This window comes from Homo sapiens, chromosome 11, assembly GCF_000001405.40.
Source record: "Homo sapiens chromosome 11, GRCh38.p14 Primary Assembly".
NCBI classification, from domain to species: Eukaryota; Metazoa; Chordata; class Mammalia; order Primates; family Hominidae; genus Homo; species Homo sapiens.
Genome location: NC_000011.10, coordinates 87,001,182 through 87,577,897, shown reverse-complemented (window position 1 = coordinate 87,577,897; position 576,716 = coordinate 87,001,182). Strand labels below are relative to the sequence as shown.

The window sequence follows — 576,716 nt, the reverse complement described above, 5'->3', positions numbered from 1 at the left end:
AGCCCAGGCATTTGAGATGAGCCTGGGCAACATAGCAAGCTAAACTCCATCTCTATGAAAAATACAAAAATTAACCAGGCCTGGTGTTATGCATCTGTAGTCCCAGCTACTTGGAAGGCTGAGGCAAGAGAATCAACTAAGCCCAGGAGATCAAGACTGCAGTGAGCCATGATTTTGCCACTGCACTCCAGCCTCGGCAACAGAGCGAGATCCTGTCTAAAAATAAAAAAATAAAAAATAAAAAAGTTTGCTTGCGGCTTGTTATAGAAGCAGTGGATTCCCTAATCTCAGGGCTCCTCTCATGTGGTACATACCACTGAGCATAAAGGCCCTACCTAGTCCTCTATGTTGCCCTGTAGAATTTAGAGCTATTAGGACTGGTGCAACTATGCTGATACTCCTGCTACTGACTTCACAGTGAATAATGAAGCCCTTTGTCTCTGACCCAGGAGTTTTGTGTTTTCTATCATCATTCAAGCAACTGTTTGAGACTAGTTTGCAAACTATGCAGTTCCCCTGCTTCTAGATCTTTTCTCCACTGTCAAACATATTTAAGTACAGTAAAATCCTAATGGAGGGCATCATAATGGAACACATGGTACACCTTAAATTTAGTAGAATAAAGAGAAACCATGAAGTATAGGATGTTTTCTTGTATTTTTCACTCATTCATTCTTTCGAGAGACACATTTTTTCAGGTTGGACAACATAGTAAGACCCCATCTCTATAAAATAAAATAAAATAAAATAAAATAATATAATATAATTAAACAGGTATGGTGGTACATGCCTGTAGCCCTAGCTATTTGGGAGGCTGAGGTGGGAGGATCATTCCAGCCCAGTAGTTCAAGGCTGCAGTGAGCTATGATTGTGTGACTGCACTCCAGTCTGGTTGACAGAGTGAGACTTCTCTAAAAGAGCTTCTTTGCATCAATATAATGAAAAAAAAATAGAAAAAGAGGAAACAAAAGACACATTTTGAGTTTATGCCCTGTGTCAGGCCCTAAAGCAATAGATGATATGAATAAGACCATCCTGTTTTCAACAAGTTCTTCATGGAAAGTAACCAATCAATTATAAAATAAGCAATCAAGTAATTACTGGAATTATAAGTATATTCTTAAACAGGTTTATACAACACCAAAATAAAAGGTCAATACTACAAATTTTGTACAAAAGTTAGATAATTTATAGAAGAGGAAAGAAATTGAGATTGTCTGTGACATAAACTAGAGAGCATATGTGAAAGTTTCTGGTACTATGTAACTCGTGTGTGACCCCTTAAAAGTGCTCAGCAATTATTTCTTGAATTGTAATCATAGATTCAGATAGCCTCTGTCTTCGCATACACTGGTTCAGGTTTTATTTTGAAACTAGAGGCAAGTGAGCCAATTGTTCCCATCCAAAGACAGATGAAATAGTAAAAGCTACTCTAAACCAAATGCTACTTTATTTAAAAGAGGATTCACACCAGTCATGGCATGAAATAACCTCTATTCTGAACAAAGAAATCACACAAAATATCAATAACCATTAGGATGCCACTGGGAGATATTCAGGTTTTAATTTTAATGAAAGAGAGGAGCAGAAAAGAAGAGAAATTATAGACTCCTCTTGTGAGGAAAACTATTTACCCTGCTGTTCAGAAGACAGGGCTATTATTTAATGGTTCCAAATAGCCCTGAATGTTGCTTGGTGATTTTTTTGCCAAGCCAGTTTGCTATACAGGTGACTACTATAGAGCTCTCCTATCATTGTGACCAAGGCAGTTGTAAAATATAAACATTCGTCAAAAAGATTGTTGGTAGGAATGTGTCTATGAAGCTTGTTCATGTACTAATTCATTCAACAAATATTTATAGAGCTATTGTATTCCAGACAACATAGAAGGTGCTGAGCCAGTATTTATGTAATTATTTGTGGTGTGTGCATTGCATGTGAGTTAACTAAAATAACTGAAGCTGATCTCAAACCCTGCAAACCTAAGAGACATTTATAATTCCAGACACTGAAATCCTTCTGAATGAACAAGGCATCTTCCTACCCAAATGGACATATTCTTGGTGAAATGTCACCAAAACCTTAAGTTGTTAGAGCCAGGTTGCAAACGGCCAACTCAGATCAGTCTGTAAAGGCTGCTGGAAGCAGCAGATTAAGAAGGACTGTGTGGCATTTTCTGTGCTTGTGTATAGGAGGGAACACAGAAAAGTAACTCACAGACAGTAGAATTGCAACCTTGGTTTTAGCTATGACTAAAGAGACAAAAATCTGGAAGACAAAGGCAAGTGAGTGGCCCTCTGGATTTTATAAGACCTGACCAGATTTCCAGGTTAACAATATGAAGGTAATTTGAAGTCTAGTGTGTCGAGGAGTATTCCAGCAAGGCAAAGCCAGAAACCTGTGAGTGTTAATTAAAATTAGAAAATAAATCTAGATAATATAGAAGCCCAGTAAGGCATAATTCCTGGGGAACTGGGGAAATAAGACACCAGATAAAGTTCATGCTTCTGACATACAGAAGTTTCCTTTGGTATGGAGTATGGCCATCTGAGGCTCATGTGAAAACATCTGAATGAAAGTACACTTGTCCAGCTGGAGCCTCCCTGCAGCTGGGTGTGGTAATGTGATTAAGTTCTTGCCAAGGAGTGTGAATGAAAGTGATGAGTGCAACTTCTCCTTCAGTTGCTTGTCTAGCTTTGACTGTGGATGAGGACAATGTCCAAGAAATGGCAGAGACACAAGATGGAGGAAGCCAGGTCTCTAAATGACCTTAGGGAGCCAAAATGTTCCACAGGCCTTGACTGCTATTTATGAAGGGACATTGTGTTTCAAAATCCCATTGTTAAATCAACTAACTTAGTTTTTGCCCTAACAGTTATTCAGAGAAGGTCTTCTGAGGGGGACCAACATAAGGTAAGTTGTGAGTGATGAGAGAAAAAAGAGTTATTTTAAAGAGTTGATGGAAAAATATACCTGGAAGAGAGAGCAGACAATGCAGATACCTGAGGGAGTCACGCTGTATTCAAACAGCAGAAAGAACACATTGCTGGAGTGAGGGGAGAGTAACATGGGACAGCCTCTCACTCCACAAGCACTCAACCAGCAACATCAACATTTGCCCAAGTCACCCCAAACAGAGGTCCAACTGTGGCCACACGGACTTTAGAAGATGGTATATACATGTCTTTTTATTCCCATCAAATTAGCTACAGCTGGCCAGTCAGAGTCCCTTTGTCTTTGGTCTTTCTCCCTCTTCTCTCTTTCCAAGGACTAGTTCCATATGGCTTCAGGCTTGATCAAGGAAATAGGCCTGACTTAAGGAGACAGGCATGCTATTGTTATCTCCATTTTATGGAAGCTAAGATCTAGAGAGAGTAAGTAGCTGACCCAAAGTCACTCTGCTAGTAAGAGATAAAACCAGGACCCAAACCCAGGTAACCTGACACAAAAATTCAATCCCTTAATTACCACACTCCCTGCCCAGGTAGGCTCAGCTCTTGTAACATCTTTATAATGGGGCATCTACAAAACAAAGATACCTTTATCCTGCTTATACTGAATGACTCTAATCACATAATCTCCCTGTGCTATTATGCTAAAAGGACTTCTCTCTACCTGGGATAAGAAGGAGAAAGAACAAAAGGGAATGAGAGCAACAGAAAATTCTATCTTGCCACATTTTGAAAATGTTAAAATATAATCAGTTCTCAGAACTCAGAAAATGATGGCCATTTGTACACTCATACCCTCATGAAATAGCACTGTCATCATTGTACCTATGTGGAATCTCACACATGTATCAAGTAGGAGAGCAGTATTCAAAATTAGGTGTAATTATCCCTGTTGCTTCCTCTAAAAAGGAAGAAAGATTCACTATGCCCAGAAATATCTCCAAGTGACCCTGGCAGTGGTAAAGCAGAATCCATAGGAATGTAACATGCCCAGGTGTCACTGGCTGAGTCTACCCCCTTGTTAACCCTGCTCCCTTGTCTTCTCCTCCCCTCCCTCTCCACACCTCTCCACAGTTACTGTACTCATGCCTCCTTCCCCAGTTAAACATAGCTCTCAGCAAAGAGCCCTGCACCTCCTTCAAGCTAAAAGAGAAGTGAATGGCTACCCTGAATACATAATCCAGAACAAGATCCACGATTTGATAAAACTGTATCTCCAGGCTGTCTAAAACAAAATCCTTACTCTGGTATTTTAAACATGAAGGTAGAGACTAATGTCTAGTCAACTCAGCTACTTTGAGGCCACCCGCATCCCAGCCTGAAAATAAACTTTATAGTCAAGACTTCATATTATTTAAAACTAAATTAAGTCAGGTATTATTTTCTAAATCAGTGAAACCTTAGTACCCAAAGTTTAAATAAGTTTTATGTGCTCCTCTTCCTAAAAAGGCAATTACAAAGAAGGTGATCTGCTAGAACTTCACTGGGATCAATTGAGTGTGCTTACTTCTGGACTGGTCAGCAGTGCCTTAGACAGCAAAACAGAACAGGTAGCCCAGCCAGCCAGGCGACAAATAGCTTTTCACAGCTGGCCACAAAAACACAAGCTAATGTGTCATCACATTTACTGCTACTAGAAAAAAAAAAAGTCATCTTCGCAATTAAATTTACTGGACATTAAATGGTTATTGCTTTGGCTTGTACCAAAGCAGTCAAGCTGCATTTCTTGCTTCATTGGATTTTTTATTTCCTCTAATGGCTAGGCATGCTTTTCTTGGCATAGAATCTGTAACTATCACATTATGGGTCCAGTTGGTTACTAAAAAGCTCTAAAAAGACAGGAGAGTCAAACAAAGCTGGGGAGCAGTCTTGCAGTGGTGCTGCAGCTCCCAGCCTGCTGGCTAAGGACTTCAAGGAGCTGCAGAATTATTGCAGGGGGCAGCATAATCCATATTCTGTGCACCAACCATTGTCATAGCCTGCTTAAATATCTCACACACATGCCTGACATACACATAATAAACAAAACATTAATTTCAAAGTGGTATTATATTCATATTGTCTTCTTGCCACTAATTATAGTAATCTGGTATTTTTTATACACAAAAAAGAGGCCCTCATTCTTGAAACCACAGTGGTTGTGACACAATTTAACATAATGTAAAGCTAGCCCAAGGATAGCATTCAATGAAAGTAGCTTTGTAGGAGTACAACTGTCCTTAGAACAATGGTCATGTCAAAATACAGGTTTTTCAAAATATCACGGCTTTAGTTGACATGATTGTGGCTATTATAGGCACAAATTAGAGAGTAACTAAGTTTTGACCATATCTCAAATTCACACATTTTCTTGAAAGAAATGATTATGTATAATGAATCTTTCCCCAAACAGAAATTTAAACCAGTAGAACATCAGCAAAAAATGCCAACTTGTTCAAGCTTCTAAATTAAAAAGAGTATATGCCCTCTTAATTGTTCATCCTAAACGTGGGGTTGCCAGCAATCCTAATAGGAAAAGTTGATTTGTTGCTATGTAAGGGAAATTTAGCTCCCAGTTTGTACATATGCCTGATATTTAACTCCACCAGAGGAGCAGCATATTCTAAATAGGAACCAAAAGACAATTTCTGTCACTAGTCCCAGTGTGCCAAGGGAAAGAACTAGGTCATGATATTTTCATCCTTGACACCAAGAGTATTGGTTTTGGCAGGAAGAAGTTGGTGCCACTGTCTGATTTTATGACATTTACAGTTAGTTGCCTCCTTTTCTTTAATACCTGGAGTAAAGAAAGCTTAATTTGCTTGAAGCATGAAGTAAGTAAAGTAAAACCCAACTGTCTATAAAACAGCTCAAGACAACTCAACAAGAATTCTGTTCCCACCATCTAACCCTGTGCCTGGACCATAGGAAAAATTTAATAAATGTTTATGAAATAAATTACTGACTTTCTGAATACAATTCTCAAAGCCAAACTGGGTGTCTGAGTTGCCTCTTTGTTTTACTGAGAACTTGTTGCTTTGTCTACGAAGTTAGTATACTTATGTAGGATAGCAAAGTGATTTACACTCTTAGAATCACAGTTCTAAGAGGCTGATCCTTTTGTATGACAGAAGCTGGCTTGGCTCTTGTCCCATTTTCCAAATACACAGATTCAAGCTTGCTCAAACCTAGATTGTAAATCCAGAAGTTTCTTGAGGCATCAACTCTGAAAAGCCTAAAAGTATCAAGTACATTTTACTATTTAAATTTCTGACTTGAGTTTCTTTCCCCCAAAACTAAAACCATTAGTGAAAATGGTGCCTGAGAGTTCCAGCTAAGAGCTTTTGATGACCTTCGATTGACACCATAATGAAGCTGAACACACCAAGCCTTGTTCTTTGTCCAAAGTGCACATGCCCATAGCTCAGTCCCAGCCCTCCAAATTATAATTATTTGTTTATGTGCTTATCTTTACTATGGGATTATGAGTTTCTTGAAAACAAGAATGTCATTATATTAGTCTCTGTAACTACAGCTCAACATGGGGGCTGGCAAGGCTCAGTACCACATAAATATTTCATGAATATTACTAAACTCATTTTCTATCTTACCTTAGTTCATGCTTCAGTGAAATCTCAGATAAAACTCTCACTTCTGTGTTTTTTAGACCAGCTCTGTATCTCACCTGCCCTAATTCTATCCCTCCTTTCCTTTCTTTCGCTTCTTAGGAGTCATAAAATCACCAAATGACAAAAAGCTGACAACCCTAGAGGCACAATTAAGCAAAGAGCAGCAAGCCCATGGTAATTCCTCACCATGACCCCAGCCCCAAGCCCTAGACCTAATAGGTAGGCTTTGAGCTGAAACAGTGACCTTCAAAATAGCCCTTTCCTTGCTGAATTGGTAGCACTTCCCTTACTGAATCTTTTGCCCAAAAAAGGTAACCCTTCCCTTGCTGATTTTTTTAGCCCCCTAAAAAGGGGTCAGACCTTAATAATATATTTATACAGATCACTTTCAGACCAGTTGCAGAGGCTCACACCTGAAATCTCAACACTTTGGGAGGCCAAAGAGGGAGGATCTCTTGAAACCAAGAGTTCAAGATCACCCTAGTCAACATAGCAAGATCCTCAACTCTACAATAAATTATTAGCCAGGCGTGGGGGCTCATACCTGTAGTTCCAGCTATTTGGGAGGCTGAGATGGGAGAATCGCTTGAGCCCAGGAGTTCGAGACTGCAGTGAGTAGTGATCACACCACTGCATTCCAGCCTGGGTAAGAGCCAGATGCTCTCAAAAAAATTAACATTAGATTGATTTTATATTTGATAAGGAAGAATCTTCCTGTCTTCCAACCATGTGTCATGATCATCATCAAGTGCTTAGTATGTGCCACATACTGTTATAAGTGTTTTGTTGTAATTAATAACTCTATAATATATATACACATACAACTTATATATAATTTAGGTATATATACACTATTTTATATGCACATATTTTTTACCCTCATTTTTCAGATGAGAAAATTATCCTATGATACACAGCTTATAAATAATACAATCAAAATTTGAAACCAAATGGATTCAAATTGACCTTACCTAATATATCTAAATTGAAAATTTTTGTTTTTTCCTTCCTGGATCAATGTTAGGATTTTGTAGGGTTTTTTGTTTTTGTTTTTCATTTTTTGAGTCAAGGTCTTGCTCTGTCACCCAGGCTGGATTGCAGTGGTATGATCTTAGCTCACTGTAACCTTGAACTCCTAGGCTCAAACAAACCTCTCACCTCTGCCTCCTGAGTAGCTGGGACTACAAACACACACCACCACACCCAGCTAATTTTGTGTATTTTTTGTAGAGATGGGGTCTCCGTACATTACCCAGGCTGGTCTCGAACTTCTGGCCTCAAGCAATCCTCCCAATTTGACCTCCCCAAATTCTGGGATTACAAGCCTGAGCAACCACACCCAGCCTCAATGTTAGTTTTTTGTTTTTGGTGTTTTTTATATATATATTTTTTAAATTTCAATAGTTTGGAGAAAAAAGGTGAGTGGTTGCATGGAAAAGTTCTTTAGTGTTGAAATCTGTGATTTGGTTGTACCCATCAACCAAGCAGTGTACACTGTACTCAATGTGTAGTCTTTTAACCCTCACCCATCTCCCATCCCTTCCCCCTAAGTCTCCAAAGTCCATTATATCATTCTTATGCCTTCGCATCCCCACAGCTTAGCTCCCACTTACAAATGAGAACATACAATGTTTGGATTTCCATTCCTGAGTTACTTCACCTAGAATAATGGTCTCCAACTCCACCCAGGTTGCTGCAAATGCCATTATTTCATTCCTTTTTAAGGCTGAGTAGTATTTCATGGTGTGTTTGTGTGTGTGTGTGTGTGTGTGTGTGTGTGTGCATAATGGTTTTTATTCACTGGTTAGTTGATGGGCATCTAGACCGGTTCCATATTTTTTCAATTGTGAATTGTGCTGATATAAACATGTGTGTGCAAGTGTCTTTTTCATACAATGACTTCTTTTCCTCTGGGTAGATACCCAGTAGTGGGATTGCTGGATCAAATTGTAGTTCTACTTTTAGTTCTGTAAGGAATCTCCATACTATTTTCCATAGTGATTCTACTGGTTTACATTCCCACCAGTAGTGTAAAAATGTTCCTTTTCACCACATCCATGCCAACATCAGTTATTTTTTGATGTTTAAATTATGGCCATTCTTGCAGGAGTAAGTTGGTATCTCACTATGATTTTGATTTGAATTTCCTTGATAATTAGTGATATTGAGCATTGTTTTATGTTTGTTGGCCATTTGTATATTTTCTTTTGAGAATTGTCTGTTCAGTTCTTTGCCCACTTTTTGATGGGATTGTGGGTTTTTTTTTTTTGTTTTTTGTTTTTTTTGTTTTTTTTTTTTTTGCTGATTGATCTGAGTTCCTTGTAGATTCTGGATATTAGTCCTTTGTCAGATGTAGAATTTGCAAATATTTTCTCCCACTCTGTGGGTTGTCTGTTTACTCTGCTGATTATTTCTTTTTCTGTGCAAAAGCTTTTTAGTTTAATTAGGTCCTATCTATGTATCTGTGTGTCGCATTTGCTTTTGGATTCTTGGTCATGAACCCTTTGCCTAAACCAATGTCTAGAAGGGTTTTTTCTGTTATCTTCCAGAATGTTTATTGTTTCATGTCTTAGATTTAAGCTTTTGATCTGTCTTGAGTTGATTTTTGTATAAGATGAGATAAGGATCCAGCTTCATTCTTCTACATCTGGCTTGCCAATTATTCTAGCACCATTTGTTGAACAAGGTGTCCTTCCCCCACTGTATGTTTGTGTCCGTTTTGTTGAAGATCAGTTGGCTGTAAATATTTGGCTTTATTTCTGGGTTTTCCATTCTGCTGCATTGGTCTATGTGCCTATTTTTATACCAATACCATGCTGTTATGATAACTATAGCCTTGTAGTATGAAATCAGATAATGTGATGCCTCCAGATTTGCTCTTTTTGCTTAGTCTTGCTTTGGCTGTGTGGGCTCTTTTTTGGTTCCATATGAATTTTAGGATTGTGTTTTCTAATTTTGTGAAGAATGATGGTGGTATTTTGATGGGAATTGCATTGAATTTATGGATTGCTTTTGGCAGTATGATCATTTTCACAATATTGATTCTACCCATTCATGAGCACGGGATGTGTTTCCATTTGTTTGTGTCATCTGTGATTTCTTTCAGCAGTGTTTTGTACTCCTTGGTTAGGTATATTCTTTTTTTTTTTTTTTTGCAGCTGTTGTAGAAGGGGTTAAGTTCTTGATTTGATTCTCAGCTTGGTCATTGTTGGTGTATAGCAGTGCTACTAATTTGTGTACATTGATTTTGTATCCTGAAACTTCACTGAATTCATTATTAGATCTAGGAATTTTTCAGATGAGTCTTAGGGTTTTCTAGATATACAATTATATCATTGGTGAACAGCAACGGTTTGACTTCTTCTTTACCAATTTATTGTCCTTTATTTCTTTCTCTTGTTTGATTGCTCTTTCCAGGACTTCCAGTACTATGTTGAATAGAAGTGGCTAAAGTGGGCATCCTTGTCTTCTTCCAGTTCTCAGGGGGAATGCTTTCAACTTTTCCCACTTCAGTGTAATGTTGACTGTGGGTTTCTCATAGATGATTCTTATTACCTTAAGTTATGTGCCTTCTATATCGATTTTGCTGAGAGTTTTAATAATAAAGGATGCTAGATTTTTGTCAAATGCTTTTTCTGCATCTATTGAGATGATCATATAATTTTTGTTTTCTGCATCTATTGAGATTATATGATTTTTGTTTCTGTTTATGTGATGTATCACATTTATTGACTTTAATATGTTAAATCATCCCTGCATCCTTGGTATTAAACCCACTTGATCATGGTATGTAGTCTTTTTAATATGCCATTGGATTTGGTTAGCTAGTATTTTGTTGAGGATTTTTACATCTATGTTCATCAGGAATATTGGTCAGTAGTTTACTTTTATTGTCATATCCTTTCCTGGTTTTGGTATTACTGTGATACTGGCTTCAAAGAATGATTTAGAGAAGACTCCCTCTTTATCTTTTGGAATAGTTTAGTAAGATTGGTCCCAATTTTTCTTTGAATGCCTGACGGAATTCAGCTGTGAATCCATCTGGTCCTGGACTTTTTTTTTGTTGGAAATTTTTTTATTACTGTTTCAATCTCACTACTTGTTACTGCTCTGGTCAGAGTTTCTATTTCTTTCTCATTTAATCTGTGAGAGTTGTATATTTTCAAGAACTTATCCATCTCCTCTAGACTTGTGCATGTAAAGGTGATCATAGTAGCCTTGAATGATCTTTTGTATTTCTGTGGTATCGGTTGTAATGCCTCCCATTTTGTTTCCAATTCAGCTTATTTGGACCTTCTCTCTTCATCTCTTGGTAATGTCACTAACGGTCTATCAATTTTGTTTATCTTTCCAAAGAACCAGCTTTTTGTTTCATTTATGTTTTGTATTTTTTTGTTGTTGTTGTTTCAATTTCATTTAGTTCTGCTTTAATCTTTGTTATTTCTTTTCATCTGCTGGATTTGGGTGTGGTTTGTTCTTGTTTCTCTAGTTCCTTGAGGTGTAACCTCCTGTCCCTTCCATTTCTTATCCCTCCCTTAGGCTTATTTTTCTCCACAGTGGATATTAGCTTCAGGCATATTACATAATTTGTTTTCATCATGGTCTGCCTTCCCCTATAAGAAGATCAACTACAAGAGATCAGGGATTTTATCTGTATTGTTCATTGAACATCTTCAGAGCCTAAAGGGGTATTTAATATATAGTCAGTGCTCAATAAATAGTTGCTGAATGAATGACTGAGTTGGTTATAATGGGATATAGAAAGTGAAGGGCTAGAGATAAAGATGACTGTAACATAGTAATACTACTTTTATTGAACAGAGAAAGTGAAATCAACGTAAGCCTAAAAGATGATTAAGTTAAGCTTGGAGCATTGCTTTTTATTTCAGTTTCCTTTAAGCTATTCAAATAAAGATGGATGAGTTGGCAGTAAGAAGTAGAAACCAGGAAAGAGGGCCTGAAGAGACACAGCCAGACCAATGATGTGGAAAAATTTAAGTGTCCACAGAAGGAAGACACTTGGAAATAGAACCTTCAAGGGGCACAGGTAAGAATAACACTGGAGCTGTCTCCACCATTCTGCCCCTAGTACCTACTGTAGTAGGATTAGTATTGACAGTCACAACTCAGACATGTTCATATCTGAATGTGATGGAGTAACAGCAACTAACTATATCCTCACACCTCCTTAAAAAAGGCAAAATTTGGCCAGGCAGGGTGACTCATGCCTGTAATCCCAGCACTTTGGGAGGCTGAGGGGGTGTGGATCAGGAGGTCAGGAGATTGAGACTATCCTGGTTAACGTGGTGAAACCCCTTCTCTACTAAAAAAAAAAAAAAAAAAAAAAAAAAAAATGCAAAAACATTAGCCGGGCATGGTGGCGGGCGTCTGTAGTCCCAGCTACTCGAGAGGCTAAGGCAGGAGAATGACGTGAACCCGGGAGGCAGAGCTTGCAGTGAGCCGAGATCACGCCACTGCATTCCAGCCTAGGCAACAGAGGGAGACTCCGTCTCAAAAAAAAAAAAGGCAAAATTTATGAAACAACTGTTTTAGACATTGGACAATGGGTTGGGCAGGATATTAATTTCTAAAAGGGGAAACCAGCTAGGTGAACCCTATGATCATCAAATTTACTGCCTGGAGAGAGTATTCAGACTGTAGCACAGGGAAGGTGTACTCAGGGAAAGTGTACTCAAACAGAGTTCAGCCATCTCTGTCAGTTGAGAGGATATTCAGGGAGTTCAGAACTCAGGCAGGCCAATGTGGAAAGAATTTACAATGTAGGGAACCAGAGAGGAGAGAGTTACAGGACAACTTCTGGAGATTTACAAAGGGTCCCTTTCAAAACTTCACCTGAGTACTAATCATCACATGCATTTGAGGAAAATACCTGGGACCAGGAAAAAAACAAACAAACAAAATGCCAAATAATATCAGGCAGAATAATTCAGAAAGCTCACACATGGCTTGGAATATTTCCTGTTTCCCCCAGTCAATGAAGGGGGTGGGGGAGAGGGGAGGACACTGATCACCTGACACACCAAGCAGAATCTTCAGAAGAGTATTGCCTCAGTAAAGGACAAATTCCTAATTAGGGAAGGGAAGAGAAAATTATTCTCTAGGGCCATCCAGATTTGTCTGTCCTCCAGAAGACAGAATGTTAAGTGTTCAATAATGACACTTGCAGACAAATCAAGAAGTTTGCAGATAAGAGCATTCCATGACTCTAACATCGGCAAAAATAAATTTAGTAGGAATTAAGTAGGCAGAGGGGAGAATGACCAGTAGGGAAAAAATAGGGAGTATGCTGACTCCACAGGACAGTAAGTAAGCAATCATGAAAGTGGGATAATAAACTGGTTTATAACTCCAGATAAAATTAACAAGGGCCAAGCAGAATACATTCTAGGGAGGGACAAGAAAGGTAAAAATGAAATTAATTATACATGGTTCACAGGGAAGAGTCACAAGCTACAATTTCGTTCTTGATATCAAGCAGGCAGAACCTCAGGTATACTTTAAAACTGGGCTGATATTTTGAAAATCACTACAGAATAAAAGCAAACAAAATAGAGCAATCAGTGGAAGCTGTAAGAAAGCACTTTAAACATAAAACTAGATGATAGCCAAACCTCACTTATGACAACACATGCAATTCAATGGGCACAGCTAATTTTAATTTAAGGAAAAACTGGGTTTTTTTCTAAAAGGATGAAAACTGCATTCGAATTGCAAATTTTATCTTTTAAAAAAGTGATTGCCCAAAAGAAGAGTGAAATTGTCCTTTTTGCAGATCTCCCTGCATAGATCCTGTAAATGGTTCTACTGGGCACCTTCTTGCCTAAGAGAGAACAACTGATTGAATTACTTTCCAGAGTTCCTTTCATCTGTGATTGCAACAAAACAGAGAGAGCAAAAACAATTAAAATCAAATACACCAACATTTCTGGGATAAAGTGTCATATTTCTAACAGAAATAAATCTGAGATGAAATATCCTTTTGAAAGATTATATTGGAGAAAATATGCATCACACGTAAAGACAAGAAGACATCCATCTGAGATACACACCAAATGAATTACCATAGCCAAAAAAAAAAAAAGCTGGACAGTCAGCTACAATAATAAGTGATATGGCAGTGTCATGTGCCAACAGTTTGCACATTTTAGAGCAAATTTGTTGAGAAAAATGAATTACTCTAAAACAAGTTATCAAATGCCAATGTTTTAATAGAAAAGTAATGGAGTAAATTTGCTATGGTTTGGTTTATATACCCATTAATGAAGAAATAAAAAAAATCTAGTTGTCATAACTGTGTATCTTCAGAGAGGCAAAGCAACCACAAATTTTCATATTGAAGACCTGTCTCATTTCAGAATGTGTAGCAATGTGACAGGAAGAAAAATCAAAATATCTGGAATAAGAAATGTAGTTAGAACACATTTTTTGTTAGAAAAGTATCTGAGAAAGAAAACTAGAATCCTGAGTTAGCAAGTACCAAGATCATAATACTAATATACACTTAGGTGATTTTGGCCCTAAGCCCCTGCAGAACCCCTAGTATTAAGAATTTGTTCCAGATCATAAGGAATTATTTATATGACATTTTGAATAGGTTAATGGTCTTTATCTCAGAAAATAAACTTCCAAATAATTAACACTGTATTAGTCCGTTTTCACACAGCTGATAAAGACAAACCCGAGACTGGGTAATTTATAAAGAAAAAGAGGTGTAATGGACTCACAGTTCCATGTGTCTGGGGAGGCCTCACCATCACAGTGGAAGGTGAAAGGCACATCTTATATTGGTAGCAGGCGAGAGAGAGAATGAGAAACAAGTAAAAGGGGTTTCCCCTTATAAAACTATCAGCTCTCATGAGAAATTCACTACCAAGACAACAGTATGGGTGAAACCACTCCCATGATTCAATCATCTCCCACAACATGCGGGAATCATGGGAGCTACCATTCAAGATGAAATTTTGGTGGGGACACAGCCAAACCATATCAAACACATTAATAGATAATATTTTGGCATGAATTATGCTCCAATTAAATATGTTAAGCAGTTGCTATTGTAACTCCCATTTTACTTATGCAGAAACAGAGCTTCCTAGAAACTAGAATGTTGCTTTGATAACATAAGACATAAACAGCAGTGCTGGAGCTTGAATCCATGTCTCCCAACTCCAAATGAAGACAACTTCCCAGTGCCCTCAGGAGCAATCGCATTAATAAAAGATTTTATTTCGGACCATACACAAGATGATTTGTGTCCAGTTGCTATTGATCCAGAGCAGATGAAGCAGGTCAAATGTGATAGACACCAGAGGAATAGGTTAGGAGAACCTACGCGAAAAGCAGTATGAGCCTGAGCATGGATCCAGGAATCTGTTTTCAAATCAGTAGGGGAGCAGAAGTTCATGTGCAGGGCAATCAGAAAACCAAAGTTCTGATCTGAAAGTGGCTAAAGATATGTCTTGTGTGAAGACAGGAAGCTCCCCAGAGGCCAAGGATAACAGGGTTTTTCCATGTTAAGTTAAAGGACATATTATTACTCAGATAAGAAGACTGAGGTACAGTGGGCTTTAGGGAACTATTTCTCATCAAAGAATGGAACACATGGGTAACAGAACATACTTATTTTGAGTGTTTTCAGTCTTCATCTTAACAGTCTAAAATTTACAAGAAGAATAAAGCAAAGCATATAGTAGACTTTTAAATTAGACCCTTCTGCCTTCTGAATGGGGCCCCAGAGAAAAAGATGGAGAGAAGTAGAGTTTTATTTCATAACTTCATAATTCAAAAAGTTTAGCAATTTGGAGGTTTTGTTGGCTTTCTGCTTGATTATTCATTTGTTTGTTGAGACATGGTTCTCACTACATTGCTCAGTCTGGTCTCAAACTCCTGGGCTCAACCGATCCTCCTGCCTCCCACTCCTAAGTAGCTGGTATTACAGGCATGAGCCACCATGCCCAACCTGCTTTGTTGTTTCTAATGGACTTCAACACAATTGCTCTTTACTTTCCTGTGTGGGTAAAAGGAAAGTAGGGAAAGGGTAAGGGAGAAATGGGAAAACTGACTTCAAAGGGCGAGATTAAGTTAAAGAGGACAACACTTGTTCAGCCAAGTGACAAAGACCAGAGTGTGGTTTGATAACCCCTGGTTTGGGGAGAAAAAAGAAAAAAAGAACTTTAAGCAAAAAATGCTATTGCCCAAATGGGGATACTTATAACAGAAAGAAGCCAAAATAAGAAAACAAAATTAAGCCTAGGAGAATGCAGCCTGCCCATCAAGGGAAATGGCAAAGTATAGAAGACAATTAGATTGGGAAACTATCTTCTAGGAGAAATTAGAGGAACCCCATTGCTTGAGTAATTAAACCACAGACATCATGCTATAGGGAACACATATGAGGTGATGGAGGAAGAATACAAATGTACATCTGAGAATCCTAAGCTTTCTCATGAAAAATCATGAAGGAGGAAAAAAGCCTTGCCTGAGTACAGGTTTATTATGATAAAAAAGTCATCCAGCTCTACTACTAATGTTTCCCAGAGTCTAAAATGCAATGCAGTCTCCTCTCATTCTCTCCTACGGTACTCATGTGATTCAAGCATCAATCTCCTGGCCTTTTGTTGTGAATGTTTGAGTTTAACGGATGTTTATCACTGTGTTAGCATTTCATATCTCTTATCATTGATAATCATTCACAAAGTAACAGCATATCACCGGACATAGCCTAAAGAACATACAATGATTTGCATTGTACATAATAATTTAGGATAGTCATAACTAATATCTAACCTCTCATTTTCTGTCTTCTTGACTAAATTAATAACCCTCCCTAAGATCTAGTTTTGATATCTATAAAATGGGTGTAAAATATGTCTCCTTGACGTGGTTTGGCTTTGTGTCCCCACCCAAATCTCATGTCAAACTGTAATCCTCATGTGTTGGAGGAGGGGTCTGGTGGAAGGTGACTGAATCATGGGGACCCCCCCTTGCTGTTCTCATGATAGTGAATTGAGTTCTCACAATATGTGTAGGACTTCCCCCTTCACTCTCTGTCTCTCCTCCTGCCATGTAAAGAAGGTGCTTACTTCCCCTTCGCCTTCTGCCATGATTGTAAGTTTCCTAAGGCCTCCCAGTCATGCTTCCTGTTAAGCCTGCAGAATCCTGAGTGAATTAAACCTCTTTTCTTCATAAATTATCTAGTCTCAGGTAGTTCTTTATAGCAGTGTGAGAATGGACTAATACACTTCTTTAAGATTATTGTAAAGAATGAGATAACATATTTTAGTTAATGCAGTGTCTGAAAAAATATGGCAAGAAGCCTCTTAACAAATGTTGTTAATAATGATGGTGATGAAAATGAAAAATACAGCCCCAGATAGTAAGGATTAGAGAGAGAGACCTGATTTAGAAAATACATTTCCTAGTTCCTAGAACTAGGAAATAAAATTAGAAGGTATTTAGTGCTCAGTGTTGGAAGGTTCTCAATGACTATTGGCTTATGTCATAGAATAATTATGGAAGAATGATGACATTCAAGCATTTTCTATCCATGGTCATTTTAAGAAAGATTTGGAGTAAAGAAATTAGGAAATGCACTTTTTTGCATACCTATCCATAAGATAAAGAGATGTGATGATTTTCTGTTCCCAATTAAATTCCAGGCCAAAGTCTACAACATAAATAAACATAAAGGATTTGTTCACACTTTATTGCTGGTGTCATCTTTGTGATAGAAAGAACAAGAGGCTTGTAATCAGAAAATGGGGGTGTGAGTCCCAGTACCACCACTTCCTCTTTCATTATGCTCATTGCAAAACAAATAATTATCCTCTCCATGACTACTTCACAGAGTTGTTATACAAATTTAATAATGTACATGGAGATGCTTTAAAATAATGTCAAAATAATGACAAAAATAATGTGAATTAGTTTGCGACATTATCTCACAGGAAAGTAAAATTCATTCCTTAAAAAGGAATCAAAATAAGTTCCAATATGGTACTGAGACAGGACTAGCTGGATTTCCTAGGCCAACTAAGAATTCCTAAGCCTAGCTGGGGAAAGTGACCACACCCACCTTTAAACACGGGGCTTGTAACTCAGCTCACACCTACCAATCAGGTAGTAAAGAGAGCTCACTAAAATACCAATTAGGCTAAAAGCAGGAGGTAAAGAAATAGTCAATCATCTGTTGCCTGAGAGCACAGGAGGAAGGACAATGGTCAGGATATATAAACCCAGGCATTCAAGCCAGTTGTGGCAACGCCCTTTGGGTCCCCTCCCATTGTATGGGAGCTCTGTTTTCACTCTATTCAATCTTGCAACTGCACACTCTTCTGGTCCATGTTTGTTCTGGCTCAAGCTGAGCTTTTGTTCACTGTCTGCCACTGCTGATCTCCACCACTGCAGACCCACTGCTGACTTCCACCCCTCCAGATCCGGCAGGGTGTTCACTGCACTTCTGATCCAGTGAGGCACCAATTGCCACTCCCAATCAGGCTAGAGGCTTGCCATTGTTCCTGCATGACTAAGTGCCTAGGTTCACCCTAATCAAGCTGAACACTAGTCTCTGGGTTCACAGTTCTCTTCCATGACCCATGGCTTCTAATAGAGCTATAACACTCACCGCATGGCTCAAGGTTCCATTCCTTGGAATCCTGAGGCCAAGAACCCCAGATCAGAGAACAAAAGGCTTGCCGCCATCTTGGGAGCCGCCCACCACCATCTTGGGAGTGGCCCACCACCATCTTGGGGACTCCAAGAATATAGAACTACCAGTAACAGTACTACATGAGAACAGCAATTTCGTATTCAACAATTTGTGACAGATTACTCACAGGTTCCCTGTACTTTGGAAGCTATGGAAATTGCACCCCACTCAATCCATTCTGTAGAAAAAAAAAATTTATTGTTCCAAGGGAACATATGCATTGTCTAGAGGACACTCCTCCAAGATACCTTATTATACTTTCTCTTCATCTTTGAGCTATTTTGCCACTGTAAATTTTAAGTAACTGATAGCAATGCAAGATAAATTCTTGTCTGTAGACGTGCAAATTCTGTTCTGTCCATTACAGGTTCAACTGTCTTCCTTCCCATTCTGAGGAAAAATTAGTTTTGCCACCATTCATTTATTTAAATATTTCTGATATATAAGTGTGCCCTTGATTGTACTCTCTTTTGCATCAGTTATCACATTTGCCTGGTCCCCTCATGAGTTGAACAACAATCTTTAACACATAGAATTTACTCTTTTTTGGAAAGTATCTTTCAACAGTTTGTTCATTTATCATTTTTCCCACAAACATTTGGTGAGTACCTACTCTACGGCCTGCTCTGATTAGATACTTAAGCCTAAGGAGTTAAAAAATAAAATCAACAGAGCACTTAGCACTACAGCATTGATGATGGAAAAAGCCAAATTCTGCCAAAATATTTAAAGAAGTTTATTCTGAGCCAATATGAGGGATGGTGGCCAGGGGTTAGAGTCTCAAAAGGTCCTGAGAAAGTGTGCCAAGGAGGTTGGGCTATGGTTTGGTTTTATACATTTCAGGGAGATAGGAATTGCAGGTTAAACCATAAATCAACACATGGAAGATATACATTGGTTTGACCCAAAAAGGACATTTTGAAGTTAGAGCTTACAAGTCATTGGTGGGTTTTAGGGATTCTTATTTTATTTTATTTTATTTTATTTTATTTTATTTTATTTTATTTATTTTATTTTATTTTATTTTATTTTTGAAATGGAGTTTCACTCTTGTTGCCCAGGCTGGAGTGCAATAGAGTGCAATGGCATGATCTCAGCTCACCTCCGCCTCCTGGGTTCAAACTATTGTCCTGCCTCAGCCTCCCAAGTAGCTGGGATTACAGGCACGTGCCACCACGCCCGGCTAATTTTGTATTTTTAGTGGAGATGGGGTTTCTCCATATTGGTCAGGCTGCTCTCATATTCCTGACCTCAGGTTATCCTCCTGCCTCAGCCTCCCAAAGTGCTGGGATTACAGGCATGAGCCACTGCGCCCAGCCAATTTTAAGTATCCTTTAGTTGACACTAGTTAAGAGAGTTAAGTTTTGTCTAAATACTAAATACTTCAGTTAAGATAAAAGGGTCTGCTATTTGTCACATGATGCTATACCAGAGTCAGCTTGGAAAGTAAGCCATATTATACCAGGTTAAATTTAATTAAAAAAATTAAGGATATTTTACTGTTTGTAGGGTGTGACTCTCCAGGACCCTTAAATAGGAATTTGGGCAAGATGGAAAAAAGATCAGAGTTCAGTCCTCAGCATTACTGTGAATGCAGTTTTCTCTTCTTCACCCACCACCCTTCACCAGCACACAGTAAATACTTCATAGAGATATATTAGAAGAATTTTAAAATGGCTTCCCCCCAAAACACACAATCTAGTAATTTATTCTTTTACAAAGGCCTGCCAACTAGCACCTGTACAGTGCTTGGCATGTAGAAGATACTTTATAAATATTTGTTGCATGAATTAATATAGTCTGCTATTAAGAAACTCACAAGCTGCTCATACGAAGGTCCAACATCTAGGCTTGTTCATACGAAGGTCCACCATGATTTTCCTGCTCATACGAAGGTCCACCCTCTAGGCTTGCTCAGTGCTTCACACTTAGTGGACATGCATTTGATATCTGCTGACTGATTTCAAAGCATAGCAGACGTAAAAGCCCAACATAAGTAATAGATTTTCCTCAACTAAATCACCTCCCTGTATCTATCATTAAAGCAATCATTATAATAGTGAATCTTTACTAGCTCCCCTTTAATGATTAGAGTTTCAAGCAGAAAAGTCATCCTTCTAGTTAATTTTTCTCTTAGTCTGGAGGTTAAATTTTTATCATTATTATTCAAAGTTTATGTCATCCATGTTCCACTGGTAATATTTTTATTCAGTTATTGTCAGCCATACACCTTGTGTTCATTTTTGTTCATCAAACAGGTTCTAACACAGTCTCTGTCTCACAGATACTGACAAGAACACCAACATGAACATCAGGTTTTTTTCAAATTGGAAAATAAGAGTTAGGTTACAAATTTTCTAAACCCTTTGCAGAGTGAGAAAAATCTATGCCTGGCAAAGATAATTTACTAGATAGAGTCAGATATAAATCTTACCAAAAAAAGAAAAGAAAGAAACTTCATGCTTAGAATAAAGTACAAATCATTGTCTCCAAAAGGGAGCTGGCATAAACCTTGACAAGGCTTATTAATAATGCCTACATCTTCCTTGAAACCTTCTAGACACTAAGGGAAGAATGTTCTTCCCTGACCATGCTATAAATACAGCTGGCAGAAGAGGGAGTTTTATTGCCTCTGAACGACTGTGTGGCTCACTGCAAAATGTTGTTCCCATAACCACAGGAAATTAAATTAGCAGCTCCAGGAGTTCTCACAAGGTTTAAATATGCTATTGTGCCCATGTTATGTTCACAATAGATGTAAGCAGTCCAATATGTTCAGCTACTCGTGAAAGAATCTATCAAATTTGGCTATTTAAATTAGCCAATTTGAAGATGGCCATGACAACTGGCACACATCTGCAAACTCAAAATTAGGGGATGCCTTCCAGAGGTCACAGTATTGTCGGGAGACTGAGCCTTGAACATAAATAACTAAATAGGCAACTCCATGTGGGCAGTGCTAAGTAAAATAACAGAGGGATATATAAAAAGATATGGCTGGAGAGAAAGATTACATTCAGATGTGGCTTGAGGCGGCTTTCTGTGGGAGGTAATTTAAGCTAGGCCAGGAAGGATGAGCACACTTTGGCTATGTGGAGATGAAAGGCTGAGCACTCCAGGAATAGGGCACCACATTAGTCAACATGTATAAATGAGATGAAAGGACATGTAGTTGGAAGAGAAATAAGTTCTATATGGCTGAAGTATGTTTTCATGAAGAATGTTGTGAAAAATAAGGCTGGAAAAGTAGTTAAGAGAAGGTGGCAAGGGCTGCCGTGAAGGCCCTTCACAGCTCTACCCTCAGAATGCTCCCCATCCCTCTCTAGGTCAATGTCCTCTGTGCACAGCACCCCCACCTTGCTTTGATGGCTTTGCTTTCTCCTCAGTAATAAAGGTTCTAAAGTCTCCATGTGTGGAAACTATGCTGGGGAACATGAACACAAGCACCCAGACATCAGAAGATGCGGAGCATGGACTGCAAATAACAGCAGACTCCATTTTTCTGAGAGATCAGTAGTTTTCAAATTTGATAAATTCATGAAAACTGTTAGATATGAGTTCTAAATTTCTTTTCAATGAATCAGTATGTCAGTAGGCTCAATTCTTTGCCTTCTACTTTTAAACTTAACTTCCTCATAAAGCAAACTTTTTCAATTACCTGCTCCACCCTGACTCATTCTGATTACCTACTCCACCCTGATTCATTCCGATTACCTGCTCCACCCTGACTCATTCCAATTACCTGCTCTGTCATAACCATTTTTCCCGCCAAACCACTTACCCTGTCACTCTCTTTAAATTAGCCAATCAGAATTAGTTTAGCCTGTGCAGTCTAACCCTAGCCAACAGGGGAATGACACAGCAGCAAGGGCCACATGTGTCAGGGATAAGAACCACTTCCCCTCCCTTGTCCAAGTGCGTGTTCATCATTGCTGCATCTGTAAGGGCGCACACTTCTATAGAAGTACTTTGCCTTGCTGAGAATTACAAGAAAATTTTATATTCAAGTGCTATTTCTTTTGCAGCACCGAAACTTTATATATAACAAACAGTTAGTTTAAATAAAATCTTATGTGGAATCCCAATAAGCAAAATGGAGCTCATCTGTTTGGAACAGGGATAGGAGGCCAGAGGCCCACCTACCCAGCTTCCTTTCCTTGACAGCAACCCCTCAGAGCAAGGGGGCAGGGGGGCAGGGAGGAATGATCTGTCAATCTCTTATTGCTCTCTGGAATGCAGTTTGTATAAAGTGCTGCCCTAAGGCAAAGGATGTACAATAGAACTGCAGACAATAAGAGGTTTGAGTCAAGTGGTGAAAGGCCTGGAGTTCCAGACTACATGTTTGTTCTTTATTCCGTAAGGAAGAGCTCATCAATGAGAGTTCTTCAAGTAAGAGATAATGAAACCAGAGTGAGAAAAGAGACAACAGGAACACAACGGTGAAAGGAAGACATCATTCAGAAAGAACTCAGCAGAGCTTAGCAAGTGATTGATATGGAAGACAAGGAAAAGGGAGAAGTCCCCAAAATTAGGCAAGACTTCAAGCTGGGGGACTGAAGTCAATGGAGAAAAATAGTGACAGGCAGGGGCTTGAGAAGATGAAGAATTCAGTTTAGGACACACTGCGTTGCACAGGCCAGACACAGATGTGAAGATTGCCAACCAAGAACCAGATGGGTGATGCTGGAACTCAGTAAACGTAGTCAGAGCTCTGGTGGTGAATTCAGCCCAAAAAGCACAGAAGCTACTATTCTCAATATGTACAAGGGCTTACCCATAAGATACGGCTGCTATATGGACAAAATAATGGAGTACATGAGAAAAAAGCATGCCTCATGTCCCCCTTTTTTTGGCTAATGAGCTTCCTCAAACTTAAGCTTATTTCTACATTTAACTCCTTCTTTTGTTCACTCAACCATTACAATTTTATTACCAATTGAGATTTGGGCATAGTGCTAGATCCTGTATACAACTTTAAAAATGTGATGTTGACCCCTGGAAGCAATTTAAAGCAATATATACATAACTGATTTGAATATCAGATAAACCTAGACTTGAGTGTAAGCTCCATTTCTAAACACCTGCAACAATTTGACCAATTTATTCAACCCCTCTGTGAAATGGGATTTGAATATAGAGCCCAGGAAGAGGCCAGACCAGAAGTACAAATCATGAAACAGACTAAAATAAATTTAGGGACTGTATAGGCAGAGAAGAGATAAGCACAAAGGGTCAAGCCCTGGGGCCTAAATATACTAGCTCCCCTGCCTTCTGTTAGTTGACATGTGGTTGAACAGTTTTGAGTTGTGGTTAACCTGTACCATTGGTAAAACCAGACCAACGTACAAATTCCAGCTTGGCTTATTTCTACTAATAAACCATAAATAAGGTATAAAAGATTTCTGAGTCTCCTGAATTTTATCATCCATACAATGGATATAAAATTACTAACTCACAGAGTTATCATTAGGATGCAATCAGTCAATATAACTAAAGCACTGAAAACAGTCATAAAAGATAACGAGCACTTAATAAATGAGAGTTTGTATTTTGAGATGCTGCTTCCTAGCTTTCAAGGCAAGCAGAATCTCTTGCCCTCACCTTTGGCTCTAGCTCAGTCAGGCAGGACTTCTCCTGGAGCAAGAAGAGCCCCTAGAAGCTTCTCTGACGATAGAGAGTTTCCAGGTGTTATTAGATCCAACACAGCAGCATTGGAGCTGAAAGGTCATTAGGAGATGGGCTGAATTCCCAGAAAGGATCCTCTTGCCTCCACCCCTAGATCAAAGGCCAGGCCCAGCCCATCATCTCTGACTCTTACCTCCTGGGAGGGAGCAGCACCTGATGGGTGCCCTATTTTCATTAGCCCCTCCATCCAGTATCTCTGTTATTTGCAAAGAAAGAAAAATGGTACCTTCAGGCACTTCTTTCTCTTTCTTTCCTCCTCAGAGTATAGAATATCTGATTATCTTCTTCATGCTAGACCTTGATTTATAAACAATCTGTCTGTTATAAGATGCCTCTCCTTACAGCAACCAAAACAAAGTGGTGAACATTTCTACTTCATGTCCTTCCAAGGAGCACTTCATTTTCTCCAGAATGAGCACACGACCACTTATAGAATAATCAAAAGCAAAATTTGTTGCACTGTGCATACATTTAAGATGTTATGAATCCACATTAATTTTGTCTCACGTTATAACTATACCTTACTGCCACCTCCTTAATGATTAATAACAATTACCAGTTGTTGGCTTCTTATGTCTTTCTTGTGAAATTCACTTCATCTCCTAGGCAGCAACTACTAACTGGAGCCTAAAGACAAAGAAAAAGGGGCAAAGTCAAGAAGCTTCATTCATTCCTGGGAAGCACTTCAGCAGAAATGTGAAATAATAACACCTTTAACTGAACTGAGAAAATAGTCATTATCCATCACAGATATGTGCTCAACTGGGCTCAGGAGGTCCTTAGGAATGTTGGGGGTTTTGCCAAGCTAAATTATGTAATGATGACATGGTAGAATATAAAAGTGAATTCTGCCTTTATTGCATTCACACAAAGAAATGTTTCTCCTCTCTAAACCATAGAAACTTGGGAAACTTAAGAAAGACAAGTGAAGATGAAAGGCTAACCCAGTTTATGCAGCAGCGGAAAACAGTGTACAAAAAACACATGGCTTAAAATCCTTATCTATAAAGATGATGATGATGATGATGATGATTATTAAACTCACACTGAAAGAAAGAAAAAATTATTCAAGTAGCTGGTATGCTTTTGCAAGCACTATTGTCAATCAAAGTGATTAGACTTTTATGGTTCAAAATGAGAAATCAGGTGTGAAATGATTCCAAACTCCCTATATTTAGTAGGCAAAATAGCTTAAGATTTCACTCCAAGTTGAATTAGTATCATGTAAACCAGATCCAAGGTCCAGGAATAAAGAAAATAAGTTTAAGTCTTTTACAGAAAGATGGTTGTAGATGTGTAAGTCAACTTCTGAATGGAGAATGAACTGTGTTAATGACCCTCACTTTCCTGCCTTTGGCCCTATCCACAATCTGACCAAAGCTGACTGACCATGAAGGAACCTACTAAAAGCAATAAATTAATTTGCTTGTCAGTGACCAGTTCAATCCTCTTCTCTGTTGTTATTTGAATTAAGAGATAAAGTGGGGCTAATGAAACTATGAGGAACACAAATGTCATGAGGTCCTTATCAACTTATGTTCATCAAAACAGCACATTTTCATTTGTATATATAAGGCTGTTGCCTGGAAAATGTTTGAAAACCACTGTGGCAAGGTTACTTCAACATATGCAAATCAATAAATGTGATTCATCATATAAACAGAACTAAAGAAAAAAAACCACATGATAATCTCAACAGATGCAGAAAAGGCCTTCAATAAAATGGAATACCCCTTCAGGTTAAAAACTCTTAGTAAACTAGATATTGAAGGAATATACCTCAAAATAATAAGAGCTCTCTATGCCAGGCCCACAGCCAACATCATACTGAAAGGGCAAAAGCTGGAAGGATTCCCCTTGAAAACCAGAGAAAGACCAGGATGCCCTCTCTCACCACTCCTATTCAACATAGTATTGGAAGTCCTGACCACGGCAATCAGGCAAGAGAAAGTACTAAAGGGCATCTAAATAGAAAGAGGAAGTCAAATGATCCCTGTTTTCAGACGACAGGATCCTATACCTAGAAAACCCCATAGTCTTAGCCCAAAAGCTCCTTCAGCTGATAAACAACTTCTGCAAAGTCTCAGGATACAAAATCAATGTACAAAAATCACTAGCATTCCTATACACAAACAATGGTCAAGCCAAGAGCCAAATCAGGAATTCAATCCCACTCACAACTGACTAAAAAGAATAAAATACGTAGGCATGTAGCTAACCAGGAAGGTGAAAGATCTCTACAAGGAGAACTAAAAGACACTGGTCAAAGAAATTAGAGATGGCACAAACAAATAGAAAAATATTCCATGCTCATGAATAAGAAGAACCAATATCATAAAAATGGCCATACTGCCCAAAGCAATTTACAGATTCAATGCTATTCCTATTAAACTATGACACTCTTCACAGAACTAGAAAAATCTATTTTAAAAGTCATATGAAACAAAAAAGAGCCCAAATAGCCAAGGCAATCCTAACCAAAAGAACAAAGCTGGAGGCATCATGCTATCCAACTGCAAACTTTACTACAGCACTACAGAAACCAAAACAGCATGGTACTTGCACAAAAACAGATACATAGACTAATTGAACAGAACAGAGAATTCAGAAATGAGACCACACACCTACAACCATCTGATCTTAGACAATGCAGACAAAAATAAGCAATGTGGAAAAGGACTACCCTTTCAATAAATGGTGCTGGGATGACTGGCTAGCCATATGCAAAAGATTGAAACTGGACCCGTTACTTACTCCATAAACAAAAATTAATTCAAGATGGATTAAAAGCTCAAATGTAAAACTGAAAACTATAAAAACCTTGGGAAACAACCAAAGCAATACTATTCTGGACATAAGAACAGACAAAGATTTCGTGATGGAGACACCAAAAGCAACTGCAACAAAAACAAAAAATGACAAATGGGATCTAATTAAACTAAAGAGTTTCTGCACAGCAAAAGAAAATATCAACAGGGTAAAGAGACAACCTACAGAATGGGAGAAGTGTTTTGAAAACTAGGCATCTGACAAAAGTTTAATATCCAGCATGTATAAGGAACTCATAGTGGGCCAAAGAAATGAAGAGACACTTTCAAAAGAAGGCAAACATGTAGCCAAGAAGCATACAAAAAAAACCTCAACATCACTGATCATTAGAGAAATGCAAATCAAAACCACAGTGAGGTACCATCTCACACCAGTCTGAATGGTTATTATCAAAAAGCCAAAAAATAACAGATGCTTGTGAGGTTGCAGAGAAAAGTTAATGCTTATACACTGTTGGTGGAAATGTAAATTAGGTCAACCATTGCAGAAAACAGTGTGGTGATTCCTCAAAGACCTAAAAACAGAAATATCATTCAACACAGCAATCCCAAAGTGGGTATATACCCAAAGGAATATAAATCATTCTATCATAAAGACACATGCACACATATGTTTAATGCAGCACTATTCACAGTATCAAAGGCATGGAATCAATCTAAATGCCCACTGGTGGTAGAATGGATAAAGAAAATGTGGTACATATACACTGTGGAATACTATGCAGCCATAAAAAGGAACAGATATGTCCTTTGCAGGAACATGGCTGAAGCTAAAGGCTATTATCTTTAGCAAACTAACACAAGAACAGAAAGCCAAATACTACATGTTCTCACTTATAAATCGGAGCTAAATGATGAAAACACATGGACACATAGAAGGGAACACAGACACTGGGGCCTAACAGAGGGTGGACAGTGGGAGAAGGGAGAGAATCAGGAAAAAAAATAACTAATGAGTACTAGGCTTAATACCTGGGCCATAAAATAATCTGTACAACAAATCCCCAAAACATGAGTTTACCTATATAACAAACCTGCACATATACCCTGGCCTTAAAATAAAAGTTGAAGAAAATTGTCATTCACATGTCTATCTACAGAACTAGTCAGTCTTTCTAATAAAGTTACTTAACATTTTAAAAAAAAGGACGAGATGTTACAGAAAGATTGGGGCATGGAGAAGGAGGGGGCATCAATTTGCATGAAGGCTCAAGAAACTTGATGATTTTTATGGAGGAAAACTAATTGTATTTACCACAGTTCACCAAGGCTGGAGTGCAATGGCACGATCTCAGCTCACGGCAACCTCCACCTCCAGGGTTCAAGCGATTCCCCTGCCTCAACCTCCCGAGTAGCTGTGATTACAGGCATAAGCCACCACACCCAGCTAATTTTTGTATCATTAGTAAAGACGGGGTTTCACCATGTTGGCCAGGCTGGTCTCGAACTCCTGACCTCAGGTGATCCACCTGCCTTGGCCTCCCAAAGTGCTGGGACTACAGTCATGAGCCACCATGCCTAACTGACTATATGGCTTAATGTGCTTGGGATATTACAAGTTCATGCATGCCTGTTTCCTAGCTTTATTATTCACTATGCCACCTGTCATTCTCAAAAATGTCCCAATTTGGATGATAAATTACATTGTCAAATTAATTATGGTCACAAAGTAAAAACACAGATATATAGTGAATATATGCTGGTGTTTGCTTAACTACAATATCCTTATCCTCAAGACTGACTTTCAATTATAACATATGTTACCTACATTCTCTAGTTGTTTTTAACAAAGGGTAAAGTTATTCAATATTTCTATCCTCTTTCCAGATATTACAAGAACAATAGCATGCTTTCACACTCCTAGTCTATTTTTGCTTAGAGTTTTATAACTATCTTTCAACATAAAAAAAGGCTCAAGTACGTAACATTTTTATGGTCAATAGTTAAGTTTTATACATATCTGTGCTTACCCCCGTATCGTATTCCCTCTCTTTAGTGAAATTTATCCTCAAATAGTTATTTAAGTGAGAGATTGTGGGTTTAGTCTTTGCACACCTAAAAATGCCTTTACTTTCATTCACTGTGTGATAATTTAACTAGGTATAAAATTCCAGGCTAAGAATGAATTTCCCACAGCACTTGGACAATATTATCCTATTTTCTTTCCAAATCCATTCTTCCTTATCTAGCATCTATCCTTTGTCTAATTTCTGTTTCTTTAAAGGCAATCTTTGCTTCCCCTTTGATAGCTTTTGATATTATTTATTTTCCTTGACATTTTTAATTTTCACTACTGTGACTAGATGTTGATGTATTTTTACTGCTTCTACATGGTATTGTATATTTTGTGACCTGAAATTTCAAGTTTCCATTTTTCAGAATTATCTTCTCTATCATTCATATGAGGTTGCTATTTCTTTTGTTACTGTTTTCTCTTGGTTTTTATCTTCCCTTGCCTTCTGTGAAAACATTTCCAAGCATAACAGTTTTGTGGTAAGCTTCATCCAGTCCTCCAGGGAACCATACTTAAGATCTTACAATGGTAGTTCAGGCTTCCTACCAAAGATGATATTGTAGAGATCTCACAGCCAGTAGTCAAAGCTCTAGACAGATTATTTCAATCGCTAGCCTATATTAGAAAGCAGTGCTGCTCAAGAAGGCTGATAGGTCATGAAATAAAAACAATTTAACATTCACATAGCATGATGCAAGGTAATACCCTGACCTTCAAAAGTAACCCCAATTTTCATGTCACTGCATTGTTCAAATGTACAGAAATTACACTCTATGAACTCACATGTATGTCATGTTTTATTTTAATGTACTGGTTTAAAATATTAGTTTTTAAGTTAAAATACTAGACTGGAAAACAGCTAATATTGTAAGCATAAAGAAGCAGTAGATATCTGTCAACTTTTACTTCAATGAAGACAGTAAAGATGTTGCCTAAACCAAGTTAACGGCTCGTCTTGGTGAAACAAGAATAGGTAATAATATCAACATTAACAAAAGCATTATGCTCAGAACATCACTGATTATTCACTGATTATGACAAAAACTTTATATGCAAAAATTATTTTAATATAGAAGGTAAGAGAATAGCTTAGCTAATAGATTCACACTATTGTCTTCTGGATAGGCTGGACATTATCAGAAATTTTTGTTTCATAATACTTTTTTGTAATTACTTCTTCCCTAAAAGCTAGTGGTGATTTGCCCTTCATATTAATGTGATGACAAAAAAAGAACACTTTTTATCCTGCTTTTTTCTTTATTTCTTAGGTGTAAATCTATCTTGATAAAAGCATTTTTAATTACCCAAGTGTATCTAACACTTCTTGAAAACCACTGAAAGCCATCTTGGCTTCCTCTCTCATTCCAACCACTGCCCCAACAACCAGGTTTCTGCAGGTTTTGATTACCCAGAGTCCCTCTTCCTACCTCAACTTGCTCACATATCCATAATCCAGAAGTGTAGAAGATTTAACACCATACGAAGCCATCCCTGACCAAAGAGAAGAGGAGCTGATGGATAAACGTTTCTCCTTTCTTCCCTCAGGTTGATGGTTATTAGACATATTAATATTTTCCCCACAGGATTAAGCAACCAGTCCCTCATTACAGTGGCCATTGCATTGGGATCATTGTATTGGCTTCTCTTCTTCCCCAGTCATTTCCTTCCCCCCTCACTTCTGCTCCTAGGAATTATTCCTAAATAAACCCACTGCCTTTAAGATTTTAACTCATATTGTGTTGTCAGAGAAACTTGCTCTAAGATAGACACTTTTCAAGAGCTTAACCATTGGGCACATGAACTGACAGTCGATTTCAAAGCTGTAGCCAATTTAATGAGCCCATTTCTTTCCAATTACAGAGTTAATGTATGCCCATTTTTGTATTAAAAACAAGAGCCTTACCATTTCTAATTTGATTTCTTTCTGAGCTGTACTGGACAGTTTAAGTGCTTGACATTAAATACTTTAAATACAATTGAACTAATATGGCTTAAATCAAAGCAATTGCACATTCTGCTAGTCTCAAGCAACAGATAAAATGCCCAGAGAGACTTTTCAAAGAGGAAACGAACAAAGATCCATTGGTGAATTTTTAAGTAGATTCTGCAAGGATTTTGAAATACAAATATGCAATAAGAACCATCTCTGCCCTCTTGAGCTCATATGTTAAGAGAGACAGATAATAGATTAATATACATATATATATATACACACACACATACGAATAGTGTATTAAATGTGGTTACTTATATGATATATAAAGCATAATTTCATTCTACAAAAAATGAATATAGAAATAAGCAGTACTTAGGTCTACTCCTCCATCAAAATAAGATATATCTAGATAATCTTACCTGGGTAATATTGGATACATTACTTAAATTCTTTGATTCTAATTTTTCAGAACTGTAAAATAGAAGCAATTACAACTACCTTACAAAGTTTCTGTGAAGACTCAAAAAAGACAACTTGAAAAGTTCTGGCATTTAATATATGGTAGCTGCTATTGCCGCTCCTTGTTATATCATTTTCATAGTTTTCTTTAATAACGTTTGCTATCATTTAACATTTGCTTTAATTCATTTGCTATCATTAATATAAATTATCATGATCATTGATTCAAACGTTTGAGTACCTACTCAGTGCCAAGCACTGTGATAACCAATACAACACAAGCAAGAAAATAAAAATGGTTCAAAAGAATGGAGTTGTTTAGCAGAGACATAAGTATGGGAGGCTAAATGGAAGCTCTGAATAGGCTTTGAATACAAAAGTGTAGCGGAGGCAGCTACCTTAATATTGTGTTCACAGCACAGTGGGGCTCATTGGTGCTCAGTCCTTGTGTGCACAGTCACCAGCATGGGAGAACTCAGAATGCTGATGTGAAGTTATGACTTCCAGAGCCTGTCATTAATAGAAGTGGAGCACCTCCCATCATCCTGGGATGCATGACAATGTTAACATTGTTGTTTCACTGGCATCTCCTCTCCAGAAAATGTCGAGTTATAATTCACTCAAGCAGAGCTATTTAGCTGCCCTTCTTCTTTGTTCTGTTGTCTGTGTTTTGTCATTATGTACATTCAATTAAGATTGATATCTGAACTAAGAGAATCTGAGTTCTCACCAAGCCCCAAAGAGAAATTACTCACTGTGAACCAAAGTACTATGGCTCCATTATGTTCTGAGGGCAAGTGGCAGCTGAGTGATGACTTGTGTACTCTCTTATTTTGTTGCTGTAGTAAATGTATTTCAAATGATAATTAAAATTAGACTCAGCTGAAACACATCAGTAACCAATGCAAACGAGACTACTCCTTTTATTAATGGATGGGTGTCCTTATATCTTTTTCCATTTTATTTTATTCAGTTATTGCCTCTAAGAACAAGAAAGATTTACTTAGGCTCATTTGAATTAACCAGATTTATTTCCTTGTTGATAAATTACATTGAATTAATCCTTTTCTACTGCACCGAGGACCAAATATTGGATGAGCTACTTAATCATGAGCCTTGTCAGAGCCCAAATCCATCCCAGACTTACTAACAAAAAATTGTCAGAAGACAGGTAATAACAAATCCCAGTGAGGATGTGGGGAAAAAGGAAGCCTACATTCTGTTGCTGTGAATACAAATTAGCACAACCACCATGAAGAACAGTTTGGAGCTTCCTCAGAAAGCTAAAAATAGAACACCATATGATCCAGCAATCCCACTGCTAGGTATATACCCAAAACAAAGCAAACCAGTATATTGAAGAGATATGTGCACTCTCATGTTTACTACAGTACTATTCATGACAGTCAAGATTTAGAAGCAACCTAAGTGTCCTTCAACAGATAAATGGATAAAGAGAATTTGATACATGTACACAACCTAGTACTATTCAACAATAAAAATGAATGAGATCCTGTCATTTGCAACATGGATGGAACTGGAGGTCATTATTTTAAGTGAAATAAGTCAAGCACAGAAAGACAAACTTTTTATATTCTCACTTATTTGTGGGAGCTAAAATGTGAAACAATTGAATTAATGGAGATTGACATAGTTTGAATATATGTCCCCATCAAATATCATGGTGAACCGTAACCCCCAACATTGGAGGTGGGGTCCGGTGGGAGGTGTTTGGGTCATGGTGACAGATCCCTCATGGTTTGGTGCTGTCCTCGTGATATTGAGTGAGTTCTCATGAGATCTGGTTGTTTAAGTGTGTGCCACATCCTTTTCCACTCTCTTGTTCGTGCTCCTGCCATGTGACATGCCTGTTCCCACTTCAACTTCCCCCATAAGTAAAAGCTCCCTGAGGCTTCCCCAGAAGCCAAGCAGATGTTGGTGCCATGTTTCCTGTATAGCCTGGAGAACCATGAGCCAAATAAACCTCTTTCCTTTATAAATTACCCAGTCTCAGGTATTTCTTTATAGCAATGCAAGAACAGCCTAACACAGAGATAGAGAGTAGAATGATGGTTACCTGAATCTGGGAAGGATAGTGGGGGAGGTGTGGTGGGGGATAATTAATGGGTACAAAATATAATTAGATAGAATAAGATCTAGCATTTGATAGCACAACAAGGTGACTATAGTCAAAGATAATCTATTGTACATTTCAAAATAACTAAGTGATATGGTTTGGTTCTGTGTCCCCACCCAAATCTCACCTTGAATTGTAATCCTCATAATCCCCATGTGTCAAGGGTGGGACCAGGTGGACATAATTGGATCATGGGGGCCATTCCCCCATGCTGTTCTTGTGAGAGTGAGTTCTCACAAGAGCTGATGGTTTTAAAGCATCTGGCATTTCCCCTGTTGGCACTCACTCTGACCTGCCACCCTGTGAAACGGGTGCCTGGTTCTCCTTTGCCTTCTTCCATGATTGTAAGTTTCCTGAGACCTCCCCAGCAATGTGGAACTGTGAGTCCATTAAACCTCTTTTCTTTATAAATTACCCAGTCTCTGGTATTTCTTCATAGCAGTGAGAATAGACTAATATAGTACATTGGTGCCAAGGTAGTGGGGCATTGTTAGAAGATACCTGAGAATGTGGAAGCGACTTTGGAACTAGGCAATGGACAGGGGTCAAGACAGTTTGGAAGACTCAGAAGAAGACAGGAAGCTGTGGGAAAGTTTGGAACTTCCTAGAGTCTTGTTGAATGGCCTTGACCAAAATGCTGATAGTGATATGGACAATGAAGTCCAGGCTGAGCTGGTCTCCAATGGAGATGAGAAACTTGGTGGGAACTGGAGTAAAGGTCCCACTCACTATGCTTTAGCAAAGAGACTGGTGGCATTTTTCCCCTGCCATAGAGATCTGTAGACCTTTGAACTTGAGAGAAATGATTTAAGGTATCTGATGTAAGATATTTCTAAGCAGCAAAGCATTCAAAAGATGACAGAGCATAAAAGTTTGGAAAATTTGCAGCCTGAAGATGCAATAGAAAAGAAAAACCCATTTTGGGGGGAGAAATTCAAGCTGGCTGAAGAAATTTGCATGAGTAACGAGAAGCCAAAGGTTAATCACCAAGACAATAGGAAAAATGTCTCCAGGGCATGTCAGAGACCTTCATAGCAGCTCTTTCATCACAGGCCTGGAGGCCTAGGAGGGAAAAATGGTTTTGTGAGCCAGACTCAGAGCCCCTCTGCTGTGTGCAGCCTTGGGACCTGGTGCCCTACATCCCAATTGCTCCAGCCATGGCTAAAAGGGATCAAGGTACAGCTCAGGCCATTGCTTCAGAGGGTGCAAGCCCCACGCCTTGGTGGCTTACATGTGGTGTTCAGACTGCAGGTGCACAGAGATCAAGAATTGAGGTTTGGGAACTTCCGCCTAGATTTCAGAGGATGTATAAAAATGCCTGGATGTCCAGGCAGAAGTTTGTTGTGGGGCTGGAGCCCTTAGGGAGAACCTCTGCTAGGGCAGTGTGGAAGGGAAATGCGGTATCAGAGCCCCCATAGAGTCCCCACTGGGGTACCGCCTAGTGGAGCTGTGAGAAGAGGGCCACCATTTTTCAGACCCCAGAATGGTAGATCCACCAACAGCTTCCACTGTGCACCTGGAAAAGCCACAACCACCAGCCTGTGAAAGCAGCTAGGAAGTGGACTATACCCTGCAAAGCCATAGAGGCAGAGCTGCCCAAGGTCGTGAGAGCCCACTTCTTGCATCATCAACCTGACCTGGATGTGAGACATGGAGTCAAAGGAGATCATTTTGGAACTTTAAGGTTTAATGACTGCTCTATTGGATTTTGGACTTTCATGGGGCCTGTAGTCCCTTTGTTTGAGCCAATTTCTCCCATTTGGAATGGGAGCATTTCTCCAATGCCTGTAGTCCCATTGTATCTAGGAAGTAACTGATTTGCTATTGATTTTACTGGCTCATAGGCGGAAGGGACTTGCCTTGTCTCAGATGAGACTTTGGACTATGGACTTTTGAGTTAATGCTGAAATGAGTTAAGATTTTGGGGTACTGTTGGGAAGGCATGATTGGTTTGGGAATGTGAAAAGACATGAGATTTGAGAAATGCCAGGGGCAGGATGATATGGTTTGGCTCTGTGTCCCTACCCAAATCTCACCTCTAATTGTAATCTCCATAATCCCCATCTGTCAAGGGTAGGATCAGGTGGAGATAATTGGATCACAGGGGCTGTTTGCCCCATGCCATTCTCATAATAGTGAGCGAGTTCTCACAAGATGTGATGGTTTTATAAGCATCTGCCATTTCCTCTGCTTGCACTTATTCCAACCTGCCACCCTGTGAAGAAGGTGCCTGCTTCTCCTTTGCCTTCTCCCATAATTGTAAGTTTCCTGAGGCCTCATCAGAAATGCAGAATTGTGAATCAATTAAACCTGTTTCATAAATTACCCAGTCTCAGGTATTTCTTCATAGCAGTGTGAGAATGGACTAATACACTAAGAATATAATTGGATTTGTGAAAGGAAATTAAATTTGGGGACCCCAAACTCATTTAGCCAAAGGGAAAATTCAAGCTGGGAACTGGGTCATGCAAACCTGCCTCCCCCTTTTGGTTCCTAAAAAAGATGGTTACAGGATGAAAGGCTACATGTCTCCCTCATATTTTGCCCACAAGGAAATTCCTGGTGAGCTGTTAAAACTTCACCATGGCAATGCAGATTGACAGCTTATCTTTACAGGTGCAGTCACCCCACCCACCAAACACAAACGCACATCTGCTTATTCCCCTATTTTGTCTGTGTTATCTTATTTAAAATGCAGATTCCCCACATTTTTCCTCTGCCCCCTTTCATTTCTGTAAAAACTGTGTGGTTCTCAATATCCCACCCTTTCCCCTTTAAATTTGGAGCCCTCAAAATCTTCTTCAGAGAAAGGCATAGACATGTCTCCTGGGTGCATCCTTAACTTTGGCAAGTAAATTTCCGAAAATGATTGTGACTTGTCTCGTCATTTTCTTATTTTCTTTGATCAACAGATTGTTTGTAACATAAAGGAGGATAAACGCTTAAGGTTATGGATACCTTATTTACCCTGAGGTAATTATCATGCATTGTATGCCTGTATCAAAATATCTCATGTATGTCATAAACATATACACCTACTGTGTACCCACAATAATCAAAGACTTTTAAAATAAGTGAAGACAATCAGGGAAATGTGGAAAAAATTGTGAGAACCATGAGGATGCTGACAGAATAGACTGCCTCAGAGACACTTGAGAAATGCCCTCCTCAGGGTGTGTTCAGACCTTTTCATACACATCTAGCAAGACAAAAGTCTAGGATTTGTCATTATAAGCTAGGATAATATATTCACAATTACAAATCAAGGTTTTTGGAGGCCTAAAGCTTATGTAGTTAGGGGGGTCATTTTGAAAAATAAAAAAAATATATAAATAGAAAATTGGGCATAAAACTCAATATAAATTTAGATTTAAAAAGAAATCACAATAAATTGAAAATTTTTTAAAAATTGACAGATACCCCAAACATCACCAAATCCAGAGAAATAACACACTATGTTTACTGAGTAACTGCCTGATCCACTTCCATAATACTTTCTTCATGCCTTTTTTTTTTTTTTTTTTTGCTGCTTACTCTTTGACTACCTCTTCATATGACAGTTTTGTAGTATTATTCTTGACAGAAAAATAGTAACAGCCCTTTTTCTAGGATGATGTATAAAATGGTGTTTTATATTATGATGGCTTTGAATAGACATCAATGAGAACTGACTCCCCTGCTTACAGTGTTACATGTCTGATGATTAGAAGAACATTCTACAGAGTACCTTCCAGTTCCTTCCAGTAAGCCTTGCCATATAATTCCAGGGCCAGTAGAAGTCATTCATACTGTGATGTGATATCTATTCCTGCATCTTCATGTCATCATGGCTGAAAAAGTAAGTGTGAGGAATATTCCTGGAAGCCATTTCTATGCCAGGAAGGTTAACAATTACTTGACTCTTCATAGAAGTGGCCTTTTTCATAAAAGAGCTATTAGCATCCCTTAGATACTAGTGACAAATATTGATCTAGATCTCTCATATGGTAACTTGGGCCCCTTGTTCTCTCCTGAGTGTGTGTGTAATATAATTTTTTTGGCCTCAGCTTTTGAATTTAGATTCCTTAACTTCTGCATTGGTATGTTTGGCCTCTTCCATATTTCTCTAAATTATTTCTACTTGGGAAACCCAGCAACAAGCACAGTGCCCTCCTAAGTATAGTGTCCCTGCTATATATAATGCCCTATGGTTGACATATACCTCAGAGTCCACATTTCTGCCAATTACAGCAAATACAATCATTGAAAGGGCATTTACAAAGTATTTTTATTAAAAGCATACTCCTCAAGTTAAAAAGGTAAATGGAAAAGAAAAACATGCTTATTAAAATTAATGCTGCATTTTACCTGTGAACCTGCCTGATAACAATTCTTGAGTAATTAATCCTATATTAAGGAATCTGCATTTTTATTTTGGCAGGCGATCTTGAGGATAAGAAAAATATGGTTGAAATCACTATTCTTCAAACTCTCTGATAATAACATGGTTTATATCCTTTACTTCATTTTCTCAAATTCCCTTGATAGTTTTTTAACCTTAAAAAGTGATAGATTAAAAAGCAGGAACAAATGTAACACTTGCACAGAATTCCTAATGTCATTTATTCTCCTAACAAGCTTAGTGAGAAATGAAAAAAATGAAGGAAAAGACATTTCTTACTTATGTTCTTCCTCCAAGCAAAGCAAGAGAATAGATGTAACAGATTTCATGCATTAGTGAGCACGCTATTACCCCATTTTGCTAAAAATCAAATCAAAAGGGCCATCTGTTCTCAATAATTCCTCTTTCTTCTATACCAGCAAAATGCCCTTGGCACTGGAAGAATTCAGCAGTGTTGTAAGGAATCCCTCAGGTTTCAAACAGACCTTTGCATGAAGGTAGGGTCTATACATTCCCAAAAGTAGTTAATGAAGAAAAGGAAAAAAAAAACCCAAATGGGTGACAGTTGATCTTCTATTAATCAAAATGTTAAAGGGTCTCTATTAAATTGAATTTTCCAGTTAAGTGAAGCATAAGCGTAACATTCTTGTTACAGAACCTGCTGCATTGGACCCTGTTATAAGACCATGCTTCTCAATATGTTTTAACCTATGCCCTCTCTTGATAAACATAAACATCTCCTCTCTTCTCCAGAGATTCTGCTCCTTTGCATATGTCCAGAGGTCTTGTTCTCATCTCCATAATGGAATTACTGACAGGCAAAGAAGAGTTTATTTTCTATGTATTCTCATCAACCAAGAACTTTCCTTTAGCTTTTCTGATGTAGTTTTCATTACAAAACTAATGACTTTTTGTGGTATTTCAATTTTAAAATTTTATAATTTTAAATATGTATTTTCATATACCCACTGGGAGAGTGAGATGTCTTCCTGAAGAAAGGCTGTCTCTGCCCCCTCCCCACCCACAAGTGAGAAACACTGTTCTAAGACTAACGATTTCAATTTTCTGCTTTAGTAAATAGGATGGAGAGAACCTAATTGAATTCCCATTTAGTGCTTAGGTTCTAATAAGCCTCGGGCTCTGGATAATAAACTTAAATCTTCAATATTCAGCATTATAGCTACAGATTCAAAAAACAAGCAAACTTGACTGGAAGGTATACTGCAAAACCTGGAAATACCACAAGGTACCCCTCCCCTACTCTTTTAACAGGGTCTCAATTACTATGAACATTGTTCAGAATTTAAACTTGAAAACAGTTAGGTCAAGCTACACAAGGCAGTTTATCTTTGATGATCTTCTCCAACAGCATCTTGTATTATTTATGAAAAAATAAGCTAATCTCTTCTTTATTTATTGATTTAGAGCCCTCCTGTGTTTGCAGATATGTGACCATTTTCTCATATTGGTATTTGTTCAGGCTCTGGGTATTAAGTGCCATGATTCTTCTCATATGCTCCTGGCAATTAATCCCTCATGCAGTATGCATGCTTTCATGCCCTTTTACTGCATGACCTCCACTCTCACATCTCCCCAGGACAATATGATGCTAACACCTGGATTCTGCCTTTCCATTTCAAGAGATATTGAGTTCAGTAAACAAAACTAGAATGGGCTTGAAGTGTCTTATTTTTATTCCATCTTTTCATGGTCCCTTTGAGTTTCACCTTGAAATTAACTAGGAGAGAACAGAAAGGTGAAATTGCGCCATTTAATTTAGGTGGTACTCTGCTTTTCTTTCGTTGTTGTTGTCGTTGTTGCTGGCTCCAGAAATGCCACGGTTTCAGACAGATATTTAAACAGTAATTAAAGGATCACAGTTTGTTATATGATCCCTTGGCCATCCAGGGAGGCATCCCCCTCCTCAATTTCTTTGCTCAAAAGGGCATAAAAGTATGATTGTGGTATAAAGTTGCCAAAAGTGGAAATAGATTTTTTTAAGAAAAGATGTTCATGAGATGAAAAAGTATGGTTAACTTCTGTGGATAGTATAAGAAAGGTTATGGAAAGGAAATAATTGTAGGAGACAGAAGATTCTGCACCTCAGAAAAAGGCTTCATATCATTACAGAACAAGGTATGGCTGTGTAAAATCCCTATACCTGCAGAGAGATGAGAAAATACTTTACTATCATAAGCTACTCTTTCTCTACAGTAGCTGTAAGAGTGGTTTTCATTTACACTCACAAATCTGTCCATCTGCCAATCAGGAAACAAGCAGAGGAGGCAAAATAGGGAAGAAAACCTGTTCCAGTGGTTTGGCTTTCCCTTTGCAAGTACAAAGCTGAATTGGACAGAAGACTTTCTGTACTTCAATGACCAGTAAATTCACAACTTTATACAATATCAATGTTTCATAACAACCCCTCATAGACACAGGCAACACCTCAGGGATCAGTATAGCTAATTAACTTTTAATCTGCACACTTTTGTCTGGCTTTAGAGCTGGTTTGTATAATCAGTTTAAATTATAAATTCTGCTTTGTCAGTAAGTTATTTCCCATAATACTAGAAGCACAACAAATTCACTCTTTATATCTTCCTGAGGGGTTCATTTTGTTACAGAAATTTCTCACTTCACTGGGCCAGGCATTTTCATCCTGTATTACTGCAATGAACTTCTTTCTTAGGTAACTTCTTCAAGTTCTCCATTTTAAGTTCCTTGTTAAGCAAATTGCCAAAACTTAACAGACTGTTCTAGCTCAACTTATAATTAAGAGCTACCTAAATACCCATCCCCATCTCTCCATCTTAAACCTCCATTTTTCTTACTTATTAACACTGTGATCAACTTTTAATTAACCCACCAGAGACACCTAGAAATCTGGGGAAGAAGGTTTATTGTCATCTTACCCCAATGTCTAATGTTTGCTCTATGATGCCCTTTTGCTGTTTCTGAATAGATATTACAAGAGAAGTATCCATTTTTAATAGTTGACCAACGTAATAACATCAAGAAAGATGTGGGATTATAGAAAAACAAATTATACTACATCAAAATATAATACAGCTCTGACAAATTAGCCTTCAGAGTTTATGAAGAACTTTCTGGAGACCACACTGAAACAAGACTTCAGGAAAGTATAGGGTCATTTAACTGAAAATGTTAAAAACGATCCATTGTCTAATCCCTAGTAGACATAATTCCATGTTTTAAAAGAAATATAAACAGCAATGAAATAATAACACTCTACCGGACCCTAGAATGATGCCCAACTAGTCACAAAGAGAGGTGGCTAACTTTATAGGACGATTTTAGGTTCATAGAGTGCTTTCACTGAAATCATCTTGTGTGATTCTTACATTAGGCAGGTAAGAATTCCTTCATTTCAGTGACTAGGAAGCTGAGCTCAGCATTATTTCCACAAGATCACATAGCTACTTAATGAGAGAGTCACGCCTCTAATAATCAGTTTTCTCTTTTCCACCTTCTGGCAATTCTCTTTCCGCTGTCCCTCAAACTGATGTTTTTTGTCATTCATTCCACAAAAGCCAAGCATCTGACTCCACCAGTCACCAAGAAGAGTTTGAGGCAACCTCTCCCCAGGTTTCTGACCTTTGGCACCAAGAGGAAGGAGAATTATGCCAACTGCGTGATCACAACTCAAATATGAGAAAGGTTAGCTAAGCAGATATTTTCTACTGTTATCTTCTGTCTTAGTACATTACCCAATCTCAGGTAATGGAATACCTGAGATTGGCTAATTTACAATGAACATAAACATATTAGATCACTGTTCTGGAGGTTGTGAATGGTAAGAGCGAAGTACTGGCATTTCACAAAGGTCTTCCTGCTGCATCATCAAATGGCAGAAGGTGCTAAGGCAAGAGTGTAAAAGAATGAACCCATTCCCACAAGCTTTTTTCATAATGGCGTTAATCTATTCATGAGGGTTCCACCCAGATGACTTAAACATTTCCCAGTAAGCTCCAACTCCCAACATTATCAGATTGGGGATTAAGTTTCTAACACATGCATTCTTGGAAACACATTCAAATAATAGCACCTTCTTACATCTTGCTCTTGTAGGGTACTCAGCAAGAGTATACCTCCAACCAAGTTCAAAATCATACAATTTACAAAGTTTTTTTACACATCTTAATTTTTAAATATATGTTGTATATGCATTTTTTATACTTAGTAGTTTTAATGTTTATATGTTAATTATAATGTTAACTCTTTGTAGCCTTAATTTTTAGTGAAAACCTACGAAGTAATTTTAATTTTTTATTAGATGTAGAGTATAGAACAAAGGGCAGGGCTACAGAGAAACTGTCTGGCAGATCCAACCCCTCCCAGCATGGCCAGAAGGCACATTTGGGTCAGGGAAGACAGGGTCCGAATGCCATCCCCAGATCTTACCATGGCCACTCATCTAGAACTCAGAATTTAAAGTCTCAAGTTTAATGACGTAATCTCACAGACAAATTAAGTATCAAAAACATTATAGAAGTAACAGTTTTATGACCTTAAAAAGCTCGTAGAGATAGTATAAACCTGTTTGACCAATAGACCTAGGCAAAGAAACTGTCTAAATTAAAGTTTGAAGATGTTTTTATTTTATTAACAAGTTTAAAACTATTTGTCTTTACCAAAAATTATTAAAGCTACATTAACTTGAAAAGTATTTGGGCTAGTTATTTGATTTATGTGGATTCATTTATACATAAGTTAATTTGTTACCATGTTAGCATTACAGGCATATACACATATATACAGTACACATAAAGACACAGACACAAAGACTTCATCATTTTGATTTTAAAATTTTAGATACGTAATCACTAAAACTAACTAGCTTAAAAGGACAGTGGGAGTTAAACTGTGTCTTCATAAATGAAAAAGGCTAAGTTTATCTGTCTTACATGGCTGCAAAGAGAAGATTTCAGCTTTTTAAAGGAGCTTTGGTGGGCTAGTTAAGGAAGATCAAAAATGAATGTTAAAGTAACTTACAAATAATAGGAATCTACCATAGATTTTTATAAAGATACTAATTTTACTTAAATAATTAGCTTTTAATTTAGTCTGTTTTTTAACTGGACCATTGAGCTCAGGGCAGAGCCCAATAAGGAAAAGGGCCAACAAAACATTTGTAGTTCTTAGGGCCTAATAATTTAAATATATGAAAAGCAGGTATAGTTGAAAGGCAAAGTATCTAGAGTATCTAGATTTTTAAAAATTAAAGAGTCCACCTTTACACTGAATCTCAGGTTCCCAAAAAGAGGGAAATGCCATGAGAACAGGTCCTGCAATGCTTATGAAGCGTACTTTGTTATAAAGACATTTTTAAGTGTTTAAACTGCACCTTTTAAAATCTAAGCACATAAAGAAACAAGTAGTCCCATGCAGTAATAACCATTTACTGTAAACAATTGTTGCCAGCCACCTCTAAAACCATAGCTCTTTCCAGTGATTCACCAATTATCACACACAGAAAGTTAAAGTGTTTTCCACAGTATAAAGTAATACGTGGTACCTCCAAAAGCCAGAGATTACATAATGCAACGTGAAAGACAGAGTTTTAGGCCAGAGCAGAATCTGCCCATGACATTTTAGACTCCACAGCAAGACCGAAGACTGCAAAAAGGGAGTGAGTGGAACCCTTTTCTGTGTTCCTGTTTTTGTTTTGTTTTGTTTTGTTTTTTGGAGATAGGATCTCACTCTGTCACCCAGCCTTAAGTGCAATGATGTGATCACAGCTCACTACAGCCTCAACTTCTATTGTTATCTTCTGTCTTAGTCCATTTTGTGCTGCTATAACAGAATACCTGAGATTGGGTAATCTGCAAGTGATTTACAAGTGATTTTTCCACCTCAGCCTCCCAAGTAGCTGAGACTACAGGCATGCACCACCACATCCGGCTAATTTTTGTGTTTTTTTGTAGAGACAGTCTCACTATGCTGCCCAGGCTGCTCTTGACCTCGTGGACTCAAATAATCCTCCTGCCTCAGCCACCTAAGTCACTAGGATTGCAGGCATGAGCCACTGCAAAAGATCTGAAATATTAGATCCCTTCATGTAATATTTAAGACAGCAAAAAGGAAAAAAGAGTAGGAAGTAGAAGTAAATGGGAGAACAATTTTTAAGAAAGTAAATGAATAGAGGGATCAAGCACATAATTTTCAAAAGTTGAAGTAGTTTAGTTGACTGAAAAAAATTTTAATGGTAAAAAAGAAAAAAGCAGAAAGGTGTTTAAAATGTGTGTGTGTGTGTGTGTGTGTGTGTGTGTGTGTCTATATAGCTTGAATATCAGCTTTTAATTAAGCTAATTTCTGACCACAAACCTCTTTAAAAAAAATACCTTTAATTCTCTTACTATCAGATTTTAGTCAGGACAAACAAGATGTATTCCTGGCTTTTGAACGTTTTACCTAAGGTGGCCTCCCAAGTGAAACCAATACATCTTAACCAAGATTATGATTTAACCAAGGATGCACAAGTCATTGCCAAAGAAGTGTAAGGCAGTCCTCACAAGATATGGAACCATCTGAAGACAGCTTGAAGAAAGGAAAGTTTCACGGCTGCAAATGGGGTATGGCCCACATCTCTCTGGCCATATTTTCTAGGGTCTCATCTTCTTGGTTGACCATCTACACACAAAGGACCAAAAGCCTTTTATGTCCCCACAGAGAAGGAACAGGAAAGTAAAAACCGCCCATGGAAGAGAAAAGGATCAGTAAATTAATTATTATAGTGCCCCAAAAAGTGAAGTTACACAAATGTAAAACTTAAAAAGCCTAATTTCCGGACTGTGAATCAAACCCAGGCCACAATTGTGAATGCACAGAGATTTAACTAGTGAGTACAAGATGGAGCAGCCCACATCGTGAACCTCTATTGAAAGCAGGCAGCTTGAGTTTCTGAAAGATTTTAACTTTTAACTCTGTTTTAGGTCAGATTTTTGTTAATTTAGTCAAGAGAATTTCTAAAGCTAGCCATGACACTGTTATGTATAATCTTTTTTGATTTTTTAATAACTATAGATAAGGCAATTATTTAGAATAACAGCTTTTTAAATTATTTTCTTCTTAGTTTAGGAGTATTTTTTAATTTAAATGAGCTATCTTCTGGCCATTGATAATTAGAACTTATAATGGTGTGCTTCTTCCAACAGAGACTCAATCTATTAGCGTCCTCATGGAAAGGCCAGGATATAATTTTCTAGGTTTAGAAGTGTTTCCTGGAGAGGGTATAGAAGAAACAATCTCATAAGATCTTTCCCAAAAACAATTATCTCCAAGAATAGGCTAAGATAGCAAGACTCCTGTTGCCACAGACTTATCAGACAACAAGAGTATTGAGACAACAAAAACTTTTTACTGATGGGACTTCTTAGTAAAACTAACTCTCCCAAGAGCTTAATACATTCAGAACAAAAAGTGTGTTTATGTGTCTCAGATTCCCAGGCATTTACAGACTGGCCACCTGGCATGATCTAAAAATCACACCTCTTGAATTACTCACCATTAGGGATAAGAAATAAAAAATAAAAACCACACTTCCCAAATGACAGAGACCAAGAGAGAATGCTTCCACTTCGTCACAAGGCAAGTTCTCAAGGACATAAAAAACGACAAGGGGGAATCCCATTCAGTATTCCTCTTCATGACAAAACAACACAGAAACACAAAGACAGAGGAAAGGAGTATTTCTAGGGAGAAAGTTATCAAATAATATGAATATTCATACCAAAAGTAATAAAAAACACGTCAGTGTCACTACACCCAAGACCGGTTACGTAAATCCTTTTCTCCCATTATCTAAAACTTGTGGAGGAAAAATAGAGAGATTTTTACCATATGCTTGACCAGGTATCACAGAGAAAGAGGTCGGGACCCTGGTTGGTAAGAAAGTCTTATACCTATGTGGGCTAGTCAGATCCTGGGTTTCCTTCATTACAGCTTCTAAAAGAGTAGAGATCTGGTATCCTGCTCACAGCACCAAAACTGTGGGGGCTAAGAGAGAAATGTTCCCTTCACCATCTGAAGGTTTGCTGAGAAATCAGCTCACAAAAGGCAGATTGAGAGAAAAGGCAAATAAATGTATTAATGTGTATACAGGAGAAAAATCACAGAGTGATTACTCAATCCCCAAGGGGGAACAGAAGCTTATATATCATCTTAAGGTTACAGAAAGAATGTGGGCTTGGATCCTGAAAAAATGGGTTGTGGAATGGGGTAAAGTGAGGAATTCTCTTAAGGTTACAGAAAGAATGTGGGCTTGGATCCTGAAAAAATGGGTTGTGGAATGGGGTAAAGTGAGGAATTCTCTTAAGGTTACAGAAAGAATGTGGGCTTGGATCCTGAAAAAATGGGTTGTGGAATGGGGTAAAGTGAGGAATTCTCTTGAGGACCAACAAATAATTACTAGGGAAAACAAATGGATAAGGGAACAGAGATTAACTTGTAAATATTTTTCTTTGGAATTTGAATGATCCTGAGAGACAGGCACCATCTCCTGAAAGGGTCTGTTCAAATGTGGTTACATTCTTGGTCTTTCTGCGGCAGGCAATGACATAATAGGAAGGGGAGAAAAAAATGATTGTTCTCCTTGGTGGACCTGAACTTTAGGCAGGTAAAGAAACTTCAGAGAACAACTTTATTCTGTCCTTCGGGAGAGATGGTGGGGAGTCAGAGACCACCTTGAGACTTCTTCAGTTTCACGTGTCAAAGCACTATACTTCGGGGCATCAGTTTCTGAGCCCCTGCACCTGCCTATTACTTTCCCAAATCTGTTTCTTATACCAACTCTTCCTCCTCTGCCTTTCCATCAAATCCTGTTTTAGCTGTCTTCATTATTCATTGCCTACTTGTTATGGCCTAGTTATGAAGCTTTAACCAAACCAAGAGTGTGTCTACATAGTGAGATGGCTACAAAAACTTGCACCTATTTTAGCAGCAATCAAAGCCAGAGCCTACTATGGCCCTGGAGGGAAATTTAAATCTCCAACATCCATCATGTGCTAACAACTTTCTCCATTTGACACGTAGTACCGAAAAGAATACAAAAATATCTCAGGCCTTGCCTAATTTGTCATCTATGTCTTACTTAACACAGAGTCTCTAAGAAACCCAAAATTACATGTATTATTTTTTGCCTCTTAAGCCACTGCTCCCTCTGTTGTCTAAATATGAAAAACCTGGATAAAACACAGTCTCTATCCTCATGAGACTTACATAGGAAACTGAGCCCATGCAAAAGACAAATTTTGTGTTGTTAACTTCAAATAGTGAAGGTCAGAAAATATGATTACATATAGAATTTATTCAAGCACAAAGCTTGAAAATTGCCATCCAGGAAACATTGACTCCAAATGAATGAGGTCAGCATTCCCAAGTGGAGAAGTTAAAATTACACTTACGTGGGCATAGACAAAGAAATTGTAACAGGATTATGTTTTCTACATGAGACCACAATATTTTACAGCAATTTGACTAGTTACAGATTACCACATTCCGAGAAAGATTACTTTATTACTCCATGAAGAGGGGTAGTAATTTAAGGAGGCTCTACCTCTGGTGCCATTTTGTCTTCCTAATTATTCAAAGAAAAAAAAGGCAGAAGTTGCAGCTTCATGCCACAAAACTCAGGCTGTATAGCTGCATTCCTCCCAAGGCTCAGAATAATTTAATGTTTGTTCCAAATGCTTCAAGTTTGAATTATTCAATAAAGTTAGAATTATTTAATTTTGCAGTGTGAGTTATCACAGTGTACGCAGTTCTGAATATCAGGTGCTATATTTACAAAGTACTAAATAACTATTTATTAAATAAATTGTAATTATAGAGAATCAAGTATAGTGAGATTAAAAATCTCCAATCTTTCCTCTCTTCTCTCACACCACAACAATCAACATAGATGACTTCTGTGACTAAATGTGTACAAGTCCCCATACACAAAGCAAGCAAGAAATTCCTCTGCAAACACAAGCTAGGTGTCTTCCAATTCCATCCCAACACTACCTACCTGGCGATGGTCTCAGATCCCAAAGGCTGAGAACTTAGTAACATAAGACCAACCCCCCTCCCTATCAGTTGTTAAGTCCAGGCTGCTGGAACTTCTGACATATTAGCTTCAAGTTGGGGTTCCCACTGTTACCAGAAATGGGTCCCAACACAGACACCAAGAGGTGGTTCTTGGATCATACACAAGAAAGAATTCAAGGCAAATCTATAAAGTGTGAGCAAGTTTACTAAGAAAGTAAAGGAATAAAATAATGGCTACTCCATAGGCAGAACATGAGCAGCATAGGCTGTTCAAGTAAGTATACTTACAGTTATTTCTTGATTATATGCTAAACAAGGGGTGGATTATTCTTGAGTTTTCCAGGAAAGGGTTGGGCAATTCCTAGAATTCCCCTTCTTAAGACCTTATAGGGTTCCTCCCCATATTAGTCAGGATTCTCTAGAGGGACAGAACTAGAGTTTATTAGGAGTATTGACTCACATGATCACAAGGTGAAGTTCCACAATAGGCCATCTGCAATAAGAGGAGCAAGGAAGCCAGTCCAAGTCCCAAAACCTCAAAACCAGGGAATCCAACAGTGCAGCCTTTAGTCTATGGCTTAAGGCCCAAGCACCCCTGGCAAACCACTGGTGTAAGTCCAAGAGTCGAAAAGCTGAAAAACTTGTCATATGATGTTTGAGACAGGAAACATCCAGCATGGGAGAAAATGAAGGCCAGACGACTCAGCAAGTCTGCTTTTTCCATCTTCTTTTGCCTGCTTTATTCTAGCCATACTGGCAGCTGATTAGATGGTGCCCGCCTAGATTGTAGGCCAGTCTGCCTCTCCCAGTCCACTGACTCAAATTTTAATCTCCTTTGGCAACGATGGCATCTGGAGTGGCCTCTGTGAAGACACCACCTAAGCCAGGGAGGCATGGCCAAGCCTACATGCTCTGCTGGCCTGCAGGAGCCAGGAAGAGCCAACAGTCTTGTCCCTAGTTAAAGGGGCAGGAGCCCTGTGCTCCCAGGTGCAGCTGAAGCCACCCAGCAGTGGCGCTGGACTCTGCCATCTCTACACTCTCAGAGGCCCAGGAAGCCCCTGCCCCTGCAGGCTTGAAAGTGCCTGCTCCTTCTCCCTGGCCTCTTCCCACCCTCAGAGCCTGCTCTGGGATGAAGCAAAGTTGTCGCACTGTCACAACATGGGCTGCGTGTGTGTGAGTTCAGGGTGGCACTGACATGCCAGCCCCCTGACAACTCAGCCCCCTCTGGACTTTGGGTGCCCAAGAGCACAGGAAGGAGGCTGTGAGGGGCTGAGGGTGGTTGAGCACAGGCCTACAGGTGCCTCTCAGCACAGACTGGGCACCATGGACAGCATGTTGATGGCAGGAGGCAGACAGGGGTGGATGCCTGGTGAAATTCCACCGTGAAACCAAGGACCATCTGAAGCCTGGGATCCAGGCTGTCAGTTCAGGGTGTAGTTCGTGGCTGGGAGTAAGAACTTATGGTGCTTTTTTCAGGCCCGCCCATGGCCATCCATGTACCAATCAGCACACACCTCCTCCCTTCTGAGACCATAAAAACCCCAGACTCAGCCAGACTCAAGCAGACACTGGGACTACCAGCTGTGGGAAGGAGCTACCCACTTCAGGTCTCCTTGACTCCTCAGGAAAACCTGCCTGTGGAAAGAGCTACCCAATGCGGGTCTCTTCTCTACTGAGAGCTGGACACTCATTGGGATGACCTGCCTGCACAAAGGAGCTACCCACTGTAGGTCTCCTCAGAGCTTTTCTGTCACTCAATGAAGCTCACCTGCATCTTGCTCACCCCTCCAGTTGTCTGAGTACCACATTCTTCCTGGACACAGGACAATAAGTTGGAACCTACCAAATGATGGGACTGAAAGAGCTGTAACATAAAGAGAGCTGAAACATGCCCCCACCCCCAACCACTCACTATGTTGCAGGCAATGAGAAGGAAAGAAGAGCTGCAGCCTTTCAGAGAATCCAGACCCAGAGGCTCCCTGAGCGAGGGCTGTGACACCCTCCTTTGGGGCTCTGTGGTTCCTGGTGTTTCCAAGTTTCTGGGAGCCACTGAATTCCCCTTGTCCAGACACAGGTACCCACAGTGGAAGCCGCATGTGGTACATCTGGTCCAGCTGTAACCTTGCACAGAGCCAGCACCTGTGCTGGTGCCTGGAGCTGCCCACTCCACCACAGCAGGTAGTATGCCTGGCTGTGCACAGTGGCCAGACCCCATGCTTGCTCATACACACACCCCTCACTGCTCCATGCCTGGCTTACCCTTGGAAGGTGTGGGATCTGGGCCAGTAGCACAAGCTGAGCGCAGCCTGCCTGAACAAATGGGCGGAACAAGCCTAGCAGGCACCAGCAATACCCAGGCAGAAGGTGCTGCTGTACACAGAGGTTTTCAGCTGGTGAAGAGACACCCCAAGGATCTTGTGACAGCAACACCCTCACAGACACACACTCAGTAACAATACTTTCCATCCTTCAATCCAGTCAAGTTGACACTCAATATTAACTATCACACTCCCCCTTTTAGACCACAAAGTGTAACTTCCTGACATTGCCATAGCATTTGTGAACTGTCATGGTACTGGTGGGAGGTCTTTTAGCATGGGAATGTATTATAACTAGCATATAATAAGCAGTGAGGACAACCAAAGGTCACTTTCATAGCCATCTTTGTTTTGGTGGGTTTTAGCTGCTGCTTAACTACAACCCATTTTGTCAGCAAGGTCTTTATGACCTGTATTTTGTGCTGACCTCCTATCTCATCCTGTGACTTAGAATGCCTAATGTCCTGCAAATGCAGCCCAGTAGGTCTCAGCCTTATTTTGCCAGCCCCTATTCAAGATGGAGTTGCTCTGGTTTGAACATCTCTGACACCACAAGCCCCTCTCCTGGTATGATTAATTTGCTAAAGCTCACAGAACTCAAGGAAACATATTTACTGGTTTATTATTAAGATATCACAAAGGAGGTGGATGAAGATACACATACGGTGAGGTATGATGGAAGGGTTTTGAAGTTTACATGCCCTCCCAAGGTACACTACCCTCCAAAATCCTCTAAGTGTTCAGCTGTCAGGAAGCACTCCAAACCCAGGCCCTTTGGGTTTTTTGTGAAAGATTTATTATGTAGGTGAGAGTGATTAAATTGTTGGTCATTGGTGGTCAATTCAACCTTCAAACTCTCTCCACTCAATGGATGTGGGGGGAGATGGGGCTAAAAGTCCCAACCCTCTAATCATGCCTTGATTTTTCAGGTAACCAGCCCCCATCCTGAACCTACCTATGGGCTATCAGCCATCAGTCTAGCATTAGCATACAAAAATACATCACTTTGGAGTTTCTAAGGATTTAAGAGTTGTATGCCAGGAAATAGGTTCAAAAACCAAACATATATTTTACAGCAGCACAGAGAGATATTCTGTTAAAATGCTTATAATCACTGCTTCAAGAGAAACATAAGCTAACTGGCTAAGAGAGATGATGATAAGATCTGAAGTGTAGCTGGATAACCTAAAATGTCTCAAATGTCCCTCATTATTGAGTTGCCTCACTTATACTAAGAGCCATCTGCACAAATAAGACAAACAGTTATGAAACTCAGTGAATTTGTTAGTCATTTGTAAAACAGTTTTAAACACACATTTTTGTATGTCTTTCAGAAAGCCAGTTTTCCTTTAGTTTCAGCTACTTTCTTTTCATTTTTGATCTTTGAATTCACCTAATACATATAAATGTGTTTTCATTTAATAAAACAATATTTGGTTTTAAAAAATTATGAGCTAGTTTTCTGGTGGGATTTCAAGGCCAGCCACTATCTTCAATGTTTTATATTTTTCCTTCACTCATTATCAAAATTACTACATAACTTGTAGCTTTATGCCATTCAAATGCTGAATGACTTTATGTGCTAGTTCTATTACTCCTAAATGACTGATGGAGAAGCTGAGGCTTATGGCACCTAAGTGGCCTCACAGATAACCTTGAGAGGGCAGTCATTGCAAACGGTGACTGGATGTACAGTTGGAGAGCAGGGCAGAGAAATATTTCAGGTTTACTGAACAGCTTTTTAAGCATAAGCAAAAGTACAGAACTGAGAGCAGACCCAGCTGGCCCAGGAACTAGAAATTCTCTTTTGTCACCTAGAACTATCTAGCTTCAAGGCTCAGTCTTGCAGCTTTGTCTTTCAATAACAGATTTAGAATTACTTTACCTCTGGTGAAATATAATAGGCATCTGCTTTATAAAATTTTATAAAGGAAATATGAAAATACTCCTTTATAATACTTTTTTCCACTAACTGTAAGCCAGGTTTTTAAATTTCCCATTATACGCAGAATCAATACATACTGAGTTTGTATCTTGTCTCTTGCTACAAATGAGCTAGGTATAATGGTTTTGCTGAGACTTATCTCCAAAGTGGAGATAATAATATCCACTCCATACAGCTGTCAGGAGGACTAAAAGAGGTAATTTAATGTGTTATAGGAACCAAGGGAAAACTTCCCCTTCACTGGCAGAAGAAGGTTTGCTGAAAATCAACTGACAAAAGGTAGATTAACGGGAGGAAAGACATAGAAACTTACTAGTGTGTATAGGAAGACCTAGAGAGTAATTAGCCCACTCTTCAATAGGATTTAGAAGCTTATGTACCATCTTGAGTTTTGTTACCTGAGAAACAAAAATAGATGCCCCTTTGTCAACTAAGACAGACCCTAAGGTTAAGAAAACAAAAGTTACCTACAGATCCAGGGTTCAGGGCAGCTAGCATGGCAACTCCTTAAATTTCTAGGGCTACACAAAAAACTACATTCCTGCTAAATTCTCTAACAATAGGAGCTATCAGACAACACATCGGACCTGATTTACAACCCAGACCACTACAGGTATGATTGAACTGAGGGACAGCCCTACAAACATTCTTTATTGATAAGCAATTGCAAACCTTAAGCCAGTTTGGGTCAGCTTACAGAGGGTGTGCACAAACTGTCTTTGTGTTCTATAATTCACCTTTTGATGTAAATAAGCAAATTCAATCTAATTTTAATGCTAAACTATCCCCTCTCCCGACCTCAAAGTGAACATGTGATGTATGTTACATATGTTTACCCATTGCAAATGTGTTTGACATCCTCCCACAAATATGTGTAGTATTCCCCCCAAACATGCTGAATATTTATGACTCTACTGTGATACAGGCCCTGTGATGCATAAAACTTACACCTGTCCTTCCCCTCTTCAAAGAAAGAGCACCTTCAGTCCGGAGGCTATTTTTTCCAAGTTTGCAAACTAATATCACCAGTAAATCGCTCCTTTCTGCTATTTAGCCATCCTGGGGGTGTGTTTTGGACAACAGGTTACAGAAAGAATGGGGCTTGTATCAGGGCAAAACAAGTTATGGTGGAAAAACAGGTTATGGAAGGGGACAAAAAAAGGAGGCCTACCTAGCAAAGGTGGTCTTATTATACAGATGAAATCTCAGAGATAATAGATGGTGAATGTTTCTTTCAGATATTTAAAGGTGTCAGACTCTCAGTTAATCTTTCCTGGATCCAACAAGGCCCTCAGAGAAAATCTGGCTGTATCAATGCAGATTTTCTCTACAGATGCAAATCTCCCCTGACAAAAAAGCAGCTTCTTAGCTAGCCTTTTATTTACAGCCCTTCTTAATAGCCATCTTGAACTATGTCAAGAAAAATATTTAGGGGTGATGTAATTGCCAAACTGGGTTCTTCTTGCCTGGGGCACCAATAGTCAAAGCACTGAGACAGTGATGTTGCAGCAGAGAAAGAGTTTAATTATTACAAGGCAGCTGAGCAGAAGGGCAGGACACGTTTCTCAAATCCATTTTCTTGAGAGCTCCAAGGCTAGGACTTTTAAGGATAATTTGGCAGGGAAGGGGCTAGGAAATGGGTACTGCTGATTGGTTGGGGATGAAATCATGGAAGTTTCCAAACTGTTTTTGCATGCCGATTCAGCCTCTGGATATGAGTCCAAGCCTGGATGGCATCAGTTGGTCCACTTGAATGTAAAAGTCTGAAAAATATCTCAAAGACTAATCGTAGGTTTTGACCATAGTGATATTATTAGAGCAATTGAAGAAGTTTCAAATCTTGTGAACTCCAGGTACATGACTCCTGAGCAGTAAGGAATTATAGAAAAGCAAGCTAGGGAACAATGGCTGGCTATCTTTATGCCTACATCTTGGCAGAATTCAGACCTCTCCCATAATCCTAACCTTAAGGCCTTTCAGTAGTCTTACAAAGGCAGTTTCAATCCCTAGAGGGGGCTTGTTTGGAGAAGGGGCTATCATCGTTGCTTTAAAGTTAAACTAGAAACTCAATTCCTCCCATAGCTAGGTGACCTGATACCAAAGACAGTTAGCTTGTGAAGTTAAAAGCAAAATGGAGTCAGCTATGTTAGATTTCTCTCACTGTCATACTTTTTGCAAAGGTAGTTTCAGTGAAATATTTTGGTTTCCTTCCTGTAAAGGAACCCAGTAAGTGCCTGGCACAAAGAAGTATTGTTTTTAGCTGGCACCAATGAATATGGCTTTATTTGGTTATTATCACCTGTTTTTGATATCTTTCCCCCTCCTAACTTTTCATAGCTCTGCAATGTTTTTGACATCAATAAATCACTAGTATCTCCAATTCCAGGCAATCTAGCCTAAAAAAGGGAAGGAAGTCAGCAATTGGAAACTTTACACCATAACTTTCAATAATTCTGTTTTTAAAGTAGTAATTAGAAGTCTGAATTCTACCAACTGTTTTTAAAAGTTGCAAAATGTTTTCTATTTCTTTCCAGAATTGTGCTGATACTGAAAAATCACATTAAAAATTCTGCATAGACAATTGTGTTGGAGTAAATAGCTTAATTTTTTTTTTTTTTTTTTTTTTTTTTTTTTTTTTTTTTTTTTTTTTTGAGACAGAGTCTCACTCTGTCACCCAGGCTGGAGTGCAGTGGTGCCATCTCGGCTCACTGCAAGCTCCACCTCCCAGGTTCCTGCCATTCTCCTGACTGAGCCTCCTGAGTACCTGGGACTACAGGCACCCACCACCATGCCTGGCTAATTTTTTGTATTTTTTAGTAGAGACAGGGTTTCACCCTGTTAGCCAGGATGGTCTTTATCTCCCGACCTCATGATCCGCCCACCTCAGCCTCCCAAAGTGCTGGGTTAATGGCTTAAATTTTAATACTTCCCTCCTGATACATCAGCTAAGCATTGTCACCAAGGGCAAATCTGGACTTCTTTCTAGAAGCCCATCTTCTCCCCAGGGCTTATTTTAAACCGTAATCTACTTACTCTTAGGGACATGTTCTAACATTAAACCGAGACGTAAACAGTTTGATACCCCCAGTTATTTTGTGTTGTAATTTAACAGCTAGAATAATTTCACCTCTAGGCATATGTGCTAGGAGTTGAGAGGAATAGAAACAATCTTGTAGTGGAAATTAGTCCAAGCAATACCTAAGCTAGGAGGCACTGGTGGTCTGAAGGAGGGAACGCACAAAGGAACAGGTGAAGACTCAGATGGAAAGTAGAATCCAGCAACCAACAAACAAGTCAAGAGCTAAGAATTGAGAGACCGAGATAGGCAGGACAGGGGCCAAGAGCAGGCTGCGGCAAAGCATGGCAGATGAGGCATTTGCTGGCACAAGGTTCTACCATCAACATCAAAAATGGCCTGAGGTTTGTATTTGACACAGCTGCCCAGTGAAAATTTCAAGAATACAGAGGACACAGTTTTTAGCTAGGGCTCCTAGCCAAACATTCAGTGGCCTATTGGCTATCAAACACAAGAGGGAATTTTCAGTTTTTATCTCTCTAACCTTTCTTTGTTATCTGACAGCATTAGTCAAAGAACTTAAGACACTTCTCCTTAGCTTCTGGGATCCTGAGGTCCTCATGTTAATTTCTAGCCTTTCCTTGATGGCTCTTTAAGCTGGATCAGCCAGTTTCTAAATATGATAATAGTATTTACTTCCTACTCTCTGGATAGTCTCCTCCATGCTTTATCTATCTTCTATGTAGAGATGCCCTGTAGATTATTATCCCTCCTAAAGCTCACTACTGAATTCCAGTCCCCTTTATCAAGTGTTTAAAGATCATATGAGCATTTCATTACCTCCAGCCCATACTTCCTCCTCTCTCCCTCTTTTTCCCTTCTTCTGTCTTCCTCTTCTGCCTCCCTGAATGTCCTTTGCCCTCGCCTGGAACACACACACACCTGCAAACACCTACACAAACAAAAACCCAATGTAATTTAAAACAGTGCTTATTAAACTTCAATGTGCAAACAGGTATCTTGCTACAGTTCTACAATTCAGATTATGATTCAGAAGTCTGGAGTGGGACCTCAAATTCTGCATTTCTAACAACTCCCAGGTTTTACTGATGCTGCTGCCTCCGAGCCCAAACTTAGGGTAACAAGGGCAACCAGAGACCAAGTCATCTGCATTCGATTCTCAATTCTACCACAACCTCTTCTCACACGCCGAGTTATTCTACTCCCCTGTTTAAGCTTCAGTCTCTCCAACTGTAAAATGAGGCGAATGGACTCAACAATTCCAGAGGTTTTTATCCAGTTCTAATAACATAGATGGAGAGTTGAAACTGAACTATAGCTACCAAGATATAAGTCACTTCTGTACAATAAACCCTATGAAAAACTAACCAGGATTTAGTAGTGATGCTAACCTGAGCAGAAACAGTCTACAAAAGACACAGTTCTAGAACATACACATTCTTAAAGGCATTGGGCTGGGGGCAAAATTGGCAAGGTTAAAACACAGTGATATTTTCCAAAATAATAACATTTTGAAATGACTTTTCTCAGTGGGTCTATAAATCAAATGATAGCCATCAGGAAGACAGAGAATAATCACTGAATAAATAGTAGTGAAACGAAACTCAAAAATAAGGTTATTCCAAGTCTAACGGTTATTTTTTTATGTCCTGGAAGCAAGGCATTTAGAGCTATTCTATATTTTTCCCTGGTGAGTAGATGACACAGTTTCCATATTGGTTTTTATTTTCCTATCATGGTGATGGAGTACAGAAAAAACAGAACTTGGAATACTATGATTTTTGTTCAAGTCTATATTCTGCCTCTTACTAGCTATGTCATCTTCGGTTTTTTTGTGAGGGTTTTGTTGGTGGTGGTGGTGGTAGTGGTGGTGGTGGTGGTGGTTTTGAGACAGGGTCTGGCTGTGTTGCCCTCATTTTACCAATTAAAAACCATAGGCTAGGCCGGGTGCTGTGGCTCATGCCCATAATCGCAGGCACTTTGGGAGGCCGAGGCAGGCGTATTACCCGATGTCAGGAGTTTGAGACCAGCCTGGCCAACATGGTGAAACCTTGTCTCTACTAAAAACACAAAAATTAGCCGGGTGTGGTGCACATGCCTGTAATCCCAGCTACTTGGGAGACTGAGGCAGGAGAATCACTTGAACCTTGAAGGCAGAGGTTGCAGTGAACTGAGATTGCACCACTGCACTTCAGCCTGGGCAACAGAGTGAGAACATGCTTCAAAAACAAAAACCATAGGCTTGCACAGTTTGTCCTATCTGTTGTCTTGGCAAACTACAAGACTTTATTTTTAAATTGGTAAAATTAGGGTAATAATAATACATATACCATTATGTTGCTTTGGGGATCAAATTAATGAGAATTAAAGTTTAACAAACTTATAGAATATTATAAAAATGTGAGAAGAGAGAAAGTCTAAGACAGGAGGGGAGAGAGAGGAATAGAGGTAATTATTGTGAAAATAAGTTGAAAAATTAATAGATTTATATCGTTTTCTCCCTTAAAATCCTTCAATTACCCCCATTACCCCCAGAAATCATGCTTTTCAGGGGTCATCATGATCTGGCCTCTGCCTATATTTCTAGCCCCTTTCATACAACATGTTGGCCTCTTTATTAACAGGTGTCTGTGGAGTCTCCATGTTGAGTAAATGATTAAAATAATAAATGTGTTCTGATTTAAATGAAAACTGGAACCGCCATTCAGAATTTCCCACCATGTGCCAAACATTACATTAGTTGCTTAATTTTTACATCCATTCTGTAAAAGGTTGAGTTTGGGCTTCATGGCTAATAAACAGCAGAGCTGGGATTTGAACACCTGAACCATGTTACATTTGACAGTCTCTTCCATTGTCTTGGTTCTACCAGCTATAGATGAAATGACTGAATCTGCTTCCTAATACTGTTCATTCCCCATTTTTGCACACTGCCTCTTCCCTTTGGTTTAAGCACAGGATGTGTCAAAATTTCCAAAGATTAGAAATGGAATCTGTTTTCATCATGCACCAATAAAAACAAAACTTCTGTCATCAACTTCTGTCATATGTTGATATAATAAAATGTTTTCCCAAAGAATAACTAACAGTAGCAGTAACAATTAGGTGTAGACCCCTTACATACCTAGTCAGTTTATCATGGCATGTAGAATATTATATGTTAGATTACTAAGGTGCAATAACAGAGTGGCAACTACTGTTTTGGCACTGGCTACATAGCAAAAAAGAGAGGTACTGAGGTTCGCTCTAACAGAGAACTAAAAAAAAATTAATTCTAATGTTTCCATACCAGTTTATTGGGTGACTCGTATACAATGATCTGATTTTGATTCATTAAATCCTCCCCCACTGCTCTGTAAGGTAGTTATTGTTCTGTCCATTGACCAAGTGAGAAAACCAAGACTCAGAAAGATGACATAACTTGCCCAAGGTCACACAGCCTATAGATTCAGGGGACAGTTTTGAAATCCACAGCCAGGTCTAAATTCCTGCTCCTTTTATACTATGGTAGTACTCATTCATCTAACACATGAGTATGATGAAGCCCCTGCTACGTGCCAGCCACAGCTCTGCTCATCGTATACCTTCTGGAAGCTCTGGGTTTTCTAAGATATCATTTTATTCAGATAAAGCCTCAATGCCTTGTTCCCACACCTTCAAGATGACATGTGACTTCAGAAATGAGTTTCCATTTGGACTCAGAAATTTAGCATAATCTAAATACCAGCATAAGAAATGATAATTTGGCATTTGTGGTGGAAGCTTCTCTGATTTTAGATAATATCTGTGATCACTAATTATCTAATAAAAGTGCTAACATGGCCAGGCGCAGTGGCTCACGCCTATAATCCTAGCACTTTGGGAGGCTGAGGCGGGCAGACTGCAGTTCGAGACCAGCCTGGGCAACATGGTGAAACCCCATCTCTACTAAAATACAAAAAAAGAAATTAGCTGGGCATGGTAGCGTGTGCCTATGGTAGTGTGTGCCTAATCCCAGTGACTCAGGAGGCTGAGGCAGGAGAATTGCTTGAACCCGGGAGGCAGAGATTGCAGCGCGCCGAGATTGCACCACCGCACTCCAGCCTGAATGACAGAGCAAGACTTCCTCCCTTCAAAAAACAGAAAAAAAAACAAAAAACAAAAAATAAATAAATAAAACCAAACAAACAAAGTGCTAACATGCTTAAGAAAATGGTAATTACTACTGTGTTCTTCCTGTTTTTGTCAGGCAAAAGGAAAATTCATGACAGAGATAGGGAGTTGGAAAAACACATTGAAGACAGGAACTTTTTAACTTTAAGCCACAGGTCTTTACATAAGTGCTCACTCATGCCACTGACTCCTAAATTGATAGGTTGCTAAGGAAACCTGGAAAATAGACCCTGGAGAAAGACAGCTTAAGGAAACCATTTTTACTAAAAGGATGTATAGTGTGTTGTTAAGAGTATGAACACAGAAACCAGACCACTTATCAAAACCCAGCTCTGTCACCTACTAGCTGTATGACCTTGGACAAGTTTTCTTTTTTTTTTTTTTGAGACCGAGTTTCACTCTTGTTGCGCAGGCTGGAGTGCAGTGGTGTGATCTTGGCTCACCGCAACCTCTGCCTCCTGGGTTCAAGCAATTCTTCTGCTCAGCCTCCCAGGTAGCTGAAATTACAGGCATGCGCCACCATGCCCGGCTAATTTTTTTTGTATTTTTAGTAGAGATGGGGTTTCTCCATGTTGGTCAGGCTGGTCTCAAACTCCCGACCTCAGGTGATCCGCCCGCCTCGGCCTCCCAAAGCGCTGGGATTACAGGCATGAACCACCACACCCGGCCCGACCTTCGACAAGTTTTCTAACTTCCCTATACCTCAGTTTCCCATCTGAAAAATGGTGTGGAATATAACAGTATCTAGCTCATAGGCTTGCTATGAAGAGTAAATAAAGTACTATGGTTAAGGAACTTGGAAGAGCACCTGATAAATAGTTAGCACTGTGTAAGTACAAATATTATTACCACTCCCTTATGCAAAAACATGCAATGACTTATCAGTACAAATAGGCTAGGTCCAAAATTGTCAGCTTGACATTCTGAGTTCCTAAATCATATCTTCAGCTTTATTTTCCACTATTAATTTAACAGTATTTCCTAACCAATCACTATGGAGCTCTTACTATGTGCTAATCATTGTATTAGGTGCTGGAGGTACAGAGAACATAAGATACATGCTCCTTGGACTCCCTAAGCTAACAGTTTCTCTGGTCCAGCCAGCTTAGCCTCCTTGCTACCACTTAATATGTCATGCTTATCTTGACCTTTGTTCAAAACACCCTCTACTTGGAATGCTTGGGAACAAGTTAGGATTCTCTCTTCTGCCTAATTAAATCATATATTTTCTTCAAAGTGCCCTTTTCATTGTAGCATCCTCTGACAGTTCAACTCAAAGTACTCTCTCTCTCTCTTCTCACATCCTATGTTATGTCATAGCATTTAATTAGCTACTCTCTTATATTCTTATGGAAATATTTTACTCACACTATGGAACGATTTGGGCATTAAAAGTCAGAAAAACTTGAATAGAAAATCCAGCGCTGCCTCTTGCTACATGTGTGACCTCTATGAAACTCAGTTACCTCATCTGCCAATGGCAAAAATAAGACTCACCTCACAGCATTATTGTGAGGAACAAACAATGCACATAGTATCATTTCTGACATGTCAAGGCACTGAATAAATGTTGGTTTTCCTCACTTTCTCTGCCATCACATATGTCTTTCTCCCATGTAACAGGTAAGTCTTCAGCTTGGCCAACCCTGGTTGACACATGTCTTATAGCTACACCACCATGTACTGAGAGTAACACATAAATTAAGTAAGAACTCACCAAATAATGGGGTGAAGGAAGAGAAGTCTTTCCTATTGTCTAGAACTGACAGAGGACACTCACGCTTTTCTTGAAGACACCATTCTCTTATCTACGAGCACCTCCTATTAAACACTTCACATGCCAAGCACTAGGTTTCCAGTTTCCCACACCTCCACATCCATAGTGATAGCTACCAAGGATTGAGTACTTAGTTTTTGCTAAGACAGTTTATACATATGATCTCCTTGCATATCTGCTACAACCCTATGAGATCGCTATTATTATTTCCATTTTACAGATAAGAAAACAAGCTCAAATAAGTTCAAGAATTTATTCAAAGTGACTCAGAAAGTGGCACCAAAAGAATTCAAATACAGTGTTTTAATACAAAGCCATGATACTACTAAACACTTGCATTACATCAAATCTAAGATGCACTTTGTTCATATTTTTACATCTCTGAAATCAAGATGAGTCATAATTGATGTCTTTTTTAATTGCAATTGTTAATATTTTTTCTTACTGGGTTACAAAAAATGGTACATTTCTCACTGAACAGCATCTTTAACTCACCAAAAAATTTATTAATAATAGCACATCTTATGTGGCAGGCATCATTCCCAAACACGTTCCACCTATTAACTCATGTAATCCTCACTACAACAGTGATGTGGTCATGATTATCATTTCCATCCTACAGATAAGAAGACTTAGGCATGGGGCTATTAAGTAACTTAGCCCCCTGTTAAACAACTAGAGTGTATGGAGGATTGTATTTGAAACCCAGGCATTCTGGTTCCAGACTCTGTGATCTTAACTACATTCCATTCCTTAGTGTTATACTCTTTACCACTCTGCGACATCAACTTTATCCACACTGCTTTTCTCTCCCAAGATGTCTGTGTGAGTTTTAAAGAGACAGTGGATTTCTTCTCAAGTTTTCATAATTCCACAGTATGTAGCACACTGTTTCATTTGTTGCTTCGTAGGCAGATGTGCAATGTATGTTTATTCAATCTAATTAATTTTAACACCAAAAATCAAAAATAAAAACTCAAGCATGGAATTAATCAAGTCTTTCAGCTTTCCTTACATGTTTATTAATTCTTTCATTTAATTCAGTAGTTCTCACTAGGGCAATTTTGCCTCCCAGGGGATATTTGTTGATATCTGGAGACCTTTGTCACAACGGAAGATGGGGGTGCTACTGGCATCTACTAGGTAGAGGCCAGGGATCATGCTAACCATCCTACAATACACAGGCTGACTCGTGACAACAAAAGATTACCCAGTCCAAAACATCAGTAGTGCCTAGACTGAGAAATCCTGAATTCATTCAATAAATATGAAGTACCCTTCTTAGCCTCACTCTTCTCATCTATAAATCTGGAAGTTCATCTGATCAAAATACATCTTTAACTTGAAAGGACCCCCCACCCAATGCATAAATTCCCTTTTCAGCCATGGTATCAGATGGCCTCTAGCCTCTACCTAAACATCATCAGAGGCCAAAAACTTATAGACTCTGAAGAAGCCCATACACTTCTAGAAGCCTCAATTATAATTCATAACGAGGACACATGAACATGGCTGTAGTTCTGCTTAATAAAACATGAAACAAACCAGCCTCTATTACCATGGTCCAACAAAAACAAAATTTTTAAAAATTGCCGATGGCATTTTCTAAAGGATTTTTCTTTACATCCAGTCTCAGAGGTTCACTAACTAAACTCTTTATCCTAAATGCAATTTTCAAGGCAGATTCTTCCTGATTAATAGTAACTAGTAGCTGGTACATGATCACTGAGGAGCTATTTCTTAACATGCTTTTATAGACCATGCTAATGCCACACCACTCTTTAAGGGCTAATCTCACACCTCCATAGCTGTAAGAGTCTGGCTTAGAACAGACATCTCTCTGCAATAATTTGTGGCCACTGGAAATCCCTGGTTGGCGTTTGTATTGGGATTGCAATGACTCCCAAGGGCCAAAAGAGTTAAAGGCATGACTGGGACTTTTTCCGAGACTGTGGTGAAACTCCTTCCAAGGCTTGGGGGTCATTAGGTGCTTTGGAGGAACTCAGCACCACTTGATATTCAACAGCCACTTGAGCCAAATATAAAATTGTATTTAGAGCTGATGGACTCAATTTGAGCCTTCGAACTTGTAGTTATCCTATTATACTGTAAACTAATACATTGTTTGTCTAGCATTGATTCGGTTCCTGTGCATATGTATTTTCACAATGTGCTCTCCTTCACAGATCTTAATTAAACCAGATTTTGCAAATTCAAAAAAAAATAGTTCTTAGAAAGTCTAAAATGTCTGTACCCTTCAGTAATTCAAATTATCAGTGGAAAGCCAATCTCAAATGAGGAAATTTCACAATTTTGAAATAGTTGTAGAATTGCCTTTGTGTTACTTTCAAATGCTGTTTTCGTTCACCCATGCAATAAACACTTTTGTATCCCCATACCAGATTTCAAAAATACAAAGATGAACATGACAAAAATCCCTGTGCTTAGGGAATCCACAATCTATTGGAGGAGGCAAACATGCCACCTCGTGACTGCAATGGGCAGAAGCACTGATGAGGGAATCAGCAATTCTCAGGAGTTCAAGGGAGGCTTTACAGAAGATCAGTGTCTTGAGCTCAGATTTACAGGATTGGTAGCTGTTCCCAAGTAAACAGGCACAGCATATGCAAACACACTGAGTCTGATGGGGCAGTAATCATCCTGGGAACCGCATATCCCATCATGGCTGGCACCCACAGTCTATGTGGAGGATGAGCAAGGCCAAGTAGGGAGATACTGTGAAAGCTCTTATTTGTTTTGCTAAAATGTTTGAACTTCATCCTACGGGCTGAGGGCTACCAAGAGGAAGAGACAGGGTTAGAATGGACTTTTGGAAAGACCACTGGCAAAGTGAGTAGAGCAGACTGGAACTGGGAGAGACCAACAGACTGACATTCTGAGGTTGCAATGATTATATCGAGATATCCTAGAAGGGAACAGGGCTTTCTACTACAATATTTGGATGAGTTACCTGACAATGAAGGCCCAGGGTTTATTTCAATTAAACACATCAATTGCTATCATTGTATTAAGTTATAAAAGCCTATGGAGAACAACTTCTGCTTTTACGGAAGAATCAACTGAGGCCCAGGAAGGAAAATCGGTGTGCTTCAACGACACATTTGTCAGAAAAAAGCCAAAGCGGGCACTCAGGGCTCTAAACAGGCAGTCCTTACCACTCTCCAACGCTCTGAGATTGCTCTTATTTGTTTGTAAAAGGCTGCTTTTATCATGAGAGTAATTAAATGCCTTTTTTTTTCAGCTTTTTTCCCCCCTTCATTCACCTGACATTCTGTTTACCCAATTAATTTTCACTGTGTATGAAGAAAGCCTTTTTAAAGCAGAAGTAAATTTCAGCCTAGGTCTTTGTCAGCCTGATGGCTGATTCCTAATTAACTGAGATGACATGAATAAGGGTTTACTGTTATTGAGCTTTTCAAAGTCTTCTGCTTAGACTAGATTACCAAGAACCTGGCAAAAAGAATATGTGTTTCATCTTCCTAGGATGTGGAATTGACAATGGGCAGATGACAAACAGCAAGGGATTCATCACTGGGCTGCAGCACCCCAGCCTGGCAGGGTGTTTCCCAAATACCTTACTAAATACTGCACTGATACAGGGAGAATATTCCAGAAAATGGCATTATTGGAGCAGAGTCTGAACCCAAACTTCATATTAGTGACATCCCTTTATGTATCTCTGAATTCAGCTTTGAGAACCTCAGTGTTAGGGTAGGAGAGGATTGCTTCTCCAGAGAGGAGTCAATGGCAACTTTATTAGCATTCTAATTCTCATTCATGCAGCTATCAGCTGGTTGTGATTCTGTGAAGTGGGAAGTAATGAGGCTACCACAATTGCATATGCTTTATAAGCTGGTATTATAACAAAAAGAGAGAAAGAAAGAGAGGGAGAGAGAGAGAGATAGGCACAAGGAGAGAGACAGAAAGCACTACATAAATCCATTGAAGGTTGTAGCACAGCTTACACGAAGAAGAAATAAGCTAGGAATTAACTTGCGCAGGGTCACTTAGGATAACCAAGGGCCATCTGCTACTTAACCTACTTTCTTTCTGTGACCATTTTTCTCTACCCCTCTAGTTTCCACAGGTAGGAACCTTCCCTAGAGTGGCATTTAATGCCTCTTTCAAAGGCTACCTTCAGCTTGAATGCAGTGTGAAAGAGTTATTTAATCGGAGCGTTTGGGAAATGCAAATTAAAACTACAATGAGATACCACTAAACACCTATTAGAAAGCTTAAATTATAAAATTGATCATTTTAAGAGCTGGCAAGAGGTGCAGGAACTGGAACCCTCATATGCTATTGGTGAGAATGTAAAATGGTACAACAATTGTGGAAAATATGTTGGCAGCCTCTGAAAAAGTTAGACATGCACCTACCATATGACCCAACACTTCACTCCTATGTATTTATTCAAGAGAAATGAAAATGTACGTCCATACAAAGGCTGGTACACAACTATTCACAGCAGCTTTATCTGTAATAAACAAAAACTGGAAACAACCTAAATATCCATCAATAGGTGAATGGATACACAAACTATGGCATATACATACAATGGAATACTAATCAGTAATGAAAAAGACTGAACTATGGATACATGCTGACATATGGATAGATGTCAACATAATCATCCTTAAGTAAAAGAAGACAGACAAAAACAGACTACATACTGGATGATTCTATTTGTATAAAATTCTATTAAATGAAAATTAATCTTATAAGAACAGGAAGTAGATCAGTGGTTGCTTAGGGATGGAGATAGGGGAAACAGGGAACAGCTAATGAGAGGGCTGTGTGAGAACATTTCTAGGGCTTATACTTTTGCTCATTATCCTGATTGTGGTGATAATTTCAAGGGTAGGTGCTTATATCAAAATTTACCAAATTTTACACTTTACACATAGTTTGTCATACATCAAATACATCTTAATAAAACTGTTTAAAAATACAGGAGGAAATCACTAGTCTCTGCCAAGGTCAGCCAAAGGTGACATGAGAGAGCCCACAATGCACAACTGCTTTGTCTGAAGAGAAGCACAGGTGCAATCACTCTGTACGGCTCCTGGTGCCTCTCACTGTCCGCTCCCAGGAGGAGCGAGTGAGTATTCATTCTAAACGCAATTTTGCTTTATTCGAGGTCATACTCAACTGCTCTTCTCTTCATCTCAGGAGTGCAGTAGGAGAAAGTACTCCTCACCCACTACCATCATTTTTAGGGCAACTCTCTCTGCCAACAGCAGGTATTAACAGACACTGGTGGAAGAAGAGGTATCCACAGCTTTGAAAATGTGCCAACCTCTGATCGACACAGATTATGCAAAGGCTTTTTCTCCATGCAGTCATTTAGGTCATACCCATATGGGGGTGGGGAGGGGGACTTTAAAATATATATGCCAACATTATGACCCAAAATTATTTAAAATTTTTATCGATCTACTTTCCAACAAAAAGAGGGGCAGTGTACAAATTAAGGAATTAGAGTAAGATTATAGGTGTCTTTGCTCTAAAATAAATACCTTATCTCTGCTTCCTTCTATGTAAAATCTGGAAAACTCATTAGGTAATAAATATTGCTGCCACATTCTATACCAGTTACGCATAGGAGGTATAGCTGATACACCTCCAGGAGATGAGTTAATGGTTAAAATACCACTTGTACATTAGTCAGGGGAAAATTAGACCAAGCTCTCAAACTAGAAACTGAGATGTTGATCATTCCAAAAATTCAGAATTCCACTGAGTACACACAGGACCATCACTTGTCTTGATTGCTCGCAAATTACTGACCTTTCAAACTGACAGCACTCACATGTATTGAAATATCACAATGTACCCAATAAATGTGGATAATTCCCATGTGTCACTTAATAATAAAAGCAAAAATACGATGGCACTTAGATTTTGAAATGAGACATATTAATCTCCAATACATTCAATGTAGTTTTAAAATATAGAAGTCTACCTAAGTGATGCCAAGATATGAGAGTTTATTTGTATAGTAAAATTCTTACACTGTTAAGAAAGATGAAAAAAATCAACTGATGTTTGTGGAGCAAAGGAGAGTGGTATCCCACAGTGTCGACGGACTCTCCTGATATGAGATACAGAAAAAAGATGTTTTTCTTTACCTAAAGTGATAGACAAGAAATCCTTCCATAAACTCATCTTGCTTACAATATGAAAAGGGCAAATTCTGTATTATCACTTTATAATGTATTCAATCACATTTCCGTTTCTGACAGCAGATGAAAAGTGGGATGCCTAGGATTCTAAATTAATTCTTTTTATTCCTTTTCAAGACATAGCTTCTGTGCTGTAAAAGGGTACCACTACTCCCTTCTCATTTCTTATTTATAAGTCAAACTCCCTGTCCTAATCATCTCCAGCTCTTCCCCAAAGCTAAATGATTTCAAAGAAACTGAAGTTTGGCATTTTGTTTGCAGAGTGCCTACTGCTTCACTCCTTACATACTCATGTTTACTTTGGAAATCAATGAAATGTAATTCAGGATAACTCCATATACTTACCACTGTATCTGATTCTGATTGCTAACCTAACATGTTCATCAAAATGGAACTCTGACTGCAAGTGATAGAAATCCACTAAAACTACAGAAAGAAAAAGGGTGGCAGGGGAGGTCTCAGGAATGGTTTAATTGAATTCAGCCCCCACCCCTTACCCTAGTGTGTGTGTGTGTGTGTGTGTGTGTGTGTGTGTGTGTTTGTGTGTGTATGTGAGAGAGAGAGAGATTGAGAGAGAGAGATTGAGAGAGAGAGAGTGTCATCTGTCATCTATGCTTTCCTCTGTGTTATGGTGGCTCGCACCTGTAATCCCAGCACTTTGGGAGGGCTGTTCTTCCCTATAATATATGATGCTTTTTCTATAATCCTGTGAATACAGCCATAAGCAATTCTAGGCTTATATCCCTCAGCTAACGACCAGAAAAGCAAGAAAGCTTTCCGACAAACTTCTACTCAAAAGATGCCAGGAAAGGATTCTCATTCCTCTGCCCCAAGACTGAGGTGTTATGATTTTCACTTTCCATGCAAATCACAGTTTGGGTGAAGAAAGAGGGGAGGAAAAGGAGGAGGAGAAATAAAAAAGAAAAGGAAGAAGGGAGGGGGAAGGAGGTTAGGACACATAGCACCACTAGATGAAGAGTTGGAAACTGGAAAAACATATACTATATTCATCAGTCTTACACTTTATTGATAACTAACATCAGAATTCACTAGCATTATTTATATGTTTAGATTTGCTTACTCAACTTGCAGACCTTTTTGACCACCACAAAAAGTTAACACTGATATGTGAGCATGCTGCCATCAGTAATGGTAGGTGTCTTTATTGCATAGCCCAAAAACATAAACTATTGACAACTTTATTTGAACTACAGATCAAAATTTTCTTATCTTTAAAAAATAATAATATGATATAGATAACATATAGAATTTATGTTTCAAATAAAATAACCCCCATGTAAACTTTTATGCCCCCTCACTACTTCTTAGCTGCTACAACTATGAGACTTCTGCTTTCCTTGAATTTTTAATTTTAAAGAGTAAAACAGCTTCTCTCATATTTATTAAGTCTCAAAACTTTGGAGTTTGAACAGCAATTTTCTCAAATGTGCTTGCACTTAGAGTACAAATGTATAAAACCATCTTCAAAGTGGTGGACGGGGCTTTCTCTTCTGTCTGTCCCAGTTGTTTGAGAATGCTGTCAGGAGATTGGAGAAGGATGTCCTTTGCATTTGAAAAATGCAAAAGAGGCTGGGCATGGTAGGTCACACCTGTAATCCTAGCACTTTTGGAGGCCGAGGCAGGTGGATCACTTGAGGCCAGGAGTTCAAGACCAGCCTGGCCAACATGGTGAAACTTCATCTCTACTAAAAACACAAAAATTAGCTGGCCATGGTGGTGCATGCCTATAATCCCAGCTACTCAGGAGACTGAGGTGGGAGGAATGCTTGAGCCTAGTAGGCAGAGTTTGCAGTGAGCAGAGATCGTGCCACTACACTCCTGCCTTGGCAACAGAGACTGAGAAAAGAAAAGAAAAGAAAGAGAAAGAGAAAAAGAGAGAAAGAAAGAGAAAAAGAAAGAGAAAAGAGAGAAAGAAAGAAAGAAGAAAGGAAAAGAAAAGAAACCCCAATTCACTGACCATCACCTTATGCAGTACAGTCATCTAATGGGTCATTCACCTTCCTATCTAGAGTGAAATCTCCCTTCCCCAGGGGGCATATACAGTGTATGCTATCCCAGTTCACCACAGAAACTGAAACAAAATGATCCTACCCCTGTTTGAAGACACCACTAGACATCTTATTAACTTCTATGTCAGCAGGAAGGAGCTAAAGACATTCCTGTCTGTTCTCCCTTCTAGCATAAATTATCATTATAATACTTATCTTTATATTAAAAATGTATGTTTCTTAAGGAAAACTGAAAAACACAGAAAATATTAAAATTCATGAGATAGAAGACTTGGTTCCAAGGTGGCTGAATAGGAACATCTCCAGTCTGCAGCTCCCAGTGTGATCGATGCAGAAGACAGGTGATTTCTGCATTTCCAAATGAGGTACCTGGTTCATCTCATTGGGACTGGTTGGACAGTGGGTGCCACCCATGGAGGGTGAGTTGAAGCAGGGTGGGGCATCACCTCACCCAGGAAGCACAAGGGGTGTGGGGATTTCCCTTTCCTAGCCAAGGGAAGCCATGACAGACTGTAACTGGAAAAACAGGACATTCCTGCCCAAATACAGCACTTTTTCCAAGGTCTTACCAATTGGCAGACAAGGGGATTCTCTCCTGTGCCTGGCTCAGTGGGTCCCATGCCCACTGAGCCTTGCTCACTGCTAGTGCAGCAGTCTGAGATACAACTGCGAGGTGGCAGCCTGACTGGGGGAGGGGCATCTGCCATTGCTGAGGCTTGAGTAGGTAAACAAAGAGGCTGCAAAGCTCGAAGTGGGTGGACCCCCCTGCAGCTCAGCAAGGCCTACTGTTTCTATAGCCTCCACATCTGTGGGCAGGGCATAGCTGAACAAAAGGCAGCAGACAACTTCTGCAGACTTAAATGTCCCTGTCTGACAGCTCTGAAGAGAGCAGTGGTTCTCCCAGCACAGCATTTGAGCTCTGAGAACAGACAGACTGCCTCCTCAAGTGGGTCCCTGACCCCCGTGTAGCCTGAGAGACACCTCCCAGTAGGGGCCAACAGACACCTCATATAGGTGGGTGCCCCTCTGGGATGAAGCTTCCAGAGGAAGGATCAGGCAGCAATACTTGCTGTTCTGCAATATTTGCTCTACTGCAGCCTCCACTGTGATACCCAGGCAAACAGGGTCTCCAGCAAACTCCAACAGACCTGCAGCTGAGGTACCTGACTGTTAGAAGGCAAACTAACAAAGAGAAAGGAATAGCACAGACATCAAAAAAAAGGACATCTACACCAAACCCCACCTGTAGGTCACGAACATCAAAGACCCAAGGTAGAAAAATCACAAAGATGGGGAGAAACCAGAGGAGAAAAGCTGAAAATTCTAAAAACCAGAGCACCTGTTCTCCTCCAAAGGATCGCAGCTTCTCGCACACAACAGAACAAAGCTGGCTGGAGAATGACTTTGATGAGTTGACAGAAGTGGGTTTCAGAAGGTCGGTAATAACAAACTCTCCGAGCTAAAAGAGCACATTCAAACCTACTGCAAGGAAGCTAAAAACCTTGAAAAACGGTTAGACTAATGGTTAACTAGAATAAACAGTGTAGAGAAGACCTTAAATGACCTGATGGAGCTGAAAACCATGGCATGAGAACTTTGTGATGCATGCATAAGCTTCAATAGCCAATTCGATCAAGTGGAAGAAAGGGTATCAGTGATTGAAGATCAAATTAATGAAATAAAGCAAGAAGACAAGGTTAGAGAAAAAAAGAGTAAAAAGAAATGAACAAAGCCTCCAAGAAATATGGGACTATGTGAAAAGACCAAATCTACATTTGATTGGCATACGTGAAAGTGAGGGGGAGAATGGAGCCAAGTTGGAAAACACTCTTGAGAATATTATCCAGGAGAACTTCCCCAACCTAGCAAGGCAGGCCAACATTCAAATTCAGGAAATACAGAGAACACCACAAAGATAGTCTTCGAGAAGAGCAACCCCAAGACATATAATTGTCAGTTTCAACAAGGTTGAAATGAAGGAAAAAATTTTAAGGGCAGCCATAGACAAAGGTTGGGTTACCCACAAAAGGAAGCCCGTCTGACTAACAGCAGATCTTTCAGCAGAAATCCTACAAGCCAGAATCCAGAATTTCATATCCAGCCAAACTAAGCTTCATAAGTGAAGGAGAAATAAAATCCTTTACAGACAAATGCTGAAAGATTTTGTCACCACAAGGCCTGCCTTACAAGAGATCCTGAAGGAAGCACTGAATATGGAAAGGAACAACTGCTACCAGCCACTGCAAAAACATGCCAAATTGTAAAGACCATTGATGCTATGAAAAAACTGCATTAATTAATGGGCAAAATAACCAGCTAACATCATAATGACAGGATCAAATTCACACAAAACAATATTAACTTTAAATGTAAATGGGCTAAATGCCCCCAATTAAAACACACACACTGGCAAATGGGATAAGGAGTCAAGACCCATCAGTGTGCTGTATTCAGGAGACATATTTCACATGCAAAGACACACATAGGCTCAAAATAAAGGAATGGAGGAAGATCTACCAAAAAAATGGAAAGGAAAAAAAAGCAGGGGTTGCAATTCTAGTCTCTTATAAAACAGACTTTAAACCAATGAAGATCAAAAGAGACAAAGAAGGTCATTACATAATGGTAAAGGGATCAATTCAACAAGAAGAGCTAACTATCCTAAATATATATGCACCCAATACAGGAGCACCCAGATTCATAAAGCAAGTCCTTAGAGACCTACAAAGAGACTAAGACTCCCACACAATAATAATGGGAGATTATAACACCCCACTCTCAATATTAGACAGATAAACGCGACAGAAGGTTAACAAGGATATCCAGGAATTGAACTCAGCTCTGCACCAAGCAGACCTAATAGACATCTACAGAACTCTCGACCCCAAAACAACAGAATATACGTTCTTCTCAGCACCACATCACACTTATTCCAAAATTGACCACATAATTGGAAGTAGAGCACTCCTCAGCAAATGTAAAAGAACAGAAATCACAACAAACTGTCTCTCAGACCACAGTGCAATCAAATTACAACTCAGGATTAAGAAACTCACTCAAAACTGCACAACTACAGGGAACCTGAACAACCTGCTCCTGAATGACTACTGGGTACATAACAAAATGAAGACAGAAATAAAGATGTTCTTTGAAACCAATGAGAACAAAGACACAATGTACCAAAATCTCTGGGACACATTTAAGGCAGTGTGTAGAGAGAAATTTACAGCATTAATTGCCCACAAGAGAAAGCAGGAAAGATCTAAAATTGTCAACCTAACATCACAATTAAAAAAAACTAGAGAAGCAAGAGCAAACAAATTTAAAAGCTAGCAGAGCAGAAGGCAAGAAATAACTAAGATCAGAGCAGAACTGAAGGAGATAGAGACACAAAAAAAACCCTTCAAAAAATCAATGAATCCAGGAGCTGGTTTTTCGAAAAGATCAACAAAATTGATAGACTGCTAACAAGGCTAATAAAGAAAAGAGAAGAATCAAATAGATGCAATAAAAAATGATAAAGGGGATATCACCACCAATCCCACAGAAATACAAATTACCATCAGAGAATACTACAAACACCTCTACACAAATAAACTAGAAAACCTGGAAGAAATGGATAAATTCCTGTACACGTACATCCTCCCAAGACTAAATCAGGAAGAAGATGAATCTCTGAATAGACCAATAGCAGGTTCTGAAATTGAGGCAATAATTAATAGCCTACAAACCAAAATAAGTCCAGGACCAGATGGATTCAGAGCCGAATTCTACCAGAGGTACAAAGAGGAGCTGGTACCATTCCTTCTGAAACTATTCCAATCAATAGAAAAGGAGGGAATCCTCCATAACTCATTATATGAGGCCAGCATCATCCTGATACCAAAGCCTGGCAGAGACACAATGAAAAATGAGAATTTTAGACCAATATCCCTGATGAACATTGATGCAAAAATCCTCAATAAAATACTGGCAAACCGAATCCAGCAGCACATCAAAAAGTTTATCCACCACAATCAAGTTGGCTTCATCCCTGGGATTCAAGGCTGGTTCAACATATGCAAATCAATAAACGTAATCCGTCACATAAACAGAACCAATGACAAAAACCACATGATTATCTCAATAGATGCAGAAAAGACCTTTGACAAAATTCAACAGCCCTTCATGCTAAAAACTCTCAATAAACTAGGTATTAATGGAATGTATCCCAAAATAATAAGATCTATTTATGACAAACCCACAGCCAATATCATACTGAAGGGGCAAAAACTGGAAGGATTCCCTTTGAAAACCAGCACAAGACAAGGATGCCCTCTCTCACCACTCCTATTCAAGATAGTGTTGGAAATTCTGGCCAGGGCACAAGGATGCCCTCTCTCACCACTCCTATTCAAGATAGTGTTGGAAGTTCTGGCCAGGGCAATCAGGCAAGAGAAAGAAATAAAGGGTATTCAGTTAGGAAATGAGGAAGTCAGGTTGTCCCTGTTGGCAGATGACATGATTGTATACTTAGAAAACCCCATCATCTCAGCCCAAAATCTCCATCAGCTGATAAGCAACTTCAGCAAAGTCTCAGGATACAAAATCAATGTGCAAAAATCACAAGCATTCCTATACACCAATAACAGACAGAGGGCCAAATCATGAGTGAACTCCCATTCACAATTGCTACAAAGAGAATAAAATACCTAGGAATCCAACTTACAAGGGATGTGAAGGACCTCTTCAAGGAGAACTACAAACCACTGCTCAATGAAATAAAAGAGGACACAAACAAATGGAAGAACATTCTATGTTCATGGATAGGAAGAATCAATATAGTGAAGATGGCCATACTTCTGAAGGTAATTTATAGATTCAATGTCATCCACATCAAGCTACCAACGACTTTCTTCACAGAATTGGAAAAAAAACTACCTTAAAGTTCATATGGAACCAAGAAAGAACCCACATTGTGAAGACAATCCTAAGCAAAAAAAAAAAAAAAAAGCTGGAGGCATCATCCTTCCTGACTTCAAACTATACTACAAATCTACAGTAACCAAAACAGCATGGTACTGGTACCAAAACAGACATATAGACAAATGGAACAGAACAGAGGCCTCAGAAATAACACCACACATCTACAACCATCTGATCTTTGACAAACCTGACAAAAACAAGCAATGGGGAAAGGATTCCCTATTTAATAAATGGTGCTGGGAAAACTGGCTAGCTATATTGCAGAAAGCTGAAATTGGATCCCTTCCTTACACCTTGTACAAAAATTAATTCAAAACGGATTAAAGACCATCTTGACCTAAATGTTAGAGCTAAAACCATAAAAACCCTAGTAGAAAACCTAGGCAATACCATTCAGGACATAGGCATGGGCAAAGACTGCATGACTAAAACACCAAAAGCAATGGCAACAAAAGCCAAAATAGACAAATGGGATCTCATTAAACTAAAGAGCTTCTGCACAGGAAAAGAAACTACCTTAAGAGTGAACAGGCAACCTACAGAATGGGAGAATATTTTTGCAATCTATCCATCTGACAAAGGCCTAATATCCGGACTCTACAAAGAACTTAAATTTACAAGAAAAAAACAAACAACCCCATCAAAAAGTGGGCAAAGGATATGAACAGACACTTCTCAAAAAAAGACATCTATGCAGCCAACAGACACATGAAAAAATGCTTGTCATCACTGGTCATCAGAGAAATGCAAATCAAAACCACAATGAGATACCATCTCACACCAGTTAGAATGGCAATCATTAAAAAGTCAGGAAACAACAGGTGCTGGAGAGGATGTGGAGAAATAGGAACACTTTTACACTGTTGCTGGGAGTGTAAATTAGTTCAACCATTGTGGCAGAGAGTGTGGCAATTCAAGGATCTAAAACTAGAAATACCATTTGACCCAGTGATCCCATTACTGAGTATATAGCCAAAGAATTACAAATCATGCTATGTAAAGACATATGCACATGTATGTTTATTGCTGCACTATTCACAATAGCAAAGACTTGGAACCAACCCAAATGTCAATCAATGATAGACTGGATTAAGAAAATGTGGCACATACACACCATGGAATACTATGCAGCCATAAAAAATGATGAGTTCATGTTCTTTGCAGGGACATGGATGAAGCTGGAAACCATCATTCTCAGCAAACTATCACAAGAACAGAAAACCAAACACCACATCTCACTCATAGGTGGGAACTGAGCAATGAGAACACTTGGACACAGGGAGGGGAACATCACACACCAGGGCCTGTCGGGGGTGCGGGGTGGGGGGCTGTGGGAGGGGTAGCATGAGGAGAAATACCGAATGTAAATGATGAGTTGATGGGTGCAGCAAACCATCATGGCCCATGTATACCTATGTATCAAACCTGCACATTGTGCACATGTACCCTAGAACTTAAAGTACAGTTTAAAAAAAAAAAAAAGAAAAAGAAAACCAAATACTGTATGTTCTCACTAATAAGTGGGAGCTAAATATCGGGTACTCATAGACAAAGATGGCAACAATAGACACTGGGGACTACCAGAGGGAGGAGTGGGGGAAGGGAGAGAAGGTTGAAAAATTATATAAAAATAAACATGATATAGTTTCCAACTTAAAAAAAAATTCATGAGATAACATATCAGCTTTTTTGTTTGCTATTTTACTATAAGCATTTTTCATGCAATTAAATCTTTGAAAGCATTATTGGCTGCAAACTATAATTCAGTCATATAAATGTAACATAATTTATCTCTGTTGTTCAATATTTATTTCCATATGTTTTCTATTATAAGAGAGAATATTAAATATCCATATCCATGAATCTTCTCTACAACTTTATTATTTTGGGATAAATCACTAGAAATGGAATTCCTGGATCAAAGGAAATAAATCATTTTAAAACTCTTGGTACATACTGCCAAATTTCGTGCTAGCAAAAGTGTTTTAATTTTCACTCTTACTAGCAGGATGTAAGAGTAATTGTTTTCCCCTCATCTTTGCTATCACAATGATGTGAGAAAAAAAAAAAATGAGACAGAGTCTCCCTCTGCTGCCCAGGCTGGGGTGCAGTGGTGCAATCTCAGCTCATAGCAGCCTGAACCTCCTGGGCTCAAGCACTTTAGCCTCCTGAGTAGCTGGGACTACAGATGCACACCATCACACCTGGCTAATTTGTGTATTTTTTGTAGAAACAGAGTCTCACTATGTTGCCCAGGCTGGACTTGAACTCCTTGGCTCAAGCTATCCTCCCACCTTGTCCTCTTTTTGCTGTGCTTATAGGTGTGAGCCAAAGAGTCTGGCCACAAATATTTTAAACAAAAAAGCTAAGCAAATTTTTAAAAGTAGAAATGTAAAATACATTCATATTTCACTTACCAGCTGACTTAATTTACACCATGACTAGCATCTTAGTAGCTGATGCTTGTTTTAAATGCAGTTACTTGTAAACAACCTAAATGTCTATCAAAAAGTGCATAATTAAATGATAGTGTATCTTTACTATGGAACAATACATAAGTAATAAAGACACTAAGGGAAATTTATATGTTCTGATATGGAGAATATCCATGAGTATTAATTTTTTTAAAGCTAGAGGTAGAAAAATACGTATAACATTATCCATGTTTCTTTTTAGAAATAATGCGTTTTTACATATAATATATGTGTATTAGTCCATTCTCAAACTGCTATAAAGAAATAGCAGAGACTGGGTAATTTATAAAGAAAAGAGGCCTAATTGGCTCATGGTTCTGCAGGCTATATAGGAAGCATGGAGGCAACTGCTCAGCTTCTGGGGAGGTCCCAGAAACTTACAATCACGGCAGAAAGCAAAGGGGGAATACATAGATCACATGGTGGGAGTAGGAGCAATAGAGGGCAAAGCAGGATTTGCTACACAGTTTTTTTTTTTATTAAAGTTCTAGGATACATGTTCAGAACATGCAAGTTTGTTACATAGGCATACATAGGCCATGGTGGTTTGCTGCACCCATCAACCCAACATCTACATTAGGTATTTCTCCTAATGCTATCCCTCTCATAGCCCCCAAACACCTCACTGGCCCTGGTGTGTGCTGTTCCCCTCCCTGTGCCCATGTGTTCTCACTGTTCAACTCCCACTTATGAGAACATGTGGTGTTTGGTTTTCTGTTCTGGTGTTAGTTTGCTGAGAATGACAGTTTCCAGCTTCATCCATGTTCCTGCAAAGGACATGAACTCATCCTTTTTAATGGCTGCATAGTATTCCATGATGTATATGTGCCACATTTTTTTTATCCAGTCTGTCACTGATGGGCATTTGGGTTGGTTCCAAGTCTTTGTTATTGTAAATAGTGCTGCAACAATCATGTGTGCGCATATATCTTCATAGTAGAATGATTTATAATCCTTTAGGTATACACCCAGTAATGGGATTGCTGGGTCAAATGGCATTTCTGATTCTAGATCTTTGAAGAACTTGCATTATGAATCTGGGTGCTCCTGTATTGGTGCATGTATATTTAGGATAGTTAGCTCTTCTTGTTGCATTGATCCCTTTACCATTATGTAATGCCCCCTTTTTTTTTTTATCTTTGTTGCTTTAAAGTCTGTTTTATCAGAGACTAGGATTGCAACCCCTGCTTTTTTTTTTATTTCCATTTGCTTGGTAAATATTCCTCCATCCCTTTATTTTGAGCCTATGTGTGTCTTTGCACATGAGATGGGTCTCCTGAATACAGCACACCAATGGGTCTTCACTCTGTATCCAATTTGCCAGTCTGTATCTTTTAATTGGGGCATTTAGCCCATTTACATTTAAGGTCAATATTGTTATGTGTGAATTTGATCCTGTCATTATGATGCTGGCTGGTTATTTTGCCCATTAATTAATGCAGTTTCTTCATAATGTCAATAGTCTTTACAATTTGGTATGTTTTCGCAGTGCTGGTACTGGTTTTTCCTTTGCATATTTAGTGCTTCCTTCAGGAGCTCTTGTAAGGCAGACTAGGTGGTGACAAAATCTCTCAGTATTTTCTTGTCTGTAAAGGATTTTATTTATCCTTTGCTTATGCAGCTTACTTTGGCTGGATATGAAATTCTGAGTTGAAAACTCTTTTAAGAATATTGAATTTTGGCCCCCACGCTGTCCTGGCTTGTAGGGCTTCTGCCATTAGATCTGCTGTTAATCTGATGGGCTTCCCTTTGTGGGTGACCTGACCTTTCTCTCTGGCTTCCCTTAACATTTTTTCCTTCATTTCAACCTTGGTGAATCTGACAATTATGTGTCTTGGGGTTGCTCTTCTCAAGGAGTATCTTTGTGGTGTTCTCTGTATTTCCTGAATTTGAATGTCATCCTGTCTTGCTAGGTTGGAGAAGTTCTCCTGGATAATATCCTGAAGAATGATTTCCAGCTTGGTTCCGTTCTCCCCATCACTTTCAGGTACACCAAACAAACATAGGTTTTGTCTTTTCACATAGCCCCATATTTCTTGGAGGCTTTGTTCATTCCTTTTCATCCTTTTTTCTCCACTCTTATCTTCAGGTTTAATTTCATTAAGTTGATCTTCAATCTCTGATATCCTTTCTTCCACTTGATCGATTCAGCCATTGATACTTGTCTATGCTTCATGAAGTTCTCGTACTGTATTTTTCAGCTCCATCAGGTCATTTATGTTCTGCTCTAAACTGGTTATTCTAGTTAGCAATTCCTTTCATCTTTTTTCAAGGCTCTTAGCTTCCTTGCATTGGGTTAGAACATGCTCCTTTAGCTCAGAGAAGTTTGTTATTACCCACCTTCTGAAGCCTACTTCTGTCAATTCGTCAAACTCATTCGCCATCCAGTTTTATTCCCTTGCTGGCAAGGAGTCGTAATCCTTCAGAGGAGAAGAGGCATTCTGGTTTTTGGAATTTTCAACCTTTTTGCACTGGTTTTTCCTCATCTTCGTGGATTTACCTATCTTTGGTCTTTGATGTTGGTGACCTTCAGATGGGGTTTTTTGTGGACATCCCTTTTTGTTGATGTTGATGCTATTCCTTTCTGTTTGTTAGTTTTCCTTCTAACAGTCAGGCCTCTCTGCTGCAGGTCTGCTGGAGTTTGCTGAAGATCGACTCCAGACCCTACTTGCCTGGGTATCACCAGTGGAGGCTGCAGAACAGCAAAGATTGCTGCCTATTCCTGCCTCTGGAATCTTCATCCCTGAGGTGCACCTGCCAGATGCCAGCTGGAGCTCTCCTATATGAGGTATCTGTCAACCCTTGCTGGGAAGTGTCTCCCTGTCAGGAGGCATGGGGTTCAGGGACCCACTTGAGGAGGCAGTCTGTCCCTTAGCAGAGCTTGAGTGCTGTGCTGGGAGATCCGCTGCCCTCCTCAGAGCCGGCAGGCAGGAACATTTGAGTGTGCTGAAGCTGTGCCCACAGTCACCCCTTCCCCCAGGTGCTCTGTCCCAGGGAGATAGGAGTTTTATCTATAAGTTCCTGACTGGGGCTGCAGTCTTTCTTTCAGAGATGCCCTACCCAGAGAGGAGGAATCTAGAGAGGCAGTCTGGCTACAGTGGGTTTGCCAAGCTGCGGTAGGCTCCACCCAGTTTGAACTTCCCGGTGACTTTGTTTACACTGTGAGGGGAAAACTGCCTACTCAAGCCTCAGTAATGGCAAATGCCCCTCGTCCCACCAAGCTTGAGCATCCCAGGTCAACTTCAGACTGTTGTGCTGGCAGCAAGAATTTCATGCCAGTGGATCTTGGCTTCCTGGGCTCCATAGGGGTAGGATCCGCTGAGCTAGACCACTTGGCTCCCTGGCTTCGGCTCCCTGGCTTCAGCCCCCTTTCCAGGGGAGTGAACGGTTCTGTGTCTCTGGTGTTCCAGATGCCACTGGGGTATGAAAAAAAACTCCTGCAGCTACCTCAGTGTCTGCCCAAGCAGCTGCCCAGTTTTGTGCTTGAAACCCAGGGCCCTGGTAGTGTAGGCACCTGAGGGAATCTCCTGGTCTGCAGGTTGTGAAGACTGCAGGAAAAGTGTAGTATCTAGGCCAGAATGCACCATTCCTCATGGCATGGTCCCTCATGGCTTCCCTTGGCTAGTGGAGGGAGTTCCCCAACCCCTTGTGCTTCCCAGGTGAGGTGACAGCCCACCCTGTTTTGGCTCACCCTCCGTGGGCTGCACCCACTGTCTAACCAGTCCCAATGAGATGAGCCAGGTACCTCAGTTGGAAATGCAGAAATCGCCTGCCTTCTGCATTGATCTCTCTAGAAGCTGCAGAGTGGAGCGGTTCTTATTCAGCCATCTTGCCAGCCACCTGTGCTACACACTTTTAAACAACTAGATCTCACAAGAACTCAGTCACTAGCATGAGAATAGCACCAAGGGGATGGTGCTAAACCACTCACAAAGGATCCACCTTCATGATCCAATCACCTCCCACCAGCACCATCTCTGACACTGGGAATTACAATTCAACAAGAGATTTGCTGGGGACACAGAACCAAACCATATCAATGTATGTGGGTAAATATAAAAGATCTGAAGAGATAAGCACCAAAGTGCTGTGAAGTCTTAACCTATAAGGTCTAGATTTGTTAATGAGGAATGGGGGGATTCTCAATATAAAAATTTCAACTTAGATTACAGGGTGCAGATTTTACTATTGCAATCATGCCAAATGAAAGTAAAGATAACATTCCTTTAGAATAGGCATTTTTAATATTTACTAAGGAAATTATATTTTACAGATTTCAAACCCATGAAAAAACATCTTAGAGGGATGGGAGGGAATGCTAATTTTTACCTCTACCTTTAAGATCTTTTAAGATCCACCTGGTAAATTTAGAAATGCAAATATATCATGGATATAATTTTATGTGATCTTAAAGTAATACTACTTGGTACTTTTAAACATCAAGGTGAGGGGAGGCAAAAAGGGGCAAAGAAAAAGTACTCTTGCAGTGGAGTATACCCCATCAAGGGTAGGAGGTCAAGAGTCTTCAAGAAGTTAAAATTTCAGTATTCTCCAGTTTTCCCTTTCTCCCACTAGTTTCCAAATCTTTAATAACCTGTGGATGGGATATATCTTAGGAATGAAGCCAACATGTGAGCTGGCAGGAGCTAGCAGCTCAATTTGGGTCCTTACTGAAAGAGAAGCATCATCAGGAATATAGTCTCTGTTCTTTATTCACTTGTTGACTATCTATAAGTGATAACATGGACAAATTAACACTTTTTGGCTATAAGCCAGCTCCATCAGCCATTTTTCACCCACAATAAATATTTTAGAGTCACCACTAGAAGGTGGCCATATAGCCATATGAAATAAATGTCAGTGGTGATCATTTCCCCATACCAAGAACAGAAACCATTCTCTGAATCCATACACATTAACTATATTGCATTTGACTGCCTCTTGGATGGGAAACTACCAACCTACCCACTGAGTTCAGGTGCCCCTTTCCATACATGCACAGGTTACTTGCAGGTATTTGCTTATTCTACCGATTTCTCAGTTCTAACACATCCAGAATACACCTCTTTATCTCTCTAAACCTACTCTGCTGCCTGTTTCTGCTGAAGACTTACCATCCTCTCAGCTGCTTTGGGTAGAAACCTAGACATTCTCTTCTACTCAGTTTGCCCTGATCTCTCATATCCAAGGTGGGTTCTATCTCCCAATTCATCTTGGACCTGCACTTGCTTTTTTCTCCCCACAACAGTCAAGGTCCTAATTTATGTCCACATTTCTCTCACCTTCGGTAGCTTCCTGAGAAATCTTTTGCCTCCAAGCCACTCTCTGCCTCCTTTGATTGAAGTGATTCCACAATTTTCTTTCCAAGAGTTTTAATGGATTTTCAGTGCCCAAAGAGTAAAATTCCAATTCCTTACTAAAACATTCAAGGACCTGTCCAAGTTGCTGCCCTGCCAATCTACCTTTCCAACATCACTGCCAACTACACAAGCCCTCACACCCAATTTGATCCCAACTCAACGTCTGAGTCACATTTCTCTAAATTTGTCCTAAATTTCCTATCCCCGTGGCTCTGCTTTGATGATCCATCTAGGTTCCAGTTTCTTAAATCAAGGAAGTATTCTTCCTGGAGGACACGAGAAAGAGGGAGATACCAGGTTATAGCTTAACTTTGATCATAAAGATATATGGGTAAAACTTCATTTTCTAAATTTGAAGTTGAATGCAAAATTCAAATGAAACTTCAAAGAAATGGTAAGCATGGTTCTAACTATTCTGTCTACCACTGCTACCAGTAGCAGCAGCCCCCAGCAGAGGTTTGTTGTCACTCCTTTTGGCCCTCAGGAGGCCTCTATTGAAAATTTTTAAGAAGTACTGCTCTAGGTGGAAAGTTTCCCAACCCCTCTTTCTGCTCGACAATTCCTGCCCATTCTTAACAGCCAGTTCTAGAACTATTTCTTCTACAAACCCTTCCAAATCCCTCCAAATTAGAAAGACTTCCTTCCTTTACCCCAAGGCATGTAATGACTACAAACTGGTGCTAGGCTTAGGTAGGCTTGCCAACTCTCAATCCCTGCTCATCCACAAAACAGTGTGTCAGGCCTCTGAGCCCAACCTAAACTATCGCATCCCCTGTGACCTGCACATATACGCCCAGATGGCCTGAAGTAACTGAAGAATCACAAAAGAAGTGAAAATGGCCTGTTCCTGCCTTAACTGATGACATTCCACCACAAAAGAAGTGAAAATGGCTGGTCCCTTCCTTAACTGATGACATTACCTTGTGAAATTCCTTTTCCTGGCTCATCCTGGCTCAAAAAGCTCCCTCACTGAGCACCTTGTGACCCCCCACTCCTGCCCACCAGAGAACAATCCCCCTTTGACTGTAATTTTCCTTTACCTACCCAAATCTTATAAAACAGCCCCACCCCTAACTCCCTTTGCTGACTCTCTTTTCGGACTCAGCCCACCTGCACCCAGGTGATTAAAAAGCTTTATGGCTCACAAAAAGCCTGTTTGGTGGTCTCTTCACATGGATGAGAGTGAAACAGTGAACCTATGTAAAGGGATAGCTTGGACAGCAGAATTGTTCCTCAGCCACTGCAGGTCAGGGAACAGTCCTACCAAAGTGTGGAGACATAAAACTTCCCAGGATTTCTCAGTGTTCTTGTAAGAATAAGGGAGGAGACCACCCCTCATATTGTCTTATGCCCAATTTCTGCTTCCAAAGAAAGAAAAAGTAAAAACTAAAAGGCAGAAATGAAATCCACAAGCAGACAGCCCGGCGCCACACCCTGGGCCTGGTAGTTAAAGATTGACCCCTGACCTAATCGGTTATGTCATCTATAGATTACAGACATTGTATAGAAAACCACTGTGAAAATCCCTATCCTGTTTTGTTCAGATCTAATTACCGGTGCATGCAGCCCCCAGTCACATACCTCCTGCTTGCTCAATAGATCACGACCCTCTCATGGGCACCCCCTTAGAGTTGTGAGCCCTTTAAAGGCACAGGAATTGCTCAATCAGGGAGCTCAGCTCTTGAGACAGGAGTCTTGCCGATGCCCCCAGCCGAATAAACCCCTTCCTTCTTTAACTCAGCGTCTGAGGAGTTTTGCCCACGGCTTGTCCTGCTACAAGAACACATAGCCTCCTGAGCTAAAAAAGCATGCTGTAAGATGTACAAAAGCTTGCTTTTACTTCTCCTGGAAACATTTCTACATGCCATAAAAATTAGATCTGTAGCCATTTGCTTCTCTTATTAATTGAATAATAAATTGAATAATAAAACTTCTCTTATTAATTGAATTGTTACCTCCCAAGACATGGATTACCTCAGAAGGTGACTGGAGAGGGAAATATTCCTAAGTATTTCCATTTCTAGGAGGAACAAGCCAGAGTTCTAAGTCAGAAGAGCTTAAAGGCAAGGGGCTATCAAACTCCTGCAGAGACTGTATTTGCATACCAAAGGAGTTGAGTCAGGAGGAAACTCTTTCAGGAGCAATGGGGGATAACTTCTTGCTTCCCCGTTATAAGAAGAGAAAAATCCTTTTTCCTCCTTCCTCACCTACGGGTTATCCAGCTGCGTGTGTAAGACAGTTGGTCTGATTATCATCATGTCACCCTAGGGGCAAGGGTTCGGGCAGAGGGGAGATTGGTGCTCTTATTATTCACTGTGAGGTGTTTAATAAAGCATCCATTTCTCATCCAGAACACTTCATGAGGCACACTCAAGCCAAAAGTAATAGAGATTAACATTATAAACCTAACACACGACCTATAGGAACTTCTGTGTAGCCATTCCTTGGTCTTATATTTGTTTTTTAAATAATTATTACTGTTGTTGTCTCTCCCACATGGATGTCAGCTTTCAGCAAACAAACTCATCTCCCCCAGTGCCTATCACCCCTCCCCACTCCTCCTGTCCACTCCTCCTGTCATCCATTTCTCTCTTCCAGAAGCTTCATCTGTGTTTACTATTTTCCTTATTGTCCCAATTATAGCACATTTCTCCTCATTGTAATGCTGTTGTTTTCCATAGGGATCTCTTTCCACAATGACACAGAAATGCTATAATCTAGTTGTACACAGCTGAAATAGTGGGTCAGCCACTCTGGATGAGCTGTGAAAGAGGCATCATAAATTTTTAATATCATTTCCTTCCACTAGCCCATATCAGTGAAAAGAATACAGACGGTGGCAAATGACTGCATACAAGGCAGGGGTTTGTGATCTGCGGTTGTAGTGTCCATGCTAACAATTCTCCTACTTAATATATTCACGGAAATTCCCACACCTACTTAACATATTCATGAAACTTCAGGACTCCCTTAAAATATTCATGAAACTTTCTCATTTTTGGTTCTACAGTGGTCACAAAAATTATTATAAATAGATAAGGTGGGAAAGGTAATCTGAGGCCAGAGTATGTAAACCTCTCTCAATAGTGTTAGTATGTAGTCAGGGATAGAGACTATATCGAATGAATTTTGACTTCTCCAAACATCTAATACCATACTTCACACACAATTAAGCCATATGAGATTAAATACTTGTTGAATCAAGTAATTTCTATTAAAAAAAATAAAAGTGACCAATGGAGAATGAACTGAATACTGTCAATGAAAAAATTACTCTCTGCAAAAAAACAAGTTACCATAGTGTCAGTGCATGGGAAAATAATTACACCTACACAGTTACTGGCCATATTAATGTGTTCATCCTCTTAGGAGAACAATTTGAGAATTTTGATCAAACTTTTCCTACACACATCTTTTCTTCTTTTTCTTTTTTCACAGCAACTGCCACCTCCAGGACTCAAGTGTTCCCTCCTGAGTAGATGGGACTACAGAACCATGTTACCATGCCCAGCTAACATTTGTATTTTTGTAGAAACAGGGCGTTGCCATCTTGCCCAAACTGGTCTCAAACCCCTAGGCTCAAGTGGTCCACCTGCCTTGGCTTCCCAAAGTGCTGGGATTACAGGCATGAGCCACTGCACCCAGCCATTATACACACCCTTTGATTTATCAATTCAACTTCTAAAAATTCATCTTACAGATAATCTTGCCAATATACAAAAAAAAAGAATGTGCACAGATAAATTTTTGTTGCATTTTTTCTAAAACCAAAGAAAAATAACTTATATGTCTGTTACTAAAGGGCTAACTAAATATTAGTTTCATTTATTTGGAATATAACACAGCTATTTTATTTATTTGGAATATAACACAGCTATAGCTATTACTATTGTCATTGTTATGAGCCAAAATATGGCAGATGTATATGTGCTGATGTAGAAAGCTCTTCAAGAGAAATTGGTACTTGGGGGAAAATCTATTAAGATATAGAAGAGTATGTTTACAATAATATTGTATCCTATTGTATAAAAGTAAACACACACACATACACACACACACAGTGATAGCATGGAAATTTCCTGAAATAGATAAGAAATATTTCATAGTAGCAAACGAAGGAGCGGAGCAGATGAAAGAGACCTACACTTCCTTCTGAACTCACTGTTGGAATTTTTATTCTGGGTCTGTATTGTTTTATTTATCATAATTAAACAGTTAAGAACAGAAAAAAAGGAAGTCCTAGTGTTGCAAAGCTAGAAGGGGCATTAATGGTCATTAGCTCAGAAAGGAGAAGTGACAAATGAGTTGTGTGAGGGCATACAACTATTTGGTGGCAGAACTGCAACTAGGACCAGGTTTTCTCACTCCTACTTCGAGATTCTTAACCAAGTGTCTTAAATAATATGCATGCTGGCTACCATTTATCAAGCATCTACTATGTGCAAGACATTATACAAGAACACTTGACAGAGAGTATCTCTAATTCTTACAGGAACCATTCAGAGTAGGGGTTGAAAATGTTGCGTTATTCACCTTTCAGAAGGTTTTTACAGCATAGAGCAAATCCCCATTTTAAAGTAAATGCCCTGGAGTACTAGGAATTTCACATATATTATCTCTGTTATCTCTATTACCCTAAAAAGGTATTTATTATATCATTTTCATTTATAGGTTAAAAAATATACAAGTAACTTACCAATGATCATATAGCTGGTATGTGGTGAACCAAGGACTTCAACTAAAATTTGCCCAACTCCCAAATTCCTCATTTTGATACTACTCCATATTCTATTGTTTGAGACCATGAACACTCTGGGAGAACTTGATTTAAAGTTTTGCTTAATTGCAAGGGTAACTTATGTGTTGGCTATTACCAGTAAATCAGCAATATTGTTCCTTTGTGTATTGACACTCCACTCAAAAATCATAAATTTTATTGCCCAATTATATCATCTTAGCTCTTTCATTACCATGCACTCTCTTTGATTCCTGAGCCAAAGCCTTATCACCAGCATTGCCTGTTGACATACAAGCCCTGGCTTGCTGCAGAAAAATAAATCCTAAAAACACAACAGAGTCCAATTCCAAGTCTCCCCAACTATAGCTACTTCTCCTCTTTTGGAAGATATTACAAAAATCACAAAATAAAAGTCTTGGTGTTACAAACTAATTACTGTACATCTGCCACAATAATTACCATATTCAGCAATTTACAATTACAGTCCAATTCCTTTATAATTGAGCTCCACACAGCTCCCAGTGATAGCTATTTTAGTTTCAAGACTTAAAATTCAACTCCACAATTTTGTTCATCGCTAACATGAAAATGCATGGTTTCAACTCTACATACTAACAAAGTGCCAATGGGTCCCAAGGTTTCAGCTTCTTGAACCTACATTTTTCTGTTTTTCATCTTTGGGCAATATAACTTAGCCTTATTTCCATGTATATATTTAAACAATGAAAATATTTATTGACATGGTTACATTTCTCTTTTGCCTAGCGTGAATCTCTCATCTTAAGCAGGGATATAACTAATGAGTGTCTCATGACGGTTGCCCTATATCAACAGTTTCTTTAAAAGTTTTACTGAGATGTAATTAGCATATAAAAATGACACACATTTACAGTGTAAAATTTGATAAATCTCATCATAGATGTATATACCTGTGAAACCATGCCCACAATCGAACTAATAAACATTACCCCCAATGAACTCTTTGTGTACCTTTGTAATCTCACCTTCTACCATTCCTCATTCCTGGCAACCACTGATCTGTTTTCTGTCACTCTAGATTAATTGGTATTATTATCTTTTTTTTTTTTTTTTTTTTTTTTTTTGAGACAGAGTCTCGCTCTGTCACCCAGGCTGGAGTGCAGTGGCACAATCTAGGCTCACTGCAAGTTCCGCCTCCCAGGTTCTCGCTATTCTCCAGCCTCAGCCTCCCGAGTAGCTGGGACTACAGGTGCCCACCACCGCGCCCGGCTAATTTTTTTGTATTTTTAGTAGAGACAGTGTTTCACCATGTTAGCCAGGATGGTCTCAATCTCCTGACCTGGTGATCCGCCCGCCTCGGCCTCTCAAAGTGCTGGAATTACAGGCGTGAGCCACTGCGCCCGGCCTACATTATCTATTTTTACACAAATGGAATCATACATTATGTACTATTTTTTGGTCTGGCTTGTTTTATTCAGTATACTTATTTTGGAATTTATTCACGTTACATGTTGTGCATAGAAAGAGTTAATTCCTTTTAACTTCTGAATAGCATTCCATTGTATGTATATGCCACCAGTTGTTTATCCATTCAGTTATAGATGAACAATTAGGTTGTTTCCAATTTAGGGCTAATAAAAATAAAGCTGCTCTGGACATTCATGCAGAAGTCTTTGTATGGATTTATGCTTTCACTTCTCTTGAGTAAATACTTAGAAATGTAACAACTGAATCATGAGGTAAGATTGGATATAACTTTTTAGTAACTGCCAAACTGTTTTCCAAATTGGTTTACATTACCATCAGCAATGTATGAAAGTCCTAGTTCTCCACATCCTTGCCAACACTTGGTATGGCCAGTATTTTTAATTTTAACCATTCTCATTGAGTTTTCAATGTACTTAACATATGCTGGATACAAATTCATGTAAGATATATGATTTGCAAATATCTTTCCCCAGTCTCTGGCTTGTCTTTTCATTTTTTAACAGTGTCTTTCAAAAAGCAAAAGTTTTAAGTTGAGGAAGTTCAACTTATCTTTTTTTATATAAATAGTGCTTTTGATATTATATCTAAGCAACTTTTACCTAACCTAAAGCTATAAAACTTTATTCTGGAAGTTGTATAGCTTTAGGCTTTACATTTATGCCTATGATGCATTTTGAATTAATTTTTGCATATGGTATAAAATATAAATTAAAGTTCGTTCTGTTGCATTTTGACAGTCAATTTTTCCATCACTATTTGTTAAAAAAGCTATCCTTTCTACACTGAAATTATTTTGCACATTTGTCAAAAATTAATTGTCTCTGTATATGTGAGTCTGTTTTTAGACTCACTTCTATCCTATGGATCTATTTGTTATCTTTATAAGCTTTGTTCCTCAGTGCATTATCTTTCTCAGTCTTTTACTATTAACCAGTTTGTGCCTTGATATTTAAAACACGTTTTTATTCACAAAATATAATTTGGTCTTGGTTTTTCCTGAGAATCTCTGCCACATAATTGGTATGTTTAGATCACCCATATTTAACATGATTATCGATATGGTAAGATATGATTTTGTTATCTTGCTATTTGTTTGATCTATTCCTTGTTAACATTTTTCTCTGTCTTTTGGGGGCTATTTTTATGATTACATTTAATCTCCATTGCTGGCTTTTTGTCAGCTATAACTTTGGTTTTGTTTGTATAGAGTTTTTGTTAGTATTTATTTTAAGGATAATAGCATACATCTTTTACTTATCACAGTCTACCTTCAAATAATATTATACCACCTCATATATAGTATGCTTCCATTTCTCTTCTCTAGGCCTTTGTGCTATTGTTACATATTTTGCTCTGATATGTATTATAAATCCCGTACTACATATTTTTTAATTCTAACCATTAATTACTTTTTAAAGAGATTCAAATAAAAAGTCTTATATCTCTCTGTAGTTATCATATCTGATGTTCATTTCTTTGTGTAAATCCATATTTTCATTATCATTTACTTTCTGCCTGAAGAGCTTCCTTTAATATTTCCTATAGTTCAAATCGGCTGGTGATAAATTATTTTTAGCTTTTAAGTAGCTGAAGAAGTCATTACCCTTCCTTTTTTTTTTTTTTTTTTTTTTTTTTTTTTTTTTTTTTTTTGAGACAGTCTCACTGACACCCAGGCTGGAGTGCAGTGGCATGATCTCGGCTCACTACGGCCTCCACCTCCTGGGTTCAAGAGATTCTCCTGCTTCAGCCTCCCAAGTAGCTGGAACTACAGGCACACGCAAACCATGCCTGGATAATTTTTGTATTTTTTGGTAAAGATGGGGTTTTACCATGTTGCCCAGGCTGGTCTCGAACGCCTAAGCCCAGACAACCCGCCCTCCTATGCCTCTCAAAGTGCTGGGATTACAGGCATGAGCCACTGCACCTGGCCACGCTTTTATTTTTTAAATATATTTTCTGAGTGTAGAATTCTAGATTGAGTTTTTTTCTTTTATTACTCTGAAGATGTTGTTCCACTATCATCTTCTTACTTGCATTGTTTATGAGAAGTCTGCTGTTTTTTTTAATCTTTGCCCGGTGTGTGTCTCATTTTCTCTGCCTGCTTTTAAGATTTTTCTCCTCATCAGTGGTTTTGAGCAAACTGATCATGTATTGAATTTGTGCGATTTTATGTTTTTTTATGCTTGGAGTTCTTGAATTGATCAGCTTATTGTTTTCATTAAATTTGGGGGATTTTTTGGCCACTATCTCTTCAAAATTTTTTCTATACCTCCCTCACTTTTTTCTTCAAGAATTGCTATTACCCATATATTAGGAAACTTGAGGACATCTCAGCTTACTGATGCTCTGTTCATTAAAGTATTTTCCTCACTCTTTGATTTGGGATAGTTTCTATTCCTATGTCAAGTTCACTAATCTTTTCTTCTTTAATGTCTAACCTGTCACTATTTCTCTCTTGTGTATTTTCACTACACACATTATGATGTTCATCTCTAGATATTGAATTTCAATCTTTATATCTTCCATGTCTCTACTGAATTTTTGAATGTATGGAAAACAATTATAACAACTGTTTTAATGTCCCAATCTGCTAATTCTAACGTCTGTGTCAGGAATAGGTCAGTTTTGACTTATGGATTTTTCTCCTTTTATGGGTTGTATTTTCCTACTTTTTCAATTGCATGGTCATTTTCTGCCAGATCCTAACACTTACCTTGTTAATTGAAGATTTTTGTATTCGTATAGATTTTTATAATATTGATTCTGTGATAGTTACTTGGAATCAATCTTCCTTTTCAGTCTTGCTTTTAAGATTTACTAGGCAAGGCTGGAGCAGTACTACGTAGAGCTGATTCTTCCCCAGCACTGAGTCATATCTCATCTGTATACTCTACTCAAAACCTACATGAATTGTAGGTTTTCCAGTCTGACTGGTGGGAACAAGCACTTTTTCTGGTACTTTTGTGGACACCTGGTACTTTTTTCCCTTTAATTTTTTGGATGGTCTTTCTCCACCTCAGGTTTCCTCACACACATTTTGATCAGTACTCTGCTCAATGGTCAAGTGTGATCCTCTGTAGAACTTTGGAGCTGTCCATGTATCTCTCCCCTCTTCAGTCCTTTGTCATGGGAACTCTGGATATCTTAAGTACTTCATACTCGAGACTATCTTCTCAGCTCTTTGCATCACCCTGCACATGCCTCTGCCTGATTTCCTCATCTCTATACTATGGTCTGGAAGCACTCTCAAAGCAGTAAGCTGGGGCAATTGTAGGACAAACCTCATTTGTTTCCCATTTCACAGGGATCCCTGTTCTTTGATGTTCAATACCTCAAAAGCCATTGTTATATATATTTTATCCAATTTTTCTGATTGTTTCAAGTGGAAGGATAAATCCAGTTTCTATTACTTCATCAAAACCATGAGTGAAACCCAAAGTCAATATTAATACATTAGGGTTGCAGAACTACTCTAGAAAATTTAATCACAAGAGGTATATACGCTGAAGTGAGACAAGTGCTGATCTAGGAGCCTACAAGTCCCGTTCCTACTATTAACTAGCTGTGTGGCCTTGGAAAGTGACCTTACCTCTCCAAACATCACTTTCCTACTGAAAAATATAAGACAATTGTAGATCTCATATCTCTAACATGTTTTCATTTTTAAAAATATATATATTTATACATACATATATATACATATATGTATCTTAAGCAGACAGACAGACTTACAGAGAGAAAAATAAACCCACACTGTGCCAGGCCAGCAATAAACACAGACTTGGGTTCCACCTTCGTGAAGCCTAGAACAGTTTTTGAAAAACTGCATTTTTAAAGAAATTATTTGTTGTTTGACAAGTTGTACATGTTTATTGTATATATTGTGTTTTGAAATCTATGACTACAATATATTGTTATTAACTATATTCACCATGTTGTTCACTAGAGGTCTTGAATTTATTTCTTCTAAATAACTGAAATTTTATATCCCTTGTATCCCAACCTCCATACCCCAGCCCATGGTAACCACTATTTTGTTCCCTACTTCTACAAGTTTAGCTTTTTTAGATTCCACATATAAGTGAGATCAGGCCATATTTGTGTTTCTATGCCTGGCATAGTTTACTAAATATAACATCCTCCAGGTTCATCCATGTTGTCACAAATGACAGAATTTTTTTTAAGGTTGAATGGTATTTTATTGTGTATATATACTTAATTTTCTTTATCAACCAACCAATTGATGGATACAAGATGATTCCATATCTTGGCTATTGTGAATAGTGCTGCAATGTGCATGGGAGTACACATACACATACCTCAATATACTAATTTTAGATCTTTGGAGATATACCCCATAAGGGTATATAAATAGCTTTATTTGAAAATTTGTAGGCATCTCCATACTGAGAAACTACTGCGTTTTAAGGGAAAATGTTGAATGCCTTGATGCAACTTATTTCATCTATGATTAAATATTTTATTCATACTACATGACCCAATATTCATATTTCATCTCCTCTTCAATGTCGCCTAGGGTATCTACATTCATCTCAGATCTCAAAAAATTACATATACACATATACACACACACACAGATATACTTGTAGATACGTGCATATATACTGAATGTTACTTGGTTAGCTTACTTAAGGCATTCTAAAATTCATCCATTTACTCAACTAATACAAGCTGAACCCATACTCTGGGCCAGGAATTGTGCTAGGCATCAAAGTTATAGCAATAAACAAAATTTGGTTTCTTCCCAAAATTTTTATAATCTAGTATGTGTAACAGACAATTATAGTGTAGGGTGATACAGTGTTACAGTTGGAAGAGGTCCAGGATGAAACTGGAACACACAGAAATGAGACCTACCAATGTCTCAGGGTCATTGGTGGTGTCATGTGAAGATGATTTCATCTCACTCTGTCACCCAGGCTGGAGTGCTGTGGTGCCATCTTGGCTCACTGCAAACTCCACCTCCCACGCTCCAGCGATTTTTCCACCTCAGTCTCATGAGTAGCTAGGACTAGAGATACTCCTAGCTATATAACTGGATAATTATCCACCGTAACTGGATGATTTTATATTTTTTGTAAAGATAGTGTTTCACCATATTGCTCAGGCTCAAACTGAGCTCAGGCAATCTACCCACCTTGGCTTGCGGAAATGCTGGGATTACAGGCGTGAGCCACCATTGCTGACCTCATGAAGAAAATGTCTAAGTTAAGAGTTAAATAAAGATTAACAGTTAGCCAATCTGAGTTCTGCTCCTGCTTAAGTCATGTGAAAAATGTCATTTCTGCCAAACAACATGAAATCACACAACCAACCAGAAATTGTCAGACTAGGGAAAAAAAGCAAGACTCAACTATATATTGTTTATAGCAATTGCAATTAAATAAAAATATACACTCAGATTGAAATTAAAACATTTGAAAAAATACACCATGCAAACACTAAGCTAAGAAAGCTGTAGTGGCTATCTTAAATCAAACAATATTGGCTTCAAGAATACCACCAGAAGGAAAGAAGGATTTTTCATATTGATTGAAAGGTCAATTCATCTGGGAGACATAACAATCCTAAATGATTTTTCAATGAATAACATAGGTTTAAATTACACAAATCAATACTTGACACGTTTACATGTGAGAAATAGAGCAATAATTATGGTTAGAGATTACAATGCCCCTATCTTAGTAACTGATGATAGAAACAGAAAAGATATCCGTAAGAATAGAGAAGATTTGAACATTATCAACCAATTTGACAAAATGGGCATTTATAGAAATCTATCCTCAACAACTGTAAAATGCATACTCTTTTTAAGTGCATGTAAAACATTCAGAAAAATGGAACATATGCTGGGTCACTAACAAAAAGCCTCAATAAATTCAAAGGATTGAAATTACATAGATTATTTTCTCTGATGACAACTACATTAAATTAGAAACCAATAATAATAATTAATGTAGCAAAAGAAACAAATATTTTAAAACTAAGTAATAGACATCTAATATCCATGGGTCAAAGAAGAAATCACAAGTAAAATTAGAAAGCATTTTTAACTGAATAACTACAACATATACAATGAAATTTGTGAGAGGTAGCTATAGCAGTCTTCAAAGGAAAATTTATATCCTTAATGCTTATATTAGATGAGAAGAAAGGCATAAAATAAGTAATCTGTTCTTTAATCTTAAGAAGCTAGAGGAAAAAAGAACAAATATAAAGTAAAATAGTGGAAATAATACAGATAATAGGAGACATCAATACAATTAGTAACAAACAATTGAAAAAAATCAGTAAGACAACAGAACTGTTTTTACCAAGGTTAGTAGAATAAATAAATCCAGGGCTATGCTATTGAGAGATAGAAGAAAGAACACAAATTATCTGTATCTCTATAGATTCTATGGTCATTAAAGGATAATAAGGATATACTATGAACAACTTTATACAAAATAACTTGACTGCTTAGATAAAATGGAAAAATTCCTTCAACATACAACTTACCATAACAAGAAGAAACAAAAAAATCTTAATAACCCTATCTATATTTTAAAATTAAACTCATAACAAAATCTCACAAACAAAACCTGAGGTTCAAAGAGCCATCATGGTGGTGGTGTTTAAATGGCCCTCTCATTTCTGAATAATTTCCTGGTGACTTCTATGAAACATGGAAGAATAAAATAAGACCAGTTTTATACACTTTTAAAAAACAGTCACAACCCAACTCATTTTATAAGGCTAGCATAATCTTGATAGCACATCTTTAAGAGGTCAAGAACAAAAAAGAAACTTACAGACCAGTGTCCTTCATAAATATAGATGCAAAAATTCTAAAAAAAGAAGTCAAAGTAAATCTAGCAATACAGAAAAGGAATAACGCATCATGAGCAAATGAGGCTTATCCTAGGAATGCAGGGTTGGTACAACATTCATAAATCTATTAATTTAATTCATCACATTAACAGAATAAAGGCAAAAGACATATGACCACATTACTAGATGTAGAAAAGGTATTAGACAGAATTTAATTTTCAGTCATATTAAAAATATCTCTCAGCATATAAAAAATTGAGGGATTTTTTTCCATCTGATCAAAAGCTTCTACAAAAATTCTATAGCTAACATCATACTTAATGATTAAACATTAAATGATTTTTGTTTATAATTGGGAATAGGAAAAGTTAGTCAACTTTTCACAATTATGTTTAACATAATAGTTAATACTAGAGGTTCTAACAGGTACAACAAGATTAGAATGAAATAAGTAAAACTATCTTCATTATTAAAAATATGATTGTTTACATAGTATCCACTAAGGAATTTATCCCAAATAACCTACTACTATCAACAAGGAAATTTAGCAAAGACACAGGATAAAAATTCAGAATCAATTATATTTATTCACAAAATCAATTGCATTCATGTGCAATAAGAAAAATAATTGGAGAATTAAACAATGCCACTTATAATGGCATCTAAAAATGTAAAATACTTTGGAACAAATGTAACAAAAATAAGACTACTATACTGTAAAGTATAAAATATTACAGAGAGAAACTAAAAAAGACTAAAAATCTGGAAAAAATAAACTTTATTTGTCGATTGGAAGATTCAGTATTGTAAAATTGCCATGTCTACCCAATCGTATCATGTCAAAATCTCTGCAGGTATGGCAAGATAATTCTAAAATTTACTTAGAAATACAAATTACTTTGAATAGCCAAAAAAATTTTTGAAAAAGAACAAAGCTGAATAAATTATACAACATGCTTTCAAGGTTTACTATAAGCCTAGAACAATCAATTCAGTGTGGTATATATGAAGTATACGTAGTTAAATGGAAAGAAAATAGATCAGAGATACATCCAAATATATGCAATTAATTTATTTTAATTTACTTTAAAGTTAACAAGGCTGCCAAGGTAATTTCATAGGAAAATATTGTTTTTAAGAAATTCTATTGGAAAACCTTGACATAATTATAAGACAGTATAAATTAATTCTTTACTCTTACCTCACACAATATACAAAAAGTTATTCAAGATAGATCATAGACGTAGGGATAAAAGCTAAAAATATAAAACTCCTAGAAGAAAACAGAAAATATCTCCATATCCTGGTGTAAGCCAGGTTTCTTAGAATACAAAAAAGCCTCAGCTATAAAAGAAGATTAATAAATTGGACTTCATCCAAACTTAAAGCTTCTATTCTTCAAAATGCACTATAAAGAAAATAAAAGATAAGCCAGATTGGGAAAAAAATTCACAATACATAGATAGAGCAAAAAACTTAAGTTAGACTAGTGAACAATACAGTCAGGTTGCCTAAAAGTGATCCCAAGAAAACAAAGGGTCTGCTTAATACCTTCTTTGTGCAAATGTGCAGAGAAGAACCTAACAAGAAAAACCCAGAGGTCCCTGTCAATTTTGCAAAATTTTCCAAGCAGTGCTCTGAGAAGTGGCAGACAATGTCTAGGAGAGAGAAGTCTAAATTTGATGAAGTGGCAAAGGTGGATAAAGTACTCCATGTTTGGGAAATGAAGGATTATAGATCAGCTAAGGGAGGCAAGAAGGACTCTAATGCCCTCAAAAGGCCACCGTCTGGATTCTTCCAGTTCTTTTCAGAAGTCTACCCCAAGATCAAATCCACAAACCCTGGCATCTCTATTGGAGATGTGGCAAAAAAAAGCTGGGTGAGATGTGGAATAACTTAAGTAACAGTGAAATGCAACCTTGCATCAGTAAGGTGGTGAAGCTGAGGGAGAAGCATGAGAAAGATGTTGCTGACTGTAAGTCTAAAGGAAAGTTTGATGATGAAAAGAATCCTACTAAAGTTGCCCAGGAAAGATGGAAGAGAAAGATGAAGAAGAGAAGGAAGTAGAGGAGGAGGAGCAAGAATGAAAAAATTGTTTATCTGTCTCCTTGTGAATACCTGAGGGTAGGGGAATGCCATAATTGACACATCTCTTATTTGAGAGGTGTCTGCTGCCTTCTGTATTGGTCAGTTCTCAAGCTGCTAATAAAGACATATCAAAGACTGGGTAATTTTTAAAGAAAAAGAGGTTTAACAGACTCACAGTTCCACATGGCTAGAGAGGCCTCATAATCATGGCAGAAGGCAAAGGAGGGGAAAGGTATGTATTACATGGCAGCAGGTAAGAGGCCATGTACAGGAGAACTCCCCTTTATAAAACCATCAGATCTCCTAAGACCTATTCACTATCATGAGAAAAGCATAGAAAAGATCCCCCCCATGATTCAACTACCTCCCACCTGGTCCCTCCCATGACACATGGAAATTAAGGGAGCTACAATTAAAGATGAAATTTGGGTGGGGACACAGCCAAACCGTATTATTTCACCCCTGACCCCTCCCAAATCTCATGTCCTCACATTTCAAAGCCAATCATGCCTTACCAACAGTCCCTCAAAATCTTAACTCATTTCAGCATAAGCTCAAAAGTCCACAGTCCAAAGTCTCATTCAAAATAAGGCAAGTCCCTTCTGCCTATGAGCCTGTAAAATCAAAAGCAAGTTAGTTACTTCCTAGATACAATGGGGTACAGGCATTCAGTAAATGCAGCCATTCCAAATGGGAGAAATTGGGGAAAACAAAGGGTCTACAGTCCCCATGCAAGTCCAAAATCCAGTGGGGCAATCAAATCATCTTAAAGCTCCAAAACGATCTCCTTTGAGCCCATGTCTCATATCAAGGGAGTGCTGATGCAAAAGGTGGACTCCCACGGACTTGGCCTGCTCCACCCCATGGCTTTGCAGGGTACAGCTCCCCTCCTGGCTGCTGTCAGAGGCTGGCATTGAGCGTCCACGGCTTTTCCAGGTGCATGAAAAGCTGTTAGGGAATCCACCATTCTGGGGTCTGCAGGATGGTGGCCCTCTTCTCAGCTCCACTGGGCAGTGCCCTGGTGGAGACTCTGATCCCACATGTCCCTTTGGCACTGCCCTAGCAGAGGTTCTCCATGAGGGTTCCACCACTGCAGCAAACTTTTCCCTGGACATTCAGGGGTTTCCATACATCCTCTGAAATCTAGGTAGAGGTTCCCAAACCTCAATTCTTGACTTATGTGCACCTGCAGGCTCAATATCACATGGAAGCTGCCAAGGCTTGGAGCTTACACTCTCTGAAGCCATGGCCCAAGCTGTACCTAAACCCCTTTTAGCCACAGCTGGAATGGCTGGCACAGAGGGCACCAAGTCCTAAGGCTGCACACAGCAGGGGTGGCCTGGGCCCAGGAAACCATTTTTTCCTCCTAGGCTTCCAGGCCTGCAATGGGAGGGGCTGCTGCAATGGTCTCTGACATGCCCTGGAGACATTTTCCCCATTGTCTTGACGATTAACGTTCTGCTCCTTGTTACTTATGTGAATTTCTGAAGCAGGCTTGAATGTCTCCCCAGAAAATGGGTTTTTCTTTTCTGCTGCATCATCAGCCTGCAAATTTTTCAAACTTTTATACTCTGCTTCCTCTTGAACACTTTGCCACTTAGAAATTTCTTCCACCAGATACTCTAAATCATCTCTCTCTAGTTCAAAGTTCCACACATCTCTAGGGCAGGGGCAAAATGTCACCAGTCTCTTTGCATAGAAAGAGTGACCTTTACTCTGGTTCCCAACAAGCTCATCATCTCCATCTGAGACCACCTCAGCCTGGACCTTATTGTCCATATCACTATCAGCATTTTAGTCAAAGCCATTTAACAAGTCTCTAGGAAGTTCCAAACTTTCCCACATCTTCCTGTCTTCTGAACCCACCAAGTCTCTAGGAAGTTTCAGACTTCCCACATTTTCCTATCTTCACCTGAGCCCTCCAAACTATTCCAACCTCTACCTGTTACCGAGTTCCAAAGTTGCTTCCACATTTTCAGATATCTTTACAGCAGCGTCCCACTACCTGGTACTAATTTACTGTATTAGTTCTCATGCTGCTAATAAAGACATACCAGGGACTGGGTAATTTATAAAGTAAAAGAGGTTTAATGGGCTCACAGTTTCACATGACTGGGGAGACCTCACAATCATGGTGGCAGGCAAAGGAGGAGAAAGGCATATATTACATGGCAACAGGCAAGAGGGAGCTTGTATAGGGGAATTCCCCTTGATAAAACCATCAGATCTCATGAGACTTATTCACTATCATGAGAATAGCACAGGAGAGACCCACTCCCATAATCCATTATCTCCCACCAAGTCCCTCCCATGACAAATTTAATCACAATCATACTGTAGTCTCTCAAAGTACTCTAGAAATTGTCAGTGGTTTATATGAAGTGGCCACGGGTGTCTGGAGCACTGTGAAACTGCACAAGAGTTGTACATATTTCCAAGTATTTTTAAAATGAAAAGGCACTTTTGTATTTTCCTCATTCTGTGTACTTTGCTGTTGGCGTGACAAGGCATTTAAAGATATTTCTGGCATTTTTATTTGCAAGGTGGTGTTAATTATATGGTTATGAGCGAGAAACACTGAGTTATCAACTGTATGTATTTATAGTTTCTAAAAAGAACAGAACAACAAAGGCAAACTACGGATGCTCCTTGCTTGGTGTTGAGGCTGTGGGGAAAGGTGCCTTTTGGAGGCACCCAAGCTCAGGGCATGCACTGTGAGGTTGGACCTGTTGACTCTGCAGTGCATCTATTTAGCTTCAGATTGGCTTGTTTCTGTATATAGTGACATAGCATTCTGTTGCCATTCTTAGCTTTGGACAAAGCGGGGTCAGCTGACATGAGCAGTGTTTAGATTTTTTTTTTTTAGTTAAGTGCAATAGTTTCTAAACTGTTTTTAACAAACTGTAGAACTCTTGTCAGCAAAGTGAAGAACCCCTGCATCAATGAAAGTTCAAGAACCTTCTGCACTTAAACATAATTTGCAACATTCTATTTATTTTTGTATGTTTAGAATGTTGAAATGTTTTTCAAGAGTAATAAGTTTTTTAAAAAAACTTAAATTCAGAATATATAAAGAACTCCTAAAACTTAATATTTTAAAGTGAGACAAATTAAAAAGTAGCCAAAAGATTCAAGCACAGATTTCTCAGAAGATATGTGAATGGCCTAGAAACACATGAAAATATATTTAACACCATTAGTCATCAGGGAAATGCAAATCAAAACCACGATGAGATATCACTTCACAGACACTAGAACCATTAAAATTAAACACTAACAATGCAAAATGTTGGTGATGAAATGGAGCCACTGGAAATCTCCTAGACCACTGGTGGGAATGCAAAAAGATGCAACTACTTTAGAAAACAGGTAAACACCCGTTGGATGACCCAGCAATTCTCCTCCCAGGTATTTACTCAAAAGGAATAAAGCCATGTGTTCACAAAAAGTACAAACATTTTTATAGAACCTTTATTCATATTAGCCAAAAACTGGTAACACTCCAGATACCTCTTTCAACAGGTAAAACAATGTTAAAAGTATGGTAAATTCATGCAATGGACTCAGTAACAAAACAAAAACCAAAAGAAAACAGAAGAAATACCACATTATGAATAAATCTCAAAAACATTATGGTGAATGAAAGAAGCCAAAACAAAAGAGTACATACTGTATGATTTCAGTAATTCTAGAACACAAACAAGACTAAGCTATGTTAACAGAAATCAGATCCAGCTGGGCAGAAAGAGTCAAGGGTTGGGGTAGTGAGTACAGAGGACTTTTCTAGGCAACAAAAATGTTCTTGATTAGGGTAGTGGCTACACCAATATATTCATTTGTCAAAGCTCATTTAACTATATACTTAAGATGTGGGTGTATCATCTTATGTAAATTATATATAAGTATTTTTAAGTGTATCAATCTATGGGAAGAAAGAAAGGCTATTCAGGCAGTGGGACAGCCTTTGCAAAGTCTCAGAAGAGAAAAGGAAAGTGCTACAAGGTTGTTTATAAATTACCTGTTGGATGCTTAGTAGCCTATTTTAATCCTCTCTATCCTACCTATGTGTTTTAACTGAATTGTTCATGTCAACAAGGGGATCTCAGCAGCCTCACTAGAGGCTGTTCTCCAAAAGGATGCATGTGTGCTATGGTATAGTATAATAAGTGCTTAAGACTTGGGCTCTAGAGACAGGAAGACTGAATTCAAATCCGAGCAACACCTCCATTCCTGTTTAGTGGTTGTGACAGCTTAGGCAAGTATTTGTTTTCTCAATGCCTCTATTTTTATATCTCTAAAATGGAGATGATGAGTGTACCTTCCTTCCGAGGTTATTATAAGGATTATGTGAGTTAATACATGCAAAGTATTTAGTGCCCATCATGTAATGAATATTAATACATATTTATTATTATTGAGGACAGGGTTTCTATCTCCTTTATTCATCACCACTTCCTGGTATATAACAGATTCTCAATTAATACACTGTATTTACTAGTTGTCAATAAAAGAAAAAGAAGTCTGCTTGCTGAATCTAGGATACAAAGAAGGGGAATGTACTAACTACCTATTTCTTTTCTTCTGCAGCCCTTAGTCTAGAAAATGATCTGTTTTTAGTCGTGGCATTTACCCTGCAGGTGGAAGCTTCTCAACACCTCCCAACAGCACACTCACCAGAAGCCAGCCCTCTCCTGTGCAGCTATAGAAGTAGAGGAAATTCATCCCAAAAGCCATAGAGAAAATGGAGGAATAATTTTACTCTCAATAACTTTATCTTGCTTACCTAACAACATGTAATACTTGAGAATTACCATGTTTTTGTGTACAATTCTCATTGACCAAAATTATTTCTATTCATTCTGAAAACAGTATACTATAAATCAAATATCTGATATGGCTTCTACTTTTTCTTAGGCAAAGGAGTTCATCACAAACTATCCTCTAAGGAAATCTCCCGTAGTCAGCTCCCTGCTCCATTTTGCTCTTCTCGCAAGGGGTCATTGTAAGTCCTCAATAAATATTGGTTGATTGAACGACTGAGCAGAACTTTAAGACTTAACCTGTTTTGGAGAACAGAAAATAATTCAGAATGGCTGCACCACAGAGTGTGAGAGGGGAAATGGAAAGAAATGAAGCTGAAGAGCAGACCCTGAAGTGCTTTATCATGTCAATGTTTTTTCTTTGCTTTATCCTGAATGAAAGGGGATAGTACAAAAGGAAAGAGTCACCTTGAGTTTTTTGGATAATTCCAAGTATCTCCCATGTTAAACTCTACCATTCTGTTATGAATGTTTATTTGTCCTTAAGCAAAGATTTAATAGAAGCTCATTTTAGAAAACGTAAAAATTCAGAATATAAATTTTAAAAAACTGTATCAATAGTGCTACTATACAGATGGCTCCCAATAATATATTACTATACTTTGTTTTTTCCTATGCATATATCTACATTTCACAAAGTTTATGACCTATCTTTTCACTGATTACAAACTTTTTTTTTCTTTAAGACGGAGTCTCACCTGTCGCCCAGGCTGGAGTGCAGTGGCGCAATCTCGGCTCACTGCAAGCTCCGCCTCCCGGGTTCACTCCATTCTCCTGCCTCAGCCTCCAGAGTAGCTGGAACTACAGGTGCCCTCCACCACGCCTGGCCAATTTTTTGTATTTTCAGTAGAGATGGGGTTTCACCGTGTTAGCCAGGATGATTATAAACTTCTTGATGACAGGGAAAGTATTCTAGTCAACTTTATTTTCTTCACACCAAATGGCCAGCTCTTGATGTACAATAGAGGCCCACTCAATTGATAATGGCCAACACTCACATGATACCATTTATATGCCAGGCACTGGAGGGAACGCTTTGCATGTATTACTCATTTAACTCCCATAGAAACCATATGACATTGGTATTACATCCCTTTTACACATGAGGAAACTAAGATTAGAGAAGCTAAGTCACTTGTCTGAGATCACAGAGCTAGTAAGTGGTAGAGCTGCAACTGGAATGCTCTTAATCACTGCTATTCTGACTCTCAGAATCTGATTTTACTGAGACTGACTTCCCGAATCAGATTTCCTACCAGACTCTGAGAACCACTGACCTAGTCAATTGCCTGTTCTGCAAGAGAGGGAAACAAACCCAGAGAGGGCAAGTGTCTTGCCCCATGGCCACAGAACTTATTATTTATTCAACTAATATGGACGGCAATTAACAAAGATGTGTAATATATATTAGGTTGGTGCAAATGTAACTGTGGTTTTTGCCATTACTTTTAATTATTTTTAATGGCAAAAACCGCGATTAAGTTTGCACCAACCTAATATGTGCCTCATATTGGGCACACAAATTGAGATTCAGAGATAAATAAGAACTAGTCAGGGCCCAAGATTCCAGTCTTCCTCCAGATGCTCCTTCCTCCTCACATGCCTCAGAGGAGAAGTGCAGAGGGTGCATTCAAGAGGAAGACCAGGAATAGCAACAGCAGGGCCTTGGAATGGGTAAAATTGAGGGCAGCTTGATAAATCTCCTAAGTCACTTTTACAACGGGTTTCCTATGACTGCCCTGAGATGGCTAGCAGGGTGTTGTCCACAGAGGGAGCTCCTCAAGCAGAATAGGATTCTATATCTCCATAAATGAAATGGAACTTACAAAATTTGAGACAGATGGAATGGAAGGGGATGGGCTGAGTTGGGATGGAACAGGAGAGCACATGAAGGGATCTGATGACCTTGAATTGAATGTAATCAGATCAAATTCCATCCATAGTGAGTGGGCAGGAATCTATGTTCAACCATCAACACTCTCACTTTCCCCTTATGGCAAGAAATTCTAGGAGGCTGGCAGCCATCTGTGGCAGGGGATGCCACGCTCTATCGTGGCCTCTCAGCCTGATGCAATAGCTCACTGGAATCCCACTTAGAAAGTCCAGGACCTCTAGTATGTCCCAACTCATGGAAAAGGACACCTGAGACCAGAAAAAGAAAAATGCTGAACGTATTATAATGCTATACCTACAGGAAAAAAAAAAAAAAAAAAAAACTAGAATCAGAAAGGCTATATAAGATTTTCAACTTGTGTTCCCCATGTCCCCAAAAAAGTTCCTGACCACTTTGAGGGTAACCACTATGTAGATGAATATGTTACTCACTACTTGAAGAAAACAGACCAATCATCACTTCTCTGTATCCTGAAAAGTGAAAAAATAAGGAGCCCAGGATAATTGGAGACCTTGTCCAATTTCATCTTGAGCTAATGCTAAGAACAGCACCCACTCCCTGTCCCTGAAATCCAAAGCTGTGATTCACCATTACCTCAGCAAGCACTTATGCCACACTCACTTCAAAGTTAGCAGCACCCTCTTGCTCATTTTTGACAACTAGAGCAACTTTATGCAGGGAAATCATCTCCAACAGCACAGAGGCCAATGGGCAGCTCGCCAGAGCAGAGCATCTGCATCAAGGAGGCTTAGAAGACCATTTTGCCTCTGCTGCAGTTTCCTGTGGCTGCTGTGTCAGAATATTTCAAGTCTTTTGTAATTCAGAACATGCTCCTTTGGGGCAAAATTGTGTGGCAGACACAGGCTTTGATGGCCACTATCTTTTCAACCTCATCATTCATGGGTCAGCTCACTCCCCCTGCTTGATCTTCCTGCCTTACGTTGGGGCCAGTAAGCTCTCACTGAATTCTGTACCCACCCTGTTCTTGCTCATTTTCCCGCCTGCAAAGCCATAGAACCTAGTATATGGGGAATAAAGTTTACTTTCCTTTCTCCCCTTTGGATGGCAGCTTAAAATCAGTCCCTGGGGTATCGTAGCATCATAAGTTAGAAAACTCTATGATGGAAACAGGATGACTCTGTTAATTGTTTGACTTCAGCGTGATGATTTTCAGTGGGAGTGAGATAGAGAAACAGATTTTGAGATTAGGCGTTTACTTATATCTGCAGTTTGACAATTTGTATCACAGACGCCGTTACATCTAACCCAAATTCTATATTGTCATTCAGTCATCTGACCAACCTGCTGTATGACCCTCTTCATGTAGTGGGAAATATCTTAGTAGCTGCGGAATGAATATCCAGGTAGAGAGTGGCACATAGGAGCTGCTCCCCAGTTTACATCATTTTACAACTATTATTGTCAGCTCTGCTTGTGGTTTTCCCTGTTCTGTTCTTAAGCAATGGATTATTCTCATATGAGTAGGACAGCAATGATCTTTACGACATTAAATGATGTTAGATGAGATACTTCTCTCCAGACTCTGAACCATTTAGGAGATGCTTTTTCATCCCAGCTTGGGTCAGCCTCCAAGCTGGAATCCATCAGAATCAAGCTACGGAGACTTGATTTTTAAACCCATCTAGGGCTTTTTCCCCTCAGATTCCCTAAAAGTTCCCACATTATCTCCTCTATTTCCTCTTGACATTTAAGTCAAATACACTGAGAAACAAAATATCTTGGAAAACAGTAGTCTGTCTTGTCAAAGTAAATCAGGTCAAGAAAGTGAAAAAAGCAAGAGAACCCTGGAAATAATGGAGAAATTTGAGTACCTTTCAACATTTGTGCCAGAAATCACCAACCCAATGTCCACCTCCCACACATTAAACTTTCCTCCAGAAGACACAAGGACTCCACCTTGCTTTTTTCAATCTCCATTAGAAGCTTTAACTGGGATTTCCAGTTCCTGCTTACTAGAGCTTGAAAGTTCTACTTACTTTGGCAAGGCCTACAAAGATAACCGGAAGATGTCAACAAATGAGTTGGTGCCCTCAGATGTGGCCTGGCCTGTGGTTGCATCTGCTGCTCTACAACTACATATAGCTGGTCCTATGCAACAGTAAAGCGAAGATTTTGACTCAAATGACCTACCATCTCCCATCAAAGTACACCCCAAAGGTATCCCATCGAACGCTAAGGAAATTAAAGAAAAATAATTACATGGCCTTGGATGATCCTCCCATCAGAAGTGGGATCTTTGTCACCTCCCCTTGAATTTGGGCAAATTTGTAGTTACTTAACCTGTAACTCCAATAGAATGTAGTAGAACAGGAACTATAAGACTTTTAAGGCTTAGTCAGAAAAGGTGATAAAGTTTTTGTCTTATTCACTTGGATACTCACATTTAGAACGTTGAGACACCATGAAAAAGTCCAACTTCCTTGAGGCCGCCATGCTGCTAAAAGTCCAGGTCACATGGAGAGGCCATGTGTAGGTATTCTGGGAGAAGCACCAGCTAAGGTCCAAACTGATGGTTGGTGTCAACTGACTCACATGTAAGTGAAGGTGCCTTCCTATGAGTCCAGCTCCAGCCATAAACTCACCCCATCCATTAGGAGGCAAGACAAGGCCCTCCCCACTGTGCCTGGTCTGGAATTCCTCACCCATAGAACTTATTGGCATAATAAAATGGTTGTTTTAAGCTTCTAAGTTTTGTATTAATTTGTAAGCAGCACTAGTAACTATATTAGTCTGTTTTCATGCTGCTGATAAAGACATACCTGAGACTGGGTAATTTATAAAGAATAAGATGTTTAATGGACGCACAGGTCCATACGGCTGGAGAAGGCCTTACAATCATGGCAGAAAGTGAAAGACACACCTTATACGACAACAGGCAAGAGAGAGAATGAGGGCCAAGGGAAAGCGGTTTCCCCTTATAAAACCATCAGATCTCGTGAGACTTATTCACCACCACGAGAACAGTACTGGGGAAACCACCCCTGTGATTCAATTATCTCCCACCAGGTCCTTCCCACAACACGTGAGAATTATGGGAGCTACAATTCAAGATGAGATTTAGGTGGGGACACAGCAAAACCTTATCAGTAACTGAAACAAATAGTGTGGTATAATGTTTAAAATCAAACAGGCCTGCATTTAAATTCTAGCTCTACCCTTTGCATGAAGTTAGCAACCTATTCAACCTTTATGAGCCTATTTCTGATCTGTAAAACAGTGAAAATAAGACTTCTTATAGAGCTTTTGTGAGGAATCGACTAATCTATAACATCAACAACAAAATAGAACTCCTCCCATAAGTGTTAGTTGCCTTTCTCCCCTACCACTCTTCCTTAGTCCCAGTTCTGATGACCCAGTTGCTATCAATTGAGCTAATGAAACAAATCTATTAACTTCCCTCCAAAACCTAATTTTTTTGTATAAATAAAAAACAGCTGAAGGAAATGCCTTGCAAAAGAGAACTAAAAAAAAATTTTAAAAGGGGTTTTTCTTATTTTCCTCATCCTAGCCAACTGACAAAAGGAACTTTGGTCAGTTTTGCAATTTGCATCGTTATTCTAATTAGAAGCCAGCTAAAAGCCAATCTCCTATGTTCTCTACTAGATTTTAGTGCTTTTCTAATTTCAGTGCACATATGCATCACCTGGGGATCTTGTTAAAATGCAGATTTATATTCAGTGGGTCTTGGGTGAAGCCTGAGCTTCTTCATTTCTAATGAGCTCCCGGGTGATGTCCACACTGCACCCTATTATTTGTTCCAGTTACTATTGCTATCTACAAATTAATCCAAAATTTAGAAGCTTAAATATCCCATTTTATCACGCCAATAAATTCTGTGAGTCAAAAATTCCAGACAAGGTTTCACCAACACTCTGAGCAGCAAGGTCCTACAAGACACTATGAAAGGAAGTACTAATTATTCAATAGATAATTCTGCCACCCTACTCTGCATTAATTCATCCTCAGCTTCCCCCAGGTTAGTGGAGTATGGCTGATGGCTGCCAGATTCAGGCCCTACCTCCCTGCAACGGCAGCTCACTTGGCTTCAGGTTAACTACAGAGTCATTTCCACCATCAGCCTTCTCTTGTGAAAGCCCTACACATTGCCTAATCTTTTGTTCCCAATCATTTTCTCATGCAATCTTCAGAACAACGTGTGAGAAGGAATGATTCTGTTCTTTCATAGTTGACAGGGGGTGAAGGAGAGGTTCAAATGTAGCACTAGAATCCAGATTTTCTAACTTCAGGCTAGCAGACATCAACTTACTGCAGGGGTACAACCACTTAGTGTCAGTATGCCAAACCTGGTCCAAGTGTTAACTGGCCTGTTGGTAGGCAGCTATTTGGAAATACATATATGTTTAGACAGAGTCTCACTCTATTGCCCAGGCCGGAGGGCAATGGTGTGATTGTAGCTCACTTCAGCCTCGACCTTCTGGATTCAAGGAATCCTCCCATCTCAGCCTCCCAAGTAGTTGAGACCACAAGCATGTGCCACCACACCTGGCTAATTTTTAAATTTTTTGTAGAGACAGAGTTTTGCCATGTGGCCCAGGCTGGTCTCAAACTCCTGAGCTCAGGCAACTGGCCCACCTCAGCCTCCCAAAGTACTGGGATTACAGGCGTGAGCCATCACGTTCGGCCAGAAAAATAAATTTAAATGAGAAAGTATGAGAGACTCAACTTTGCTCTCTTATGTAGCCTTAGATATTGATGGGTGCATGGTGCAGGGTGGGAAACCCATACTGAGGATTTACTATTGACCTCATTTTACAGACCAAGAAAGTGAGGCTCAGAGAAGTTAAGTAAATTAGCTCAAACGCTGCCAGAAAAAAGTAGTAGAGTAGGCTTCAAGGTGGGTATGTCTGACCCTAAAACTAGTTTCCCCCTTAGCACCTCTGGTTTCCAGGCATAATATTTTACCGATGTGTAGCTCAGTCAGTGAACTTGTGTAGATTTGATGGATTGCCAATTAATTGATGGATCAGTTGATAGTGCTGACAGAGGTCAATGTAACATTTACCCAAGTCAGTCCACAGTTTCCTAGCTGACTTCCATAGGTTCAATTCTGCCTATAATTGATGTGACTTCTGCTTTTAGGCCAGTTAGTGCAATAAGAGAACTGTACTCAGAACCTGTATTTCACTGGATTATGCCACTTGAAGCTCTGTTAAGATGGTCTTGCTTGTTGGGCTTGGCTGCTGCAGACAGAAATTCTGCTTAAAGGCAGAAAATCTGTGGGTATTGTGAGCCTTGGAATGCAAATGAATTTGAGTTTTTTTTATTATGAACTTGTCTCAGTATATTCTCACTAGAGACTAAGGCTAGATGTTAACATACAAACCAGCAAAGGAGGAAAGAACAATTTTAGCCCAGAGTTGATTAGAAAACAAGTCAGGAGTTATGAAAGTTAAATGCAAGATGGCATCTTGTTGTGGGACCTTTCAATGGCAAGGAGAAACCGGGGCAGCAGGTGCCCTTATTTATACTAAGATTGTGTGTGGGTCTTTCATTCGCTCACTGTCTTGGGTTTCAAGGTATAGATTCAAGCTAGCATAAGATAAGGAGAGCTGATTATGAGGAATCAGGTGTATTTCATAGAATGCAATGACAAGAAATACAGATAGGCCACGTAAAAACTGGAAAACCTGTGGACTGCTGGCCCCTTTGCCTATCTAGCTCTGTCTCTTCCCTGGAACCACATAGCTTCTTTTTTTTTTTTTTCTGAGTAATTGTATGTGATTTTATTTTCTTTTTCATATGGCTACTGATATGGTTTGACTGTGTCCCCACCCAAATCTCTTCTTGAATTGTAGCTCCCATAATCCCCATATGTCATGGGAGGAACTCAGTAGAAGGTAATTAAATCATGGGGGTGTGGAACCACATAGCTTCTTGTCTCTGCTAGAAAATTTACTGCATTTCCTCTCTTTCTCTCTCTAAGAAAATTTACTACATTTCCTCTCTCTCTCTCTCTCTCTCTCTCTCTCTCTCTCTCTCTCTCTGTCTCACACACACACACACACACTTTCTCTCTAAGGCCCTTCCTCATAGCATCAATTTACATGGAGCTCTGTGTTGCTATAGTGTTGACTGTAGTTGCAACACGACTGTACATCTCCTCTGCCCATTACCATCTGACAATATCTGGAGCTCTTTGTTCAAGTTCTGAAGAGATAATCTGATATTCAGTGCAAGGTCAATTATGGCACTTCCAAAGAAAGGAGCATGCTCTTAGCAGACTTCTAAAATATAGCTACTACATGCCTAAGGATATGGGGGTGGAAATAGCTAACACAGATTCCAGCCTAAAACCTCATAGGATCATAAATGGAACCGAAAACATAAATTCTAAAATACCCCATCAAATGTTTATCTTCCATGACTGTTCTCCTTTGTCTTTACATATGAAATACAGGTCTTACTCCACAACTCTCAGACTCACCCCAGATCTGAGTGCCAGCTGCGTGTCATTGGCCTCCATCACTTTATCAGTAAAAAGAGGGTCCGTAAAATTCATAAAGTGATAACCTTTCTCCCTGCTCCATGGAATTGTGCTATTTGCCATGTCCTGTGCTCAGCTCTAAAGACTTAATCTGTGCCCCAAGAAACTAGTATAATTGCAGGGAAAATAGACCCATCAAAACAAATAATTGTTCTACCACAGAGCTTTTCATTTTATTATCAGGTGACTCCCCATATCATATGATGAAGCAAGGGGACTGAGTATAAAAGCAACTAAGAATCTCCCAGGTTCCTGCTTAAAATGCAGACCTCTAGGTCTCACCCTAGATGTGCTAGGTCAGAAGTTCTGGGGTTGGAGCCCAGGAATATGTATTGTAAACAATCCCCCAGGTAATCTGAGGAGGGCAATGTTTGAGAACCACTGCTTTATCTCATGAGAAGTGTCAAAATTGAGGCCATGCTGTAGCCACAAGGAAGACTGACTCCCGGCATAAAGACTTCCCCAGGGAGTGATATTTGAGTTGAGTGTCACATGTGTATATCAAGAAAAGCATGGGGATAAGAGAACTCCAAGCAGAAGGAAAAGCAAAACCCCAGAAGGATGAAAATCATAACAGGCTCTGAGGAAACAAAGCATACACTCATCCAGTTGTAATATAGGACAATTGTAGAAAGAGCAGCAGCATATGTGACTGGAGCCAAACTGGAAAGGGCCAACTGTGCAAGACTAAAAGATATAACATGTTCAAGAGGTCTTTGAAGAGTTTCTCTGACTTGTTTAATTTCCTTAATACCTTTATTAATAAAGGTATCAATTTCTTTAATACCTTTTTCTCTAGAATTCACTTTTCCTGGTACTTCCCTGGCCTGTGAAAGGCCTCCGGAATCTCAAAGTCACTGTTCATCCAACAAAACTGTTGAAACTTAATAGAGACAGAGAGCCTGGAGCTGGTTACATCAAATGCCACTCATGAGAAGGAGAATTGAAAATCATCCCGAGATCTGTCAGATCCCAGAGTTGTCTTCCACAGAGAAGGAGTGGGGCCAAGGAAAAAGGAATCTGTTCTCTATCATCTCTACAAAGACTGCACAGACAGGGGATTGCCTAAGCCAGTGTCATCATTTCTGTGTTAGCTGAGGTCCAAGAGCTGTTTTGTTTCCCTGCCAAACACAAGAGGCTGAACGTCTCCAACAACCTCCCTCCAGGAGCCAGAAGGCTCAACTGAACTTAAGCCAAAGTTTCCTCTACCTACTTTCCTCCCAGGACCTGGTAGTTCCACATCTAAAGTCTTCCAAATAGCCATGTGCAGAGTTAGGTTAAGGGCAAAAACCCACATCCAGAAAGAAATGTTCTTTCCTTCTTTTTTTTTTTGTTTTTTTCTTTTTTTGTTTTTCTTTTAATAGTAACAGGGACAGTTTGCTTTTAAAATAGTCACCTGAGGTGTGATTGATAGGAAATCACTACTTGTCATTTCCGGCTCCATGGGAAATGTGATTCAGTGAAACTTAACTAAGCCTTTTATTTCCTATATTTGCTCCTTTATAAATTGGAGCCTGTCAGCTGCCCATCTGAGAAACATCAGAGAGCCTGAGTGTCCTGCGGTATTTTTCATAGAGCAATTCCTCCAGCCTAACATATTACATTTCCAGGCTCTTTGTTCTCTCGCCAATAAAATATATGTTTCCCAGAACTGCATATCCAACCCTATTTAGGAACCATTTAGAACAAAGAGTGAGGGCTTAATTTTCTGCATTTCTCTCTCCACACCTTCTCTATCCACCTCCTCCACCCAGCAACACCACAGGAAACCCGGGCTTCCTAAATAGAAGCAAGTAATTTTCTGAGGCTCCAACATTTTCTCTCTCACACTTACAGGATTTTTCAGGAGCCTGCTTTTAAGGCTGGCAGACACAGCTCCCCACACACAGCCTGGAGATGTACATGTCCAAGGTCAGGGTTGAGCCTCCCAGGGCTCACATGAAGGACAAAGACTTTAGAATCAAAATGACCAAGATTTAAATTCCAACTCTCCAATATATTAGTTGTTTCACCTTGATTAATTTATTTCCTTAATGAAACCTCCCTTTTCTTACCTGTAATAGTAAAATAATATTAACATCTGTCTAGTTTTAGTGTGAGACTTTTAAAAAAATAAGAAATTGTGGCAGACCTTGTTGGTTGCCATTCTCAATTTTATTATCCTGTGGCACCTTTCACTTTAGAGGCTGGAAAAACTTAATACTTATTTTCCTGGTCTCCCCTTCAGCCAGGGATGGCCAGTTAACTCAGCTATGGGCAATGTTATATAAGCAGAAGTCTGAAAAAAGTTTCCTGGAAGTGTTTCTGCTTCCCTGAAAAAATGGAAAGATGAGGCCAACTGGTTCTCCTACTCTTTTCTCCCTGCTTTGACCAAAGATGTTATCTGGAGCTGCAGGAGCGCTCTTGTGGCCAAGAGGCTCTCAGAGTCACCTGTACTGACATCATCAAGACACTGAAGCAATGCTGAAGGCATCGAACTCCAGATTTCTTGTTATGTGAAAAGAATAGTGTCTCTTTATATAAGCCACTTCAAGTTGAGTTTTCTGTTCCTTGCTATCAAGTGCATTCCTAAACTGCTGTGTGTGAGCGATGTAAATAAAGGGACTACAGGAGTCTACAGTATTTACTAAATATTGGTTCTATCCTCCCCACCCTCCCCATGTGTCTTCTCCTCAAAATATACTTAGTACTAATCTATACCATTGAATTATTCATATTTAGAGTGGGATTTGGCCTGAGAATATGCATCCAGACTGGATTTTGAGGCCTCTGCAATGTTTCTTCTACCCCGACCACCTGCACACTGAGGTTAAACTCCCAGTCAATGAGAGTCCAGCCAGTTGGTTATACTCCATATGAGTCATAAGTGTCCTATCCCCAACCACTCTTTCCTCCATTCCCTGTCTTCCCTCATTCTCTTCCCCCATCCTTCTTTCAGCCTGCCTGAATCTCTTCCATCCTTCCTTTGCTGGGTGCATCCCCACCATCTCCCTGAGATACCTTTTCTGATGCGATCAGGAATGGCCAGGAGAGAAAAGAGAGTCATGTGACACAAATTTAGTTGCCCCATTTGGCAATGGTGATGGGCAGGCAGAAAAGCATGTCTAGTCCAGGGAAACCTTGGAAATAAGGGATACAGAGTTTTATAATCAATATATTAAAAAAAAAAAAAAAAAAAAACTCTGCAAGGCAGATGCAGAGCAGCCACCAGGGCTTCACTTTGACCCTGGCAGTCAGGAGAACAAAAAAGCTGGAGAGCCAAGGTCACCCAGGAGCTACCTTAGAGGTGGGTAGAAGAAGCATCCAGGGAATAGAGAAAACAAAGACAGGAACCACAGTGCAGATGGTAGCCTCAGAAGCTCCACAAGGTCCCTGGCCAAAGAGAAAAGAAATTGAATTCCCCTTCCTGTGTCCATGTGTTCTCATGGTTCAATTCCCACCTATGAGTGAGAACATGCGGTGTTTGGTTTTTTGTCCGCACATGTACCCTAAAATTTAAAGTATAATTTAAAAAAAAGGAAAAAAAAAAAGCAATAAATAAATAAATAAATAAATACGGGAGCTACGAAAAAAAAAAAAAGAAAGAAATTGAATTGACCAAAGCTTTGAAATAATTTGTCCCCACCTGCCATACCTCTCAGGATGGGTGGAGGGGGTCAACCATCTGCCAGTTGACCAGATAATCAATGAAGGATGAGAGGACAGTCCACATCAGCCCTTCAGGTAGAATACCTTGGACATGTCAGAGGCTGCCATACAGACCTGGTTGTGCTCATCTTGGGTAAATTGTGACACCTACTGGCTCATAATGGAGAAAACCCATGCTTCACTTTGGTAAAAAGTTCCCTGGTGCTAGTGTGATGCAAATGTCTCCCAGATGGACTAGACTCTTTGCTAGTGAGAAATTATATACCTTTCAGGTTCTATGGCCATGCCCAGATTCAGTTTCCCATGACCACAGTTGTCTGGAAGGACAATGGAAATAACCAGAGGACAAGCCACTGTAATAAGAAGTGGTCACGGAGAATGGCCCAATGCAGAGATTTGAGTTCTGGTTCTGCCTGTGTCTCTTTGTGGCCTGAAGACATTAAACAAATCACTTCTTCTATTTCGCTGTCACTTTTGTTGTTGGTTATCTTTTCAAAGGAATGTGTTACCCTTGTTCTGTCTACCTTAGAGTTTATGTGTAAAGAATCAAAAGAGAGAGCCTTGTTGAAGCAACAAACGTGTTTTTGTGTTTTTTAACAAGCATTTAAGTATCTCAAACTACCATACTTCTGGAGACATATACCTGTACATATACATACGAACATAAATATGCATAGCAGTATTGATACAAAAGTGAATAAGCCACAATTCCAACCTAGAAAGACACATACATGTAAACCAAATGTAAGCCAAAAGTAAAATTCTAAGGTCCCCTAACCATCTGAATGGACTTCCTCGTCAGCCAGGGCACCCTTAAAATTTAACCTGAAAGACTGGTTCAGGCCATGATGGGAAGTGGGGGTCAGACATGCCTCATTATACCTCTCTGGCATTAACATCAACCGACTTTAAGTCTGATAAAGAAACATTTTACAGCCTATTCTTTCTGAAGCCTACTACCTGAAGGTTTCCTCTGCAAATAAGAACTTTGGTCTCCACAATCCTTTATCTTAACCCAAATATTCTTTCTATAGATCCCAGGTCTTTAGATAAACTGAACCAGTTGTCAACTAGAAAACTTTTAAATATACCTATAAGCTGGAAGCTCCCACTTCAAGTTATCCCACCTTTCTGGACCAAACCAATGTGTTTCTTAAATGTACTTGATTGAAGTCTCATGCCTCCTTAAAATGTACAAAACCAAGCTGCATCCCAGTCACCTTGAGCACATGTTCTCAGGACCTCCTGAGGGCTGTGTCACAGGCCATGGTCATTCATATTTGGCTCAGAATAAATCTCTTCAGATAATTTACAGTTTGACTTTTTTTGTCAACCCAAAGAATCCTGTTCTCTTTGCCTGAAACACTTCCTCCCTCAGCTTATCCTTCGATTCACAACCTTCATATCACTTCCTCTGGGAAGCCCTACTTCTGCCCTCACCCTAGTCAAGCCAGGCCTCCTGTGACACTCTCACAGCACATTTCACAGTTCTCACAGGCACAGGACAACACCAGACTGGAGGCAGGTGATTGAATGTTCAAATCCTAGCACTCCCCTCACTGACTGTAGGACCATGGGCAAATTTCCAAGCACCACCAAACTGTGGTATCCTTTCCTGCAAAGTAAGGAAGACAATACAAACTTCCTAGGGTTTTGATAAGGATTACATAAAATGGCACATGTAAAGCACCTTGAAGAGTGCCTGTCAAAAAGTAAACTCTCAGGAAGTGTTAGTTTTTACCATCATTTGTGAAATGTTTAATTTAATGTTCATCTCTCCCACCAGACTATTGACTTCAAGAAGGCAGAAGCCCTGCCCACTTTTCTCAGGCCGTATCCCCTGCACTTAGCACAGTATCTTGAAACCCAAGCCTTTTCCTTTATAAAATGCAAATAATCATAGTAACCACTTCATAGTGTGTTGTAAACACTAAAGATGACCATGTCTCCAAGTCAGCACTAAAGCAATTATCATAAGGCCAAGCACATAGCTAAGTATTCTATTGATGTTTTTACTATTGTTATTATTATAAATGATATAAATGAAGTAAATACAGTGTTCAGGAGTAATACAGAAAAGGTAGTCATTAATTTTACCTTGGAACAGGGAAGTCCTTGCCTAAAGGAGGGATACCTAAACAGGATTTTAAAGAATGAAAGCGGTTAGCCAAGCAGACTCCATCAACTGACAAAACTTGCTGCCCTCTGCAAAGTGAAAAGCTTCATGCTCAGTTGTGGCTATATACAAATAAATATAACCCAGTCCCTGCCCTTCAGGAACTTACAGCCCCATAGAGAGAAATATCTCCTCCTACAGTTCAGTGTCCTTTGGGTACACAGAAGAGCAGAGCCTAATCCAGAATACCAGGTCAGGGAAGGCTTCCTGGAGGAGGTGACATGGAGTGGGGATGTGAGGACAGTGAAAAATTAACCAAGCTATGAAACCCAAAAGACCTCTCAGGCAAAAAGAATAGCAGGTAAGAGTAGGAACGCTGAGGAAACGCAAAGTGTTCCAGTTAGTTGAGGCTTTGGGTATATGCACAGGATTGGAAAGAACGGAGCTGGAGAAAGAAGGAAGGAGCTAGATAATGAAGAGTCCTACAATCCTTGCTGAGGAATTTGGGTTTTATTCAATAGGCTATAGGAGCTGCTGAACAATTGCAAAAAGGTGGAAAGGGGTAATATAATCATATTTGCATTTTAGATACGGTCATTCTAAAAGGACAGTGAGATGGCAGCTGGAAGATTAGTCAAGAGGCTTTTGAAAGAGTCCAGACAGGCAATGGTAATGGGCTGACTTAATTCAATCAGAGTGATAAGAGAGAAGCCTATAATATAATTAGGAAGTACAATCAACAGGACTTATGGACTAATTTGATGTGAGAAGCAAAAAAAAAAAAAAAAAAAAGAGAAACCAATCTAGAATTTGGTTTGGGTGATCAGGTGGGTTATGGAGCCAATCACTGATTCAAATATAACAAGAACAGCAGGTTTGCAAAGAAAAAGGGCCAGCATGGTTTTGTACATATTTGTATATATTTTATTTATTCTATGAAGACCATATCAATCCCATTCCATGATATTATATTATACATCATTTATTCATGCACAGGCCACAGGCAGGTTTATACAGTCATCCCAAATCTTTGTCTTTCCACTTCTGATAACTCACATACTGATGCAGCACTGCCATTGTTCCTCTCTAGCTTTCCTAGGATTTTGTCACATCATCAAGTTACCTACCTTCCTTAGCTTTTCCATGGCCCACCAACCCCTCCAAGGGGGTGATGCACACTATTAGACAGCCAAGTCTCCAGTTAGCAGTTTCATAAATGGAGCTGGAGCTCAGAGCAGAGATCTGAGCCAGAAGTATGCATCTGAGAGTAATCAGCATAGAGTTTGTATAACCGCAGCATTGAGAACAGATGCATTCACCTGAGGAGACTGTAAGGGGTAAGATTCAGGCACATATGGAAGCCTAAGGAACAAGAACTATTAAGAGAAAAGCAACACAGAGGGAGAAGAGCTGGCCAAGGTGAGTGAGGAGCAGTAAGAGACATAGGAAGAAAACCATGAGAAATTCTAGAAAGAAGGGAATTGGACAAACACTGGTCAGGGACATCAAGTGTCACAAAGACATCAAGAATAATAAGGACTGAAATCTAAATGTGGGAGTGTGGGAGCCTGGGTGTTTTCAGCGGACTTGTGGGAATGGTTGAAGATGAAGTGAGGATGTGAAGATGATATTTTGTGAAGGTAACTCAAGAAATTGGTGCAAGGGAGAGATGTGACAGTAGCTAATGGTAGAAAGAAAATGTTTTGTTTTGTTATTTCCTTGAACATTTGTACATGAAATGAAGCAGCAAGCAGTAAGGCAGTATATTGCAGCAGTCAAGTGCTCAAAGTTCTAGAGCCAGACTCTCTGAGTTCAAGTCCCAACTCCATACAGAAGCTGTGTAATCTTGAGGATGTTCCCTGACTTCTCAGGATCCCATTTTTCTCATCTGTAAGATGGAGATAATAACAATACCAACTATACACGTGGTGAATATTAAGTAAGTTATGAGATGTCATGTGCTTAGATGGTGCCTGACCCATCACAGACACTTGATAAATATTAGCTGCTCCTGTTGTTGATATTCCTACTCGATCAAGGGAAAGCGCTACTAAAAGGAAGATACTGAAGATACAGGAAAGATAAAGAATTCATGATGGAGCAAAGCTCCTGAGGAAGCTGAGAGAGAGAGAACAGAGAAGTGAAAGAGAGCTCAGCCTTAGCCAGTAGGAGGGACCACCTGCCTTACTGCCACTGAGAGAAAGTCAGAAGAAAGTACCAGGAAGGTGCAGATGGAGATGGATTTGTCTTAGAGAAGCCGGGTACAGGGAGTTGAGAGAACATTTATTTTTCTCTGTGAAGTAGGAAAAAAGGCCATCTGTGAGAATGGAGAAGGAAGTGATTAGATGGCACCAGGGTTAGAGTCAGAGAGTGGGGAAGGTCTGAGATTGCTGCTATGGAGACTGGAGACGGAGCATCCTGGGCTGAAGAGTAGTTCTAGGGAGGGTCTGGGATCCCTAGGTCACCAATGCATGCATTTCCTTGGCACTCTCAACACCCTGTGAAGGAGTGCTGAGACCTTGTTTGGATGCCGCTATGGTTGAGACTTTGTTGAGAAGCTGTGACAGAAAGTTAAAGGGACAAGGAAACTCAAGAGTGGTAAAGTGACAGGGATGCCCTCTCTCACCACTCCTATTCAACATAGTATTGGAAGTTCTGGCCAGGGCAATCAGGCAGGAGAAAGAAATAGAGGGTATTCAATTAGAAAAAGAGGAAGTCAAATTTTCCCTGTTTGCAGATGACATGATTGTATATTTAGAAAACCCCATCTTCTCAGCCCAAAATCCCCTTAAGCTGATAAGCAATTTCAGCAAAGTCTCAGGATACAAAATCAATGTGCAAAAATCACAAGCATTCTTATACACCAATAACAGACAAACAGAGAGTCAAATCATGAGTGAACTCCCATTCACAATTACTACAAAGAGAATAAAATACCTAGGAATCCAACTTACAAGGGATGTGAAGGACCTCTTCAAGGAGAACTACAAACCACTGCTCAACAAAATAAAAGAGGACACAAACAAATGGAAGAACATTCCATGCTCATGGATAGGAAGAATCAATATCATGAAAATGGCCATACTGCCCAAGGTAATTTATCAATTCAATGCCATCCCCATCAAGCTACCAATGACTTTCTTCACAGAACTGGAAAAAACTACTTTAAAGTTCACATGGAACCAAAAAGAGCCCGCATTGCCAAGTCAATCCTAAGCCAAAAGAACAAAGCTGGAGGCATCACGCTACCTAACTTCAAACTATACTACAAGGCTACAGTAACCAAAACAGCATGTTACTGGTACCAAAACAGAGATATAGATCAATGGAACAGAACAGAGCCCTCAGAAATAATACCACACATCTACAACCATCTGATCTTTGACAAACCTGACAAAAACAAGAAATGGGGAAAGGATTCCTTATTTAATAAATAGTGCTGGGAAAACTAGCTAGCCATATGTAGAAAGCTGAAACTGGATCCCTTCCTTATACCTTATACAAAAATTAACTCAAGATGGGTTAAAGACTTAAATGTTAGAACTAAAATCATAAAAACTCTAGAAGAAAACCCAGGCAATACCATTCAGGATGTAGCCATGGGCAAGGACTTCATGTCTAAAACACCAAAAGCAATGGCAACAAAACCCAAAATTGACAAATGGGATCTAACTAAACTAGAGAGCTTCTGTACAGCAAAAGAAACTACCATCAGAGTGAACAGGCAACCTACAGAATGGGAGAAAAATTTTGCAATCTACTCATCTGACAAAAGGCTAGTATCCGGAATCTACAATGAACTCAAACAAATTTACAAGAAAAAACCCCATCAACAAGTGGGCAAAGGATATGAACAGACACTTCTCAAAAGAAGACATTTATGCAGCCAAAAGACACGTGAAAAAATGCTCATCATCACTGGCCATCAGAGAAATGCAAATCAAACCACAATGAGATACCATCTCACACCAGTTAGATTGGCCATCATTAAAAAGTCAGGAAACAACAGGTGCTGGAGAGGATGTGGAGAAATAGAAACACTTTTACACTGTTGGTGGGACTGTAAACTAGTTCAACCATTGTGGAAGAAGACAGTGTGGCGATTCCTCAGGGATCTAGAACTAGGAGTACCATTTGACCCAGCCATCCCATTACTGGGTATATACCCAAAGGATTATAAATCATGCTGCTATAAAGACACATGCACACGTATGTTTATTGAGGCACTATTCACAATAGCAAAGACTTGGAACCAACCCACATGTCCATCAGTGATAGACTGGATTAAGAAAATGTGGCATATATACACCGTGGAATACTATGCAGCCATAAAAAAGAATGAGTTCATGTCCTTTGTAGGGACATGGATGAAGCTGGAAACCATCATTCTCAGCAAACTATCACAAGGACAAAAAACCAAACACCGCATGTTCTCACTCATAGGTGGGAAATGAACAATGAGAACACTTGGACACAGGAAGGGGAACATCACACACTGGGGCCTGTCGTGGGGTTGGGGGAGTGGGGAGGGATAGCATTAGGAGATATACCTAATGTAAATGATGAGTTAATGGGTGCAGCACACCAACATGGCACACGTATACATATGTAACAAACCTGCACGTTGTGCACATGTACCCTAGAACTTAAAGTATAATTAAAAAAAAACAAAAAGCACACTGTGCCCCATAAATATGTAGTTATGCCAATTATAAATAAAAAATCATTTTTTAAATTATAAGAAAAAAAGTGGCAAAATGCCAGACCAGGAAGTCCAGACTGGAACAGGGAGAACATAAAGGTAGGAGAGGAAGAAAACAGAGACATCAAAGGACCCTAGGTCTCCATGAATAAGCACATTGAAATAAGAGAATGACAGATGGGAGAAAAGGAGCTGGTGACCAAAGGAATCAAAAATAATGTATGTGATATTTAATGTTATATGTGAACTTGACTGGGCCACCAAATGCTCAGATAGTGGGTTAAACGCTATTTCTGTGTGTGTGTATGAGGGAGTTTCCAGGTTAGAGTAACATTTGCATTGGTGGACTCAGTAAAGTAGATTTCCTCCCCTATGTAGATGAGCATTATTCAGTCCACTGAGGACCTGAATAAAACAAAAAGCAGAGGAAGGAGGAATTCATCCCTTTTTTCTGCCTCACTGTTTGCACTGAGACATCTCATCTCATGTTCTCCTTGCCCTCAGACTGAGATTTCCACCAACAGCTCCCGATTCTCAGGTTTTCAGAGTCAAACTGAATTACAACACGGGTTTCCCCAAGCTTCCAACTTGCAGGTCATGGGACTTCTCAGCCTCCACAATCCTGTAAGCCAGTCCCTTAAAGAGGGCCACAGATTCTTTGCTATTTCCCCCACCGAAATTATATTCAAGTATGTAATTTCCATATACTTGAATCTGAGCTTACTCTGGGGATAAGGATTACCTTTCCAATAAAATGATATAAATGATGATCTGGGGCTACATAGCCTGGGGGATGGGAAAGAAGCCTTGTAGCTTCCATCCAGACCTCTGAGCAGCCTTATAAGAAGTCCAGCTATTCTGAGGCCACCAGTGCTGGATATAATGTGTGGGGAGGCCATAAAGAGAGGTCCTGGGACTATAAGAAGAAAGAGATGCCTGGACAGCCCTCCACTATCCTAGGCCCAGTTATTTGAATGATCCCAGCCAAGGCCCCAGATGTCACAGAGGCAGAGACCTTATCCTTGCTGTTGTCCTTGCTGCATCCTGAAAACCTTGTAGATTTATGAGCAAAATAAATGATTGCGGTTTGGGTGGTTTATTATAAAATTGGAGGTAAGCTTTCAGAGATGGCCCAATTTAGGGTGAAGACAAGAGCCAGGGAAGGGCCAAGATGATACAGGTAGCTGAAGAAGATGAAAGTGGAACTCTCTGGTATCAAGAGAGCCATGTGGGGAAAGGAACCCTCATTCGGGATGAAGAGGACACCAGATCAGAGAAAGGAGATGAGAGAAACTCGTCAGAACGTGCAAACCCCTTAAGAGATTAGTTTTATTTTCAGGTACCATAGAAACATCTATTTGTATTTGAACACACTTGTTAGTATCTAACTGTATAAACTGAGTTATATATGTATATATGTATAAACATGCTCAGCAACTATTTAAATTTAGAGTGTACGATGATGCCCTAGGTGACTGCCCTATAAATTTGAAATGATAAATTGCATTTCTTCAAAATAATATTCTTAAATATAGATGTCCTATAACTCAACTCATTTCACCACGTCCCACTCAACTCCCTGGCAACAGAGGACTGTTGCAGGCCTGGTCCCTACCCACCACTGACCAGGTGAGCCAGCAGACGGGCAACAGTGTGTGTGAACTACAAAACAGCTGCTGCTTCACCTGCACCTTGCACATCTCCCATGGGAACTCCTGCTGTGGCCCACCCACTCAAACCAGAAACATAGAAGGAAGAGAATTCTGGGAAATGTACTTCAACTTCACCAAGTCAACACATTGCAAGCCACCACAGATACTAATCAAGCAGCAATAATGAGCATGTACTATCATTATTCAAATTTTAACAAAGGTGGAAACTGAGGCTCTGGTTATATAGACTCCAAACTGATGCCAAAGCCTGTGCTCTGAGCTGTCACACAGCAGTATTTTTTGCTTCCACTTTAGGAAATTTCATCATGGTGGGCAGATGATAAAAACACCTAGATCTTTTTAGCCCCCATTGTGCTCTATGAATGACAAATGTAATCTGTCAGCCACTATGGATACCGGGCCTAGGGTCTATGAGCTTTTCAGACGCCTACAAAACAGAAGTAAAGCCTGACAATGAAAAATATTGACCACAGAATATAAAAAGAAAACTGAAAATTAATACAGGCTTAATTATATGTCTATAAATCTTTGACTTGACTACAGCTTACTGGGTGAAATTTTAAATTAATTTTCTATCGTGCAAGATTTAGATGTATGAATGTGTTTGATATAATGTGAAATGATAGCTCCAAAACTAAGAGCTCCTAGGTCTACCAATTTTCTTCTGGACAGAGGAAAATTTGAGGAGGGCTGATGTCATTAAAACCTATTTCAGAGATGAATTTGGGGCAGATACTGCAGTCCAGTGTGGAATTGCAAGTGTGGAGAGAAGAGGAAAAATGCTACCTGATATTTACTAGGGATATATATAAAATGAAGTGAAAATGGACAGCCGTGGTCTTGGCACACTGCCCACCTTGCTGATGTGTCAGGAGCATTTTAAACATATCACTGCAGGTGGTGAATGAGAACAGAAACCAGAAATGTACAGATTAAATTTAGCAGCAGATTGAATCACACTCACCAAGATGTTTGCCTCCCTGCCTGTTCCCTTCTTCCTCTCAGCTCAGGCTGCAGGACACCTAATCACAGAAGGCAGTCTTCTAGTGAATTCAATTAACTGGAAAATGCCTTGTGTGAGTTAATGGATAGGAGAAATGAAAACAGACATAACTTCTTCACAGAAATGGCCACAAGCAGTATGGGAAGGATTCAGTGCTGTGCAGGCTACACTCCTCTTTTTTGGAGTCCAGATATTTCCACAAGCGTGGCAACTATACGTCCTAGGTTGTGGGGAGCAGTTAGCTCTGAGACAAAACCACTCTTCTGGTTGGGCTCCTGCCTCTGTAGAACTTCAGCTCCATGAGAATGCATAAGCACTAGTGTCCTGATCTTCATGGACATTCAGAGTGTTTGCTCTGAATACTTGAAATACTCTCAAATGGTAGTAATGGATAGCTGTCATGCATTGAGCATTTATCATGTGTCAGGCAACATGCTAAGCCAAGCTGTCTGCCTTTACAACACCTGCTGTTAAGCATTATGATAAACTGGCTTCATGTGACATAGGACTGTCACCCAACCACCACTACCATCTACTAGGTACTCATTGCTTCCCCAGCAAAAGGGCACCCTACTTGAGTTTAAACACGTGCATCAAGGAGGATCTTGGCACCTTCCTCTTCACCCTTCCGGAGGCCTGCATTCTAAGGCGAAATGACATATGCCTACTTGGCTTGTCTCTGGGTGCGCTTGTCTAACTCCCTTACCTTGTCTCAAATGACTTGCATTTATTTCTCTTGAGATCTCAGACAGGGCTTACTTGTTAACCTCAAACTGAATTTAATCAAAACGTACAATGAGAGGTAGTATTGTTTAAGGATGTGGTCTTTGGAGCTGTACAGCCTGAATTTGAATCCCTGCCTTATCATTTATGGTCTTATAGGCATGTTCTTTAACAGGTACTTAAAATCCCTGTTACTTCCAGTTTTCTCATCTTTAAATGGATATAGTAATAATGCTTACCTCATATGATGTTGTGAGGAATAACAAATTATATGGAATATGCTTACTACAATATGTGGTACATAGTCAGCACTCAACAAATATTAGCAATTTTAGTAATAACTAGTTGCCAATAAAGACACTGGGCAATGAATAAGACCTTATCCCTCAAAACTTAGAAGCTTGCAGTTCAATGGAGGAAGCAGATATCACAACTATAACCACAATACAAGAGGGTGGACACTAGAAGTCCAGATATGCACCGGTTTACAATTCCTTCTACTCCTATCAGGAGTTCGGCTCACCACACGAGGGGCATGATTGAAGCCTACCATGGTGGAGGAAATGGGAGGCCACTTGTGCCCCATTTCCCACTTCCCAATAAGCCCAAATGACCTGAGTGACCTTGAAGACATGATATAGGAGGTTATAGCTCATTGCTTCTTTCAACAAGTATCTGTTAAACCCAAATGTGCAAAACCCTGTTTCAGGGGATGCATAGAGTTTGCAATCTAGCCAGAAAGACAACATTGAACAAAAAATTGTAAGTGCATTATATATCAGAAAGTAGAGATGTTGGTGCCAAAAATCTGAAAACTCCTGAAGCATATGAGACCAAGATGGAATAGGTGTTAGTTCAGAGAAGGGAGTGAGGAGCCTTAAAAGCATAATAGTTGAAATAAAGAGGCCCTGCCCAATATTACAATCCATACAACCTATACATGAAGATGGATAAGCAGACATAGAACCCCTTATTAATTAATTTAGTCTCTGTTTTTTAACTGGACCATTGAGTTCAGGGCAGAGCCCAATAAGGAAAAGGGCCAACAAAACATTTGTAGTTTTTAGGGCCTAATAATTTAAATATATGAAAAGCAGGTACAGTTGAAAGGCAAAGTATCTAGAGTATCTAGATCTTTAAAAATTAAAGAGTCCACCTTTACACTGAATCTCAGGTTCCCAAAAAGAGCGAAATGCCATGAGAACAGGTCCTGCAATGCTTTTGTAGTGCACTTTGTTATAAAGACATTTTTAAGTGTTTAAACTGCACCTTTTAAAATCTAAGCACATAAAGAAACAAGTAGTCCCATGCAGTAATAACCATTTACTGTAAACAATTGTTGCCAGCCACCTCTAAAACCACAGCTCCTTCCAGTGATTCACCAATTATCACACACAGAAAGTTAAAGTGTTTTCCACAGTATAAAGTAATATGTGGTACCTCCAAAAGCCAAAGAGATTAGATAATGCAACATGAAAGACAGAGTTTTAGGCCAGAGAAGAATCTGCCCATGACGTTTTAGACTCCAGAGCAAGACCGAAGACTGCAAAAAGGGAACCCCTTATGATTCTATTGAGAGTAGAATTCTAGCTCATTGTTAATATTTGAAAAACTATTTTAGGAGTATAAATCCTAAAGAAAACTATTTTAATTTGTAGGCTTCACAATGGATAAGGAAAATAGTAGAAAATTATAATAGGTAAAGATATACCTATAAACACAGTTGTGTGTAATTTAAATCATTAATAAGAATATGAAACATACATGTAGGCAAATACACACACTATGCTTAGATCTCTTCTTTTCTGTTCCTAGAATTTCTCCTATAGTTGGCAATGAACATTCTTATCTCATGAGTTATCAAATCAGGCCATTACATATAACTCTGTATATAATGAATCAATAAACTAAATAAAGCTGCCAGCTTGCTTTTCCTCCTAGACCAAACCCTCCTGCCCTGAGCGGGCCACTGCAGTTTAAATTCCAGTCATGTCCTTCTGCCTGTCTTTACTGTCTCTTAAGGAATGCTGTCTAGAGCAGTCACATCCTCCCTCGCAGTCTGGGAGATTAACGGACCCAACGCAGGGCGGGTCAGAGGCAGCCTGGCAAGGAGGCTCTTCACGGTTCCTGAGTTGCTTAGAAAGGGAGTGAGGAATAATTTAAATATAAAAATCTACAAATACTGTAGAGATAGACAAAAATAGGAGCTGACTATACAAATGTGCTCTAACCCTTGAATCTAGGAGGACAGAGTGACCAGCTACCCGGGAAAGAAACAGCACCTCCCCAGCCACACAGATTGGCATTTAGGAAGATCAAGGCCCCAGGCAGGTATCAGAGCCACTTGTCAACAGAATCAATCAAGGCAGCAAAGGTTTTAAAATCAAACAGATCTGAATTTGGACTCCAGTTTTGCCACTTAGCTGCGTATCCTTGTATGGATCATGCAGCCTCTCTGCACCCGAGTTTTACATCTGAAAAAAGAGAGGAGCAATAGCTACCTCTTTTAGCACCCTCAAAGGGTGGTGGCAGGGATCATAAAGAATTCATTCAAGTCAACAGTCTTGAATCAAAAAGCCCAACACAAACTATGTTAAGCAAAAAGAAAAAAAAAAAAGAACGTATAGATCACCTAACAAGGATGATCAAGGTAACACTAGGCCTCAGGGACTCAAACATTGTCAAGACTGTTTTTTTTCTGTGTGTCGACCTCATTTTGGCCCACTGCAGGTTGCTTTCCTCCATGCAGCAGTGAGAAGTGACACAGGTGGATCATCTCCTAGCAGACAGAGCCTCTCTTGCCCAGCGTCTGCATATAAGATTCCAGGAATGGACTCTGGCTGGCCTAGCTTGGATCCTGTGCCCATTCTGGTAGGGTACTAGGATGAGCTAAGCCAAGCCTCAAATATACTCTGAAGGTAGGGGCATGGGATCTCTGTATCAGCACAATCCAGGAAGTACTTTAATCTTTTGTTCTTTCTCTTTTATTTTTGTGGATATATAGGTGTGTATACTTATGGGGTATACGAGATACTTTGATTATTTGGAAAGGGGAATTATCATCACATTAAGATAAGAAAAAGTACAGTACTGAGAAACAGTACCTCCCTTGAGACTTCAAACGCTCAATAAATGTGAAGACATTCATCTGAATGTCAGGATTTCCATTGTCAAATATTATAATAACCATCCAGCAACCAAACAGAGCAGGTAGATGCCTTTCATTTTGGGCCATTCTTTTAGCATATGTTTATCATTTCATTAGTTTCCTCTTTCCTCATTTATTGAGCATTTTCTGTCCGCCAGACATTGTGCTAAGCATTTCATATCCATCATATCATTCAGTTTTCACAATAACCTTAAAAAGTACTGTATTAATCCCATTGCACAGTAAGCAAACTGAGGCTCAGAGAGGTTAAGTAATTTGCCTAATGTTTCACGGAAGTGGATATGAACACAAGTCAAGCCAAACTCCATGTTCTTAACCACTGGGCTACCACTTGGTAAAGCTTAGGGAAAAAGTGATTAATTTTGTCTAGTGTATATCATCACAGGGGAAAGGTGACATTTGAATTCAGTCTTTAGGATAAGTTAGAAGCTTCCCAGCAGGAAATATGGTAAAGAACATTTGAGGCAGAAGAAAGATGATGTACAAAGATACAATATGTTCATAAAATGTTGTTGTTCAATGTCTCATGTCAGAATCCAATAAATCCTACTAGCTCAAACTACTAGAAGAGACAGCTTGAATTAGTAAAAGATCTGAATTATGTTGATTTATAAGCAAAAGCAAAAGTAAATACAGTTACTAAATATATTTAGTAAGCTTACAAACATACGAAATTTCTGGAAAAAAAAAAAAACTTGTGAAGAGATCTACCTCTTTAGTTTTAGTGCAAAACATTTTTGCCCATAGACATCAGGGGATGGACCCCAACCATTCCTAGCCTATCTTATTAGACATTACATAACCTTCTTCTCTTGAAATTCTCCCAGCTACCTTTCCCAGCCTAATTACTGAAAGGTAGCTACATCTGTTCATCTGCTAATGAAAGTCACATTAGTAAGATTTCACCCATTTCAGATAATACAAATGAAGTTTTAATTTGATTACGGGTTTTTAAATCAAAGGTGAAAATTATTGCCTTTGAAAAATCAGAGAAAAATATTTAAACAATAATAAGAAGTAAAATAGAAAGGATGAATTTTTTCTTTCCCATTGTAAATTGCTTCTCTCCCATACCTCAGTAAATAGGACAACCATTTACCCAGTTGATCAAGTAGGAAACTGAGGCAACATCATACTCCTCACACCCCTCATTCCCTCCCCTCTCCCCTTCATGCAATCTCCAAGTTCTATGACTTCTGCCTCCTTCATATCCTTGACCCCACCCCTCTTCACCATTCCCTTTGTCACTGCATCAATTCAGGACTCATCACCTCTCTCTTGCCTGCCTCTGTTCTTGACGCCCTCCAATCTAGCCTTTGACATGAGCTTTTTAATACCCAGTTTGTCAAGTATCTTCCATCACTGGCAAGAATGACTGGCCAAAAAGGCCAACCAAAGTCTTTCTCTAGAAGTGTGCCACAGATGCTGAGAAAATAAACTCTTTATCATGTCTTCTGCCATGTGAGAAAGGCTGTGTGCAATAGAAGAGGCTAAGGCTGACATTCAGAGAGAAGGGGAGGGACGAGTGACGGAGAGTCCTCACAATGTCAAATCCTTAGTTCTCATCCTTGAGCTGATCCCTTACAGTTACCCCTGTATCTTTATCCACTATAGAAGCCAGTAAATTACTTTTGTACTTAAAACAAACACAAAACAAAAAACAATGTCCATTCCTGGATCTTCACTGACTCCCCATTACCTTGAAGGTGAAATCCAAGTTTATGAGGCAAGCAAACTCAGCCTTGACAGCATACCTCTGCCCCACATCCCCATCTCATCTCACCACACTCCATGATCATATTCAAAGTTCAAAGATGCATTTATACTGAGCTGTGTTTGGTTGTTGTGGATACTGCTGTTGCAATTGTTGGTATTGTTGATGACACACTGACTTCACCATTCTCTCTTTTATCTGCACTGCACATACCGGGAATTGATCTGCTTAGCTAAATTATATTGATCTTTTATAAAGCTCTTTCTAGACTGAATTCTCTTCTCTGTGCAAGCTTAGCCTCTAAGCACAGCTCTACTGTAGCAAAATAAACACACAGTTTTATAAATCTCTGTTTACTTTTCTGCCTTCTCCTACTCAATAAGAGCAGAGAAGAATGGTCTTTCTTCTCCATAACTAAACCAGTGTCTGGAACACAGAGCAGGTAGTCAGAAATGTTTGCTAAATGAATAAATGGATGAATATACTGAGAAACTTCAGTTTGAATATCTTAGAAATTATATTTTAAAACCTTGTTTTAAAAAATCTCATAACTTTACCCCCCATATCATTGAAGACTGTTTTATATATATATATATATATATATATTTATATATATATATATATATATATATATGAGTGTGTGTGTGTGTGTGTATGTATATGCATGTGTGTTTATATATATGTATATATATATTCAACTCTTAGGTTAAATTTTCTTGTTATCGAGATGATTCTCTTAAAGAGGTTAATATTAGCTTTTAATTATATCCTGCCATCCAACTAGTACTTGAGTACTTGTGTACTTAGCAAGGGGAGAAATCCCTCTACATATAACAGAGATGAATTCAATTCAATCATTCTATTTGATTTTGCATTTTTTCTGCTCTAATAGTCAGATTGCTGGAGGAGATGTCATTTCCATAAGCCCATCAACCAGAGAATGCAGAGAAGTTATTTGAATACTTTTTGAGGGCTTCCTGTTTCAAGAATGGGGGCGGTTCAAATGATTTCAAAGGTAAGCTTGTTCCCTGACACCTTCTCAAAGGTTATTTGCAGTCTCGGATTCCCTTTCCCAAAAGCATTAGCCATTTGTGTTGGGGGCTTTTTTCATTCCACTTCCCCTCATGCCCATGCACCACATACCCCTCTCCTCACCTCCAATTTAAATGGGGTTCTCCTTTTAAAGCTCTTGCCAGAAATCACCTCCTCCATAAACCCTGCTCAGATTTACAAGGCATTGATGTGAACTTATCAAAACATCCCTACTGTGGCACCTTAAAGTATGACTTTCGGGGTAACTTCACTCAGCTCATGACCTCAGTGAAATGAATAGACATCTTGTTTCACCTGTTTCACCTCCCTGAACTGTAGGAGAAAGAGCCCAGTCCTGGACTTGGAGTCAGGGAAACCTATGTAAGAACGCTAGGTTTGCTGAACGGCTGTGCAAATTACAACATCTTTCTGGGTCTTAGTTTCTGTATCTGTAGAATGGAGACAATATTGCCTGCCTTATGGGTTGTGGAGAGAGTTCAATGGCCTAACATATGTAAAAGTTCAATCACTATTAAAATCACTATTTACAGATGGACCATGTGGGACTAAAAAAAGCCCTCTGAGAGTCACACTGAAGAGGGTATCTGATAGACACACTGAATTCTTCTTGGACCAGATGCATCTCTCAGTGACTTTCAAACAGGCTGTGCATCCAAATCAATGAGTAAAGGTTTCTCAAAATACAAATTCTGGATGCTGCTGAAGCAGAATCTCTCAAGGTAAGATTTACCAATCATGGGCATATATTAGCCATTCATCCGTTGATGCTGATAAGTAGCCAGTATTGACAACTTCCAAACAACTGAAAACAAAACCACCTCTCCAGGCGACCAGCCAGCCAGCCAGAGGGACCCTCTGTAACCACAAATTCCCAGCCCACGGTAACACAGATGCAGTTAACTAGAGAAGGGGGCACTCTCCAAACCAAAGGGAGGTGGCAAGGGATTTCAGCCAGGTACACGAGAATAAAGAAAAGTTCTGCCTTTCTGGAAAGCAATCATCCCAGCTGGGGCATGATCAAAAAGACAATTGTGTTTGATGCACACACCAAACACACAGGGCTGGCTCTATTCCAAACCTTCAGCACGCTTTTGGAAAGGGAGCAACGGAAGTGCGGAGGTGAGTACAGGCTATCACGCCTTGCTTGCTTCCACCTGTAGAGCCCTACCAATAAATCTACATGCTGTGTGCTAAGCCTCTTACACATGCTATCCCTTTGACTCTTCGCAACAGCCCTATGAGATAAGCATTATTATACCTATTTTACAAAAGAGGAAACTGAGGCATGAAGAGCTTTGCTAGTATGCAGCAAAACTGAACATGAACAAAGATCTGCCTGACTCCAAGCTCTATCCTAAGAGTCGGGGGATAATATGGTATTATTTCAAATATATGAGACTCCATTCCTTTATCTACAGTAATGGAAATTTTACTATTGTAAAGAGTGAGATAAGAAATTGGGAAGGACACATGGCCATCAATAAGTTGCAGCTAGTATTGTTGTTCAATACTGCTAAAAGATCCCTTTGAAATTGTACCACGAGGGGCTGTGGTCTGAGGAGTGGGCATTTTCAGAGATTATTTGAAAGCCAAATTCAATTTCTTTTCATGATGGCCTACTTGAAATTTATTGGTTACTTATTGACAATACACATTGTTATTCCTTTCTTTGTTTTGTTTGTTCTAAAGTAACATGGAAAATTATTAAAAATGAGTTCCTAAGTGGAAAAGTCCTTCAAATTAGAGATGAATATGTTATTTACAGTTGAAAAGTCATGTAATGTTGTGATGTGATGTTACATCAAGCCAAAGCACAGTGTCCCAGTAGAAATACAGTGCTGGCCATTTGCTATATTGTAGTATGTGTACATTCCAGAGTCTGCCACTTCTTTTCCATGTGGGCCCTTCTGTTCTGTGAAAGCCTTCGTCCCATTATGCCTTCTGCTCAATGCCCGGGCAGCTACCATGGCCCCCCTCAAGTCCCTTCTCCTTTTGTTCTCTCGCTGCCCTCACATCATGCAATGCTGTAACACTCCATGGGATTGTAGACCACAGTGTGCCCTGTAGGGCAGAGAACAACCTCCACACTAGCTAGTTCCTTTGAGAGGACAACTCATTTGATTCGCCTTGTATTACACAATTTTCCAACATCCCCAGCTTGGGTTTTGCCATTTAACCAATTTAACTATTTTAAGCCCACTTTTTTGAGTCTAAATCAGCATGCAGCACCTTCAATTGCAGGTAGCACTGTGAATACTATATGTGTTCATCAACTGTGAATAGCCAAACAAATGTCGGTCATGTCATCCCTGTCTGTAAAACACTACCCCAGGCCACACCTGAAATAAGTGACAGAGCTGAGATTGGAACCAGGACTATCCGGCTGTGGAGCCCAGTGTCTTAATCATGATGCCTTGTGACTTTTTGAGAGGAGAGCTCAGCAAACACAAAATTTACATTTGGCAGAAAACATAGACATTTATAGAGTCAAACACACATATTTTAATAATGATGAATATAAGTCACAAAGCAATTCCAAACTATTACACATCTACAACCCTGAGTGGTGAAAATAGCTAAGAGGGTTGGAATTCCAGCTCTGCCCCTTGAGAGCTGTGTGACCTTGGGCATATCACTGAGTTTTTCTGAGCAACAATTTGTTGTTTAAATGATATTCCCTTTGGAATCCTGGGAAGGTTTTATGTCACTGTAAATCTGTTGCCAGACTTACAGATTTTGTACATAAATACCCAACAAGAGTATCATAAAATATGTGCTCAGTAAATGATAAAATTGATATTTTCATATTCTGTATTGTATCGCTATGTCTTTGTACATGCTTTCCTATTACCTCATGTACCTTACAAACTCCTACTTACCCTTTAAGACAGGAACTTGGGGCCCAGACCCTCTGTGAAAACTTTGCTGTCCCTCTCTTGAGCTCCATTTCATGGTAGAGGTTATCATTCCTATCTTACAGCCATGACAGCACCTAGAGGTAGCAGCAGAGCTAAATAAGAGATGGAGGACATGACTCTGTGGCCAGAACCTTCCCCAAAATTAAAAGAGAGGGAAAGGGGATTGTAGAACAAATGAACAATCATTCATTCAACATTTATTGAGCATCTGCCAAGTGCCAGACATAGTACCAGGCACTGAGGAAGCAATGTTGAATACCATGTGGTCCTTGTCCTGGCACAGCTAAATGCTAGTGGGGGAGAACGACAAACCCACTCACTGATTAACATTCAGAGTGATGTGTGAAATCACACTGCAGGTGAGGAAAGTCTGAGGCAGAGCTCTTGGACTGCACTTTGGAAGACAGGCAAGAGTTTGGGAAGGTGAGAAGGGAAGGCGTGCATAAGGCATGAAATGGAATGGCGTATTTGGGAAACTGCAGATTGATCAGAATGCTTCCAATAAAGTAAACTGGGCACCTTGGCCTTTATCCTAAATGATATGGGAGCCCTCACAGGAGAGTAACAGGGTGATGTTTGTTTTCTAGATAAGTGTCAAATCCTTTCTACCAACCTGGATCATTCTATTTCTTTCTACACACATTCATTAAGACAATATTTCTCCCAACATCAGTTTTGAGATTTCTGTTATTTTCCATCTCTCAGATATTGGTGAGGACCCAGTCTTGCCTAACAGAGTGGAGATTAATGTACTCCAACCCTGTGGCTCCAATTACACAGAAAAATGTGATAAAGGAGTGATGAAAGCTGTGAAGGATTTCTTTTTCTGATAAAGGGAAATACCAAGACACTTGGCGGAACACATTTTATCATCTTGTGTTATTATCAGAAAGAGAAAGCCTGCTCCCCTGCTCTATCGGCCAATTCTGCCACTGTGTCAGTGAGTAGTTTGCAATCAATCAGGGAGATGGTGCTTGAATTCTGGATGGCCCATCTCTGTCTGTCTTCTCCCTATGTGACTAAAAAAGACTCTTTATATGACAGGGCCATTTATTAAGAGCAAGATTTCAGTATTACTTTCTGTGATAAAGCAGCCAGAGACTGCTTTGGACTTTTTCTGGAATCAAGATATCCTACCTCTTCAAAGCTCAACACAAAGACCTACATCAACAAAACTATTCATCTCAGAGAAGAATTCTCCTATAAGCCCTTCATCTGGATACCTTCATTTTTTAACATCTGCTTTCTTCTTCACCTCCTTGATTTGGTGTTTGTCTTGCTAGTTCACAGACATTGCTATTTCTGTAACCAATAATGAATTAATTTCCTAAAATTTAATAGGGTTTTAATAATAATGTCTTATCATTAGATAGCTCTTTTACTATTTAGAAAACCCTTTCACCACAAACCAAATGACCCCCCAGTTAGTGTACTTCTTAATTAAAATTTCTCTTCTCTTAGAGCTTTCTAGTAATCCTGAACTTGGGTTCTAAGGCTAATTCCACCCACCTCTTGGCCAGCCTAGTGTACCAGTCACCTTTCACTAGGTAATGCAGTAGTAGTAAACAATCCCACTATCCCAGTGGCTTCTAACAAAAGTTCATTTCTTGATCATATTACATTTCAGCAGTAGGTTGGCTATAGCTCTACTCCATATGTTTTCTTCTTTCTTGAGCCTAGATTGAAGGAGAAAATCTATCTGGGACATGTCATTCTTGCGTGGTGGGGAAAGGAGCAATGACAGAAACATGTGATATCTCTCAATGATTCTGTTCAGCATACATGCCTTCTACCCACATTTTGCTGCCCAAAGAAAATCACAAAGTCGAGCCTAATGCTGATGGGACACAGAAGTGGAACATTCTCACAGGAAATATAGCAAATAATTGGAAACAGTAATACAATTTACTATACTTGGAATGCCTTGCTCATATTCACTGCTGAGGAGTTTGTGGTGCTTCCTAAAAGCAATACTCCCTTTTCTTTCCTTTATGTGTTGTCAACACCAAAAACCACGATTTCCTCCATTTTTACCCCACCTCAGAAGCCCACCCAGTCCTGTGTGTTGGTCTTTTCCCTCCCCTTTGTAATCTGGGAGAGATAGTCTAGAAGCAGAATGAATGATCACTGGTACCTGCAAGGGTTCCCTAAAACTTAATCATGGCAGAAGTACCTTATTGATTTTATGAAAAGTTATTGGGTTTAAAAAAGCAGGATAAGATTTCTTAGAATTTTTGAGCTAGGAGGAATTATAATTTTAAAAATTATCTTAATTTTGTAAATTTTAAAAAAATGCTATAAGGGCCGGAGAGGTATATTTATTTGCCAGTGCTCACAAAGCTAGAGAATGATAAGGCAAAGACTACAACTCAGATTTTTAAAAATCAGGCCTTTTTCATCACCCCAAGTCACCTAACCTGTTGCAGACAAACTTTAGCAAAGGTTTTGCCTTTATCTCTCATAATGTGCTGTGAAGAAGAGGAAATGTGGCCCAGATGATAGTACACTTGAGTGGAATTGTACCTTGTTGAAAGAATATACCCAGAGTACTGATTAATGTGTCCATACCCATTTCAAGGAGGTCTCTAGGAGTACACTAAAGGAATACTAAGTCTTATCTTAGCCAATAATTTTTATTAATTACTGTGTCACAAACATAAAGATCACACTGTGATAGTCACTGGCCCTGTTCATGAACTATCCTTGAACACCTGATAGAATTGCAATTTCTGATCTCCATGTGGTTGGTGAGGCCATGAAACTAATTCCAGCTAAGCAAAAAAAAGTGATGTGTTACTTCCAGCCTGGAGCATCTAATTGCTAGTGTAAGACCTTCCAGAGTCTTCTTCCTTCTGCCATGTTTACCAACAACATTGCAGGTGAAGATTTCACTCGGCCTGACCCCTGCAGGGAAGAGACAAGAAGCAGAGTCCCAGCCAATCCATAATGGACATATGACGTAAGCAAGAAACAACCCTTTGGATTTTATTAACCACTAGGATCCAGGACTTGATTATCTTTCAATACAGTGGAGCCTATCCTGACTGACTCTCATACTAACAAATATCTAATATTTTTAAAAGTTTAGAAAGATAATCACTATAATGGAAGACCAATTCAGGGTTAAAAAGTATTGTTGCAAATAGGTATTAATGGCTAAATGTGCCTAACAAAATAGACCTTGAAAATGCCAATGTAATTTCCTATACTTAAATTTCAGAAATCAATAGCAATTCATAAGTGAAAAGGTCTGTGACCTATAAGCTCAACAGGAATCAATATTGTACTTTGGATAACAAAAATTCTAAACTCACTGGTAAGCTGCATTCATAAAAATGTAGTATTTAGAAATCAAGGAAATTAATAGTCCTGTATGCCACAGAGAACACACCGAAAGCACCAGCTTCAGTGAATGAGGGAATAGCCAATGGAGAATACCAAGATGCTAGGGGAACTTGAACTATGACAGATAAGGAGTTGTTAAAGGATCTGAGATGAGTGGCCTAAAAAAGAAGAGACTTAGCAAGGACATAATGTTTTCTTTAAATATCTGGAGATCAGCACTGTCCTGGGTTACAGGAAAATAAAATAAAATAAAATAAATATCTAGAGAGCTGTAATGAGTGAGAAAGTTTGATTCTGTTTTACATCAAGGCCTGGAACAAAGAGTCACAGGACAAAGCTATAAGTAAGAGGCAGGCCCTGGGAAGCCTCCTTTAACCTCCATAGAGAAGTCTCTCTTGATCCTCTAGATAAGCTTGGCCTTTGTTGAAACAAAGATCACACTGAATTTGTCTATATGAAGATGGCAGAAAACTGTGAGGTTCTTCAGGGAAAGAATACATTATTTATCTATATTCCAATATTCAGTACACATTCAGTATTTACAGAATGAAGTTCAATCAGAATAAATGTTCAAACAAACAGACCCCTACAGTAGTGGAAACAGCACAAATGTCCATTGTTTAGGGAATTCATCCAGTGAGGCCAGGGCTGGAGGAGATGACCTTCTAATAGTTGTTCTAATTCTGCTTCTAGCCTTCTGCAATTCAGCTAAGTCTTTCCTGGAGTCTGGCATTTAAAGCCCACCTCCAACTCATGTGCTCTGAACACATGGATAATTCGAGCTGTTTTTCATTCTGTTTCCAAACTCTGGTGTGCAGTCACTTACAGAGTATGGCAGACTTCCCAAGTCATCTGGAATGGGCCATGGGATTAAAACAAACATCTGGAAAAAGGAGGCAACATTGTACAGATCAGTGAAGAGCTGGCCCATCTCAAATGAACAAAATGTTGTGGGTGAAAGAAGATTTCCAGTCACAGTCAAATAGAGTAGCAATAGACTCCTAGAATCAGAAAATATTTTTGGATCGGCCAAGTTTCAGCACCTCAAATTAAATCAGCGGGAACTCTATTTCAAATTCAAGATTTGCCTTTTAATGTAAAATCTGCAGAGAGAGAAATTTAGTTATCAAAGGAAACAGTTCTATTTTAGCACCATATTTTAGATTGTTGTAAAGTGACATGTAGTTGAAAATATCTCAGGCATGACAGGATAAAATTGTTTTAATAAAATGTCCATCTGGGCTTCTGGTTTAAAATGATGGCTTGAAACCATATGTTTGTCACTGTTCCCTTCCTCCAAAACTTTTTAAAATGATGTTACAAGAATTCAAAAGTATAAATCTACAAGGGCAATGAATGGGAAAGAGACAAGAACAAGAGATAGGGATCAACAAATTTTTGGAAGACAGAGAGTAGAAGAAGGCATTCGTGGGCCTGAGAAAGCTGAATACCAGATACTGCAGAAAAGCATGCCAAGAAGAGATAGCCCATTCATGCTGCACAGCTCTGGAGAGGCTGGCAGATGGAGGGGTCTGCTTCCACCACAGGTGAGTGTGAGTTGGGGGGTTAATCAAAATCTCTGTAGCAAGCAATGTAATCCCAGGTCCCACCCCTATTCCTGAAGCCAACTACCTCTCCCACTCAGGAAAAAACTGGAGGATTATGACGTGAAAAACTGACATGGAGCAGCTGCTAATGTGGGGTTAGTAGGTATCATGAAAGAGGGCTATGCTGAAAACAAGAAAATTAAGTGAAAGTTTACATATCAAAATATGAGATTGCCCATTCTGCTTGTATCAAACCAGCTCCAGGAATACTTGACAGTATGTTCTTCCAGGCAAGAGAACAGTTTTCTCGAGAAACTAAACTACCCGCTAAAATGCCTTATGGGCACAGATAGTTGAGTGTGTCCCAACAGAGAGGCCTGGTTCCCACCAAATTAATACATAGCATAATGCATGCACCTCCCATGGGTACTTAGGACTTCCAATTACCTGTTTAGGATACCATTCTTAACCATAAGTAGACTTCTAAGGACCACCAGACATTTGTGTAAAGTCTACAACATGAAAGAGACCAAAATAAACATTTTTTAAAGTAACACAACCCAGAAAAAAATAAAGGAAAAATACAGAAAAAAAAATTTCAGAAAACTATAATTGATATCCTCATATATCAAGGTAAAGAATAAAGTGCAATTTTATAAAAGAATTGTTGTAACAAAACATTTATAGAAAAAGATCGAACTCTAGTCAATTACAAGTACAACAGCAGAAACTACAAATTCAATAGGATGGTTGAAAGAGGAAGTTGGGGATAGTCTCTGGAAGGTGGACCAAGTGATGGAATATACGAAAAAAAAAAGAAAAGGCAATTAGAAGACCAATCCAGGAGATTCAACGTATAGTATTATAGAACCAGTAAAAGAAAAAGAGGTGGGAGGAAATTATATTAGAAATAACACTAGAAAATTTTCCACAGCAAAAAGATCTGAGTTTCTAAATTGAGTGTTACCACTCATTTCTTGGAAAAATTAATGGAAAAAGGCTTATTATTGTCACATTTGAGGACTTTGGGGATAAAGAGAAGACTCTAAAACCCACAAAAAAGAAAAACAGTAGTGATATACTAGAGACTAAGAATCAGTATTGTATTATTTAAGGCAACACTGGAAGCCAAAAATCAATGCAACAAAGCTTTCCCAATTCTGAGGGTTTTAACCCAAAGTCATAACCAGACACGTTGTCATTTAAGTGTAAGTATGTGGAAAATGCATTTTCATATAGGCAACTTTTAAAAAAAAAAGGCTTTCCTTAAATTCCTTTTCTGGGAACCACCACATGTTATTCTCCACCAAAGTGAGGAAATACATCAAGAATTTTTTAAAATAGGGTCTAGAAAACAGGAGAGCTAACACAGGAAAGGGATAAAGGGAAGTCCCAAGATGACAGCTGTGCAGTGGGTCCTGGAGAGCCACCAGTCCAGACTGTATCAGAAAGACAATTCCAGAAAGAAGGTTTCCAGGAAAAATAAAAACAAAAACAGAAAAACAGACTGGTAGAATACCTGGTGAGTTTGACTATGAGGCAGATAAAAATACTAAAGTGGATTTTTTAATTAAGCCAAAGAAGATTTTTTTAAAACAAAATAGGAACATAAAAATGTAAGTAAAAGACAAAAAAAAAAAAACCCTGCAATTAACAATTCCAGAGGAATTGATCAAGTGTATTACTTGTCTCAGCATAAAAAAAAAAAAAAAAAAAAACACTCCATTGGAACAGCTCACACAGTTGCTTGAAAGATCCATGTCATTTCCCTTCTTAAAACACATCAGTGAATCCCCATGTCTTTCCAGGCACTCAGAGTTTTATGAACCTAAATAAATTCCATCACTTTTCAATGAGTAATCTAAATTCCAGAGAGGTGACCTGACTTGGCCAAGTGTTTTAATCAAGTGAGGCATAAGCCTGAAAGAACTCAGGTTTCTGTCTTCTAATTTACTTCCCCTTCCACTGCCAGCCCAGGTGACAGAAACACCATCTCCTGTTTTTATTTTTGAAATCACAATAGTATACAATTCCCCATTGGAACATACATTCAATTCCAAGAGCTATTTACTTATTCAGCTATCCCCTACCTGTTAAAAATAGAACACAGGATTATTTCTTTGATATTGTTCTTTCACAACCTACAAAGAGATAAGGACCTGGAATGAGCTACCATGAAACGCTCACTGACCCAGGGGAGGCTCTGGCCAAATGAGCTACCATGAAATGCTCACTGACCCAGGGGAGGCTCTGGCCAATCTCTGCCGTGTTGCAGCACCTATCCTCCCACAATCCTGGTAAAACAAGGCATGAAGCAATGGGCAGTTTTAAGATAGATAATGGGGACAAGTGGGACCATAACCTCAGTGCTCATGACTTAAGGCTGCTTCAATCCAGCTACTGTTGCAGTAGATCCAGGAACACTGCCTTTCTTTCTTGGCATCTATTCGAACATTCACCAAATCTCTATGGGTGTCTGCTCTGGTGAGGCAATGGGCCCGCCTTCAGTATACAGTGGTGAGAAAGATAGATAGCCCTTCACAAAGGCTAAGGTCAAGAATCTAGTGAAAGTTGACAGAGTTCACATGCAAATGTGGAGGGTATTGGGTCAGAACCCGCCTCATATACATCAACACATACCCCATATCACAACCACAGCCTGCCTGACAAACCTTAGCCCTAATATTTTGAATCATCCAAAACAGAATGGGCTGCTGCCTTGGGGGTATCAAGTTCCCTGTCATTGAAGGTTGATTGATCACAGGCAGAGGAGTCAAAATGCAAGTGTGACTTTAGATGGTAAGGCCTGCCCTTTCCCCATTTTCGATGCCTGATGAAATCCTACTCCTCCATCAGGAGCAGGTTCAAGTGTCCTGTCCTGACACTTCTCAGCAGTGTTCGACATCCACACTCTGGGTTGCTGTGGCTCTCTGATCTGTTCACTACTGTTTCCCTCGTGCTGTTTCTTGACAGGAGCTGGCCCATAATTTTTTGTTTACAAATCTATTTCTTCACTAGAGAGAGAGGATGGTTTTTTTCCTATCAGCAAATGCCTGGTGCATTGGAGGTGCTCAAGCTGTGTTTGGTGAAGGAATAAAGCCAACCTTATTCCTCTCTATTCTACAACTGGACCATCCTTGAATAGTCTGCTTCCACGCCCTCAAACACAGCAAGGTCGATCCCACCTCCTAATCTCGGCTTGTGCTGTTTCCTGCCTGGAATGCCCTCATCTCTCATTATCTCAACAAACATTTTTGAATGCCTACTGTGTGCCAGACATTGTGCCAAGGATTGGCAAAACACTTCCCTCCTCTCCTATAGCTTAGAGCAAAGGCATGTAAAAGAGCAGATAATTATAAATTGGCATAATGAGTAGTGATATGATAAGTAAGCACAGGGTGTTGTGGGATCCCAGAGATACCCCCAGCCCTAACTCACGAGGTTGAAAAAGCCTCACCAGAGGAGGTGGCATTGTTGCTGCACCCTGAAGGTGTAGTTAGGGTCAGCCAGGTCAAGGAAGTGAAAAGAGAGTCTTGGGTGCACGCCCTTCCTGTCACCCTTCCTACCTGTCCCACTTCAAGGCCCACCTTCTCCAGGAAGCCAACCCCAGCTTCCCCAGTAGTTTTGGCCCTCACTGAGCACTCTCCATTGTACTCCTACATCCACGTGCTCTATAACTGTGGTTCCAGTAAGGAATTGATACAGTTGGCTGTCTGAGAATTCTTCAAGAAAGCTTGCTAAAAAAAAGAAAAACAAGAACAAAACACAGGTTTCTCAGTCTATTCCCAAATATACTGATTTAATTAGAATCTGTACTTTCCATGGGCTCCCCAGGTGAGTCTCCTGTCCAAACAAGTGTGGGAATTACGACCATACACCATTCCTTCCCACATACGCTACACCAAGCTATGTTTATTTTCTAGTGAGATGTTAATGCCATTTTCTCGCCTCTGTTTTTGATCTCAAAGCTGACATCAATTGTCTGTTATATCTACTGTCAATCCTGTTTCTAGCACAAAACTGTCATCAAAATAGGTACTCAATAAATATTTAAAGTCAGTGAAGAAAAGATATGCATGAAAGTCAGAAAGAATACTGCTGGGTATGATGGCTCCCGCCTGTAATCCCAGCAGTTTGGGAGGCCAGGGCAGGTGGATCACCTGAGGTAAGGAGTTCGAGACCAGCCTGGCCAACATGCCAAAACCCCGTCTCTACTAAAAATACAAAAGTTAGCCAGGCGTGGTGATGAGCACCTGTAATCCCAGCTACTTAGGAGGCTGAGGCAGGAGAATCATTTGAACCTGGGAGGTGGAGGTTGCAGTGAGCTGAGATTGCACCACTGCACGCCAGCCTGGGTGACAGAGCAAGACTGCATCTCGGAAAAAAAATAAAAAGTAAGAAAGACTAGAAAAAGATAGACATTTGGCCTTCAGGACTAAAATTTGTACTATGTCATTGAATAATTCTGATACATGGCATTTATACAGCACTTTACAACTTATAAAATGTCTTCCCAAATGTTATTGCAGTTGATCCAACTATCCCTTGGGGTGAGTAGGCAGGGCTATTACTACTATCATAACCACTCTAATTTATAAATTAGCTAACCTAATTAGCAAACTGAGGCTTTGAGGTGTTAAGAAATTTGCCCAAGTAAGAGAGGTTCAAAACCAAGTTTTAAAAATCCGGAAAGCTCCCTCTCATTTCTTTCTCATCTCACCACTTTTTCAAAGGATTTCTGTTAAGTACAGTAAATATGTTGTTTTCTTAGTTTAGATAAAGAGCAAAAATATTGGAGGTGGAAATAAATCTCATGTAAGAAATATACTTGTCTGTGAGATAGCCAGTGATGAATTTGTGGGTACCAGGGAATCATTCCAGTCTAGCCATAGGAAGATAAATGTTTGCATTTGGCAGGGGAAAAAAAGGATGATGATGGCAAATAAAGGCCCAGGAGTCTGCAGATTTTGTCATTGCCTTCCATGACATGATATCTGCAGTGATTAATGAAAACTTTTTGCACAGTGATATTTAATCTCTGAGTTAGGGGTGTTAGATGTAAACATTCAAGCAGTGGACAAAATTTCTCACCAAAAATGAGATCTGGGGACACAGGCCCTGGTTCACAGAGAGTGTGCAAATGGGAGAAATTTAGATAGCACAACAAGATCACTGAGGAACTTGCACAACTATTCCTCAATTTACCCAACTGTTAATTCTGGTAGGATTTTCCCTCAGGGAGGATGGGGCTAATTTTTCAACTTCCTGCACAATATGCTCACCCTGAAAGATGATGCAACCATGGACTGGATGGTTCTAAACTGGGGTTTTCAACAATGTGGGGTCATATGCTGTGAAAGGGAGACTTTCAGATATCATCACAAGCTTGCTCAATCATTTTCATACAGAAGAAATATGACAGTACTTGGGAACTGTGATTCCGTCAGAATCTAGGAGACTCACAACTTCAGTCAAGTTAGCAAGCTTTTACATACTTCAGAAGCTTGGGGCCTCCTCTCTTCTCCTTCAACAATGTTTCACCAAACATAAATCAGAGCTGTCTCTCACCCTCTGCATTCACAACAAAGCACACGCTTACCAGGCCACACAGGCCAGTCCTGAGACCATCCTAGGTTCCTCCCTCCTCCTCCTAAGCATCAACTCAACAGTAGACTGTGTCAGCCAGCCCTCTTCTCTTCATCCTCAGGCTATAGTCCTAGCTTTTACTTCAGGCTTTTTGGGGGAAGAGTGGGAGGGGAATAGTGATGACCATTGTCACAACTTCCTGAATAGTTTTCCTCCTTTCAGGTTTTTCTCTCCATTTCTTTCTCTACCTTCCTGCTTGAGTCATCGTGCTAAAGGAGACATGACCAGGTCACTTCTTTGCGTAAGAACTATCAGGAGCTCTGTTAGTGTGAGAGAGAGAGAATCCCAAGTTGCTTGCATGCCCTTCTAGTCCTTCACAGTCTGAGCCCAGGCTACCTGTCCCCTCCATCTGTCATTTGCCCTCTTGCCCCCTCCTTTGACACTCCCTGTCCCTCTGGGCTTATTCACCATCCCTTCTATCCATATCACACTTGTCGAGGCTCCAGGCATTTATTCCTAATGCATAGACCCATGACCCAGAAATTTACTTTGCCTGAGATACAGTTACAGTACATTTCCCAGCCTCCTTTGTGACTGGGAGATGGAGGAACTCCTGAGTTCTGGCTTGAGGAATGTAAGTACTAATTTGTGCCATTTCCAGAACTGGTCCATAAAAACCTTCCATATGTGATTCTCCATACTCTTTCCCCCAAGCTAAAGTCTGTGAAAAACAGATATTAAAAAACTTAAGTGCATAAAAGCTTAGAAAAAGAGAGAGATTTTAGGCTATGTGGTTATATTTACTGCATTTGAGAAATGCAAATAAGTATCTCAGGCTATTTTGATTACCGGACTGTGATCTTTTATCTGCTACCTACTGTGAGATTAGACCATATGCATAATAGTTTCTAAATGATGTCAAGTCATTCTTCAAACCTTTAGTGGAAAACGACTATGTGTCAGGCACTGGGCTTTGTGCTGAGAAAACAAAGTTGTATATCACACAGGCCCTGCCAGCAAGATGCTTAAATGATAATGGGAGGGGCAGGGAAGTCACCAAAAATAACAACTTAGTGCAATGTGTGCTCTTGTAAAAGTGGGAGGCAGAGACGAGGGAACCCATGCTCCTTTCATTCTGTGGCTCAGCCATCTTCACAGGGGTGGTAGGAAAGACACGAAAGGAACAAAGGTCTAGGATAAAAATTCACAGAGAATAACACAAGATAGAGATAAATAGGGTAGATGTAAATACTCCCTACAGGAGTCAAGAAGAAAAGTAAGTATTGGCCTGGAAAAAAAGGGAGAGGTGGAAAAAGATGACAAAGAAAACAGTACATAAAGCCCCACACCAAGAGGAAGGATGGTGCATTGTGGAATCTGCAAGTACAATAGAAGCTCTTCCAAAGAGCTTTGCTTCACTGACTGATTGCCCTTTGCGTTCTTCAACCAGCACTCTTTATTCCCTGTAGAAACTGACTGATACCCATAGCACTCAGATGGGCCCAGGGCTAGTAGGTTACTCTCTAGTGTCAAAGATAAAGCCAGACACAAGTTAAAGTGAGGACAGATTTTAAGTAGTAATAACTATTCCAACAGAGAAAACAGTCTAGCTGGAACTGCACTGAGCTCCAATTTATAAAGAGCTGATTGGTCATTTTAAAGCAAGAATGAGAGAATGGGGAGTGAGGTGAGCAGGAGCTGAGTGGAGTTAGGGAAGCGAAAACTTACAACGAAGGATAAGTCAGTCAGTGTGTTTCTACAGGGAATAAAGAGCACCAGTTGAAGAACACAAAGAACAATCAGTTAGTTAAGCAAAGGTCTGTGGAAGAGCTTCTACTGTACTTGCAGATTCCGCAATGCACCATCTTCCTCTTGATCTGGGGCTTTGTGTACTGCTTTCTTTCTCTTCTCTCCACCTCTCCCTTTTTTCCAGGCCAATACTTATTTTTCTTCATGACTCATTTGGGGAGCATTTGCATCTACCCTATTTACCGCATCTGTTTTATTTATGTGTGATCAGGCCAGCCGTGTCTGCTAGCTGGCAATTACCAAAGTTAGGATTCCATCCTCCCACAGAAATTGGAAGACAGAGGCCCCGTCCTTAGATGTTGGCTGAAACAAACAGTACATTTTTTTTGGCAGCCTTAAGTTTTCTTCGGCAGGCACTTTGAGCTGTTAGTAATGATGTTAGTGTTTGTTCAAGTCTGTATAGAACAAGGTTGAGGCCTAGTGGAGAAGAGAGCTCAAAGGAGCCTGGCTAGAGTTTGGTCAAAGACAGAGTCTTTGTCACTAGTCCGTCTGCTCACCTTGTGTCCCGGAATTGAGTGGTATAACACACAACAAAGACTGAGAGCTAAGGGAGCTTGATCATTGTCACTCGAACCTGTTGTTTTGCAGACAAGGAAGCTCCTCCTTCCTATTACTTGGTGAACCCTTATCCGACCTTTACATCTCAGTGTAGACATTGCCACTTCCTTCAGAATGCCTTCCTTGACTCCCACCAAATTAGGATGGAATCTCCTGGTGTGCATGCCCATAGTGCCTGAACCTCCCTAATTTTCTACATTTTGTCTGCATGCTGACCTCGCCATTAGATTTGAAGTTTCCAAGAACGGTACTGTTAGTCCTGCTCACAGCTGCAGCCCCAGCACTTAGGACAGCAGCTGCCACTTGAAAGGCACCCAGGGAACACTAGCTGCATGACTTGGCAGCAACTGGCTCAAGTCACCCAGGGAAACTGGCACTTAGGACTCAGTGGGTGAGGTTGAGTCACAGCCTACCTTTCTATCCAATGGAAGGGCTCCTGGCTCCCTCTGCCACAGTGACAAAGTCCTAACAGGACCCTCTGTCTGTCCAGAGATCCCAAGGTGTCCCACACAGGCCTTTCTTAGGGTGACAGTCCTGTCCCCAGGTCTCTATCCCCAGCATCCCCAAGGTCCATATCTCACAATCTCAAGAATCCAAGAAACAAATGTGTGGAGGGCTCCAATAACTGATAACAAAAATGTTGCCATCCAGGAATATTTCCATGAAGAAAGAAAAGTTGTAGAGATATGATATGGTATTTTCATCAATCTCTATGCTCAGTTCTTCAGTGTTTACTGTCATGCATGGCCTTGACCACTTTAAAGTTATTTTGTAGACTGTTCATGTTTGCCTGAGGTTTCCTCATTATTGTATTTAGAACATACTTTCTTTTTTTCACGAATACCAGAGAAATGATGTCTGTCCTTCTCAGTGGATCATTTCAGGAAATACACAATGTTGGCAATTGTTTAACTTGTTATGCTTATCATGATGTATATGTTTTCACTTCTTTTCACCCAGGGCAGGATGACAGGCTTCTCCCACGGGGCAGCTCCAGCACAGCACCGTGGCTGCCCAAAGCAGGGCAATGAACAGGACCATGCAGCCCTGTGAATACTTGGTGGGAAAGAGGCCAGTACTGTCTGCCTTAAGTGCAGGTCACCAGAAAGGTGGTACTGGCATTATGAATCTGCTGTGCCTACGTAAGTCAGTCTTGATAAGAAACCTAAGGGCTAGCTAGATGAGGAAATGGTGTTCAACTGTCACACACTATACCTGAGGATGTCAAAGGCAGAGACCCAGATTGGGGTGGTTGAAGTTGAGTAGAAAGCAGTGATAGAGAGCCAAGCGTGGGGGTGGGTAACTGTAACCTCAGCTACTCAGAAGGTTGTCGCGGAAGGATCACTTGAAGCCCAGGAGTTTGTGTTCAGCCTGGACAACATAATGAGACTCTGTCTCTAAAAATAAATAAATGTATTTTTATTTAAAAAGAGAAAGTAGTAACTGATTTATGCACTTGACAAAGAGGGCACCCTTAGGTAAGGAGATGTTTTTAGATTTCACTTCACATTCACGAAAGCCTTTTTTCAGAGGCAAATTTCATGAACAAGGATAAATCACCTTCCATATCCTTGCTACGAATAGGAAAAGAATTTTTTCCATTTTAAGGAAATGTATGATTTTAATTAAAATGAGAAGATTTGAGTGAGTTGCTAAGAAACAAGACCCTATCTGTAGCCATAGGAGCTTATACCATTAACATCTGGCTATAGATGGGTTTCCTTGGAAACAATTCCTAGGCATTCTTAAGCGTTAACACTGAGCAAGAATAAAGCCTTCTTAATAGGTGGAGACGAGGACCATAAAAAAAGATTTCTAATTGAGCAAATTGACCAACTATAAAAGCAAGCTATGCCAGCAAAAAATGATACTCAAATACAATAACCTCTTTTCAATCTGTTTTCTGCTCTGTTCTATTCTGTTCTCTTAGATAAAAGTAGTACATTTTCATGGGGAAAGAATTCAGATAGTGAGGAAGAGAATGAAGTTAAACATAGAGTTGTCCTTTTCTTCCTCCACCCTTCTGATTATTCCTCAGAATTAGCTACTATTAACTGCTTCATAGATGTCCTTTGAGACATTTTCTATGTTGACACAAGCATGTATATAATATCTCTATTTTAAACAAATGAAAAATTGTAAATCTTGTTCACAGACATGCCATTTTTTCCCTCTCTCTCACAATATGTCTTAGAGATCCTTCCATGTCAGGACATAAAGATCTATTTCATTCTCCTTGACACCTAGTTTGGACAAAGTTAAAAGAAAATCTATATAACCCATTCTCTGAATTGGCTTAGAGGGTTTCCATTCTTTGGCTATCACAAAGAAGCCTGCAATGAATATCCCTGTGGATATCTTTGCAGACCTTTTTAGGTCTATCTTTAGGGTAAATTCCTAAAAATAAAAATAGTTAAGTCAAATTTCATATGCATATTTTTATCACTATTGCCAAAATTACCCTCCAAATATATCACACCAATTCATTCTCCCACCATCAGCATAGAAGGCTTCCTATTTCTGGCCCATACTCCCGTCCCTAAGTAACACTGGGTATCATGAAACCTAAAAGTCTTCATCAATCCAGTAGGATAGAATGATATCTCATTTTTACATTTTGCATTTCTTTTATTTGGAAGGACATTACGTGTTTTCTCATGTTTGTCCATTTACATTTCTCTTTTAATTGATTACCTGTTTGTGGCCTTTGCCCACTATACTATTATCTTTTTCTTATTTGTGCCTAAGCACTCTTTGCTTACTAAGGAAATTAGCTGTTTATGAATCTGAATATTTAATTGCTTTTGCTTTTTTTCTTTAAACAAAGATGTCAGTTCTGCCAGTATCACAGGGTTGTCTCAGCCTTGGTTAAGATAATATATATGGGTTTGTCGCAGTGGCTCACACCTGTAATCTCAGCACTTTGAGAGGCCAAAGCCAGTGGATCACTTGAAGCCAGGAGTTCAAGACCAGCCTGGTCAACATGGCAAAACCCCATCTCTACTAAAAATACAACAATTAGCCGGGTGTGGTGGCATGCATCTGTAATCCCAGCTATCCAGGAGGCTGAAGCACGAGAATTGTTTGAAGCTGGGAGGCAGAAGTTTCAGTGAGCCAAGATGGCACCACTGCATTCCTGCCTGAGAAACAGAGTGAGAGTCTGTCTCAAAAAAAAAAAAAAAAAAAAAAAGGTACATATGAAAGTGTCTTTATTGATGCAAAATCCTAACTAATGAACTAATGTATATTGTTTTTTATTACATTCTTATTATCAAAGCAGGAGAGTCTGGTAGAGAAATTATATACTTTGGAATCTGAAGAATCCAGCTCAAATTCTGGCTCTGCCACTATTTGCTGAAGAGAAGAGTGACTTAGTGGCCCTTATTAATAGCCTCCTATATCTGTGCCTTTTCCCCTATAACCCTTAGTCCCCTCCCACTCTGACTCTGGCCTCAGCAATGTGATTTGCATTGACTAATCGGGCAGTAGCAAGCTTGAAGCAGAGACTTGAAAAAGTATTCATGTTTCTGCTTCTTCCATTGCTTCTCTGACATTGCTGTGAGAACATGTTTAAGTCAGCCTGAAAAGACCATGTAGACAGAGCTGCACTACCTCTGCCAAGTCTCCAGCCTTGTGAGACATCCCAGCAGAGATCAGAAAGCCATTCAGCTACCAATAAACTCATGAGCAGTACCAAGTCACTGATTTAGGGAGTGGGTATTGTCTCATGCGGCAATAGCTAACTGACATTATCTATGAGATTAACCTCATTGCATCTCAGTTTTCAAATTTATGAATGTTGAAGATAATACCACATTTATAGAACTATTTTGGGCAATAAAATAACACTAATACCTGGAATGATAACAGCCCAATCCTTACTATCAGCAAGGAAACTCAACTACAGGTAAGGTTTGGGAATGTCAGCAGTTGTTTCTGCAGCCCCATAATATAAAGCAATTGTTACAGTATATGTTTATCTTTAAGATCATCTGCCAAAATTTCCAGGTCTGCCAAAAATTACTACCCATCCTTACACAAGTCACTTAACCTCTCTGGGTTTCCTACAGCCCCCTCCATCTTCTGCAACTTTCCTATCTGGCACATTTCCTTGGCTCTTAGACTCAATCTGGGTTTGAAAAGGTTTCTCTTCACATGAACACGTATGTTTATTGCAGCACTATTCACAATAGCAAAGACTTGGAACCAACCCACATGTCCATCAATGATAGACTGGATTAAGAAAATGTGGCACACATACACCATGGAATACTATGCAGCCATAAAAAATGATGAGTTCATGTCCTTTGTAGGGACATGGATGAAGCTGGAAACCATCACTCTCAGCCAACTATCACAAAGACAAAAAACCAAACACCGCATGTTCTCATTCATAGGTGGGAATTGAACAATGAGAACACTTGGACACAGGAAGGGGAACATCACACACTGGGGCCTGTCGTGCAGTGGGGGGAGGGGGGAGAGATAGCATTAGGAGATACACCTAATGTAAATGACGAGTTAATGGGTGCAGCACACCAACATGGCACATGTATACATATGTAACTAACCTGCACGTTGTGCACACGTACCCTAGAACTTAAAGTATAATAAAAATATATATATATATATTTCTTAAAAAGTTTGTCTTTATCTCTTTGTTGAGAAACCCGAGTGCCCCCAGCCCAGCCCTTCCATCTCAGGCATCCCTCAATCCCTCAACCTTATATCAGAGTAATATTTCTAAAATGCAAGTTTACTTTTGCAGTTGACTGCTTCGGCTTCAGTGGCTTCCTCTAGCCTTAAGGAAGAAATCCACTCTCTAATGCAGGGAACCCAAGTCCCCTTCAACCTCTCTGGCCTCTTCCCTCACCACCTGTGCCAACTTGCATATCATCACACAGCTCCCAAGGTGTGCCTGCTCAAGGTCTCTGCTGTTTTCTCTGCATTAGAGTAAGCTTCCCATTACCAACTCTCCATTTTGTGTGTCTGGTCAGTTTCAACCCCTAGGAAGACTTTCCTATCCCCAGGCTTCTCAGTCTCATCACTATTGACATTTGGGGCCAGATAATTCTTTGTTGTGGGGTGCTTTTCTGTGCATATAGGATATTTGGCAGCATCCCTCACTGGCCTCTACCCACTAGATTCTAGAAGCACCCTTCCCAACTTTTAACAACCAAAAATGTCTCCAGACTTTACCAAATACCTCCGCAGGGCAAAATCACCCCCAGTTGAAAACAAATGCCATAATTCCGTTCCCACATGCACCCCCAAAAGCAGATTCAATGTTCTTAGACATCCTAGGCCTAACTCTACTCAAACATTTATGATGCTGTATGGTCAACATCTGATCCCAGCCTGTCTTTCCCACTAGACTGACTATCTGAGGACAAAAATTGTGCCTTTGGTCCCTATATGCCTAGGTCTCTGCTCACTTTCTAGAACAGGGAAAGTTCCCAATGAATATTTGTTAAAGGGGTGTGTGTGTGTGTGTGTGTGTGTGTGTGTACATAATAGCAATGTAGAAATGGGGAACTGATGTTCCCAAATCTATCTGCACATTACAATCATCAGAGATATTTTTAACATACAAATTCCTAGATATGTGCCTAAACTCCTGAATAAGGATCTCAGGGAGCAGGAACCCAGGAATGTTTACTGTTTAAACTGCTGGGTGATTGTAATGCAGCCAGCCCACAGAAACAACAATCCTTAACAATGACCCATGAGACAACCATTCATAGACAAAATAGTGGCAACCAACCTTCACCATCTTTGCAGACCATCTGACAATGCCCACTTCCATCACTGCAAAAAAATGTGAAATATTCCTCCAAAGAAATCCTTCTGCCCCCAAAGTGCAAATTGGTTGTTTCAAAAGGTGAGTAAGGAAGTACTCAAGAAGCCTCCAGAAAAGGCTCGGAGAGCCTCTCCATATAGTCAGAGGGACCCTCCCACAAGAGTGACTGTGGCATTTATGAAAATATTCCTTTGTGAAGCAGAGCATTTGAATCTTCCTTGGCTTCCTATTCCCATGGCCTCCCCATGGCCAGAAGAGCCCTGTTCCTCCATAGAACACAGATGGCTCCCTTCTCAGGTGGCCTGCTCATTCTCAGTAGTCTGTCTTTTCAACAGAACTCAGAGGAATTCTGAGGTGGTAGACGTAGAACGTCTGCCTGCCCCCGAAGGAAGCAAATGAGGGCCTGGGCTACTTATTTCAAACATGTGCACCATCCAATGCAATGCTTACTATACATTTAAGGCTAGTAGAGTTGGATCTGGTGAAAATCTCTCTGTAACAGGGCTGTAGAGTTCAGTCCTGAAAGAATGACTCATGGCCAGAAATTCATGAGGAGTCAGGACAGTGAGAGTGGAACTGGATGAGAAAGTTGACAGGCTTGCAGAGAACATCCTCATTCCCTCTGCCCTGACAGGCTGGTAAATACATGTTAACAGCATAAGACACTATCAGTGATGGAGCCGGCATGAGGTCCTCTCCCTCCCACTGGCGGAAACCAGCCATCTCTGGAATCTTTAACGATGTCCAAATCATTAAATCCAGTCCAAATCAAGTCCAAATCAAGGCACCAGCAGGCTTGGTTCCTTCTGAGGGTTCTGAGGGAAGGATCTGTTAAGGCCTCTCTCCTTGGCTGTAAATGGTCACCTTCTCCCTATGTCTCATCACATGATCTTCCCTCTATATATGTCTGGTCCAAATTTTCCCCTTTCTAGAAGGATGCCATCATATTGGATTAGGGCCCATTCTAATGATCTCATTTTAATGTGATTACCTATGAAAAGACCCTATCTCCCTTAAGCTCACATTCTGAGGTACTGAAGGTTAGGGCTTCAACATATGAATTGGGGTGGGGGGCTCATTCTAACCCATAGCAATGCCTGACACTTCTGTCCCGCTCTGTCAGTTTCTCCACACTTCTCCACCTCCTGAGTATGCCCGACTGACTTTCTCTTTACCCCTTCTCCAGACTCCTCAACAGTTTTTGCAGAGACTGTGTGTCTCAACCTTCCAAACAAACTGTGATAAACTGGCAGGATCATGAGCTCTTGGAGAAAACAGACCTGGGTTTAAATCTGGATTCTAAGCTCTACTAGCTATGTGCCTAGGACAAGTTACTTCATCCCTCTGAGCCCGTTTTCTCATTTTATGGTAAAGATGTGCTTGGTGAGCCACATATTTAAAATGTTGCCAGTTACTTCTGTATCCAGTGAGAGGCAGGAGTCGCCAAAGAGCAAATTCTGATGTTGTTGGGAAAATAATCACTTCGGTGGCTCTCTTGAGCTTACCAACAGAAAGTGAGTCCTCACCTAATTCCCTGGAGGAAGGGTGTATGAGCCCTTCTGTGGCTGGTCATAGTCAGGTCCTTCATCATACCACATGGTGTGGTCCCTGAGAGGGAGGCAAACACATTTTCATAGAGCTAGAAAGGATCCTTAGCATAAAAGGCTAAAAATCATCTACTCCCTCCTTTTCAGGTATAAAGCAGTACTTCTCAAACTACCAGTAGGGAATAACATTTTTAAAAAAATTTCAATCGACCACAGACTTATACTTTTGGAAAAGGCAATAAAAATGTATTGTTAAATATTAAAAGGACAAACAAAATGCAAGCCACTATTTTTTCTTCAATTCAACAGATATAAAAATAACTCTGTAAAGTTGCTGTGAAATATTTCTAAATGTTTACCATTAATTGCTAAATGTATCTTTTTATAGGCTAGTAACAAAAAGTTTGTGGACAGGCCCCCAGCCAAGCACTAAATTTGAATTAACACCAGTTTAATGTATAATGAAAGAGTCTTCAACCCAAGGCATCTATCTGTGGGGTGATGGGTGATTGGGGTTAGTGCAATACTAAAATTACAGTATTCAGCTCTGGCATTCAAAATCAGGTTTTTTTTTCCATCTACAGCAAGAAAATAGACTTGAAAGTCAGGCCCTCCTTCCTAAGAGGAGGAATGAGTAGCTCCCGTTGTCTCTTTCCACCTTCGAAATACCAAGATGCAAGCATGGAAGATGAGATCACAATTTTGCTTTACGTACGGAGTAAGGAGAAGGTAGCCCACCTTTCAGCTTGGTGTGTACATTATTATTAATATTGAATAGCAGACTATTCATCAAAGTAACATCTCTCTTGTTTAATGATTAACAACTTAAAAAGTGTTTTTACGTCTATGATGTACGTTTATGTCTCATTTACCCTAAAGTCATACTTTTGTCCCCATTTTACAGATGAAAAACAGAAGCAACAATAGAATCAAGGCATTCTCACCATTCCCAAGCTTGGAGGGAAGGTGAGATGTTTTCCACAGTCTGTAATGGGAGTATCTTTGTCCCGATTACGTCTGGGAACAGAGTACGTCTGGGAACAGAGTAAGGAAGTAAATGGTGGAGTAGGAGAAACCTTGCATCTTAGTCGGAAGTCATCATTTGTTATCATCATCTTCACCAACATCATTCACCAGCATCTCTTTGGCCCTATTATTTCTAGGATCCTGTGGCAGGCAAATGGAGGACATCAGGAGATAAGGCAAGGTCCCTGCCATCAAGGACCTGACAGCCGGCTATGTGATTCTGGGCAAGTCACTAAGCTTGTTTTTACAACTGCAAATTGAGATAATAAAATTATCTCCCTTGGAGTGTTGTTGTGAGGGATTAAACCATAAAATGCACATGAAGTGCTTAGCACAATCCAAGGCCTGCAAAGCCCACAAGACCCAGTAAACATCCCCTAAGTATTTGTAATTAATGCTATATAAATTAGCCAAAAATAGATCTGTTTGCTAATTACAATGACTAACAAGTCATTTTGCATTTAGTCATTTTCCACATGGCTTCATTTGTCCCTGAAATACCTATGTTTTCAGAGACATGTTAAAATCACTAAATAAAGTTAAGAATTTTTTAACTGCTAAAATAAATAACCAAATATCACCTGAAGAGAAGGACTCTAGAGAAACAGCAAGGGCGTATCTCTGGAGTATCTTGATATCACATTTTGTATCCAGCAACAAGCATTTTCAGCACGTTGATAGCAAGCTCTGTTTCCATTCTGTGTTTGACAAATTTTGCTCCAAGGGAGAGATAGCTGCTTCCTGCCTTTCCCAGCTATGGTGGAACCTGGGATAGCCTGCGGGGAAGGAGGAGCTGGGGAATTTGTGACTCAGGGGAAAGTCAATTGAAAAGTCAGGCAGACAAAGCACCAAGGCTGAGAGGAAAAATATACATGGAAAGCTGGAGTTAGAGGGGAGAGTTGTCCAGACTTTCCAAGAGAGACTGGATCTCCATGCCAGGCAGCCAGGAGGCCACTGGAGACAGCTCTGCTGGGAAAACTCCACTGGGCAGCATAACATGACAGAAAACAGGCTCTCCTAGCCAGAGCCCCATGGTGAATGCCTCCAGCACCTCACCCAGGCTCCTCTGGGTTACACAAGGCCCATTTCCTTCCCTTGTGGCAATCTTGGCAGCAGAGAATGGGACAGTCTCCTGAGCCCCTCAGATGATTCTAATATATCCCAGGCTTTCCATCATTGCCCTTACTGAGAATCATTTGCAACACATCAGTAGCGTGAATCATCAGATCAGTCCTTCAAGCAGGGAAACCAACAATTACGCTTGGCCCTGAGTGCTCAGGGAGGAGGACGCAGGTGCCAGGTTGGCATGAAGAGGTGGAGAGACTTCTCCAGGGGGCTCCATCCTGCCCCTACTTCCATTCTCCAGGTAGACAGCATGTGACTCCCCTTGCTTACATCCTCAAGCTTCCCCTCCCCTTGATTTGCTCCTCTCTCAGTACCTTTCTATTCACTGTGGCATAATTCCACCTTGTCAAAGTCAGCAGAGGAAGGCTGATAGAGAGGGCTCTTTTCTGAGCAGCAGGAAACCTGGCTTCTGGCCCTGGCTCTGTAACTAGTTTGTTATGTGTCTTTGGACTGGTCCTTTTCCCTCTCTAGGCTCGAAAAGAGTTGACCAGGGGACCTCTACAATCATCTAGTCTGGCCCTGTAACAGAATCAGACTGGGTTTGTTGAGTTTTTTTATGTGATTGGCTGGCTTTGTGTTTTGGTGTGTGTGTGTTGTAGAAAAACATTTAATATGAGATCTATCATTTTAACAAAATTTTAAATATACAATATAGTGTCATTAGTCACAGGCACAATGTTTGTGTTTTCATGGTCAAACCATCTACTCATCCATCCACCCTGGAGACCAGCAAACCACGGCGTCCTGTAGGAGCCTGAGACAGCACACTTCTTTCTCTAGGCACCCACTGGTATCACCAAGGTCCCAACCTGCCAAGGGAACAGGAGGACAGAGAAGCAGGATGGGGAGCTTGATGGGAAAGGATCTAGCAGGTCATTCTTCCACCACTAGGTGTCACTGTTCTACCTTAAACATCCCTCTTTAGATTCTCCATCAGAGTAAGCAGTGACTCAAAGCTCTCTTGGATTCTTGGCACTTGGATCTAGTTAGCATCTTTCTTCCTGGACCCTTTCCCCAAGACTCAATACGATTATTTAAATGTGTCTGCCCATCTCCTTTCCCTGCCTGCCAGCTCTCTGGACCTGACCACTGACATAGAATGTGAGGTATACATCTGCCCAAGCTAATGAGCCTAGCCCTTTTCATTTATTCTCATTCAGTCATGAATTTAATGAACCCTGCCATGTTCCAGGCCCCATGCTAAGAGCTGAAGACTCAAAGAAGAAAAGCGTACTCCCTGTCCTCAAGAGTGATAGCCACATGGCTGCTATTCCGTCACACAAGGCCTAGTTCCTTCCACTGTGGCAGTCTTGGCAGCAGAGAGTGGGACAGTCTCCTGAGCCCCTCAGATGATTCTAATACATCCCAAGCTTTCCATCATTGCCCTTACTGAGAATCATTTGCAATGTATCTTTAGTGCAAACCATCCGATCAGTCCTTCAGGTGGGGAAACCAACAATTGCACTTGGCCCTGAGTGGTCAGGGAGGAGGACACAGGTGCCAGGCGGCATGAAGAGGCAGAGAGGCTTCTCCAGGGGGTCCATCCTGCCACCACTTCCATTCTCGAGATAGAGAGGATGCGACTCCCCTTATTCACATGCTCAAGTCCACGTGCTATTACAGACATGTTGCTATTACTTTAACCTAGTGAGAAAGCACTGAAATGAAGGACTCCATGCTGTGAGTATACAGATGAAGGAGCCATCAGGCCTGCCTTGGATAGGTAGGGAAGCTACAGAAGGGTGGCAGCATTTGGCTGAGACTTGAAAAATGCATGGGCCTTGATGGGTAAATCACTGGGAAAGAGTATCCCAGGAAAAAAAGAATAGCATAGGCAAATAGGCCAGCCTACTAAGTTTAAGTAGGTTTTTCCTATTTAAAGACAAACCATATGAAAATCAATTTTGGCCCAATTACCTTGCATGCAAGAAAATGAGGCTCCTGCTCCATTCTTAGATACTATCACCATTTGCTGTCTGACACTGGGGAGCAGAGATGTTACTTTTCATTTTTTGTATCCTCAAAATTGACCACAATTGAAGGTGCACAATATTACATTTTGAGTGAATGAAAAATTCACCTTACCAGCTAAGCTAAGCCACTACAAGACCATCAGATTTTGAAGAGGTTTTTTCCCGAAGGGGAAACTGAGGCATGGGCCCACCAGTAGAAGAGCCATGCATGCCTCCTGGTGCTCCTTGCAGAGCCTGCAGGAGCTGATTCCCTTCTTCCAGGTAAATGAGTCTGCAGGTTTCTCAGGATCAGAGAATTGGCTGCACCTTTTTATTTCCAGAAATTCTCCCTACTCTTCTTTCAGGAACACTGCTCTGGGGGACCTGAGAAACTAAAAATGTAACAAGAACTTAAAAGCTCTGTGTTCTCACCAAAGCTGAATCAAGAGCAGAGAGCAAGGTCATCTATATGCTAATCTCACAATACAGACCCCTTAGACTTTGGCAGAAGAAGTGATTTTTTTCCTCCCAGAAAATCATTATCAAGTATTTGCTTCTGCCAAAACTTATTAGGAGCTTTGGTACCTGATATAGTATACTATATGCCACAGGCGACGGGAGGAGTAGAACGTGCAAGAGACAGGAAGGGAAACGTAAAGGGACAACAAGAATAACTCTGACTCTGAGCAGAATGTTATTAATATTGGCTGTGGAAAGTTTGGTTGTGGGTGTGGGAGGAAGGAGGTCAAGGTAGGCAGAAATAAATTCTGAGTCAGAGAGTGATTGTGTCCTGTCTCTGCCAAAATTCTTCCATAGATAGCCTCATTTCCGATGGAATAAAGTCCAAACTCCTTAGTCCAGCATTTATGGCCACCATGGCCTAGCCCTGACCCATCTTTTCAACTTTTGCTCCCAGTACTTTCATTGCTTGCCTCTCACGCCAGCTGAATGGGCCCATGCACCCTCATCAGAAGGGTCCACTGGGACCCAGCTACTCCTCAGGGTCAGCTCCTAGGGATCTCCTTACAGGCATACCTCAGCAAGCATCCACATTTCCAGATGGACTGTGCTCCCTCATGCCACATTTCCTTTCCTTCTTTAATTGGCAAGCTCCTCTTTAACTTTCAACATCTCTCTTCTTGGAAGCCTTGCCTGATCACACCCACAGTTGAGCTTGAGGACTCTTATCTTGCACACCTTGTACATGCAATTATTATAACTCATGACTCTGTTGAGAGAGTATTAGTGTATCTCTGAACTCTGAGACTGTCTTTCTTTTTTTTTTTTGAGACGGAGTCTCACTCTGTTACCCAGGCTGGAGTGCAGTGGCGCAATCTCGGCTCACTGCAAGCTCCGCCTCCCGGGTTCACGCCATTCTCCTGCCTCAGCCTCCTGAGTAACTGGGACTACAGGCACCCGCCACTACGCCCAGCTAATTTTTTTGTATTTTTTTAGTAGAGATGGGGTTTCACTGTGTTAACCAGGATGGTCTCGATCTCCTGACCTCGTGATCCGCCCGCCTCGGCCTCCCAAAGTGCTGGGGAGCCTGTCTTTTAATGACAGACAGGTGGCATGTTTCTCATCTGTTAGAGCACCAGCTCCAGCATAAAACTTAACATACGCTAATTAATATCTAGGAATAGAGTTCTCAAGGACAGAGACCATATGTTTATCTTTGTGTCTCCAATCTCTTGACCATGGCTTGGCATGGAGAAAGACTTCAACACATACTGGTTGAATTAATACATGAAAGTATGAAGGGATAATGCAAAATAAATATTTGTCAATTAATTTCCAAGTTTTAGTACAACTTAGCTTCTTCATTTTGTTTGGTTAATTGAAAGGACTACCCACTTTGTGCATCTAGTCTTTTCCACATCTGAGCTCCTAGCTACCTGTGCTAAAAGCATATCTCATATGTCCAGGTACAACACTTGCTCTCTGAATAAGTCTTCCGTTGTAACACTACCCTTTTACAGAAGCGGGAGTCAGTTAAAAAAAATCTATTCAATAGATTTTTACTTAGTATCTACTATATACCTGGCAGTATGCTTCCATCAGAGCTATGGCAGTGAATAAGACAATTCCAACTTTATTTTTTGGAGTGTACAGCCCAAAGAATAGACATCAAATCAATAAATACAAATATGAAGGGTGTCTGAAAGGCAGAGTAGAGGAACACCAAACAGAGAGCCTAATCTAGTCTTAAGGAGTTCAGGGAAGGTTTCCCAGGGAAAGAAACATTTAATCCAGGATAAAAAGATAAGTAGGATTAGCCAGGCTTAGAGAAGAGGAAAAAACAAGTGTTCAGAAGTTAACCCAGGCATCCTAGGCTAGCTGGCTGCCCTTCTTGCCTCCCCTGCCCCATCTCCAATCCAATAATTACAACTACTTTTTTCTGAAACACATCACTTTCTCCTGTTATTGGCATTGGATATTTCAATGCTAATATCAGTTACCAACTAGACTGCAAGCTAAAAGGAAGGTTAGGCAGCCACATGAAAAGGATCATTATGGTCAGACAACCAACTCATACCAGGGCAAGTACTGACAGTCCCAATTCCCTGAAAAGCCATCTGTCTCGGGCAAAACAGGACAGTTGGTTGCCCTGCACTATGGCCACAAGCCACCACTAGGATGGACCAGTAGCAGCTCAGCACATATAATATTTATTCATTAATTCATTTGTTCAATGTCCTGAACATATACATAAAGAACTGAACACCGAAAATATAGTAATGTACAAACATGGGCACACATTGTCTTACTTTTCTCTGTCCATTAGTTGGAAAAAGAGCTAGCAAAAACATGAGTCCATGTTTCTATTGTTCAACCTCAGATGAATGTATAAAACTTCCCTCTAATGGGGCAGAAGATGATAAAGAATTTTCTTAAAAGGAAGCATCATGGTTTGCATTGGAGCCCTGGAACCTGGTTCTAGTCCAGATGATGGTGCTCTGGGTGGTTGGTTTAACTATAAAAAAGGGACTGATAACAATACTGATGCCACTTTGCAGAATTTTTGTAAAGACTAAATGACACCAAGTGGATAAGAAGGCTTTGTAAATTTAAAAGCATGGAGGAAATGTTAGCATCTTAGGCTTTAACAGTCTGTGAGCTGCAACATAGTCTCATTAACTTTATTAGAAATTCCTACTGGTGGGCAAGTTCTGCTTCTGGCATGGTGACACAAAGGCAAACACTTTTTAAAAAGATTTGCATATTGTAGTTTTTTAAAATTTTTTAGTAATAATAATGTTTGTACATTTTTGTGAGGTGCATATGACATTGTTAAATGCATAGAATGTTAATGATCAAGTCAAGGTATTTAGGGTATACATCACCTTAGTATTTATAATTTCTATGTGTTGGAAACATTTCAAGTTCTCTCTTCTAGCTGTTTTGAAAATACTATAGTTACCCTACTCTACTATTGAATATTAGGACTTATTCCTTCTATTTAACTGTATGTTTGTACTTATTAACTAACCTCTCTTTATTCTCTTACCCCCACCCCTTAGCCCCTCCACACACACACCCTTTCCAGCCCTCTGGTAATTATCGTTCTACTATTTACCTCCATGAGATCAACTATTTTAGCTCCCATATATGAATGAGAACGTGCTATGCTTGTCTTTCTGTGCCTGGCTTATGTCACTTAATATAATGACCTTCAGTTTCATCCATATTTATCTAAATGACAGGGTTTTAATCTTGTTTACATGGCTGAGTAGTATTCCACTGTGTATATACCACATTTTCTTTATCCATTCCTTCATTGATGGACACGCAGTTTGATTCCATACCTTGGCTATTGTGAATAGTGCAGTGATAGACATGCAAGTGCAGGCGTCCCTTTGATATACTTTCTTTCCTTCCATTGGATGCTCAGTAGTGGGATTGCTGGATCATATGTAGTTCTATTTTTAGTTTTGTGGTGACTATACTAATTTTTCCATAGTGACTATACTAATTTACATTCCCACCAACAGTGTAATACAAGAGTTCCCTTTTCTCCATGTTCTCACCAGCATCTGTTATTTTTTCTTTTTAATAACAACCATTCTAACTGGAGTAAGATGATATCTCATTGTGGTTTTGATTTGCAATTCCATGATAATTAACAATATTGTGGTTTTTTCCATATACCCATTAGCCATTTGTATATATTCTTTTTTTTTTTTTTTTTTTTTGAGACAGAGTCTTGATCTGTCACCCAGGCTGGAGTGCAGCGGCACAATCTCGGCTTACTGCAAGCTCCACCTCCCGGGTTCACGCCATTCTCCTGCCTCAGCCTCCCCAAGTAGCTGGGACTACAGGCGCCCGCCAACATGCCCAGCTAATTTTTTGTATTTTTAGTAGAGACGGGGTTTCACCGTGTTAGCCAGGATGGTCTCGAAATCCTGACCTTGTGATCCACCCGTCTTAGCCTCCCAAAGTGCTGGGATTACAGGCGTGAACCACTGCACCTGGCAAGCCATTTGTATATATTCTTTCGAGAAATGTCTACTCATGTCCTTTGCTCACTTTTTAATGGGATTATTTGGTATTTTACTGCTGAGTTGACTTCCTTGTATATTTTCAGTATTAGTACCTTGTCAGATGAATAGTTTGCAGTATTTTTCCCATTAAACAGGTTGTCTCTTCACTCTTGATTGTTTCCTTTGCTCAGCAGAAGTTTTTAGTTTAATATAGTCCCATTTGTGTATTTTTGTTGCCTGTGCTTTTGAAGTCTTAGTCATTAATTTATATGAGTTCATTTTTATATGATGAGAGATAGGAGCTTAGTTTTATTCTTTTGCATATAGATATCCAGTTTTCCCAGCATCATTTATTGAAGCAGGTGTCCTTTCCCCAGTGTATGTTCTTGACAATTTGGTCAAAAATCACTTGGCTTTATTTCTGGGTGGATTTATTTCTGGGTTCTCTATTCTGTTCCATTGGTCTGTGTGTCCATTTTTATACCAATATTGTGCTGTTTTGGTTACTACAGCCTTGCAATATATTTTGAAGTCAATGTAATGTGATGCCCCTAGCTTAATTTTTTTAATTTTTATGTTCAGGGGTACATGTGTAGATTTGTTATATAGGTAAACTTGTGTCATGGGGGTTTGTTGTACAAATTGTTTCATCATCCAGGTATTAAGCCTAGTATCCGTTGGTTATTTTCATGTTCTCTCCCTCCTCCCCACCCCCTGCCACCTGTTGATAGGCTCCAGTGTCTGTTGTTCTCCTCTATGTGTCCACATGTTCTCATCATCTAGCTCACCGTTGTAAGTAAGAACACGGGGTATTTGGTTTTCTGTTCCTGCATTAGTTTGCTAAGGATAATGGCCTCCAGCTCTATCCATGTCCCTGCAAAGGGCATGATCTCATTCCTTTGTATGGCTGCATAGTATTCCATGGTGTATATGTACCACATGTCTAGTCTATCATTGATGGGCATTTAGGTTGACTTCATGCCTTTGCCATTGCGAATAGTGCTGCAATGAACACACACATGGATATGTCTTTATAATGGAGCAATTTATATTCCACTGGGTATAAATCCAGTAATGGGGTTGCTGTGTCAAATGGTATTTCTGTTTTTAGGTCTTTGAGGAATTGCCACACTGTCTTCCAAATGGTTGAACTAATTTACACTCCCACCAACACCATATAAGTGTTCCATTTTCTCCACAACCTTTCTAGCATCTGTCATTTTTTGACTTTTTCCAATAGCCATTCTGACTGGTGTGAGATGGTATCTTGTTGTGGTTTGATTTGCATTTCTTTAATAAGCAATGGTGTTGAGTTTTTTTTCATATGATTGCTGGCCACATACATGTCTTCTTTTGAAAAGTGTCTGTTAATGTCCTTGGCCCAGTTTTTAATGGAGTTGTTTGGTTTCTCATAACTTTAAGTTCCTTATAGATACTGGATATTAGACCTTTGTGGGATGCATAGTTTGCAAAAATTTTCTCCCATTCTGTATGTTGTTGGTTTACTTTGTTGATAGTTTCATTTGCTGTACAGAAGTTCTTAAGTTTAATTAGATCCCATTTGTCAATTTTTGCTTTTCTTGAAATTGCTTTGGCATCTATATCATAAAATCTTTGCCTGTGCCTACATCCTGAATGGTATTGCCTAGGTTGTCTTCCAGAGTTTTTATAGTTTTGAGCTTTACATTTAAGTCTTTTATCCATCTTGAGTTAATTTTTATATATGGTGTAAGGAAGGGGTTCAGTTTCAGTCTTTTGCATAGTGCTAGCTAGTTATCCCAGCACCATTTATTAAATAGAGAATCCTTTCCCCATTGCTTGTTTTTGTCAGGTTTGTCGAAGATCAGATAGTTGGAGATGTGTGGCCTTACTTCTGGGTTCTCTATTATGTTCCATTGTTCTACATGTCTGTTTTTGTACCAACACCATGCTGTTTTGGTCACTGTAGCCCTGTAGTATAGTTTCAAGTTGGGTAACGTGATGCCTCCAGCTTATTTCTTTTTGCTTAAGCATGCCTTGGCTATTTGGGCTCTGCTTCGGTTCCATATGGATTTTAAAACAGCTTTTTCTAGTTCTGTGAAGAATCTCAATGGTTGTTTAATAGGAATAACATTGAATCTATATTGCTTTGGGTGGTATGGCCATTTTTATGATATTGATTCTTCTTATCCATGAGCATGGAATGTTTTTCCGTTTGTTTGTGTCATCTCCGACTTCTTTGAGCAATGTTTTGTAGTTCTGTTTGTAGAGATCTTTCACCTCCCTGGTTATCTGTATTCCTAACTATTTTGTTCTTTTAGTGGTATTTGTGAATGGATTGCATTCCCAATTTGGCTCTAAGCTTGACTGTTGTTGGTGTATAGGAATGTTAGTAATTTTTGTTCATTGATTTTGTATGCTGAGACTTTACTGAAGTTATTTATTAGCTGAAGGAGCTTTTAGGCCAAAACTATAGGGTTTTCTAGATACAGAATTATGTTGCCTGCAAATAGAAATACTTTTATTTCCTCTCTTCCTATTTGGATGCACTTTATTTCTTTCTCTTGCCTGATTGCCCTGGCCAAAACTTTTAATACTAAGTTGAATAGGAGTGGTGGGAGAGGGCATCTTTGTCTTTTGCCAGTTTTCAAGGGGAATGCTTTCACCTTTTTCCCATTCAGTATAATATTGGCTGTGGGTTTGTCATAGATGCTCTTATTACTTTAGGTATGTTCCTTCAATACCTAGTTTATTGAGAGTTTTTAACATAAAGTGGTGATAAATTTTATCAAAAGACTTTTCTGCATCTATTGAAATTATCATGTGGTTTTTGTCTTTACTTCTGTTTATGTGTTGAATCACATTTATTGATTTGCATACGTTAACCAACCTTGCATCCCAAAGCCTACTTGAACATGGTAAATAAGCTTTTTAATATGCTGCTGGGTTTGGTCTGCTAGTATTTTGTTGAGAATTTTTGCATCTATGTTCATTGAGGATGTTGGCATGAAGTTCTTTGTTGTTGTTGTATCTCTGCCAGGTTTTGGTATCTGATGATTCTGGCCTCACAGAATGAGTTAGGGGTGACACCCTTCTCAATTTTTTGGAACAGTTTCAGCAGGAGTGGTACTAGCTCTTCCTTTTATATCTGGTAGAATTCAGCTGTGAATCCATCTGGTCCTGGGCTTGTTTTGGTTGGTAGGTTATTCATTACTGACTCAATTTCAGAGCTCGTTATTGGTCTGTTCAGGGATTCAATTTCTTCCTGGCTCAGTCTTGGGAGACTCTCTTCAGCCAAGCTTCTGTGTCTTCCCTCCATTCACTCCTGGCACATTCCCTCTGAAGATCTGTTAAAAGCACACCAGTCAACTTAGTCCCTCGGTGGTAGCTGTTTCACCTGGCTGCATCTGTTCAGCCATCTTGTCCTCTGACCCAGCTTTATTCTTTTTGCATAGGATTGCTTTGGATATTCAGGCTCTTTTTTGGTTCCATACAAATTTTAGAATTTTTTTTTTTTCCGTGAACAATGACATTGATATATTGATAAGGATTGAACTGAATTCGTAGATTGCTTTGGGTAGTATACCCATTTTATAAAAATCCTCCTTCCAAAATATTTATGGAGAATTCCTGGGAATACTTTATACTCTTATCTCAGTATCAGTGAAGATCACCACCCCGTTCTGCAGCCAGCACTAACCCAAGATCCTGACAGTTCAACAAAGGGTCTTTGACAGCACTGAATCTGTGTCCAGAATGCCATGACTGATATAAGACAATACCACTGCCCCTTAATGCCTGGAGGAAATAGCTCCTGCAATGTTATGATTAGCTGGCAGAGAGAGTTCCCAAAGCAAAATTGTTTGAACCCAAAGCATCATAATCATTAGTGACCTAATGCCTACCTTCTAGGATTCAAACAAGCCCACAGGGTGGTAGGAATAGGATAAATGCTGACATTAGCTACCTCCATCCACCCAGAACCAGCTCTTCTTTCCAGCATTGAGAAGTGTCCTGGAATCTGCTGTGTCCCTTCTTCTCTTAGGGCAGTAGTTCTCAACTGGGGAAACGTTTGCTCTCCAGGGTACATTTGGCCTTGTCTGGAGACATTTTTTGGTTCTCTCAACTAAGGACAGTGCTACCGGAATTTAGTGGGTAGAGGCCAGGGTTACTGCTAAACTCATAATGCACAAGACATCCTCCTGTATCAAAGAATTGTCTAGACCAAAATATCAATAATGCTAATGCTCAGAAATCCTATCACAGGACGATTTATTCCTCAGGAACCCTATTGTCTCTCCTGATTTGGCCTCTATGGAAACCATTCTTGTCTATAAAGCAAATTTCTTTATGTCTAAACACCAAGGTAGAGAGAACTTAAGTCTTAGTCCCAGTCCTTGACCCTTATGTAACACAGCAGATAAAAATAATCATGTATTAAGGACCTTTCCTAATTCTTTTATCTGAAGTTTCTAAGCTTTAGCCCCTGCTCATTTGAGCTATTACATGGAAAGTAACTCACAGCATATTCTTTCATTCAACAAATATTTAATGAGCACCTACTATGTAGTAGACATGGTACTAGACATTAGATACACAATGATTAACCAAACAGACTATTCCCCTGCCCTCATGGAGCTTACAGTATGAAAAAGAACAAACAGTAAACAAATAAATCTATAATTACAAATGCTAATGCATGCCATGAAGGAAAAGCATAGGGTACTATGAGGGTAAATAATGGAAAAGACAAATTTTAGGTAGGAAAGGCAGAGGGTGACCTCTGTATAGAAATAATCTCTGGGTTGAGGCCTGAAGGAGGCATAGAAGTTAGCTCAGTGAAGAGAGAGGGGAAGGAAGAAAATATGCAAAAAGCTCTTGTGTGAGAAACAGATTGGCGTCATCGAGTAGCAGAAAAAAGGGATGTGTGGCTGCATGTGATGTGATCTAATTTATTTTTGAAAAGATCATTCTGTCTGTCATGTGAATGATGGGTTGGAGGATCACAAGCAGAAGTGAGAGATCTATGAAAAGAAAAATTCCATGGCCCAGGAGGCAGATGGTGGTGACCTGGCCTGCAGGATAACAGTGGAGATAAGACCAGGTCTTTGAATGAGGTTCTGCCCTCTGAAACAGAAGTCTACATCCAGGGATGGCCACTGCCTGAGACACTTTGGGAGACCAAATATCTTCACCTGAACAACTGCCCAGAGTTGCAGTTTATCAGAAATCAATACCCACCTTTCTCTGCCTAGCATTTCTATTGGGGAAGAGCCATGCACATCACAGGTAGGTATCTTTTCCTACATTGCAATTGGATTTTTTGCTGCTTCTTCAATTGGTTGAAATATCGAGTGGTGTTTGTTTATGTATTTATTTATTTATTTATTTGTGGCTATGGGGAGGGAGGGAGGGGAGAAAATAGATGACTTGTCACAAAACCCAATTTCCTATGTTTTCAAGAGCCATTCATCACCATCTCGGCTCAATGCCATTTCTTTCTGAAGTCAGGCTGACCAAGAGCAGCCCACAGCCAAAGTCTTGGAATCTTTTCCCTGGAAAGCCTTACTGTTGAGTCTGTCAAGGCCTTCTGAGAGTAAGACATCCTTAACCCCAAGGTGAGCCCCAGCATTAACAACTAGTTGGGTGATAGGCGAGACCTCTCCTTCCAGGGGAATCCTGATGAGCCCATTCTCAAGGGGGCATGCCAACACCAAAAAGCCTGAACTCACAAGGAAAATCAGCTCATCTGCCTTCATTGCCATGGGTGGAAACTGTCCTCTCTTCAAAGGGCTGCATCCAACATGTCAAGGCCACTGTTATCCAGGCCAGAAGGGATAAGCAGGCATGATCTAGATTTGTGGTGGCAGGATAAAATGTGCCTACACTAGGGATGGTCTACCTGGGCACAGCTGAGCTTCCAAGGAAGTATACAAAGGACCTCCATAGCCATCTGTGTTCAGAAAATGCCAGGGACCCACTACAAGGGGAAGTCAAGGTAGGAAGATTCAATTAGCAGGTAGTGAGCCCTAATTAATGACAAAAAAAAAATCATAGTTCTTATCCTCAAGGCACTGACATTTAGTTCAGGAAGCAGAGAAGTAGATTAATAATAATAACAGGATGAGTCTTATGATGGGAGGGAACACATAGCATTGTGGGGGGTGGCCAGAGAAAAAGGAAGAAGCTCCTAACTCTGCCTGGTAAATCAGGGAGACATTCAGGGGGAAGTAATAACTCTTTTCCACAGACAGCCCACTGGAATCACCAGAATTTAATTAAATGCACTTAGAAAAACAAACAAAAATGCCAACAGCACGTTTTTAAGGCTACACCTACTCCATTATTCATTTTAAGAGAATTATCAAGTGCAATTAATTTCCTTCATGGGAGGGGTGAGTTTTCAAATAGGAAAATATTTCTTTAAAGGTAGCTTGCTTTGGATTTGGCATTTACATCCAAGCTCCAAGCTGCAGAAGTGTTGGTGCTGTGCAGAAAGCCTGCCCTTCAGGTGTTCTTGAAGAGATTTCAGGGAACAGGAGCATTAGCAGGAGGAGATAACAGTCAGATAAAATGTGGGATGAGCTATGCCTGTGCAGCCCAGGTATCCTATCAGGGACACATTCTGAGGATTAACGGATGTGGGGAAAGCTAGGAACCAGTAGTAGCCTCCATTTGGTGCCTATGGCCCAGGCTGTGAAACAGAGTACATTCCTGAAGCCCTGGTCAAATATTCCTTACCAGAAATTAGGAAATTCTGGGATTATTTTTTCTAAAACAGGCTTTTATATAAAGTTGTGTGTTATACTTCATCATGTTTATCTTAGAGTGAAACATGATGTAAACTGACAATAACCAAAAAGAATTATTACTCTACTTCCTTCCTTTTCTTTCCTCCTGGCTTTTAGCAAGGGAACCAAGAACTCAACTCATAGATCTTCCCTGCATACTTACAATGGAAGACACACTCTGCAGAGTCCTGGGGTGTGCTGAGTGGCAGGAGAGAGGAATAGGAGAGAATTGTATCAATTAGTAAGACATAACCTTTTGACACTTACAAAGCCTGTTCACTTCAACAACTCCCTTAGGTAGTAGGATCAATGCAGATCACTGATTTATTAAGGAACTGGGAGAATATTCAAATAAATTAATAAAATAAGTGAGCTATGAAATCAACAGAAATTATTCTGACTTTGAGATGCAATTATAACAAAAGCAAAATTCAGATCATAGACAAGTATAGTTAATTCTTCAAAGGATGAGAAAAATTCCAAATAGAAGTAATAGATAGGCTCCTGGATTATCTGATAATCCAATTAATGAAGAGGAAGGAGCCACAAGAATGCATTAGAACACTTTCTGCTAACTGACACTTTGACAATGACAATATAGGACACTGATAACAAACTCATCGAAGAATACTGTCATTTCAGAGAGTGTTTAATACAAGTACTATACAAGAATACTTCATGTCTTACTACATACATAAAACGATAGAACATTTACCAAAATAGACAATTCTAAAAATTTACAGCGTGTGCAGTGGCTCGCGCCTATAATCTCAGCACTTTGGGAGGCCGAGGCAGGCAGATCACTTGAGGTAAGGAGTTTGAGACCAGCCTGGCCAACATGGTGAAACCCCCTCTCTACTAAAAATACAAAAATTAGCTGAGCATGGTGGTGGGCACATGTAATCCCAGCTACTCAGGAGGCTGAGGCATGAGAATTGCTTGAACCTGGGAGGTGGAGGTTGCAGTGAACCAAGATTGCACCACTGCACTCCAGCCTGGGCGATATGGCAAATCTCAGTCTCAAAAAAAAAAAAAAAAAAAAATTTACACAATAATTAATAAAGCTTAAAAAAACTCACAATAATATAAATTTTGATCAGCATGCAAGAAGAATAGAGTATCCTTCTATACTCTCTATAGATAAGGATATTATAAAATTATTTTCCTATGAAAAGATAATCACAGAGTAATCAGCCAAAAGAGTTAAGGAGAGAAAGCATTGTAGAGATCTGTCAGGTAGTTAAATAATTTTTTAAGTAAACTATTTTTCTAAATTATATAGTATTTGTGGTATTTTTTAAATTTATAATTTATGTTGATTTATTTTCTTATTCTAAAGGTAAGTTTTGTACCTAAGTTTATACTAGTAATTTTGTGTTCTTTCTCTTAAAGAGGGCCCCAAATTGCATTAAGTTTCAGGTCCCACAAAACCTGAAACCTGCCCTGCTTTTGCCCATTTTGCAGGTGACAAAACACTCTCAAGAAAGGTCTTAGCCAAGGCTACAGTGTAAGAAAGTGACAGAGCCAGGATTCAAAGCCAGTATTCTTCCTCCTCCATGATGTGGTCCTCAGATAGCCTTAAAGCATTAGATAAAACCTAAACACTTCTTTTGGGGAGGCAGAAACAAAGTGTGGTAGCATATTTTTAAAACTCAGAGGACCCATTCAAATTCAAGTTTCTAGAAATTCAACAGGGTTTATAGCACTTTTCCTATATCCTCCCTCCAGGATCTGAGTTTGAACAGAAGAATTCAAGTTCCAATCGGCACTCAAATTCTAGGCTCAAAGGAATCTCAGACTCAAGTATGCCACAGGAGGTAAAGATATGGCATGAAATGCATACTGGAAGTGCAGGCTAAGTCTTTCTGTGCACCTTAGTTATGCCAGTCACTCATATCTGCATTTGTCTTTATTCACATGAATAATTCTCATTTTTCCAAAGACAAGGAAATAGAAACTCAGAGTTCATTTGCCCAATCTCACAGAGCTAGTAGGAAACAATCACAGCTTGCAATACCAGATCTACTCTGCCCCAAAGCCCATCCATCTCCAGTTCTCCAGGAGTGATTCTTCCACTGGAACTCGGACAAACTTAGGCACCTCACTTCCAATCAGGTGAATGATCACCATGTCAGTGGGCATCCTTGCCCCTTGGTTCCACACCTGTCTAGCAGTTAGGTGGTCGTGATCTGCTGCCAACCAAGGTAAGCAGATGCAAACAAATGCCTTTAATCCATGTCTGTCACTGACTTCTCCACAAACACAAAATGGTTCCTCTTGAACTCAGCTGAGACCGAAGCCATATGTGCAGGGTAGAAGGCACGAAATCACAAAGATAACCCTAGTGTCCTTGAACTACAACACAGGGAGTTCATGGGTCACATTACCCAGTAGTTCTTTGATCTTGCTCCCACTAAAGATAAAAGCTGGGAGCCCAGGCCTCCTTCAAAGCCTGGCAGCCACTAATGTCCCAATACTTCGGAGATTCCACAGGGACAACCCACAAGTGTGAGCTCTTAGATTGCTCCTTCCTAACTCTGGCCTCCTCCTGTGCTGCTGAGGCCATTTCAGCAAACCACCTATGCTAGTGCTTAAAATCTGGGCTGAGAGCCTTTGCTCAACAGAGGCTCCTTTCTGTGCCAGTCCCTAGTCTCAGTGTGCTGTTCAGGGCCATTGTCATGCCCCGCACTCCCTCCCTGGATAACCCGATGCCCAGCCAGGGACTCAAATTGCAACAGCCTTTTCTCTTGCCCCCAGGACCGTATTGCTAGTCCAGGTCTCTCTCTGCAGCAGATTTGGGGGCATTTCAAATTGACTGTTCTACAGGCATCTCAAACACAGCGTATCCAAAATTAAATCCACACCTTCCCCATTAGTCTTCTTCTCCTTGGGTATTACCTACTTCAAAGAATGGTACCTCCCTCCACACAGATGCCCTTGTCAGTCTTCCCCTCCCACATTTAATCCTCTACCAAATTCTATCACTTCTATCTCCTTGTTGAGTTCTTTCTACTACCACTTCTCTCCCTCCTTATTTCCTTTGCCATCATCCTGGCTATGGGCTTTCACACTCCTGTACTTCTCCAAGAAAAACACTTAGTCATATGATGTAATATATAACACCATTATAGTTGTTTGCCTGAGTATCCTGCAAAAACGGGCCTGTTTCTCTCTTATTCAGTGTGTGTCACAGGTCCCCTAGGACAGGGCTGGCACACATAAGCACTCAGTTAGGGTGATGTATGAATGAACCCTACCTTCCTCCATATCCAAAACTACTTGGTTCAGGCCAACGCCATTTCTCACCTCGAGTTCAAAAGCCCTAGTGGAGAGCCATTCACATCTTCAGTCTTCTTTATGGGACATTAAATCCCTCAGGCCAATGGTATGAAAGTGCTGGCTACCCCCTTTACCAGTCACTGGGGTTATGGTACATTTGTGCCTTTGTTGATTCATTCATATATTAGTAACAATTTGCTATGGTAGAGATTCACTATTTTAAAGTGGTTTTCTGTGCTATTTATTTCTAATTCCCTTTATAATTGATTGTAACGGAGAGTCAGACTTCATTTTTGATGTTGGATTAATAATTCCTTTCAGGCCTTTCCATCTCTTCCTTTTTGGCCCCGCATCTGGGCAGGCTGATAAGAAGGCCCATGACCTCATCTCCTCCTTTGGTACCATTGGAAAATTTAAATTGTGCACATGCAGGAACTTTTCCCAGCCCCACTGCTCAGCCACTGTAAAGGCCCAAACCCACTCCATCTGCTTTGCCCAAACCAACCTGGACCTGCTTGTGCCTGATCAGCTCTCCTCTGTGTGAATAATAAACTGTCTCTCAAATTCTCTCAGTACATGGCAGGTCCTCAGGCTTAACATCTAAACCAAGTTTTGTATGAACTTCCTCCTGCTTTGCAACACCAATACAACACCAATGACCCACACTAAACACATACTCACACATGCACACCAAATGCCCAGATGCCACAACAGTTTGCTGTCATTTTTATGTTGATGAGGTCTCATTATATTCCCATTTGCTTGCTAATATCGCCAGGAATATGTTCCCATTATTTCCATTTTTGCCCAAGTGAAAATCCAAGGAAGTCTAGAAAGTGTCCCAGAGAGTAGAACAGTGGCTAAATTCCTGCCTGTGATGCTCTCCAATCTCACCCTCTAATCACACACCCTTAATGAGGCACTATCTTGACAAGCTTCCATAATTACTCATAATAATGGCTACAATGAGCACTTACTTTGTGCCAGGTATTGTGGTAAGCTAAACATATTATTTATTTTCATCTTCAGAACAACCCTACATGATACATGTTATCTGTTATAGTTTGGATGTTTGACCCCTCCAAATCTCATATTGAAATGTGATCTCCAATGTTGGAAGTGGGGTCTAATGGGAGGTGTTTCGGTCATGGGGGCAGATCTCTCATTAATGGCTTGGTGCTGTCCTAGAGGTAACGAGTGAGTTCTCACTCTGTTAGTTCCTGTGAGAGTTCCCATACTTGGCACTTCCCTCTTTCTTTGCTTCCTCTCTCACTATGTGATTTGTACACTCCAGCTCCCCTTCACATTCCACCATAAGTAGAAGCAGCCTGAGGCCCTCATCTGAAGCAGGTGTTGGTGCCATGCTTCCTGTACAGCCTGCAGAACCGAGAGCCAAATAAACCTCTTTTCTTTATAAATTACCCAGCCTCAGGTTTTCTATCTTTATAACAGCACAAATGGAATAAGACACTATCATAGCCATCTATATTTTATGAATAAAATAAATAAGCATTAGAGAGGTTTAAAAAGTTGTCCAACCAGAAAAGAGTATATCCAGAACTCAAACCCAGTCCAGCTGCAAAGTCTGGGCACTTAGCTGTCATGTTCTGCTGCATTCCCAATACTTTCTCAGAAGCCAGGCACAGGGGCTCAGGTCTCTTTCAGTCTTACATATCAGCGTATCTAATGGTAAACCCCAAGATTCAAAGATTATACGGTCTTGTCCCCTCCACAATGCAAAGCCCTATTGCTGTGGTCTCCAACTGTCTCCACCTGACCCTTGGGTGATGTCCAGCTGATGTTCAACAGGGACATCATGCCTCACACAAGGCTGTGTAAAAAGTGAGGCCCACACAAGATGACTGAACATTAATAAAATACTTCATGCATGCTTATGTAAGGAAACCTATTATCCAATATATCCAAAACCCTCTTCCAACGTAAGCAAAGGAGGAAAGGGGCCTGGCCCCATCCCAACTGCTAATTCCCAAGGGGATCTTTTCTTAATTCCTACTATCATGAACTCAGGCTTCAAAGTACCCTGCTCTATACTCCAGGACAGAAGTGGGAACAAAACCCTCCCCTAATACCCTCCAGAGGCCCACTGAGGCTAGGCTGCAACATTTAAATAATACTGCACTAAAGATCATGGATTAAGAGAGAAAATAGAGTAAAATATAACTGGATATTCTTACTACAGTGTTTGCTGAGCCATCTTCAGCTTGGGCCCCTACTTGCCAAACTGTATAACAGGCATTTAGCCATTCAGGTATGGCCTCCTGGAGCACATCTACACAATTCATAATCAGAACTCAGAGAACAAGCCCCATGAGCTTCCCTTGCCTGGCTGTGGCCTGCTTTCCAAGGTCTGATCTGCTGCTAACGACTAGCCTCTGTCCCAGGTGAATAAGAGAAATGTTACTTCCTTCAGGGAGAACCTCACCTCTACCACCAAGCTAGTTGTCTTTCCTCTGGCTTCCATAGGGTGACCACTTCAGATTGTAGCTAAATAGACCCCACAACCCATAAGGAATGCAGACATCAGCAACAGGCTCAGGTCATCTCCTGTCAGTACGTACTTCTCACACCACTGCAATCCCACTATTGAACCTCCATCACTCTTCCTGGATTGCTGCAATACCTCCTCACAGACCTCCTCACCCAGTCTATCTTGTCTCACTACAGTGTTTCCTCAATACAGCAGCCAGAATATTTTTTATTGTGGTAAAAAAGCTTAACATGAGACCTACCAATGTACCCTCTTAACAGATTTTTAGGTGCACAACACTGTATTATTAATTATATACACAATGTATAGCAGGCCTCTAGAACTTATTCATCTCTTTAACTTAAAACTTATGCCTGTTAATTAGAAATTCCCCATTTCTTCCTCTCCCAGGCCCTGGTAACTACCATTCTGCTCTCTACTTCTATGAGTTAGACTATTTTAGATTCCTTATATAAGTGAAATATCTTGTGAAGTTTTTGTCCTTCTGTGACTGGCTTATTTCACTTAGCATAAGTGTCATCAAATCAATCTCCTGTTCAGAATCTTCCAGTGGCTCCTATTTCACTCCAGGATAAAAACTAAAGATCCTAGAGTGCCCTGCAGTGCCCTGCACTCTGCATCTGTGACCTCCGTGACATCATCTGCTACTTCTCTGCTCTACGCTCACATCACCCTCGCCGCACTGGCCTCTTTGCTATTCCATAAACCTGCCCACAACTCAGGACCATCATCATACGAGCTTGTCCTTCTGCTTGCAAGTTTTCTTCCAGATAACTGCCTGGTTATTTCCTTCACCTTCTTCAAGTCTTTGCTTAACAGTCACTTTCTCAATGAGACCCAGACAGACCACCTTAATTAAAACTGCATCCTGGCCCCTACCTTCACCTCCCTGATTCCTGATCCCCATCTATGGTTTTTCTTTTTTCTTCTTTGTTAATTTCTTTTTTTCTTTTTTTTTTTTTCAGACAGAGTCTCGCTCTGTTGCCCAGGCTGGAGTGCAGTGGTGCGATCATGGCTCACTGCAACCTCCACCTCCCAGGTTCAAGCGATTCTCCTGCCTCAGCCTCCCGAGGAGCTGGGATTATAGGCATGTGCCACCATGCCCGGCTAATTTTTGTACTTTTAGTAGAGAAGGGTTTCACTATGTTGGCCAGGCTGGTCTCGAACTCCTGATTTCAGGTGATTCACCCACCTCGGCCTCCCAAAGTGCTGGGATAATGGGCGTGATTTCTTTCCATAGCACTTACCACCTTCTAATGTAAAAGCTCCACAAAGATAGGAATTTTTGTATGTTTGTTTTATTTCCTAGTATATTCAAAACTTATAGAAGAGTATCTAGTACATAGTAGGCACTCAATAAGTAGTTAATGCATGAGTAAAGGGTGGTACAGAATATCAGAGCCCAAGCTCTGGAGTCAGCTAGACCTGGGTTCAAACTCCAGCTCTACCGCTTACTAGCTTTATGATCTTGGAAAAATGTCTTGAGCTCTCCTTGCTTCCATTTCTCAAGCTAACAAAGTCCTTCTGGCTTAAAAAGTGTCATTACATCAGCTTCCCTATTTAATTATGAGTACTATTCCACTCTGTTTTACTACTGAGGAGAATGATTTTCAAAGAAGTTATATAATCTGCTCAGGGCCTCACAGCTGTAAATTTACAGCTTGGATTTGTTACATATCTTTTAACCCAAGAGATCATTGTTCTTTCCTCAACAACATAGCAGCTTTACAAGCATTTTAAAGTCTCAGTATAATGTAAACTTTTCAGGAATACCAATAATCACTCACATGTGCATGGAATTTTATAGTTAGAAGCAGGCAGCAGTTTGGAGTGGGTTGGGTACATGAGAGTCACCTGAGGAAGCTTTATGAAAATGTATATGCCTATTTGCACCTCCAAACCTCCAGGAGTAGGGCCCATGTATGTTCAGAAAGTTTATCTCATGATTCCTATGTATTTCCTGAATAAGAAACACTGCTTTAAAGAGCTAAAGTTGGTTCTTAAAACCATCTCATAAGGTCTATCTTATTGCTATTCCAGTTTTAAGGATTAGGAAAACAAGACTCAAAAACACGAAGAGCTGTTTGCACAACCACGCAGCTGCCGAGTAGTTTGCCTGGAAACCCAGGCTCCTATCCTCAGGCTTGAATTGCGTTTACTATAAAGAATGCAATTAGAAGTCAGTTAGGTCCGGGTGTGGTGGCTCACACCTGTTATCCTAGCACTTTGGGAGGCCAAGGCAGGTGGATCACAAGGTCTAGAGATCAAGACCATCCTGGCCACATTGTGAAACCCTGTCTCTAATAAAAATACAAAAATTAGCTGGCGTGGTGGCACACACCTGTAATCCCAGCTACTCGGGAGGCTGAGGCAGGAGAATCACTTGAACCCAGGAGGCGGAGGTTGCAGTGAGCCGAGATTGCACCACTGCACTTCACTCCAGCCTGGTGACAGAGCGAGACCCCATCTCAAAAACAAAAAAAGAAGTCAATCAGTTTGGGTCCTAGTCTTGTCTCCCGACCTCAAAAGCTAAGTGATGGTAATCACTTTTACCCGCTCATGTTTCATCTTAGGGGGGATATATTTATTTCTCACTTCCTTGAAGCGAACAGGGTGAGGAACAAATGAGAAAATAGCAGTGAAATAATAAAATAGCAGTGTTTATCCCAGAGAAGAGAAACGCCCCACAGTATTATACTCAATCTCTTCATAACTGTCCTACAGGATGTATTTTACTACCTTTATTTTACTGTGGCAGATAGACATGTAAGCACACAGCTAGTATGTGGTAGAGAGATTCCAACATACGTCTTTCTGATCCCAAAGTCCACATACTTTCCAATCTGCAATACTCTGGCCGCAAAGGACACTGGAAAAATTAAGAGCTGTCAGATACATATTAGATAGAAAAGAATTGGAAAACCATATATTATTGATGAGGTCATACAAATATTAATTTACAATCATAATTCATATCCAGTTAAATTTAAATTATACTTACTGAGCACCTTCTAGGTTCTGTGGTAGTCAGAGAGATAAATAAGACTTAATTCTTGCTTCAGTTGATCTAGCACATTTTCTCAGCAATGGCATATATAATACCAGTCTTCAATTCAGATTTATAACATTTATTATCATCTTTCCTTAAAAATGGAAAATTCTACTGCTGGGTGACTTCGAACAGATTCCTCAATGGTATTGAGCATAAGAATAGAAAGCAGTCTATTCCAAGACTGTAGGGTTCAACTAGACCTAATGATCCCTTGATCCTATTTTCTCTGAGACTGAGGGATTCAGAAAGATACTCACCTAGTTACACCTGAAAGCTAAACCAGAGAACTACTGGAGGAAGACACACAGGTAGATAAGGAGGGAACATTTCTTCCATTCTCTCTGGTTCCCATTCAAAGGCCGAGGCAAACCCAATAGTGGCCATGGCCCTCAAGGTATACGAGGAGCTAGACAGAAGTAAGACAGACTTTTACAAGAAGCCATCTCAATCCCCAAAACCCAGTGGGATCATCTGAGTTGTAGCTAAGGGTAAGGCAATTTACATCAGTGTCTGAGAAACAGTATTAGGATTAAGCCCAAATACAGAGCAGAAGATCTTGAGCTGCAATCAGATGCAGGTTGGAAAGGGAGGTCAAAACTCTCAGAAAGAAGGCTGTTGACAAATTTGCCTTCAGAAAGTTAGCAGCCAACAAATTTCTGCTGATTTTTAAATCAACATATTAGCTACCATGTTTCTGTGGATAATGATACAAAAAAAGATAGTTTGTTATATAATAAATACTGCCCACCTGTGAGTCCTTCAGGCTGATCATGTGGGACATCACCAAGACTGTAATACACTGGTCTTTTACTGACTATGACCAATTAAACAGACACAGGGAGAGTCATTTCAGGACAAGGCCATGGAGCACTTTATCTCCAGAGAATCCTAAAGCTGGGATCAGATGGGATTTAACACTCAGTTTATAATGAACTTTGACAACAACTCTATGGTCATTTTTATTTGTTTTGTCCTGTTCTTGGCCATATTACTACATGATAGTATATGCTAATGATACAAATGATAATGATACAAATCTCAGTGGATATAATGACTTAGTAACCACTCCTAGACTAGGTTGTACATAATGCAGTCGTTTGGAGGTTGAAATTAGAGGCATTAGAAAGACAACTGATTGTGACTTCCAAGTGCTTTAATTGACATACGGCCCTTGGAATTCAGACAAGATAGGCCTGCAGGGAGGCTTTGCTATGTAGAGATACTGAAGAATGGCCTGGGAGCCTTTCCAAGCCTGGAGGAACTTGGATGGATCTACAAGATGATGCAAGGTCATTCCTTTCCAGCTCCAACCCCAGTCCCAAGACAGTGTGGGGAATTGGGGAACCAAGTTCAGGAAAGGAACAACTTGTCCCTTCAGCAGAGTTAAGTAGGGCCTGGGGACCTCTTATGTTTACATTGAGTAGACTTTTTTTTTTCAGTCCTTACCCACAAATTCAGGTTGACCTTCTCTCTTCTTCATTAGCAGCCTTGTATGGCAAAGGACCTGATCTTTAGCCTGATAACCCCAAACAACTCCTAGGAGAAAGGAAAAATGCCAAGTATCATGGCATTTTGGTTGAGAAGAAAGAGCACCCCCTATGGAATCTAGACTCCTGGATATATGCAAGACTTTAACCCACCACTCACCTAAATCTTTTGTCTTTGTCCTTCATGAGCTCTTTGCTTTGTTCCAAGAAAGTAATACAAATTATCAATATTCTTTCTAATTTATAATAAGCATTACTGACAGAAAAAATTACCATATTATAGTGAAACTGAAAATAATGAATCTCCACAGGTTAAAATTTGTTATAGGTAAAAACTAACTGAAGAATTATGCATTGCTGGGCATATAGTAAAATGCAAAAAGAAAAAAATGATCTTAGAAAAAGCATATTTAGAAGAAATAATCAACAACAGCACCAAATAAAACTGTCAACAGCTAAAACCACACTCAAAAAAATTAGCAAAAAAAACTTCTTGCAAAATTTGCATCTAAAATATTTTATCTGAAAAAATTGAATTAAAAACTATAAAGGCCAAAAAAATGAAAACATAATGACATTTGACAATAATAAAACAAATGATTATAACAAAAACTGATGACTACATTAACGTTTATTATAAAATGTACACAGAAATAATTAATCTAGACCAATATCCATAAAATAAAACTATAACTACCCTGGATAGGAAATGATCAAGGAATTAAGCTGAATTAGTATAGAATGCTCCAAAAGAAAAATGCTTTTCCCATAGACATTCATTCACTAAAGCATAATCTTGATGTAGAGATTTTTTTTTTTTAATATGGACATTAAGTACATTCAAGCCCAAAACAGTCAGGTAAAAACATTCACAGAGTCCAAGTAAGAGTCAATACAACAGAATTTAAACGCCTGCATTCAACTCTGAGGATTGAATCTTGGCTCTGAAGCACATGGCTTTGGTACCAGTAAGCCATATGACTTTGAAAAAGTTACTTAATGTCTCTCAGCCTCCACTGCCTCATATGTAAAATGTACATGTTAATTTCATACCTTTCCTCTTAGTGTTTATATTGGGCTATCCATGAGAAGTAAAACCAGGAGAAGTCTTGCACACATCTTTCTTCTGAGAACTTCCTTACCCTGTGGTTTCCACACTTTGTGTCATATAACCTCAGGCTCTAATCATGACCTCTTGAACTAAGGATAAGTATCTGACCCAAAAATATAGTTAGATTGGCCGGCAACCTGCCAAATGCATTGCCCCAGAAAGACAGTTTATACTCAGTGGTTACTGGCTAATTCAATCCACTAAGTCCACTCTTGGGGAATTTTAATGTCAGATGTGCAAAAAAAAAAAAAGTGAGCAGAGAGTAGGACTGGCAGAAGCAGAGAGGAAAAGAGGAAACAAGAGGCAGAAGCCATGAGGTACCATGGGTAAGTAAAAGCCATGAGTCAGCTAAAAGCAAATAGGCTGAGGAAAGAAAAAAGAATTGTCAGGAATGAAATAGGAAGAAGCTGGTGGAGAGAAAAATAGAACTGAAGTTGCCGCATTGCAATAGTGAAGGATATACATAGATATATAAGAAAATATTTATTACAGGAATTGGCTCGCATGATTATGGAAGCCAAGAAGTCCCAAAATATACCATTTGCAAGCTATAGAATGAGGAAAGCCAGCAGTGTGATTCAGCCCTTGTCGTAAGGCCTGAAAATCAGGAAGGCTGCTGTTGTAAATCCAAGGTCATAAGGTCCAAGAACCCAGAGCACCTACATCTAAGGGCATTAGAAGACAGATTTCTCAGCTCAAGAAGAGAGAGTGAATTTTCTCTTTCTCTACCATTTTGTTCTATTCAGGTGCCCACTCAAATAAGTAAAGGTGGATCGTTTTTACTCAGTCTACTGATCCAAATGCTAATATCATCTGGAAACACCCTCAAAGATTCACCAGAAATAATGTTGTGCCAGCTTCTCTGCTTATCCCTTAACTCAAAAGTCAATATATAAAGTTAACTATCACAGATAGGAACTCAGAAGACGTCTCAAATTGTTACTGGGGCCCAGAGCTACTAACAGACTCATGTAGCTGCTGCTGCTGCTGAATTATATGTGGTGACAAACAATGTTCCAGATTTCCAAAGACCTTACTGTGCAGCCTTTCTAATTTTCCCAGCCATCCTTGAAATAAACCTCCAGTGCTAGTGACATGAACAACAACAAAAACAAATGATCCTTCAGTATATAAAAAGACATTCACCCTCACTCATAATAAGATAAGAGAAATGAAAATTAAAACTAAACTGAGATTTGATTTCTTTCCTAATCAGATTGGTGAATATTCAAAAGTTTGATAAGACACCTTTTAATCAAGGCCATGGGAAAATGGGTACTTCTCTGCTGGTGGGAAAACAAAACAGTACAACCCTGGGAAGGGGAATTTGGGAATTTGGTAATATCTAAGATGTATACACAAGGCAAAGTAGTAAAAATTATAACTGAAAAATAACTTAAATATCTATCAATAGGGAATAGGTTGAATAACTGAAGTACATCCAAACAATGGTGTATAGTTGTCTTGAAGAATAAAGATTTTTTTCTGTGTACTACCATGATCTCCCGGATTTAATGTTGAGCAAAAAAAAAATCAAAGCAGAGAAGAGTACACATAGTATGCTATTGTTTATCTAAGAAAGAAGAGTACTAAGTACACACACACACACACAGTGCATTCTCATTATTCTCATTATTTGTGGTAGTTGTGTTCTCTAAAGTCACACTGAGCACTAAATTAGCAAATAACTGAACCATTGCTCCTAATGGAAATACAGGATTAGGTTCCTATAAGCCCTGGTCACAATATTTTTATCAATAGATCAATATATAACCCTGTTTTACGTCTGACTCTGTTTAAAGGAATCTTATTTAAATATATGTTCTTGATTCATTAATGTTGATCTCACAGCCATCAGCACTGCAACTCATGCCTAAATGAAGGTTATCTAGTACACGGATTTTCCTCATAAGGCACATCAACAACCTTATTATGCTTAGTAACACCAAACAGCACTTCAGCACTATGCTTTGGGGCCATTGTTAATTGTGAAATCATCAAGAAAAAGCAAAAAGTGCAAAAAAAAGAATAAATCTACTGCAAAAAGGACACTAGCTTACATACGAGAGCTGCAGTGAGAAGATAGAGCCTTATTTGACTCAGCTAGGAATATACACATTGAATGATTCAGATTTTACAGTGCTTTACATGTATTCATGAATGACCATGGAAGTGCTGCAAGTATTGATTTTAAGGTTACAAATAAATGTTAGCATGTAGACAAATTTGCAAATCTGGAATCTGTGACTAATGAGGATTGATTGTATATATTTCTTACATTTAAAAATGGAGTGGTTCCTGAAATTTTTTTTATTAGTTTAAAATTTTTTAAACGTTAAATTGAAGAATAAGCCACAAAATATAGGTATACATCAGAGATATGGTGGGTTCAGTTCCAGACCACCACAAGAAAGCAAATATTGCAAGAAAGGGAGTCACACAAATTTTTTGGTTTCCCAGTGCATATAAAAGTTATGTTTATACTATACTATAGTTTATTAAGTGTGCAATAACATTACATCAAAAAAGTACATGGCTTAATTTAAAAAATACTTTATAGCTAAAAAAATGTTAATGATCACCTGAGCCATGAGCAAGTTGTAATCTTTTGTTTTTGGAGCGTCTTGCCTCAATGTTAATGGCTGCTGACTAATCAGAATGGTAGTTGCTGAAGGCTGGGGTGATTGTAACAATCTCTTGAAAAACAAATGAAGTTTGCCACATTGATTTACCTTTCCTTTCATAAAAGATTTCTCTGGAACATGCTATGCTATTTGATAGCACTTTACCCACAATACAACTTCTTTCAGAATTGGAGTCAATTCTCTCATATCCTGCTGCTGCTTTCTCAAGTAAGTTTATGTAATATTCTAAATTCTTTTTTGTCATTTCAACAGTGTTCACAGCATCATCACCAGGAGTTGATTCCATCTAAAGGAACCTCTTCCTTTGCTCATCCATAAGAAGCAACTCCTCATCTGTTCCAGTTTTATCATGACGTTGCAGCAACTCAGTAACACCTTCAGACTTCAGTTCTAATTCTAGTTCTCTTGCTATTCCACCACATTTGCAGATATTTCCTTCACTGAAATCTTGAAACCCTCAAAATCTTCAGTGAGGGTTGGAGTCAACTTTCTTCTAAACTCTTGCTGATGTTGATATTCTTTCAAACTACTGCTCTCCCTATGAGTCATGAATATCCTTAATGGCAGTTAGAATGGTCAATCCTTTTCAGAAGGTATTCAATTTACTTTGCTCAGGTCCATCAGGGGAATCACTATCTATGGCAGCTATAGCCTTACAAAATGTATTTCTTAATTTTGACTCAAAAGTCAAAATTACTCCCTGATTCATGGGCTACAGAATGAACATTGTATGAGAAGGCATGAAAACAACATTAAACTCCCTGTACATATCCGTCAGAACTCTTGGGTTACCAGGTGCATTATGTCAATGCGTGGTAATATTTGGAAATAAATCTCTTTTTCTGAGAAGTAGGTTTCAACAGTGGGCTTAAAATAGTCAGTAAACTACTCTATAAGCTGATGTGCTGTCATCTAGGCTTTGATGCTCCACTTACAGAGCACAGGCAGAGTAATGTAATTCTTAAGAGCCCTAGGATTTTCAGAATGGTAAACAAACGTTGGCTTCAATTTAAAGTCGCCAGCTGCATTAGCTCCTAGCAAAAGAGTCAGCCTGCCCTTTGAAATTTTGAAGCCAAACATTGACTTCTCTTCACTAGCTATGAAAGTCCTAGATGGCATGTTTTTCCAATAGAAGGCTGTTTCATCTGCATTAAAAATCTGTTTAGTATAGCTACCTTTATCAATGATCTTATCTAGATATTCTAAATAACCTACTTCAGCTTCTCCATCAGCACTTGCTGCTTCACCCTGCACTTTAATATTATGGGTAGATCTTATTTCCTTAAATCTCATGAACCAACCTCTTCTAGCTTTAAACATTTCTTCTGCAGTTTCCTCACCTCTCTTAGCCTTCATATAATTGAAGAGAGTGAGGAATTTGCTCTGGGTTAGGTTTTACAATTAAGGAAATGATGTGGCTGGTTTGATCCTCTCTCTAAACCACCAAAATGTTCTCCATATCAGCAATAAAGCTATTTCACTTTCTCATCATTTTGTGTGTTCACTAGACTATAACTTTTAATTTTTTTTAGAATTTTTCCCTTGCATTTACAACTTGGCTGTTGGGCACAATAGGCCTAGCTATAGCTAATCTATCTCAGCTTTTGACATGCCTTCCTTACCAAACTTAATCATATTTGGCTTTTGATGTAAATGGAGAGACATGTGATTCTTCTTTTCACTTGAACACTTAAGAGGCCACAATAGGGTTATTAATTAGCCTAATTATGTCTTAAGGAATAGGGAAGACAGAAGAAAGAAAGAGAGATGAAGGAATGGCTGGTCAATGGAGCAGTCAGAGCACATACATTTATTGGTCAAGTTTGTTATCTTATATGAGCCTGGTTCATGGCAGCCTGAAAAAACATAATAGTGACATCAAAGATCACAGATCACCATAACAGATACAATAATAATGAATAAACCTGAAATATTATAAGACTTCTAAATGTGACACAGAGACACAAGTGAGCATATGCTGTTGGAAAAATGGTGCCAATAGACTTGCTTACCACAGGATTGACTCAAACCTTTAATTTGCAAAAAAACCACAGTATCTGAAAAACACAATAAAGTGAAGTACAATAAAACAATGTATGCCTGTAAACAAAATTGGGAGAAAAAAACAGGATGGAGGCAGAGAAATAGAAGGTAAACTTCTCTACATATCCCTTGTTTCATAATTTGATTTTGAACTATGTAAGTTTTATACAATTATAAAATAAAATTAAACCAAAATGAAATTAAAGGCAATCTCTAAATTTGGATTGGAAATATTATGACATCATCATGTACTTTCTTTTAAAAAATGTCTTTCCTAGCTCTTCTCATTGAAAAGACCTAGACACAATAATCAACCCAGTCACACTGAGCTCTCTCATAACTAGATAATGTTCTCTAAATGTCATTTCTCACTAAAAGAAGCCAGGCCTCTTTGGGGAAATGGCTAATTCTAGATCTGAGGCCAGAAATGTACAAGTTAACACTAAAATATTTTTACATCCTAAAAAGCAAGGACATTAACAAAGGTCATGTCAGAAGGACTCGGGAAGATTTAAAAAGAATCCCATTGGCTAAATGTGAGATGATGTACATACCAGTTAGAATAATAACTACAATATATAAAAACACATCTGGCCGGGTGCAGTGGCTCACACCTGTAATCCCAGCACTTTGGGAGGCCATGGCAGGCAGATCACAAGCTCAGGAGATTGAAACCATCCTGGCCAACATGGTGAAACCCCATCTCTACTAAAAATACAAAAATTAGCTGGATGCTGAGGCAGGAGAATCGCTTGAACCTGGGAGTCAGAGGTTGCAGTGAGCTGAGATCATGCCACTGCACTCCAGCCTGGGCAACAGAGCGAGACTCCATCTCAAAAAAAAAAAAAAACACACATCTAATGTATTTAAATTATATATTTAAATTGAGATAATAATCTCACACACACACACACACACACACACACACACATCTCATTGTTCACTTTAGAAGATGCTAGGAACTAATCCACTATTCTGAATATTGCTAATTAAAATAAAAAACCATTTTTCCTACCCTTTGTTTTCAATGCTTATTTTAAATTCAAGGGGTATATATGCAGGTTTGCTACCTGGGAATATTGTGTGATGTTGAGGTTTGCAATACAAATGATCCCATCACCCAAGTACTGAGAACAGTCACAATAGTTAGTTTTTCAACACTTTCCCTCTCCCTCCTTCCCCCATCTAGTAGTCCCCAGTTTCTACTGTTGCCATCTTTAGGCAATGAAGCCTACTTGATCATGGTGAATTAACTTTTTGACGTGCTTTTGGATTTGGTTTGCTAATGTTTTGTTGAGGATTTGTGTGGCTATGTTCATCAGGGATATTGGCCTGCAGTTTTCTCTTTTTGTTGTGTCTTTCCAAGGTTTTGACATCTATGACGCTGGTTTTTCAGAATGAGTTAGGGAGCAGTCTCTCCTCCTCAATGTTTTGGAATAGTTTCAGTAGAATTGGCACCAGTTCTTTGTATGTCTGGTAGAATTTGGCTGCAAATCCATCCGGTCTGGAGCTTTTTTTTGGTTGTTGATAGGATTTTTATTACTGATTCAGTTTTGGAACTCAATATTGTTTTGTTCAAGGTTTCAATTTCTTCCTGATTCAATATTGGGAAATGATGTGTTCCTAAGTAACTTATCTATTTCCTCTATATATAGTTTGCATACATAGAGGTGATCATAATCATATCTGAGAATCTTTTATATTTCTGTGGGATTGGTTGTAACGCCACCTTTTTTTCTGATTGTGCTCATTTGGATCTTCTTTCTTTGTTCATCTAGCTAGTTGTTAATCAATCTTGCTTATCCTTTCAAAAAACCAAGTTTTGATTTTTTTTATTTTTGTATGGATTTTGGAGTCTCAATTACATTCTGTTCTGCAATTTCATTCTGTTATCTGATTTTACTTATTTCTTTTCTAGTACTAGCATTGGGGTTAGTTTGTTCTTGTTTTTCTTGTTCCTCTAGATATGATATCAGATTGTTAATTTGAGATCTTTCTAACTTTTTGTGGGAAGCATCTAACATTATAACCTTTCCTTTAACATTTCTTTTGCTACATACCAGAGAATTTGGTATGTTGTGCACCTATTTTCATTTATTTCAAATAATTTTTTTATTTCTACCTCAATTTTATTGCTTACCCAAAAGTCATTCAGAAGAAAGTTGTTTAATTTCCTTGTAATTGTATGGTTGTGAGAGAGCTTCTGTGTGTTACTTTATATTTTTATTCCATGGTAATTGGAGAGTATGGTTGATATGATTTCAAATTTTTTAAATTCATTGAGACTTGGTTTATGGCAAAGTGTGTGGTCAATCTTGGAGTATGTTCTGTGTGGAGATGAGAAGAATGTATATTTCTTGGTTGATGGGTGGAGTATTCTGTAGATGTCTATTAGGTCCAATTGATCAAGTGTTGAGTTTAAGTTCAGAATGTCATTGTTAGTTTTCTGCCTCAGTGATCTGTCTAATGCTGTCAGTATGGTATTAAAGTTCTCCACTATTATTGTGTAGCTGTCTAAGCCTTTTTGTAGGTCTAGAAGTACTTGTATTATAAATCTGGGATCCAATGTTGGGTGTGTATATATTTAGGACAGTTATGTGTTCTTCTTAAATTGTACCCTTTATCGTTATATAATGGCCTTCTTTGTCCTTGAAATCTTACTGTACTTGGTTTAAAGTATGTTTTATCTGATATAAGAATAGTGATTCCTGCTCTTTTTTGTTTTCTGTTTGCATAGTAGATGTTTCTCCAACACTTTACTTTGAGCATATGCATATTGTTACATGCAAGATGGGTCTCTTGGAGAAAGTAGACAGATTGGTCTTGTTTTTTTACCCAACTCACCCTTCTGTACCTTTTAAGTGGGGTGTTTAGACCATTGACACTCAAGTTTAATATTGATATGTGAGGTTTTGATCCTATCATGAAGTTGTTATCTGGTTGCTTTGTAGTTTCCATTGTGTAGCTGCTTTATAGGATCTGTGGGCTATGTACTTGAGTATGTTTTTGTGGTAGCAGGTATCATTCTTTTGTTTCCACGTTTGTTGCATGGAACTCCCTTATGGATATCTTGTAAGGGTGGTCTAGTGGTAGCAAATTCCCTATGCAGTTGCTTGTCTGGAAAAGATATTATTTCTCCTTTGCTTATATAGCTTCGTTTGAGGAGATAGGAAATTTTTCTTTATACTTTAAGTTCTGGGGTACATATGCTCAACGTGCAGGTTTGATACATAAGTATACATGTGCCATGTTGGTTTGCTGCACTCATCAACTCATCATTTACATTAAGTATTTCTCCTAATGCTATCCCTCCCCCAGTCCCCCACCCCCTGACATGCCCCAGTGTGTGATCTTCCCCACCTTGTGTCCAAGTGATCTCATTGTTCAATTCCCACCTATGAGTGAGAACATGCGGTGTTTGGTTTTCTGTCCTTGTGATAGTTTGCTGAAAATGATGGTTTCCAGCTTCATCCATGTCCCTGCAAACGACATGGACTCATATATATATATATATTTTTTTTTTTTTTTTTTTTTTTTTTTGGAGACGGAGTCTTGCTCTGTCACCCAGGCTGGAGTGCAGTGGCACGATCTCAGCTCACTGCAAGCTCCACCTGCTGGGTTCACGCCATTCTCCTGCCTCAGCCTCTGGAGTAACTGGGACCACAGGTGCCCACCACCACGCCCGACTAATTCTTTGTATTTTTAGTAGAGACGAGGTTTCACCGAGTTAGACCAGGATGGTCTCGATCTCCTGACCTTGTGATCCACCCACCTCAGCCTCTCAAAGTGCTGGGATTACAGGCGTGAGCCATGGCGCCTGGCCAATCTCATCTTTTTTATGGCTGCATAGTATTCCATGGTGTATTTGTGCCACATTTTCTTAATCCAGTCTATCATTGATGGACATTTGGGTTGGTTCCACATCTTTGCTATTGTGAATAGTGCCACAATAAACATACATGTGAATGTGCCTTTATATTAGCATGATTTATAATCCTTTGGGTATATACCCAGTAATGGGATTGCTGGGTCAAATGGTAATTCTTGTTCTAGATCCTTGAGGAATTGCCACACTCTCTTCCACAATGTTTGAACTAATTTACACTCCCACCAACAGTGTAAAAGCGTTCCTACTTCTCCACATCCTCTCCAGCATCTGTTGTTTCCTGACTTTTTAATGACTGCCATTCTAACTGGCATGAGATAGTATCTCACTGTGGTTTTGATTTGCATTTCTCTGATGACCAGTGATGATGAGCATTTTTTCATGTGTCTTTTGGCTGCATAGATGTCTTCTTCTGAGAATTGTCTGTTCATATCTTTTGCCCACTTTTTGATGGGGTTGCTTTTTCTTGTATATTTGTTTGAGTTCTCTGTAGATTCTGGATATTAGCCCTTTGTCAGATGGGTAGATTGCAAAAATTTTCTCCCATTCTGTAGGTTGCCTGTTCACTCTGATGGTAGTTTCTTTTGCTGTGCAGAAGCTCTTTAGTTTAATTAGACCCCATTTGTCTATTTTGGCTTCTGTTGCCATTGCTTTTGGTGTTTCAGACATGAAGTCCTTGCCCATGCCTATGTCCTGAATGGTATTGCGTAGGTTTTCTTCTATGGTTTTTATGGTTTTAGGTCTAACATTTAAGTCTTTAACCCATCCTGAATTAATTTTTGTATAAGGTGTAAGGAAGGGATCCAGTTTCAGTTTCTGCATATGGCTAGCCAGTTTTCCCAGTACCATTTATTAATGGCCCCCACTCTTTTCTGGCTTGTAGGGTTTCTGCTGAGAGATCCACTGTTAGTCTGATGGGCTTCCCTTTGCAGGTAACTCGACCTTTCTCTCTGGCTGCTCTTAACATTTTTTCCTTCATTTCAACCTTGGTGAATCTGACGATTATGTGTCTTGGGGTTGCTCTTCTTAGGAGTATCTTTGTGGTGTTCTCTGTATTTCCTGAATTTGCCTGTTGTCCTGCCTTGCTAGGTTGGGGAAGTTCTCCCAGATAATGTCCTGAAAAGTGTTTTCCAACTTGGTTCCATTCTCCCCATCACTTTCAGGTACACGAATCAAACATAGATTTGGTCTTTTCATATAGTCCCATATTTCTTGGAGGCATTGTTCATTTCTTTTTAGTCTTTTTTCTGTAACCTTGTTTTCTCACTTTATTTCATCAATTTGATCTTCAATCACTGATATGCTTTCTTCCACTTGATCAAATTGGCTATTGAAGCTTGTGCATGCGTCATGAAGTTTTTGTGCCATGGTTTTCAGCTCCATCAGGTCATTTAAGGTCTTCTCTACACTGTTTATTCTAGTGAGCCATTTGTCTAACCGTTTTTCACGGTTTTAACTTCCTTGCAATGAATTCGAACATCCTCCTTTAGCTCAGAGAAGTTTGTTATGACCAATCTTCTAAAGCCTACTTCTGTCAACTCGTCAAAGTCATTCTCTATCCAGCTTTGTTCCGTTGCTGGTGAGGAGCTGCAATCCTTTGGAGAAGAAGAGGCACTCTGATTTTTAGAATTTTCAGCGCTTCTGCTCTTGTTTCTCCCCATCTTTGTGGTTTTATCCACCTTTGGTCTTTAATGTTGGTGACCTACAGATGGGGTTTTGGTGTAGATGACCTTTTGGTGATGTTGATGCTATTCATTTCTGTTTGTTAGTTTTCCTTCTAACAGTCAGGTCCCTCAGCTGCAGGTCTGTTGGAATTTGCTGGAGTTCTACTCCAGACCCTGTTTGCCTGGGTATCACCAGTGGAGGCTGCAGAACAGCAAATATTGCAGAACAGCAAATATTGCTGCCTGATCCTTCCTCTGGAAGCTTCGTCCCAGAGGGGCAGCTGCCTATATGAGGTGTTTGTCGACCCCTACTGGGAGGTGTCTCCCAGTTCCATTTCACGGGCATCAGGGACCCACTTGAGGAGGCAGTCTGTCCATTCTCAGAGCTCAAACGCCATGCTGGGAGAACCACTTCTCTCTTCAGAGCTGTCAGACAGGGATGTTTAAGTCTGCAGAAGTTGTCTGCTGCCTTTTGTTCAGCTATGCCCTGCCCACAGAGGTGGAGTCCAGAGGCAGTAGGCCTTGTTGAGCTGCAGTGGGCTCCACCCAGTTCAAGCTTCCCGGCTGCTTTGTTTACCTACTCAAGCCTCAGCAATAGCAGAAGCCCCTCCCCCAGCCAGGCTGCCATCTAGCAGATGGATCTCAGACTGTTGCACTAGCAGTGAGCAAGGCTCCGTGGGCATGGGAGCCACCAAGCCAGGCACAGGAGAGAATCACCTTGTTTGCCAGTTGCTAAGACCTTGGGAAGAGCACAGTATTTGAGCAGGAGTGTCCTGTTTTTCCAGGTAGTCTGTCATGGCTTCCCTTGGCTAGGAAAGGGAAATCGCCTGACCTCTTGCACTTCCCAGGTGAGGCGATGCCCCGCCCTGCTTCGGCTCACCCTCTGTGGGCTGTACCCACTGTCCAACCAGTCCCAATGAGATTAATCAGGTACTTCAGTTGGAAATGCAGAAATCACCCTTCTTCTGCATCAATCCTGCTGGGAGCTGCAGACCGGAGCTGTTCCTATACGGCCATCTTGGAACAACCCGAGATAAGAAATTTTTGGTTGAAATTTATTTTTTTTAAGAATGCTAAAAATAGGCCCCTAATTTCTTCTGGCTTGTAAAGTTTCTGCTGAGAAGTCCACTGTTAGCCTGATAGGGTTCCCTTTGCACATGATCTGACCTATTTCTCTAGCTGCCTTCAAGATTTTTTCTTTAGCATTGACCTTGGACAGTCTGGTGACTATATGCCCTGGTGGAGTTAGTTTTGTATAGTTTCTCCCAGGTGTTCTCTAGATTTCTTGTACCTGGATGTCTACCTCTCTAGCAAGATTAGAAAATTTTTCTTGAATTATTCCCTCAATATGTTTTCCAAGTTGTTTACTTTTCCTCCTTCTTTCTCAGGAATGCCAGTAATTCATAGCTTTTGGTTGCTTTACATAATACCATGTATCTTGAAGAATTTGGTTGGTTGTTTTAATTCCTTTTTTTTTTTTTTTTTTTGGTCTGACTGGTTTAGTTTGAAAGACTGGTCTTCAAGCTCTGAAATTCTTTCCTCTGATTGATTCAGTCTATTGCTAAAGCTTTCAATTGTATTTCAAAATTCATTGAGTTTTTCAGTTCCAGAAGCTCTGGTTGATTTATTTTTAAGATGTCTCTTTCTTCATTTCCTGGATTGCTTAGCAGTTTCTTTGTGTTGATATTCAACTTTGCCTTGGATCTCATAGACCTTCCTTGCAATCCGTGCTTTGAATTCTTTATCTGTAGTTTCTGAATTTCCATTTTGGTTAGGGACCCTTGCTGGACCAATTAGTGTGATCTTTTTGTGTTGTCTCCACATTCAGATTTTTCATGGTGCCAGAATTCCTGTGCTGGTTCCTTATCATCTGGAGAGACTTGCACTTCTAATTTTTGTAGTTATTTTTATATAGGTAGATTTTTTTCTTTTTCTTTCTTTCCCTATTATGTTTCCCTTCCTTTTTCTTTTCCCCCCATTCCCTAGGGAATGTGACTGTAGAGAATGCTGGATACAGTCTTTTGGCTTTGCTTCAATAGCCGTAAGCACTCTTTTTTAGTGGGTTTTATATTGGGCTGTGCTGTTTGACCTACAAGCCAGTAGAAGGTACTTATAAGTAAGTAATCTGTGGCCAACATGGCTGGGTATATACATGATCCTTGTTTACTGGCAGAAGCTGTTTCCTTAGTCAATGGGCTGATTCATGGAAGGCACAGTGGTCTGAGCTCCATGTTCAGCCACTGGTGGGTGGGGGCCACGATGGGCAGGGCTGGACTGGGGGGTCCACCTACAGATCCCTGATGGCAGGCATGAGCATCAGTGCCAAGGGAGAATCCAGCAGGCAGCCACCAAGTACCCAGAGGAGTGCCTAGGCATGGAGCTGGGAAGCTTACTTAGCTCTTCAAGTTCTCTGCATGGGGATGGGAGAGGGCCTAAACTCCTAATCTGGGAAAGTAGGTGCTCCAGATGCTTGGAGATCTATTTGAGCGTGGAGCAGAGAGAGCCCCCACTACACCAAGATGTCTGCACAGGAGGGGTGGGGTGACTCAGACTAACAGGGTGGGCAAGCAGGTGCTCTGAATACCTGGAGATCTGCCTGGGCATACATCAGAGAAAGCTCAGGTGCACCATGATCTATATCCAGGAAGGGTGGGGTAGCTCAGGCTGCTGAATAGACAAAATGCTCCAAATACCTAGAGATCTGCTTAAGCATGAAGCAGAGTGGGCGTCCCTGCACCAGGAACTCTGCCCAAGAAGGGTAGGGTGGGTCAAGCTGCTGATCTAGGTGAGAAGATGCTCTGAATGCCTGGATGTGGAGCAGAGAGAGCCCTAATTCACCATGATCTATGTCCATGGAGATTGAGGCAGCTTACACTGCTGGCCTAGGGAAGTGGGTGCTACAAATGCCTGGATTTCTGCCTGGGGGTGGAGCACAGAGGGCTCTACTGCACCACAATCTCAGGGGAGCAGGCTGAGGGTGCCCAGCAATGGCACACACAGACCGGTTCCAAGTTTCCAAGCTGTCCCTAGCTGCAAGTCTCACCTCTCAGGAGAAACTGCTGCTGTAGTATTTCTCTGCCACCTCTACGCTTGCAATGAGGGACAGCATAATTCTAATGCCTAATGCTGAAATGCCTTCCTCAGTTCTGGCTGTGGGAGCTCCTATTCCACTTCAGAGTGGGTGCTCCAATCTCTGGCCTGAGAATATATTGTTTGTGTGGCCATGCTGCTGGGTAGCCAAAGAATGGCTGACTTTTTATGTGCCCAGGTTAAAAACGGCATCCTTATCTCAGTCCTGGCTCTGGGACTGTGTCTGCAGCTTTTCCCTATCTTTCCATCACAGCATATTCAAGCCTCTCCCTGTTAGTTACAGGGCTTGGGAGAAACATAGTGCTGTATCTCAGCCGGAATTGCTCAGTATCACTGAGCAATTTGGTATCACCACCAAATGGTTTTGCTCTGCATCCTCCCCACCCAAATCTCATATCGAATTTTAATTCCCCGTGTTGAGGAGGGAACCTGATAGGAGGTGACTGGATCATGGAGGTGGATTTCCCTTCTTTTGTTCTTATGACAGTGAGTTCTCATGAGATCTGGTTATTTAAAAGTATGTAGTAGGGCTGGGTGTGGTGGCTCATGCCTGTAATCCTAGCACTTTGGGAAGCTGAGGCAGGCAGATCACTTGAGGTCAGGAGTTCAAGACCAGCCTGGCCAACAGGGTGAAACCCTGTCTCTACTATATGTACAAAAATATTAGCCAAGCATGGTGGCACATGCCTGTAGTCCCAGCTACCAGGGTGGCTGAGGCAGGAGAATTGCTTGAACCTGGAAGGCAGATGTTGCAGTGAGCCAAGACTGCACCACTGCACTGCAGCCTGGGTAATAGAGCAAGACTCTGTCTCAAGTAATAATAATAATAATAATAACTATGTAGCACTTTCCCCTTCACTCTCTCTCTCCTGCTCTACCATGGTATAAGACATGTTTGCTTCCTCTTTGCCTTCTGCCATGATTGTAAGTTTCCTGAGACCTCCCAGCCATGCTTCCTGTATAGCCTTTGGAACTGTGAGTCAATTACACCTCTTTTCTTCATAAATTACCCAGTCACGGGAGTTTGTTATAGCAGTATGAGAACAGAATACACTTGGATTCCCAGTGGAAAGGTCAGTCACAGGGGAAGGCTGTCTGCCTCTCTCATATACTTAGGCTTCAATCACCATTATCAGCCAGACACCATCACCAGAGCTGTTTGCTGGCATTCTCCTCCCTGGAATCAGTGATGTTCTTCATAATTCCACTGGATTCCCATTTTCCTTCTTGAATTAAAGCTCACGGAGTAGACCTTTATGAACTATCGTGCTATTTCCAAGTAGCTAAGGCATGCTAAAAGCTTCTAATCTGCCATCTTGGGGGAAAAAAAAACACCTGTCTTTTTTTTATATGAACGGGGCCTTAAACCAATCAAGTAGGTGTTGAAGAATTTTTTTTCTATAGAGGTATTTCAGATTACAAATAAAGAAGGAATGAGAGAATGTTACCTTTTTGCAAACTCCTTATAGGGATATAGGCTTATTAATTGCTATGGACAAAATTTCATCCCCCCATATTTTATGTATTGAAGCCCTGGATCCCAATGTGACTGTATTTGGAGATAGGGTCTCTCTCAATCCATTTTCTGCTGCTATAACAGGATGCTATAGACTAAGTAATTTATAAAGACAAGAGATGTTTTTGGCTCACAGTTCTGAAGGCTGAGAAGTCCAAGATTAACTAGCCACATCTGGTGAGGACTTTCTTGCTGTGTCATAACATGGTGGAAAGCATCACATGCTAGAGGCATGAGCACAAGACAGAAAAAGATAAAGGGGGGCAAATTCCCATGAAAACAGAATTAATCCATTCATGAGGGCAAATTCCTCATGATCTAATCACTTCTTAAAGTTCCATCTCTTAATACCATTACAACGGTAGTTAAATCTCAACATGAATTTTGGAAGGGACATTCAAACCATCAAAGGCCTTAATTACCTTAAGGAGGCAATTAAGATTAAATAAGGTCACAAGCATGGAACCCTAATCCAATAGGATGAGTGTCCTTATGAGAAGAGGAAGCGACACCACCAGAGCTCCGTCTTCACGCACACACAGAGAAAAGGCCATATGAGGGAACAATGAGAAAGTAGTCATCTAGAAGCCCGAAAGAGGTCTTACCAGAAACAAACTTTATTGGCACCTCGGTCTAAGACTCTGAACCTCTAGAACTGTGAGAAAATAAATTTCTGTTGTTTAAGCCACTCAGTCTTTGGTATTCTGTTTTAGTAGTCCAAGGAAGCTAATACATTGATATCAAAGGAGAGAACAGACACTATTTTTTTTTATGGACATATATACCACCACCTATGAGGTGATTTTATTTATAAAAAATTATGAATCTGAATCACATCAAGATTTAGTGCTAAGTACTAATTTCATAGAAATACATGGAAATGGAGAGACAGAGGAACATTTCATGATACCATGGGGAGCAATCAGCAAAACTCAGAGTAAGAAAAATTTCATAGGAGAAATGACTGTTTCATCAACAAATATATCTCAAGGAAATAATACAAAGAAGTAGAACCTATAAATTAAAAGATATTGAATAGATATATCATCTAAATGCAATATATAAACCTTCTTTAGATGCTGATCCAATCAAACTGTGTGTGTGTGTGCGTGTGTGTGTGTGTGTGTGTGTGTGTGTGTGTGTGTGTGAAGGGGTTGGGGGCAGAGAGAGAAAGAGAGAGAAATTTGAGCCCTGAGTGGATATTTCATGTTATTAAATAAATGTTTAGGTTTATCTTTTAAATTCTTGATAAGACAAGATATCTGGGATTTGCTTCAAAATAATCCTATTGTATGATAGGAGACGTAAGAAAGGGTGTAGATAAAACAACAGCAGTAGGGAATTAATGTAGAAATTATTAAAGGTTCAGGAGTTTTATTCTATTAGTCTCTCTATGGCCTGTGAATTTTTTACATTAAATGTTTAATTTAATTTCAACTCCGATTTACCAGCAAACTGAATATATCCCTGTTGCTCATATTTTGAAAGGATCCAATCAATATAGAATTGTTGTCAAGATTAAATGAAATTGCCTATGGAGAACAGGGAGTCTGGTGGCTAGAAAAGATAACAGAAAGTCCAGCTATGATGGCTAAAATATTATGTTTCAGGATTTCAGCTCACCTCAAAATATCCTGTGCAATTAATTCAAAAAATCCTGTATTGATTCTATGCAAATAACACAGACAAAATGGAATTCCTATACATTTAGCATATATTCAGAAATAAAATCTTAAGCACTGCATCTTTGGTTCCAAATGATTATTTAGTGTTTCCCTGCCTGGTGTCCAGCACATGAAGACTTCTTTAAGTCCCATCTACCCAATGCGTACTATACTTCCAAACTCAGCCCTGAATAATCCCAAGTAGCTCTTGACATTACTAACATTATTGCCTCTTTTTCTACACCATGCATACCTGCTATTGCCTTCTTCAAGTCCAACATACCCAGTTGCTCTCTCCATTTTGACCTTGTCTCCTCTCAGGGGTCATTTAATTTCTCCACCTAGGTTAAACTCCTCAGGACAGCCCTTCCAAGTCCTAAGGCATGGGTAGCCCTGCCACCAGTTTCTCCATGAGTTCCCATAGCAAAGATGATGCCCTTTCAAAGTGCCTCCTTCCTGTCTGTCCACCCTACCCTTGTCATCTCACTATCCAGCCTAGCTATTGTCAGAACTTTCAAATCATTCTCTCAGTATCTCTTACTACCTCTCTGCTGACACTTTACTTCCATTTTGCAATATACTTTGTCCAAATTTCACAAAAAGCAATGAATCCAGGATAACAGTAGCCTTATGTGGTCTCCCCAAGACTGATACCATGTTGCTGTTGACCTAGCTGCATTTTACTATTACTGGAAATCAACTAATTAGGCAATTTAGGGGGTATTTTGCATCCATTTTTTTCATTTTCACTAAGTAGGGTGACCTTGTAGAACTGCAACGGTTATTCCCCAAAGCAGGCCTAATGGCTGGCAATCTTAACGCTTGTTCAGTTTCCAAAAATGCTGGATTCCATATTCTCTTAAAAGAGAATAACCCAAACCTCTAATTCTCCACCATTGTCTATTCCAATTTTGCCAAAGAATTTAGAATGGTTTAGTGCCCAAATAGGATATATATACAGCATGGAAAGAACAGACAGATTACAATTAAATCTTTGATTAAATCACATCCCTTATTCTAGGCTTCAGTTTCATTACTGATAATATAATCTCTCTCTATTTTTTCTATTTTTTACTTGTACTTATTCCCTAAAATCCCAAGAGTCCTTTGAGGTCAGAGATTGTATTTTATTTTCTTTGTATCTCCTATGCCAAACACAGTTCTTTCAAATAGTAGCATTAGATTAATCTTAAATAAACAAATGAATGTCCAAGGTTCTGTGAAATTGTGACTTCCATAGAGATATCCAAAACACCTGACATCATCACCAGTTCTGCATAGCAGTAACAGCCAACCATTTATGATGAACATGAGCTACAGGCGCATTAAAAGCCTGCCCCAAATTGTGAGGTTCAGTTCTTGGCCACAATCCTGGAGAGGCAATAGTATGCAACGAGAAGTGTGCCAGAATCTGCTTCAATTCAAGGTACCACTGGAATCAGCATTATCTTGTGCAAGCTACTGGGCATAGGGAAATCACAGATTTTAGGGACAGGGGCCCTGAACACAAAGTTAGTTCCACTGGTCTCCCATTAAGAGTCTTTGTATGTAAGAAACAGAACTTACTTGAGCAACTTTAAGTAAAAGGTGATTTTTTTGAAGAGAGATATCAAAACAAACTCAAAGTCAGGGAGTGTAGACAGGTACCCAGAAAGCCTGGTTCCAGCAACTAAACACACATCACCCAAACGAGGCCACAGACTCATCCATTACTGAGTCCCTCACTCTCTGTAGCCACATGGTCTCTTACCCCCTCTTCTCTCTGCAAAGCAATTTTGTTGTTCCACATGTAAAGAGGCTAAATGGAGCTGCCAGATCCTATTATTGTCTTAGTGCTCAGTTCAGTTACCCATGGAGGCTGGCTCATGGTTCTCAAGTTCATTTCCAGTGTCCTGGAAGGTGGGGTTTGATTCTCCCCCACAGTCTGGACAGTGATCTCTGTCTACCCACTCAGCAGGGGCTGCAGTAATCTACTTTCTGAAGAGTGATGATTTTAACCAGGGACATGAAATGATCAGATTCCACTTCATAAGGCTCACACTGGCAGAGGTATAAAGGATACCCAAGGCCAAGAGAACAGTTCAGTGGGTGTTGCATTAACCAGAAAAGAAATGAGGAAAACTTAAAATCAGGAAATCTGCCAGGGAGACAATATGTAAATGAATTTGAGAACTATGAAAGAATTAGAATCACGAAATTCAATGTGGGAATGAGAAATGGAGATTTCTGATCTAGAGAGAGAGAGATGACACAACTAGTCACTGAACAAAAGAACTAAGCAGAATGGCAAGTTTGGGTGGCGTCGGGGATAGGACAGGAGTGAATAAATATATCATATTTCAACAAAGAACAACAATCTGAGTACAGATTCTTAATGATTTTTCAACTTTACAATGATGCAAAAGTGATATGAATTCAGTAGAAAGCATACTTCAAACTTACAATTTTGATCTTTTCCCATGCTAGTGATATGCAGTACAAGACTCTCTCACACTGCTGGATAGCAGCAGCAAGCCACGCTATTTTTCACTTTCAATACAGTATTCAATAAATTGCATGAAAAATTCAATACTTTTTTATAAAATAGGCCTTATGTTAGATAATTTTGCCCAACTGTAGGCTAATGTAAGTTTTCTGAGCGCATTTAAGGTAGGCTAGGCTGAGCTGTGATGCTTGGAAGGTTAGATTTTTTTTTCTTATTAACCAGAGGAAGTAGGTTAGGTAGGTATATTAAATACATTTTTGACTTAAAATATTTTGAATTGATGATGAGTTTATTGGGATGTAGCCCCATTTGTAAGTCAAGAAGCATCTGTATAAAGGTTAGATAGAAATACCAAAGGTAAAGTAGGGAAAACATGACTCAAAATGATCAGTTACAAACACATTTCTAATCATATTAGTAGAGGCAGGAGACAGAGAAATCCTAGGCAGTCAGGGATGGGTCACCAGCGTAACCCAACCTTCAAGCCAAAGACAGTCCCAAGTAAAACCTCAGATCAGAGTGAGAACTTCTTTCCTGTTTGCCCACTCTTTCCCAATTGGTTCTTTTTGAATAATGCCTTTCAACCAACTGAATGTTGCCTTTTCCAATACTACCTGTGGCCCGCCCTGCCACTATTCTGTGCCTATAAAGGCCCCAGACTCAGTGGGTAGACAGAGAGAGACGACCTGAGTTTGGGGAAGACAACCTGCTAGTCCCATTCCCTCTCCAGCTCTCCTCTCCATTAAGAGCTGTTTTCATTGCTCAGTAAAATTATCTGCCCTCACCATCCTTCAATTGTCAGTGTGACCTCATTCTTCTTGGACACCGGACAAAAGCTCAGGATCCACCAACTGAGGGTAACCAGAAAGGTTGTCACACTGGCCCTTTGCCCTCGCCAGCGGTGGGCAGCCACCCTACACAATGGGACCAGGGGCCAACTGAGCTGTTAACACACCGCCGTCCATAAGACTGTGGACAGCAGAACTAAAAGAGCTAATTAGCACACTAACACCCCCTCTGGGGTTTCAGGGTCATGGGCACCCTTGCCTGGGCGCCACTGTGTTCCTCTCAAGTGATACACCTGGTCTGGCCACGTGCCCTGCATGGAGCTTGTTCCTATGTCAGCACCCAGAGCGGCCAGCCCAATTCCACACTCCCTTGCTCATCTGCTCCCTCCTTCAAGGGGCTGAGCCAAGTAGACAGGGCACCCCTACTGGGAGTCCAGCAAAGGGGCTGAGAAAAATCCTGCATCAATATTACTTCCCAAATTAACACCCCTCAGTGGCTCTTCTTACTAAAAGATAAAAATCCAATCTATTATGCATGGACCCTAAAGCTCTTCATTATACAGCCTCTGGCTACTTCTCTACCCTAAGCTTCTGCCACAACAAGCAATAAAACTAACTACAGTTTCCTGGATGCACCACCTTCTCTTATTTCTTCTGTGCATTTAGACATCCTGTTTCCTCATCCTGGATATCCTCCCTCCCTCAGCTGCCTGGGCTTCTATTTGTTCTTCAAGACACAGTTCAAGACACCTTATCCATCCAAACCTACCTCACATACACTTTTCACTTGGTGATCTGTGTACTCCTTCATCTTGGTGCCTAGAAAATTGCTAAATTTCTGTTTCTAACATTGCGGCTTGTCTTGCCAGACTGTGAGCCCATGAATTCAGAAAATGTGTTTGCAACTCAGTATTGCAATGGCTACACATAGTAACACCTATCAAATGTTTGTAACTAGCTGGAACAATAGCACAGGCTCTGCAAAGATAACACACAGCCATGATAGCATTTTTCCCTAACAGTGTGAATCTCCTTTCTCTCTCTCAATCTCATTCTCTTCTTCTGCTTTCCCAGTATTGCACATTTCCTCTTGGAGTGGGGATAAGGGAAAATTCATTTCTGCTTCAGTCTTTGTGTCAAATGGGCATTTCCATGGCCTTTGGTAACCACCCACCATGGCCTTGGAATTAAAGTACCCATTGGCCTTATATAATTGTTCAGAAATAGATGGCAGACTCATTTTAAGTAAATTAAAATATATTCAGGGAGGAATCAAATCTACATAGGCTGAAAATAAATAAGGATGAAGAGAAAAATTCACAGTGGGACAGACCCAAAAAGAGTTGATTCATAGGTTTTAGAGAAAAGTTTAAAAGTTGGATGGACTCTTGGTCTATTTGGGCTGTTACAAGAGAATACCATAGACTGAGTGATTTATAAACAACAGAAATTATTTCTCACAGTTCTAGAGGCTGGGAAGTTCAAGATTAAGATACTGCCAGATTCAGTGTCTGGTGAAGGCTTATTTCCTGGTTCATAGATGATCATCTTCTCATTTTACCTCACATGATGGAAAAGGAAAGGGAGCTCTCTGAGGTCCCTTTTATAACGGCATGAATCCCATTTATGAGGACTTCACCTTCATGACTTATCACCTCCCGAAGACTCCACCTCCTGACACCCTCACATTAGGAATTAGGTTTCAACCTATTAATTTAGGGGGAACAAAAACTTTCAGACCACAGCAGTTAATACACCTAAATACACTCCTCATTTTTTCTCAAACCAGATTACAATAACATGGAAAGAATAGGAGGTGACAAAGTAAAAAAAGTGAGAGATACTGTTCTTTTGAGAACTTTGTAAACTAGATACTGAGAACCATAGGTGCAATCTTAAATCAGAGTGGAGTGAAAGTGGGGTGTGTGTGTGTGTGTGTGTGTGTGTGTGTATGTGTGTTAAAGATAAGATTTAACCCTATCTGTGGGTTTGAAGAGAAGAAAAGGGGAACTCAGAAAGGATACTGTTGAGACTGAACAGAGTGGGGCCAGGAGCCCAGGGGAGGGAAGGCCCTTCCTCCTCCCAGATGATGGCATCCCTACCCGATTTTCCAGCTCATCTCCCAACACTACCCCAACATATTCTCCTTCTAACCCCCTCCTACTCTCTCTGATTATGCCACACTTTCTCATGCTTTCAAGGTTTTGCACACATTTTTCCCTCCACCTGGAGTGTCAGTCCCCCAGTTGTCTCTAGTAAACTCTGACTTACCCTTTTCAGACACAACTCATTGATCTTTTTTACTGGGAAATTTCCTTCATTCTCCTATTTAAGCAAAGTAAATGCTTCCTCTCTGGTACTCACAGACTTGTACATTATATGCTTACTGGTGTTTTTATCCCTTCTGACTCCTGTGAAAGAAAAACAGATTTTGGGGCCCCAAAATCACTAAGTTAAAGGGAAAAGTCAAACTGGGAACAGCTTAGGGTAAATCTGCCTCCCATTCTATTCAAAGTCATCCCTGTGCTCACTGAGATAGATACATATCTGATTGCCTCTTTTGGAAAGACTAATCAGAAACTCAAAAGAATGCAACCATTTGTCGCTCACCTACCTGTAACCTGGAAGCACCTTGCCTGCTTCAAGTTGTCCCGCCTTTCTGGACAGAACCAATGTACATCTAACATATATTGACTGACGTCTCATGTCTCCCTAAAATGTTTGAAACCAAGCTGTGCCCTGACCACCTTGGGCAAATGTCAGGACCTCCTAAGGCTGTCATGGGTCCGTGTCCTCAACCTTGGCAAAATAAACTTTCTAAATTGACTGAGACCTATCTCAGATATTCAGGGTTCACAATCCCCAGCAGAGTAAGAGTGCCTTAAGGGAAAGAACTGTGCCTGGTTCACAGTACCTGGCAGACTAAACATTTGTGAAATGTTAATGAAATAATGAGTGAGGATGGGAGAAGTCATTGGATACTTTAGGAGCTTTGAGACAGCAAAGAGGAAAAGTATGGCCCCTTGCTGGGCTAAGAGGGCTGAATGGACTGATGCTCAAAGAGAAGACAGAACTGCCTGGAGCAGCCTCTATTGGAAATTCAGTGGAAATTCATCTAGAGATGATGGTAGGATTAGAAGCACAGTGAAGAACATGGCTGAAATTTCATGTCAATGGTATCCATTAAAAAAAATAGAAGCCCACAAAATTGAAGTTCATGACCTTTCTGTAGAGTAAAAAGCAACTATTTTCACTCCCACAGTTAATAGTTTTATCTGGGAAACAAATTAAGAGTGATCAAATCAGATTTATGAGACATCGGGGGCAGAGTGTCTCAGACAGCTGGGGCTTTCTAGAAGGCATAAAAATACCAACACTTTGTCCAAGTCCATGATCAAAGGCTTGCCAGACTGACTCATGAAGAAGAAAATCCACTTAACAAGATTAAGAAAATCTTTGATTTTTAATCTGTTGCTGCGTAAAAATATGAGTTTTGTTCAACAAATAGAATTAACTATCAATTAGAATGCTTTTAAAGTCTGTATCATAACCACAATTTAGCAATACCAACTGGATGTGTGGCTAGTGAGAAATCATCAGATATAAATCAAATATCAACTTAAATGGACTTGCCTCATCTTACTCCCTTTTCTGGAATTCTACAATCCCAGAACATTACAGAATATTGGATCTGCAAGGAAACTTGAAATGAATATCTAGGCCAATAAACTTATCAAAGGCCAGGGTAGAAAAGTGAATTACTCAGGCCTCCCACTTCGTTAGTGGTTGACCTGAGCCAGAAACACAACTTTTCTCATATTTCTATTAAATGATTTTCCCTCTACACCATGTCATGAAAATAAGGTTAAATTAAGTTCATTGTTGTCCCTACAATTAGTCAGTAAATTATTCCATATGGTTCAAAGTTTTCTGTCCTTGTAATTGATGTAGGAGATGGTAAGCGGATTTTGGAAGAGAGAGGGCTTGAACAGAAAGTTTGGAAGAATGATTTGAATCCACGGAGTATAAGAGGAGAAGGAATGGTGTTCCTAACCAAGATGAGGGAAAATATTATGATGAATGATTCAAGGGAAACTGACTGTCAATTCTGAATTGGAATTAACTTCTTTAGAAAAGTATTGCTCAGAACATAATCCACGGAGCACTAATTCCACAATATGCTCTATTAAAAAAAATCAAAACAAAAAGAGGGGGAATTCTGTGTTCAAACAAGATTGAGAAATGCATATACCCTCCGGTGCACATTGGTGTATTAAAGGCACCAAGTCTTCCTGCAGTCAGGAAACTTCCTTACTGTTTAAACTTTATACTGAATTAACTTTCACAAACTGAACATAACCAGCATTTAGATCACGCAACAGCACCCCAGAAGTGTTCAATTTTTTTCAACACTTTCTGAAATTCATTTGACCACAGAGAGAAGGTCAGCAAACTTTTCCTGTAAAGGGTCAGAGAGTAAATATTTTAGGTTTTCTGGCTACATACGGTCTCTGGTATGTGTGGCTAGTGAGAAATCATCAGATATAATCTGATATTGCATATTTTTCTTTTAGTACAACACTTTAAAAATAACCAAACCATTCTTGGCTTAAGGACTATACAGAAACAGGCCACAACTTGATTTTGAGCTCTTTACAGACCACCTGCCATAGAGCCCTCTTTCATGTTCCCTTTTTTACGTAATGCTTATTAGCATCCTATAACCTCTGGGTCTGCTAGAGATATTTTAGAAAATGTAGTTTAGCAAAAAGGCTCTCAAACATCGAGCATAATCATCAAGTGAAGAACTGGTGAAATGCAGACCCCGGGCCTGAAATACACATTTTCCTTAAGCACCTCAGGTGATTGTGATACAGGCAGTCTAAGAATCACACATGAAAGGGAAAACTGACAGAAATGGAGAAATAAGGGTAGTGATGACTTTCATGGCCACATACAATGATGGAAAAGTGGGAGAACTCAGTTACGTAGAGAACATTTTCAAAGCCTCTTTAGGGGAAACTTGGCATCTCCCTAAAGTATCAAAGATGGACAATGGAAGAAGAGTTTCAAGAGAGGTGAAGCAGTCACAACCCCTAATCTTCCAAGGTTCCCTATTCCCTTGGGATGTCTCACTTACCATCTCTGCCACCAACATAGACTGGCGGGATTGGTGTAAGAGAGGCTTTCTCCTTTTCCTGAATTCTTTCTGTAAAGCTGGGAAAAAAGAGGCATTCATTGTGGGCTTCAGTAAAGACTTCTAGAAAACACAGAAGAAAGAGACCTTTAACTAAGTAACAGTCAACTTTTCACCCAACTGATTAACAGGCTAAGAGTGAAGACTACGTGCTAAAGCAGACCTTGCTCTGGACCCCTGGACCATTCCTCACTAGTTATAAAATTCTTAATCTATCAGTCTCAGTTTACCCTTCTGTAAAAATGGAGATAATAACTCTTTCCATTTGGGGCTGAGAGTTTTAAAGAAAATATCATATTAAGAATGCCTGAGACCTGATAATTGTCCACAGGTGAGTCAGACATCTTACTGCCTTAAAGTAGAACCCAGAGAGGCCTTGAGAGAAACAGGAGTTCTCGATCCTTCCTGCTAAAAGCCTCTGAGAACCCTGCCTCTTCCATGAATTACATGTAGTGAGAGTATCTTCGGAGAGCTCTCACCTACATACTGGACCATTTCCTATAGATTAAATTGACTTCTCCTTTCAGGATATGAATCAATAAAGCTGACTTAGCACAAAAGAGACACAGTTATATAGTAGCAGTTGGGGTACAGTTTATAACAGCACCTCCAAGCCCATAATCATGCCTGGTCTAGAACACGCCCCACTCTATTTACTGGACACAGGCCTCAAGGACAGACACTGTGTCTGGTTCTCCTTTATGTATCATTCTTTCCAAAAATACTGGTATAGCAATTGAGGTAGCAATTAGCCAGGAAAAAAAAAAAGGTAAAATTTTTATGAATCTTGATAAAGATTTTACTTTCCTGCCTAAGTGGAGCATTCTGTATCTGATCAAGCCATCTCAGGTGTGTGAGGATGATATAAGGCCACCAGGTCCTCATTATCAACATCAGTTCTCCCTGCCTGATAACATAGCTGGAGGGGAAAACTGCACTGAAGCTGTATTAACAATGGGACAGCTCTGCGATACTGATTGTTTAGACTAAACCCCTGAAATTCTATTATTTTCTCGTCATTTGCCTCTCCCAAGGGCTAAGAAGAATCACAGTGGATTGTGAGTTGGAGTTCCATAGTCCAAGTTGATTAAGGTTTTGAAACCCAGATCTCATTCATCTGCCTTTCTTTCCGTCATGGCTCAGCGAAAGCAGAGATATGGGACCTACAGATTTCCACCCTCCTAGAGCCTAACTGTCTCCCATGATTCTCCAAGCATTATCTTACTTCTGTTCTAAAGAGAGAAAGAGTTTTCTCCATAGGATTTTAATGGATTTAGACCAGAAATTGGTATGCAACATGCAGTCCCAGATATGCGAGCAGTGAGACAGATCAACATGTCATTTCATTTGGCTATAATTTAATTACGGGCAGAAATTCTTTCCAGTTATGTGTTTCCCATATCCCCTTGATGTTTAGCATGTAAGGACAACTTTATTTGGATGGGAAAACATTTTCAAGAAGAGCTTCTGAAAAATCAGGCTTGGAAACAATTGAGGTGTTGGCAGGAAATTGCTTCCGAGGTCTGAGTAGCTCCGTCCTTAACATATACCTTTTAGTGAACAAACATTAGTCAAAGCCTGCTATGCCGATGGCACCATGCTGGGTGCTGGGAGCCCAGGACAAGCAGGACCCTGCCGCATGAGGGAGCTTATATTTCAATTAAGAAGCAACACTAAAACACTGTTTACATTAATAAATGTAGTAGAAATTATGGTAAATATTGTGAAGAAAAGTACAAGGAGTACAAGAGAAATTGGTTTCGCTCTGCAGGAATCAGGGATAGTTCTTTGAGGAAGAGACATTTAAATCAGGATTTAAAAGATGAGGAGGCATTAGCCTGGAGTGACACAGAGAATGCTTTAGAATAAAAGAATACCATGAGCAAAAGGTGGTATTCCTAAGGTGGAAAAGAGCAAATCGGGGAGTCAAAAGATCAGTGTGGCTAAAGCAGAGTGAGGGCAGACAGTCGCTCCCATGCAGTGGTGAAGTTAAGGATTTGGGCCATTATCCTAAAAGCAATGGGAAACCATGAAAGGGCTTCCAGGGAATGATCGACATCATTAACTTTGGTTTTGTTTTGTTTTGTTTTGTTTTTTTTTGAGACAGAGTCTTGCTCTGTCACCCAGGCTGGAGTACAATGTCACGATCTCAGCTCACTGCAACCTCCGCCTCCCGGGTTAAAGCAATTCTCCTGCCTCAGCCTCCCGAGTAGCTGGGACTACAGGCGCTTGCCACTACACCTGGCTAATTTTTGTACTTTTAGTAGAGACGGGGTTTCACCATGTTGGCCAGGCTGGTCTTGAACTCCTGACCTCAAATGATCCACTTGCCTCCGCCTCCCAAAGTGTTGGGATTACAGGCGTGAGCCACTGTCCGTGGTCTAACCTTGTATTTTTTAATGATAATTTTGGCTATTGTGTAGTGAATAGGCTGGAGAGAAGCGAGAGGTTTCTGGGAGGCCAGTTAGGAGGCATTGCTGTAATCTAGGAGAATAATCTACATGTGCTCCCAAGCACCAGGACATCGAAGGAAAATGCTGTTCAGTTGTTGGCATCTTTTGAAAAACTAATAATTAACTCTTCCACCTGTGGGAAGAAAAATTCAATTCAATTAGAATCTAGTTAACTAGAGCTTCAGGAACTACTGGGGGAGGAGCTGCATGCTGCCCATCAGGCCAGAGCTATGTGACCTGTAGACAGGTTTTCAGTGTGAGACCCAGTATCCACAGAATCCCCATTAGGGCTTGCGTAACCAGCTGCAGGCTGTCTCCAATCACTCCTGGCAGGGCAGATACTGCCTGGTGACTTGAACACAGCTCTTGCCTTTGAACCAGTGAAGAGACAGTAGGCAGAGGAGGAAGAGGAATGGGTGGAGACAGGAGTTCGAGTCGGATACTAAGGTGAAGCCATGTATGAGCCCTGTGACCTTGCACAGCTGCTACCCTCTTCTGCACCAGTTTCTTCACCTTACTGCAGACTGGGACTAATATACCTGCCTTATCAGATTTTCTGAGGATTAATTTAAAGTAAATGAGTTAGAGTGCATAAAGCATTATTTAGTAGAAAACCCGGCCCTGAGAAGTTCTCAGTAATGGATAGTTGCTGATTTTTTTAGCTGGGCGATACCATAGACTGCCAGGGAATTTGGACCCAGGCTCAGGTTTGAATCTCACCTCTACCACTTAGTCTTTGTGACTTTGTAAATAAAGTTAATAAAATTCCCTGGGTCTCGGTTTCCTGAAATGTTCAAATGGCGATAATAAAACCTATTGGAAAAGGTGGTCATGGAGATTAAATGAGTTAATGTGATTCACTTTTATTTCTGTTTCTACTTCCCCATAGGGAGGTGCATATGAGCAGCCTTTTCTCAAAGCCAGAGGGGGAGATGCCAAGGCAGTGAGTGGAGGGAAGTGAAATGAGACAAATATGAGTGCAGATAAGAGGACTTAGAGGCAGGCAGGTAACACCCTCACTCCATACATGCATCTGTCTGCACAAAGAGGAGACGATCATTCAGAGTGAAGCTGAATCATTCTGCCAGATCTCCCTGGGGAGAGACTAATTAGCATTTAAAGGGATGCTGGAAATGGATATCACTGATAAGGTAAAACCTTGCCATTCAGAGCTCTGCACTAAAAATGTGCATCCTGCTCTGACAAGGAAAGAAAGGAAACCTCCACAAATCACTTTCCTGTTTTTCGACTGAGGAAGGGTGGCTTGCACTTACTCTGACAGCTCCAGACTTGTCAGGGAAATGCAAGCTTGCTCTGGACAGGGCACTTTGTTTGCTGATTCAACACAGTCATGGAACACCCACTATGTGCCAGGCACCTTGCTGTAGATGAGGGAGACATGATGTGAACCTCAAGGAATTCGCAAGGGCAAGGGGAGACAGCACGATGTGGCGTGGTAAGGGCCTTAGGGGCAGTACACTGAGCTGCAGCAGCCCAGACATAGTGGAGACTTTTTCAACAGGGAACATTTGAGCAGTAACTGAAATTAATAGCAGGAGAAGAAAAGGCAAAATGGGCATTCAGAGCTTGGCATCACACAAACATTATCTCTGAGTTGGGAAGAAAGACAATGTAAGTGGAGAAAGCAGTGTAGGCAAATGCAGAGAGGTGTGGAAGGTGATCTCCACCTGAGCTGAGCCATACAACAACCCCAAAATGAAAAGTCAGCTTGCAAATCACAATTGGACGAAGAGTAACAAGATAATTCTTCATGCCCAGGAAGGTTAGGAATGAGATCAATCCAAAGAATGGCAGAGCTGGAGGGGTCCATAAACTAACTGGTCATTCTCTCAAATGAGGAAAAACTTACAATCAGAGAGGTAAGGACTCGTGCTCAGTATTACACACCCCCTAAGTGACAAAGCCAGGACTGGAAGTCAGATTTCCTCTTTACCACCCAGGCCTGGATCCCTTCCTCTGCACTAAAGCAAGGGTCCCTGGGGCAAAGATATCCAGCCAGGCCAACAAACTGGGAGTTGTACTGTGCACTAACAGCCCTGAGTCAACAATACCCTCTAGACCTTTTGTTCATATCAAGGGCTGGGAGGGGGAGAAAGGATGAAATGCAAGCCCAGACTCACTCAAGACCCAAACTACCAACCAATTTTCAAAGGAAAAACAAAGGCTTAGACAACACTTTATATTGGAAGCAATCTAAGTATCCAATACTAGCAGAATGATTAAATAAACAATAATAAATCCATTCAATTGTTCCTCAGCTATCAAAATTTTTCAAATATAATAACATTAAAATACCTATTAAATAATAATCAAGAGAAAAAGACATAAAACCATTAAAAATATATTAATACTGTCTAAAAGACAAAAATAGAATAAAAAACAGTAAAGGCAAACCAAAAATGTTGGTAAAAGGCTGTTTTGGTAAATAATGATAAATTAAAAGTGATTTTAAAATTTTAACTAGCTTTTTCAAATTGTCTTTAATTAGCTTATTATACCTGTGTAATACTAAGCTCTACTCAGCATATATACATAAATTACTATGTATAGAAAGAGATATGTAAATTATATTTCTCATTTTACACTCTTCCATTGAAAATGGCAGACTAGCTATGTTTGAGGTCAGCTAAGCCAATGGGCAATCAGTGTGCATCTATCTGCTGTGTGCCCAGAATTGTGCCACGCACTATGGAATATAGAAAAAAATTAGAAGATACACAACTGTACTCAAAAGTCTTAGAGAAATAAGATTGGCACAAGTGCAGAGTCTGGTGTATAGTAAGTCTCCCTTAACTACCCGTTGAATGAATGAAGATAGGTCCATGTGCAGGATTGTCTCTGATCAACTCAGCAGCATCCTCACTCCGTCTACTTAGGGCAATCATCTGGAACTTCTTTTCCAAGAATCTCTTTCCAGTATAGTTCTGGGTCAGTTCTGTCAAGGAGAGGCACTTGAAAGAGTTTTGGAAGACCAAAATGAAGTCATTATTTCCCAGGGGCAGCTGTTTGCAGGCATGTGGGCACTGGTGGAAGGCAGATGTTTGGAATATCACCCTGAGAATCATCCTTTTTGGTGGTGAAAAATGTTGAATCACCAATTATATCCCTTATCACCTCTGGGTAGCCTCCTGAGAATTACTCACTTTGGAGAGGCAGCTGCTGAGATTAGTGGAGCAGCTTCCCGAGACCTCTGCCTTTTTTGATTTTCTGAAAGCAGAAATCTCCATCTTCCAGTGGCCACAGAAATCTCGAATTCCCTGTATTAAGCCTCTTCCTACTTGAAATACCTACAGCAGCTTCTGTTCTAACCAAACCCTGACTGACTAATATGGACTACACATAATGAAATGCAAGAATGAGTGGACCTTGGTATTCTACAAGGAATATTCTACAAGGTATTCTACAAGGAGTGCTGGCAAAGTCTGAATCATGTGGTCCATTCTGAGCTAGATGAACCAACCAGATGAGTGGGTTACTTGTGTGTGAAGGAATAATTCTCCTTCCTGCTTCCCTTCAATTCTTTCCTCACTCATTCAAATTTCTTTCTCAAAGGCTTCTGCCTCTTTACCATTAGAAGAGCTAAGAAAATCATGTACTGGCTTTTTTTTAAAAAAAACTAATGCTAATAAATATTGATTCTCCCCAGGAGGATCTCATTTGGGAAAATTAACAGTTTGGTTTCCTGGCAGTGGTAGTCAGCATCCTGCAATAAGCCTAAAGGAAATCCTTACCAAGTCATTGAGACAACTCCAGTACAGGACACCTATTTCCTGTGATCCCTTCCAGATGAATCCAGCACCAGCAACCACAGAGGCCATGGAAGGATCACACAAAGCCCATCCAGTCTGGGAAATTCACTCAAAGACAAGGGCAGGTTGGGCCATCTCATTCATATGCATTACCCATTCTTTCAATCCACTTGTGTTAAATATATAGTATGTGCCAAGCACTGGTGGTTGGCAATAGAGACATGATGGCAGCAAGCCATGGTCCCCATCCTTGAGGAACTCAGCTATTCTAAGGCAACAACAAATGCTAATATTGTAATCATAGAAGGACGCTTCTTTTAGAGTCAAATAGTATTTTAACCTAAGTGCTGTTATAAAAATATAACTATCAATAAAAGCCAAGTGACTAAAGGTTGAGTGTGGAATGGAGGCAATTTTACTTCCAGGAAGGAAACATCCAGCAGACAGCTGAGGTTCTGAAAGAGGAGGTTTGGGGAAAAGAAAATGGAATTGGTCTTTTAAAGCCAATTGGTTCTAATAATTTGTCTTTTAAACTACAACATTCTCTGTCCCATTTAGGAAAGCAAAGCTTCCGCACACTGCCGATGGGCTGGTGACATTTGGAGTTACCCCTCAGGTGCATAAGTGCCAAGATGGCTGCGGTGGTCTCTACTGCGTACAGATGCATCCACCTTGAGTCTGTGGCTTCCAGTTGCTTTTGCTCCCTACCTTGAGTCATCTAACTTGGGATTATGGCTCCCAGTTGTCATTTTATCGGAAGTCAGTTTGCATGGTTGGCAGCAGTTTAGATAGCTCATTAACAGACTAACAATATAATTTATCATCCCAATCAGGACATTGTTGAAAGTAAAAGAATATAATCCTAGTAATTACAATAAAACAAGGCAAGAGCTGGAACCCAAGACTGCACCAAGGAGGGCAGCCACCTATCTAAAGGAGAAGCAAAGAGGTCACACATGTGTTGAGCTTCTGTGTGACATTCTACCAGCTGTTTACATTTGCCTTCTCTCATTTAATCCTGATAACAACTATATAGTGTAGATGTTACTTATTCAAATTTTACAAAAAAGGACCCATGGCCCAGTTAATTAAGGCATGAAGGAAGTCTTCCCAAAGGAGGTGACTCAATGAGAATATAAAGAATGAGTAGGAATTGGCTAGGAAAAGGATCAGGACTAAAGCATAGAAAAATAACATATGCGTAGGAATAGTAATGTGAAATAACTTTTAAGGAAACAGAGAAAAAAACAAATGATTCTGTTTGGCTAAAGGGAAGTGGTAAGAACCCAGAGCACATGGCTCAGGGGTCCTAAACTTTCCCTTCCACTCAGTGCTTCACAGGGGATGCCATCCATAACTCAGAAATACCAGCCATTGTACCCCAACCAAAGGAAGTGGGTCAGTAGCAGGAATATTACCCTTGGTGGACCAACAATAATCTTCCCAGAGACTTTTCTTCCAAATCTATTTTTTCTAAACCTTCATTCAGCTGCGGTTACTAAATTGACAGCATATGAGCAGAGGCTGCTAGGGCTATTTGCCACTATGTGGAGAAGGCCTGTTTGCAACCAAAGCCAAAGTGAAGGAGACACAGAGACACCTAGAAAGAAACAGAGACAGAAAGACCACCTGAAGGACACAGCTTGAAGCCTTAGATCCAGGCATGCCTGCAATTTAGAGTTTATACATCTTGGAATTTCCGATTACATAAACCAATAATTTCATTTTCTTGTTTAAATTCAAAGGGTTCTTTGTCTCAATACAGTGAATTTTAGATACATTTGTGCTACCACAATGGGTGTATCCAAAAATATTCCTGCAGCTCAAGAGACTGTCAGGAGGCATCAGTAAATTTGGAGGTACCATGATGGGAATCGAAATCTCAGGAGTGAATGTCACGGTCAATGGTGGGTACATCGATGAAAAAGCAGTAGGCCTGCTCTTTGTGGGGTACATAGCCAAGCCTATAAGGAGAACAGGAAGGGGAACCCAGGCAATAAGACTGAGAAAGAGCCATCAAAGAGGCAGAAGGAGGACTGCATCAAAGAAGAGATTGCTCAGCAGGGCCAAATGCCACAGAAAAGTGAAAGGAATTACCATGTTATAGGAAAATTGGGAAAACACCCCTTTCCCTCATTTCTCATGTCAAGGCTATAAGGTAGAGTAGGATAACTGCTGTAAGAGGAGTCAAAGTGTAATTGAAAGTCAAAGGCCAAATTCTATGGCCATTTCTGCTTCCGTCTTACTTGACTTTTTACCCTCTCTTACCACGTTGACAAGTCCCCCACTGAATATGTCTTCTCTTGGTTTCAGTGCTATCACTGTCTCCTTCCTCTCTCCTGACTTCTTGTTCCTACCTTCTCAGTGTTCTTTAGTGATACCTCATTTCTTATCAACCTCTTAAATGCTAATGTTTCTCAGGGATCAGAGGCTGTCTTCTTACCATACACTTTTCTTGGGCCATGTCATTCATTTATGGGTTCTGCAACAGCCCATGACTATTAAGTTCCTAATATGATCCCAGGGTCCCTAAATCCATATCTATAGGATGGGGGCTGCTAAAGCTGTTCAGTGCAGAAAGGAAATCTTTTCCTCTGAACAGACTTTAAATATGTCCCCAGAGGATTATGAACAAAGAAGGACTCCACTGAAAGGAGAGCCAGGGGCCCCACGGCCACCTACAGATGTTCATGCTGAGCACTGCACAAGAACACCTAGTGGAACAGCAAGCTCAGGCTGAAACACGGCCTGTAATCCTCTCTCCAAGCCCTCTGCTGAAGCGCTGCATGCACCTGGGAGAAGGGCTGTTGTTTCCTTATAAGCACAAAGACACTGTCTGCTTGCCAAAGCCATGCACCAGCAGGGCAACGACCACCCAGACGGTTGCCCTTTTCTAATGTATATAAAAATGAGGAATGGACCAACAGTGGCCCTGGGAACCCAAGAAACAATGAATAAGGGAGATACTTAGAGAAAGCAGAACTGGGGGCTGACAAAGAAACTTACTCCTCTAATGATATCAAGGAGTCTTCAGAAACCCTATCCAAGAGGACTGATCGTTGTTTCAGACCAGTGACTGTGCCATGTCTCCTCTTCTCTCCTTTTTCAACAGTGTTTATAGTGGTCATTCTGCTCCTGCCCCACCACTGCATACTGAGTATGCTGGGAGGTGCAAAGATGGCTTGGGCTTTAAGTATTCAGGTCACTAGACAGGAAGGACATCCAAATGTAATGGCAGGTCGTGATATTGTGATAAAATAAGAAATATATACATCTGCCCCTGCTTCCTGACATAGAGCTCCTAAGACCTTTCTAGACAGGGGTGCTAGAAGAATCTTTTGTTCTAATATTTGGTCTTTGACCACAGTTCCTGACACAGATTTCCTAAATCCCTTGGAATCTCCCGGGTGATAGGAGCATCTTTTGTTCTAATGAGGTGATTCTTCGTGGGCTCCTGGATGGCCTCAGGATGGGTCTGGTTGCCAGGGAAGCAACCTCGTGATTAGAGGATTGGAACTTTCATCCCCACCTCCAAGCGTCCGGGGAGAGCAGAAGGGCTGACGACTGAGTTGATAACCAATGGCCAACGATGTTACCCATGAACGTACCCATCCCACTATCAGGTAAGTCTTCCGCAAGATGACTGTAGCCCATCCTGTCACACTCTCACAAGCCTGAAAGGCAGGAAACATTCTGCTAGCTGTTTCTCTATCAAGGAATACTGGAGCTCAGATGCCTTCCATGGTTGGGACCAAAAGTCTATTGGCATTCTTAGGTGCTCCGTGCGCTGCTGCAGGCCCCAACAGAAACCATCTGTGGTCACATGCACATTCAGCTCAAATGGGCACCCCGGTCCATGACCTGTAGGGCTTGTGCCTGCTGAATAGACCGCTTGGCTGCCAGGAAGGCGGTCTCAGCCACATCAGCCCAATCCCGGATAGCTCCCATCTTTGTTAACAGACACAATAGTTTTATCATTTGAGCTAAATGGGGCACAAATGTCTGTCAATATCACAGGAGGCTCACAAAAGTTTGCAGCTATCTCACTGTGGTGGGCCGGGGACATGCCTGAATTTTGTCAATGATGGCTTCTGGTATGGCCTTTGTCTTACCTGACCAGATAACTCCCAAGAATCTGGCAGATAATCCAGGACCTTGGACCTTGGATTCGTTGACGGCCCAACCACATGCTGCTAAATGTTGCCGCAAGAGGGACGCCACTGCTTCTAAATCTGCAAGAGAATCAGAGGTTAACATAATATCATCAATATAATGGAATAAGCAGACCCCTTCTGCACATTGCCAGGAGACTAAATCCATGGCAACGAGACCATGACATAGGTTGGGCTATGGACATAGCCCTGCGACAACACTGTGAAAGTCCATTGTCGCCTTTCCCACATGAAGGCAAACTGGTCCCAGCTCTCTGGAGCGATGTTGATGGAGAAAAATGCATTGGCCAAGTCCACTACATAATGGTATTGTGCCAGTTCCATCAACAAATGGTCCATTATATTCATGATTGACAGCACAGCTGCATGCAAAGGGGGTGTTACTTTATTCAGTTCCCAGTAGTCCACCATTATCTGCGAAGTTCCATCAGGCTTCCTAACTGACCACACTGGAGAATTGTAGGGACTATGGGTGCCACACACTATCTGCACCTCCTCCAGCTTTTTAATTGTCTCAGTTATCTCTGTATGCCCACCCAGCAAATGGTATTGACAGGTGGAAGTAACCTGTCGGGGTTGTGGCAGGACCCGAGGCTGGTGATGCATATGTCCATGCAGCACTGGCTTCATCACGTGCACCTGGAGTCTGAATTCCCCAGCCATGGTTTGTAACACCAGGCCATGTAAAAGTACACCCCCAGAATGTATTCTGGTATGGGAGAAACATATACAGTATATAAATGGGGAGCCAAGTGGCCAGTGGTGTGGTACAGACATACAGGTTTCACTCTCACTGATCGGCCTCCGTAAGCATCAATGTGTGCAGCTTTGCCTGTGGGTTCCCATAAACAAGACTACAGTCTGTGCCAGTAGCTACCAGCACCAGCACCCGCTGTACATTGCTGGGGGACCAGTGGATTGCTAATTCTACATGTGGCCTCCAGTCGCCCAGTGTCTTCCTAAGCAGGGCACCTTGGCCAGTTCCCTAATCAAACAGAAAAGGCTCTGCATTTCCACCTGGCTGCAGCAAGCAGTCTTCAAGCTGGAGCCGCCCAGGTGGGACAGCGTTGTGCAGCAGTGTCCTTCTCCCCCTTGGACATTTTCTGGAATTGCTGCTCCAGAGACAACTGTCTCCACAAAGTTAAGAGTACTTCACTGGGCTGCTTATTGATTTTCTCTCAGTCAACCCTGGCCAAAATCAAATCTATGCACATATGTGAGCGTGTCACTCATTGGGGCCCCCTTTTATCCCATGGGGGAACCCCCTGCAGGTGGGGGAGCTTCCTCTTCTTTACAGCATGGACCCCTCAGTCCCGCCGATGGCCTTCTGCTTCCCTGAGAGCCACCATAGCAGTGGTCACTTCATGTGCGCGGCACCCTACGTACTAGGTGAAGACAGCAGCTAGGGAGCCAAAGGCACTGAGGGGCACAGGTCCCAACACAAGATCTCTCATGTGGTAGGTGAAACGTTCATCAGTGATACCCACAGATATTCAGATCAGACATAGCCTGCCGCATACCCATTTCCCAGATGACTTGCACCAAATCAGCATATGACTGCCGTTTACTCACAGTTTTGGGTATTTCACTGGCATCATTTCACACAGTCCGCATGGCTGCCCATAGCCACTCAGTCAGGGTGTGGTCACCTTGCCCTGCCGTTAACTGCCTCCTCACTTGGAACCGCTGACAGAGGGAGGGGTGAGTCTAATGGTGGCCAGCTTTTCCATCTCAGAGGCAGAACAAGAAATACTATCTGCTCCCTCATTTCACAAATGAAGCATCCAGGCAGACAGGGGTTCTCCTGGACGCTGGTGGACCTGCTTGCCTAATTCCCGCAACTCAGTTGCGGTACAGGCAATATATGAAGTGTGTTGTGTTATAGTGGGCAATCCCTGAGCCCGCCCTTGGGGTCCCAACAGCTGTTCATGATCTACCTTCTGACGGACCACTGGGCGACCCTGCAACAGGGGTTCTTCCTCCTCGGTATCAGACTGAGTGGGGAGTCTCCGGCTGAAACGACGGGCCCAGGCCTGCATTCATGGCAGCCCCTAATTCTTTTTCCAAGCTCTGAAGCCAGGTCTCCAGGTGCCCCACCTGCACCTGGAAGTCCCCATTTATGGCAGCCTCTAACTCTTTTTCTGATCTGTATAGCCAGGTCTCCAGGCACCCCGTCTGCGCCTGGAGGTCCCTTACCTGTACTGCACCTCAGGGACTGGGTGTGTACTTTTTTGTAGCACAGTCAAAGAGCCCCATCTGACTCTGCCGGCAAAGGCTCCCTCCTTCTCAGTGCTGTGTGCTTCCAGTTGCTCCAGCACCTTCTCCATGCTTGCAGGAGACCCATCTACCACCACCCAGGTATCCACCGGAGCCCATCCAAGCAGCACAGCTGCCAATGGGTACCACCAACCCATGTTACAGCCACATGGCCAACCCAGAATCAGCAGAAGCCAAAGGCTCACTCACCTCAGGATCCTGTTCATGACACCAATTGTCAGGTTCTATCCCAAACTGAGGTCCGAGGGGAGTCGGTGGGGGAGTAGCTGGAAAAACACTACAGGAATCGTAGGGAGTTTTGATATGGCTTTATCCTCTTTCTGGGCACAAGCCCTATGTATAGCCGCTAGCAGGGTAATTATACCTTTTGTAGACAACAGTGTCTCTAAGCCAGGCACAGACTCATGTGAGTGATCACCTAATGCACTTCACGTGGCATGGTTACATAATGTGTGGCCACAGGTCAGGGCCTTTCCCGGACCAAAACGCCACTGGAGACTGATCTCAGGTGCAGCTTGTTCTAGCTGAGGGTCTAAGGATATGTAAATACCCATCATGAGCAGGGGAGGCAGTAACGAAAGCCCAGGCCAGCTCGCAGGAAGCCCCAGGTGTTTTTTATGAGAGTGTTTTGAGAGTGCACCTGTGCTCCAAACCCAGTGAATCATGCTGTGCCAGAAGGCTGCCTCAGCCTATTCCTGACTAAAGTGCAGCCATTTCCCTTACAATGTGTACATAGAAGTTATCAGGTAGGACTTAAAAAGAAGGTAGACAGCTGTAGGCATAAGCACTTTTCTTTTTTAAAAAACCTTCCACCTTTTTTTCCTGCTTTCTGTCTGGAATGCAAAGATGATGCCTGGTGCTCTAGCAGCGATATTCAATTATAAGACAAATCCAAGGTGGAGGATACATACTAAAATGGTGAGGCAGAAAGATAGATCGGTTCCTTGGTCCCTGAAAAATACCATGATACCAACGCACCAGCCCACTAATGTGAAGCACAATACATTTCCATCTGGTTTAAGCCACCGTTCCTTCTGGTCTTTGACAAGAAAGTTTCTTCTAGTAACTAAATGTAATTCCTAACAAATATACTACGAATATGTATAAGATTCCCACATTCATTGATCAATAGTTCAGATCTCTCCCGATAACTCCAGAACTATCCTCTAGCTGGATGTGCCAGCTGCCTCAATGGCAACATTCTCAAAATCAAACTCATTATCACTTTGCCCACTCCCAACCCTCACATCCCACACTGTGTCTGTTCCTCAGCTTGAGGGGTGGTGGATAAGGAACAAAGAGCTGACAAGCAATGAGCTCTGGGTCTCAAGAAAAGGGACACGTACCACGACTGGCCACTTGGAGTTAAAGGAGGAAGGACACCCAGCCACAGGTCAGGGACTTTCCTGGACCAAAACGCCACTGGAGACTGATTTCAGGTGCAGCTTGTTCCAGACTGAGGGTCTAAGGATATGTAAATACCCATTATGAGCAGGGGAGGCAGTAACGAAAGCCCAGGCCGGCTTGCAGGAAGCCCCAGGTGTTTTTTATGAGAATGTTAAAAGTGGCTGAATAGGATGGCTCACACCTGTAATCCCTGCACTTTGAGAGGCTGAGGCAGGAGGATCACCTGGGCCCAGGAGTTTAAGATCAGCCTGGGCAACAAAGAAAGACCCTGGCTCTACAAAAATTAAAAAATTAACCAGGCATGGTGGCACGTGCCTGTAGTCCCAGTTACTGAAGAGGCTGAAGCAGGAGGATCACTTGAGCCTGGTAGGTTAAGGCTGCACTGAGCCATGAGCCATGATCATGCCATTGCATTCCAGCCTGGGCAACACGGTGAGATCCTGTATCAAAAAAAAAAAAAAAAAAAAAAAAAAAGGAAAAGCCAGTTATTACTGCTGAAAATACCTAGTAATATTTTATCAAGGAATGACCCCAGATGAAATATGGGAAATATCTATCTCTCAGGTAACAGGTGGCAGCCAGGAAATGGCCATGTTTTCAGATTTGTTGGGCCTGAGTAATGGTATGTGTATATGTGAGTATGTCATGGGTATCTATGCTCTGTATGTGTGTGTGGTGAGTTTGTGCAATGTGTGCAGAGTGTAAACATGTACACACATCTATGCATATGCAGGTACCTGCTGTGTGTGTGGACTGTGAGAGTTTGGAGGGAGGCAGTGAGTGGGGTAGTGAGAGACTGCTGCCTGTCCATAATGGAGTATCTAATATTGTGAGAGTTTACCTTGACCAAGCACCCTCATGTCAATGTGCTCATTTGGGCCTCACAAAAGTTTATAAGGTGGGACTAATGTTGCTCCTATTTTTCAAATGAAGGGACTGAGACACAGACAGGTAGAATCCAACTAAAAAGAACATCCTGCACAAAGGTGTCACAGTGCTGGGCTTTCTATATGAGAGCTGTGCGAATGGAAGTTCTCTCAAAGGGAGGGGAGATAGCACCACCTAAGTCAAGAATTTGTGTCCGTTTGTCCATCGCATGCTCCTGCCTCCTATTCGTGCACTCATCCATTCATTTATTCATTCATTTTCATTTATTCAGTCTCAAACATGAATTTGATCTCTCTTGCATGTCAGACCAGCTGACCTTGACTGTGTGTGGGAGAAACAAGGTGAGAGGCCTGGGTACCCAGAAGTGGCACTAATAGGGCAAAAATGACCCAAGTGGGAAGTGAGTGAAGGAAGGGAAATTACAAAAGAGAGAGTGGGCAGAATTTAATTAAATTGCGAATACATCCCAAGCTTTCTTTTCTTTACATTCAGGCTCCACCTGATTAAATTTCAGAACCCTAGAGTTTATGTTTAAAATGCCTTCTAAAATTAGCACGCAAAGCCCTGCAGTTTCTGCAACATGCTCTCCTTATTAACAACACCTGCCCTTCTCAGGCACCACCCACATTTCCAGAGCACTGCTCCAGCTAGGAAGGAGCAGGGAGTTACAAGGCCTGGTTCTACTTCAGCTCTGTCAGGAAAGAGCTGGGTGGCTTTGGCTGAGACTCACCCGCTGGGACTCCATTTATGCCAAGTCAAGTCAGCAAAGCAGGTACAGCTGTTCCCTCAGGGATTTGGAGAAACGCTGTATCAAGCTCTGCATGTGGGGACATTGTGGGCATTGGTGCCAGGCCTGTGAGCTTCTGACCTGATAAGCGTTGCTCCTTGTTTTTGACTTCCCAAGTGGTTGCATGTCTCTTCATTAGACCAGTACATCTTCCCTTCAAGACAGGCATCTATTCCCACTCCATTCGAAAAGTGAAGTTTTAGAGTGGTTTGTAGGCTGGCTAGAGACCTCAGAACAAGTCAGTGGATGAGGGAGAAATGAGACTCAGAACCCTCCAGGCAGGGGTTCAGTCATTCTCTCCTTCCTTCTTTCCACATTCATTATATACCTTTGTGTACCAGGTACACAGCAATAAACCACCTGCTGTCTGCTGGCACAAAGCTGCAGTCTGAGGGAGGAGGGAGGGAAGTTGACAGGCAGTCACCCCGCGACAGTGACAGTGCTGTGGTCATGGTGTGGCGGGATAACCAGTGAGGTATGGAGATACAGCAGAGGGCCCCTCAACTTCAGCCTGCCCCGGGGAACTAGGAATCATTCTGGGCTTTGCCAGGTATGTCCACTGCTGTGTCCCAACACCAGCTTCCCCACTGCTCCCAGTGTTCCTCAACATCCAGGGTGAGCCCTGGCCTCCATTTCCTCCAGGAGCCTTTGTGTGCAGAGGCTCAGAGCCAGAAGGCCACCCCACACCACAAGGCCCTGGGGGGATTTTGGAATTAGGTGTTAACATTGAGAAGGTGCACACTTACTTCCATTTTAGTATTTGTAATTGGAAAGGGCTGCTTGAATTTCTGGGAGAATTTTATCCCCTTCCTTCCAGGTCATTTGGAGTTTCCTTTATAATTTCATTTTTAATTATATGTTATTTTTCTCAGCTCAAATCTGTTGCCAATATCAAAGCTGTTGAAAACATTTTTGGATTCTGTTATGATACATGCCATGGGGTGAAAATGTTGTTATCTTAACAGCTGGCCCCAGAGTTCTCCTTAGGGAGGGAGAACTCTTTGTTTTGAGAAAATACCTTAACAAGGACCTTGGGGTAGAAAGTGAAACCTACAGGAACCTTAGCACAAAGCCACTGGCAATAATGAACCTAAAATATAAGAAAGGAATTTGTTTTAGCTCTAGAGAGGGAGCAGAAACAGAGGGATGGAGACTGAAAGGAGAGGAAGAAGGAGAATTAAGATTAAGAGAAGTCTATAAGTTAAGATTGAGTCCAAGTCACTGGCAGGCCCCCAGCATTGGGTGGAGTCCAGACCCTGACCCGAGAGATAGTTTAGTGCCAGCAAATTGTGAGACCCAGGATGCCAAATGTTCCTCTTGAAAGTTCATTGCTGTTATGTAGAAAGCCACTCATCTCCCTCCAAAATTTTAGCAAACTCTGTAACACTCATGAGCACTGTATGAGTAGAATTCTTTTAAGGCTTGAAGAAGGGGCTGAGCTTCTTGTCTGGATCAATGTCACAAGGCAGAAGTGTTCCTGAGAAGATAAGCTGCTCTCATCCCCTGGGCTTGCGGAAATCTTGGGACAACTTTGGACTTCGGCAGAAAAGAACTGTAGTTTGAGGAGGCCAGTGTTGACATGTGAATTAAATAAATGCAAAGCAATTAATTAAACCAAGACACTAAGGGTGCTGGGACAAGAATCTAATTTGATAGAACCCTGCCTAGGAGCAATATCACTACTCCACGCTCTGCAAAGTGCTTTCTCATGCATTGTCTCATTTGATCTCACACCACCTCTGGAAGGCAGCCTGGATGGAGAGGCTGGTGCCTATTTTACGGGTGCAAAAAAAGATGTTCTCTTTTCATGCCCTTTCAGGCCTGAACTCTCTGAGGCAGATGGAATTCTCCTTGAAGGCTCACCAGGAGTAGGAACCAGAAAGCTTGTTCTGCTAAACCTGGAAGATCAGCACCATGAGACGGGGAAGGTGGATGGAGGGGTGATTTGTCTAAAGTGCCAAAAAAAGGCTTTGTTCTGCTCATAGTTTGAAAAAAAAAATGTGTCCATTGCTTCTGTGGTTTCCCAACATACATTTTGGTATCACCTGGATCAAGTGTCTCCAGTGAACAGCAGGTTCTGACATCCTGACCTCAGCTCCAATCTCCTCCTCTCCAAGGGCTGGTGAAAGCCTCTAACATTCCTGTGTCCAAGACAAAAGTCCTGAGGTCTGCTTTATTTCCACTTCTCCTCAGCAGGTCCTACATTTTTTTATTTTTATTTTTATTTTTTTTTTTGAGACAGGTTCTCACTCTCACTCTCTCATCCAGACTGGTGTGCAGTGGTGCGATCTTGGCTCACTGAAACTTCCGCCTCCCAGGCTCCAGCAATTCTCCTGCCTCAGCCTCCCGAGTAGCTGGGATTACAGCTGTGCACCACTACTGCCCGGCTAATTTTTGTATTTTTAGTAGAGACAGGGGTTTCATCATGTTGGCCAGGCTAGTACTGAACTCCTGACCTCAAATGATCCACCTGCCTCTGCCTCCAAAAGTGCTGGGATTACAGGCGCGAGCCACCGTGCCCAGCCAGCAGGCCCTAAATTCTGCTAGTCGTCTTTCCTGTGCTCCAGGCTGCTCTCCTATCCTTCAGCACTAGGGCCCTAGGTGGGATTCACAGAAGGAATTATATCCCTACTCAGTGTTTACCTGACGATTATATACCCTTTCTCAGGGTTTACCTGACGAGCCAAACACTCTGTCGTCCTCACACCTGCCAGGGAAGTGCACTTCCTTTGGGGCCCAAAGCCCAGAATGGTTTGAGCAGATACAGCTTTATCTCTATTTCATGCTCTGTTGAGTTCCTCTCTTAGATGTATTTTCATCCTGTGAGTTTTCTTTGGTGGAAGAGAAGGTATTTTAAGCTTTTTTGGAGCAGAGGAGTAATTTCCTGGTTGTGATCCAGGCTCTAAATGGCTTCCTATACCCTGCCTTCCCCGCCCCAGTCCCTCCCTGCTTCCACACAGCAGACCAGGCAGAAGCCTTCCTAGCCTGGCTCTTCCTGTGTAACACATTCCCCCCAGAGCATGTGTGGATGTGGGGTGGGGAAGGATTAAGCCTCTTGTGTCCTGTGTCATAGGCCATATAAACACCTCAAAGACATCACCCCTTCCAGAACCCTGCACAGATGTGATACATATAATGCATAAGTACATGACTACATGAGGGTTCTCATCATATCCCCTTTTGTGCTTGAGTATGAAACAGACAAACTAAACCCCTCTATTTCCATGAGCTCATGAACAATTACAGTAAGAACTCCGGCTCCCAAATGAGAGCTAACAGCCCCTAACAACCTTTGACTTGGAAGTGGACTTTAAAAAGACAGTGCCAAGAGCTGTGTTACCCACTGACAGTTTAGGGACAAGGTCTGGGTGCCCACAGAGCCTAGGTGTCGAGGACGAAGGAAGCCTCTGCTGGGAAGATGAGCCTGAGACAGCTACAGAAGGAAGATGGCACATGTGGCCAGGACAGGCCCCAAAGAGGATCAGCTCGCCTGCCTGAGTACATCCGGGCATCCTCTTTGCAGAAGGCTACTCTCAATCTCCCTCCAACACATTGTGACACCCATTTTTTGCAAGTCATCTGTTGCTCAGAGGAAACGCTAGACAGTGGTTGGGCCATAATTATAAAGACAGGTAGATGTGTGACATTTCCGAGGGCTAGGCTGGGTGCAGGGAGGCAGGACAGTAGGAGGCTGCCTAGAGAAAACATTTTTTCAGATCTGGCACTCTTGGTATACACCACTGAAGGGCTGACTCTATGACTGAGAGAGCTGATGATTCACTTGTGCCCCGTCTGATCTGGGACTTAGACCTTCTCAGCACTTCCTGCCAACCCGACTAATGGCCAGATGGGCTGCCTAGGAGAGGGGCATCGCCCAATCTGCAGGAAACAGTAATTACAAATCAATGTTTGTGGGACCTGACTGGGGTCGAGCCTGCAGAAGCTGGGTTTGTGGCCAGTCGAGGGATCCTGCCAGCCTAGGGTGCCAACGTTCTAGGGTGCCAACGTGGGGCAGGGCTGAACACCAATCTGGCCAGGCAAGCGTCAGCAAGCCAGATCCTGCACTGAGCCTGAGCCCAAGCCCGCGGGTTGCTCTCCGACTAGCGCTCGTGGAACACGGGTGCCACCTAGTGGCCAGATCTGGCATGACTGGCCCCCAGAGGTCCCAAGGAACCGCCTGTGCGGCGGGGATCACGATAGCCACCACTGCATGACAGTAATGACGTCAATACTATATCAACACCACGCATCTTTCCAGCCATCCTGCCCTCTGCCCTAAGCCTTTGTTCAGGCTGATCCCTCTGTCATCATAATCGCATTAATTACAATAGTAAGAGTAGCATCTCCATCAAAAAGAACAAGACTCTCCACCATGTATTGGGCACTTACTTTGTGCCATACACTATGCTAGGCACACGGATTAGAAATTACCAAGCTAAGGTCCCTTCCTTCATGGGACCCATATGCTCAGATATTTGCAATTAACCAAAATCTAAGACATAGTGGCAAAATAGATTCAACAACCTGCAGGGGCAAAGATGAGGTGACAAGTCATTGAATATCAGGAGCTGGTTTTTAGGTGTCATCAAGGGTGCAAAGGATGGGTAAGATTTCAGTAGGTGACAAAAGGGAAAACATTCCGAGCAAAGGAATGGGACAGTGAAAACAACGGGTCCAGGAAACAGCAAGTGTAGCTGCCAAATATTGTGTATGTGGAGGGGGGGGGGTACAGGGGGGTACCAGGACCCAGAAACGGTTGGAACTTGAAGTTATGATAACCTGTGATGTAAGCCAGTTTCTGGGTTTGAACTTTTCTTCTGAGGCCTAAGATAAGCCACTGGAAGGTTTGAAACAAGAATATCGGTTGTTTCTTAAAGATCTATTTAAGAGGCCAGTGTGCAGAGATTGGTTAGGAAAAATGGCTGCAGCATTTGTTACAACATAATTCACTCAACATCCAACAGAAAATGACAAGCCTGTTATGAGCCAGATGCTGTTCATACAAAAATCTCTTCTCTCGTGAAACCCACATTCTGGAGTTTGATGAGAGAGTGGGTAGGAGGGATAGAGAGGAAACAGATGGAAGATATTGCAGAAGTTGAATCTCCAGGACTTTGATGGCCAAAGAGGAAGAAAGAGGAAGGAGTAAAAGATGTCACCTAAATGAGAAAGAGAGAAGTAAAGCCACCTGATGCTGGAACTGAAAGAAAAGGGCAGGTCTGTGGGGAAAGGAAATGAGTCTGCTTTGGTAATCAGTTGATTCAACAAGCAACTCCAAAGCAAAAACTCTGAGTCCACAAAATCAACATTACATTACAACGACCCACCTCTCCCATCCCATGAAAATTGAGACTAGGTTTACTGCCATTACAGGTTAAAACTGTGCTGAATTAGTTGTCAAATACAAATCTCTATAAACAGAAAAGGAGCGTTCTCTTGGAGAGAAAACGAACCTTTCAAGATCCAAAGAGGAATGATGGCCTGCCTATGACAAAGCCGATCATAATCCCCAAAGACACAATCCTGAATGCCATAATCCCGAATGTTGAAATCTCAAAAGATAAAAATCCAGAAAATATAACTCTGACAAAAAAAAATGTGTTAATTCTTTAAAAGATATTTATATTTTTTAGGGAGGTTTATTTGAAAAACATATAAAAACATGATAGAACACTTCATAGGCCACCTTTTCACAATGAACTAGGTAATAACAAAGTCCATAGTTGTGCAAGCATAAACATTCAGGTATATTAATGAGAGTCTCAGAAGTATAATGGTTATGACAGACAAATTATATTCATAAAGAAACAGCTCAAAAAGGGAAATGCATAAACACATATCACCAAGCTTTATAACTGCAGTTGTCTGAAATACCATGACAGACAACCTAAGGCTTTTGACAAGTTTAATCCAAAACCGCGATGGGTCACCACTGCATATGCAGTCACCCACAGAGCTGAGATCTCAAGAAATTTTATCTTTCACAAATGCTCATGTACAAAAAGGACATCTCTTCACTTATTGAGGAAGTTTCAATGTTTTTACATACATGCACAATGTTTACACACAAAGTCGATGTTGTGATAATATACTTTCATGGAGTCAAACTTGCAAAAAAAGAAAAGCACAAATTAGAACTCTCTAAAAGAATGTACACAACTTAAACCTCTGGTATTAGAAGTGATGTGAAAATGAAACACATAGCGTAGTGAATTGGCAATATTTGTGGAGAGGCAGAAGTTGTACATAATTGAATATCCTGGCAGGGGAGATTTGTATTTTTCATCTGCATTTTCACTTCTTGTATGATCTTCAAAACATTAGCTACACTTGTATTTGTTGAGTGGTTGTGGTCTACAAATTTTGTAAGTATATGCTGTCCATTTGAAGGTCTGGTTACTGCTTGGCCATTGCAATTAAGCAATTTTCTGCTTCTGAAGCACCAATAATAATTCACTTTTAAACTTTTCTTTCACCATTAAGTAGCCTCATATACTTTTTTGTGAGTGAACAATCTCACAGATCTCTTCCATTGTGTCAGAAGGAATATAGTAAGAAGGAATGATATCTGGCTTCCCTAATACCACATCTGTATTCATTAGGGTTCTCCAGAGAGACAGAATCAATAGGATATGTACACAGATAGGACAGGGATTTACTAGAAAAACTGGTTCATGCAATTACAGTGGCTGAAATGTCCCACAACAGGCCGTCTGCAAGCTGGAGACCCTAGGATGCTGGTAGCATGGCTCAGTCCAAATGTGAAGGCCTCAGAACCAGGGAAGCTGACGGTATAACTTACCCAGGGGTCTGCTGGTGTTACGTCATGGAGTCCCAAGGCTGGAGAACGTGGAGTTCTGATGTCAAAGGCAGCAGATGAAAATCTGTCTCAACTCCCAGAAAGAGACCAATTTGCCTTCTGTATTTGTTCTCTCTGGGCCCCCAGCTGATTGGATAACATAGACCAACACTGAGGACAGATCTTCCCCACCTAGTCCACTCAGACTCACACTCATCTCCCCTGGAACACACCCCACAGACACACCCCAAATAATGCTTTACCAGGGCTCTGGGCATTCCTTCATCCAGTCAAGCTGGCACCTAAGATTAAATCCACAAGTCTACCCCTTGTCAACTTGGCATCCACAAGCATGTCCTTAAGCCACCTTAATTTCCAAATAAAGACAATGACAAGGTAACAGTTCCACCTAACAGAGTGACTGTGATTTTCAGTATTTGAGAGGTTCGTTATTTTAGACTTTAGAGATTTTGACCTTCAGGGATTTTGATCTTTTGAGATTTCAACATTCAGGATTATAGCATTTGGGATGGTGTCTCTCAGCATTATGATCCAAATAGTATGAATAACGAGCTAGAGTCCCCTAGAAAAAAATCTGTGATTCATCACTGTAGCAGGACCAGAATACCCTTCGCCAGCAGCCATTCTTACCTCTTTCTTTGGCTAATTTCTGATCCATAAAAACTCATCCCAAATGCTGTGCCCCCGTTCAATCTGGTCTGTGCCTTGACCATAAACTGGTCATTATGCTTCCCTTCTCTGTTCCCAATAGTACAGAGTTCACATCTTTCAGAGAACCTTTAACACTGCAGTGTGGTGTTTGTCTGTGTGACAGCAATTTTTATGCCTATGTTTTAAAATGTAGTTCTAAAATTCTTTGGCATCTCCACATAAAGATAATGGGGTCTATCTCCCCTCCTCTTGAATTTGGGCAGACTTCTGACTATTTCAATAACTAGAATACAGCAGAAGTGACACTGTGAGACTTCTGAAGCTAGAAAAGACCTGGAAGTATCCATCTAGTCTTGCAACGCTAGCTCTTGAGGGGGCACGCTTTTGGGACACTGCCTCTCTGAACCCAGGGTTCATGGAGAAAAATCCATGCTGCGGGGAAGGGCCACCAAGTAGTTATTCTGGTCGACAGTCACAGTTAAACTGAGCCTTCCTGTCAAACCTGCCCAGGCACCAAACCTGGGAGTGAAGAAACCATCTTAGAAGGGGATCCTCCAGCCCCAGTTGTTTGGTTCCCAGCTATCTTCCTGGCTGAGGCCTCGGACATCATGGAGCACAGATCAATTTTTGCTATGGCCTTTCTGAATTTCTGATCCAAAAAATAATCATGATAAAATGGCTGTTTTATGTGCTAAGTTTTTGCATAATTTATTACACAGTAATAATAAGCAGAAAAGTCGGTCTCACCTCCCAGACTATCAAATTAGTTAAGGTAAGGGACATTACTTTGTCTATCTTCCACAAGGTCTGACACAGTACTGAGACAGCTTTCATTAAGGAAGAAAGAAATGAAGAAATTCTGTTAAATGGTTTATTTGATGGTCCATATCGTCCTCTCATTCAGCGGTCCCCAACCTTTTTGGCACCAGGGACTGCTTTTGTGGGAGACCATTTTTCCATGGAGGGAGTTGCGGGGATGATTTCAACCTACATCCTTCACATGCACAGTTCACAGTAGGGTTAGAACTCCTACAATAATCTAATGCCACTGCTCATGTGACAGGATGTGGTGCTCAGGCGGGAATGCTCGCTCGCACACCGCTCACCTTCTGCTATGTGGCCCAGTTCCTAACAGACCACTGACCGGTACCAGTCTGAGGCTGGGGGCGAGTAGGTGGGGACCCCTGCTGTAGTTCTTCTTGTCTTTATCCCCAGTGTTTTGTGGCCCTGAAGAAGTTGTTTTTTGAATTCAGAGAATAGTATTTATCTTACTGAATTCCTGTAAAAATTGAACCAGTGAACCAGTATGCAATCAACTTGTACAGTGATCTTATCCAGGCCCACTAAATGTTTGCTGAACCCATATATGGAAGATAGCAATTGCTAACATTTACTGAGTTCTCAGTGTAAATGAAGCATTGCTCTAAATTCTTCCTCCAATTACCCCATAAAATCCTCACAACTACCTTGTGGGCTATGCACTATTGTAAAGAGGAGGACATGGAGATGTGAGGTAACCAGGTCAGATCACACAGTTCACAAGAAACAGGGCCACCTGTTATCTGTGCAAAGGTCACAAGCTCCTCAAGAGAAAGGTCTGAATCTTCTCCTACCCTCCCCCCAGGTAGGAGCTGCATGCTATAGATACTCTTTAGCTTGGCTTCAAATCCAGACATTTCTCCTTAGTGGTCAACCCTGCTTGAAATCTTCTTAGAAAAGGCTTCAGGCCCCTGCCTACTTGGTGACAGTTCAGGGAGATAAGATATCAAAAAGTTAGGAAAAGCAGACCTAAGAGAAATCAAGAGTCAGCACTCTGGTAGCACTACAGGGAAAAGGAGTACAATTGTTCTTCCTCCTTGGAAGGATGAAAAAGAAAATATGGACTTCAGTGGTACTGTGCAGGCATGAAGTTAACCATCAGGAGTTATCTCTGACTTTTAGAGGGTCAGACTCTCACATGTGCTTGTGTGTGGCACTGACACCATTCCCATGAGGAAAGCACTAGTGCAGCCTCTCCAACTAGAAGGCAGTCAGTCCCACAAAGAAGACTATTTAGGCACGGCTCGGGGACAGGCCAGGATAAATGACTTGAGTCTTATCTTAGACAGAAGAGAATTTAAGTTCTTATCTTTAGCAGTTCTAACTTCTCACTACTCTTATTCTTACTGCCATATTGAAGAGATTGTTCAATCAGTAGAAAAGCATTTAAAACAATACTGAAAAATATTCTGAGTGAAATCCTTATAATAATAGTAATAATATATCCCCAAAATAGCCAGCAGTGTGAGGAATAAATATGGTCATATTGTTTATATTTTTTCAGTTGATTACTCTTATAAACAGAAAGTCCAGTAACCACTTACTAAATGCCTGCTATGTTCCAGAAATTCTCAGGTGTTGGGAATATGACAGTGAACAAAACAAAGATCTCCAGTCTCATAGAGTTTAATTTCTAGCAGGGGTCAAATAATAGATGTAATAAATAAGTAAATAATTTAGCATACTGAAGGTATTAAGTTTTAAGAATAAAAAAAAAAATAAAGTGGCTGGGCGCAGTGGCTCACGCCTGTAATCCCAGTACTTTGGGAGGCCAAGATGGGTGGATCACAAGAAGTTCAAGACCAGCCTGGCCAAGATGGTGAAATCCTGTCTCTACTAAAAATACAAAAATTAGCCAGGTGTGGTGGTGAGCACCTGTAATCCCAGCTACTTGGGAAGCTGAGGCAGGGGAATTGCTTGAACCTGGGAGGCAGAGGTTGTAGTGAGCAGAGATCGTGCCACTGCACTCCAGCCTGGGCGACAGAGCAAGACTCCATCTCAAAAACAAACAAACAAACAAACAAAAACAATAAAGCAGTTAAAGGGGTCTGAGATGGTAAGAAAGGCTTCACTGAGAATGTGACATTTAAGCAAATCTTGAAGAGAGTGGCCTTGACCTTCAAAAAGTCATAAAAGTTCTGTCTATACCTGTACTCCAGGACAACAGGTGTTCAGTGCCTTACATGTACACAATTAAGATGGATCTCTCAAATGGTGCTTAAAATTTTACTCCAAAATGACCTACTGTGTACACTTGCCAAAAAGTAGCAGTGGTTTCTCTCACTGTAAATGACAAATCTTCCCAGAATTTATACAAACAGGGGTATAATCCAAATAACAGGTTAATAGGATATAGAAGCTAATGGTACATCTGTGGGTCTCAGATCATTTGGAGATGTCATCTTCTTGTTTATTATAAATCTATGTGATGTTCCCAGGAGGCCTTGAGGCAACAAAAAGAAGACTCAGTAAATTTTAATGTTTTCCCTCTATTTTTCTATACTTCGTGGAACCACACCCCTGGGTTCAGGCACATGGCTTTAAGAAATCTCATGTTATCCCAATGCAAAGCCTACACTCAGGATAACTGGGAACATCTTAGGCCTACAGTCCCCAGTTATCGTAAGAATTACTCTTTTAAGATTGAAAAAGATTCCTTAGTATCCAGTAGTGTCTGTAGACAGTAAGCATACAATAAATGTTTTCGGAGGAGGAGCCAAGATGGCCGAATAGGAACAGCTCCGGTCTACAGCTCCCAGCGTGAGCGACGCAGAAGACGGGTGATTTCTGCATTTCCATCTGAGGTACCGGGTTCATCTCACTAGGGAGTGCCAGACAGTGGGCGCAGGCCAGTGTGTGTGCGCACCGTGCGCGAGCCGAAGCAGGGCGAGGCATTGCCTCACCTGGGAAGCGCAAGGGGTCAGGGAGTTCCCTTTCTGAGTCAAAGAAAGGGGTGACGGACACACCTAGAAAATCGGGTCACTCCCACCCGAATATTGCGCTTTTCAGACCGGCTTAAGAAACGGCGCACCACGAGACTATATCCCACACCTGGCTCAGAGGGTCCTACGCCCACGGAGTCTCGCTGATTGCTAGCACAGCAGTCTGAGATCAAACTGCAAGGCGGCAACGAGGCTGGGGGAGGGGCGCCCGCCATTGCCCAGGCTTGCTTAGGTAAACAAAGCAGCCGGGAAGCTCCAACTGGGTGGAGCCCACCACAGCTCAAGGAGGCCTGCCTGCCTCTGTAGGCTCCACCTCTGGGGGCAGGGCACAGTCAAACAAAAAGATAGCAGTAACCTCTGCAGACTTAAGTGTCCCTGTCTGACAGCTTTGAAGAGAGCAGTGGTTCTCCCAGCACGCAGCTGGAGATCTGAGAAGGGGCAGACTGCCTCCTCAAGTGGGTCCCTGACCCCTGACCCCCGAGCAGCCTAACTGGGAGGCACCCCCCAGCAGGGGCACACTGACACCTCACACGGCAGGGTATTCCAACAGACCTGCAGCTGAGGGTCCTGTCTGTTAGAAGGAAAACTAACAACCAGAAAGGACATCTACACCAAAAACCCATCTGTACATCACCATCATCAAAGACCAAAAGTAGATAAAACCACAAAGATGGGGAAAAAACAGAACAGAAAAACTGGAAACTCTAAAACGCAGAGCACCTCTCCTCCTCCAAAGGAACGCAGTTCCTCACCAGCAACAGAACAAAGCTGGATGGAGAATGATTTTGACGAGCTAAGAGAAGAAGGCTTCAGACGATCAAATTACTCTGAGCTACGGGAGGACATTCAAACCAAAGGCAAAGAAGTTGAAAACTTTGAAAAAAATTTAGAAGAATGTATAACTAGAATAACCAATACAGAGAAGTGCTTAAAGGAGCTGATGGAGCTGAAAACCAAGGCTCGAGAACTACGTGAAGAATGCAGAAGCCTCAGGAGCCGATGCGATCAACTGGAAGAAAGGGTATCAGCAATGGAAGATGAAATGAATGAAATGAAGCGAGAAGGGAAGTTTAGAGAAAAAAGAATAAAAAGAAATGAGCAAAGCCTCCAAGAAATATGGGACTATGTGAAAAGACCAAATCTACGTCTGATTGGTGTACCTGAAAGTGATGTGGAGAATGGAACCAAGTTGGAAAACACTCTGCAGGATATTATCCAGGAGAACTTCCCCAATCTAGCAAGGCAGGCCAACGTTCAGATTCAGGAAATACAGAGAACGCCATAAAGATACTCCTCGAGAAGAGCAACTCCAAGACACATAATTGTCAGATTCACCAAAGTTGAAATGAAGGAAAAAATGTTAAGGGCAGCCAGAGAGAAAGGTCGGGTTACCCTCAAAGGAAAGCCCATCAGACTAACAGCGGATCTCTCAGCAGAAACCCTACAAGCCAGAAGAGAGTGGGGGCCAATATTCAACATTCTTAAAGAAAAGAATTTTCAACCCAGAATTTCATATCCAGCCAAACTAAGCTTCATAAGTGAAGGAGAAATAAAATACTTTATAAACAAGCAAATGCTGAGAGATTTTGTCACCACCAGGCCTGCCCTAAAAGAGCTCCTGAAGGAAGCGCTAAACATGGAAAGGAACAACCGGTACCAGCCGCTGCAAAATCATGCCAAAATGTAAAGACCATCGAGACTAGGAAGAAACTGCATCAACTAATGAGCAAAATCACCAGCTAACATCATAATGACAGAATCAAATTCACACATAACAATATTAACTTTAAATATAAATGGACTAAATTCTGCAATTAAAAGACACAGACTGACAAGTTGGATAAAGAGTCAAGACCCATCAGTGTGCTGTATTCAGGAAACCCATCTCACGTGCAGAGACACACACAGGCTCAAAATAAAAGGATGGAGGAAGATCTACCAAGCAAATGGAAAACAAAAAAAGGCAGGGGTTGCAATCCTAGTCTCTGATAAAACAGACTTTAAACCAACAACGATCAAAAGAGACAAAGAAGGCCATTACATAATGGTAAAGGGATCAATTCAACAAGAGGAGCTAACTATCCTAAATATTTATGCACCCAATACAGGAGCACCCACATTCATAAAGCAAGTCCTGAGTGACCTACAAAGAGACTTAGACTCCCACACATTAATAATGGGAGACTTTAACACCCCACTGTCAACATTAGACAGATCAACGAGACAGAAAGTCAACAAGGATACCCAGGAATTGAACTCAGCTCTGCACCAAGCAGACCTAATAGACATCTACAGAACTCTCCACCCCAAATCAACAGAATATACATTTTTTTCAGCACCACACCACACCTATTCCAAAATTGACCACATAGTTGGAAGTAAAGCTCTCCTCAGCAAATGTAAAAGAACAGAAATTATAACAAACTATCTCTCAGACCACAGTGCAATCAAACTAGAACTCAGGATTAAGAATCTCACTCAAAGCCGCTCAACTACATGGAAACTGAACAACCTGCTCCTGAATGACTACTGGGTACATAACGAAATGAAGGCAGAAATAAAGATGTTCTTTGAAACCAACGAGAACAAAGACACCACATACCAGAATCTCTGGGACGCATTCAAAGCAGTGTGTAGAGGGAAATTTATAGCACTAAATGCCTACAAGAGAAAGCAGGAAAGATCCAAAATTGACACCCTAACATCACAATTAAAAGAACTAGAAAAGCAAGAGCAAACACATTCAAAAGCTAGCAGAAGGCAAGAAATAACTAAAATCAGAGCAGAACTGAAGGAAATAGAGACACAAAAAACCCTTCAAAAAATCAATGAATCCAGGAGCTGGTTTTTTGAAAGGATCAACAAAATTGATAGACCGCTAGCAAGACTAATTAAGAAAAAAAGAGAGAAGAATCAAATAGACACAATAAAAAATGATAAAGGGGATATCACCACCGATCCCACAGAAATACAAACTACCATCAGAGAATACTACAAACACCTCTACGCAAATAAACTAGAAAATCTAGAAGAAATGGATACATTCCTCGACACATACACTCTCCCAAGACTAAACCAGGAAGAAGTTGAATCTCTGAATAGACCAATAACAGGCTCTGAAATTGTGGCAATAATCAATAGTTTACCAACCAAAAAGAGTCCAGGACCAGATGGATTCACAGCCGATTTCTACCAGAGGTACAAGGAGGAACTGATACCATTCCTTCTGAAAGTATTCCAATCAATAGAAAAAGAGGGAATCCTCCCTAACTCATTTTATGAGGCCAGCATCATTCTGATACCAAAGCCGGGCAGAGACACAACCAAAAAAGAGAATTTTAGACCAATATCCTTGATGAACATTGATGCAAAAATCCTCAATAAAATACTGGCAAACCGAATCCAGCAGCACATCAAAAAGCTTATCCACCATGATCAAGTGGGCTTCATCCCTGGGATGCAAGGCTGGTTCAACATACGCAAATCAATAAATGTAATCCAGCATATAAACAGAGCCAAAGACAAAAACCACATGATTATCTCAATCGATGCAGAAAAAGCCTTTGACAAAATTCAACAACCCTTCATGCTAAAAACTCTCAATAAATTAGGTATTGATGGGACGTATTTCAAAATAATAAGAGCTATCTATGACAAACCCACAGCCAATATCATACTGAATGGGCAAAAACTGGAAGCATTCCCTTTGAAAACTGGCACAAGACAGGGATGCCCTCTCTCACCGCTCCTATTCAACATAGTGTTGGAAGTTCTGGCCAGGGCAATCAGGCAGGAGAAGGAAATAAAGGGTATTCAATTAGGAAAAGAGGAAGTCAAATTGTCCCTGTTTGCAGACGACATGATTGTTTATCTAGAAAACCCCATCGTCTCAGCCCAAAATCTCCTTAAGCTGATAAGCAACTTCAGCAAAGTCTCAGGATACAAAATCAATGTACAAAAATCACAAGCATTCTTATACACCAACAACAGACAAACAGAGAGCCAAATCATGAGTGAACTCCCATTCACAATTGCTTCAAAGAGAATAAAATACCTAGGAATCCAACTTACAAGGGATGTGAAGGACCTCTTCAAGGAGAACTACAAACCACTGCTCAAGGAAATAAAAGAGGACACAAACAAATGGAAGAACATTCCATGCTCATGGGTAGGAAGAATCAATATCGTGAAAATGGCCATACTGCCCAAGGTAATTTACAGATTCAATGCCATCCCCATCAAGCTACCAATGACTTTCTTCACAGAATTGGAAAAAACTACTTTAAAGTTCATATGGAACCAAAAAAGAGCCCGCATCGCCAAGTCAATCCTAAGCCAAAAGAACAAAGCTGGAGGCATCACACTACCTGACTTCAAATTATACTACAAGGCTACAGTAACCAAAACAGCATGGTACTGGTACCAAAACAGAGATATAGACCAATGGAACAGAACAGAGCCCTCAGAAATAATGCCACATATCTACAACTATCTGATCTTTGACAAACCTGAGAAAAACAAGCAATGGGGAAAGGATTCCCTATTTAATAAATGGTGCTGGGAAAACTGGCTAGCCATATGTAGAAAGCTGAAACTGGATCCCTTCCTTACACCTTATACAAAAATCAATTCAAGATGGATTAAAGATTTAAACGTTAGACCTAAAACCATAAAAACCCTAGAAGAAAACCTAGGCATTACCATTCAGGACATAGGCGTGGGCAAGGACTTCATGTCCAAAACACCAAAAGCAATGGCAACAAAAGACAAAATTGACAAATGGGATCTAATTAAACTAAAGAGCTTCTGCACAGCAAAAGAAACTACCATCAGAGTGAACAGGCAACCTACAGAATGGGAGAAAATTTTCGCAACCTACTCATCTGACAAAGGGCTAATATCCAGAATCTACAATGAACTCAAACAAATTGACAAGAAAAAAACAAACAACCCCATCAAAAAGTGGGCGAAGGACATGAACAGACACTTCTCAAAAGAAGACATTTATGCAGCCAAAAAACACATGAAGAAATGCTCATCATCACTGGCCATCAGAGAAATGCAAATCAAAACCACTATGAGATATCATCTCACACCAGTTAGAATGGCAATCATTAAAAAGTCAGGAAACAACAGGTGCTAGAGAGGATGTGGAGAAATAGGAACACTTTTACACTGTTGGTGGGACTGTAAACTAGTTCAACCATTGTGGAAGTCAGTGTGGCGATTCCTCAGGGATCTAGAACTAGAAATACCATTTGACCCAGCCATCCCATTACTGGGTATATACCCAAAGGACTATAAATCATGCTGCTATAAAGACACATGCACACGTATGTTTATTGCGGCACTATTCACAATAGCAAAGACTTGGAACCAACCCAAATGTCCAACAATGATAGACTGGATTCAGAAAATGTGGCACATATACACCATGGAATACTATGCAGCCATAAAAAATGATGAGTTCATGTCCTTTGTAGGGACATGGATGAAATTGGAAACCATCATTCTCAGTAAACTATCGCAAGAACAAAAAACCAAACACCGCATATTCTCACTCATAGGTGGGAATTGAACAATGAGATCACATGGACACAGGAAGGGGAATATCACACTCTGGGGACTGTGGTGGGGTCGGGGGAGGGGGGAGGGATAGCATTGGGAGATATACCTAATGCTAGATGACACGTTAGTGGGTGCAGCGCACCAGCATGGCACATGTATACATATGTAACTAACCTGCACAATGTGCACATGTACCCTAAAACTTAGAGTATAATAAAAAATAAAATAAAAAAAAAATAAATGTTTTCATAAATAGTAGAGGTTCTGCTTCAAGTAATGGTAGACTATGCAATTCAGACTAACCCTCCAAATGAAGACAACCATCAAAAATGGACAAAATATACAAGAAACAACTTTTTGAAGGCATTGGAGAGGTAACAAGAAAATTAATTAATGATCCAGATTCCAGAAGAAAGTCAAGCTCAGAAAGGTGAGCCCAAAATTTGGGGTTGCTTTAGCTAAGAGACTATGAGGCTGGACAAAAGTGTGACCATCACAGAACTCTGCAGTAGCGTACACTGGGGGACAACCACTTTGGAAAAGTCTGACATCGAATGAACTTAAAGATATAATACACCTTATCCCCTGGGGACTCCACTCCTAGGTATATAACTCACAGAAAAGTTATGCAAGGCATCCAGAACCGTTCACGAGAATGCTAACAATGGCATTTTTATAATAGCTGTAAACAGGACAATTCATGTCCATGGTATATTTAGAATACTGAACAAAATGAAAATAAACATATTATAGCGATACACCATAATAAATATGTAGCTATACACAATAATAAATACAAAGCTGAGTGAAAGAAGTCAGATACAAAGGGATATACTGTGGCCAGGCACAGTGGCTCACACCTGCAATCCCAGCACTTTGGGAGGCCGAGGCAGGTGGATCACTTGAGGTCAGGAGTTCAAGACTAGCCTGGCCAACATGGTGAAACCTCATCTCTACTAAAAATACAAAAATTAGCCAGGAATGGTGGTGCATGCCTGTAGTCCCAGCTAATCAGGAGGCTGAGGCATGAGAATTGCTTGAATTCGAGAGACAGAGGTTGCAGTGAGCTGAGATTGCACCACTGCACTCCAGCCTGGGCGACAGATCAAGACTCTGTCTCAAAAATTAAAAAAACAAATAAAAAACAAAAACAAAAAAACCCTGATATACTGTGTATAATTCCATTTACATAAGGTTCAAGAACTTGTCAATGTAATAATCTCTAGTGCTTGGGAATGCCCATTAAGGTAGACATGATTATTATAAAAAGAACAGTGGCTATCTCTGGGAGAGGTAAGCATTACGATTACAAGAGGGTACAAAATAGGCTTCTGAGGGTGCTGGCAACATTCTACTTGTTGATTTTGGTGTACGATATATGTATATTTCACAATAAAAGGTTTTAAAAACTATTAGCATGTTGCACATGTCACTGGCTCATTCTTCTCATTTCTGCAAAGTATTTTATTATATGGATATACAAAATTTGTTTATCCATTCACCTACCGAAAGACTTTTAGGTTCTTTCAACTTTTTGGCTATTACAAATAAAGCTGCTGTGAACATTCATATATAAGACTTTCATTTCTCTTGGGTAGCTATGGCTGTGATTGAAATGCCTGAGTCATATGCTACTGTATGTTTAGCTTTTCAGAGATGAACAAATTGTTTCAATTAGGTTGCTCTAATTCACATTCCCATTAGCAATATATGACAGTTCAAGCTTCTCCACATCCTTGCTAGCAGTTAGTATAGTTTTTGTAGTTAGTCATTTCAGTGAGTGTATAGTGGTGTCACATTGTGGTTCTAATTGACATTTAATCTGCAACTGGTTTTAATTTGCAATGATGTGGAGCACCTTTTAATGCACTTATCTGCCATCCACGTATCTTCTTATGTAAAATGTGTTCAAATCTTTTGCCCATTTAAAAAAAATCAGACTGTTTTTCGTATTATTGAGTTTTGAGCACACTGACTATGTTATCCCATTGCCTTCTGGCCTTTATTGTTTCTGCTAGGAAGTCAGCTGTTAATCTTGGAGGTTCCTTTGAAAGTGATAGATTATTTTTCTCTTCTTTCAAATTATCTCTTTGTCTTTTTCCACATTTTTCCTATAATATGTTTATCTATGGCTCTCTTTGTGTTTACCTAATTCGGAGATCATTGAGTTTCCTGGATGTGTAGGTTATTGTTTGTCAATAAATTTGGGAAGTTTTCAGCCATTATTTCTTCCAGTATTTTTTTACCTAACTCTTTCCCTCTTCTTCCCTCCCCTCCCCTCCTCCTGATAATCCTGATACTCACATTACATGTGTATCAGTGTACTTAATGGTATCTCGCCTTTCTCTGAGGTTCTGTTTACTTTCCTTCATTCTTTTTTCCTGTTCTTTGGAACGCATAATCTCTATTGACCAATCCTTAAGCTCAGAAATTCCTTCTGCTGCCAATTCAAATCTATTGTTGAGCACTTCTAATACATTTTTAAATTTTAGTTATTGTACTTTAAACTCCAGAATTTCCATTAAGAAATCTATCTTTATTGATATTCTCTATTTGATAAAACATTATCACTATACCTTCCTTTACCTTTTTTAGTCAAGCTGTCCTTCAGTTCTGTGAACATATTTATAATGGTTACTTTAAAATCATTTCCTATTAAAGCCAACATCTGGCCACTCTCATGGGCAGTTTCTGTTGCCTGGTTATTTTTATTTTACGTTTTTGGTTTTTTTTTTTTCATTGCATGGGTCACACTTTCCTGTTTCCTTGCATGACTCAAAAATTTTTTTGTTGGAAACTGAATATTTTAGATAATATATTGTAGGAACACTGGATAATGAATACCCCACTCTGAGCTTTGTTGTTGCTTGTCTGCTGGTCTAGTGACTGGTTGAATTATTTTAGTGAAGTCTATTTCTCCCCTACAGTGTCCAGCCTCTGATGTTGCTCTTCAGGATGGTACAGCTTTGGGTATGCCTACAGTCACTGGGGATGACAGTGGTACTGGTAGGGCTCCTTTCCATCTTTCCCTGACTTTGGAGCTGGAGAGTAAGGACAATGGCAAGCTTCTCTCCAAGTGATTCTCACATACTAGGAGCTGAGAATTCAGTGGGAATGGGGAGTAGCTGCAGTCTGGTCCTCTCAGCTTGCCTCTTCTGGCATGGACCTACCACCTTAATAAGGGCTCAATATTCTCTGCATGGGAGAAGGGTTATAAGGACCCAATATTTTCTGTTTGCTACACCTAAGGTAGAACCTCCATTCCAAGAGTAAGAGTTCGGTAGAAGAAAGGAGCTTCCACCTCTCAGTCACATTCACCTGGGATTTAACCTCAGCAACAGGCAAGAAGGGGCAGGATGAGAGTTGTTAAGTGCTATCTCTACTGGAAAAAAAAAAAAAAGCCTTTGATTGGGAACCAAGGAGGGAAAGAGCCTTGTGTTGTTGGCTGCAGTTATCTAGAGTGGAGTCACTACCTTGCTGAGCTGGGAGTGGGGAGGGTGGAAGAAGTCTTGGTTCAAATATCACAGAATCTCACCTTTCTTACTAAATTTTCTAAAAGAGATGTTTCTTCATTTGCTCTTTGTCCTGAGGACCATTTCCAGAGACTCTAAATGGCTGGAGATTTTAACAATGTTTTTCTCCTTCAAGCAGCAGAGACAGAAAAAATAATAACTTTCACTAGTTTCACCGGGGAATGTGTCAGCAGAACTCCTCATGCTGTTATGCCAGAAGTCAATCTTCCTATTGAGTTCCAACAGTTCTTTATATATTGCAGATAAAGCTCTTTACTGGACTGCGATTTGCAAATATTTTCTCCCAGTATGTAAGCTGTCTTTTCATTCTGTTAATCCTGTCTTTGGAAGAAACCAAAGTTTTATGTTTTGATGCACTCCAACTTATCAAAATTTTCTTTTATGGACTGTATTTTTGATGTCATATCTAAAAAATCTTTACCTAAATGAAGATAACAAATATTTTCTCAATTTTTTCCAGAAATGTTATAATTTTACATGTTACATTTAGGTCTCGAAATGATACATTTTTAATTAAATTTATATATATGATACAAGTTAGTTTTGTAATAATTTGCAATAGAAGTCAATGTTCTTTTTTCCCATTTTTCTTTTTTTAAAAAAATCCCTAGCCAATTGTTCCAGCATGTGTTAAAAAGATTATTCTTTCTCCATTTACCATTGCACCTTTGCCAAAATTCAGTTAACCAAATATGTCTGAGTTGATCTCTCAAGTCACTATGATGTTCCATTGATCTATTTGTCTAATTTTACACCAATACTAGGATGTCTTGCTTATGATAGCTTCATAATAACCCTTCAAATCAGGTAACATACATCCCTTAACTTTGTTCTTTTATGAAGTAATTTTGGCTACTTTATAACTTTTCCATTTCTATATACATTTTAGAATTATTTTGCAACATTCACTCATCAATTCTAGCAGTTTTGTAGATTTCATAGGATTTTCTAATCCTACAAATTTAGGATGTCTGTTTAATGGCAGATGACGATTATGTTGTCTGCCAGCATGGTGGCTCACACCTTTAATTCCAGCACTTTGGGAGGCCAAGATGGGAGGATCACTTGAGCCCAGGAGTTCAAAGCCAGCTTAGGCAACATAGAGGGAATGTCTTTCTCTCTCAAAAAAAAAAAATTGCTGGGTGTGGTGGTGCACACCTGTAGTCCCACCTACTTGGTATTTCGGAGGCTGAGGCAGGAAGATCGCTTGAGCCTGGAAGGTTGATGCTGCAGTGAGCCATGATTGAACCACTGCACTCCAGCCTGCATGACAGGGAGACTCAAAAAATTAATAATAAAAATTTAAAAATTAAGGCTGGTGCGGTGGCTCATGCCTGTAATCGCAGCACTTCGGGGGGCCGAGACAGGCGGATCACAAGGTCACAAGATTTAGACCATCTTGTCTAACACCGTGAAACCCCGTCTCTACTAAAAATACAAAAAATTAGCCAGGCATGGTGGCACGCACCTGTAGTCCCAGCTACTCAGGAGGCTGAGGCAGGAGAATCGCTTGAACCTGGGAGGCAGAGGTTGCAGTGAGTCAAGATTGTGCCCTGCACTCCAGCCTGGGCAACAGAGTGAGACTCCACCTCAAAATAAAAATAAATAAATAAATAAATAAAAATTTAAAAATTTAATGGAGAATTACTTCTTGCTTTCTAATTTGAATGGGTTTATTCCTTCTTCGTGCCTTACTGCAATAACTAGAACCTCTAGTACAATGCTAATCAGTTCTAAGAGCAGGCATTCTTGCCTTGTTGATAATCTTAGAGGAAAAGCATTTGGTCTTTCACAGTTAAATATGACATTCGCTATAGAGTTTTCATTGATGCTCTTTATTAGATTATTAGAAAGTCCTTTATATTCCTCATTTGAGGAAATTCCCTTCTAGTCCTAGTTTGCTGAAAGTTATGAGAAATCAATGTTGAGTTTCACCATATGCTTTTCCTGGTTCTATTTAGATAATCATATGGTTTTCCTTTTTTTAGTTTGTAAATATAATGGATTGCAATGATTGATTTTTCAATTGATTGATTCTCAACCTTGAGTTCCTGAGATAACCTCACTTGGTCACCTTATATTACCCTTTTTATTTATTGTTCAGTTTGCTAAAATTTTGTTGAGAATTTTTTTCTTTATGGTCAGGATGGACGGTGGGCTTTAGTTGTTTTTTCTTGTAATGTCCTTGCCTGGTTTTGGTATCAGATGGCTTCATATATTGAGATGAGAAGTCTTCTCTCCTCATTATTTTCTGGAATAGTGTGTACAATTGGTGTATTTTTTTTTCCTTAGATGTTTTGTAGAACTCATCAGTGAACCCAGCTGGGCCTGGAGTTTTGTTTGACAAAACAAAATTTCACATTTTGTTTAACTAAAAGTATCATTTCTTTAATAAATACAGTGTTGCTCATATTATCTAGTTCTTCATGAGCTCATTAGTTTGTATATGTCTTAGGCTGTTTTGTGCTGCTATAACAGAATACACAGACCGGTCAATCTATAATAACCAAGAATTTATTGGCTTATGGTTCTGGAGGCTGGGAAATCAAGAGTGATATGCTAGCATCCTGGTGAGGGCCTTCTTGCTGTGTCATTCCATGGCAGAAGGGAAAGAGAGGGCAGGAGAAAGCAAGAAGGGGCCAAAATTGTCTTTTTTTTTTTTTTTTAGATGGAGTCTCACTCTATTACCCAGGCTGGAGTGCAGTGGCACAATCTCGGCTCACTGCAAGCTCTGCCTCCCGGGTTCATGCCATTCTCCTGCCTCAGCCTTCCGAGTAGCTGGGACTACAGGCACCTGCCACCATGCCCAGCTAATTTTTTTTGTATTTTTTTAGTAGAGATGGGGTTTCACCGTGTTAGCCAGGATGGTCTTGATCTCCTGACCTCATGATCCACCCGCCTCGATCTCCCAAATTGCTGGGATTACAGGCGTGAGCCACTGCACCTGGCAAAATTGTCTTTTTATAATGACCCCCTCCCATGATAACAAAACCATTTCTGCAATAATGGGATTAATCCATTTATAAAGACACATCTCTCATGATGTAAACAGCTCTTAAAGGTGCCACCTTCCAACATTTCTGCATTGGGGATCAAGTTTCCAACACATGAACTTTGGAAGACACATTCAAACCATGTAGTATCTTTCAAGGTATCTGTCCATTTCATCTAACTTGCCAAATTTATTGGCATGAAGTTGTTTTTAATGGTAACTGACTATACTTTTAATTTCTGAAGAATCTGTAGTGATGTCACTGTCTTTATTCCTAATATTCCTATGCCTTCTCTCTTTTTTTTTCCCCTCCAATCTGTTTGGCTAGAGGTTTATCAATTTTATTGATTTTTCTCAAAGAACAAACTTGTGGTTTTATTAGCTTTTCTCCATTGTTTTTCCTTTTTTTATTTCTTGGACTTCTGATTTTATCATTATTACCTCTTCTTCTGTTTATTTTGGGTTTAATTTGCTTTTTTCCCTAGTTTCTTAAGATAGAAGTTGAGATGACCAATTTGATAATTTTCTTCTATTCTAATATAGACAACTAGTGTTGTAAGTTTTCCTTTAAGAAAACTTAAAGATTGCATTATTTGTAACAAATAAATGTCAACATATCACATTTTTATTTTCATACTGGTCAATCTACTTTTTAACTCCTTTTTTGGGGGGGCGGGGGGCAGGGTCTCACTCTGTCACCCCAGGCTGCAGTGCAGTGGCATGATCTCAGTTCACCGCAACCTCTGCCTCTTGGGTTCAAGTGATTCTCGTGCCCCAGCCTCCCGAGTAGCTGGGATTACAGGTGCACACCACCACAGCAGGCTCTTTTTTTTTGCATTTTTAGTAGAGACAGAGTTTCACCATGTTGGCCAGTCTGGTGTCAATTTCTTGACCTCAAACGACCCACCCTCATTGGCCTCCCAAAGTGCTGGGATTACAGGCATAAACCACCACGCCTGGCCTTAACTTATTTTCATTTCTTCATTAGAATCGTGTCATTTCCACATATTTGGGGATTTTCCAGACATTTTATTTTTGTCTCATGTGTTTTTGTCCCTTTGTTCTCTCTTCACCACCTTCTTTTTCTTCCTTCTTTTCAATTAACTAAATTGTTTTTAATGATTCCACTATATTTCCTTTGTTGGCTTATTAACTATAATTTTATTTGTGGGGGGAAAGAAATTAGGGTTTATATTATGCATCTGTAACTTAATGCAGTTTTCCTTCATGTAATGTACTTACTTCATAGCACATAAGAAACTTACAATGGTATAATTTCATTTGCTGAATCCTGAACTTTGTGTGATTGTTTTATTTTGACATGTGTTATAAACTCCACTATAAACTGTTATTATTTCTGCTTTAGGAAATCAATTATCTTTTAAATACATTCAAAAATAACAAAAAAAGTTTATTAATACATTGTATTTTCATCTCTTACAAGTTATTTTCTGGTCCCTTTTTTATCTTCTATATCTCTACTTAATATGTTAAACTGGCCTCTACTTTCTTGACCATACGGCATATAGCTGTGATGTTCTTTTGCACTTATTCTATTATTTGCGTCATTTCTGATTCTATTTCTATCACTTTTTTCTTCCTCTTGCAGGATGTATTTTCTGGGTGTTTTTTTGTTTTGTTTTGTTTTTGTTTTTGTTTTTGTTTTTTGGTACTTCGTTCTAGGAGACAGTTATTTGGAAACTGAGGCTTTTTTTTTTTTTTTTTTTTGAGACGGGGTTTCGCTCTGTTGCCCAGGCTGGAGTGCAATGGCACGATCTCGGCTCACTGCAAGCTCCACCTCCCAGGTTCACGCCATTCTCCTGCCTCAGCCTCAGCCTCCTGAGTAGCTGGGACTACAGGCACCTAGCCACCACGCCCGGCCAATTTTTTGTATTTTTAGTAGAGACGGGGTTTCACCATGTTAGCCAGGATGGTCTCCATCTCCTGCCTCAGCCTCCCAAAGTGCTGGGATTACAGGCATGAGCCACTGTGCCCAGCCGGAAACTGAGGCTTTTAAGCTTCAATAGGTAAGATGAGACCAGCCTTTAGTCTAGGGTTAATTTTGCTCCCCTATGAGGCTCTATTTTCCTGACTACTCTATCCAGCACCCTTTGTAAAATGAATTGTGCTACTCTGGCTAGCAGGAACACAAACTACTCGCTTCCTTGCGTGAACTCCAATGATTGCTCCCTCTGCTCCTTTCGGGTGGTTCTTTCTCCAACCTTGGTAATTTTCCCATGCATGCCGAAGTACTCAGCTTATGTCTCAAGGGGGACGCTCTTGAGATCTGCAAGCCTTTTTTCTGTGCAGCTCTCTCCTCTTTTGTACTCTGCCTTATGAACTTCATCGACTTTAGCCTCTCTGGACTCCCACCTCTGTTCCCTCAACTCAGAGAAATCTCTGGTTTCTCTCTTAGTTCTCTTTCCTTAGGCTGCAATCTGGAATCTCTCTCCAGATATCAGCTAGGGGAATCATAAAACACAACTCATTTGTGTTCCTTCTTTCAGGATTGTTGCCATTCACTGCTTCATGACTAGTGTCTGAAAACTATTGTTTTATTACATACAGTATTGTCAGGTCTTTTAGTTGTTTCAGATGAAAAGGTAAATCTTGTTCCTATTCTTTTAGTTAAGCTGAAAGTAAACATCAACCACTTTGGGAGGCAAGGGTTTTTATTTCAGTGATAAATGATTAATTTTAAGGGGAGTGAGTAACGATGCTACTTAAAATTTCAACTCTTGGAGATCTGAGTTCAAATTCCAGTATTGTTACCTTGGGTAAATTACCACACTTTTTGATTCCCAGTTCCCTAGCTGATAAAACAGAACTAATAATACCTACCTGATAAGGTGTGAGGATTGAGTGAGATATAAACAATTTACCACATATCAGAGGCACACCTCTTAAATTTTAGTGTCCTTCTCTTTCCTCTAAAAATGAGTATCAGAAGCTATTTGTTAGAGCCCTACCTATATTGATAAGAGTGATTCCAATCCTTTTCCTCTCTCAAATATCTAAGGCCCTATCTGTTATAGAAAAACAACAGCAACAATTTTTTTTTACCTTAATATGCTATTCAAAGGCCAGACATAAAATATAATTCTGGGAAAACTGCCTGTGATTTTTCACTCTGTGAAACTAAGTGGGAAGGGGGAGCCTCGTGTCCTGTCCTGTCTACTTCTGGTTTGGATTTTGAAGTTTTTAAAGTGGGGAACAATCCAGAATTCCAGCTCTGTCAGGAAAAAAAACAAACAAATGAAACAGATGACAAATCATTTGTCTAGGACCTGAAGCCAAACTGGCTTCAATAGCTGCTGGGATAGTAGTAGGAGCCAATTTCCTGCAGTATTTACAAAATCATTTGTAAGAATAATATTTTCCAGACTTTTATAGGAAAAATTAAGTGTGAATTTTTGGTCTGCAGACTCCATAAAGTTAGCAGGCATCCAACAAGCAGCTGCTGAGAAAACCACCTCCCATCCTAACTCCACTCCCTTTATAAAGGCCTGACATACACTCAGTTGGAGGATAAGCTGTAGTCTTTGCTCTTCAAATATATACCACAACCTAAAAGAGCAACAGATGAATACATAGCTAATCAGAATCAAATGAAATGTGCTTTATTGGGGGTATTAGCAAACTGCTGCACTAAGACAGAGAGAAAAGGGTTATCTGGATAAAGATGGAGGAACTTAGTTACAGCTTCTCGCTGACTACATTGGGCCTGTCTAGTAAATTTGTCCATATTGAATAGGCTTTGGCTGCTCTAGCTGGAAAAGCCCTTTCAGTGGGAGTTAAAGCAGCAAATGGCATGGTATTAGCAACTGAGAAGAGCAGAAATCTATTCTATATGATGAGCAAAGTGTACACAGAGTGGAACCAATTACCAAACATACAGGTTTGGTGTATAGTGGCATGGGTGCAGATTACAGAATGCTTGTGCATGGAGTTCAAAAGCTAGCTGAGCAATACTATCCTGTTTACCAAGAACCCATTCCCACAACTCAGCTGGTAGAGAAATTAGCTTCTGAGATGCAAGAATACACCGAGTCTGGTGGTATTTGTCCATTTGGAGTCTTTCTACCTATTTGTGGTTGTGGGGGACAGACATATTTACTCAGGCAGATCCATCTGGAGCTTTCTTTGAATGCCACAGCAATGGGAAAGAACTGTGTGACTGGGAAAACTTTCTTTGAGAGAAGAAACAATGAAGATCTGAAATTTAAAATGCCATTCATATAGCCATCTTAACCCTAAAGGAAAGTGTTAAAAGGCAAATGACAGAAGATAACATAGAAGTTGGAATCTGCAATGAAGCTGTATTTAGGAAGTTTAGTTCATCCAACTGAAGTTAAGGATTACTTGGCTGCCACGGCATAATAATGAAGTGACTGAAAAATCCAGAATTTCAGATATTCTATCTACTTAAACATGTTTAAAGGATGTTTTGTTTTGCAGGCTCTTTTTAGATTTATTTCTATATGGTTAAAAACCAATGTTTTAAAAATGACACTTATAAGGCCAGGCACAGTGGCCCACGCCTATAACTGGAGAACTTTGGGAGGCTTAGGAGGGAGGATTGCTTGAGTGTAAGAGTTCAAGACCAGCCTAGGCAACACAGTGAGACCCCTGTCTCTACAAAAAAACAAAAACGAAAACAAAATTAATCAGGCATGGTGGCATGTGCCTGTAGTCCCAGCTACCAGGGAAGCTGAGGTGGAAGGATTACTTAAGCCTGGGACGTCAAGGCCACAGTGAGCCATGATCATGCCATTGCACTCCAACCTGGGTGACAGAGTGAGACCCTGTCTCATTTATACACTGCTGGTGAGAATGTAAATTAGTACAACCTCTACAGACAACAGTATGGAGGTGTCTTAAAGAACTAAAAGGAGATCTACCATAAAAGACACTCGTATATATATTTTTATTGTTAACACAGTTCACAATTGCAAAGATACAGAATCAACCAAAGTGCCCATAGACCAATGAGTGGATAAAGAAAATGTGGTATATATGCACCATGGAATACTACTCAGCCATAAAAAATAAAAGATGAAATAATGTCTTTTGCAGCATCTTGGATGGAGCTGGAGGCCATTATTCTAAGTAAAGTAACTCCGGAATAGAAAATCAAATTCTGTATGTTCTCAACTGTAAGTGGGAGCTAAGCTATGGATACACAAGGGTATACAGAGTGATATAATGGACTATGGAGACTCAGAAGGGGAAGGAATAAAAAGCTATATATTGGGTACAATGCACACTATTCTGGTGACAGGTGCACTAAAATTTCAGACTTCACCAATATACAATTCATCCATGCAACCAAAAACCACTTGTACCCCAAAAGCTACTGAAATAAAAATAAGCAAATTCATTCCTTAATTAAATGACACATAAAACATAATCAACTAAGATTTTTTAAAGATGAGCAAAACCTTCAAAGACGAGATTGACAGTATTTTAGCATACACAGAAGAGTGGAGAAAAAGAGAATTCTAAATCAAGAGAGAGAAGGATATAATGGGAAATGAAACTGAGATCTGATCTATACAGAATTGGAATATGTCCATTAGAAATGTTTTCAGCTGAAAGTAACAGAATTCTTGGGTAATAGAGCCATAAAGCCTGTGATGGTTAATTTTAGGCATCAACTTGACTGGATTAAGGAATATCTAGAGAACTGGTAAGGCATTATTTTGGGGTGTGTCTGTGAGGGTGTTTCCAGAGGAGATTGGCATGTGAGTTAGCGTGGACTAGGCAGAGAAGATCTGCCCTCAATATGGGCAGGCACCTCCAATCCACTGGAGGCCTGGGTAGAATAAAAACAGAAGAAAGGAGAATTGGCTTCTCTCTCTCCCCTGCAGCAGGGATACACTCTTCTCCAACTGCCCATGGACATTAGGACCCCAGATCCTCTAACCTTGGGACTCCAGGACTTAAAACTATCACTCCCCCATCCCACCCCCAGGTTCTCAGACTTGAAAATTCAGCCTTGGACTGAGAATTACACCATCAGTTTCCCTGGTTCCAAGGCTTTTGGACTTGTACTGAGCCAGACCACCAGCATCCCAAGGTCTCCAGGTTATGAATGGCCTGTGGTGGGGTTTCTCAGCCTCCACAATCACATGAGCCAACTCCCTTAATCCCCTCTCATATCTCTCTCTGTGTCTCTCTCTATCCCTCTCATATCTCTCTCTATGTATCTCTCTATCCCTATTGTTCTGCCTCTCTGGGAAACCCTGACTGATACAGAACTTTAAGAAATAGAGGTTTATTTTCTCAAAATGCTCAAATGCAGATGGTTAATGGCACCATTCAGTGGCTCACAGAAGCAGGTTCTTTCTATTTTTCTGACCTGGCATCTTTAATATGCTGGTTTTTCATGTTTGTACTTTTCATTTCATGTCTGCAAGATTGCTGCCACAGATTCAGACCCTACTGACTAATACTAATACCTTGAACAAGAGAAAAAGAGGTAAAAAGAACTTTCCTTTAAGCAGAGAGGGAAGATTTTTCCCAAGTGTTTCCCAGATTTTCCATTACATTTTATTGGCCAAAACAGGGTCACATGAACACCTCCGAGTAAAGGCTGGTTGGAAAAGTATCTGGACAAGAAGAAAGGAAAGACATGAAAGGCCTAGAACAATTATGATTCATCCCTGGGGCTAGGCATGTAACTGTCTTAAACAACATCAGTGTTCCCTCAGCAAGGAAAAACTGCCACTAGTTGAGCAATTAACAATGACTGCAATCCCATTTTTGAATTTTAATCCAAGTTATAGGAAGCGTTTTAGTGAAAAAAAAAAAAAAAAAAAGGTCCTCAGATGATTCAATGATGCCTCTAGTTTCATAGATTTATTTATCCTGCCCTTTGGTTCTGAAGAGAGCCTTAGTGCTATCCCTGAGCAGTGACAGGCTATCAAAAACTGCCGACTCAGATTCAGATGCAACTGAATTTCTTCCTGAAGCTTTGCAGATATTATTTACCTTCAATTTTCCCTGAAATAAATAGAAAAATAAGGACTCCTGTTTTTTCCCTTGAGAGCTCAAGATGAAGAAATACATAGCAAAGATATGGCAGGAAAGCATGGGCCAGGAAAGGTAAAGAAAAGAATAGGAGAAAAGAGATAAGGCTTAAAATATGTTTATAGTCTCTTCTCTCCCATTCCTTTTGGCATCCAATCCCATAATGACCAACCACAGAATGTACTTCATGCTTTAAACCTTTGGCACTATAGCTTCAGGGTCCTCTTAGGTGACCAAAAATAATCTGAAAAGAAAATTAATTTAAGAGATCGATTAACTACTGGAAAAAGTTTAATAGACACTGAAGAACTAGACTTCGAAAATTAACTGGTCCTAGTTCAGGGATGGAGGAAAGTAGTAATGCAGGGTGACCTCAGCCAACATAGGTCTACAGGTCTACTTTATGGAAGCCTGAATCTCTCAAGACAGAAAGGGATGCTGAGTCTAAGCAAGGCAGATAAAGCATGTTGTATGCCTATGGCCTCTATGCCAAGACCAGGGAACATCCTATTATCCACGGTCTGACAAGATTAGAATGTTATGCTCTGCAGAGGCAGCAGGCTGGGGGTGGGGGAGAGTATGGCACAAAACTGAATATTAAAAAAAAAAAAAACTGAACAGGCAAGCTATAGTAGTTTGTGAGCTAAAGAAAGAAGTATAAACTGCTCTTGGCCCTGATGTCCCTGTTGGTGACCAGATGGTATGTGTGTCTGTGGTAATATACTGGGATTTTCAGGTCTGCTGGGACAAAAGATAAAACCCAATACATTATTTCATGTAAAACATATTCGTAGGAGGGACAGATGGAAAAAAAATGGAGAAAGTAAAAGAAAATAGGAAATTCCAGAGTCAAGTGATGTTACGGGGTTTTAAGAAGAGAAGAAATTAATTGTTCTGGATTTAAAGGCTTCACATACAGAGAAACATCTCCTTCCATATCTGTGCAATTATCTTCTACATCATCCTGCCTAAGAAAAACAGAGCATATAAAAAAAAAATCAGTGTCTCTGGAAATGTTTACTCCATTGTTATCACCGTTATGATCACTCCAGAGCCTCTCACTTGAACGGCTGGCTTAAAAGGTTGCAATGAAGTCCAAGGAGACTAGTTAACATAAAGTAACACCAGCAAGCAGAGAATGGACAAGGTGGCAGGGAGAGGGAGCAGCAAGAGAGACAGACAGAGAGAGAGAGAGAGGGAGAGAGAGAGAGCCCACATAAAACAGCAACAGAATAATTTCCAAAAGACCAGATATAAATTCTTTCCTCCAACCAAAAGTCAATCATTTTCTTCTGTGTGTAAAATAGCACACATTCTTATTCACCACAGCTGTAAGCTTAAGGCCATTCACTCACTACTCTGCTGTAGTCCTATGACACTAGCTATATCATGGCCAACTTACTGCCCCACTTCTGTTTCCAGAAGTCACACACACTAGAGTCAGTTTCATTTCTTTGTAGTTACCCTTTTTGCAACTACAGGGCTATTACAAAGTCACCTGAGGCCACTACTTTAAACAGAAACATAGTACTACAAAGCCCTAGAATCTAAGACAGCCCCCCAATCTGAGGGTCATCTCAGTCCTTGACACTCCTTTCTTTGTTAATTCCACAAGAAGAAGAAATTATAGAGCTGGCACCAATGGTGGCTTCAGCACCAATAGTAAAGGGCTGGAGGCAATTGTAAACATCACCTCCACAATGAAGGTAACCTTATTACTCATCACATTCAAAGTGCAGCCCTAAAGAAAATAATCACTTCTTATTCCTTTTCTTGTATTTTTTTCTTGGCCACTCATTTTCAGCTGAGTGAAGTATTCTACTATGTGAAAATGATTACTAGAAGGAGGTGTTAGGAGAGAGAATGTTTATAAGATATCTTAGTAAGAAATGTATACTTTTGCCTTTGGGAAACAAAGGACAACTTTGTTGCTGTGTCAAACTACTTAATACTCATACAAATAAAAATATGGCTAGGTACCGTGGCTCACACCTGGAATCCCAGAGTCCCGGGAGGCCAACCCAAGAGGATCACTTGAGGCCAGGAGTTTAAGACCAGCCTGGACAACATAGCAACACCTTGTTTCTACAAAAAAAAAATAAATAAAATAAATATTAGCCAGGCATGGTGGCACATGCCTGTTGTCCCAGCTATTAGAGACTGAGGGGAAATAATTGCTTGAACCAAGGAATTTGAGGTTTCAATGAGCTATGATTGCACCACTGTACTCCAACCCGGGCAACAGAGCTAGACCTCAACTCAAAAAATAAAAAAATAAATCACACGGAGAATTTAAGGAATCTCTGGGCTAATAATTTCTCTGCTCCAAAAACAACATTTGGGCCATTGCTCCAGTGGTCAGTTCCCTTCAGTCCCACAAGAAGCTTCCTAATTAGCACCAAGGGAGAGGTTGTGACACAGGCAAGTGGACGAAGCTCCCTGAGAGTAAAGGACATTGCTTTTCATTACCTATGAAATGTAGAGCACACAGAAGCTCAGGGATATGATAAAATATAAGCAGGAAACAATTACGTCAGCATTAACAACTAAATGAAATGTTAGCCTAGATACAATCTACAAGGAGACGAACACTCGAGCACAACAAGAAAATACTGTGTGACATTTGCTCAGTTTGGATTCCATCAAAAACATACATGTTCAGTCTAATAAAAGTTCATTATAAAATCTGAGAGCCAAAAAAATATAAAATTCTAAATTAAATAACAACTGACTAAACAACGAATGAAGGCAAAAAATAAACTAGATATCAACTGAGTGATGACTATGCTTATAGTTCAAGAAAAAAGTTACAGAAGCAAAAGCAGAATTTATGGGAAAATAAAACTAAACCAAAGGTGTTACTTCAAAAATGAGTAATAAAATGGATCCTGAAATTATTTGATGAAAAACTGCTGAGAATTGAATAGATTTGAGACAATCTGTTATCTTGCAAACTCAATCTTTACTCGGTTGCTACTAGTTCTAGGATTTTATTAAAACAGAAAATAGCAACGAAATGACCATAATACCACTGCCCCAAATGCACGGTTTTTCAATCTCAATCTATATAAAAATGTCAGAAAGACTAAGGGGACATATTATTGTTTACTGTAATCAGTTCCAGTGAAAACTTACCATTTCTTCAGGATATAAATAAACTAAAAAACATATTTTGGAATGCAGAGATCTATTTTACTTTATTTATAATGCCAAAAAGTTGTCAATCAATACCTGATTAGTTAGAGGTAGAAAGGTAATCATTCTGATTGTCTTCAAAAACACAAAGTTTCTTTGTGTTTGCTCAAACAACTACACTTTGCAGTCTGTCCCAATGAAATCAAACTGGACTTCTCAATCCACCACTGCAAATTGGTTATTCACTCAACCTATACATTCATCATTGTATTCTGCTTCATGATAGCTATTTCATTTTACATTTTACATAAAATTTAAAAAAATGACTGCAATTTATAAAAATGAAAAGGTAAATTGTAGAAATACACCTTTTTGACCAGCAAAATTTTACTAAACAATCTCAGCAAATTTCGTAATTCATCTTTCAATATCACAGTCTTTTAATGTCAATGAAAACAATAATTTATGAATTAAAACATCTTTTTAAACCTGACAGGAAAATATATAAGCACAATTTCTGGATAAAGAAAATGAGGTGCAGTTCTCAGGGCTTTAGTACTTCATTTTAAACAGTAAACACAGTACCAACCATCGTTTTGATTCCAGTGAATAAAAAGTTAAGATTAAATTTATTAATCAACTTTGAAGTCTGAAACCGAAATGATCCTTTAACAGCATTGCCAAATAAACAGGTCAGTTCTACAAAGCTAATCATAATGCCAAATTTTGACCAAATGATAAAGTGGCTCTGTTACCATAGTACCAGAGTCTGTCTTTTTGTTGGGTTTCTGTTTGCCATAACAACCAAGGATTGAATTACATTTAAGCAGAAGTATACAAGGCTTGATGAAATTGAATATGAGGGATTAAGCATTTTTAAAGTATGGGTTATAATTCCTTTTGCAACACAAGTTCTACTGCATAATTTGCACTGGCCTAAAAACTTTTTAGCAACAAAATGTATTTTAAAAATATCATCATCCCTACATGTCACATTAACTGTAGACCACTTCAGCTCTTTATTAACATAGAAAAGTATAACTTTTCCCTGAAAAACTGTAAATAGCGACCATATTTCAATCACAGCTGTCCTGAACTACTCTCATTATCAGCAGGACTTTATGGTGTCACCTCTTTATTCTAACAGTAAAAATGGTGACAATGATATTCAAGAAGAAGGTTGGAGAACCTGAATGGAATTAGTGACAAATGGACTTTTTAAACAACCACTGGATTTTTATAGTGTTTTCAGGTGCAAAACATCCATTACATAAGTTAAACAGCTGAGAGGACACAAACTGCCAACTTGCCAAGACTACTTTGTTCCATAGGATTTTGATCCCTTCTAATACAACAATGGCATATAAACTGAGCTATGAAGGATTATGTCCATATAAATGAAAACAAACATCATAAACCTATAGGAAGTTTAAAAGTTTTGTTTTTAAATATTCAAGTGTAATACTTCTGTGAAAGATTAAAACATACATTTCAACTTTATCGGATGTGTCCATTTCCATTTGCCCCTAACTTGCCATTAGTACATAGGTTCACTGGGCTGCCAAATAGCCCAATTAACTGGTCATGAAGAGAGATGATGTTATTAGTTGAAAAAAAGCATGGATACCACGACATTTATCCAAATGGTATGAGACCCATCTTTGCATCCCTGAAGTAAGAATGGCCACTTCTCCAATTAAATTGCTCTACACGAAAGCAGCACTGTCCGTGGAGAGTTACTTCAAATCTATAACATTCCACTACTACAGATACCAATTCAAAACTTTAAAAAAATATATAGACCAAATCCATGTACCCGTGATCCTTTGTAAATCCTAAAATGTAGAAATAATCCTAATTTTAATCAAGAATTATATTGGAATGAACTAAAGACATCTTTTAAAGTAATTTTAAGTGTACTCTTGTTTGTTATTACACTTCTACGTAGATTATATAATATTGCTTGTGGACATAATTTGATCAATAATATATAATGTCAGTCACTACAGTGATCCAGAATCTTATTCTGGCTATGGAGGAAGCTTAATTATTAAGCAACATCTTCCTAAAAAGCTTCTGAATTTCTGATTCATAAGAAAAACAAAACAAATGAAAAGAGTATCTCTAACTGAAATAACACTGAAGTTCGAGCTTGGGCCCCCTCCTTTGTGTTCAACATAATTAACTCTTCAAGATGAAACATTTAGTCACATTAATAAGTTACAGTCATCTTCAGGAAAACTCTGTGGGCAACTCTGGTGTTACAGTTGTGTATCTTGGATCCAACCTGGGGATGAAATCCTGAAAGTGTTTAGATGCACCAGTACCAAAAACATCAAGGACTTTTCGGTTCATGACAGCAAATCTGTAAAACAAAGAATACAGTAAACAAGTATTAATATAGTTTATAAAATAAAATAATTCATTTTAGTTGACTTATCTTATGTGGGATGGGAAAACAGAAAAGGCTAACGTGGCAAAGGATCTAAATTCAATGGCAGATTCAAGTCACATGAAGGCTCTTCTTCGAGATACACTGTCTCATATTTTATTTAAAGAGATAATCCAGTTAGGATTAAGGATTAAAGAGATAATCCCCAGATCTGAAACCGCAGAGATTACAACCATTATTTTAAACCCTTCTAGAATTCTTTCCACTAGACTGTATCAAATAGAAAATTAGGTTCATTATTATTTTTATGATGAATGAATTCACAGGAAACTAAACAATAAATGAGCTAACATTACCAATGAGGCAAAAGCATTAAATGTAATTTCTCTCATAATTGACATCATAATGTCTCACCATCAAATGAAAACACATTCAAATGTGCAAACATTTAATGACTAAAAGGCAAACAGCATATAGGTTTTCAAATGTTTAATAGACACAACACAGTAAAAATATACCCTAACGTTATCCATTACCTAACCTAAGATATATAACATTTTTTAAACACACAAATTTAGCTAATGTACAGGATAGACCTTCTGGGTCTCTGTGCTTATTCACAAGCATTTCCTTTCTGGAGAAAACAGCTGAATGAAATTAGTTTTGAATCACTGGCCAGCATTATTCTGACAGCCTATAAATGTGACTTTCAGTACTTTTCCAAAGTAAGTTCCCTTCCAAAATAATCAATTAGTAAAACTTATTAATGTGCAGAAAACTAAATGACAAAAAATGATTAAACAATAACAATGTAAAGGATCTACAGTGACATGGATAAGAGGGAAAGTTCTGAAGCCAGACTGCCTGGTTTATGTTCCAGCTCCTTCATTTACTAACTGAGTGACTCTGGCAAGCTATCTAACCCCTTTGTACATTTTAGTTTCCTCATATGTAAAACAGGGATAATAACAGAACCTAACTCTTACAGTTAGGATTTAAGGATTAAATGCATATTTATGTATACATGGATATTGTATGTGTGCCTCTTAAAACCATATGTTGGACATTGTCAGCACTATACTAGTATTTGCTATTATTATTAATAATGATAGCAATTCATACATGCAATTTACCCAGCGCTACTATAAGCATCTTAATTTTCCTACAACCATACAATGTATGCATTATTATTTCATTGTAGACCGAAAAAAACTTAGGCTCACGAGGGTAAATAATTTTCCATAGCAACACAGCTGAAGGTAGCAGAGCTGGAATCAAACTTAGGTCTGTCTGACTCCAAAGCCCATGCTCTTTCTATTAGGTCAAAATGCCTCCCAAAGAATTAGATTAAGATCAGGGGAGAAAACAAAACAAAGCAAAAATGATATGTAAGGTAGAGGAACATATACTTACAACAAGAAGCAACACAATATGACTATTTCCAAAATGGAAATCAGTTAATTATGTGGAGATGATCTTTAATGAATCTGTTTAATATTTTTAATCAAAAAGAAATGGACAGTGATTCAAACAGTCAGACTTAAGTATTTATGTAGCAGCTAATTAGTAGTTAGCAAATCAACATGATATTAATCTAGACCACTTAAAACATCTACAATATTATAGGGAAAAGAATAGTCAGAATAATGCTCACTCAAAAAACGCCCCATGTTATTCTTAGTTAAGTTACTCATATTTTATTTATATATAAATACCTACTTTACCACTGAAAGAATATTCCCTCAAAAAGATAAAACCACTCATAATATTTTTAAGAAAACTACGTAGTCACTTACTTGCCCTTGGTGAGTCTTAAAAGGAACTTCCAGTAAGATGGTCTCAAAGTCTGAACTTCCATGACAGCCTGAGTATTAAATTTGAGAATTCTTTTAGTAAATATAAATGAAAACTGAAAGTGATGAAATACACAAAGGTGTATTGATGTTTAAGTTGGTAACTATCAAGAATTTTTGTAAATATGCCTTCAAATAAAAATGTTGCTTTTGGCTGGGCACGGTGGCTCACACCTGTAATCTCAGCACTTGGGGAGGCCGAGGCGGGCAGATTACCTGAGATCAGGAGCTCGAGACCAGCCTAACCAACATGGAGAAAACCCGTCTCTACTGAAAATACAAAAATTAGCCAGGCGTGGTGGTGCATGCCTGTAATCCCAGCTACTTGGGAGGCTGAGGCAGGAGAATCACTTGAACCCAGGAGGCAGAGGTTGCAGTGAGCTGAGATCATGCCATTGCACTCCAGCCTGGACAAGAGCAAAATTCCATCTCAAAAAAAAAAAAAAGAAAAAAAAAAGTCACTTTTGAAATAATAATTAAGTGAATAGTCATTATCAGGAAGCATTTACTGAGATATTGATACTTCATTAGTTTTAATGAGTTTTTCAAGCTGGCAGCATTTTATGAGAAAGAGCAAATAAAAGTTTTCCCAAAAATTTTACAACAGCCCTAACACCGTTAATGTCAATAATAATGGTTACAGAATTCAGAGATTGAACAATGCTTATATGAAACTAGTTCTTCCCCATCCTCCTTCTGAATAATATTGGAGAAATGCAATTATTTATATTTATGCCTATTATCAGCATATCCCTATTATCCTTTTTTTTTTAATCAAAGGGAAGGATAATTAAATTGGGGCATTCTTCCCAAGGTACTGGAACAATAATTTACTTATAAATTGTACTCTATTAAAACCTAAAAATTGGTGTACTCATAAAAAGGACCTAGCGCATTAGGTTAACATTAATGATTAGAAGCTGGTAAGCTATCTTGCTGAAAAAAAAACAAAACAAAACAAAAAAGAAGCTTAAAATGTAATACTGTAAATAGAAATGTTCCCAGAGTTTGTTTCTCTCCCATTTGATTAACGTACATTAGAAACAGGAATCATTCAATTTCTCATTTCAAAAAGTTATACTTACTGCCTGGAAGCAAATTGCTGTAGAGATGGAATAGATGATAGTATCTGCATGAGGAAAATAGGGAACCTTCCCTGCTTCAATGCCTTTGAAATACATTGTCTGCAAAACAAGCATAAGACAAGAGTTATAAAGAAAAAACCTCAGCATTAAAAACATAGTTGAGCATTGTGCTCCCTGCCTACAACCTTTCTGAATCCTAATACTCCCTTCAGAGCTCAAACGATGTCACATTTTTCATAATGATGTTAAGGGTCAGCCCTTCCCTTTCCCTCACAGTTTTGCTCCAAATCCCAGCTTCAAGTAGTAGTACTTTTCTGTAAATTCAGTAGCATTTTATTTCTGCTTTTTAAATGATATTTACTCTTCAATGCTTTCTGTACAGTGCTCATGTGTTCTCTTCCCTGATAGATCTGTTCATCCTTTATTAATTTATTCAGTAAACATTTAATGGTGTCTACACGCCGGGCACTATTCTCCACAAAATAAAGAATATAAATAGGATGAGAACTCAAAAGAAGTCACTGACAGGTGGCAACAGCCTTCTCTTCTTCAACTTTGCATGATCTTCAGTACCTAACCTAGAACATGGCATTAAAATATTTGCTAAGTAAATCTGACTCTTTTTAAATTATATCCCAACTGAATTGCCATAAAAAGAATCCTCAAGATCTATATAAGCTACCATAACCAAAGAGCAAAGCAACAAAGGAAATGATAAGGTGGATACTTTACATACAAATCAATCCAAAAGTATATACTGAGGATTAAATGTACATAATGTGTAAAAGAGACTGGGATATATGAGAATTTGTAAGATATATACCAAGTTATAATCTATTTTGGAAACAAGATAAATATACATTGGCCATTATTTTGAGAAAAATATGTAACAGTATATTGCAAGATAGAGATACATTGTGCTGTATTCATGTTGAAGATTTAATTCAGATGTGGTAGAACTGCGTCACAGAAATGTTAAGTGAAACAGCTATTTCCCAATAGATAGAATAACTGCGTTTCTAATTATTTATTATAAAATTCATTTAATAAACCAGATTCTAAGTTAATGAAGGACAGAAACCATATCCTATACTTCTATATTCTTTCCAGTACCTAGCACAGTAATGAGAACATAATATATACTAAATAAATACATGCATTTGACTCAGAGGTTCCTAGAAAACAATGGTCTATACAGTTGATTTTTATATCATTTTCACTGTACAGTAATAGAACATTTTAATATAAAATTAACTTCAATCACAGAAAAATGATTGTCTATTACCAGAGCAATGAATTCCACAAAAGGACATAGCAAGCTTAAATTTCTAATATCCTATTTAAAAAAAAAAAAAAGTCTGCATCACCATAGTTTATATGCCAGTTTCTTTTGCCAGGATCAGATATGGCCTGATGACACAAGAAACAGAGAGATACCATTCCTTGCCTTAAAAAACTCTGGCCACTTAGCTGTAAAATACCTTTAATAAACTAGATCTCAATATTGGTTTCCTCTTGTGTTAAAGAATATATTTTTGCCACCTAAGGATTATTTTCTTTCTCTCAGTTCCCTTTTCCTCTCCATTAGCAAGTCTTGCCAATTCTACTCTTAAACATACACCAAATCTGTATAGTTCTCTCCATCTCTACTGCTATCATCCTGGTGCAAGCCACCATTTCCTGACACAGACTAACTGTTCTCTCAGCTTTGATCCTGCCTCCCTCTAAAATAGTGGCCAAAATGTTCTTCTTAAAATGTGAATTAAATACTGTCATTTCCATGCTTAAAACTCTTCAGTGGTTTCCAGTGCACTGAGAAAAAAACAAATTCTTTACCCCAGCTTTTAAAATCCTACATGATGGTCTGGCTCCTGCCTGTCCTCCTGATTTCATGATGTATATATTCTCTCAATCTCTCTCTCTTTCTCTGTCTCTCTCTCTCTCTCTCTCACACACACACACACACACATATATTTGGGTAAAGCAAGTAATTAAGTTAAATAAAATCTACACTCTTAACTTTGAATTAGAAATATCACTATGTTCCAAATGTATTTTCTGTTTCTAAAAAGCAAGGGGAGGGAGATTCTCTAGCTCCATTCACTGCGAAAGCCAAGAATCAGTAACTAGCCTGGGAGCAAATAACCTCTAGCACCTGGATTGAAATCTTTAAATACCATTTCCCACTAAAACAAACTAGGAGCCATTACAGAGAAGACTGATTCTACATCTGAGGCAGAAAATGTCCCAGATGAGCCCGGAATATATTGTCTTACAGCAAGAAAGCTATCAAAGATAATGGTGTTATGTTACAACAAGGAGGAGTCAACTTAAGGAAGCTCTCATGGCCAAAGATGGGAACAATTTGAGCATAATGAAAATAAATCATATATGTTAAACTCCAAATCTTCATAATGATACTTTAAAAATAAAGACTCATGGGTCAACTTTGCAGGATGCTAAGGTACTAACTCATTCTAAACACTGGTAATTAAAAATGAACTAATCAAGCATTTTATTTTGACTTTCCAGAACAACGTATTTCAGAGTAACCAAATAGTTGAAAAGGAAAAATGCATTTAGAACAATTTCAGCTAATAAACACAGAATAAAGAGTAATAGTATTTTTCATCATTTTGCAACTCTTAATGAAATAATGAATCCCAGTGATAATTATTAACAGCTGCGAAAACCAATAGCTATAGGGCTACTGGGGAACCTTATGTTGGCTCTATCAACACCTAAGCCCACTGATCAATCTTAGCATCACAAAAAGAGAGAGAACCAGACATTTTTGTGCCTCGTCATGTGATGATGCAATTGGAAGTTCACATACACAGTAAATGTGAAGTATGGCTGTTACCTCCTACAAAAATTTAAACCTGAATTTGCTTAGGTCTCAAGATCTAGTTAACAACTAAAAAAATTTATGAGTTAAAGAAACATGTTAAACAACAACAGTGAGGGTGCAATCAGCAAAATCCAGAATTTGGGAAATTCCATGAACTAATGACCTACATCTTCAACAAATAAATGTCAAGGAAGAAGGAGGAGGAGGAGAAGGAAGAGGAGGAGGAGGAGGAGGAGGAAGAAAAGCAGTAGCAGCAGTAGTAGGGGGGTAACTATTATAAACTACAAGAAACTTTGTTTGGAACTTGATTAAAATAAAATGATTGCAAAAACATATTTATAAGATAATCAGTGAAGACATAAACTCTAATTGGATATATTAGTATGGAATTACTGGGAGGGTTTTAATGTATGATAATGATACTGTGGTATTGTTGATTTGTTTGTTTTGAAAAAGCCTTTAGCCTTTATTCTTTAAGGAGTCTTTATGCTGAAATTTTTTTAAGGATGAAATTATATAGTGTCTGGGATTGGCTTTAAAATAACTCGATACCTGTGGGGTTGAGGAGTATAGATGAAAGGAGACTGGCCAAATACTGATAACTGTTGAAGCTGCATGATGGGTGCATGAGGGTTAATTACACTACTCTTTCTATACTTAATGTATATTTGAAAATAACACACACACAAAGAAAAACACAGGGGAATCAACTTTGCAAATACTTTTAGAGGATTAAAATTTATGTTTGCCATTGGGATATACATTTGCTGCTAAAACAGTCAGCAGCTAAAAGCTTTATGTTCTTTGGAACTATTCTTGCACAAAAATTTCGCTTACCTCTACCAATTTGGACGCTAAATACATGGAAATTGTTGTGCTTTTATAAAACATCATTGATATACCTGCCAAAAATCCTGAAACAAGAAATAAGAAATAACTGATAAGATCGCAGAGTATTTATTTGTTATTATGTCATCAGAAATGTTAATTCACTTACATAGAATCAGCACTATCTCTTGTTACAACACAATCAAGGACAGTAATAAACCAGATGACATTAAAATGGGGTGAGATATTATTGCATATTTTTAAATTTAAAAAATTGATATTCAGAGTTAGAAATAAACAGTTCTGATTTATGTATAACAAGAAGCTTTACATTTCTATTTTAACTTTAAAGAGGAGTGGTCTTGCCAAATACAATTTAAAAAAAATAATTTTTCAAAGCCTCTTGGTTCCTTTTCGATTTTAAGTGGAAATATTTATTCATATATTCTCCTAATATTAAATAGCTCAAATGATGGTTAGTGCTATCACAATACTTCTCTCCATAGCACTGCTTTCATTATATAAATGGAAAACCAAGGCCAGGGGAGGAGGGGAGGTGTCGAATACTAATAACTAAGGTTATTCCTAATAAATACCTGATAAATTATCTATTTAATTTAATACATACATTGCACTTATAGAAAATAATATTTAGATTTTTTAATAAAATGATTAAGTTCCTTTAAAAAGTTATTATGAAAATATAGGTCACTTTCCAGTGGTAAAAATAGAATTTTCAATGAAATCTACTTGAACTTCCCTTAATCACTTATATGGCAAATATAAATATAAGGCTTTTTATATTCTTTTGTGACACATTCGCTAGGATTTATGGCCTATAGCAGGACAGATACCCAAGCCATTATATTGCCAACTCAAAACATCAGATGGCAACAGTGCCTTGATATGTTAAACATCACAAAGTATTTGGACAAGTGCCTCAACTGGAATTCTATTACGATAGAGAAAGGAAGATTCATAGAAATTGGATGAATTGGATGGTATTTCCAATTCATTCCTACCACTGATTAATACAATAATAACCATTCATTTTTATTATTGCTTTACCAGCTATAATAGCATGTAGTTCATCATCTAAGTTTCTGATCCAGCGCAGGAAGCAACTAGTACCCTAGTTAAGGAGAAAATACAATGACTTCAGTTATTTTATTTCTAGAAATAAAAGCATAAAACAAAAACAACTATAATGAATAAATTCATCAGATTACCTTGCAGGCCAATTAGTGATCTCATCTAAATCAAACTGCATACATGATTGGAAAAATTATGAACAATAATATTTTATAAAGTTATTACTCTATAGACTCTATTAAGAAATTACACATAATATTTTTATTGCACTGATTTTGCAAAATAAATCCATAAATTTCACTTTTGCCTAGCTATCGAATGCTGGGAAAAGCATCACTCCCATTTTAACAAGAACAAAAAGCTGGCTAAACTACAAGTCTGTCAGGCCACAATTCTATACCCAGAGAAAATATTTCTTAAAACTGAAGGTGAAACAAAGATTTTTTCCAGACAGATAAAAGCTGAGAAAATCCACCACCAGCAGATCTGAGTTCACAGAAATGTTAAAGGTAGAAGGAATATGACACCAGACAAAAATTTAGAACTATGAAAAGAAATGCAGAGTTCTGGAAATAGAAAAGTGAAGGTAAACTTAGAAGACATATTTTTCTTATCTTTACTTGCACTAAAAGTGAATTAACTATCTAAAATAGGGGTCAGCAAACTATGGCTCACTAGCCAAATCTGGCCTGCTACTTGTTTTTATATGGCTCAGGAGCTAATAATCATTTTTACAGTCTTAAAAAATGAAAAATAAATCAAAAGAATGACAACATCTTATGATGTGAAAATTACATCAAGTTCTAATTATAGTGTGATAAAGTTTTATTGAAACGCAGCCACACTTGTTCATTTATATATTGTCTATAGCTGCTTTCAGACTGTAACAGCAGAGCTGGGTAGTTATGACAGAGACCATATGGTCACAAAGCCTAATAGTCATGATCTGGCTCTTCACAGAAAAAGTGTGTTGACCTCTGATCTAAAACAAAAATAGTAACAACATATCGTGGAGTATATAACATATATAAAGATAAACGATAAATGTTAAATCCTATAACAAAGGATGGGAAGGAGAAATTCAAAGTACAGTGTTGTAAGGTCTGACACTGTATGTGAAGTAGTATAACATTACTTGAAGATTGGCTGATACATTAAAAATGTATATTATAAAATGTTAAGGCAGCCACTAAATTAAAGCAAGTACAAATAATAAGGCAATAGTGAAGCTAGAATGGAGCCATAGTAAAATACACAATCAATCCAGAAGGCTGAAAAAGAAAAAAAAAAAAAGAGGAAGAAAAAAAGGAACAAATACAAAAAAACTAACATGAAAGTAGGTTTAAACTCAATCACATCATAAACTATATATATTTACACATAATACATTATATGTAAACAGTATAAACATGCCAATTAGAAGACAGAGATGATCAGATTCTATAAGAAAGAAAGGGCCAACTCTCTGCAGCCTAAAAGAAACCAGTTTTTCAAACAAAGACAGAAAAAGTGAAAGAATGGAAACATTATAACATCAAACAATAATTTTGAAAAGTTGAAGTAGCTATATTAATATTAAACATAGACTATAAAACAATGAATATTACCAGAGATAAAGAGGAACCTTAACAAATTTTTAAAAAAGGGTCAGTTAACCAAGAAACAGAAAAAACAAGGTTTATTTGCCTGCTCTTCTCTTAAGATTCTTATAAAGATACTATAGCATGGGCAATTTGTTTTTGAAAAATCACATACAATTTTTGAACACACCACGTGAATATTTCCTGAGATTTTCTGACCCGGTTGTATTTTTGTTACTTTAATACCATTTGTTTGTATTACCTAAGTAAATAAATAGTAACAGAAATGAAAAATAAAAAAGCAAAACAAAACACACTCTGAGATAAGCTAGATGGCAGAGAATAACCAACCTGGGGCTAAAAATGTTGGTGATAAACCACATGTAAACAGTTAAGAGTTTATGTTAAGAATAAATACAAATGCTATAACGTGAGAAATTTTTTTAAATGTGAATATAAACATGCAATTACCAATAATCTGTCCTTAACTCTTGTATATTCAAATACATTAGTAATGCTTCTTAGTCAAACCATATTGAAAATGTTTTTAATATTAGTAATATTTCATAACAAGTGATTCATTATCTATAGTTTATTATTCCTCCTTTCCATTTCAAAATATTTTATCCATACCTACCTTTTATGAGTAAATTTTTACAGAAAACAACACTGTCCATGTTACCCTAAATAATTCCAGAATTGAGTTTTCCCATCATTAATTTTCTCTGCATTTAACAACAAAAAGTGTGTATATGTGTACGTATATATATATATATAGACATATATATATACCCACAGAATATATATTCTTCTTTCAATATATTTATTAAAATATACATTAAAACAGTCAAAGAAATAAAGTATGAATAAAATATATATTTATAATTTTTTTGTAGACAGAGGGAAGGTAGGCAAATCTCATCTACAAAAATGCACACTCCTTTAATGTCCTTAATTCATTAGTCAGACATATTGGAATGCCTGCTGCATGTTCCTACAAAATGAGACACAATCCCTGTGCTCAAAACACATATCTTTTATAGAGTAAAATTAAGGCAAAAGTGAGCAATTTGTGATTGTAGATTAAAAAAAAATCTATTTTTTTCACAGTCATAGAGGCTGGGAGTTCAAAGATCACGGTATGCTCAAGGTTCGCTCCTTCTCTCTCCATGGCTAGCAGATGGCCACCTTCTCCCTGTGTCCTCACATGGTCATTCCTCTGTGTGTGTATATGTTCTAATCTCCTTTTTTTTTTTTTTTAATTGCAACTTTTTTTTTAGATTCGGGGGATACATATGCAGGTTTGTTACAGGGGTATATTGTGTGGTGCAGAGGTTTGGGGTATGATTGATCCCAATACCCAGGCACTAGTTTTTCAATCCTTGCCCTGCTCCCTCCCTCCCTCCTCTAGAAGCCCCCAGTGACTTCTGTTGTCATCTTTATGTCCATGTGTTAGGTCAACATTAATTAACACACTTTACCATTTAGAGATTATATTCAGATTTAGAATCTTTTAAGCGTTTAATAAAATATGATTTACATATTAGTGATTCCATTATGCAAAAGGCCATCACTTAAAGTTGCAGAGTACTAGGTTAAGAATGATCTCTACATATATGTTTAGGCGTGGGCTTATATATGTATGGACACTTTTATAGGAACATACAGAATGGGGTGGAAGACTGTGAACTCTGGTTATTTGAGACAGTGTAGTAGGAACTGTGAGTGGGTGGAAGAAGGGACCTAAGTCATTGCTTATATAAGTTACAATAGAAAATCCTCACCGATTCTATCAAGTGTTTATTTCAGCTAGAAAGATCTGAAATACATTTAAATTAATAACCAGGCAGTAAATATGATAAAAAAATAAATAAGCCAGGCATATTAATATCATTTTTGATATTGGAAATATCCAAAAAATTCATATTTTCTGAGTGTCTATATATTGAAAAAGAAAATGAGTCTGACAATGTGTAATACCATATGTAAATGCAAACATGTCTACACACTCGAGTATATTAAATAATATTTTAAAAGAAGAAATTTCTGTACCCTCACTTCCCAATATATTGTATAGATTTGGTTATGTCAAGATATGTATGAATATTCCAGAAAGAAGCATTAAAAAATAAGTGAACTAAGGCCATCTCTCATTCTAACAATAGCAATGTTATTTATTTCCCATTTTTCTTTCCTCTTCTAAAAGCCTTACCTTGTATATACTAACAAAAGAGCCAAGAAAAGCTCCAAGCTGGAAGTTTTCTTTATTGTAGAAGAGAGAAAGTAGCCGAGATGGCTGTGTAAACAGATGCCTAAATGCAGAAGGGATTCGGAGGCAGCACTGGATCAAGTACCCCACGCTAAACATTCTGATGAAACCCTAGAGGAAATTTGGAGAAAAACCTGATTTACAAACAAATTTTGAAGTTTTTGATAGAATACGAATTTTACCATCTCAAAATAGAAACAAGACAAAACAAATTTAATCTAAGTTTATAGCACAGCAAAATAAAGCCTTAAAACCTCAAACAATAATTTTAAAACAATTACCTTAAAAATAAGAGTGAAATCTTGGAATGAGTTTACTTTCTTTGATTTACAAAGACTTAAAAAGTCTCACAAGCACTGGCCAAGCTTGCCTATGCACCAAAATTCCATTTCTTGACATTTTGTTGACAATAATCAGGATTTTAAATTCCTAAACCACAAATGAGTTTTACATACAAAAGCACTAAAATTCCAAAAACTACTTAATAAAACCAAATGCTCTTGAAAATGTTAACAGAAAACTGCTCTTAATGATTAGCATGAGTAGGGATTATTTTCATAGAAAAATATTTTCATTATTTTTTCAGACCTTTGGTGCTAACTTTTACAATGGTCAGGTAAGAAGAACTTCCAGGGGGCAGGGGGTGCAGAATTATGTCTAGGTTTTCATTCCTGTCGGGCTAAAACATCTCTAGGGAGGAGTAGCTTTAAAGTATATTAAACTAAACTTGAAAAAGCAAACCCACTACAAATCCATATTTGCTGTCAACATTTCTCTATATTTCCTTCAACTGTCCATAGTGCAAAAGAGATTTGGAGAGGATGACTATTACTGGTCAATTTCATTTCTGTATTTAGGAAGATGAATTTTAGATGTCTGAGAGACTGTAAGTAATTAATATTGAAACTGAAAAATTTCAATCAGCATAAAACATTAACAAAAAGAATAGTACTTTCTGTACAGTTCAACCAATACATTGTTAAAACCGGTGTCCCATCCTCCTCCTCTCTAACTCTGACTGGAATTGGAAAATATCTACACTCATAGCAGTGTATGCCCAAAAGTTAGGTTTGTATTTTCTGGACTGCAGCTTTCTTTTCCAGAAAAAAAAATTAATTACTATGAGGAAACACTGGTTAATTTACCTGAAACTACCTAATGCCTTATTAAAACACAAAATCAAATTGTCCAATCAATTACTGTGAATTCTCAAGCATTTGCTTAACTGAAATTGCCTAGTATTTAAATGAATGAAATGGTCACACTTTCATCTTGCCATTGATAACCTTATAATCTAAGGATTTAGGGATTATAATTACATTACAATCTTTTTCATGCTATTTTCAAGAGAACTATTCATCCACCCATTAATGTACTTAGAAAATATTTGCTGAATGCCTGTTATCTGCCAAACATTACACTAGATGCTGGGGATAACAGTGATGAGGAGGGCACAGAGTTCTTGCCTTTGTGGAGCTTTCATGCTCATTACTGGAAAAGAAAACAACTAAGTAAACAAATACAAAAGATTATAATAAATGTTAGGAAGGAAGTAATCAAGACACTAGGATAGACATTAACAGGGCAATCTATATTAGATTAAATGTTAAGGGCAGACATGTAAATGATATGACATTTAAATAGACCCAAAAGAGAAGAAGCTAGAATGAGAAAAACATTTCAGACAGCTCAGACAGAAAACATAAAGCCAATTAAGAGGCTGGCAGGTATAAGGAACCAAGAAAAAGTTAGTGTGAATGGAGTACAGAATGTTGAGGACAATGTAATTAATATGAGTATTTATTCAGGGATGTGATTTAACATATGGTGTAATTAAGTTTGTAAAATAATGAGGTCCATTGTCAAAAAATTTCACTACCATGTTTATGGTTTAAATTCCTCACCCACAGGTCTCCAATAGTTTTACATTCATGGATATAATACGGCATTCCAATGTATACATAAATTGCCAAGTTTACAGTACTGGTACACATTTGAAAGAATCACTAGTTTTTTATTGCTTGGAAATTCTCACTAACTTTCTCATACAATTTTTTTAATATCACCTTCCCCACGCCAAATTTCTCAAATACCTCTGATTTAATCCAAATACTCCTCTTAGTTCCCCATCTAAAGTTTTCCTTTGAACTACAATCATGTTCAGTTGGAAGGAATAATAAATCCAGGTTATCAGCTGACTTGGACTGCCAGCAATGTTACTTTTTTTTTTTTTTTGGCCACTTTAAACTGAGGCAGGAAATCAAATTTGGAAAGAGTGTCAGAAAGTATTGCACAACTGAGGAACAAAACAAAACAAAACCCTACTATTTTATCCTTGGTCATTTTGGGGAATTGTGAAGCTAAGTGTGGGCTGGGCTAACGGCACTGTCAACACTGGGCCATAGATGTTTACCTTCATGAGCACTAATGTGGGACAGTTCCTCCTTTCTAGAGTAACCACCAAGGGGCTGTCTTTTGGGGTGCTGCACAACTCTGTTCTTCTCATCATCAACTGAGTAGAGACTAAAATTGCAAGAAGAACATAAACTTTCTACAGCATTGGAACTGTTAGAGCACCATTCAAAATAAAGGAACTTGGCCGGGCGCGGTGGTTCACACCTGTAATCCTAGTGTTGGGAGGTCAAGGCAGGCAGATCCCCTAAGGTCAAGAGTTCAAGACCAGCCTGGCCAACATGGTGAAACCCTGCCTCTACTAAAACACAAAAATTAGCCAGGCATGATGATGGGTGCCTGCAATCATCCCAGCTACTCAGGAGGATGAGATGGGAGAAGTGCTTGAACCTAGGAGATGGTGGTTGCAGTGAGCTGAGATAGTGCCACTGCACTCCAGCCTGGGTGGCTGAGCGAGACTCTGTCTTTAACAAAAAAAGAAAAAAAAACTAAAGAACTTGCAGCAGGTGGTGCCACCTGTGCCATGCTGACTGCAAAGAAAATAACTTTCTTCTCAGAAGTGGTGGTGATGGGGGAAGGGAGGAGGGACAACACAACAGCAGGGGAAGAGGAAGAGACACACTAGTACTCAAGTCCACTAGGGAGTCAAGAATTTATGCCAGGCATAGTTAGCTCTCTTAATGCAGAGCAACTGTGGACATGCTCCAGTTATCTCAATGGCTTAAAAAAAAAAGTAATAGTTTTACAAGTCCAAAATTAAATGCCATTGTAACAGACTTGGCACAGTGCATACAGTGTATGTGTGTGAGTGCTGATCCAGCTAGCACACAGCACAGTCTGGGAGTCAGAGTCTTGTTCTAAGATGTAGTTCTAATGAGGATACATTACAAAGTACAAATTTTAATGACTTTATGTTTCCTTGTTGTTATCCCATCTTATCTTCTATATCATAAGTTTTAATTAAGCCAATTTTTAAACAAGCTAATTTTTTAAATTATTTAAGGATCTGGTAAGTGAATACTAAAAGCTAAATCGTCACCTATTGTCATAAATTTCTCACTCTTGAAGTCAAATTCAAAGAATGATAGCATTTATTAATGTCAACTTTTCCATTTATTTTTAAATTATTTCTAAATAAATAAATAATTTCTATACCCATTCCCTACTGTTAATAAAGTACATACTTTCATATACTTACTTTAATGCAATAAGAGATGCAATTATCTTCATAATGTTTGCAACATCTATGCCTTGGTCCATGTTTGCATCTGAAATTGAACCCAAAAAAATTAAACTAATTATAATTAAAGTGTGTATATCCATGTGTTTGTACATGTTTGTGGATCTGTTTAAAGCTTTCTAACCAAAAAAAAAAAGAGAGAGAAGAAAACATCACTTTATTTATTTATTTATTTATTTATTTATTTTGAGATAAAGTCTCGCTCTTGTCCCTCAGGCTGGAGTACAATGGGCGTGATCTCAACTCACTGCAACCTCTGCCTCCCAGGTTCAAGCGATTCTCCTGCCTCAGCCTCCCGAGTAGCTGGGATTACAGGCGCCTGCCACCACGCCCAGCTAATTTTTGTATTTTTAGTAGAGATGGGGTTTCACTATGTTGGCCAGGCTGGTCTCGAGCTCCTGACCTCAGGTGATCCGCCTGCCTCGGCCTCCCAAAGTGCTGGGATTACAGGTGTGAGCCACCGTGCCTGGCCCACTCACTACTTCTAAATGTGTGTCACTTTTGGTGCTTTAGGAGATACAGAAGCAAGAACAACATATATTTTTGCTTTTTCTACTTGCTGCTTACCATTTGACACATTGTATAAACTATGTGACTGCAGTCAAAATACTTGAATACGGACTGGAGAAACCACACTGTTATTTGTGGTTAAATATGAAAAAATATGTATATATTATATATATACTCTGCCAAGTCTTTTGGAAACCTTAAATTGCTTATTGTAGAGTATATTGGTAATAAATCATCCATGAAGTCAGTACTTGAGCAAAAGTCATAATGAGAACATGCTCAGGTTACAGGAATTTATACTTAATTAGATTTGAGAGAAAACATCTGGAAAAGAAACATGATATAGTATTAGAATTCAAAATTCAGTTGAAATAAATATAGAAATAGAGATCATGTGGTAATTCAAAAGTAGCTAATTTGTGATTTAATTGTAAACCACTTAACCCTCCAGTGTTTAATAAATATTTCTGCTGGGAGGACTACTGTTCAGGATGCACTCATTTTAGTGGTTTAGCATGTTAAATCCAAGACTATTTATTCACCTTAGGCATAAAAAAGTAAGCAGAATATCTAACATGGGTCTAGCTCTCTCTCTCTTTGAGGGTTCATGTTCCAAAATAAGCGGTCTTTATAACTTCTTTCAGATTGTAGCTAATTAATTATTTTCATGGTTGAACCACATGAATGTTTTCCTGTTTATAACAATAACTTGCAGAGCAATGTTCTGGCTCTGCACTTCTCCAATCCCATTCGCAAATTGATTAGCAAGACCTTTACAGAAATCCAATTCTGCACTACAGCTGGAGCATACAGCCTTTCCTAGTCAAGGGTGACAGCAACAGTTCAGTTCACACTGGCCACAGCCCTTATATCTTTAGAATGCTAAGGCATATCTGGCCATGTGAAGCTGTTGAGTGATTAAAGCTGGAGACCTGACAAGCAGTGAATAAGAGAAAGGCTGCCTCAGGCAAGCCATCACTCTTCACACTTCTAAGTGTCCACTTCAAAGATATTTCTCAACCACTGCTACCAGAACTACACTGAAATTTGTTAAGTTTCCTTTTTTTTTCTAAGTGATGGGGGTGTCACTCTGTCACCCAAGCTGGAGTGCATTGGCATGATCATAATGATCATAGATCACCGCAGCCTTGAACTCCTAGACTCAAGCAATCCTCCCACCTCAGCCTCCTGCGTAGCTAGGACTACAGGCACATGCCATCAATCCTAGCTAATTTTTAAATTTTTTTTAGAGGCAGGGTCTTGCTATGTTGCCTAGGCTGGTCTCAAACTCCTGGCCTCAAGTGATTCTCCTACCTCAGTCTCCCAAAGTGTTAGTTTTACAGGTGTGAGCCACCATGCCTGGCCTAAATTTTCTTTGCTAGTGAAGTTAAATCCTGATATCAACCGTACTGTCAATTAGTCTTTCTTAGTCACTCATAAATGGCTTCCCAGCACCTGGAATGCCTGTCTCTTGTATTATTTGCTTTGCTTCTGTAGTATTCTGCATCCACTTTCATACCAGAAGATCCACTGAGGCTACTATGATACGTTCTGTCATGACCTGATCAGTTCTGACGCCCAAGGCATCATTCACCCATATAATTCATTCTCTGCATTCCCCTCTGATTACTGTTGAAATTATTTCCATTAATAGGGTCCTTTCTCCCTTTTCTCCACTGAGGTAACCCAAAATTATTTTTGAACTTGTTTAATAAATTCAACTACCATAATTATTCCTGTTATCTTCTAGATGTATTATTTGTTAAGATGAAGACAAAATCTTTAAATTCAATAAAAATTTGAGTACGCTCCCTGTGCTAACATTTTATGTCAGGCAAGTTCATAAATGTTATCTCATTTAATGCTCACAGCAATTCTTAATAGAGATTATTAACCCCAGTTAACAGATAAGAACTTGGAAATGCATAATGGTTAAATCTCTCGTCCAAAGTTACAATGCTGGCAGAGGGAAAATAAGAGTGAAACATAGGTTTTCTAATTTATTAAAGGACCTCAGCTTCCTATAATTCAATGGTCCCCAACCTTTTTGGCACCAGGGACCGGTTTCACGGAAGAGAATTTTTCCACTGACTGGGTGGCTGGAGAGGGGGGTGGTTTAGGATGAAACTGTTCCACCCCACATCATCAGGCATTAGATGCTCATAAGAAGCACGCAACTTAGATCCCTTGTACGCGCAGTTCACAATGGGGTTTGTGCTCCTATGAGAATCTAATGCCACTGCTGATGTGACAGGAGGCAGAGTTCAAACGGTAATGCTCACTGGCCTGCTGCTCACCTCCTGCTGTGTGGCCAGGTTCCTAACAGGCCTCGGACCAGTACTGGTCCATGGCCCAGAGGTTCAGGACCCTTGCTATAATTGATCCCCTAACTTTCTTTATTGCCTACTCATTCCACCCTCTCTAAAATATCACTACCAAGATTTTATTGGTTGATAATCTAATTTCAAACTATTAAATTTATTTTCTTAAGTATCTATCCTAGAAATATAAATGAAAATTTGTATGAAACATGATAGCTTCTTTTTATAATATACAAATAAAAACATTTCAGTTTGAGAACCCCAAAAATTTTCACTCTTACAAAATATCCTTTACTTAAGGGTTATCCCTTATTATTCCTTAATCTTCTTCAATCTCTCTCAGGAATTTTGCTTCCTTCTTTCCATACTTGGCATATTAAATCAACACATAGTAATCAGTTTCCTGAAGTTCTCCATCATAGCCTCCTGTAATTCTGCCTGGTTTGAAATACAAAAGTATTCCAATTTTATGCAAACCTCTTTTAAAGGCATATGCTGGTCTACAGTCCTGCCAGAAATAATAAATAATATTCACTTGCCATTGTGTGCCTTTTATAAAATTCTATGCACAGTTTCTGGTGAAAAATGATCATCATTACCTGAATAGAAAACAAAAATAACCTTGGCATGGTACAAATATCATATGAAACAGTGACAAAGCAGGTTAAAATATCAAGATAAAGAGCTCACATTGAATCCACAAATTTCCTGACTAGACCAATCATATTCATTCTTCCGGGTTTTTCCTCATGTTGCTCTCTCTTTTGTTCCACTTTTGCATATGCTGCCTCTGGTGAAAAAGAATGTGTGGGAATTTCTTCCTTCCCTACAATGAACCTAAAGAAAAGAGCACAATGTGAGGCATTTTTCACTTAAAAATAGTCAATGAGGAAAAAAAAAAGACTTTGTTTATAAACAAATACGCTTTGGCAAGTATTTTATCATTTGAGATAGTATTTTCACAATTTACATAAAATCAAATCATCCTATGAAGAAAAATAGACTTTCAAAATCTGAATACTCAAAAAAAATTAATAGTCATTTGTTTGATAATGCAGGTATTTAAAAATCAAACTGACCAAGTAAAATACAGCACAACACTTAATGAAGCACCCTTTAACTTGGGACACTGAGTCATAAACAGCTGCAGCACACTAGGTCATCTGTATTCACACAGGGAAACACAGGACAGTACAGACCAGGAATCAGAAAACAGTCAGGATTCCCCAAGTCCTCATATTATTTCATTAGAAAATCTGAAAGCTGATGTTATTCTAATCTACTTATTTTTCTTTGGAAAAATAAAATATCTAGAAAATAATATTCCTATTTCAACAAAACTAGATTATATTTTTCCAAAGACGATGAATGGAAAATATTATCACAATTAGATATCCCTCAAGAAGTATCCTTTCTCAGAGTTTGCAGTATCACTGTTTACACCTATCCTGTAAGAGTCATTGCCCTTATAAAGAATAACTAAGCTTTCCCAAGGCAATACTACCTTCCAAGCTTTCCGAAAATATAGTAAAATACAGATAGAACGGGATCAATAACAATACACTAAAAGTCTGGAACTTGAGCCAGGCATAGTGGCTCCTGCTGTAACCCTGGCACTATGGGAGTCAAGGCAGGACAATCACTTGTGGCCAGGAGTTCAAGAACAGCCTGGTCACCAAAGTGAGACCCCACCTTAACAAAAAAATTAAAAATCAGCTGGGCATGGTGGTGTACGCCTGTAGTCCCAGCTACTTGGGAGGCTGACGTGGGAGGATTGCTTGAGCTTAGGAATTAAAGGCTACAGTGGGCTATGATCATGCCACTGCACTTCAGCCTAGGCAATACAGTATGACCCTGTCTCTTTAAAAAAAAAAAATGTAACTTGAGACCTGTGACAAACAGAATATGAAAGTGTAAATACTTAGAAAGAAAAAGCTGTTACTACCAACAACTGCAACTCATCCTGTTCAGACAACCTTGGTAAAACATCTAGCTTATCAAATCATAAGGGGTGTGCAAGGGTTTTGTTTGTCACCAGATGGCAGCTGTGAATCTTTGGTAGCTGTCAGTTCAAATGAATTTGTTTCTTACTTACGGGTGTACATAGAGAGTTTAAGATCTGCACTGCTGTTCTTTATCAGCAACAAGGGTAAAACTATGCCAGAACAGATAGAACAGTTTCTCTTACACCTTTCATTTACTGTTCATTTACAGGATTTACTGTTTCAGATTAGAGGTCACTTCCTTGGAGAAGCTGGCCCTGTCCCAGGCCAGAATAAGGGGATAATCTTTCTTCTGTGCTAGGAGAGCCCAATGAACTGCCAGTACAGTAATGTACGTGCCATTTTAGTAGACTACATCCCCTACTCAACTGTGAGGCCTGTGAGACCATGTATATCTTCTTTGCTGTTATATCCCAGCATCTAGCATAGTGTCTGGCACATGGTAAATATTTAATACATATTGAATGAATGAATGAATGAACATAGTAATAGCTAGAATTTTCTGAGCATATCTTATACGACAGGCACAGTGCCAACTGAGCCTTTTACAAATATAATTAATTCATGTAATCCTCACAACAATACTATAGGTGTCACAATTCCCACGAGAGTTGGCATGGTTAAGTATCTTGTCCACAACCAATAAATTATCAGTAATTATTTGAACCCAGAATTGTCTGGCCTAAAGTTTGGCTTCTTAAACACTAAGCTACATATATTTCTAACTATGTTTTAAACTATGATGAATAAGGCTAGCGCACCTTCAGAGTCTCACACTGGCTTTTCTCCCGTGGTTGTGTTCTTGACACTATTCTTTTGACTTCTACTGTTATCTATATACACAGATAATTTTCAAATCATCCTACATACAGTTTCCAGAGGAAGCTTCCCAAAGTGCGTATCTGAACTGACTACACATATCCTCAAAGAACTTCATGGGCTTATGGCCTACTGAATTAAATACAAACTTTTCAAGCTTAAATCAGTATCTGGTGCAGAGTGAGTGCTCACTATAGAAGCTATTATTATATTACAATTAAATGAACTATTTGACATTCTCCAAATAAACCATGCGTCTGTATTGCTCTTCTTATCTGGATCATTCTTCCCTACATCTTTACTAAAAATCTTATTTGTCTTTTAAAATTCATCTTAAATGCTCCTTCCACTCTCTCATTCCCACTCGCCCCCACCAGAAAATAAAAGTATTAATAATTTGTGAATTATAGAACACTTAACTTCTATTATTACATTTGGGTTCTTCTAGTCTATAAGTAATTTTGTGCAAATTTCCTGCTTTCTTCTCTTCATTTACTCCTATCCACAGCTTGGGGAAAGACGCTAGGTAAGGTTTGCCTAAAATATATTCCTGAGATAACCTACACTTCTCTTTTGCAACATTTCAGCACAGTTAAAATTAATGCTGTCTTCCCCACTAGACCATAAGCTCTCTGAGAACAGAGACTATATCTGGCTCATTCCCGAGTGTATTCTTAATACTTAGTACAAGACCTGGGGCAGAATAAATGTACACTAAGTATATCTATCAGTGAATGTTAGCTTTGTACCTCCTGTATTATCTCACACTTGTTGAGGAGTGCTGATATGGTTTGGCTCTGTGTTCCCACCCAAATCTCATCTCGAGTTGTAATCCTCACATGTTGAGGGAGGGACCTGGTGGGGGTGATTGGATCATGGGGTCAGTTTCCCCCATGCTGTTCTCATGATAGTGAATTAGTTCTCAGGAGAGCTAATGGTTTTAAAGTGTGGCACTCCCTCACTCTAGCTCTCTCCCTCTCCTGCCACCTTGTGAAGAAGAAGCCTGCTTCCTCTTGGCCTTCTGCCATGATTGTAAGTTTCCTGAGGCCTCCCTAGCCATAAGGAACTGTGAGTCAATTAAACCTCTTTTGTTTATACACTAACCAGTCTTGAGTAGTATCTTTATAGCAGTGTGAGAACAGACTAATACAAGTGATTTTTAAAAAGGTGCTAAACTGAAGTAAAGTTTTGTGGTTTTTTGGTTTTGGTTTTGTTTTTTTTGAGATGGAGTTTTTGCTCTTATTGCCCAGGCTAGAGTGCAGTGGCGCAATCTCGGCTCACTGCAACCTCTGCCTTCTGGTTTCAAGCAATTCTCCTGCCTCAGCCTCTCAAGTCGCTGGGATTACAGGCGCCCATCACCACACCCAGCTAATTTTTTTGTATTTTTACTAAAGACGGGGTTTCACCATGTTGGTCAGTCTGGTCTCAATCTGCTGACCTCGTGATCTACCTGCCTTGGCCTCCCAAAGTGCTGGGATTACAGGCGTGAGCCACTGTGCCCGGCTGTTTTTTTTTTTTTTTTTTGAGACAGAGTCTCACTCTGTCACCCAGGCTGGAGTGCAGTGGCATGATCAAAGCTCATTGCAACCTCTGCCTCCCAAGTTCAAGCCATTCTCCTCCCTCAGCCTCCCAAGCATCTGGAATTACAGATGCCCACCACCATGCCTGGCTAATTTTTGTATTTTTAATAGAGACAGGTTTCACCATGTTGGCCAGGCTGGTCTCTAACTCCTGACCTTAAGTGATTGCCCGCCTTGGCCTCCCAAAGTGCTGGGATTAGAGGCGTTAGCTACCATGCCCAGCCTGAAGGAAAATTTAATATTTTAAAGCTTTTTAGCCTTTGTCTAATTAGGACACATTAAACTGGAGTACTTTGTAAATATTTGTCCTTTATGGATAAAGGACAGTTTTCCTCTGAGAGAACAATGTATGTTTTCATGATACAGCAATTATGATCTGTATGAGATAAGCACTTCCTTAAGCCATTTTATGATTGTATTCCTTTCAATCTCACCATTCTCAAATGTATCAAGCTCTGAGTATCCTTTCCTCACCAAAGTTTAATATTGTCAGGAGCTCATATTAAATTGTGCTACAAAAAGCATTTTCCTTTCCCATTCCCTTTGTAATTAATATTAAATTTTGCACTTTTGACTTGCTATAAATTTACAGCATACGTCTACAATAAAAATCACGACCGCCAGGACTGCAAAGAGGTAGCAGGAAAGACATGTCAGATAATACTTTTTGAAAGCCTACAAGAAGCACACATATTAACTCACATTATTTTTTTACAATGAAACTTGACAATAAAAAATATATTTGGCTTTTAGTAACATTCTTCTGAGAATCAACTTTATAAGTTTGAGATTAATTCATGTGCAATGTGGTGAGTCCATATTCACCATATAAATGCAAGAAATAGCCACATTTCTTGAATCCAAATTCACCACACTGCAGATTGATTACGAAACTGAATTTGCTTAGTGGAAGGAGATGCACAAATAAACATGACCATTCACAATAGTTAACAATTGTCTTGCTTTAGCAACAAGAATATTAGCAAGAATTAACAAACATTTTTTCTGGAATATTTTTCTATAATACAGAGAAAATTTAAGTGCAAATAGTCCAAACTAGCCCTCTGTTAAAAGTGGATTTGAAGAAAAGACACAAAACCATCTGACACATTTTAAGTTTTTGCAAGAATTCTGGGAGTCTAAGGAGATGTAGGAAAACAAGACTAAGTTTTTCCTTCTCTTTTGAAAACCTAACTTTTGTTTTTGTTATCAACTTTAAACTTAATACCAAATGCTTTCTAGCCAATGCAACAACAATAAGAAAATCTTTATTTTCTAATAAATTTCATGATCTTTTACTGAAAAATAACAGTAATTAGTGTTGTGTATTATGACTTAGAAAGTTATTGTTCCCACAGAGTTCTCACAACCAAAGACATTCTTATCATACAGTAGACTCCATTTGTTCCCTCCCAAACCAGTTTCCTTGCATGCCATGTGATTTTCTGTTAATAGCACCTTCTTTCAGGCACTTTGGTTTTCAATACGTGGCTGGGATTGCAGGGTGGAGGGGAAGAGAAAGAAGGAAAATATCAGTCCTCATTTTCACTCATTACAAGTCTTAACTTTTTCTCCTTCTCTTTAATCCTCCCACTATCACCCAAATTCTAGTCTTTATTGTCTTTCCACCTTCTGGTTCTCTCTTTTTCAGTGTCTCAAATACTGCGGCCAGACCAATCTTTCTGAAACAATGTCAACCACCCTGCTCAAAAAGCATTAGTAGCTCCCTACTGCTGACCTTATCAAATCCAAGTTTGTCTTTTTTCTCCCCTAGGTCTTCCATAATCTGGCCCTACTCTACATATCAAAAAATATTTTATATTCCCTAATATAAACTTTTCATGCCATTTTCTCACTGTTACCTCACACTTCATTTTTACAATTTTCACTCTCTTGCTACTATTATTCACTTCCACCCAGAGTGCACTTCCTCTTCCCTGTAGTTATCGAAAGCTATCCTTAAAGTACAGTTTAAGGCACATCATCTATGAGAATATAACAAAAATAATATCCAACATTTCTGGAGTATTTACTCCATGCCAGCCACTGTTTGAAATATTTTTCACATATTGACTCATTTGATCCTCAAAATAACCTTGAGACAATTAGGTAAAAACTTTTGCTAGTACTGAAGCTTTCCCTAATTTTTCCCTTCAATATTTGCAGTAAAAACCATACTACTGATCTTCACCAAGCATCTACTATATGTCCTTTGGATTACAAAACAGGCAACATTTATGATATAAACTAGACAAACACTGGGTATGGAGTCAGTATATATAGTTAACTTGTGTGATGTTAAATTAGTCAAATATTCTAAGCCTCAGTTTTCTCATCATGTTACATCTCACAGAACTGTTGCAAAAATTTAATTTTCTAATCTATGAGAAAATTCTTGGTGAACTATAAAATATAATGCTAATGCTAACGAACATTTCTACAGTATATACTATGTGCCAATTGCTATGCTAAAAGATGGGCTATGAGGTGAAAAGACTCTAGTGATACTTAAAATCGAATCTGTGTTTGACAGTACATGAGTCCTGCCCTAAAGCAAACCCATAATCTAGTACCACACAATTAAATACTTAACTTTTCAGTAATTGTTCATGAGCAGCTCTGTCTTTCCAAGCTCCCTGAAGTGAGTTCTTGTATTTCTTTTCAAATACCCCACAGTAGAAAGCACACAACAGGTCCAAAAGAAGTCGTTGATTAATTTTTAGAGAGAAAAATCTGACAAATTACTCTTTCAATGAGCTATTTATCCGCAGGCTTGGAAATACTTTTGTGAATTCTAAAATTATTTTCAGTTTAAATGCTTAGTCAATACCTATTTATTGTAATTATGTATAATTTTTTAAGTTAACTTGTAAATTCTCTCTCAACATAAAAATAAATGTTTCTTACCTAAGTGCAGAAAATGTAAATCCTTTCAAGCCATCCTTGCACCTAAAACAATAAGAATTTACAATCATAAAATAACATATTTTGAGATACAAGTACCTATTCAATTTTTTTCTGAAAATAATGTTTTAAAAGATGAAACTCTTAAGGCAAAAATCTGAACATTATGAATGGTCAAAAGAGCAACAAGCAATGAAGTAAGTCACCTTACACAAAATGATTAATATGATAATGCCTTCCTATGTCACATTAACATTACTTAGAGCTCAGCTCTCAAATAGGCAGGTTGAAGAGAGACTTAAGTAAATCTAAGGGCTCCATCTGGACTTAAAATGAAGGCTGGGAGTAAAGCAGTCTCTACAAATCCCTAGGGGACCAATTTGCTGAGAAGAAAAAGACCACATACACCTGGTGGGTGTTATATATAGATCAATTCAAGGTCCTGACTTCGCCCTACCTATTAAATCAGTGAATGCACAGTATTCATAATATACAGTTGGCAGGCACAGAAAGGTTTCAAGTTTAGTTCAACAGTTTTAATTTCTGATTAAGCCCAATTAGAACAGATCACAGAGCATGAAGAACAGAGTTGGGGTGAGGGGAGAGCAGAAAGACAGGACTCTAAATGGTATTTATTGAGTGCTCACTATAGCTGGGCACTGTTTTCAGCTCTTTATATGTGTTGTCTCATTTAATCATATCACTAAACTGTATGAATAGAGATTTTTCTCTATTGCATTGCTACACAGAGGCTCAAAAAATGCAGTAACCTAGGTCACAAAAGTAATAGCAGTCAGAATTCCAGAATTTGGGGGCTGGAGGGGATTGTCTGACTTTAAAAGTTATGTATTTTTCTTATATATCCTCCTGAAACAGTCTACTCTCTTCAGCTGGGGAAGATTCAAATTACATGGTAGTTAAGAAAAAAAGATTCTCAGATTTGCAAAAAAATATTTAAACAAGATCTTAAAATGGGGACATTACTATGCCGGCTTTACAACATTCTGCTGCTGTTATTCAGTGTCTTTGTTCTTCTTTATAGCTATGATCACCTTAAACAAAGGGACTTTGAGTATTTATTATCAAAATCCCTTGAATAAATCTATAAAGACACTGGATATTCTTAGATAAAGAGTAAGGCCTAGGCCGGGTGTAGTGGCTCACACCTGTAATCTCAGCACTTTGGGAGGCCGAGGCCGGCGGATCACCTGAGATTAGGAGTTCAAGACCAGCCTGACCAACATGGAGAAACCCCGTCTCCACTAAAAATACAAAATTAGCCGGGCGTGGTGGCACATTCCTGTAATCCCAGCTACTCGGGAGGCTGACGCTGGAGAATCGCTTGAACCCGGGGGGCGGAGGTTGCAATGAGCCAAGATTGCGCCATTGCTCTCCAGCCTGGGCAACAAGAGCAAAACTCTGTCTCAAAAAACAAAGAGTAAGGCCTCAAATATAACAGGGCAATTATTCCTCTATGTCTTCTGTAGGAAAGGCCACAAAGGAAATGCATAAAAATTTAAGAAATCTATTTTAATCAAAATCATATACATTTTTATTAGATGCAGTACAGAATCTGAGAAAATAAGTTAATCCACATGCCCAGAGATGTTTTAAAACAACCCCATCAAAAAGTGGGCAAAGGATATGAAAACAGACACTTCTCAAAAGAAGACATTTATGGAGCCAACAAACAAATGAAAAAAGCTCAACATTAATGATCATCAGAGAAATGCAAATCAAAACCACAATGAGATACCATCTCATGCCAGTAAGAATGGCGATTATTAAAAAGTCAGGGAACAATAGATGCTGGTGAGGCTGTGGAGAAGTAGGAATGCTTTTACACTGTTGGTGGGAATGTAAATTAGTTCAACCATGGTGGAAGACAGTATAGCGATTCCTCAAGGATCTGGAACCAGAAATACCATTTGACCTAGCAATCCCATTACTGGGTATATACCCAAAGGAATACAAATCATTCTACTATAAAGATACATGCACACGTTATGTTTATTGCAGCACTATTTACAATAGCAAAGACATGTAACCAATCCCAATGCCCATCAATGATCAAATGGATAAAGAAAATGTGGTACATATACACCATGGAATACTCTGCAGCCATAAAAAGGAATGAGATCATGTCCTTTGCAGGGACATGGATGAAGCTGGAAGCCATAATCCTCAGCAAACTAACACAGGAACAGAAAACCAAATACTACATGTTGTCACTCACAAGTAGGAGTTGAACATTGAGAACACATAGACACAGAGAGGGGAACAACACACACCAGGGCCTGTTGGGGTGTGGGGAGTGAGGGGAGGGAAGTTGGAGGACTGCTCGATAGGTGCAGCAAACCACCATGGCACACGTATACGTATGTAACAAACCTGCATGTTCTGCACATGTATCTCGTTTTTTGTTGTTTTTTTAAGAAGAAAAAAAAACACTTAAAAACTCAATTTCAATTAAGCAACATGATCTACTTTCTAGTCATGTTAACAGTGAGAAATGTAACCATAGAATTTAGCTAACATACTACATAATTTTCCACCTTACACAGAATAGGGGTAAAGGCAAAAGAATTCAGATGGAAGGATAAAATGTGCATGGGAAAATTATAGCATCAAAATGTTTAAACTTATCTTTTTCCATCTGATGAAGTGTTTTGCAGTAATTTAAAAACCCATAATCTAGATAGGTAAGATGGTGAGGAAGCAGGTTAAGGGGTCTATTGACTGGAAAACAGAAAGCAGTAGACTGATTAAAAGATTATGTATAACTGGGAACAAATTTTGGCTTTCATATGTTATTGTTAAAAGACAGCCATTTATCTTTGTGCTATGCTGAATAAAGAATTCTGACAACTTGTTCTAGTCAGAATTGCATATTTGTGACCTTAAACAATAAATTTAATTGCCAACCAAAACATCAAAAAGTAGCTTTCAAATATAAGAGGGGCATATACAAATGAATTTGCAATTTCATTATGATGGAAGTTCAGTTCTTTCAGCAGAACTCTGTGGGAAGCACTTCATATTGATAAAGTCTTAGCATGGATTCAAAAGAGGCTATTCTTCTTTCCATTCATGTGTATAAGGTTTGTTAATGTAATTGAGGGTCAGATGTCTATGTCCAAAGAACAAAAACGTAATTATTCCCATAAAAAGAATCTTTAAAATAGTAATATGATCCCACATTTTGACACTAAGAGTATTGTATGAGCATTAACCTAACTATGAAACACAATTGTAATCCGTGTTCAATGTTGAAAATACAATATAAAGATTTAAACAAAGCAGACTCCATTTGAAGGTTCCTCATTATTCTATGGATTTGATTATTATAGTGTAAATCAAATCACATTCTCCATTTAAGTATTAAGGCTCACCAACTTATTCGATAAATATTAACTAAATGGCCACTATGTATAAGCACTGCCTTAGGTTCTAAGGACATAACTGTGAACAATAAAGAATCCCTGGTTTCATAGAGCTGGCATTCTAGTTGGGAAAGAGATACATAAAAAAGTAAATATGTCATATAGTGATAACAGGTATGGTAAAAAAACAAAATAAAACAAAACAAAAAACAAACCTCCAAGATAAGGGGAGAAACAGTGACGTAGTCAGGCTTCATTACTTTACACAGTATGGTTAAGAAGAGCCTCTCCGAGAGGTAAAATTTGGTAATCTGATCAGAAACACTAGTGAGTAGAGGGGAGAGCATTTCCGTTTGAGGTAATCAAGTATACAGCCCATGATACAGAGTCAGCTTGGCATGTAAAGAGAAGCAAGTAGATTACTGTAGCTGGAGCAAAATAGGGGAGGGAAGTAGCGGTAGGAAATGAGGTCCTAGCAATCAGGGTGGAGAGAGGGAGTGGTCTACATTCCACATAAGCCCTTTAGGCAACGTAAGAACTTTGGGAGGTTCTCATCAGAGGAGTGGCAAGATCTGTCTTAAATTTTAAAAGAATCACTTGAGGCCGGGGACGGTGGCTCACGCCTGTAATCCCAGCACTTTGGGAGGCTGAGGTTGGTGGATCACCTGAGGTTAGGAGTTTAAGACCAGCCTGGCCAACATGGCGAAACCCCATCTCTACAGAAAACACAAAAATTAGCCGGGCGTGGTGACAGATGCCTGTAATCCCAGCTACTTGGGAGGCTGAGGCAGGGAGAATCGCTGGAACTGGGGAGGTGGCAGGAGGCAGAGTTGGCAATGAGCCAAGATCACACCATTGCACTCCAGCCTGGGTGACAGAGTGAGACTCTGTCTCAAAAAAAAAAAAAAAAAAAAAAAAAAAAAAAAAATCACTTGGCTGCTGGATAGACTTACAGGAGGGCAAGGTTAGAAGCAAGGAAGCAAGTTAGGAGGGGAACGATGATTGTGGTCATCTAGATCATAGTTGTAGAAGGTGGAGAGAAGTAGAGCTGACTGAAATTCTCAATGGTTTAAACGTGGAGTAAAAGAGAGGGAATTTACAAATTACTGAAATAATTTTTGGTTTGATCAAACGGAAGGATAATACGGCCACTCATTAAAGTAGGGAATACTAAGCACAAACAGTTTCAAGGAGAAAATCAAAACTTTTGTTTTGGACATGTTAAGTTTAAAATGTGTGTTAACTAATTAAACGGTAATGTTGAGGAAGCAAGTAACTGGCTGTACAAGTCTGAGGATTAAGGGAGAGGTCTGATTTGTTTATATGTAGTATTTAAATGCATGAGACTAGATACAATCATACAGGAAATAATTGTAAAGAAAATGTCCAAGGACTGAATATATTTTGCTTCTCCACAACTTATAATGCAGAAAATCTCTTCAAAGGAAGAAAAATAAAAATCCATTTATCCTAATCACATTCTTTTCTAATATAAAGTCTCATTTTTATTTTCAAGTGCACATAAAAATAATGCATTTAACTCATATATGTAGACTTTTCAACTTAATCTATGCAAATGACAAAATAAATACTGTAAGTCAGTCTATATTTACTGAATCTCTACTTGCAAGGTTCTGCACTAAGGCAAATTATGATATAAAACTGAGCCAAAAAAGACATGGAGGAAAAGAAATATGTTGCATAATAATATCAAAGAACTTAGTAAATACACAAATAACTGTAGAGGTTCAGGTTGGAATCGCATACTATGTACAGGAAAGTATAAAGAAGCTCAATGTTATCATTATCAGGATAATACTCTTGGTCAAATGTTCAAATTTTCAATTAGAAGTGTAAATGATAGTAAAATAAACAATTCTACCCACAAAGATATTTTCTATGAAATTACTTTCATGAGATAGTCATCTTTATTACATTGTACCAGCAGATGTCGCTAGAAAACTGTTTTTGGAAGAATTTGTAGTTCATTGGTGTGACTTCTATAGCAAACACTTTACTGTAGGTTTTCCTCTAAAAACACATTTATAGGGATGCAAAAATGTTACTAATCTTAATTAAAGTACATTAAGTTCTCTCAAGTAAATATCTCGATATTAGACTTTTAATGATGGGTGATGTTCCTATAATCCATTCAATATAAAATGTTTATATTTTATATAAACCCCATTGTTTGGCACCAACACAAAATTGGATAACGTAAATGTGCTGCTTCATTATGTGCTCTCTAATGAGCTGAAAAGAATGAGAACAAACTATTTTGATTTCTAAGATTTTTTTATTGTCTACTCAGTTTTCACTCATTTGGTAAATATAAAAGATGTAAAAGATGTACTTTATAAATCTTTAAAATATTTCTTCGCAATCTACAGAATGGGAGAAAATATTTACAAACTATACATCCTAGGGGGGATTAATATCCAGAATATATCCATGGAATACTATACAGCCACAAAAAGGATTAAATTCTGTTATTTGCAGCAACATGGATGGACTGGAAGACATTATACTCAGTGAAATAAGCCATGAACAGAAAAGTTAAACGCTGCATGTTCTCACTCATATGTGGAAGCTAAAAACAGTTTACCTCATAGAAGTGAAAAGTAGAAAGTAGAACAGAAAATACTCAAGGCTGGAAACAGTAGGGGGAAGGTAAAGATATGAAGAGATGGCTGCACGCGGTGGCTCACACCTGTAATCCCAGCACTTTGGGAAGCCAAGGCGGGCGGATTACCTGAGGTCAGGATTTCAAGACCAGCCTGGCCAACATGGTGAAACCCGTCTCTAACAAAAATAAAAAAATTAGCCAGGCATGGTGGCGGGCATCTGTAATTCCAGCTACTCGGGAGGCTGAGGCAGGAGAATCGGTTGAACCTGGGAGATGGAGGTTGCAGTGAGCTGAGATCGCACCACTGCACCACTGCACTCCAGCCTGGGTGACAGAGCAAAACTACATCTCAAAAAAAAAAAAAAAAAAAAAAAAAAAAAGATATGGAGATATTTGTTAAAGGATACAAAATCACAGCTATGTAGGAGAAATACGTTCTAGTGGTTCTATATCACTGTAGGATGACTATAGTTAACAGTAATACATAGTTTCAAATAGCTAGAAGGAGAATATTGAATATTCCCAATACAAAGACGTGATAAATATTTGAGATTACAGATATGCCAATTACCCAGATCTAATAACTATATATGTATTAAAACATCACTGTATACTCCCATGAATATGTACAATTATTTCTCAATTTTTTAAAAGATAAAATACATTACATACACACAAAATGTGGTCTCAGAAGAAGGTGCAGACAATATGGAATTTTTTTCCATTGCATGTCTGTGATTGTAATCACGTTTTCACAATAAAGTTAATGTGTCAATTTTTACATAAGAAAAATATAAGCATCTAAAACAATATTACTTGTTTTATTTACTTATTTATTACTTCTTCCTCCTCACCCCCCAAGATGGGATCTCCCTATGTTGTCCAAGCTGGTCTTAAACTCCTGGACTCAAACAATCCTCCCACCTCGGCCTCCCAAGTAGCTGGGATCACAGGCATGTGCCACTGTGCTTATATTACGCATTTTAAATAAACACCTAAAAAATGAAAAAAAGTATTTCTTCAGAGGCAACGCATGGTGTAGTGAAAAAAATCTTGATATGAGAAAGGATACAGATGCTACTCATAACTTCTCTACAATCTTGAGTAAATCACTTAACTTTAGGGCTCAATATCCTTGTATATAAAAAAACTAAAAGTAAATGACTACCATAAATAACTGGCTGATTAAATGATTTATAATTCTGAAATTTCATCATTTTAGTTAATGGTAGCTTTATTATTAAAAATCACAATGGAAAAACAGAATGAATTCTTCTCAATCACTTATGATGTAAAAAGAGAAATGATCTCACTAGCCCCAAGAATAAAACCAAACATACAAACAAAACTCTGAATTTGTGTTAAGATTACTAGTTGCTACTAAGAGTATTATACTTGCTTATCATTTTATAAAACTTATTGAGGTGGAACTTCTTCATGCAAAGGTTCAAAGAGAAACTTTTCAAGTTTCAAACTTGGTCTTTCAAGACCAACTACTGGGATAGATATACACTGCTATAGAAAGACCTGTATGAAACACTGTTAAGTAAAAGAAGCAATTCGATATACATAATCTGATTAATGATAAAATATTATTGCTATATTTAGCATTGGTGCTAAAATATTAATAGTAAAATATAAAATGCTGTTTATTATTTACATATGGCATTGTTACAGAAAGTCCTCTAATAGGATACGTATAAAACCAAACTGTGGGTAGTGGACTACCTATTGAAGTTGGATGAGTTAAGAGGCATGCAGGAAAATATAACTTTTTACTTTCTATGGGGCTACATCACTTTAAATTTTTACAATAAGCATAAATTTATATATTATTTGTACAGTTTAATCTTAAAAATCAATTCTTGATCATTTAGGAACAGATTGAACAGGGCAAAAGTTATTCATCTTTATTCCACCAACAAATGGCAAAGAATATAAAACTCAAACTAGTCAACTTTACTAATTAACAGGGTTGTAAAAGTTTTGCTAGAAAGAGGCACAAAACAACTATCTGAAATAAATGATTTAGGCTGAAATTTTTTGAAACTATGATCCCAATGAACATGGATAATTAGGTAACTATAATGATAAAAAATACATACATACATACATACATTTATTTATTATTTATTAATTTATGAGACGCAGTCTCACTCTGTCGCCAGGCTGGAGTGCAGTGGTGTGATCTCAGCTCACTGCAATCTCCGCCTCCTGGGTTCAAGCGATTCTCCTGCCTCAGCTTCCCGACTAGCTGGGATTATAGGCACCTGCCACTAGGCCCGGCTAATTTTTGTATTTTTAGTAGAGACGGGGTTTCACCATGTTGACCAGGATGGTCTTGATCTCTTGACCTCATGATCTGCCCGCCTCAGCCTCCCAAAGTGCTGGGATTACAGGCTTGAGCCACTGCGCCCGGCCAAAAAACAAACATTTATTAAGTATCAATTGGGGCACTTCAGAGTCCTTCTTTTACTCATTAAACTAGAAGGAAACTCAAATATTCATTAAATATTACATGATATATCTTTATTCACTCAACATTAATTGAGCATCTAATATACAGAAGACATTGTGTTGCTGATCACTTGAAGAATGCAAAGGTAGCTTTTTAAGAGCTACTCTATTTGTACTTCATGAGTTCAGCTCTAAATTTCTTTTATTCAGCATTTTACATCATCTACCTCAAATTATTCAATTGGAGTAAAGTGTTACATACATGCTAAAGCACAATTAAATATGTGAAAAGATTCAGTTAGCAAAAAATAAAGAAAAATTGGATTTAAAATAGTGCACATTGATAATTCTTAAAATATTCTATTCTATTCTGATTATATCAGCCATCTAAGTCACTCAGTATCAAAATTAAAAGTTACATTATTTTATGTGAACAAAATTAATTAAAACAGAAAATGCTGAAAGTTCAAGTGTAAACATTTATGTTGGAGTTATGAAAAGAATGACATATAACAGTTACAGACAATAGCTGGAACTTCAAAATTCTGATTAGTCTTGTTACCGTAAGCATAAATTTAATCAGAGTGAATACAATTGAAAAGTTTAATTTGAAAGTCAAAAAGGAACCAGGATGCCTATTTAAATGCCTCTAATTTGTGACTCCCAATTCTCTTTATTCTAAAGAAAATTCATGCAATTTTATGTAGTCTTGCAGCCCACCATGCCCGAGCCCCACCCCCACCCCGTGGTGTGCTCCCACACAGCCCCAGCCTCTCTGACGGGCGCCGCCCCCTGCTCTGTGGCCCCCGGTCCCATCGACCGCCTAAGGGCTGAGTAGTGCAGGCGCGCAGCACGGGACTGGCAGGCAGCTCCGCCCGTGGCCCTGGCGCAGGGTCCACTAGGCGAAGCCAGCTGGGCTCCTGAGTCGGGTGGGGACTTGGAGAACTTTTATGTCTAGCCAGAGGATTGTATATGCACCAATCAGTACTCTGTGTCTAGCTCGGGGTTCATGGATGCACCAATCAGCACTCTGTAGCTAGCTAATCTGGTGGGGACTTGGAGAATATGTCTAGCTAAAGGATCGTAAATACACCAATAAGCACTCTGTGTCTAGCTCAAGGTTTGTAAACACACCACTCAGCACCCTGTGTCTAGCTCAAGGTTTGTAAATGCACCAATCAGTGCTCTGTGTCTAGCTAATCTAGTGGGGACTTGGAGAACTTTTATGTCTAGCTAAAGGATCGTAAATACACCAATCAGCATTCTGCGTCTAGCTCAAGGTTTGTAAACGCACCAATCAGCACCCTGTGTCTACCTCAAGGTTTGTAAATGCACCAATCAGCACTCTGTAACTAGCTAATCTGGTGAGGACTTGGAGAACTTTTATGTCTAGCTAGAGGATTGTAAATGCACCAATCAGCACTCTGTGTCTAGCTCAGGGATTATAAACGCACCAATCAGCACCCTGTCAAAACGGACCAATCAGCTCTCTGTAAAACGGACCAATCAGCTCTCTATAAAATGGACCAATCAGCTGTCTGTAAAATGGACCAATCAGCAGGATGAGGGTGGGGCCAGATAAGGGGAAAAAAGCAAGCTGCCAGAGTCAGCAGTGCCAACCTGCTCGGGTCCCCTTCCACGCTGTGAAAGCTTTGTTCTTTCGCTCTTTGCAATACCTCTTGCTGCTGCTCACTCTTTAGGTCCGCACTTCTTTTATGAGCTGTGACACTTACTGCAAAGGTCTGCAGCTTCACTCCTGAGGCCAGCGAGACCATGAACCCAACAGGTGGAATGAACAACTCTGGGTGGGAGGAACGAACAACTCCAGACGTGCCACCTTAAGAGCTGTAACACTTACCATGAAGGTCTGCAGCTACACTCCTGAAGCCAGTGAGTCCATGAACCCACCAAAAGGAAGAAACTCTGAACACATCCGAACATCAGAAGGAATAAACTCCAGACACACCATCTTTAAGAACTGTAACACTCACCGCGAGGGTCTGCAGCTTCATTCTTGAAGTCAGTGAGACCAAGAACCCACCAATTTCAGACATAGTTTTAATTAAATTTTTCTTATTCTGTTTTTAAAAACCCACGTAAAAGAATACACTAGATTTTGTAATTAATTTTCCAACCCATTTTCAAGTATAGAGCTTACCTTAGTACTAACTTATAATTTAGTATTTGACACATGATCAACAATTGTACATTTTGATTGATGCTTGCTTATCATACGATTACCAAGAAAATATTAACATGAAATTACTTTCAGACTTTTATTTTTGTTTTGTTTTGAAAAATGTTCAATATTCTAATCACATAAGTATATTCCAATAGGTTAAATTGATTATTTCAATTTACTATGCAAAACTTGTAGTGTGTGGTTAATAGATTACATGGCTTATATACATACAAAAGGTTTTCATGTTAAATTTTGTTTGAATAATAAAATGGACTAAGAGAGTTCAGTTTCAGCCTTCATATGGCACTTAGTATGAGAAAACTCAACTACTAATGTTGTATCCCTATTTTAAGAAAACTCACATACAAATATCTGAACTTGAAATAGCAAGAAATTAAGAAATTTGGGGAAGATTATTTTGTTTCCTTTATGAACACATTATATCTTCAATAACTTCCAATAGAATTCCTTTAAATAGTGAAATTCCCCAGTGTATTAAAAATATTATTTTCTATTCTGATAAATATTTCACAGTACATTTATTTCATACAGAATGGAACACTGATACTTGGCTTTGTCTTCAAGAGCCCAAGCAAAGCTGCTGAAGCAGGCCGCAGTTATGGGTAATCAAGTGAGATTCTAAGTCCCCAGACGATAATTGTGCACTTTTTTCTGGTGTGTCCTAACTATAAATTGGAAACAGTTGGACTAAAACTTACAGCAACAACTCCAATAGAATCAGATTTCTCCTTAAACTTGGAGAAGCTGGAACTGTTTCTGCTTTAAAGTCCAAACTAGGAAGGTCATGTTCCAAAGCAGCCTTAAATTGCTAAGAAACCAAGAATCACCTTCAGACTGTTTCTAAAAGAAATGTTAATCAGAATAAATTTCCTTCTGAAAATGAACTGGTAATAGTAACACTAGTCAAACTTTAAAATAGTTGTAAAAGGAGCAGATTGTGGTTTCATTGGACCTAAACTGAAAGGCCTGTTTGCAGTTCCCAAGGAAATGGCATGAGTGCAGACTTAACAAATTAACTATAGGCAACAACCAAAAAAATATCAAATAATGTTTCATGTAAATCCAAGGAAAAATTTAGCAAGTGTCTTAAAATTATGGCATTGCTACGAACCAAAATTATTTACATTAAACAAAATTATAATCACAATTCTGAACCAATCTATTTTTTAAAGACCTCAAGACAAACAAATACTTTCAGTTTTTTCCCTTCTACAAACATAGTGAAAAATATGAAAACAAATGTTTTCAATTAAACAGAATCTTCGAATCAACATTAATTTCTTTTCTTTTTTTATTTTTTGAGATGGAGTCTCGCTCTGTCACCCAGGCTGGAGTGCAATGACGCGATCTCGGCTCACTGCAACCTCCACCACCCAAGTTCAAGCCAGTTCTCTGCCTCAGCCTCCCAAGTAGCTGGGATTACAGGCGCCCGCCACCACGCCCAGCTAATTTTTGTATTTTTAGCAGAAACAGGGTTTCACCATCTTGGCCTGGCTGGTCTTGAACTCCTGGCTGCATGATCCACCTGCCTTGGCCTCCCAAAGTGCTGGCATTACAAGGCGTGAGCCACCGCACCCAGCCCCATTAATTTATTTTCAAATGCATATTGGCATATATGTCAGTAAAATAATATAGCAATCTGTTTTCATATTGAACAAAATGAGCAGCTATTCAAAACTATAACAGGCTAAAATTTTTCATAAATTTATGCTTATTTGATACCAAAGTTAAATAAAATATGCATCTCCTAGTAATGGAGCAAAAACAACATTTTGTAAGCTTTTCCAAACTACTATTCTCTTTTTCTTTTCTTTTTTTTTTTTTGAGATGGAATTTCACTCTTGTTGCCCAGGCTGGAGTGCAATGGCACGGTCTCGGCTCACTGCAACCTCCACCTCCGGGTTCAAACAATTCTCCTGTGTCAGCCTCCCAAGTAGCTGGGATTACAGGCACCTGGTACCACACCTGGCTAATTTTGTATTTTCAGTAGAGACAGGGTTTCACCATGTTGGCCAGGCTGGTCTCGAACTCCCGACCTCAGGTGATCCACCTGCCTCAGCCTCCCAAAGTGCTGGGATTACAGGCAGCCACTGCATCTGGCCAGAAGCTACTATTTTCTGATTAGCTGAAGACTTATAGAGTATCCTGACCCCCAAGAAAGAGAAACATTTAATTTCAAATACTCCAGCTTACATCCTCTCAAAGATTTTGAACTTAATCTGTGGTATGAATAATAGAAATTGGGAGAGTCAACACATAATGGAATCTTGCTAGCCCATAGAATGGTATTAGAAAAATAAAATATTGGAACAAAAGTAACATGAGAGAATTATATTATATAGATTAAGAAACCAAGGCCCAAGGAGGTTAAGTGATCAAATTGTAAATACATCCCAATCACCTAACTGTCTGTACCTGCTGAAGTCTCAACAGTGAAGATGAAATATTACAGACAAGTAAAGGGATCTTGGACAATATAAAAGAAAACACAAATCACCTAAATGAAGTAGAGAACAATGGTCTTCCAACTGGTTTTATGCAAAGACTTTACAAGGGACAACAGGCATGGATAGTTTTAAAGAAACCAGTGTTGGCCGGATGCGGTGGCTCACGCCTGTAATCCCAGCACTTTGGGAGGTCGAGGCGAGTGGATCACCTGAGAGTCAGGAGTTCGAGACCAGCCTGGCCAAGATGGTGAAATCCCTTCTCTACTAAAAATACAAAAATTAGCCGGCCATGGTGGCTCGTGCCTGTAATCTCAGCTACTTGGGAGGCTGGGACAGGAGAATCGCTTGAACCCGGGAGGCGGAGGTTGCAGTGAGCCGAGATTGCATCATTGCACTCCAGGCTGGGCAACAAGAGCAAAACTCCAACTCAAAAAGAAAAGGCAAAAAAAAAAATGAACCAATGTCCAGTTGCTCACTTCCACATGTTCTCCTATCTAAACATGATTTGCCTGAGTGTGTACCATTGGTCAAGACTTCATGCTGGCTTCTCTTATCCACCTCCCCTTCATAAAAGCTTTTCACTTTAGAAATATAATTCTTGGTCCCCACTCCAGACCTCCTGAATTCAGAAATTCTAAGTGTGGGGCCCAACAATCTCTGCAACTTGTGTTTTAACAAAATCTCCACAGGATTCTTAAAAATGCTAAAGCTTGAAAACCACTGAGCTAAGTTATGTTGCAGTAACAAAATGTCAATGCCTTTTAACAAAAAAAGTTTATTTTCTGCTCACGCTACATGTCAAACAAGAGTTAGCTATGGCTCAACTACGTGAAATCTTCATTTTGTACCTTAGGGTAACAGAGAAACTTTATCTGCAAATGCTGATTGTCACAGCAGAGAAAAAGAACAAACATAGGAAACTGTGTTCTGACTTAAAGATTTTGCTCATAAGTATACATAAATCATTTCCACTCATATTTCTTTAGCCAAAACATGTCGTAACTCCAGGCATGATGTCAATAGGGAAGGGAAGTATAAAGTTTCTCCAGGGAGGGGCAGCAAAGGTTTTTGAACAATAACACAGTCTACCATACACGCCAAGTATATAATTGTTGAAGATCAACTGTATTTGTTTATATTTAAGAAAATTCAAAGCACAATTTCTTTTTCTTCATAAAATACTATCAATAGTCTTTTTCACAATAACTTTTTTCACTTTAAGTGTGATAATATTTAAAATCTTTCTGGTACTGGTTTCAGAAATAGGATAGTCTACAACACATCAATTAGTATTTTACACTATATGTGAATACATAAACGTGTTTGTCTGCATGTGTCCCCAGTGCCTAGTACAGTGCATAGTACATGAGTAACTCAAGAAATATATGTTGAAAGAAATTTTTGTCCATGTAATCACTGAAAAAAACTGCATTTTTATATTAACTATTTCTATTTGGGTGCCAAGTTTCTTGTAGTTGTTTCTTTGACAGCAATTGTAGGGTTTTTTGTTTTGTTTTGATTTTCCATTTCTAAAGAAATTTGTTTATTTTACATCAAGTACCTCTATACTCATTAACAACTCCCAGAGATCATCCTTAATATAAAGTTCCATTAGTTTCTTTATATTGATAATGTGCTATGAATTTACATTTAGACATAAACATACATACTCTAAATAGGGGCTTCCAGTCTTTTCTTAATTAGGAGCTATTTCTTAATACCACAAATGAAATGGAACAGTGATTATAGTATGAATTTATCAAATCCAAAAGGCAGGAAGGCGGATACGGCTGATAGGCATGTTCATCACGCTACCAGGAACTGAAATCCAGCAAAAGAGGTGAGACCATAAAGTCTATAGGTTGGAGTGTTGTTCACCTTTACATCATTTATTCACTCCTTCACACAGTTAAGTATTTCATAAGTATTTATAAAGAGTTGACAATGTGCCAGGCAGGTTGCAAGTGCTGAGGACAGCCATTGCCGATGGCTTCAGGAATTCACAATCCAGAAGGTATAGGTACAATCAAATAATGATATTACATTATAGAAAGTACTTTAATATAAAGTACACAGTGCTTTAGGAGCACAAAGCAAGTGTGTCTGACATTGATTTTGGTGTCATGAAGGCTGTTCAGAAAAAGACATTTAAGGTGCTATAAAAAAGAAGTAGAGGAAGAAAGCAGGGAGGAAAAATACATATAAGACTTAGAAAAAAGAAAACACTGGATATTCTGAGAACTGAGAGGTTTAATATGACTGTAACACAGAGACATGGAAACCAAATGGAGAAAGACTGGCACATGTCACACCATGCCAAAAACGAATTTGAACTTTACTTCTAAAGCAAAAGGTCCTGCTACTCAGAGGAATGACATAACCAGACCTATGTTTAACAAAGATACTCCAGGTTTGATGTTCATGACCTATTACCAAATCTCACTCCATTGTTTATTTTTAAATTATAATCTCATTTGGTACTATTTGTTTAAACTTTTTAAATGACAGCCTACACGCTGAATTTTTGAAAGCAACTGATATTAATGCCATCTAAACATATACTTTGTTCTTTATTTTAAAAGATTAAACCACACATTAACTTTAAGACATATTTTAATAACTTTTTGATAGATTAACAAATTAGTTTAAAAATAATAACCTTCAAAATTACAACTAAGTAAAGATGCCTACATAAAATATCAAACTTAATTAAACTATAAAATTCAGGTAATTAATACTAGTTGTTTTAACAAACTAATCACAAAATCTTGATGCCTCCACATAATAAAGGTCTGCTTATTTATCACTATTCACTCAGGCATTCATCCAGGCTGTCTCTGACACAAAGAGTAACCTCATTTCAGTCAGCTATAATGTCGTTCTAGATATTGTTCTGTGTGTATGTGAATAATAAAGTCACATCATTAATGTATTGTGGGGACAGGGAAGAATGATGAAAGCCAAGACTATACCAATAAGTTACATGAGGTGGAGTAAGCAATATACTTTTTTGTAATTACCACTATGTCCACAGATCTATGAAGCAAATATTATTCATTTACACAATCATATATCTGTTCAACAAGCAATTATTAAGCACTGAGGCAGTAGAGTTAAAAGCGAGGGCTATAGATTCAGAGAAGCAAGTTGTTTACATTCTGAGCCTGTTTCTCCACCTGTAAAATGCAAATAATAGGACCTACATCATGTGATTATTGTACTAAGCACTCAAGAAATGTTATTTATTATTACTACTGCTGCTGCTATTACTAAAACAAACACAACTACAAAGATGAGGGTATAGCAGTTGCTGTCTTACACACTGAGACTACAAGAAAAATTTAACAGTTCCTACCCATAGCAAGCTCATAGGCTTAAACTCTAAGGTGAAACAGTGAGCCACAGACAGAAAAAAAGAAGTAGACACACCATCTCCCCTGAAATTAACACCATGATCTAAAAGATGTATCACTACAGGCCTTCCTCCAAAGATACAAACTGATATAATCATACTAGTACACAATCATTTACTAATTGAGGATAATGGTACATGTGATATAAATTGCCAAATGAAAAAAAAATGACCTGAACTAGAAATGAGTCCATCAACATGTGAATGCATAAACAAATTGTGGCATATCCATATAATAAAATACTGCTCAGCTATAAAGAAGAACAAACTACTAATACACTCAACAAAATAGATGAATTTCAAAAAAAAAAAAATGCTGAGAAGCAGCCAGACACAAAGGTGCATACTGTATGATTCCACTGGTGTGAAATTCTAGAAAAAAGTTTCATAATCTAAAGTGACAGAGAGCAGATCCATCTGTTCCTGCTATCAGGGATGAGAGGAGAGATAGAAACCGACTACAAAAAAATGCACAAAAGAAATTTTAAAGAATGATGAAAATATTCTGAATTTGACCTTGGGGGTGGTTACATTTGTCAAAACTCATAGAACTCATAGAGTATACTCTTCAAATGTGTATATTTTTATTGTATATAAATTATAACTCAAAGTTAATTTTCAAAGAATGAAAATTATGTGGTTCATGCCTGTAATCCCAGCACTCTGGGAGACCGAATCGGGCAGATCACTTGAGGTCAGGAGTTCGAGACCAGCCTGGGCAATGTGGCAATGTGGTGAAACCTTGTCTCTACTAAAAATACAAAAATTATCTGGGCGTGGTGGCAGGCACCTGTAATCCCAGCTAATAGGGAGGTTGAGGCAGGAGAATCACTTGAACCCGGGAGATGGAGGTTGCAGTGAGCAAAAATCGTGCAGCCTGGGTGACAGAGTGAGACTCTGTCTCAAAAAAAAAAAAAGAACGAAAATTTGCCTGAATCAGTAACAGAACTAGAGGTAAAAAATTATATATTTTAGAGATTACAAATGTATATGTGTTATGAAACACATTACACTTTATGAAATTCAAAGAATAAAGAAATTGCTCAAAACTAAAGAATCAAAGATGGTTTTAGGGAAAAGATATCATTTGTGCAGACTGAATTTTTTAGTATAGAGGTAACAGTAAGGATGCAAAGGCTAGCAAAGGATACAAGGTAAAAGCCTGAGGAACATCACCATAGCTTGAGTTGAGTGAAGAGAATTCTATACAGGTAGAGCAAGGCTAGACAATGGAAGGACTTGGTCCAAGAATTTAGACTGTCCTGAAGGCAATAGGAAATCACAGAGGATTTCTGAACAGAATGACATAATCATAGCTATGCATTACAAGGGAAAAATAGATAAAATGTTTTAAATCATCTATAGATCTATTAGAAAGTGACTGACTCCAGAGTATCATTAAGAAGCAAGTTTAGGTCACAGGGTAGACAATTAAAGTCTTTCTAATTTATAAAAGTAACATTTTATGTTAAGAGTTGGCCGGGCATGGTGGCTCACGCCTGTAATCACAACACTTTGGCAGGCTGAGGAGGGCAGATCACCTAAGGTTAGGAGTTCGAGACCAGCCTGGCCAATATGGTGAAACCCTGTCTCTATTAAAAATACAAAAATTAGCCAGGCGTGGTGGTGGGCGCCTGTAATCCCAATTACTAGGGAGGCTGAGGCAGGAGAATTGATTGAACCCAGGAAGTGGAAGTTGTAGTAAGCCAAGATTGTGCCACTGAACTCCAGCATGGGGGACAAAAGCAAAACTCTGTCTCAAAAAAAAACAAAAAACAAAAACAGAGTTGTTTACTACTGCTTATTCTCAGAGTACAGCAAATGTGATCCAATACGGCAGTTTCACGTTTTTAAAAATCTTGTTTTTGGGCCAGGCACAGTGGCTCACACCTGTAATCTCAGCACTTTGGGAGGCCAAGGCAGGTGGATCACTTAAGGCCAAGAATTCAAGACCAGCCTGGCTAACATGGTGAAACCTCATCTCTACAAAAATACAAAAATTAGCCAGGCATGGTGGCACAAATCTGTAATCCCAGCTACTCAGGTGGCTGAGGAACAAGAATCGCTTGAACCCGGGAGGTGCAGGTTGTAGTGAGCTGAGATCACACCACTGCACTCCAGCCTGGGCAACAAAGCGAGACTCGGTCTCAAAAAAATCTTGTTTTTACATAATGTTAGCAATACTTCTGGGTAAGAAATGTTGGGTAAAAAATACATATATTGAAACCTTCAAAATTTTATTAATCCTAAAAATTCATAATATAAATTCTGCAGTTTTATTCTCCTACTCCAAAGTTCCATAAATATTAAATTATTTTTTAAAAAAAAGCCAGGTAAAGTGGCTCACGCCTGTAATCCCAGCACTTTGGGAGGCCGAGGCAGGCGGACCAACTGAGGTCAAGAGTTCAAGACCAGCCTGGCCAACATGGTGAAACCCTGTCACTACTAAAAATACAAAAATTAGCCAGGCATGGTGGCCTCGCATGCCAGTAATCCCCACTACTTGGGAGGCTGAGGCAGGAGAATCACTGGAACCCGGGAGGCAGAGGTTGCAGTGAGTCGAGATCACGCTACCGCGATACAGCCTGGGTGACAAAGCTAGACTCCATCTCAAAAAAAAAAAAAAAAAAAAATTCACAAACACACTAAAAGAAGTTTTGTATAACTTATGAATATAAAATTCTATGCGTTACATTCAATGAAATCTCTCCCAGTGAATACACACACACACACACACACAAACACTCTTATATAAACTTAAGTATATATGTGTGTGTATATATATATATATATAAACTTTTGATAGTAATGTACTAGAGTAACAAAATTGGCTAAAAGTCTAAGATTAAAGTAAGAAGACCTGATCAGAGCTTTGATGCTCTCAGAAATCAAATTCTGATGCAGTTACAACTCAAGTTCTAAAAATTGGCCAGTTTTGGTTAAGTACTTGACATCACAGAACTTCAGTTTCCTCAAATGTAAAATCAGATACTATTACTTACTATATAAGACTGTTATGAAAACTAAAGAATATTATACAGTCTGAAACAGAGAAAATGATCAAGAACAATGTATTGAGGATTAAATGTTTATAATAAAAGAGTTATAAAAATCTCAAAACTACTCACTCAACATAGGATTTATGTGCGTTAGTGTCCAGTCTTTATAATTTTATATTTTCCTTTGCATATGTAACTTGAAATCCTGCTGAGTCAAAAGCAATACTCTGATTTTAAAATGCAAAAAATAATTTTCTCTTCCATGCTACATGGTTGGGGTCCTTCTGGAGCTTGGCAGTAGAGGAAGGCAGAAGGACAATGTTAAAATCCACACTAGCGGCCAGGCGCGGTGGCTCATGCCTGTAATTCCAGCACTTTGGGAGGCCTAGACGGGCGGATCACCTGAGGTCAGGAGTTCAAGACCAGCCTGGCCAAAATGGTGAAACCCCGTCTCTACTAAAAAATACAAAAAATTAGCTGGGCGTGGTGGTGGGAGCCTGTAATCCCAGCTACTGAGGAGCTGAGGCAGGAGAATTGCTTGAACCCAGGATGAGGAGTTTGCAGTGAGCTGAGATCGCGCCACTGTACTCCAGCCTGGGCAACAAGAGTGAAACTCCATCTCAAAAAAATAAAAATAATAAATAATAAATAATAAAATCCAGACTAGTTTGGCTTTTCTTATTCTGAGACTCTAACTTGCTAAAAAATGTACTTTGTCTTCCAACAAGTTTGCATGTGTGGGCTATATTTTAGGTTTTCAGTATCCTGCCAGACAAATACTTAATACACAGGGTGATATATTTGGTTATTTTTTTTTTAATTTTTGGCAACAGGGTATCAAAATTCAACCTCTTTAAAGTTAGTCAAGAGCCCTTGCCTTAGAACATATGGTCACCCAACCAATAAGCATCTGATAGGCAGGCTTTGGTCTCAAGAAGTCTGTAATGGTTGCTAGCACTTAAGTATAGGAATTTACTTTTGACTTCATGCCATGCCTTTTTCTGCATCTCACTTTGTTGAAAAAAAGGAAGGAAATTCAAGCTTCAGAGTCTAAATTCCAAGAGGATAAAGAGGAAAATAAAGTGAAAACACAAAAGACAACCATGCCGCAGAAGAGAAGAAAATAACATTTTTATATTTAGTTCTTTGAAATAAAATTGCCAAATGTCATAGTAACACTTCACATGCTTTTTTATTTTAACAGAAAAATTGCAGGGGTCTGAACATAAACACAAGGGCATCTCAAATATTCATTCATTTAATATTACAACAAAATATTAATTTAATAATAAAACAAAAAAAGAAGTTAAAATTTATTTGCTCTAGAAATACAAAAGATGTCTCTTAGAACTCCTTAGGGGGAAAAAAGAGTTCTTCAGAAACCAGTTAACTTAATAATCATCTTATCTATATATAATACATATATATAAATATATATGCATATATATACACACATATATAAATATATAAACACACACACACACACACACACACACACACACACACACACACAGTCTTGCTATGTTGCCCAGGCTGGTTTTGAACTCCTAGCCTCAAGCAGTCCTTCTGCCTCAGTCTCCTGAGCTGCTGGAATTACAGGCATCAGCCACCACACCTGGCTCAAATGATATTTATCTTGTTTAATCTTCTTTAATATGAGAATATGAGGACATGGAGTTGAAAATATATTTTTCAAGAGTTCATTCACTCCTACTAAGTATTGTATCCTTGAGTCAGTACAGAATTTTTGCCGTAAGACTCCTAAAGCACAAGAAGATATTTAGCATATTTTAGTCTTTCTGAAAAAGAATCTCAGAAAGGAGGAATGTACTAGTAGAACGCAAGAAAGACATGTATGAGAATAGGGCAGTAAGGAGCTTATAAGCAGAAAAGTATAGACAGAGAGAAAACATTTGAGGGAAGAGGGCAGAGACTGTTATAAGCCACATTTGTGAAGACATTTCAAATACGTCTGGATTTCGCCTTGAAAGTCATGGCATAATTCACAGATTTAAGTTACCAATTTAGCTTTGCCTACCAGTAAAGGGAATAGATGGCAGAATAGCTAGAGTTATTTAGTTATTTCATTTATTTAGAATTATTTAGTGTTCAGCAGCCTTCAGACCTGAAAGTTTTGTCGACATACCTAGATTAGGAAGGAATGGCTTCCTGAATTATTACTACTACCCACTCTACCCACTCAACCCACTCTAAAGGATGGTCAGGAGAAATACATTTCCGAAACAGTGCAAAATATATTTCATAAATCTCATATCTGGTATCCTTGTTTAAAAACACTCAAGTTTCATTTATTTTTGCTAGCATACTTGAGACCAACTCTACCTACATAATTAGCATATAACTCAACTGTCCAAAGTAAACAATGTTTACCAAAACAATGATCTTGGGGGGAAAAATGCAAATAAACAATAAGGACCCAAATAGCCTAGGAGAATGTTATTTAATATGCCTGTTACTCAATTTCCTCCTCTATAAAATAGGTGAGACCTTCCCTTAAAAGATTTATTATAAAGATTTTGCTGTGCATAATATAAAGTAATATATCAATTATCTAACAAAAGCAATGCCAGGAACATGACATATATTCAGTGTAGTTCAGTTCCTTTCTCTCTTTCCCTTGGGTCTGGTTTCCAACAATTTGTCTTATTCTCCCTTCTCCAGCTTGGTGTTTGAGATTCTTTTCTGAATTTATTAGTTCAGTTTTTACAAATCTAGGTGCAGGTTCCAAGTGATGATTTTCATTTTGTGAGCAATACAATATGTTTCTTCTATTTTTCTTTATAACCATAGTCTGATGGACTAAAGATTGGTAGAACCAAGAATATCAATGGATAAAGGAAAGAAAAGATCAAAATGATAAAAAGAATAAATGGCAAATAATAAAGGATACTAGACAAGTATAATATCCTTGAAGTCAAATATTGTCAAGAAGTCTGAAAAGAAAAGATCTCTGATAAACACGGGTAGGTAATAACAATATCTGTATGGTATTTTATTTAATCCTCACAACATCAGATTTACAGATGAAAAGGAGGCTTAGCAAAGTGTCTTGTCCAGAATTGCTCAGCTAATAAAAAAAGAAACCAGATTTAGAATCTAAGTCTTTAATCTAAATCCTACATTCTATTTCTACTACAGTATCCTAGCCCTAGTGAAGAAAGAGGTCCAAAGCTTTGGATGGAATAAATAAAATCACTGAGAATAATAAATATAAGAGGTTTTTAAACAATAATAAGATGGAAGAAAGACAGGATAATTGCTATAACGAGGCAGAATGGTCCAGCTTCAAAAATGAGAAGACCTAGGCTTATCGGCTATAGCCTAAAAGCTTACAGGCTAAATTCTTTCAGAGTATGGTTAATGTACTAAGACATTTTAAAAAAAGAACTTTCCGAGAGCTCTACATACCAAAATAACATACTGTAAAAATCCTCAAAAGAGACATTGTAACAATTAAAAATAAAATGATAGTTCCAGAATTAATCAGAGTATCAATCAGAATCATTACAGTGCTGGATGCTGGGTATGATGGCTCACATCTGTAGTTCCAGAACTTTGGGAGGCTGAAACAGGAGAATTGCTTGAGCCCAGGAGTTCAAGACCAGCCCAGCAACAGAGCAAGACCTCATCTCTACAAAAAAATTTTTTAAGTTAGCCAGGCATGGTGGCACACACCTATAGTCCCAGCTACTCAGGAGACTGAGGTGGGAAGCTCACTTGAGCCTGGGAGGTCAAGGTTGCATTGAGCTGTGATCACACCACTATACTTCAGCCTGGGTGACAGAGTGAGATCCCATCACAAAAAATAGAAATTAAAAAAAAACTTTTTTAAGAATCATCACAGTGCTGAGACTAGAAAGGTTCACAGAGGTCATCTTACATCTTCTAGAGCAGAGTCATCCAATAGAAATATAATGCAAGCTGGCTAGGTGCGGTGGCTCCAGTCTGTAATCCCAACACTTTGGGAGACTGAGGCGGGAGGATTGCCTGAGGTCAGGAGTTTGAGACCAGTCTGACCAACCTGGTGAAACCCCGTCTCTACTAAAAATACAAGAAAATCAGCTGGGTGTGGTGGCGGGTGCCTGTAATCTCAGCTACTCAGGAGGCTGAGGGAGGGGAATTGCTGGAACCAGGGAGGGGGAGGTTGCAGTGAGCAGATATCTCACCTCTGCACTCCAGCCTGGGTGACAGAGAGAAACTCTGTCTTAAAAAAAAAAAAAAAAAAAAGAAAAGAAAAAGAAAGAAATATAATGCAGGCTATATGTGTAATTTGAAATTTTCTAGTAGCCATATTTTTAAAAGTAAAAAGAAATATATAAAATTAATTTAATTGTTCTTTGAGATGGGGGTCTCACTCTGACATCACCCAGACTAAAGCGCAGTGGCATGATCTCTGCTCAATGCAGCCTCGACTTCCTGAGCTCAGGTGATTTTCCCACCTCAGCCTCCAAAGTAGCTGGGACAATAAGCGCATGCTGCCAAGCTCAGGTATTTTTTTTGTATTTTTTATAGAGAGGGGATTTCACCATGTTGACCAGGCTAATCTTGAACTCCTGGGCTCAAGCAATCTGCCTACCTTGGCCTCCCAAAGTGCTAGGATTACAGGCATGAGCCACTGCACCCAGGCTTTAATTTTAATAATATATTTCACTTAACCCAATATATCCAAGATATTATCATGTAAACAAATAATCAATATAAAATATTATTAATATTTGCATTCTTTATCCATACCAAGTCTTTGAAATCTGATGTATGCTTTATACTTACGGCAATCTACATTTGACTAGCCACATTTCAAGGGCTCAATAGCCGTATGTGCTAGTGGCTACCATATTGGACAATGCTGTTTTACATAATCACGAAAGTAACTGCAGCCTGCAGACATCAAGTGACTTTCTAAAGATTAAAGTTCATAGGGTGGTAATAAAATGCATGGCACAACTTTTTTCTCTTCATTCATATTGAAATCATAAAAAAATTCATAGTACATTAATGTGACCATACTGTAGCTCTTGGGGGCTGGTTATTGATCAAATTGAACAGCTCCTAAACTAAGTAAGACAATGATTACAGATATTTTTTTGGTGGTGGTATATAATTTTCAAGGAGGTCTTTCTTCTAAAGATTATAGTCAAGAAGGCAGCAATCACAATGACCTTCCTAAAAGTAAACTGATAGGTAACCTGATATAGCAAGCTTCATGAAAAGTATTTTATCACTGTGAGTCACATGAAGACAAAATGAATTATGATTTATTCGGGTGTTCCTTCAGGTATTTATTATCTGAATCTGAAAAAGTTTCTAAAAAAAAAAGCTTGTGAGAGAAAATACACAGCAATCTGTAGCCAAAGAATAATGACAGCTCATGTCTGACTAGAAAATATTGTTAACATTTTTTAAATTTATGCATTATGATTTTTGTAAAACTCAACTTTAATAATAGAGGAAAAGTTTGATAAGTCCTATAAGCCAAAATTACATATAAAATTGCTTATATTTTGGTGACTAAAATAAAAAAGCAATAGTTTATAGAAACTTGATGTCATGATCAATATTCTTATTTCTCCACAAGAACAGTGTGCTCTGGAGTACAGGAGAGCTACAAAAAGTCTTACTTAGTTTCAGAGGAAAAAGTAAATATGACAAATCATATGGTGGGAATGATTTAATTCCTCTTCATATTAAAAGAGGATGTAACCTCTGAATTAGAAACACTAAGGAAATGTTCTTTAGTTATATATTGTAGGACTTTTTACAGACAACCTACTGAATGCTATTAATTTAGCTAATTAAAATTCTTAAAGTAGAAGTAATTTTTTAACACATTCCCCTTCTTTAAAACTAGCCATTTTTATGGACAAGGACTTCATGTCTAAAACACCAAAAGCAATGGCAACAAAAGCCAAAATTGACAAATGGGATCTCATTAAACTAAAGAGCTTCTGCACACCAAAAGAAACTACCATCAGAGTGAACAGGCATCCTACAAAATGGGAGAAAATTTTTGCAACCTACTCATCTGACAAAGGGCTAATATCCAGAATCTACAATGAACTCAAACAAATTTACAAGAAAAAAACAAACAACCCCATCAAAAAGTGGGCAAAGGACATGAACAGACACTTCTCAAAAGAAGACATTTATGCAGCCAAAAGATGCATGAAAAAATGCTCACCATCACTGGCCATCAGAGAAATGCAAATCAAAACCACAATGAGATACCATCTCACACCAGTTAGAATGGCCATCATTAAAAAGTCAGGAAACAACAGGTGCTGGAGAGGATGTGGAGAAACAGGAACACTTTTACACTGTTGGTGGGACTGTAAACTAGTTCAACCATTGTGGAAGTCAGTGTGGCGATTCCTCAGGGATCTAGAACTAGAAATACCATTTGACCCAGCCATCCCATTACTGGGTATATACCCAAAGGACTATAAATCATGCTGCTATAAAGACACATGCACACGTATGTTTATTGCGGCACTATTCACAATAGCAAAGACTTAGAACCAACCCAAATGTCCATCAATGATAGACTGGATTAAGAAAATGTGGCACATATACACCATGGAATACTATGCAGCCATAAAAAACGATGAGTTCATGTCCTTTGTAGGGACATGGATGAAATTGGAAATCATCCTTCTCATAAACTATCGCAAGGACAAAAAACCAAACACCACATGTTCTCACTCATAGGTGGGAATTGAACAATGAGAACACATGGACACAGGAAGGGGAACATTACACTCTGGGGACTGTTGTGGGGTGGGAGGAGGGGGGAGGGATAGCATTAGGAGATATACCTAATGCTAAATGACAAGTTAATGGGTGCAGCACACCAGCATGGCACATGTATACATATGTAACTAACCTGCACATTGTGCACATGTACCCTAAAACTTAAAGTATGATAATAATTTAAAAAAAAAAGAAAAGAAATCCACACTTGCACAAAAAAAAAAGCTTCCTCATAAAAAAAAAAAAAAAAACCCTAAAGCAAACTTCCTCTCTGAAATCTATTACAAGATTCTTAGTAGATTATGCTTTTCTGTCCCCTCGGGGACAATGTGTAGTAGGGGGGAAACTCTAAGCTTATATCTGTAGCTGTTATTAATTAAAAGACTATAATAAAAAAAGAATTAGGAAATCCAGGCTTTGAAAAATGAGAAATAAAATGTGCATTGCGTATTTCAAAAAAAAAAAACTAGCCATTTTTAAAAGCGATTTTGAAAATCTATAATCCTACCTCTACAACAAGTTTAAGCATAAATTGTTATTTTTAAGGTAAAAATCTAAATAAACTTATAAGAAACTTAGAAAAACAAATAATTTAAACTATTTAAGAAAGACTAGGATAGGCATCTTAAGCAGAACTGTCTTTTCAATCTAGATGCTATCTGAAACTTAGGCTTCTAAGAGAAAAACCTCAAACAGCTGAAATCCAGCTTAAATACACAAAATAAATCACTTCTGACCGAAATACACTCTCAAAAGCTCTAATCAGGTTTCCACAAGCAACAAAACATACAAAACAAATAAAGAATATCAACAACATTAGTAAATTGGGTTTACTAATTGTGCAGCCAAAAAAAAAATAGCAAATAGGAGACAAAATAGAATTCTTTGTTAAATCTATGAGCATCCATTCAATGTTCTTGACCCTAAAGATTTACATTTTGGTCTTAATACACTCTTAAAACAAAGATTAAGAAGGTTATCTCATTCCAGTTTAAATTCTTAAATCATTTGTTAGAAATTTAAGTCATCTAAAATGCAATCATTGATAGACAAAGGGTATATAATCAGTAAGACATGTAAATATTCATATTCAGACCATCTTTAGAAAGGAGCAGGGGCCTGGCATGGTGGTTCACACCTGTAATCCCAACACTTTGGGAGGCCAAGGTGGGGGGATTGCATGAGCCCAAGAGTTCCAGATCAGCCTGGAAAACATAGGGAGACCCCGTCTTTACAAATAAATAAATAAATAAATAAATAAATAAATAAATAAATATCTAGGTGTGGTGAGGGTGCCTGCCTGAGAGACAGAGTAAGACCCAGTCTCAAAAAAACAGAAAAGAAGAAAGAAAAGAAAAGAAAGGAAAGGAAAGGAAATAAAGGAAAGGAGAGGGAAGGGAAGAGAGGGGGAAGGGGAGGGCCGGGCAAAAAAGAGTAGGTACTTAATCTCCCCTGAAAGTGAACATGTGAACAGGACTTTGTTTAGTTATCCTGTACTCTAGGGCACACTGTATTACAGGGAAATAAGAACACTGATCATGGCCGGGCGTGGTGGCTCACACCTGTAATCCCAACACTTTAGGAAGCCAAGGTGGGCTGATTGCCTGAGGTCAGGAGTTCGAGACCATTCTGGTCAACATGGTGAAACCCCGTCTCTACTAAAAATACAAAAATTCTCCAGGCGTCGTGGTGGCACCTGTAATCCCAGCTACTCGGAAGGCTGAGGCAGGAGAATCACTTGAACCCGGGAGGTGGAGGTTGCTGTGAGTGGAGACCATGCCACTGCACTCCAGCCTGGGCAACAGACTGACTCCATTTCAAAAAAAAAGAATACTGATCATGACATTTAGTTTCATGCATTAGTTTTTGAAATGTATATCACGTATATAATTCTATACTTTCATGAAGTTTTTATATAGTGTATCACAAAAAACAATCACGAAATCCAAATAAAAAAAGAAATAAACTTACATAACTATTTGATGCTTACTATTAACTTCCGTGGACAAAAATACCTTTCCAGTGAAATGGTTTTTTTCACAAAAACACTTTTGTTTTTCTTTTGCTATATAATAAAGCCCCCACAATCATGTGAAATCAGATACAGCAAGTTTTCCATTCTTTAGAGAAGGTTGGCTAGAATGCTTATCTTGTGTAAAAGAAGGAAATTAGAAAGTGACTTCCTACTTATCATTTAGGACTTTCTCAGCTCAAAATCTATCTTTTCCTATATATCTAAATAAATGAAATAAATAGATGATAATTTTTTTCATCCATTCCCTCTCCATGAAGGAACTAAAATTCTAATATTGCTTTTTGTTAACTTGTTAATAATATAACACACATTTTATATGAATGTATAACTAGACCTCACTTACCACTCATGGCAGAGTTCTTTGGACTCTTAAGACACTTCCAATTCATTAGCTCCATAGTTCTTTCCATTTCCAATACTTTCTTCTCACTATCCTCCTTATCCAGCTTAAATTCTATGACCCTAGGAAACACTCTACCACCTTAAGCTCCTTTCTCCTCAGTTCTTACATCACCTCCACCTGGCAAAACTCCAACCGGAGATGAAACTAATCACCTTCTCCATGCCTATAATGAGGCAACTATGTACTGCTAGAGAAAACCACACAACAAAACATAATCACCACACTCAAAGGGATCCTGAATACAGCCCAGGTAAACCTGTCATTTTAGTCTGATCTATACAAAACAAGTACGTCAAACCACATAAATTCTCTTCAGGCCTTTGACCCTCTATCCTTTCTTTCAGCAAAGACCCTGCCTCCTGCTTTAGTGAGAACCATAGAAGCTAACAGATATGACCTTCTAATGGGAAGCTGAGGAGGTTCATTCATGTCTGATAGCTTTTGTTTTGCACCATTTTCTCTTTTCTCCCCTCCTATTACATTAGATAGTAGTTAAAGCTATAAGCATGGGATAAATTATTTACAATGAAAAAAAGAGAGACAATAAGGGAGACTAGAACCAATCCTTGAAGAATTCTAAAGTTTGATGGCCAGGAAAATAAACCTTCAAAGAAACTAGAAATTTGCACTAAAAACAAGTCAGCTACATTCTGCTATATATACATACATATATATTCAAACAAACTGATTTTGAAGACAAATACGACTCTAGTGTTTTCCAACAATATTAAAACATCAGTCCTTTGATAGATGAAATTTCACAATGTTATTATTACTGAGGTCCAAAGAGCCTTTTCTCTTGTGGAAATAAAATAATCTTGACAGGAATTTTACCAGCCAAGGGTGAGGGACTTAGGGGTGGAGAACATGAAATTATTACCCTTTGCAGACACAAAACTTTCCAGTTGTAATATAGATAACTCTGGCTCCTCAAGAGCATATGTAGATTTAAAATCCTTAACTATAAACAGTAGGCTTCAGGCCTGGGTGGTCTGTGCAATGTCCAATAATATATAAATTGGCTTATCCTCAAAATAAATATTTCCTTTTTCATTACTGTGAGTCATGAATAACATTTAATCTTTGTTCAAAAACAGAAAGGATTTCAAGAAAACCTTTTAGCTGTAAGGCTAATAGATCAATAGCTCAGTATACTACTACAAATTATATGCACGTAAAGAGATCTTAAATTACTTTCTCAGAATCTCAAGGAACAATGAGAAAACTAGGAAGATTCTCAATAAGAAATTGACTCAGTGCATACAATGATCACTGATATTTTCTATACAATGTTTAATAATAAGCTATGACCTAAGGGATGAAATGAAATACAAAATACCATGTGCTCCTGTTTTTATCTCAGAGATAATTTGGCATCCTATACAAGCCACCTAAACACTATTTTAAAGTTAAGTGTTTCTTTTATTTTCTTTAAATATGCTATCAAATGGTGGCTGATTGGGTTAAATTCATCTTTAAGAGAACGTTCAAATATTTCATAAAAGGTGCATACCAATTATTTTCCAGAAGTGTTTAGATGCTTATTAAAATTTGATCTGACATAGTAGTCAAACAAAAGAAACAAATTTGGAGGAAGAGAGGAAAAAGAAGAGAAGAGAAAACATTGAGGAGTAATAGACTCAATTTATATGTAATATGGTAAAATGGTTCCCTGAAACAATCCAAAGAATTGTTCTCTTTCAGAATGAAAAGAGTCCAGTATTCTTCATGGATGACAGGAACTTGGTCTGACTCAGTACTTGCTTCCATATCTGCTTAATGAATGGGCCAGAAAATATTCTAAAATCATAACAAAGACATATTATCAGAGTGTAAAGATTCCAAAATCATCACAACCAGATGTGTAGGACTAAAAATCTTGGCTTCTAGCTATATTTCTCACTATCAGTTTATAAAATGAGCATTAAATATTATTTGTTCTAGCTCTAAATTTCTTCCTTCCAAAAGAGCTGATCTAAGTGTGAATAGACAATAAATTTCTAGTCAATCTCTTTTATGACAACAGCTGTGAGTAACATTCCAATTTCTTCTTTATGTCAAAGTTTCATGTTTTAATTGTAGCTTATTATTACTGTGGCCAATTTACTCTAGAAAATAAGAATGTATAACCTATAATATAACTATATTCTACAACTAATTTCAGACCCATCTCATGACATTTCAAGTAGTTCACAGCTTTAAAATAACACACAATCTCTTTTTATGTCTCTTTGAAAATCTAGTCAATTATTTCTCAACAAAATGAACTTTAATACTATAAGCAAGATAATGCCCTTAAAGCTAATAAACAAAGAATAAAGTTTAAGATTTTTTTGACTTTATTGATAAAATTAACCTACCATAGATCTGGAAGACTGAATTTAAATGACAACTGACTATATACAGTGAGCTTAAGGCTGGAACTACATTGTAGAGATTAAACAGCTGAAATTCTTAAAATGTACAGACTGCATTCAAATAAGTCTTCAATACATATCTGAATACATTTCATAAGAAAAAGTGATCAATTCATGATAAAAGATCAGGAGCGATTATAAACATATGCTAATGCAAAGTATAGTTCCTTCCTACTAAAAAGAAACTATCAATAATATATAAACAGTAACATAAATTTAATTTGGATCTAAAATACCATTTATCTACATACTTGTCAAACTTAAAATGACATGACTAATAATGTTAGGTGCCATAGTGGATTACTAGTTACTTCCTAGACATTATAAATTAAAGTAAAAGCAGAAAACAAACAACAAAAAAAAAGAAAAGAAAAAGAACAGAAAAGAAAAGTGAGATTGGGGAGGAGAGGAGAAAAAAAGAGAGAGAGAGACTGAAACATAGACAGAGATCATAGACATCTGACTACAAAGTAGCTTTTATCCTCTTTTCTAGTTTAAAACCTAGTCACAATAAAGGAATTTCAAAAATTTTTAACAGCACTAATTAGAAATATTTACTATTTCAAATAGAAAGATAAAGCATTCCATGACATGGTATGATATTTCCACTACAGTTTAAACTATGTCATATGTAAAATCCAAAATATACATTAAGAATTTTTTTACCAAACTTCTATCTTCCTTAATTTCTAGGTTTTTCATTTAATTTCATATTTCCTTTCTAAAAGGCTTGCCATCACAATGTGGTATTTACGAGTACAAAAATAATACTGGGTCTATTTGCCATGTCCCTCACATAAATTTCAAAATATTCAATTGTTTTAAAATAATTAATGGTATTTGAAAGTAAATTATGCAAAAATTCCACTTCTGTCTCTGCCACTAACTGCTGTGTGATCTAAGAAAAGCTACAAAAATTTTTCACGTTCATTTTCTTCACCAGAAAATAGACAATGCTTATTACATAATCTCTACTTTGCTTCATACTCTAAAACCCTATGATTCTGTGAAACTTAAGTATTGGTATTATTCACTTTAGAGAATAACACTTTTATTTATGAAATGTTGCAACATACTGGACTAAAAAGAACACTAAATCAGCTTACAGTTTATGAATTTTTGAACTTCAGTTACTTTTAATACGTAAGAATCAAGACATATGTCAAATATGTCAACCAGTTCCTAGAGTAAAAGTATGAGTGAAGTCTGGCTCTACTAGGATAAATAATGAGCCAAAGCAAAAATGGTAGGAGCCAAATCTTGACAGCTTTAAGACATGGAAAAAATTCTAAAGGAATGGAGAAGAGGACAGTGATGATGATATTGCAGTAACAAAATATGAAGAATCAGAATTTAGCAAATATTTTCAAAATGTGCTCTTCACAGTAACAGTTCTTGTATCCAATCTCCATTTAAGAGATTAAATAGGACAAATTTATCTTAGTTTCCTTATTTTCTCTGTAAATATTCTAATATGCACATTGATTGCTCAAAAATAAAACACTACTCCAAATAGGACCACATACACCTCTCTTCATATTAGTTGTTACATGCTTGTCAAGACTCAGCTGTATTTGTCCCCAAATGTGTTCATGTCAGTTGTACTTCTTAATGTAATTACGTAACTGGCTTACATATTACATAAAACAAAAAGGAAGAAAGGTTTTTTTTTTCCATGAAAACTGAGTTGAATGCTTTGAAAAGACAATATCTTATAACAAAAACAACTCAGAACTCCACCTAGGCAACTCATACTCACAAAAAACGCCTTGGTAAATGAGCAGATATGTATGTGCTAAATTGAAATAAAGTACTTAATGTATACATGTATCCAATATTTTGTAGACAATGTTAATAGAAACAAATCTCATGCTACTGCTATGAAGACAGCCTTCCTTGCATAGATTTTTGTCCCCTCCGCTCACGGCTCAAAATGAAGATATGGGGAGCTGAACTTCCCCAACTGCCCCCACAGACCTGCAGCATGAAACAGAGCTGGCCAGATAATTGGCTTGCTGTTATATGCCACTCAGATTTTATGGTTGTGTTTACAGTAGCTGATTGATACAACAATATAACAGGAAGGAACAAACATTAATAGCATGTAAAGAGCTCCTACAAATCAGAGCAATAAATTTAAAAATAAAAAATAGGTAGAGGTAGGAAATCGAAATGGCTAATAAACCAATGAAAAGGTGTTCCACCTCAAAGTACAGCAAAAATGAGGTATTACCTACATTTTAGATGATTTGACTGACAAAAAGATAAAAATTACCAACATAAACTAGGATGTAGGAATCAATAAGCACTCTTGGAGCGAAAATACATGGATACTGCCTTTTTTGGAGGACAATCTGGCAATATCTATTAACATTAAATATGTCTAGTACATTTGAACCAGCGAATCCATTTGTAGCTAAGTATCTAACCTATCAATAATATATAAACAGTAACATAAATTTAGAAATACTGGAACAGGAGCACAAAGATATTTTAAAAACAATGTTCATGGTTGTACAGTTTGCAACAACGAAAACCTGCAAATAGTGTAAATGTCTGTTGAGAAGGTTTAAATACTTATTTATAGATTTTTTTTGCAGCCCCTAAAAACAATGAGGATATGTACTGACATTTGGATAGAATCCGAAGATGCATTATTAAATAGAAAAACACTACAGAACAATATATAATTTGTGATCTCATTTTTAAAAATATAAACATAGGTACAAAGGTATGTATAGAAATAATTCTGTGTTGAACCTGATGGCTCATGTCCACAATCTCAACACTTTGGCAGGCCAAGGCAGGCCGATTCCTTGAACCCAAGAGTTCTAGACCACCCTGAGCAACGTAAGGGGATCCCGCCTCTAAAAAACAAAACTAAAAAATTAGACAGGAGTGGTGGTGCACACATGTGGTCCCAGCCACCCAGGAGGCTGAGGTGGGAGGACTGCTTAAGGCCAGACGTTTGAGGCTGCAGTGAGTCATGACTGTGCCACTGCACTCCAGGGTAAATGAAAGCGAGTCTCAAAAAAAAAGAATTCTAGAAGGATATATGCAAACTGTTAAGATGGTTTGAACTAAAAAGAGAGAAGTACAAAGAGGGAGGTATATAAAGGGGTGAGAATTTTCCATTTTTATTATTTATACTTTTGCATTGTTTGAATTTTTAAATGAAACTGTATTATTTATACAATTAACAAAATTTTAAAAAGAAACGGAGACTTCTAATTTTTTTGTTTCACACATTAATTAACGAGAAATTTTGGATAAGAAAAGTCTCTATTTTATCAATTCATCTACTAAATAATTAACAGACTCATGATTTCTAACCCACATAGAAGATTTGTAGTTAAAACTGGGTAATAAATCAAGGCAGAATATGTATTTTGGCAAAATATACATAAGGAAATATTAAAGGAGGTTGGCGCTGAGAAGAAAGGAAGAGGGAGGGGAAAGAGACCTGATAATCTTTGACCTTCTAAAGTAATTATATGAATAGCTATTTTCTGTTTTAACTGAGAAAATTCCCATTACAGAAATTCAAGATGTTGAGAAAAACGTCTTGACTCTACTTGTTGTGAGGTACTAGAATAGGTTGCCAAGAGAAGCAGTGGAATTAAATTCTCTGGAATTTCTTAAAATTACAGATTCTAAAGACAATTACAGAAGTTATTTCCTGATGTGACTTATGGCTCTGCTATTCAGAGTGTGACACGAGGACCAGAACTAGCATCGCCTGGGAGAGTGTTGGAACTACTGAAGCTCACATCCCACCCCAGACCTACTGAATCTTAATCTGCATTTTTAAAAGATTCAATGTTAAAGTTTGGGAACTGCTTTATAGCCCTTACATCAGACATTTAAATTTGTAACAGTTTATTAACAACAACTGCACATTAGGAATCAATAAAGAGAAATACCTCATTTGATTAAAAAAAAAAACCTTTCTTTTTCATCCTTATCAGTACTATTTCTGTTTTCCCAAAGAACAATAAAAAATTAATGCCCTATTTTATTAGGCCTATTTCTTTTAAGAAGGTAAAAGCTCCATCAGTCTAACTCGCATTTACTCACACAGTTTTTGTTAAATATTATAATGTAACAGAAAATTAAAAGGGATGTAATACAAATCCAAAAAAAAATAGATAATAAATTCAGGAAAGTGACCGGAATTTTAATGATTATAGACTTCTTAGCATTCAAGTAATTTCAACAAGTTAGGCTTGCTATAATAAATGTCTCTACGTGTTTCATATCAGTAGAAGTTGCTGGTGGTTTTCAAAAGTGAGATAAGGAAAGCCTTATCTTTCATAAGAATCCCTGAAAATATCTTACAATGACACCCTGCAAGGAAGGTTCATCCACAATATTAGAATTTGGAATTATCAAATACAACAAACATTTTTTAACATTCAAGGAAGAAACAGAAGTTAACAATTGTGTTTCCAATAATAGAACTGGATGCTTTTGTGATAATAAAAGAAATCTAACCTGATAAGCTCAATTGTTTTCCACTGTCTGATTTTTAATATTATTCTTGTTCTGAACATGCCCAAAGAGCTCAAAACCATAAAAATTGCATAATCCATTTCAGTGATCAAATCACTTTAGAAAGCATTTGAGAGCAGCTGAGATTCAGAGGTCCTAAGCTGTCACAAAGCTTGAAAACCCAAAGCTGTGTTCTCCTCCTCTTTACATTTTGCATTTGAGGATGACAGGAACATGATAAACAGCCAGCACTCAGCCACCATCAAGGCCCTACCAGTACAAAGAGGCTTTGTGATTAACAAGGGAAAATAAAAAAGGGAAGAGACCCACTTTTTCCTTCCTCTAGGGAAGACGCTAGACAGAGATGACTGAAATTTTAGAACTTAAAAGCTTCTCCCATTTCTATTAGCTCACTTTGCAGGTAAACATTTTCCTGGCTCAGTGACTCAATCACACATCTGAAACAAAATGTGCTGAAAATTGATAATGGTGGGAAAATATTCTGTTTTGCTGTGAATTTTAGATGAACTTGTATATCGATGGTGTACTTTCTCTCCCAATGATCCCATTCACTGAAACTATACAACATGAAAAATAAGCCTCCAAATATGGATGTTTTATTTGAAGTTTTAAGGATGTAGACTGGAATAAGGCCAAAAAATTTCCATTTGTGCTATCTATGCTAATTCTTAAAAATGTCTGAAATAGACCCATGGAAGAGGAAAAAAATGTAACATGATATATATATGTAGTGTGTGTGTGTATTCCCGCTCTACACGCGTACACACATACACATATACACACACACATAAAATTTCCTTCTGGGTGTTGTCATTCATTTCAAAAATTATCCATGGCAAGTACAGTGGTTTGGAAATATCTTTTCCCTATCCTTTTTTTCCACTTCTGGTGTCCCCTACAGCCATGGCCGCTGTCGCAGGGGAACCCCTATCCCCGGAGGAATTGCTCCCAAAAGGCGACGTGGAGAAGACTAAGGAGGAGTTGGAGGAGGACGACGAGGAGAAGCTAGATGAGACCTGGTCGGAGAGACTATGGGGCCTGATGGAGATGTTTCCGAAGAGGGTCCGGTCTGCGGCCAGAACCTCTTCTTTCTCTCCCTCTTTGTGGCTCACAAAATGTACAGGTTTCCCAGGGCAGCCGTGTGGATTGGGACCACTTCCTTTATGATCCTGGTTCTTCCCGTTGTCTTTGAGACTGAGAAGATGCAAACCGAGCAACAGCAGCAACTGCAGCAGCAGCAGATACTTCTAGGGCCTAACACAGGGCTCTCAGGAAGAATGCAAGGGGCTCTTCCTTCACTTCCTGGAAAGATCTAGATTGTTACTGCCGTATATGAGCTGTCTCCGTGGGAGAAGTCAGAAATTCAATTGTGTTTGAACTGCTGATTATTTGGATTTTTTTTTAACTTTGGCACATTGATCCATCTAAACCTGGTGGGAAGAAATCTCCCCACATTGTCTCATGAAGAGACTTAATTGCAACTGTGCCCTCCACACTATCCTGACTTACTTCAGTCTTCACTCTGATACCACAGTGCAGCCATGCAAATGGTTATTCCAGCTCTGGCCACACACTCTTTTCACAAAATTGCTCCTAACTGGAAGATCTCACTTTCTCCTGTGGGGTAGGAACTGACACCAGTGGGAGGGATGTGCCCCTGACCATTAATGACTGCTTTCTTTTTTTTCCTTAAAGAATGGAGCTGTTGGGGAGGGACATGCACACAATGTAAAACAGACAAAATGCATTACAACTGTGGTGTAATGTGGCCACTATGAATCCCTATGTATAAGAGGAAAGAGGCTGGCTGCAGCTTTAGCCACAGGATGGGGACTGGGGAAGACAGAGCAGGAGCTCATTTCCTCTGCACATTTTGGCTGTTAGATTTGTGTGTGTGTTTAAAAAAAGAGAAGCCAGTGCTCATTTTTTGTATTTAAATATTAAAAGTGATTCCAACTGAAAAAAAAAAAGGCTTTTCCCCAAAATAAACACAGAATACAGTAAAATAATTATTGTGTAAAATATAATCAATATCAATATATAATCAAATATATATAATATATGCAGAAAATATAATCAAGTTATTAACTGATTATATTTCTAAAGACTATAAATGTAATTTCTATTCATACTAAATTGGAATGTATTCTTAGAAAGGGACTTAGACGTACATATGGTATAGGAAGTACGTGCTTGTGGTCAGTTTGTATCTGGCAATCTGTGACTTAATTTTGATCAAGAATGTGCCAGATTTATATTTAAAAATACATTCACAGTTTTATTGAGATACCATTGAAATATTATACAATTCACTATCTAAACTGTATCAGTCAGTGGTTTCTGGTATATTCAGACTTGTGCAGCCATCACCACAATTACTTTTAGAACATTTTCATCAACCCTAAAAAAAACCCTTACCCATTAATAGTCATTCCCTACACTCCCAACTCCCCTAGGCCACCAATCTAATTTTTATCTCTACAGATTTTTCTATTCTGGACATTTTTGATAAATAGAATCATATAAATATGACGTTTACAGCTTAGATTTAAATAATAAAAACAACTAACATTTATTGAGTGCTTACTATGCAGTAGATATTCAATACAATAACCCCATGAGGTAAGTACTATTATTATCCCCACTGAAGACGAGAAATGTGAGGCACAAAGAGGCTACATAACTTACCCAAAGTCACAAAACAAGTAAGATGGAGAAGGATTTGAACCAACACAGCTGAACCCCAGAGTTCCCTCTCAACTACACTATAGTGTCTTTTGATTACCTCCGACACAGAACTTAAACAAAAGAAAATAACAGAAAGAAAGAATCAGGCTTGAGAAAGACACAGTGAGTTATAGCATAGCCCAATGAGTTATAGCACCTCACAAGCAGTAAAGCAAACAGTTAAATTTAACTGCTTCAAATTTGAGCATCTGTATCAGTAAAGTCTCATCTAAGAACTTTCTGTGATTAGTAATAATGCTCCTTAAACAAGAAGCAGACAGCATGCAAAAGAGGATTCCAGAACTCGAAAGGATATAATGTTTGGATGTTTAGTCACACTCAACATTGCTAAGAGTTATCACCAGTTTCTTAGTGAAGAACTGAAGATTAGTATAAGAATCCATTTCTAGGGTTTATATGGAAATACAAAGGCATATAATCATATAGCCTACATAATATAATCTCATTTGAGAAGCTGAAAGACATATATACACATATACACATACACATACACACACACAAATGTGTGGAAGGAGAGAGGAAAGAAGTGAAGGCAGGAGGAAAGAAAGGGGCAAAGGAGGGAGGAAAAGAGGAAGAGTGAGGGCAAGCAGGACCAACAGACAGATAGAGGCATAGCCAACAGACTAAAAGTATACAAACAAAGCTGGTAGTTACTTGTCTTTGAAAGAAGAGATTATGGGTGATAATTATTATTATTTTGTTCAATCATATTTGCTCATTTTTCCACAATGAGCAAAAGACATGTTTTTGCCCCCAAAAAATCACTTTAATATAATCTTAATTTGAGGCCATTGTCCTCTAAAATACTCTACAGAACTCCAGTTATTGACTTTAATTCACAGGGCATCATGTCTCTATATGAAGCTTCCTCATTCTCAATGAATCTTTTTATATTCATCATAAATTCCCAAATTAAAAAATATTTTGAGGAATCATACTACATATTACAACATAATTTAAGTAAACAAACCCAAAAGTTAATTCTTTAAGGTATCTGCATTTTTTCATCTTTTCATAGCGAACCGCTTCCAACTTCTGAATTTATAATTTGCAAATTATATCTTATTCCAAATAACTTTAATCTCATATTTTCAAAATCAGATTATATTTATATCTCAAGCCTAAATGAGGTGGAATTAGTTGTAATTAAAACTGAGGTATAAAGGTATGTAAGTTTATATAGTTGGAATCACTTATTTTGGCTAATATAATGGATCCTCTAATAATATTTAAACATAAAGCGACATTTAGTTTAAAAGTAAATTCAAATAAGTTTATAACTTCAAAACCTCATTTTAAAAGACATCCATTAAAAGGTTGTCCTAACATGGAGACAGGGAGTAATCTACCCCTTAGGGTAATAGGCAGGTCTTGAGGTCAATGTTTTTAATAGATCCCTGAAACATCAATGTATTTCATTATAAAGTTAAAAAGTTATTCCCAGTTTTGTAACTTACCAACCAGATGATATACTAGCAAATTCTGGGAAAATAATGTCTTATAGCTACATTGAAGATACACACAAAATGAATATATATCCTTTAAATATAAAAGGCTACTCTAGATAAATACTGAAGACCTCCTCTTACCTCACTGCTTCTAGCAACCATTTCCTCTTAACCCTCCCTTCTCTTCACCTTCACTTCCTCTCTTACAGGCAGGGAGAGAAACAGTCAACTATAAAGAAAGAAGGCCAACTGCATGGCAGCTCTTTGGCTATGATAATTTTTTAAATTGCTTGTAGATACTTTTTTTTTTTTCTTTCAAGAGACAAGATTCTCCTTATGTTGCCCAGGCTGGAGTACAGTGTCTACTCACAGGCACAATCGTAGCGCACTACAGCCCTGAATTCCTGGGCTCAAGCAATCTTCCTTTCTCAGCCTCCTGTGTAACTGGGACTGTAGGCATGTGCCACCATGCCCAGCTCTTGCAGATACTTTAAGAGTCACCTGTGGCTTTATTTAGTTATGATAAAACATGTCCAGAAAGATATAAATAATGAAGAAAAATTGGATACCTTGTTTGGCTTCATTCATCACTCATTTTAATCTTTCTAGCTTTTTAAATCCAGTTTTCAATGGATACACTAACAACTAGTTCAGAGTAAGGCTGGCAATAGAGAGAAGGATGGCAGAATTTTGCTCCTCTGCAAATTCAGGGCCAACACATTTGTTTCTTTGCCCTGCCCTCTTCTTCCGACCCCTACCTGCTCTGAAGTGCCAATCTCCACTCTATACTCCAAGATCCCTTTTTGTCCAGTCCCATTTACTGTGCTGTCCCAAATTCCTCTAGTCAGAATGGTGTCAGAGTGGGGGAGAAATGGAGAAGAAAGGGAAAAAAAGAGGAAGGAAAGGAAAAGCCCCACTTTAAATCATTATCCCAATCCTTTGGCTCCTCAATTTGTAGTATTAACCTATTTAGTTTTGTTATTTTATATTTTGTAGGGATGGGGTCTCCCTATGTTGTCCAAGCTGGTATCGAACCCCTGGGCTCAAACAATCCTCCTGCCTTGGCTCTTAAAATGCTGGAATTACAGGAATGAGCTGCCACACCAGGCCCTTATTTTGTTTTTAACCATTCTCTCCCTAAGATCTCCAGTTCTGTCCTTCTGTCCCATCACTCGCCATCCACCCACACACTGAACTCTAGCTCCAAATATGGGATTGTGGAGTAGCTCACATCTGGATAATTCCCAGTCCTTTTGCTTTAGTGCTAACATGCTGGACATCAATGTATTTTCCCAAAGAAATATTATCATAAATATTATTTGTTTCTATAGTAGCATTGGCACTGCACTTCAACTATATTTTATAGATTCATTTATAGGTTGAATAACTTTTAAAGATGGGCTTGGAAACATAAATAATGTTTAAAAATATTATGTTCTTGTAGGATTATGTGTTCTAACTTTTCATAGCCACAGAGATCATTTTATCCATGACAAATTTAAAATGAAAGAAGCCAAGTATCTTATTGAAGGCCACAGAGTTTGTAAGTGGTAGAGCCAAAACCTAAAGAGGGGTCTGTTATATATGGCATTGAAGACTGTACAATTTCTATTCTACCATGGAATCTCCTAAAACACATGTATGTTTTTTAATTAAGTCAATGAAAACTCTGAAAGGCTAAAAATTTTACTTCTAATCCTTAAATTTTTTTAACTGAGTATCATTCATTCAAACATTTACTGGGTACTGTTTTACCTAAAACTCCCTCTAGTAATCACCAATACTAATAAACTATTACTGACATTGTCAATGAAAAAAATACTCAAATTATTTTAAAAACTCACCACTGATATTAGAAATTTATCATAATTATTTCTTTTACCTATGAATGTTTGATGTGCTGAGACTTCTGCAAAGGTAACAGATTGTTATATATAAGACACCCTTCTTGCTCAAAACAGAAATGCTTTATTGAAAAAATGTTTTTTTAAAATCTGTGGACTGTCATTTTCAAAACAAGAATAATTTATTTTCATTTCTCATAACTTCTAAAGAGTAAACTGAATTTATAAGAATTATCAATTTTTTGTCAATAATATAAAAAGAATTTGTAAAACATGAAACAAATTTACTTTTTCATGAGACAACGATTGTTACTATTAAATTCTAGGTAAATTGTAACTTAGAAATAAGATTACACAGTGCCAATTTGATGTACCTTAACAATGCTAACAGGTTAAAATTCCATCAGGTTAGAAGTGTACACCAGGATATATATATATATATATATATATATATATATATATATATATATATATATATATATATATATATATGGCTCATCCTTTAAGTTCAAACAACAATCTTGATTGACAAAGAGGCTACTGTATCCAGTGGAACCTCTGGGAACTACTGTAGAACTAGAATAAGACCATCAGCAATGAATAACATATTAGTGGTGTGAGTTTTCCACTGATTTAAAAACATGTGAATGTCATCCACTTTTGAACTTTGACATCAGTGAAAAATCACAAACAAAATATTCACATTTTTAAAACCACCTAAGAATGTCATTTTTATTGCAAGTGTCTGAAAGGCAACTGGCCATTTTTGACATGATTGTGTCCCATTAAGTCCTTACCTTAGGGGTCGCATTTTAGGTTCATGCTGTTTCTCCATACAATATTTCTCTTTGCCTTCTACTAAAACAATTTATATTCATTATAAAATGTTAGAGTAACTATCTGGGCACAACTACCTCAAAGACTGACAGGTAAAAAAATGACAACAGATTTGCCACAAGTTTCTCATTCTTAGAGTACACTCAACAAATGAGCAGGCTAATTTTTTTCTACCAATAAAGAAAGTCAGATCACAGTCATGTGACTTGGTGTAATAAGCTTTGTATTCTCACAGGAAATGATTCACAGCATTTATGAACCTATGTTTTCTCATGTTTTCCATTTGTTTTGAGGAAAGTAACACTCCTAACAATCTCAATACTTCTTCTCATTGAACAAATTTTGCATTTTTGGTAAACTCACAGGTTTGGCTGCCAATAATAGAAGTGCCTCATTTCATCTGTATATATCTTCTGAGGAATAATGGCTTCATGTTTGTCCTTGTCTATATATAATACACACACACACACACACACACACACACACACATATATATTTTAATTTTTTTTTTTTTTTGAGATTTAGTTCTGCTCTTGTTGCCCAGGCTGGAGTGCAATGGTGTGATCTTGGCTCACCACAGCCTCCACCTCCCAGGTCCAGGCGATTCTCCTGCCTCAGCCACCCAAGTAGCTGGGATTACAGGCATGTGCCCCATGCCTGGCTAATTTTGTATTTTTAGTAGTGACGGGGTTTCTCCATGTTGGTCAGGCTGGTCTCAAACTCCTGACCTCAGGTGATCTACCTGCCTCAGCCTCCCAAAGTGCTGGGATTACAGGCATGAGCCACTGTGCCCGGCTCCATGTCTATTTTTATAAGAAATTAAATTATCTTTTAAGAAAGACCATGTATTTAGAAAGCCACGAGCATTAGATTTTTCTATTTTCTACTTTTTTTCAGTCCTCTTTCACTTAAAACACATGTGCAAGGCTTCCAAACCATTTTATTTCTTCCTAATCATTTATAATAATTTTTCCCAGACAATTTTAATAATCTACCCCTAAATGTTGACATTATGGACCAGAGTTTAGACTCTATTCTCTTTCCCATTCCCCAATTTATCAATCTCGTCTGCTTCTTCAATCTTCTCTTATTCACTTAAACTTTCCCAGAGTCTAGTCTCTCCAGTCTAAGAAAGAGAGAGAAGGAGGGTAGGAAGGGGACAAGAAAGAAAAGAAAAACCCTTAATCCTCTAGCAAATGGCCCTATCTTTTTCTCTCAAGCTTCTTGAGTTTACTAAACTCACTCTTACTTCCTTATTTCACATTTATTTCTTAATCCACTACCCCAACCCACCTACAGAAATTTCTCTAGCAGCTTACCACTGACCATCAGATTGCAGATGAAGACTTTTTACCTCTCACTTACTGGATACATCTAGAGCAATAACAATAAAGATAATGCTGTCCTTACTGAAATTGTGTATTTAGTCAACTTTCTCTCTTGGTTTAAAAACAATCACTACTCTTAACTCTGCGTTTGCTAAGTGATCAGTCACTGTTCTAGGTGCTCACGCGTTTTAGTTCAGTGTTTTTTCTCACTACTGGCTGTTAGCCATCAGTGAGTCACAGCAGCTTTTTAATTACATAAATTAGAATAGGAAATATCCAAATATATCACATGTAGGAAGGTTCAGTATTTTTCTGGGAAATTTATATACATATATATACATGTATATATGGTAACATAATCATAATATATAAAATATCGTTCTTATTTTGGGTTGTCACATCAAAAACATTTGAAAGACAATGTGTCGTATTCAATCCTCAAAGCCCTACCTATGAGGCCCACATGTTAATTTACACTTTTCATAATGAAGAAAATGAGGTGTAGCAAAGTTATGTAATTCGTCTAAAGTCAGACAGCTAGTGTGACAGCTAACAGTAGCACCTAAATTTAACAAGGTATTTATAATGCCTCTTGCCACTACTCTGGCCTCTGCTTTACTGACTCCTTTCCTACTGCCTATGCTTCAAACATCAAGATTCTCCAGTCCATACTTGGAACACTTTTTCTTACTCTCCATATTCTCACTACAGAACACTATCAACCTGCATGGTTTAAACTAATATCTACATGCTGATAACTCCTAAATTTCTATCCCTGACCCAGATTTATCACCTGAGCTCTGAATACCCAACTGTTACCCATTATTTCTCTAGCTGAATGTCATAAAAGAACCTCAGCCTCAGTATTTGCAAAGCTTGTATTCAATTTTCACACATTTTTCCTATTTTATAATTTGCTTACCTTCCAGCGTTTTTCATCTTCCTCATCCAAGCAGCAATCCTCATATCTCAGATAAACCTACTCTCCACCGTATCATTGCCATAAGTTTTGGTCAAGTCCTCACCATTTCTCTGCTGGATAACTGCAAGAGCATCCCCTATTACCTGTGATATACTCCCTCCAAATCCCAAATTCACTCTCTGCATTGCTGCAAGTAATCCCTTTACAATAAAATCTAATTATTTAAGGCACATCTCCTAACTCTGAAATACAACTTTTAACCTCTAAATTCTGTATATAATTTGATTTATTTAGGCTAGGTTCTTATGTATTTTTAAGCAATATTTTTTTAAAAAGAACCTAAGACCATATATTTGGCCACAAAACAAGTCTTAAAAAATTCAAAAACTTGAAATCATATCAAGTCTCTTCTCTGACCAGAACGGAAAAAAATTAGAAGTCAATAACAAAGGAAACTTTGGAAACTACACATAGACATTAAACAATACACTCCTGAGTGACCAATGAAAAAATTAAGAAGAAAATTTAAAAATTTCTTGAAACAAATGAAAATGGAAACACAACAAACCAAAATCTATGAAATACAGTGAAAGCAATACTAAGAGAAAAGTTTATAATAAGCACCTACATCAAAAAGCAGAAAAACTTTAAGCAAACAACATAACAATGCATCTTAAAGAACTAGAAAAGCAAGAGCAAACCAAGCCCAAAATTAGCAGAAGAAAATAATATCAAAATAGAATAAAATACATACAAAAATACAAAAGATCAAAAAAATGAAAAGTTGGTTTTTTGAAAAGATAAATAGATCGACAAAACTTTAGCCAGAATAACTAAACAAAATGCACAAATACATCAGAGATGAAAAAGGAGACAGTGCGATTCATGTAATTCAACTGAATTACAGCAGAAATGCAAATGCTCCTAAGAGACTATAATGATCAACTATATGCCAATAAATTGGAATACCTTCAAGAAATGAATACATTCCTAGACACATACAATCTACCAAAATTGAACCATGAAGAATTCCAAAACCTGAATAGATCAAAGACAAAGGATGAGATTGAAGCTGTAATAAAAAGCCTCCCAGCAAAGAAAAGTCCAGAACCTGATAGTTTCACTGCAGAATTTTACTATAAGAACTAATACCAATCCTACTCAAACTATTCTAAAAATAAAGGAGAAAAGAATACTTCCAAACTCATTCTATGAGGACAATAGTACCCTGATATCAAAACCAAACACATAGCAATAAAAGAAAACTACAGGTCAATATATCTGATGAACACTGATACAAAAATCCTCAACAAAATACTAGCAAACCAAATTCCACAGCACAGTAAAAAGATAATTCATCATGAAAAACTGGGATTTATCCCAGGGATACAAGGATGTTTCAACATAAGCAAATCAGTACTAAGTGAAAGCAGTACTAAGAGAAAAGTTATAACAATAAGCACATCAAAAAAACAGAAAACCTTTAAACAACCTAACAATGCATCTTAGAGAACTAGAAAAGAGCAAAGCAAGCCCAAAATTAGCAGAAGAAAATAACATCAATGTAGAAATAAATGAAATACACACAAAAAATACAAAAGATCAACAAGACAAAAAGTTGGTTTTTTTGAAAAGATAAATCAATCAATGTGATACATCATATAAACTATGAAAAACAAAAAACATATGCTCATTTCAATTGATGCTGGAAAAGCACTTAACAAAATTCAACATCTTTTCATGATAAAAACCCTCAAAAACCTGGGTATCAAAGGAATATACTTCCACATAATAGCAGTCACACACAACAGACCCACAGATAGTATCATAGTGAATGAGAAAAAACTGAAAGCCTTTCTTCTAAGATCTGGAACACAACAGGGATGCCCACTTTCATGACTGTTATTCAACGTAGTACTGGAAGTCCTAGCTAGAGCAATCAGACAAGAGACAGAAATGAAATTCAAATTGGAAACAAAGAAGTTAAATTATCCTTCTTTGCAGATGATAGACATGGAAAAACCTAAAGACTCTACCAAAAACTATTAGAATAAACAAATTCAGTAAAGTTGCAGGATCCAAATCAACATACTAAAATCAGTAGCATTTCTATATCCCAACAATGAACATTCTGAAAAATAAATCAAGAAAGTAATCCCATTTACAATAGCTACAAATACAATTAAATACCTAGGAATTAACGAAAGAAATGGAAGATCTCTACAATGAAAACTATAAAACACTGATGCAAGAAATTAAAGAGGACACCAAAAAATAAAAAGATTTCCATGTTCATAGATTATAAGAATCAGTATTGTCAAAATGTCCACACTACCCAAAGCAATCTACAGATTCAGTACAATCTGATCAAAATGTCAATGACAGTCTTCATAGAAATAGAAAAAAAAATCATATAATTTATATGGAACCACAAATGACCAAAAATAGCCAAAGCTATCATAAGCAAGAAGAACAAAATTGGAAGAATCATATTACCTGACTTCAAATTACACTACAATTACACTACTTCTTCAAAAGAAGACATACAAATGGCAAGCAGGTATATAAGAAGGTGCTCAACATCACTGATCATCAGAGAAATGCAAATCAAAAATACAATGAGATATCATCTCACCCTAGTTAAAATGGCTTTTATCCAAAAGACAAGCAATAACAAATGCTGTGAGAAGATGTGAAGAAAAGGAACCCTTGTACACTGTTGGTGGCAATGTAAATTAGTACAACCACTATGGAGAACAGTTTAGAGGTTTCTCAAAGAACTAAAAATAGAACTACAATATGAAACAGCAATCTCACTGCTAGGTGTACTCCCAAAAGAAAGCAAATCAGTATATCAAAGAGATATCAAGCACTCTCACATTTATTGCAGCATTATTCACAACAGCCAAGATTTGCAAGCAATATAAGTTCCCATCAACACATGAATGGATAAACAAAATATAGTACACACTCACGATGGAATGCTATTCAGCTATTTTCTTTTTTTTTTTTTTTTTAAAAAGGCTATCAAGCTGGCAGCCAAGATGGCTGAATAGGAACAGCTCCAGTCTAAAGCCCCCAGTGTGAGCGACGCAGAAGACGGGTGATTTCTGCATTTCCATCTGAGGTACCGGGTTTATCTCACTAGGGAGTGCCAGAGAGTGGGTGCAGTACAGTGGGTGCAGGGCAACATACGCAAGCCGAAGCAGGGCGAGGCATTGCCTCACTTGGGAAGCACAAGGGATCAGGGAGTTCCCTTTCCTAGTCAAAGAAAGGGGTGACAGACGGCACCTGGAAAATCGGGTCACTCCCACCCTAATACTGCGCTTTTCCGACAGGCTTAAAAAACGGCGCACCAGGAGATTATATCCCACACCTGGCTCGGAGGGTCCTACGCCCACGGAGTCTGACTGACTGCTAGCACAGCAGTCTGTGATCAAACTGCAAGGTGGCAGCGAGGCTGGGGGAGGGGTGCCTGCCATTGCCCAGGCTTGCTTAGGTAAACAAAGCAGCTGGGAAGCTCGAACTGGGTGGAGCCCACCACAGCTCAAGGAGGCCTGCCTGCCTCTGTAGGCTCCACCTCTGGGGGAATGGCACAGACAAACAAAAAGACAGCAGTAACCTGTGCAGACTTAAATATCCCTGTCTGACAGTTTTGAAGACAGTAGTGGTTCTCCCAGCACACAGCTGGAGATCTGAGAACGGGCAGACTGCCTCCTTAAGTGGGTCCCTGACCCCTGACCCCCGAGCAGCCTAACTGGGAAACATCCCCCAGTAGGGGCAGACCGACACCTCACACGGCCAGGTACTCCTCTGAGACAAAACTTCCAGAGGAACGATCAGACATCAGCATTCATGGTTCACAAAAATCCGCTCTTCTGCAGCCACGGCTGCTGGTACCCAGGCAAACAGGGTCTGGAGTGGACCTCTAGCAAACTCCAACAGACCTGCAGCTGAGCGTCCTGTCTGTTAGAAGGAAAACTAACAAACAGAAAGGACATCCACACCAAAAACCCATCTGTTCATCACCATCATCAAAGACCAAAAGTAGATAAAACCACAAAGATGGGGAAAAAACAGAACAGAAAAACTGGAAACTCTAAAAAGCAGAGTGCCGCTCCTCCTCCAAAGGAACGCAGCTCCTCACCAGCAATGGAACAACGTTGGACGGAGAATGACTTTGACGAGTTGAGAGAAGAAGCCTTCAGACAATCAAACTACTCTGAGCTACAGGAGGAAATTCAAACCAAAGGCAAAGAAGTTGAAAACTTTGAAAAAAATTTAGACGAATGTATAACTAGCATAACCAATACAGAGAAGTGCTTAAAGGAGCTGATGGAGCTGAAAGCCAAGGCTCGAGAACTACGTGAAGAATGCAGAAGCCTCAGGAGCCGACACAATCAACTGGAAAAAAGGGTATCAGTGATGGAAGATCAAATGAATGAAATGAAGCAAGAAGGGAAGTTTAGAGAAAAAAGAACACAAAGAAACGAACAAAGCCTCCAAGAAATATGGGACTATGTGAAAACACCAAATCTACGTCTGACTGGTGTACCTGAAAGTGACAGGGAGAATGCAACCAAGTTGGAAAACACTCTGCAGGATATTATCCAGGAGAACTTCCCCAATCTAGCAAGGCAGGCCAACATTCAGATTCAGGAAATACAGAGAATGCCACAAAGATACTCCTCGAGAAGAGCAACTCCAAGACACATAATTGTCAGATTCACCAAAGTTGAAATGAAGGAAAAAATGTTAAGGGCAGCCAGAGAGAAAGGTCGGGTTACCCACAAAGGGAAGCCCATTGGACTAACAGCGGATCTCTTGGCAGAAACTCTACAAGCCAGAAGACAGTGGGGGCCAATATTCAACATTCTTAAAGAAAAGAATTTTCAACCCAGAATTTCATATCCAGCCAAACTAACCTTCATAAGTGAAGGAGAAATAAAATACTTTACAGACAAGCAAATGCCGAGAGATTTTGTCACCACCAGGCCTGCCCTAAAAGAGTTCCTGAAGGAAGCACTAAACATGGAAAGGCACAACCGGTACCAGCCGCTGCAAAATCATGCCAAATTGTAAAGACCATTGAGGCTAGGAAGAAATTGCAACAACTAACGAGCAAAATAACCAGCTAACATCATAATGACAGGATCAAATTCACACATAACAATATTAACTTAAAATGTAAATGGACTAAATGCTCCAATTAAAAGACACAGACTGGCAAATTGGATAAAGAGTCAAGACCCATCAGTGTGCTGTACTCAGGAAACCCATCTCAAGTGCACAGACACACACAGGCTCAAAATAAAAGGATGGAGGAAGATCTACCAAGCAAATGGAAAACAAAAAAAGGCAGGGGTTGCAATCCTAGTCTCTGATAAAACAGACTTTAAACCAACAAAAATCAAAAGAGACAAAGAAGGCCATTACGTAATGGTAAAGGGATCAATTCAACAAGAAGAGCTAACTATCCTAAATACATATGCACCCAATACAGGAGCACCCAGATTCATAAAGCAAGTCCTGAGTGACCTACAAAGAGACTTAGACTCCCACACAATAATAATGGGAGACTTTAACACCCCACTGTCAACATTAGACAGATCAGCGAGTCAGAAAGTTAACAAGGATACCTAGCAATTGAACTCAGCTCTGCACCAAGCGGACCTAACAGACATCTACAGAACCCTCCACCCCAAATCAACAGAATATATATTTTTTTCAGCACCACACCACACCTATTCCAAAATTGACCACATACGTGGAAGTAAAGCTCTCCTCAGCAAATGTAAAAGAACAGAAATTATAACCAACTGTCTCTCAGACCACAGTGCAATCAAATTAGAACTCAGGATTAAGAAACTCACTCAAAACCGCTCAACTACATGGAAACTGAACAACCTGCTCCTGAATGACTACTGAGTACATAACGAAATGAAGGCAGAAATAAAGATGTTCTTTGAAACCAAGGAGAACAAAGATACAACATACCACAATCTCTGGGACACATTCAAAGCACTGCGCAGAGGGAAATTTATAGCACTAAATGCCCACAAGAGAAAACAGGAAAGATCCAAAATTGACACCCGAACATCGCAATTAAAAGAACTAGAAAAGCAAGAGCAAACACATTCAAAAGCTAGCAGAAGGCAAGAAATAACTAAAATCAGAGCAGAACTGAAGGAAACAGAGACACAAAAAACCCTTCAAAAAATTAATGAATCCAGGAGCTGGTTCTTTGAAAGGATCAAAAAAATTGATAGACCGCTAGCAAGACTAATAAAGAAGAAAAGAGAGAAGAATCAAATAGATGCAATAAAAAATGATAAAGGGGATATCACCACTGATCCCACAGAAATACAAACTACCATCAGAGAATACTACAAACACCTCTACGCAAATAAACTAGAAAATGTGGAAGAAATGGATGAATTCCTCGACACATACATCCTCCCAAGACTAAACCAGGAAGAAGTTGAATATCTGAATAGACCAATAACAGGCTCTGAAATTGTGGCAATAATCAATAGCTTACCAACCAAAAAGAGTCCAGGACAGATGGATTCACAGCCGAATTCTACCAGAGGTACAAGGAGGAACTGGTACCATTCCTTCTGAAACTATTCCAATAAATAGAAAAAGAGGGAATCCTCCCTAACTCATTTTATGAGGCCAGCATCATCCTGATACCAAAGCCGGGCAGAGACACAACCAAAAAAGAGAATTTTAGACCAATATCCTTGATGAACATTGATGCAAAAATCCTCAATAAAATACTGGCAAAACGAATCCAGCAGCACATCAAAAAGCTTATCCACCATGATCAAGTGGGCTTCATCCCTGGGATGCAAGGCTGGTTCAATATACGCAAATCAATAAATGTAATCCAGCATATAAACAGAGCCAAAGACAAAAACCACATGATTATCTCAATAGATGCAGAAAAGGCCTTTGACAAAATTCAACAACTCTTCATGCTAAAAACTCTCAATAAACTAGGTATTGATGGGACGTATCTCAAAATAATAAGAGCTATCTATGACAAACCCACAGCCAATATCATACTGAATGGGCAAAAGCTGGAAGCATTACCTTTGAAAACTGGCACAAGACAGGGATGCCCTCTCTCACCACTCCTATTCAACATAGTGTTGGAAGTTCTGGCCAGGGCAATTAGGCAGGAGAATGAAATAAAGGGTATTCAATTAGGAAAAGAGGAAGTCAAATTGTCCCTGTTTTGAGATGACATGATTGTATATCTAGAAAACCCCATTGTCTCAGCCCAAAATCTCAAGCTGATAAGCAACTTCAGCAAAGTCTCAGGATACAAAATCAATGTACAAAAATCACAAGCATTCTTATACACAAATAACAGACAAACAGAGAGCCAAATCATGAGTGAACTCCCATTCACAATTGCTTCAAAGAGAATAAAATACCTAGGAATCCAACTTACAAGGGACATGAAGGACCTCTTCAAGGAGAACTACAAACCACTGCTCAAGGAAATTAAAGAGGATACAAACAAATGGAAGAACATTCCATGCTCATGGGTAGGAAGAATCAATATCGTGAAAATGGCCATACTGCCCAAGGTAATTTATAGATTCAATGCCATCCCCATCAAGCTACCAATGACTTTCTTCACAGAATTGGAAAAAACTACTTTAAAGTTCATATGGAACCAAAAAAGAGCCTGCATCACCAAGTCAATCCTAAGCCAAAAGAACAAAGCTGGAGGCATCATGCTACCTCACTTCAAACTATACTACAAGGCTACAGTAACCAAAACAGCATGGTACTGGTACCAAAACAGAGATATAGATCGATGGAACAGAACAGAGCCCTCAGAAATAACGCCGCATATCTACAACTATCTGATCTTTGACAAACCTGAGAAAAACAAGCAATGGGGAAAGGATTCCCTATTTAATAAATGGTGCTGGGAAAACTGGCTAGCCATATGTAGAAAGCTGAAACTGGATCCCTTCCTTACACCTTATACAAAAATTAATTCAAGATGGATTAAAGACTTAAACGTTAGACCTAAAACCATGAAAACCCTAGAAGAAAACCTAGGCATTACCATTCAGGACATAGGCATGGGCAAGGACTTCATGTCTAAAACACCAAAAGCAATGGCAACAAAAGCCAAAATTGACAAATGGGATCTCATTAAACTAAAGAGCTTCTGCACACCAAAAGAAACTACCATCAGAGTGAACAGGCATCCTACAAAATGGGAGAAAATTTTTGCAACCTACTCATCTGACAAAGGGCTAATATCCAGAATCTACAATGAACTCAAACAAATTTACAAGAAAAAAACAAACAACCCCATCAAAAAGTGGGCAAAGGATATCAACAGACACTTCTCAAAAGAAGACATTTATGCAGCCAAAAGACCCATGAAAAAATGCTCATCATCACTGGCCATCAGAGAAATGCAAATCAAAACCACAATGAGATACCATCTCACACCAGTTAGAATGGCCATCATTAAAAAGTCAGGAAACAACAGGTGCTGGAGAGGATGTGGAGAAATAGGAACACTTTTACACTGTTGGTGGGACTGTAAACTAGTTCAACCATTGTGGAAGTCAGTGTGGCGATTCCTCAGGGATCTAGAACTAGAAATACCATTTGACCCAGCCATCCCATTACTGGGTATATACCCAAAGGACTATAAAACATGCTGCTATAAAGACACATGCACGTGTATGTTTATTGCGGCACTATTCACAATAGCAAAGACTTAGAACCAACCCAAATGTCCGACAATGATAGACTGGATTAAGAAAATGTGGCATATATACACCATGGAATACTATGCAGCCATAAAAAATGATGAGTTCATGTCCTTTGTAGGGACATGGATGAAATTGGAAATCATCATTCTCAGTAAACTATCGCAAGGACAAAAAACCAAACACCGCATGTTCTCACTCATAGGTGGGAACTGAACAATGAGAACACATGGACACAGGAAGGGGAACATTACACTCTGGGGACTGTTGTGGGGTGGGGGGCAGGGAGAGAGCATTAGGTATATCTCCTAATGCTATACGACAAGTTAATGGGTGCAGCACATCAGCATGGCACATGTATACATATGTAACTAACCTGCACATTGTGCACATGTACCCTAAAACTTAAAGTGTAATAATAATAAATTTTTTTTTAAAAAAAAAGGCTGTCATTTGCAGCAACATGGATGGGACTCAAGGACTTTAAGTAAAATAAGCCAGGAAAACAAAGAGAAAAATCACATGTTCTCTCCCTCATTTATGAAAGCTAAAAATTAAGACAATTGAACTCATGGAGATAGACAGTAGAATACGGGTTACCAGAGGCTGGAAAAAATAGTGGTGGGGCAGGGTGGAGGGTAGTGGAGTTTGTTAATGAGTACAAAAATATAGTTAGATACAAAGAATAAGAACTACTATTTGATAGCACAACAGGGTGACTACAGTCAACAATAATTTATTGTATATTTAAAAATAACTAAGAATATAATTAGAATGTTTGTAACACAGAGACATGATAAATGCTTGAGGCAATGAATCATTTATCCTGATGTGACAGTTAGGTATGCACTGTATGCCTGTATCAAAACATCTCATGGACCCTGTAAGTATATACACCTACTATATACCTATAAAAATTAAAAATTTTAAAAATTAAAAATAAACATAGAACCGAATTAACATTAAAGACCTTTCACTTAAAAATCAGTAAATGGTTTAAACGCCAAGATCAAAAGTTTTTTATATGCTTCTAAAGTTATCTCTAATATACTAAGGTATGTTTATATAAAGATGTTCAAGAATAATCACAAGTCTTTCACTCAAGACTTGCAGGTTGTCCAGCCAATAAATAGTCTGGTTTTCTTAAATAGATAAACTAAATCTACACCTTGAGACTAATAAAATCATTTATTTATGCCTTCACAGAGAATTGATTAGAATTCTCAAATGGCAAAAAGAAATGTTTCTAAAAGTTTAAAGTATAACAATAAACTCTGACTTACACTGATTTCTAACTGAAACTGCCATGCTGCACAATGTTGACATCAGATTATTTAAGATATTTCTACTGTGAATCAGTCCCATATAGTCTATAGATTAACTGCTATGACAATTCAATCTATATGTTAAAATAAACTTGGATTTGTTGTTGCTTTTGCAAAGGGATGTGGAAAGAATTTCTAGCTGGTACTTACTAGGTTGGGATTGAAGGAGTTATAATACACTTTACAGTACTATTTTAAATTTATCTATAAAAATTATGCAAAACTACTTCTTTTCTCTCAAATATTCCCCATAGACAGATACCTAATGGTGGGTATAAAATCAATGAATTAATATTTTTAAATGTTGCATTTTTCTTTTTTATGTGTGAGTAGGGTTAAGTGCAATAGTTTTGATGTTTATTGTTGATTCTTTCTTTTGCTTCTTAATTAAAAGATTTAGTAATCAAAAGAAACTGATCTCTTTTCTACATGACTGTTGGGAAGACCCCAATCAATCCTGAATGAAAAATTATGATGAATGCAAACTGCTTTGCCCATAAATACATATTTGGAAGTAAAGAAATTATTTCAAGGGGTGCATGAGACCAAATTTTCTAAAAAGTTTTTAAATATGACTTCTGCTTGGCCAAAATCGATAGAAACAAACAATGCCCTAAGGTACAGCAATGATAATAGCATACATAATAATAATAAGGTGATTGAACAAAGGATGTAAAACTATTATGAAGAATGCCCACTAAGATTATACAAAAAGCTCTTTCAAAACATCCTCAGGATATATTTCACCTTCCCTTGTAATCCAGTTCCTAACAGAATCCATAGCATGTATGGGTATCAAGAGACACTTGTGATAGCTAGCTACATGGCTGGCAGGCCAGCTGACCAGAACAGAAGTAGAGCCCTCTCCTCGCACAGTACCTTTTGCCAGCCCAAGCCTTGAAGCATTTCACATTACACACCAGAAGTAAGTGGATGATTCCATTTGAACGTAAGCCTTACTTCTGGTGCATAATATGAAAATCTGATTATAACATATGAGATAATATATGTAAAATAACTATTAAAAAACTATTAAGAGCTATGTAAAAGGAAGTTATTTCATTACACATTATAGTTTTCACATAGTTTTCAATATCAAAAACGTGTTGCTTTTAAGTAAATTCATAGTATAGTCATCACATCTTGTGACATCTTTGGAAAATATTTATGAAACTACTTCTCAAGTTCTTTCTTTGAAAAAAAAAAAACTGGCATATTTTCTTTTTATTGAAAGCAGGCCTCATTTCCCCATTTCCCCTTTGCCCATTCACAGATTAGGATAAAAACACAAGTTGACTTATTTCAAATATAAAATTCTTCCCTATCCTCTTCTCAAAGGAGGTTACCATAAATGGAGTCCTGGGAACAATATCATTTGACTATCCAACTTCATGCAATTAGATTTAACATAATTGTTAATAAATGAAATAAATGTGTCCTCAAATATATGTATTTATAATAAAATTTAATTTTAAAATAAAATATTCAAATGCAATTGGACCTGCCAAGTGTTATGTACAATAGTGTTTGTTCATTCCCAACACAAGCTAGCATACAGACAAATCTAATATTGTTTTGTTTGGTTGTAATACTTTATAAATTGTTTGATTTTACCATTTACCAAACCTCTGTTGAGCTATTCAAACAAACTTCTGCCAAGAACAGCGAATTTGGTGATAGTACTTCTTTTAGGAGAAAAACAACCCCTTTCCTCAGAAAATTAAAAGTGTTTATTTTGGCACTTAAACCTTGTATTGAGCCTTCTGGAAAGTATTTTAAACTGTTGTTTTTAACCTAGACTTGTGACTGAAACAGGAAAAGGTTCCGTAGCTCTGCACCAAAACACATATTTATAGGGTTGATTTTCTTTCTACACCAAAAATACTGGGTTGATGGCAGCAGTTTTCAAAACATAATTTCCTAGACCCATGCTATAAATTGGGTCTTTATTGGTGTATTTAACAAATGATTTATTTTTAAACCTCAAAAACTTCTGATGACTAAGAAATGCTACACGTTAATCACATATGTCTTTAAGTGCCACAATGGGAAAGATTTTAAATACCTGTTCTGTTAGGAATTTTCACGAAAAAGAAAATTTACTTGAGATTGGACTTTCTTCTTGTGTATGTCAACAAGTTATGTTTCTAGTTTTTAAGCTTTTTACGATTGCATTTTCCCTACTGGGTATGCTATATCTTCAGGCTAGATAGAACATAAAAATATGAAGACAAACTATGTGAACTTTTTGGAATATTGTCTTAATAATGTGTCTGAATACAATTAAGAAGTTTTTAGAAATCAATGAGTCATTGTTCCTAACTCCCACAACCCACTTCTAAATTATTAAAATATAGGAAAGAGGCCACAGGAAAAGTGTATTGCATATGCAGATACAGTAAAAGTAATAAATAGATCAAACAATTTCACAAAGACAACCAGACAGCTCCAATAATTCTTCAGTCATTAATGACTGATACAAAATCCTATGCATCCCAATGACTGATACAAAATCTTTTGCAGTTCAAGTCCTCCCTACCTTGACTCGTCATCTATGTTTCCCCTTCTAAAAGCCTGGCTGTCTCTTTACAAGAATAATTACAGTAACATCATCATTTTTTATTTGCATATGACATTTTTAAAACTCAAAACAATTTAAAATTATATAATTGTGCTTTATAAAATGTTTATTAGGACATACTAGCAGGAAATTGGTGGTTTAAAAATCACATAATAGAGATTTATGATCTCTATTATGTGATCCAGCAATCCCACTGCTGGGTATATACTCAAAATAAAGCAAATCAATATATCGAAGAGATATCTGTACTCCCATGTTTGTTGCAGCACTGGTCACAATAGCAAAATTTGGAAGCAGGCTAAGTGTCCACTGACAGATGAATAAATAAATAAAATATGGTACATAATATACAATGGAGTATTATTCAGCCATAAAAAAGAATGAGATCCTGTCATTTGCAACACAGATGGAACTGGAGATCATTATGTTAAGTGAATTAAGCCAGGCACAGAAAGGAAAATGTCACATGTTCTCACTTATTTGTGGGATCTAAAAATCAAAACAATTGAACTCATGGACATAGAGAGTAGAATGATGGTTACCAGAGGGTGGTAAGAGTAGTGGGGAGCAGGGGGAGGTGGGGGTGATTAACGGGTACAGGAAAAGAAAGAATGAGACCTACTATTTGATAGCACAACAGGGTGACTATAGTCAATAATAAATTGTACATTTTTAAATAACTAAGAGTGTAAATTGGATTGTTTGTAACACAAAGGATAATAGCATCTGGTTATTATTCATCATATCCCTGTATCAAAACATCTCATGTACAACTACTATGTCCCCACAAAAATTAAAAATAAAAATTTTTTTAAAAATTCTGGTATGGTTGGATTGTTTTATTCTTAAAGAAATATATCTACCAAATATATCCTACTAAAAATCCGCAACTGTCTTTGCTAATTAAGCACAGATTTTAATTTGAAAAGCCTGGTCCTGTCTGCTAAGACTGAATTTTGCTAGATCCATAAATATATAAAAAGATCTATCCAAATGAGGGCAATAAGAGTAAAATAAATGGAAATTAATTGGTATCACTAAAAATAAAGAAATAAAGATTATAAAGGAGGGGACTCTCCCTAATCAAAAATCATTCGCACACTGCTGGGATTATACGAAGATGGCAGAAATCCCTCTTACTGGCATTTAAATCTTGGGCCATCCTAACACTCTTCCCCTTAGCCCCCAACAAACCTGAGACCAGTGTCAATGAAAAGTACAACTTTGACATTATAACAAACAATATTTTACAGACTATCATTAATGTGCTAGGTTATCCTTGCAGAAGGCTTAGATAGAGATCTACTGTCATTTTTTCTTATCCAAATGTAAAATGTTGATTGTTTTACAAGCAGAGTGAAAAACACTTAGGTATTTACATACAATCAGGTCCATAAAAGATAAAAATTCACTTATCAGGATTTGAGTCCTATTAATTGACATATTCAACTTTCTAGGATGAACTTATAAATAGAATGGGGGGTGGGGAGAATAAGTCTTCCTTCCCTCTCTTTCTCTTTTCTTAACTCACAAAGGAGCAATGATTTACCTCTGTCCACTCTGGGCGGGGGTGCGGGGGGAGTATGCTGCTTGTAAGGGATAATTATTTGGAGAATACTTTAGTTTCGTGGTTGATGAAATTACAAAGAGATACTGTTTGGGGTATTAAAGTAAATAAGTATAACAGAACATACCTGAAAAAGAACATGTACATGGCAGCTGTGATGCAAAACAAAAGGACCTGTAACAAAGAGAAAATATATTACTTGCAAAAGAACACTGACATCACCATTTGAGTGACTCATAAAAGCAAAATACTATTAAATCTTGTGCCTGAAACAATAAAAGGATATACAAACCAGTCACACACATTTCATATTCCTCAACCTTTCATATAAACGAAGCTTGTTCAACCTGCAGCCTGCAGGCTGCATGAGCCCCAAGACAGCTTTGAATGTGGTCCAACAAAATTTGTAAACTTTCTTTAAACATTGTGATTTTTTTGCAATTTTTTTTTAGTTCATCAACTATCATTAGTGTTAGTGTATTTCAAGTATGGCCCAAGACAATTTTTCTTCTTCCAATGTGGCCCAGAAAAGCTAAAAGATTGGACACCCCTAATATAGCCCATATTAGGAGAATAAATTGCAATACTTATATGTAACTATCATCATGTATATAATTATATATAATACATACATATATAGACGGGATAGAAGGGTAACAGGGTTCACAAAAAAGGGAACAGCTAATTTTTAACTGTCTGTTAGAAAGCCTAAACATGCAAGCTTAACTTAAAAACAAGGACAACAGCTTTTGTATAATCAGTTCAGTGAATAAATCAGAAAGGTTATTAACTATGATATGAAGATGACCAGATCTTCTAATGTAAAATATAGTCCAGTTGTCAACCAATTCTAATCAATAAGAAAAGCTCATAAAAATACAATATTCCTTTGTGGAATACAGACTAGCTATAAAAGTAATTCCTCTAGAAGCAGGCACAAGAACATCTGAAATGATGATCTCAAAAACATCACAGTAAACACAACATATTAAGATGGTATGTTGAAGGAACCCAGAACTCCAGTCCTGACTAACGTCTTAGTTATACCAAAAAAACAGATTAGAAAAGTTGTTTTAAATCACAAAAATTAAAATTGTAGAATGCATTCTTATGTTAAAAAACAACAGTACAAATTAAGCCTAAGAATCGTCAATGGCCTCACATCACAGACAAATAAGAAATGAACCTTCTTTCTATTGTGAAAGGGTGACCACAAGAACAGAAATGAAAACACTGCAAAAAATGTTTTGCTATTTCTAACACAAATAATTTCTAGTCAACCTGATGAAAGCATGGTAGTTTTGCCATTACAAATCAAGCTTGACAAGTTTGCTGTCTTAGCCTAAGATAAGCATTATACATACAGCCTGAATGACTTAGAAATATATAAATATACCAATGAAAAAGAGGATTGTTATCAATTAATATGAAGTAAATATTATATATATTTATGTAACATTTTATATCTATAAAATCTTTCTGTGCTAAACACACATACTCTCCTCCCCTCCCTCTTTCCCTCCTTCCTTCCTCTCTCCATCTCTCTTCTCCACTGACTTAAAACACCCTATCCATGATGCATAAGGTTCATTTTACCATTTCACTGTTTTTAGAAACATAACTTAAAGCATGTAAAATAACTTTCAGTTATTCTAATTGATTATAAATTGAAGTCTAAGTGGGTTTATTTACTGGTTATAATTTGCCTAACAAAACCCAGTCATGACACTCAATTTTTTTAAATTTCTCTATCATTCAATCCCCGTTGGACAATGTCATCCTTCCCAGATGTTCAATGCTTCAGACTTTTCCTGCACTAATCAGTGTCCCCCTTGCAGATCACACTAAAAACCTCTCTAGAAGTATCCCACAAATCTTTCACACACTCTTCATCTTCTCTAAATATCCAAAGTCTGCCTTCCCTCAAAATGTTGCCAGGTTCTATCCTAATATGCTAACCTATCTGTGTTCGTACTAAACTGATAATTATCTTTACAAATAATACACTTGAAACTGAGAAAAAGTACAATGTTTAAGAACTCAAGCTTTAGAGTAAGATAGATCTGGGTTTGAATCTTAGTTCTGGGTAACTCTAGATACTTTATATAATTTCCCTAAACCTTAGACCCCTTATCTATAAACTGAGAATAATATCATACTTCGAATTATTTAGAAGAATTAGTGAGATGATGCATATAAAAGTGGAGGCATCAGCAGATTGTTTTTATCTTGTTTTGTAACTGACATAAGTGATCTAGATAGAAAAACCTAACCCAGAGACATAAATCTGGAAAGAAATTATTTTTAATCAGGCAGCCCTTTTGAAATCTCTAATATCACCAATAATTAGGAGAATAAATCAAAAGGATATTACAGTGCAATTGACTGATTCATTAAACAAATATTTACTGAATTCCTACCACGTGCCAGGCACTGTTCTAAAACTTAGAACAATGCACAAAATGGACAAAAGTCTTTGCCCTCATGGAACTTATCTTCTAGCCAGGTGAGAGAATATATTTTTAAAAAGATGTATGTTAGACAGTAGTAGGAGTTTTGGAGATAAATAAAGTAGAATAAGAAAAAAGAAATACAGAAGACTGGGGATTGTTATTTTATACAAAGTGGTCAAAGAAGAAGAGACTTGTTAGCAGAGACACTATAAGAGAAAAGCCAGAGGACCATATGCATAGAGCCCCTGGAAGGATTTTGGATTTTATCAAGAAAGATGGGAACTTAATGCAAAATATGTTTGTTATTATTTTAGTTAAAGATGCTAAAAACAACATTTCATTTTTAGCTAAGTTTTTAAAAAGTTTTTAAAACTGTGCTAGTTTATCGTTGTGACTTTCACAAAGTATTTTTCCAAATAAATCTAAATCCACAGTTAAATAATGAAGAATATTTCCTCTGTGTTTGAAATTACAGAATTTTAGAGCTGAGATAAATTTTGAAACAAACCATCATATTTTTTCATCAGGAAACTCAGATCCTGAAAAGGTAAGTGATATGCCCATACTCACTGAGCTAGCTGTATCTTACATTCCTTCATTAAACAAATATTGGCCAAGTGGTTACTCTGTACCTGCTAGATAGGATATTTAAATATAATTCTGACCCTCAAGGACATTACAGGATACTGTAGTCCAATACTGTAGTTACTGGACACGTGTGGCTATCTAAATGATTTAATAGCTTTATTGAGGTATAATTAATATAAATTGTACATATTTAAAGTGTACAATTTCATAAGTTTCAACATAGCTATATACCTGTAAAATAATCATCATAAGCAAAATAATAAACATATTCACCCAAAAAGCTGCTTATAGCATTCTCCCATTATTTGTTGGATGGTAATTCCACCTTTCTTTGGCTTGATGTTAGCTCTCTTGTAGTTTTAACTGATTGGGGTCTTTATATTTGAAGTGCATTGCTTGTAGGCAGCATATAATAGTTTCCTGCTTTTTTATTCTATCAGAAAATCTTTGTGTCTTAATTGAGATATTTAGACTATTTACATTTAATGTGATTATTGGTATCCTTATGTTTAAATCTATCATCTTGCTATTTATTTCTCTACTTGTCTCTTACTGTTTTTTCCCCTCCTTTTTGCCCCTTTTAGATTAACTGAGTTTTTGTTCTGTTTTGCTTTGTTTTTTGAGACGGACTCTCACTCTGTCACCAGGCTAAAGTGCAGTGGTGCAATCTCGGCTCACTGCAACCTCCACCTCCCAGGTTCAAGCAATTATCCTGCTTCAGCCTCCCCAGTAGCTGGGATTACAGACATGTGTCACCACACCCAGCTAATTTTTGTATTTTTAGTAGAGATGGGGTTTCACCATGTCAGCCAGGCTGGTCTCAAACTCCTGACCTCAGGTGATCTGCCCACCTTGGCCTCTGAAAGTGCTGGGATTACAGGTATAAGCTACTGCCCCCAGTAACTGAGTATTTTTCAATAATTCCATTTTATTCCCTTTGTTGGTTTATTTTAGTGTTGGTTTTATGGTTTATAGTACACATCTCTAAATTGTCTATATTCAAATGACATTATACTACTTAACACATAGAATACAAATCTTCCAATAATGTATTTCCATTTCTGCCCTCGACCTTTGTGCTATTATTGTCATCCATAGTGCATGTATGTACAGATACATCTAAATTCATCATATTTTAATCACTTTGACTTAAAAATGTAGGTCTGCAAAAAGTTTTTTCATTTTGTTTTGAAAGATACTTTTGCTGGGTATAGAATTCTGGGTTGATGGATCATTCTGTTTCAGTGGTTTACAAATGTCACTCCATTGTCTTTTCACAATTTGTTATGATGTGCCTGGGGTAGTCTTCAAAATATTTCCTGTAGTAGGAATTATTAGGCTACTTGGATCTGTGGGTTTACAGTTTCTATTAAATTTGAGTAATTTTCAGTCATTATTTCATCATTATTTTTTCTTCTCCTTTCTCCTCTGCTTCAAGAACTCCAACTACATGAATAGGTTACCCACAACTCACAGATGTTATCTTTATTTGGTGATTAAAAAAGAAAAAACAAAACCTTGGCCAGGCGCGATGGCTCATCCCTGTAACCCCAGCACTTTGGGAGGCCAAGGTTGTCAGATCACTTGAGGTCAGGAGTTCATGACCAGTCTGTCCAACATGGCAAAACCCTGTCTCCACTAAAAATACAAAAATTAGTCAGTCATAATGGTGCATATCTGTAATTCCAGCTACTTGGGAGACTGAGACATGACAATTGCTTGAACCCAGGAAACAGAGGTTGCAGTGAGTGAGATTGCACCACTGCACTCCAGCCTGGGTGATGGAATGAGACTCTGTCTCAAAAAAAAAAAAAAAGTCTCTTTTCTCTCTATGTTTCATTTTAGATGGTCTCTATTCTTATGTCTTCAGGTTCACTAATATTTTATTCTGCAATGTATAATCTGCCATTGATACAATCCAGTAAGCTTTTCATCTCACATATTTTAATTTTCATCTCTAGAAGTTTCATTTTTCCTTTTTCCCCCTATTTCCATATCTCTAACTTTTTGAAACTATAAAATTCAGTTATGATAACTCTTTTTAATGTCTTTGCCTGCTAATTTAACATATTTATAAGTTCTCATTTGGCATTAATTTGCTGATTTATCTCTTCATTATGGCTCAAATTTTCCTATTTCTTATTGCATGGTGGTAATTTTTTACTGGCTGTCAGCCATTCTAAATTTTACCTTAATGGATGTTGTCTATGTTTGTATTCCCATAAGTTTTCTTGAGCTTTGTCGTGAGACACAGTTACTTGGAAATGGTTTGATCTTTTAAAGACTTGCTTTTAAGATATTTTAACAAGAAATGAAATCCAGGGCTAATTATTCCCCATTACTAAGGTAAAACATTATGTGTACTTTACCCAATGCCATGTGAATCTTTGAGATTTTCCAGTCTGGCTAATAAAACAGTATTCCTATTCCTGTTTGAGTGCTAACTACTCAATTAAAAACCTCTAATTCTTCAGATTGTTCCTTCTTTGGCCTGGAGCAGTTTCCTCACATGTAAGCCCTACTCAGTAATCAGCTGAGTACTTTCCTCTCTAGTCCCCTGTTCTGTGAACTCTATCCAGCATGGTCCGCCTACACTTTGAGCTTTATTTCCTCAACTCAGAAAGTCCTCTAGGTTTTGTCTGAGTGACGCCTCTTTGATCCATGCCTGGAAATTCTCTCTAGACAGTAAGCTTGGGTAACTGTAGAGCACATTTGTTTCCTATATCTCAGGGAACACTGTCCTTCAATACTTAATATCCAGGATCTTGCATACCATTTTTTCATAGACTTTGTTCATGTTTTTGATCAAGTTGCTTCCACTCTCCAACTGGAAGAGCAAATCTATCACGGGTATCAAATCATGACTGGAATCAGAGTGTGGTTATTTAAATTTAAATTAATTTAATTTTAATTAAATTAAATAATATTAAAATTTGTTTCCTCATTCACCCTAGCCATATCTCAAGTAATCAAAAGCCATATGTGGTAGTGGATACCATAACAGACAGGACAGATATAGATCATTCTCATCACTGCAAAAAGTTCTACTGGACATCTCTAGACAGTGAATGACATTTTCACTGTGTATTACAGCAATGTTTTAGCACTTTACATATTTTAACTTTAGCTGCAAAGTATACATCTGCACATATATATACTTTACACTTTCATGTGTAAATTGACACAAAAAATCAATGATCATATCATTTAATTTGTTCACTTGTAGAAACAATATAATACTACCTATTACATATGCCATAAGGATTTATATATAATGTAACATACATAAAGCCTAATAGTGTGACTAGCACCATCATAGATGCTCAATACATGGTAATTTTTAACTTGAAAAAATTTCTCTATAATTCATTACCACTTCACAGCCATGGGGCAATATACTTCAGAAGGATGAGTAATTCTGAAATTGCTGTTTTCACTTTTTTTAAAAAAAGTTTTAAATTCAAAAATTAATATCAGTCATACTAAAACATGGATGAACCTCAAATACATTAATACATTATGCTAAGTGAAAGAGGCCAATTACAAAGACCAATTATGTATGATATTCTTAATATAAAATTCCAGAACAGGCAAGTCCACCTATAGAAAGTAGAACAGTGGTGGCCTAGAGTTGGAGGAGTAAGGGGTGATGGAGAGGAACTACTAAGGGATGATGAGGAAGGACTGCTAATAGGTACAAGAATTCTTTGGGGGAAATGAAAAGGTTTTAAAATTAGATTGCAGGGTTGGATGCCACACAACTCAGTAAATATTTGAAAAACCCACGAAACTGATATATTAAACTGGTAAATCTTATAGCATATAAACTACACCTCAAAAAAGCTGTTAAACTGATACAAAAAAAGTAATGCATGTACATGATAAAAACAAAAATTCAAACAGAATAACAACAAAAAGAAAGTTCCCTTCTAAGACTTTTGGACTTTTATAGAATGTTGTATGAGTATGTACATACCTTTGTACATAGATACACATCAAATAAAGACATTGTCTTAAAGACATATACTTTTCAATTTTACATACACAAAGCATACACATATGGATATGCTGAAGTTTATTTAAAGTCTCCTATGAATCAGAGTGGATGCAATAAACATTTCTAAATACCAAAGCATACTTTGTAAACATCTCTGGAGGTGAATTCTTGTCAAAGGACAAGTACATTTTTAATTTTGACAAATATTGCCAAATTGACCTCCAAAGAAAACTATACCAATATATACTCCCCACAACAGCATATGAAAGTAGCTATTCCCTTACACTAGTTATTTTCCTATACCCATAAAAACTGTGTTTTATCAAACTGTTTTATCCTTGCCAGTCTGATGGGTGAAAGAAATATTATTTCATATTATAGTTACATCTCTCTTATTAGTGAAGCTGAGCCTCCCAGGTTTATAATCCTTTTGTTTGTTTTTTTGGTTGGCTGGTTGGTTGGTTAAACTACTTTTTCGTATGCTTTATTTTTAGTTGGGTTAATGGCCTTTTAGAAACCATTTTGTTTTTTTGAAACTGAATATATTTATATGAAAACATGGAATTTTATTATCAACAAAAATATGGATGGTTAAATAAAAGCAAACACATAAAAGAAACGTCAAAATGTATTAAGCCAATATAACATGAGGGTACAGAAAGTATAACAAATAATGTGCAAATAAAGTTCATTCAGCTGGAAAATAGTGTTTTCTCTCTGCAAAGACTTTGTAGGAAATGACAGATTTACAATATATTGTTTCCTGTTATAGGTCTTACAAAACTTTCAAGAAAAACTGTACTATTCTGTCATCACTATGTCATGTAGAATTACACGAAAACTATGCCTCACAAGCAGTAGCAAAGAAACAAAATCACAATATAGGAAGTCCTTAAAATAATCAGAAATATCAAAAATGTGAACATGACTGAAGGTAAACACAGCCTGTTAAAGAAAGCTGTTTTTACTATTTAAGCCTGCAAGTGGTTAAAACATATATCCATTTTAAATTCTACTAGAGAACTGAACACATGGTACATTTAACTATTTCCCACCACAGAACTCTTCTGCTTTTCATTAGTGTATTTGATTATTTGATTTTTGCACCTGATCACAGTGCCTGTGGCCATTCCTTCTTGAGTATCTCCAAAGACATTGGTGCTTAGTGAGTAGTGAACCTAGCTAGCCTTCACTATTCACCAAACTCATCTCCCCCCGTATTCATTAAGATCCTCTTCCTTCCATGACTCAGATAAATACTGACACTCATTGCTCTTCTCAAGAAGAGCAATACGCTTCCTCTTGCGCCGTCTGTACTTCATTCATATTTTAGACATGTTTCTACCTATCCATTCAACAAAAATTAATCTGGTGTCATGTGTTTCTAATATTTTATAACTCTGCAACTTGAAAGGAGACAGATGTAGAAAGGTAAGCTCCGGATTCAGGAGCCTTCATGATCTTGAATAAAACAGAAAAGACAAGGAACCACAAATTCTCACCCTCCTTCATTTATTTATTCCATATCTGCTATAGTCCCAGCACACTAGGGGAAAATAACTACCTAATACTTGATTCTTGTTGCCCTGAAGAACATAGTTTGGTGGAAATGCAGGCATATTCCAATAGAACACAATAGGATAGAAGTATTTACACTTCATCCTATAGGTGGCACTCACCAAAACATCTGATTATATTGTTATTTTAATTATTTAATACATTTAAGCAATGGTTTTGGTGTTGTTTGTATACTTTCTTTATAACTCTTACTTACTTAGAACACAAAGTCCCAGAGGGCAGAGTCTTTTAGAACCACATACGTAGATACGTTATTGATAATAAGAGTTTTTATAATGTTAGTTTCTATTTAAAGAAACCATCTGTCAAAGAAACTAAACAGTACTCCCATTCATATACTTTTTTAAAAGACTAAACTTTAGACTCTGCTAAGCATCTTCAACTTTTCTGAAAACAGACTATTGCATGGTCTCTTTGTGAATACAGCTCTTACTGAACAAGTAAGTATTATTATAATTTACAATGTGTGTTCAAAGTCAAAATATATGCAACATATCATTATCATAATATTTACTTGTCTTATATGTAATTTTAAGCAACACTATCCTAAAGTTAAATAGCTATGTATTGTCATATAACAAATTTTTTAAATCATTGTTTAATTAAAATCTCCCATAATATACAGTCCATTTTTTTAATTAGTTCATTTGTGTTGGATTAGCAGCTTTACCTAATTTTTTTTTATGTTTCTATTCCTTGATAAAACAAATACAGGGAAAGTATAAAAATCTTAAAGAGCATTTAGAGCCAAAAATGCCAGACTAGAAGTAAGAAAGAAGTCCTGGGTCTCCAGGTTAAGACTGTAAACTTGATGAAATCACTGTAATTCTTTAAACCTTAATTTTTCACCCATAAAAAGAAGTTACATTAATCCCTAAGATACTTCAGAACTTCAAAGTTCTATCATTCCATAAGTCAATTTTTTTCAGTGTAGAAGAAACATTTCAATGCATATTGTAACTAATATATAATATTATAATAATATAGAATAAGCCAAGTCTCAGAATTTATGTATACACCAAGAAAATAAAATTACTTTCACTGAATTGAGTGTGGAAACTCACAGTAAATATGCCAGAAACTTAGGCCTAGACTCTTACTTGCACTATTGGCCATTGTGTTTTTTTGTTTTTGTTTTTCTTTTTTTGAAATGGAGTCTCACTCTATTGCCCAGGCTGGAGTACACTGGGGCAATCTCAGCTCACTGCAACCTCCACCTCCCAGGTTCAAGTGATTCTCATGCCTCAGCCTCTCTAGCAGCTGGGATTATAGGCATTTGCCACCACACCCAGCTAATTTTTGTATTTTTAGCAGACACGGGGTTTCACCATGTTGGCCAGGCAGGCTGGTCTCAAACCCCTGATATCAGGTGATCCACCTGCCTCGGACTCTAAAAGTGCTGGGATTACAGGCATGAACTACCACACCCAGGCAACCATTCTTGATTTATACCTTCAAGGCCACTAAACAGAGTCTGGCAACACATTAACCTTTAAATATTCCATTTGTAGAAGCAGATATGTTAGAGTGGCTGGGTGAAGTACAGCCTATATGCTATCCTGTCCTTTTATAGTAAGTACATTATTTGTAGTTGCATCTTGTCTTCTGTAAAAACAGGACAATTTAAAGTAAAGTTTTCAATACTCAGTAAGTAATATTAACTATATCCTGGAAGTTAGAGTCCTTATTACAACAAAATTCTAATTCCGCTGACAGATTTTTAAAAATAAACAGTTTAAAATAACTTGCTACTTGAAAGATTACAGATAGAGATTTACATATGGAAAAATCCAGCCTTTATTTAAAATATAAAAGAAAATTCAATGGTCAAATAACAATCAAGACAAGAAATCATTCATGAAACAGAATACTAATTCAAGTATACTCTCAGAGCTGGGACTATAAAAGCTAATTAGACATCATCATTAAACACCCAAAACATTTTATTCACATCTCTATTTACCATGTAAAGGAAATGCAGTTTATTGGAAGTAAAGGTTAGCTAATGATTTAGGTTTACAATTTACCAAGACATTCAGCTGCATCTTTTCTTTCCCATGGTTCCTCTATTTTATGGTCAATTAATTGGTCATTGTAAGTCATTATAATTAAAAATGCAATTCAAAATAAACAAGAAAAGAATTACTGTGGACAGGAAGAGTGAGGAACTAAAAGGAGCCATGGGAGAGTTTAAAGATGGATAGTTAATAAAGGCAAATTTCTTTTTAAAGTAACCAATGAACATGGAGAAAAAGAAAAGAGGAGGAATAAAACAATATTCATAATAATAAATTATTAATGGTGCCAGGCACTAGACAAGTTTTTACCATTCCTACTTTAAAGATAAGGCAATTGGACTCAAAAGTTAGGGTACTCACCTAAAATCACAGAATATTTAAGTAGCTGAAGCAAGACTCAAAGCCAGGACTGTCTGACTTCAAACTGAAGCTTTCAATTATACCCCTCTGCCTCTAAAAAGTACTTTATTCTTAATAATGTTGGTTTAGTGACTACTGAGCTTCCAAAGTAGGAGTAATCCCCCTAATGCTTCCAAAGGTAAAAAGAAATTTGCCTTCACTAACTATCCATCTTTAAACTCTCCCATGGCTCCTTTTAGTTCCTCACTCTTCCTGTCCACATTAATTCTTTTCTTGTTTATTTTGAATTGCATTTTTAATGATAATGACTTTTTTTTTTACAAGATGTGTCTGTCCTTGTAAAAAAGGGAGTGAGGAGAATCTCAGAGTTCAGCATAATAATAATAATTATAGAGTAATAACTTCATAAATTGCAGATGTTATTGAATGGTCACCATATGTTACATGTTATATGAAGTCCTTAACATACACTGTTTCATGTAATGCTCAAAACACCCCTGCGATGTAGGGATCATTACCCCTACTTTAGAGATGAGATTTAGAGAGACATAGATAGTTAGGCGATTGAGCCAGGTTTTGAAACCAGGTAAGATTCCAAAGCCCATGAGCTGTCATGGATTTCTCTCAAGTACTTTTAAAAATCCCATTAAAGATTTATAGCATTTACAAATTTCATTCAATTTCATTATGAAATTTTCATACTATTTTCATGTATAGTAGATGAAACAGTAAGTTAAAATATAGTCTGTGTTAAGAAGCTCGTTACCTATACAATGAACAAGATTTAAGAAAAGGTGACAGGAAAATTCCATAATCCTTATTTATTCTAGTGAAGAACAGCAATGTAAGAAGCATAATTTTTAAATTTCCAAAATAAATAATCTAAATATTATGAACAAAAACTAAAACCTCACTTGTTTACATATATAGTAAGATGAGAGGATAAACTGCATGAGTAAGCTTTTCAATGTGTTTATATAAACTTACAAGAGATCATTCTTTATCCTAATGCTGCCAAACATGTTACTTTTTCAAATTCAGAAAAAAAAAAAAAAAAACTCACATGTCATTCAGCATACGGAGAAGGAGAAGAAAGGTGCTATATGAACTCAGGGCAAAGTTACAGCTGAAAAAATATTATGTTTTCAGTAGGGCAAAGTAGACAGGTCATCTATGTGAAGTCTGCTTGTTATAAATGAACAATTTGTAGTAAGTTCAGTATTTTCATCCAAAGGGTGGTATTCCCATTAACCTCAAGTAAGAATAAGAACCAGGCTTAAGGTGATATTATGTTTTTCCTCCTGAGACATTAAAAAAATAAATAAATAAGAGCTTCTAGATTACTTTAGAAAGGTCACAGCAAGGCCACATAACAAACAGCACATACCAATATGGCAATTCAGATTTCTGTCATTTGACAAAAGCTAAGAAAGATCACTAGAATGAAGATTATTGTTCACTAAGGTGGCCAATAAGATAGCACTCACTCACTACTTCACTAAACTACAAGGTTTTGTGGACAAAAGGCCAACAGTGGCCCTCTAACTGAGTTCCACATTTTTTTAAGTGTATATTGATAGCCAGTTTAATCCCAATACATAATTCAAGAAAAAGCACCCATCAACAACAAGTAGGACATATAATCTCTTTACTTGTTTTAATTACAGCACATGAGTACGTTACTCACATATTAGTATAACAGAGTAACACTTAGTTCTCCCAAATAGTCTGCCCTGTTGCCCAACCTCAAGCCATCTACCAGTTCCCTGGGCATATGGTCATTCCAAAATTCATTTGAGAAAATCTTTCCTTAATTAGGCATGGTATTGCTCATATCTGGTTTGGTTTGGACCTATCCAGCTGCAAATTCCTCTTTTCATACTCAGTTCCCGTTATCATTTCTTCAGTCAGAAAAGGTCCTGAACTAATAATGTTTTGGGGGTTTTTTCTTTCTTTCTTTCTTTCTTTTTTAGACAGTCTTGCTCTCTTACCCAGGCTGGAGTGCAGTGGTGTGATCTCGGCTCACTGCAACCTCTGCCTCCCAAGTTCAAGCGATTCTCCTGCTTCAGCCTCCAGAGTGGCTGGAATCACAGGCATACACAACCACACCCAGCTAATTTTGTGTGTGTGTGTGTGTGTGTGTGTGTGTGCGTGCATGTGCGTATTTTTAGTAGAGACAGTGTTTCACCATGTTGGCGAGGCTGGTCTGGAACTCCTGACCTCAGGTGATCCCCCCATGCCCAGACTTTTTGGGGTTTTTTTTCTAATGCAGTTAAATGAAGACTTAAAGCGCAATGAGTGTATGCACTTAAATTCTGAATCAGATGAACTGTAGAAGTGCTTTTCAGGCCGGGCCACGGTGGCTCACGCGTGTAATCCCAACACTTTGGGAGACCAAGGCAGGCAGATCACAAGGTCAGGAGATGGAGACCATCCTGGCTAACACGGTGAAACCCCGGCTCTATTAAAAATACAAAAAAAAAAAATTAGCTGGGCATGGTGGCTGGCGCCTGTAGTCACAGCTACTCGGGAGGCTGAGGCAGGAGAATAGCATGAACCCGGGAGGCAGAGCTTGCAGTGAGCCGAGATCGCGCCACTGCGCTCCAGCCTGGGCGAAAGTGCGAGACTCCATCTCAGAAAAAAAAAAAAAAAAAAAGTGCTTTTCAACTCCATTTACTGCAGAATATAGACTTCTCGATTATGTCTTTCCAAATTAATCTACACACAAGATTTTTTCCTTTCAAGCTTCCTATGCTTATTATAGCAAGGAAACAACTGACCATAACCTATCAATTGTGTTGTGTAACCTTAAGAAACTTCATTTTCTGTGCTTTTGTCCCCCTCTCCAATTAGCATGACAAACTCAGCAATCCAGTCTATCACTACAAGATGTAACGATGTTGAATAGAGTTTTGCAAAATACTTACAAAAGTATTTTAACAGTTTATAGATTAGAGAGTGATATAACAATAATCAACAGTGATTTTTTTTTCTTTCTTTCTTTCTTTTTTTTTGAGACAGTTTCGCTCTTATTGCCCAGGCTGGAGTGCAATGGCATGATCTCAGCTCACTGCAACCTTCCACCTCCTGGGTTCACGCCATTCTCCTGCCTCAGCCTCCCGAGTAGCTGGGACTAGAGGTGCCCGCCACCACACCCAGCTATTTTTTGTATTTTTAATAGAGACGGGGTTTCACTATGTTAGTCAGGCTGGTCTCGAACTCCTGACCTCAGGTGATCCGCCCGCCTCAGCCTCCCAAAGTGCTGGGATAAGAGGCGTGGGCCACCACGCTCGGCCCAGTAATTATTTTTTTTTTTTTGGAGACGGAGTCTTGCTCTGTCACACAGGCTGGAGTGCAGTGGTGCGATCTCGGCTCACTGCAAGCTCAGCCCCCCAGGGTTCACGCCATTCTCCTGCCTCAGCCTCCCGAGTAGCTGGGACTACAGGCGCCCGCCACCACGCCCAGCGAATTTTTTTTGCATTTTTAGTAGAGACGGGGTTTCACCGTGTTAGCCAGGATGGTCTCGATCTCCTGACCTCGTGATCTGCCTGCCTCAGCCACCCAAAGTGCTGGGATTACAGGCGTGAGCCACCATGCCCGGACCAGCAATAATTTTTTTTTTTTTTTTTTTTTTTTGAGACAGAGTCTCGCTCTTTCGCCCAGGCCGGACTGCAGTGGCGCTATCTCGGCTCACTGCAAGCTCCGCCCCCCGGGTTCACGCCATTCTCCTGCCTCAGCCTCCTGAGTAGCTGGGATTACAGGCGCCCACCACCGCCTGGCTAATTTTTTTGTATTTTTAGTAGAGACGGGGTTTCGATGGTCTCGATCTCCTGACCTCACAATCCGCCCACCTCGGCCTCCCAAAGTTCTGGGATTACAGGTGTGTACCACGGTGCCGGGCCCCAGCCCAATTTTAATATTGGCTGAAATTTTAATATTTTTAAAAATTCAGCCAACTTTGTTCAATATCCAGTGAGTCTAGAGCAATTAGTAAAAACTTAAATGCTGAGCTAGCTTTGTTTCAACAGTAAAAATGATTTTGATAATAAACATAGGGATGAAAATCTAGTGAAACTGTAAAATCACATTTATCCAGGATCAGCTCTTAGTTATGAATTCCAAAGTGATAGAAGAAAGAAATTTATAGACCAGACGTTACCTCTATCATGGAAATCTCTCTTTTATTTTGTATTCTAGTTGCATGTGGTTAAGATCTTACACAAAATTTGTGTACAGAGAGCATCAAGAATGAATCTAGTCCATATAACCTAAAACACAACAGGCAATCAGTGTCTGTCTACAGGCAAAACCATAATTTTAGGAATTAAAATCTGGAAATGTTTATACAAACTTTAACCCCTAAAATAACATTACTCTAACAACGATGGTGTCAATATTTAGCATGTATGTATAAATAAATAGGTTTACGTGCACAATTCCCCTTTGGAATCCTCTTACCAAAGGAAGTATTCACTGAACTTTCTAAATAAACCCAAAATAATATACTATAAAAATCTGAGTCTAGTCTCCACTTTAGCTGGTTTTTTCATAATGCCTGCATCTAAGAAGACTAACAGGTTTCAGAATGAAGAATGCAATCCTCATATGGTATTTTAGCCCCTCAATTATGTTCACAACCTGATAATCATCAATTCCAGTAGAAATTGTCACAAAAAGAAAAACTAGTTTTGGTTTTTCTTCTCAATCTTTTTTCTCCAGAAGATGTCATTAAAAGGCATGGGAAGAATTGAACAAATTACCTTAAACTTTATGACAACAGCATTCTTAATGTTTCCAGTCTTTTTTTTAGTAGCAATAGCATAGCAACGAGGTTTAGCTTACTTCTCCTGTTTTATTTTGTGAATACATCCGCATTAATTTTTATTTTAAAATAGCAGTAACATGGATGTATATTTATTCTAGGTTTTATTCCAACGAACTACCTTGAAAATGTAGGTTATTAAACATATAGACATATTGGACATAGATTTCATGGTTAAGATTTTTAAAAATTCTTTTTAATCACTCATATAAGTTATAGGCATACCTCTTATCCAACTCTCAGATTTTTTAAGTGTCTACTTTTAAAAATATCTTACAGGTTAGAAAGCAAGCTAGAGTCTTCTCGAAATAAAATTCTACACACCAAAACATGTAGAACATTCTCTCTGGGATATTTCTAAAACACGATGTCTAAATACCATTGCTGTCTCCACCCACAAAGTTAGAAATGAGATGAACAAGCAGTATCTTAGCAGAGTAGAACAACTCCATATTGTCATGCCAGGAAGATCTGGAGTGAAACAGGGTAATAACCTCAAAAACTAAGTTCTCGCAATATCCAAAGCACTTTGAAAGTGATATGACCTGGCCTTCTCAGTCTTCAAAATTTAATTAGTAACAATAAGCCAGACTAATTTAGGATGGAAGCTACAAATCCTGAAGAGTATTTCTAAATGTACTCTTTTTAGTGTGTTAAATATAGGACTTGGCAAAAATGAGGTATGTTTATATATGTCAGCCAAAATCTTCACATGGAAATTCTGTCTTTAATAACAAATAGTTTGATTAATATTTTAACAGAAAATGCCCTAAGGAAAGCAGGTGGTTCCTGGTATACAATATCTCAGTGTCTGAGCTATCCTAAGCATACATTCCTTCATCTTAATCAAGTTAGGAGCCAAATTATAAACCGGCATTTGTGGAGCATGATTTCATTTTTATATAAAGGAAAGTGGGTAAAATGACCAGTTGTTAATGAAAACTAAACATTAAAGTATTGCTAATTACTCTGCTTCAAAAATTTCATGAGAACCTAGACATTTACATGCTTTTTTATTGAGACCTATCTGAGCAAAAATAAATTATCCAATTTTATACACTCAATACTTAGTAGTGACTACAGCATGAATGACTAGAAGAAAAGTTTGCATATTATCTATAATAATATAGTGACATGAATTTCACTTTGGATTGTTATGACACTAAACCACAAAACACATCAGAGCAGTTTACTTATGCCAACTAAGTTTCAACAGAAAACTATTGTCTGATTATTTCATGTAAAACTTATGGTCAGTTACCTCATGTTATAAAACTGATTGTGTCCCCCAAAAATTCATATGTTAAAGCCCTAATCCCCAATGCACCTGTATTTGAAGAGATGGCTGTTAGGAAAGTAACTCAGGTTAAATGAGGTCTTAAGGGTTAGGCCCTAATCCAGTAAGATTGGTGTCTGTATAAGAAGTGGAAGCAACACCAGAGAGAGCTCTCACTTACTCACATGCTTGCTCCTTGCTCGCTCTTTCGCTCTCACTCTCTCACTCTCCCTGGCTCTCTCCCCCCAGCCCCGCCACCACCCCCTGACCACATGCACAGAGGAAAGCCCATGTAAGGAAATACCAAGAAGGCTGCTGTCCATAAGCCAAAAAAAGAGGTCTCACCAGAAACCAACCCTGACAGCACCTTGATCTTAGACTTGTAGCCTCCAGAACTTTGAGAAAACAAATTTCTATTGAATAAGCCATCTAGTCTGTAGTATTTTGTTACGGTAGCCTTGGTAGATTAATAATACGACCTCCAAAATTTAGGTGATTTCTACCCAGATGATTGTAGACCATTCTCAGTATTGATAATTTCCAGTACTCAAACTGCTTCTATTGAAATTCTAATCTACCTCTGAGTTGTTAGCTCTAATTAGCTACATATAAATGCATGTAAATATTTCTAATGTTTTAATTTTATTTAAATAATTTTGAATAGATATTAGACAAGAATCATATTGTCTTGCTTTAATAAAGTATGCATATATGTTTTATGTGAATGACAACTTGTAAATTTTACGGCACAGTTTTTTGAGACAGAGTCTCACTCTGTCACCCAGGCTGGAGTGCAGTGGCGTGATCAGAGCTCACTGCAACCTCTGCCTCCTGGGTTCAAGCGATTCTCCTGCCTTAGCCTCCCGAATAGCTGGGATCACAGGTGTGCACCACCATGCCTGGCTAATTTTTGTATTTTTAGTAGAGACGGGGTTTCACCATATTGGCCGGGCTGATCTCGAACTCCTGACCCCAAGTGATCCACCTGCCTCGGCCTTCTAAAGTGCTGGGATTACAGGCATGAGCCACCGCGCCCAGCCTACAGCACATTTTTATAGCCCTGTGAGTTGACGGCTTGGAATCATGAATGGCTCCAACAGGATTACCATGAATCACTGTGACAGAAAAGGGGATTTAGGCATTATCACCATAAGGAAAAACTACTAAAGCAATATCAGCTGGTATATTCATTTTTCAGATTATCTAGGTAACAGATAGTAGATGTTAAAGAAATAGAGCCCAAGGGAGCTAAGCCTGATGAGACCAAGAATCATTAGTGAGGATAGGTCTAGAGGGGTGGTACAGAGCATGAGGGCAATGGAAGTGATGATGTTACAAATATGGCAAGAATCTGTTCAAAGTAAGTGTTTCCTACTTCATACCTTTGCCAAAGGCCAGTATTATCTGGCCTAATAACTTCAGGCCCAGATAAGTTTTAAAGATCAAAGGGCCCACTTCTAAGTTAAATCCCTAGAGTTTTTTAACACTGACACTAGTGAGATTTGGGGGTGGATAAATTATTTGTTGTCTGGGTGGGGCTCATGGCAGGGAAGAAGGGCTGTCTTGTATTATAGGATGTTTAGTAGCATCGCTGGCCTTTACCTAGACAGCACCCCTCTGCCATCCCCACCAATGACGACAACTAAAAATGCCTCCAAACATAGCCAAATGTCTTTAGGAAGATGTACAAAATTGCCCCCAGTTGGAATTACTGCCCTAGAAGAAGCTTAAAGACTTGGAACACTCATACAATCTTAAGCACTGAAAAAGGCCTGAGAACTATCTAATCCATCCTCTTCTCCATGACATGAATCCCCTCTGCAATGATCCTAAAAGATCACTGTCTAGCTTTTGTTTAAACATCTCCTAGAATAGGAAATTCTCAACTTTACCAGGCAACCAAACCCACCACCCCAACCTTCTTTTTTTTTTTTTGAGACAGAGTTTCACTCTTGTTGCCCAGGCTGGAGTGCAATGGCACGATCTCGACTCACGCAACCTCCACCTCCCTGGTTCAAGCGATTCTCCTGCCTCAGGCTCCCGAGTAGCTGGGATTACAGGCATGAGCCGCCACGCCGAACTAACTTTGCATATTTAGCAGAGACGGGGTTTCTCTATGTTGGTAACGCTGATCTTGAACTCCCATCCTCAGGTGATCTGCCCACCTCAGCCTCCCAAAGTGCTGAGATTACAGGCAGGAGCCACCGCACCCGGCCCCAAATCCCTTTTTAGAACAGTTCTATTTGAAATCCATTTTTGGTCAGTTCTCATTATTGTACTGAAATTTGCCTTTCTCTAAATTATATTCATAATTCCTAGATTTATAAAACACTGATCATTTTTCCACAAACCCAGCCCTTCAAATATATAACTTCTACACCTTGATTCTTTGTAGGTCAAGAGAACTACAAGAGACACACAAACAACATCAATTAACATTCTGTATACCCAATGGTCAAGGAGTTGCCCAAGCCATTCATGGGATATAGAGAAATTGGTCTACCTCCCGATTCCAGATGAGCTCAGCCCTGGATCACACATGCATTTATAGCAATATTTATAAACACTTTAATATTTAAACTTTTATATTCTCAAAAACATACCCTCTTATTTATTACATTTTTCTTTTCAAATTATTTACCTTTCATTTAAACAGGCAATTTCTGATAAAGATTAAGTTGTTAGTTTTTAAAAAGACCTATTCCCTCATTGTTGGACCAAATGATATGCCTCCATCAATATACTCAGAGCCTTTTTATTATGCTATTTTATTACATACACTACTTACTTAGATGTAAATAAGCCCTTAATTTTGTACAATTTTACTTCTTGTGTAATTGATGCTCTAAATTTTGGATTGCTGTGTTCTAAAATGTGTTTTTAAAGCATCATTTTAAAGTAATTGATCAAATCAAAGCATTTAAATCCCTCAATTGGAAAATATATTTTAGAAATGGCTTAAGGCAAATATATTTTTATAAAACCTTAAAGTGCTTATGGTTTAACTGTATAATTAACATCACATATCCAAAACTCAGCCAACAAGTCCAATTATCTAAATAGTAGTTTTAAAGTTTTGTTTTTTAAGCAAAGAAACTCTTTGCTCAAACAAAACCAGACCTGCAAAACTTTTAGTAAAACAAATGAATGCAGAAATGCTCTGCCTGAGGTAGGATAAGGTACCCTAAAGTCCTGATTTGCCTCTCATACTGTGTTACATAGTAGTTCCTGGTAGGCTCTGCAAAACTCTGGGAATACATGAAGAATATCTTGGAAAACACTACGTCAACACATAGTCAAACAACAGGGTAGAGTAAGCCACTGTACCCTCTCCCCTGCACTTGCTTCTCAAAAGAAAAAAAAAAGGTTCAGAGGCAGGAGAGAGAAATTCACACCCACCATGCACTTAACTTGTAGTAGAATATCTTAGGTCTACTCTCAAGGTAAGTCTGTTCTTAGTTTACATATCATGTTGGCAATACAAGCTAAGGGATTTTCAAAAAGACTGTAGTCCCCCCTTATCCGCAGGGGATCCATTCCAAGACCCCCAGTGGATGTCTGAAACTACTTATAATGCCAAACCCTATATACACTATGTTTCTTCCTATACATACATACCTGTGATAAAGTTTAATTTATAAATTAGGAACAGTAAGAAATTACAATAATAAAAAATAGAACAGTTACAATATACTATAATAAAAGTTACATGAATGGTCTCTCTCTCTTTCTCTCTCATCTTCTTGTACTGTACCACAGGTAACTAAAACCAGGAAAAGCAAAACTATTGACACTATGGTTAAGAGGAGGCTATTAGATAGCAGGAAATTCAGCATAGAAGGGAGAGGGAAAACAGGAGATACTAGAGGGAAACATATAAATAACAATGAAGTTATAGTTGAAAGCAAAGGAAAAGTAAAGCATCAATAAGAATGATACACTGTTTACAAAGTTGGCCACAACAATTTCTCCCATCCCTGTATGCATACTTCCCTTGCCATTTGACTTGCTGTTCCACTCCTAGAGACAGAGATAGAGAGGTAAGTTCCCCATCCTTCCTGGGTTAGCCCTTATCACTCACTTTGACCAACAGAATATGGCAAAAGTAGCTCTGTGTAACTTCCAAGTCCAGTGCCCCACTTTCCTCTCTTGGAACCTTGAGGGCATTACATAAATATGAACTAGCCAACTTGAGGATGAGAGGCAACAATGACAGAGAAGCCGATGACCAACTTAACAGGTGACACCATGTTAAGACCAGGCAGCCCCAGTCAAGGTCCCAAACAACTATAGCTGCATGACTAATCCCAAGAGATACCAGCAGAAGAGCTGTCCAGCTAAGCCCTGACCAAATTACTGACTCACAGAATCATGAGCAAATAAAACTGTCACTGTTTTAAAGCCAGTAAGTTTTGGGGTAGTTCATTATATGGTAATAGATAATAAGTAACTGAAACTCAAAATTAATAGTTACCTGGAAATCACTTAGGTAGAACAAAGAACCCTATCCAATTCAGTAGGTCCTAAATGTGTAAATATTATTGTATTATAAAGTATTTCATATTAGTAATAGTTAATAATAAATGATACAAGTTGTTTAGTATGTTCTAAATAAGAAAAAGAAATATGTGACACCTTCTGTAAACAATTTAATATAATTAAATATATTTTAAAGAGTCCCAAACTCATGGAAAACTTGGATTTCTGCATTACCAAATAACAAATTCTATTGATCTTAAACATTCAATACAATCAATAAAATTATTTAGCACCCATACTTCATTAACTATTCCATCAGTGTTAAATAAAATAGAAGGTCAATTATGGATATATAAACTCTAGAATATATTTTACAATGACCTAATAATATGCATACTTTGGCTGCTAACACATCTTAACTCTATACTTTATTAAGAACTTTGGCTGAAAAAGATCTTGTAACTAATCAGTCGTTATAGCAAAAACTCTACATAAGTCAACCATAGCTTCAGTTTTTCCTTCCCATAACATTCTGTAGTGATGTAATATAGGGGGAAAAAGCTTTAAATACTCAGAATAAAACCACTTAACTAAGCAAACACTGTAATTATTAGTTTATACATATTTTGCCTCATAACCTGGTGCTGTAGCCAAAAGAAAATACAAAAAAAAAAAAGTGTTACAGAGTCTGGTCTACATAGGTAAGGTGTTTTCCTTAAAGGAAATTCTCATTCACCTGATAATCTAAACCACAGCCTAAAAAGATGTAACTTCCCAATACAGGTCTTCTGTTAATAAAATGTTAGCATGCCTACAACTAATCCTGCCATTCACTTCTCTTGTTCACCAGAAAAACTGTACTGCACTGCTGTAATAGTAAAGACTGATTGAGTACATGGAAGTTTGAAAAAAGGCTGCTTTGCACTGGCAAGGTACCAGGAGAGGATCACCTGCTGGTCCTGTAAGTCCCCAGAAGTATTACATTACCTTGAGCATTCACCCCATTCTAGAACAGGGATCTCTTCTTATTTTTATTATTATTTTTTAGAACAGGGATCTCATCCTTTTGTGGTCTCAGAGCACTTTGGAATTAAAGAATTAAGACTCAGAAAAACACTAAAGTCAGCAATGATTATAACAACTACTACTACCACACCACCATAGAGTAATGTCTCACAGTACCCATAAAAAGATCCATTTTTAATCAAACAGTCTAAGTATTTAAAACTCTTTTTCATATATCACATCACTGTGGAATGTTAAAGGAAGCAAAGGCTGAAGTTATGGTTCACTTATATACATATTTTCTACTGCTACACTGAACGGTTATTATTGTTTTCAGTCTACATTGAGAACAAGATAATGGATATGTTAGTACAAAATTCTGCATCTTTACTAGGTCATTAAGAGGTATGTTCTAGGTTCTAATGTGTCCACAAATGACCTTCTATTCAACGCTGATTGAATATTTATTTTATTCACTCATTCACTGTATAAGAATTAACTGAACACCTACTACCATTCTGGAGATTCAGTAGAGAACAAAACAGAAACTACCTACTAATTTGGAAGAACAAAACAGAAACTACCTACTAATATGGAAGAACAAAACAGAAACTACCTACTAATATGGAAGAACAAAACAGAAACCACCTACTAATACGGAAGAACTACTTAAACTACCTATTAATATGGAAGCTTGAAAATTAATCTTCTGCAGATGATCTCTGAGTGTAAGTAGATGCTGCTCTAACTGTGCTCCCTCACTGACTCTAGAAGCAAATGGTCCAGAAATCTTTATTTGATGCTGACTTCTCATTACACTCTAGGTACCCTCGGTCATTTTTTATGACGTATTCAGCTTGATATTCTGTTATACACTGCCAAAACAAAATCGTATAGTTGCAGTAGTAATAGAAGTTACATTTATTAAAATTTCATGGTACATCTTCCACAGGACACTGGTAGAGAAGCATCAGTTTGGCTCTTAGCAGGCAAAGAAACCTGATTTCTTAACACACACAGAGACCATTTTATAAACACCTAATTACACTAAGCAATGAGAAACAGATCCAGCAGAAATGTAATTCATAAATTTTCGCTATAAAATTTAACTGCCAAAGGGCTGTACATTCTCAGAATCTTATCAATGAATACTCTCTTTGGAATGTAAGCTCCATAAGAACCCAGATTATAATCACAAGATTTACTTGTGAACATGAGACCAGAGAAAGATGAGTTAAAGTATGACTATTATGTAGTGATGTCAAACTAAGAAAACCAATCATTTCTATTAGTAATTACTAATTTGTAAATAAATAGTAATTTCTATAAATTTGTATATTAATTTTTATTAAATCAGTAAAAATATGCCCATTCTTAGACAATATTTGTATTCTTTTTTTTTTTTTTTTTTCCAAAATCAGGTCTCACTCTGTCACCCATGTTGCAGTGCAGTGGTATGATCCCAGCTCACTACAACCTCCGCTTCTCAGGCTCAAGAGATTCTCTCACTTCAGCCTCTTGAGTAGCTGGGACCACAAGCACATGCCACCATGTCCAGCTAATTTTTTGTATTTTTGGTGCAGACAGGGTTTTGCGGTGTTGCCCAGGATGGTCTCAAACTCCTGAGCTCAGGTGATCCACCCACCTCGGCCTCCCAAAGTGCTGGAATTATAGGCATGAGCCACTACACCCAGCCAGAATATTTATATACGTGAGCCTTGGTATCTCTCTTCTCAGGCACTGCTAACCTTTCATCTGCAACCCTTTGTTCTCCCTTTCTTGAATGACCAATACCTTCTGTAATTTACAAAGTTCTCCTTTAAAATTATTAATATATTCAACTGTATTTCATCCAAGTTTTATTTTGACCTGGGAACAATTCTGATCATTTAGAGTAACTATTCTACATGTTTCTGTTTAATCCATTTGTGACTCTCACAATTGGGGCGAGAGGTATTCACAGTTACTACCATTCACTAGAAAAAAAAAATGCGTAACAGCTACTTGGGGTAGAAAACTAAAAGAGATCTACATGTTTTAATTCAAAAACAAAACTTTTATGCAGATTAATTGTACTACCTGGTAACATTCATTACCAGCTATTGGGCATTTGCTATGTATCAAGTCTTACCATTTACAAATGGATAGACAGATGTACAATATCTCCTCTAAATAATCATATGAGTAGTTATTATTACACTTGTTTTACATATGAAAAAAGTTGATAAAAATGCCCAAGATCTTGAAGCTACAAGGCCAATGAGCCTTTTCTTTTTTCTTATTTTTTTTTTTGAGACGGAGTCTCCCTCTGTCACCCAGGCTGGAATGCCGTGGCGTGGTCTCGGCTCACTGCAAGCTCCACCTCCCGGGTTCACGCCATTCTCCTGCCTCAACCTCCCGAGTAGCTGGGACTACAGGCGCCTGCCACCACGCCCAGCTAATTTTTTGTATTTTTAGTAGAGACGGGGTTTCACCGTGTTAGCCAGGAGCCTTTTCTTAAACAGTAAACTATCCTGCTATTCTGTCCCAAGAGAATTTCAATGATATTTTATTGACAATTTTTATAAATAAGGGCTCAGTAGAAAAGAGCAGTCGAAAAACAGATCTGTTTTGCTGTTCTCTTTCTACTTTCTTCCTCCCAATCAGCTAAATAACCTTTAAAAGACATAGAAAGACAATGTACACGAATTCAAGAGGGTGAATGGGCCAAAGTCACCAAATTCTGCAATGGTTCCTGTGGCCTCCTCAATTCTACAGTATCTCCTTACCTTCTATGTTCTTTCCCTGATTCTCTTCAATATACTTTTTATCCTGTGGATCTCCCTGAGTCCATGACAATAGGATGCAATATAAGACCAAGGATATACAAGTTCACAATGACAGCTCTGCTATTAAAATACTCTATGAACTAAGGATGCATAAAAAGTATGAAGTTGTATAAGGGTTTTAATGAGGATATTCATATGAAATAACAAAATCCAACTTCATTAAAATTTCATATTCTAAGATGTAGTGTGTTATTCTATAAAGTACTAAGTCTTTGAAGTTCAAGCCCTTACTGTGTATGACCTGCTCTCAGAGGCCTCAGTTTTAAATTTATAAAATCGAAGTACATTGAATAGGAGCGGTAAGAGTAGGTATCCCTATCTTGCTCCAGTTCTCAAGGGGAATGCTTCAGCTGTTGCCATTTCAGTATGACATTGGCTATGGGTTTGTCATAATATAGCTCTTATCACTTTAAGGTATATTATTTCAATGCCTAATTTGTTGAGGTTTTTAGCATGAAGTGATATTGTATTTTATCAAAGGCCTTTTCTGCATCTATTAAAAATGATCACATTGTTTTCATTCTTAATCCCATTCATATGGTGAATTGCATTACTGATTTGCATGTTAAATCAGCCTTGCATCCCAGGCAGCAGCCTATTTAATCATGGTGAGTTAATTCTTTGATGTGCTGCTGGATTCGTTTTACTAGTATTTTCTTGAGGATTTTTGCATCTATATTCATCAGGGATATTGGCCTTAAGTTTTCCTTTTTTGTTGCTCTCTCAGAATGATGCTGGCTTCACAGAGTGAGTTAGGTAGGAGTCCCCCCTCCTTGATTTTCTTGAATAATTTCAGTAGCATTAGTAGTAGCATTTCTTTGTATGTCTAATAGAATTTACCTGTGAGTCAATCTGGTCCAGGGCTTTTGTTGGTCAGTAAGCTTTTTATTACTGATTCAATTTTGGGAACTCATCATCAGTATGTTCAGGATTTTAATTTCTTCTTGGTTCAATCTTGGGAGGCGTTGTGTTTCCAAGAATTTATTCATTTCATCTAGGTTTCCTAGTTTGTGTGCCTAGAGGTATCTGTAATAGTCTGAGAATATTTTTTCTATTTCTGTGGAGTCAGTGGTAATATCACCTTCATCACTTCGGATTGTGTTTATTTGGATCTTCTTTTTGTTTCTTTATTAATCTAGCTAGTGCCACAACAATCCTGTTTAATCTTTCAAAGAACGAACTTTTGGTTCCATTGATCTTTTGTATGGATTTTCACAACTCAATTTCATTCAGTTCAGCTCTAATTTAGGTTATTTTCTTCTGCTAGCTTTGGGGTTGGTGTGCTCTTGTTTTCCTAGTTCCTCTAGGTGCAACATTATGTTGTTAGAGATCTTTCTACTTTCTTGTTGTAAGTGTTTAGCACTGTAAACTTTCCTCTTAACGCTGCTTTAGCTGTGTCCAAAGATTCTGGTATATTGTGTCTCTGTTTTCATTAGTTTCAGGTAATTTTTTTTATTTCTGCCTTAATTTTTGTTCTTTAGCCAAAAGTCATTCAAGAGCAGGCTGTTTAACTTCCATGTAATTGTATGGTTTTAACAGATCTTCTTGGTAATGATTTCTACTTTTATTGCACTGTGGTCCAATAATGTGGTTGGTGTTTCAATTTTTTTGAATTTGCTCAAAAAGACTTGCTTTATGGCCAAGCATGTGGTCATTTTAGAGTATGTAACATGTGTTGTTCTTGGATGTTGTTCTTGGATGTTCTGTAGATCTCTATGGGGTACAACTGGTCGTGTTGAGTTAAAGTCCAGAATATCTTTGTTAGTTTTCTGCCTCAATGATCTGTCTAGTAGGGTGTTGAAGTCTCCCACTATTAATATATGGTTATATAAATCTCTTTGTAGATCTATAAGAACCTGTTTTATGAATCTGGGTACTCCAATGTTGAGTGCATATATATTTAAGATAGTTAGGTTTTCTTGTTAGATTGAGCTCTTTATCATTATGCAATGCCCTTCTTTGTCCTTTCTGATCATTACTAGTTTAAAGTCTGTTTTTTTCTGATATAAGAATAGCTACCCCAGCTCTTGTTTTCCATTTGGCTAATAGGCCTTTCTCCATCTCTTTATTTTGTGCCTATGGCTGTCATTACTTGTGATATGGGTCTCTTGAAGAAAGTAGACAGGTGGGTCTTGGCTTCTTTATCCAACTTGCCCCTGTATGCCTTTTAGTGGGGCATTCAGCCCATTGACATTAAGGGTCAATATTGATATGTGAGGATTTGATCCTGTCATTGTGCTGTTAGCTGGTTGTTATGTAGACTTGATTATATAGTTGCTTTATAGTGCCAATGGGGTTATGTCCTTATACATGTTTTGGTATCTTTCTTTCTTTTCCATGTTTAGTACTCCCTCTAGGAGATCGTGCAGATCTAGTCGTAACAAAGTCCTTTAGCGTTTGCTTGTCTGAAAAGGATTTCATTCCTCCTTTGCTTTATGAAGCTTAGATTGGAGGGATATGAAATTATTGTTGGAATTTATTTATTTAAGGATATTGAAAATAAGCCCCCTATCTCATTTAGCTTGTAAGGTTCCTCCTGAAAGGTCCACTGTTAGCCTGATGGGGTTCCCATTGTAAGTGACCTGCCCCTTGTCTCTAGCAGCCTTTAAGATTTTTTCTTTTGTGTTTACCTTGGAGAATCTGATGACTATATGTCTTGGAGATGGTTGTCTTACATAGTATCTCACAGGGGTTCTCTGAATTTCTTGAATTTGCATGTCAACCTCTCTAGTGAGATTGGGAAATTTTTCATGAAATATATCCTGAAATATGTTTTCCAAGTTGCTTGCTCTCTCTCTCTACTTCTCTTTTTGGAATGCCAATGAGTTGTAGGTTTGGTCTCTTTACCTAATCCCATATTTCTTAGAGGTGTTGTTTTTTAAAATTTCTTTTCTTTATTTTTATCTGCATGCGTGCTTAAAGGAGTGGTCTTCAAGCTCTTCAATTCTTTCCTCAGCTTGGTCTATTCTACCATCAGTGCTTCCAATTGTATTTTGAAATTCCTGTAGTGAATTTTTCATTTCTAGAAGTTCAGTTTGTTTTATTCTTAAAATGGTTATGTAGTCTTCAAATCTTGGATCATTTCACTGTTTTCCTTGGAGTGGGTCTCAATCAACTCTTGTAACCTGATGAGCTTCCTTGCCACACAGATTCTGAATTCTATGTCTGACATTTCAGCCATTTCAATCTGGATCCATTGCTAAGGAGCTATTGCGATCGTTTGGAGGTAAAAAGACACTCTGCTTTTAGAGCTTCCAGAATTCTTGGCTGGTTCTTTCTCATCTGTGAGCACTGATGTTCCTTTCCCCTTTGAAGCTGCCATCCTTTGGATGGGGCTTTTTTATTCTAAGGTCTTTATTACCCTTGAGGGCTTTGACTGTGGCACAAGTTGGGTATAGTTGAATGGCTTTGTTTATTGATGTTTTTAGGGGGCAAGGCTGAGCTCCACACTCCTGGGCTGCATACTCTAAACCTAAAAGCCTGAGACCAGGTTCACAGTTTTGTCCTCTGGTCCTTTAAGGTCGAGCCCCAGCTGGGCTGGAGGAGTCAACGTGCTCCCAGACTACTGGCAAGAGCACACCATGGGGATGGCAGGGGAGGCATGGGCATAAGTGCTCCAGCAGAGGCAGTGGGGACACCACAGGTATGAGGTGCTCCAGTAGGGGAGTATAAACTTCTCTTTATAAATCACACAGTCTGCAGTATTCTATTATAGCAATAGAAAATGACAGTGTTAAATTTATTAAATGGGACTAAGAATGCATACCTTGTACGGCTGTTTTGAGAACTTAATGAAATAGTAAATGAATATCATGCATTTAGCACATTACTTGGCACACTGATGAGGTTCAATAAATGGTGATGATTATTATCATATCTGGGAAATTTTATGCTTTCAATTAAGTAAACAATGTTGCTTAATGACAAATTGTTAAACTGGAAATACGCAGCCCTTGAATCCCAAAAGGAGATCTAAGGGACATCTGAAAACTCTACTAAAATGATTTCAAATACAGCAAAGATCACAGGGAATAACAGAAAAAGAGCCATAAGGTAAGAGAGTCACAGCGGAACTTCCAAAGTCAATAAAAAAGCAGAATTATTAATTTTACCACTCCTAGGAAAACTTTGTAAGGAAAGTTTATCCTTGTTGCCACTTTGAGAATTCTTCCCAAGAACCCAAAGTCCTAAAGCAAATAGCCCAAAGCTCCAATGTAAAATATATCTGAGTTGCATGTTCCAAAATGTTTCCTACCTCTCTTCTCCCATCTTTTGTCCTATTCTCCTAGCATTCTGTTCTGTACTAATCATCAATGAGTTTAATCAGAAAAATATCTGATTATAGTAGTAGCTAGCTACCACTTTGGCAGCTTAGCTATCCTGCCTAATCATGTTACAAGTAGATAAAATGAACGTCTTAATGATTTTAGGCATCATAGAAGGCTGGGGATAATTTTTTTTAATCTTACTCTTGAGCAGGATATTCTGACCAATACAGGTTCTAACATACATACTAAACTTAAAATACATGTTAAAAATAAAGCCTCTAGGCACAGAGATAATTTCAAGTTTAAATAACCATCTAATGCAATTATCAAATGTATGCACAAGACTATGAAGTAAAACTGAAAATGCCCACATTAATAGTTCCTACTATAATAGTTTAAAAGCTATTAGTATCCTGTCAAAATACGTTTAAATATTAAACTTGTGTAGACTAAACTTTTTATTTTAGGTAACTCAATGATGTGTATATAATAAATATTCTTAAACTAACATTAAGTGTTTGTGTTGTTTACAGATGTTTCTGATTAACCTCTTAGCAACACTGCCACAGGTTATATCATGGATACTTCATAAAAATTTGCCTTCACTGTGAGATTCATTTTTATACTGTTTTTTTCAATATATGTTCAACTCTGAACAATTATGGAAGTAATTTGTACCATGTAATAGGAGGAAAAAAACAACATTCAAAAATTTCTGAATGAGTTACATGTACCATCATTTGCCTTCCTGTAGTCCTGGAATAATTTGAGATGAAATATAACAATCTTTAATTATAACATGTTATATATGAAATATAACAATACAGCAATCTTCAATTTCTATCAACTACATATATACATGTATTACTACTATTATTGAACATTAATCACAGCATTTCACAAACTGCATATTAGTTAGTCTCAGATGCTGTTTCTGAAGTTTTGCCAACAGTCTAAAACAGAGTATGGTCCTTTCAAACTAATGCATATCATTTCTTAACTTCATAAAATGTTATTACAAAGTTGGGTTTCAATAAACATATTGCAAATGAATCACATTTGAAAATGACTAGAGCAGTAGTTCACAACCACTAGCGCAGATAGACCAGATGAGACCTACAGATATAAGAAAAACAAAGATTTATTATAATTAGTAAGAAAGTGAGTCCTCATACTCATTCTATCAAGGATATCTGCCAAAAAGATGTTCTCTGTGAACTGAGGGAGAACTAACAGACACTCAGGTACTCACTATTTCTCCCAAGTCCCCAATTCCTTATCCTCTGACCAGTAGCATGTTGGGAAACAGTGAGAGGCAGAGAATGTGGCACAGACTCAAAACAAGAGGATACAGATCAAGAACGAAACTTAACTTAAAATATTATATTCAGCCCAGTCTTAGGTTTGAAAAAATATTACGAGACACTGTCTTATTCATATGCCTCTAGCACCTACAACATTAACATCACAAATGTAAATGACTAATTAATAATTTTTAAAAGCTGGCTGTAACACAGCTTGCTGCATCAAACTTTCAAAGAGTATCAAAGTTTCACATAAACTGGTATAATTATGTCTCTCTACAAAAATGGAAAAACTTCTACCCTATTCCATCCTCTGATCCTGCTCAACTATGAGTTTTGACTCTAGAATATATACATTATCCATCAATATCTGGATTACTACAAGCAACTTCTAGCGGGTTTCTTAGTATTCAATTCTTCCAATCTATTATAAACTAATGAGAGATATGTCTTTCTAATGTTTTCACCACATCATGCTTACTCAAGTATCTACAGTAGCTCCTTATTGCCTACTAAAAATCCACAGCTACTACTCTATCAAATAATCATATCCCTATCTAATCTAATCTCAGAATATTCCATAAAACAACCGTATGTTTCAATCATGCTCCCATGTCTTATTTAGAGCCATCTTCAGACCTCCATTATTTTCCATCTATGTCACTTCTCGTTTCTTCTTCTGAAGCTAAACACTTCTTTCAGCAGCAGATAAAGAACATAGATGACAGTCAGACTTTTGCCAGAGGTAAAATGGCAAAAATGATTTCAATTAGAGAATAATTAGTATTAAACAATAAAGCACTAATTTTAAAAGTGCAATAGTTTACAAAATGGGAACATTAAGTATTATCTGAGAGGGTTTCATGGAGAAGGTAAAGCAGAATGTAGAATTTAGAAAAAGAATATAAAGGGAATTTTTGATAGAAGAAATAATTAAAGAAAAGAATAGTCATAAAACAAGTAATATAAGTTGACCCTTGAACAACATGAGTATGAACTGTGCAGATCCATTTGTATGTTGATTTTCTTCCACCTCTGCCACCCTTGAGAAAGCAGGACCAACCTCCTCCTCTTCCTCCTCCTCAGCCTCCTCCTCAGTGTAAAGATGATGAGAAAAAAGATCTTTATGATGATCCACTTCCACTTATGATGATCCACTTCCACTTAAAGAACAGTAAACATATTTCCTCTTCCTTATGAGTTTCTTAATAACATTTTCTTTTCTCTAGCTTACTTTATTATAAGAATACAGTATATAATACATATGACACAAAATGCATTAATTGACTGTTTATGCTACAGTAAGGCTTCTGGTCCACAGTAGGCTATTAGTAGTTAAATTATTGAGGAGTCAAAAATTATTCTCAAATTTTTAACTGTGCAAGGGGTCAACACTCCTAATCCTTGTGTTGTTCAAAGGTCAACTGTATTGCATAACTGCTTGAATGGGACAAAAGGTACTCTCTAGGGAAGAAGTAGGAAGAACAACAGAATAGATAAGAAAAAAATCAAATTACAGATGGCCTTGCAAACTAGGCAAAGCAGCTTGAGTTTGGTAAAAAAAAATTGTACGAATATTCATTTCATTCATTCCCTCAACAAACAGTGGCTACATAAATCCATGATAGATTCATAGGGGACTTTCAGAGAGAACCATTTTAGATAAAAAAAACAAACAAAATCAATGAGTGACAGAGAAAATGCAACAGAAAAGACTTCCTAGATTACTGAAAGTAAACGAGCCAAAAGAGGAACAGGGTACAGAATGGTGTATGGGCAGTCAAGTTGAAAAAAAAAGGATAATTCTAAAAATTATTGTGCACGATTGACAAGAACCTAGTAAAAACTGAGTAGTGGAGAAAAGAAAAGAAATGATAAAGGCAAAAATATTTCACTTGGAAAACGAACGATAAGATACCAATACACACTTATTAGAACGGCCATAATTCAGAACACTGGCAGCACCAAATACTGTTAAAGATGTGAAACAACAGGAACTCTCATTCATTGCTGATGGAAATACTAAATGGTACAGCCACTTTGGAAGACAGTTTGGTGGTTTCTTACAAAATTAAACATATTTTTACCATACAATCCAGCAATTGTGCTCCTCGGTACTTATACAAAGGAGCTGAAAACTTATGTCTACACAAAAACCAGCACACAAATGTTTATTAGAGCTCTATTCCTAATTGTCAAAACTTAGAAGCAACCGAGATGTTCTCCAGTAGGTGAGTAAATAAACTGGTACATCCAGAAGGAATATCATTTGGTTCTAAAAAGAAATTGAGCCATAAAAAGAAACAAGCCATGAAAAGACATGGAGGAAGCTGAAATGCCTATTGCCAAGTGAAAAGAAGCCCATCTGAAAAGGCTGCATATTGTATGGTTTCAACTATATGACACTCTGGAAAAGGTAAAACTAGGGAGACAGTAAGATTACTGATTGTCAAGGGTTTCAGGGGGTTAAAGGATGAATAGAGGGAGCACAGAGGATTTTTGAGGGAGCAAAAATACTCTGTATGATACTATAATGATGGATACATGTCATTATACATTCATCCAAACCCATAGAATGTACAACATTAAGAGTGAACCCTAATGTAAACTATGTACTTTGAGTAATGATAATGTGTCAATATAGGTTTATCAATTGTAACAAGTGTCCAGTCTGGTGCGGGATGTTAATAATGGGGGAGGGTATGAATGTGTGTGGGGCCATTGGGTATATGAGAAATCTCTGGACCTTCTCAATTTTGCTCATAAACTAAAACTGCTTTTTTTTTTTTTTTTTTTTTTTTTTGAGACGGAGTCTCACTCTGTCGCCCAGGCTGGAGTGCAGTGGCATGATCTCGGCTCACTGCAAGCTCCGCCTCCCGGGTTCACGCCATTCTCCTGCCTCAGCCTCCCGAGTAGCTGGGACTACAGGCGCCAGCCACCACGCCCAGCTAATTTTTTTGTATTTTTAGTAGAGACGGGGTTTCACCGTGTTAGCCAGGATGGTCTAGATCTCCTGACCTCATGATCCGCCCGCCTCGGCCTCCCAAAGTGCTGGGATTAGAGGCTTGAGCCACCGTGCCCGGTCTGCTTTTTTTTTTTTTTTTTAAAGTCTTTTAAAAAAATTCACTTGGGAGACACAGTGCTTGACAACAAATGTCAATCGTTATTTACATGCAGTGTTAAACATACACACCTACATAATATAAAAATATATTTTACATACACACATATGATTTGCCATTTGTCTCTCAACAGTTGCACAGGTTAATAAAAATGCAAACTATGAGTTAAAGACCAGCCTGGGCAAGCTGGCAAAATCCCATCTCTACAAAAAACACATACATTAACCGGACACGGTAGGGCATGTGTGTAGTCCCAGCTGTTCAGGAGGCTGAGGTGGGAGGATAACTTGAGCCCAGGAGGCAGAGGTTGCAGTAAGCCGAGATTGCACCACTGCACTCCAGCCTGGGTGATGGAGCCAGACCTTGTCTCAAAAAATAAAATAAAACAGTCTGGGCATGGCGGCTTACGCCTGTAATCCCAAAACTTTGGGAGGTCGAGGTGGGTGGATCACTTGAGGTCAGGAGTTTGAGACCAGCCTGGCCAACATGGCAAAACCTCATCTCTACTAAAAATACAAAAATTAGCCAGGAGTGGTGGTGCACTCCTGTAGTCCCAGATACTTGGGGGGCTGAGGCAGGAGAATCACTTGAATCAGGGAGGTGGAGGTTGCAATGAGCTGAGACCACGCCATTGCACTCCAGTTTGGGCAACGCAGCCAGACTTCATATAACATAACATAACGTAAAACATAACATAACATTACATAACATAACATAACATAACATAACATAACATAACATAACATAACATAACATAACATAAAAAATAAATACCAAAAGTGAATGCATATATGTGTATGTGTGTGTGTTTAAATCTTTATCATAAGACAGATTTCATTATAAAATGATATCTATGAAATACATCTTTACTGGACATTAAAACAAAGTTCCTGGATGGCTTAGTGCAGAGTAAGTATTAATATATGTTAGCAAACTAAGTGAGATTTTTCATTCTACTTATTATAGATGTAATTTTTCATGTCAGTTTTCTAAGAATATGAAGTAGAAAAAAGGCATGTTAAACACCAAATTCACTCCTCACATTTCACAAAGCAGGGGCTTTTATAATGTACAGCTAACATTAACTGCCATCATATGATAAAATTAACTCCTCCAACCAGCAGGCGTCTTAAAAATGGCCTTAAAAATTACCATACTTTATTCACTGACTGCCTCAAGAGAGCTGTATAATCACAAGATTACTGAAGGATGAAAGCCAAGGTTACTTTGTATTGAATGAAAACTTAAAGTTAGTGAAATTTAAACTGCATCTACGAGACCTTAGTTAAAACTTTAGTGAAACAGGAATATATACTATACAAACTCATTATATTTGAATTTTCCAAAACCCACTTATTTATTTTCCATACAGAAAAAATGGAACATGAAGGATGTAAAAAGACAGTATTTCTAATGAAAATTAAGTTGTACTTAAAATTACAATACATAAGATTTTATGTATGTTTTACATATTCCTTCTCCAAGACAGGATGATGTATCAGGAGCAAGATCTTCCAGTTTCAAATCCTGAATTTATAATTCCTACCAATATGATCTTGGGAAAGTTATATAACTTCTCTGTACCTCATCTTCCTCACGTACAAACAGGAATAACTGTACTTAGCAGAAATGGAAATTGAGATTAAAAAATAAAAAAGAGTGCTAACATATATAAGCTTTCTTCACTTCCTAAAAGTTAAAAGAATACCATGGATTAATATTCAGCACCAAAAAGAAATGAGCAATCCAACTAAGATAAGACATGGAAGAATGCCTATTATTAAATATTTAAATGTCTTAAATACATATTAAAGTGAAAGAAGCCACCCTGAAAAGTCTACATACCATACATTTACATCTATAACTTACTTTGGAAAAGGCAAAAATATGAAGACAGTGAAAAGATCAATGGTTTTCAGGGGTTTGGGCAGAGGGAAGGCTCAATGGATAACAGGACATGGGATTTTTGCAGCAGTGAAACTATTCTGTATGATGCTATAATGGTAGATACATGTCATTATACATTTGTTGAAGCTCACAGAAGATACAATACCAAGAGTGAATCCTAATGTAAACTATGAACATTGAATGATAATGATGTGTCAATGTAAGGTCTTTGATTGTACCAAAGTATATCATTCTGGAGTGGATGTTGATCATGGAGGAGTCTGTGCACACTGGGGAGAACAGTACCCTTTCTGTATTTGGAACTCTACATGGGAAGTTTCTCTATTTTCCACCTAATTTTGCTGTGTACCTAAAACTTCTCTAAAAATAAGGTCTGTAATGAAGAAGAAAAATTAAAGGAAATCACAAAATTACCTATATACTTTACAGAGAAATCATTTTATAACTTTGACCATCTTGAATTCCAAGATTACCAAAATCATAACAAGATAATTCAATTATACAGTTAGGTTATTTTCTTATTATATTTTTGGGTGTATTTAGAAGAGTCTAAAACCTGTGAAGGTTCATGTTAATTACAACTATTTAGGTGAGTAAGCTATTTCCTATTAAAATTAAAAGTTAACTATCATCCCATAATTTTAAATTATTATTTTACTTATCTAAGACTATAATTATTGAGTGAAAATTACTAATAATTATAATTTCAATGAGAGCTTTTTAACAATTATTAATGAAACTTACAGAAAGAAGCAAACCATATTGAAGATTAAATTGAAATTCCATTTAGTTTACAGTGCTAAAAGATTCAGAGGTTAATAATGGCAAATTTCTCTAATGGCTTTACAAACCCAAGTTATGTATTTATTTATTTATGAGATGGAGTCTTGCTCTGTCGCTCAGGCTGGAGTGCAGTGGCATGATCTCGATTCACTGCCACCTCTGTCTCCCAGGGTCAAGCAATTCTCCTGCCTCAGCCTCCCTAGTAGCTGGGATTACAGGCGCGTGCCACCACGCCTGGCTAATTTTTGTATTTTTAGTAGAGATGCAGTTTCACCTTGTTGGCCAGGCTGGTCTCGAACTCCTGACCTCAGGTGATACGCCTGCCTCGGCCTCCCAAAGTGCTGGGATTACAGGCATGAGCCACCGCTCCTAGCCACAAACCCAAGTTATTTTATTCCATCTTCTCCTTTACTCAGACCTACTCTAGTTTCCTCAAATGCCTCAACTAGAAATCTATATGTATCTACCTCATCCCCTACAAGCTCAGTAATTTTTAAATACTACCACTGTAGGCTCAAGTGAGCAAATTATTGCTCAGTCAGGTTCATTGACAGTAGTTCTAAAGTGAATGCTTGTCTATAAAACAGAGCTCTGGGTAGAGGCCATAGTTTTCTATGTTTACAGCTTCCTCACACAATTAATCTTGCAGCTGCACTTGATTAGTTTTTGACATGAACGCACCGTCTTGGAGAGGTCAATACAAGGAGGTTTCCATCCTCTTAACACTCCCTCTAACCTACCCTCTTCAGAAACATTAACCACTTGTAAAAGCATTGCACAAGGAGGTCAGGAGTTCCACCATGCCCAGCTAATTTTTGTATTTTTAGTAGCGACAGGGTTTCACCATGTTGGCCAGGCTGGTCTGGAACTCCTGACCTCATGATCTGTCTGCCTCGGCCTCCCGAAGTGCTGAGATTACAGATGTGAGCCACAGCGATAACTACTCATAATACAAGGTGTCTGTACTAGGTTTCCAATTCAGAGTATAACAAATATTTTCTAAAGCTAAGATGCTCCTTTCTGTAAATTTCCATGGCATTTTGTACATAATTCTATTATAGCACTGCATAGATTTAAAATATAAGCCTCTTGAGAGCAGGAAAATCCCTAGTGCCTAGCAAAATAAAAAAAGACATAGAAGACAATATTTGTTTGCTGAATTTATAAAACTAGGAACTCAGTCAAACGTTCTTCATTTCTAAGCATCTTTTTAAACTGTTGTTTCTATTATTTATACTTGTCTCTAACACCTGGTATAGTGCCTTTACATGGTACATGTTGAATCATCACTTGCTCATCCATTGCAAAAAAAAAAGAAAAGAGAGGGAGGGAAGAAATTGGAGGAAGTAAGAGAGGGAAGGAGGAAACAGGGAAAAGAGAAGAGAGGGAGAGGAGAGAAAGAGGAGATGGAAAGGAAGAGGAAGCAAGGAGAATGAGAGAGAGGGGAGCGGAGAGGGGAGGGGAGAGGGGAGGGAGGAGGGAAGGGAGGAGTGGGGGAGAAACAGAGCGGGGAGGAGAGGGAAGGAAAAACCAACTAACAAAAAACAACCTCAGACAACAGACATTTTCAGCTCAGGAAGTACCCTTATTAACTTTTTTGTTGCTGACTTTGTTTTGTTCTGTTTTGTTTTTCCCTAGAATACTCTAAGGGTTTTGAAGGGTTTCCAAGGATCCTGCTCTTGGAATACCAAAACCCTCCATCCAAAAACAACAGATCTGAAAGAGGTATCCTAATACAAATGTGTAGTAAAATAAATTGTAAAACGGATTTTGACATACATTCTTACTCAAATATGGGAACTAAAAAACTTTAATCTCATGTACATAAAGAATAGAACTGAGGAGGATGGTTGGGAGGATGTTTGATAACAGACTAGTGTGACTATATTTAGCAACAGTATTATGTATATTTAAAAATAACAAGAAGAGAGGGCTTGAAATGACACCAACACATAAAAATGATAAACACTCAAGGTGATGGATACCCCAAATATTCTGACTTGATCATTACGTGTAAGAAATACTCACATGTAGCCCATAAAGATTTACAACTATTATGTACCTAAAAAAATAAAAATAAAAAAGTATCCAAAAACTAAAAATAAAAATAGATAAATATTTTCTAAATGGATTTTGAGATGGAATTAATTTAACTGTTTTCCCAATAAATAAAATATACATTTTCTTCTCTGATAACATACAAATAAAAAAAACTTTTTAGTAACTTTTTCATTCTAAGTAGCATTGCATTTATATGATATCCCTAATAAGTGAATTTGCAAAACATACATCAAATAATTAAATATGAAATTAGGATTTAAACTTAGACTCATGCCAACGCATAGCCTCAAGTGACATTTTTTTTTTGCTAAGCTACACATAAAACCACACTGGCCATAAGTAAACCATGACAATAATAAAAAAACTACCAATTTTAACAGAATTGGAAAGTCCCATCATAAAGAAATCTATCAATAGAAGAAATTTAGCAAATTGCACTTAGTAACTTCAGACACAATTCTGTATCTAATGTCAAATTACAGGTTACCATCTCCTTTCTAGATTCTGATATACAAATATTTAGGCATCCAATAGCTTAAGATGCTTCCTGTTTTATGGGACAACACAAAGGAATTTAGTGTTTTTCCATTTATACTACTTCATAACTCTGTATGAGAGTCTGATACGTTTTACCCTTTATGCCGAATTAGAATTTCTTGCATTAAATTAAAAGAATATGTACTCGTCCAGCTATTGCACCTTCTGTTTATATCAGGAAACTTCTAAACATAATAGAATTATGTACAAAATGCCATGGAAATTTACAGAAAGGAGCATCTTAGCCTTAGAAAATATTTGTTATACTCTGAATTGGAAACCTAGTACAGACATCTTGTATTTTTTTCTAAAGAAAAAAAGTAAAAATTTTAATGCTGTTTGTCTAAAGACAAAAATAGCCTACATCTGAATTTCCTTTATTTTGGTACTATAAGTTTTGCTAATTTTTTTTCATTAGGAGAAATGTAACTATGTTTCATCAGTATCTCACCAATGCTCTAAATTGCTAGTTTATAAACACCAATATTTAACATCAGCAAAGGTTAAGAGATCCAAAATACGTATCCATTCTTAAAGTAATTTAAATTCAATTTTGGATAGTAACTTTTTAAAAAATTCTAAATACTTTTACAAGCCACTAAACATACACAGTGGATTATCCCACTTGGAAGATTATGCGTTAAAGTCTGAAAGTTCATGTTTTCATTGAAAATTTCACTGGCTCTGGTCTCTATCTTATCAGAAAGTCAGGAAATTCTGAATAAGTGGCTAGAATGTACATAAGTATATTTGAAGTCTACTTCCTGACAACTCCAAAAAGATCTTCCTGTAAAACTAAGCCTCAATTTCAGGTTCCCCCCATCAAATTCCCTAAAAATAATATTCCCCACTATAAACAAGAGAAAAAGAAAACAGTCTACTGCCAGGCATCTAAGCCTGATGTAGAAAAATGACAACAATTTTTAGGACCAAAAGATTTGCATATCCTAAAATAAACATGTAAATTTTTGGAACTTGATCACTTTTTAATAGTATTTCCTCAGCATCTGTGCCAAACTAAGTTAATTTCTTAGAAATTTTTTTTAAAATGTGTTAAATGATACTGTAACCTTAATAATCTTCATTTTTATTTTAAGCATATCAAATTAAAATATGAATATACCTGCAATATTTAATCAAATATTTAAGTTCAGAATTTGCAGACATTTCACCATTGCAAAGGATGATGAGTGTTACAATTCACTTTTTAGCACAAAATCCTAAAATATTTCCCCCAAAATCTGTCACAAATATTGTTCCAACATAATTTTACTCTCTCACTCAAATTATAAAGGAACATTTTAAAAACTGGTTTGTTTTCTTGGGTAATAATTCCAGCAAACAAAATGGTATCATTCCATACAAGTTTATAACTGCCATAAAATAGTCTCGCACAGATACTATGTAAAATTTTGGAACTTGATCACTTTTTAATAGTATTTCCTCAGCATCTGTGTCAAACTAAGTTAATGGTATCATTCCATACAAGTTTATAACTGCCATAAAATAGTCTCGAACAGATACTACATACTGTTTTTAAAAAACCACCATAAACTATTACCCAAATGCTTTTCTTTAAATGTCTTCAAATTTTACTCATTATTAATAACATCGAACATCAACATTGACAGGCACACCCTAAGCAACTGTAGGATGAAAATAACAGGCATGCAAAAACAATTTTTACTCGTGTGAAGTAAGAAAATGACTTTTTCGTCTGGGCACAGTGGCTCATGCCTGTAATCCCAACGCTTTGGGAGGCGGAGGCTGGCAGATTGCCTGAGGTTGGGAGTTCGAGAACAGCCTGACCAACATGGAGAAACCCCGTCTTTACTAAAAATACAAAATTAGCCAGCTGTAATCCCAGCTACTCGACTGGCTGAGGCAGGAGAACCGCTTGAACCCGGGAGGTGGAGATTGCGGCGAGCTGAGATCATGCCATTGCACTCCAGCCTGGACAACAAGAGTAAAACTCCGTCTCAAAAACAAGAGAGAAAGAAAGAAAGAGAGAAACAGAGAGAGAGAGAGAGAGAAGGAAGGAAGGAAGGAAGGAAGGAAGGAAGGAAGGAAGGAAGGAAGGAAGGAAGGAAGGAAGGAAGGAAGGAAGGAAAGAGAAAGAAAGAGAAAATGACTTTTTCAATTATACAAATTAAAATTCATCATTCTTGTCAGAATCATATTTTAAAAAAAGAAAAAGAAGACAGGGGAGAAGGAAAGAAAGACATTTGACAGTAAATAAATTACCTAAATTTGGATGGTTGGATTTGCATTCGATGTCTTGCAAAGAATACTCATGTTTCTTGGTAAAACAAACATAATTCAGATTTTAATAAGCTTCCTTCAGATAACACATAAAGAAGACTAAATTTTTAATGTATGTTTCACACTTTAAATAAAAGGCATGCTTTGTTTCTAAAAAGTAAAATGTATAATGCTGATATGGTTTTAAAATTTAAAAAGTTAGAAACAAGCATTCATTAAGTAACATATATGCATCATTTTAGTAAGAAAATATAATTCATCCATTTATGAGTTTATGTAAAAGATAACCTCATGACACAGTATCAAGAAATTAGCAAGATACCTATAATTTCCTTTAAAAAAATGCCACAACATTGACTTTCACGAGAGCTCTAAGTACACTGGATTTAGTTAGGTTTTCCCTTCTCTATTTCCATACTTACAGCAACTACTGACTTCAAAGAGAATTATGGAAGATGAACAGAGAATATGAAGAGCAACAGGAATCTTGTTCAATATAATAAATTAGGAACAAGAAGGCAAAAATTTTAACCAGAGTTTTTATGGGTGCTTTAATTTGTATATTTTATGATAACCAAGTTTTCCACTGTATATACACATACATACAAATACACAACACACACACACATACACAGGTATTATTATTCTTTAAGAAGGTGGAACTATAAAATGTAGAATAAACTATACTGTACAAGTAAATAGTAGTAAAGATCTGACACAGGATAGTACAAGAGAATTTCAAAAGTCTTTGCCCACTAAACGATTTGAGATTTTTTCATTTGCAGAATAGTATACAGTTAGCTGGACTAAAATACTGCAAACTTTAGCATAAGTAAGAGTGCTTTTTAAGTTCAACCACAGCTGCCAGTTGTCTTGTGGAGGTATTTTGTTGATTTTAAGAATACGTGCAAGAAACAGCAGCTTTCCCAGCACTTCAGTCAACAAAGATCTACATTTACCAATTTTTTTTTAACTTGTGCAGAAAATATGTTGTCTTTTGTGTGGAGCCACAGTTTCTTTTTCATTAAATGAAATGGAAGTAAAATCCATTAAAAGGCTTAAAATTCACACAGGAACAAACTCTTTTAAATGTGTTTAACTGATTCAAAACATTTTATGAAGATTTTAAAGAATAAACATGAATGTCATGAACATTACTACATTAATCTTCTCTGCTAGTAAGTGAAAAAAGCAAAGATAACAAGCCTATGGCTTACCACAAAAATTCTTTATCACAGTCCACAGCAATACTTCAATGCACACAAATTAAATAAATGTATTGTGTATCTACTGTATCCTAGCATGATCATAGGCCTATTAAAAAATTCAAAACAAGTATAATGTATGACTTCATATATACATACAAATATATATGTTTATATAATATATAATATAATATATAAGAATATATATGGTCTTTAAGTGAACAATTCAAGACTTAAATCTGAACCAACTAAAGAAAAAATTTAAAAAACCTAACTGAGTTCTTAATTCTTTATTTCTGATTACACATTGAAAAGAGAAGTCAGATATTCTTAATTACATAAGCCACAAAATCAAAAGCTTAACAATTATTCCCTGGGTACTTAGAAGAAATTAACAGTTATCCCCCCACCAAAAACAGTGATTTTCAATTCTCACTACCAAATTAAAGTAATTTCATATCTGGAGTCTCATCAATATTTAGCTCTTGGGAAAAATAAATGGGAAAATAAAACAGAAGAACCTGAAAATTTTGCAGATTACAAGGAAAATGGATAAAAATTAGCAGAGGCTAAACTAAATAACAATCTGTATCTTAATCTATATGAAAACTCTAGATTAAGTGATTTGATAAATTTGTCTTATAATTTTCAAGTATCTCCTAAATATTTCTTGAATCAGATCTCACCACCACTACACCCCCACTTAGAATCTGCTAGACACAAGCTCCTCAAGAGCAGGTACCTTGTTGTCTCCACTCCACTGCTGTGTATCACTCAGTCTTAACTTAATGATGGCCTATTATATATGATGAAAAAAGAAATGAATACACAAAAAATGACAATTTTTTTTTTTGAGATGGAGTCACCCAGGCTGGAGTGCAGTGGTGCAATCTCAGCTCACTGCAACCTTTGCCTCCCAGGTTCAAGTGATTCTCCTGCCTCAGCCTCCCAAGTAGCTTGGACTACAGGTGGGTGCCACCAGGCCTGGGTATTTTTTATATTTTTAGTAGAGACGGGGTTTTCCCATGTTGGCCAGGCTGGCCTTGAACTCCTGATCTCAAGTGATCTGCCCACCTTTGCCACTGAAAGTGCTGGAATTACAGGCGTGAGCCACCATGCCCGGCAAACCAAAATATTTATTAAAAGCAGTATACACGGCTCACCCACACATACAATCACATTCTTATAAATATGTAAACTGGTTTTATTAAAAATGAATTTGTACCAGCCTTTATAAACAGTAATAGATCTAGAAACAAAAATTCAAATTGTTTTATCAAATTACATGGAATAAAGCTTATTTCTCTTATTTATAAATAAAATAATAGCTGATATCTTCAAGTAGCACACACATTTCAAAAGAACATAGGCGGTTTTTTGAAAACTCTTACATTCACTCATATTTACCTAATTGCCTTCAAAAACAAGTTAAAACACAAACATGGGTAAAACAAGTTTACTTCTCTTTAAAGAACTGATAAACTTCTGATGTTTGCCTTTATATAACATACATAAATACGTAATTCATTTTATTCCTATTGACTTACAGCAAAAAAAAGAAACAATCTTCTGAATATAAATTTGTCTTTAAAATTTAACCTAAAAAATACTGAAATTGGTACCAGAAATGGCCTTAAGAAAGACAGACATCTACATAAATCAATTATAAAAGAAATAGAAGTGGCTCATGCCTGTAATCCCAGCACTTTGGGAGGCCAAGTTGGGCGGATCACGAAGTTAGGAGATCGACACCATCCTGGCCAACATGGTAAAACCCCGTCTCTACTAAAATACAAAAAAAAAAAAAAATTAGCTGGGCACGGTGGCACATGCCTGTAGTCCCAGCTACTCGGGAGGCTGAGGCAGGGGGATCGCTTGATCCCAGGAGGTGGAGGTTGCAGTAAGCCCAGATCGCGCCACTGCACTCCAGCCTGGAGCAAGACTCCATCTCGAAAAAAAAAAAAAAAAAAGAAAAGAAAAGAAAAGAAACAAAAGAAATAGAAAAACCAGTAATAGAGCTCTCAAAAAAATGCCCCACGTCCAGATGACTTCTCAGGAGAATGCTAGCATACTTTTTAAAAGTATAAACTCCCAATGCTACTTTAAAATTATTCCAAAAACATAGATAATAAGGAAAACTTCTAAGTTATGTCTTTAAAGTGAGTATATAACACTGATCCCCAAACCTAAAAACAAGGCAGTCAAAAAGAAACTACACAACACATATCAATTGTCAACACTGTTGCAAACAATTCCGAATAATAGACTCTAACAGGAAATGCTTAGAAATCATATATGATGATCATCGTGGTTTTAAAATATATCCCACAAATTCTTCACTTCTTCCTTCCAAAGGTAGTAGAATCTAATTCTTCCCTGCCCCAAAGTGTTGACTGTACTTAGTGAATCGCTCCTAATGAATAGAATGGTGGCTCACACTTGTAATCCCAGCACTTTGGGAGGCCGAGGCAGGCAGATCACGAGGTCAAGAGATCGAAACCATCCTGGCTAACACTGTGAAACTCTGTCTCTACTAAAAATACAAAAATATTAGCCGGGCGTGGTGGCGGGCACCTGTAGTCCCAGCTTCTCAGGAGGCTGAGGCAGGAGAATGGTGTGAACCCAGGAGGCGGAGCTTGCAGTGAGCCGAGATCGTGCCACTGCACTCCAGCCTGGGTGAAAGAGCGGGACTCTGTCTCAGAAAAAAAAAAAAATACTGCCAAAGTAAGGGTGTGTGACTTCTGATATCAGGAGATAATAGACATTGTGGCTTCCTCCTTGCCCTATCTTAGGACACTCACTCTAGAGGACATAAGGACGAAGCAAACTTATGGAGAGGTCAAGCTGGTGAGGAACTAAGGCCTCCTTGCAACCAGCCGGCAAGGAATTAGAGTTTTGTGTCAACGGCTATGTGAATGAGCGATTTTGGAAGATTCATAAGAACCTATGTTGCAAATTAGTAAACTATAGTATGGAATAATGAAGAATAAAACAACTGTAGTTAATGAACCAAGTAAAATAAAAGTAGTGGTTATGTTGATATGCAAATACATATTATCCAAAAACTGGTAACCAGCAAAGAAAATTTTAAAATAGTATATTGTCTGTGAATATACAATTTAAGTATACATGAAGACAAAAAAATAGTAAGATCGAGAAATATCTATTGCAAAAATAATAAACTCATTGGTTACACAACCTAGACCACAATAGAAAGTCAGGAAGACATCAAATATCTGCTGCTGTCTTTCTCTTTCAGGTCACTCTCCAAGGACCTTCTGCTCTGATTCTGTGATACTGGTAGCCTTCAGGAATCTCCTTCATATTAATGCTAGCTTCCTTAACATTAATGACAAATAGTTTACCTAGCACTTTAAAGTTTTTTTTTTAAGGCAACTTTGTCTCACAGTGATTGCCAACAAATACCTACAGAGAGTTACCTTTTTAAAAATATCTTAGAAATTTCAAGACTTCTAAGTATTTTAGAAGTTTCAAATTTTCCAATTATTAAAACACCATTGAAAAAGAAAAAAACTAAGAAAAAGTTTGCTTGATTCTTGTTTAAAATTCTCTCTCCTTCTCTCTCCCTCTCTCTCACCGAACACCATCATTACCACTACTTCTCTTTTAACCAGATGGTTTTCTGTTTTCCATGGCATTATCTACAATAATCCTCACAGACAGCAACCAAAAATAAAGTGGAAGTAGTCAGTGACAGTACTTCACAGAGATGCTGATTATGTTTATCAGGGAGTAGTAAGAGCTTTGAAGTCTGGAGGAAAATCTATAAAGAAGCAAGAAAGAATTTGACAAGTAGAACCTATTTCACAAGATTATTAAATAAAGTATATGAGATTTTTGTAAGAGTTCTCTTAGAAATCAGATTCAAAAGTATCATAAAGCAGTTCCTTTTTCTACATGACTGATTTAAAAAGAAAAGTGCTGATTTTGTATCTACTGTTCTGTCTTTGGCCTTTCCAAATGATTTTTTATTTTATGTATTTTATTTATTTATTTATTCATTCATTCATTCATTCATTATGAGACAGGATCTTGCTCTGTCACCCAGGTTGGAATGCAAAGCATGATCAAGGCTCACTGAAACCTAAACTTCCCAGGCTCAAATGATCCTCCCACCTCAGCCTCCCAAGTAGCTGGGACTACAGGCACATGCCCGGTCAATTTTTTTTTTTTTTTTTCTGTGGAGACGGGATCTCACTATGTTGAGCCCAGGCTAGTCTCAAACTCTTGGGCTCAAGCATCCTCCCTCTTTGGTCTCCCAAAGTGCTAGGATTACAGGTGTGAGGCACTGTACTTACCCTAATTTTTTTAAATCTATTTAATAGTAGTTTCAGAATGTATACTTCACAGTTCTATAAATATTTTTGTCAAACAAATGTGTAATCAGTGGGATGCCACCCATGAGAAGATATTCTGTCTGCCATCCTCATCACCGTACAAATTTAACTGCTTCTATCAATTAAGAAATGTCTGACAGGCTGGGCACGGTGGCTCACGCTTGTAATCCCAACAATCTGGGAGCCTGAGGCAGGTGGATCACCTTGGGTCAGGAGTTTGAGACCAGCCTGGCCAACATGGTAAAACCCCGTCTCTACTAAAAATATAAAAATTAGCCAGGCATGGTGGCACATGCCTGTGATCCCAGCTACTTGGGAGGCTGAGGCAGGAGAATTGCTTGAACCCGGGAAGCAGAGGTTGCAGTGAGCCGAGATCACACCACTGTACTCCAGCCTGGGAGGCAGAGTGAGAAGAAAGAAAGCAAAGAAAGGAAAGGGAAAGGGAAAGGAAAGGGAAAGGGAAAGGAAAAGGGAAAGGGAAAGGAAAAGGAAAAGGGAAACGGAAAAGGAAGGAAAGAAAGGAAAGGAAAGAAAAAAGGAAAAGTAAGGAATAGCATTATTACAGACATGAAATATTGAACACAACCCAAATGTTTAACAACAGAATGAGTAAATAAATTATGGTATAACTATACTATGGAATAATTATAGTTATGAAGAATAAGTTGAACTGGCACATGTACCAAATGTTCATATAGATGTATGCATTTATGTGAAGATGAATACAAAACAGTCAAGGATACATCAAACCATTAACAGTGGTTAATCCAGAAGGCAAGAATAGAAAAGAGTGAAAAAACAGGGATACTCGTTTTTTACTTTATACATTTTTACATATTTTGAAATTTTGTCAAGTATTAATAGTGTATATTGCTTCTATAATTTTTTTTTTTTTGAGACTGAGTTTCACTCTTGTCACCCAGGCTGGAGTGCAATGGCGCGATCCTGGCCCACTGCAACCTCCACCTACTGGCTTCTAGCGATTCTCCTGCCTCAGCCTCCTGAGTATCTGGGATTACAGGCGCCAGCCTCCATACCTGGCTAATTTTTGTATTTTTAGTGGAGAGGGGGGGTTTCATCATGTTGGCCAGGCTGGTCTCGAACTCCTAACCTCAGGTGATCCACCCACCTCAGTCTCCCAAAGTGCTGGGATTACAGGCATGAGCTACCACGCCCAGGCCGCTTCTATTATTTTTTAGCTACCCACTGGAAACATTAAAAGACAAGATAAGGGTAAAAAGAGGGTGAATAAAACGAGACAAAATACAGAAAGCTAGGCTATAACTTCTTATTTTTTTCAGACTTGAATTCAAATTGGCTCAATTCAATTAACCTAGAGAAACTCCAAGACTTCATCATAAAGCCCTCTGTATGAGATTGAGGGGTGGCGTATGAACAAAAATATGACTGTACAAACTACACTGGCTTCCTCTACAACACTCTAAAGAATCAAGCATAAGAACACCACATAGCGATCTGCTGAACTTCACCATCACAACAAAGGGGGTTCTGTAAGGGAGCTCTCTCTCTCATTGTTCAACACTGAACTTGTAAGTGGGAATTCTGAATAAATAATCTTTAGCAAAATATCCTGTAGCATAAACACAAAACACTATTTCTAAACAAAGACAGATAAAGACAACATTAACTGGGTCTCTAAGTATAATATAGTCTAAGAAGATTTAATTTTGAAAGACTGGCAAATAAACAGCCCCTAGCCAGGCATAAGTAATATTCTGTACTAGATGAATGAACGGTAAAAGAATCTGATTTTGCTTATTTTCCCACAAACAACAAGAAGTTGTTGTAATTGGATGGTGGCTAGATGTTTTCTTTGCAATTTTACAATTTGGTTGAAAAATGTTCCAATCTTTAAGATTTGAAGTTATAAAATACCATCAAAAGATTATCAATAGTCAAAGTACTATACGCATTAAGTAAATTTAATGGCAACTACGTTCACACACAAGTGCATACAGACACATACACGCACAGCATGTTTCAGCTCATCTTACCATACAATCATTACAACAAACTACATTTTGTTAGGGCACAAAGAGAGTGTGGTTTGAGGATCCATGACAGTTAAGGTCAAGATCTGCAAGATCCCCAAAGCCCATGGGAGGGTTATATCGAGTTCAATAGGATCTATTAGATTTGGCAGTTAGTGTTCCAACTCAACCACAATACTTTATGACAAATAGTAACTATTTCTCCATTCCCTGTTTTCATCTCACATGAACACATTAATCAGAATCTGGCCTCAGGTATTCCACATGGTCAACTTAGTACACATACTTTCCCTGCTGGCCCCTCTAACTTATTGCTCTTTACCTTGGAGACTTTCTGTGAAGCACCGCTATGTAACCTCTGGCACATAAGTTCAAGCTAACCCTCTGTGGGAAATAAATTGTAAGAGTTTTATTAATGAATTCTTAACTTGGCTTGACATAGCTCCCCATGAGACACAAAGCAAGCACTAAACATTTAAAATCTCAAAGTCAAAATAAGTTTGAGAACCCAGTAGGATAAAGTAAAATATTCTTAGCTAATCATAAGCATTTGGTCAAACTATTATGTTAGATAAGACCCACCTGATTATAAATCATAAAATCAAAGTACCCATAGTATTAACTACACAATAATTATATTTTCTAGTGTATCCCCTATAAACATTGTTTTATTATCCTTATTATCCTTAATATTTCCCCTCTCTTGTTTTACAAAATCACTTTCTGCTCATTCCTCCACCAATTTTAAATCAAAATGTGGGATATCACAGAGTAAAAAAATTAGGCCATAAATCAGGTGACTCTAATTACTGAGTTTCAAAATGTTTCACAAACAAAATCATAATTTTATAAATCTTTATATTTTCCTACTATTAAGTGGAGATAATTTTAATAAATATATACGAGGTTAAATGAGTATTACAATGTGAATTATTCAAATCTCCTGTGAGAAAAATTTTAATCAGCTTTAAAGATAAACTTTATTAACAAAAAAAGATGAACTTTATTGTAAGTAACAGATTTCTCAAGGGGAAAACTAAATCCCACACTACTAACTTCATAGTGGACAAATCTTTTAAAATCATCCACTCCTATATCCTATACAACCAAAATTATATCAGATGAAAACTTTAATTCATGGGGTATGAGTAACTCTTAAATAATAAAACACTATATAAGTTAAAAATCCTTTTGTGAAGTAACAACAGTCCCTTGGGGAAATGGCTGATTGTAGCTGGGGCCAGGAGCTATACAAGATGAACCTAGAACTTCTTATCTTACCAGACTACTACTAGGGTTATAGCCAAAGGATTCAGAAGGCAACTTGTAGAGGTTTCCACTGGCCAAAAAAGGGACAACTTTACCTTCAAGAAGGATAACTACAGCTGGGCACGGTGGCTCATGCCTTTAATCCCAGCACTTTGGGAGGCCAAGGCGGGCAGATCATGAAGTCAAGAGATTGAGACCATCCTGGCCAACATGGTGAAACCCCGTCTCCACTAAAAATACAAAAAATAGCTGAATGTAGTGGCACATGCCTGTAGTCCCAGCTACTCGGGAGGCTGAGGCAGGAGAATCACTTGAACCTGGGAGACAAATGTTGCAGTGAGCCAAGATCACGCCACTGAACTCTAGCCTGGTGACAGAATGAACCTCTGTCTCACAAAAAAAAAAGAAGGATAACTACAACAGATTGAAACACACAAAATATGTTTAAATCTATGATTTCCTAATAATGATTTATAAAACATCATTACTCATCTTTTGAGGATTTTTATAAACTAATGCATCATTTTGAATAATGTTAAATAAAGGGAGAAAAATCAAGACTTTATCTTATCTTTCCCATATGAAAGGCAACCAAATAGTTGAAGAATACAAGTTTCCCTTTACACAGGTATTCTAACTGATAAAAGAATATATCCATTTTGCAAGCCTAATAAACACAAGTAATGATAGGTAATCGTCACCAATGACTGCTAACAAGACATACAAACAAAGCCAACCAGATATTATGTGTCTCTTCATGGAAGTACACAAAACCAATTATGATTTATTTCTGAGAGGAGAAAAAAAAACACCACATATGAATTTAATCAAGCCTCTAGATCTATTACTGATTTGCAGGAAATACAGAGAACCAAGAAAGAATACCACAAGGATCAGCAAAAATCAGACTGTGAGAAGCTTTACGGTCTGGTTTCTTCAATAAATTTCTAGGAAACCATAGAGAGAGGGATGAGGGGGGAACCAACCAATTCAAATAAATTTAAGATCTTAACTAACTGGAACATATAGATCTTATCTGGATTCTGATTTTAACAAATGAGAGAGAGGTGACTGGGAAAATGTGAACACTGACTAAATACGATAATAAGGAAAAATTTTTCAGTGAGATGAATAGCATTGTGTTTATATTTTTAAAAGGAGAGTCCTTATCTTCTAAGGATACATACTGAAATATTTACATAGAGTGATATGATGTCTGAAATTTGCTTCAAAATTATTGAGGGAAGGTAGTAGTGGTTAGGGATATAAAGAAGACTGGCAATCAGTGAGAATTATTAAAACTGGATGATGGCTACATTGGGGGATTATCCTCTTTACTTTTGTATAAGTTTAAAATTTTCTAAAATAAAAAGAAATTTTAACTGAAAAATCATTTTATAATATACAAAGTGGCACCCTAAGTTTTTATTTAGCAAACAGGATGTTTGCCATACTGGGTTTTCACAAAGGTAAACCAACGTGTGTTAATACTTCCATCTTGGGTACATTAAATTCTTATAAATCATTGTTAACTTATAAGAGTATGTAACAACATCAACATTCCAGGCATTGTGCTAGAAGCTACAGGCATTCAATACAAAAAGTAATCTATACAGAATAAAGACAGTGATTTCATTATATTTAGAGTCTCTTATATAACACAATACTATTTAAGGGAAAAAAAGAGGGGGGCATCTTACACACACTATGAAATACACATAAAGTCCACACAATTTGTCATATCTATAGTTTCTCAAACATATTTGCCACTAGAAACTCCTTCATTTACTATATGAGCTAAGCAGTTCTAAAATTCACTATGTATTGTCTTTGTTTTTAAAGACCTAAAGTAATCGTCAGACCCTTCATTCTATGAATTTTTTACCCAAAGGCCATTTTCTTAGTCTAAATTACAGATTAATTCCTCATGATGCATTTTTCCCAGACCAACATTAAAAGTCATACTCTATTACTACTGAAGGCTGAAAACTGTTAAATAAAATAATTAATCCAATTATTCAGGTAATATTAAATAGAAAGGCTATCGAAAATCAAACAGTTCTTGTGCAATAAATATGTGATATTCATATACCCATTCTTTAATTTTTTGATGACTTCTTTGGATCACAGATAATTCACAAAACAAATCAGAGACAAGGTTTTAATTTCACATATAATATTCTAAAAGAACAAACAAAACAACTATGACACTAAGTACTTTATGAAGTTAAAACATTCTAAAATACTTGAAAAATATATTGCAAAATTTTTCTAAGTAGAAAATGTTCACTGAACGTGCTCTTAGAACAAAAAAGGTAAATATTCGTTTAACTCTCGGATTTTTTTTTTTTTTTTTTTTTTTTGCGACGAAGTCTGGCTCTGTTGCCCAAGTTGGAGTGTGATGGCATGATCTCAGCTCACTGCAACCTCCACCTCCCAGGTTCAAGCGATTCTTCTGCCTCAGCCTCCCAACTAGCTGGGATTACAGGCGCCCGCCACCACGCCCAGCTAATTTTTGTATTTTTAGTAGAGATGGCGTTTTACCGTGTTAGCCAGGCTGGTCTCGAACTCCTGACCTCAGGTGATCCACCCACCTCAGCCTCCCAAAGTGCTGGGATTACAGGCGTGAGCCACCGCACCTGGCCAGAATTTTTAAACACATAGCATATAGAAAGTAAGCCCATTCACAAGTTTTAGTGTCAATGCATACATTTCAATTATCCTAAGAAATCCACCTTACTTTTATCAGACAATTTAACCGCAATGTCCTTTTTGAAAATAGTGTTTTAGGAATTAAAACATTAAAAGCTAAATTTAACTTACCTTTAACTTTACTATTGAGTATAGAGAAAACAAATAACAAAAAAATTTTAGTGATAGCCAGGTGTGGTGGCTCACACCTGTAATCCCCACACTTGGGGAGGCTGAGGCAGGCAGATCACAAGGTCAGGAGTTCGAGCCCAGCCTGACCAACATGGTGAAACCCCGTCACTACTAAAAATACAAAAATTAACCAGGCGTGGTGGCACACACCTGTAATCCCAACTACTCAGGAGGCTGAGGCAGGAGAATCGCTTGAACCCAGGAGGCAGAGGTTGCAGTGAGCCAAGATTGAGCCACTGCACTCCAGCCTGGGCGACAGAGCAAGACTCTGTCTCAAAAAAAAAAAAAAAAAAAAAAAAATTAGTGATTACCAACTCATGTTAATTTTAAAAAATCAGTAATTTAGACAGCTACAATTCAGATACAGTAGAGCTTTCAGCTTCAATCAATAGCTTTCTCTCATTGCCCTCCATTAACCTCAACTCTTGGAAACATGTTCTCCTGGAATTAAAAGTAATCAAATCCTAACAGATTATATGCATATGATTAAAAATTCTATCTAATACCATACTAAGATCCTAAGATAAATATAATTCTAGTTATATTCTATATAAAAGTAGGCCATTACACAAAGAAAATCACATTTAAAATATTTAGCAGTAAATATTCAAGAGAAAAATTTAAAAACACAAATGAAACAATTTTAAAAGTGAGATCTATGAAAGCAGAAACCATAGCTCATTTATTATTACATTCACCTGTGTCTAGAAAACAGTTAAAAAACACAAAAATTTTCTAGAGAAAAAAATATTTCATAAAGGAAATCTGATCTTCCATGAAGTAAAATAAAAAGTAGTAAATGAAAGTACCTTCAGACATCTCCATAATATTAACATTAAGGTCAATTGTTTTAATAATCAAACACTGTGAAAGAAGAAAAGCAAACAGAAATTGCATTTGCCATATACTTAGATGTTAGTGATGCAAGGAGATTCAAATTTCTGCTCACAAACACATATTTCTCATCATCTACCACTCACAGCACCTTAGTCAAGGTGCTACCATTTAAATCATTTTATCCTAACTAGGTATATACAATTATTACAGATTATATTCAACAACCTGTAATAGATGAAGAAGATCCAGTATTACAAGTCTGGGCAATGGACAAGAAACCATAACTTAAACACAATCAAAAGAGAGCTTTTGTTCCTTTTTCTTATCTTAATTTGAGTGCAGAATCTGTTTAAAATAGCATGTAGGTCACACAATATACACTGTTCACACATAATATTAATAAAAACTAAAAAACGTACATTTCATTTGAAATGCAAACACACTAAACAAGTTTTCATGAAAAGGCAATAAGTAGAAACTTCATTTTAATACTAGTAGATATTACATATAAAAATATTATTCTATATTTTTAGTTTTGGCAAATGCTTTTCAAGTTCTTTTTCTTACACTTTAATAAGAATATTAAGGCTTACTCTCATTTCAAATACACTCCATGAAAACAATTCTCTCTTTAAAAAAAAAAAGCCACCCTCATTCAAAAGGAAATTGAATAGTTTATCATCATACAGAAACACAAACTACAATGATTCAATTCTTATAAAAGAATCTGTAGAACTAGCCTCTTTAATTGTGCACCTTAATCTTCAATATGCCAGGTGAAATCATTAGAACCAAAGTGTTCTGAGCACTACTGCTCTCAATACTTTTTTTATCTTAAGAATTACTTTTTAATATTTTAATTACAATAAAATTTACTTTATAAGTTTTAACCTATAATTTATAGGTTTTAACAAATACATGGAGTCATGTATCCATTATTAGTATCACTATGCCGAACAGTTTCATCACTCAGAAAATTCCCTCATTCTGTCTTTGTAATCAACCCTTCCCTGTGCTTCCAATCTCTGACAAACACTGATCTGGGTCTCCATGTCTACAGTTTTTGCTTTTGCAGAATGTCATATAAACTGAATCACACGATATTTGGCATTTTTGGAATTTACTGAATATTATGAATCTGTAAATGTGTCTTTCACCAAAGATGAACGTTTTCAGCTATTATTTCTTCAGTATTTTTTCTGTACCAACCTCTTTGTCCTCTCCTCTGGGTCTCTTATGACGTAATTGTTATACCTTTTCTATCATCCCATAGATCTCTACACTGTGCTCATTTTATTGTCTTTTATCTTTATTGTTCAGATATTATAATTTCTATTGCCCTTTCTTCAATTTCACTTAATCTTTTTTCTGTCCCCTCCATTCTGCTGTTGAACTCATCTAGAACATTTTTAGGTATTTTAGTATTTTAATATATTTGGATTATTGCTACTTCCTATCCTAAAAGTTTCTGTTGGTTCTTTTTCTACTTTCCTTGCTGAGAACTTCATTCTTTCTGTTCACTTCAAAAGTGTTTGCTCTGACTTCAACAGGACAGAGTTATAATAGCTGCTCTAAGAACTTTGTCATAATTCCAGCATCCAGGTCATCTTAGGAATGGCATTTGTTAGCTGCTGTTTTTCCTACAACAGTTGATGATTTCCCTGAGTCGTGGTTATGTCCAATAATGTTGGAGTGTATCCCAGAAAGGGGAGGGAGACTTTGAATATTGCATTTTGACACTCTTGGTCATGCTAAAGGCTTTTGGTCCTCTGGAGAATGGATTTGTTTTTGTTTTCGTTTTTAATATTTTTGTTGTTGTTGACAATCAACCCTGTTAGCTTCAAACCACAAGTCCCAACCTACCTGGTGGGCTGTGACTTCAAAGTCAATTCAGTTTCCCAAGTCTTTTTAGTGATATTTACTCTATCCTCATATGTGTCACCTAAAAGCCAATCTAGGACAAAGATGGTGGTCTACAATGTAGTTCAGTTATCAAACTTTTTATTTCATCTCCTTGAAAAAGTTCCACACATGCTCAGCTTAGGGATGTCTGGGTCTTCATGCACAGATTTAGGTCATCTTTTTCTCTACCTACTGCCTCTCCATAATTTCCCCAACACTATCTGTCTCCTAGACCCCTTATCTTAATTCTCTGGCTACAAAACTGGTGTTTTTGCCTCCACACACACTCATATACTTTCTGCAACTGCATCTGCCTTGGGGAGAAGTGGCAAGAAAGGGGGGAAAAAAGCAAAAACTAACAGATATTCTCCCCTCATTCTTTGGGCTACAGGGGCCCGTTTTTCCCGTTTATCTGGTCAAAGAAAAAGATTATCTTTCAGAGTTTTAAATGCCTGCATAGTTGCCATTGCCACCACCACTACCATTGCAGGGGAACGGCCTCATGATTAAGGCTTACTTGGGGTCCCACCAGAAAAGTAAAACAAAAACCAGAATACAAAACACAAAGAAAACAGTGATGTTCCACACAGACTCCTTCGCACAGGGGCCCTTCTTTCCAGTCCTCTGACCATAAACAGAGAAAAAGAGGATTCTTCTGTCTGCATCTGTTGTGCAGACCAAGAATAAGATGCCCTGGAGTCCAAGCTGGGAGAAAAAGAAAGGGGAAAAGGGCAGAGAAAACAACAACAACAACAACAGAAAAAAACAGAAAACTTGCCAGTATCAGTCATATCTCCAGGTTGGAAGTGCATCCTGAACCTCCTGCTATTATTTACTCTTCAGAGACCTCAAACAGCTGTGCTGTGTATTCTGTCCAGGGTTTTTAGTTGGAATGCACGGGACAGAGTCTTGCTCCATATTAGTAGAATCAGAACCACAGAAATTCTAGACATAAATCCTGATATTTATGGTCAACTGTTTTTTAACAAAGATGCCAAAGCAATTCAATGGGCAAAGACAGACTTTTCAAAAAATGCTGCTGGTACAACTGAATACACACAGGCAAAAAATTAAAAAAAAATGAACTTGGATTTTCACCTCAAACCGTATTTAAAAGATGAAACAAAGACTTATATGATCTGAAGAGAAACCAGAGTATCTCACACCATATTTAAAAGTAAACTCAAAACAGATCACAGACCTAAATGAAAAACAAAGGAGAAAATCTTTGTGACCCCCAACTAGGTAAAGATTTCTTGGATATGATAGCAAAAGTATAGCTCCTAACAGAAAAAAAAATTAATGAATGGAACATCATCAAAATTTAGAACATTTTGTCTTCAAAAAGCACTATTTAGAAAGTGAAAACACAGGCCACGATCTGGGAAAATATATTCCCAAATCCTATATTTAATAAAAGATTTGATCCAAAATGAAAAACTTTTCAAAGTCACCTCCTGCAATTCAGTAATAAGACAATAAACCCCATGAAAAAAGGGCAAGAAAATTTAATAGACATTTCACAAAATGTATACAAATGCCCAATAAGCACTATGAAAAGAAGTCCAACATCACTAGTCATTAGGGAAATGAAAATTACCATAAAAATTACCATACATTTCTAGAATGGCTATAATAAAATAGTCTGATCATACCAAATGTTGGCAAGGATGCTGACAAACTGGACCCCTCATACACTGCCAAGTGGCAATGTAAAATGGAACTACTTTTTTTTTAAGCATTATTCTTATGACCTAACAATTCTACATTTAGGTATCAAGCCAAGAGAAATTAAAACATATGTCAACCCAAAGACTTCTCTCCAATTTTCATAACTGAAAACTGGAAATAATCCAAATGGTCAATTAATATGTCCATAAACAAAATGTAATCCAAACAATGGAATACTATTCAGTCATGAAAAGGGAAAAAAAAAGTACTGATATGAATGAACCTCAAAAACATTATGTTGGACAGGCATGGTGGCTCACACCTATAATCCCAGCAATTTGGGAGGCCGAGACAGGCAGATCACTTGAGGTCAGGAGTTCAAGACTTACCTGGCCAACATGGTGAAATCCCGTCTCTACTAAAAATACAAAAATTAGCCAGGTGTAATGGTGCACCCCTGTAGTCCCAGCTACTCAGGAGACTCAGGCAGGAGAATCCCTTGAACCTGGGAGGCAGAGGCTGCAGGGAGCTGAAATCACTCCAGCCTGGGGAAGACAGTGAGACTCCATCTCAAAAAAACAAAACGCATTATGTTAAGGAAAGGAAGGCAGACTCAAAAGGGCATATATTGTATAATTACATGTATATAAAATTTTCAGAAAAAGAGAGTTTAGATTGTGGCATAATAAAAATATATCTGGACTTTGTTCCTAGTTCCTGGCACAGGGCTTCAAAAACCCTTGGAATTTCAAGGTGACAGTACTGTCTTTGCTATGCTGATGAGGTTGCTCATGGTGATAGCTTCCAGCTAGGGACTGGTCACCAAAAAAACCAAACACATGATTAGAGGGTTGGAACTCTAGGCCAACAGCACCTCCAAGGACAGGAGGGGAGCTGGAGACAGTTCAATCACATGGCCAATAATTTAATCAATCACACCCATATACTGAAACCCCAATAAAAGCTCTGAACACTGAGGCTTGGTGGACACACTGACATGCAGAGAGGGTAATGTACCCTGACTCTACAGGGAGAGGGCATGGAAGCTTTAGGTCCAGGTCCCTTCCAAACCTTGTCTTATGTGTACCCTTTATAATAAAACTATATAACATTTTTAGTGAGCTCTGTGAGTCATTCCAGAGAATTACTGAACCTATACATTTGGGAATCTCCAATTTTATAGTCAGTCGTCAGAAGCATGAATGTTCTGCATTTGTGGCTGGCATCTGAATTGAGAGCAGTCTTCTGGAGGGCTAAACTCTTAAACCTGTGGAGTCTGATACTAATTGATGGGCAGTTAGTGTCAGAACTGTATTACAATATACCCACAGAGGGCGGAAATGGAAAAAAAGAGACAAAAAGATTAGTGGTTACCTGGGCCTGGGAGTAGCAATGGGAAGTGATAGCAACAAATATTTTTTAGAGTGATAGAAATATTCAAAAACTAGATTTGATTATGGCTATATAACTCCATAAATATATTTAAAAATTACTGAATTACACACTTTCAGTGAGTATAACTTATGGCTATTATACCACAATAAAACTGGTTTTTAAAATCTAATAAGTTTCCAAGATTATAGAAGGCATTCAAAGTTATAATAATCATGTATTTCTTCATTCTGTATTCTCATAATGAACACCAAATACTTATTAAATGCAACAGTCAGTGAAAAAATAACAAGAAATGAAGGGTTTCAACTGTCTTAAGAGCATTCCATTAGATATACAGAACTCTATCAAAATTAGCAATGATAAATGAGGTTAAAAATCTCACAAGTAGGATGTAGGATGTAGGTAGGATGGATTAGGTCCACATTTTGTGGAAAATATTTTAAAATGAAAGGGCGAGGCAATGGTAAAGTGCTTTCAATTGGGGCAATCTGGAGTTAGCCAATGCCCTATGTGCTCTCATTAGTCTCAGAGATTTTACGGTCAACTGTGATTCTGCCTATTAAATGTTCTTTCACTTGATGATTTTACAATCCATTACTGAAAATTATATCAAAAGGACTGCTAGCATGTATATTATATTAATATTAAAGCCAGATTTGCACTCAGCACTGGCTAATGGGACACTTTAAACAATAAGAAAAGAAAGTTGTTATATGCATGGGATGCACTGTTTTTTAACCCTTGAGCTTTCCCTCTTGATACTGTCCTTTAATTCTCTTCTTGAAACCACCTTCCTGAAAAAAGAGGTATACATGTGTAAAATCTTATTCATCCTCCCCTCTCATTCACTCACTCCCTAACCCACTATAACCTGACTTCAATCCCAGCCATTAGGCTAAAACCACTACAGTGAAAATCACTAAACCAGACTTTTATCAAATTCCTTCAACTCTTCAACCTACCTTAACAATCTTTCCCATGGACTTCAATCCTCTAAAATTCAAAGGTATATGGAAATTTGTACAATCTCCTATTTGAAATTAATGACATCTCTTTATCATTAAATACAAATCTTCTCTGTTCTGACCTGCCACATCCCTACTGAACCATCTCAAATAATACTTGCCATTATATAGCAAACTCACTATCTTAGTCCATTTGTGTTACTAAAAAGGAATACCTGAGATTGGGTGATTTATTTTTTTAAAAAGGGATTCATTTGGCTCATGGTTCTGCAGCCTGTACAAGACACATGGGGCTAGCATATGCATATGGTAAGGGCCTCAAGCTGCTTCTCTTCATGACAGAAGGCAAAGGGGAGCCGGCATGTGAAGACATCACATGGGGAGACAGGAAGGGGCAGGGAGGTGCCAGGCTCTTTCTAACAACCAGCTCTCACGGGAACTAACAGAATAGAAACTCACTCATTACCACAAGGAAGGCACCAAGTCATTGATAAGGAATCTGCCCCCATGACCCAAACACCTCCCATTAGGCCCCACCTCCAACACTGGTGATCAAATTTCAACATGAGGTTTGGAGGGTCAAATATCCAAACTACAGCACTTACCTACTGAGAACAAAAAAGTCAATTAAAAATAAAAATGATGTGCAAACAAAATGGTAAAAATTACATTTGGCCATACACATATGTATAAAGTTAAATTTATTTGCTAATTCAAAGTGTTTAAGTTACTTGCCGCTGAACTCACCTAATATTATATGCAAAATTCTTTTGGTATGTTTCTACAAAGAAACATTTTCTATATATCTAAAATCTTTGTTTCTTAAATAAAGCCTGTGTCTTCTAATACATTCAACCACATCTAGCTATACAACCAGAGTAGACAAATTTAAGTTTAGTGGGTGGTTGGTGTAGCGGAGGTACAGCCTTACCCATGTGGAAATAATTGCTTTCTTGACCTAAAGCTCTTCCCATTAGAATCAAAACAAATTGATATGATCTTAAGAACCCTTCTAATTTTTGAAAAATAAAACCTAATTGTTCCATACTTAAACAGATGTTGTTTGTTTTGTTTAAGGACAAAATTATGACACATTTATTTTTGTATTTAAATCAAAAGCAGAGTGACTATTATGAAGAAAATAAGTGAATTTCAAAAGATAATCATCTCAGTGTAGAAAGGCACACACAGAGTTGGTACAGACAAGGCCAACAAACTTAAACATTATGATCTGATATTTTTAAAATCTTGGTTTGACCTTTGGCCTTCTTGGTCTACACCAACTTTTCAAAATAAACTGTTTGTTCATCAGGAGTATGCAATAATGCATATAACACAGTAAGCTATTTAAAGCAGATTTAGTGACAAGGATAAAATATTCCAGAAAGAATAAAATACAAATTCTGAAGCTTAATGTTTTATGATGTGATTCTGGCATGAAGTATAAATTTTCTAAGAACCTGCCAAAATATAATATGTTGTTTTGATTCATGGAATTGGAGAACTGAAATAAATATCAAGATATTATTATAATTAGTCCAGTCTTCTTCCTCTTGTGGTTCAGTATCTATACCATCCAGACTTATGGCTATTAAAAGATACATTTCTTCTACATGAGCAAGATATTAATAGTAACTCCACAACCTTCTTGAAGCCTTTTTTAATGCTTTATCACCCTGAAAGTGATGACCAGTGGCTTCAGTTATCTCAAACTTTCTGTTCTGTGTTCAAAACTAATTTCTTCCCACCACATTAGAGATAGGATTGGGATGTCTCTGTATATACAGTAAATCTGAACATAATGTCCTTGATAGGTTCTTGACAACTGCTATTTTAAGTGAAACAATGTATGACAAACAAAACTATTTTTCCCCTCATCAATGTTATAACAAAAGGGCATTGAACAAAGGGATATGATTGGAGGACCTGCTGTAAGCCATTTCACTTAAAGTCACAGTTTCCAAGGAGCTATCGATGACATGACGTGAGGACTTACTGTACCTTGCTTATAATAAATACTCCCTAGGCCATATCATATCTCTTTCCTTTTTCTCAAGATTCTTTTCCATACTTATTTCCTCTCTTCTTCTCTAGATGCTATCCATTCTCCCCACATGCTTTTTAACACTGCTATATTTGAATTGCTGCTTAAAAAGGAAAAATCATTCTAACTCTTCTAGGCTATATTCTAATAGATTATGTAGAGCTTACTAAGTATACACTTTGAAAACCAACAACAGAAGAATAAAAGAATAGACTTGAAAAAGTTATCAGGAACATTCTAGAGTGGTCAGAATTCTTTTTTTTCCTACATGATATGGGGATATTGGCAGAAGTGAATCATGTTAATAGAAAGTATATTTCAATGGCAATAGACATGTGTAAGGTATCTTAATATTTTCTTCCCATTAAAATATGATAGATAAATCAGAGGTCTTATTGCAAAAGTGATAATCCAATTTTCTTTGACAGGATCAACTAAGCCTTAGTCTGCATTTCTAGAAGGCCAGTGTCTCATCAATCTCAGTGGGACTTCTGCTCAACTAAGACTTGCAATTATCAAAACTAAGTTTTCACCATGTTATAACTTTACCCTGTTTGGCTAACAGTATTCTCATGTTTGTTTGTACAAGTCAGTTTTTTCTATTATTGCACTTCCCTTGTTATATTTACTTTATGCAAAGAAACAAAAACATGATCAGCAGAATTTGGTTGAGTAGTACACATCAAGTTTGTGATTAAACATGTTTTGTATATTACTGAGATACTGGCACTAGACAGCAGAGCGCACTGGCAACAAATGCCAACCCAAATATCATGACTCACACAGGAAGGAAATAATCACTCAGAAGTGCCAATAACACTGCTATTAGTATAGCTGTGGATCAAAATATCAAAACTCTGTCTTTTATTATCAACTACCAGTTCACACACTGTTATAAATAAACATAAGATCTCCATTTACTCACCCCAATATAGAAAATAATACAACATATGTAATAAAATAAAAATAAGTTAAGATTTAGAACAGGCTAATTCTAATAGGCTTATTTTGTGGCAGACATGTGGCAGACATTGTGCTAGCTGCCTTACAGACATTATCTAATTTATTTCTCACAAAAGCAATGCATGAGCTTGCTGCTGGTCTGTTTACAGAAGACAACACTGGCAAGGTCCTAAGTAGCAGGTTATGACTCAGCCACTAGACTATAAAACTTTTTGAAAGCTGAAACCATTTTGGTTTAGTTTACAATTAAAACCCAGTATCTACTAATCTACCTCATAATAATTATTCAGGGGAACAAAGAAAAAAGAAGGAACACTAGATCTGATTCCAGTGCCACGCATCACATTTGCCTTTAGGACGCTATCAATGAATATTTGTTTATTTGATTAGATTTTACAAGCCACCAGTTCCTGGCATTCTACTAGGCATCAGTCTCAGAGATTTCACTACTTGAACTACTTGAACTAATACTTTGCTTATTAAAGACTTACATTTTTTCCTGAGGTAGTGCTAGAAGGGAAGCAGTAAAGACAAAAATAATAACAAAAATATATAAGAAAAAATAGATGCAACATTAAAAATATATATTTGAGAGTTTACTTCTAGGTTTCCTTGTATAAAGAATTCACATTCAACAGTAAGAAAATGCTTGGTTTCTTTAAATATAATATTAAAATTAAGTGTAATAATTTTAGTAATGTTGGAAATATATCTTAATATCTGAATAATCAAGTATCTTTGTGCATAAGAAATATCAAATATGTAAATTGTATTCTTTAAATATTATTTAATTATTTAATTCACGAATATTCTTCATGAAAAAATTTAATGTCAAAAATAATTATCACTGTATTATAAATATCATGATTTTAAAATAACACCAATATTTATAATTATCCATACAAATCCATAAAGATATACTTATCTTAAATGAAAGCTGATTGAATTAAAGTAGTATTTGCCACTTGAGTTCTGTCTCAATAAATCTTTTACTTATTCATCAGACATATATTGAGATCTTTATTTTGTGCCAGCCAGGTGTTAAACTTTAAGAAATAGAAATCCCTAACAAAGAGTCCCTACTCTCACTCTAGCAATCAGTCTAAAATTAAATATTCTATATTACTTATGTACACCATGCTCCTGGAAGGTTTAAAAAAAATCCATTCTAATAAATCATTCAGAATACCTAATACCGTGTCGTAATACAAAACAAAAGTAGGTAAAAAAAAAAAACCTACTTTTCTTTCTTGCTAAAACAGCAACAAACCTTAATACTCTGTTCTACTTTACATACAAAAATCTTTAAATATACTTTAAATTTCTTTTCTATTTCTTAACCTGTTTTGTCTCATACAGAGTGTACCTTCCTTGAGTTCAAAGAAGAAAGAATTAAAAAATACTTCTAAAACAGTGGTTTACAACAGTAGCTAAGTATTAAAATCAGCGGACATTTTAAAAAATATAGATACTGGAGCCCCAAACTGGACCTCATAGACAAAGTCTTTGGTGATGGAGCCCAGGTACCTATAGTTTTGAAGAGCTCTATGGGCAATTCTCAAGCTCGGTGAAAGTTTATAACCACAACTTTAAAGGCTTAATTAAGCACAGGGGTTCCCAACCCCTGGGAGATGTACAGGTACTGGTCCCTGGCTTGTTAGGAACCAGGCCGCACAACAGGAGGTGAGCAGCAAGCAAGCGAGCATTACTGCCTGAGCTTGGCCTCCTGTCAGATCAGCTGTGGCAGCAGATCCTCATAAGAGTGTGAACCCTATTTTGAACTGCACATGGGAGGGATCTAGGTTGTGTGCTCCCTTTGATAATCTAATGATGATGTGAGGTAGAACAGTTTCATCCCAAAACCAAGCCCCCCGTGGAAAAATTGTCTTCGACGAAGCCGGTCCCTCGTGCCAAAAAGGTCGGACACCACTACCTAGGCAGAAAGGGTATACAAAGCTGCCTGTAAGCAGAAAATGTTAAAGCCATATAGGACCTTAAAGATCATCTAATCAGCTCATTTTCTGAAGTATAAAGCTGAAGTTGTGAGGAGTTCAGTAAACTGTCCAAGGTCTCAGCTAGTAAAGTCTACTGACATGCAGACGAGTATTTTTTCATTATTTCCCTTAGCTGATAATTTTGTCATGAGGTTACCTATGAATCCCTGCTTAACATATATGTTTGCAGTACTGGCTTAGCATAGGACACTGGCTACTCCAGTTGGGAGACAGAATACTAATTCTTGATTCTACCACAAGCTTATCAATACCCTCAGCACTCATATCACAAATTCTCAGGGAAATGTGATTAAAAAAAAAAAAAACACTACACTGTCTTGAACCTGAAATACCTCTTTTGGAAAAACAGTGATAAGAGTACCAAAAATGGAAAGTTGTTTTGATGTATGAATGAGCTGGATAATTATAATGCACCTAGGGCATATAAAGGCATTCAACAAATGTTACTTCCCTTCAACATGACACCACCCACCCTGCTTTCCTTTTAGATTCTGCAATTAAAGTTACCTGTCCCTAGTACCTCACTTTAATCTTCAACTATGCCCCTTTTCATATTGTTTCTCCTAACTGGCAAAGCCTTTTGGCCTCTTCTCCTTGCTTAATGCTCATTAGTTTCTTCAAAGCTCAGTTTGAAGATGTACCCCCTTTGCTCTCTGGCCAGGGCATCTCTGAAAGAAAGCCAGCAGCCCCAGGCAGGGGCTTATAGATAGAACTCCCATCTGCCTGGGACAGAAAACCTGGGGAAGAGGAGGCTGTGGGCCCAGCTTCCACAAACTTAAACGTTCCTGCCTGCCAGCTCTGAAGAGAGCAGTGGATCGCCCAGCACAGCACTGGAGCTCTGCTAAGGGACAAAGTGCCTCCTCAAGTGAGTCCTTGACCCCCATGCCTTCTGACTGGGAGACACCTCCCAGCACAGGTCAACAGACACCTCATACAGGAGACCTCCAGCTGGCATCTGATGGATGCCACTCTGGGACAAAGCTTCCAGAGGAAGGAACACGCAGCAATCTTTGCTGTTCTGCAGCCTCAGCTGGTGAATACCCATGCAAACAGGGTCTGGAGTAGACTTCCAGCAAACTCCAACAGACCTGCAGCATAGGGGCCTGACTGTTAGAAAGAAAATTTAACAAACAGAAAGGAGTAACAACAACATCAACAAAAAGGATGTCCACACAGAAACCCCATCGGAAGGTCACCAACATCAAAGAACAAAGGTAGATACATTCACAAAGATAAGGAAAAACCAGTGCAAAAAGGCTGAAAATTCCAAAAACCAGAATGCCTCTTCTCCTCCAAAGGATCACAACTCCTGGCCAGAAGGAAACAAAACTGGACAGAGAATAAGTTTGAGGAATGACAGAAATAGGCTTCAGAAGGTGGGTAATAACAAACTCCTCTGAGGTAAAGAAGCATGTTCTAACCCAATGCAAGGAAGCTAAAAACCATGAAAAAAGGTTAGAGGAATTGCTAACTAGAATAACCAGTTTAGAGAAGAAAATAAATGACCTGATGGAGCTGAAAAACACAGCATGAGAACTTTGTGAAGCATAAACACATATCAATAGCCAAACTGATCAAGTGGAAAAAGGATATCAGAGACTGAAGATCAACGAAGACAAGATTAGAAAAAAAAAAGACTAAAAAGGAACGAAGGAAGCCTCCAAGAAATATGGGACTATATGAAAAGACCAAACCTATGTTTGATTGGTGTACCTGAAAATGATGGGGAGAATGGAACCAGGTTTGAAAACACTCTTCAGGATATTACCCAGAAGAACTTCCCAACTTAGCAAGACAGGCCAACATTCAAATTCAAGCAATACAGAGAACACCACAAAGATACTCCTCGAGAAGAGCAACCCCAAGATACATAATTGTCAGATTCACCAAGGTTGAAATGAAGGAAAATATGTTAAGGGCAGCCAGAGAGAAAGGTCAGGTTACCCACAACGGGAAGTCCATCAGACTAACAGCAGGTATCTCTACAGAAACCCTACAAGCAAGAAGAGAGTGAGGGCCAATATTCAACATTCTTAAAGAAAAGATTTTCAACCCAGAATTTTATATCCAACCAAACTAAGCTTCATAAGCGAAAAAGAAATAAAATCCTTTACAGACAAGCAAATGCTAAGAGATTTTGTCACCACCAGGCCTGCCTCACAAGAGCTCCTGAAGGAAGCACTAAATATCGAAAGGAAAAACCAGTACCAGCCACTGCAAAAACATACCAAATTATAAAGACCATCGACACTATGAAGAAACTGCATCAACTAATGGGCAAAATAACCAGCTAGCATCATAATGACAGGATCAAATTCACACATAACAATATTAACCTTAAATGTAAATGGGCTAAATGCCCCAATTAAAAGACACAGACTGGCAAACTAGATAAAGAGTCAAGACCCATCAGTGTGCTGTGTTCAGGAGTCCCATCTCACGTGCAAAGACACACATAGGCTCAAAATAAAGGGATGGAGGAAGAATTTACAGAGTAAATGGAAAGCAAAAAAAAGCAAGGTTTGCAATCCTAGTCTCTGATAAAACAGACTTTAAACCAACAAAGATCAAAAGAGACAAAGAAGGGCATTACATAATGGCAAAGGGATCAGTGCAACAAGATGAGTTAACTATCCTAAATATATATGCACCCAATACAGGAGCACCCAGATTCATAAAGCAAGTCCTTAGAGACCTACAAAGAGACTTAGACTCCCACACAATAATAGTGGGAGAGTTTAACACCTCATCGTCCATATTAGATCAACGAGACAGAAAATTAACAAGGATATCCAGGACTTGAACTCAGCTCTGGACCAAGTGACTTAATAGACATCTACAGAAATCTCCAACCCAAATCAACAGAACATACATTCTTCTCAGCACCACATAGAACTTCTTCTAAAATTGACCAGATAATTAGAAGTAAAACACTCCTCAGCAAATGCAAAAGAATGGAAATCATAACAAACAGTCTCTGAGACCACAATGCAATCAAATTAGAACTCAGGATTAAGAAACTCCCTTAAAACCGCACAACTAAGTGGAAACTGAACAACCTGCTCCTGTATGACTACTCGGTAAATAATGAAAGTAAGGCAGAAATAAATAAGTTCTTTGAAACCAATGAGAACAAAGACACAACGTACCAGAATCTCTGGGACACAGCTAAAGGAGTCTTTAGAGGGAAATTTATAGCACCAAATGCCCACAGAAGCACGTGGGAAAGATCTAAAATCAACACCCTAATATCACAATTAAAAGAACTAGAAAAGCAAAAGCTAACAAATTCAAAAGCAAGTAGAAGACAAGAAACAACTAAGATCAGAGCAGAACTGAAGGAGATAGAGATACAAAAAACCCTTCGAAAAATCAATGAATCCAGGAGCTGGTTTTTTGACAAGATTAACAAAATAGACCAGAGCCAGACTAATAAAGAACGAAAGAGACAAGAATAAAATAGACACAATAAAAAAAGATAAAAGAGATATCACCATTGATCCCACAGAAATACAAACTACCATCAGAGAATACTAGAAACACCTCTATGCAAATAAACTAGAAAATCTAGAAGAAATGGATAAATTCCTGGACACATACACCCTCCCAAGACTAAACCAGGAAGAAGTTGAATCCCTGACTAGACCAATAACAAGTTCTGAAATTGAGGCAGTAATTAATAGCCTGCCACCCAAAAAAAGCCCAGGACCTGACAGATTCACACCTGAATTCTACCAGAGGTACAAAGAGGAGCTCGTACTATTCCTTCTGAAACTATTCTGATGAATACAAAAAGAGGTACTCCTCCTCAACTCATTGTATGAGGCCAGCATCATCCTGATACCAAAACGTGGCAGAGACACAACAAAAAAAAGGAAATTTCAGGCCAATATCCCTGATGAACATCGATGCGAAAATCCTCAATAAAATACTGGCAGACCAAATCCAGCACCACATCAAAAAGCTTATCCACCATGATCAAGTCAGCTTCATCCCTGGGATGCAAGGCTGGTTCAACATACACAAATCAATAAACGTACTCCATCACATAAACAGAACCAATGGCAAAAACCACATGATTATCCCAATAGATGCAGAAAAGGCCTTTGATAAAACTCAACACCGCTTCATGCTAAAAGCACTCAAGAAACTAGGTATTGATGGATCATATCTCAAAATAATAAGAGCTATTTATGACAAACCCACAGACAATATCATACTAACTGGGCAAAAGCTGGAAGCATTCTCTTTGAAAATGGGCACAAGACAAAGATGCCCTCTCTCTCACCACTCCTATTCAACATAGTATTGGAAGTTCTGGCCAGGGCAATCCGGCAAGAGAAAGAAATAAAGCGTACTCAAATAGGAAGAGAGGAAGTCAAATTATCTCTGTTTGCAGATGACATAATTGTATATTTAGAAAACCCCATCGTCTCAGCCCAAAATCTCCTTAAGCTGACAGGCAACTTAGCAAAGTCTCAGGATACAAAATCAAGGTGCAAAAATCACAAGCATTCCTACACATTGATAACAGACAAAGAGAACGCCAAATCTTGAGCAAATGCCCATTCACAATTGCTACAAAGAGAATAAAACACCTAGGAATACAACTTACAAGGGATAAGAAGGACCTCTTCAAAGAGATCCAGAAACCACTGCTCAAGGAAATAAGAGATGACACAAACGAATGGAAAAAATATTCCATGCTCATGGATAGGAAGAAGTAATATTGTGAAAATGGCCATATTGCCCAAAGTAATTTACAGATTCAATGCTATCCCCATCAAGCTACCATTGACTTTCTTCACAGAATTAGAAAAAACTACTTTAAATTTCATATGGAACCAAAAAATAGCCCATATAGCCAAGACAATCCTAAGCAAAAAGAACAAAACTGGAGGCATCACACTACCTTACTTCAAACTATACTACAAGGCCACAGTAATCAAAACAGCATGGTACTGGTACCAAAACAGATATATAGGCCAATGGAACAGAACAGAGGCCTCAGAAATAACGCCACACATCTACAACTATCTGATCTTTGACTAACCTGACAAAAGCAAGCAATGGGAAAAGGATTCCCTATTTAATAAATGGTGTTGGGAAAACTGGCTAGCCATATGCAGAAAACTGAAACTGGACCCCTTCCTTATACATTAAACAAAAATTAACTCGAGATGGATTAAAGACTTAAACGTAAGACCTAAAACCATAAAAACCCTAGAAGAAAACCTAAGCAATACCATTCAGGACATAGCCATGGGCAAAGACTTCATGGCTAAACCACCAAAAGCAATGGCAACAAAAGCCAAAATTGAAAATAGCATCAAATTAAACTAAAGAGTTTCTGCACAGCAAAATAAACTATCATCAGAGCAAACAGGCAACCTACAGAATGGGAGAAAATTTCTACAATCTATCCATCTAACAAGGGGCTAATACTTAAATAAATTTACAAGAAAAAAACAAACAGCCCCATCAAAAAGTGGCCAAAGGACATGAACAGACACTTCTCAAAAGAAGACATTTGGTTGGTAAGCTATTGATTATTGCCACAATTTCAGATCCTGTTATTGGTCTATTCAGAGATTCAACTTCTTCCTGGTTTAGTCTTGGGAGAGTGTATGTGTCAAGGAATTTATCCATTTCTTCTAGATTTTCTAGTTCATTCGCGTAGAGGTGTTTGTAGTATTCTCTGATGGTAGTTTGTATTTCTGTGGGATCGGTGGTGATATCCCCTTTATCATTTTTTATTGCGTCTATTAGATTCTTCTCTCTTTTTTCTTTATTAGTCTTACTAGCGGTCTATCAATTTTATTGATCCTTTCAAAAAAACAGCTCCTGGATTCATTTACTTTTTGAAGGGTTTTTTGTGTCTCTATTTCCTTCAGTTCTGCTCTGATTTTAGTTATTTCTTGCCTTCTGCTAGCTTTTGAATGTATTTGCTCTTGCTTTTCTAGTAAAGAGTCCAGGACCAGATGGATTCACAGCTGAATTCTACCAGAGGTACAAGGAGGAACTGGTACCATTCCTTCTGAAACTATTCCAATCAATAGAAAAAGAGGGAATCCTCCCTAACTCATTTTATGAGGCCAGCATCATTCTGATACCAAAGCCAGGCAGAGACACAACAAAAAAAGAGAATTTTAGACCAATATCCTTGATGAACATTGATGCAAAAATCCTCAATAAAATACTGGCAAACCGAATCCAGCAGCACATCAAAAAGCTTATCCACCATGATCAAGTGGGCTTCATCCCTGAGATGCAAGGCTGGTTCAATATACGCAAATCAATAAATGTAATCCAGCATATAAACAGAGCCAAAGACAAAAACCACATGATTATCTCAATCGATGCAGAAAAAGCCTTTGACAAAATTCAACAACCCTTCATGCTAAAAACTCTCAATAAATTAGGTATTGATGGGACGTATCTCAAAATAATAAGAGCTATCTATGACAAACCCACAGCCAATATCATACTGAATGGGCAAAAACTGGAAGCATTCCCTTTGAAAACTGGCACAAGACAGGGATGTCCTCTCTCACCGCTCCTATTCAACATAGTGTTGGAAGTTCTGGCCAGGGCAATCAGGCAGGAGAAGGAAATAAAGGGTATTCAATTAGGAAAAGAGGAAGTCAAATTGTCCCTGTTTGCAGACGACATGATTGTTTATCTAGAAAACCCCATTGTCTCAGCCCAAAATCTCCTTAAGCTGATAAGCAACTTCAGCAAAGTCTCAGGATACAAAATCAATGTACAAAAATCACAAGCATTCTTATACACCAACAACAGACAAACAGAGAGCCAAATCATGAGTGAACTCCCATTCACAATTGCTTCAAAGAGAATAAAATACCTAGGAATCCAACTTACAAGGGATGTGAAGGACCTCTTCAAGGAGAACTACAAACCACTGCTCAAGGAAATAAAAGAGGACACAAACAAATGGAAGAACATTCCATGCTCATGGGCAGGAAGAATCAATATCGTGAAAACGGCCATACTGCCCAAGGTAATTTACAGATTCAATGCCATCCCCATCAAGCTACCAATGCCTTTCTTCACAGAATTGGAAAAAACTACTTTAAAGTTCATATGGAACCAAAAAAGAGCCCGCATCGCCAAGTCAATCCTAAGCCAAAAGAACAAAGCTGGAGGCATCACACTACCTGACTTCAAACTATACTACAAGGCTACAGTAACCAAAACAGCATGGTACTGGTACCAAAACAGAGATATAGATCAATGGAACAGAACAGAGTCCTCAGAAATAACGCCGCATATCTACAACTATCTGATCTTTGACAAACCTGAGAAAAACAAGCAATGGGGAAAGGATTCCCTATTTAATAAATGGTGCTGGGAAAACTGGCTAGCCATATGTAGAAAGCTGAAACTGGATCCCTTTCTTACACCTTATACAAAAATCAATTCAAGATGGATTAAAGACTTAAACGTTAGACCTAAAACCATAAAAACCCTAGAAGAAAACCTAGGCATTACCATTCAGGACATAGGCATGGGCAAGGACTTCATGTCTAAAACACCAAAAGCAATGGCAACAAAAGACAAAATTGACAAATGGGATCTGATTAAACTAAAGAGCTTCTGCACAGCAAAAGAAACTACCATCAGAGTGAACAGGCATCCTACAAAATGGGAGAAAATTTTCGCAACCTACTCATCTGACAAAGGGCTAATATCCAGAATCTACAATGAATTCAAACAAATTTACAAGAAAAAAACAAACAACCCCATCAAAAAGTGGGCGAAGGACATGAACAGACACTTCTCAAAAGAAGACATTTATGCAGGCAAAAAACACATGAAAAAATGCTCATCATCACTGGCCATCAGAGAAATGCAAATCAAAACCACAGTGAGATACCATCTCACACCAGTTAGAATGGCAATCATTAAAAAGTCAGGAAACAACAGGTGCTGGAGAGGATGTGGAGAAATAGGAACACTTTTACACTGTTGGTGGGACTGTAAATTAGTTCAACCATTGTGGAAGTCAGTGTGGCAATTCCTCAGGGATCTAGAACTGGAAATACCATTTGACCCAGCCATCCCATTACTGGGTACATACCCAAAGGACTATAAATCATGCTGCTATAAAGACACATGCACACTTATGTTTATTGCAGCATTATTCACAATAGCAAAGACTTGGAACCAACCCAAATGTCCAACAATGATAGACTGGATTCAGAAAATGTGGCACATATACACCATGGAATACTATGCAGCCATAAAAAATGATGAGTTCATGTCCTTTGTAGGGACATGGATGAAATTGGAAATCATCATTCTCAGTAAACTATCGCAAGAACAAAAAACCAAACACCGCATATTCTCACTCATAGGTGGGAATTGAACAATGAGATCACATGGACACAGGAAGGGGAATATCACACTCCGGGGACTGTGGTGGGGTCGGGGGAGGGGGGAGGGATAGCATTGGGAGATATACCTAATGCTAGATGAGGAGTTAGTGGGTGCAGTGCACCAGCATGGCACATGTATACATATGTAACTAACCTGCACAATGTGCACATGTACCCTAAAACTTAATGTATAATAAAATAAAAATAAAAAAATTAAAAAAAAAAAAGAAGACATTTATAAGGCCAGCAAACATGAAAAAAAGCTCATCATCACTGGTCATTAGAGAAATGCAAATCAAAACCACAATAAGATACCATCTTACGCCAGTTAGAATGGCGATCATTAAAAAGTCAGGAAACAACAGATGCTGGAGAGGATGTGGAGAAATAGGAATGCTTTTACACTGTTGGTGGAAGTGTAAATTAGTTCAACCATTGTGGAAGACAGTGTGGCGATTCCTTAAGGATCTAGAACCAGAAATACCATTTGACCCAGCAATCCCATTAATGGGCATATACATGAAGGATTATAAATCACTCTACTATAAAGACACATGTACACGTATGTTAATTGCAGCACTGTTCACAATAGCAAAGACTTGGAAACAACCCAAATGCCCATAAGTGATAGACTGGATAAAGAAAATGTGGCACATACACACCATGGAATACTATGCAGCCATAAAAGGGATGACTTCATGTCCTTTGCAGGGACACAGATGAAGCTGGAAACCATCATTCTCAGCAAACTAACACAGGAACAGAAAACCAAACACCAAATGTTCTCACTCATAAATGGGAGTTGAACAATGAGAACACATGGACACAGGGAGGGAAACATCAAACACTGGGGCCTGTCGGGCGTTGGAGGGCTAGGGGAGGGATAGCATTAGAAGAAATAACTAATGTAGATGACGGGTTGATGGGTGCATCAAACTACCATGGCACGTGTATACCTATGCAACAAACCTGCACGTTCTGCACATGTATCCCAGAACTTAAAGTATAATAAAAAAAAATTATTTAATAAACTCTCCAAAAAAAAATAAAAGATATACCTCCTTTAAGACATCTTCTGAATTAATTGAACCCCACTTTAATTAGTCATTTATTTCTTTATTATTTAAATTACCTGAGCTTTTAATCCATATACTTGCTTATTCTTTTGAAGTTTAGTAACTGCAATTACTACCTAATTGTTGTGCATGTTTTTTATTTTCTTTCATAATTAGAACATGAGCTATTAATAGGCTAGATTATAAGCTCCCCAAGGCTAGAGATACCGGCCAGTTTTATTCATTGATGCATCACAGGCATCTAAAACAATGTCAGGAATATAGAACTGTTCAATAAATTCTTGCTGAATTAACAGGCAGGTATATTTCTCTTTCCATTCATGAATCTCTCTAAAACTCCAAATATAATGCTAAACACAAATATATGAAAATTTTAAATGCCTGAGTAAATGAAAATAGATATGTCTGGTATTTTAAAAATTTTAAAAATTCAAACAATAGAGCCACAATAGACAAATCAACTCACTGGCTACAGAAGTCACTTAGCTTGTTCATTACATGTTCTCAGTGACTCTCTGTCACTGCTGTAAGAAAGATATATGGTATCAGCTGATAAAAAGAAACTAAATGATTTAATTAAGAAGCAGGGTTTGAAATCCTGCCTTCCTATGGTAAAGAATTGTTAAACTTTGTTCTCTTTCAAAAATTGAGATTAAGAAAAACCAAATGAAAAAACACCAATTTCTGCTTTAGTCTCAAGTTATATGAGAAAAGAGATAATTTTTAAAATATATAAATTTAAGAGAGTAACCTTATCTTCTAACAAAGTACTTGTTTCACCCTAAACACAAACACCCAGAAGGCAGAAGACAGAACTACATCTTTCTGTCAGAAATAGAAAAATACCACTTTTGAACCAAGCACATTCAATAACTACTGATTATTGAATCTGCAGTTCATTCATTAATTTTAATGATTATTTTAAAAGTTAGCCCCTCAAATAGGGAAACCCATTTAAAAAATTCAACCCAGGCCAGGCACAGCGGCTCATGCCTGTAATTCCAACACTTTGGGAGGCGGAAGAGGGCAGATCACGAGGTCAAGAGATGGAGACCATGCTGGCCAACATGGTGAAACCCCATCTCTACTAAAAAAACAAAAATTAGTCAGGTGTGGTAGTGGATGCATGTGGTCCCAACTACTCAGGAGGCTGAGGCAGGAGAATCACTTGAACCTGGGAGGCAGAGGTTGCAGTGAGCCTAGATTGCACCACTGCACCCCAGTCTGGGCGAGAGAGTGAGACTCCATCTCAAAAACAAAATTCAACACAGAAAAATGATCTCCTTTCCAGCTTATGTGAGTCAATTAATGCACAAAGGTCCAGCTACTCCTTATACAGGACTTTATAAAGAACATCACCATAGTTAAACATTTAATGAGGTAATAGATTTGTGAAGGGTATTTTTTTCCTATTCATTTTAAGCCATATATTATTCTGTGAACATGAAAAGATAATAGTAATAATTAGAATGCATAAAAGTCATTGCTGATTATCTTGGAAACTTTAACTGCAATGTTATTTTTCAACTGTCAAACTAATAATAATTACCTACAGCTAATAAAAATTAGGAAACTCTAGTCTAAGTAAGTGAATTACTGTACATTCAGGGCAATTATATTGCATAGTAGAATCAATGAACTTTGGAGACAAGGGTTCAAATCCTAGCTCTCCAATTTCCTAGCTATTTGACCACAGGCAAAATGTTTAACTTCTCTGAGCCTCAGTTCATCTATAAGATGACCAGTGTAATTTCTCCCTTGGAGAGTTAAAAGGAGGATTTTTAAAAGATAAAGTATCACTCCTCTGCTTAAGACCTCCTATAATACACTATAACCTATAAAATAAGTTTCAAACACCTTCAAAGACTATCTTACTTTCAGAGAGCGGAAAATCTTCTCCCATTTCAAAATTTCTTCAAATATCTAAGCAGAAATGTCCAGTAAGTACACAAAATACAGCATTAAAGCCAGAACAGGGAGGAGGAAACACATGCAAAGTTTATTGTCATCATGTATCTGGATAAATTCACTGAAAGACTGATATTTTTGTAATTTGGATATACCAACTTTTTTTCTCTTACCTGATACACTTGTCATGAGGCTACCTATGAATCCCCGCTTAACAAATATTTTCGCAGTACTGGCCTAGCACATTTTTTTAAATGCCCTAGGACAAATAAATTAACCACTTGCTGCTCTCCTCCCTTAGCATATTATAAATTTTCCAATATTGATAAATACAATGATTTCAGGTTGTATTTTAAATAATCCTTTAAATTATTAACCTTTTAGTTTACTCCTACTCTCAAACAGATTATCTACCATTGTTCTTATACTAAAACACAGTTTAAATTTAGCACAATCCAAGTAGAATCTGGACACTGGTTAGTTCCAGACTCAACTTAAACTATTTCCACACTCTCCCAGACTTTTTCCTTTTTCCAATTATTGATAGAATTGTTTCCCCGACCAGAGAGTAAGCTCCTCTAAAGTCAGGAATCATAGCACCCATTTCCATAGCATTTAGCCAACCGTCTCGGAAAATCTATGGTGTGTGTGTGTGTGTGTGTGTGTGCGCGTGTGTGTATTCAGTAGTATCTTTGATTTGTTTTGTCTCCTCTACTTCCAAAAATCAAATCATTAAATTAAAACTAATTAGTGGCCTATCCTAACTACCATTTAATGAATGCATGCTACACATCACTCTATACTTTTTAAACCACAAAATATTATTTTATCAACCCTGACATACCACAGACAAATTTCCTGAGAACCAAAAAAGTCAGTGGGGAAAAAAAGAAATTTCCTAATTTTAGAGACATTAAAATGTGAAGAATAGCAGATGGTAACTATGAGGTGCCATTAATTAGAAGACACATTCCATTTTCAGAGCTCTTAAAATGTAAGAAATATATGTACATCTTACACTTTTAACCTCATTATAGAAACTGAAGGTCAGAGAGTGCTTAAACACTTTGTCTGACACTAATACTTGTTAACCAGGTTGGCCACATGGAACAACACCTAATAATTAGTAGAAAAATTGATCAAAAGCCAGCTATTTTAACTATTTCCTGCCTATTAAGTAAAATAAGTATATATCCAATGCGTTGATATGCTCAGGTGATTACTTATACAGCTGTGCTGCATACATTTCCCTAACCATCCTATAAAAGAAGATAAGTTCAACAGTTCATTGCCCACCCTATGAAAAAAATATATAGTAATTACTAAAATCTGAAATTCATTTTTAGACATCATAGGCAGATTACTACATCTGACCTTATTGCTGTAAGTTTTCTTTTTTCAAAATGACACCACATACTTCAATGTTTGAGAATACAAAGGGATCAATTAAGTCTTTCTGTATAGACAAAATATACTTTATAAATTATACCAAGGTTAGGCCGGGCGCGGTGGCTCACGCCTGTAATCCCAGCACTTTGGGAGGCCAAGACGGGCGGAGTACGAGGTCAGGAGATCGAGACCATCCTGGCTAACATGGTGAAACCTCGTCTGTAGTAAAAAAAATACAAAAAATTAGCCGGGCGTTGTGGCGGGCACCTGTAGTCCCAGCTACTTGGGAGGCTGAGGCAGGAGAATGGCATGTACCTGGGAGGCAGAGCTTGTAGTAAGCCAAGATCATGACACTGCACTCCAGCCTGGGTGACAGAGTGAGACTCTGTCTCAAAAAAAAAAAAAAATTATACCAAGGTGATTTGCAAATATATAATTAAATATTTAGAGTGTACATACTTTTCAAATGTTGGCACATTTCTGCCTAATGAGCAAATACATCAACCAACACATTTATAGTCATGAAGTAATACAATTCTGTTTAACTCCTTAGATACTCACTTCCACTACTAAATATTTAGGTTTCTGAATTATAAATATTACATTAAATAACATCAAACTTAATTCAAGAATAGGGAATTCTAAGGGCTAGGCATGGTGGCTCATGCCTGTAATGCCGGCACTCTGTGAGGTAAAGGCAGGATAATCGCTTGAGGCCAGGAGTTCAAGACCAGCCTAAGCAACATAGCAAGACCCCATCTCCTCAAAAATAGGGATTTCTGTATTTTATCCTTAAGTATTTGCCATTAGAATAGAAAAAGGAACATAACAATTTGGTGTTACATTCGACCTCAACCTAAATTTGTCTTAGTAAAGGAGAAAATAAAGAAAGAGCAGACAAAGTGGTAATCAAGCTGGTAATAATTTTAACATGAAAATGTATGTGAGGTGATAGAAAAATCTTCTAAAGGATTGACAGGAGCATTTTAAAAAGTCAAAACTTAGCATCTGCAGACAAAATCCTCTCCAGCTTTTTTCTCCCTCTCCCTCTCCCTCTTCCTTCCCTTCTCTCCACGTGTAGTAAATGTTCAACATTTCCGATTATTTTATCTTAAGAAATAAGTATCAGTTCTGTATAACACAAAATAGAAAGAAAGCAAAAGCTAAGGAATTCTTTTTTTCATTACAAACATTTGTAGAAGTTACTAATAAAATGTCATTTTTTAAGAGTAAAGATATTTGATAACTAAAGGTAAAAAGACAGTAATTTGTTTTCAATCTAAGATCTGGTTCCAACATGACTATGAATTAAAATGGATTTGTTCATCAGGTACACTCAATATTATATACATCAGATATCTCTCTATTTCTTAGACAAAGCATCATAGATTTCATCACATTTTATATTTTAAAATCGCAAACTATAAATTAACAACTAATAACTATATCAAAATTCTCATCTTACTTCTCCATTTCTTAATGTTGTGATGGTTCCTCTTGCTACACCCATTCTGAATAGTGTTTCTGTGGCCTGTAAATTAAAAAAAAAAAACAGCAAAAATATATGATCTACAATCTCTCCTCAATTGTATATCCCACACCCTAAATGTGAAAAACATTCAATACTATTATATATCCAGCAACTTCTAGAGAACGATCAATAAGTTGTATATGCCTATAGTCCTAGCTACTCAGGCAAGAGGATCACTTGAGTCCAGGAGTTCAAGGCTACAGTGAGCTATGATTGAGCCACTGCCTAGATGACAGAGTGAGACCCTGTCTAAAAAAAAAAAAAAACAAAAGAAAGAAAGAAAGAAAAGAAATGCAACGCAACTAGAGAACCATCTACAAGGCACAATAAGAGCTAGAAGTTATAAATTGTACCCCAGAAATATCATAATCACAATCTTTTAAGAGCTCAAACTTAATTGTTTCAAATGGTTATTTTGATAATCTGGTATTCTTCCAGGACTATAGTTTCGAATTAGTTTGCTTAGACAAGTTTAAACCTTAGTTTAATGAACAAAAATTAAGTTCAAATGTAGCATTTAAATTCAACTTGGAAGTTATCATTTATTCTGAATTTAGTTTCCATTTGAATTTAGTTCAAATCACTTATCTGCTACTAATATAGAGACAGGAGATAAAGTAATTTAGTAATGTCATATATTAGGTGACACACCAAAATAGTTATTGCTCACTATACACTAACAATGAACAATCAGAAAAGGAAATTAAGAAAACAATTCCATTTACAACAGCATAAAAAAAAACTCCTAGGGAAAAATAAAACAAGGAAGTGAAAGACTTGTAATCTGAAGACAACAAAACATTGCTGAAAGAAATTGAAGAAGACACAAATAAATAAAAAGACATCCTGTGCTCATGGTTTGGAATACTTATTATTAAGATGACAATACAACCCAAAGTGATCGACAGATTCAATGCAATCCCTATTAAAATCCCAATGGCACATGTTGCAGAACTAGAAAAATCCATCCTGAAATTCATATAGAACGTTAAGGGACCCCAAATAAACAAAACAAACTTGAAAAAAGAAGAAGAAAGTTGAAGGACTCACTTTCGGATTTAAAACTTACTACAAACCTACAGTAATCAAAAATATGTGGTACTATCATAAAGATGGACATCTAAGACAATGGAATAGAACAGAGAACCCAAAAATAAAACCTTGCATATATGATCAAATGATATTTGACCAGGGTAATAAGACTATTGAGTGCACAAAGGACAATCTTTTCAAAAGTACTTTAAAAAACTGGAAATCCATGAAACTGTCCTCACAGGCTTAACAAGAATTTTGAATAGAAATATAGTTATAATTAAGCATAAATCAGCTGCACTTTGACCCACTTCCTTGTAAGAAAAAGTCTAGAAACAGTACATACTGTCCATTTGAATCCCCATTGTTACTATAGATAGAATTTCTGACACTAAGGTTGTAAGACATTTTTTAAGACAGATAGGGTCTCTGATGTTAGAATCATAAGGCTTTTGCTTATTCAAGATATGGAATACTTAAACAGATCCTGAATTCCAGTAAAACAGCTGACACCAACCAACTTAAAGATCCCCAAAGAGGAACCAAATCAGCATGAGAATACAGTTCCTTTGTCTCCCTGTCCCATGATCTCACCCTGCACTCTTGGACCAACCAACCATCTCCAAACTCTGGCACACTCCAAAAGCCTTCAAAACTCTAGCCCCAAATTCCACAGGGAGATGGATTTGAGGTTTCCTTTCATCTCCTCAGTCAGTGGCCCTAAACTTAAACATCTCTCTCTGCTACAATCTGATGTCTTGGTGTACTGACTTGCTGCACACATTGGGCAATGGACCTCTTACAGTTACATCCACATATAAAAGAATGAAGTTAGACCTTTACCTCTACCATATACAAAAATCAACTCAAAATGGATCAAAGACATAAATTTAAGACCTAAAACTATAAAAATCTTAAAAGAAAACATAAGGGGAAAGCTTTATGACATTAGATTTAACAATGATTTCTTGAATATGACACCGAAAGCACAAGCAACAAAACTAAAAACAGTCTGGGCATGGCGGCTCACGCCTGTAATCCCAACAGTTTGAGAGGCCGAGGCGGGTGGATAACCTGAGTTCAGGAGTTCGAGACCAGCCTGGCCAACGTGGTGAAACCCCATCTCTACTAAAAACACATAAATTAGCTGGGCTTGGTGGCACATGCCTGTACTCCCAGCTACCCGGGAGGCTGAGGCAGGAGAATAACTTGAACTTGGGAGACGGAGGTTGCAGTGAGCCAAGATCGCACCACTGCATTCCAGCCTGGGCAACAAGAGTGAAACTCAGTCTCTAAATAAATAAATAAATAAATAAATAAAACTGGATTTCACCAAAAATTAAAAACTTTAGTGCATCAAAGGACTCTATCAACAAAATTAAAAAACAACTCATGAAATAGAAAACACCTGCAAATTGCATATCTGATGAGGAGTTAATATCCAGAGTATATTAGGAACTCCTACTACTCAACAACAAAAACTAAACAACCCAATTAAAAACTGGGCAAAGGACTTGAAGAAATTTATCCAAAGAACATATACAAATAGCCAATAAGCACATGAAATGATGCTCCACATCACTAATCATTAGGGAAATGCAAATCAAAACCACAGTGAGATACCACTTCCCATCCATTAGAATGGCTATTATCAAAAAGACAGAAGATATCAAGTGTTGAGAAGGATGTGGAGAAATTGGAACCCTTGTACACTGCTGATAGGAATGAAAAATGGCACAGCCACTGTGGAAAACAGTAAGGCAGTTACTTTAAAATTTACACATCGAATTATCATACAACCCAGCCACCCTGCTTCTGGGTATATATCCATAACTACTGAATGTAGGCTCTCAAAGAGATATCTGCATATGTTCACAGTAGTATTATTTACAACAGCCTAGATGTAGATGCAACCCAAGTGTCCATCAATGAATAAATGAATAAACAAAATACGGTATATACATACAATGGAGTATTATTCAGACTTAGAAAAGAATGAAATTCTGATATAGTATACAACATGGATGAGCACTGAAGATATTATGCTAAGTGAACTAAGCAAGAAGCAAAACAACAAATACTGAATGATTCACTTATATGAAGTATCTAGAGTAGTGAAATTCATTGAGACAGAAAGTAGAACAGTGGTTACTAGAGGCTGAGAGAGGAGAAATGGGGAGGCACTATATGATGGACATAGAGTTTCAGTTTAATGACAAAGTTCTGGAGATGGATAGTAGTAGTGAACGCACAACAATGTGAATTTACTTAATGCCAGTGAACTGTACACAGAAAAATGGCCAAAACAGTAAACTTAACATTGTATATATTTTACCACAATTAAAAAAAATAGTTATTCTTATTTCCAATGCTTCCCCATCTTACAACTGCTGAGGATTTAGACCCTAATAAAACATTCTTTAGGATTGTATCTAAAGAGTACTTAATGGAAAATCCATTGATACAGTGTAGAACACTGTAATATACAGAAAGAAAAGGATATTGATTGGTTAGTTTAGAATTTATCGAACAATTATTTCATAAGCACTGTAAAGGGCAAATTGAAGGAATTAGCGATAGAGTCAATTTGACAATGCCCTTATTTTTAAGGAGTTTACATCTAGGGGAAAGTGGAAGCAAATAACTACAGAAATAAATAAGTCATATGCATGTGAATATGTGCAATGAAAAAAATTAAGCATAATAAGCATATGAATAACAATGAGGTAGAAGGGATATTTTAAATAGAGTAAATCAAGGGTGGCCTCTTTTAGGAGAAGATAATTTGAATGGAAACTAAGTGAAACCAGAAAGTGAATAGCCAGTATGGATATTACAACGATAATGACAGTAATACTTGCTGACAATAACTCGATACCTACTATTTGCCAAAACCCCCTCTACAAGATGTCAATATATCAACTAATTTGAAAACTGGAGGAAAGAAGGTTCTAGTCAAAAGACCACAAGAGCCTGTAGGTAGGATCATACTTGGCATGTTTGAGTACAAATAAGATGGCCAGTGGGGCTGAAGGAAAAAGACTTCATGAGATGGTTGAGAGTGCATGATGGCTGAGACAAGAATAGGGTGCATGTTCCTCTGTTCAATATGTGCTTTTATTTTTCTAGCCTGGCATAATAGGAATGCATTTCTAACCTTTAATAATCAAAAATATGTAATTTGAAGGATGCTCTACTAAATATAAATTTTAAGAATTTATAAACTTAGAAACATCACGGAATTTTAAATTTAAAAACTAAACATACATCAAATAAAATCCAAGGGTACAAGAGGTGGAGAACTGGAGAAGAGGTAAGGAAACTGATATATGTGGGAGATGCATAAAAAAAGATGCCTAACAGATATTATGGAACCGGACCTCAGAGTATAGGTAAGAACTATCAATATCATTTTGGTGTCATCAGTGTATAAAGAGTTGATTATAACCAGAAAACTTGATGAGGCAAATCAAGAAAGTTAAACAGAAGAAAAGAATAATAGGAAATAACAACATATAAAATGAGGCAAAAGAAAAGGATACAGCAGGGAAGACTCAAAAATAACATAAGGGCCGGATGCGGTGGCTCATGCCTGTAATCCCAGCACCTTGGGAGGCCGAGGCGGGTGGGGCGCCTGAGGTCAGGAGTTGGAGACCAGCCTGACCGACATGGCGAAACCCGTCTCTACTAAAAATACAAAAAATCAGCCAGGCATGGTGGCACATGCCTGTAATCCCAGCTGCTTGGAAGGCTGAGGCTGGAGAATCGCTTGAACCAGGAGGTGGAGGTTGCAGTGAGCCAAGCCCAGCCTGGGCGTCAAGAGTGAAAATCCGTCTCAAAAAATAAAGTAACATTGAGAATCAGAAGGCATTCCAGAAAAATAAAATCCTAGAAGTCAAGAGTAAACAATTTCTCAAGAGTAAAGAATTTCAAAATGAAGAAAAGCCATTACATTAAATATACTACAGTGAACATATAGACTTAACGTTACTCCCTCCAGAAATACTACAAAAATGACAGAAGGAAATAAAAGAGTATAAACCACAAAGAAAAAAAGAACACAATAAGGGACAGACAGAACACAAAAAATATCAATGAAACTTTGGAGCATGAACAAGAGAGTAACTGACTTAACAGTACAAAGGTAGCTACAATTTCACTCTCTGAAGAGTCAGAAGACATGCTAATTTGTTCAGCAGAACCTTAGGAATTAGGAGCATCAATAGAAAGGCACCAGAAAGCCAGAATGCAGGTAAGACTGAGAACTGGTGGATTGGCTGCAAAGCAGTCTAAAAAGGAGTTAGACTCCTCTCTTCTTGTCTACCCAGTTAGACACCGATCACCTCCCTCTCATACTAAGAGAAGATTCCCTAAAGGAAAAAAAACAGAGGTAGGATAATTAGGGCAGAAGTGAGACACTATACTAATAACGATGGGATATTAAGTCAAACCATACACAGCGAATGTTAGGCCACCATCCATCCCACCTCACCACCTACTATATCTCTTTCCATTGATCCAAAAGCAGTGGAACTCTGCTTATATCCCAACCACTTTCCCATTCTCGTGATAGGTAATAAGAGGATCCCTCTCTAGGAAAAAAAAAAGCAGCCCAAGAAAAAAGACCCACAAGATGTTAACTTTTGGAAATTACATATTGAAATAGGTAGATGCTAACTTTTGGAAATTACACATTGAAATAGGTAAAAGACCCACAAATAAAAACAGTGAGCTTCCATAAGCTTCAAAGTAACTTTTAAATAAAAGGCAAACAAGAATCAATAGGCATTTAAGGAATTCCTTTAACAGGAAAGACAGAGCAAAATAAACAGAAAAAAGAAATGTGGAAGAAATAAATTAAATGGAAGATCAAAAGAAATTTCTGAAAAGTACCCACAAAAACACATCCACTGCAACCATAAAACAAGAATAGGATGTTATAAGAAAAGGAACCCTTTAGAGAACTGAAGGACTCTAAGAAATTATAACAGCAAAACTATAAATTTTAGTAAAAAAATTCCAAATAAAAGTTGAGAAACTCTTCCAGGAATTCAAACAGAAAAACAAAGAAATAGAGTAGAGGACACAAAATTACACTAGGATATTTCTCAATACAAGGATATGAATTCCCAAAGTGAAAGAGCCTGCTAAGTACTCATACTCAGCACAGTGATTTTTTAGAGACTCACATTAAACCACATCCTGAAATTTCATTAAACAAAGAAACAGGAATCAAAACAACCCGGGACTACTCAACAGCAATACTTGCAACTAGAAGACAATAAAATAATGCCTTAAAATTTGGAAGGTAAGGAATTTCTCACATAGAAATCTGTATTAATCAAACTCTTAATTATGAAAATAATATAAAAATATTTCCAGATTTGCAAGATCTAAAGATCTAAAAATATCTACCTACGGCCACAAGCAGTAAAATACAGAGTAAATCCAAAAAGACAACTGGGATTCAACAAATTACAGAGGTAAACGGAAGTCTCAAGCAGTCAGACAAGACCGGAACAAGATAACAAACTTAAACAAATGATGTAGCTCCACAGAGGGAAAAATATAACTGAAAAATTACTAGGTGTTCTTGAAAATATTGAAAGGAATCTTATGTCACAAAGTTAGGGAGTTAGTAATAGGTACAAAGAAACTAAGCAAATAAAAAGTGAGGCAATTATTAACTATGAAAAAAACATAAGGTAGCAAGAAAAGTTGTACAATGGCTCAGCTACGAGTAATTGTTACACAGTTTGAACAGAATATGTTAAACATTAAATACTATTTTAAACAAAATTTATGTATTACCATACTGTGAACATCCCTACACCACCACAGAGTGTAAAGAAAACCAAATTCCCATCTTCTGTAGTAGGAAGTCAGTAATGTGTAAACCAAAACAAGAATAGCAGTGTAGGCAAGTTAATTTAGATACAACGAAGCAACAGAGGAAATAAGGCAAAGACTGCAAGTGGTTGCCTCTGCATTGTGGAATTCATGTGTTAGAAGCAGTAGAAAAGAATACTACTGTTTTCTGTAACCTTTGCAGCATACCATTTCACTTTTTTTCTTTTTTTTTTTTTTTTTTTTGAGACAGAGTTTCGCTCTTGTTGCCCAGGCTGGAGTGCAATGGTGCACTCGGCTCACTGCAACCTCCACCTCCCAGGTACAAGCGATTCTCCTGTCTCACCCTCCCAAGTAGCTCAAATTACAGGCATGTGCCACCATGCCCAGCTAATTTTTTTGTATTTAGTAGAGACAGGTTTCACCATGTTAGTCAGGCTGGTCGCTAACTCTTGACCCTCAGGTGATCCACCCGCTTTGGCCTCCCAAAGTGCTGGGATTACAGGCGTGCACCACCGCGCCCAGCCACAATTTCACTTTTAAACTACATGTAAATATTTAATTACATTTTGAAAAAACTATTATAGAAGTAATCAACAGTGTCCAATAGGTCAAATACTTTACAATTTTAATAGAGCAGTGCAGATGAGAATATAGTTGAGGACTGAATGAGAAGATATAAATTGTATAAGTAAATGTGAAAAGTTTGACAATAAAGGTAAAGAAGGAGATTGACTTGTGGCTAGAATGAGAATCATAGTTGAGAGAAAATTGGTAACAGGATATTTTTAGGAGAGAAGATATTTAAACATGTTTTTACTGGCTAAGTAGAAGTCAGTGCTCAGTAAGGTGGAAGAAATTACAGATACAAGAAGGAAAATGGCTATGACTGAGAAAGATTCCTGTTTAAGACAATATTAAGAACATACATAGCAATCTGTTGTCTGTGTTAAAAGAAAGCAGGTGCAAATATAACTAAACTCTCTTCCTCTCCCTTTCCCTGACCCTCTCCCACTGTGTAAATTTTCCCCTTTTCTCTTCCCCTTCCCTCTCCCTCTCTGAATTAGAAGAATAAACCTCTGAGAATGACGAAGACACTAGCTTAAGGACAGGGGTGAGAGTATAGGAACACATAAGTAAATAGAACATAGAATTGCTAAGTAGTACTTAAGCCCAGCTAAAGTTGAAAAACACAGATCTTTGTTGTTGCAAATCCACACAGTTATGGCATTAGAAAAATAGAAAGATTCAGTTTAGAAGTTGTCAAGACAAAGTTAAGCAAGGCTATAGACTTAATTAGTAAAATACAGCATGTAATTTATACATAAGAGCTAAATTTTTTCTAACTTTTTTTAAATGAGAAATAAGAATCTCTGGAACTTTTCTCCACAGGCATACACACACACACACACACACACACACACACACAAAGGTATGGGGGGATTTGGTGCTAAGTTAGAAAATTTTTAAAACGTTTAAAGCAAACTGTTAAATTTTGTAAATTCAGCACAATATGAATTTAACTCCAACCCACAATTCATTGAAAGATTTATAACAGGCCAATAATGCGCAGAAGGATTATTCACATACTCAAACAAAAATTATAAATTTACTATGATAGATTTTTATTAAAGTATGTATAACTAAATGTTGAAAGGTCTAGTCTCAGAAATTTTTATTAAGAAATAAATTTCTCACCCATTATGTTCTTGTATTTATTCTATTATTAATGATACATATATTAAACTACATCTTCAATCTTCCTGTTTCTTTTTTAATTCTATTTAATCTAGTGATATGATTTTTAACAGTCCTCCTGTAGGTCAGGCTACTTACTTTATATATTTGAGGAGCAAAAGGGGAAAGGCAGAGGCAGCAAGCACTTAAAATAAAATATGCAATAATTTCTCAAAACCAGATCAAAGTACATTATTTCTCATGTCTCAAAACCCTAGGCAATCAGAGGATCAAATTCTTTTTCGGTACCTTCTCCAGTAGAAGAAGAATACCAAATTCAATCCTTTGTTCCCAACTTATTTATTTCATCAGCTCTTCCCACCAACATTTTTAAGGATATCTCATTCTAATAGCATTCTGCCAATTCAGCTAAGCTTCCTTTGTTTCTATGGGAAAGCACTGAAGTGTACAACTTTCTTTTGACCTCTGCTAAAGAGATTGCTTTTCATTTCCTTGTACCTAAAGAACTACTAACAAGGGTCAAAAATAATGAATTCAGAGCTAATTCTCAGCATTTGTAAATTTACCTATAGTAAATTCTTGATTGAAATGTCTCTTTCTTTTGAGTTTTTATTACATCTAAGATGATTAATACTAAAAACATTCATTCTATGTCAGTGACAGAGGGAAATAACTGTCTACAATGTCTTTGTTTAAAAATAAGTTAACAGCTATGTGTGGTGGCTCACGCCTGTAATCCCAGCACTTTGGGAGACTGAAGCGGGCAGATCTCAAGGTCAGGAGTTCAAGAGCAGCCTGGCCAACATAGTGAAACTCCATGTCTACTAAAAATATGAAAATTAGCTAGGCATGGTGGTGCGTGCCTGTAGTCCTGGCTACTCGGGAGGCTGAGGCAGGAGAATCACTTGAACCCAGGAGGTGGAGGTTGCAGTGAGCCAAGATTGTGCCACTGCACTCCAGCTTGGGCAACAAAGTAAGACTTTGTCTCAAAAAAATAATAAGTTAACAAGAGACTGTTTTTAAGAACAGTGCTAGACAAGAGACTTAAGAGACATAAAACCTAGATGTAATAAATGCAAACTTCTGGATTGGACTTTTGTGTGTGTGTTTTTGTGTATATGTGTGCAAATCAAAAAGATCTGTAAGGATGTATGCTGAGGTGATAACAGCAGTAATCTCTGGGTGATTTTCTTCTTTAGTTATTTTCTATGTTCTGCTATGCACACACATTGTTTGGTAATAATAAAAATAACAATAACAGTAAGCTAGGCACAGTGGCACATGCCTATAGTCCCAGCTATTCAGGAGGCTGAGGCAGGAGGATCCTTTGAGTCCAGGAGTTAAGAGGCCAGACTGGGCAATATTCAGAGACTCCTTCTCTTAAAAAAGAAGTAACAATTTTTGTTACACTAAAAGTTTTGTTTGTTTGTTTGTTGTTTTTTTGAGACAGTCTTGCTTTGTCACCCAGGCTGGAGTGTAGTGGCACGATCTCGGCTCATTGCAACCTTCGCCTGCCAGGTTCAAGCGATTCTTGTGCCTCAGCCTCCCGAGTAGCTGGGACTACAGGCACACGCCACCATGCCAGGCTAATTTTTGCATTTTTTAGTAGAGACGGGGTTTCGCCATGTTGGCCAGGCTGGCCTTGAACTCCTGACTTCAGGTGATCCCCCTGTCTCGGCTTCCCAGAGTGCTGGGATTACTGGTGTGAGGAGTATTATTATAATATATTTCAATCATTATCTTACAATACCTTTAATCACGTAGGCATCATCTTATAGAAAGATTTCAGTGGGTCAATTTAACATGCAATTTATAAATATAAATACAAAAATAGTTGTATTTAGCAGATATTTATTTCCTATTAGGCAACTAGATGTCTAGTTATCTCATTTCCAATTGTTTACTACTTGGGCAACCTTAGGCAGGTCATTTAAACTCTCTACACATTGATTTTGTCTGTAAGATGGTCACAGTTAATATCAACCTGCCTGAAAGTGGTCAATGCAGGTATTAATATACGTGAAAACACTCCATAAAGAGTTAGATGGCGTAAAACATTGAATCCAAGGTCTAGTTTAGTACAGCACTTTTTGAGATTAACGGATGTTTGACAAATACTAATTTTGACTTTTCAAATGTAAAAATATGTGATGGATTAATGAAAAACCAAAAACAAAGGAACGCTAATCATAGCTGTGAATATGAAAAGCAAAAATCACCAGGTAGAGTGGCTCACACACGGAAGTAGCCTCCCAGCTACTTGGGAGGCTAAAGTAGGAGGATCGCTTAAGGCCAGTTTTATTTTCTAAAAAATAAAAATAAAACAATTAGCCTGGCATGGTGATGCACTACTCCCAAGTACTCCAGAGGCTAAAGCAGGTTCATATACAATCAACCAATTTTTGTTTTTGAGACTGAGTCTCACTACATTCCCTCAGGCTGATCTCAAAAAACTCCTGAGTTCAACTAATCCTCCTGCCTCAGCCTCCTGAGTAGCTGGGATTACAGGCACATGCCACCACACATGGCTTCCACTGATTTTTGACAAAAGTACCACAAATACACAATGGGAAAAGGACAGTGTCTTCAATAAATAGTGCTGTCAAAACTGGATTTTCACATACGGGAGAAGGAAATTAGAGCCTTGTCTCACACCATATACAAAAATCAGTGAAAAATGGATTAAAGACTTAAACATAGGCCTGAAACTCTAAAACTACTAAAAGAAAGCACAGGATAAAGACTAAACAACATTGGTCTGGGCAATGACTTTTTGAATTTGATCCCAAAGGTGCAGGCAACAAAAACAAAAATAGACAAATGGGAATTACATCAAACTAAAAAGCTTCTGCATAGCAAAGAAAACAACGGAGTAGAGAGACAACCCATGGATTGGGAGAAAATGGTTGCAAACCATCCATCCAATAAAGAATGAATAACCCAAATATGTAAGGAGCACAAACAATTCAATAGCAAGAAAACAAAAAATTCAATTGAAAAAAATGGATAAGTGACCTGAATAGACATTTCTCAAAAGAAGACGTACAAATGGTCAACAGATACATGAAAAAAAAATCAACATCAGAAATTAGCAGAGAAATGCAAATTAAAACCACAATGATGTATCATCTCACACCTGTCAGAATGGCTTTCATCAAAAAGATGAAAGATAAGTGTTGGCAAGGATATGGAGAAAAGGGAACCTTTATATACTCTTGGTGGGAATATAAATTAGTACGGGCATTATGGAAAAAAGTATAGAAGTTTCTCAAAAACACTAAAAATAGAACTGCCATATGACCCAGCAATCCCACTGCTGGGTATTCACCCAAAAGATTTGAAATCAGTTTGTTGAAGAGATGTCTGCACCCCTATGTTCACTGCAGCAACTATTTACAATAGCTAAGTTATGAAATCAACCTAAGTGTCCATCAACAGATGAATGGATAAAGAAAAGGTGAGGTATTTACACTATGGAATACTATTCACCCTTTAAAATGAAGGAAATTCTGTCATTTGAGACAACATGGATGAAACTGGAGAACATTATGCTGTATAAGTCGTACCCAGAAAGACAAATATCACATGTTCTCACTTATGTGAAACCCATAGCAGAAAGTAGAATGGTGGTTACAGAGGCTGGAGGTGGGGAAATGAGGAGATTTGATCAAAGGGTAGAAAATCTCCAGAGAAATATGGCTTTTATTTTTCTTCTTTTGAGTACTATTGCACTACATGGTGAATACAGTTGATAATAGAGTACAGCACATTTCCAAATTGCTAACAGAGTAAATTTCAAATGTTCTTGCCACAAAAAAGTTAAGTAATTGAGGTAATAGATATGTTACCTAGCTTGATTTAATTATTCCACATTGTATTCATAGATTATAACATTGCTTTGTTCCCAATAAATGTATACAATTATGAATTGTGAATTTATAATAAAAAAGAAAAACCATACCCAGATACATCACTAACAAAATTATAAAATCTAAATAAAAAAAAAAACTCTTGAAAGTAGCCAGAAAACACACACACACACACACACACACACTTTCACACACAAAGTACATACAGTAAAACATTATGGTTAGATAGAGTGAATTCCAAAGTATGTTCCCAACTAGAAGATTAAAGGTAATACTTTCTTCATTACAAATGAAAAATTGACACTTGGAGTAATCCCTCATGATGAGAAACAGCAGTTTACATTACCAAACATTTCCCATGAAGGGAATGACTTTCTTTCCTCAAAAAAGCAACGCCTGCAGGCAAAATTCAGCCTGCCACCTGTTTATATAAATGAAGTATTACTGGCACACCACCATGCCCATTTGTTTACCTATTGTCTATGGCTGCTTTCAAACTACAATAGCAGAATTGAATAGTTGCAACAGAGACTGTATGGCATGCATAGCCAAAAACACTTACTGGCCCTTTAGAAAAAAAAGCATGCTAACCACTGATTTAATTTAACACAAAAACACCGTATTTATCTACTCGGATAGGCATGCATTCATCAGGATAATTCATTGTAAATATTTACCTGTTTGTTTTTTTTAATAAGCAATAACTTAGCAAATACAATTTACAGCTCTACTAATAATTTCTGTAGTTTTTTTTATTTTATACTATACTATTTTCCCAATTTTTTTAATCAGGTACATATATTAGTTTTGAAATTTTAAAAGAAATTTATCAGGAACATCTAATAATGGTGAGGTAAAGGTCACATCATTCGTCTCACAGAAAACAATGTAAAATCTGGACAAAAGTATTTAAAACAATATTGGAAGAACAACAAAATGCGAGCAGAATTTACTCATGAAAGACTGCTACTGTATAATGTAAGAACTTAGTTTTTGCCTTTCTTGCCAAGGGGTGCGCACCAAACTCCCCAGCGGTTCTGACAGCAGAAAACTATATCCTTACCACATCAAAGTGGTTACATGTCAAAGTTCAAAAATTAGAGCAACTATAGTTTAAGAAGGAAATTCTGGAGGGGAAAGATCCACAGAAAGACTGAGACACAAATTCTGAATATAAATTCTACTCAAAAGCTTGACTGACTGCTTAATTTTGCATACATGTTGGAAATACTCAGGAGCCTGACAAAAAGTCAGGCAAAAACTAGAAAGGGTTCTACACCTAAAAGACAAAGCTGCTGTGTGTTTGCTGCACCTTTCACTAAGTTATGTTCTGCAACTGCACACAGCTCAGGTGAAAGAAAGCAAAAGCCTACTGGCTTGAAGTTTCAGAGGGCAGAACTTAAGGTTGGAGGACCAATTGGAAATATATAGAATAAAATGTCCAATTTCCAATCAAAAACAACTAGACACACAAACAAACAAACAAAACAGGAAAGTGTGCTCCATGGTCAGCTTAAAAAAAAAAAAAGAAAGAAAGAAAGAAAAGAAGTCAATGAAGACTGAATCCAAATGGGTCCAGGTATTGCATTTCAAAAACAAAGATGTCAAAATAGCTTTTATAAATATGCTCAAAAGTTATAAGAAAACATGTTCAAAAAATTCTTGGCAATATGTTATTTAATAGATGGATAAATAAGGAATTTCAACAGAAAAAGGAAAGTATAACAAAGAACTAAATGGAAATAACTGAGCTAAAAAAGTACAATCACTGAAATAAAAATTTGCTAGATGAGCTCAACAGAATAGTTGAGATGGCAGAGAAAAATAATCAGTGATCTTGAAGATAGATACCAGAAATTTCTAATTTGAAGAAGATCGAGGAAAAAAAGACTGAAGAGAAATGAAAGACTCAGAGACCAAGAAATATCAAATAGTTCAATGCATGTAATTGAGGTCCCAACAGGAAAGGAGATAGAAAAGGAGGAAGAAAAAAAAAATGAAATGATTGTCAAAAACCTTCTGAATGTTGAAGAAAAAAAGAGGAAGAAAAGAAGAAGAAAGGAGAAGGAAGAGAAAAAAGGAGCAGAAGGAAAAGTAAAAGGAGGAGAAAGAGGAAAAAGAAAGGGAAATGGGAAAAAAAGAGGACAAGAGGGAGAGGAGAGGAAGGGGTGAAGGAGGGAGAAGGGAGGAAGGAGGAGGAGGAGGAGGAAATCTGGAAGCTAAAAGAACTCCAAAAAGGAAAAACACAAAGCAATTCGCACATGGACACATCATACTCAAATTTCTGAAAACCAAAGATAGAGAAAAAAATCTTAAAAGCAAACACTTTATACTTAGGGAGAGAAAACACAATTAATGGCAGACTTCTCGACACAAATAGTAGATGCCGGATTGTCAATCCAGAATTCTACATCCAAAAATAACTATTTTTGAAAAATGCAAATGAAATAATAATTGAGATAGGGGAAAACCAAAAGAATCTTTTGCACACAAATCAGCCTTTTCCAGTAGCACTTACAGCACAGCTACATGAGGCTGCTTCCACAGTACTCTATCCATGCCCTCAAGCGAGGCTCTCCTAAACTAGTTGCTGCTTCTGAGAACTTCCTGAAGATGATTTCCACAGTAGCTTCAGCTGCACCCCTAGGCAACTCCCTACCAACACTACCAAGACAGCAGGCATTTTCTACAGACCTGCTCGAGCTCATCCATGCTCTGGCAAGAGTGGACTCTTCTACAGACCACCTGTGGCCCATGCCCTCTAGCAAGTTTCTACACTACCAGCAAATAATGAGTTACAAACTCTCTTTAAAGAGATCTAAAGCAAAGCCTGAGGGGGTTTGGGGAGGAGGACCCTCTCTCAAGTCCTTGGGTTCCTTCATTTGCTAACCTCCCCTAGCTTTTACCTGCTACTGCTAGATCCCTCAGATTCCTCTTGTACCCCTTTTAGTAATTAAGACACCATTCAATAGCTAATCTTTCTTTATATGAAAACATAAAAGACTGCTGCTGTATAAGGTAAGAACTGTGAGTTTTTGCCTTCCTTGTTAAATTTTAAATTTTTTTAATTTTAAATGTTTACTTTTTTAAAATATTAAATTTTTAAAATTTTTCCTATTCTAATAACTAATAGAGTTTCTGTCTGCAGGGTAGACACTGCTATGGAATGAAACTTCCTTGATTTGACAAGTGACAACTATCATCAGACTTATAAGTGAACAACTTTCTACCTAAAATGAGAAATAAGGTCAGGATGGCCACTCTCACCACTTCTATTTGCTATTTTTCCGGATGCTCTAACCCAGTGAAATAAAACACAGAAAAGATATTATAAAAATAAACACTGGGAAAGAAGCAATAAAACTTTACAAATGCACACAGGACATGACTGTGCAGGTAGAAAAATCCTAAGAAATGTATAAGAAAGTGATCTAGTCATAAGTTTAGCAAACTCATTAAAAACAATGTACGTATTCAATACACAATTGTTTTCTGTATCCTACCAAAAACCAACTAGAAAATGAAATTTTAGAAAACATTTCCATTCCATTAGAATACAAATATATTAAACATTTAGGAATAAAGCTTAACAAAGGAAGTAAACGACCTAAACACTAAAAAGTGAAAAATAATGCTGCAAGAAATTAAAAACCTAAGAAAGTGCAGAAATATGCTATGTACATAAACAGAGATTTAATATTATCAAATCTCCTCAAATTGTTCATAAAGTCAAAGCAATCTCAATCAAAACCTAACAGGCATTTTTGCAGAAAATGACAATCTGAGTATAAAATTTATATTAAAAATGCAAAGGATACAAGATAGTCATAACAATGTTAAAAAAAAAAAAAGAACAAAGTTGGCAGACTTATTTCAAGACTTACTATAAAGATTCAAGTAATCAAGACAGTGTGGTAGTGGAATAAAGTTAGAATTCAAAAATAGACCCAACACTATATGTCCAATTGATTTTCTACAAAGATATCAATATAATTCAATGGAGAATCAATAGGTTCTTCAACTAACAGAGGTGAAACAACGGAATTTCCAAACGGAAATATATGAACCTCAACCCGTAACTCACTCCATAACAAAAACTAACTCAAAATAAATCACAGACTTAAATGTTAGAGCTCAAAACATAAAACTTCTGGAAGAAAAACACTGGAGAAAACATTTATGATCTTGATTTGAGCAAAGATATACTACATTGGGGATAAAAAAACAAATATTAAAGAAAAAATTTCATCACTGCAGATTATACCATCCAAAGATGCCCACACCAAAATATATATCCTATCCCACATGTGCTTCTTAAAATGTGACATTGACTGTCCCCCATACATATTCCCTCTCCTTGTACCAGGGACCTTTAAAACTACCTTTGTAACTATAACATAAATAGAAGGAGGCAGAACAACTAATACATTGATAAAATGTGCCTAATCAAAATTAAAAACCTTTTGCTCTTTGCAGTCAAATTGTTTGCCCATGATAGCCCATTACTTAATTTAAAAAATGAAAAAGCAGCTGGGCGTGGTGGCTCACACCTGTAATCCCAGCACTTTGGGAGGCCATGGCAGGCGGATCACGAGGTCAGGAGATCGAGACCATCCTGGCTAACAGGGTGAAACCCCATCTCTACTAAAAATACAAAAAATTAGCCGGGCGTGGTGGCATGCACCTGTAGTCCCAGCTACTTCAGAGGCTGAGGCGGGAGAATTGCTTGAACCTGGGAGGTAGAGGTTGCAATGAGCTGAGATCACACCATTGCACTGCAGCCTGGGCGACAGAGTGAGGCTCCATCTCAAACACAAAAAAAAAGAAAGAAAGAAAAAGTAAGCCACAAACTCTGAAAAAATATCTGCAAATATATATGTGGCAAAGCACTTAAATTCAAAATATATAAATAACTCTTACTAGTCAAAAATAAGCTACACAACCCAAAAAATTGAAATGATCAAAAGATTTCAACAGATACTTGAACAAAAAAATCTACATATATCATATACATACTATATATGAATATATGTGCATATGTATACACACACACAAATATTTATGAATAGCCAAAGCCAACAAAAAGATGTTCAATATTATTAGTCTGTAGGAAAATGCAAATTAAAACCAAAATAAGATACCACTCCACATGCACTAGAACAAGTAAAAAGAATGACAATACCAAGTGATAGTGAGAATATGGAGATACTGGAACTCTCATATATTGCTGGCGGGAAGGCAAAATGGTACAGTCAGTTTGGAAAACAATTTGTCAGTTTCCTGTAAATTTAAACATATACTTACCATGAGGCCCAGCAATTCTATCCCTAGGTATCTACCCAAGATAAATGAAAACATATATCCATTTATATGAGCTATAGAAAAGCCAAAATTTTAGTGACAGAGAGCAGACAAGTGACTGCTTGGGATCTAGGACATGGGAAGAGAAAACCGCAAAGGGGAAAGAGGGGCTTTTTAAGGAAGAGAGAAATATTCTATATCTTGATTGTGCTTATAGTCACATGACTATAAACATTTGCCAAAACTCATCAAACTGTAAACTTAAAATACATGAAGTTCATTAAATATAAATAAGGCTGTTTTCTCAAAATACTACCTGTCCCTCCTCCCCAGTCCCACCCAAAAGTAGCTCTCAATTCAGTGGTAATTCAACTCCCCCTTATCATTGGGAAAAATCTGGGTACTACATTAATGAAAAATTTTTTAGGAAGGACACAGATGCTTTAGAAAGAAATTCATATGCTTTAGAGATAGATTTTATCTTAAATTCATATAAACTTCTTAAATTCATAGAAACTGGGAGCAGAGGTGGAAGCTGCCGAAAGCAACAGAAATACTAAAGCCAGTAATAAATACTAGAGATGAATAATCCAGGAAAGATGAAACAGAGCCTGCATGTCATACTCGTAGGTACGCTGGGGATCCAAGATAAGTAAGTTATGAAAACCCTGCATTCCATACAAAATTCCACATGTCACCAATTAAGAACCACTGCTCTAGTATACACTTAACTTGATCATGAAGAAAAATATGTACTCTATATAAAAACCAGCAAGTTGGCAAACAAGCATTGCCAATCTCACCTTTACTTGCAGATGAGTGCTCTTGCACCTGTGTTCCCATCCACCATTTGTCCAAGCAAAAAGTTGTCAGACCTGAATCCTTCTTCTGCCACAATGTATCATACTATATAGTAACTAATTATTCATTTACAATTCTCACTAGAATATAGATTCTATTTCACTAATATACCTCTGCCACTTACACCTGATAAACACTCAAAAAATATTGAATAAATGCAAGATGTAAGAGCTAATGAGTAAGTCATTGTTTGGACTATGTCAAGTAAGTGCTTATTTACTGATTATATTGGGGTATGTGGTTTAGCAAAGTATGAACAAATATTTCCTTAACTACATTAAAGCAATTTCAAATGCTGAAAAAATAATTCATTAGCTTTTCATATTAATGAAATCAATTTGGAGCTGGGCGCAGTGGCTCAAACCTGTAATCCCAGCGCTTTGGGAGGCCAAGGCGGGCGGATCACCTGAGGTCACGAGCTTGAGACCAGCCTGGCCAACATGGTGAAACCCCATCTCTATTAAAAATACAAAAATTAGCCGGGTGTGGTGGCGGGCACCTGTAATCCCAGCTACTTGGAAGGCTGAGGCAGGAGAATCACTTGAACCCAGGAGGCGGGGGTTGCAGTGGGCTGAGATCATACCACTGCACTCCAGCCTGGGTGACAGAGCGAGACTCAGTCTAAAAGGAAAAAAAAAAAAAAAGAAATCAACTTGGTCTTTTTAAACATCATAAATGTCTAACCTGTTTTCATTCAGTACACAGGAAATATGCATTACATATGGAGACAATGGACCTTAACAGCGGTTTTAAGAAGTAACAGTATGTTACTTCTGTTTAGAGATGTGGGCTGGTAAGTAATTCAGGAATTTAAATGATAAGCAGATGGTTTGTTTCCAAATTGAGAGCAGTCATCTGGCTCTAAAGAAGAGTGTACTTTTGTAAATATATGTTCTGTCATGTTTTACCCAATGTGACATGACGTAACAACATACTATGTTATGTCTTGCTTTGCTTCTTTTAACATAATGAAAATTAACAAAAGAAAAGCATGAGGTTTTTTCCCCCATCATGCTATCTTCTTACACTTACGTCAAAGCAAACAAAATAATAAAAAAAAAATGCTGAGATTTAGAGTTATACTTCAACTATGTTTCAAAACAAGATAGTGTCCCTCTTCCTATCAGAGCTGAACTTTCTCAACCATTAAATGGGGATAATACCAAATATTATAATAATTGAGAGTCTGTTTAATTTCAAATTTGAGAGTGAGGAATAAAGAATTATATCTAAATTTGACATTTCATTTAATTATCATAAATTTTTTTAAGTAGGCAAACTTAGCATATGTGATAAATAATTGTTGGATGAGTATACAACATTCGTCTTCCTTCCTCCAATTCCTTCCTCTCTTCTCACAAAAAGCTGATTTCATTTAGATAATTCATCTTCTTTTACAAAGACATTCACTTAACTCAGTCAATAATAGTATTCCCATTCCTCATGTCAGTGATTTTTTTTTTTTTAGATATAGGCATAGAGTGCCAGAGATGAAAAAGGTTGTTACATAACAATAAAAGGGACAAATTATCAGAAGGACATAACAAACTTAAATGTTTTTGCATCTAAAAACAGAGCTTTAAAATACATGAATCAAAAACTGATACAACTTCACAATAAAATATCACAAATCCGTAACTATAGTCACAGATTTCCACACCCTTCTCTAATAACTGACAGAAAAAGTAGAGAGAAAATCAGTAAAGATGTGAGCCTGGTAAAAAATACTATTAATCAACTTGATCTAATTGATGTTTATAGAGCATTGCACTAAACAAATGCAGAATACTCTTTTCAGATCCACACAAGGCATTTCCTAAAACAGACTATAATCTGGAAAAGAAGAAAGAAGGCACAAATTACCATTATCAGGAATGAGGTGACACAAACTACAAACTCTTCAGAAATTAAAGGGATAATGAGGAAATATTATGTACAATTTTGTTTCTATTAATTGACAACTTAAATGTAATGGAAAATGGACAAATTGCTTGGAAGACACAAACTACCACAGCTCTCACAAGAAGAAATACTTAGCCTAAATAGCACTAATGTCTTCAAAAAAAAAAAAGTTGAAATAGTAGTAAAATATCTTGCCAAAGAAAAAAAGACCAGATTGCTTCACTCATAAATTCTACCAAACATTTAAGGAAGAAATAATCCCATTTCTCAAAACTCACCTAGGAATTTGAAAAGAAAGAAATTCTACTTAAGTCATTCTTATGAGGGCAGTGTTGTCTAGGCAGCAAAACTAAATGCAGACATTAACAAGAAAACTACACACCAATATCCCCCACGGGCATAGTTATAAATGTTCTTAAGAAAATCTGAGCACACTGAATCCAACAATATATAAGAAGAATAATACACTGAATGGGATTTATTCTAGGATACAAGGCCAAACATCAAGCAATGTAATTCACTATATTAAGCTAAAAAAGAAAAAGCACATGTTCATCTCTATAGATACAGAAAAAGCATCTGACATAATCAAACTTCCATTCCAAAAATTTTTTTAACTCTCATAAGGCATACAGATTTAAAAAGAAGTAAAATTTTCTCTTTTTCTTAGATGACATGTTCATCTATATAGAGGATACTATGAAACATATCAAAAAGAAGCTACTAGAACTAAAAATTGACTTTAGCAAAGTTGCAGGATATAAGATCAATATACAAAATAAATAGCAATGAATAACTGAAAATTCAAGCTAATAAAACAACACTATTGACAATAGCATTAAAAAATATTAAATACTTGTGGTTAAGTTTAACAAAAATATACAAGACCTGTACACTGAAAAGTAAAAACACTGCTGAGAAAAATTAAAGAAAACATAAATAAATACAGAACTATTCAATTTTCATTGGTCAAAATACTCAATATTGTCAAGAAATTAATTCTGCCAAAATTGATCTAGAGATTAAATATAATTCTAATAGATATCTCAAAGGCTTTTTATACAAAAATTGAAGAGCTGTTCTAAAATTTACATGGAAATGCAAAGGACCTACAACAGTCAAAAACAATACTTAAAGAGAATATAATTGGAAGACTAATACTACATGACTGCTACAGTTATCATATACCTACAGTTATCAAGACCGCATGGTTTGGGTTTAAACATAGACTAATAGATCAGTGAAAGAGATGAGAGTCCAGAAAGAGACCCACATATATGTGTAAAACTGATTTTTCAACAATAGTGCAAACGTAATTCCGTTAAAAAAAAAAAAAAGATGAACTCTTCAATAAATGGTGCTAGAACATTTGTTTAACTATATGCAAAAATAATGACATTAAATGAACTGTGATCGATACTTTACACAAAACATAAAAGTTAGGGCAAACTGTATCATAGAGTTAAACGTAAAATCTAGAACTATGAAGTAAGAAAATATAGCAGAAACTCTTATGACCTTAGATTAGGCAAAATTTTCTTAGATACACATCAAGTGAATCAATAAAGAAAAAAATTCACAAATTAGATTAAATCCAAATTTTAAACTTCTCTTTAAAAGACATTGTTTAGAGAATGAAAAAAGAAGCCACAGTATGGAAAAAAATTTTTTACAAAATATAGATCCAATCAAGGACATGTATCCAGAATATATAAAGAGCTCTCAAAGCCCCATAATAAGAAAAACAATCCAATTTTAAAATATGCAATAGTTTTGAAAAGACAGTTCACTGAGAACAGCCTATGATACTTAATAATCACATAAAATTTAATTTTTTATTTATCATCATTAGTCATCAGGGAAATTCAAATTAAAGCTATGACTATATACCTATTAGAATGGCTAAATTTTAAAAGACTGGCCTTTCCAAGTGTTAGCATAGATGTAGGGCAACTAGAACTCTCACACAATGCCAGCATGAATGTAAAATGGTATGATCACTTTGGAAAACAGCCTAGACACTTCTTAAAATACTAAAGCTATACAGCTGGGTGCAGTTGCACACGCCTGTAGTCCCAGCTACTCAAAAGGACAAAGTGGGAGGGTCACTTGAGTCCAGGAGTTCAAGCCCAGACTGGGCAACATAGTGAGAACCCCACCTCTACAAAAATAAATAAATAAATAAGCCAGGCCTGGTGGCACATGCCTACAGTCCCAGCTACTCAGGAGTCTGAGGTGAAAGGATCATCTGAGCCCAGGAGTTTGCATTGCAGTGAGATGTGATAATGCTATTGCACTCCAGCCTGGATGATAGAGCAAGACCCTGTCTCTAAAAACAAAACTAAACGAAATTTGAAAATACTAGACATGTGCTCTCCATATAACCTCCACTGTGAGCTTTATTGTGCACCCCAACCCACCAAAAAATATATATGTTACAGTCCTAACCCCCAATATCTCAGAATGTAACTGTATTTGGAGATATGATCTTTAAGGAGGTAATTAAGTTAAAACGAGCTCCTTTAGGGTGGGTTCAAATCCAATATGACTGGCATCCTTACAGGAAGAAAATATTTAGACACAGGCACACGGACAGAAAAGCCATATGAAGGCACAGGGAGAAAACAGCCATCTACAAGCTAAGGAAAGAGGCCTCAGAAAAAACCAACCTTGCCAACGCCTTGATCCCAGACTTCTAGATCTAGAACTGTTAGAAAATAAATCTCTGCTGTTTAAGCCACACAGTCTGTGTTACTTGTTATGGCAGCCCTAGAAAACTAATATAACCAGCACCCCTAGGGAAAAAAAAAAATGAAAGCATATGCCCATACAATGACTTGTATGTGAATTCTGTAGCAGCTTTACTCATAATCATCAAATCCTAGAAACAACCCAAATAACAAATAGAAAAAGGAATCATGATAGAACCAAACAACAGAATGCTTATCGGCAATAAAAATGAACCATTGTTACACAAAATAAAATATATGAATCTCAAAATAATTATGCTGAAAGAGGCCAGATAAAAAAAGAGAGTATGTACTGTATGATTCCATTTATATAAAACTCCAGAAAATGCAAACTAATCCATGGTGACAGCAGATCAGTGGTTGTTTGGGAAAGTGGGAGGGAGAAGCTGAAAGGAGAGGTTACCAAAGGAAATAAATTTGTAGAGTAATGGGTATGTTCACTACCTTGAGTGTGGTAACAGTTTCACTGATATATATGTATGTCAAAATGTATCAATATACTTTAAATATGTATAGTTTTTATACTTCATTATACCTCAATAAACTGGTTTTGTAAAGAGGGATCAAGAGTAAGTAACTTCAGAAAAAGTTGACATGGTCTATGATTCCATTTATATAAAATTCTAGAAAATATAAACAAATCTACAGTAATAGAAGGCATCCATGAGGTATGTGAGTGGTGGGGAGGACTTACCAAGGAGCATGAAGAAATTTTGGGGATGATGTTTTAGGTTCATTATCTTAGTATGTGGTGATGGTTACGTGGGTGTATAAACATGTCAAAACGTATTGAATTGTATTTGTAAATACAGTAGTCTAGTCTTTTCCTCAGTCTCACTTTCTGCAGTTTCAGTTATCCATGATCAACTGCAGTCCAAAAATATTCAATGGAATATTCCAGAAATAAATAATTCATCAGTTTTAAACTGTTTGCCATTATGAGTAGTTTGATAACATCTTAAGCTGTCCTGCCCCCTCTCACCTCAGGATGTGAATTGTCCCTGTCCAGGTATCCACGCTATAGATGCTATGTACCAGTTAGCACTTAGCCCTTTCAGTTACCACATCGACTGTCCTGGTATCATGGTGCATGTATTTGAGTAACTCTTACGTTACTTAATAATGGCCCCAAAGTGCACAAATAGTGGTGCTGGCATATTGTTATAACGGCTTTGTTTTATTATTGTTACTAATCCCTTATTGTGAAAAATGTGTAAGATAAACTTTATCATAGGTTTGTACGTATAGAGAAAAAAACATACCATAGGTATGTATGTATAGGGTTTGGTACAATCTGCAAATTCCAGCATCCACTAGGGGTCTTGGGATGTATCCCTTGTGGATAGACAGGGACTACTGCAAGCCTATTTTATTAAATATTAAATAAACTTCAATAAAGTTGTTGTTAAACACTAATAATTGTAGTTAGCATTACAAAGATCTAAACAGACAAATGTCATATATTGAGAGGTTTATCTCTGATTATACCCTTCATTAAGCATATTAAAAGAGTCAAGACTACCTCAAAATCAAAGTTTAATTTTGTTAGTGTTATACTACAATGAATCCAATATCATGTACATTATAATCAATAGTGACAATAGTAAAGCCACTTATATATATACTACTAATTAACTCTTAAATCATAAGGACTTTCCATTAATTCTTGCACATAAGCCAGGCTAGCCTATATAAGCCTATGCAAAACTCTAATAACAATAATAATTTTTAAAAACATTAATTAACTTTTCTATGTGCCAATCACTGCCTTAGGTACTGTATGTGTTATCTCAAGTAATGCTCACAATACCCTATGACAGCAGGCACCAGGGACTGGTTTCATGGAAGATAATTTTTCCATGAACCAGCAGTGGGTGGTGGCGGGGAGGGGGTGCAGATAGTTTTAGGATGATTCAAGCACATTACATTTACTGTTCACTTTATTTATCTTATTACATTGTAATATATGATGAAATAAATAATTATACACTCACCACAATGTAGAATCAGTGGAAGCCCTGAGCCTTTTTTCCTGTAACTAGATGGTCCCATCTAGGGGTGACAGGAGACAGTGCCAGATCATCAGGCATTAGATTCTCATAAGGAGTGAGCAACCAGATCCTTCACATGTGCAATTCATAAAAGAGTTCGCTCCTATGAGAACCTAACGCTGTCACTGATCTGACAGGAGGCAGAGCTCAGGCGGCAATGCAAGCGATGGGGAGAGGTTGTAAATACAGACAAAGCTTCTCTCATTAGCCTGCCATTCACCTCCTGTTGTATGGCCCAGTTCCTAACAGGCCACGGACCAGTATTGCTGGGGACCCCTCCCCTATGAGGTATGTTCTATTTTAATTTTATTTTATAGGTAAGGAAATTCAGGCATAGAAAAGTCACTTTCCCAGGGACACACTGTATGTGGCAAACTCAGGATCACAAATCAGGTATTCTATGTCCAAAGCCCAAGTAAGTTTATAATAATCACTATGCAGTATATCCTCTCATGAAGATTAAATTATATTCATGGTAGTCTTAGGCAATAAATTATTCATTTATTCATCACTGAGGAGTTGAATGTTAACTGTGGGCCAGGCACATAGCATTGCAGATATAATAGTATACATAACACATTCCCTATCCCCAGCAGACCACACTCTAGTGAGGGATACACCAACAAACAATTCTCCCATTCTGAAAAAGGCAAAACCATAGAGACAGTAAAAAGTGGCTGCAAGGGATTTTCAGGGCAGTGAAACTATTCTGTATGATACCGTAATGGTGGATATATGACATTATGTATTTGTCCAAACCCATAGAACTACACAACACAAAGAATTATCCCTAATGTAAACTATAAGCTTCAATTAATAATAAGGCATCAATATTGGTTCATTAATTGTAACAAATGTAATGCATTAATGCAAGATTTTAAAAATAGGGGAAACAGAGTAATATGAGAACTCTCTGTACTTTCCACTCAAGGTTTCTATAAAGCAAAAACTGGTTTAAAAAAATAAAGCCTATCAGCACAATAGGAAGGGTATAAATAAATAAATAAATAAAGCCTAATTTGTTAAAGGATATATGTACAATCTAAAAAGAAAGAAGAAACCAGAAGGTCACATCCCAAGGTTAAAAAAAAAAAAGAAAACTGTAACTAAACACATAAATTAGAATTAGCACCTTTTATACAAACCAATTTATTTAATCAATATAAAAAATGGGTGAAATTAGATCACTCCAATAATTTGAATTTAACTCATTTTAAAACATCTAATGAGCCTGGTACAGTGTTTCACTCCTGTAAACCCAGCACTTTGGGAGGCCAAGATAGGAAGAGCGCTTGAGGCCAGGAGCTCAAGACCAGCCTGGGCAACTTATCAAGACCCAGTCTCCACAATTAAATAAAAAATTAGAAGAAATTAAAATTACAAAAGGTTTAACAGCTACTCATCCCATACTATAGTTCCAAGAGTCATTGATAATGATAGCGATACCCAGACACACAGTCTAATCTCTATAACCCATGAAAAAGACAGTAGGGAAAGAAGAGGGGATGGCAGGACACAAGGAGGAACTGTCAATATGAAAGGCCATTCTCTTTCCACATCAGGAATTAGTCATATGATTTCTAACATGATCTCAATAGAACATTACTTTCAAAGAGGTATGTCCTAACTTCCAGTTTGTTCATCCAGGCCCTCTTAGGAAAACAGTAGAAAGATGAAATTTTATGTCCTTCACTATCCTTACTATCATCATTATCATAGAATTTATTGATAAGCATGAAAGCAAAACACAAATGAAACAAGATCAGCAGAGTAGGGGATGGAAAAAGCCTGGGCCCTCGATATCACTGAATCCTGGAACTGGTACTCTCAAGACTCCTTGTAATTTACTTAAAAAAAAAAAAATGCTGGAACTGGTACCCTCAAGACTCCTTATAATTTTTTTTTTTTAAAAATGTACTTATACTGCAAGTCACCTGTAATTACGTATCCTGCTACTTGTATCCTAAGAAATCTAGAAGCCCACTGAAGAACTTGCCTCAATTTATTAAAATAAAATCATTATCTTGGAGTATACACTCTGCATTCCCATATTCTTTATTCTAGATGTCTGGAGAATTATGAAATCATTTCCTGAATTACTTACATTCTATTAATTTAGGGTACATTTTTTCCAAAGACAGAATGTAACCAGTTGTATAGTATTTATGACAAAAACATTAAGAAATAACAGCCGAGCGCAATGGCTCACGCCTGTAATCCCAGAACTTTCGGAGGCTAAGGAGGGCAGATCACCTGAGGTCAGGAGTTTGAGACCGGCATGGCTAACATGGCAAAACCACATCTCTACTAAAAATACAAAAATTAGCCAGGTGTGGGGGCACAGGCCTATAACTCCAGCTACTCAAGAAACTGAGGCACAAGAATTGCTTGAACCCGGGGGGCAGAGGTTGCAGTGAGCCCAGATTGCCCCACTCCACTCCAGCCTGGGTGACAGAGCAAGATTCCATTTCAAAAAAAAAAAAAATTGGCCAAGCATGGTGGATCACGCCTGTAATCCCAGCACTTTGGGAGGCCTAGGCAGACGGATTACCTGAGGTCAGGAGTTCGAGACCAGCCTGGCCAATATGGCGAAACCACATCTCTACTAAAAACACAAAAATTAGCCAGTCATGGTGGTGTGCGACTGTAGTCCCAGCTATTAGGGAGGCTGAGACAGGAGAACTGCTTGAACCTGGGAGGCAGAGGTTGCAGTGAGCTGAGATCGTGCCACTGCACTCCAGCCTGGGCAACAGAACAAGACTCCGTCTCAAAAAAAAAAAAAAAAAAAAAAAAAAAAAAAAAAAAAAAAAAAAAAATTAAGGAATAAGGAACATGTATAGAAAAAAGCAAATTCTGCTAATAATACCAACCTTGCTGCTCCTTTCAACTACAAACCTATGCTAAGTTTTTTTTACGAGCAAAGTAGAGGTTTTAAATTTTAAAATCAGATAGTTAGAAGACACAAAAGCTCCACATATTTAGAGTTAAGCTATAACTCTAGGTTAAAAAAAAAACAAAAAAAAAAACCTTAAACCTGCTTAATTTCCAAATAGGGAACAGCAAGGGCATTTGGAAGAAATAATTCATTGGAGTTTCTTAGAATCAACTTAAGCTTATATACTGTATAGTATTCCATTGCATAAATATAGAATTTACTTATTCATTCAACTACTAAGGGACCCTCGAGTTGAATTGAGTTTTCATAATTACAAACATGCTGCTCTAAATATTCTTGCTGGTTTCTCCTATTTTCTACATACAGTTAGAAATTTTTCTAGAATATACTTAAAGAATGGGTTGATGTGTACATGTTTGGTTTTATTTAAAAGTAACAAACCGTTTTCCAAAGTGTTTGCAAATTGACACTCCTACCAGCAATAGATAAGAGTTCATTTCCTACTAGTATTTTTCTTAGAGTTAACAAAACAGTTCATCAAGTATCCTGAAGGTATCTAAACATACATCAAAGCATAATTATTTGTTCAACAAATATTTACTGACTACCTGCTTAATGGTACCATACATATAGCAGTAACTCAGTAATCAAAAGCATTTCCTGAAACTTCTCTTAGTAGGAAGAGAATCAACACTTAGTCTTGTAGAGATTCTCTTATTACAAGTATCAGAAATCTGCAAGAAAAAAAAGAACACGCAGAAGGTTGAAACAGCTAGAGCAAAGATCTGGAGTCAAAGGAATACAAAGCAGTAAGAGATTTGAAGCAAATACGTAAACATGTATACGCAAATGCATACAATCATACATGCTAACATACATGCATATACAGGCACAATTAAGACTAGGAAAAAGGGGGTCATCAAGGTATAGAAGGGCTGTAGTTTTGTTTTCCAGCTCTAAAATCCTTAACAGAAAATTAAGGTTAGAAACCAAGTGTTTTACTAGACCATACCACTATTATCTATAGCAATGTCTCTATTATCCGTGTAACCACTTCAGAGAATAACTAGAGTTGGACCAAAAAAAGCCAAAGTAAGATTCTAGATCAAGCATGATGAGATAGAACACTTATTTGCCTATTTGAATTTAAGAGATGTTCAAAGTTCCTCCCACCTCCAAAGCAGATATTTCTTCTCACAGAGCCTGAAACCACATGTACATTATTGTATTCTGCTGGACATTCAGCATTTTTTTTCATTCAATAACAAATATTTACATTAAGTTACAAATATCAATGGACACAAGAAACTTAAAAAGATAAGCAACTGAAAAAAATAATAAAAACAAAACTAGGAACAGACATGCTGAAAAAGGTGCCAAAGCACCAAACAAAAAATGTGCCTACTTCACCACTTAATCAACACCTAGCCCTAACACTGGTAGGTAGGAAGAAACAAACTTGCTGTTGTCTTTAACTGGCCTCTTACAGAAACTTAGTCTACTGAAGACTAACATCCTAAATTGGCATATAGTTTTGTTTGAATTTATATAATTTAATAGATTTCCAGTATACTATACCAAATTATACTCACTTCTAACTACATCAGAGTATCATACAAGTTCAATTCCACACATAACTTAGAATGGGAGAAAGAACCTGGGATCAAAACAGAGAAGCTCACAAAAAGAAAAAGTGACGTTCCAGATACTAAAACGCCAGTGCCACAAAACCTGGAGGCCATGAATCTTGATTAGCCCACAGAAAGGCCTGCCATGGAGACTGTGTGGCTGGCACCCATGGAGCAATAATTTGGAATGAATGGAGCCCTTAGTATTTTGTATTAATTGAAGTAAGACGTTTAGGAATCTGACACTTCAACTTAGATTAGTTCACACTAATTGAACACAATGCTAAACATTATCCTCAGACACCAAAGTGAAATGTTTAACAACCTATAAACAGGGCCTCGGTATTGAATTCTTTGTCTTATTTAAGTCAAAAGGAACCAGATTACTTTTTTTATGGTTTTAACAAAGTAAACAGGAGCTGGAAAATATCCAAAACTGTTCAAATCAATGTTGTTTTTTACCAGGCTAGGGCTGTTAATAAATATACCATAAATGAGCTCAGACTTTTTTATCTACACTTATATATGTATTCTTGAAAAGGATGTAACAGATTCCAATTCTTAATCATTCCCCCTAATTCCACAATTTCTCACCATTTCCTGTACTAGTTTACCCCTGCTTTTGACTTTTAATTCCATCATAAATTACTCTAATAAGAATTCAGAATCCAAACATAAATTTTATAAACACATACAGTACATACACCTACTTAGTAATTAAAACCAGCCTTCATTAAAGGTAATGCTTCCTTCTAGTATTTCTATAGCATTTGCTATACTTCATGGGGACTTTACTAACAATTTTTAACACAAAAAATGAAAACCATGTTTTTTTAAAACCATCACATTCTAACCATACAATGAGTCCTTTTCTCCTGCAAGTATGTACATATAGTATATATATATATTTTAAAAAGCAAAGCAAAACAAAACCCTTAGCACTTTTAAATGTATACATTTTTAGCGAGAACTAAATTTCCTTCCAAAAAAAAGAACACAGTATACTAAATTTTTTGCTAGAAAGTTAATGTAATTGTTTCAATTATAGTCATTTTTAAACTTTTTTATTGAAAGGATGAATAATTATTAGTAAATGTTTAATGAAATTATAAAATATTTGATAAAAGTGAAGTAATTTTAATATAAATGTTTTTGACACTATTTTATACATATAAATATACATTTATGCACACAGGCATAATAGTATGAACTTCTAAAGAGACAGCCACAAAAATTAAGTTTTAAGAGCCTACTGATAAATATTATTATAATTATTTTTCAAAATGATCAATAAAGATTTATGTTGATTTTGTGAATTAAAATACAGGTATTGTAGGCCGGGCATAGTGGCTCAAGCCCATAACCCAACACTTTGGGAGGCCAAAGCGGGTGGACCACTTGAGGTCAGGAATTCAAGACCAGCCTGGCCATAAAGCAGATCCCAATACAATAAAATATTGTTCCTTGATATCACTGTTGAAAACAAACAAGAAGGGGTGAGTGAGAATGGCAGGGAAATAAAAGGTATATGTTCCAGGTAATGAGTACGAAATTTGCTTTGTTAAAACAGTAAAATCAGTATAAATTTTAGGAGTTAAACAGAATTTATCTTCATTTAAGTAAATTATCTGTAAAGATTGTTTAAATGAATTTTGTAAAACATTTGTATGTAAATTTTCTAGAGCTCTTATAATTTGATGCAGTAGTCTGAGAACTGACCCCCATCTTCTAAAACTGCTGTCCATCCCCTTTACAATTACTTCTTCCCAAATCAGCTGGAGTAACAGTTTTAAAAATGCAAATCCTATCACATCACTTTTTGCTTTTTAAAAGTCTCCAATGGTTTTCTATTACACTTAAAGTCCGAACTCTTTACCACAGCCTACAATATCCTAAATATAATCTGCTTTTGTCTATCTTTCCAACCTCATTTCATACCATTCTGTCCAGACATAACAGACTCCTTAGCTATAAATCAAATGAATCAAACTTGTTGTCATCTTGGGACCTGTTTACTTATTATTCATTACACTCTTGCATAAGATTTTCTCAAGATGTATTAACAGCTCCTTTACATCATTCGGAGTGTACTCAATGTCATCTCTCCAGAGAGGCCTTTCCAGACCAAAAGCACCTCTACTCCCCCACAACTACTCTTACCCTGCTTATTTTCTACCTAGCACTTCCACCTCTGACATTTACAATTTTAATTTATTTACTTATTGGATTATTGTCCCACTTTCCCTCTATTATGTAAGGTCTACAAAGACAGCGCATTGGCTATCTGTGCCCTGGCCTCAAACACAACACACATGTATGTGTTTCATACCTAATTTAGTTGCTTTGGCTTTATAAACAGAAATCAATTTGGTTAGCTTGAGATAAAAATAGGAATTAAAGGGAAGGACACTTTGATGGCTCAGAGAATTGAAAGAAGTTCTAACGAGTCAAGTCAAGTACAGAGCCTCATTCGTGCCCTGGCCTCAAAACAATACCAGACACAGAGCAATTACTCAGTATTTGTGAAGTAAGAGAAGTAGCAACTAAAGCAAGGAAACAAAATTAGTATTTACCCTAACAGCATTTTCTGTTTCAAGCATTAAAAGATAAATATGACTAAATAAAATCCCAGCTCTGGAAAAGCTTATCAGTGTAATGAGAGAAGAACAGAAGTAAGAGAGGAAGGCATAGAGGGGAAAAAGGAGGGAGGAAGGGATAAATGAAGGGAAGGAGGAGAAAGGAAGGAAAATTACTACTACAGAATAATGAACTAACAGCTATGGAAGAACAGAAGAGAATATAACCTAACATAGAGGAAAGATTTCCAAATTCAGATTTATCACTGTCATTGGTACATATCAGGATATATCAACACATACGTATTAAATGAAGATTATTCCACACGACCCTTTATGACACAGAGAAGCCTCATGAATGTCACTTGACTCAAAAAATGTCATTGAAAAAAAACTGAGTTATGCTTTAATTCAGGAAGAATGCTACACAGGTCACATTTGAGCCATGCCCCCTTCCCCTGCGGCCTCCCACCTGCTAAGGTAGTTTGATCCAGCACAAGATTATACCTAAATAAGCCAAACAGATTCTCCCTCTAAAGAATTAAAATTTGAGGTTAAAGGCAAGGTGGAAGGAGGGGAATGTTAGAGCTGAGTCACTTTAATGGCAGTGTCATATAAAAGGTCCTGCTGCTAAGTTCCCGTAGATGCCCTAGTTCCATTTTTTCCTGAGACTCGACTCTTTAGAACTTCTTTCAATTCTGAGCCATCAAACTGTCCTTCCCCTTAATTCCTATTTTTTTATCTTAAGCCAACCAAATTGGTTTCTGTTTATAAAGCCAAAGCAACTAAATTAGACGTGAAACATTGCTCATGTGAAATCATCCTAATGAAGGGCTAAAACAAGAGATTAAGGATTATAGACCTATTGCAAGGAGCAATGTTAAGTCATTACACACAGAGAAACTACAGTGATAGAGTAGAAAGAGAAAAACATTATCATCACTTAGTTTCAGGTGCAGATTCAAATCTTAGAGTCACTGTTTCTTAGCTATATTATGTAAGCTTGAGCAAGTAAATTTAATAATGTTTTCAGCTTGTTTCATGAGCTACTGATAATATGTGCTTTATAGGATTGTTTGAAGAATAAACAAGAGAAAAGATGTCAATAAACCCAGCAAAATGTCTGGAAGATGGTAGGGGCTCAATAAATGTTAATTCTCAACTTGTTTCCCAGTAAGAATAAGGCATCTATTGAGAGAATAAATAAAAAGGCAACTCTGGCTAGAGCAGGAATAAGCAAATAGAGCACATGGCTAAATCCACCCCACCACCTGTTTTGTATGGCCCACAAAATAACAATTATTTTTCTATTTTTTAATAGTGTAGTGGGTTGAATATTGTCCCCACAAATGATAAATTGTATGTTGGTTCTTGTGAAAGTGACCTTATTTGGAAATAGGGTCTTTGCAGATGTAATCAAGCTAATGTAAAGTCATACTGTATTAGAGGAAGCACCAAATCCAATGACAGGTGTCTTTATAAGAGAAAGAAGAGGGAATCCAAATACAAAATCACACAGACAGAGAGAGAAGAAGGCCATGTGATGACAGAGGTAAAGATTAGAATGATGCGGCTATAAACCAAGGAACACCAAGGATTCCCAGGATCTACCAGAAGCTCAAAGAGGCAAGGAAAGGATTCTTCCCTAGAAACTTCAGGAGCATAGCTCTGCCAACACCTTGCTTTCAGGTTTCTAGCCTCTGAACTGAGAGAGAATAAATTTCTGTTGCCGAAAGCCACCACGTTTGTGATAATTTGTTACAGCAGCCCTAGAAGACTAACATAAACAGTTTTAAGAGAACAAAAGAATGATATTTGTTGACATGTGAAAATAATATGATACCAAATTTCAGCATCCATAAATAAAGTTTTATTGGAACACAGACACATTCATTTGTTTACACATTGTCTATGTATGTTTTCATTCTACGCTGGCAAAGTTAAATAGTTGCCACAGGGGACCATATGACCCACAAAGCTGGCAAAATTTACTGTGAAGCTCTAAATAGAAAAAGTTACTCAACTTCTGGACTTCAGCATTAATGTTTAAGGGAGGAATTAATACCTGAGAGAGGGTTCAGGTGCAGTACTGAGTACTGATGAGTACTGCATAGTACTGATGAGATCTGACCAAGTAATAGCCGGATAGATTTAAAAACTAAATGATCTGGCCAGGCGCGGTGGCTCACGCCTGTAATCCCAGCACTTTGGGAGGCCAAGGCGGGTGGGTCACCTGAGGTCAGAAGTTTGAGATCAGCCTGGCCAACATGGCGAAACCCCGTCTCTACTAAAAATACAGACATTAGCTAGGCATGGTGGCAAGCACCTATAATCCCAGCTACTTGGGAGGCTGAGGCAGGAGAATCACTTGAACCTGGAAAGTGGTGGTTGCAGTGAGCCGAGATTATGACACTGCACTCCAGCCTGGGCAACAGAGCAAGACTCCATCTCAAAAAAAATAAATAATAAATAAATAAATAAATAAATAAATATAAAAACTAAATGATAAATGAACAAAAACTCTGGAGATTTTTATGATTTTATGATGACAAATTTAAAGTTTTAAAATATTTAAAGTTTTAAAATAAATCAGGATTTGACAAAAAAAAAAAAAAAAAAACCTAGCAAAACATAAACCTGCCAGTCAAGAATAGTCTGTTGTCTTTGCGAAATAACTTAGATGACAGCAGTCATTGTTATGGGGAAGCTGGATATAATGGAAGAATGTGGAATAAAACTATTAATTTGCTTTAATATGTATAATGTAGGCAGAAAATATCTAGCAGAGATCTCCTGAAAATAGTACAAAATGGAATTGAAAAAAATGATTTAAAATTCAGATGTAGATTGACACCCTCCAATCTTCTCTTCGCTGTTGATGTGCCAAGTCTAAGCAATTAAAATGTTTTACTAATTGAACACCATAAGAACCTAACTGGCCAAGTTATCAAATCTAGTCCTACTATGATCTACCCTTAAGATGACATTCAGGCCAGGCGCAGTGGCTTACGCCTATAATCCCAGCACATTGGGAGGCTTAGGCGAGCGCATCACCTGAGGTCAGGAGTTCGAGACCACCCTGGCCAACATGGTGAATCCCCGTCTCTACTAAAAATACAAAAATTAGTCAGGCTTGGTGGCGTGTACCTGTAGTCCCTGCTACTCAGGAGGCTGAGGCAGGAAATCACTTGAACCCAGGAGGTGGAGGTTGCAGTGAGCCAAGATTGCATCACTGCACTCCAGCCTTGGCAATAGGGTAAGACTCCATCTCAAAAAAAAAAAAAAAAAAAGTACATTCAAAATGATTGTCCTAAAGTAGAAAGTTTAATCTCCTGTGGAACTTCTGTAGCTAATTTTTTAAAAATTAATAAAATGTTATTTAAACTCCTGTGCTCTGTATATAATACCTTTCAAAATTGGACCAAATCCCTCCTTCCAGTCCCATCTCATACCACTCCTCAATATTCCAGAAGCTTCTCCTATATTTAACATTGTTACATACACCTGTAACACCCCATGCTTACTCTTTTGCAATACTCATCATAATTTTAATTATTTATTCTTCTACATTATACTGAATTTATGACAGGATTATGTCTGTCAGGTTCACTATGCTATCCACAGCACCCAAACTGGTACATAGGTGTACAATAAATATTAGTTGAATAAAGAATAAATAAATGAACAAAGAAAGGATGAATAAATATGCCCCATCAACTCAGGACTCCCTGTGCACACAACGCTCCCTCAGGTGAGAATTCTCTTTGCTTTGTTTACCTATCCAGAAAATTCTTGCTCATCCTTCAAGAATGCAGACTCCACAGAAAATCTTTCCCTACAATTTCTGGCAGTTGTTCTGCCCCTTCTTCCACTTTGCTGAAACAATATTTACCATATCATACAGTAATGTACATATTGAATGGTACCTACATCTCACTAAACCTTGAGCTTCTCAATTCATCATTGTTTCCCCAACACTTAATTCAATGTACAAAACATATGAAGAGTCAAAATTTGCTGGGTAAATGAATTAACATTATCTTGAAAATTTAATTCAAGATAACAAAGTTCTAGATCATGTATTTTCACTCTTAGAAATTAGCTTTCACAATACACTGAAGTGCTTTAAACGATTATAATTAATATTTTAGTTCAAACAAAATTTAGAAATTAATGAAATTCCCGTTTGTAATCCCAGCACTTTGGGAGGCCGAGGCAGGTGGATCATGAGGTCAGGAGATCGAGACCATCCTGGCCAACACGGTGAAGCCCTGTCTCTACCAAAAATACAAAAATTATCTGGGCACGGTGGCACATGCTTGTAGTCCCAACTACGAGGCTGAGGCAGGAGAATCGCTTGAACCAGGGAGGTGGAGGTTGCAGTGAGCCGAGATCATACCACTGCAATCCAGCCTGGGTGACAGAGCGAAACTCTGTCTCAAAAAAAAAAAAAAAAAGAAATTTCATCTCATGCTATATTTTATTATACAAGTAATATATCCCCATGATACGACTAAAAAGTAGTCCAGAACAGTGGTTCATGACTGTTAAATCCCAGAGTTTTGAGAGGCCAAAGTGAGAGAATCACTTAAGTCCAGGAGTTCAAGACCACCCTAGGCAACACAGTGAGATGCCATCTCTACAAAAATTAAAAATTAAAAAATTAGCTGGTCATAGTGGTGCATGCCTGTGGTCCCAGCTACTCAGGAGGATGGCTTGAGCCCAGGAGATCAAGGTTACAGTGAGCTGTGATTGCACCACTGCACCCCAGCCTGGATGACAAAGTGAGACTGTCTCAAAAAAAAAAAAAAAAGAAGAAGAAGAAAAAAACAGACTAATAAGTTCATTTATATAACATGAAACCCTTTTCCCACCAATGTTCCCCATTTCAAATATTAACTATAATTATTAATTCATTCAGCATTTTCAAATGAATATTTTCAGTCCTTTGTCATGCAAATGACTACATACATACAATGACTGCATATGCATATGCAGGCAATCTTATTTTATTGCACTTCACAGATACTGTTTTTTTTTTTTTAAAAAAGTAAAGGTTTGCAGCAACGCTGCATGGAGCAAGTCTATCCAAGATATTTTTCCAAGAGCATGTGCTCACTTTGTCTCTGAATCACATTTTGGTAATTCTCCTAACATTTCAAACTTTCTCATTATTAGTATATCTGTTATGTGATCAGTCATCTTTAATGTTTTTGTTTTGTTCTGTTTTTGAGACAGAGTCTTTCTATCACCCAGGCTGGAGTGCAGTGGCACGATCTCAGCTCACTGCAACCTCCACCTCCCAGGTTCAAGTGATTCATGCCTCAGATACTAGCGTAGCTGGGATTACAGGCGTGCATCACCAACACCAGCTAATTTTTGTACTTTTAGTAAAGACATCATTTCGCCATGTTGGCCAGGCTGGTGGCAAACTCCTGGCCTCAAGTGATCTGTCCTCCTTGGCCTCCCAAAGTGCTGCGATTACACGCATGAGCCATCGCGCCTGGCCTATTATCATTCATGTTACCATTGCAATTGCTTTGGGGTGCCACGAACTGCAAACCATATAAGACAGCAAACTTAATAGATAAATGTTGTGTGTGTTTTGACTGCTCCACCAACTGACTGTTCCCCCATCTCACTCACTCTCCTCAGGTCTCCCTATTCCCTGAGACACAACAATATTGAAATTAGGCCAATTAATAACCTTGCAATTCTAAGTGTTCAAGTGAAAAGAAGAGATGTATGTCTTTCACTTTAAATCAAAAACTAGAAATAATTAAGCTTAGTGAGGAAAGCATGTTGAAAGCCAAGATAGGCCAGAGCTAGGCTTCTTGTTCCAGTGAGCCAAGTTGTAAATGCAAAGGAAAGTTCTCAAAGGAAATTAAAAGTGCTATAACAGTGAATACACGAATGACAAGAAAGCAAAACAGCCTTATTGCTGACACAGAGAAAGTTTTAGTGGTCTGAATAGAAGATTAAACCAACCACAACATTCCCTTCACCAAAACCTAATCCAGAGCAAGGCCCTAACTCTCTTCAATTCTATGAAGGCTGAGAAAGGTGAGGAAATTGCAGAAGTGTGAAGCTAGCAGAGGTGGGTTCATGAGATTTAAGGGAAGAAGCTATCTCCATAACATAAAAATGCAAGGTGAAGCAGCAAGTGCTAACATAGAAGCTACAGGAAGGGCTGGGCACGGTGGCTCACGCCTGTAATCCCAGCACTTTGGGAGGTCACGATGGGCGGATCATGAGGTCAGGAGAGCAGCTTGGCCAACATAGTGAAACCCCATCTGTACTAAAAATACAAAAAATTAGCTGGGCATGGTGGCAGGCACCTGTTATCCCAGCTACTTGGGAGGCTAAGGCAGGAGGATCACTTGAACCCGGGAGGTGGAGGTTGCAGTGAGCTGAGATCGTGTCATTGCACTCCAGCCCGGGCAACAGTGTGACACACCGTCTCAAAAAAGAAAAAAAAAAAGCTACAGGAAGTTATCCAGAAGATCTAGCCAAGATTGTTGATGAAGGTGGCTATACTAAACAACAGATTTTAGACAAAGGAGCCTTACATTGGAAGAAGATGTCATCTATGACTTTCGCAGCTAGAGAAAAGAACTCAATGCCTGGCTTCAAACCTTTAGAGAACAGACTGACTTTCCATACAACTGGTGACTTTAAGTTTAAGCCAATGACCATTTACCATTCTGACAATACTAAGGCCCTTAAGAATTACCTAAATCTACTCTGCCCATGTTCCATAAATGAAACAACAAAGCACACGTGTTTATAGCATGGTTTACTGAATATTTTAAGCCCACTGCTGAGACCTGCTACTCAGAAAAAAAAAATTCCTTTCAAAATATTACTACTCATTGACAACACACCAGGTCACCCAAGAGGTTGGATGTACAAGATTAATGTTGTTCTCATGCCTGCTAATACAATATCCATTCTGCAGCCCATGGATCAAGGAGTAGTTTGAACTTGCAAATCTTATTACTTACAACTATTTCATAAAGCTATAGTTGCTTTATGAGTGATTGATGAGAGAATGATTCCTCTGATGGATTGGGGCAAAGCAAATTGTAAACCTTCTGGAAAGAACTCACCATTCTACATGCCATTAAGGACATTTGTGATTCATGGGAGGTGGTCTAAATATCAACATTAACAGGAGTTTGGAAGCCACTGATTCTCACCCTCATAGATGACGTAGAGGGGTTCAAGACCAGTGAAGGAAGTAAATGCAAATGTGGTTGAAAGAGCAACAGAACTAGAATTAGAAATGAAGCTGGAAGATGTGACTGAATGCCTCCAATCTCATGATAAATCTTGAACAGATCAGGAGTTCTGTTTTTTTCTTATGAATGAGCAAAAAAAGAGGTTTCTTGAAATGAAATTTACTCCTGGTGATTATGCTGTGGACATTATTGAAATGACAACAAAGAATTTAGAATATTACATAAACTTAATTGAGAAAGCAGCAGCAGTGCTTGAGAGAATTGACTCCAATTTTAAAAGAAATTGTACTGTGGATGAAATGCTATCAAACAGCACTGCATGCTTCAGAGAGATCTTTCATGAAAGAAAGAGTCAATCAATATGGCAAATTTCATTGTTGTCTTATATTAAAAAATTGGCACAGTCATGCCAACCTTCAGCAACTACCACCTTAACTAGCAATCATCAACACTGGGGCAAGGCCTTCCAAAGATTATGACTTCCTGATCATTCCTGATATCACTATCAACTTGTAGCTATAAGTTTTTTTTAATTAATGTGTGTACTTTGTTTTAAACATAATGCTTTGGCTGGGCGCGGTGGCTCACGCCTGTAATCTCAGCACTTTGGGAGGCCGAGGCAGGTGGATCATGAGGTCAGAAGTTAGAGACCAGCCTGACCAACATGGTGAAACCCCATCTCTACCATAAATACAAAAATTAGCCATGTGTGGTGGCACATGCCTGTAATCCCAGCTACTCAGGAGGCTGAGGCAGGAGAATCATTTGAACCCAAAAGGCGGAGGTTGCAGTGAGCCGAGATCACGCCACTGCACTCTATCCTGGGAGACAGAGTGAAATTTCATGTCAAAAAAAAAAACAAACCATAATGCTTTGCACATAAAACTACAATATAATGTAAACATGATTTTTATATGCACTGGAAAAGCAAAAAATAATTCATGTGAATCATTTTATTACAGTATTCACTTTATTGCAGTGGTCTAGATCCAAACCCATGATATCTTTGAGGTATGCCTATACTATATGTATGTGTGTGTCTGTGTGTGTGTGTGTGTATGTGTGTGTGTGTGTTTGTACATATATACTATAAATCTTAATAGATATTAATCAATTTATACCAATCCTATTAAGACAGCTAATTTAAATGCATCTAAAATAAATGTCATAATTTAATTATAATTTTCCAATATCTGGAATCAATTAAGTTTCTGAAAAGTTTCAAGTGGGCCACCCAGTAATAAACACAAAATAAATTGTGTCTGCTGTCCTGTTAGTGATAATTTTTTATTGCTACCTCAGTTTCAGATGTCAGAGTAATGACTTCCATATTCTGATTGAAATGCAAATTGAAGCCATATGTTGGAAAGCACAGGCTTTCAATATCATCGCTTTCTTATTTTAGGCACAGTAAAACTATGTTTATAAAGGCTAACAATTATTCAGATAAATTGTCAATTCCAGATCTAGAAAATGTGGAATTTTACATTTTAAACTATGACAATATATGTACTTATGGCACATAATAAATAGGTATTCTCATGTTTACACATCTCATTGGCCAAACTGGAATGGAAACTATAAAACAGTAACAGAATGAATGTTAACTGATTTTCTTCAAGAGTTACAAATGAAAAGTAATTCTATAAATCTATTTTTTAATCCTAAGATTTGGTAATGTAACTAAAATTTACCATTAATCTATATTCTTAAAAATAGATTAATATTTTTAATTTATTTCACTGATAGGTTAAATAAACTAAATAGCATATAAATCAATTTAATGTTTAATAAATATCTAAGACTATGCTACAAGTTTCCCTAGGATCTTCTTGGATTGAGATTCAAACATGATCAGCCCAATAATGAATTTAAGTATCACAGGATTTACTGTTTTTCTCTTTGTGACATTAAACCCAAAATGCTATGTGTATAAAACTGACTTTTCATTTAAAAAGAAAAATGTTGATGTTATAAGTAAATTCTCATACAAATACTCTCTAAAAAGGTGAATCATGAATATTTTAATCAAGAGTAAATACTTCTAAATTTAGCTGTCTAAAATCAACTAGATGTAAAAACTAATAGAAAAGTCTATGCCAATTAAACCATTAAATTGCACAATTTATATACCTCAAAGGCTGTAAATTAAATGTAAATATAGTTCAGTTGCAGAAGTCAAAGGCAAAGTAATTACAAAAGTATTTACTTAAAGAGGGACTGGCATTAGGTGGGGTAGGGGGAAATCATAGCTCTGATGCCAAATAAAATCACTTTATTTTACTTTTTTAAAATGTTCTACTTGAAATGTAAGGATAGAGATATTTTAAGATTAAATTTGCTACAGTCATTTCCAATGCAGAGACAAAATGCTTATAAACTAAAATGACCTAGAATTTTGGTTTAATTATTAAAGAGATGTTAATAATATGCTATAGGACTTGAGCATTATGACATAGTTTTTTAACAAAATAATGGATAGCAGAGAGATGTTTCTTAAGGTTTGGCCTACACAAATTTCTTAAATAAAATTAAACAAATTTCTTTGATATAATTTTAAATCTACACTATACATTATACTATTAAATGCTTAATCAGCCCCCATCTTTGACTAGAGCTTCTCTTACATAGCTCAACATTCAACATTCCTCCAAAAGTCTTTGTATATATTGCTTTCATTTAGGTTTAAAGATGATCAATAATGGTAACTATGCATGAATATAATGGAATATGGTCAGCCATCTATTCTAGGCTTCTGTTTTCCTAGCTATTTGCAAGACTAACTTGTCTGTCAAAGCCCTTTGTTATAAAAAGAAGCATGCTATTACAAGTACTGCATCCTCGGTTGACTAGTGTGTACAATTATTTCCAAGTCCTGTACAGCTATGCCCCTCAGTTCTCAGGCAGTGCCAATACTGTGTTCTTTTGCCCACCTTGTTTACAATGGTTTGGTAACACACACAAAAGCAGCTTAACTGTTATAATGTAGTCCATTTTTCCAACATATGCAGCTCAAAAGTTAAAAATGAATACATGTTTAAAATACTAAATATATAAAGCTCAGAATCAATAAATGTGATGGGATTCATATAATTGAACATCAGTGTAATGACAGGAACTAAAACTGTACTGCTCTACAAGTATGTTCCAAATGTCAAGGTCAATTCTCCATCGGTTGTTCAAAATCATATTCTACTGTTTCATATTTGGACTATCACCTTCCTATACAGCTTGTTGTTTTTTACGGAGCTTGTAATTGTTTTTCTTTTCTCATTGTTGGAAAAAACACAATTTTAGTACATCACTGAGTTTTTCACTTCTTTAGTCAGATGTTTCCAAATGATATCTACATTTTTTTTGAAACCTCTGAGTTCCTATTTAAACTTGGATGAATGCCTTGCAAGATGTGCTGAATAGCTGTTATCTTGAAATTTCTTTGTGTTGCATTCTTGAGTTGGTTTCACTGTTTCTAGGATCTGTTATTTTTCTCTTGCTTGGGTTCCTTTTTATTTTGCTGGAGTACATTCTCAATTTTCCTTCAAGAGAGACTAGATGAGAGGTAAACTCTCAGTCCTCAAATGGCTGAAAATGTCTATATTTTGCCTTCACTTGATTCTGATTCACAGTTTGGTTGGACATAGAATTCTAGATCCAAATCATTTTCCTTCAGAATTGTGAAGGTGCTTCACAGACATGATCATAATCATAGTGACAACAACAATGACAATAGCAATAATAAAAGCAAACACTGATTGAGATCTTCCTATGCACTAGTACGTCTTTTATATGTATTATTTTTCACAACATACACAATATATAGGGATCATATTGTGATGATCCCTATATCTCACAGCTGAGAAAATGGAGGCATAACAGTAAAATTGTTTCACCAAGATCATTATACAACCAGTAAGAGACAGTGTCTGGAAAATCTTTCTTAGTGACCAAAGTCCTGAAATAGTACTGAAAAGATCTCAGCTTTCCCAGACTAGTAAATCAGGGGCCTAGGAGTCAAATGGACACTAATTAGTGTGAAAACTGATACCAAAATTTAGGTCTGTTATAGAATCAGTTTTCTTTCCACTCTTCCATGCTTTCTCTTTTTGTCTCTTCATGTTTACCAGGTTGCTGCCACATTTACAAGAACAGAAAGCCAACTTAATATTAACCAACACAATAAACTAAATCTTGTTACAAGTGTTTGGTTTTATAAAAGAGTTAAATCTTTAAAATATCTTTATTAAATTATTAAACTCATCAATCATCTAACAATGAAAATAATTGTAGAGTTAAAATAATACAAGCCAGAGCTGAAAGATTCAGGCCTACATTGTCAAGGTGCATTTTAGAGAAAAGGTTTTTCTTTCCTTTTCAATTTTTCTTCCTTTCTCTATTTTTCTTTAAATACTTCCTCACAAACACAAGATCAAGTACCAAGAAAAGTAATTCTTGCCTGACTCCTGCAGCTTTTTAGTAAAAATGGAAATTACAATGTGAACTATCTTTCATCAAATGGCATTTATAAGTTGGGCCATGACTTTTCATCTTCTATTTGCTAATCACTATTGGAGATACAAAGGGCATGCCTTAGAGACATATTCTAAATAAGATACTTTTTCCTATACATTTAAGCCATTTATAATCTCTTAAATTTCTTCATTGTACAGCTCACTTTATTGAACCAATTACCAATTTTCTGCACGCCAAAGTGCAAAAAATTCCAGAATCTATGCATTATAGGATACATCTAGGCATAATTCCTCAATTAATCATTTCTGATAAGCAGTACAATTCAGTGTTAAACTTATGTTATTTTCATGAAAATCTGCTGAGAGGTACTACTAAATGATGTAATTCATTATTGGAAGAAAAAAAAACCCTTATCATATGCCATTCAGCCATATAATTTAACAAATGATAAGAACCTGTATCATGCTAGGCATCAGCCCTACACGATTTTCTTCCAAAAAATTTAACATATAATGTATTGTTTTAAAACTAAAGTACTTAAACTCTTAAATTTGTAAATGTGTTTTTACCACTTACATTTACATTTTAGTATTATAATAATTTTACATACAAGATTGTAAAGATGATATTTAACCTTGCAATTAAACTGTATCTCACAAGAAGAATGAGTTCAATAAATATCATGCAAGGAAAGACACCGTTCTTCGCTTCTGTTTTTGAAAATTACTAAATATTATAATAAACCATAGCCATGGATATCACAATAAAAGAAACACATACAAATGATAAAAACTCTGTGAAATACGGTTGATGACCAGAGAGCTACAGAACACAGTAAAACAGTGAGCGATTTTTTAGGGCTTAAGTAGTTAACTGAATGAATGTAAATTAAATAAGTTATTTTTCCTTTGGTTTTAAAAGTACAATACACTTGAATAATTTAATTCCTAAAAGTACAAGTAATGCTTACCTTCTAGACCAAAGTCACATAAAATGATTTAACACAGACGTGTACTGAGTCAATATCCATGCTGAGGCTGCCTAAGGCTGTCATAGTAGTGCTAAATTTTTATAAGCATTGCTATTATATCCAGCCCTTTAGATTCAACATTAATTAAAAAACCATAAATAAAACAATCATGCTCTATATTGCAACTATTGCCACATATAAGGTTTGTTTCCTGGTATCACTATTTAAAAAGCCTCAAGTTCTAGAAGGTCATCAATCAATAACATTTAGATAGGCTACAATAGCAGAGTAAAAGCACTAAACCCAGGATCAAATCCTGAGTTTTCAATATTAATTTATATATTATTACTCTGAGTTTAGAGAAGTCATATATCCTTTTATATTCAGTTTTGCTCATCTATAAATGGGACAATAAAACCAGTCATGCCTATTTAACAGGGTGCTTTTGACAGGTTAAATGGAAAAATGTATGGGAGCATGTTTCAAAGCAATAAACAAACACAAGCTATATTTCTATGTGGGTATAATTCACTGAATACAAAGCATTCAGGTTATTAATGCAGGAAATTTCTTTTTCTTTTTTTTTTTTTTTTTTTTTGAGACGGAGTCTTGCTCAGTCGCCCAGGCTGGAGTGCAGTGGTGCGATCTCAGCTCACTGCAAGCTCCACCTCCCGGGTTCACGCCATTCTCCTGCCTCAGCCTCCCGAGTAGCTGGGACTACAGGCGCCCACCACCACGCCTGGCTAATTTTTTTTTTGTATTTTTAGTAGAGACAGGGTTTCATCATGTTAGCCAAGATGGTCTCAATCTCCTGACCTCGTGATCCACCCGCCTCAGCCTCCCAAAGTGCTGGGATTACAGGCGTGAGCCACAGCGCCAGGCTAGGAAATTTCAAAGATAGACATAGAAGACAAAATCTCAGACATGGAAGAGCTTATTTCAGAGAACAATAAATAAAAATACAGAAAACCCATATATTAAATAACTAAAAGATGTGAAACAAAAAAATCCCTTTAAATTCACGACCAAAAAAATAGGCCATCAACAAAAACTCCTAGGATTAATTAAGGAAAGTAGAGATGGGAGAAAAATAACTAAGCATTTCTTCGTCCTTCTTTGCTAAGGAGTCCTAAGCTTCTACATATACTCTATAGCTATGTTTAGGAAACTACATTTTAAGACTTCAACAATGACTTATTTTGTCTACAGTTAGCGAAAGAATGCAGAACTAGAAAATGAAACATCTAGGTTGAAGTACATAAGGCATCTATGGCAGGGCTAAGTCCCAGAACTTACTTTCATGTCAGCTCCAGGCAAGTATTCTGGGAAACTAATCACATATTATGAATATGACTGCGCAATGCTAGTAACCTAAATATTACTTCCTCCTTTATATAATGCCTGTAATTTTTAAAAGTATGCAATTTTTTATTGACCCTGAATTATTCATTTATTCATCACACACACACACACACATACACACACACACATTCCTTTAAAAAGCAGTCAAAAATAGAGTTCTATGTTTCTTTATCAAAGAATGTTACGAAAAAAACATTTCTTTAAATTACTCATCTCTTACCTAGTGGAATAATCCATTATTACTGTGTAGAAATGCTAGGTTTAATAGCTTCTTTTCCCTCTTGGGTCATATTGACTTAGTCTTTGTAATAATCACCAAAAAATGATCTATGAATTATTCCATTTGACAGATGAGAAAATTTAGATTTGCAGTTATAGTCACAAAGCTATTAAATGGTAAACCAGGATTCAATTTTTTTTTTTTTTAAATTCAAAGACAGGTTCTCACTCTGTGCCCAGGCTGGAGTGCAAGCATGGCTCACTATAACCTCAAACTCTCGGGCTCAAGCAATTGTCCTGCTTCAGCCTCCCAAGTAGCTAGGTCTACAGATGCAAGCCGCCATGCCCGGCCTTCCAGGATTCAAATTTAAATCCATCTAACTCTAGAGCTAGTGTTCTTAACCACTTTACTGTGTTTTTTGGTAATTTGAGTTGGAAAACTATCTATATCCTTTTGCATAAGTGGTATACAGACCAAAAATAATACCACGGAGAACTGCCCTCTCCTTGAGGAATTTCGACACTGCCACAACCAGCTATACCTCTACAGTGGGTACACTGCCACTCAGGTCATAAATGATTGCTTTAGGGATGGACATTTCAACCAAGTTCTCTCAACCAAAAATCTGGAGTAACATAAAAAAGCCAGGCAGTAGAGAAGGAAGAACCCAGAGGAAGTCATTCTGTTATCCATTCCATTAAGAGGAAGATAACTTGTTTGCCAGTCAATAACATTTACTCATATATGGCTTACTTCTCTATCTAATTAACACATAAAGAAAAATTTAAAATCCACCAATACACTGACATACAGTACAATAACAGTGGCAAAAAAAAAAGAGTTGGTGCTTTTAAATTATTTCAAAGTATGTTAGCAAAAGCTGATTTACTTTAACATACTGCAGGAACACGTAAAACTCCAGGATGATTGAAGGGTTTTTGATGCTGCAAACATAATTTAAGTTTATTAAGATAAAACTGACATATAATAGTCCCCCTTTATCCATGGTTTTGTTTTCCATGGTTTTAGTTACCAGCAATAAATTGTGATCCAAAAATACTTAATAGAAGATTCCACAAATAAACAGCTCATAAGTTTTAACTGCTATGTCACAATGCCTACATCATCAACCTCACTTCATCTCCTCATGCTGGCAATTTAGTATCTCACAACACTACAAGAAGAGGAAGGTGAGCACAGTACACCAAGGAATTCTCAGAGACACAGAGATACCACATTCACATAACTTTTATTACAGTGTATTATTATAATTGTTCTATTTTATTGTAGCTATTGTTGTTAATCTTTTACTGTGCCAAATTTATAAATTAAACTTCATTAGGATATGCATATATAGGAAAAATATCATGCATATATAGGAAAAACATCATGTGTCTAGGTTTCAGGCATCTACTGGAGGTCTTTGAACACGTATTTAGCGGCAGATAAAGGGGGACAACTTTACAATAAACACCAAAAATTTAAAGAGCATATTTTGAAAAGTTTTTCCATATGTACACACTCTAAAATGATCATCACGACAAAAATAGTTAACACATCTATCACCTCCAAAGTTTCCTTGTGTTCCTTTGTACTCTCTCTCACCCAATCCCTTCACTCCCTACTCTCCCACCACATACCTGCTTTCTATTACTATAGATTACATTATCCTTTTTTTCTTAGCTTCTTTCACTCATAATGATTTTGACATTCTTCCATATTGTTCAGTATGTCAAAGCTCTTTCCCTTTTATACATGAGACGTATACCACTGTTTGGACATAGCACAATATGCTTATCGAATCACCTATTAATGAACTTTTGATTACTTCTAGTTTTTGGCAAACAACCAAAGGCTCTAAGAATATTTGTATACAAGTCTTTACACAGAAATCAGAATTCATATGCCTTAGACAAACAAAAATGGAAGCACAACAAACCAAAATTTATGGGATGCAGCAAAAGTAGTTCTAAAGGGGAAATTTATAGCACTAAACGCCTAGGTCAAAAAAGAAACGAAGATTTCAAATAACAAATCTAATGTTACACCTTAAGGAACTAGAAAAAGACAAACTAAGCCCAAAGTAAACAAATGAAGGAGATAACAAAGATCAAAGCAGAAATAAATAGAGACTAGAAAAACACTATAAAAAAATCAACAAAACTGAGAGTTTTTTTAAATAAAATTGACAAACCCTTAGCTAGTCTAAGAGAGAAGAAAAATAAAATGAAAAATGAAAGAGACATTGGATTAAAGACTTAAATGTTAGACCTAAAACTATAAAAACCCTAGAAGAAAACCTAGGCAATACCATTCAGGACATAGGCATGGGCAAGGACTTCATGTCTAAAACACCAAAAGCAATGGCAACAAAAGCCAAAATTAATAAATGGGATCTAATTAAACTAAAGAGCTTCTGCATGGCAAAAGAAACTATCATCATAGTGAACAGGCAACCTACAGAATGGGAGAAAATTTTTGCAATCTACCCATCTGACAAAGGGCTAACATCCAAAATCTACAAAGAACTTAAACAAATTTACAAGAAAAAATCAAACAACCCCATCAACAAGTGGGCAAAGGATATGAACAGACACTTCTCAAAAGAAGACATTTTTGCAGCCAAAAGACACATGAAAAAATGTTCATCATTACTGGCCATCAGAGAAATGCAAATCAGAACCACAATGAGATACCATCTCACACCAGTTAGAATGGCCATCATTCAAAACTCAGGAAACAACAGGTGCTGGAGAGGATGTGGAGAAATAGGAACACTTTTACACTGTTGGTGGGACTGTAAACTAGTTCAACCATTGTGGAAGATAGTGTGGTGATTCCTCAAGGATCTAGAACTAGAAATACCATTTGACCCAGCAATCCCATATGGGTATATACTCAAAGGATTATAAATCATGCTACTATAAAGACACATGCACACGTATGTTTATTGTGGCACTATTCACAATAGCAAAGACTTGGAACCAACCCAAATGTCCATTAATGATAGCCTGGATTAAGAAAATGTGGCACATACACGCCATGGAATACTATGCAGCCATAAAAAAGATGAGTTCATGTCCTTTGTAGGGACATGGATGAAGCTGGAAACCATCCCTCTGAGCAAGCTATCACAAGGACAGAAAACTAAACACTGCATGTTCTCACTCATAGGTGAGAATTGAACAATGAGAACACTTGGACACAGGGTGGAGAACATCACACACCAGGGCTTGTCGTGGGGTGGGGGGAGGGGGGATGGATAGCATTAGGAGAAACACCTAATGTAAATGACGAGTTAATGGGTGCAGCACACCAACATGGCACATGTATACATATGTAACAAACCTGCACATTGTGCACATGTACCCTAGAACTTAAAGTATAATAAAAAAAACTATGAATAATTATATGCCAACAAATTATATAACCTAAAAGAAATGGATAAATTATTAGACACATACAACCTACCAAGACTGAATCATGAAGAAATAAAAAATATCTAAATAGACCAATGATATAGTCTGTATATTTGTCCCCAATGAAATGTCATGTTGAATTGCAATCCTCAATGCTACAAGTGGGGCCCAGTGGGAAGTGTTTGTATCATGGGGTTGGATCCCTCATGGCTTGGTGCTGTCTTCGTGATAGCGAGTTCTCGTGAAATCCAGTTATTTAAAAGTGTGTGGCACCCTCAATCCCTACCCTTGCTCTTGCTTTCACCACGTGACATGCTGGCTCCCACTTCACACCTTCTGCCATGACTGTAAGCTTCCTGAGGACTCCCCAGAAGCTGATGCCAGGACTATGCTTCCTGTACAGCCTGCAGAACCGTGAGCCTGCAGAACCATTAGCCAATTAAACCTCATAAATTATCCAGCCTCTGATACTGATATCTCTTTATAGCAATGCAATAATGGCCTTATACAACCAATAATGAGTAAGCAGATAGAATAAATAACAAAAAGTTTCCCATCAAAGAAAATCCAAGGACCTGGTGAATTCTAATAAACACTTACAGAAAAACTAATACCAATCTTTCTCAAACTCTTCCAAAAAATTGAAATAGAAGGAATATGCCCAAACTCATTTTACAAAGCCAGTATTACCCTGATACCAAAGCCAAACAAGGACACTTCAAGAAAAGAAAATTACAGGCCAATATCCCTGATGAACATAGATGCCAAAATCCTTAACAAAATACTAGCAAACTAAATCCAATTAATACATTAAAAGAATATTTCACTTGAAATACTGTCAGTTAGCCGGGTGCAGTGGCTCATGCTTGTAATCCCAACACTTTGAGAGGCTAAGGCGGATGGGTCAGCTGAGGTCAGGAGTTCGAGACCAGCCTGGCCAACATGGTGAAACCCCATCTCTACTAAAAATACAAAAAGTAGTCAGGCGTTGTGGCAGGCACCTCTATTCCCAGCTACTCAGGAGGCTGAGGCAGGAGAATCACTTGAACCCAGGAGGTGGAGGTTGCAGTGAGCCGAGATCACCCCACTGCACTCCAGCCTGAGCAACAGAGAGAGACTCTGTCTCAAAAAAAAAAAAGAAAGAAATACTGTCAGTTGCAGCAACACAGATGGAACTGGAGATCATTATATTAAGTGAAAAAAGCCAGGCACAAAAGATAAACATCACATATTCTCACTCATATGTGAGAGCTAAAAAAGTTGATCTCCTGGAGACAGACAGCAGAATGATAAATACCAGAAGCTGTGTAGGGGAAAGGGAGATGAAGAGAGGTTAGTGAATGAGTACAAACATAAAGTGAGATACAGGAAATAAGTTCTAGTGTTCTATAGCACAGTAGGGTGAGTGACTATAGTTGACAACAGTATATTTCAAAATAGCTAAAAGAAAAGATTTAAAATGTTCCCAACACTACAGAAATCTGTAAATAAAAAAGGAAAAATGTTCTCAACACAAAGAAATGATAAATGTTCAAAGTGATGGATATCCTACATTACATAGTCTATGCATGTATCAAAATATTACATGTAGCATATAAATATGTACAAGTAATATATATCCATTTAAGTGTTTTTACTTGTTTTTTAAAAATCTTTCACCATGATCAAGTGGCATTTAACCCTGGGAGGCGAGGATGGTTCAACATGAAATCAATAAATGTGATAGGCCAGCGGTCCCCAACTTTTTTGGAACCAGAAAACGGATTCGTGAAAGACAATTTTCCATGGATGCAGGGCGGGGTGGGTCCGTGGGAGTTGGTTTCAGGATGAAACTGTTCCACCTCAGATCATCATAAGAAGCATGCAACCTAGATCCCTCACATGTGCAGTTCGCAATTGGGTTCGGGATCCTATGAGAATCTAATGCCGCTGCTGATCTGACAAGAGGCAGAGCTCAAGCAATAATGCTCGCTCACCCGCGTATCATCTCCTGTTTTGCAGGCTGATTCCTGACAAGGTTCATGGCCCAGGGTTTGGGGACCCCTGTGATATGCCACATTAGCAGGACGAAGGATGAAAACCTTATGATCATCTCAAGAGATGCAGACAAAATTCAACATCCTTTCACAATAAAACTCTCAACAAATTAGGTATAGAGGAATGTACCTCAACACAATAAAGGCCATATATGACAAGCCCACGGCTAACATCATACTCAACAGTGAAAAGTTGAAAGCAGTCTCTAAGATGAGGAAAAAGTCAAGGATGCCCACTCTCACCATCTCTTTTCAACATAATACTTGAAGCCCTAACCAGAGCAATTAGGCAAGAGAAACAAATAAAAGTAATCCTAGTAGGAAAGAAAGAAGTAAAACAATCTCTGTTTGTAGACTGTATGATCTTATACACTAAAAACCCTAAAGATTCCACCAAAAGACTGTTGGAACTGATAAATAAATTCCGTACGGTTGCAGGACACAGTGTCAACATACAAAAATCAGTAATATTTTTATACACTAATACTCAACTATTCAAAAATAAATTAAGAAAAAAATCCCATTTACAACAGCAACAACAAAAAATAAAATCCTTAGGGGTATATTTAACCAAGATGGTAAAAGATCCACATACTAAAAACACTATAAAACACTGATAAACAAAACTGCAGAAAAACACCCATGTTCATGAATTGGAAAAATCAACATTGTTAAAATGTTCATACTGCCCAAAGCAATCTATAGATTCAATGCAATCCTTACTGAAATTCCAATGTAATTTTTCACAGAAATAGAAAAAGCAATCTTTAAGTTCAAATGGAACCACAAAAGACCCCAAACAGCCAAAGAATCCTGAGCAAAATGAACAAAGCTAGAAGCCATCACATTCCCTGATTTTAAAATATATTTTAAATCTATTTTAATCAAAACAGCATTGTACTGTCATAAAAAAAGACAGACAGACCAACGGAACAGAATAAATAACCCAGAAATAAATAAACCCACAGTTATGGTCAATTGATTTTTGACAAAGGTGCTAACAACACAAAACAGGAAAAGAACAAGTCTCCTCAATAAACGGCGTTAGGAAAACTGGATATCTACTTGCAAAAGAATGAAACTGGGCTCTTATCTATATGTTATATAAAAATTAATTCAAAATGGATTAAAGACAATAAATATAAGCTCTTCCATAAAATGACTAAAAGAAAATATAGGGCAAAAGCTTCATGGCACTGGTCTAGGCAATTTTTTTGGGGGTATGAACCCAAAAGCACAGGCAATAAAAGCAAAAATAGACAAATGGGATTATATCAAACTAAAAAGCTTCTGTACAGCAAAGGAAACAATTAACAGGGTAAAGAGACAACCTACAGATTGGAAGCCTGGGCAACATGGTGAAACCCCATCTCTACAAAAAGTACAAAAACTAGCCGGGCATAGTGACATGCGCTGTAGTCCCAGCTACTCAAGAAGTTATGGGAGGACTGCTTGACCCTGGGAGGTGAAGGTTGCAGTGAGCCAAGGTTGCGCCACTGCACTCCAGCCTGAGTGACAGAGCGAGATCCTGTCTCAAAAAAAAAGGAGACAACCCACAGATTCCAAAGATTAGGAGAAAATATTTGCAAATTATACATCTGATAAAGGGTTAATATCCAAAATATGTAAGGGATTTAACACAATTACAAGGAAACAACTCAATTAAAAAAATGGGCAAAGGACCTGAACAGACATTTCTCAAAAACAAAAAAACAAACAAAAAAAAAAAACAAAAAAAACATGGCTAACACACACATTTAAAAATGCTCAACATCACTAAAAATTAGGGAAATGCAAATTAAAATCACAATGAGATATTGCCTAACACCTGTTAGAGTGGCTACTATCAAAGTCAAAAGATAACAAAGTGTTGGCAAGTACCTGGAGGAAAAGGAATCCTTGTACACTATTGGTGAGAATGTAAAATGATACAGTCATTATGAAAAACAGTATGGAAGCTCCTTAAAAAACTAAAAATACCATATGATTTTTCTCTAACAAGTGATCCAGCAACCCCACTTCTGAGTATGTATCCAAAGAAAGTGAAATCGGTATGTCAAAGGGATGTCTTCATTCCCATGTTCACTCCAGCACTATTCACAATAACCAAGACATGGAATCAACCTAATGAACCTGGAAGACATTATGCTAAGTTAAAATAAGCCAGGCACAGAAAAAAATACCACATGATCTCACTTATATGTGGAATCTTATGAAAGTCCAACTCATAGAAGTACAGAGTAGAATGGCAGTTAACAGAGCCCAAGGGAAGAGGGGGTTGTGATGATAAGTTTCAGTGAGACAAGAGAAATAAATTTTTGAGATATATTGCACAGCAGGGTGACCATAGTTAATAAGGACATAATGTACATTTCAAAATATATTATAGCTAAGAGTAAATTTCAAATGTCTGACAACTGAGGTGATGTTAATTTGATTTAATCATTTCATGCTGTATATATACATATATACATATATATATACATATATATATATACATATATATACATATATATATACACACACATATATATATCAAAACATCACATTGCACCCCATAGATGTATACAATTATGACTTGTCAATTAAAAATAACTTAAAAAGAAATAAAAATTTATTTCTCTAAAGTAAATGTCTATGAGTAGATTGGTTGGCTCATACGGAAAAGTATATGTTTATCCTTTTAATAAACTGTCAAATTGGCTTCCAAAGTGGTTAAACAATTTTACATTCCCACATGCAGGAATATGATAGTTCCAGTTCCTATATATTCATACCAACATTTGCTCTTGTCAGACTTTTCCCATATCTTGCCATATGCATCTCGTCCATCTGGCTGTTCATCCATAACCTTTCTAATATCCTCTATAATAAACCAGTAAATGTAAGCAAAGTGTTTCCCTTAGTTCTGAGCTGCTCTGGTAAATTAGCTGAACTTGAAGAGGGGGTAGTGGGAACTCCAATTTATAGCTGATCAGTTGGAAGTACAGATAACAACTATTACTTTCTATTGGCATCTGAGGTGGAGGCAGTCTTATGAAACTGAGCCCTCAACCAGTGGAATCTGATGCTATCTCCAGGTAGACAGTATTAGAATTAAATTGAATTAGAGGACACTAAGCTGGTGTCTGCCAGAGAATGTGCTTCCAGAGAACTGCTTGGTCTGTGGGGATCATTCTCTGTTGAGTGAAAGAACAAGAGAAAGTACTTTTTTCTTCTTCTTTTGTTTTTTTTCCCCGAGACGGAGTTTTGCTCTTGTTGCCCAGGCTGAAGTGCAATGGCGTGATCTCAGCTTAATGCAACCTCCGCCTCCCAGGTTCAAGCTATTCTCCTGCCTCAGTCTCCCGAGTAGCTGGGATTACAGGCATGCGCCATCACACCCGGTTAATTTTGTTTTTTTAGTAGAGACGGGTTTATCCATGTTGGTCAGGCTGGTCTCGAACTCCCAACCTCTGGTGATCTGCCCGCCTCGGCCTCCCAAAGTGCTGGGATTATAGGCGTGAGCCACTGTGCCTAGGCTGAATCACCATTTTCAAACCTATGTTTGAAAAATCAAATACAGATGTTTTAATAAAAGACACTGCATGTTTAACATTAAAAACCAAATGCTAAAGACAAATTGCTAACATACATTACATGTATGTTTACAATTAAAACGTAGATACTGTTAAAATGTTTGGTGGCATAAATAAAATTACAGAGAAGTTTTCAAAAGGACTCAAACAGAAGGATTTTTAAATGTCTTAAATTTTTTTCTTATAATAAAATGTAAGTGAACTAACTACATTTGACATCACATTTTAAACATGTTAGCAGCATATAATAAATTTTGAAAGATTGGAAAACTTAGTTATTGTCACAACTGATATAATAAAGGAAAATCATGCAAGTGCAAATTTTGCTTATGTGTTCTCTTTTAAATCATACTGTGGCAAAGTTAAATTCTAACAGCAAGTGTTCTCTTATGGGTAACTGGTTCTGGCATACTAGCCCCAGGAAAATTTTTTCATAATTTTAGAGACATATCTTGGCCAGAGAAAATATTTAACTCTTTATACTTCTTTCTATATACATTTCATTCATTTTGACCTTTAATAACTAATTCACTATCAACATTTAAAATCTAGAAAACTACTATTTTTTAAATTGGGTACTTTTCACTCTAATACACACTAACTAACATGTAACAAGAAAGCAACATTTTCAGATGGGTATTAATACAATTGCCTTCAATTTGTATGTTTTTAAGTGCTAGTTAATCGTTAAGGCTATAAACTAATGGTCTAATAATTGCAACTTATCAAAACTTACTTGTATCTGATGGCTCTTTTTCTTAAAGCTCTTTTTTTTTTGAGACAGTATTGCTCTGTTGCAAAGGCTGGAGTGCACTGACGCAATCTTGGCTTACTGCAACCTCCACCTCCTGGGTTCAAGCGATTCTCCTGCCTCAGCCTCCCTAGTAGGTAGGATTACAGGCGCATGCCACCACGCCTGGCTAATTTTTGTATTTTTAGTAGATACGGAGTTTCACCATGTTGGCCAGGCTGGTCTCGAACTCCTGACCTTAGGTGATCCACTTGCCTTGGCCTCCAAAATACAGATGACTTTTACTTTCCTCTTTATTTTCCAAATCAGAAACACATACCAAAAAACAGTAAATATTTTGTTTAAATAAAACCTCACAACATTTAGAAATTTTATTGTTGGATGTTATAAGCCAACAATTTCAACTTAGTCTCATAAGCAATATAATCAAGTCATAAGAAAAGTTTACTTCTTTAGATTGAATTCAGTTCTCCCTGAATCTTTAAATCCCTACCTGTTCTGAAACAAGCACCCTCTTCATGTAGTAAAAGTTATACAGTAATAAATAAATGGCTCTGTTTAGATAAAAAGGAAGATGAAGTGTATCAGGTAATTATTAGTATCCAGAAAATATTATGATCATGTTCAAATTCACTTTCCCTCAGACATAGTCAAAATCTATGTATCAAGTCTTTGATCTCATTAAAGTTTTGAATTACTGAGCATTTATAAATGGCTAAAAACACCAATTCACATTTTGCATTTTCCCAGAAATTTTTCTAATACTAAAATTTACAGACAAATGTACCCCCTCAAAAAAGTTTTCCATTTTAAAGAACTAGAGATTCAAAGGTTTCTTCTACGTTGGGAACCCTAACAAAACGATACAGCCACCACTCAGGAACACATTTGACAGTTTCTTTAAAAACTAAACTTGGTGGCTCACACCTGTAATCCCAGCACTTTGGGAGGCCGAGGAGGGCAGATAACAAGGTCAGGAGTTCGAGACCAGCTTGACCAACAAGGTGAAACCCCGTCTCTACTAAAAATACAAAAATTAGCCAGGCATGGTGGTGCACACCTGTAATCCCAGCTACTCAGGAAGCTGAGGCAGGAGAATCGCTTGAACCTGGGAGGCGGAGGTTGCAGTGAGCCAAGATCACGCCACTGCACTCCAACCTGGATGACAGTAAAACTCTGCCTCAAAAAAAAAAAAAAAAAAAACCACCATGAAACATGTAACCACAATATAAACCCAGCAACTGCACTAATGGGCATTTATCCCAGACCAATAAAAACATGAAAATCTGTACATGAATATTTATAGCAGCTTTGTTCATAACAGCTAAAAACCATGAACAGGGGTTAAGGAGGGGTGACAACAGGAGAGAAGTGGGTGTTGCTATGATGGAAATATTCTGTATCCTGACTGTATCAATTAAATATTCTGGTTTTGATATTATATTATATTATAGTTTTGCGATATGCTACCATTGGGGGAAAATGGGTAAAGAGAACATGGGATCCCTATATTATTTTTTATAATTGCATATGAATCTATAATTATTTCAAAATAAAAGTTTTAATTTTTTTTTAAATACAGTATTTTAAGTGTGCTCTCCAACATCAATAATATCAAAGTCAAAGATCTCTTTCCCAGGAATTCACAATCTAAAGCAGACAACACACAAAAGTTTTAGTAAGTTTACTTATAATTTTCAAATAAGTGTATGAATACGCACAGTATTTGGGTATTGAAGTACACAGCGTGTGCTACTATAGAAAAGCATGTGAGTGTCTAAAAAAATACACTAAAACTCAAATGTATGCTAGCGTGCAGGCATAATACTTTAAAGTTTTCTTGAAAACATAAGAAAAGCAGCACAACAACAAAGCCATTAAGAAAATTTAAGATATTTGGCTGGGCACGGTGGCTCACACCTGTAATCCAAGCACTTTGGGAGGCCGAGGCGGGCGGATCACGAGGTCAGGAGATCGAGACCATCCTGGCTGACATGGTGAAACCCCATCTCTACTTAAAATACAAAAAATTAGCCGGGCGTGGTGGTGGGTGCCTGTAGTCCCAGCTACTTGGGAGGCTGAGGCAGGAGAATGGCATGAACCCAGGAGGCGGAGCTTGCAGTGAGCCGACATGGCACCACTGCACTGCAGCCTGGGCGACAGAGCAAGATTCCATCTCAAAAAAATATATATATATATAAGATACTTTGTTATACAATATAAATAATCTATAACCAAGATTAATCAATTGTTTTAGATTCTTTTCAGGTTGTAGTATTTATTATCACTTAATAATTTAAGTTTATCATTTTAAAGTAGATGATTTCTTCAAGTTATTTATTTTTCTGGATTCTGATTACAACACCATGAGCTGGCAAAACAGGAGTGTTCACACGCAGTTCAAAATAAGTCATGTACTTCATCTATGTACCACAATCACCAACTTTTAATCTTTGTATCTTTTAATCTAAAATACAACATTAATGCAGTCAAATAAAGCAAGGTTTTACTTGTAAATAATATTACAGCAAAACCACCATTACTTTTGCACCAACCTAAAATATTTAAAACAAGCTTTAAAATAAACATCTAGGTTTAATCTGGTATGTCTCCTATAAATCCTTCTCTTTAACCCATTTATGCCTAGTGTTCCATTATTGGAACGCTAAGCTTACAGGAGTTATTATTTTCCTACTGCTCAAGGTCATCGCCAAGGTCTGATTTTTCACAAAAAAAAAAAAAATTTGCAACCTCCAGCATAGATGGGTTAATAAACACATTCATCTATGATTCATTTAACAAATTATGGCACAAAGTACATTTTAGGTACTGTTCTAGGCTTAATACAGCAATGTATAAAACACACAAAAACTCTACATTCATGAAGCTTAAATTCCAAGGTGGGAAGACAGACAATAAAATAATAAGCAAAAAAGATACATGTTAGATGTTGATCAACTCCATGAAAAAAAGATACAGAGGTTTGGGACTGCAGGGGTATAAGTTACATGAAGGGTGACTGTTACTATGTGAGATAGATGTGGAAGGCCTCACAACAGTGACATTTCAGCAGTCTCAGTGAAATGAAACAGCAAGCCATGCAGATATCTAGCGATAAGAGCTCAAAACAGAGCGAACAGCAAGTATCAAAGTCCTGAAGAGAAAGCATGCTTGTCATGCTCACTCAACACCAGAGAGGGCAGTGTGGCTGAAGTGGAGAATGAGGAAGCAGACAGTGGTGGTAAAAGGAAGCCAGAGAAACATAAAGACCCCCCCATAACCACAGGCTTCTTGCAAACCTCGAAAAGAGCCCTACAAAATCTGTTCACATAGTCACTTTGGTAACATTGGCAAAAGTAAGGTATTTTAACCATAGATAGTTAAGATTACTATCATTTTACATTCTGATTTCTCTGTCACACTTCACCTTGTGATGAACAGCACTAGGTTTTGGAATCCAGCTTGCTAGTAGAGTTGAGTTTAGCAAGATATATTGAGTTTGGGTTTAGCATGATATATTCATTAATTTACTTTCCAGTTGCTTTTAGGTATAGAACATTGATTCCTAGTGGCTCATTAAAAGAGTGGCAACCAGGCACGGTGGCTCACGCCTGTAATCCCAGCACTTTGGGAGGCCGAGGCGGGCAGATCACTTGAGGTCAGGAGTTCCAGACCAGCCTGACCAACATGGTGAAACCCCGTCTGTACTGGAAATACAAAAATTAGCCAGGCATGGCAGTGTGCGCCTGTAATCCCAACTACTCTGGGGACTGAGGCAGGAGAATCGTTTGAACCCAGGAGGCAGAGGTTGCAGTGAGCCAAGATCATGCCGCCGCACTCCAGCCTGGGTGACAGAGCCAGACCCTGTCTTGAAAAAAAAAAAAAGAGTGGCTTCCAGGAATACTCTACTGTCTACTGTGCCAACTTACCCCGTCAATGACACAAAGGTGAAGAACCAGAGGCCATAATGATATATAGATACATCCTAGGGTGCCAAGCCCTGAAAATATGTGGGTAATGAAAAAGAAATAAATTTAAAATGCACATGGCTAAAAGACAGATGGTTAAAACTTCTACCAATCATCAGACATGCAATGTAGTAAGCAGAAGATCTGACTCTTATCAAAGCCTAGCCAAAATCCAACTTATCTCCTGTCAAGGAAATGAAGTGAATACAATTATAATTATTATAAATGCAACATAACTTTGTAGGGTTTTTTCCCAATGGAAACTGTACTACAGAAAATTTTTTAGAATGCCTATGTTTGAGAATCACTACCTGTATCAGTATTCAAAAAAGGTGACTGTGTATTAAGTAACATGGTTTTAACTATTCCAAATATGAATAATTATTAAAGCATATGTGATCAATAATGCAAGAAGAAAGACTGAAATATCTTTTTTATTTTCTCTGTATAAAATGATATTATAGGCTGCTGGGGAGGGCAGGAAAGCCGCACCCACCCAGCAAGGGCTCCGTGACTGGGTTCCCAGGACTGTCGAAGGAAGGTATAACTGGGTGGGAGGGTGGGTAGCTTATGCTCTCCAAGACTGCCTTTCCAAACTCTTTGACACCTAAGAAAAGGTGAACAAGTTCTATTTTCAAGAGAAGATGGCTTTTAACAGTTTTGAAGGATCTAAAGCTGTGTATCTGCAGACATCAATAAGGACGAAGAATTTGTAGAAGAGTTTAACGGATAAAAAACTTTTGCTAGTTTTCCAAGTAGTAGTCCTGTTTCAGCATCAACACTGGCACAAGTAGGTTTTCTTTATATTGGTGAAGGAGACACCATGTGGTGCTTTAGTGGTCATGCAGGAGTAGAGAGAAGGCAATATGGAGACTCAACAGTTGGCAGACACAAGAAAGTATCCCAAATTGCAGATTACCAACGGCTTTTTTTTTTTTTTTTGAGATGGAGTCTCACTCTGTTGCCCAGGCTGGAGTGCAGTGGCGCGATCTCGGCTCACTGCCAGCTCCACCTCCCGGGTTCACGCCATTCTCCTGCCTCAGCCTCCTGAGTGGCTGGGACTACAGGCACCCACCACCATGCCCAGCTAACTTTTTGTATTTTTAGTAGAGACGGAGTTTTACTGTGTTAGCCAGGATGGTCTCGATCTCCTGACCTCGTGATCTGCCCACCTCAGCCTTCCAAAGTGCTGGGATTACAGGTGTGAGCCACCGCTCCCGGCCGGCATTTACTTTTAAAATAGTGACACAAAACCTGCAAATCCTAGTATCCAAAATGGTCAGTACAAAGTTGAAAACTGGGAAACAGTAATCAATTTGCCTTAGGCAGGCCATCTGAGATTCATGCAGATTATCTTTTGATAACCGGACAGGCTTAAATGTATCAGATACCATATACCCAAGAAACCCAGAAACCCATCATGTATAGTGAGGAAGCTCAACTATAGTCATTCCAGAACTGGCCAAACTATGCCCACTTAACCCCAAGAGAGAGAGTTAGTGCTGAACTCTAATACACAAGTATTGATGACCAAGTGCAGTGCTTTTATTGTGGTAGAAAACTGAAAAATTGGGAACCTTATAGTGCTGGCTGGTGGCAGAAGAACATAGGCAACACTTTCTTAATTGCTTCTTTGTTTTCGGCCAGAATGTTAATATTTGAAGTGAATCTGACATTGTTGAGTTCTGATAGGAATTTCCCCAATTCAACAAATCCTCTGAAGAAATCCATCCATGGAGCATTATGAAGCACAGATCATTACTTTGGGGATGTGGATGTACTCAGTTAACAAGCAGCAGCATGCAGGAGCTGAATTTTATGCTTTAGGTAAAGGTGATAAAGTAAAATGCTTTTGCTGTGGAAGAAGGCTAACTGATGGAAACCCATTGAACACCCCCGGGAACAACATGCTAAGTGGTATCCAAGGTGTAAATATCTATTACAGGAGAAGAACAAGAATATATAAGTAATATCCATTTAACCCATTCACTTGAGGAGTCACTGGTGAGAAGTGCTGAAAAAAATGTCATCACTAACTATAAGAATGGATTATACCATCTTTCAAAATCCTATGTTACAAGAAGCTACACAAATGGGATTCAGTTTAAAGAATATTGAGAAAATAATGGAAGAAAAAATTCAAACATCTGGGAGCAACTATAAGTCACCTGAGGTTCTGGTTGCAGATTCATTGAGTGCTCAGAAAGACACAAGATGAATCAAGTCAGACTTCACTGCAAAAAGATACGGGGTCTCATTATGTTACCCAGGTTGGTCTTGGGCTACTGCCCTCAAGCAATCCTCCCACCTCAGCCTCTCAAGTAGCTGGAACTACAGGCCCATACCACCACACCTAGCCTATACTGTAATTTCTAATGAGACAGAGGAAAGACTAGGCGGAGGGAATTGAAAGAAGTAGTATTGAAAAAAGGGGAGAAGAAGTAATGAGGAGCTCCAGATCCAGAGTCTGCCAGTAATAGCACAGAACTCATTCCAAGACCTCTAAATTACTGAAAAATTATAACAAAATGAGAAATATATCAAACACAGAATTGGTCCTAGGCTGTAAGAAGAAAATGAGAGACAAATAATAAGAACCTGTAGCGTGACGGCTTCAGAAAAGTATTATATAGGAACTGAAAAGGAAGTCTAGCCATATGTAATTTGGTTTTTGGGGAATAAAGTTTACATTGACATTCAAACATTCCAAGCAGTCTCCAAACAAAGCTGGTGACACCAAAGCAATCAAAGTTTCACGACCAATTAAAAACCCAGAGTCTATTATTTTAGAAATAAATGAAAGATCACGATGGAAATTCCTTGTATAAAATCAGTATTGTCTCAGTAATTTTTTAAAAGAAAATTATAATATAAAATCATATGAAGAAATGAATGGAGTTTATAACCAATATATGAAGGAAAAAAGTACTGTGGAGGTATGTTAGATGAATATTTACGTAACATTTAATTAACATAAAATCTGGATTTTATGTTAAGTCTGGTGTTTATCATCTTTTTAAAATTAAAATATCATCACTCAAACTGAATTTTTACTGGACAGGTTCAGCATTAAAAACAAGTAAATTGGCCGGGTGTGGTGGCTAATGCCTGTAATAACAGCACTTTGGGAGGCTGAGGCAGGCAGATCACGAGGTCAGGAGTTCACGACCAGACTGACCAACATGGTGAAACCCCGTCTCTACTAAAAATACAGAAAAAATTAGCCAGGCGTGATGGTGCACACCTGTAATCCCAGCTACTCAGGAGGCTAAGGCAGGAGAATCACTTGAACCCAGGAGGCAGTGGTTGCAGTGAGCCAATATCACACCACTGCATTCCAGCCCGGGTGACAGAGCGAGACTCCATCTCAAAAAATAATAATAATAAATAAAAACAACAAGTAAATTGGCTGGGCAAAGTGGCTCTTGCCTATAATCACAGCACTTTGGGAGGCCAAGGCAAAAGGATCACTCGAGCCCAAGAGTCTGAGACCAGCGTAGGCAACATCCCATCTCTACAAAAATAAAAGTAAAAAAAAATAGCCGGACATTGTGGTACATGCCTGTGGTCCCAGCTACTTGGGAGGGTGAGGTAGGAGGATTGCTTGCGCCCAGGAGTTCAAGCTGTAGTGAGCCGTGATCACACCACTGTACTCCAGCCTGGGCAATACAATGAGACCAAAAACATAAAATAAATAAAATAAATGGAAACAGGTAAATAGATGAGTTAACTTGAAGACAAATCTGAAAAGATAACCAGAATTCAGCACAAAGAGATGAAAAAGTAGGAAAATGTTAAAGAGTGATTAAGAAAATATGAAGAGGGACATAACAATGTTTAACATGTATCTCAAAGGAGTTCCAAAACAATAGAATATAGAGAATGGGGAGAAGCAAGATTCAAAGAGGGGATGGATAAGAATTTAATTCCAGAACTAACCATGAATTCTCGGACTACAAAAGCTGAGTTCTGATCAAGCTAAATAAAAATAAATCTATATCCTAGTAAACCCAATATGCCAAAAATAAATTCTTCAAAAGTAAATCTTAAAAAAAAATTTGAGAAAAAAAGAGAGATTACCTAAAAAGTAAAACCAACAGACTACAAAAAGTAAAAAAAAGTAACCACAGAGAACAAAGATAAAGGATTATCTTTAAATCACTGTCAATCTAGAATTCTATACCCAGCAAGATTGTCATTAATTCAACAAATATTTATCAAATCTCTATTACATGACAGACTCTATTTAGAAGCTCAAAAGCTTACATCCTAGTAAGAATTCTTTCAAGGAGAATAATGCCAAAAAGAAATCCTGCTCTCCTGCTGTCCTGAAATTTCCATTTCATTACAATTAAAAGTCCTTAGAACTCCTAATTTTCTGGAGTATTTTAAAATAAATTTACTTGATGGCATACCCTAGGCTTTCTTAATTGGTGGTCCATGAACACTCTGAAATGAAATTTAGGTATCATTCCTTACATGAGCAGTTTTCTATACAGAATGTCCACATATGTCATCAGATTCTCAAAGAGGTCTATGACTCAAAAGGGGTTACACCCACTTTTCTCTGACCCAACCGCACACACCCAGAATAGTTTGCTGCTATATAATTTCCACAGGACCCTATAAATCATCTTTCAGTCCTTTTCATACATTATTATTTCTGCCGTGACTTCTCCCACTAGAGAGTAAAACTCCATGAATGCAAAAGCTATCTCTTGTTTACCAGCATCTAGCACAGAAACACAAAAGTACAGAGCAAAAACTAAATATTTTATAACTAAAATGAATTGCTAAATGTAACTCTGAAATATACTCCCTTGTTACAGAATTCAAGAACTAAACCTTAGGTAAATAAATAATTATTAATCTTTCCTAGTTAAATTTTTTAATGTTGCCTATCAAGTCTATTAAACAACCTGAAAAGATTTTAATGTAAATGTTTTTAAAATATTAACTTGGCAATAAAATTTACATAAACTTGATTATATATTTACTTTAAAGAATATCAAACAACATAACATTAACTTCATTTTTGTAAACTTAAAAATTTGGAAGCCTAGCTAATTATATTATTAAATGCACTGAGTGTTTGGAGATAGTACCAATGTTGTTTTTATATTCAAGAAGAACATACATCATAAAAACCCATCCTTATATCATTTTTCCCATAAGAAATCACAACAGAGGCAGAATATGAAATTAGATATATAAAGAGATATAAAGAGACAGATATATACACATACAAGTACAGCCTATCAGAGATGAAGACGTAAACTTAAAAAAGGCAATGAAGAGCACAAGACAGTGATTTCCTTCTAAAATAAGTGAAATTCAATCCTATATGATGGAACAAACCAGATGGTATCAAGGCTTTTTTGAACATTTAATTCTATCCATTAACACAGAGAAGATTATCCTCAAATACAAGTGGCTTTCCTCTTTTACTTTTTTTAAGAAAACTTGATTTTAAAAAGATATAGCTTATGGGAAGACATCAAAGGTTAAAACAAAATACTTACCAAGTTGGCCATATAAATTGTGAGCAGCCCTCTCCTGCAAATAATTTTAAAAGGAAGATATTAAACTTCAATTTGACTTAGTAATCACTTTATCATTTATTAGAAGTCTATAAAAAGAATTATATTCTCAGAAATTGAGAAACGTACTGGTATCTTAGAAAAACAGGTAAATTATGCCGAACTAATTTCTCTCTGACCTAAATTTAGCTGCATCTAAATAAATTCCATAAAGTCACTTGTTTTGTGGTCATTAAATATTCTTAGAAGTCATTAAGTAAATATTTAAAATTACTATTTCCCCATTGTTATTTGTTATTGGCAAGAGTGGTATAATTTCCTACTAGTCTATGTTTATGCTAGAGAAATCTAAATTTTGTAATAAAGAATTCTAATTCATCTTGCCAAAATGTAAAGAACAATTCTGACCAAATAAAAATTTATGAAAAAATAAATAAAACAAGCCTTCTATCTGTTTCACACACAATACAATTGTTTCATTAAATAATATTACAAATCATACTAAATCACATTGGTTTTAATTTCATTTTAAACGAAAAGTCAGGCACTAAGGGAACTTTCTAATGCCAAAGGACAAACAAAAGTTCTATGAACACTTTACAGAAAAACTGCATATTTACCAAACTTATTTAATAAAAATTCAGGTAGAAAGTCAAACATAACAACTTTTTTCTGCCCTTAATCAGTTTACTTAGCTTATACTGCATATGAGAAATGAATGAAGCACATTCTATTCTCTAGGAAATGTCTTCAATAGGTTTTAAGAATTCAAGGGCAGAGTTTGACCTCTGAAAATTACAAAAACTTATTTTAGTTTCCTTTATGAACATTTTCAGTACTCAAAGAAAATAAAATATATATAAAAAGTACCAATGTCAAATCACTTTCATTTAAATATGCCGAATCTTCATATTAATATTATCAATGAAATCTTCTTGATGCCCGATTCATACACAGTCCTGAATGTTCATTATTTTAAATGGTTTAGTAAGATTTTTAATATTCCTAAAGCCACATGCAGGCAGTATGATTTAACTGAACAGTACTAAAGTAAAGTTAGGTACTCTGGGACTCTGTAATTTTGTCATTAAAATTAGGGAACATTTGAGGGACTAGTTATCTACTTATTAAATCTACTTTTTTTAACATAAAAATTATTAAAGAAAAAATTTACATTATCACCAATATATAAAATATAACATTGGACCTACTCTGGTTAAAAGGGGAAGGGGATATAGGACCCACAGTGCCATACACCCAGTGCCATACACTCCTAGGAATCTCTCCTCAGCAGATCCTAATGCATTTCAGCAGAACAAGAGAACCCAATTGCCCTTACAAAAAGAATTTTTAAAAATCACTGGTAAAGGTGATAGGATGATCTATGCAGCAAACGAACATGGCAGAAACCTGCACATTCTACACATGTACTCCTGAACTGAAAAGTTAGGAAAAGAAAATAATAATAAAATCACTTGTAAGATTATCTATAAGGTTTTTTTAATGTCCTTTTTTCTATGATTTTTACATATGGATTGAAAGTGTTCTTACTAGTTCTCACCATTAGTTCCCACCAAATTCTAAATCAAAAATACTCTAATACTGCTTATTCTAAATAAGTTATACTGAGAAAAATTAGGGTAACATTAACATCCAAGAGTCCCACATACACTGAAGAAAGAAAAGTTAAGTGCTTCTCAAGGGATACCCATTTTTACCAAAAGCTGGTTACATATGAAGAAAAAACATATATGTTACAAATTCCAAAATAAAAATATTTCTTTACTTTCTGTGAGAGAGCCTGACAATTTTTTTTTCTTTTTCTTTTTCTTTTTGAGACAGGATCTCATTCTGTCACTCAGGCTGGAGTGCAGTAGTACAGTCATAGCTCACTGCAGTCTCAAACTCCTGGGCTCAAGTGATCTTACTGCCTCAGTTTCCCAAATAGCTGAAACTACTTGTTTCAGTAGGTGCACACTACCATGCCTACTAATTTTTTAATTTTCTGTAGAGACACAGTCTCGCTATGCTGTCCAAGCTGGTTCAAGTTTCTGGATTTAGGCCATCCTCCTGCCCTGGCACCCCAAAGTTCTGGGATTACAGGCATGTGCTACCGTACCCCGCTGACAAATGCATTTCAAGGTGAAATGAGCTAAAGCTGAGTATCCCTTATCCAAAATGCCTGAGACTAGAAGTGTTTCCAATTTTTGATTTTTTTGTATTTTGTAGTATTTGCATATACATAATGAAATAACTTGGGGATGAGATCCAAGTCTAAACATAAAATTCATTTATGTTTCATATACACCTTATACTTGGCAAAAACTGCAATTACTTTTGCACCAACCTAAATACATACAACTTAATGCAATTTTATATAACATTTTTAGTAATTTTGTGCATGAAACAAAGTTTGTGTTCAGTACTTAAATGTGAAATTTTCCACTTATGGCATCATGCTGGTGCTCAATCATAACTAAGGTTATTATGTTGTTATTGTAAACCACAGAAATAAACAAATCTCTTTGACAATTGTGTTTTTGACTGGAGCTACCCTGGACATTTTGTCATTCACAGACAGTTGTCTTGATCCTCTTCCAAAAATGGTTTATAATCAGCTACAGGACTCTGACAGGTGCTCTTAAATGCAGGTTTCTAATATCTTTGGAGATTGTGACATTGGAATAAAGGAAAATCATTCAGGACTCATGAAGAGCTGAAATGTTCATGAATATCAAGCAGGACAAGAGTTAACTGAATAGACCGAACTAATAGAAAACTTAAGTAATCTTTTTTAACTTTTTGCTTAAAACATTGCTGATCCTTGTTTTATTTTTCAGAGTCACGGAAGTTTTTCTCTTGAGCTATCTACAGTTTTCAACAATTGAGTAAGGTATACTCCTATGAACAAAGTTTGGAGAATATTTGTTTCTTTCTGCTTGGTTTCTTCAGAATTTGGAAACTTTGTGAGTATTCTTAACATAGGGTAATATAGTTATTTGTATCACTGCAATAAGAATCCATTTTCTTTTGCAACAAGACACAACTGGAGAGACTGGTTGTTTTACCAAGGCTTTGACTGGAAGGGTGTGCTTCCCTTAAGGAATTAAGCTTGACTTGCAGAGCCAATAAAAGCCCCTTGGGGAAACTGGCCTCATACCCTGTCTACACAGTTCCTGTACAGGGTTCCTAACTTGTGGTGAGTAAAGAATGTCACTTTCTATCAGGTCCAGGAGCCCCAAGTTATCTTGACACCTCAAGAAGAGAGGAATTTACCCAATTCACAGGTATTTGAGGGTACAAACCCATGGCTGGGCTCAGCTTTAAAAAGTCTCATCTGAACCAGGTGTGGTGGCTCACACCTGTAATCCCAACACTTCAGGAGGCCAAGGAGGGCGGATCACCTGGGATCGGCAGTTCGAGACCAGCCTGACCAACATGAAGAAACCCCATCTCTACTAAAAATACAAAAAATTAGCTGGGCGTGGTGGTGCATGCCTGTAATCCCAGCTACTCGGGAGGCTGAGGCAGGAGAATCACTTGAACCAAGGACGCAGAGGTTGCAGTGGGCCAAGATCGCACCATTGCACTCAAGCCTGGGTAACAAGAGCAAAACTCCAACTCAAAAAAAAACAGTCTTATCTGAGATTCCGTATGGAATAGAATTCCATCAGAGCCAATTTTAAAAGCCTATGTGAAAATAATTATTCTTGGTACACTTGATGCAAATGATTAAGCCGAGTATAACACTGAAGTTTATTCTGCAAACAACTCGGTCCTATCATGACTTGTTTGTAACAAAATGAGGACTGGAGAGAAAGAAGTAAGTTTCAAAACTTATCATACACTTCTCATTAAATTCTCACCTCATTAGTTGTTTTTAAGTTTTGTCTGCATTTTAGACTAACCCTGCTTATTCCTGTGAACCAGCCAGTGATCTCTGGCTGCAGCTAAGAAGAAAGAAAATGGATGGGTAATGTAAAAATCTGGATCAACACTCTAATTCTGGGCAATTATCCTGCAACTCCTGCCAAGTGGTGAGAATAAATGGGGTGCCCATAACCTGAAGGTTTTTTTTTTTTTTTTTGAAAATAAGACCAAAGGTGCTAACCAAACCAAGCCCCATGCACCCAGGTCTTAGCAGACATAACTATAGCCACCAGTTATCTGGGCATGTCAGCAGCCTCGGAGTTTTTGAGCTGTTCTTACCCCCATGTTTTGTTTTGATGCATGTCTTCTAATATCCTGGTTTGTCTCTTCTCACCTTCAGGCCATCAAACTCCAAACAGTCATGCAACCGGAGCCTCAAATGATGGCTCCCTTTTACTGGGGACCCTTAGATAGGCCTCTAAGAGAGACATGACTGCCATTTTCCCAAAACAGCACCCCCATCAGCAGAAAGCAGTTAAGACTGGTCATCGTCCTTAACCTAACGGCAATTAGAGGTACCTCTTCAGAAGGGGAAATTGATAGCAGCAGGAGGCAGTCAAATGCCTAGGCAGATAGGGGTGGGTCCCTGGTGAAATCCTACCTCCAAGCCAAAGATAGTTTAAAGCCTGAAAGCCAAGCTACAAGTCAAATCCACAGACCAGATTAAGAACTTGCCTTCCTGTTTGGCATACTTTCCTCCAATTAATCCCCACCCTCCACCTATTTTACATATACCTACCCTTTCCTAATTGGTTTTCTATGCTGTCATGCCCACCTTTGAGTAGTCTTTGTTTTAAACTTTTTTGCATACTCACAAACCAATCAGCAAGCACTTCCCTATTCTGAGGCCATAAAAGCCCCAGACACAGGCACACTGAGAGGAAAAAAAACACCAAACTGTGGGGGTGGGGGACCACCCCCACGTCTCCTCTCCACTGAGCTGTTCCACCGCTTAATAAAATTCTTCTCTGCCCTCTTCACCCTTCAAATTATCAGCATATCCTAATTCTTCTTGGACACGGAACAAGAGCCTGGAAACTGCCAAACATGGGTACAAGCCATAACACAGGCGGGCCACGTAGAGGTGCTGCCTCCAGTGGAAGGCCTGGGGCTAAGCAAGGCCTGGGTGCAGGGCAGGGGGCATCACTGGCTGTGGAGATCTCCAGTTGGCAAAGTGGACAAGAAAAATCCTGCATCAATACCTCACACCTAAGGCATACGAGGCACTAAACAAATGATTATGGAATTACTAGACATAGCCAACAAGGTATTTCTAAGAACAAATCCTTACAGAAAAAAAGTGTATTATAGACATATAATCACCAAAGATAACCACTAGGACAAGGGAGGGCCAATTAATGATACCAATTTATTAGCAAAGAAGTGATCAGACCTCCTTAAAGTTGCATAAAACTTAACAATCTACAAGGTATAATCAATATTATGAAATCAAATTTTACCCACCCAATAGTACCATGAAGTGTAAGGCAGATACCATTATCCTTACTCTATTGAAGACCAAGAATCAGAGAAGTGAAGTGGTTTCCTTAAAAAGGTAAAAGTAACAAAAAGACAAGCTGGAATTCAGAGTCAGTTCATCTGACTCCAGTTTCAGGTTCTGTCCAATGCATTACTTCTACAGAAAATCTTTGCACTACTAAATTATCTTTTTTGTTGTTGTTTGTTTGTTTTTGAGACAGTCTTGCTCTGTCACCCAGGCTGGAGTGCAGCGGTTCAATCTTGGCTCACTGAAACTTCCACCTCCCAGGCACAAGGCATCCTCCCACCCCAGCCTCCCGAGTAGCCAGCACCACAGGCACACACCACCACACCCAGCTAATTTTTTGTATTTTGGGTAGAGCAAGGTTTCACCATGTTGGCCAGGCTGGTCTCGAAATCCTGAGCTCAAGCAATCTGCCCTCCTCGGCCTCCCAAAGTGCTGGAATAACAGGCATGAGCCACCGCACCTGGCCCTAAATCATCTTTAAGTTCTGTAATTCACTTGCTTGTTTAACATGGCATCCTAACAGGCTTCTATTCTTTGAGGAAGACTAAAGCCTTCACATACTGTTACTATTATGAAAAAGCAGAGAATGTATTGCTATTAGATTAAGTCCTATTCTGTTCTCAAAATTTCAATTTATCTTTCCCCAAATCACCTCCTTAACAGCTTTTGCTGAATTCAGACCCGGAGAGAATATTATCTCTGAAGGGTATGATATGTTGGATTATAGAGCCACACTCTTTGACAGGATTTCTTTCACGCAACATCTTCATCCTCTGTTCCAATGTCAACTTTATAACTGTACTATATCAGACCAATAATTTATCACTTCTTCAGTTATGTTAAGCACTACGAAAAACTGAGAAGTCAATTAAATGCCAATTTATTGTTTTACATTTGACTATATTTAGCCTAAATCTGAAGACAAATAGGCCACTCCCTTACTGGTGAGTAAATCCTCTTTGGAAACCAAGTTATCTATTAAAACATGGCTAATACAATGATGGAGAGGGGGAGGTGCCCATTAGAACAGATGATGGCATAGGCCTGAAAAGGAGAAGCTGGGGCCAAGAAGTACAATAAGTAACTTGTTAAACTTCACAGGAGATTCTGATACCCATATCCTATACTCCCATTCTACTGAGAGTCACTAGATTAGAAGGCTGGGAAAGCTCAGCAGATAAGCAGTCCAATATTCCTTTATACCACATAAGCTTTTCTCATTGTTCCCTTCTTTTATTTATCTATTTATTTTGGTTGGAGAAGGTATTCAATCTCTCAAAGTTGCGGCATACAACTTTGTGCACCTCCAGGGGTGTTATCAAAAAAAGTATTAAGAACAATTGCAGCCAGGCACAGTGCCTCATACATGTAATCCCAGCACTTTGTGAGGCCAAGATAGGAGGATCACTTAAGCCCATGAGTTTGAGATAGCCTGTGCTATCACATCTCTACCAAAAATAAAAAACTGACCTGGTCACGGTGGCACATGCCTGTGGTCCCAGCTACTGGGGAGACTGAGGCAGGAGGATCACCTGTGCCCAAGAGATCAAGGCTGCAGTGAGCTATGATTGTACCACTGTACTCTAGCCTAGATGACAAGTGAAACTCTGTCTCAAAAAAAAAAAAAGAACCACTGCTACAGGAACTGTGTAGTCAGAGTATCATCATTCTTATAGGAAAACATTAAATAACATAAATGTTCTGTAACATCTTAGTAGATTAAAAAGTATCCACACATCCTGCTGAAATTCTAAGCATTATTATCATCTAACAGCATTATCATTTCTAATTAGATGCGTAATCAATAATGGGTTTTTTTTCCAGAAGCTTTGGTGTATATATTATTTAGCTAACCTCAAAGTTTTGAATAATACTACATATCACACTTCACAAGAGGCCGCTGGGGAATACAGTAGGAACAATGCAACTTCTAAATTCTAAATATGTATATATCCTATATATGCATATGAAATATACATATAAAAATAATTATATGTTCTATAAATAAGGAGATATTAGAAATAAAAGAAAGTGAAAATTCCTAAACATTGTAATGGCTTATTAAGAAATGCTATTTAATCATCTCAGAAAATCTTTCAAGGTATAATGGGTTTTTAACTGTCAGAATGTTTTAGAAGGTATAAAAATACTTCCTTGAGGCATAGGAATTAATAGAATAAATTTCTAATCTAGAGCAAGAGTCTATGATCATGTTCTATCTTATATAGTACATAAAGAGTAAACTTTACAGAAGGCTACAAAGTGTTTAATCTTCTGGTGAAGTTAACATGCCAATGAAACTTGAAGATACCAAGAACTTACAGACCAAATTTATGAGTATTCTTTTATTCCCATATTATATAGATCATTCATTCTGGTCATACCTGGTTTGGAGTTTCATAAGTACTATAGTGCAATTTAATAATTCAACAAATGAGTATGCTTGCAATAAATATGCAATTGTTGATACTTTAATCCATGTTCATGTTTGAGCACACTGCAATTCTTAACTAATACTAAATATCAAAGCAAATTCCACAGCAATTCTACAAAACAAAATCCATCAGAACAACTTCTTTCTAAACCACAAACAAAGCACTTCCTAGAAAAAGAAAAAGAAGACTAGTTCTTAACAGCCCTCCTACAGATAAACTAGATGTTACCAATGCTTCCTACTGAGTTACTATGATCAGAGTCCTTTGTGGCACAAATTTTTTAAGCAACCCTGGAAACAACCTCAAAGCTCTCTCAGAACCCCACAATGATGCGATTAAGATTTAAGTAAGCTGCCCTCTTACTGGGTGTCAGAAACTAGCAAGCAAGCACGCTTAATACTACTAGAAAGGGAGGGGGTAATTGATGAATGGATTAGAGAGAAGGAAAAAAGAGGAAGAAAGAAACTTAAACCAATATAGATGAAGATATTTACAGATAGATCTTTATCTATGTATTTATATCTATATCCAGATAGAGAGATAAGTGCATATTGTATGTTCTCACCTCATTAAATACTTTTTGAAAAACTGATTATACAACTGAATGCAAAATCTCAGAGTAAAGATTGCACTATTAAAGCTTTAGAGGTTTAAAACTTAGGACTACCATTATTTGCTATTTTTTAAAAAGAAACTGCTAGTCATCACAATATGTTTCTTCTACTCTTTCTCGTATATTGCTGACATTAAATTTAAAGACTGAACTGTACACATTTCAATTGACAACTGGCTCCTTAAATGTTGCTGCTTCTAAACGTTCAATCTTAGACCTCCTCTCATACTGGGCTTTCACACATGAATCTACTTCCACAGTTTCAACGACCACCTATTAGAGGAAAACTTTCCATTTTTATTTTTCTAACTACCATCTTTCCCTTGAACCTAGACTCACATTTCCAGCTGCCTGCTGGCTATTTCCACCAGCATATCATTGATTTTCTCTGTGAATTAAAGGCATAATTATAAATTCTTTTTCCTTACCAAACAAGAACTACAATACTAATATGCTTGATTTTTGGCACTAGATGTAATAATTTTAAAATATGCATAACTTCAACTCTTGCAAATTACTTATAAGCTTTTAATGGATCTTGATATTTAATGAAGTCTTACATAAATTCGTGGTAAGTCAAGAATACTTTTTCAGAGCAAATTAAGCTACTAAAGTAACTCGCAAATTCCAAATACGCACAGACACATTTACTTAAAACAAGACACACTGTAAGGCAACTTGTCAAGAGATTTAAAGAGTTTTAAAGTTTAACTCCAAAGGGAAAAGAAAAAATACAAAACCTGATTTTTTTCTTAAAGTCACTAAGCTTGTGAACAACACTAAAAAACAAAAATTAAAGTTTTTAATTAAATCCAACCAGGAATTGTGATTGTATGCATAGACATACACAACTCTCAACAGAAAGAACTACAGAGCTATCTCCCAGTATTGTTAACTGCATCACCTAATAAACAAAAGAACTAAATCAACACATACACAAAGAGTTCAATAATGTAACAATGAGATCAAGGGAAGGATCAATTTTTCTTCAGCAACCATGTGATAACAGTTATAAAGAAGTTAAAGCTAGACTTAAATTTCTTATTAAGTCGTTAAAACAATAAAACTACTTCAGCTAATATTTAGAATAGGTCATAATCTGTAATACCTAAAAATTTTCTTTGAACAACCAATGTCTAAGAATGAAACACTAGTGCAAAAGCTCATCTACAGGAAAAGAAAAACAGAAAGCTTAAAAAAAAAAAAAACCCTCAGCTATCAAAAGTGAAAATAAAACAGAAAATAAACTAGCAACCCAAATCCACGTTATCACCTTACATCCAGGAAACCTCTCGTTATGCCCTAAGAAGTTATTGCTCTTAATATCAGTAACACTCTTTTACTTTGGTTTTACTGTATTTGAACTAATGTTAGCGTTCAAAGAAAGAGAAAAAACAAACCAACAAACAAAAAACAAATCCAATAGTAAGCAGTCCTAAGATGGACCTAGACAGGTTGCCACATTTTGAGAGGTAGTAAAATGGTAACATTAAGAAACTTCAAAGATGTATATTGTAGTCTATAGAGCAAGCACTAAAAGAAAATAACGAAAAAAAAAATTACAGTGGAATTCTAAAAACAAAACAAAAAAAATCAAACAATACAAAGGAAGTAAGGAGGAACAGACAAATGAAAAGCAGAAAACAAATAATAAAATGGCTCACTCAACCTAGCCATACCAATAAATAATAAATGCCTCAAATGTTAATGAACTAAATAATCTAATTTATAGGCTAACACTAGCAGAATAGATATAAAAAAATAAGACCCCACTGTATATTATCTGCTAAAAAAAAAAACTTTAATTATAAAGACACAGATGTTTGAAATTAACTGGAAAGAAATACACTCTGCAAACTGTAAATATGAAAAGGTTGGAGTAGCTATATCAATATCAAATAAAAATAGGCCAGGCGCGGTGGCTCATGCCTGTAATCCCAGCACTTCGGGAGGCCAAGGCGTGTGGATCATTTCAGGTCAGGAGTTTGAGACCAGCCTGGCCAACATGGTGAAACCCCGTCTCTACCAAAAATACAAAATTAGCCAGGCGTGGTGGCACGTGCCTGTAATCCCAGCTACTCAGGAGACTGAGGCACAAGAGTTGCTTGAACCCGGTGGGTGGAGGTTGCAGTGAGCCGACATCATGCCACTGCACTCCAGCAGGAGCAACAGAGTGTGACTCTATCTCAAAAAAATAAGAAATAAAAAAATCAAATAAAAATAAACTTCAGAACAAATAATATCTGAGCTACAGAAGGACATTCCATATGGATAAAAGGTTCAATTCATCATGACATCATGAAGAAATGGTAACAAAAAAAAAGTGCATGTACCAATAAAACCTTCACAGAAATTGATAGCATTAAAAAGAGAAATAGACAATTCCAGAATCACAGTTGAAGATTTTACACTTTTCTCTCAGCAAATGATAAAACTAGACTAAGAAAATTAGTAAAGATATAGATCAGTAGTTCTCAACAAGGAGAGATTTGTTCCATGGGGAGATGTAGCAATGCCTGTAGGAATTTTTGGTTATCTCAACTTGGTGGGGTGGGGAAGGCAGTGCTAATGGCATGTATAGATACACTGCACAAGAGAGCCCTCCCAGTAAGGTATTACCTGGCCCAAAACATGTCAATAGTGCCAAAGTTGAGAAAACCAGCTGTAGACAAACATCACTGTCAATGATCTTGTCCTTGTTGATATCAAAAAAAAAAAAAAAAACACTGCAAACAGGCAAAAGAAGAAAGCTCAGCCAGGCCTGGTGGCTCATGCCTGTAATCTCAGCACATTGGGAAGCTGAGGAGGGCAGATCACGAGGTCAGGAGTTCGAGACCAGCCTGGCCAATATGGTGAAACCCCGTCTCCACTAAAAATACAAAAATTAGCCAGGCGAGGTGGCACGCACCTGTAGTCCCAGCTACTTGAGAGGCTGAGGCAGGAGAATCGCTTGAACCCACGAGGCAGAGGTTGCAGTGAGCCGAGATCACGCCACTGCACTCCAGCCTGGGCGACAGAGTGAGGCTCCGTCTCAAAAAAAAAAAAAAAAGAAAAGAAAAGAAAAAAAGAAAAAAGATCATATGATCTTATCAATAGATGCAGAAAAGCCATATAACAAAATATTACATCCATTCATGATAAAGGTTCACAGCAAACTAGAAATGAATGTAAACGTCCTAACCCTAACAAAGAGCATCTGAAAAACCACCCCACAGCTAACAATACACTTAATGATGAAAAACTGAATGCCTCCCGCTAAGAGCAGATACAAGATACAAGCAGAAAAAAGGACATACAGATTGGAAAAGAAAGAAAACCATCCCTATTTGCAGGTAACATAATTGTCTGTATAGAAAATCTCAAGGAATGTACCAAAAACTCTTAAAACTAATAAATTCAGCAAGGTCACAGAAGTCAAGATAAAACACAAAAAAATCTACTATATTTATATGTCATATTAACAAATGTGGAAAATGAAATTTAAAACTTAATACTCTCTACTTCACACTACCGACGAAAATTAATTCAAAATGGATGAAAGACTTAAATGTAAGAACTAAAACTATACAACTTTTAAAAGAAAACATGGCCAGGCGCAGTGGCTCACATCTGTAATTCCAGCACTTTGCGGGGCCGAGGCAGGTGGATCACCTGAGGTCGGGAGTTCAAGACCAGCCTGGCCAGCATGGTGAAACCCCATCAATACTAGAAATACAAAAATTGGCTGGGTGTGGTGGCATGCACCTGTAGTTCCAGCTACCTGGGAGGCTGAGGCAGAAGAATTGCTTGAACCAGGCAGGTGGAGGTTGCAGTGAGCAAAGATCATGCCACTGCACTCCAGTGAGTGTGAGACAGAGCAAGACTCCACCTCAAAAAATAAACAAATAAATAAATAATAAAGTAAAATAAAACTTGGAGCTAAATATTCGTCTTGGTAATGATTTCTTAAATACGACACCAAAAACACAACGGGCTGGGCACAGTGGCTCACGCCTGTAATCCCAGTACTTTGGGAGGTGGAAGCAGGCAGATCACCTTAGGTCAGGAGCTCGAGACCAGCCTGGACAACATGGCAAAACCCTATCTCTACTAAAAAAAAAGAAATACAAAAATTAGCGAGGTGTAGTGGCACACACCTGCAGTCCCAGCTACTTGGGAGGCTGAGGCAGGGGAATTGCTTTAACCCAGGAGGTGGAGGTTGCAAAAGCCAAGATCACGCCACTGCACTCCAGCCTCAGCGACAGAGCAAGACTGTGTCACAAAAAAACAAACAAATAAAAAAAAGAAAGAAAAAATAGATAACTTGGACTTCTTCATCAAAATTAAAAACTTTTCTGCTTCAAAGACAAGATCAATGAAGTGAAAAAACAACACTCTGAATGGGAGAAAATATTTGCAAATTATATCTGGCAAGAAAATTATATCTAGAATATCTAAAGAACCCTTACAACTCAATAATTAAAAGATAAATAACCCAATTAAAACATGGGCAAAGGATTTGAATAGACATTTCTCCAAAGAAGATATGTAAATGATCAAAAACTATATGAAAAGATGCTCAATATCATTAGTCATCTGAGAAAAATCAAAGCCATAATGAAATACTTCACACTCACTACAATGACTATCATCAGAAAGACATGTAATAACAAGTGATAGCCAAAATGCGAAGAAATTGGACCCTTTATATACTGCTGAACAAAACAGAAAATGGTACAACCACTTTGGTAAACAGTTTGGCAGTTCCTCAAAAAGCTAAACAGAGTTGCCATATTAAGGCAGCAATTCCATTCCTGAGTACATAATCCAGAAAAATAAAAACATATGTCCACACAAAAATGTGTCCACAAATGTTTAGTGTAGCAACATTCATAACCAAGAAGTGGGACAATCCAAATTTCCATCAACTTATGAATAAATAAAATGTGACATATCCATATAATGAATTATTTGGCAATAAAAAGTAATGTAATGAAATGATACGTATGACATCAAACTTCAAAACCATTACACTAAGTAAAAGAAGCCAGTCACCAATGACACATATTGTATGACTCCATTATATAAAATGTCCAGAAGAAGCAAATCTTTAGAGACAGAAATTAGTGGTTGCCTAGGGCTGGGTGAGGAGGATGAAGGATTAGGGGGTGACAGTTAAAGGGGTTTCTATTTGAGGTGAATAAAGTGTTCTAAAATTGTTTGTGATGGTAGTTAAACAACTTTGTGAATATATTAAAAACAAATGAATTGTGCAGTTTTCAAAAGGGTGAACTGTATGGAATATGAATTATGACTCAATAAAGCTATTACAAAAACAGAAAAATCATTTGCAATTGTTCCCAAAAAGGGAAACAGGTGTAAATCTAACACGTATATGAAACGCATTCTGCAAATTATAAAAACTGATGAAAAGAAATAAAAGATCTAATTAAATGGAGAGATAAACCATGTCCATGGATGGAGCAGCCAAAAACTGAAAATAACATAAATGTCCTTCGACAAGTGAATGTTTAACAAACTCTGGTACATCCATATAGTAGAATGCTACTGGGCAATAAAAAAGGAATAAGCTTAGTAATACAAGCTACATCTTAGATGGATCTCAAAGGCATCATGCTTAGTTTAAAAAAGAAAAAGCCTATGTCCAAACGTTATACATTGCATCATTCCATTTATATAACTTCCTCGAAATGATATAAATATAGAAATGAAAAGTAGACTAGTTGTTACCAGGAGACAGGAATTGATGAAAATGGTGCAACTACAAAGGGATAGTTCAAGGGCAATCCTTGGTAGTGTTGAAACAGTTTTGGACATTGATTGTAGTGGTGGGTAAACAACTCTATACATGGGAACAAACTGCATAGACATGTACACAAATGAGTATACATAAGAATTAGTGAATACTGAATGAAGTCTATAGTGTAGTTGACAGTAATGTCAACTTCCTGGTTTTATATTATACTACAGTTAAATAAGATGTCATCACTGGATACCAGCTCAGCCACAGTAGGAGAAGAGACCAGGCAGAGTCATGAAGGATCCATTCCAAGCCTTGCTCCTGGATGACATTTCTAGACATACCTTGGGCCAAAAGGGAACCTGCTGCCTTGAAGGAAAGCACCCAGTACTGGCAGGATTCATCACCTGCAGACTAACAAGCCCTTAGACCCTGAATAATTAGGAGCGATACCCAAGGAGTATGCCGTAGCCTTGGGCTCTGAGACATGCCCACTACAGATGTGACCTAGCACATTCCCAGCTGTGGCTGGCTATGGCAAAAGACTCCTTCTGTCTGAGAAAAGCAGAAGGAAAACAAAAGGGAACTTTGTCTTGCACGTAGGTACCAGCTTGGACACAGTGGGGTAAAGCAACAAGCAGGCTCCTGGAGTCCCCAAGTCCAGGTCTAGGCTCTTGGACAGCATTTCTGAACCTACCCTAGGCCAGAGGGGGGGCCTACTGCCCTGAAGGGTGAGTCCCAGGCCTGGCAGCATTTACTACAGGCTGACTGAAGAGCCTGTGGTATTTAAGTGAACATCAGCAGTGGCCAGTCAGAAGCCTGCCATGGGCTGGTGGTGGTGGTGCCCACATGGAGAGGCTCCTCTGCCTGTGGAAAGGGGAGGGAAGAGTGGGAAGGACTTTATATTGTGGTTTGAGCACCAGTTTAGCCACAGTGGAAAAGAATATCAGGCAAACTTTTCTTACTCCTATCCCTGGCTCCCAGACAATATCTTTGGACCTGCCCAGGGCCCGGGAGAACTTGTCACCCAGAGGGAAGGACAAAACCTGGCTGGCTTTGCCACCTGTTGATTATAGAGCCCTAGGGCTTTGAGTGAACACAAGTGGTAGCCAAGTAATGGTTACAGCAAGCCTTGGGCAAGACCCACTGCTGTGCTAGCTTCAAGTCTGACCCAGCGCAGTCCCAGGGATGGTAGCCACAGGGATGCTTGTGTCACCTCATGCTCAGTTCCAAGCAGTTCAGCACACAGAGAGAGAGAGAGAGACCCTGTTTATTTAGGAGAAAGTAAGGGAAAAGAACAAGAATCTCTGCTTTAATCCAGAGATTTCTTCTGGATCTTATACAAGACCACCAAGGCAGTACGTACCTCTACACGTCAGCAAAAACCATAATGATATTGGGCTTGGGACCCAATTGTTGAACCAATTCACCAATTCCATGAAGAAATAACTCAGACAAATCAGAAATGTATTACATACAACGAGACAACTGGCCTGGTCACTTCAATAAAGCAATGCTGTAGAGGGAAAAAGTGGAGACACTATCTTAGATTAAAAGAAAATAGGCCAAGTGCAGTGGTTCACATCTGTAATCCCAACAGTTTCAGTGGCCAAGGCAGGAGGATCACTTGAGCTCAGGACCGGCCCAGCCTGGGCTACACAGTGAGACCTCAGCTACTTAATATAAAAATAAAAAATTGGACCGGGTGCAGTGGCGAACGCCTGTAATCCCAACACTCTGGGAGGCTGAGGCGGGCAGATCACGAGGTCCGGAGATCGAAACCATCCTGGTTAACACTGTGAAATCCCGTCTCTACTAAAAATACAAAAAAAAAAATTAGCTGGCGGGCACCTATAGTCCCAGCTACTCGGCAGGCTGAGGCAAGAGAATGGCGTGAACCCGGGAGGCGGAGCTTGCAGTGAACAGAGATGGCGCCACCGCACTCCAGCCTGGGAGACAGAGCGAGACTCCGTCTCAAAAAAAATAAACTAATTAAATTAAAAAATAAAAAATAAAAAATTAGCTGAGCATAGTGGTGTGCACCTGTAGTCCCAGCTACTGGTCGGGGGTTGGGGAGGCGGTGGGAGGGTGGTGTTAAGGCAAGAGGATCTCTTAGGCCCGGGAGATTGAGGCTGCAGTGAGCTATGATCACATCACTGCATTCTAGCCTAGGTGACAAAGCAAGACCCTATCTCAAGAAAAAGTACTTTTAGAAAAAGGAAAAGAAAGAAATACATCAACACACATCAACCTTGACTAGATTCTGGTTCAAAAAAATAGCATTAAAAGCCATTTTAGGACAATATGAACTGGATGGTATGAAAAAATGGTTGCTAATTGTCTTGTGTGTGATAAGAGTGTTGTAATTCTGTAGAAAAATATCCTTATTTTTAAGAGATACGTGCTGAAGTACTCAGGAGTAAAGTGGCATGATGTTTATAACATGTTTCCATATGGCTCACACACATAGAAAAAACACACATTCACATATATTCACATACAAATAAACTAAAATGGCAAAATGTTAATAACCATTGACTCTAGTTGATTGTTACAAAGGTGTTCAACAGTTTGTGTTGAAAAGTAGGTACATAACTGCAAAAATGCTATCTAATTATTTGAGTGCTAAATAAGAGTAAATAGTAGCTACCTTGATTTAAAGCATCTTTAGTTTAATGTAACTGACATATTTCAAAAATATCTTTTCAAAACCAATATACACAGTTTTTCTATTGATTAGGAAGTTACCATCACCAGAATAACTCTACTTACAGGCAAAAAAAACAAAAATAATACTTAACACATATATAACTCTTACTATGTGTCAGGCACTGTTCTAAGCATTTTAACATATATTAATTCACTTAATTATCTAAACAACCCGACAGGCCGGGCCCAGTAGCTCATGCCTGTAATCCCAAAACTTTGGGGGGCTGAGGCAGGCTGATCACCTGAGGTTGGGAGTTCGAGACCAGCCTGGCCAACATGGCGAAACCCCATCTCTACTAAAAATACAAAAATTAGCCAGGCTTGGTGGTTCATGCCTGTGGTCCCAGCTACTTGGGAGGCTGAGACAGGAAAACCGTTTGAACCCAGGAGGCAGAGGTTGCAGTGAACCAAAATCAAGCCACTATACTCCAGCCTGGGTGACGGAGTGAGACTCTGTCCCAAAAAAAATAAAATAAGCCTGGGCGCAGTGGCTCACGCAGGTAATCCCAGCACTTTGGAAGGCCGAAGCTGGTGGATCTCCTGAGGATGGGAGTTTGAGACCAACCTGGCTAGCATGGTGAAACCCCGTTTCTACTAAAAATACAAAAATTAGCCAGGCGTGGTGGCAGGCACCTGTAATCCCAGCTACATGGGAAGCTGAGGCAGGAGAATCGCTTGAACCTGGGAGGCAGAAGTTGCAGTGAGCCGAGATTGCACCATTGCACTCCAGCCTGGGCAACAGAGCGAGACTCCGTCTCAAAAAAAAAAAAATAAAATAAACAATCCTACAAATAGATTATCATTATTTTCATTTTTCAAGTAATGAATATCACGCAGTCAGTGGCAGAGCTGGGCTCCTAAGACAGATAGCACAGCTCCAAAATCCATGCTTCAACAATCATGCTGTACTCTCTTTTCAGGTGGAGTAACCTATGTTCCTGGAATTACTGACTTGATTTTGCTGAGGTTATAACATTCACCAATCCTTTGATTTTAGTCATTCTAATAATCCAAAAGTTTAAGTATTGTAGTCATTGATATAATCAAACAGAGAACCACAAAAATTTAGATACTATGACACTTACAAAAATGTATTAAGAGTGGCTTCATGGGCCGGGTGCGATGGCTCACACCTCTAATCCCAGCACTTTGGGAGGCCGAGGTGGGCGGATCACAAGGTCAGGAGATCAAGACCATACTGGCCAACAAAGTGAAACCCCGTCTCTACTAAAAATACAAAAATTAGCTGGGCGTGGTGGCACGTGCCTGTAGTCCCAGCTACTTGGGAGGCTGAAGCAAGAGAATTGCTTAACCAGGGAGTAGGAGGTTTCAGTGAGCTGAGATCGCACAACTGCACTCCAGCCTAGAGACGGAGTGAGACTCCACCTCAAAAAAATAAATAAATAAATAAGTAAGAGTGGCTTCCAGTAGTTTAATATTTGGTTATTTGATGAGAATTACTCACACTCTTACCAGAGGGCCAATGACTACAATAAGCATCTTCATAAGTGGTTTCAGTACATGATCCTTTCTTGATTTATCTGGGACAAAGGTGGATAAATTCCTCAGCAATAAAAACAATTATTCATGAGATGGCAAGTATTTTCTTATGGCAAAACCTTTAAACTTTAACTGTTTACCTGACTGAACAGTTTATGTAAGTTTGCAACATTTTATAGAAATCATATTTATTCACATGGAAAATTTCAGGCTGATAACAATAAAAAATTTTTTTTAAATACAAGATGTCTTAAAAATAATTGGGCCAGGCACAGTGGCTCACACCTGTAATACTAGCACTTTGGGAGGCCAAGGCGGGCGGATCACAAGGTCAGGAGTTTGAGACCAGCCTGGCCAACATGGTGAAACCTTGTCTCTACTAAAAAAACACAAAAACTAGCCGGGCATGGTGGCATGCGCCTGTAATCCCAGCTACTCGGGAGGCTAAGATAGGAGAATTGCTTGAACTCGGGAGGCGGAGGTTGCAGTGGGTCGAGGTCGCACCACTGCACTCCAGCCTGCGCAACAGAGCAAGACTCTGGCTCAGAAAAATAAATAAATTAGTAATAATAATAATAATTGATTTGAGATCAATTACTCAATTACTCAAAGAGCCTGAAGCAAAGTAAGCGAAGTACAGATCTAGATGATAATAAAAAACTATTGTTAATTTTCTTAAGTGTGAAATGCTATTATGGCTATGGAAAAAATCTTTGATTATAATTTGTTTGTTTATTTGCTTGTTTTTTGAGACAGGAGTCTCACTCTGTTGCCCAGACTGAAGTGTGGTGGCATGATCACGGCTCACTGTAGCCTTGACCTCTGGGGACTCGGGTGATCCTCCCACCTCAGCTTCCTGAGTAGCAGGGACTACAAGAGTACATCATCACATCCAGCTAATATTCTTTGTATTTTTTTTCGTAGAGACAGGGTTTTCCAATGCTGGCCAGGCTGGTCTCAAATTCCAAGGCTCAAGTGAGCCACCCGCCTCAGCCTCCCAAGGTGCTGGGATTACAGGAATGAGCTGCCTGGCCTAGAATTTGCATAGCCATATTTTAGTTAGGTCACATTATAGAACTCTCTAATCTTTTAGTAAACAGAGGCTATTACTGCTCTATAATGTCCACTTTTATATTTTTATAGACAATAAATATAAAATACATATAAACATTAATATAAAATTAATTTTCAATTAAATATCTGCAGAACCGAAAAAATATATCTAGAAATATTTCTCATCCCTGTAAGTGATAATTAAAAAAAAAAAAATTATAGTTGGGGTAGGGGACAGGTAATCAGTTCCGTTAAATAAATATATGAAATTTTACCTGCTTTTTCTTTCAATGAGAATGGCCACATAAGATGCTGGCAGAGCGGCACCAAAGCCAGGAGTCCATGAGTAGAATTTTCCAAGTATCTTCCTGAAATTCAAATTTGGAATTTTTGTATGAAATTCCTAGTTGGTCACTTCAGTTATTATGAATAGAAGTTTCCCTTCTCCATCCATACTCTATTTAAATGTACCACACTACCTCAAAATAAACATATTCAAAATCAAACTCATTATCTGTCTCCCCTAGCCCCATGAACTTGTTCTCTCTCCTCTATTTTCCTAGGTTAATAGCATCAACAACCACCTATCCACTTATGTTTGACAGGCGTCATCCTCAACTTTGTTTCCCTTACCCCACATATTAAATTATTCCCTTAAATTATTACAGATGCAATTTATCTTTCAAATTCCTCTCCAACCTACTGCCCCTGCCTTAGTTAAGTCTCTCACTAACTCTCATTAAGGCGGCTACAGTAACAACTAATGGGTAACACTCCTTTCAGTAACAGCCGGCCACATTCATTCAGGCATTCCCTGGATCCAAACCTGCTGGCTATGCAAACCCTCTGGCTTCTCAGTTTCCTTTATTTATCAAATGAGGATAATATTACCTATCTCATAGAGCCATTAAGAGAACTATATGAGATATTTCCCAGAGCCAGGCAGGACACATAACAAGTACTCAGAAAGTGTTAGCTGTTATCACTATTATTATGACTATTTTTTCAACACATGGTAGACATTCAATAAATGTTTTCCCTTCTTTGCTTCCACAACCCTTGATAACTTTTTCTTACAGCATTTACTAAAGTATTTTATACGTTTTAGTTTTATGTGTACATCATTTTTCATGTACTAGAGTATATTCCTTGAAAGTAGGAATCCTCACAGTGCCTCATAAATGACAAATGACAAATGACCAGTAGCTGTCTGGGTTTCGTTTTTGGTTTGGTTTTTTGTTGTTGTTGTTGTTTTTAGATGGAGTCTTGCTCTGTTGCCCAGGCTGGAGTGCAGTGGTGCAGTCTCGGCTCACTGCAACCTCTGCCTCCTGGGTTCAAGCGATTCTCCTACTTCAGCCCCTCCCGAGTAGCTGGGATTACAGGCGCTTGCCACCACGCCCGGCTAATTTTTTGTATTTTTAGTAGAGACCATGTTGGTCAGGCTGGTCTCGAACTCCTGACCTCATGATCCATCTGCCTCGGCCCCCCAAAGTGCTGGGATTACAGGCGTGAGCCAACGCAGGTTTTTTAAGAGAAAAAAAAATATTTGGAGACATGAGGAAGTTTTTTTTCCTTGAAAACATATGTTCCTAAGAAAGGGAGAAGTAGCAAGTAAAAATTATAAGAAATTATCTGAACAAAGTTGGTAAATTGCTAAATTATACATTATGAAAATTATATAGATAGATATATATAAGAATAAAGCTTTTTCTTTTTTTAGAGACAAGGTCTTGCCCTGTCACCAGGCTGGCATGCAGTGCTACAATCATGGTTCACTGTAGCCCGAAATTCCTGGGTTCAAGGGATCCTCCTGGCCTCAGCCTCCCAAGTTAGCTGGGACTACGGGCACACTACCATGCCTGGTTAATTTTTTTTTTTTTTTTAACAGGCAGAGTCTCACCATGTTGCCCAAGCTGGCCTCGAACTGACAGCCTCAAGCAATCCTCCCATCTTGGCCTCCCAAAGTGCTGAGATAACAGGTGTGAGCCACCGTACCTGGCCTGAAATAATTTCTTAAACTGAAGCTCAGATTCAAAAAGATTAGAAAAGCTATTGAGGACATGTAACTTGGGTATTTTTTGACATGGACATCAGAAACCTTCCACCTGTGAAGACTCCAATATAAAATCCATAAAGGACTTAAGTTATTGAATGTAAAATCTTAAGAAAAATGGACTTAGTGAATCAGTTATAGGGAGAACATGAATGTTACCTTAAATATATTCTAAGTTCAAATTTCAAATGTCTATTGGACACGTTAACGTAGATGTCCATAGGCACCATAAAAAGCAACATGTCCAAAGCAGATTTCACTGTATTTCTCAAATGTGCTTTTACTTCTGAGTTCCCTACCTCAAGTAACAGCATCTCATCTACCCAATTAGGAACAAAATGTAAGTGACATTTTCAATTCCACCCTGACCCTCAACCACCTCATGAGTTCTTATGGTCTCCTAGTATCTTCAGGATACATGCTTCTACAACTTAACCAAACAGGTTCATAGAACATAAAGATGCTGCAATAGCAAGGTATACTTAACTGCAATTTTTTTAAAAACCTAATCATAGAAACTTTCTTCTTCTTTTTTTTTTTTTTTTTTTTTTTTGAGACGGAGTCTTACTCTGTCACCCAGGCTGGAATGCATGGTGCAATCTCGGCTCACTGCAACCTCCGCCTCCCGGGTTCAAGCAATTCTCCTGCCTCAGCCTCCCAAGTAGATGGGACTACAGGCGCATGCCACCACGCCCGGCTAATTTTTTGTATTTTTAGTAGAGACGGGGTTTCACTGTGTTAGCCAGGATGGTCTCCATCTCCTGATCTCGTGATCCAAAGTGCTAGGATTACAGGCGTGAGCCACCGCGCCCGGCCGTCATAGAAACTTTCTAGAGAGCACATGATAAAGAGAGTTCCTTACATAGATTTTCATGTCAATTTAAAGGCATGATTTGTTCAATAGTATAAAAGCCTTATCAATTATTTTCTGCATAATCTAAAAGTTTATAAATATTAATGATCTGATAATGATCTTAGGGAAAAATCTGTGAAAGACATTTGGAAATTACACTTTTTTTTTTTTTTTTTGAGACAGTCTGACTCTGTCCCCCAAGCTGGAGTGCAATGGCGCGATCTCGGCTCACTGCAAGCTCCGCCTCCCGGGTTTATGCCATTCTCCTGGCTCAGCCTCCCGAGTAGCTGCGACTACAGGCGCCCACCACCACGCCCGGCTAATTTTTTGTACTTTTTAGTAGAGACGGGGTTTCACCATGTTAGCCAGGATGGCCTCGATCTCCTGACCTTGTGATCCACCCGCCTCGGCCTCCCAAAGTGCTGGGATTACAGGCGTGAGCCACCGCGCCCGGTCAGAAATTATACTTTTAATTGCAGTTAAAATATACCTGCACAACTACTTTGTTCAACACTAACAGAAAGTATTTTAAAAAATAAATAAATAAATAAACGTAAGTTTGAGTTTTCAGCAATCAACAGGAAAAAAATAAAAAGAATAGCTAATAAATATGTCAGATAAGTAAGAGCACTCAAAAGACTGAATTCTATCTGCATCTCTACAATGTATAAAGATGTAGCACAGGTAATATATATAAGACTGAATCAGGACCAAAAGTTCCAAAAACAGAATATACCAGGAGTTAACTTACTGTTTTACAAATAAAAATGTGTATGTTATAGTCCTTTTGAAGTTTGTTCACTGCATGTGGCCCTAACCCATGTCATAGACAGTTGCTTTGAATTCCTGATCTATGAAACTGAAAAGCTAAGAAATCCTATTCAACAACTTGGTAAATATAACAGGCCTCAGAATATGTATAACATCTTAAAGTATTTATGCTATATAATTACACCAATAATTTAAAGTTTATATTACATCTTGACGTCAAGAGGCCCACAGTTCCTGGTTTTACAAGCTTTCATTGACATAAATGTCACTTCACAGATTAAAAAAAGGGGGGGCGGGGATAGTAACCCACATAACATTTATGTAAACACATACTTGTTTCCATTTCAATAGAAGAACCTATATTAGTATCTATGGTGATTATGAGTACCAACCTTAAAATGCAAAAGAAAGCCATATACAAGGCCCCATTAGCAGTTAGAAATGAAGCGGATTGTAGGATCTCAGGGAGTAGTTTGTGTAAATAATAGTCTAATTTCCGTTTCCGGAGAATTGCTGCAATCTGGAAAGAGAAAGGATTTTTTGTTTAATCCAACCAACATTTCCCACTTAAATTAGCTTATATGTGGAAGCTACTGTATAAAAGCATATATTTATAAGTTAAAGTAAAAATGCTGGCATTTCACTGGATCTTCTATAAAAATACAATGTTCAGGATAGAAAGGAAGACACCTGAATTTATTGAGGGTAAAATATACACCAAGGAATTACGATATGGGTCATACGTTGAATAATCTCCATACATTGAGGTAAATATTTGTAATGCCTTAAAACAATTTTAAACTGAAAAATGGAATATATTTTTAAATGAAAAAAATTCCATTTCAAATAAAAACTGGATGGTATAATAAAACTATATTACAGATTTTATCAGGCTATTACTATTAGAGAACTTCACTAATAGAAACCAGAGAAATTCATTCAGTTATTCAAACTTGACTTCTGTGTGGCAAGAAAAAAAAATATATATATACTACATATATATAGTATATTACTATATATATACATAGTGTGTGTATATATATATATATTTAGTAAATTTAAAAAATAATGATTTCTGGCCTCCTGGAGCCCATTAAAAAAAAAAAGACCTGAAAAAATAATATTAAGAATCTAGGCCGGGCGCGGTGGCTCACACCTGTAATCCCAGTACTTTGGGAGGCCGAGGTGGGCAGATCACAAGGTCTGGAGTTCAAGACCATTCTGGCCAACATGGTGAAACCTTGTCTCTCCTAAAAATACAAAAAATGAGACGGGCGTGGTGGTGGGCGCCTGTAGTCCCAGCTACTTGGGAGGCTGAGGCAGGAGAATTGCTTGAACCCGGGAGGCGGAGGTTGCAGTGAGCCCAGATTGTGCCACTGCACTCTAGCCTGGCAACAGAGTGAGACTCTGTCTCAAAAAAAAAAAAAAAAGAAAGAATCTAGTAACAACACAAGTATGTATCACCTGTGACCAGAACACAGAAACACGAATAAGTCCCAATACAAAAGACTGCAGAAGTTTATCATAGGACTGTTTTATAAAAAATATCAACCTATCAGTCTTCATGACTTAGCTTTTAAATTTAGATTGAAAACCTTTTTTTTTTTTTTTTTTTGGTGAACTCTGAATATGAAAGGAAGATTTCTAGATTAAAACCAAAAAAGGCCCTGAAATAATTTAGCAATTATATGGATAGACATGAAATCTAAGTATTTATTGAGCAGACTATTAACGTTCCAGGAAATAAAGCAATATAAATCATAATATGTGCAAGATATATAGATACTGAGGACTGATTAAGTGTTAGTAATATAATAGAAAGTACCACAGAATTTTAGCAGAGTCAGTTTAATACAGGGGAAGGCAGGAATTTCATGGAGAACGGGATATGAGCTGAACTGGGAAGAATAATAGACTCCTCACTAGTCGTAGAAAAGAGTACTTCTCCATCATAATGAAACAACATAACCAAAAAGGTTAGAACATAATAGGGAAGGAGTAAGAGGGTGTAAGAAAGAGAAAAACTAACTTCAGAACAGAAAGACTATAAAACTCTCCATTTATTCTCCATCTTTCTAGAGATAATACTTTTCCGAAAGTCAGTGATCAACAAATCTAATGGCATCTTCTCAATTCTTCTGTTACTCCCTCCCTCTTCAAGCCTCTGAAACTGACCATCTATTACTTCGATTCAACTCTCATACACAGGCAAAACAATGATGAATAAGACCCAATCTTTTCCTTCAAGGAACATAAAATCTCCGTAGGGAAATAGACACAAACAACAGCAGTAAGCTATAATATGCCAGTGTGGTAAATGATAGGTTAAAAGAAAAGAAAAACTAAACCTCAACCTAAGTCTCACACTTTATGCAAAAATTAATTTAAAATGGATCACAGGCACAAATGTGAAACATAAAACTACAAAATTTCTAGGGGGAAAAAATGGAGCAAATCTTATGGATACAAGGCTAGACAATGCATTCTTAGACTTGACATCAAAAGCACAACTCACAAAAGAGAAAATTGATAAACTGAACTTCATCAAAATTCAAACTTTTTCTCTATTAAAGACCTGTTGGGAAATTTAAAAAGGCAAGCTCCAGAAGAGAAGAAAATACTTAGAAATCACATATCTAATACGGAACTAGTATCTAGAATACATAAAGAAGTCCCAAAACTCAACAATAAAAAGCAAACAACCCAATTAGAAAATAGGAAAATATATGACCAGACATTTCACAGAAGAGGATAAACAGACAGCAAATAAGCACATTAGCCATCAGGAAAATGCTAGTTAAAGCCACAATGAGGTGTTACAACTATCAGAATGGCTAAAATAAAAAACAGTGACAACATCAAATGTTGGAAGGATTCAGAAAAACTGGATCACTCATGCATTACTGGTGGAAATATGAAATGGTATAGCAATTCTGGAAAACAGCTTAGCAGTTTTTTGAAAAATTAAACAATCAACTATTATTTGTCCCAGCAATTGTAGTCCTGGGGTATTTATCTCTGAGAAATAAAAACATATGCTTATACAAAAACCTGTGAAGGAATGTTTATAGCAGGTTTGTCTGCAATCGTCAAAAACCAGAAACAACCCCGATGCCCTTCAAAAAGTAAATGGTTTAACAAATTGTGATATAGCCATGACATGAAATGCTATTCAGCAATAAAAATGAACAATAAAAAGCATATATGAAACAACCTTGATGAATTTCCACAGAATTATACTGAGTGGGGGGAAAAAAAAAAAGCTAATCCTAAAGCTACATACTGTATGATTCCATTTCTAGAATATTGTTTTTTTGGGTTTCTTTTTTGAGACAAAGTCTCGCTCTGTTGCCCAGGCTGGAGTGCAATGGCATGATCTCAACTCACTGCAATCTCCACCTCCCAGATTCAAGCAATTCTCCCTGCCTCAATCTCCCAAGTAGCAGGGATTACAGGCGCCGGCCACCACGCCCAGCTAATTTTTTGTATTTTTAGTAAAGATGGGGCTTCGCCATGTTGGTCAGGCTGGTCTCGAACTCCTGATCTCAGGCGATCCGCCCACCTCGGCCTCCCAAAGTGCTGGGATTACAGGCGTGAGCCACCGTGCCTGGCCTCTATAACATTCTTAAAATGACAAAATTATAGAAATGAATAACTTAGTGGTTGCCAGGGATTAAGGGGGAGTGGGTAAGTGGAAAAGAAGTGAGTATAGCTATAAAAGGCAACATTAGGGATCCTTCTGGTGATGGAAATGTTCTGTATTTTGACTGTATCAATGGCAGTATTTTTGTTGTGATATTATACTACTACTTTGCAAGATGAAACAATTGGGAGAAACTGGATAAAGAGTTAACTGAATCTCTTGAAGAACTGTACTTCTTACAACTGCATGTGAATCTACAATTATCTCAAAATTAAAAGTTCAATACTTTGTGTAAAAAAAAAAAAAAAGGAGTCATTCGCATGACCAATAGGCATATAAAAGGCTACCAGCACCATTAGTCATCAGAGAAATACCACCACACACACATTAGAATGGCTAAAATGCCAAGAACTGATAATATAAAGTGCTGGTGGGAATGTAGAGCAACTACAATTCTCACACAGCTTTAGGATTAGTTCTCATATATTGCTCATGACAATATAAAATTGTGGTCCCCTTGGAAAACCGTTGGATAGCATCTAATTAAATGTGTACCCCATAACCCAGACATAATTAAATGTCTACCCCATAACTCAGCAATTCCATTCCCGGGTATTTTACTCAAAAGAAATAAGTGCTTATGTCCGCCAAAAGACATATTTATAGCATTATCTGTCATTACAAATACTGTAACCACCTAAATGTCCATTAACAGTAAAGTACATAAATTGTACATATTTACCATATTGATAGACCAAACTGTACAGTCTATTGTGAGAAACAGGAAATATCTAACACAAGACACAGAAAATAACCTAGGACCTTATCATCACTGTGCTGTAACCCAGAGCTTCTAACCAAGGTTTACAAGTGGCTAAAATAATGATCCTCTCAGTAGTCTAGTTAGCCAGGCCAGACACAAGGTAACAGGGCAGGGTGACCACTGCCTCTGTTTTCCCCAGTGTGCCACGTATTTTTATCATTTTCTATGTAAACCACAGCACACTACAGCATGAAAAAGGTTAGGAAGCACTAATCTAAACAAATAACATACCAATAATTGTGTTAGCCATGTAGTAATTACAATAGCACTTGCACTCATGTATAAAATCATCAGATATCAGATACCTTCAGAAACATCACATTTTATAATCAAAGACTTCGTAATGTTCATATGCTTTGACCAAATAATTCCACATTCATTAATTTCTTATGAATTTTTCAAACATGCATATAAAGATTTAGCTAAAAAAAGGCACATCATACCACTATGGTTAAAATACATATCTGTATTTATGTATTTACATGACCTGGTTTTAGAAGACTATTTCATGCCCTAGGAAAATGAATCAAAATATATAAAGTGAAAAGACAGATTACCAAAAAATAATTTGTAATGAACATACAGAACAAATACTAGAATGTTATACACTGATTATCTCTAAATGGTTGATAATAGATTATTTTAATTTTCTTCTTTTCACTTTTGGATACGTTCCAGACTTTCTACAATAAATATATGTTACAATTTATAATATTGGGGCAAGGAGAACAAGTGTGAGAAATAAGGATTAATTATCATAGAAACAAATCTCAACAGGGAGTGGAAACAATCAGCATAATACAATACAATTAACAGATTTTATTTTTAATCTTAACCCCACAATTATTTCTATGAAAAATCCTTGTTTAGAAACGTGCTGTTTAGATTTCAATCTCCTCATTTACTAAATAAAGAGGTTAAATTAAATAACAAAACTGTTCATTTTTTCTACTTCTAAAATTATGTAATTTTTTTAAAAATAAATGGGCCGAGTGCAGTGGCTCACGCTTATATCCCAGCACTTTGGGAGGCCGAGGCAGATGGATCACAAGGTCAGGAGTTCAAGACCAGCCTGGCCAAGATGGTGAAATCCCATCTATACTAAAAATACAAAAATTAGCCGGGCACAGTGGCAGGCGCCTGTAATCCCAGCTACTCAGGAGGCTGAGGCAGGAGAATCGCTTGAACTCGAGGAGGTGGAGGTTGCAGTGAGCTGAGATCACACCATGGCACTCCAACCTGGGCGACAGAGTGAGACTCCATCTCAAAAATAAATAAATAAATAAATGATATTAGAAGAATTGGACATCTATGCGGGGGGGGGGGGGGGCTTGGGGGGAAATGTTCTTTGACCCCTACCTGAAACTATACACAAAAAGTAATTTGAAATAAATCATGTACCTAAATTTGAAAATTATAAAACAATAAAGTGCCCAGAAAAAGGGGCTAGATGCAGTGGATCACGCCTGTAATCCCAGCACTATGGGAGGCCGAGGTGGGCGGATCACGAGATCAGGAGTTCGAGACCAGCCTGACCAACATGATGAAATACCATCTCTACTAAAAATACAAAAATTAGCCAGGCGTGGTGGTGTGTCCCTGTAATCCCAGCTACTCAGGAGGCTGAGGCAGGAGAATTGCTTGAACCCAGAAGGTGGAGGCTGCAGTGAGCCGAGATTGTGCCACCGTACTCCAGCCTAGGCAACAGAGTGAGACTTTGTCTCAAGAAAAAAAAAGTACCCAGAAGCAAACATAAGTTAATATCTTCACAAATATTCCAGGCATGAGTCAAAAGACAGGCAGCAATAAGCAGAGTTGATTAAACGCAAGTATGGAGACCAACCTGACTAATACGATGGGCACAGACTGAAGAGTGATACAAAATTATAAGGTCAGGCCCCCAATTTAGAAGTATCTCTTCATAAGATTATCACTATTAAACATCCATCAGCACTATATACATTCTCTTGTTATTCCCGTTTCTTTCCCCATGTGATTAGTGCTGCACATTTGCCATAGAGATGGTTGACTGTATTGGGATTGCACTTTACGGCCATGGAATAAAGCTAATTGGCCTCAAAGACCCATGATCTTAGCCTTACTAGTACCAAACTCTAAATTAGTAGTTACTGTGAGCCTCCGAGTTTGATCATTAAACTCTTCTAGAAGAATACATTTCTAAAGGGTGATAGTGTGAGAAATCTAGTTTCTTTGGAAAATTAAATAGTTTGCAAATAAGAGTCAATTTTATGTTGTATCTATTTAATCTTTCTTAAAGTAATCTCTAGCAAAAAATGATTTCTTTAAAGTAGAGTTTCTCAGCCTTGGCACTATTGACATTTTGGGCCAGATCATCTGTTGTGCAGGGCTGTCCTATGCATTGAAGGATGTTTAGCAGCATCCCTGCCCTCTACTTTCTAAATGGCAATAGAATCCCCCCAGCTGTGATAACCAAAAATGCCTACATTGTTAAATGTCTCCTAGGAGGTAAGATTGTGCCCCTTATTGAGTAAGAACAACTGCTTTAAAGGAAAGAGCATAATGAATTTATATATTTTGAATATGTTAGTTCCAGAATTTTTATTTTATTTAAAAAAAATGCTTATATAGCACTTGTGCCAGGCACCATCCTATATACCATACAAATGTCAACTCATTTAATTTCATAACAATCTTTACCCCACAACTATTTCTATGAAAAATCCTTGTTTAGATGCTCTTTAGATTTCAATCTCCTCATTTTATTGGGCATGATTTTAATGGGCATGATTTTATTATCACCATTTTAGAGATAAGAAAAAGGACAGGCCGGGTGCGGTGGCTCACACCTGTAATCCCAGCACTTTGGGAGGCCGAGGCGGGCAGATCACGAGGTCAGGAGATTGAGACCACCCCGGCTAACACAGTGAAACCCCGTCTCTACTAAAAATACAAAAAATTAGCCAGGCGTGGTGGTGGGCACCTGTACTCCCAGCTACTCAGGAGGCTGAGGCAGGAGAATGGCATGACCCCGGAAGGCAGAGTTTGCAGTGAGCCGAGATCACGCCACTGCAATCCAGCCTGGGTGACAGAGCGAGACTCCGTCTCAAAAAAAAAAAAAGGAAAGAAAAAAGAAAAAGTACAGAGAGACGAAGTTACTCAAGGTGACTGATACAGGCAGAGCAGGGATTGAAGTCAGGCAAGTGGCTCTTAACTACCAATTGATGTTGAAGTCAAAACACATTCTAAATAAGGAGAATTATCACTTATCCATACTGCATGTTATAAATTTAAACCTGTGACTTACTAGCTCCTACAGAAGATCAAGTTGCCTATTCTCAGAGAAAAACACAAAAACATAGGGAAACTACAACTAAGATATAAAAATAACCTGACTCTTCAAAAATTTGGTGATCTAACCTGCAGAAAGACTAAATAAGGCACCCATGATGACTCAGGGGCTAGAAACTACAGTTCCAGTCTACAAAAAAATAAAGAGGAAAGAAGATGGAAAAACAACATTCACAACACTAAATTAGCAAATAAAAAGAATTAATTCCAATAGCAGAGACTGGACAACAACCAGCTGTGCAATTAACTTTACCCTCTTCCTTGTCCAAGATCTATAAGATTTACTTTTTTTCTTTCTTTTTTTTTATTCAGAGTCATGCTCTGTTGCCAAGGCTGGAGTGCAGTGGCGCGATCTCCGCCCACAGCAACCTACACCTCCCGGTTCAAGCGATTCTCCTGCCTCAGCCTCCCAAGCAGCTGAGACCACAGGCATGTGCCACTGCACCCAGCTAATTTTTGTATTTTTAGTAGAGACAGATTTTCACCATTTTATGCAGGCTGGTCTCGAACTCCTGACCTCGTGATCTGTCTGCTTTGGCCTCACAAAGTGCTGGAATTACAGGCGTGAGCCACCACGCCCGGCCCCAAGATCTGTTAATAAGTACTTTTTATAAATAAGATAACAAATATAAAGTATTTAGCAGAGTAACTAGCACATAGTAGGCATTTTGAAAATGCTAGTTTCCTTCACTCTGCAGAATTGCTTCCTGATTCAACCCCAATTCCTTCTTGTGTTGTGCAGTTTTGTTTTATTAAGTGTTAAGAAGAGATTTCCTCTCTGGTAATCAGAGTATCTGGGAAAGGCCAGGTGTGGTAGCTCATGCCTGTAATCCCAGAACTTTGGGAGGCTGAGGCGAGTGGATCACTACAGGTCAGGAGTTCGAGACCAGCTCAGCCAACATGGCAAAACCTTGTCTCTACTAAAAATACAAAAATTAGCCAGGCGTGGTAGCACACGCCTGTAATCCCAGCTACTTGTGAGGCTGAGGCAGGAGAATCACAGGAGAATCGCTTGAATCTGGGAGGCAGAGATTGCAGTGAACCGAGATCACGCCATTGCACTTCAGCCTGGGCAACAGAGCGAGACTCCATCTCAAAAAAAAAAAAAAAGAACTTCAAACAACAGAACTAAAGTAGGATATTCATCCATAATCAAAAGACCTCCTGTATTTTTTTTCTAAAAATTTTTCGGCTGGGCGCGGTGGCTGACGTCAGCACTTTGGGAGGCCGAGGCAGGTGGATCGCCTGAGGTCAGGAGTTCAAGACCAGCCTGCCCAACATGGTGAAGCCCCGTCTCCACAAAAATACAAAAATTAGCCAGTCATGATGGTGGGTGCCTGTAATCCCAGCTACTTGGGAGGCTGAGGCAGGAGAATTGCTTGAACCCAGGAGGTGGAGGTTGCAGTGAGCCAAGATTGCACCACTGTACTCCAGCCTGGGTGACAGAGCGAGACTCTGTCTCAAACAAACAAAAAAATTAAATTAAAATTAAAATTAAAAATAAGACCTTGTTCTCATGCCTGTAATCCCAGCACTTTGGGAGGGTGAGGCAGGCAGATCATGAGGTCAGGAGATGGAGACCATCCTGGCTAACATGATGAAACCCCGTCTCTACTAAAAATACAAAAAAATTAGCCGGGCATGGTGGTGGGCGCCTGTAGTCCCAGCTACTCGGGAGGCTGAGGCAGGACAATGGCATGAACCCAGGAGGTGGGGCTTGCAGTGAGCTGAGATCGCGCCACTGCACTCCAGCCTCGGCAAGAGAGCAAGACTCTGTCAAAAATAAAATAAAATAAAATAAGACCTTGTTTTTAAAAAACAATTTATCATAGGCCAAGGCGGGTGGATCACTTGAGACCAGAAGTTCAAGACCAGTCTGGCCAACATAGCGAAACCCAGTCTCTACTAAAAATACAAAAAATTAGTGGAGTGTGGTGGCACACGCCTGTAATTCTAGCAACTCAGGAGGCTGAGGCAGCAGAATCACTTGAACCCAGGAGACAGAGGTTGCAGCAAGCCAAGATCACGCCACTGCACTCCAGCCTGAGTGACAGAGCAAGACTGTCAAAAAAATAATAATAATAATAATAAAGGAGGCAGAATTATTTGTTGTAACAAACAAATTTTTCTGTATACCATGTTTAATTTTATGTATCAATCTAACTGGGCCAAGGAATGCCTAGACATTTGGTCAAATGATATTCTGGGTATGTCTATGAGGGTGCTTCTAGGTGAGATTAACATTTGAATCAGTAGACTGAGAAAAAGATTGTCCTTCCTAATGTGAGTAGGCTTCATCCTCTCAGTTGAAGACCTGAAGAGAACAAAACAACAAACTCCTCCTGCCTGATTTCTTGAGCTAGGACACTGGTATTTTCCTGCCTTCAGACCTGACTGAAACACCAGTTCTTCTTGGGTCTACAGCCTGCTGGCTTCCAGACTGGAACTTACACCATTGTCCTCTTCTAGTACTCAGGCCTTTGGACTCACACTGGAATTACACATTGGCTCTCTGGGTCTCCAGCATGCCAACTGCAGATCTTGGCATTTATTAAGCCTCCAAAATTGTGAGCCAATTCCTTATTTTATACACACACACAAACACACACACACACACACACAGAGGCTTCTGTTTCTTTGAAGAACTCTAATAAGCTAAATCTGAATTGCTTCCAACGTCTTTATTTTTAAGGTTAGAATCATAAGCTACAAAAGCCAAATATAAATATCTCAAACAAAATAACAAGAAACCAAGTATTATAGACCAATATTTACCTATCTTCTTACAGTTTTTAAAGCTTTTATATGTGCACTATCTCATATGATTCCCACAGCAAGCCACGAAGTTAAGGCAAGATTCTCTTCTACTTATAAATGAAGAAATCGCATCATAAATCGCAAAGCAAAACAAAAACTCAGATCTTGTAACTCACAACCAGTGCATTACACCATGCTGCCCCCAACAGATACAAGAATCAGCTTATTAAAAACAAAACAAGAAAGCCAAAAAACTAGGGCAACTTGTTAATAATATATGTGGGAAGATACAAGCAATCTTCAAAAGTTTTCCGTAATGATGATACTGTAAAGCCTCCCTGTAATGAAAATCATACCATTCAAACTTTAGCGATGACCATTAAGCCTTACATACCTTACCTGTAATAGCCTTCCTCTCCTACATTTTCAAATTTTTATATAAAAGTTGAGATAGGCTTTCAAGATAAAAATAAAAATATACTTAAGTTACAATACTGAAACAAAATGTGATCAGGAACAAGACTCAGACTGAGTCCTGCGTATATTATACCCATGTTCAAAACTGAGTAATACCAATATTTTTGTAATATAGGGAAAGTCTTGAAAACACACACCTGTCACTTCAACTTTTAGTGATGGAACTCCCAGGCAGCACTACAACTTTAAACCAAAACACTCTTTCATACCCTGCCATCTTCTGCATACTTAAGTACAAATATCATGGACTCTAATGTGAAATACTTTAATTAATTGGAAAAAACTAATATATTTCTAATTGAACAACAATATTCAGATAAAAAATAGAAAGTATACATATTTGTTCCAGTCTCTCCAATAAGAATACTGGGTGACAAATTGGGTGAATATTGGGTAATGAATTGAATCCTTTAAACAGAACTCATGAACACTAAGAGTTCAAGCCCAGGAAGGATGATTTGAGAAAGAGAAGAAATCACAGATAACAGTAACTACTTGACTAAAAAATAACAACTGCCTCACTATTTGTTGATACATAAATTCCACTAAAAAGAAGATAAAGCCAATGTTAAAAGGTTTAAACTGCACTTCAACACATTAATATTAAAGTCTAATAATTAGTCTGTCAACCATTTGATGGACATAAAATCCTTTACTAATCTTTGATAGGGTAATCCTAACCACCTACCTGAACCAGAAAGGAAATCTAATCATGAAATTTAACCATGGGAAAAAGAGAAAAGAGCACAGAAAAAGAAAGCTTTAAAAAGATGCTTGGCCAGGTGCCGTGGCTCACACCTGTAATCCCAGCTCTTTGGGAGGCAGAGGTGTTAGAGGTGTTCAAGCCAGAGAGGCTCCATTTTGAGTGAGGGCTAGGAAAATGAGGCTGAGACCTGCTGGGCTGCATTCTCAGAAAATTAGGCATTCCTAGCCTCTGGATGTTTACGGTTAAAGGAACAAATTAATAACGTTTACTAAAACAGACCCAGACTTGGTAGTGGCCAGATATCCCAATATCTGAAGAACAAAGGCATTCCTAATTTTGCTTTATCAATTCTTGCAAAATATAGCAATTAAGAAAATTAATCCTTTACCACAACACAAACCCTTGTAGCAGAGCACACCTCCCCCTATATACAAGCATTGTACCTAGGGTGGACGCGTTCCCCTTCTGACTTTGAGGAACATCCTACTCTGTCTATGGAGTAACTGTCCTTTCACCACTTTACTTTCTTAATAAACTTGCTTTTGCTTTGCGCTGCGGACTTGCCCTGAATTCTTTCTTGCGCAAAATCCAAGAACCCTCTCTTGGAGTCTAAATCAGGATCCCTTTCCTGTAACAGAGGCGGGTGGATCACTTGAGGTCAGAAGTTCGAGACCAGCCTGACCAACATGGTGAAACCCCAACTCTACTAAAAATACAAAATTAGCCAAGCATGGTGGCGCATACTTGTAGTCCCAGCTACACAGGAGGCTGAGGCAGGAGACTCACTTGAACCTAGGAGGCGGAGGTTGGCGTGAGCCGAGATCGTGCTATTGCACTCCAGCCTAGGCAACAAGAGCGAAACTCCATCTCAAAAAAAAAAAAAAGATGCTTAACTTCTCAGACTTCACAATTTTGTCGAAAAAAATCCCAACTTACCTTTAAATGGAGGAAGACAAATAGAAGTTATTCAAAATAGTTTTTCTAACATTTGTAATTGAAAATTTCTGACTACTATAATTTAAAACATAGATTTTACTAGAAGGAAGTTTCAGTTTCAGAGCATCTGTTAATCGAGGTGTTTGTAGGCAGTTAACTTTTCTTACTGCCTTTGACTTTCAGGTAAGTAAAGGCCAAATTCTTGACCAGGGTATTGGATTTGTGAAATTGTCAAATAAACTATTTTTCTATAAAGTAATTGCTTCTTATTTCTCTTGATTTGTCACGTTAAAATTTGTTTTTTGTGCCATAAATGTTAAACCTAATATATGTGCATTTCATATATATTCATATAATCACCATGTCACTTCCTTAGGAAAGGCTTCCCAAACCCTCTACACTAGAATGGATCCTCTTGTAAACAGCCTAGTAACATTCTGAACGTCTTCTTAATAGCACTTACCACAGATAATTTCGTATTTATTTAAAGTTTACCTTCCCCCTTCATTGTTAACCTCCACGTTCCCCTCACTCCAGTATTTCTTACTCATTGTAGGTAACATGTAATATTTGATTAATGAAATAAGGGTAGATAAGAGACAGTGAAAGGAAATGAAGATTCAGAGTAAATACAGTTATACTACACTCCAAATGCAGCCAGGGGCACACAGAAATTTGGCTGTTTCTGGTTAATTCAGTGCCTCCTGTGCTTGAGAGTTTCTGACATACGGGTCTGAAAAAAAAAATTGTCCCATGTGTATTTCTTTCAAGGTTTAAAAATCGAATCTAATCAGAATAAGCCTTCCTTCATCACTGGCAATAGGTGCAGAATCTTTCAAGGAAACTCCCAAAGTGGATTAATCACAATCCAAACCCCCAAGATCAAGTAAGAATCAAGAAACCAAAGCAACCTGACAAATCTAATGAGTCAAAGGGCTATACAAAATAAATGACAGTAAGTTGAAAAAATTCAGCATTCTTATAAAAGGAACTTGCTCAAATCTGATGATACTTGATTTAGCACTCTTCCTTAATACTTTTCTTTCACATATAAATTATTTAAGGTCCATTTTACTAAATATTTTTCTTTTTTTCTTTTTTTCTTTTTTGAGACAGAGTCTCACTCTGTTGCCAGGCTGGAGTCCAGTGGCGCAATCTAGGCTCATCGCAACCTCTGCCTCCGGGCTCCAGTGATTCTCTTGCCTCAGCCTCCCCAGTAGCTGGGATTACAGGCACACGCCACCATGCCCAGCTAATTTTTGTATTTTTAGTGAAGATGGGGTTTCACCATGTTGGCCAGGCTGGTCTCGAACTCCTGACCTCAGGTGATCTGCCCACCTTGGCCTCCCAAAGTGCTGGGATTACAGGTGTAAGCCAACCTGCCCCGCCACTAAATATTTTTCAATACTGCTATGAGCCAAGTTAGTTAAAATCTTCTTTAATTTATTTCAGTTATTGATTCCCCTCAAGTATAATTATGAGGAAGACAGAGCCTCACATATGATATGTAAGAACAATTCACCATACTAACTTGACTCATTAATTATTCAGGCTCACTAACAAATACTTATTAACTATATTCCTAGTATCCAAAGATAAAACAGATTCATATCCTATTACCTGAAGGAAAAAATACACAAATCTCAATCACAACATTAAGAGCATATCAATGAGTAGAAAGAAAACTAAGATTAGTGAGTAATTAAAAGGCAATTTAAAAGTTTAACCTGCGGTCAACAGAGATTCAAATTAAGTCTTTAATACAGTACTATATTATGTATATATTACGATAATGGAAGAATAATAAATCTGAAGTATTATAAGACCATTAATCATCAAAGCATCAACCACTATTAGGCATTCTATGTGCCCAGTTTAAGTCCTTGGGGATGAAAACATATTTCACATTCACTATACTATAAAAGTAAGGGAAGTAACTGTAATGTAAGAAATTGTACTGACATTTTAAAAAGACTTTCTTCAAAATATTTTATTTAGTTCTTTGTTAAGCCATCACTTCAACTCCCCTTCCCTAATTACCACCTACCACCTGCCTACCACCTAAGTAAGTACTCAATAACTAATATGATAATAAATAAACGATCAATCTATTGTCAAGGTCTTACCACATTTTTCACTTCCAAAGCTTATACAGATAGATTTATACAACATAAGTCTGCATTCCAGCCTTTCAATCCACATCATCTTTTCATAATCAATAAAAAAAGTATCCATATATATATATATATTGCTTATGCACAAATTGAGGCACGAATTTTTTTCTCAAAGTCATAACTCACAAGAGTTACCTTTTATGTATTCCATAAAAATACACTTTTTTTTTTTTTTTGCTATCCCTCCCCCCTCCCCCGACCCCACCACAGTCCCCAGAGTGTGATATTCCCCTTCCTGTGTCCATGTGATCTCATTGTTCAATTCCCAGCTTTGAGTGAGAATATGCGGTGTTTCGTTTTTTGTTCTTGCGATAGTTTACTGAGAATGATGGTTTCCAATTTCATCCATGTCCCTACAAAGGACATGAACTCATCATTTTTTATGGCTGCATAGTATTCCATGGTGTATATGTGCCACATTTTCTTAATCCAGTCTATCATTGTTGGACATTTGGGTTGGTTCCAAGTCTTTGCTATTGTGAATAATGCCGCAATAAACATACGTGTGCATGTGTCTTTATAGCAGCATGATTTATAGTCATTTGGGTATATACCCAGTAATGGAATGGCTGGGTCAAATGGTATTTCTAGTTCTAGATCCCTGAGGAATCGCCACACTGACTTCCACAATGGTTGAACTAGTTTACAGTCCCACCAACAGTGTAAAAGTGTTCCTATTTCTCCACATCCTTTCCAGCACCTGTTGTTTCCTGACTTTTTAATGATTGCCATTCTAACTGGTGTGAGATGATATCTCATAGTGGTTTTGATTTGCATTTCTCTGATGGCCAGTGATGGTGAGCATTTTTTCATGTGTTTTTTGGCTGCATAAATGTCTTCTTTTGAGAAGTGTCTGTTCATGTCCTTCGCCCACTTTTTGATGGGGTTGTTTGTTTTTTTCTTGTAAATTTGTTTGAGTTCATTGTAGATTCTGGATATTAGCCCTTTGTCAGATGAGTAGGTTGCGAAAATTTTCTCCCATGTTGTAGGTTGCCTGTTCACTCTGATGGTAGTTTCTTTTGCTGTGCAGAAGCTCTTTAGTTTAATTAGATCCCATTTGTCAATTTTGGCTTTTGTTGCCATTGCTTTTGGTGTTTTGGACATGAAGTCCTTGCCCACGCCTATGTCCTGAATGGTAATGCCTAGGTTTTCTTCTAGGGTTTTTATGGTTTTAGGTCTAACGTTTAAATCTTTAATCCATCTTGAATTGATTTTTGTATAAGGTGTAAGGAAGGGATCCAGTTTCAGCTTTCTACATATGGCTAGCCAGTTTTCCCAGCACCATTTATTAAATAGGGAATCCTTTCCCCATTGCTTGTTTTTCTCAGGTTTGTCAAAGATCAGATAGTTGTAGATATGCGGCATTATTTCTGAGGGCTCTGTTCTGTTCCATTGATCTATATCTCTGTTTTGGTACCAGTACCATGCTGTTTTGGTTACTGTAGCCTTGTAGTATAGTTTGAAGTCAGGTAGTGTGATGCCTCCAGCTTTGTTCTTTTGGCTTAGGATTGACTTGGCGATGCGGGCTCTTTTTTGGTTCCATATGAACTTTAAAGTAGTTTTTTCCAATTCTGTGAAGAAAGTCATTGGTAGCTTGATGGGGATGGCATTGAATCTGTAAATTACCTTGGGCAGTATGGCCATTTTCACGATATTGATTCTTCCTACCCATGAGCATGGAATGTTCTTCCATTTGTTTGTGTCCTCTTTTATTTCCTTGAGCAGTGGTTTGTAGTTCTCCTTGAAGAGGTCCTTCACGTCCCTTGTAAGTTGGATTCCTAGGTATTTTATTCTCTTTGAAGCAATTGTGAATGGGAGTTCACTTATGATTTGGCTCTCTGTCTGTTGTTGATGTATAAGAATGCTTGTGATTTTTGTACATTGATTTTGTATCCTGAGACTTTGCTGAAGTTGCTTATCAGCTTAAGGAGATTTTGGGCTGAGACAATGGGGTTTTCTAGATAAACAATCATGTCGTCTGCAAACAGGGACAATTTGACTTCCTCTTTTCCTAATTGAATACCCTTTATTTCCTTCTCCTGCCTGATTGCCCTGGCCAGAACTTCCAACACTATGTTGAATAGGAGCGGTGAGAGAGGACATCCCTGTCTTGTGCCAGTTTTCAAAGGGAATGCTTCCAGTTTTTGCCCATTCAGTATGATATTGGCTGTGGGTTTGTCATAGATAGCTCTTATTATTTTGAAATACGTCCCATCAATACCTAATTTATTGAGAGTTTTTAGCATGAAGGGTTGTTGAATTTTGTCAAAGGTTTTTTCTGCATCTATTGAGATAATCATGTGGTTTTTGTCTTTGGCTCTGTTTATATGCTGGAATACATTTATTGATTTGTGTATATTGAACCAGCCTTGCATCCCAGGGATGAAGCCCACTTGATCATGGTGGATAAGCTTTTTGATGTGCTGCTGGATTCGGTTTGCCAGTATTTTATTGAGGATTTTTGCATCAATGTTCATCAAGGATATTGGTCTAAAATTCTCTTTTTTGGTTGTGTCTCTGCCCGGCTTTGGTATCAGAATGATGCTGGCCTCATAAAATGAGTTAGGGAGGATTCCCTCTTTTTCTATTGATTGGAATAGTTTCAGAAGGAATGGTACCAGTTCCTCCTTGTACCTCTGGTAGAATTCGGCTGTGAATCCATCTGGTCCTGGACTCTTTTTGGTTGGTAAACTATTGATTATTGCCACAATTTCAGAGCCTGTTATTGGTCTATTCAGAGATTCAACTTCTTCCTGGTTTAGTCTTGGGAGAGTGTATGTGTGGAGGAATGTATCCATTTCTTCTAGATTTTCTAGTTTATTTGCGTAGAGGTGTTTGTAGTATTCTCTGATGGTAGTTTGTATTTCTGTGGGATCGGTGGTGATATCCCCTTTATCATTTTTTATTGTGTCTATTTGATTCTTCTCTTTTTTTCTTTATTAGTCTTGCTAGCGGTCTATCAATTTTGTTGATCCTTTCAAAAAACCAGCTCCTGGATTCATTGATTTTTTGAAGGGTTTTTTGTGTCTCTATTTCCTTCAGTTCTGCTCTGATTTTAGTTATTTCTTGCCTTCTGCTAGCTTTTGAATGTGTTTGCTCTTGCTTTTCTAGTTCTTTTAATTGTGATGTTAGGGTGTCAATTTTGGATCTTTCCTGCTTTCTCTTGTAGGCATTTAGTGCTATAAATTTCCCTCTACACACTGCTTTGAATGTGTCCCAGAGATTCTGGTATGTGGTGTCTTTGTTCTCGTTGGTTTCAAAGAACATCTTTATTTCTGCCTTCATTTCGTTATGTACCCAGTAGTCATTCAGGAGCAGGTTGTTCAGTTTCCATGTAGTTGAGCGGCTTTGAGTGAGATTCTTAATCCTGAGTTCTAGTTTGATTGCACTGTGGTCTGAGAGATAGTTTGTTATAATTTCTGTTCTTTTACATTTGCTGAGGAGAGCTTTACTTCCAACTATGTGGTCAATTTTGGAATAGGTGTGGTGTGGTGCTCAAAAAAATGTATATTGTGTTGATTTGGGGTGGAGAGTTCTGCAGATGTCTATTAGGTCCGCTTGGTGCAGAGCTGAGTTCAATTCCTGGGTATCCTTGTTGACTTTCTGTCTCGTTGATCTGTCTAATGTTGACAGTGGGGTGTTAAAGTCTCCCATTATTAATGTGTGGGAGTCTAAGTCTCTTTGTAGGTCACTCAGGACTTGCTTTATGAATCTGGGTGCTCCTGTATTGGGTGCATAAATATTTAGGATAGTTAGCTTCTCTTGTTGAATTGATCCCTTTACCATTATGTAATGGCCTTCTTTGTCTCTTTTGATCTTTGTTGGTTTAAAGTCTGTTTTATCAGAGATTAGGATTGCAACCCCTGCCTTTTTTTGTTTTCCATTTGCTTGGTAGATCTTCCACCATCCTTTTATTTTGAGCCTATGTGTGTCTCTGCATGTGAGATGGGTTTCCTGAATACAGCACACTGATGGGTCTTGACTCTTTATCCAACTTGCCAGTCTGTGTCTTTTAATTGCAGAATTTAGTCCATTTATATTTAAAGTTAATATTGTTATGTGTGAATTTGATCCTGTCATTATGATGTTAGCTGGTGATTTTGCTCATTAGTTGATGCAGTTTCTTCCTAGTCTCGATGGTCTTTACATTTTGGCATGATTTTGCAGTGGCTGGTACCGGTTGTTCCTTTCCATGTTTAGCGCTTCCTTCAGGAGCTCTTTTAGGGCAGGCCTGGTGGTGACAAAATCTCTCAGCATTTGCTTGTCTATAAAGTATTTTATTTCTCCTTCACTTATGAAGCTTAGTTTGGCTGGATATGAAATTCTGGGTTGAAAATTCTTTTCTTTAAGAATGTTGAATATTGGCCCCCACTCTCTTCTGGCTTGTAGGGTTTCTGCCGAGAGATCCGCTGTTAGTCTGATGGGCTTTCCTTTGAGGGTAACCTGACCTTTCTCTCTGGCTGCCCTTAACATTTTTTCCTTCATTTCAACTTTGGTGAATCTGACAATTATGTGTCTTGGAGTTGCTCTTCTCAAGGAGTATCTTTGTGGCGTTCTCTGTATTTCCTGAATCTGAACGTTGGCCTGCCTTGCTAGATTGGGGAAGTTCTCCTGGATAATATCCTGCAGAGTGTTTTCCAACTTGGTTCCATTCTCCACATCACTTTCAGGTACACCAATCAGATGTAGATTTGGTCTTTTCACATAGTCCCATATTTCTTGGAGGCTTTGCTCATTTCTTTTTATTCTTTTTTCTCTAAACTTCCCTTCTCGCTTCATTTCATTCATTTCATCTTCCATTGCTGATACCCTTTCTTCCAGTTGATCGCATCGGCTCCTGAGGCTTCTGCATTCTTCACGTAGTTCTCGAGCCTTGGTTTTCAGCTCCATCAGCTCCTTTAAGCACTTCTCTGTATTGGTTATTCTAGTTATACATTCTTCTAAATTTTTTTCAAAGTTTTCAACTTCTTTGCCTTTGGTTTGAATGTCCTCCCGTAGCTCAGAGTAATTTGATCGTCTGAAGCCTTCTTCTCTCAGCTCGTCAAAATCATTCTCCATCCAGCTTTGTTCCGTTGCTGGTGAGGAACTGCGTTCCTTTGGAGGAGGAGAGGCGCTCTGCATTTTAGAGTTTCCAGTTTTTCTGTTCTGTTTTTTCCCCATCTTTGTGGTTTTATCTACTTTTGGTCTTTGATGATGGTGATGTACAGATAGGTTTTCGGTGTAGATGTCCTTTCTGGTTGTTAGTTTTCCTTCTAACAGACAGGACCCTCAGCTGCAGGTCTGTTGGAATACCCTGCCGTGTGAGGTGTCAGTGTGCCCCTGCTGGGGGGTGCCTCCCAGTTAGGCTGCTCAGGGGTCAGGGGTCAGGGACCCACTTGAGGAGGCAGTCTGCCCATTCTCAGATCTCCAGCTGCGTGCTGGGAGAACCACTGCTCTCTTCAAAGCTGTCAGACAGGGACACTTAAGTCTGCAGAGGTTACTGCTGTCTTTTTGTTTGACTGTGCCCTGCCCCCAGAGGTGGAGCCTACAGAGGCAGGCAGGCCTCCTTGAGCTGTGGTGGGCTCCACCCAGTTGGAGCTTCCCGGCTGCTTTGTTTACCTAAGCAAGCCTGGGCAATGGCGGGCGCCCCTCCCCCAGCCTCGTTGCCGCCTTGCAGTTTGATCTCAGACTGCTGTGCTAGCAATCAGCGAGATTCCGTGGGTGTAGGACCCTCTGAGCCAGGTGTGGGATATAGTCTCGTGGTGCGCCGTTTTTTAAGCCGGTCTGAAAAGCGCAATATTCGGTGGGAGTGACCCGATTTTCCAGGTGCGTCCATCACCCCTTTCTTTGACTCGGAAAGGGAACTCCCTGACCCCTTGCGCTTCCCAGGTGAGGCAGTGCCTCGCCCTGCTTCGGCTCGCGCACGGTGCGCGCACACACTGGCCTGCGCCCACTGTCTGGCACTCCCTAGTGAGATGAACCCGGTACCTCAGATGGAAATGCAGAAATCACCCGTCTTCTGCGTCGCTCACGCTGGGAGCTGTAGACCGGAGCTGTTCCTATTCGGCCATCTTGGCTCCTCCCAAAATACACTTTTTTTTTAACAATCTGGCTGTTGTACAATTTAAGATATTCCCCAGAAAATCAAGAGCTCTCTGTTGTAAATTACATAAAACATAGATTCAAAATATTAAATAAATTGTGTGATTACATCTAGATCGAGGTGGAAAAGCAAAGGGGAAAATCGCATGAAATGTAATTAAACAAGCAACAGATAGACCACATAAGGCTCTGAAGGCCATGGTGAGGATTTCACATTGTATTGCATTGGAAAGTCCCTGGAGAGTTATGGGCAGAGGAATAACAAAAGCTGACTTGCATTTTTAAAGGATAATAGATAGGTATTTTATCCTCATTTTATAGATGAGGACACTGAGGTTCACAAATGTTAAGAACCTTGCTCAAGGTCACAATGCCAGTAAGTGGCAGGACTGAGATTCAAGTCCATGCTCTTCCCATCTCTTACAATACCTCTCAAAACTCCTTTACTTCAAGACTCAGTAACACTACCACCTCAATCTCTTCATACAGCTCTGTCTGCTTCTTTCTTTTCCTCTGCTCCAAATATAAGCATTCCCTAGGTTGTCTTCTCTTTCTAAACTCTCTCCCTCGTCGACCTAACCCATAATCATGGGCTCAACTTTCATCTCTAGGATTAGGACATATAAACCTAAATCTCTAGCCTCAGTTTCTCTCTACCCCTGCATTTCTCAATGTCTCATGGTCATTCTCCACTTACATACCGCACTGGTAATTAAAACTCAGTATGTCCCAAAGCAAGCCAGTATGTTTCACTGAAAATATTTTTTCCACAGCACTAACTTCTACATATCCTAATAAGCAAGGCTTAAAATCTTACAGCTTTATTTGATCCTTCGAACTTACATCTTTAAAACTGAGTTACTGGGTTTGTTTTGTTGTTTGTTTATTTGTTTGTTTGTTTGTTTTTTGAGACACAGTCTCGCTCCGTCTCCCAGGCTGGGGAGCTGAGATCTCCACTCGCTGCAAGCGATTCTCCTGCCTCAGTCTCCCAAGTAGCTGGGATTACAGATGCCCACCACCACGCTGGCTAATTTTTGTATTTTTAGTAGGGGAGGGGTTTCAGCATTTGACCAGGCTGGTCTCGAACTCCTGACCTCAAGTGATCCTCCCGCCTCAGCCTCCCAAAATGCTGGTATTACAGGCATGAGCCACCATGCCCGGCCTGAGTTACACTGTTAATCTAATAGTTATATATACTACTTTACTTTTATTTTTATCTGTACCTTATGGCATTTATCTCAATGAATTTGCATTACAGGAGTATATGTGCCTAATCTCCCCTCCTAAACTATAAACTCAATGTAAGAAGTATGTCTCATTCATTTTATTCTTCACCATACCACATAGCACACAGCTGCCACAAACAGCACCCTGCAAATAGCAGACTCAATAAATACTTGGTAAACAAATAGGGGACAAATATTTCAATACCAATAGTCTAGGTTCAGATATTACTAAACTAATCATCAAATATCAGTCTCCCCTTCACCATATATTTCATCAATATTTATTGGCAAATAATGAAAAGAAAGTTTTTAAGAGTCAAAAGTTCAAGCATAGTTTTCTAAAAAATGAATAAAAGGCCTGATTATTCAGACTAATCTCTATCACAATAAAATCAACTAATTAGTTGGATATGAAGGCAATCTGATGGAAAATCTGTTACCAGAGGGATTATTAGTGTAGAATTGACTCCCTCATTCCTCCAGGTGGGTCTCTTTCTACCAATATGTATTTTTATCCCTCATCTATGACAACTAAGAGGCAAATAATGGTAAATCAGAATTGGCCTGCTCTACTCAGAGTTAGCTGCTACAGAAAACAGTGAGTTGAGAAAGTGTTTACTGCAATACTAAGCCCTTACCTCTCAACTGGAAGCGACATGCTAGAGGCTGTAGTTTGTACTCAACAGAGAGCAGCCAAAGAATAACAAGAACTCACATATAAAAACAACTTCAGCCGGGTGCGGTGGCTCACGCCTGTAATCCCAGCACTTTGGGAGGCCGAGGCGGGCGGATCACAAGGTCAGGAGATCGAGACCATCCTGGCTAACAGAGTGAAACCCCGTCTCTACTAAAAATACAAAAAAATTAGCTGGGCGTGGTGGCAGGCACCTGTAGTCCAAGCTACTCGAGAGGCTGAGGCAGGAGAATTGCATGAACCCGGGAGGCGCAGCTTGCAGTAAGCCTAGATCGCGCCACCGCACTCCAGCCTGGGCAACAAAGCCAGACTCCGTCTCAAAAAAATAAAAATAAAAACACCTTCAACAAACTCAAAACGTCACATTAATGAATAGGAAAACCCATTATTCAATTGTTCATTTAAAAAAGACCACATGACGGCCGGGCGTGGTGGCTTACGCCTGTAATCCCAGCACTTTGGGAGGCTGAGGTGGGTGGATCACGAGGTCAGGAGATGGAGACCATCCTGGCCAATACGGTGAAACCCACCTCTACTAAAAATACAAAAATTAGCTGGGCGTGGTGGCGCGGCCTGTAGTCCCAGCTACTCGGCAGGCTGAGGCAGGAGAAGGGCGTGACCCCAGGAGGTGGAACTTGCAGTTAGCCGAGATTGTGCCACTGCACTCCAGCCTGGGCGACAGAGCAAGACTCTGTCTCAAATAAATAAATAAAACCATATGACTTATATCTCCAAAGAGATAATAAGAAATTATGTAAAAATCATTTAGTTATTGAAAAGAAAGATAAAGTGAGCCCCTTATTTACACCCCCATAAGTTAGGTCTCAAGCAAAAATCAAAGAGGGATTATGCACACATTTACAATTCCATGGTCTCCAAAGCTCAGATAATCTAGACAGATATTCTGAGTAGTTTACATTCTTTAATGACTTCAGGGTTTCTTATTTTATTTTTTTAAGCCAAAAACAAAAACAAATGCCTATTACCAAAAACTTTTTAGTCTCATTGCTGGTCTTGTAGCCTCTAGAAAACTTGCTAAAGCACTCACTGCCTTAAAACACTCAGTCTGTATCACTGAACTGATTTTTTCAATCAGTGGTTTTCAAGCCTTTAGCAACCAATGAGACTGTCCATAAACCGTTTTTTATTCCTAGAAATTTCAACTCTGGCTTAAATGTTTATTCAGAGCCTAGAAGTGATTAACTGATCCTTAGTAATCTAACAGATTTGTTGGATTACATGGTTCAAAGGGAGTAAATATTGAGTAAACATGTTCATCCACTGAAGAGTCTAAACATCTAAAGGTCAGTGAAAAAACAGGTTTTAAAATCATTCTTTCCCAAAAATGCAAAAGATTCTACTTTGGACTCAGCTAAAGGTAAATGCCAGTACCTTAATCTAGAGGTCCTAAAGAAAACCAACTAGGAAAAGAAAGGTCTTAGTGTTAGAACCATCTGAGGTTAGTGAACAAGTTTTCCTTCTTAGGGAAGGTACCTAAGAATCTCAACAGCATAGAATCCATACTCCCAAGTGGGCAACTGTATATTCTAAATTTGCCACAAAAACAAGGGCCTTATGCTTTCCTTAATCTTAGTGGTAGTCTAGGGGTTAAACAGTTTTTTTTGTTTGTTTGTTTGTTTGTTTTGAGACAGAGTCTCGCTCTGTTGCCAGGCTGGAGTGCAGTGGCGTGATCTCTGCTCAGTACAACCTCCGCCTCCCAGGTTCAAGTGATTCTCCTGCTTCAGCCTCCCGAGCAGCTGGGACTACAGGTGCACACCACCATGCCCAGCTAATTTTTGTATTTTTAGTAGAGACGGGTTTCACCATGTTGGCCAGGATGGTCTCCATTTCCTGACCTCGTGATCCACCCGCCTCAGCCTCCCAAAGTGCTGGGATTACAGGCGTCAGACACCGCACCCAGCCAACAGTTTAATAACTGTTTCATATGTATGTGTGCAGCAAGGGGTACCACCTATTTAGAATATGTAGCAATAACTAACATTCAAGAAATACAATATAAAATTCTAAAATATATTTTTGGTACATGCATACATTGTTACCGTATATCACAAAATATGTAAGAATCTGCTTTTTAAAAAAACTACAGAAATAGGCTGGGCCCAGTGGCTCACTCCTGTAATTCCAGCACTTTGGGAGGCTGAGGCAGGTGGATCACCTGAGGTCAGGAGTTCCAAACCAACCTGACCAACATGCAGAAACCCCGTCTCTACTAAAAATACAAAATTAGCCGGGCGTGGTGGTGCATACCTGTAATCCCAGCTACTCGGGAGGCTGAGGCAGCAGAATGGCTTGAACCTGGGAGGCGGAGGTTGTAGTGAGCCGAGATCACACCACTGCACTCCAGCCTGAGCAACAAGAGCGAAACTCTGTCTCAAAAAAAAAAAAACAAAACAAAACTACAGAAATAAATGATGAGTGAGAGCTGATATTCTTTACAAATTGTGAAAACACAAAGATTCACTATTATAATAAAAGGAATCATACATCTACATTTTGAAATAGTTTAAACAGTAGAAGATGAATACCGACTAAACAGTTGTAGATACTAAGATTAAAAGAAGCATGAGGGCAAATGTATAGAACAAGAAAGTAAATATGACATGAAGAAATCAGTTTAGTACAACACACATGATAATGTTTCCAATGAAAAGCAGATACATAAGACCCATTTTATAGGCTCCAGAAAACACTCTTGATAAAAATCTTCCTTCATGTTGGGGCTCAGAATACAATACCACAAAATGAAGGCCTCAGAAGCAGCCTTAGAAGCAGAAGTTTTTTTCTGACCTTCTCCTGCTCTCCTGTCTCCTAGTCCCACTCTCCCCTGAGCTAGCCTTAGAAACTAGAATTTTCCCCAAGGCAGGTCATAAAAACCAAAACCTATTTTCCCCAAAGCCAGCCATAAAACTTAAAATATCATACTAACTTTCCCTTTGCCTTTCCATGTAAAAACTGGCCATAAAGAAACTATCTGACCTACCTTGTTTGACTGTAGGTCATAAGCCCCCATTCCAGAGAGGGTCCTGCCCCATACTCAAAAGAAAAGAAGGAATGCTCAGAGAGGCCAAGAAGAATTTAGACAGAGAGGCCAAGAAGAATCTAGACAGACAGACCTTGCTTCCCCAATCAGTCTATTACCATTATTGTCCAATCACATTTCTACATAGCTGTCTATACTTCGTTGAACCTAAGCATAAAAACAGATAATTTCCCCTGTATTTTTGGGTCTTCATTCTGAAGGCTCCCGTGTATACACGTTAAATAAATTGGTACATGCCCTTTCTCCTATTAATCCATCGGCCTCCTGTCAGTGATTTTTGGTGAACCTTCAGAGGGCCAAGGGGAAAGCTCTCCATTGGTCCCTACACCAGCTTGTCTTTAGAACTTCTCCATTTCTAGCAATAATGGCAACTGCAACAATCTGACTTGACAACCTAGAAGTATAAAGAAGTCCTCATACTGCCCCAATATCCTTGGTCTCTAAGTCCTGTTCATTCTGCCACAAAATGCCTCTAGAACTGCCCTTTCATCTTCTCTGGCAGACCTGCCAAATATGTCTTCACTCCCGCACTATTCATATGCTTATTCATTCATACCTTCACTCATTTAGACATATATTAAGCATTTAATGAGGTACTACACTAGTCTAAATACAAACCACTGTTTTAACAGAAGATAGAGACATATATCATAATTAATGCACTATTACCCTATTTAACTCCTCACAACAGACCTTAAAAAATGGGTACAATCATCTTCTGCAAAGCAAGGGGACTAAGGCTCCATGCGATTCGGTAATTTTTCTAAAGATCATATTGATAGTAAATTGCAGGGTGAGATTCCACAGGAGTTCTGACTCTTTCCACTACTTAGTGAAATTGCTGCATCAATTTCTCAAAAATCTTTTCTATCCGGTCTTCCCAGTGCTACCAGATTTAGCATCTGAAAGCATCATTTTGTACTTGTAACCCCTTTGTTCAAAAAGAAACCTCAATAGCATGCACACAGAACAGTGGCTCCTTTAGCCTGTCCTTCAGTCTTTCAGTCAAAAAAAAAAAAAAATGAGAACCGAATCCTGTCTTTTTCCTTACTAGCTCTAAATCTTGTGAATCACTTAATGTCTCTAACCTTCAGGTATCTTACCTATAAAATGGGGATAATAAGCTGGGGTTGTGTAAGGGTTAAAAAAGATAAAATACGTAAAGGACTAAGCACATAATAAATGTAAGTTGTTATCGCTCACAACTCCTGTACGCAAACGTTCTGTTATAGACAATGTATTCATTGCTTCTCTTACAAAACCACTTAGTTTTCTGCCTCAGTTTACATTATCCTCCCTCCTCTCCATTAAGAATAGGTATGCTATAAATGTCTACTGCATGAATAAATGTCTGTATAGCCTTACCCTCAAGGCACAAGTCAAGGGCCACCTACTTCAAGAGGCCTTCCCTACCCACCTTCCATGAACTTCACTCTTAAGTGCCACCGGAGAAGGGAGGAAGAAAAATATGCGTAACTATTCAAAACCTATGATAAACTAGAAAATATGTGATACATCATCAATGCATGATTTCATTTAATTCTCAAAAAGAAAGATAAAGTAACATATACAAAGTCAAATAGCTGGTAAATGATAGAGCTGAGATTCAAATCCTGATACCCTGATCCCTTTTTTTTTTTTTTGTGATGGAGTTTTGCTCTTGTTTCCCAGGCTGGAGTGCAATGGCATGATCTCAGCTCACTACAACCTCCACCTCCCAGGTTCAAGTGATTTTCCTGCCTCAGCCTCCCGAGTAGCTGGGATTACAGGCATGTGCCACCACGCCCAGCTAATTTTATATTTTTCGTAGAGATGGGGTTTCACCATGTTGGTCAAGCTGGCTGGTCTCGAACGCCTGACCTCAGGTGATCCACACACCTCGGCCTCCCAAAGAGCTGGGATTATGGGCGTGAGCCACTGCACCTGGCCTGATCACTTTTTAAAGTCCAATTTCTTTCCACCACACCACCTTGCATCTTAGTACATGGGGGTATACATTTAATCAACTATCCAACACTCACAAAGAGAACAGCTATATGCTCCAAGTAGCCCCACCCATACCTACATGGATAACTGAAACAAAACTGTCATGAAATAATGCTTACCCTTAGTATGCGCAATATGTCCTAACATTTTTTATTTTCTTCCATTTCACTAATATAAAATAAAATGCTATTCAGTTCCCACTAATTTTATTTCACAACTACCGAGGAGTAGCAACCAAAATTTTCAAATACACAGATGTAAGGGTACAAGGCCACATGAGATGGAAAATTTATCCTCAATAAGTACTTAATCTTGTTGGAGATATAGTAGTAAAACACAACTCTTTTCCTGAACACCCCCAACCTACCTTGTTGGAGTAGGAGAACCTATGTTTCTATTGCTACCCTGAATGTCCCTATCATAGACTATAATCCATAAATTGTCTAGGCTATTGATATAACAAGTATCAGGCATTCAACAAATATTTGTTAAGTGAATGAATTAATGAATGAAAAGTGCTATGGATTTTCAGAGGGAGAAGTAGATAGCATAAACTCTCTTTCCACCTATATCATAATCCTCTCACAGCAGGAACAATCTTTTCTATAGTTGTATATCAAGAGCTCAATAATGTTTGTAGATGTTTTATTTTTTACAAATCTGAGCCTTATGCAGTGAGCCGTGATTGCGCCACTGCACTCCAGCCAGAATGGCAATACAACAAGGCCCTGTATCCAAAAATAAAAAGAAAAATTCTGAGACATAGACTGGCCACAGTGAATGTGGAAAAGCAGATAAACATGAATCTTTGCCAAAGAAAATCAAGGAAAAAATTTCCAGCTCCAATAACAATTACTGGCCTCTACTCTAGATCTTTATTATTCAAAGTGCAGCCCCCACCATCAGCATTACCACGAGTTTGTTAGGAAAGCAGAGGTTCAGGCCCCACCAGGACCTAATGAATTAGAACCCCCATTTTAACATAATCCTCAGAGGATTCCTAACATACATGAAAATGTGAGAAGCATCAGTCTATACAATAAAAATGAAATGGGTGCCTGCAACCTCAAACAAAGTCATCACCTTCTCCTGTGTTATCTCTGAAATACATAATCAGACTTTTCAAGAAGTACTACAGATACAGCCATGACACACTTTCAGGAACATTAGGGTATAAATCTAAATTACTTCAATGAGAAATAATAATTGATCATCTGCTGAATATTGAAACTTTTAGAAGACATACAAAAAATATGATCTGTCTTCTTAGGACACAAACTGTAAGGCAAGAAAATGAGACAATGCACTTCAATGGCCAAAGTAATAATAAATCTTTAATATCAAGGATAAGATTATTGAAAAAAAGATTTTGCGGAGAACATTTAAGAGCATCTTTAATAGTCCTCAGTGTTACATATACATACTGCCAAATATTCCCTATTAATTGCCCTGTATGTAAAGTTGTGTAACAGAAGGTCCTAGGTGACACAAAGTCAGATGTCCTAACCAAGTTCACTGACTGAAAGACTGGCATCACCCTTTAAATCACCACACACAATCTCAACCCAGGAGTCTGTTCTGTGAACTTGCAAAAACACTTGCAAAACCCCCAAATCACAATCCTGTCATCTCAAAACTGAGTCAAGATCTGAGGCCACAGGGACTTAGGGCCAAATATGCCTTCTTCATTAAAAAAAAAAAAAAAAAAAAGCAAAATAAAACAGGGGAAACTAGATGAGGAAAGATTGCAGGTCCTTCTCATAGCCTCGCTGACCTACAAATACCTCTCCATCACAAGGCAGGCCAGAGGAAAATAAGGCTGGTCTTTGAATTAACGTTTTTAAGTGTCCTAAACTTAATTCTAAAAGTTGGGAGCCATCCTCTTCCTAGCAACAGGCATTCAGATGACAGCTCAATCTCTAATTCCCCTCCTCCTTCTCCCTTGCAGGAATTGGTATATCCTTCCCTTGCGACCTCCCCCTTCCCCCTACCGACCCCCCAAAACACTCCGACCCCTCCAAAAGAGAGCCCGACACAAGGCAAGTCCCCCAGAGCCCCTCGGGAGCACCAACTGCAGCCCCCGGCCCATCTTCCAGACTAAACTCGCCCTGCGGGACGGGTGACGGGTCTCACCAAGTACAGAGGAGCATAGATCTTCAGGGACTCCTCCAGGGCGCCCCCGGTGATCTGCAGGAAGGAGACCCGGCAGGAAGGGTGCCAAGTGTGGCCGATCTCATAGCAGTTATGAGGGATGGACTTGCTGAGGGCCGCCATGACGAGGAACAGCGCGGAGAAGACAGGAGGGGGAGAGCCTGAGCCCTGCAGGGAGGGGCGCGAGAGCCCAGCCGCCAGCCTCTCGCCCGGCCAGCACTCGGAGGTGCGGAATGGAGGGGAAAGGTCACGAGAGCGGGGTTACTCTGGGCCAAAGTCCTCGGATGTTGAGCGCTCGGCGTATCGCAGCTCAAGGGGGCGGGACGCGCACCGGGGAGGCGGGGAGAGGCGGCGCGTGCGCGCTCCCTCAAGAGGGCATCCGCTGGGGCGCGTTCCCGCGCGGCGGCGCGGCTGGGTGAGCGGAGGCAGAGAGGATCTTCGCACCCAGAGCCGAGGCTGTACGCGAGGGAGCGCAGCTCGGGGACGAGCCGCCTCCCCACCCCCGCGACGCCGTGCCCGGCTCCGGGGCGCAAGCGCTATGGCAGGTGCGCAGTAGGGGGTGGCTTGGGTCAAATTGTACTTCAGCTTCCAACTGCAAGCCAAGTAGAGCGGAGGGTAGTGGAAGAAAGGGATTAAATGTCTTTGTTGGGAGCTGGTGGAGGAAGAGGGTTGCCAGAGGAATGCCTGGGACAAACGTCCTCCCCAGCACCGGGAGCTTGCCTTCCCGAGAGTCCCAGGTAATAAACAGCTAGGGCTGCCTGCTAGTTGCAACTAACTACCCCCAAGTGCTGGGCTTTCCAAGCTCTGTGATACCTGCGAAGGCTTGAAAAGTCTCAGCTATGTTCATACCCCGACCGTGTGTGGGGAAGGGCAATAGGTCATCCTGTCCAAACCTTAGGCCACGGAGCAATCCTGTCTACAGCATCTTTGATAGGTGCTTATCAACCAAACAGCACACACAGTAGAGGCGGCAGTCGTGTGTTAGAACTCAGACCTGGCTAGGGAACTTGGCCAACAATTAGCAAGACAAGGGTCCTGTGTTGCTTGAGTCATATAACCCCTCTGTCAATCTCCTCACATGTAACAAACCTGCCAGTTTCTTTGGATTTCTAAATTCCATAGTCTCTTAAAGCAGAAACGAACTACCTTTAGAAGAATTCCATTCGAATCTTCTAGTCTTCATTCATTCATCTACAAATATTTACTGAGTCATTACTATTTACCAGGCACTGTGCTAAGGAAACAAACAGAAACAAGAGAGACAAGATTTTTATTTTCACGAAGCTAGTATTCTAGAGGGAGAAGACAGAAAATAACAAAGAAAACTGAACAAGATAATATCAGATAGGTGTAGTTGTTTGAAGAAAATAAAAGAGAAATACTCAGATGAAAAGTCCAAAACAACAATGGCAAAAAGATAAAAGTATCTTTCTCTCAGGTAAAGGTAGGCAGTCCTAGAATAAAATGGTGGCTCCATAACGATTAGGGATCCCAGCCTCTTTGTGACAGTTTGCTATGCCATCTGCTACCTGTGATTTCCACCCTAACTTAGAAAATAACATGACATCAACATGCTAGCCAGGAAGACCAGCAAAAGGGGAAGAGAGGCCGGGCGCGGTGGCTCACACCTGTAATCCTAGTACTTTGAGAGGCTGAGGCGGGTGGATCACTTGAGGTCAGGAGTTTGAGACCAGCCTGGCCAACATGGTGAAACCCTGTCTCTACTAAAAATACAAAAATTTGCCAGAAATGGTGACACGCTCCTGTAATCGTAGCTACTCAGGGACTGAGGCAGGAGAATCGCTTGAACTCAGGAGGCAGAGGTTGCAGTGGGCCAAGATCACACCACTGTTGCCTTGGCAACAGAGAGAGACTCTATCTCAAAAAAAAAAAAAAAAAAAAAACGGGGGGGCGGGGGCGGGGAGAAAAGGGCATACTTCCTGTTTTTAAAAAAACTTCCCAGAAGATCCATACAAACTACTACAACTTACGTTCCTTGGACAAAGCTTAATCACATGGCCACACTTCATTGCAAGAGAGGATGGTGAATACAATCTTTTTTAATTAATGGGACAAATGCCCAGCTAACATTTGAGGTTTTATTACTGAGCAAAATGGAAAAAACAGATATTAGAGGCAACTAGCAGTGTCTGCCATAGTTCTATGTCTCTGGCTACCCAAATATCCGGGCACACCATTCTTTCTACAGATAGACATACCTTCCCTTTTCCAAGGGAGACAACCTAAAATTCCATGCAGTTGCTGAATCCTAGCCAAAGTCCAGAATATTCCTCAGGACCAGATGCAGATCTCATGATAAAGTTATCATCCGCCTCAACACATCCAATATACAATGGTAGAATAGGAACAAGATAATCACAATTTTTTTCAAATCTCCAATTCAGAAACTAAGAAGATCAAAAACACAGCATAAACTTATCCAAAAAATTACAGAAATAGCAGTGCAGGCTTATTTTTTTTCAATAATCCATTCCTGAATATCTGTGATCCTTTCACAAGAAAATGCTGAATAGGAACTTAGTTTTAAATGGGAAAAAATAAAATGCATTACATATCAACCAAAAAATTCTTAACAAGTATTTAAAACATAGTATCAAATATTAACAAAAAATGATCATGTTAAGATGTACAATACTATACAAATAACATCTTATTCACCAAACAATTAATACGAGCTGGGCACGGTGGCTGATACCTATAATCCCAACACTTTGGGAGGCTGAGCTTGGTGGATCACCTGAGGTCATAAGTTCAAGACCAGCCTGGCCTATGGTGAAACTCCATCTCTACTAAAAATACAAAAAGTAGCCAGACATGGTGGTGGACACCTGTAATCCCAGCTACTCAGGAGGCTGAGGCAGGAGAATCACTTGAACCTGGGAGGCGGAGGTTGCAGTGAGCCGAGATGGTGCCACTACACTCCAGCCTGGGCAACAGAACAAGACTCCGTCTCAAAAAAAAAAAAATTTTTAATATGATTGTTAACTCTCAGTTGCTTCTGAATGTAATAGCACAATATAGTTTTCATGCCTGATAATAAACAATATGTTTACTATGTGGCCCAGCAATTACACATTAATAAATAAGGAAATTTTAAAATTACAATTAAAACCAGGTGGTTTCTTTTAGTTAACTGTTTTTTGTTTGTTTTGAGACATGGTCTCACTCTGCTACCCAGGCTGAAGTGCAGTGGCGCAATCACAGCTCACAGCAGCCTATATCCCCTGGGCTCAGGAGATCCTCCTGCCTCAGCCTCCTGAGTAGCTGGGACCACAGGTACGCCACCACACCTGGCTAATGTTTTTAAATTATTTGTAGGGTCTCCCTGTGTTACCCAGACTGCTCTTGAACTCCTGGGCTCAAGCTGTCCACCCACCTCAGCCTCCCAAACTGCTGGGATTACAGGTGTGCACCAACACACCTGGTCCTAATTAACTGTTAAATGGAGACTTGAAGCATAAAGAAATTTGAGAAAAAGGGGATGGTGCCAAAGGGGACAATGCTGATGAGCTGGGTGGCAAAGGGGTGATTTCAGGGAAACTCCCAAGTTCAAAAGAAAGGATACTCTATCTTTTCTAGTGCTGCTATGGAGATTCCAAAACAGGAAGGCATTGATAAATCCTCAGGGGAGATGATCTGTGCTTTAGGATGCAAAAAAAATTGCAAAATGGAGCAGTATGCAGTTAAACCAGTAGCTTACATTTGTAAATTTCTTTATATGGTATTATAAGATATAGCAGGCTGTTTTTTAAAAGAAAGCCTTCTCTTCATGCCACCATTAAGTTTAAAGATAATGTTAAACATTGCATCTGCATGGGTCATTTATTCTTTTAGGTTGGCTATGACAGTGGCTTGATTGGATACTTTCTGGGGGCTTCATTGTTTCTTCTTTTTCATTAAAAAAACGCAGGGAGGGCTTTAGGGTTCATCAACAAGGTGAAGCAAAGAGTTTCTCCAAAGAAGGTGCACAGTGGATGAAGAAAACTAATCTGGCAATTTATGATGGAATTCAAAGGCTTTGAAGAAACGCCAAGATGAAAATTGTTGCCCCTTTCTTTGTGATGGAAGAATGAAAAAAAAAAAAAAAACACAAAGTTGTTGCTCTTGTAGGATTCTAGTTTTGAAGATGTCAACGAAAAAGAATGGAAGAGCTCTTAAGATCTAATGCAGAGGATTTAACGACACTAATCTAGTTTAGATCTACATGCAGTCATTGTAGAAATAATTATCAGGCACAAGTACAATGGCAAAGTACGGCAAACTCGAAGTATGACACTGTAGTAGCTCTTGATTCCAGCAACAGTCAGTAACCAAGCTTTTCACAAAGCTACATATGATTCTGATTTTCTTTTCTTTTCTTTTCTTTTGAGACGGAGTCTTGCTGTGTCACCCAAGCTGGAGTGCAATGGGACGATCTCGGCTCACTGCAAACTCCGCCTCCTGGGCTCAAGTGATTCTTCTGCCTCACTAGCTGAGATTAGTGGCACCCACCACCACACCCGGCTAATTTCTGTATTTTTAGTAGAGACGGGGTTTCACCATGTAGTCCAGGCTGGTCCCAAACTCCCTGACCTTAGGTAATTCACCTGCCTCAGCCTCCCAAAGTGCTGGGATTACAGACATGAGCCACCATGCCCAGCCATAATTCTAATTTTCTACTAATTTTTGTTGCAACATAACTTCAGGTTTTTCCTTACGTCATTTTATTTAAAATATTGAGTTTCTAATATGTAAATATAAATTTTAATATTCAAATCTGGAGTATTAAAAGATACATATGCCCTTTCAGTCCAAGTAGGCAGTGTGTCTGCCAATACAATTCTCTTTAAGATTTTGGGGACTTCATATATATCAAATTATAATCCACTCCAATAGAAAAAAAAGCCACACTCACAAACCTCTGAGACAAACACTTTCCGTCTTGGGCTGAGAGTAAGAAAGCTGATGGAAAACACCCTTATACACTTAGAAGTGCTTTTGTCTAGCTGAAATGGTCTAGGTAAAATGGCTTTAAATCTTTGTACAGTCTTTACAAAAAATCTAAATAGCTGCACCCTGGATTGTACCTTCCCCTTAAGGCAATGCCTTAGTTGTTTCACCATCTGGAGAGGCTGGAAGTGAAAAGCAGTTTTATTTTTGAACCCAAAGTTCCCAGACTGTGTATATTTTCTCTAAATTTTGCTTAAAAATGAAATTGTTCCTTTTATATCTCACCTCTCTACATCTTATTCCACATAGGTTTTTTTTTTTTAATCAGTTGGCATTTTCAACAGTCTGTCTGGAAATTTCCTTAACTGCAAATACACCAGTTTGTTAGATATATTTTCTATTTTCTGCATTTCAGCATGCAACAGTGTTGCCAAACTTTCTGCCACTGCATAACAGGGATCCCTTTTTCTCCAGCCTTTCCTAACAGTTTCCTCCCTTCAAGCCTTCAAAGATTGTAGAAAAAACTCTCAAGTGGCCTTACAAAATATTCAGGTACATACACTGTCTAGAATTCTCAGCATCTATATTAGTTTGATGTTACCAGTACTTGGAAGCTACAGCTAAGGACACCATTCTCTCCAAACCCCTACCACTCCAACCACAGAATGTAAAAGTAAAAGATACTTTTGGAGGCTGAGGTGGGAGGATCACGAGGTCGGGAGATCGAGACCATCCTGGCTAACACAGTGAAACCCTGTCTCTACTAAAAATACAAAACAAATTAGCCGGGCATGGTGGCAGGCGCCTGTAGTCCCAGCTACTTGGGAGGCTGAGGCAGGAGAATGGCGTGAACCCAGGAAGCGGAGCTTGCAGTGAGCCGAGATGGTGCCACTGCACTCCAGCCTGGACAACAGAGCAAGACTCCATCTCAAATAAATAAATAAATAAATAAATAAATAATAAAAAAGTAAAAGATTTATGATTATTCTTTGAGAGGAAAAACACAAAATCAACATGTAGATGTGTACAAGGAATGCTTTAGAGGCCAGCCACATCTCTCTAAAAACAGTAGACTTATGCAATAACATATCTGTAGAAGACAAGTGTATTGATAGAATTGGAAGAAAAAAAAACGAGGAGCCCCCTGAGGCAATTCAGGTGCATGCCTGGGAATGAGAACTGCAGCCCAGGGACCTCAGGAATTAACTATGAAATGGGATGCATAGCTTCTCCTGGACAGATGTCATTAAATAACTGACTCATCTAACTAATGTTTTCTTTCTGAGAATAAAACAAACTTTTATTACAGTTTGGCTTCCCATGCAGGTCTGTCTTGAGAGACAGAATGGTTATATATTAGGTAACAGATATCCTAGTTTGTATGACAGGTTTTAATTTTCTATTGTTATTTAATAAATTGGCAGCTTGATTTATGCACTCATTTATAAGCTTGTTTTATATCACTTAGCCTGAGAAAGGAAGAGCCTCCCTGATATGCTTCCAAAGCCAGGTTTTTTACCCTGGTTGTTTGTGGCAATAAATTCTGTATTAGCCAAGAATGGTTAGGCTATGCCGAGATACCACATACACTCTAAATCTCAGAGAATTTAAAATAAGAAAGATTTATTTTGTGTTTACACAAACTCCAAAGCAGACTGGCCAGTTCTTCAGGGCAAGGGCAACCAGTGATTCAGGAATATAGCCTCTTCCATCTGCACTGGGCCTTCGTCAGTGGTCACTTTTTTTAATTTTTTCCTTGCTTCTTTGATTTTTCATGTGTGCATAATTTTTAGTTCTTTTGCATAGCAGCATGCACAAAATTTAAGTGTACAGCTTGATGAATTTTTAAATTTGCCTTTACTGAGACTACTATTTGCCCTGAGACTGCTATGCAGATTAAAAAAAAGTATTTCCATCACCCCAGAAGGCTCTTTAGTGCCCCTTCCCAGTAAATACACCTGCAAACAGAGGTAACCACTATTCTCACTTCTAGCATCATAGCTTCATTTTGCCTGTTCCTAAAGCTTATAGTAACAAATGCATACGTTGAATATTTTTTGTGTCTGGCTTCCTTCACTCAAGATCTTATGCATGTTGTCGTATGTAGCTATAGTTCATTCATTTTTATTGCTATATTGGGTCTATTGTATGAATATAGCACAATTTTTTCATTTGAGGACATTTGTGTTGTTGCATGTTTGAACCTACTATGAATTACCCAGCAAGGGACATTCTTTTACTTGACTTTTGTAGACGTATGCTTTTGTTTTTCTTGAGCATATACCTAAGAGTAGATGTGCTACGTCATGGGGCCAGCATACATTTAACTTTCGCAGATACCAATCACTGCTTTCACTTTTAAGGGCCAGACCTGGAAGTGGTTTACATCACTTCTGCTTACATCCCACTTCCAGAACTTAGTCACATGTCCCCAACCTAACCACAAAGGAGGATGGAAAACGTAGTCTTTCCATGTAACCAGGAAAGGAAAATGAAATGAGATTTTGTTAAGCATTTTGCGCCATCTCTGTCACAAATATCAACTGCAGGGTCAGGCTACCTGTAAGACAACCAGCTAACCTCCAATGATTCTCTTCCATCTTTGTGAACTGTATGACTCTCTTTTCTTAAATGAATATATGTGCAATAGTATAGCTTACTATAAATGAACTAATGCAAACTGATCATCACATAATATATATATAATATATATTATATATATGTTATATATATTATATATATATATATATATTTTTTTTTTTTTTGAGATGGAGTCTCACTCTGTTGCCCATGCTGGAGTGCATTGGCACAATCTCAGCTCACTGCAAGCTCTGCCTCCCGGGTTCATGCCATTCTCCTGCCCCAGCCTCCTGAGTAGCTGGGACTACAGGCACACGCCACCACGCCCAGCTAATTTTTTGTATTTCTAGTAGAGATGGGGTTTCAGCCCGTTAGCCAGGATGGTCTCGATCTCCTGACTTTGTGATCTGCCCACCTCTGCCTCCCAAAGTGCTGGGATTACAGGCGTGAGCCACCACACCTGGCAGTTTTATATTTTTAACAAAATTCCAGTCATCATAATGCCCCTTAAGGACAAGATCTATTTCTGACACATCTTTATTATCTTCTGTACCACATAGCACAGTGCCTTGTACACAGAACATGTTTAATATTTAATAAAAGAAGTCTTGGTGGGAGAGAAATTTGAAAGCACTGTACTCTTGTTAAGGCCGGTTGTGGCTCATGCTTGTAATCCCAGCACTTTAGGAGGCCGAGGCGGGTGGATCACCTGAGGTCAGGAGTTCAAGACCAGCCTAGCCAACATGGCAAAACCCCGACTCTGCTGAAAAAATACAAAAATTAGCCGGGTGTGGTGGCACACACCTCAGGAGGCTGAGGCAGGAGAATCGCTTGAACCCAGGAGGCGGAGGTTGCAGTGAGCAGAGATCGCGCCACTGCACTCCAGCCTGGGCAACAGAGGGAGACTCTGTCTCAAAAAAAAAGAAAAAAGAAGAGTTAGTTACTTTGTATTCTGCCTACCATTCACTCAGATTGCAACATTTGCCCCTAAGCACAGAGCTTACCCCTTTCCTTATCAGAAGCCTCTGCCAAACATAGGAACAATGTCTTATTTGTTGACCATATTGTAACTCTCAATTACTCATTCTGGGATTTGCTATGTCCTCAGTGTTCTTATTGCTATGCTGTGTGCCTGTTTTTGATGGTGAGGCGCCTCTTTCTTTTCACAATTCCTTTGAAAATCCCTGCATGACATGCAGTACCAGCATTTTATTTTACTTTTGTGAAGGTTCTACTGCTTTTTTTAAACAATACTTTTTTTTTCTTGAAACTCAAATACTTAAAACAACTGCAAGTACTTTGAAGTGAGGGACCATCTCTTGTATTTCTTTGTGTGACAGATGGTGCTCATAATAGGTTATCAATATAATCTTTTAAAAGAAATGCTGTTGTTTGCCTTTTGCAACTGACAGTCTTGCTTGCAAAACTGAGACACATTTTTGCTGAAAGTAATTCAGAGAATTGATCTATATCAAATATATTAAAATCTCCAAAACTGCAATTTCCTCCAAAATTAACACAGCCCCTTTAGTGCCTAGCCCAGGATCTACTATATAGGCACACTCAACCATTTGTTCGATTAGTAAAATGCAGAGATTATATATACTTACATAGTTAAACCTCTATAGATAGCACTCACAGTAACTTTCTTATTTAAAGACTCAAATAATGGGCCCTATATTTTTTCTCTCTCTAAAGTTTTCAATATCTGTTTTCCCAAAGTCTTAAGTACATGTCTAAACATGCTCATCAGTCATATCCTTGCACATTACAAACACTACAAATTCTAAGATGATACAGATACTTTTTATCAAAGATCTTGTCACTTTCACGGGTACAACTCAGTATCCTATTATAGTTAGAATCAAGTCCAAAGGCAGAGGTTTTTCCTTATTAAGATTACTTTGTAAAAGACAAACTAATGTGCAAGAATTTATTTGATGATCTGCTTTTAATAGAATAAGACATAATGATAGTTGAAGACTTCCTTGCTTACTAAATCTCTTTGGATTAGTTTGTAATCCCTTTTGGAAATATATTTTCCACATGGTCTGATGGACAAAGCCATCTGTTATATGCACTCAAAATAATGCATATTTCCTTTTTTTTTTTTTTTTTTTTTGAGATGGAGCCTTGCTCATTTGCCCAGGCTGGAGTGCAGTGGCGCGATCTCAGCTCACTGCAACCTCTGCCTCCAGGTTCAAGCAATTCTCCTGCCTCAGCCTACTGAGTAGCTGGGATTACAGGTGCACGCCAACCTGCCTGGCTAAATTTTGTATTTTTTTTCGTAGAGACAGGGTTTCACCAAGTTGGCCAGGCTGTTCTTGAACTCCTGACTTTGTGATCTGCCTGCCTCAGCCTCCCAAAGTGCTGGAGTTACAGGCGTGAGGCACTGCACCCAGCCAATAATGCATATTTTCTATCTCTTTTTAAAAATATTATCAACCAGATTCTTTGTATTTTGTGCCTATTCTCATGTTTGAAGATTTTCTTCCTTAAAATACTACATTCCATATATTTTTAGTCTGACTATAAATTAGCAATATTTTTAGAAGAAATTTTGGCAGGATCTATAAACATTTTACTTTTCTTTTTTGTAGAGATGGGGGTCTCCCCATCTTGCCCAGCCTGGTCTCAAACTCCTGGGCTAAAGCAATCCTCTCACCTCAGCCTCCAAAAGTGCTGGGGTTACAGGAGTGGGCCACTATCAGCATTTTAAATGTCTCTATCCTGTGACCCAACAATTATACTTCTAGGCCTCTATCCTATAGAAATACCAACAAAAAACTGAATCGTGCATTATTTATAAGAGCAAAAAAGATTTAAAATAATCTAAACGTTCATATTAAATAGACATGTATAAACTTATATTTATATCATCGAATGCAGACAGCAAAAAGGATAAGGTAGATCTGCACATGCCAATATTGAAGAATATTTATGATATTCAATTGGGAATAAGGGGAAAAGAGCACAAAGTATTTTATATAGAGTGAGCTCATTGTTTAAAGAATAAAAGACATTGGGTGTATGTATATATATATATATTTCTATATATGTTTATGTAGTCATTAAAAAAGGTGTAGGAGAATATACAACAAATAAAGGGATAGGCAGAGCCCTTTCACCTTTTACTTTATATATAATATATATACACTAATATATTATTTAATTTTTTCCCAACTAGTATGCATTATTCTTACAGCCCAATACTTCCTTCTAAAGAAATTTTTCTTTTGTTAGAGTTTATTTTTAGGTAATGAGTGTTAATTTTTCTGAATGTATCATTATTTTGCCTTCATTCTACCTCAAAATAATGACAATTTTGTTATCTATAGAATTATAAACCGGGCTCACATCTGTAATTCCGGCACTTTGGGAGGCCAAGGCAGGTGGATCAACTGAGGTCAGGAGTTCAAGATCAGCCTGGCCAAGACGGCAAAACTCCATCTCTACTAAAAGTACAAAAAATTAGCCGGTCATGGTGGTGCTCCAGCTACTTGGGAGGCTGAGGCAGAATCGCTTGAACCCAGGAGGTGGAGGTTGCAGTGAGCTGAGATCATGCCACTGCACTCCAGTCTGGGCAACAAGAGCGAAACTCCGTCTCAAAAAAAAAAAAGAATTATAGATTCCAAGTAAATTTCCCCTCAGAAGTGTTCATAATATTCTCTGATTGTTGTTTGTATTTCAGTGAGGTCAGTGGTAATAGCTCCTTTGTTGTTTCTGATTGTGTTTATTTGAATCTTCTTCTCTCCTTTCTTCTTGATTAGTCTAGCTAACAGTCTATCTATTTTTTATTTTTTATTTTTTTCAAAAAACCAGCTCCTGGATTCATTGTCTTTTGAATGGTTTTTTGTGTCTCCGTCTCCTTCAGTTCAGCTCTGATTTTGGTTATTTTTTGTCTTCTGCTAACTTTGGGATTTGTTTGCTCTTAGTGCTCTAGTTCTTTTAGTTGTGATGTTAGGTTGTTAACTTGAGATCTGTCTAACTTTTTGATGAGGGCATAGAGTGCTATAAATTTCCCTCTTAACACTGCTTTAGCTGTGTCCCAGAGATTCTGGTATGTTGTATCTTTGTTCTCATTAGTTTCAAAGAACTTCTTGACTTTTGCTTTAATTTCATTATTTACCCAAAAGTCATTCAGGAGCAGGTTATTCAATTTCCATGTAATTTTATGGTTTTGAGTGAATTTTTTTTCTCCAAATTCCTGGCTTAATAAGGATTTGTTTATTTTGAGGAAAAAAGGTCCCAAACATCAGGCTGTTCACAAAAATAATTCACAGTATCAACTTTAGAAAACAAATCATAAGACAATAACAGTATTTTTCTGGAGGATGCATTTGACTTGCCAATTCTCATTCACAAAATTACATTGTTACATTTGTGTTGAGCTGCCCCACACAGCACATTTATGTGGGGGTGTAACACACATACTTCTAACTCAAAGCTTCTTTCAGGAGCTACTCAACTCCTGAGATTGGCTTTGCAGTTAGGGAAGCATTTACTGAACTTATGTATGAATAAAAAGAACTGTACTCCCTGCATAACAAGAGATTATTTTGGAGACAGTTGATAAAACCCATACATCCTTTTTATTGTTAAGTCACAAAGAGGTTTCAAAATTAAAAGCAAAAATTACAGGGTAAGACTTAACAAAACTACCAGGAGCATCATAGGAAGTGAAAATGGGACTAGGAGCAGGGCAATATGAATTAATGAACATAACAAGGACAAGGATTGGGAGAACAGTGAGCATGTGCTGAAGATACTAGGGGAGAGGATCTGGTGAAAATTTTGATCTTAGACAAGCACCTAGGTAAATAAACAATGGGATAAGATTTCCAAAACCCACCATGTGCTTAAGAGTCATCCTCACCATTGGCGCTGTCTCTGTCATCCTCTCCTTCCTCAGCCTCTTTTTCATCATCCTTGATCAACTTCATCTGGTCATCCCCCATCTTCAATATCATCATCATCTAGTAGGTTCCCCTTTCAGGAGAGACATCTGCATCCCCCTCAGACTCCATCTTCACATTAGTCTCATCTCTCTTCATGGAGCTGATGCTCTGCTCCTCTTCTGACTTATTCTTCATCTCTACTGCTTGATTGCTCTGTTCCTTTTCAATTTTTTCCAGGTTATCCAGGAGATAATCCAACTTTTGTTTTATCTGTGTCAATTCCTTCTTAATGGCCTGAAGACCATCTCCTTTCAACTTTCCAGACTTGGAAGATTCCCACTATTCACTCTTAGAATTGAAGCTACTTTTGGCCCTTCTTTTTTTTTTTTTTTTTTTTTTTTTTTTGAGATGGAGTCTCACTCTGTCACCCAGGCTGGAGTGCAGTGGCGTGATCTCGGCTCACTGCAACCTCTGCCTTCTGGGTTCAAGAGATTCTCATATCTCAGCCTCCTGGGTAGCTGGGATTACAGGCGTGCGCCACTATGCCTGGCTAATTTGTATTTTTAGTAGAGATGGGGGTTTCACCATGTTGGTCAGGCTGGTCTCGAACTCCTGACCTCGTGATCCACCCACCTTGGCCTCCAAAAATGGTGTGATTACAGATGTGATCCACTGCACCCAGCCACTTTTGCCCCTTCTTGAGGTGTTTGCTGAAACACAGTGGCATTTTGATGGTACTACAGCCCAAGAAATAGGAGAAAAAGAGGAACATGTGCTAAGTAACTGTACATCCTGTCATAATAATCCCACTGAAAGTCATAGTCCAAATCAAAAGAGGAGCCATATGTCTCTGCTACAGATCATTTCACACCTGCTTTTCCTAGGTTCACTTTTGACTCTGCAGCCAGGATAATATCTAAAACCTGGCCAGCAATCATTCTGCCATTCTCTCCCGCTACAGCAGCCTAGGCATATCTCTCATTAACATACTGAACAAAGGCAAAGTTCTTATGAACCGAGCAACTCACAATTTTGCCATACTTTGAAAAGATTGCCTCCACATCAGACTTCTTGACCACAAGAGTGTTAAGATTCCCAAAGAACACACAGGAGTTCATGGAGCAAGGATCTTTCTTGTTGGTAACATTGCTGGCCATTGTGTTTGATAATAAGATTTCTCATAACGCTGAAAACAGGATGGGGAGGGAGAAGAGGTTCGATTCTGGGTCTCCTACTCCTGGGTTCTATGTGAAGACAGCCAACTGCTGCTTGAGGTTGGCAGCAATGGGCCACAACAGCTCAGTCTTCGTCTCTTCACAAAATGTTGAGTGAATTTCTTAGTCTTGATTTCTAATTTGATCATGCTGTGGTCCGAAAGATTGTTCATTATGATTTCAGTTCTTTGGCATTTGCTGAGGAGTGTTTTATTTCCAATTATATAATCGATATTAGAGTATGTGCCATGTGACAATGAGAATAATGCCTATTCTATTGTTTTTGGGTAGACAGTTATGTAGATATCTATCAGGTTCATTTGATCCAGTGCTCAGTTAAGGTTCTGAATATCTTTATTAATTTTCTGTCTTGATGATCTAATATTGTCACTGGGGTGTTGACATTTCCCACTATTATTGTGCGGGAGTCTAAGTCTCTTTGAAGGTCTCTAAGATCTTGCTTTATTAATCTGGGTGATCTTGTGTTAGGTGCATGTATATTTAGATAGTTCTTGTTAAATTGAACTCTTTACCATTACTTAGTGCCCTTGTCTTTTTTTTAACTTTGTTGGGTTAAAATCTGTTTTGTCAGAAACTAGGATCGCAACCCCTACTTTTTTCTGTTTTCCGTTTGCTTGGTAGGTTTTTCTCCATCCCTTCATTTTAAGCCCATGTGTGTCATTGCATGTGAGAAGGGTTTCTTGAAGACAGTAAACCAATGGATCTTGGTTCTTTATCCAGCTTATCACTCTGTATCTTTTAATTGGGGCACTTAGCCCATGTACATTTAAGATTAGTATTGCTATGTGTGGATTTGATCATGTCATCATGATGTTGGCTGGTTAGTTTGCAGACTTGTTTATGTGGTTGCTTTATGGTGTCGCTCGTTTGTGTATTTCAGTGTGTTTTGGTAGTGACTGGTAACTCTCTTTCCTTTCCATATTTAGTGCTTCCTTCAGAAGTTCTTGTAAGGCAGGTCTGGTGGTAATGAATTCCTTCAGCATTTGCTTGTCTGAAAAGGATCTTATTTCTCCTTTGCTTATGAAGCTTACTTTGGCCAGATATAAAATTCTGGGTTGGAATTTCTTTTTTTGAAGAATGTTGGCCAGGCGCAGTGGCTCACACCTGTAATCCCAGCACTTTGGGAGGCCAAGGCGGGTGGATCACAAGGTCAGGAGTTTGAGACCAGCCTGACCAACATGGTGAAACCCCCGTCTCTATTAAAAATACAAAAATTAGCCAGGATTGGTGATGGGCACCTGTAATCCCAGCTACCTAGGAGGCTGAGGCAGGAGAATTACCTGAAACTGGGAGGAGGTTTCAGTGAGCTGAGATTGTGTCACTGCACTCCAGCCTGGGTGACAGTTTGAGACTTCATCACAAAAAACAACACTTGTGATTGCATTATGAAATTTTTTTTTCATAAAAAAGACTGCCCTGTAAGCAGGCATGGCCATGCTGGGGCCCCGGGAAAGGCCAGCAAACCAAGAAGTGCTCAGGTTGGACCAGCCCCATCTGATGTGCAAGACTGCCCTGCAGAGATCAGGTCTGACAGCTTCCCTGGGGCTAAAGTCTCTTAAGAGAGCAAGTCAAGCCTAGAGGGATGGCCATCCCTGGCTGTGCTCCACTACAAATACTCTGGCACCAAACCCTCTGGGCTCCACATCAGCTGGCTTGCTGCCCCCCACTTCTCTAAGTAGCTCTCCCTGCTACCTCAAGTGTCCATGGTGGTCGAGGGAGCCGTTCCACTTGTCTGCTTCTAGTGGACAACAACAATACAGAAGTTGTCCTCCTCTGTATTTTATTTTATGCATTTAAAGGTATTATTCTGAGAAGCGATCCATAGTCTTCACTAAACTGCTAAAGAGATTCCTAGAACAAAAACATTTTTTAAATGCCTGCATTAGATTGATTGTAAAATTCCTGTAACCTCCATATATATCTCTTAGCTTTTCTTTCTGTTTCAATCTTTCTATCTTTTTATCTCTTTAGCTAGGTGACAGAGATCTAGAAGGCCCTCAGTTACGGCAATACATGACCAACAACAGCAGCTTTGAGGTGGGGAGAGCCACAGCTCACTGCTCTGGTTTCTTATTTACTCACAGCTTCTGATCCAAGGGACATCTCTGTCTTGTTTTTGAACATTCATTAATTTTTTTTGTCAGTGCTGCAGTGTTGTTGAGGGAGGAAGAGATGATCAGTATGCATGTGGTTGGCCATCTTAAAGCTGGGATGCATATATCCATTTTGCATTTATTTATATATATATATATATATATTTTTTTTTTTTTTTTTGAGACAGAGTCTCGCTCTGTCGCCCAGGCTGGAGTGCAGTGGCGGGATCTCGGCTCACTGCAAGCTCCGCCTCCCGGGTTCACGCCATTCTCCTGCCTCAGCCTCCCGAGTAGCTGGGACTACAGGCGCCCGCCACTACGCCCAGCTAATTTTTTGTATTTTTAGTAGAGACGGGGTTTCACCGTTTTAGCCGGGATGGTCTCGATCTCCTGACCTCGTGATCCGCCCGCCTCGGCCTCCCAAAGTGCTGGGATTACAGGCGTGAGCCACCGCGCCCGACCCCATTTTGCATTTAGAAAAAGAAGGGAAAAATGCAGTCATACATTCTTGATCTTTCTTTAATTTTTTTTCTTACAAGAATATACTCTTCCAAAGCTATTTTACAAGTGAGAAAACTACAGGTGGTATAAGCTAAGCATTTATTCAAAGTCATGTAGTTAGTTAATAACAGGGATGGGACTAGAATGCAAATCTTCTGGTTCCTTCTATAATACCTGCCCTTTTTAGCTGTCTTATGATATACTCTTCCTCTCCAGGAGTGAACAGTGTTAATATTACAAGCCATAGCCTAGAAAAATCATTCTGTTATTTATTTTGTTATTGTGCCTATGGTTCTCTTTGCCTGAAATACTGTTCAGTTGGTTAGTCAACAGATAGTTTAGAACACTTGAGGTGTTTTCAAGCACTGACCACCAAAAATGCAACATTGAGCAAGATCCAGTCCCTACCCACACGGAACTTATAGTCAGTCTAGTAACAAAGATAAACAACAAACAAATACTTAATTTATCTTCCCTTCTTTTGGTGACCTTCTATTCACCTTTCAGGATCCAACTGAAATGCAACTTCTCTGTGAAGCCTTCTGGGTAGAGTTAGTTGTCTTTTCTGAACATGGTCCACACATCTGTTATCAACTGAGAACAGGGTTTTTATTTTAATATTTTAGTTAACAGTGTATTCTGTCACCCCACTCACCTCTATTCCCCGACCAGGACATGGCAGCTTTGCTTATTCATTTTGCTATCTACTTCAGGACCTAGCACAATGCCTGGTACATGGTAGGCAATAAACATTTGAATGAATAGAACTGAAGGCAAGAAAACAGAAAGTTCTTTATGGCTCATTTCTGTATACTGCATACCTACTTGTCTTTTTAAATTTAAAATGGCATTCCCCATTGATGATTTTTAAGTCTATGATTGGCAAAAATCTATTTTCATTGTTTGGGCTAGTGGCCAAAATAAATGGAAAGAGACACGTAAGCACTTGCCAGCTGTTGTTCATTACAAAACCTTAAAGTCTATTCAGAAACTTATTGAGAAAATTCACCTTTTGTTTCCATTTATCTGAGTTGACAGTCTCTACAACCTAAATCCATTAGAATCCACACCTCCAAATTCATTTAGTTCTGTATGACCTATGATTACAGAAACCGAATCTCTAAAGAATCTCAATTTCACTATTTGACTAACTCTAATTCTTAAAGCTTTATAAAATTATTTTTGAATTATTGTTGACAAGCCAGGTATCTAAGTTTCAAGAAAAATAAATCAAAATTAGTTCCATATTTATGTGGCCGTGGAAAAGGGAAAAGGCTGTGTCCCCTGGAAGGAGGCAGCAGTTTCCCTTCTGCTCTCTTTTTAGGGCTAGATTCCCCTTTGTGAGTGATCCCCTTAAGAAAAGCAGAGACCCCTGGGAGTAGGCAGTCACACAATACTTGTAACCAGAGCCCTAATTAAAAATGGGCCTGAGATCTGTGAAGGCTAGAGTGGGGATGGTGCCTTGAATGTTGTAATTTCAGAACTTCATGTAGTTTTTGCAGGAGGTAGAAACTTTCATTCATCTTGAGGCAGATTCATCCTTGGTTTGAGGATAATTATCTAAATGGACCAGGTTAGATATGCTTATATTAAGCCAGATCCTTTTCAGGAATGGGAGTTTGACAGCTGTATCTCTAGAGAGCTAAACTTTTCTGCATAGTAATAGCAAAAATTGTCTTTATTATGGGCAAAGTTATATACCAGCAGTTTACTATGCCTTTGGGGAAATGTTTCCTTTAAAGTGTGGGTGTAGGCTACCCTAGCCTGGTTGGTATTGTTTATTGTAGTAGAAATGCTCATGCTTCCTGTTTAAACAGCTTCTCACAGGAGATTGGGAGAGAAGACTTTAGGACTGCAGAGAAACTGTGGTTCTGATTTTGAGTTCATGCTGGATAAAATGTTGTAAAAATAATGGGACTGGGCTAGGCTTAATGCTAAAAGACTGGCCTGCTATTCTGTCATACACAGTAATATTCAAATGCAGATTTTGGAGAATATGCCCCATTGGATATTTTGCTTTTACATGGTGATATCACAGAGACCGTAGGGAGAGGCCTGACCCCATGAATGGGGGAGGGTTGGAGTTTACCCACAGGAAATAAACAGGAAAAGAGGATATGGGAGGCAGGCCTGAGACTAGAGAGACAGAGGGAGAAATGTGGTCCTCTCCTGGGCTCCTGGAGATTGAGGCCTGGACTTTTAGCAGAGCAAACTCACTGGAGGTTGCCCCTGAAGGGAAAAGATAAACAGACACTGCCAGAAGGCCCAAGTTTGAGAATAGGGAGACACTCCCAAGACAGGGGTCCCCAACTCCTGGGCTGTGGACCAGTAGCAGTTCGTGGCCCATTAGAAACCAGGCTGCACAGCAGGAAGTGAGCGGCAGGCAAGCAAGCATTACCACCTGAGCTCCACCACCTGTCAGATCAGCAGCAGCGTAGGAGCTGGAACCCCATTGTGAACTGTGCATGATAGGGATCTAGGTTGCGGGCCCCTTATGAGAATCTAATGCCTAATGATCTGAGGTGGAACAGTTTCATCCCAAAACCCTCTCCCACCACCATTCATGGAAAAATTGTCTTCTTCAAAACCGGTCCCTGGTACTAAAACGGTTGGGGACTGCTGCTTTAAGAGCCCAAGGCAGCCTATGCTCTAGCTTGTGGACTCTGAGAACATTCAGAATTAGTAGACATTTTTGTTTGTCAGTTTTATAATTCCTTTCTCATATCCTTAAACGTTCTGCAAAATAATGATACATATTGCAGTTTGGTCTTCGTCATGCTGTGGGAAATTAAAGGGTCTGTGTCCACCTTTGGGATCATCTAGTAAAGGGAAGAAAAGCCTTTCTCCCCCTGAGACCAGCATAGCTGCAGTGGCATCAATCCTGAGGTTGTGGGAGATGAGGGGTGACAGTGGTGGAGCTACGATGAGCAATCTGCCACCACAGGGACAGCTAGGGCAGTATGGGTTTGTGGAACATGGGACTGACTGGGAGGTACAAAGACCTACTTGTGGAGAGGGCCTCATAAAAGATAGGATTTTCTGTCATTAGATGAGATGAAAGTTTGAGCCACAGTAATTTGGACATTACAAGGTAAACCTGACCTCCTCTTTAATCACCATCTGGTGCGTCCAGGTAGACTGGGTATATGTATATGGAGCACACCATAAAACACAGTCTTTGTATCTTAGTAACCTGTTTCATGGGTTTGCAGAATATAAAAGAAAACCGAAATGGGTTCCCAATCGAATTTGTGGAAATCTTATTGATCATTTTATAGCCACATTCCATGTATCCATTTGTTAGTACTCCAACCAGGTAATGAACCCCATCATGTGCCAAGTAGTATGGTGGAAACCAAAGTCGATCCACTGACATGTAGCTGGTGTCAACTCCTCAACACTCAAGGTAGAATTATGACAGCATATACAATTTTCCTATTTAAATGAAAAGTGACTTGAGTCCCCTGATGTTAGGTTTGTCTCTTTTTTAGGACCCCTTTCCCTTCTTCTAGCTCTTCTGAGAACCCTGGAGGGTATACACATTCCAACTGGGAGATCCATTTGATTTCTGCTTCAAGTTAAGGTAAGCCCTGATATCCAAGCACCCACTGCTTTTCCTGCATGCCTCATAGTGTTGCTGTTGAAAGTTGGCCTTCCACTGTCAGCCAGGCCCTGCAGCAGCTCAGTGTCAGACACTGCTGCTGATCCAGTTTACTACATCAGCTAGTGTGGTACTTTGATGGAAGGTGTCTTCATGAGAGACTCCATTCTTTTGATGCCATGATCAACAGAGAATGTCCCTTGCTGGATCTCCCAGTCTGCAGCATTTAGTGCTCAGTCCTTTGCATCACATAAAACCATTCCCCTTCAATCCCCACCATCACCCCACCTTCACTCAGACTGGCTGAAGTGTTAGCACCTCGCAGACTGCAAAACCAGAGGCCAGCCCACTTTCCATTTCAACTGTAAAAATACAAAAGTGCTATATTCATATTTCTCACAGACAAAAGGCCCTTTCATGCCCTCAGCTAAAGTGACTATCTAGGTGGTCTCCAGGGCCACCTCTCCTGGCAGCAGTTTTCTGTTGACCTTTAGACACAAAAGCTCCTTCCTTGGCAATAGGATTTAGAAAGCTTGCCATGAATCCCAAACTCCAAATTCCAGGATTCCCATCTATCACCTCCTGAGAGGCAATTAGCTTTTGTGTCTCAATAATTCATGCCCCAAGGCCTCCCAAAGCAGAGGAGACAAAACTTATGTTTAGTTCCTTGCAAGGCATTCTTGTGTCAAAGGTTAAAAGACAATCTGTGCCTCTGTGATTTCCTATCTAATAGGGAAGATATGTATGGAAATTAAAATAAAAGTATAATGTAAGATATATGGGTAAATAGGCCGGGCGTGGTGGCTCACGCCTGTAATCCCAGCACTTTGGGAGGCAGAGGCGGGCAGATCACAAGGTCAGGAGATCGAGACCATCCTGGCTAACGCAGTGAAACCCGTCTCTACTAAAAATACAAAAAATTAGCCGGGTGTGGTGGCAGGCACCTGTTGTCCCAGCTACTCAGGAGGCTGAGGCGGGAGAATGGTGTGAACCTGGCAGGTGGAGCTTGCAGTGAGCCGAGATCACACCACTGCACACCAGCCTGGGCAACAGAGTGAGACTCTCAAAAAAATAAATAAATAAAGATATATGAGTAAATAAAGGCAGAGGCAGAAGTGCCTAACTTTCTGGGGGTTCTGGAGGGATAGATGAGAGGAGTTCAAATAATTTTAATTATGCCTCGAAGAAATAGTAGCAGTTTTCCTGATGGATAAGGCATTAAACCCTTTCTAGGTATGCATTCATATATCACTAATTCAATAAGTATCTACTAAGTATCTGCACAGTGAGTGACACTATTCTAGCTGCTGTGGGTAGAGCAAGAAGCAAGGCAAACAACTCTCCTCCTCTCTTGGAGGTGGAAGGCAAAGAGCTATGCAGGCAGCTTGTTGTCTGTGTCCTCCATGTGGCTGAGTCACACAGGTTCTCCTAGAGGGCTGTCTTACCTGGCTAACTATGCCCAAAACAATGAGCATCACCCTAGACATCTTCCACTAACATAAAGCGGGTCAATATTTGTTAAGCATTTACTGTATCCCAGGCTCTGTCTGTTCTATATCTATTATCTCATTTAATTCTCACAACAACCCTATGAAGATAGTAATTTATGACCCCCGTTTTACAGATAAGGAAAACAGAGATACTCATGATCAAGAGGATTGTCTAGGGTCAAAGACTTCATAGGTAAAGGAGCTGGATATGAACCCAAGCATTTTGATTCCAGAGCCTGGACCCTCAGTCATTTTGCTTAGTCCCGCCAACATCCCTCTACTGCCTCTTTTAATTACACTGCTTCCTCTTCTTCACTCCCTGGCATCCTCTGCTCCTAATTCCTCATGCTTATCTTTAGTTACTTGTCTCCTTTCCCTGTCCTGTACCCACTCACTATCTTAATGGAAGGCAATTAGCTGGGAAGGCAGGCAGGAGCTACCCTCTGACTGCTCTCAGAAATCAGGGGGTTTTACTTCCAATTGAAGTTTCCTGCCTAAATGCCATACCTAATAAGGGAGTATGACAGTCTCCCACACAGCAATGAGAAAGAAAGGCAGTTTCAGACATCTCTGAACAAGTACTTAGCAATATCTGCTATCTATCATTTCCACTGGACTAGGAGCTCCTTGGAGCCTGCATTTCAATAATCATCTTTGTATTCCAGGTAAAGACAAAATCCGGGTTCTATCCCAGTACAAATCACAGAAGGCACACATGCTGTGTAACACTTTTTTTTTTGTAAAATGGGAAAGTACAATTGAATTTAAAAATTATTTTTATTTAGATGTTTTGTATCTTTACCATAAAGTGATTGATGATTAGAAGCTGAGGAGAATTGATAACACAAGAAGATAATGCATTTCGAAGAGGTTTTGGAAACAAACAGCAACAGAAAAAGGTAAGAAGAGGCCAGCTGCCGTGGCTCACACCTGAAATCCTGAAATCCTAGCACTTTGAGAGGCCGAGGCAGGTGAATCATCCGAGGTCAGGAATTCGAGATCAGCCCGGCTAGTACGGTGAAACTCCGTCTCTGCTAAAACTACAAAAAAATTAGCCGGACATAGTGCTGCATGCCTGTAGTCCCACCTACTCGGGAGGCTGAGGCAAGAGAATCACTTGAACCTGGGAGGCAGAGGTTGCAGTGAGCTAAGATTGCTCCACTGCACTCCAGCCTGGGCGACAGAGTGAGACTCCATCTCAAAAAAAAAGTAAGAAGAATTATCAATTATAGAAAGAACCAATAATGATGATAAAAGTACCAATAATAATTACCATTGTATTGCATTAAACACTGTTTTAGGTGTTTGCCTATGTTATTAGCATTTACCCCTCATTCTTATAACAAATCATTTTATGGATGAGAAAATTGAGACTTGGAGGGTTTAAGAAACTTAACCTCCAGGTGTGGTGGCTCACACCTGTAATCCCAGCACTTTGGGAGGCTGAGGCGGGCAGATCATCTGAGGTCAGGAGTTTGAGACCAGCCTGACCAACATGGTGAAATGCAATCTCTACTAAAAATACAAAATTAGCTGGGTGTGGTGGTGCACGCCTGTAATCCCAGCTACTCAGGAGGCTGAGGCAGGAGTATCACTTGAACCAGGGAGTCAGAGGTTGCAGTGAGCCGTGATTGCACCATTGTACTCTAGCCTGGTGACAGAGCAAGACTCTGTCTCAAAAAAAAAAAAAAGTGTGTGTTTATCTATCTCTCTATATATACACTTAAGAGTCTGCCTTTACTCTTGTCTAATTACCCTTTCTTTCCCAAAAGGTAACCATTTTCTTTATGCATTTACACACACACACACACACACACACACACACACATACACACACACACACGCATTGGGTTTTCTTTTTCATAAATGATATAATGGACAATATTGAGTTTCAGGCCTTTTCATATTTCAAAGCCAGAATAAATATACAAGGACTATAACCTGTTTATCATTCTAGGCCTCTTTTCTCAAGGCCCTCCAATCTCATTTGTACTGTAGCCACTGCAAATACATCACAGGCACTGGGAATTGGGCTGCATTAGAGAAAGAGGTGCATCAATAAGATCTCCCTGTGACATCTGACCTTGTAGAACCTCTCCTCTTGTGGCTTTAGCACTCCAAAACCAAGCTGAGAAGAAAAGGATGGAAGAGGAGAGTAGGGGAGAAACGTATAGGCCCCTTGGGCCCTTGGATGCCTGGGCTGTTAGGGTTTGGATACAGTTCTCGCTAGGACTCTAAACTCTTTTGCCTCTTATAGCCAGAGGCATAGAGTTTGAAGCATGTAAGATTTTGGGAAACATGCAACTGACCAAGGTCTAATCATCAATGATTGGAAGTGAAATGTGCAATAAAAGCCAACTGGGAGTTAACTCAAAGGCATTATGAAAGTTTGCTTCACTGAGTTAAAATTATAGCCTTTTGTCCCAAATTTCTCAACAAATACTCTATAGAAATTTTTAAGCCCCAGAGTCCTTAACTAATGTTATTTAAGGCAATTTTATGTGTCTAATTGTACAGATTCTTCGCTAACTTTTGAGAAAGAAATGATCTCAAAATACCCTTGTGTCTACTGATATTTCAAGGTAAGGGAATGCTCTGGAATGCTTCCCATTTTCCAAATGTAATATTTTCCAAAATAAACTTGGGAGTAACTGCATGGTTGATATCATGTGAACATTTTAATTCACACAATCATATTCTGGAGTTTATGGGAGCTTGGCTTTTTTCCAGGAGGTTTGGAAGTCCAAAAGCCGGCTGTTTCTTTTCTGTGGGATAAAGATGGAGCATGTGAATCAGAACTGGTAAATTGGAGAGGAGGTCACAAACCGAATGGAGTTAAGCAAAGTGCAGTGCAATCTGCAGTGGGAGAAAAGCCAGTTGTACAGAGGGGAAGGACTGGTTACCATTAAAGTCTTCAAAATTGGGACCTCAGAGGAGAAATGAGTGGAGAAATGAATGGAGAACAACTCCTTGTTTCTCTCCCTCTCTTCTAGAGGATGGGGCTAGTGTAATGAGATCCAGGTACAATCCTTGAGATATCAGGGATCCCCATCCTGGTCTATTCAGAAGTCCCCCAAACCTTCAGTGCCTATAGTTCATGTACTGCCTCTTCCAAAGAGCCTGCCTCGATGGCTTGATTGCAGTCATCAAATGACATCTCACTATTGAGATGATGTGTTTCCTTGTCCTTTTCTCAATGGAATGTGAGATTCTTGAGACAAAGATGTAACAGGCACACAATAATTATTTGTTGAATGTTGGCTGTATCAGCTTCTCTGGTTGGAAATAATCCCCCCTCCTCTGAGTTCCCCTGGTGCTTTGCACTTACCTCACTCATGTGATCTTTTTCACATTCCACTTTATACTATAATTTCTGTATTTTTTTAGCTCCACTATTATACTCAAATTCTTCTGCAACAGAGATGAGATAATGCATGTAAAGCATTAGTACCATGTCTGCTGAATAAATGATAGCTATTATTATTTGTGTAATGAGGCACTTGGAGGAGCAGAAAATGAATTTTATTTAAAAAAACAGCTTTGGAAAATCACATTTGAATAGATCTTTATTTTGCAAGAGTCACTTGAGTGAATTACAATACTACAAGAGACCTACTGCCTTGGAAGAAGGGAATAATACGATGACTTGGTCTTGAAATATCTGTTCAGTGCTAAGCTGCACAACTTCAGGGGACATCATCCATATTGTAATAGATTGTGATGGACATATTCTGAGAGGCACAATGTGGATGGTACCCCTGGAGTTCTGCAAGGAAGCTGCCCTGAAAAAAGAAAAGGAAAAGAGGCTTTGACCCTTTATCTTTGAGGTCCTAGGTTACTGGTCCTCAAATGGATTGATATGGTACTCACTGAGAATTATCAGCAGGAAAGAAGAACAAGGGCCCCAGAGAGGCACTTGCCATAAGGGAAGGGCTGTCTGCAGAGCACTGGGCTCAGCAAAGCTTTCTGACTGAGGCTAGATGCCATTGGGAAACAAGGATGGACCTGAATCACTGAAGGGCCACTGTAACCTTAAAATCTTTCTGGGCTCTCCCCAGCACCAGTCAGAAACACCAAGGTAGATCTAGAAGTCTCTTTTCCTCTCTATTTCACCAGCTGCTTTTCCTCGAGGGTCCAGGAAGTTGAGACTGATGTTTTAATTTCACTTCAAATATACCATCCTGTACTGTGTATGCTCAGCAAGTGTTAATGACTGACCGGCTAGCTGGTTGAGTGAAAAGTTTTAATATTGAAAGAATTGGAGTCATTCATTATTATTTGATTCCAGACATGAGACAGAGTGGCAATTTGAGGAAAATAGTCCCATGTGATTTTGTGTGTGTGATTTTTATTATTAAAAAACTAAATCTATCATTACATTAAGAAGCTTTCCTTTTATAATCTTTTAACCATATAAACAAGAATATTCTCAGCCCTACCTTCTCTGGCCTCAATGTGGCTGTGAAGATCTTGGGCCTGGGTCAGTCAACACTAGGTCTGAGTCATGTTTTGCAACCTATTTGTTCTGTGATCTTTAGCAACTCACTTAAGTTCCAAGCGTGTTTCTGGTGTATAAAAGGGGACAACAATTGTACATGGTTCATAAAATTAGATGTTATGTGTCAGACACTAAACCTGACACAAAGTAAGCACTTAACAAATGTTAGCTGTCACTATTATTTCCTTCATCACCAAACTCCACTCTGCATCCTTTTATTATTATTATTTTTTTTTTTGAGACGGAGCCTCACTCTGTTACCCAGGCTGGAGTGCAGTGACATGATCTCGGTTCTGCCTCCCAGGTTCAAGCAATTCTCCTGCCTCAGACTCCTGAGTAACTGGGACTATAGGTGTGCGCCACCATGCTCAGCTAATTTGTGTAATTTTTAGTAGAGACGGGAGTTCACCATGTTGGCCGGGTGGTCTCGAACTCCTGACCTCAAGTGATCCACCTGCTTCAACCTCTCAGAATGCTGGGATTACAAGTGTGAGCCACCATGCCCCACCTCACTCTGCATCCTTTTGCAGCTTCCCTGTGTTCATACTTAAATATACTACAATCCAGTACCAATGACCCTCACACTTTGATGGGGTTTTTTTCATGGTTTTTTTTTTTTTTTTTTTTTTTTTTTTGAGATAGAGTCTCACTCTGTCCCCCAGGCTGGAATGCAGTGGCGCGATCTCGGCTCACTGCAAGCTCCACCTCCCAGGTTCACGCCATTCTCCTGCCTCAGCCTCCCGAGTAGCTGGGACTACAGGCGCCCACCACCATGCCTAGCTAATTTTTTTGTATTTTTAGTAGAGACGGGGTTTCACCATGTTAGCCAGGATGGTCTCGATCTCCTGACCTTGTGATCCACCCGCCTTGGCTTCCCAAAGTGCTGGGATTACAGGCATGAGCCACCGCACCCGGTCTTTTTCATGTTAAATAGTTCTTTTTTTTTTTTGTATATACTTAAGGGATATAATATACTTTGATATACATATGCATAGTGAAATGATTACTACAGTCAAGCAAATTAATATATCCATCTCCTCACAGTTCCTTTTTTAAAAAAAAAGTTTTCTAGCTTTGAGATATAATTGACAAAATTTTATAAATTTAAAGTATAAATGTGATAATTTGATATATGTATATTGTGAAATGATTACCACAATCAAGTTAGTTAACACACCTATCACTTCACTAGTGAACTTACATGTATGTATGTGTTCATGGGGGTGGGTGGGTAAGAATATTTAAGATCTCTCAACAATTTCAAGTGTATAGTATTGCATGGTAACTACAGTCACCAAGCTATACGTTAGGTCCCCAGAACTTATTCATCTTATAACTGAAACTTTGTTCCCTTTGACCAACATTTCCCCATTTCCCCTGCCCCCAGCCCCTGGCGACCACCATTCTACTCTTTGTTTCTATGGGTTTAACTTTTTTAGATTCTATACATAAGTAAGATAATACAGTATTTGGCTTTGTCTGTCTGGTTTGTTTCGCTTAGCATAATGCCTTCAAGGTTCATCTATGTTGCAAATTATGGTATTTCTTTCTTTTTAAGGCTGAATAATATTCCGTTTGTCTATACATAACACAATTTCTTTACCCATTCATCTATCAATAGACACTTAGGTTGTTTTAGTGTTGTGGCTACTATAAATAATGCTAGAGTGAAGATGGGCGTGCAGATTCTCTTCGAGATATTGATTTCATTTCCTTTGAATATATACCCAGGAGTGAGATTGTTGGGTCATATGGTAGTTTCATTTTTAATTTTCTGAGAAACCTCCATACTGTTTTCCATAATGGCTGTACCAATTTACATTCCCATCAAGAGTGGAGAAGGATTCCCTTTTCTCCACATCCTTACCAACATTCGATATATTTTATCTTTTTGATGATAGCCATTCTAACTGGTGTGAGATTATATCTCATTGTGGTTTTGATTTGCAATTCCCTGATGGTTAGTGATGTTGAGCACCTTTTCATGTACCTGTGGGTCATTTGTATGTCTGCTTTGGGCAAGTGCCTACTGAGGCCCTTTGTCCATTTTTTAATTGGATCATTGGTTTTTGCTACTGAGTTTTATGAATTCTTTATATATTTTGTGTATTAACCCCTTATCAGATATATGGTTTACAAATGTTTTCTCCCATTCCATAGGTTGCCTTTTCATTCTGCTGATTGTTTCCTTTGCTTGTGCAGATTTTTAGTTTGATATAGTCCCACTTATTTATTTTTGCTTTTGTTGCTTGTGTACTCTGATGTTCTTTTAAAGGTCTTCAATGACTTTCTTATTGCCAAGGCCAATGAATACTTTTGTTTCCACTGCTTTCTTTCGGGTATCTGATATCCCCAAACACTCTCTTCTTTTTGGAATTCTCTGTTTCCATGACAATCCATTCTCCTGATTTTCCCAATGAATCACAATGTCTCTTCTCAATTTTCTTACTTGGCTTCTTCTTCTGTTAGCCAGACCTTACGTATTATTACTCCAAGATTTAATTATTCACCTGTCTTTCCTTTTCACCTGGCACACTGCTACCTTGACTTCAGTTATTATTCATACTCCAACTACTTTTAAATATATATTTGTACTTCTATGTTAATCTTCAGACCTGTATTTTTGACATCTTACTTGACATCTCCACCTGGATTTCTCTCGGGAACCTCAAAACTGGGGTATATAAAGTAAAATGTATCCTCTCTTACTCCAAACCAGCTCCTTATTCTGTAGTCATTTTTCTGTTAGTGGCATTAATACTTCCACATTCATTCAAGTAAACTGATGTTATCTATAACTTCTCCCTCTCTCTCACCACACCCCTCCGCACCCCTCTCCCATCAATAGGCACTCATTCTATTTATTCTGCTCCTAAACACCTCTCAAATCTATCTTTTCTTCTACATCCTCACTGCCAGAACCTTGATTTAGGCCATCATTTTCTCTTGCCCAAATACTGCAGTAGCATTCTACATAACTGTCATTTTCTATTTATAAAATACAATATCACTCATCGGCTAAAATCCTTTACAGACCTCACCCTCAAAACTGGACAGAACCAGAGTGGGGCTGCTAGAAAAAAAAAATAATAAGAATAATTTACTTTTAAATTTTCAAAAAAAATTTTTTTTTTTGAGATGGAGTTTTGCTCTGTTGCCCAAGCTGAAGTGCAGTGGCGCAATCTCAGCTCACTGCAACCTCCGCCTCCAAGGTTCAAGCGATTATCCTGCCTCAGCCTCCCAAGTAGCTGGGACTATAGGTGCCCAACACCACGCCTGGCTAATTTTTTGTATTTTTAGTAGAGATGGGGTTTCACCACGTTGGCCAGGCTGGTCTCGAACTTCTGACCTCAGGTGATCCACCCGCCTTGGCCTCCCAACGTGCTGGGATTACATGCATGAGCCACTCCACCTGGCTACATATTTTCATTATGTGGTACATATACACCATGGAATACTATGCAGCCATTAAAAAAGAGTAAGATCAGGGGCATGGATGGAGCTGGAGGCCATTATCCTTTGCAAACTAACACAGGAACAGAAAACCAAATACCACATGTTCTTACTTACAAATGGGCGCTAAATGATGAGAACAAATGGACACACAGAGGGGAGCACACACTGGGGACTATTGGAGGCTGGAGGGTGGGAAGGAGAGGATTGGGAAAAATAACTAATGGGTACTAGGCTTAATACCTAGGTGAGGAAATAATGTGTACAACAAACCCCCATGACAAAATTTACCTATATAACAAACCTGCACACATACCCCTGAACTTAAAAGTTAAAAAAAAAAAAATCCGTTTCCTTTCTGTTTTGCATAGTGAGCAGGGTAAGTGAGCATGCTTATGCATAGATAAAGTTTATGGGAGGAAGAGGAGAATATATTTATCTTCTGTGATAGAAGCAGCCTTACCATAGAAGGACCCCCTGGTATATGGCTTGGCACATGGTAGGCACACAACTGTTGCTAGTTGAACAGCTGGATGGTGGATGCCCAATATTTTGTAATGGGGATAAGTAGTTTCCAAAGCTCTCAAATTGCTAGTGGGCACCCAAATAAATATATAGGTTCAAGGCAGCTGTGATTTGGGGCCAAACAAGTCACAGATCAGGAATGTGGAAATCGGTCTCATATCATCTCAGTGCTGCTTTGACTTTTTCCTCCTGGGCTCTTAGCCATGAGGTTTGGCAAAGCTACCTCCATAACACTTCACAGAGCCCATGTTCACATTGCAATAAATTGACCACAGTACTTAATTTCATTTTTTTTTCTTTTTAGAGATAGATTCTTGCTCTGTCTCACAGGCTGGAGTGCAGTGGCATAATGATAGCTCACTGTAACCTCAAACTCCTAGGCTCACTTACCCTTTCTTACCTTTTTTGTGCCCACTTATTCCCCCCTACCCACCTGCCACCTCAGTCTCCCATATAAATAGGACTACAGGTACACATCACCATTCCCAGCTAATTTTTTTTTTTTTTTTTGGTAGAGATGGGGGTCTCATTATGTTACTCTGGCTAGCCTCAAACTCCTGGCCTCAAGTGATCTTCTCACCTCCCAAAGCACTGGGATTGCAGATGTGAGCCACTGTGCCCAGCCCTTAAAATTTCACCTTAATTTCACCTGTGAGTTCCAGACTTAGTCATCTCCTAAAATGATTTGTAATCTTTTTCCCCCTACTAATGGTTCATATGTTAAAAAATAAGCAAAATCCAAGAAAAAGTTTTCTCACAAAATAACCTTTTAATCAAATTAATGTTTAACATTTGTTCTTGCTATTGTCTAGCTTTTCTTAAATGCACACTCAATTACTACATATTTGCAATAACACTGTAGAATTTTATATTTGACATTTTCATTTGACATTATTCCATGTCTATTGTTCTGTGTTGTTTTAGTCTTTCTTACCTTTTTTGTGCCCACTTCTTTCCCCTAACCACCTCCAAATACTCTCTGCCCAATGTATCCTAATTCCACTCAATTCTCATGAAACCACATACAAATGTATATATGTATAATTTGTTTATTGTTTGATAAAAGTGAATCACATTCCATAAACTTCCTATTTACTTTCCTCATTTGATGGTACACCATGGATATATTTCCAGGTCAATAGATCTAGATCCAATTCACTGAAAATAAACCTGCCAAATATAATTGTTTTGCTGCTAATTCAACCTTTATTGATGGACATCAGGATTTTCCAGTTACCATCAACAATATCACAATAAACATTCTTGTATGTACATCCTTTATAGAAGTATGTATCTATTACTTCTGTAGAATATGTTCTTGGTTTGTTGGGTTAAAGGTAAGTGTAGCCGAGCATGGTGGCTTACGCCTGTAATCCCAGCACTTTGGGAGGCCAAGGTGAGTGAATCACCTGAGGTCAGGAGTTTGAGACCAGCATAGCTAACATGGTGAAACCCCGTCTCTACTAAAAATACAAAGATTAATCCGCCGGGCACGGTGGCTCACACCTGTAATCCCAACACTTTGGGAGGCTGAGGTGGGCAGATCATGAGGTCAAGAGATCGAGACCATCCTGGCCAACCAACATGCTGAAACCCCGTCTCTACTAAAAATACAAAAATTAGCCAGGCGTGGTGGCACACACCTGTGTTCCAGTTACTCAGGAGGGTGAGGCAGGAGAATTGCTTGAACCCGGGAGGCAGAGGGTGCAGTGAGCCAAGGTCGTGTCACTGCACTCCAGCCTGGGTGACAGAGCGAGACTCCATGTCAAAAAAAAAAAAAAAAATTAGCCAGGCCTGGTGGTGCACGCCTGTAATCCCAGCTTCTCGGGAAGCTGAGGGAGGAGAATTGCTTGAACCCGGGAGGCGGAGGTTGCAGTGAGCCAAGATCACACCACTGCACTCCACCCTCGGTGAGAGTGAGACTGTCTCAAAATAAACAAATAAATACATAAAAATAAAGGTACGTGTAATTTAAATTTTAACAGGTGTTGCAAGATGACTTTCCCAAAGGTTGTATTCCTACATTCCTACAAGCTTATTAAGTTATCTGTGCAAATACTGTGAGAAGCAGTAAAGCACCATGGTTAAGAACAGAAGCTTTAGATCAAGACTATCTGGTATAAATCCTCGCTCTTCCATTACAACCTGTGTGACCTCAAGCAAGTTAAGTAATTACGTCATACCTCAGTTTCATATCTGTAAAATGGGGATAATAACAGTCGCTACTCATTATTGATATGTGTAAAATGATTGGAACAGTGCCTGAGTGTACTGAGTATATAATAAGTACTCAGTAAGGGTCAGCTGTCATTATAGTTATGATGAAGTGAAATATTAATATAATCGACTCACTGCATTTCCTCCACTGTTTTTTTGTCATCAAGATATGGTAGAAGATTCTCCTTGCCTATTTCAATGTGACACAGCCATCTCAGCAGTTGTTTTTTGTTTCCTTATTTCTTTTTGTTTTCAGCAGTTATTAATGCTAGCAAATCAGGATTTTTCCAGCCATTCACAGCTATGACACATCATTTCACACTGTTCTTCAGTGTGTTCTAAAAGTATTTCTGTCTGTCTGAGTCTTTCAGGTTTAATGAGCTCAGCCCAAAGAGCAGTGTTCCTAAACGGGGCATGGCAGCAAGAGCTCATGGCCATTCTGGTACAGAATTGAGGCCACGTTTTCACAGTAATAAACAGAAAAATGTCGTATTTCTCTACCCCTTTTTAATTTGAGAGGATGTCAGTAGCTTTGTGTGAAAGGAATCATGCTCCAGAGAAAAAAAACAGGTTTTTTTTTCAAAGGGCAGAAAGTAAACATTTCATTTGATTGAGCCACTGATAGAGCAATCCACTCTGCATCTTCCAATCTGTTTTGTTGGAGCACGTAGTGAGTATTCCAAGTACATATTTACACTAAGTTCCGTTCAATGCGGATTCAAACAAACAGAAAGATCAAATATTTGGAAGTTCTTCTACAGATTACTTTTGTGATTAAGAGACAAAAGCAGCAGTCAGAAAACTTACAGACAGAAGGCTTTTTTTTTTTTTTTTAGACGGAGTCTCGCACTCTCAACCAGGCTGGAGTGCAGTGGTGCTATCTCGGCTCACTGCAAGCTCCGCCTCCCAGGTTCACGCCATTCTCTTGCCTCAGACTCCGGAGTAGCTGGGACTACAGGCGCCTGCCACCATGCCCAGCTAATTTTTTTGTATTTTTAGTAGAGGCGGGGTTTCACCGTGTTAGCTAGGATGGTCTCGATCTCCTGACCTTGTGATCCACCTGCCTCGGCCTCCCGAAGTGCTGGGATTACAGGCGTGAGCCACCGCGCCCGGCCAACAGAAGGCTTTTCTAAAGCAACTTTTAGGGAATGTTGCAGAATCAACCCACATTCAATCTATTAACTCCATCAGACATTTACTGAGCACATGTTATGTACAAGACACCATCCTAGGCATTGATGAGAATAGAGCATAAAGAGAAATATGGCAGGATTGGAGTTAAGATTCGTCTGGGGGAGAAAACACCATGTAGGTAGTAATAAGCCGTGCATTAAGTCTTTCTTGGTATGAAGTGAGAGAAAACTCCATTCAAACTGACTTAAACAAACAAAAAAATTATTCATGGCTGGGCATGGTGACTTATACCTGTAATCCTAGCACGTTGGGAGGCTGAGGCAGGAGGACTACTTGAGGCCAGGAGTTTGAGACCAGCCTGGGAAACATAATGAGACCCTACCTCTACCAAAAAAAAAAAAAAAAAAAAAATCTGGGCATGGTGCCATGTGCCTGTAGTTCTAGCTACCTGGGAGGCTGATGTGGAAGGATTGCTTGAGGCCAGGAAGTTGAGGCAGCAGTGAGCCATGATCGTACCACTGCACTCCAGCCTGGGCAACAAAGCAAGAACCTGCCTTTAAAAAAAAATTATTCACTTATATTATGAAAAGTCTGGCTTCGGCCAGGTGCTGTGACTCACACCTGTAATCCCAGCACTTTGGCAGGCCAAGGCAGGCGGATCATCTGAGGTCGGGAGTTTGAGACCAGCCTGACCAACATAGAGAAATCCTGTCTCTACTAAAAATATAAAAAAATTAGCTGGACGTGGTGGCGCATGCCTGTAATACCAGCTACTCGGGAGACTGAGGGAGGAGAATCTCTTGAACCCGGAAGGCAGAGGTTGCGGTGAGCTGAGATTGCACCATTGCGCGCCAGCCTGGACAACAAGAACAAAATTCCGTCTCAAAAAAAGAAAGAAAGAAAGAAAAAGAAAGAAAGAGGAAGGAAGGAAGGAAGGAAGGGAGGGAGGGAGAGAGGGAGGGAGGGAGGAAGGGAGGAAGAGAGAAGTCTGGCTTCAAATGGGGGTTGATCAAAAGGCTCAAGTAATGTCATTGGGACCCCAAATCTCTTCACCTTCTGCATCTGCTCTCCAAAGTGTAGCCCTCACTCTATGTGGTGGTTCCTACAGCTCTAGCTCTATGTATTCCCTGATTTAATTATGACAGAAAATAGAACTTCTCTTCCCCAATAGTATGATGTAAGTCTTGGATAGGACTTACAGTGGCCTGAATTTGATTGATACACTGAACTTATCACAGTGGCCAAAGGAATGTCATGTTCTAACTGGACAAGTCTGAGTGACTTGACCAACCCTGGAGACAGAGCTGAGGTTAGCATTTATAAAAGCAAATGGACCAAGGTTGAGATAATTGGTGATTCCTCAGAGAAAAAAGAAAAAAGGCTGCGCACAGTGGATCACACCTGTAATCTCAGTACTTTGAAAGGCCAAGGTGGAAGGATCGCTTGAGCCCAGGAGTTCAAGACCAGCCTAGGCAACATAGTGAGACCCTACCTCTATTAAAAAAGAAAAATAAAAAGAAATCAGAGAGGAAGAAATGGATTCAAAACCAAATATAAAAGAGGAATAAACATAATATAATGAGCAGACAAGGGTAGAGACATATTCTGGCTTTGCAGATCTAAGAAAACCACTGAATCAGAACCAAAAGGAACCCAGTTCAAATCCCTTCCCATTCTGAGAATCTCTAATTCTGGGGATTGTCCTAAAACCCACAGCTATTATAAAGCATTGGCAGTGTGATCTAGTGGTTGAGTTCTTTCTAACTCTGATGTCAGACAAGTCTGGTTGTGAAACCCAGAGTTGCCCCTATGTGACCTTTCATCTCAAAGTCTGTTAGGTCATCTGTAAAATGGGGGTAATAATAGTCCCTTCCTCATAAGGCTTTACAAGGATTGAAAATGATGATGTTTATTACAACACCTACATGTTGAGATTAGATCCCCAGGTCTTCAGATACCGTATGTTTTCATGTCATCATCTCCCATTTCCATTTTAGCCCACTGAAATTAGTCATACTAAAGATATGAATGACCTCCTAATGGCTAACACCAATGGATAATTCTCAGCCTTTATTTGATTGACCTATGTATAATACTAACACTCTTGATAACTCCCTCCTTAAAATTATTTAATCCTCTTTCTGATTTTTTTTTCTTTTTGGATTTTCTTTCCATCTATACTGCTACCTTGCCTTCTCTGTACTCTTCTCTGGATCCTCTTCCCCTGTTGGCCCCTATGATGCTGGGTTTTCTAGGAGTCTATGCTTTGTCCTTGTTGTAGGCATCTGACTATAGTCACGACTGCCCATTGTCTTTTGATTAACGTTTCTATGTTAGGAGAAATTTTCTTTTTTCTTTTTTTCTTTTCTTTTTTTTGAGATGGAGTCTCACTCACTCTATTGCCCAGGCTGGAGTACAGTGGCGCAATCTCGGCTCACTGCAACCTCCGCCCCTCCGGGTTCAAGCGATTCTCCTGCCTCAGCCTCCCGAGTAGCTGGGATTACAGGCGCCTGCCACCGCGCCCGGCTAATTTTTTGTATTTTTAGTAGAGACGGGGTTTCGCCATCTTGGCCAGGCTGGTCTTGAACTCCTGAACTCGTGATCCACCTGCCTCGGCCTCCCAAAGTGCTGGGATTACAGGCATGAGCCACTGTGCCTGGCCTAAAATTTTCATATTTAAGTGGCAAATTTCTCAATTTAGAAAAATTGAACTCAAATTCCCAGTCTCCCTTGCAACAAAGATGCAGGCACACAACTTTAGCACCATCAATCAGTGTAAACCATGCAAGTCTTAACTAGAAACTTCATATTCTTTAGTTATCATCCCTCACTTTCCCCATCTTCCCAAACTCTAAGCAACCACTAATCTCCTTTCTGTCTCTATAGATTTGCCTATTCTGTACATTTCATCTAAATGGAATAAAATATATGATCTTTGGTGCCTGGCTTCTTTCACTTAGCATAATGTTTTCAAGGTTTATCTCTATTGTGGTATATATCATACTTCCTTTTTTTTTTTTTTAGACAGTTTTGCTCTTGTTGACCAGGCTGGAGTGCAATGGCACGATCTCAGCTCACCGCAACCTCTGCCTCCCGGATTCAAGCAATTCTGCCTCAGCCTCCCGAGTTGCTAGGATTACGGACACGCACCACCACGCCCAGCTAATTTTGTATTTTTAGTAGAGACAGGGTTTCTCCATGTTGGTCAGGCTGGTCTCGAACTCCCAACCTCAGGTGATCCACCTGCTTCGGCCTCCCAAAGTGCTGGGATTACAGGTGTGAGCCACCGCGCCCGGCCTATCATACTTCCTTTTAATAATTGAGTAATATGCCATTGTATGAATGTATCATATTTTGTTTGTCCATTCATCAGGTAATGGATATTTGGATTGTTGCGGGTACTGTTATTGCTACTCCTATTTTATTTTAGAAATACGAAAAGTGAATCTCAGGGAAGTAAGTTCACCAAGGTCAGACAAATAGCAAAGCTGAGACGCACACAAACTTAAGTGTGTCTGATGCTATATTTCTTTCTCTTAACCACTATACCACTGCCTCTTACCATGCTATAAAGCTTTGTAAGGCCAGCACAAAAGAAGATGGGGCTGGCCAGTTGCAGTGGCTCATGCCTGTAATCCCAGCACTTTGGGAGGCCAAGGTGGGTGGATTACCTGAGGTCAGGAGTTCGATACCAGTCTGGCCAACATGGTGAAACCCTATCTCTACTAAAAATACAAAAAATTAGCCAGGCATGGTGGCAGGCACGTGTAATTCCACCTACTCGGGAGGCTGAGGCAGAATTGCTTAAACCT

At 38.3% G+C, this 576,716-nt stretch overlaps 1 protein-coding gene, 2 long non-coding RNA genes and 6 pseudogenes across 10 annotated transcripts in view, besides 10 other annotated features; 6 read left to right on the top strand and 3 right to left on the bottom strand.

Annotated features, from left to right (window-relative positions):
• Nucleotides 1-218,145, bottom strand: part of LOC107984361 (uncharacterized) — a 552,293-nt gene extending 334,148 nt beyond the window's left edge. For 2 of the 4 annotated variants that reach the window (XR_002957261.2, XR_001748316.2), the window contains exons 1-3: nucleotides 217,948-218,145; nucleotides 215,422-215,541; nucleotides 24,529-24,599 (exon numbers count right to left, since the gene is read on the bottom strand). This is a non-coding gene — a long non-coding RNA (uncharacterized LOC107984361). Of the gene's footprint in view, nucleotides 1-24,528; nucleotides 24,600-205,029; nucleotides 205,107-209,970; nucleotides 210,496-215,421; nucleotides 215,542-217,947 lie in introns of those variants that run through there. The other 2 variants (XR_002957260.2, XR_001748317.2) reach the window with 2 other exon arrangements.
• Nucleotides 48,914-49,414: an enhancer, noted in NCBI's record as "H3K27ac hESC enhancer chr11:87239526-87240026 (GRCh37/hg19 assembly coordinates)". NCBI's record gives its function as "activates a minimal SCP1, AML or CMV promoter by ChIP-STARR-seq in naive H9 embryonic stem cells {active_cell/tissue: H9 hESC(naive)}" and the evidence as "EXISTENCE:reporter gene assay evidence [ECO:0000049][PMID:30033119]".
• Nucleotides 96,561-97,256, top strand: HMGB3P25 (high mobility group box 3 pseudogene 25; annotated as a pseudogene).
• Nucleotides 114,194-114,283: a silencer, noted in NCBI's record as "silent region_3832". NCBI's record gives its function as "represses an Ori minimal core promoter by ATAC-STARR-seq in GM12878 lymphoblastoid cells {active_cell/tissue: GM12878}" and the evidence as "EXISTENCE:reporter gene assay evidence [ECO:0000049][PMID:35858748]".
• Nucleotides 180,384-180,584: a silencer, noted in NCBI's record as "peak1383 fragment used in MPRA reporter construct". NCBI's record gives its function as "represses an SCP1 promoter by STARR-seq MPRAs in K562 erythroleukemia cells {active_cell/tissue: K562}" and the evidence as "EXISTENCE:reporter gene assay evidence [ECO:0000049][PMID:32103011]".
• On the top strand, nucleotides 247,840-248,684 carry PSMA2P1 (proteasome subunit alpha 2 pseudogene 1; annotated as a pseudogene).
• Nucleotides 249,074-539,964, bottom strand: TMEM135 (transmembrane protein 135). Of its 5 annotated transcripts, NM_022918.4 has the most exons (15): nucleotides 539,712-539,964; nucleotides 510,077-510,204; nucleotides 506,283-506,375; nucleotides 486,503-486,536; nucleotides 420,492-420,557; nucleotides 341,214-341,260; nucleotides 282,075-282,116; nucleotides 275,456-275,602; nucleotides 271,893-271,962; nucleotides 268,226-268,393; nucleotides 264,410-264,473; nucleotides 263,351-263,427; nucleotides 259,663-259,761; nucleotides 258,521-258,588; nucleotides 249,074-256,697 (listed from the first exon to the last, which is right to left on the bottom strand). In NM_022918.4, the coding sequence occupies exons 1-15, from the start codon at nucleotides 539,850-539,852 to the stop codon at nucleotides 256,565-256,567; spliced, it is 1,377 nt and encodes a 458-aa protein (NP_075069.3). In that variant the 5' UTR covers nucleotides 539,853-539,964; the 3' UTR covers nucleotides 249,074-256,564. The 5 variants fall into 5 exon arrangements, 4 of the variants coding, with proteins under 4 accessions (NP_075069.3, NP_001162195.1, XP_016873630.1 ...); NR_033149.2 differs by lacking the exon at nucleotides 486,503-486,536; NM_001168724.2 differs by lacking the exon at nucleotides 420,492-420,557.
• On the top strand, nucleotides 253,537-254,191 carry LOC100420680 (coiled-coil domain containing 90B pseudogene; annotated as a pseudogene).
• Nucleotides 276,658-276,707: an enhancer, noted in NCBI's record as "active region_5375". NCBI's record gives its function as "activates an Ori minimal core promoter by ATAC-STARR-seq in GM12878 lymphoblastoid cells {active_cell/tissue: GM12878}" and the evidence as "EXISTENCE:reporter gene assay evidence [ECO:0000049][PMID:35858748]".
• On the top strand, nucleotides 318,572-319,064 carry LOC101929104 (mitochondrial import receptor subunit TOM22 homolog; annotated as a pseudogene).
• Nucleotides 381,064-381,264: a silencer, noted in NCBI's record as "peak1382 fragment used in MPRA reporter construct". NCBI's record gives its function as "represses an SCP1 promoter by STARR-seq MPRAs in K562 erythroleukemia cells {active_cell/tissue: K562}" and the evidence as "EXISTENCE:reporter gene assay evidence [ECO:0000049][PMID:32103011]".
• Nucleotides 403,897-404,191: a silencer, noted in NCBI's record as "tiled region #6561; K562 Repressive non-DNase unmatched - State 23:Low". NCBI's record gives its function as "represses a minimal TATA promoter and a strong SV40 promoter by Sharpr-MPRA in K562 cells {active_cell/tissue: K562}" and the evidence as "EXISTENCE:reporter gene assay evidence [ECO:0000049][PMID:27701403]".
• On the top strand, nucleotides 481,492-483,225 carry XIAPP2 (X-linked inhibitor of apoptosis pseudogene 2; annotated as a pseudogene).
• Nucleotides 494,236-495,075: an enhancer, noted in NCBI's record as "OCT4-NANOG hESC enhancer chr11:86793865-86794704 (GRCh37/hg19 assembly coordinates)". NCBI's record gives its function as "activates a minimal SCP1, AML or CMV promoter by ChIP-STARR-seq in naive and primed H9 embryonic stem cells {active_cell/tissue: H9 hESC(naive and primed)}" and the evidence as "EXISTENCE:reporter gene assay evidence [ECO:0000049][PMID:30033119]".
• Nucleotides 539,943-540,332: a silencer, noted in NCBI's record as "silent region_3831". NCBI's record gives its function as "represses an Ori minimal core promoter by ATAC-STARR-seq in GM12878 lymphoblastoid cells {active_cell/tissue: GM12878}" and the evidence as "EXISTENCE:reporter gene assay evidence [ECO:0000049][PMID:35858748]".
• Nucleotides 539,943-540,489: a biological region, named in NCBI's record as "H3K27ac hESC enhancer GRCh37_chr11:86748451-86748951".
• Nucleotides 539,989-540,489: an enhancer, noted in NCBI's record as "H3K27ac hESC enhancer chr11:86748451-86748951 (GRCh37/hg19 assembly coordinates)". NCBI's record gives its function as "activates a minimal SCP1, AML or CMV promoter by ChIP-STARR-seq in primed H9 embryonic stem cells {active_cell/tissue: H9 hESC(primed)}" and the evidence as "EXISTENCE:reporter gene assay evidence [ECO:0000049][PMID:30033119]".
• Nucleotides 540,103-565,457, top strand: LOC105369422 (uncharacterized). The gene is made up of 5 exons (XR_007062827.1): nucleotides 540,103-540,274; nucleotides 559,478-559,569; nucleotides 561,887-561,976; nucleotides 563,595-563,659; nucleotides 563,808-565,457. It is a non-coding gene; the product is annotated as an uncharacterized LOC105369422 (long non-coding RNA).
• On the bottom strand, nucleotides 552,122-553,314 carry HNRNPCP8 (heterogeneous nuclear ribonucleoprotein C pseudogene 8; annotated as a pseudogene).
• Nucleotides 565,458-576,716: the final 11,259 nt, after the last annotated feature.

Bases quoted from the DNA above. Each gene is read 5' to 3' on its own strand.
- TMEM135 (NM_022918.4), bottom strand. From the start codon at position 539,852: ATGGCGGCCCTCAGCAAGTCCATCCCTCATAACTGCTATGAGATCGGC. The intron at 510,205-539,711 runs GTGAGACCCGTC...TTCTCTTTCCAG, and splicing joins TCTATGCTCCTCTGTACTTG to ATTGCAGCAATTCTCCGGAA. The intron at 263,428-264,409 runs GTAAAGCAATAA...TTCTTGTTTCAG, and splicing joins ACTACATGCTATTATAGCTG to GATTTTTGGCAGGTATATCA.